The sequence below is a fragment of the Primulina eburnea genome, chromosome 3 (genome assembly GCF_022965805.1).
Source record: "Primulina eburnea isolate SZY01 chromosome 3, ASM2296580v1, whole genome shotgun sequence".
NCBI classification, from domain to species: Eukaryota; Viridiplantae; Streptophyta; class Magnoliopsida; order Lamiales; family Gesneriaceae; genus Primulina; species Primulina eburnea.
Genome location: NC_133103.1, coordinates 4,339,710 through 4,891,660, shown reverse-complemented (window position 1 = coordinate 4,891,660; position 551,951 = coordinate 4,339,710). Strand labels below are relative to the sequence as shown.

The 551,951-nt window shown below is 34.6% G+C and overlaps 73 protein-coding genes, 2 long non-coding RNA genes, 6 other non-coding genes and 14 pseudogenes across 144 annotated transcripts; 53 read left to right on the top strand and 42 right to left on the bottom strand.

Annotated features, from left to right (window-relative positions):
• Window positions 1-4,921: 4,921 nt before the first annotated feature.
• Window positions 4,922-7,633, bottom strand: LOC140825601 (protein OCTOPUS-like; annotated as a pseudogene).
• Window positions 7,634-9,353: 1,720 nt separating this feature from the next.
• On the bottom strand, window positions 9,354-18,367 carry LOC140825600 (uncharacterized). The gene is made up of 20 exons (XM_073187475.1): window positions 18,234-18,367; window positions 17,931-18,149; window positions 17,177-17,285; window positions 16,702-17,073; window positions 16,551-16,606; window positions 15,618-15,864; window positions 15,491-15,546; window positions 15,112-15,358; window positions 14,846-15,009; window positions 14,556-14,698; window positions 14,383-14,484; window positions 13,842-13,977; window positions 13,596-13,682; window positions 13,370-13,531; window positions 12,409-12,762; window positions 11,937-12,112; window positions 11,739-11,860; window positions 11,291-11,544; window positions 10,973-11,203; window positions 9,354-10,765 (listed from the first exon to the last, which is right to left on the bottom strand). Exons 1-20 carry the CDS (start codon window positions 18,291-18,293, stop codon window positions 10,367-10,369), a joined length of 3,696 nt encoding a protein of 1,231 aa, XP_073043576.1. The 5' UTR covers window positions 18,294-18,367; the 3' UTR covers window positions 9,354-10,366.
• Window positions 18,368-19,595: 1,228 nt separating this feature from the next.
• LOC140825599 (ataxin-3 homolog) lies at window positions 19,596-21,163 on the top strand. Its single transcript, XM_073187474.1, has 2 exons — window positions 19,596-20,026; window positions 20,422-21,163. Exons 1-2 carry the CDS (start codon window positions 19,772-19,774, stop codon window positions 20,995-20,997), a joined length of 831 nt encoding a protein of 276 aa, XP_073043575.1. The 5' UTR covers window positions 19,596-19,771; the 3' UTR covers window positions 20,998-21,163.
• Window positions 21,164-24,594: 3,431 nt separating this feature from the next.
• LOC140825598 (uncharacterized) lies at window positions 24,595-27,980 on the top strand. The gene is made up of 7 exons (XM_073187473.1): window positions 24,595-24,792; window positions 24,867-25,064; window positions 25,540-25,612; window positions 26,290-26,621; window positions 26,793-26,934; window positions 27,026-27,151; window positions 27,367-27,980. The coding sequence occupies exons 1-7, from the start codon at window positions 24,768-24,770 to the stop codon at window positions 27,749-27,751; spliced, it is 1,281 nt and encodes a 426-aa protein (XP_073043574.1). The 5' UTR covers window positions 24,595-24,767; the 3' UTR covers window positions 27,752-27,980.
• Window positions 27,981-28,878: 898 nt separating this feature from the next.
• Window positions 28,879-30,487, bottom strand: LOC140828066 (large ribosomal subunit protein eL33y-like). 2 transcript variants are annotated; one of them, XM_073191044.1, is made up of 5 exons: window positions 30,345-30,487; window positions 30,192-30,227; window positions 29,854-30,082; window positions 29,726-29,768; window positions 28,879-29,057 (listed from the first exon to the last, which is right to left on the bottom strand). In XM_073191044.1, the coding sequence occupies exons 1-4, from the start codon at window positions 30,374-30,376 to the stop codon at window positions 29,727-29,729; spliced, it is 339 nt and encodes a 112-aa protein (XP_073047145.1). In that variant the 5' UTR covers window positions 30,377-30,487; the 3' UTR covers window positions 28,879-29,057; window position 29,726. The 2 variants fall into 2 exon arrangements, with proteins under 2 accessions (XP_073047145.1, XP_073047144.1); XM_073191043.1 differs by having other exon boundaries at window positions 28,879-29,053.
• A 2,053-nt stretch (window positions 30,488-32,540) lies between these two features.
• Window positions 32,541-34,950, bottom strand: LOC140825597 (fructokinase-like 1, chloroplastic). The gene is made up of 2 exons (XM_073187472.1): window positions 34,055-34,950; window positions 32,541-33,470 (listed from the first exon to the last, which is right to left on the bottom strand). Exons 1-2 carry the CDS (start codon window positions 34,865-34,867, stop codon window positions 32,778-32,780), a joined length of 1,506 nt encoding a protein of 501 aa, XP_073043573.1. The 5' UTR covers window positions 34,868-34,950; the 3' UTR covers window positions 32,541-32,777.
• A 246-nt stretch (window positions 34,951-35,196) lies between these two features.
• LOC140828778 (small nucleolar RNA snoR27) lies at window positions 35,197-35,290 on the top strand. Its single transcript, XR_012117343.1, has one exon. It is a non-coding gene; the product is annotated as a small nucleolar RNA snoR27 (small nucleolar RNA).
• An 88-nt stretch (window positions 35,291-35,378) lies between these two features.
• On the top strand, window positions 35,379-35,475 carry LOC140828777 (small nucleolar RNA snoR26). Its single transcript, XR_012117342.1, has one exon. It is a non-coding gene; the product is annotated as a small nucleolar RNA snoR26 (small nucleolar RNA).
• A 58-nt stretch (window positions 35,476-35,533) lies between these two features.
• LOC140828779 (small nucleolar RNA snoR27) lies at window positions 35,534-35,626 on the top strand. The gene has a single exon (XR_012117344.1). It is a non-coding gene; the product is annotated as a small nucleolar RNA snoR27 (small nucleolar RNA).
• A 2,075-nt stretch (window positions 35,627-37,701) lies between these two features.
• Window positions 37,702-39,327, bottom strand: LOC140825596 (L-type lectin-domain containing receptor kinase VIII.2-like). Of its 2 annotated transcripts, none has more exons than XM_073187469.1 (2): window positions 39,152-39,327; window positions 37,702-39,061 (listed from the first exon to the last, which is right to left on the bottom strand). In XM_073187469.1, exon 2 carries the CDS (start codon window positions 38,995-38,997, stop codon window positions 37,930-37,932), a length of 1,068 nt encoding a protein of 355 aa, XP_073043570.1. In that variant the 5' UTR covers window positions 38,998-39,061; window positions 39,152-39,327; the 3' UTR covers window positions 37,702-37,929. The 2 variants fall into 2 exon arrangements, with proteins under 2 accessions (XP_073043570.1, XP_073043571.1); XM_073187470.1 differs by having other exon boundaries at window positions 37,702-38,882; window positions 38,975-39,326.
• A 7,570-nt stretch (window positions 39,328-46,897) lies between these two features.
• Window positions 46,898-48,356, top strand: LOC140828065 (uncharacterized). Of its 8 annotated transcripts, none has more exons than XM_073191042.1 (3): window positions 46,898-47,024; window positions 47,231-47,850; window positions 48,033-48,356. In XM_073191042.1, exons 2-3 carry the CDS (start codon window positions 47,378-47,380, stop codon window positions 48,277-48,279), a joined length of 720 nt encoding a protein of 239 aa, XP_073047143.1. In that variant the 5' UTR covers window positions 46,898-47,024; window positions 47,231-47,377; the 3' UTR covers window positions 48,280-48,356. The 8 variants fall into 8 exon arrangements, with proteins under 8 accessions (XP_073047143.1, XP_073047139.1, XP_073047136.1 ...); XM_073191038.1 differs by having other exon boundaries at window positions 47,187-47,850; XM_073191035.1 differs by having other exon boundaries at window positions 47,184-47,850.
• A 506-nt stretch (window positions 48,357-48,862) lies between these two features.
• Window positions 48,863-53,500, bottom strand: LOC140825595 (uncharacterized). 2 transcript variants are annotated; one of them, XR_012116713.1, is made up of 3 exons: window positions 50,105-53,500; window positions 49,514-50,025; window positions 48,863-49,388 (listed from the first exon to the last, which is right to left on the bottom strand). XR_012116713.1 is itself a non-coding variant. In XM_073187468.1 (2 exons), exons 1-2 carry the CDS (start codon window positions 52,316-52,318, stop codon window positions 49,786-49,788), a joined length of 2,454 nt encoding a protein of 817 aa, XP_073043569.1. In that variant the 3' UTR covers window positions 48,863-49,785. The 2 variants fall into 2 exon arrangements, 1 of the variants encoding a protein (XP_073043569.1); XM_073187468.1 differs by having other exon boundaries at window positions 48,863-50,025; window positions 50,105-52,318.
• A 5,653-nt stretch (window positions 53,501-59,153) lies between these two features.
• LOC140825593 (uncharacterized) lies at window positions 59,154-62,042 on the bottom strand. The gene is made up of 6 exons (XM_073187467.1): window positions 61,421-62,042; window positions 60,651-60,741; window positions 60,124-60,302; window positions 59,641-59,701; window positions 59,504-59,562; window positions 59,154-59,379 (listed from the first exon to the last, which is right to left on the bottom strand). Exons 1-5 carry the CDS (start codon window positions 61,538-61,540, stop codon window positions 59,546-59,548), a joined length of 468 nt encoding a protein of 155 aa, XP_073043568.1. The 5' UTR covers window positions 61,541-62,042; the 3' UTR covers window positions 59,154-59,379; window positions 59,504-59,545.
• Window positions 62,043-72,149: 10,107 nt separating this feature from the next.
• On the bottom strand, window positions 72,150-74,032 carry LOC140828064 (probable proteasome inhibitor). Its single transcript, XM_073191034.1, has 7 exons — window positions 73,855-74,032; window positions 73,405-73,579; window positions 73,164-73,322; window positions 72,964-73,035; window positions 72,725-72,789; window positions 72,570-72,627; window positions 72,150-72,353 (listed from the first exon to the last, which is right to left on the bottom strand). Exons 1-7 carry the CDS (start codon window positions 74,030-74,032, stop codon window positions 72,272-72,274), a joined length of 789 nt encoding a protein of 262 aa, XP_073047135.1. The 3' UTR covers window positions 72,150-72,271.
• Window positions 74,033-75,907: 1,875 nt separating this feature from the next.
• Window positions 75,908-77,714, bottom strand: LOC140825592 (uncharacterized). 2 transcript variants are annotated; one of them, XR_012116712.1, is made up of 6 exons: window positions 77,572-77,714; window positions 77,322-77,442; window positions 76,994-77,097; window positions 76,400-76,531; window positions 76,137-76,224; window positions 75,908-76,094 (listed from the first exon to the last, which is right to left on the bottom strand). XR_012116712.1 is itself a non-coding variant. In XM_073187466.1 (5 exons), exons 1-5 carry the CDS (start codon window positions 77,572-77,574, stop codon window positions 76,198-76,200), a joined length of 387 nt encoding a protein of 128 aa, XP_073043567.1. In that variant the 5' UTR covers window positions 77,575-77,714; the 3' UTR covers window positions 75,908-76,197. The 2 variants fall into 2 exon arrangements, 1 of the variants encoding a protein (XP_073043567.1); XM_073187466.1 differs by having other exon boundaries at window positions 75,908-76,224.
• LOC140828669 (protein NRT1/ PTR FAMILY 5.6-like) lies at window positions 77,573-79,937 on the top strand (annotated as a pseudogene).
• Window positions 79,938-80,569: 632 nt separating this feature from the next.
• Window positions 80,570-82,683, bottom strand: LOC140828063 (ABC transporter G family member 23-like). The gene has a single exon (XM_073191033.1). It carries the CDS (start codon window positions 82,548-82,550, stop codon window positions 80,598-80,600), a length of 1,953 nt encoding a protein of 650 aa, XP_073047134.1. The 5' UTR covers window positions 82,551-82,683; the 3' UTR covers window positions 80,570-80,597.
• Window positions 82,684-82,894: 211 nt separating this feature from the next.
• LOC140825591 (serine/threonine-protein kinase ATG1c-like) lies at window positions 82,895-90,536 on the bottom strand. The gene is made up of 13 exons (XM_073187465.1): window positions 90,065-90,536; window positions 88,999-89,119; window positions 88,866-88,924; window positions 87,496-87,560; window positions 86,641-86,734; window positions 86,485-86,565; window positions 86,263-86,371; window positions 86,091-86,163; window positions 85,658-86,013; window positions 85,209-85,567; window positions 83,904-84,195; window positions 83,461-83,531; window positions 82,895-83,332 (listed from the first exon to the last, which is right to left on the bottom strand). Exons 1-13 carry the CDS (start codon window positions 90,317-90,319, stop codon window positions 83,075-83,077), a joined length of 2,193 nt encoding a protein of 730 aa, XP_073043566.1. The 5' UTR covers window positions 90,320-90,536; the 3' UTR covers window positions 82,895-83,074.
• Window positions 90,537-95,606: 5,070 nt separating this feature from the next.
• LOC140825590 (uncharacterized) lies at window positions 95,607-99,048 on the top strand. 3 transcript variants are annotated; one of them, XR_012116711.1, is made up of 7 exons: window positions 95,607-95,883; window positions 96,406-96,897; window positions 97,015-97,189; window positions 97,458-97,747; window positions 97,829-97,901; window positions 97,972-98,218; window positions 98,466-98,574. XR_012116711.1 is itself a non-coding variant. In XM_073187464.1 (6 exons), exons 2-6 carry the CDS (start codon window positions 97,641-97,643, stop codon window positions 98,706-98,708), a joined length of 594 nt encoding a protein of 197 aa, XP_073043565.1. In that variant the 5' UTR covers window positions 97,015-97,189; window positions 97,458-97,640; the 3' UTR covers window positions 98,709-99,048. The 3 variants fall into 3 exon arrangements, 2 of the variants coding, with proteins under 2 accessions (XP_073043564.1, XP_073043565.1); XM_073187464.1 differs by lacking the exons at window positions 95,607-95,883; window positions 96,406-96,897 and having other exon boundaries at window positions 97,972-98,062; window positions 98,139-98,218; window positions 98,466-99,048; XM_073187463.1 differs by lacking the exons at window positions 97,972-98,218; window positions 98,466-98,574 and having other exon boundaries at window positions 97,829-97,905.
• Window positions 99,049-101,848: 2,800 nt separating this feature from the next.
• Window positions 101,849-104,183, bottom strand: LOC140825589 (zinc finger protein JACKDAW-like). Of its 2 annotated transcripts, none has more exons than XM_073187462.1 (3): window positions 103,594-104,183; window positions 103,081-103,474; window positions 101,849-102,860 (listed from the first exon to the last, which is right to left on the bottom strand). In XM_073187462.1, the coding sequence occupies exons 1-3, from the start codon at window positions 103,736-103,738 to the stop codon at window positions 101,891-101,893; spliced, it is 1,509 nt and encodes a 502-aa protein (XP_073043563.1). In that variant the 5' UTR covers window positions 103,739-104,183; the 3' UTR covers window positions 101,849-101,890. The 2 variants fall into 2 exon arrangements, with proteins under 2 accessions (XP_073043563.1, XP_073043562.1); XM_073187461.1 differs by having other exon boundaries at window positions 103,081-103,480; window positions 103,594-104,177.
• Window positions 104,184-108,972: 4,789 nt separating this feature from the next.
• LOC140828062 (uncharacterized) lies at window positions 108,973-110,197 on the top strand. Its single transcript, XM_073191032.1, has 2 exons — window positions 108,973-109,383; window positions 109,483-110,197. The coding sequence occupies exons 1-2, from the start codon at window positions 109,138-109,140 to the stop codon at window positions 109,993-109,995; spliced, it is 759 nt and encodes a 252-aa protein (XP_073047133.1). The 5' UTR covers window positions 108,973-109,137; the 3' UTR covers window positions 109,996-110,197.
• A 1,439-nt stretch (window positions 110,198-111,636) lies between these two features.
• On the top strand, window positions 111,637-116,002 carry LOC140828668 (peroxidase 21-like; annotated as a pseudogene).
• LOC140825588 (L-type lectin-domain containing receptor kinase VIII.1-like) lies at window positions 115,749-118,404 on the top strand. Its single transcript, XM_073187459.1, has one exon. It carries the CDS (start codon window positions 116,087-116,089, stop codon window positions 118,256-118,258), a length of 2,172 nt encoding a protein of 723 aa, XP_073043560.1. The 5' UTR covers window positions 115,749-116,086; the 3' UTR covers window positions 118,259-118,404.
• Window positions 118,405-121,132: 2,728 nt separating this feature from the next.
• LOC140825587 (importin subunit alpha-9-like) lies at window positions 121,133-125,412 on the top strand. Of its 3 annotated transcripts, XM_073187456.1 has the most exons (11): window positions 121,133-121,379; window positions 121,717-121,939; window positions 122,078-122,231; window positions 122,371-122,473; window positions 122,899-123,083; window positions 123,333-123,412; window positions 123,829-123,979; window positions 124,315-124,396; window positions 124,508-124,566; window positions 124,655-124,960; window positions 125,139-125,410. In XM_073187456.1, the coding sequence occupies exons 1-11, from the start codon at window positions 121,328-121,330 to the stop codon at window positions 125,313-125,315; spliced, it is 1,572 nt and encodes a 523-aa protein (XP_073043557.1). In that variant the 5' UTR covers window positions 121,133-121,327; the 3' UTR covers window positions 125,316-125,410. The 3 variants fall into 3 exon arrangements, with proteins under 3 accessions (XP_073043557.1, XP_073043558.1, XP_073043559.1); XM_073187457.1 differs by lacking the exon at window positions 121,133-121,379 and having other exon boundaries at window positions 122,086-122,231; window positions 125,139-125,412; XM_073187458.1 differs by lacking the exon at window positions 121,133-121,379 and having other exon boundaries at window positions 121,801-121,939; window positions 122,006-122,231; window positions 125,139-125,411.
• A 442-nt stretch (window positions 125,413-125,854) lies between these two features.
• On the top strand, window positions 125,855-125,957 carry LOC140828787 (U6 spliceosomal RNA). Its single transcript, XR_012117352.1, has one exon. It is a non-coding gene; the product is annotated as a U6 spliceosomal RNA (small nuclear RNA).
• A 2,686-nt stretch (window positions 125,958-128,643) lies between these two features.
• Window positions 128,644-132,093, top strand: LOC140825586 (interactor of constitutive active ROPs 2, chloroplastic-like; annotated as a pseudogene).
• Window positions 132,094-132,925: 832 nt separating this feature from the next.
• On the top strand, window positions 132,926-134,693 carry LOC140825585 (small ribosomal subunit protein uS12). Its single transcript, XM_073187455.1, has 4 exons — window positions 132,926-133,034; window positions 133,938-134,093; window positions 134,178-134,304; window positions 134,388-134,693. Exons 1-4 carry the CDS (start codon window positions 133,030-133,032, stop codon window positions 134,526-134,528), a joined length of 429 nt encoding a protein of 142 aa, XP_073043556.1. The 5' UTR covers window positions 132,926-133,029; the 3' UTR covers window positions 134,529-134,693.
• A 277-nt stretch (window positions 134,694-134,970) lies between these two features.
• Window positions 134,971-140,987, bottom strand: LOC140825584 (probable LRR receptor-like serine/threonine-protein kinase At1g67720). The gene is given in 16 exon segments (XM_073187454.1): window positions 134,971-135,462; window positions 135,559-135,691; window positions 135,874-136,060; window positions 136,162-136,230; window positions 136,297-136,423; window positions 136,947-137,011; window positions 137,014-137,187; window positions 137,336-137,493; window positions 137,646-137,714; window positions 137,840-137,911; window positions 137,996-138,064; window positions 138,173-138,244; window positions 138,414-138,546; window positions 138,801-139,306; window positions 139,400-139,931; window positions 140,590-140,987. Coding segments are annotated over 16 exon segments (2,772 nt in total). The 5' UTR covers window positions 140,672-140,987; the 3' UTR covers window positions 134,971-135,138.
• A 4,700-nt stretch (window positions 140,988-145,687) lies between these two features.
• Window positions 145,688-150,162, bottom strand: LOC140825583 (APETALA2-like protein 3). Of its 2 annotated transcripts, none has more exons than XM_073187450.1 (10): window positions 149,414-150,162; window positions 149,019-149,044; window positions 148,880-148,910; window positions 148,698-148,782; window positions 148,465-148,610; window positions 148,297-148,341; window positions 148,095-148,198; window positions 147,851-147,990; window positions 147,587-147,703; window positions 145,688-146,169 (listed from the first exon to the last, which is right to left on the bottom strand). In XM_073187450.1, the coding sequence occupies exons 1-10, from the start codon at window positions 149,866-149,868 to the stop codon at window positions 145,915-145,917; spliced, it is 1,404 nt and encodes a 467-aa protein (XP_073043551.1). In that variant the 5' UTR covers window positions 149,869-150,162; the 3' UTR covers window positions 145,688-145,914. The 2 variants fall into 2 exon arrangements, with proteins under 2 accessions (XP_073043551.1, XP_073043554.1); XM_073187453.1 differs by having other exon boundaries at window positions 147,587-147,700.
• A 3,201-nt stretch (window positions 150,163-153,363) lies between these two features.
• Window positions 153,364-157,270, bottom strand: LOC140825582 (protein REVEILLE 8-like). Of its 9 annotated transcripts, none has more exons than XR_012116704.1 (9): window positions 156,904-157,259; window positions 156,494-156,617; window positions 156,240-156,398; window positions 156,023-156,148; window positions 155,067-155,176; window positions 154,785-154,844; window positions 154,005-154,211; window positions 153,625-153,721; window positions 153,364-153,528 (listed from the first exon to the last, which is right to left on the bottom strand). XR_012116704.1 is itself a non-coding variant. In XM_073187448.1 (7 exons), exons 1-7 carry the CDS (start codon window positions 157,015-157,017, stop codon window positions 154,149-154,151), a joined length of 756 nt encoding a protein of 251 aa, XP_073043549.1. In that variant the 5' UTR covers window positions 157,018-157,259; the 3' UTR covers window positions 153,624-154,148. The 9 variants fall into 9 exon arrangements, 2 of the variants coding, with proteins under 2 accessions (XP_073043549.1, XP_073043550.1); XR_012116706.1 differs by having other exon boundaries at window positions 153,625-153,712; XR_012116707.1 differs by having other exon boundaries at window positions 153,625-153,707.
• Window positions 157,271-167,562: 10,292 nt separating this feature from the next.
• On the bottom strand, window positions 167,563-169,536 carry LOC140825581 (DNA topoisomerase 6 subunit A-like). 2 transcript variants are annotated; one of them, XR_012116703.1, is made up of 2 exons: window positions 168,058-169,536; window positions 167,563-167,971 (listed from the first exon to the last, which is right to left on the bottom strand). XR_012116703.1 is itself a non-coding variant. In XM_073187447.1 (1 exon), the coding sequence occupies exon 1, from the start codon at window positions 169,479-169,481 to the stop codon at window positions 168,213-168,215; it is 1,269 nt and encodes a 422-aa protein (XP_073043548.1). In that variant the 5' UTR covers window positions 169,482-169,536; the 3' UTR covers window positions 168,007-168,212. The 2 variants fall into 2 exon arrangements, 1 of the variants encoding a protein (XP_073043548.1); XM_073187447.1 differs by lacking the exon at window positions 167,563-167,971 and having other exon boundaries at window positions 168,007-169,536.
• A 1,579-nt stretch (window positions 169,537-171,115) lies between these two features.
• Window positions 171,116-174,058, top strand: LOC140825580 (adenylate kinase-like). Its single transcript, XM_073187445.1, has 4 exons — window positions 171,116-171,539; window positions 172,228-172,368; window positions 173,321-173,593; window positions 173,764-174,058. The coding sequence occupies exons 1-4, from the start codon at window positions 171,249-171,251 to the stop codon at window positions 173,905-173,907; spliced, it is 849 nt and encodes a 282-aa protein (XP_073043546.1). The 5' UTR covers window positions 171,116-171,248; the 3' UTR covers window positions 173,908-174,058.
• Window positions 174,059-176,031: 1,973 nt separating this feature from the next.
• Window positions 176,032-181,995, top strand: LOC140825579 (two-component response regulator-like APRR7). Of its 8 annotated transcripts, none has more exons than XM_073187438.1 (10): window positions 176,032-176,110; window positions 176,443-176,495; window positions 176,860-177,185; window positions 178,255-178,416; window positions 178,507-178,640; window positions 179,087-179,245; window positions 179,901-180,081; window positions 180,152-180,578; window positions 180,706-181,465; window positions 181,599-181,995. In XM_073187438.1, the coding sequence occupies exons 3-10, from the start codon at window positions 176,936-176,938 to the stop codon at window positions 181,704-181,706; spliced, it is 2,181 nt and encodes a 726-aa protein (XP_073043539.1). In that variant the 5' UTR covers window positions 176,032-176,110; window positions 176,443-176,495; window positions 176,860-176,935; the 3' UTR covers window positions 181,707-181,995. The 8 variants fall into 8 exon arrangements, with proteins under 8 accessions (XP_073043539.1, XP_073043543.1, XP_073043544.1 ...); XM_073187442.1 differs by having other exon boundaries at window positions 176,040-176,110; window positions 176,890-177,185; XM_073187443.1 differs by lacking the exon at window positions 176,032-176,110 and adding an exon at window positions 176,145-176,162 and having other exon boundaries at window positions 176,890-177,185.
• A 1,706-nt stretch (window positions 181,996-183,701) lies between these two features.
• LOC140828061 (uncharacterized) lies at window positions 183,702-186,822 on the top strand. Of its 3 annotated transcripts, none has more exons than XM_073191030.1 (3): window positions 183,702-183,868; window positions 184,048-184,089; window positions 185,135-186,822. In XM_073191030.1, the coding sequence occupies exon 3, from the start codon at window positions 185,153-185,155 to the stop codon at window positions 186,524-186,526; it is 1,374 nt and encodes a 457-aa protein (XP_073047131.1). In that variant the 5' UTR covers window positions 183,702-183,868; window positions 184,048-184,089; window positions 185,135-185,152; the 3' UTR covers window positions 186,527-186,822. The 3 variants fall into 3 exon arrangements, with proteins under 3 accessions (XP_073047131.1, XP_073047132.1, XP_073047130.1); XM_073191031.1 differs by having other exon boundaries at window positions 183,708-183,868; window positions 184,048-184,102; XM_073191029.1 differs by lacking the exons at window positions 183,702-183,868; window positions 184,048-184,089 and adding an exon at window positions 184,115-184,879.
• Window positions 186,823-189,754: 2,932 nt separating this feature from the next.
• On the bottom strand, window positions 189,755-192,060 carry LOC140825578 (uncharacterized). 3 transcript variants are annotated; one of them, XM_073187433.1, is made up of 5 exons: window positions 191,743-192,060; window positions 191,467-191,545; window positions 191,166-191,253; window positions 190,931-191,032; window positions 189,755-190,590 (listed from the first exon to the last, which is right to left on the bottom strand). In XM_073187433.1, exons 1-4 carry the CDS (start codon window positions 191,992-191,994, stop codon window positions 190,939-190,941), a joined length of 513 nt encoding a protein of 170 aa, XP_073043534.1. In that variant the 5' UTR covers window positions 191,995-192,060; the 3' UTR covers window positions 189,755-190,590; window positions 190,931-190,938. The 3 variants fall into 3 exon arrangements, with proteins under 3 accessions (XP_073043534.1, XP_073043535.1, XP_073043536.1); XM_073187434.1 differs by having other exon boundaries at window positions 189,755-190,211; XM_073187435.1 differs by having other exon boundaries at window positions 189,755-190,180.
• Window positions 192,061-192,697: 637 nt separating this feature from the next.
• Window positions 192,698-194,622, bottom strand: LOC140828060 (seipin-1). Its single transcript, XM_073191028.1, has 2 exons — window positions 194,149-194,622; window positions 192,698-193,506 (listed from the first exon to the last, which is right to left on the bottom strand). Exons 1-2 carry the CDS (start codon window positions 194,593-194,595, stop codon window positions 192,829-192,831), a joined length of 1,125 nt encoding a protein of 374 aa, XP_073047129.1. The 5' UTR covers window positions 194,596-194,622; the 3' UTR covers window positions 192,698-192,828.
• A 10,015-nt stretch (window positions 194,623-204,637) lies between these two features.
• Window positions 204,638-206,175, bottom strand: LOC140828667 (ankyrin repeat-containing protein NPR4-like; annotated as a pseudogene).
• A 571-nt stretch (window positions 206,176-206,746) lies between these two features.
• LOC140825577 (probable pectate lyase 4) lies at window positions 206,747-209,946 on the top strand. The gene is made up of 5 exons (XM_073187432.1): window positions 206,747-207,057; window positions 208,153-208,504; window positions 208,584-208,794; window positions 208,906-208,974; window positions 209,391-209,946. Exons 1-5 carry the CDS (start codon window positions 206,784-206,786, stop codon window positions 209,622-209,624), a joined length of 1,140 nt encoding a protein of 379 aa, XP_073043533.1. The 5' UTR covers window positions 206,747-206,783; the 3' UTR covers window positions 209,625-209,946.
• Window positions 209,947-211,378: 1,432 nt separating this feature from the next.
• On the bottom strand, window positions 211,379-213,390 carry LOC140828059 (exocyst complex component EXO70H1-like). The gene has a single exon (XM_073191027.1). The coding sequence runs from the start codon at window positions 213,247-213,249 to the stop codon at window positions 211,396-211,398; it is 1,854 nt and encodes a 617-aa protein (XP_073047128.1). The 5' UTR covers window positions 213,250-213,390; the 3' UTR covers window positions 211,379-211,395.
• Window positions 213,391-216,991: 3,601 nt separating this feature from the next.
• On the top strand, window positions 216,992-217,065 carry TRNAR-UCG (transfer RNA arginine (anticodon UCG)). The gene has a single exon. It is a non-coding gene; the product is annotated as a tRNA-Arg (tRNA).
• Window positions 217,066-217,326: 261 nt separating this feature from the next.
• On the top strand, window positions 217,327-220,474 carry LOC140825574 (UDP-glucuronic acid decarboxylase 1-like; annotated as a pseudogene).
• A 2,046-nt stretch (window positions 220,475-222,520) lies between these two features.
• On the top strand, window positions 222,521-225,021 carry LOC140825576 (protein SODIUM POTASSIUM ROOT DEFECTIVE 3-like). Of its 3 annotated transcripts, none has more exons than XR_012116702.1 (4): window positions 222,521-223,293; window positions 223,440-223,515; window positions 224,103-224,725; window positions 224,829-225,021. XR_012116702.1 is itself a non-coding variant. In XM_073187431.1 (3 exons), exons 1-3 carry the CDS (start codon window positions 222,736-222,738, stop codon window positions 224,297-224,299), a joined length of 831 nt encoding a protein of 276 aa, XP_073043532.1. In that variant the 5' UTR covers window positions 222,521-222,735; the 3' UTR covers window positions 224,300-225,021. The 3 variants fall into 3 exon arrangements, 1 of the variants encoding a protein (XP_073043532.1); XR_012116701.1 differs by having other exon boundaries at window positions 224,815-225,021; XM_073187431.1 differs by having other exon boundaries at window positions 224,103-225,021.
• A 188-nt stretch (window positions 225,022-225,209) lies between these two features.
• Window positions 225,210-226,566, bottom strand: LOC140825575 (protein SLOW GREEN 1, chloroplastic-like). Its single transcript, XM_073187430.1, has one exon. The coding sequence runs from the start codon at window positions 226,475-226,477 to the stop codon at window positions 225,380-225,382; it is 1,098 nt and encodes a 365-aa protein (XP_073043531.1). The 5' UTR covers window positions 226,478-226,566; the 3' UTR covers window positions 225,210-225,379.
• Window positions 226,567-229,471: 2,905 nt separating this feature from the next.
• On the top strand, window positions 229,472-232,009 carry LOC140825573 (uncharacterized). The gene is made up of 2 exons (XM_073187428.1): window positions 229,472-230,188; window positions 231,662-232,009. Exons 1-2 carry the CDS (start codon window positions 229,548-229,550, stop codon window positions 231,666-231,668), a joined length of 648 nt encoding a protein of 215 aa, XP_073043529.1. The 5' UTR covers window positions 229,472-229,547; the 3' UTR covers window positions 231,669-232,009.
• A 1,823-nt stretch (window positions 232,010-233,832) lies between these two features.
• Window positions 233,833-236,423, top strand: LOC140825572 (uncharacterized). Its single transcript, XM_073187427.1, has 3 exons — window positions 233,833-234,455; window positions 234,826-235,275; window positions 235,920-236,423. The coding sequence occupies exons 2-3, from the start codon at window positions 234,853-234,855 to the stop codon at window positions 236,202-236,204; spliced, it is 708 nt and encodes a 235-aa protein (XP_073043528.1). The 5' UTR covers window positions 233,833-234,455; window positions 234,826-234,852; the 3' UTR covers window positions 236,205-236,423.
• Window positions 236,424-237,700: 1,277 nt separating this feature from the next.
• LOC140828058 (histone H4) lies at window positions 237,701-238,251 on the bottom strand. Its single transcript, XM_073191026.1, has one exon. It carries the CDS (start codon window positions 238,171-238,173, stop codon window positions 237,862-237,864), a length of 312 nt encoding a protein of 103 aa, XP_073047127.1. The 5' UTR covers window positions 238,174-238,251; the 3' UTR covers window positions 237,701-237,861.
• Window positions 238,252-239,195: 944 nt separating this feature from the next.
• On the bottom strand, window positions 239,196-242,868 carry LOC140828057 (uncharacterized). 2 transcript variants are annotated; one of them, XM_073191024.1, is made up of 9 exons: window positions 242,680-242,868; window positions 242,522-242,607; window positions 241,736-241,880; window positions 241,250-241,313; window positions 240,347-241,116; window positions 239,926-240,001; window positions 239,740-239,798; window positions 239,514-239,568; window positions 239,198-239,411 (listed from the first exon to the last, which is right to left on the bottom strand). In XM_073191024.1, exons 1-9 carry the CDS (start codon window positions 242,818-242,820, stop codon window positions 239,368-239,370), a joined length of 1,440 nt encoding a protein of 479 aa, XP_073047125.1. In that variant the 5' UTR covers window positions 242,821-242,868; the 3' UTR covers window positions 239,198-239,367. The 2 variants fall into 2 exon arrangements, with proteins under 2 accessions (XP_073047126.1, XP_073047125.1); XM_073191025.1 differs by lacking the exons at window positions 242,522-242,607; window positions 242,680-242,868 and adding an exon at window positions 242,041-242,511 and having other exon boundaries at window positions 239,196-239,411.
• Window positions 242,869-243,652: 784 nt separating this feature from the next.
• On the top strand, window positions 243,653-246,684 carry LOC140825571 (heat shock cognate 70 kDa protein 2-like). The gene is made up of 2 exons (XM_073187426.1): window positions 243,653-243,968; window positions 244,728-246,684. The coding sequence occupies exons 1-2, from the start codon at window positions 243,755-243,757 to the stop codon at window positions 246,458-246,460; spliced, it is 1,947 nt and encodes a 648-aa protein (XP_073043527.1). The 5' UTR covers window positions 243,653-243,754; the 3' UTR covers window positions 246,461-246,684.
• On the top strand, window positions 246,611-249,634 carry LOC140828666 (beta-glucuronosyltransferase GlcAT14C-like; annotated as a pseudogene).
• Window positions 249,635-253,007: 3,373 nt separating this feature from the next.
• LOC140828056 (dof zinc finger protein DOF3.6-like) lies at window positions 253,008-254,546 on the top strand (annotated as a pseudogene).
• A 3,036-nt stretch (window positions 254,547-257,582) lies between these two features.
• On the top strand, window positions 257,583-260,462 carry LOC140825570 (putative E3 ubiquitin-protein ligase XBAT31). 2 transcript variants are annotated; one of them, XM_073187424.1, is made up of 8 exons: window positions 257,585-257,887; window positions 258,009-258,068; window positions 258,204-258,275; window positions 258,365-258,486; window positions 258,580-258,720; window positions 258,797-258,904; window positions 259,226-259,475; window positions 259,805-260,462. In XM_073187424.1, the coding sequence occupies exons 1-8, from the start codon at window positions 257,708-257,710 to the stop codon at window positions 260,189-260,191; spliced, it is 1,320 nt and encodes a 439-aa protein (XP_073043525.1). In that variant the 5' UTR covers window positions 257,585-257,707; the 3' UTR covers window positions 260,192-260,462. The 2 variants fall into 2 exon arrangements, with proteins under 2 accessions (XP_073043526.1, XP_073043525.1); XM_073187425.1 differs by lacking the exon at window positions 258,204-258,275 and having other exon boundaries at window positions 257,583-257,887.
• Window positions 260,463-264,992: 4,530 nt separating this feature from the next.
• On the bottom strand, window positions 264,993-265,889 carry LOC140828055 (uncharacterized). The gene has a single exon (XM_073191023.1). The coding sequence runs from the start codon at window positions 265,610-265,612 to the stop codon at window positions 265,088-265,090; it is 525 nt and encodes a 174-aa protein (XP_073047124.1). The 5' UTR covers window positions 265,613-265,889; the 3' UTR covers window positions 264,993-265,087.
• A 10,225-nt stretch (window positions 265,890-276,114) lies between these two features.
• LOC140825569 (uncharacterized) lies at window positions 276,115-279,757 on the top strand. Its single transcript, XM_073187423.1, has 5 exons — window positions 276,115-276,285; window positions 276,488-276,715; window positions 276,920-276,999; window positions 277,289-278,762; window positions 278,937-279,757. The coding sequence occupies exons 2-5, from the start codon at window positions 276,544-276,546 to the stop codon at window positions 279,557-279,559; spliced, it is 2,349 nt and encodes a 782-aa protein (XP_073043524.1). The 5' UTR covers window positions 276,115-276,285; window positions 276,488-276,543; the 3' UTR covers window positions 279,560-279,757.
• Window positions 279,626-280,263, bottom strand: LOC140828665 (kinesin-like protein KIN-10B). The gene is made up of 3 exons (XM_073191594.1): window positions 280,099-280,263; window positions 279,905-280,009; window positions 279,626-279,772 (listed from the first exon to the last, which is right to left on the bottom strand). Exons 1-3 carry the CDS (start codon window positions 280,261-280,263, stop codon window positions 279,626-279,628), a joined length of 417 nt encoding a protein of 138 aa, XP_073047695.1.
• A 1,758-nt stretch (window positions 280,264-282,021) lies between these two features.
• Window positions 282,022-294,540, bottom strand: LOC140825568 (E3 ubiquitin-protein ligase PRT6-like). Of its 5 annotated transcripts, none has more exons than XM_073187419.1 (19): window positions 294,244-294,540; window positions 292,957-294,015; window positions 290,541-291,697; window positions 290,255-290,395; window positions 289,346-289,589; window positions 288,548-289,261; window positions 287,801-288,001; window positions 286,990-287,675; window positions 286,298-286,349; window positions 285,584-286,217; window positions 284,454-284,662; window positions 283,845-284,368; window positions 283,658-283,762; window positions 283,454-283,520; window positions 283,249-283,326; window positions 283,049-283,117; window positions 282,510-282,616; window positions 282,279-282,431; window positions 282,022-282,185 (listed from the first exon to the last, which is right to left on the bottom strand). In XM_073187419.1, the coding sequence occupies exons 1-17, from the start codon at window positions 294,310-294,312 to the stop codon at window positions 282,542-282,544; spliced, it is 6,084 nt and encodes a 2,027-aa protein (XP_073043520.1). In that variant the 5' UTR covers window positions 294,313-294,540; the 3' UTR covers window positions 282,022-282,185; window positions 282,279-282,431; window positions 282,510-282,541. The 5 variants fall into 5 exon arrangements, with proteins under 5 accessions (XP_073043520.1, XP_073043521.1, XP_073043518.1 ...); XM_073187420.1 differs by having other exon boundaries at window positions 282,275-282,410; XM_073187417.1 differs by having other exon boundaries at window positions 282,279-282,410.
• Window positions 294,541-299,463: 4,923 nt separating this feature from the next.
• On the top strand, window positions 299,464-303,232 carry LOC140825567 (receptor-like cytoplasmic kinase 176). Its single transcript, XM_073187416.1, has 6 exons — window positions 299,464-300,014; window positions 300,605-300,960; window positions 301,372-301,507; window positions 301,643-301,785; window positions 301,918-302,041; window positions 302,512-303,232. The coding sequence occupies exons 1-6, from the start codon at window positions 299,957-299,959 to the stop codon at window positions 302,967-302,969; spliced, it is 1,275 nt and encodes a 424-aa protein (XP_073043517.1). The 5' UTR covers window positions 299,464-299,956; the 3' UTR covers window positions 302,970-303,232.
• Window positions 303,233-303,749: 517 nt separating this feature from the next.
• On the bottom strand, window positions 303,750-311,771 carry LOC140825566 (ribonuclease II, chloroplastic/mitochondrial). Its single transcript, XM_073187415.1, has 14 exons — window positions 311,385-311,771; window positions 310,494-310,653; window positions 310,280-310,393; window positions 310,130-310,207; window positions 309,931-310,062; window positions 309,570-309,791; window positions 309,150-309,332; window positions 308,701-308,763; window positions 308,451-308,557; window positions 308,224-308,373; window positions 307,392-307,551; window positions 306,226-306,621; window positions 305,167-305,391; window positions 303,750-304,481 (listed from the first exon to the last, which is right to left on the bottom strand). The coding sequence occupies exons 1-14, from the start codon at window positions 311,699-311,701 to the stop codon at window positions 304,359-304,361; spliced, it is 2,430 nt and encodes an 809-aa protein (XP_073043516.1). The 5' UTR covers window positions 311,702-311,771; the 3' UTR covers window positions 303,750-304,358.
• An 838-nt stretch (window positions 311,772-312,609) lies between these two features.
• On the bottom strand, window positions 312,610-315,754 carry LOC140828054 (RHOMBOID-like protein 1; annotated as a pseudogene).
• A 3,320-nt stretch (window positions 315,755-319,074) lies between these two features.
• Window positions 319,075-322,064, top strand: LOC140825565 (scarecrow-like protein 9). 3 transcript variants are annotated; one of them, XM_073187414.1, is made up of 2 exons: window positions 319,075-319,174; window positions 319,558-322,064. In XM_073187414.1, the coding sequence occupies exon 2, from the start codon at window positions 319,594-319,596 to the stop codon at window positions 321,838-321,840; it is 2,247 nt and encodes a 748-aa protein (XP_073043515.1). In that variant the 5' UTR covers window positions 319,075-319,174; window positions 319,558-319,593; the 3' UTR covers window positions 321,841-322,064. The 3 variants fall into 3 exon arrangements, 2 of the variants coding, with proteins under 2 accessions (XP_073043515.1, XP_073043514.1); XR_012116700.1 differs by having other exon boundaries at window positions 319,082-321,895; window positions 321,990-322,064; XM_073187413.1 differs by having other exon boundaries at window positions 319,084-319,174; window positions 319,445-322,064.
• Window positions 322,065-324,826: 2,762 nt separating this feature from the next.
• Window positions 324,827-328,008, bottom strand: LOC140825564 (UPF0161 protein At3g09310-like). 2 transcript variants are annotated; one of them, XM_073187410.1, is made up of 6 exons: window positions 327,715-328,008; window positions 327,519-327,588; window positions 327,360-327,419; window positions 326,940-327,080; window positions 326,578-326,660; window positions 324,827-325,091 (listed from the first exon to the last, which is right to left on the bottom strand). In XM_073187410.1, the coding sequence occupies exons 1-5, from the start codon at window positions 327,835-327,837 to the stop codon at window positions 326,602-326,604; spliced, it is 453 nt and encodes a 150-aa protein (XP_073043511.1). In that variant the 5' UTR covers window positions 327,838-328,008; the 3' UTR covers window positions 324,827-325,091; window positions 326,578-326,601. The 2 variants fall into 2 exon arrangements, with proteins under 2 accessions (XP_073043511.1, XP_073043512.1); XM_073187411.1 differs by lacking the exon at window positions 324,827-325,091 and adding an exon at window positions 325,106-326,331.
• A 2,041-nt stretch (window positions 328,009-330,049) lies between these two features.
• On the top strand, window positions 330,050-330,729 carry LOC140828053 (cyclin-dependent protein kinase inhibitor SMR4). Its single transcript, XM_073191022.1, has one exon. The coding sequence runs from the start codon at window positions 330,379-330,381 to the stop codon at window positions 330,580-330,582; it is 204 nt and encodes a 67-aa protein (XP_073047123.1). The 5' UTR covers window positions 330,050-330,378; the 3' UTR covers window positions 330,583-330,729.
• Window positions 330,730-339,172: 8,443 nt separating this feature from the next.
• Window positions 339,173-340,361, top strand: LOC140828052 (transcription factor TCP11-like). The gene is given in 2 exon segments (XM_073191020.1): window positions 339,173-339,393; window positions 339,396-340,361. Coding segments are annotated over 2 exon segments (639 nt in total). The 5' UTR covers window positions 339,173-339,326; the 3' UTR covers window positions 339,968-340,361.
• A 5,210-nt stretch (window positions 340,362-345,571) lies between these two features.
• LOC140828304 (auxin-induced protein 15A-like) lies at window positions 345,572-345,953 on the top strand. Its single transcript, XM_073191293.1, has one exon. The coding sequence runs from the start codon at window positions 345,576-345,578 to the stop codon at window positions 345,951-345,953; it is 378 nt and encodes a 125-aa protein (XP_073047394.1). The 5' UTR covers window positions 345,572-345,575.
• An 838-nt stretch (window positions 345,954-346,791) lies between these two features.
• Window positions 346,792-350,644, top strand: LOC140825558 (large ribosomal subunit protein mL102 (rPPR5)-like). The gene is given in 4 exon segments (XM_073187401.1): window positions 346,792-347,536; window positions 347,538-348,960; window positions 348,963-349,436; window positions 350,392-350,644. Coding segments are annotated over 3 exon segments (2,295 nt in total). The 5' UTR covers window positions 346,792-346,937; the 3' UTR covers window positions 349,236-349,436; window positions 350,392-350,644.
• Window positions 350,450-354,566, bottom strand: LOC140825559 (BTB/POZ domain-containing protein At5g03250-like). Of its 2 annotated transcripts, XM_073187403.1 has the most exons (5): window positions 354,436-354,566; window positions 353,281-353,365; window positions 352,358-352,427; window positions 351,043-352,257; window positions 350,450-350,938 (listed from the first exon to the last, which is right to left on the bottom strand). In XM_073187403.1, exons 2-5 carry the CDS (start codon window positions 353,337-353,339, stop codon window positions 350,450-350,452), a joined length of 1,833 nt encoding a protein of 610 aa, XP_073043504.1. In that variant the 5' UTR covers window positions 353,340-353,365; window positions 354,436-354,566. The 2 variants fall into 2 exon arrangements, with proteins under 2 accessions (XP_073043504.1, XP_073043505.1); XM_073187404.1 differs by lacking the exons at window positions 353,281-353,365; window positions 354,436-354,566 and adding an exon at window positions 353,204-353,224.
• LOC140825560 (UDP-glycosyltransferase 86A1-like) lies at window positions 354,348-356,003 on the bottom strand. Its single transcript, XM_073187405.1, has one exon. The coding sequence runs from the start codon at window positions 355,942-355,944 to the stop codon at window positions 354,490-354,492; it is 1,455 nt and encodes a 484-aa protein (XP_073043506.1). The 5' UTR covers window positions 355,945-356,003; the 3' UTR covers window positions 354,348-354,489.
• Window positions 356,004-359,015: 3,012 nt separating this feature from the next.
• LOC140825556 (glucomannan 4-beta-mannosyltransferase 1-like) lies at window positions 359,016-366,107 on the bottom strand. The gene is made up of 9 exons (XM_073187400.1): window positions 362,948-366,107; window positions 361,598-361,696; window positions 361,256-361,508; window positions 360,896-361,006; window positions 360,658-360,794; window positions 360,455-360,568; window positions 360,148-360,347; window positions 359,858-360,049; window positions 359,016-359,556 (listed from the first exon to the last, which is right to left on the bottom strand). The coding sequence occupies exons 1-9, from the start codon at window positions 363,260-363,262 to the stop codon at window positions 359,397-359,399; spliced, it is 1,581 nt and encodes a 526-aa protein (XP_073043501.1). The 5' UTR covers window positions 363,263-366,107; the 3' UTR covers window positions 359,016-359,396.
• Window positions 360,174-366,983, top strand: LOC140825557 (uncharacterized). 2 transcript variants are annotated; one of them, XR_012116699.1, is made up of 5 exons: window positions 360,174-360,353; window positions 360,433-360,578; window positions 360,664-360,805; window positions 366,112-366,238; window positions 366,732-366,983. It is a non-coding gene; the product is annotated as an uncharacterized lncRNA (long non-coding RNA). The 2 variants fall into 2 exon arrangements; XR_012116698.1 differs by having other exon boundaries at window positions 366,102-366,238.
• A 954-nt stretch (window positions 366,984-367,937) lies between these two features.
• Window positions 367,938-374,321, bottom strand: LOC140825554 (ABC transporter B family member 1). The gene is made up of 10 exons (XM_073187399.1): window positions 373,441-374,321; window positions 373,298-373,352; window positions 373,031-373,206; window positions 372,744-372,944; window positions 372,405-372,664; window positions 372,002-372,318; window positions 371,691-371,914; window positions 370,268-370,641; window positions 369,462-370,176; window positions 367,938-369,373 (listed from the first exon to the last, which is right to left on the bottom strand). The coding sequence occupies exons 1-10, from the start codon at window positions 373,915-373,917 to the stop codon at window positions 368,105-368,107; spliced, it is 4,068 nt and encodes a 1,355-aa protein (XP_073043500.1). The 5' UTR covers window positions 373,918-374,321; the 3' UTR covers window positions 367,938-368,104.
• Window positions 374,322-388,618: 14,297 nt separating this feature from the next.
• On the top strand, window positions 388,619-393,347 carry LOC140825553 (protein PTST homolog 3, chloroplastic-like). 2 transcript variants are annotated; one of them, XM_073187397.1, is made up of 12 exons: window positions 388,619-389,113; window positions 389,307-389,426; window positions 389,685-389,827; window positions 389,925-390,128; window positions 391,077-391,218; window positions 391,312-391,375; window positions 391,512-391,562; window positions 391,659-391,712; window positions 391,866-391,985; window positions 392,579-392,703; window positions 392,824-392,875; window positions 393,166-393,347. In XM_073187397.1, the coding sequence occupies exons 1-12, from the start codon at window positions 388,956-388,958 to the stop codon at window positions 393,262-393,264; spliced, it is 1,332 nt and encodes a 443-aa protein (XP_073043498.1). In that variant the 5' UTR covers window positions 388,619-388,955; the 3' UTR covers window positions 393,265-393,347. The 2 variants fall into 2 exon arrangements, with proteins under 2 accessions (XP_073043498.1, XP_073043499.1); XM_073187398.1 differs by lacking the exon at window positions 393,166-393,347 and having other exon boundaries at window positions 392,789-392,875.
• Window positions 393,348-394,075: 728 nt separating this feature from the next.
• LOC140825552 (S-adenosylmethionine synthase 3-like) lies at window positions 394,076-396,743 on the top strand. Its single transcript, XM_073187396.1, has 2 exons — window positions 394,076-394,279; window positions 395,314-396,743. The coding sequence occupies exon 2, from the start codon at window positions 395,321-395,323 to the stop codon at window positions 396,491-396,493; it is 1,173 nt and encodes a 390-aa protein (XP_073043497.1). The 5' UTR covers window positions 394,076-394,279; window positions 395,314-395,320; the 3' UTR covers window positions 396,494-396,743.
• A 726-nt stretch (window positions 396,744-397,469) lies between these two features.
• On the top strand, window positions 397,470-399,663 carry LOC140825551 (dual specificity phosphatase Cdc25-like). Its single transcript, XM_073187395.1, has 3 exons — window positions 397,470-397,664; window positions 397,732-397,870; window positions 399,320-399,663. The coding sequence occupies exons 1-3, from the start codon at window positions 397,582-397,584 to the stop codon at window positions 399,488-399,490; spliced, it is 393 nt and encodes a 130-aa protein (XP_073043496.1). The 5' UTR covers window positions 397,470-397,581; the 3' UTR covers window positions 399,491-399,663.
• A 2,647-nt stretch (window positions 399,664-402,310) lies between these two features.
• Window positions 402,311-405,489, top strand: LOC140825550 (ACT domain-containing protein ACR10-like). The gene is made up of 6 exons (XM_073187394.1): window positions 402,311-402,828; window positions 403,379-403,588; window positions 403,777-403,882; window positions 404,087-404,423; window positions 404,554-404,838; window positions 404,943-405,489. Exons 1-6 carry the CDS (start codon window positions 402,675-402,677, stop codon window positions 405,081-405,083), a joined length of 1,233 nt encoding a protein of 410 aa, XP_073043495.1. The 5' UTR covers window positions 402,311-402,674; the 3' UTR covers window positions 405,084-405,489.
• Window positions 405,490-406,942: 1,453 nt separating this feature from the next.
• On the top strand, window positions 406,943-408,972 carry LOC140825549 (protein NUCLEAR FUSION DEFECTIVE 4-like). Its single transcript, XM_073187393.1, has one exon. The coding sequence runs from the start codon at window positions 407,136-407,138 to the stop codon at window positions 408,870-408,872; it is 1,737 nt and encodes a 578-aa protein (XP_073043494.1). The 5' UTR covers window positions 406,943-407,135; the 3' UTR covers window positions 408,873-408,972.
• Window positions 408,973-411,910: 2,938 nt separating this feature from the next.
• On the top strand, window positions 411,911-415,053 carry LOC140825561 (serine/threonine protein phosphatase 2A 57 kDa regulatory subunit B' beta isoform-like). Its single transcript, XM_073187406.1, has 2 exons — window positions 411,911-413,444; window positions 414,482-415,053. The coding sequence occupies exons 1-2, from the start codon at window positions 412,281-412,283 to the stop codon at window positions 414,779-414,781; spliced, it is 1,464 nt and encodes a 487-aa protein (XP_073043507.1). The 5' UTR covers window positions 411,911-412,280; the 3' UTR covers window positions 414,782-415,053.
• A 5,596-nt stretch (window positions 415,054-420,649) lies between these two features.
• Window positions 420,650-423,849, bottom strand: LOC140825562 (E3 ubiquitin-protein ligase RZFP34-like). Of its 3 annotated transcripts, XM_073187409.1 has the most exons (14): window positions 423,707-423,786; window positions 423,362-423,397; window positions 423,111-423,227; window positions 422,874-422,961; window positions 422,718-422,777; window positions 422,196-422,228; window positions 422,007-422,084; window positions 421,877-421,920; window positions 421,747-421,787; window positions 421,578-421,660; window positions 421,398-421,489; window positions 421,255-421,324; window positions 421,120-421,161; window positions 420,650-421,024 (listed from the first exon to the last, which is right to left on the bottom strand). In XM_073187409.1, the coding sequence occupies exons 3-14, from the start codon at window positions 423,194-423,196 to the stop codon at window positions 420,872-420,874; spliced, it is 870 nt and encodes a 289-aa protein (XP_073043510.1). In that variant the 5' UTR covers window positions 423,197-423,227; window positions 423,362-423,397; window positions 423,707-423,786; the 3' UTR covers window positions 420,650-420,871. The 3 variants fall into 3 exon arrangements, with proteins under 3 accessions (XP_073043510.1, XP_073043509.1, XP_073043508.1); XM_073187408.1 differs by lacking the exon at window positions 423,362-423,397 and having other exon boundaries at window positions 423,707-423,849; XM_073187407.1 differs by lacking the exon at window positions 423,707-423,786 and having other exon boundaries at window positions 423,362-423,686.
• Window positions 423,850-429,398: 5,549 nt separating this feature from the next.
• LOC140828051 (zinc finger protein ZAT5-like) lies at window positions 429,399-431,128 on the top strand. The gene is made up of 2 exons (XM_073191019.1): window positions 429,399-429,523; window positions 430,118-431,128. The coding sequence occupies exon 2, from the start codon at window positions 430,166-430,168 to the stop codon at window positions 430,994-430,996; it is 831 nt and encodes a 276-aa protein (XP_073047120.1). The 5' UTR covers window positions 429,399-429,523; window positions 430,118-430,165; the 3' UTR covers window positions 430,997-431,128.
• A 2,096-nt stretch (window positions 431,129-433,224) lies between these two features.
• On the bottom strand, window positions 433,225-435,463 carry LOC140825548 (uncharacterized). The gene is made up of 3 exons (XM_073187391.1): window positions 435,175-435,463; window positions 433,737-434,067; window positions 433,225-433,571 (listed from the first exon to the last, which is right to left on the bottom strand). Exons 1-3 carry the CDS (start codon window positions 435,423-435,425, stop codon window positions 433,467-433,469), a joined length of 687 nt encoding a protein of 228 aa, XP_073043492.1. The 5' UTR covers window positions 435,426-435,463; the 3' UTR covers window positions 433,225-433,466.
• Window positions 435,464-439,402: 3,939 nt separating this feature from the next.
• LOC140828664 (pentatricopeptide repeat-containing protein At5g03800-like) lies at window positions 439,403-441,791 on the top strand (annotated as a pseudogene).
• Window positions 441,792-444,355: 2,564 nt separating this feature from the next.
• On the top strand, window positions 444,356-447,201 carry LOC140825546 (probable glycosyltransferase At5g03795). Its single transcript, XM_073187389.1, has 4 exons — window positions 444,356-444,993; window positions 445,437-445,684; window positions 445,992-446,340; window positions 446,426-447,201. The coding sequence occupies exons 1-4, from the start codon at window positions 444,664-444,666 to the stop codon at window positions 447,095-447,097; spliced, it is 1,599 nt and encodes a 532-aa protein (XP_073043490.1). The 5' UTR covers window positions 444,356-444,663; the 3' UTR covers window positions 447,098-447,201.
• A 1,368-nt stretch (window positions 447,202-448,569) lies between these two features.
• Window positions 448,570-450,751, top strand: LOC140825547 (uncharacterized). Its single transcript, XM_073187390.1, has one exon. It carries the CDS (start codon window positions 449,077-449,079, stop codon window positions 450,517-450,519), a length of 1,443 nt encoding a protein of 480 aa, XP_073043491.1. The 5' UTR covers window positions 448,570-449,076; the 3' UTR covers window positions 450,520-450,751.
• A 316-nt stretch (window positions 450,752-451,067) lies between these two features.
• On the top strand, window positions 451,068-454,735 carry LOC140828663 (uncharacterized; annotated as a pseudogene).
• Window positions 454,736-456,817: 2,082 nt separating this feature from the next.
• LOC140825544 (leucine-rich repeat receptor-like protein kinase PXC1) lies at window positions 456,818-459,492 on the bottom strand. Its single transcript, XM_073187388.1, has 2 exons — window positions 457,755-459,492; window positions 456,818-457,676 (listed from the first exon to the last, which is right to left on the bottom strand). Exons 1-2 carry the CDS (start codon window positions 459,079-459,081, stop codon window positions 457,003-457,005), a joined length of 2,001 nt encoding a protein of 666 aa, XP_073043489.1. The 5' UTR covers window positions 459,082-459,492; the 3' UTR covers window positions 456,818-457,002.
• A 4,239-nt stretch (window positions 459,493-463,731) lies between these two features.
• On the top strand, window positions 463,732-466,489 carry LOC140825543 (cytochrome P450 76A1-like; annotated as a pseudogene).
• Window positions 466,490-468,053: 1,564 nt separating this feature from the next.
• On the top strand, window positions 468,054-470,590 carry LOC140825542 (cytochrome P450 76A1-like; annotated as a pseudogene).
• A 2,152-nt stretch (window positions 470,591-472,742) lies between these two features.
• TRNAA-AGC (transfer RNA alanine (anticodon AGC)) lies at window positions 472,743-472,815 on the top strand. Its single transcript has one exon. It is a non-coding gene; the product is annotated as a tRNA-Ala (tRNA).
• Window positions 472,816-474,002: 1,187 nt separating this feature from the next.
• LOC140825541 (splicing factor U2af small subunit B-like) lies at window positions 474,003-477,260 on the top strand. Of its 10 annotated transcripts, none has more exons than XR_012116697.1 (7): window positions 474,003-474,328; window positions 474,902-475,070; window positions 475,394-475,520; window positions 475,607-476,037; window positions 476,168-476,191; window positions 476,703-476,773; window positions 476,921-477,260. XR_012116697.1 is itself a non-coding variant. In XM_073187386.1 (6 exons), exons 1-4 carry the CDS (start codon window positions 474,092-474,094, stop codon window positions 476,016-476,018), a joined length of 945 nt encoding a protein of 314 aa, XP_073043487.1. In that variant the 5' UTR covers window positions 474,003-474,091; the 3' UTR covers window positions 476,019-476,037; window positions 476,168-476,191; window positions 476,703-477,260. The 10 variants fall into 10 exon arrangements, 4 of the variants coding, with proteins under 4 accessions (XP_073043487.1, XP_073043486.1, XP_073043488.1 ...); XR_012116695.1 differs by having other exon boundaries at window positions 476,858-477,260; XR_012116696.1 differs by having other exon boundaries at window positions 476,699-476,773.
• Window positions 477,261-482,672: 5,412 nt separating this feature from the next.
• LOC140825540 (protein ROS1A-like) lies at window positions 482,673-493,870 on the top strand. 2 transcript variants are annotated; one of them, XM_073187381.1, is made up of 20 exons: window positions 482,673-482,827; window positions 483,250-484,079; window positions 484,227-485,879; window positions 485,966-486,382; window positions 487,237-487,327; window positions 487,424-488,804; window positions 489,466-489,545; window positions 489,620-489,704; window positions 489,786-489,877; window positions 489,962-490,030; window positions 490,127-490,163; window positions 490,247-490,329; window positions 490,730-491,194; window positions 491,420-491,456; window positions 491,529-491,586; window positions 491,763-491,902; window positions 491,976-492,041; window positions 492,180-492,294; window positions 492,375-492,413; window positions 493,523-493,870. In XM_073187381.1, the coding sequence occupies exons 2-20, from the start codon at window positions 483,449-483,451 to the stop codon at window positions 493,639-493,641; spliced, it is 5,658 nt and encodes a 1,885-aa protein (XP_073043482.1). In that variant the 5' UTR covers window positions 482,673-482,827; window positions 483,250-483,448; the 3' UTR covers window positions 493,642-493,870. The 2 variants fall into 2 exon arrangements, with proteins under 2 accessions (XP_073043482.1, XP_073043483.1); XM_073187382.1 differs by having other exon boundaries at window positions 482,694-482,899.
• Window positions 493,871-497,443: 3,573 nt separating this feature from the next.
• Window positions 497,444-500,379, bottom strand: LOC140825539 (uncharacterized). Its single transcript, XM_073187380.1, has 2 exons — window positions 499,339-500,379; window positions 497,444-498,666 (listed from the first exon to the last, which is right to left on the bottom strand). The coding sequence occupies exons 1-2, from the start codon at window positions 499,795-499,797 to the stop codon at window positions 497,608-497,610; spliced, it is 1,518 nt and encodes a 505-aa protein (XP_073043481.1). The 5' UTR covers window positions 499,798-500,379; the 3' UTR covers window positions 497,444-497,607.
• Window positions 500,380-504,184: 3,805 nt separating this feature from the next.
• Window positions 504,185-507,239, bottom strand: LOC140828050 (trihelix transcription factor PTL-like; annotated as a pseudogene).
• A 9,039-nt stretch (window positions 507,240-516,278) lies between these two features.
• On the top strand, window positions 516,279-517,478 carry LOC140828049 (ethylene-responsive transcription factor ERF024-like). The gene has a single exon (XM_073191018.1). The coding sequence runs from the start codon at window positions 516,717-516,719 to the stop codon at window positions 517,266-517,268; it is 552 nt and encodes a 183-aa protein (XP_073047119.1). The 5' UTR covers window positions 516,279-516,716; the 3' UTR covers window positions 517,269-517,478.
• Window positions 517,479-520,984: 3,506 nt separating this feature from the next.
• LOC140825537 (tyrosine-protein phosphatase RLPH2-like) lies at window positions 520,985-522,959 on the bottom strand. Its single transcript, XM_073187378.1, has 4 exons — window positions 522,360-522,959; window positions 521,709-521,776; window positions 521,395-521,574; window positions 520,985-521,308 (listed from the first exon to the last, which is right to left on the bottom strand). Exons 1-4 carry the CDS (start codon window positions 522,880-522,882, stop codon window positions 521,138-521,140), a joined length of 942 nt encoding a protein of 313 aa, XP_073043479.1. The 5' UTR covers window positions 522,883-522,959; the 3' UTR covers window positions 520,985-521,137.
• Window positions 522,960-523,601: 642 nt separating this feature from the next.
• On the bottom strand, window positions 523,602-529,898 carry LOC140828048 (uncharacterized). Its single transcript, XR_012117103.1, has 3 exons — window positions 529,538-529,898; window positions 529,251-529,438; window positions 523,602-523,987 (listed from the first exon to the last, which is right to left on the bottom strand). It is a non-coding gene; the product is annotated as an uncharacterized lncRNA (long non-coding RNA).
• Window positions 529,899-530,731: 833 nt separating this feature from the next.
• LOC140825536 (serine/threonine-protein kinase KIPK1-like) lies at window positions 530,732-534,772 on the bottom strand. The gene is made up of 3 exons (XM_073187377.1): window positions 534,516-534,772; window positions 531,930-534,042; window positions 530,732-531,848 (listed from the first exon to the last, which is right to left on the bottom strand). Exons 2-3 carry the CDS (start codon window positions 533,810-533,812, stop codon window positions 531,002-531,004), a joined length of 2,730 nt encoding a protein of 909 aa, XP_073043478.1. The 5' UTR covers window positions 533,813-534,042; window positions 534,516-534,772; the 3' UTR covers window positions 530,732-531,001.
• An 8,411-nt stretch (window positions 534,773-543,183) lies between these two features.
• LOC140828047 (cytochrome P450 94C1-like) lies at window positions 543,184-544,933 on the bottom strand. Its single transcript, XM_073191017.1, has one exon. The coding sequence runs from the start codon at window positions 544,906-544,908 to the stop codon at window positions 543,376-543,378; it is 1,533 nt and encodes a 510-aa protein (XP_073047118.1). The 5' UTR covers window positions 544,909-544,933; the 3' UTR covers window positions 543,184-543,375.
• Window positions 544,934-551,951: the final 7,018 nt, after the last annotated feature.

Here is a 551,951-nt window from a genome sequence, read left to right as displayed (position 1 = left end):
TGGAGATAGTTCTTGTTTTTAATAAATTATTCTGAATTAAATAAATAAATAATATATTACATAAGGAATCGAAAGAAGCACACAGAAAAGGTGTTTGCGTTGGGTTGAAGAATAAAATATTAGGAAGCAATTATTATATGGGCGATAGATGACCAGTCTGATAAAGTAATGAATTCGGATAAAGCGACGGTAAATTTGGACCCGCCAATGAAATGGACCTTCCAAGAGGATCCGAATATTATTTTTTCATTACCGTCAATTCCAGGACCCTACCCCGATTAATTGTTGTGTTACAAGTTGGTCGCACTAGCTTTTTTACTTTGATGGGGGAAGTTGATCATCTTCCTCCCCAAACTAATTTGATCTTGATCTCTAATACGAGGATCCCAGTTTTACTCTAGCTCGATTTCGGTGGAGCTCGTACACTTGATTAACCCGTTAGGGTTAAAACACGATCTAAAATATTTGATTAGATTAATACACGATATAAAAATTTTAGAGGTTTTATTTTGTTAATCTCGAAATTGTTAAATATATATCATATCATCGATTTATTGGATAAATAATAAATTTTTTCACCGAATACGTAAAATTTTAGTATATATTATGTTAAATTTATCTTAAACTTAATCACTCATTGAGGATGTGAATTGTTTGACATGACAAAAGATAGTAGAATATGATTCAATACGAGGATCTCAAGTTGGTCTTCAATAGGAAGATAGAATGTTCCTAAAAAAGCACGAGTGCGTCGCCTATTTGATTTAATTCATTCCCACTTTAAAAAATTCCATAAAATTTAATTTAAGAATTCATCACGATAGCATCAGCATGATCGTAGCCTTGAAAACAATATCGTAAAGGAATTTATTTGGTTTTTTAAGGTAAAACGCTTTATTTTAATTTTTTTTTTGTGTTCAATGGGTAATTATTAATTTATTTATTGGATCTAATCAATTGTTTCGTAAAATTTTAAATTAGTTTATATTCCTTTCCCCAAGTTTGTTACTGAATGCTTCTTGGGAATAACTACGTACGTATTTTTTTTTTTTTTTTTTGTGCATTATGGAAAAAATTGTTCAAAATAGGAGTCAGTTATTGGCGCAATTGGCATATTTTTTGGCGATGAAACTAACATGCAATTCTTTTACCTGCTTTTAATTAATTAAACTGGAATATAAATGGTGTAGTGAAACTGACCGGAGTTCATGCTCAATTATTTTGCCCACAAATTTTAATATTTGAACATAAAGCACAATCAAATAGATATTTTCTAGTTCAAATTTGACTCAGAACTGGAACTCGACTCGAGCTACGTCCGATGGAAAACAGATCGGCCAGTCGACTCCCCCTTAGTACTATTTCCTATATATTGTACCAATTACAATATTAAAGAGAGACCGACTTTGGACAAATGCAAGCCATCTATCTATACACTTTAATTTAAACTCGAAAATATATTAAATATGAATTCATGCAGTTGTACTGTACCGTCGTCAATAAGTCCCGTTGGAATTAACCATCGTTGTTTGATTTTTTTTTTTTAAAAAAAATACAACGACCAAATGGCTGGCTACAAACAAGTTCATATATCAGAACAATTCAATTCTATCCAAATATTTCAATCTATTAATTTCAAGATTTGCCTGCATATATGTTTGTCGGAGCAGGTAACCATTCATTCAATTAATTAAATACGAGTGTGTGGCTGTATTCGAATCACGCGTAATAAATTCATAATCATCCAAAAACAAAGATTAATTTTTTTTTTAGAGAATCCCCCAATAATAATAATAATAATAATGGGTGATATATGTGTATTAAATGTGATTACTAGGGGAAGAGATGTCCTACAATAAACTTTATTTCTCATTGTTTTGATTAATGAATATTAATGGCTTAAATATTGGGTTATGCACGCACCTTTTCTAATAAAATTTTGAAACATAAACGCTTCATGGATCCTAAATTTTTCGTTTATTCAAGAAATTTACTACTACAGTAGTACCACATTGAAATATTCTTTTACTGGTTGCAAGAAAATAATTCTGAATTATTATCTAAACTGATCGTGGTTACCATGTGCGGCCTTATTGCTCATTCAATGTAGATAATTATTTTAAAAATAATATTGTAGAATTAAATCCGATCCTTAATTAAACATTTAATATTTATTTTTGGCTAATAATATGTATGTATGCTTAGCATGTGAGATATTCATCTGTCACATTATTTGTCTTGATCAAACGACTATTGCTTAACGGGCAACCATATTTATCATATATGTGTGTGTTGAGTTGGCTATAATTGAATCTCAAACATGAGATCATCTTTATACAAAAACTCTTGTGAAACGGTCTCATTTATCAATTTTGTGATGTAGATCTTTTATTCGAGTCACTCATTAAAAAATGATTGGGATCCGTAAGTATGGGTAGGATTGACCCGTCTCACAGATTAGGATCCGTGAGACGGTCTCATATGAGACCTACTCTAATATATAATAATATTGTAACGACTAATGATGAGATCATAGGCATCTTAGCAACTAAAAATTTGAATTTACCTACGCTCTCAAGCATCGGTAGTTAATTATTGCATCATAATTGAAATTTGGCAGAGTTAATGACGGGGTCCACATGGAATCCGTACCATAATTCATGATTTAGTATTATCAATTATGATCCACATTTGAATTTTGAACTGGAACGATCGAGTTGGCATCTACCGTGGAAATTATTTTGAATTTTTGTTATTTAATATTCGTAATAAAAAAATAATACTCTTTGATATAAAAAAGGAATATTTTTTATTGAGTCGAATGAAATAGAAGATCCGTATAATAAATTGACTCGTAAAATGATGACATAGGATTTTTTATGTTGTTCTTAAACAAGTGTAAATTAAATATTATTGAACAAATATATCTCAATTTCATATTTTACGATTAATAAAGAAATTTATTTGACAAGCTTTGAATAATATTGTATAATATTTTATTTCTAGAGAGGCCCCAATATAACTAGAAAATATTCTATTAAATATAACAAAATTTAAAAAATTGAAACGCATTCATGAATGAGGGGCTTCAACAACACACTTCTGGTAGGCATTAGATAGGGCCCAAAAGATCTGTGGTTTAAAAGTTTTCATGGGCCCCAACAAGATATGGCTCCGAATTGGATTCGATATTCCCAACCCGACAAATGAAACTTCTCTGTCAGCCCAAACGCATGTTTATTTAATGTCAAAGCTGTAATGGGCCAGCCCATCTCATTTTATGGGCGATTTTCATTTCTTACTCCAACCCTCCTCAGTTGCCACATAAAATCGCAGGAAATAAAATATGGTTCGAAAAACCGAAATTCATGGATAGAAGTAGAACAAGCCTTTATAAATATTAATTTCCTCATAAAATTAAAATCGAATACAATTTTTTTTTTACAAAGACATAAATTAAATTTCTTAAAACTTCTAAATTGGTCCTAAAATAAGAAATAAAATCCTAGAAAAATTTCATAATCGGAATATGATTAGAGAGACAAGTGATTAAACGCGAATTAATGATGAGTAGTAATGAAAGGGACCAGGGTTGGTTTGTTATCGGGACGACAGCAATACAACAGACATATGTCCATGGGGAGCCCTCGTGCGTGTCACGTGCAGACCTCCGTAAGAATCTTCACCCAATCTTCTAACATATATTTCATATTTTAAATCATTTAGACTCACTCGTCGGAAAAAAATATAATGATAATAATCATCATAAAATGCGTAATAATGTATGCATAATGAAACACATTTCTTTTCTTTTTTTTTTTGAGTTTGGAGAGTTGATTCTCACAACGAGGTCTCGAACTCGATAACTCGTCGTCTCAAGTTATTAGATAATATATTTTTAGGAATTTTCTTGGATTGGTTGGGAGTGAGACATGCTAATTGGTCAAGTTGAGGATTATTTATGGCTTTTGAGCCATTTTAAAGCTCGGCCACAAGCTACAGTTGGAAAGTTTTTATTTTTTCCGCTGTAATGTCACTCAAAATGTTTGCAAGCAGGTCCCACTAAATATTAGCATTAAATACAATAATAATATTCGTAATTTTCAATTAATGCCGAAGTAGATTAAATGATCATATTATTGTATTATACATATAATAAAACACGCACGTACGTACGCATATGCATGCTTGGCTTCTAAACATCCGCACCCACCATGTCTGATATCTTATTTGTGTACAGGTAATATTTATGAAATAATTATATGTTTAAACCATAATTTTGTTGATTTAAATAATTCGTGGAATAAAACTTTAATCAATTTAATTTTCTTTATTTTTGTCTTTACTCTTTTTTTAAAGACAATGGGTTTTTTTATAAAAAAAAATTGGGGAGATCTTTTTGTGTTTTAATTTATTTTATTATTTATAATATTTATTTAAAAATGATATTCTTTCTTTCTTTTTTATAATAATATTTTCTTACAGTTCATGCCGATTGATTTTTTATTTGACTTATATTTAGTCTTGAATTTGAGTTTTGTATGATATGAGCTAGGATATGGAGACATGTTTCCACTTGACTAGTGATGTTTCATGTTCATATTTTTTTTTCTTTAACATATTTTCTTTACTTACTTTAGGAGTATATTAATGTTTCTCTTAACTCGTAAATCATGCGCGATTAAGGTTAGATTAGCCTGTTGTTAAATCGGATTAAGAATGGGGAGGCTGAAGGAAAATCTATAAAAGTTGGGTATTAAGGTTTTTTTTTTAAATAAGAGAAAATGGATAACAGTAATCTAAAGAAATGTTGGATTATTTAAAACAAATTAATGTATATTATACAATTGCTCATGTTACTTGTGGAAATTTTATTAACAATGTCAGTTACCGTTGCATGAAAAATCTATTTTATGACAATTTAGTTTTATATTAGAAGAACAAATGATACATAATGCAAAGACCGTGCATAAAACAGAGTTACCTACAAAGAGATTAGTTTGCAAAGATCCAAATCTAAATCCATTCTCCCAGTTACATTGAGAATGACACTTGAGAACAAAAATTCTGCAACTTAGGATTTAACCAGAACAATGTCGACATAATCTGAGCAGTGGGTTAATTTCTTCTTTTTTTGAAAAAATGTTTAGGACAATTTTTTTATATAATGAAAAAATATTAAGAAGATCTAAGTAACCAATCCCGTAATCTAGATGACTGAATGATAACATTCTCAAACGGTCACAGCCAAAGAAACACGAGACTTTCCCATTATTCCTGATCATTAATGCACTGAATCCACTTTGGAAACATGGTAGAATTGCGGCAAATACAACATTGGATCAAAAGAACCAAACCAGTGGAGACCTCCGATCAGTACAAACGCAGGACACTTCTCGCAACTGAGTGAGAATTATTCGGATTGAGGTCCATTCCCTCTCTTCGCCCAATCCCCATTGGCGGCAAGTAAATCCTAACGGCTCATTACCAGTACGGTTCAGAGAAAACCTCCCACTCCTACTCTTTTCCAACACATTTCCATATCCATTTTGAATACTGGATTTCCTAAAACTTTCCAATGGTGCATGATGAAAGAGATTAGAATTCCTCCAACTAACAGTGCTATTGCTCCTAAACACTATTCTCTCGACTCCATCTCTCCCATCTGCATTCCCTTCCCTGTTCAACTCCCTCCAAGACTCATAAAATGATCGCTCCAACCCATTAGTTCCACAATATCTCTCCTCATCCCCAAACTTGTTCGTGCCACAATGCTGGTTTATCAAGCCCCGTATTCTGATAAACTTTCCAAAAAACGACGTTCCTCCGTTCCGATCGCTACCGTTCCGTTCTACCAATAAAACGCCGCTATAACGCCAAAGAACAACGCTACAAAGCAATCACTGATTTGCCGAACTTTGCAACGTCAGTGACCGTTCCCGTTCCGAAACGGACGTTCTGGCCGCGACGGTGAACCATGGTTACAACCTCATCCTCAGTAGTGCAGTTCACTGTTATCGATGGCGGTTCTTCCACCGGAATTTTCATATCAGAGCGCTGTACATGTGCGGCTGGGGAATCTTCCATCAAAGAAACCATAGGCGGCACCATCCTTGGAAAAATCCTACCGAGCAAATGCCCATCCCATGAGGCTGGAGGTTCATCAAATGAATACCTCAAATCATCAAAGCTGATTCTGCCTGCATCAAGTGAAAACCTAGGATCCGTGTCACAGGACCTCCTCCCGAACCCATAGTTCGCAACCTCGGACTGAGTTTCTCTTAACTGCTTCGATATTGGTTTCTCCACAGGTAATGTAGGTAAGTTTTTGCCATTATTCTGCCGTTTGATCTTCTGCTTCCGCCTCAAGTTGTGCCATTTCTTCCTAAAAACGGAGGCAGCAGCCCAAAATCCTCTTCCAGAACTCTTCTTTTCCCGGGTGCCAATATTTAGATTATCCTTATTAAAATTCAAACTATTACTCATATTCAAAAATTCTGCTCCGATAATCTCGGAATTGATCACATTCTTTCACTATTATTTCTTAGATTCTCCATATGGGAATCTGGAACTGGAGTAATTTCATCTGTATCACCCTCCTCATCCACAAAACCAGCTTCTACATTTTCACGATCTTTGACACACTGCTCGTATTCAGGTTCCTCCAAAACATGCTTGTTCGCTATGCATGACTCATATAGGATGGTATTCTGGCTACGCTATGCGTGGTTTCTAGAGGTGGAAGCAGAGGGTATCGTTTTATCATCGTCATCAAGTGTGAAGAGTGATGAAAGAGTGTATCTCCCCCTAACGTCGCAAGATTTTCTCTGGGGTTCGAAAGAGAGGCCTAAAGATTCTTTCTTGGAGGCTGAGAATGACTTACTACGACGTAGTTGGGGCAAAACAGACGTGGGCTTGGAAAGTTTCGAAGAAGGTGGAGGACAGAAAAAGTTGACGTTTGTGGGCTTTGACGAAGAGGAGGTGAAGAGAGATTTGATGGCGGCTGCAGCGGAGGCGGAGGAGGGGCGGCGAGAAGACGAGGGAGTGTTGGGAGATGATTTATCTAGTATCGTGAGGCGCTCGCAGAGACAAGATGGACAAAATCCCGAGAATTGCTCATCGGGGTGGCGGTCACAGCTAAAGGAGGAAAGAGGGGGTTGTGGCGGTAGAGGCGGCGGCGCCATGGGGTCGGCGAAGGTGAGAATGGAGTTCATATCCATTTAAAACGGTAGTGAGCACCGCGGCAGGCGCTCATGCAAACACAATTCAATGCAGTAAAATAGTGCGGAAGAAGACTCGACAACGAAATTACATTCTCCATTTGTCTGTCTGGATTGGGAGCTTTGGATTTTTAAAGATTCTTTGACGAAAGGAAAAAAGAAAAAGCAAGATATCATGCCATCACCTGTGTCTGTGTGCGCCATTCTTAGATCGCTTTCTCTGCTCCAATTTATTTGCTTTTTCTTTTTCTTTTTCTCGGTTAGGGGTTTCTTTTTGTTTTGTGCTCTCTTTCTTCGATCTCTTTTGCATTTCCAGTTTCATCATTCATCCTGCCCTTTCCTTTTCACTTTACTCTTTAACTTATCATTGGTTTTTTTTAAATTTTATGCTTCCACACAGCCCAAAATATTGCGCTATTAGGTAACGTTTGGTTGGGGTGATTGGGTAGGATAGATAATTTTATCCTACTCTATCCGGAGTTTGGTTGGGGTGATTATTTAACCAAGTCAATCCCTCCTATGAATGCTTAGGTTATATTAGGTAGGTTAAAATAATACTTCCTCGCCCCCTAGGATTATTTATCCCACTCTTAATACCTCTTATTTTTCCAATTTTATCCTTCTCCTAAATTCAAACTCACCACCACTTCCCGCCTAAAATCAAACTTACCACCACTTCCCGCCACCGACTGTCGCCTCCACAACCGCCGCCGGCCGACCACCGGTCGACCGCCGACGGACCGCCAACCGTGGTCGAGCACCGGCCGACAGGCGATGGACCGCCGGCCGACAGCTGTTTAGCGACGGTTTGTAAAAAACCGTCGCAAATAGCGACGGTTTTTTTTCAAACGGTCGCTAAATGTCAAATTTTTTAGTAACTAAAATAATTCAAAACCAGATCGGCGGTTTTTAAAATCCGTCGCTAAGTTTCCGGAAACTGCCACCATTTCCGACCGGCAGCCGCCGTCGCGAAGTGGAAAGACAATTTCGTTTTTTCATCTAAAAATTCAAAATTATCCTACACTTAAAAATCTTACCAAACATAATATTATTTTACACCATATATTACAATCCTACCAAAATCATTTTCTTTATCATTTACGTATTAATCATTAATTTATCCTATCCTTCCAACCAAACGCAGCCTTAGTATTATACATCTCAACTCTCCCTTTTTTTATCTCGCTTTATCAATTTATTATTAAATTTGAATATATCATAGTAACTCACATCTGTATATTTGACACCAATTTTTTACAGCTTTACCGTTATTAACACCCAAAAAAAAATTACATTTACTGTTTCAACAGTAAATTTTTTTTATAACAATCGAAATATTATTTGAACTTGCTTTTACTAGTTCTCATAATTTAGAAATCACAGTTATTCACTTCTAAAATACCATAAATTGATAATTACAGGAAGGAATTATCCATGAAATGAGAATGACAAACAAAATAAAACAAAAATCAAAATTTTCCTTTCTGTTCATGGACGTGTTTCATGCCTGTTTTTGTTTGTTTAAAAAATTACGTGATTAAAGATTTTAGACAAATCTCTCCAATACTGTGTGGGCCAAATGTTGCCTCACTTGAGAGGGATTAAGAGCGAAACATTATTTTGTGTTTTTAACATCTTCAAGTAGCAGCACAGACACACATTATAATTTAGTGACTACTCATACTCTACGAGAAACAACTTGAATCGTGCTTGCTATAATATAGCTTTTAGCAAATGAATTAAGTAATCATGAAATCAATAGCACCCGTGCACTATAAATTTTCGTGGGAGTTAGTACATAATAAAATAATGTTGTCGAATATAATTATTGTTAATAATCACATAAAAAGGGATATCTAAATCTTATCCTCTGTATGTGCATGTTTCTAATTGGAGGCTTTCTGTTTCTTCGATTGTCAGACGAATTAGGCAGTACCATTAAATATTTCAATACGAGATGACTAGTGTTTAGAAGATAATTTAGTATAAATAATGAAAGTTGTAATAGAGAAATGAAGGGCAGAAATAAAGAAGAAATCCAAAGACAAATTGAACCTTAGAATTGATTTTTTATCCCATAAAAAAAGTTAGTTTAAAACAGAGCACTGTGTTGAGTAATAATATCCCACTATAATAGAAGCCTTCATTTTGGACCCAAAATGTCATCCAAGCCTAGAAAGGGAAAAGCACATGAAATAATATTCATAGTATTTTTCTGGAAATTTTTTTTGATGATAATACTTTTACACAGCTAACACTGAAGTCTCTTTTTATACACAATTAATTAAAGAATATAAATACTGAAAAGCCAAAGCGGGACATGGACAGACCCAATAATTTTTATGATCTCCAAAAAATGATTCGAAGGTTGAGTGAAGGAATGAATCCCAAAAAATAATCTATAGTTTGGCATGTTACTAAAGCTACCAATGCATACAAATGGTATGATTACGTGATTTTTAGGCAAAAAAATTTTGAGGATTTACAAATATCCCAAACAGATCTTTAGCTTATCATTATGCATGCACCTAGAGTTATTACATTATCATACGACATGATTCGAAGCAAGCAAGCAAAAAGCTTTTCCCGAAGTTTTTTACATAGAATTGCATGAAAATCATCACAAATAGTTAATTTCTTAGTGAAAGATCTGAGGAAAAGTAAAGAAGAGCCATGGCCATTTATTTCTCTTTCCATTTTTTCCATTTTTTTTTACATACATATACTTGAATTGGTGAAGGAGGGGGTAAAAGAATGTGTCCACCAATTTGTAAAGATTAAAAATTTGTTATCTTTTTGTTATAATTTGATGCTAGATTGAAATTTTTTTCTAAGCATGTTGAATGATGAATAGTCCCAATAAGACCTTCATAGGCTGGTTGGTTAATAGTTAGACACTGGAAAGATTAAAAAAAGTGCAAACTTTAGGCCCATAAAAGATACAAGAAGCCAAGTTGGTCCAATGATACTGATTGCACTAGTTTGAAACTCAGTGTTTTTTTGGGCAACAAACAAATAGCATGATTTTTGAGCTCTGCATTTCTCGCATGAAAATAGTCACATAAGCACCAAGACTCAACATTTGCCTAATATCACTAGAATAATTCCTAAGATTCGGATAAAGCTGAAGAACTGACCTGAGATTTTTAATTGGATAAGTTGCTGGCAGGCCGAAGTAATTTGGCTATTGCCTCAACTTTTCTTGCTATTGATGGAATCCTAACAGCCGCTTGATCAGTACATGACAGAAACTTCATGCCCTTTAATTTTTCCTTCCCAATATTGAAGTTTGCTAATTTGGAAAATGACTGAAGTGCATTCTCAGCTGCAGATTCCAAATCTTGCAAGGCATTTTCACATAAACTAACGGTTACAACTTCGTCGAGTTCGAGTTCACCAGCATCACATTTTTCCTCTTTGATACCCATGGCATTTGTTTTCAGTGGGATTTCAGAACCTGTAATCCTAGCAGGGATTTCGACAGGATAAGTTTGAGGAATATCACTTATTAACCTCAACATGGTAGGCGATCGATTTCCTGAATCCTGTAGACATGTTATAAATTTCAGAATGGTGTTATCAGTGATCCGCCATGAGAGCATATATGTTGCATTGATGGAGTGATATAAAAGCTCATACACAATTAAACGGAGTGCATTTCATGGCACTACACTAAGCTGGAAAGATTAATATTAGGTCCCAACAAGATACAAAGTTCTCGACAATAGAACAGAGAATAATTCCTTCGTTACCAATATATTCGCCTGTTTCCCAGAATCTGGCATGTGAAATCCATGAAGCAATGACGTTGAAGGTTTCGATGCCATAAAATTTGTAGTAGGCTCTTTGGTATCTAACAGGTATCCACGAGCTGAATCCCGGGCCTGCTTGTCAGCGGATATCTTTCTGCCTTCAAGAAGATCCCTTCGCACAAGAAATCGGGAAAAGTAGCTACTTCTAGCCGAGGACTTCCTTCTGTCTGTCTGAAAGAGAATTCTGATGCTTATGGCTACTCATTATAACTCAGGGGGTAGAAAAGGAAAGTATCTTTCGTTATAAATTTTACAAACCTTCATTTGTGCAGACAAGCTCCCAAAATTCACTTCAAAGAAGTCATTTTCTCGAGAATATGCCACGGAGGTAACAGCATCTGTATCAGCTTTCATCACTTGAAGGTTTTCTGAAGTTTTGGGGATGTCATCTGCGTGGCAAAAATATGGCTCGATAGTATCCAAATCTTTATTCTCCTCAAAAGGGGCATCCTTTGTATGTGAGAGCTTCATGCGCTTGCTAGCTTGAGTTGTAGCCATAACTTGATCTTGGGCTGCATTACATAATACTTGGTCATAAATTTTGAAGGCGGCTGTCAGATCAAATTATAAACTTCATCTATCTACTCGCTTAATTGCTTGAACGGACTTCTTTCATACCAAGTAATTAGTGATAGTTTACCAGAATATCTGGTTTTAACAAAGCAAATTTATGAATAACTGTAACACACTAATAGCAGAGTCTTACATGGGATGTTTGTTGAAGTTCCAGACACAATCACACCCTTAATTGCATCATTATTTTCAGGTGAATCTAATAACCCCATGCACACTGTATGAATGGTTAACCAGCGAGCATCCATTCCATGTCTGCTCAAGTCACACATACAAATGTAAGAGACATAAGAATAGCATAAACGTAAACCTAATAAAAAGTGCGGCTCACCTTAAAGTCTGTTGAGGACTTGGAGATCCTGGGATGCTATCTGTCTCTGATGAACTTGTTGACAAGGTTCCAGAAAAATTCTTGCCACCTTTTTTGGATGGACTTATTGATTCAAGACATGTAGAATCTTGTAATAAATTGCTCTCAACCAAGGAAGCAAGCTTTTGTGGTCCAATCTAAAAGCACACACAAGGGGATTATGATTGACTAACTATTAAATGGCTATAACATTCAAAACCATAGTTAACCTGCACTTTATGGGAAGCAAAATTTTATGTACGGTACTTATATGACACTGTTTCATAAAGCTTCGATAGTGGGCTATCTGTTGGAGCGTAGCTGAAGTTGTACCATTAAGACAAAGACATGAGCCAATGTTGTCTTAAAAAACCAGCCAAAGACTATCTTTAAGCAAACAAAATTTCGGGAAAACTTGGAACTCTGGTGTGCCATCAGCCATTCCATGATTTACCTTGGACGAATTGGAATCTATGTCTGCAGATATAGAATTTTTAATTATAACTTTAGATCGTGCCCATTTCGGAAGTCGAGATATGCTGAATCTAAAAGCTGCACTTTCAGGGCTAATACTTGGTTCAAAAAACAGTTCCTCGCAATTTTGGTTCTGATTTTCATTTGCACGGATTTCTTCTCTGTAGCTTTCCAACTTGTCATCCACTCGATATGATTTGATATGATTCATGGCCATTGGCTGATTGATGTTTTCTAGCGAATACTGAAAAAGTAACTCATTCGTTCGTTGCAGCATCCTTGATGTTAGAAGCGCTGGGAGTCTCCAAACAAATATACAACCATCAGCAGCAACCTGAAGTCACCGGCAAGTCAACAACAAACTCAAAACATCTGGATGTGGACACAAAATAAATATAGTTGGCGAACCAGAAAAGGCTGTACAACCTCTGTTCTTTATCAGAGATGAAAGTTTCCTCATGTTTCTGCATGAGTATTTTAAAGCAATAATAATCTTCTTGCATCAACACTTCTCATTCCAGGACCAAAGTAATTAAGCAAGTTGGCCACTGGATGAAAACTAGTCACAGACTGAAAGCACGAAACAGTCGACCATATTCCCATGAGCCATTACAGTTTTATCACCCGATGATGCCCAAAGGCAAATAAATTTAATTGACCATATATAGAATAAATACGAACACGTTACTCCTTTAATAAAAGAAATATATCTTACTAAAGTAACAATTTAACAGGAAAATTTAACTGAAGAAATAGAACTTGAAAAGCTATTTGATTTATGCTTTTGAAAACATTTAACCTTTTTCAGAAAGATTCAGCTACGTTAAATCATGCATCTTTGTTAATCTCTAAGCATGAGCGAGTTCTTTTATAAAAAGTTGATCTGCTAACCATTAGATAATCAATATAATAGAACAAAAATCAAAGATAAAAAAACTTACAGAAACAAGATGCTTGCAGTCAGATAAAAAGACAACGCCTGTTACGAGATCACCATGTCCTGTTGCACGTGCTACCATCTCCCCAGTTATATAGTCGTATATGCAGATACAACCATACGAATAAGAGCAAGCCAAATAACTGCAGCTTCCATCAGTAGTTACCTGCAAAAATAGTACAAGGTCTCTTGATGAAAATATCCCACTCTTCTGGTTAATATTGGTGTACCTTTATTGGATCCCCAATGTCTTCATTTTGTTTAAACGACTTAACAAGCCCTCCAGATTGGATATTAAAAGCTCTTATCTTCTTATCCTGTGAGAGTGTCATGGTGATCATCACAGAAAGCAAAATATAAGACATTTTGAATGGTAAGAATTCATTAATGTGGATTATATCCACATAATCAATGCTGATTACAAAGCTGATCATGAAATCTTTCAACATTAAAACTGACAGTGTGTGCCACATTACCTGTCCCACAGTAAGAGCGACCTTCATCTGAGAATCTACATCCATATCATAAATAGTTGAACTAGTTGAAATTCTGTGGCAGAGAGAAATATCATAATCCATATTACTCACGGATACATTATGAAGAACAAGGGACCTACAAGAGAAAACGAAATGTCATTTGATTAGGTGTACGCAGAAGATTCACCACTTATCAATTATATCATGTGCCACAGGCCACAGCTCAGGGTAGACAGGACATACTTTAAAATAATACATAAATATGTCTTCTATGTTCCCTAAGGTTGCGCTTCATGAATTTGATTTGGAGAAACGGATTTTATATGGGAATGATTTGAGTAAAAGACGTTCATTTTGGGTATATTTGAAATATATCCCAATTATTATTAGAATGTTTAACTCCACACATAGATGAATTAAAATTCACTTGAATTTTGTCCATCCGAATAAGTCGAGGAATATAAAATCATTGATAGATTTCAAATTTATCAATCCAACCACAACCAAAATTTTAATAACAACGTGATCTGAAAGAACTCACCTATCAGCACCACAACTCAGAATTTGGGAACCATCAGATGCTACCTTTACTGCAGTAACGGCAGATGAATGGCATTCAATACTCCCAATAAGATTAAAATTCCTGATTTAAGAGAAGGAGAATGAGATCATAATAAAAATGAGTGCAACATTCCAATTTTTTACAAAATAAACCTGTCGACATCGAATAGATGGACTGTTCCATCTCGTGCCCCAGAGGCAAGGAATACTCGACTTTCTGAATCTTCTATTGGAACGATGCTTTTCCAGCTTTCCAAATTAAAGCTCAAAGAAATGATTTCCGTGTCATGAGCATCCTACAGAAAAAACAAAAGATGATCGAAGCAATAAGATATTTGAAGGAAAAAAGGTAATGCAGGGTAAAGAGACTGTAGTGCTTTTATAACCCGTCTTTGTTTTTAATTTTTAAATGAATAAATTGACACTTAAGGCTACTTTAATACCTGAATGAAGGTATAATCATAAGTGTACAAATTAAAGACATGTAAATTTCCTCGGGAATCACCAGCTGCCAGGTGCTTTCCGTCTGAACTAACTGCCATTGAATGGAACCCTGGAGAGGGGGCACCGAATGCTACAGCATCACGTTCAAAAATTCCAGCACTCACTGCAATAAAGTTGTGAGAAAAGAGCATATCCCTGTAAATTTTATGATCTAGTAGAACTCAGAACAATTCCATCTAAAATTATCTAAAAAATTGCTGCTTACCCAAGCACGTGGTTTCCGTGGAGACATTTTCTGTGTCAATAGGCAAACTGTTTTTTGACGAGGCAGGTTGCAGTGCAAGATCCCACAACCTAATAGTGCCGTCGGTCGAGCATGTTGCAAAAGATAATCCACCAGAGCATCCTTTAACAGCACATGAGAGAGAAGGAACATGCATATTTTCGCATGGAACATTTTGTACTCCCCATATGCATCCGCTGTGTGAGACCAGAACACAACACCTAGTAGCCTGAGCAAGATACTTTGGTGTTACTGTGATCGAAATCACTCGCATAGGTACAAAACATTGGCTTCATGACTTATGTATTGGCAAATTATCGGCGACAAATGCAAGCAGAGCTATACTAATCTTGCAAAGTACCTTGTGTACGTCGCGGATATCCCATATGTAAAGGCTATGGTCATCATAAATTACCACTGCAAGATAAAACATCAATTGGAAGGCGGTTAAAAAATTTATCCCTCATTCAAGAAAAGTTAGCACTTGCCAAGCTTATCCAAAGTTGAAAATTGACAAGCAATGGCATCTGGAAGTTTGAGCTGATTTTGGAGTTCAACTTCTTCAATATCTGTTTTGCAGTCCGCAACATTTGACCCTCTGCATCTTCTGGCTTCAGTGTAACAAAGGCTGCCAGCATATTTAAGAGGATTGTTGCTAAATAATTTCACAACTCCGTTGTTGCATCCACAGGCAATGAAACTGTAGGATGTCGACAGTGTAAAACATTTCTCAACCTGATATTGGGGAGAAAATGAATACATGGCATGGAAAGTAAACAGAATTGAACATTAGTAATTCAAACAAAACTCGTTATTATAGATTTCCAGTTAGTATTTGATATATAAAATGAACCAATGATAAAATATCACATAATGAAATGTTCCATAGCATGACACATGGACAAATGCCGTTTTTACGAAAAACGATAGACATCAATAGTATAAGTCATGAGTTGTCCCCTGAAAACAAGATAGCAGAAATGTTGTGCTTTGACAGCCAACTCCTACCAATTTTTATTCAGTGAGTGCATGCACATCGGCTAAATTAATTACAGGAAAAAAGTGCTTTGCAAGAAGAGCGCTACAAATTAAACAATGAAACTTGACCACTATGGCCACAGCAGAGTATGTTGAATTGATTCTTTCAGGTCATTCTGTAGCCCAGGACTAGTTATAATAAGACGTCGTGTAATTAGTTATTATCTTATCCTTGGATGAAACTACTTGTACTACTACACTTTGGATTATGAAAACGGAGTTTCATTAAATGGCATCAGAGAGCTTCTAATAGACAAGGTTTTTTTCCGTTAAATGATTTTTTATATCGACAGCTTTTGACTTCTAAAAAAATGATAGGTGGATAAAACTACTTTAATTGATATCAAATTTAAGTACACTAACTAGTTACAAGACCTTACTACCTGTAATTCCACAGATTTGATGATTGATGAACCAGGATAAATGCTGCATAAAATTCCTATGAACAAAAGAGGAAGGAATAATTACAGCTGGAAAGAATGCTAATCTATTGGACATGCTATCTGCATATGGACTGTAAGCGCACTTATTTACCTTTATTTGTTAAAACATAGAAAGGTAGTTCACCAGCCTGAATATGATTTACAGAGCTATGACTGGTCTTGCAGGGAGATGCAACAGCAACAAATGACCCATCCTTGCAATGGCCAAGATCAAGTTTCTTATGCATGGTCAATGTCGCAGATCTAATACTTGCACGAGATCGTGCAGACCAGGCAATTTTCCAGTACTTCAAGTTATTCTCTCCAGCAGTGAGGAAGAATTTTGCATCTGATGAAAAGGCAATGGATGTAACAGTAGAAGAAAGTGAAGATTCTTTTACTTTTGCGACTAGAGTTTTTCTCTGCAAATCCCAGAGACAGATACATCCTTCACGAGAAAATCCAGCAGAGATTAGGTGTTTACCTGTAGAAATAAAGTACGGGATAAGAAAAGATAAGAACGATGAGTTTGTGGAGGATATCTAGAAAAACCCATTCAATTTGCAACGGCTTGACTGATGACTAACCAGCAGATGAAAGAGCCATGCATGCCACGCCATACTGATGGCCTTTTAGTTCACATAAAAGAGATAAGGTCGTGAGATCCCATATTAGCACTGTAGGTTGATGACCTGACTGCAACAACAAGCAAGTGAAAGTATGGAACATTACCAGTGAACTTCTTGGCTTGTTGCAATTTGCAAAGGGGCCCTTAGGAAATCTTAATGCATCGATCATATTCCATCCTAACCAATTAGCCATCGATTATCCACCAATGAAATCTTAATGTACTTGACAATGAAACTTTGTTCTGAAACAGTTTGAACTCATCATGGCGGTTTTCAAGCTTAAACTAATTTTCTCTGTCTTTGACATATAATTTGTGAGGTTCTGGATGGTAGTCCATCAAACAAATTGTTGGATAGATTTAAGAATTTTTCTCAAATAGTATCACTTGTTAAGTAAGCACATCGTAGCATCTTACATTCACCAAGTGTTTACATGATTCACTTGTTTTCACAAACTTGCCTCTTACACATACATTAGAAAACCGTTCTCAACAAAGATGCACTTGATAGAATCCTAAAAGGTAACAATACCATTATTGTTGACTGACTATGTAAATTCGTCCCATATACATTTTTTTATGTTAACTCGAAATTCTACAGCATAATAATATATTCAGGCCCAATTTCATCACCAAGCAATGTAGCTCAGTAAACTTCTAAATTCAGAACTGTCAATTGCACAGCCGTGGAGCCAAAGGTCGAGTAAGCATACCTCTCCAGCTGCAGCAACACTTGCATCATTGGATAAAGCGACACAGCTCAACGGTTTTGGCTTTCGATTAGACACCATGAGGTGAGATTGAGCTCCAGAATCGAGGTCATACAGGACCACAACACAACCTGCGACGTAGGCGAATTTTGAACTCGAAACGCTCGATGCCAGACCGTTCCCATTTTTGACAGTTAATCCAATTACTTCCTCCAGAAACAACTGCACACATCGGTGAAATAAAACAAAAAACCTTCAGAGAACATCCAAATTGAGAAAAAAATAAGAGATTTGGGGCATTCGAACAGAACAAACATTCGGAGGCGTGTGCGGCTTCTTATACTTTCGATTTCGTTTCGCGTTCATGTCACTGATTCAACTCAAAAAGCCTAGCTGCACGTTTTAATATGCATATGCGGGGAGAGAGATGACGCGGGAAATCAGTGCGAATTAAATATTGACTCGTGTACGTTACGAATTCTCGAAGCTAAATATTATGATTTTAGAAAAGTGATTATATTAATAACGAGTAGGTTTTTTGTGAACGAATCTTTATTGTGAGACTGTTTACTCTATCGATATTCACAATAAAAATAATACGATTCGTGAGACAGTCTTACACAAATTTTTCTCATTAGTAATTGTGGAAGATTGAGAAAATTAAAATATAATGCACAAGTTTTTCTCATTAATAATTGTGGAAGATTGAGAAAATTAAAATATAATGGAGCAAGTCTCTTGTGAGGCTATCTCACATATCTTTATCTATGAGACGGAACAATCTTATCGATATTCATAATAAAAAGTAATATTTTTTTGCATAAAAATAAATATATTTTTTTGGATGACCAATAAGAGATTTGTCTTACAAAATACGACCCGTGAGACCGTCTCACGTAAGTTTTTGTATATATAATGATTTCTTAGTGCTCTCTTTTTTAGAGACTGTGAGCACTTTGAAGTATTTGAAATTATGAGATTTCAAAACAAAATTGATAGTTGATAAGATTTGATCTGAAATCTTTGCTAAATTAAAGATATTTAATGAGATTTAATCTAGTGATAACTATTTTAAATTCTGTATTTCTCAAAAAATTTACATCAATTTTTTTCAAACTTCAGAATGTCATGATTTATTTTGTTTGTATTTTTCTTTTCATTTTTTTATTGTAATTCAAATTAAAATTGAAGTCCAGTCGTTGTTTTTTAGTTCATAATTTCAAATTTGTAGTTTTGTTCTTATTAAATTTTTGTAATTATGTTGTGATCGTAATTTAAATATAATCAATTCAAATCACAAAGAGAATCAGTACTTATAAATGTATATTGATATATTTTAAAATAAAATAAGAATCAGTATTTATAAATGCTTATCGATCGATATATTTTAAAATAAAAATAAGCTCGCGATTTCGAGTCAAACTTCACAAACAATGGCCCATGCTCAATTACAAAACCTATGCAAAATGGTTTAATCCGAGAACCACGAGGGGGTGATGTATAGCTTTGTCAGTTTGTCTCGAGCTTGAAGGAAAAAAGAACGAGATTTAACTTCATATAGTTAACTGAAAAATCTCACAAAAAACTGTGAACGATGGTCCATTCAATAGTACCTTTTCCACACAGTCGCTATCCTCTCCGGTATTCAAACCTTTATAGGTTATCATTTGTTGCAGTACGCTCCTAAAAAACAAAAATGTAACAGTGCCACACGCCTTCATATTAAGAAGGCACGTGCTTTTTTCCTTAATCCACTCCTTTCTCATCCAACTGGAATGGTGCTCTAAACCCTAAAAAAGTACATAAACATTTGTGTTAGGGTTTTACACGCAGAACTGGAGAAAATGGACAGCTACTCGGTAGGTGGAGGGGCCAGCAATGGGGGGATGTTGTACCACGAGGTACAAGAGTCGAAGCTATGCGCAGTGCACTGCGTTAACACGGTTTTGCAGGGACCTTTCTTCTCAGAGTTCGATTTGGCGGCGGTCGCTTCCGATCTCGATCGAACCGAGCGGCAGATGATGCTCGGTTCTGTCACCGGAGATTTTTTCCCAGACCTATCGCACAACGTTTCTCTCGATGGAGACTTCAGTATCCAGGTTTTCTTCCTTTTAACTTTTTTTTTTTTGAAGAATCGAATTATTTGACGGGGAGAATGACTTGTTTGTTTTGGGTATTGAGAAGTGAGAAGTCATATTTGCTGTTTTTCCTCGCCATCTGATGCCATGTTTGGTTTGATTATAGTTTTCATGGATTATGTAATGTTTTCTCCTTAGCGACTTGTCGAGACTGTCAGATTTTGTTATTGCTTTTGGTATAACTTTATTACTATGAAATACTCATTTGAAATCAACATTTTTGGTTGCCTTGTGGTTCATAGATGCTTATTTTGGAGTTATTTATTGTAGGCTGTCATTGTTAGTCAGATTCTTTGAAACTACTTGGCTTAACCATTGTACCAAATTTTTAAGCAATTAAATTATTTCGGTTGCAGGTAGTGGAAAAAGCTTTGGAGGTGTGGGGTTTGGAAGTCATTCCCCTGGACAATCCTGTGGCTGAGCCAGCCCAGATAGACCCAGAAATGGAAAATGCATTTATATGCCACTTGCAAGACCATTGGTTTTGCATCAGAAAAGTGAATGAAGAGTGGTACAATTTTGACAGTCTCTACCCAGCACCCGAGCATCTCTCAAAGTTTTACCTTTCAGCCTACCTAGACTCTTTGAAGGGCTTTGGCTGGAGTATTTTCCTTGTGAGGGGGAATTTTCCGAAGGAGTGTCCCGTCTCATCCTCTGAAGCTTCTAATGGTTATGGGCAGTGGCTGTTGCCCGAAGATGCGGAGAGGATCACCAAGTCATGCAACTCGACCACGAAAACCCATCAAAGTGCTGCTCAACAGCATTCTGATCACTACATCAAGCATGATGAAGCAGAAATGCTACAAGATGATGAAGATGAGGATTTGAAAGCTGCAATAGCTGCGAGTTTGGTGGATTCTCCAATAGCGATTGAAACAATACCTGCTCCCGCAGAAAGTGAAAATAAAAACAGCGGTGCAGAACAGGCATGAGAGGAAGTGTTTGTGGTGAAACAATTGCTTCTTGGTTGCTTTGTACATTTTTCTTCGTACAATAAACTACAAAGAAAAACTATTACCAGGATAATGATTATAACCGGGTGATTTTTACCATGCATATATTTTTTTCCCAAATAAGATGCAGCCAATATAATATTTATTTTATGTGACTGATTTTGGAGATGAAATGATACGCAGATTGTTAAAAAAAAAATTACATGATGTAATGTTCGACTTGAAGTCCTTTTCTTTTCCCCTTTTCTGCCACTTTTGGAAGGTCCTTTACTGTGCTTTTAGTGCATCCATCTCATTTTCTCCAAAATGAAAGCACATGTCATGGAGCACCCACTTTCTATCGTTTCAGTTTTAGGCGAAAAGAGACCTTGCTCTCTAGATTATAAATAAAAAGTCTCCTGTATTACATCCCATGTCCAAGCTGAATTCCCGTCCACTGGAGTATGTTCTGCCTCATTTTGGCTCTGAGAGAGACCAGAAGGTAGTAATAGAGGCGGTGATGGAAGAGGTGAGGTTTGTGCTGCCAGTTGTTCAGGAAACAGTTGTAATGTCATGGCAGACCTTGAAGGTGGTTGATCTCTAAATTGGGTATGCTGGCTTTCATCGTCACGATCATGAAGAAACAGCGTAGCTGAAAAAGGAGAAGATATGTGCCCTGGGGTTGCACGAAAAGTAGGATAATTTCCTTCTTGTTTCTTGTTGGAATGATGGGAAGCATGAATCTTGTTAATATGCGACTCAAATTCAGTTATTCCTAAAAGGACTTGAGACAGCAAGGGGTTGCACATATGAAGACTCCAGTCCTTTTGACTGTTTGAATGTTCAGAATACGTTCATCACAACTGCGTACCAGGAAGAAACAAACATCGTAATAACATGCACCAACTAGCCTTAGATTGCAAACAACGTTAGTGATGAAGACTATGAAGCAGGCACTTTCGAGCCATGCTCGAAAAATTACTGCTTATTTCAAATGTCTTTGCCCATACAAGTGAACAGTTTTCACTTTAGATATATTTGTCGAGCATGAAATTAGACAATCTCTCATAACGCCTGAGTCATTGAAACGGATTAGTACAGCGTTGTTGCACATTTCCCTCCGAGACCAAAAAGTTATGCAGATAAACTATATCATGCCAAGAGAGTTGGCAGACAATGAGACAGAACTGAAAACAGGGCTTACATGAACCAAAGAGAATCCCTCCTAGCACAGTCCAAACAGAGGGCATGCTCACAGGGGCTCTGCAATAACATAGGAGATCATAAACATGAGGCGTAATGATTTTATAAGAGATTATTATCCTTGTACTCACAAAACAAAACAAAACAAAGATGTCATGAAATTAAATAAAATAACTAGCGTTGAAATTAAACCCTTTAGAAAAGAGCCACCACTAGCGACTGTCATTGCCCTCCTAAATGATGCCAAAAGCTGGAAGTAAACAAGTATATGACATAAAGTGTCACATGAGAAATTGGCGAGAGTGGTGAAACAAGAGTAAAGCACAGATGTTTAGAAGCCCAATCGATACTGGAAATTCTTCCGAATACATGTGCATTCTATATTTGTCATGCAAAAGTCGCAGCCAGACGAAAAGTGCCAATGCATGAAGGCAAACAGGTGGGACACGGTATGATTTTGTTCCAGGTATCATTTATTTCCCACACCAGCTACTATTTGATTAAAGATGATTAATAACATGTATGCAACGACAATTGCTGCACTTTCTGAAGTACTAAAAAGCAAACATCAGAATATGTTTTGTAATTGTGCAAAACTTAATCTCTAACAAAAAGAGCCTGCCAAGGAATTCTGAAGCTTAGAATACTTGAGAACAGAGAACTCAAAAACACATGGGAGGGAAGGATATTAACTGTAATACATACCAGGCGCCAATAGATGGCAATGGGGAAGTAACAACTGAGGCAAAAACGAACCTGATCGCCAAGCTGGCGACGTGATCTGCGGTCAACTATCTTGGTTACGGCATTCACACTTGCTGAGCCAAAGCCCTTGGCAACAGGAAGATCAGCCAAGACTAGATGATCAGGGCAGGCGACTGTTACAGCGTCAGCAAGCACAGGCTTTGTACTAGCATCACTCCCCTGCCTGGCATGCTAAACCGAATCTTAAGCATCCTTTCCAGCGAAACATCATCTGATCTTAGAAATAAATGAAAACCATACACTACAATATCGAATCACAAGAAATAATATTGGAAAGTTGTGAAAACCAACAATGAAGATGACCGGGTGAATCGGGTGCAAGCTTAGTAGGCGATTACACCGAGTCGAGTTGATGAACTGGAGATGATTGCTCGGGTACCTGAACCTGCACTCTCAAGAGAGAAAGATTGTTAATGGGCATCGGAAGATTCTCCGGCGTGACCACTCAGACGCTTAAGTTAGTGAATTGTTTTAAAGAATCTTAACAGTAAATGTTGTAGGTAATCTCCAAGTGAATGAATGTTTTAAGTTTGGGCAAACCTGATATTTATAGCAAGAAAGTCAATGATGAATATGTTTTCAGTGTCCACTTATTAATTATGACAAGATGATTGCCTATGCCTTAGTTCTGACAACTTGTCGGACACGCCAAATTCATGTGATTGTGACAGTAACGATTATTATGATAAGGTATCTCATACTTTGTAAACTTGAGTGTGGTGTTATTGTTGAGGTAGCCCAGATAGAAAGCCATTGACCGGGGACTTGTCTGGAAACCCGGGTTCCTCAATAGCCCGGAGAGATGTTGTCGCGGGAATATATTTGCCCTGCTGATGGTAGCCCGAGGTATATGATGTCTCAGGCATATATATTGCTCGGTTATCTGTCGGATTGATCCAAAATTTCTCATAACCTGATCCATGACACGAACTCATCTGATACCCATGACCCAGGTCTGCACGGGGTCTCACCAAGCAATGGAATAACTATCGGCATTTTGCCATATGTCAATCTAATCGGCGAGCTTTATGATGAGTTCCCACGGGCACGCATGAAGTAAAAACTGCATGAACCCATTTACAGTTTCTTGACCTTTTTTTTCCCTTTTTGGGAGAACTCTAAGTTGCGTGAATTCATTTTTCTCTGCGGCCAACTATCTCGGTATGATTCATTTTTAAATGGTAATATACTTGTGTATACCTTAAACAAGTTGATTTTCAAATTACCATACTACTCTTATTCAACAAAATTAAATACATTTATATTTAATATATTTGTTAAATTATCATTGCAAAAAAAAGCACACGTTTTCTATACAAATTAATTTAATACAAGTGCGCCATTGTTTTAAAGAAAATCTATATTAACTAAATCATTATTACAAATTAAGACAATAATTACATAAATTTCAATATAATTGTTCATAATTTTATATAAAAATATAACTTAAAACTTCTAATAGAAGCGTGAGCGGTGAGTTAATTCACAAAAATTCAAATGAGTAAAGCTAATTCACAAAAATTCAAATGAGTAAAGCAAAGGTTGCTTCATCTAATTTTCTTGAACAATTTTTAATATTGTTGGGTCCCAAAACAAGAGTTTAGTTCCTTCTCCTGATAAGCCAAGCGAGCCAGCCATGTTCAGAAAATGGGTACAGCGTGTAGACCCCATGTCCGTTGAAGATGAACAATCCTCGTATTTTCTTCCTCGTTAAGGCAAATTCGCATATAAAAAACAGCGTTATTAATTTAAAATCCACATTCTTTTCTTGATTATTTAAAGTCAAATCGCAAAATCAAGGAATGGAGCAGCCATTGTTATCCGCGGGTAAAGTTTCCATTCCCTGTTTCGTCTTTGAAGTAAAGCTCAATTTTCGCAATCTTTATTTATTGTTGATGCAGGAAAAAATGGGAGTGCGGGACGGGTTTCGTATGAGCACGTGGGAAGAGCTGGCGCCGTTATTCCTACGGCTTCGATGCCCGGAACTGAACTAAGCGTTGATGAAATTCGATCCGCCACCGCTTTTTCTGATGTGTATCCGCCGTCTCTTCATGATTCCTTGGTGGGATCCCCCGCGCCTCCCCAGCTCTACCCTAACGGTAAATATTCGTCACACAATTTAGGGACGGTTCATCATTTAGCTGAGTATTATTACTGTAGATTTGGGAAATTGGGTTTCAACAAAAAATTTCGATTAAAAATTTGTATCCTTGAAAATTCAAGTGTTGAAAACTGCTGCTGGAGTTTGATCATGGACTTGCGTTTCCATATCTTCTAAGTTAAGAGTAGACCATTTCATGTACTGTTAATCCAGCACAACTGTACCATGAATTTCACATTCCTGAAATTACAGTTATTTAAACATCAATCTCTCCTAGAAACAAGCTTCCACAATTTGTTTGCATTGCTATAAATTATTGTTCCACACAATAAATTGGTGGATTTTCCGTCTTGGATGAGGCATGAAGCATCGTTAAGCTGAGCAATCTAAAATTTCATGTTGATTTTCTTTTGTACTATATATATGATTATCATCTCTTTTTGACATATCATATGGGTCTGCCAAATTGACAGTAGAACAAATCATTGGTTACCCTCAAGATGCATATTACGGGCATTTAAGAGATAATGCTGCCAATATACAAAGGTCAGTTTGAATGAGCAACCTGCGGAAGGAGTTCATTTTTATTTTTTGTGAGTCGTATAATTTAACTGTTCTACTGTTGGAATTTCATTTCCAAAGTCTGTGTTTCACATTTAAAGTATAAAGCAAAGCATGTTCTATACTTTTCCCTTCACCGCAAGTTAAAAGAGAAAGGAGGTAAGTGATTCACCGATTTCAATCCTCAGGTGCCGCCCTAAAAATTTGGTTCCTTGTTGAATGGAATTTGTGCTTACATCTGATTTATATGGAAGGTGATGAAGAGGAAAGATCTCGTAAAATACTGTACAAATCACGGGTGGTTATTTTTGTAGACAGGTTTTCTGTAATTAACTTTATTTAGCAGTCAAGGAAGAAAATTTGGTGGGACCTGAATGTTTCTCAATGAACGGAACTGTTAGTATTTTTACTCTTCAACATCGATAGATTAAATTTGATGATTGGCAATCAAAAAGCACTGGTATTTTGAGGCAAATTCATCTTTGCTACTCTTGACTTTTACTTGGGAGATTACATATGATTCAATTCATGCTCTGAATTGCTTTGCCAATGGCTGCCCTTTGCTTATAGGACTTTATTATTTTCTGAAGTATTTAAATTTTTCCACGGCTTGTTATTGTCATATATCTCCACTTTATGATTGAGGTTCACTGAAAACACAGGCCTGTGTTGGATGAGGTGGAAATTCGAGAGCTACTGATCGATCATGTTGGTCATCGTTGCTGCTGGGGAAGCCGTCCCGCTCGAACATGGAAGATTCACGCAATAGAAAATTGTAATGTTTATGTGGGAACTATTGAAAGTTTTATTGAGGAGAGGGATGTGAAAACTGAAAAAGAACCATACCTTGGTGGCGAAATTGATGGAAAAGATAAGGGACATGAGCTTGGAGTGTGGGAAGTGGATTTAAGGTCTGAGTTCCCGGTACTTTTTACACCTCATAAAGAAACACGGACCATCATTCCTCATTCGGAATCAATTGAAAAATGCTCAGGTACGGGAGAGGAACAAGAACCGGCCAATATAGTTTGCAAGATGTATTTGAATGTTTCTAGTTAATACCAACCCCAATTTTTGCTGCCTATCTGATTTTTGAATTTTTCGTTGATATTTTAAACTAAAAAATGTGCAAGTTTGTTCTTGATTTATGTGTTCATCTGTGTAGACTGCACTGGAAGAGGGGATATCGTGTGCCCCACTTGCAATGCAGATCAAGATCCCGGTTTCTACAAGGAGAATCAGATGTCGCAGTGTCCTACTTGTTATGGCAGAGGTTTGATAGCTCATAAAGATGGATCGGATACAACGTGAGACTTTTCTCAGGATCTTAATTTTTTCCTTTCTGGATTGGAACAAGTAATCTAAGATAACATTTGAGAATTTCCCACCCACCTGCAGATGTCTGAAATGTAATGGGAAGGGGATGATTCCATGTGTGACTTGTGGATCTCGTGGATTGATCAAATGTGAGACGTGCAGAGGTGGTGGTTCTGTTCTGAACCGCCAATTGGCTATCATTAAATGGTACATATGCCGACTATACCAATATGTTCTCCATCCTTTAACCTTGTCTTGATCAAATCGCCAAATGCAGTGTTTTCTTTTGTTTCTCTTCTCCTATCGTGTATCAAAACAGATTCTCCTATCAACTAACCATCATTCTCAATTATTTCATGCGTGATTATTCTTCAAAATGATCACACATCAAGTGTTGATGTAAAATATATTTGGGTTTGTAGGAAAACGTTTGAAGCGAAAAAAGTAAGTGCAGCAAGTGGAGCAGCATCAGTTCCAGATGACGTCTTCCACAGAGCAAAAGGTGTCCAGTTGTGCAACACCCAAGCTTATCAGTGCACCCCTGCCTTTTTTGCCGACTCGTATTTCCTCAACAAGTTTTCTTCCGAGGTTATCAGTGAAAGGGTTCCTGTACCTCCAACCGCAAGGGTGATTTGTGAAAGGCACATAATTTCGGTTGTGCCAGTAACTCGAGTGACCATGACTAATCGCGGTTCTTTTTTCAGTTTCTACATTATTGGAACTAGCAGGGAAGTGTACCTGAAGGACTCCTATCCTTCAAGATTCTGCTGGGGGATTTGCCCTTGCTTGGAATGGTTGAAGTTGTAGTTCTATGGGTGGTGAAATTGAGATATTTATTTGTGATACGTGATAACGAGATTTTGGTTGTCCTCATACTCACGTTATATTTGGAGGATATAGTTCTATAAATATAAATTGGTCATGGTGAACTTCAATCTGTATTATGTAAGGGCTTGTCTGGCACGATGGTTTGTACTGGTAGTGATACGGCTTCATCACAGATGATCAATAATGATGCACGTAGGTATGTTGATCACGTTTGGCTTTTGGTTCTACTGAAAGATTTTTATTATGAAAGGTGAAATCGAAATTAAACTAACTCTTCGGATTTCGATTCTAAGTTTCGGTTTCTGAACGGTTCCGGTTTGAATCGTTTTGTGATAATAAAAAAAGTTATTTAAAATTTGAAGGCAAAAGAAAAATAATGATAAAAAATGTGGAAGAAATTAATTATTCAGCGATTATATTATAAAATATTTTGATGACATGAAACTGTTACCGTTGTTCTTTTATATACATTGGATAAATTTTCGGATTAACGCGCTAATTTGCCAATCATGTGCTTGAGGTGTTGGCTAAAAAACATCAAATTAACTCTTCATCATTAATCAAACATTCAATGACTACATCCACTCAAGCACCCACTTAAAATTTTAGATTATTTTTCGATTGTTGCATCAGTTTCACGCGGTTCTGGTTTTTTATTTTTTAAAAACATGAACGAAACCCGTAAACCGAAAAGTCTTTAAGTCGATTATTCCAATTTTGGAAGTCGGTCTTGTAGAATTGGTTCCCATCTCGAGTCCACACCATCAAAATAATAAATATCCATCATACGGTTTATGGCCGTGGAATCAATTAAATGGATCCTCACGTGACACTTCATTTTTTTTAACATGGCAACAATAGTGAACTTAAATCTAATATATTTTCTAATCTAATATATTTATTTTCGTACCATTATTTTATTTTCAGAGGGCTGTGCGTTTTTGCCGTTGCGTCTAAATCTTCTCAGATATTTAGCCATATTTAAAATGTTATATTTAAGTTCACTAATTTTTCCATTTTTAAAAAATTAAGTGTCACATGAGTGCTTGGCATCCTCTAAACTGTTCAACGAAAATAAACCCCCACGACATTTCGAACCTCTCAAATAAAAGGAAAGCTGTTGAGATTCAGTGAAGACAAATAACTCGTTCAATTAAATCGTCAGGAAAGGAAAAACAGGTAATAACAAAAATTTTCAAACTTGAAACAGCAAGTAAAAGCTCTGTCATCTTGACGACTATGCCTTGGTGTGCTCTATCCCCAAGATAAAATCAGCCAGAGCTAGCTAGATCATTGCAAAAGTAGATAAAATATAACTTCAGCAAGAACTCGGCCTTAATTGGGGGAAAAAAGCACTTCTAAAAGCCAAATTATACACGAAGCAAAAACCAGCTGAAAATTGCACAAGAGCACACGGAAACTGAGAAATGTCAAATATACTCCACCACTATAATCCTGCATCACTTAGAGCTCTCTATATTTTAGGAGAACTTCAATAACGCAAGGAAGAATTTCGGAAAAAAAATGTGTTGCTTCGAACAATCCATTGTCACGGGAATCATTTATTCATCAACTAAATATCATTAAATTTACCTAGCATAACTTTTCACCACCCAATAAAGAAATAAATCTTACCATGGAACCGCTAGGTTGACATTTCTTATGCTTTGAACTTTTCATTTGTCAAAAACTTCACTAGGATCATATCATACACAATCCCAAATCAAACAATTATCCAAGACTACCATACCACCAGCGTTAGATTAGTGAGATCAGTTCACTGCACTAAATATGACGAAATCACCTCAAAGATAATACTTATATTTTGCCTCTCTCAATGTAAGGATCAGCGCAACAACACAATCAGATGAATGAGAACAAGATTCACTAAAACAGCATATCAGACTATTGTGCATCCAAAACAAGCACTTAACAATAAGTTTGAGTGATCACCTCATATATTGCTTGGATACATGAATACCCTCACCCTAGAACCCTGTTGTAGAAGCAAACAACAGCCAAATCATGATTCCATTCAAGATAAAATTTTCCATTACAACTCAAATAAACAGAAATAATACCATGGATTTTGGTGGAAGATTAGACTTGAATTTAGCACGAACCACCCCGCTGTTGCCGTGAGGACGTGCGACCTTGCCCCAAATGCAACGGTAGTGAGAACCATTCTTCTTGACCTTGGCTTTGTAAATGTACGCCATCCGCTTCCCGAGGTACCATGCCACCTCCTCTTGCGTGTTCACTCCTTCTATCTGTATCAACGACGTGTTTGGGTACTGGTTCGACTTCGACCTATCATCAATTTCGCCATTTTACACGCAATCAAATCGATTTTCAAGAAATCAAACAAACACAGTATGCTTTAAGATAACACAAAAATAAAAAATTCAGGTTTTCTTACCTTTTGTACCCAAGAATAGTACCGCGAACATAAAGCCTGTCAAAAAATCAACAAATGAATAGAAAATGCTAAATTGAAACAAAAACACACCGAATTGGGAGAATATGCAAAGAAATAGAATGGACGTGAAAGTAATTGATGGGGAAATTGCACCTCACGCGCTCGCCTTGCCGACCCTTCACCATTGCAGAGGAAATAATGCTCGTGTTGGCGCTGGCTGTAAGTAATAGAAGTGGCAGAAACCCTAGTAGCGGAGATAGGAGGGTGAATGTAAGAACCTCTGAAAATGGGTTGGGCTGGTCCAGTTACGTTATTATAAAGGCCCAACCTAGACCCCCGCTTATCTTTCCAATTGAATATCAAAATTGAAAATACATGGAACATGTCAAATAAATATTTCAAACCGATTAACTTGAAATGAATTCGTAGCTTTCACATTAGTAACGATTATTCATGAACAATAAAGAGGAAATATTCAATCAAAATAATAATAATAATAATAATAATAATATTATTATTATTATATTATTATAAGAAAGAGAAATGGGGTCTTTTACCAGATTATAACAATTTTTATTCTCCATTAACAATCTACGGTAGTTTTCAAAAACTTATTAAAATATTGTAATAAAAAATTAAAAAAAAGTAAAACTTTTACTCCCCGCCCTTCCAAATTGGGGGGAGTAATTGTTTCACCTCCCCTGTAGGGGAGGCGAGGGAGAGTAGAAATTAATTTTAAATTCTCTCCCGCATGTACGACAGGCGGGGGAGAGTTAATTATTTTTAAAATATTGTCCGTCTCTGCAGGAGGCGGGGCAGAAAAATTAATTATAAATTTTACTCGCCTTTTGCATAGGCGGGAGAATATATTTTTAAATTATAAAATTTCAAATGATTGTCCGCCTATTGTAGTGGCCCGTGAATTTAAATATTTTTTTACTTGTTCGTTTATTTTTTAGATATAATAATTTTGTTTTTTGTGTAATTATTGGTGGGTAATGGAAACCGACGAAACTAATATAATTTATTTTATCTAAAAAGATGATTTAACATTACTATACAAAAAGATGGATTTGACCTCACGTGCAGATATCATTATTATTGTCCTTCTATATGAATTGATATTGTTAAACACTTACTTATTGATGTATATTTGATTGATAATTTTGGCTGTATCTTATCATATCTTTCAATGTCGGCATGAATATCGTGAATTTGTGTTGAATAATTAATGTTTTTGTATTTATTTGAATCACGAGTTGTCTTTAATTTTTTTTAAATATAGGCAATAAAGATTTCATGTATTGTTTCTCTATATATGTTTAAAGTTATTTATAAATCATCGTTTTTTTTCTGGTTTATATCTCATAAAATTTATGAATTTCAATGTTACGAACTTTTTAATCTTTTTCGTACAAATCGTTCATTATTATTTTGTGGTAGATTGTACGATAAATATTGAATCACATAATCCACAACTTTCTACTTATTGTGGTCTATATCATAACTTTCCAATTTAAATATGTATAAAAAACACTACCAATTTAAAAATATTTAAATTCGCCCGCCACTGCAATAAGCGAGCAAGCATTTGAAATTTTATAATTTAAAAATATATCTCCCGTCTATGCAAAAGGCGGGTAAAATTTAAAAATATTTTTTCTGCCCCACTTCCTGCAGAAGCGGACAATATTTTAAAAATAATTAACTCTCCCCCGCCAAATTAATTTCTACCCTCCCCCGCCTCCCCTACATGCGGGGGAGGTGAAACAATTACTCCCCCTATTTGGAAGTACTTTTTAAAAAAAAAAATTTATAATATTTTAATAAGATTTTGAAAACTACCGTAAATTATTAATGGAGAATAAAAATTGTTATAATGTGATAAAAAGACCCAAGAGGAACGAGAAGGTTAATACATAGCGGCCACGGGCCACCTAACTTTATCATGAAAAGTAGGTTATGTTCACGATTTTGAACACGTATTCTCTATTAAAAAAAAAAAACTAATTGGCATAGATATATATTAAGATGGTATTGACAAAACTCGATCAAGGCATGAAAGCCGAATCAAATATTTTATTTCATGTTGCCTTAAAATTGTGTTTAGATAAATTAATTTTAAATCAATGAATTTTATAATTTTATTATTTACAATAAAAGAATATATCAAATATTAAATCTATAACTTACTTTCAAAAGACATCGTAATTAGATGAACTTGAAATCCATCACAATTAACGTATGGTATTATTTTTATAACCAATAAAAAAACATTTGAAATCCATGAATTCAAAAAAAAAAAATCAATCCAAACGATAGCTTAAGTAAATGTGTAACAGTAACTACTTCAGAACTCCCCATTCCACAATAATACAATTATAGTTTTACTTTTACAAGATGCGTAGCATCGATTTACAGCCACCAGTAAATCATTGATGAAGTATAAACCTTGACAATCAGCTAAAAGCGGTCCACGGCCTTCTCGGACACACATAGATATTCATCGACTTGCCATTTTAGAACACACAAGAATCATAAGTAGCCTAATGCTAAGACAGATTTGAGGTTTGGTTTCTAGACAGGCTACCACATTGACGGCACATAGACCTGTTCCTTAAGATTCTGGGTCGCACTTTCTGTGGGAAAACCTCGAACAGCACCGATTGTCCACTGTGATATGATGCCTGCTGAAATAGCAAATCGAAGCTGCCTATCCAATACATCTTGATTTTCATACATATCGGGTTGTGTCGTTAGCTTCCTCATGATTCCTGCCACAACAGCATCACCAGAACCCGTCCTGTCACAAGTAAACGGTGTAATAAGTACATCTTCTGTTCCCACCACCACACCATCAAAAGATGGGGTGTAATAATGTAAACGAAGTGTCCCATCTGTCACAAACAAAAATTTCAGTTTATCATGCCACAATGGCTTGATTTCTTCTGGAGTATAGTGGTAATAGTCTCTACGGTTCTTGGTTTGCTCATAATTCTCGGCATAGTACTGAGGCCTATAGTTTCTCCTTTTCTCATGATATTCTTCATCTAAAAGGAACTCCAATTCTTGCTTTGACACCTCAATAATATCCGCTCTTTCCCAGGCTCCCTTGATCATTTCCCTCGTCTCATCACGTGACTTCCATAATGGTAACGGCAAATTCAAGTCAAAAAATATAAGGCCACCAAATTTTTTTGACCATGCCATTGCTTTGAAAAGGGTAGAACGCATTGAAGGTGATAACAGAACCTCTGAGTTAAAATGAAAAATTCTAGCCTGAAAAATCAAGTGAACCATATTAATTTCGCTAAAAAAGGCAAGCTAGAACAAAATGATCCAAATCAATCCAAAACTAGTCATATTCCAAGTCCAACATTTTGAATGCCTATTCATGATTCATATGAAAAACAATAACACAAATTACTATTTGAAATGATGTAATTGCAACTTCAGAAAGCGAAAACTCTGGCCCCTTAAAACACAAGAGTGCTCATTCACGGTACAGAGCACCATAACAAATTTTCAACAATTTAGTCATTATTCACAATATTTACTTTATCCAACCCATAAACAAGCCATCACAGATAAAATAGCAATAAAAAGCATCCCATTTAACAACAAATTGGCAGCCTGTCCCTGTCTTTTCAAGAATAACCTACAGACCTGAAGTTAAACACTATATCAATACATTTGATCACCGAGACTGATGATAAACAAAAGCATATCAACTTTTTTAACACATCATATCCACAAAAAGTATGGTTCAATCAAGACATAAATCGTTTCCAATAAATAAATAAGGACATAAATCAAACTCCGACCTTACAAAAAGGTAAAACGTATATATTCATATTATCTACCTCCTTAAGCACAGAAAGATTCAGCTCTGAGCTAAGCATCAAATCCTCTGCACACTCCTTCACCTTCTCTACCTTCATTTTCCCATCATGGAATTTAATCTTCATATATGTACAAGCAGTTTTTGCATTAGCATCAAACTTCACTCCCCTGGTTTGCACCTTCTCCTTATTCATCATCAGCACTAATTCCTCACCAAGCTCGTCATTTCCAACCTTCCCAATAAAGGCAGCCCTCCCACCAAGCCTCACGTGTGAAACGGCCACGTTAGAAGGAGGACCACCTGGGGTCCGAGCAAACTCTGGTGGATCCCACTGCAGCATTTTCCATTGGGAGTAAATGTCCGGATGCATTTGCTGAGGCGCCACTCTCACAGTTGGCACAAACTCCCACTTTGCTGCCCCAAAGCAGCATATTAATGGCGGGTCTTCGTATGGAAAATCAATACCATCATCGTAATCATACAGCTCATCGTCATTTACGTCGCCTTCAGTTATCACTTCAGCTTCCTTTTCAACATCAGATTTTGATAATTCAGCAGTTTTCCGAGGCCGTTTTGATCTTTTCGTTGATGAAGGTGGCGTAACATCAGTAGAGTTGGATTTCTTGCGGCCTCTACGAGTGGGTTTCGGCTGATCCCCGGCGGAGGAAGTATCCTTTGCAGAAGATGCAGGTGGTAAAAATTTGCGGCAATTGCCAGGATTGAGAGTGAAAATGGGGTATATGGTGGAAAATTCGACATGAGTCGGCAATCTTGGAGCTAAAGAATGAGAATGATGAAGAAATGGTGGTGGAAGCAATTGAAGTGTTGCCATTTGGGGTTTAATTTCAGTTAGGGTTTATCCATTCCCCAGCCTTTTCGATTTCCAACCGGAATGGGTGTAAGTGGATATTAGTTTTGTCGACGAGCCGTAATAAAGACCCAGAGTTATTGGGCTGAACAGGTAATTGGGCTTTTCAGTCTTATTAAACAAAGAGGCCCAATTTGGAACAATTAATCTAGGGTTTTTTTTCATCATCCGTTCTTAAACCTCCACACATTCAAAATTCAAGTCGACACCAGTCAACATTGCTTCGCTCCGACTTCCATCTCTGTTTCGAATGCAAATTTTTTCTTTGATAAATATTTCTTTTTCGTATTCGGGTTGGATCGATGATGCTATGAAGTTCAAATCTGCGTTATCTATCTGATATTTTCCCATCGGAATTGAAGATAAAAGTACCGTCTGAGATCCTGTCATGTACATTTTTTTTTTAAAAAAAGTTGATTTTTAAACGCTGTTAATTTAATGTGTCTACTGGGTTTTCCTTTTTGGGAATAGAGGATGAGCATCAAGGATGAGCTTGAATTAAATTGTTATCCTTGCACTATGATTTTCTGTGAAGAAAATTCACGGGCAAATATATTCTGTCTGAGATGCTTTCCTCCGTTTCTTTGTTTTGAAATCTTCCTTCATAGGTTTGTTTATTTATTGCTAATCATTGGATCTGTGATGTTAACAAAATACACGCTGTCTGTCTGCTATTTCTTTCGAGGAATTGATGATAAATCACATGCTTTTCTGAGATCCTGAATGTTTTTCCTTTTTTATTTTTCTCATTTTTGTTTTATGCATTGTCCGATAAAATCTATTTTAGATTATAAGCCTTGATAATGCTGGTTGTTCTCTGCGATTTTGAATGAATATATTTAATGTTTACATTCGAACTGCTAAGAGTATAAGATTATTAATTATAGTGACTCCCGTCCCATTAACTATAAATGGCTTCAACCATCTGGTGCTTTGGAATTAGTCTGCACTTGGAATTTACGTCCTGACATTTAAATGATATTGTTCTTTGACATGTTTTTCCTTTCTTGTATATTTCATAGTAGTAATTTATTATGATGTCAATATTTGGCCAAGATTAATTTTGAGATTCGATTTTGTTGGATTTTTTTCTCAAAAATTCTTTGAACTTTGAAGACTGCAACTTTATCGAATAGCTCTTGGTTGTGTTGAGCTTGGTGATGTTTTTATTCATGGTTCATCATGTATGCTTAGCCCTTACCTAGATCCAAGGATCTGTACGAAAATCTGTGTTAGAGCATGCCAGCATGGTGTAACCCCTCCGAACCCCCATCCTCATTTGCTGCAGCTATTAGAATCTCTGGCTTCCTCATTTGCCGAAGCTATTAGAATCTCTGGCTTTTCTCATGGATTAAAGGGATGTGGTAGCGACAAAATGGAACTACTATACTCTTTATCTTCCAATGGTGCCGTCTGCATATGAATTGTGGTAGTTTGTGTGTACAGCTTGTACTTGAGATATCATTCTTTGTACTACTTGGTGTTTGTACTTGAATGATTGTACCTAGATTGACTACTCCTACCCCCAGGTTATCGGATACACTATGTCGGAGGCTCTGAGGGCTAAATGCTTGCATCTGTTTTGGCCTAGTGATGTGAAACAAGCACAAGAGATTGAGGAGAGACGCGGCTTCCTCTCCCAGTTCTTGGACTACTCTTCTGATCAGGATTCTCATGCGTATATTCTTATGGTTTGTATATTAGAAGATCCCGTGTACTTTTGTATTATTTTATTGAATATCATCATCTTCTGTACTAAATTTGGAAGTGAAATAAAATCTCTGTTATTATATTTTTCATTACTTGCATCTGCTCAAGCCAGTGTTGATGTTTTCTCCGGTTGATTAAATAACAAATCCAAGGTTCATCAAATCAATCTTTTAAAGTTCTCATGGTAATGGAATCACTCATGAAAGCATGTGACAAAAGCCAAAACATTTTTGTAACCTGGAATGTTAACTTCGACACTAATCTACTATCTGTCAAACTGGCATTTCGATCTTAAGTAAGTAGAGGCAAGTTGAGTAACATAAAAAAAATCTATCCACACCAACATTCAAATACTAAAGCAAGAAGAAACAATTGCAAGAGGACACCATCCATCCTAATTTTGATGCTTCCATCTAGCACGTCCAACGAAGTACAGTAAATTCAAATCGTGCATCATTTTCTTCCCATCTAAGCACGATATTGTGCATATTTTTAATTTTTTTGGTGAATTTTAATTTTTTATTTTTAAAATTTTGAAAGTGTGTAAACGTTAAATTGTTAATATCAATTGATTTCCTCTTGGTGAGAATGAGAAAGATTTATATCAACTCACTTACAAGGTAATGGCATATTCAATATGAATTTAACAACCATCTAGATATGTTAAAATATTTGCATCTTCCCCAAACTAAAATGTAAAATAATTATTAGATATAGAGAAACACATTCCTTACATTGCGTGTTATAAATAATTAGGTAAATTTTAACATTATCAAAATTATATTTCCCTTTTAATTCAAGACCTCTCTACTTTCTAAGAATAAGTCACGAACTTACAAATGTTTAAGATTAAAAAAAAAATTGTTAATGCATCCCAATGACCAACCACCCAAACTTCAATTGACCTTATCCTAATTTGTTTATTACATAGTTTATCAAAAGACTAGATTTATTAAACAAGAGAGAGTGGATTTATGATTGATAGAATTTGTTTATCTTTATGTCTACCATTCAAGTAATCCTGCCACAAAAAAATGGCAAACCTCAAAGAAAGAAAATAAACGATCATGAGGGCTAATTATAGCGTCTCAAATTCTTCTCAAAATAAACTCTGTCGAAAATAAAAACACATCAACTCTGAGAAATTAAATGACCTATATAATTCCAACAGCCAAACCTTGAGGCTGTGTTTTAGTGATCAGAACACAGGCAAACTACAATGGAATGATTGATCACTAAACTACAGAACCGCAGACATAAAGCAGAGAATTTACAAACAAAAAGAGCTCAAAACTATTCTGCCAGTCAAGCATCTACTACTTCTCACCATCTTGGATGGATTTGTCTACAACACGGCCGAGCTTTTTCTGCTCAAGTTTCTGGGGTTGAACAGCTAAGTCCTCCGGTGTCACAGGCCGCCTACTGCTTAAGATAGCAAACACAAATAACACAAAAAAGGCACCAACTGCTCCACATCCACCGCCGAAGATTAGTGCAGCGAGTATTTTCATAGCACAATCCCTTGTTGTTTTATGAGCTTTCGTCTCTTCTCCCTTTTCCATGAATGTCTCGGGATTCATCGGCTCTGAATGCATCCAATGGGGCATAGTTCTCGAAACAAAGCTCCATGAATATATATTACACTTTTGAGACGAATTCCTGCTCGATGAGCTTAATCCCAGAAGAATATCCTCATTTTTCCACATTCTTGACAAGTCGATATGATGAGAAAGCAGAGGATCAACCGGCTTATTGCCTCCCGATCTTCCCAATCTCACCTCTAATATTTTAGAACTTGCTTCATAATCAATCCAAGATTGTAACTTTTCTCCACTATTTAACTCCAATTTGATGGATGAAACATTGCTAACTTTCACAGACACAAGACTACCAACATCAATCCCAACGTGGTTATTGTTCAAATCACCACACTTCTCATCCTTAAACGTATCAAATTCAATTCCAAGAAACTTCATTTTTTTCTCCTCGAACATTCCCATTGAGCCACCATTAAAGACATTCAAAGGAAACCCAGTTGGAACCATGATAAAAGCCAATCCATCCCCATTTCCTCCAGACATGGAAAACTCAAAACAAACTGAAAAGGACACCATTTTTGCAGGGGTATATCCCTCAACAAGATTAATGGGTTTTCTATAAATCATTCTCCCTGCACTAAAAGCACCTGAACCGGAAATTTGAACCGACCTACTACCATTAACAGTCTCAGCGTCACCATACAGAGCAATCAGTCGAGAAAATTTGGCATCTGGACCAAAACTTTTTACATCAAATGATTTATTTTGCTCTGTCGGAAAGGCTTTCAAGCAAAAATCCAAGAAGAAGAAAGCCAACCAGAACCTTGACAAAGAAAATGAGATCATTTCCTATTAGATTCTTCAGATAGAGTCTTTATCACCCTTTTTCCCTCAGATTTTACCTGTTGTACTATGAAAAATCCATGAAAAAAGAAGTAAAATATCACTGAAATTGTTTATGAAATTTTCAGGCCGGATTTAAGAGCATAGAAAAAAGTACGGGGAAATGGGCAGTCGAAGAAGGCGTGGTGCGGGTGGTGCCAGGAATGGCGAAAAATTCGTTAAAATTAATACGTGCATATTGTTTCTGCTGTACTTCGATTTTCTTTCTTGTGTATGGTTGCTGACCGAGGGAATATAAAATGGGTTTTGGATATGTCCTTTGTTTTCTGAATTTTAACTATTTATGTATTTATTTTTTTTAAATATAAATAAAAGTATAAAACCACTGTCAATATCTTCCTAATATTTCATATTATCGACTTTTTTTTTTTGTGGCCAAGTAGAATTTATGATAAAACAAGAAGAAACAGTGAGCTTTATAGATTAAAAAAATTCAAAAGTTGAAATGGGCAGGAAAAGCACAAGATTCCTTGTTGGAAGATTGCCCATGTCTTTGAACAGCTAGTGTTTGGTGTTTACCCAACAATAGACATAAGCGGGAAACTTTGCGAAGAGAAAGCAGCTGGACATGTGGACCTTTTGCTCCCAACGAAGACAAATGGCGTAAAATTTTCATTTTCTTTCTACGTATTCTACATTATTCAATTCGAAAATACTTATTAAGGTTAGTCTATACTGTATCAGGAGTCACATTCTTCTTATTTTTAATACAACATGTTTGTTTGATAATTTTAGTTCAAAATAAAAATATTTGGGATACATAATGTACGATCAATTGAACATTTTGTATTATATTAGTTTTATTTAAATATTAGAGCGTTAGTTTAGCATGTAAGCTTAATTAGTTAATTAGTTAGTCGGTTATTTCTCGTAAATTGCTGAGTGTATAAATACTCGTTGTACAAACTTGAGCGGTTAACTCATATAGCAATACATAAAAATTCTCCACTTGCTCTGTTTCTCTCGCATCTAAAATGGTATCAGAGCGCTTGCTGCTCGTGTCGATTCTCCGTTGAAGAATTCCGGAGTGCGCATCGTCTCACCGATCGAGGATCATAGGCTGATCAATTTCATCGATCAATTTTCTTTGTGAGTTGCATTTTTTTTCTACGCACTTCTGCATTTCGGAGATGTCGACAATGAATGATTCAAATGATTGTGCGAGTCCGTACTACCTGCATCACTCAGATAGTCCAGGTCTCGTTCTTGTCTCTCAATCGCTGACTGGAGATAATTTTGCTTCCTGGTATCGAGCTATGGTCATAGCTCTCTCTGTGAAGAACAAGTTGGGGTTTGTGGATGGATCGATTGAAAAGCCAAACGATTCAGATCTGAGTTTATTGGCTTCCTGGAAAAGAAACAACAACATTGTGATATCTTGGATACTTAATTCCGTTTCAAAGGAGATAGCTGCTAGTATCATTTTTGCGGACACAGCTTGTGGAATTTGGCAAGATCTTAAAGATCGATTCCAGCAGAGTAATGGTCCGAGGATTTTTCAACTGAGGCGTGAATTGATCAACCATCGTCAAATGGAAAATTCGGTCAGTGTATATTTTACGAAACTCAAAACTATCTGGGAAGAACTAAACAATTTCAGACCTCAGTGCATTTGTGGAAGCTGTTGTGAAGGAGTTAAGAAACTTGAGTCGCATCATCAAATGGATTATGTCCTCTCATTTTTGATGGGGCTCAATGACTCTTATTCTCAAGTTAGAAGTCAGATTCTTCTGATTGATCCTCTGCCTCCTATCAACAAAGTTTTTTCTATGATTGTTCAAGAAGAAAGGCAACGACAGATTGGATCACAGAATGTTCCTGCTTATGCAACTGATGGATTGGCATTTGCAGTCAAGAATCAATCGAATCAAACTAACAGGTATTCCCAGGACACCTCTAATAGATTCTATGGCCCCAACTCTCGATTCAATTCCAAGAATTACCAGAAAGAGCGTCCTTTTTGCTCCAACTGTAATGTTCATGGGCATACTACAGACACTTGTTACAAAATACATGGCTATCCCCCTGGCTTCAAGTTCAAGCCACGATTGCCAAGTCGTCCTGTTCAGATTAATCAAGCTTCTGTTAACCAACAATCATCTGAGAATCCTATTCGAGCAGCCACGTCTGTCAATGTCGACACATCTGACAACATCAATCCTGACAATTTCTTTCAGAGTCTGGATAAAATTCAATACGATCAATTAATGAATATGTTTGCTAATCATATGTCCAACGTGAACAAATCTCCAGCAGCTTATGTTCCCACGCATGCTACAGGTACATGTTTTTCCATTTCTGTACCTCATTCATTTATCTCCTCATCGGGCTGGATCATGGACTCGGGAGCTTCGAGACATATATGTTCTAACGCTAAGGATTTTATCTCCATGCGACCCATCAAAAATTCGATAGTGGTGCTGCCAAATCGTGCACATATTAATGTCAGCCTCTGTGGGGAAGTTAGAATAAATGACAGTATTATTCTCCAAGATGTTCTGTTCGTACCAGAATTTGAATTCAACTTATTTTCTGTCAGTTCATTCATTGCACATACTGGAATGGTCATCAGCTTTTTCAATGATCAGTTTATGATTCAGGATCCAATTCTCAAGAGGATGATTGGCAAGGGTAAACGGATGGAGGGCCTATACATTCTTGAAGCACATTCATCCTGCAAAGTTTATGCATCGAATCAGGTATCTGTTCAAGTTTGGCATGATCGCCTCGGACACCCTTCCACGAAAATACTTGCTTCATTACAAGGTCAATTACATTTACAGAAACTTGACTTAGAAATATTAGATTCTTGTTTTGTTTGCCCATTAGCAAAACAGAAAAGATTACCTTTCATTTGCAACCATCATATGTCTCAATTTCCTTTTGATTTGATACATTGTGATGTATGGGGACCTTTTAGTACTGCTACTATGAATAATCAACGATATTTTCTTACTCTTGTGGATGATTGTACTCGTTTCACTTGGGTATTTTTACTTCAACATAAAGCTGATGCCCCACAGTATGTATCTCGTTTCTACACTTTGGTTGAGACCCAATTTGGTCACAAAATCAAGGCCATTCGAACCGATAATGCTAAAGAGCTGGCCTTGACAGATTTGGTTCATAAAAAGGGCATGGTACATCAATTCTCATGTGTACAAAGACCGGAACAAAATTCTGTAGTCGAGAGGAAACATCAACATTTGTTAAATGTTGCAAGGTCATTATTTTTTCAATCCAAAGTCCCAATCAAGTTTTGGGGAGAATGTGTTCTCACTGCCACCTTTTTGATCAATAGAACACCATCTCTTTGGCTTCAACATAAGAGTCCCTATGACCTATTGTATAAGAAACCTTTTGATTATTCCAATCTCAAGGTTTTTGGTTGCTTGGCTTTTGCTTCCACTCTTCCTGCATGTCGGCAGAAATTTCAGCCTCGGGCTCGAATGTGTGTATTCCTGGGTTATCCACCAAATATGAAGGGATACAAGTTGTATGATGTTCACAATTCAGAGATATTTGTTTCAAGGGATGTGGTGTTTCATGAACGATCTTTTCCCTTTCATAATCTGGATGAGTCGAATCATTGTGTTGATTTATTTCCAGATCTTGTACTCCCTAATTCAGTAGATGACTTGTTGCCTGCTGTGAATGAGAACTCCTTTCATTCCCAAAATAATTCTGACGGTGTTTCTCAAGTTACTATTTCCTCACAGTCAGTTCCGCAGGCTCGTGTGTCATCCAGGGTGTCTCGGCCCCCATCCTATCTCAGGGACTATCATTGTAATCTGCTTTTGGTGAATTCGCAGGACGTTTCTCCTGTCTTATATCCTTTAAGTGACTATCTTTCATATGATGCTTTGTCATCTCAACATAAAGCTTTTGCTTTACAAGTTTCATCGCAAGTTGAGCCCAAATTTTACCATGAAGCTGTACAGCATTCGCATTGGAGGGACGCTATGCATGAGGAGTTATCTGCTTTAGAGGATAATGGCACATGGTCCGTTGTCCCTTTACCACCAGATAAACACTCTATTGGTTGCCGCTGGATCTTCAAAAACAAATATGATTCCAATGGAATGATTGATCGCCACAAAGCTCGATTAGTCGCTAAGGGCTACACTCAACAAGAAGGTATTGATTTCTTTGAAACCTTTTCACCTGTTGCAAAGCTTGCTACTGTCAAAGTTTTATTAGCACTTGCTGCCATCCATGCTTGGCCTTTGGTTCAGTTAGACATTAATAATGCGTTTCTTAATGGCGACTTATTTGAGGAAGTATATATGGATTTGCCATTGGGGTATTTGCATAACCAACCTAAGTCTGACTCAAACCGATTAGTTTGCAAGCTTCATAAGTCTTTGTATGGCCTCAAACAAGCTTCTCGGCAATGGTATTCCAAGTTCTCTCAATCACTTCTCAGTTTTGGATTTGTTCAATCCAAGTCAGATTATACTCTTTTCACCCGTGGAGACAAGTCTTCCTTTGTTGCTCTTTTGGTGTATGTTGATGACATTATCATTGCTGGACCTTCTATATCTGTCATCAATGATATCAAATCCTTATTAAAGGGGCAGTTCAAACTAAAGGACTTGGGTGTCTTGAAATACTTTTTGGGTTTGGAAATTGCTCGATCACAGGCTGGTATCTCTTTGTGTCAACGCCAATATGCCTTGCAACTCTTGGAAGATACAGGTTTTCTTGCTATATCTTACCATTTCAAGACCCGACATTACATATGCGGTTCACAAGTTGAGTCAATTTGTTGCTCAACCACGAACCGCACACTTAGCTGCTGTTCATCATTTGCTTAAATATCTCAAGGCTTCCCCTGGACAGGGTATATTCTTCTCTGCTTCTTCCACCATTCAACTGAAGGCGTTCTCAGATGCTGATTGGGCTTCTTGCCCAGATACAAGACGTTCTGTTACTGGCTTCTGTGTGTTTCTTGGTGAATCTCTCATATCTTGGAAGGCCAAGAAGCAGACTACCACCTCTCGATCATCAGCTGAGGCAGAGTACCGGGCATTGGCAGCCACAACTAGTGAACTCACTTGGCTTGTCCAGTTGCTACATGATTTCCAGGTTGTTCTTTGCTCTCCAATTCCACTTTTCTGTGATAATCAAGCGGCTATTCACATCGCCAACAATCCAATCTTTCATGAACGCACGAAACACATCGAAATTGATTGCCACTTCGTTCGTGAGAAGATTATTGCTGGCTTCATCAAGCTTCTTCCCATTCGATCACATCTTCAGCTTGCAGACATGTTTACGAAGCCGCTTCCTTACTCGGTCTTATCGAATCTTATGTCCAAGATGGCGATTCAAGACATATATCATCCATCTTGAGGGGGCGTATTAGTTTTATTTAAATATTAGAGCGTTAGTTTAGCATGTAAGCTTAATTAGTTAATTAGTTAGTCGGTTATTTCTCGTAAATTGCTGAGTGTATAAATACTCGTTGTACAAACTTGAGCGGTTAACTCATATAGCAATACATAAAAATTCTCCACTTGCTCTGTTTCTCTCGCATCTAAAATATTAAAACAAAAAGAAACGTTATATCAGATGTAACATAGACTCGATCTACTTATTAAATTTGGCTTCAAAATAGTTGGAACTCAGCGATGTAATAAAACGGTGGATCCAATATTTAGTTTTACTTCATTTTGACTTTGCCATTCTTGTGTTTTAAGGGACAAAAGCTTTAATTGGTGTTGCTCATGTGCAGGACGTGATTGGGTGGTGGGACTGTACTCTTCGTTATTGGGTCAAAATCAAAATGGGATTTTTCGGTATATGTCTGTATTAGTGATATTAAAAAAAGTATTTGATATTTTGATGTATTCACTTCAAATACGGCTCCGGGTATAGGTTTTAATGCACTAATTTTTGTGTTGCTGAATAGTTGATTGGGAAGTGGACCAGCTGTGGCAATTCTCGTGATACCTCAGGAAAATCAGTGGAATTTTTTTTGGTCCCCCACGTATTATAATAACAATAATAATTGTTTCAACAGATAGGATTAAATAATTTTTTAGATAAAATTCTTCAGCACGATATCTCTCATCGAATTTTAGAATTATGATATTACCTTATGTTAATATAAATCAAATTAAATATAAAAAAATGAATAAACTCAAAAAAAGATTTTTTTTTAAAAAAATTATACAAATAAACTAAGCAAAAACTTGTGTGAGACGATATCAATGAGTCGTATTTTGTAAGACGGATCTTTTATTTGGGTCATCTATGAAAAAGTATTACTTTTTATCTTAAAAATATTATTTTTTATTGTGAATATCGGTAGAGTTGACCCGTCCGTAACAATAGAACATTGTCATATTCCATTTGCAAGTGTAGATTAAAAGCGTCGAAAAAAAGGTTGGGGATTTAGAAAGAGAGATATTGATGCATTCGGAGTAACTAGGCTGTGGAAGTTGGGCCTTTTGGGCTCAAGAGAGGCCCTAATCCCATCGAAGCCTATCCATTTCAGTTTCTTCAATTCTTCTCGTGGAATACCTTGTACATTTTTTTTTATATCTTAACCCTGAAAATGTTTATATCATTTATTTTACACAATTTCCATACAAAGACCTCATTAACGACTCTTTTTCATTCTAAAAAATCATTCATTACACTTTATTTTTATATATTTGAATTGGTTTTTTAGTTTATAAAATAACACTCTTTCTAATATTAGTAAATGTGAAGGTGTAAATTTTATATTATATAATCTTTTTTTGTTATTAAATATTCCATTGTAATTGATTTATATATAGGGCGAGCATTAAAAATATATGATGTTGTAATTGACTTATATGCATGATGATGGATGAGAGGAAAAAACAAAGCATATCATGTTGTAGCCACTGTGGATTGGGTAAATAATGGGTCTGCTTTTGAATAAAATACTGACAGCCCATGTGAACGCAAAAAAAGCCAGGTTTGGTTGAAGCACTATTGCTCCAAAAGGTGAAATCGTTCCTCTTAGACGTCTCTCACCTTTCGGTTCGACATGAATGTGAGAAGAGGTAAATCATAGTGACTCAGCCAACCAGCAACAGCTAGACATTATGGTACGCCGCACACAAGGAGATCCCCCTCATTGGAGGGAATTTAATTCTCACACTGCCGCTTGCGAGACTCGATCTCTGGTCATTGCTATCAGATTTACTGCTGCTGACCAACTGAGCTAAGCCCATGCGGGCTTGGTTGAATCACTTTGATAAAATATCCCAAAAAATGACTTTTTATGTTTTTAACTATTTTATTTTTCAGTCATTTCGAAAAATAAAATTCAGATAATTGATACAAAAAACCAAAAATAAATAATAGTACTGTGATATGGTAAATAAATATATCTAACTGACGAGTTAACAGAGAACCATACAGATTAAGTAATATTAATATGTTTGTACAACAGGAAATCAGTTAATAATAACAACAAATAATAATAAATATTTTTTAATTTTATAATAATAATATATTTTTTAGATTACACTATAATATTATTAAAGACTACAAAGATATAATATAAATATCTATATTATTGATGAATACGTCTTTTGTGAGATGGTCTCACGAATCTTTATCTGTGTGAGAAGGGTTAATCTTACCGATATTCACGATAAAAAGTAATATTCTTAGCATAAAAATTAATATTTTTTTATGGATGATCCATATAAGAGATACGTTTAACAAAATATGATCCCTGAAATCGTCTCATACAAATTTTTTGTGATTGAAGTTGATCCTAACTTATTCATCTTTATTAAAAAAACAAAAAAAAAAGTACAAAAAAACCTAAATAAATTATAAAAGTTACACATCGAAATTTGACGGTCAAGAAAATGATAATTGCAGTGTAATAGAAGATATGAGCTCTCGAGACCAGTGAAGGAAGATGAATCAAAAGAAAGGAAACAGCCATTGAAAGTTGAACACTTCTCTGGTTTGTACATGTAATCACACTCACACATCTCTCTCGCAAACACACACTGACACACAGATCGCTTTATACATACACTTAACGAACATGTCATGAACTGGTAACTAGTGTGTTCTTTCCTTGTTCAATAATTATTGTTCTTTCTCCTTCTTAAGTACTTCTCATTTCTCAGCAGTTCCGCACATCACATGACTGCTGAAACACTCTGCATTTCCTCAGATTCATTGGGTTCTTGGAAGGGAGTTCACGAATTCCCAAGGAGAGAGATCGAATCTCGTTGAAACGGTTGTTTAAAGATTCAATCTTGGAGGCGTTGATGCGGTACTTAAGTCTCTTAAGATACTCTTTTGCTACTGGGTCTGCAAAATGACTACTTTCGAAATGTCCCACTTGGATTTGGAATGCGGCCGCCGGAGCGGCGTTGGAGCCAGTGCAAGAGGCGGAGGGGCGGAGGAAGAAGAGGGTGGTAGCGTGTGTTTCTCCGACGCTGATGAAGATTCTTGCAACTCCCAATTCTATTCGACTGCAGACGGTGAAGGGTCGTACGATGATTTTAGCATTGCGTGTGGATCAGAACCTGGTGAGATTCCGAATGAAGATGATGGTCTGGAGAATGGGAGAAGTTCTGATTGTTTGATAATTGTAGAAAATGGTGGAGTAGAGGAAATTAAGGTGCATTTGGGAATGGTTGAGAGAGATTGTAGAATTTGCCATTTGAGCTTAGTGAGCAGCAGCCCTGGCTCTGGTGTTGCCATTGAGTTGGGGTGTTCTTGTAAGGATGATTTGGCTGCCGCTCATAAAAATTGCGCTGAAACTTGGTTCAAAATCAAGGGAAACAAGTGAGTAATCAAATCCCATTGACGGGATTTGTTTTTTCTTTGCTTTTTTATTTTGTAGATGTTTCTCCACGTTTCTTAGATTCTTGAAAAGAACCTCTGAGATACTTTCTTGTATTTCCTTGTAGAAATTTGCATCTCGAATTCGAATCGTATATATTCTTTATCGTCCTACTCATTTTCAGGACCTGCGAAATATGTAACTCAGTAGCTTGCAACGTCGTTGGGTTGAATGAGATTGATGCAGCTGCAAATGAGAACAGTGGTTCAGTCTCGGCCAGCATGGCCTCGGCAGCTCCAGCACCACCATCTGCCGGTGCTATAGAAACTCGGAGTTGCTTAAACGGTCACCGGTTCTTGAATTTTCTTCTCGCTTGTATGGTATTCGCATTTGTCATTTCTTGGCTCTTCCACTTTAACATTCCATCGTAGCATTAGATACTGTTCAAGATATGTAAGCGTGATATGATTTTAGAATAATGTTTGATAAATACGTGCCATTATGTTTATACATATTTCTTCTTCCCCTCCTGTAAGCCGTGACAAAAAATTTGATTAAAAAAATTATGATTTATAGTAAATGGGTTAAAACCACTTTTCAGTGCTCCCAGAAAGATAGTAAAAATGGTCTACAGCTATCTACACACTCGTGCTTGGTTTACAAATCAATCTTCTTTTTGTCACAACTTTCCTCGAAAAGATGATTGTTTTGTAACCGTGGCCCACGTTTGGTTTGAAAAGTTTGAGCTACGCGAAATTAAAATATATTATCCATATAAATCGCGTATGTTCGATAACAATCGAGGCATTACATCTTTGTGCAACTGAAATCAACTAAATAGATCATGTCTTCACATTAGATAGTAAATTTTGCATTTGATGTTTTAAGCCCATACCGTATAGCACATATCTGCATAACAAAAAACTGTACGAAAAACGATATTAAATGGTATTTAAATGTTATTAAGGGTGAGTGAAATACGAGTAAAATGCACTTAATTCAACCTAAAACAATGCAAAAATGTCGGCCGAGTCGCCAGGTTTCGTGTTGTTTAGAAATTTAGATGTTTCCAGCTTAAAAGGGTCTCTTTCATCTGCTATACAGAACTAGGATGACACGGGAGCCTACTCCAGGAAAAATCTTAAATTCAATGGATATAGCCACAGTTAAGAATGAATAAAAATGATACGGAATGCATTTCATAGAAAAATTAATCTCTTCCTGAATTTGTGATTCACATTCCATGAAAGATATGTTCCACACTGTCTATCATCTGGCAAGGTGAAGGTAGGACATTGGTGCATGTAACTCTGTAATTGCAATCTATAATTGCAATGAAAGAGGATAATACATGTAAGAGACGAGAAAACCAAATGAATACAAAGGTGTCTCCATGATTCATTAGCATTTCACAAGCTTGGAATTGAGAGCACGATTTAAACCACATAAAAACACAGGATGGAGATGAAGAGATGTGATTCTCACGAATAAAACAATCCCTAAACCGTCATTAGACGAGGCAGAGAGGCGAGCTTTGAACCTGTACCATTGAAAACACAGTGTCTGCCACATCAAGAAATCGAGAAGATATAACAATTATGCCAAAGATGCGCAAACATAAGAAAATGTCAGTTACTTTCCACAATGAATGAATCGAATCAAAACCTTGGTTCAAGATTCAGGGGGGGGAGGCTATGACTGATTTTTGCATGACCAGATATCTGTACAAGGATACTAAGGATAATGACATAAGCAAGTCCCAACGGTTTTCCTTGATATTAACTCTGAGAAAAAGGTCTAGTTCCAAAAAAATATAATAGTGGCTTTGATCACTTGAATATATATCTAAATTATGTGATCCCTTGTTTCCTTCTTTATATTCTTCCAACCGGTGAAGGGAGAGGGAGCCGGCATGTGGCGTATTTCGCAGGGACTTGTCATGATAATGGGGTTGTGGTTGTGGTTGTGGTTTTTGGTTTACAGGTTCCAATAATGGCTTCTAGAATGTGTCCCGGGATATTTGGGTCCAAAATTTCAGAAAATTTTTGACATGTTAAAAATGCTACACATGTGGCAAATGCCTCTAACAAAGAAATTGAGCAATCCAACTCAAGTGAGTAAAATCCATTGCTGAAAGCTTCCAAGTTGAAAGCAGGTTTGCTGTTTTGCTCTCTGCCCTGAAATACAATAATACCGATAATCATCAATTAGTATTTGAAATATTGGGATTAGTAACCTGAAGCATCAAAACGGCACCTGAACAAAAAGGCTAACATGATCCACGGTGGAACAAGACATTGATGATTCAAGAATCTTGCAGCCTTTTTTGTTATGGTTGGTTAGGACTCTTAGCTTGCAACCAACATCCCACCCTCCACAATCACAAGATCCACCAGATCTCCACCGACTAATTAAAGAAGATGGCGCACCTTTATTCGGCATTCCATGGACACCATCAGGAAGGATGACTACTGCACTGTTAGTGTTCTCATCTTGGTACGATTTTTTGTTGTCATTTAACTCTTTGTCATTAAGCTTTTGACGTGAGTTTTGCAAAACAAACGCTGCCATCTCCTTTCCGGGTAAAAATTCAGGTTCTTTATTATCAACCTGCTCTTTGTCAACACCATATAGCACACATTCTCTCACAGCACATCCATCCGAATTCTTAGCACATGATTTAGGAATATGAATGCTTGAAACATTCATCTGGCCAAGAATATTACATCCTAGTTCGCAACTTTTACTCTTCGATCCTTGAATCCAAGTCTTGTTCTTTTTTCTTACCTCATGAACAGAATAGAATGTATATGCCATGCTGTGATCACTTTTTCCAAACGCTGGCAACTTCTTAACAACGGCAGCAAGCATGCATTTGCTGCTATTCTCGACTACAAGTTTAAAGAAAGGGAGCCCATTCTTCAACGAGAGCTGCAGAAAACTCTTCGAAGTAGTTCCATTTAGTGGCTGAACAATACTGGTAGGTTGAGATTCTTTTTTCTTTAGCAATGGGTCTAGCAACCTCCTCAAAGGGCTTGACCTACCCTTACCACTTGAATTCGTTTTTTCTTTATCAATGCTATCTGCGCCAGTGGTAACTTCCATCACTGGACCAGATCTGACGGCAGTATGTGTAGAACATAGTTGTGGAACTGCAAAACTCTCCTTAAAACTAGAACTCCTCATTTTTCCAAGTCCAAAGCTGAACCGAGTAGGGGACGGATGTCTTCCTTTAACAGTAGGCTGCTTAGCATCTGGTCTTTTTGGAGCCTCAGCTAAAAGTGATTGTTTCGCAGTTTTTTCATGTGTGATTAACAAACCTTTAGCTTCAGATGGAATTGGGATTACGTGTTCAGAAAATTCTCCAGATTCCCGAGGAGAGAAGCAATTAGAAAATCTGTTTCCCATTGCTTCAGCCAATTGTCCATCAAGAGACATCCTTGGTTCTGAAAACTGAGAACTTTCTGAGCAACTCCTCTTCGGAAAATGTTTGGATACTAAGAGAAAATTTTGCAGCTCCTCCGGGAAACCCATATGACTATAGTTCACTCCATAATCCAAATTCTTTTCACTCGTTTTACTCTGAACATTGATTGTATCATTTGAAGCGAGTGACATATTATGTTTTCCCTGCTCTGAGGACCCAGGTTTCCTTTCGGGGACGTTTTCTTTCTTCATATCCTTTATCTTGACTTGGTTCAAATTAGGTTCCGAACAACAACTGTCACAACTCTCTACTTTCTGATGAAATTTTCGGGGACTATCAACAGTGCTCTGTTGGACACCTTGAAATTCTTGGCTAGGCGTTTCCAGGTTTCCCAGCTGTCTGATGCCTTCAAAAGAATTCTGTTCCTTGCAATAAGTGTCTTTTCTTTCCATGTTTGATGAATTGAGATGTGATCTTTGTGATGGAAGTGGCTTTCTCTGTGGTGAACCAAAGCACGAACTGGTATTCAAACCCAGTGATGAGGGTTGCTTTCTAAGATTGGGACTCATTTTAGGTGGTCCAATTGCCATACAAATAGAACCTGTGCTAGATGATGAATTTTTCTTGTAAACTCTTACAGGCATGCGCTCGTTGTACTTCCATTTCTCCAACCTTTTCCAGTCAAGAACACCAAAATTTAGTGCCTTCTCTTGAATATTTTTCTCTTTCCCCACTTGCTGCAGAAAGCAAGGCACGTTTGACATGTGCTTGACAAGCTCATCATCATTACACACCTTATTTCCAAGCATTGATTTTCGGTTATTCTCAAAAGATTTAAATTGGATCACATGCTCAGTGCTTTTGGTTTGAGCAAATTTACTATTTGGATCCAGAAATGGCCGACTAAATTTATGCTTGACGTCCGGTGTGTCTTGAAAATGTGAATCTTTTTCCTTCAAGCATGATGAAATCTTTCTGTTAACGGCATTTATAGATTGTTCACGCGTCAAACTTCTCTGCTCTAAGATTTGTGCCATTCGCATAAATATTTCTACTCTTCAAGGACTTCGTTTCCTGACATGTTACACAATATCACATCTCCACCGAGTTCCTGACAGTCCTTTCTGAAACTTGCAATCTTACCAGTGCTGTAAGAATGATTGCTGACAAAGTGATAAGCTTAGTGTAGAGCAGTATAAAGCATAAGCTATGCTAAACAAAAGTGATAAGATTTCCCTATGGTCAAAGCCTTCAAGTTTCATGTAGACTCACCCATTTTCAAAATTAACATAATGAAACATGCAAATACAACAAAGACCAAAATCTGTAATTTGTTTCTCGGATATGCTCTACATTATGTAGAAAATTTCTTATTATTTTGATGGAAAATCACAGGGAATACGTTTTTTGACATTACTAACAGAGGAACATTGTTATTTAGAAAAAGACACCCACAAAAAGATATACATTTGAGATGCCCGTACGCACAAGACGAGAATTCAAATGATTATAGCTATAAAACAATCTTCGCTTTCTGTATAAAAGTATACCTTCCAACCACAGTAAGCAAGCTCAAAACCTAACTGGCAGGAATCTTTTGTAAGTTACCATTTCTTTAACTTAGACTTGGAAACGGAAGAAAAGGGGAGCCGAAAATTCACGTTTCATCAACAAACGTCAGCATCTAGGTAACATATAACTCAAGCTCAGCAGAGAATGGAATCAACTATATAATTGCACACCCACTTGATTTTATGAGTATTTGAAGTGCGGCGTTTAATAAAACATCCACCGACATTACCCACTTGATTTCACGAGCGCTTCAGAAAGCAAGAATCTTTAAAGATTTGTATAACCTTGAGAAGGAATTTACGAGTTTCACATTATATATTGGGGTAGAAATTTAAGGAGTATCCCAAAATCTAACTCAACAACCAAGTAGCCAAGCATTTCGTGTCCAGAAAAAGAAAATCAAAGATCCAAACAGGCAGAACCTCAAGAACAGCAAAAAAGCACCAGACTGACCATGCATCGAAGCTACAATCGAGAACAAGAACTGACAATAACTTCAACAAAATCAAGAAGTATCAGTAAAACTAGTCTCAGAATCCTACCACCATGAACATCAATTTCCGTAACCAAGATTTCCACATTAAGTGTTTCCGCACCCATACTCAAGTTGAAAACACAAAACCCATCAATCTTTCGTTATACATATAAATCACGTCGGAATAAATAAATGGGACTTGTACCGTAAGAAAAGATAGGAATAGCAGCGTCGGAAAAGCAAGAACTCTTCTTGCAACTACACGAAGCTCTAGAAAGAAAAAAGCGTGCTGTGCAGATCAGATCACAATGTACAAATTATACGTACAAAGAGAAATAATAATCCCCGGGAAATGATGACTCGCTGCAGCCAACATGAGAGAATGAGAAATGGTAATTGTATAAATTTATAATTATATAATCACAAAACTTGTTCATAAATCCACAAATACATTCAAAGTATGCACTAAAAAACCATCGGCCATTTGTAGATTTTTAAATCCATATAAATATACACAACAAGATCATCTGACGGTTATAAATGAGGTGGCAGTAGACGGGTGGTCATAATCAACTGGTTAGGTGGGGCTGATCCTAGAATTTTATGTGGGCCGTGGGGCCCAACAATTATATGCTCGTAGGCCCATTTCCAGTAGCCATATTCTCTCCGCGTTATTATCGATTTCAAAAATAAAACTATCGAAAATTACAATTTACGTCAAATAATATCCAACATCTTACTCTATGTAATAAAATAATACATTTCTAATTTTTAAAACTAAAAACCTCTTGAATTTATGGATTATACATCAAATAGAAAACGTGTCTCCCATACCATTTAGTTAAATTAATCATAATACCCTCCCTATATATTTCGTAAATTTTTGTCTGCGGACGTGGGGGTCAAAAATCATGTGTACTCAATTATTGCAGCAAAAATTTAATAACTGTTGCTATTATAATTATATATTTAATGGTAGCCATATATTGCATTAACTATGCTTATATCAATATACCCCATTAAAGATAGTTGATATTGTCGTGCCACGTGTTCAGTTCCGCAACCGCACAATATGTTGTTATAAAAATTATTTCGTATTTGTTTGCGCTTTACAAAAATGATTGACTTAAACTGCTATAGAAGTTTACTGTTATTTTCAATTAATATGAGATAAGGGTATCATATATATGACATGTATTGTGGTTTGTTTATGCCATTTTCGTATACATATTAAAAACAAGTAATTGTTTCTTTTCAAATTCCATTTTATTTGATATTGATCTATTTATCTAAGTTTGGTCCTTTGATTAGGGCAATTAGCCTTCTCTCATTGCCATAGTTCTAGTTTGAATCCCTTTACTTAGCGAAGCATCTCTTTTCGATTCTGCTTCCAAAGAAAACGTCCTTTATGTCTCGTGCTTAAACACATCTTAGCTCATACGATCAACTACTAATCTTGAATTTTGATAATAAAGTTGGATCAAGTTGAATTTTTCATAAATGAAAATTTCAATTTATTTGGAAGGAAAACACGAAGTTTTCTCGTCTTTGAGCATCATGTAACCCCACTCGGGGTGGCCTTTTTTGGACTTTTTAATATCCCCAGTGTTGACAAATAAACCTCACACGTTCTTGCATGTGCAAACACAGTTGGAGTTTGATTCTTGATTGCTTCCATTTTTTGAATTATTTATCATTCGTGTTCATATAATTGGATTTCAAGTTAAAAACGATACAAAGGGGTTATTAAATTCAGGCAATGAGGATTAATTGTTTACTAAAAGTGGATATCAGTAATCCAATTATTACAAGTTATTTTTATAGGTAATGAAAACGAAATTTAAATAGTTCAAAGTCAAGGATACTTAATGATACACCAACTTTCATTAATTACATTATCTTTTGTCATCATTTCCATGAATAGTAGTATATATCAAAACTCTTTAATATGACAAAAGATGAAAAGTGGTGATATAAAATAAGATAAAAATTTGTGTGAGATCTGATCTTTTATTTTGGTAATCTATAAAAAAAATATTATTTTTCATGCTAAGAGTAATACTTTTTAGAGTGAGTCTCATGTGAGACCGTCTCACGGATCTTAATCGTGAGACGGGTCAACCCTACCCATATTCACAATAAAAAGTAATACTCTTAGCATAAAAAATAATACTTTTTCATGGATAATCCAAATAAAAGATCCGTCTCACAAATACGACCCGTGAGACCGTCTCACACAAGTTTTTGCCTAGTTTTTATTGTGAATATAGATAGGGTTGACCCGTCTCACAGGTTATGATCCGTGAAACGGTCTCATGTGATACATATATATATATATATATATATATATATATATATATATATATATATATATATATATATATATATATATGTTCACTTTATTGCATGCTCTCTCAGTCTTGCTATATATAATAAATTATTTTAGGAAACTACATTTTATCGTTCCAAATACAATCAATGGGATTTTTCATAAAGAAAGACCACAACGCACAAAGTAAAGACGGGCGTGTCTCTACCTTAAAAAAGCAAAATTGGTCCAAAGGTCATCAATTGTGAGGGGGCAAAATTTGTAGCACGCCTTGTTGCATGAAATGTGGCAATTATCACTTTGCTTTTTAGGTTTGTTGTTATTATTTGTACATACATATTCCAAACTTCCTATGATGCATTCGTGTCTCATCACAACTTTTACTTTACTAGCAAAGTTCGTGGGCGATCTCTCGTTTGTTTGCGATAGAATTTTGGGAAAAAAGTTGAGGTACTCGATGTGTAGGCTACTTTGCTTTATAATGAAGGATGGGTATATTTATTATATGGTTCATTCTCGTTTGCTTCAAGTGGAATATATATTTCTCAAAATTTCTAAATGAAATTTTTCTTTACAAAATCAGATAGTGATTCGGGGTTTGTAAAATAGCGTATTACATGGTGGTGATTTTGAAAATGCACATAATAAGCTGTTACTAGCTATATTTATCACGTATTTTCTTCTTGTATTTTTTTTTTTGACGTGATTTTCTTCTTGTATTTATGACGTAAGATTTTCATAAACATAAAAATATGAAATATTTACGTCATTTAAGTTTCGGCCTATATTTTTGGTCCAAACATCTATTGTCAATTCGTCACACATGAAGTTGATCATATTTTTTCTTATAAAACTAATCTTATATCCATTTGATAACTGTTTTTTGTGATGAGACGAGTCAACCAAATTTTTGCTTAAAGTGAAAAGTAATTTTTTTAACATAAAAAATAATATTTTTTCATAAATTAGATCCGGTTGGAGAATTTTATCACAAAATTGGTCTGTGAGATAATTTAACAAGAGTTGTTGTTTTCATAAATTGATTGTGAAAAAACAAAAATGTGACTAATACGCTATTGAAGCACAAGAAATGTGAACATATTTGACATGATTATAAAGGAACTAACTAGCTATGAATTTTATTTGCCGGAAAAATGCTCCGGACTCACTGTCGAGTCCGTGCCCTGTAATCTTCGAGATTGATGCAGCCTGATCAGTCACCCACTGACCTCCAAAACTAAAATCCGTGCTGTACGTGCAACAGCTTTAGCAATGTAGTTGTGGAGTTTCCTTGCCATCCGGTGTGGAATGGGTTTGGTCATGGCCCGTGGCCAGTGATAACGGTGGGGCATTTCTTTGGGCCATAAATTTGGTAATGGGCTTTGGTCGCATGATGTTCTTGATGGGCTTGATATGACCATGAATGAATTTTAGGCCCAATCTGTATACGATTAGAGAAAAGAGAGAGACCGGCATGGAGATATACTTTTGACAGATCATCGTTGTAGATACAATTTGGATTGAAATGCATAGTTTTGATAACTTTATGGATTTATTGTTAACATTTGTGTGTTTATGTGTTATATAATCTATTAATTGATTTGATATGTTTAAAATTATAATAAAAACTAAAAATATTTTTGTACTTATAATCTCATACTAAACATGCTTACATTTTATTGCATGCTTTGTAAGGCTTTGAAGAACTTTGCTAAGAGTCTAAGACGAGCAGTCCAAATTTCACAAACACAAAAATACATTTAAAAACAAATATAATATACATCAAATTCTTGTGTGTGTACAATTTATATTATATTAAAAGAAATACTTTATATATACGAACTTTTGCCCAGTGGCAAGACGGGCCAGAAAATAAAGATTATTATTTCCCGACAAAATACTTGCAATAACTCCCTGCAAAGACCAACTAGAGGTGAATAAAGTGGCGCATCGATTTCACTTTTGCCCAGTGGCAAGACGGGCCAGAAAATAAAAACCTAAGTGACAAAAAAATTTAAAAAGTTCTAGCAGGATAAGAACAAATATTAGGAAATAACGTGAAAAATATAATTAATTTTATATTGTTAAACAATGAAATTAAATGGGACGGTCGCACCCACCTGCCCCCTTTTCCCCTAAGTTCTTTCTTTTTCGTTAATAAAATATATTTTGAATTCACCATGTCCACGCTCATACGCCTGCAGCCAAGTTAAACATTTTTTCAATGCAAATTGGATCATTGATTTGCATATCTTTCACAGTACATGAAAGAGTATTTTTTATCAATCATTTTTAAACATTCATAAATTATAACACAATATAAATTAACACATGCAAACGTCAATTTGTACACGTGGAACAAACTCATGTCCCCTTATCCAATTTTCATTCACTCACACTGGAATACTTATTATCACACACAACCCAATAAATACAACCCAATAATATATATATGATTATCCAACATCGTGTACATATATGGTAAATATTGGTCCACCAATATTTTCGTTTCCGGTCTTGGATGAAGGGCAATGGATAATCATAACACATTATAAAAGAGAAATCGAGTATGCATTAGATATATGGTAAATCTTCTTTTATTTTATCCATAAAAATTTATTTATATAAAATATTATTACTGAAATGCACTTAACCAGTGACATTCCACCAAGCACTGCCCATCTTTATTCGCATTCTAGTGCCATCCATCAGCAGGCAGGCAGGCAGGCAGGCAGGCAGGCAGGCAGGCAGGCATATCCTTAAAACTCGTACCTGTGTTCCTATAATATCACCTGATTCCCAGACAAGATTCACCCTTTATTTGAATGGTACTCGATTCATAAAAAATGAATCTTTTGAACTAACGTAAAACTGACATTGTCTAACGAAATGCTAAGCTCCGAGCGTCATGAGATATGGAGCGTTCAGTGTCATGAGATATGAAGTGTTCTCATGAGCGTTCTAATCTACGGGTTATCGCTTATGTAAATGCATCCTTCGGCCCTACCCTATCCAGTATAACTACAAAACCAAACCACGTTCCCCAAATGATTCAGGCAACATTCTTATTCTTACGACTCACTGTTTTTGTGGTTGGGATTTTCTCAAGAGGAAGATATTTAGTTGGAAGTTGAATTTGGACAACGCATTCCAAGTTACGTGCATAAAAAACAAAACTTTGTCACCGTTGCTTTCAAATCCACTTATCAAACGTTCCGATACCACATAGGACCCAACCAACGAAACAATGCGCAAAAGTTACCGTACTCGAAATATTAATACTGGAATATTTACCAGTCTCCGACAGAGCGTTAAAAGATCGGGACACCCTTTAGAAGCATAGCCTTACATACTAGGTAAAGGATACGGAACACCGGAAGACATAGTTATAGCCATCGGATTGGTGTAAGGCACACAAAATGTTATAGGCCGGATTGCCCACGGGGTGTAGCAAATCAGGTGGAGCATATCGCACACAATACCTTGAATGGAGAAGCAAAAGTTCATAGCAAGATACAGCAGTTAAATTGGCTCGAAAAGCATCAAGTTACATATCTTTTACATTATATAGCACAAATAAAAAAGATGCTAGATACAATTACATAGGATAATAATAGTGATGCCTAAGCAACACAAATGGAGGCAACAAATGCCAGTCCTTTGCTAAGGTTACTTTTTGTCTAAATTAAACTGCTATGCTGCTGTCGATGCCCTGCGTTTGTATCTTCCTACGAAGAAATGGGAAAAAAAAAGATTTATAAACAGATAATAAGCTAAAAAAACTGTTGATGATTTTCGAACAAACTAAATTGATTCACAATCTACATCAAAATCCCAAGAGTCAGCCTGTACCTAAGTATATGAAAATTCACTTGTATTAATGGAGACGAGCTCCTAGTAATAAAGAGAACCTGCCGAGAGAAAATAAAATCTCAGAACAAAATCGTTGCTTGGTACCATACATAATTTAACAACGATGGATAACTTACCCTGCCACCAGTTTCCTCTTGAAGCACCATCTGAGTCATCTTCTCCTCCATCTTTATTGAACTGAAAAATATGCTAACGCCTCATTAGTTCCAGTCCATTTGACAAATCCAGATTTACAGTACATGAAAGCTGGATATAAAATGTTAGTAGATGTTGTTCAATGTCATGAAGCGTGGAATAAAAGTTTTATGAACCAGCGATGAAATATATATATATATATATATATATATATATATATATATATATATATATATATATATATTGTATTAAATATGTTTCTTAAATCACTATGATCTTTTCCCGTTTTCTGGGGTAGCATATCAACTTCACCTAAAGTATTAGCATTTATCATGCTTCTCTTAAATAGAGGTTTTATTAAAATGATGATGGAAAAGTCTCCAAAAAGAGGCCACATAATTGTACAACTTGCTACAAAAACTATTAATTTCATGTTCCTTCGAATGGACTTCAAGCCTACTCACGGTGGTGAACACAGTGCTCTGGGCAGTCTGAGGTCGAGAATAAATGTCTTGGCCACCATAGTAAATCGACGAGCTATAATGACAAGGATGCACATTTTCCACCGGATAAAACGAACTTGTATCCTTGCCTTCCGGCCTCTGGAAGTTGCCTTCACCATTTACAGCATTACCAAGCGTCACTGAAGAATTACATCCAAGATTAAAAATTCAACCGTTTCAACAGCATCCATGCAATATGTCAAATACTCGTCAGTTGAATTTAGCAGGGCCTAAAAGAATCTAATTACAACTACTAGACATATGCTGACTACAACTAAATATTCGACAATATTTTGTATGGATGGACAAAATGCATTTGGTATTCTAACGGTTAACTCATAATTCATTAAAAAAAATCATCTTATGCCTAACGCAAATACATTAAATCGGCCGTAGAAAGATGGGAGCATAAAAATAAAACAATCATACGTTTTCTGTTGAAGAGTTTTAATCTGCCAGCAGAAATGAGGATCTTGATTGGAACATACCTGAAACAGCAGTCTTGCTAGTCCAACTCTGACTTCCAGGATCATGCTTCTTCTCTTTCTCTGGCGTGCACAGAGAATCATTGCCTGTTGTCTGAAGCCATTATAAAAAAATTAAGAACAGATCTCAGTCACAAGCACCAATTTGGAAAATTCTACCATATTAGGTGAGATACGCGCTTTTCTCATTGAAAAAAGCATCGGACAAGTATAATTAACGACTTTATTATAGAATGCATACACGGTAGCACATGAATGAATGTCACCTGCCATAAAAAGATCAGTCCTCTACGAAGAACCCGTTAAATTCTTAGCAATTAAACACGGGATTACTTCAAGGCTTTAACAATCATCATCACACATCGAGATTTATTGCAAAAAAAGGCAAGCTAGATTAATGCAGTAAAAACTTTCGATTCTGCTCCCTCAGAGTAAGGAAAAGATGATATATATATATATATACACACACACATATGTAATTTCATCACATCCCTTCATGTTATCTACCATGAAAACTGAACTTAGTTGCCAACAAAGTTTCTTAGACATCCTGATAACCAGCACAAGTGTTGAAACAACGTACCTATTTATCTTTCACCAACCTAGAAAAGCTTCGAACAGCCGACACCTCAATTCCAAATGTTATTATACTAACAGTCCTACCGGACCAAACAAGCATTTTTACCGAATCAGGAAATCCAATTACCTAAAACGCAAGAACCCAAATATTTTTGCAAATTATTATCATTTTTTTAAAGAAAAGTCTGTATTACCTTAGCGGGTTGCGCAAAAATGGACCCGAAAATCCCAGAAGATGAAGCGGCAACATCAGAATCCTTGGACCCGAAAAGGTCAGAGGTGAATGAAGAACCCGATTTCTTCCGTCCGTCCATTTTCACTCTCTAAAATCTCTCTGTCTCTTTCGCAATCAAATACGCAGAACGAGTCTTGGGCTGAAACAGAGCCCTTTGTGTGTGTATATAAAGAAAACCAACCGTCAAAAAGACCCGTGATCGAACGTAACCGCAGAATATTTCCCACAAACAAACAGAATCCTCGGAAGTAAAAAAGCGAAATCAAATGGGAAAAACGGAAAAAAGAAACAGAGTAATTTACAGAACAAGACCACGTGAATGAATTATCTATGACGTCCGTATGTATTATCTCTGACGTAGATACACATGCATATTTATATCCCGGAGAGGAAACACAAATCGAAGTCCTAATCCCATAATATTATCATCATAATCAAATATAGATCCTACATATATATACATACAAGAGTATCGTGTGTATCTTCTTGGACGACGATTTCTCATTCTTTCACACACTTACCATGGCTTTTCTTTTTCCCCTTAATTTTTACCTCAAAATTAAATTTTTTCTTTAAAAAAATATCTTTTCTCTCTCATCTTATATATGTGACCCATATAATTAGCAACCAATATCTACTTAATTTTCGAAAAAAAATAAAAATAATTTGGTATCGGTGGTTGTTTCTGTTATACGGCGTGATTTGGTGAGCGAGGCAACGTAACAGAGAAATGCCACGTGGTAGAAAGGGGATTATGTGTAGGCCCAAGATTTCAATCTCCATCCTTTCACTGCCACGAATACCTTAGTGGATAATAACAACCTCTTTTCTAGTACTGTCACTTTCTTTGAGTACCAAAACCCTAATTTTGACTTTTTGCCCTTTTCTCCCATTTATTGAATTCAAACCAAACCCAATTTGGTAACTTGTTTGGATAAATAGCTTTGGGTGACCACAACCTAGGTCCGGTGGCCCATGAAAACAGAACCCACGTTATCTTAACGTAATAAATAATAATAATAATAATAAATAAATAAATATATGTGTGTGGAAATGAATCAAATGTTATATTAATATTAATCATATTGTGTTCATTTATAGTGTTTATTTCTTTTAATTTTTAATAATTCGTATAGATAGAGTTTGGTTGAGCAAAATATAATACGATTTGATCAAATATAGCAAATGATTTCGACCCTGCATATATGATCCTGATTCTTATCCATATCTAATGTTGTCTTCCAAACAAAGCTAACTAACAGTCACGTAGTATGTGCAGAATCTGAGACCATTTATTTGTTTGATAGTTTATGTTTCGGGGAGAAAGTCGTCTTATCTTTCTATCCTGTCGGCCGGCCCAAACTCGAGTCGGTCTTCTTCATCCTACCTATATTCTCAATTAACCAATCAATGTTAATACATGAACGTCTTTTCCATTTTAATTGAGGATGTCACTTGTTAGCTGTTCACACGAATCTTTATCTGTGAGACGCGTCAATCCTACTGATATTTATAATAAAAAGAAATATTCTCCGCATAAAAAGTAATACTTTTCGTAGATGACCCAAATAAAATATTTTTCTCACAAAATACGACTCGTGAGACCGTCTCACACAAGTTTTTGTCATTTTATTTTGATAATTAATTAATGATTATCATTCAATAAAAAAATTCAAGTTTTTGTATTATTGATAAAATACATTAGTTATTGGATAAGTATCTCAATATCGGTTAAGTCGATGCTACATATGGGGGCACTGCTCCCACATGGTTTGGATGAATAAGATTCACACAAATATGTGATTTTAAAAAAATTAGTAGAGTTCATGTATGTGTGGCTAAATTTGAACTCTTGATTCTATCATGGGGTAGTGCATTTACATATAGGATGAAATCAACCATCAATATCCAGTCAAAATTTGATGTAGATAGGTTGATTAATGGTATGAATAACTATTTTTTGGAAAAAGAAAAACTGCATTTAAATCATTCCCGTGCATCAAATATGGAATAAATATTCTTCAATATAAATCTTTATCCCCTCGTGTTTTTTAAAACCGGATCTACAAGTTCGACCAAAACCGATCACGAGTCTAGTCCAAGACAATCCAATGAATCGTTTTTACGGTCGAGACCCGGTCAGACCGATTCACCGATTTTTATTTTTTGATTTTTTAAATTTTTTTAAAAGATTATTTCTCGTAGTTAAATTTAAATTTTTTGTTATATATATTTATAATTATTTTTGGATTCTTCTTTAGTAAAAATATTATTTTAGTAATATTAGACAGTATTTGATTTTTTTAGAATATAAATATAATTATATTTGATTGTATATATATGTTGTTTAGATTTTAAACTTGGATAAATATATATTTTTTTTTTACTATTTCTATACATATCTAAGATCTTTATAATTTAAAATATATTATTTGTTATATTATCTTATTATTATTTTATATGATATAAAAAAATTTCGATCGGACCATCGATTGAACCATTGCTCCAAAGTGGAAATAATTTAATTTTTTTGGTGCTGGTATGGGTAGAAATTAGTTATGATTTTACGTAAAAATATATGAATCGACCTTCGTAAATAAGGTCGATCTAGGGATAGTAAACCCCTCTTCAGGCGAATAGGGTGATGGATTTTTAAGTATATACTAATGCACTGATAGACGCGTTGCATGCTTGTATAATATTTTTTATAATTCGTTTGATTTATATTTAAATTATGATCAAATTATAATTATAAGAAATAGTGGAGGATTACACTGTAATTTTGATATATAAATTTAAAAATAAATTGAAAAAAAACATCAGTGAGAATTGAACCTATAACATAAACCTCAAGAAACAATAACTCTATTAATTGAACTACATATAACTTACATTAAAATTTTAATATTTTATTAATATATATAATTATTAAAACAGACCATGAAATCAAAGTTAGTTACTTTAAGTGTCTCAAACTTAATAAAAAGTATAGATACGTATTTTGAGTTTTTATGAATATATTTGATTGAAATAGCTTGATAAAAAAAAAAACAAGCCATTTTTATTCATCTGAAATTTCGAACAATAATATCACTAAATAATCATTAGATGTAGAATTAGAATGTGTTTAAATTTTTTTTTTCTTTCACTTGTTTCATGCTCTCGATCAAATGGCCATAAGCTTATAGGAACAATATAAAATAATATATCCGATGCTTTAATTTGAGGCTGCCAAGTGTACCTAACGCAGTCCAAAACAGAATGTTCCTTGCAACTCAGAGAGGATAAGAACCTTATCCTTTAAGAAAAGATTGCTTTTAGTTTGATCTCTCATGCAACCAGACAATGTGTTAGGTTTCAAAAGTATAAAAATTCCGATTTCACAACCAAAGACTATAATTTGAATAAATTTCAGAATTAAATTCCCATACTCTAATTTAATCATATATATACTATTTTATAAAATTAAATATATTACGAAGAGATATTTCCTGATAAAATAATATAAACTATTTTATAAAAGTTAAGCTAGAGATTAGAGGGAAAAAATTGAAGATTTATATACATACACAGATGCAGTACACCATAATAATTCATAAAGTGAAATAGAATGTAATTAGTGGTTTGGAAGAGGTTCCACCATCCAATGGATAGGATTCAATTAAAGGATTGACAATACAAGGGATTGGTCATGTTCCTACAAATTACAGGGCGAGGCTATAGTTTGTTTCCTTTGATTAGATTTATAGATTCGATCGGAAACATTAGCTAGGCAAGTCTCGACAATGCAATGTCTTTTGTCATTAAAAAAGTATCTTCGAATATTATTTATTCATAAGAAAAATTTTCATATAAAAATCATATTTCTGAATCCAAAACATCATCGTTTCACAAAATTCTTGTGAAATTGTCTCGCATATCAAATCAAATTCGTGGGTCGAATCTATTATTTGGGTCATCATGAAATGGTATTACTTTTTTATGTTAAGAGTATTACTTTTTATTGTGAATATCGGTAGAATCGACCCGTCTCACAGATAAAAAATCGTGACCGTCTTACATTCTCATCCCACTAATTAGGGACAGCAACGGATCAAAGAAATCAAGGATAGAAGTATTCCATCCATGAATCTATTCTTCAGACATTTCTGTAATTACTTGCTGATCATTTCCTGTTGGACTTATTAATCGAGTCGCGGTAAAGATTGTAATGACGATTATTATAAAAATCTTTGATGTGTTATTTTTCGATGGTTTAATATATAGTTTTCAGTTATTCAATGTTTAATTTTTGGATATATATGTCGCACAAAAGATCCAATGAGTCGTGTTCAATGTATGGCAACGAAAGAGACCTCAAGATTGGAAGGTATTTTCACTTTTCAACTTGGTTCCAAAAAGGTTCAGAAGTGGGAAAATGCAAATCATATAAGTTGCATTAACGAGTGAAAAGCGTCTCCGGGAAAGACAATAGTTATCATATCAAACTAATCCACGCAACTCTATTTTATACAAAAGTAATTATTATCATCATCATCAACAATGATTAAAAGATTATATATATATATATATATATATATATATATATATATTATACAAAAGTTGTTTTCATCATCATCATCATCATCATCAATGATGATTGACAGACACCAAAAAATCTTTTTTTCCTTATATGGCCCACTTAAAAAAACTGTATTATATTTAGGTAAGCATTCCCCAATCAAATTTTTTTACAAAAAAATTTATTGTAGGGCTCAGTCTGTTCCTTAAATTACCACGTATATATTAATATATTATTTTGTCTAATTTTTTTATTTACTTGACACGTAACTTTACAAATACTTTCGTATTTATTTTATTTCATTAAAGTTGAAAATATAATAATAATCACAACACCAACTATTTTTTTTCAATTTTAACATTATATGATACTAATATTACACTTTTGTTTTTTGTTGTTTTTTTTAACTTTCAATACATTTTTTTTTTATTTTTTATTTCAACAAGTCAAATAACAATTTAATATCTCCATAATTTATCAAATTTCACTTTGGTCCATCGATAATGATAAAAAAGACTGTACACACACATATCAAAGTAACTGGTATTTATTTATTCACTAGAAGATGTATTACTTTAATTATGACATATATGTTAAATCTGGAGACTCGAAATTAATACCAATACTTTATTATACGATGACGAGGACCATGATCGATTTATGCATTCCTCCAGTATTTGTGTTGTGTATTTATATGTCTAATATAATATAAGTAGGCATCTGTGTATGCACTATATATGAATGACACCAATAATTGGTTTTATGGTATGGCCAACAATTTTAAAAAGTGCAGTAATATTTTTGGTCAATTTTCATAATTATGATATAATTTTATTTTAATATAAGTCAAATTAATTATAAAAAAATATTTGAATGTAAAAAAAAAAATTATATAAACACATGTATATCCATACTAATTAAAAAGAAGGGATTACGTAATTTACATATTTTTTTACAGAACTCCGGATAGTATTGTTTTTATATGTATGCACAAAAATAGTTCTACAATTTTAAGTAAAAAATTAAATAAAATTCCCTCAAAAAAATTTATAACAATGTAACACTTGTTTCAAATGGCCAATAATACGGGAAATTTGGGTTCAGTCTCCAGCCGTCATTTTTTTTTTGTGTTCAGTCCCTAGGTCCTTTTTTAGTACCACATTTCCACATGCAGTGTATCACATTTCCACATGAAATGTATCATATTTTGTATGACATAGTACCACAATTTTGTGGGTAGGGAGTGAAGACAAAAAAATTTTTTGATTGGGGATTTTTCAATAACTTCCCCCCAATAATACGTACTTCATGTGTTTATTTTGAACTTATTATATTATTAATAATTAAATATAATTTTTATAAGATAAAAAAATTTAAAAGTATCACAATAATAAACATGCAATGGAACGTGACACGTCTACGCCAATCTAAGTGGGAACACCATTATATTTTAGGATATTAAATACGTTATAACTTAATTGCCCGCTATAATAAACCAACAAGTAAAACAAAAACGATAGATTGGATAATTATTTTACTGCCATCATTTCAATATTCAAAAATCTGGATTTTTTTTAATATTTATTTATTTATTTATTTATTTATTTATTTATTTATTTATCTATCATGTAAAACTCATTTATAATTAACATGGATAATTCATATTCCTAAAAATACCATTTTACAAAAACAATAACTTTACCAAAATATACATTTTCACCTACAAAATTTCGTAGAATGAGTCTCATGTGAGACTGTCTCACGGATCTTAATCCGTGAGACGGATCAACCATACTCATATTCACAATAAAAAGTAATACTCTTAGCATAAAAAATAATACTTTTTCATTGATGACCTAAATAAGAGATCCGTCTCACAACTACAACCCGTGAAACCGTCTCACACAAGTTTTTGCCAATTTTGTATGTATTTTTATTTTTATTCTTAGAATAATTTGGTTAGTAGTTATAATTTGTATTTTGTATGATATTTTAGACTACACTATTTTTCTTTTTGAGATATATGGACCTCACCTAATTAGATATATATATATATAGAAAAGGTGACTCGTCTCATTCACATAATTAATAAAATAAAAATCTACATAATATGTTAAATTTGACGAAAAGTATTCTTATGTTCTTATCACATGTCCAATTTGCCGCGTGTCTCGATGATATTTTCTTTTCTGTTGTTTATTTATTATTTGTTTTTTTTTTCATGAAGTGAATGCATACAAATTTGGAACGACCCAAACAAATTCTTCATATACTATTTAGTGCTCCAGATGCATTATATATTTTTCAATTTTAACATAGTTTTTTTAAAATATTTTATGTTATTATTATTTTTATGTTATTAAGATGAGTTAAAAGCAATAACAACCTACTTCCCTACTTTAACTAAAACATGAGTTGCCTGACCGCTTCGCAATAGACAAACTTTTGCAATTATCTGCTACCAATCCAAATATAAGCCATGAGTCGTCAATTACATTTTTTTTTTTAAAATTGGGCCTTGAAAATGGCCTGGGTCGAGAAATCTAACACAGCTTGGGCGCATTCGTATGAGATGAAATCATGCATCTATTGGTGAGTAAGTGAGATAAATATATTATACCAAATTTGGATCTCTATAAATATTTATGTTATCTACTTACTGCATTTTTCCCCCTGCTGTTGTTCTATTTTATTTTTTGCTATTGACATTCTTTCTACTCATTAGGTCGAAAAATTTGTAAATATGTTTCAAATTATTATAATTTTAGATATACTGGGTCATGGGCTTGCAAGTTACCCCAAATTTCAACTCTAAAATCCAACACCCAAAAGGTTAGCACTCATCATCAGTCGATAGCCAGCTAGCCCATGCTCTCGTTACTCATCGCTCATCAGTCATCTCCTCGAAAAATTCGATTTTTATTAAGGTCTGATTAACTATATCCATTGGTCCCTTAATATGAATAATGGTGGTGTTGGTTGAAATTCACGATTAATATGTTCAAAATTGGAGTTTTATTAATTTTTTCTTAGGTTTTTTTAAAACCGTGAAAAGTTGGGTGAGCATAATGGGCTTTAGACTTCGGTTTGATTTTTGTTAACATTTTTCGGCTGGTTCGTTTATATATATAAAAAAAATGTTCGGTTTGGTCGGGTTATTTACGGAATAGACAGAATGTTCACAATATTTACTCTTTTTTTTTTATATAAAAATAATCAAACACTCGCTGAATAAGAATATAATATTAAATTTGTCTGTACAATCGGATTTTCCAGTGATAATTAATTCGTATGAAAAAAATAAATTTATATATTTGAGATGAATTTAGTATTTTCAGTAGACACGTGCATTTTACTCATACCATCCCTCCACCATATTTTGAACACGTCTCTCTATAAATCCTTTCCGCGAGAAATGATTCCGGATTCTAAACTACGTCTTAAAAATTAAAGATTTAAAATGAGTTTTAATAGGCTACAATTGACTTCTATAACAACTTGTATTATTCATTTTCATAAAGTGATGACGAATACGAAGTAGTTGCTAAAAGAACCCATTGTGCAGTCATGCAGACGCGAACCCGGGCTCGGAGCGTGACAATTACTATTTTCAACATTATTTTATTTAATTATTTTTAGCGGAGCATTTTAATTTAAATGAGATAGTTAATCCGCATATTGATAATAAGGAAGCAAAACAAAAGAATATTAATGAACTTAGATATTATAAAGAAGACAAATCAATCTCATATTTCCATTGATATTCCATTGAGCTACAACTTTTTCGTTAGCTATTTTAGTTTTAAATATAGAAACGAAAAATAGATTTATTCTATTTTACACAGAGAAAACATATTCTGATCAATCCGACATTCTCCTAAATCCACAACCCAAGCTTATGTACGTACGAAAAAGGGTACTTAATTAATGCAACTTCCATGGCAGACACCTGAGATTGGAGCAAATCCCACTCCATGAATCTCTACATTTACCATCAATATCTCCATCGCAACACTCGCAAACCATTCCAAGATTTGCAAAAACTTTAGAGTAACCTATATCAGTATACATATAATCATCTCACAAAGTTAATAAATATGAGCAAATTGCACCGACCACCCTTTTTTGAAAAGTTTAAAAATACATAAACCCCCTAAAAAAATATTATACTTACTTTGTTGAGGTTGGAATATTGGTGGTGGCCTAGCTTCAACCATATTAGTATTTCCTTGAAATTTAAAGCCGAACAGTGATGTTATTAAAAACATGATCAGCAAGTAAAAAAATGGCCTGAACAAACCCATTGATGGTAATTAATATCGGAGTTACTTTGAAAACAAAAAGAGAGATTTTGTGACGAAATATATGTAATTTCCTATATGGGATTCATGCTTTTGGACTTGGACGTGAAGATATGGTCTTTTCAATTTGCTTTGAAGGAATACTGAACTTCTAGAAATTGATCCTATGTCTATAGTCAAAATATTCCTATTCTTCTAGATGGAAAATAATTAATTCGATCATAAATTACAAGTTATGGTAGGGAATTGAAAATTTATGTCGATATCAGTGGTTACCCACAAAAAATTAAATATCAATATCGAAATCTCTGCTTATATAGCAAAACAAGATTATATATAGCTAGATTCAGCATATTTTTTTTTTGAGTTGACTTTATTTTATCAAATTTCCAAGCAATGTTATTGATAAATCTGTTCAAAATCAATGGTTTTTTTTTTTTTTCTAAAAAAATTCGCCGGCAGTCATTTTAAAATCAATGACATTGTTGTAAGAGTGGGTCTCATGTGAGACCGTCTCACGGATCTTAATATGTGAGACGAGTCAACCCTACCCATATTCACAATAAAAAATAATACTCTTAGCATAAAAAATAATATTTTTTCATGAATAACCCAAATAAGAGATCCGTCTCACAAATACGACCCGTGAGACCGTCTCACACAAGTTTTTGCCTTGTTGTAGTTACTTGTTTTTCTATTCGATCGAGTTAGAATTTTTTTATGGAGCTGTGTATTTCTTCAATTCCTGTGTTTGACATGTACAATTAGAGTCTTAGTTACAGAAAAACAAGTATGAAAATGTAGAGATTGAAATATTTTTATATTTTAAAATAAATAAATAACTTATTTCAAAGTAATAATTTACTTCCTTAAAAAAATATCCAAAATTGGAGTATTATATTTGATTGTGTGGTCTAAGATTGTATTTGGATGAATGGATTTGAAATATATGGATTTCGATTATATTTTTATTTGTAACTAGGGGTGCAAACGAACCGAATCGAGCCGAATAATAGTAAAAAAGTCAGGCTCGAATTCGGCTCGAAATAGGTATATTCGAGTTCGAGCTCGATTCGAAGTTCGATAATTTCAAATATTTGGGCTCGAGCTCGGCTCGAAATGAAGTTCGAGTTCGGCTCGAAATATTCGAATATATTCGTGAACTATTCGAATTATTGCTCGGATATTAAGGTTTGAAAGCTCGAAATGCTCGAAATATTCGAAATGAATATATATATATATAATTATATTATATTAATAAAATATTAAGGCTCGCGAAACAAAATAATTTGGGCTCGAGTTCGGCTCGAAAAAAAGTTCGAACGTGTTCGAGTTCGGCTCAAATTCGATAAGTTCGAATACGAATCGAATATTTATCGAGCCGGCTCGAAAAACTCGCGAACATGTTCGGTTCGTTTGCAGCCCTATTTGTAACAATGAAACACATAATAAAACATTAAATTCATACTTTACTTATTAACATATTAGTTACACAAACATGAAAAGATTTCAAATGCTTACATATAAAAATGGAATGAATGAATTTAGAGATTATGATCTTGTTTTTCTAAAACTAAAAAAAATACATTTAAATATATTTGAAATCCGTGTATTTGAAATCTATAGATCCAAACGGGATCTAAGTTCTTTTTCTTTTTTCCAAAATGCCGTATGAGAAGTACTATTACTGAAAACGATATTAGTTGATTGCGTGGTCTAAGTTCCTTTTCCTATGCGATTTTAGAAATGCACAGAATACTTTGGATTCCATCTTTTTAGCCGATTTCATACTAGTTTAAAACTCAAGACCTATGTTAATCTAAGCTGGTTTCATGAATAGATGGTCAAACACAGACTTTGAAGTCAATTGTACGTAGTAGCATGCATGTATGTCAAACTATCACGAAGAAATTACAGAAGAAATTCCAAGATTCAAGGCCAAATGAATTTATCTCATATTAGGCCTGAGGCGTGGCCAAACTTCTGGGTTTATGCTTCTTCCTCCGCGTCCCCTCGCCCTTCCCATATGGCTGTTTAGGACAAAAAGACAACAATTAGATGTTAATTGTCCTAACATCACACAAGAGTACGTCCTAACATATTTGATCGAACATATAAACGAGTGATGTATTCAAGTGCAAACTGCATGCAGAAGCGATAAGAACTCAAGAATTCAGTCCAATAAGCATTTATTATCTATTTAGGAACAAGATTTAATTAGCTAGCTAACAGATGAGCAGACTAACGTTAGAGTTCGAAGAGGAGGAGGGAGCCAAATTTCTCCCATATATCTTGGATAAGGTTCTGCATATATGCAAAGAAATTCAACACACAGTTTATTTTTTATTTTTTAACAAAACTAGACATGATATCATCATTAAGTTAAAGACAATATATGCACCATCTAGCATGGTTCCAGCTGCAGGACGACCAACGAAACACCATGGATTTGGTAGCCAGGTGAATCTAAATTGCACGCAGTGAGAAAAATTATTAGCAGTATGTAACTTCAATCAAAGAGCATGAAAACAAAAAAGGTATAATGGTATATCAAGATTCACAGACTTATCTAAAATAGATACGGTTGGATTTGAGAGCAAAAATTATCCTACAATCGCGACTATTATAGCTACGACTTACGCTGGAAGTAGTCCGAGACAATGAGGGCATGGATATGGAATCTGGTATCCAAGGCTTGTATTAGTTGTAGTACTGCAAACAAAGTTACCCAAGAAACTCAAAAACCCTCTCCACCGAGGAAAAAAATAAATGCGAATGTCCCCTTAGATTCAAGAAATTAGAACTGTTAAACTGACACAGATTCATGAAAAGATCAATACCTAAAGACCGTGGGTTGACTCGGGGAGTTAGCGGTAGATACTGAAGAACCATTCAATTTACTCAAGAGTTCCTTATTTACATCGGCCACTAACTTGGCCAAATTCTTGAATTGTGAGCCATAACTTGTGCCCCCGTCATTCTCAACATACTCCATAGTACTGGAAACCATGGCCATTCTTTGATTATTACGTATATATACACATACACGCTAAGACGAAAAGAGAAAATTGCACGGCTTACTCGACTTCAAGATGATGGAGTTCTTCGGAATCCCCTTCTTTCAGCGCGTCAACAAACAACTTTTTATTAAGCACAAGACCCTTCATCACCACTCTTTTACAACCTTGTTGAGGATGAGAGTAGACGAAGGCGTAATAGTCTTCGATTTCGTTCCAATTCTCCATCCCAACTTCATCTAGAAACATTTAAATAACATACAAACAATCAAAATCTATAGGTCGATCGGTGAAAATATCCCCACAGTAAATAGTTTTTATTTAGTAAAATTCGTTCATCCTACCCCATCAGGCCCTTGTGCGCGTTTGGATGAGTAGCCTCAATACATTGGAACAAGAAAATAAACGAATTCTCGGGAACAAGTGCAAAAAACAACGCAGACTCGGCGATGTAACATGCAATTTGAAGTCAGTTTCTTGAAATGTAGCGATTGGTAGCTAGTAAAAGTATTACCAGCGACTGGGCAGGAAGAAAGGACGCCGTCCTCGAATGCGGGGAGACCTGTTAAGTGAAGACTATAGCCTGCAGCCATAAAGGCCGCGTGTACCGCAAACGCCGCCTTGTCCTGGCAGTTTCGGAAACTGGGGCGAGCTGCCCGTATAACTAACATAACCGACTGCTTAGTAGCCATGCTTGTGGAATTTGGTCAACTTTTCCAAACATTACGCCTGTGGTGGTTTAATATCGAAGCGACTATCCGAGACTTTGATGGGCCATAAATCGGGGCGAACCTTCAAACGCAATATTTGACCCACTTTTGGGCCATAACAAAATAGTTAGATAATAAAATTTTTTTGTTTGTTTGCAAAGAGTTCATAACAAAATAGTTAGATAGTGTTACATATTATTTTTTTTAGCTAACCTCACATCCATCATTAATTTTAGGCTGTATAAGCTGAGAAGCATGTGTTTTGTTTGTTTGAATAAGGTCCTGTTTGGAACCCTCGTGTTTTTGGACACATAATAATAAAAACAGCATAGAAACAGAAAATAAGTCCGCATTGTTTCTATTTGTTGTTTTTACTTTTACTATTTTTTTTACCATTCATATTAATTTTATAAAAAAAGTATTATCTTCAAACATATTTTAGTTGCTTCATATCCAATGATGTTTCATTTTTTTTACTTTTATTTATTTAGTGATCCATATCAGTATTCTAAAAAGTCTTGCTTAAGCTCTGCTTAAATCTGAAGCTCGACAAGAACGTCCCGCTTCGGAGAAAAGTGGTTAAACTGTAGTTTGATCGAATTAAACGTAATAAGACGTTTAATTAAATGTACTTAAGCACAATTAATCGCATATATTTATTTTTTATTTTGAAGGTATGTCTTTTATTTTAAAATAATAAATTAGGTTTTATAATTTAGATGTTTATTTTTTAATTTTAATTATGATTAAGCATGTTTGATAATGATTGGACAAATATTTAACATTTTTTAATCTGGTATACTTGCAAAAATAAATAAAGATTGCAATTTTTAGATTTTTATGCTTTTATAAATATGGAATTCATGCATCAGACTTAAATTTATCATATTTATGTAGGCAAAAACTTGTGTGAGACGGATCTCTTATTTGGGTCATCCATGAAAAAATATTATTTTTTATGCTAACAGTATTACTTTTTATTGTGAATATCTGTAGTGTTGACTCGTCTAACAGATTATGATCCGTTATACGGTCTCACATGTGACCCACTGTTTTATGTATTATTTTATCTATTTATTGTTCTGAGATAATTACAAGTACACTAAAATAAATCACGCTTAAGCCTGTGTTAATCTCGCTTAAGCTTGAAAAACTTGGAGTTCGATATCCATGTTTCGGGGTGCTTCACGTTTTTTAGAACCTTGATCCATATTCACATAAATTACTTTTGAATATTTTATTTATTCGTATTATCTATTTGAAACTGCGATATGAAAATCTTTATTTATTAATATTTTTAAAGGATATCTTTATTTCTTTGTAATTAGTTGTATATTTTTCAAAATAATTTAGTATGTGGTTATTAAACCAAAGAAGGAAAATTAGAAGCCCATTTATCCAGGACTTAATTTATGTTCCACTTGATGTTCTAAACCGTTTACATTCTGATTTAATAAACCTCGTTTACACTAATTATTAAAAATTAAATACATCAAACATTATTTATAAATAAAATACAATCCGAGCGCATTTATCTACCCTAGATGGGCCAAAAAGCACAATGAAATCATGTTTTTCTTTCTAAAAAATTTCAAAATAATATTTTATGTAGATGTGATGCATCATACATACGAATCCATGAAGACATAGCAGAGATGTCAATCTTCCGTACCACATCGTTGCTCGACCAAGGTTTGTTAGGAGAGTTGAGACTTTTTACGACAAGACCACCACTACCCAAATTTGAACCACACTCTTCTATGTGCTTATGTACGTCTTCTTCGTTTAGAATAAATCACGGGCATAACAATCAATATACAGAACCAGGAATGGGATACTTGGAGTAAGATAATCTGATGATATAGAAACGTCACTTCTCAATTAAATTGCGAACCACATTAATCCAACACAATATAATTTAACTGCATTTCTCGTGCCACAACAATACATAAGAAATACTGTTTATAACCAAAAAGCCAAAAAGAGAGAAGGAAACCAAAAATAAGAGAACATGGTGAGATATTCCCATGTAACAGGAAAAATCTAAGAGAACATGGTGAGATATTCCCATGTAACAGGAAAAATCACTCAGTCAAAGCCTCAGGGTTGAACGAGAGGCCCATCACGCTGGAATTAGCATTACATAATCATATCAGAAGCTTCTCGATGGCATCCTGCGTAAGGCAACATCAATTAACAAAAGCATCAAATTGATGATCTATGATCAAACCAAAAAAAAGTATTGGAGTGACTCACAAACTGCCATCAACTAAAGCAAGTTTTGAAAATATCACATCAATAATCTATGAATAAACAAGAAACAAAATGCTGGAGCCACCCACAAATCACCTTCAATTGCTGTATTTGAGATTTCAACTGGCTTCCTTCGTTGCTCGTCACTGAACAAGCAATAACTGGTCTGGTAACTCCACATGCCCGACCAAGAGCTTGCTTTGATGGAACAAAGACATAAGGCACATTCTGCACTCAAAGGCAAAAGATCAGACAACTTGTTTAGCCTCTGAAATAACCATTCAACATAACCCAAAAATCGAACTTGGAGCAACACTTAAAAGTGTATTTTTTGTACTCAAACAACCCCAAGTAACTCATACCTCATGCTAATTAAGTTTCGAAAGTTTCATGTAGTTAGTTATTTCATTTAAACGATTAAGCAAGACACCTATGTGATGCCTGCAGAATGAAATATTTTTAACTTTGTCCATCAGTATTGACTTCAACTCATTAAAACAGAGCTGCGACCACTTTAAAAGCAAAGCACTGCACTATGATCCTTCAGTTTTAAGGGCGATTGCATGGTTTTGGAAATGATTACTAAGTTTGAGAGATTCTCCACACAAAAGACTAGTCTTTTTGTTCTGCCTCCATACGAGAATGGTAGTTGTCAAATAAACTAGGAAGAGGCCCAATCAGAAAAGTAACCTTATCTTCAGCAAGAAGCGGAAGGTGAAGCAGAATTTCGAGAGGTTCAGTGTCAGCTGCCATAACAACGAACTCGGAAATTCCTCTGTTGAGAGTCTTAGTTGCTGCAAAAATCCATCATCGACATTATATCAATAAACAGAACAATAAAAAACAACGGACAACCGCTTGGGGCATACAGAGTTTCGCGAAAGGTCTTTATGAGACTTAGAAGTTTTTAGATGGATTTAGTGTAAATTTTGGTTCTTTTCCTCCCAATGGCGAAGGCAGTTCGTACTTCAGAAAAGAATTTTTTTGCAGAAAACACAGAAAGTGTGAAAATTTTCACCTTCGTTAGCGCCCTTCTTAAGTTGTTTGTAATTCGCAGCTTGTTGAACGAGGTCCATGATTGTGATGGTCAGCTGGGCATCTGCTAATGGATATGCTTTTGGATTCACAGCTTCTCCAGTCTATACACAAACATGTAACAAATCAATATTTAAGATTTTAAAAAAGTTAACAACGAATATTAAGTAAAGAAGTTAGGACAAAATCAAAATCAAAACTCTGGAAATGTGAGAGAAATCGCAAAGAATTACCATGATTGCTGAGTCTTCCAAAGGGGAGGTTACTGGTAGAAACTGCAGCACCTAAGAAATTAGGGTTTGTGAGGGGCGTAACAAGTGGTTGAAATTATTAGTATTTAAACAGAGAGGAAACTAAATTGAAATAGCGGACTCAAAATTTCAAGAGCCCATTTTAGAAATAGCAATTAGAGCCCAAAATATGAAAATCCAGCATAGCTTAAAGGCCCATATTAAAAATCCAAGCCCAACTCATCTCCAGGTTTCTTTCAGAAGTTTTGTAGTAGTTTACCGGCAAATGTCGATTCGTCATGTCTCTGGCTCGATTTCAACACCGCTGCAATATCTCTCATCGTGTTTTTATGGAATAATGTTGTCCATGTTCGAAAATTATGGAGCTCCTATAATAATAGAGGGTGGAGTGTAACCAACTGAAATTGTTTATGAAGTGGAAAATTAGATTTAAGTTAAAATCATGGCTCCAATTTACCAAAAATATGGATAGCATTTTTCTGCATTATGCTTCAAGAAGAAGTCCTTTTGTAACGTGATTCATGATGCTCCACTGTCTCCATAATAGTCAAGAACCAAAAATAACTTATTCTACGGAGTTCCAAAAAACTTAGAAAATAAAATTTGCGGAATTAGAATTCAAGACATTATGGATCTTTTAAGCAAGAACCAGGCCAATAAATTAAAAATATATATATGATGAAAACCTGCTTATTTTCTTGCTGCAAGATGTCATTTTTACCCATAAAATTGTCGACAATCATCATTTCAATGAAATTTCTGAAAACATTTAGAGTATAAAAGAAGGGGCTACCAGTGTTTCATGTGCATCTGCAGTTACTTACAAGAAGCCGTTTGGAATTTCCTTTGCAGCCATCGAGTTCAGCGAAGTTGAGTTATCTTGGAACAGCGACGAGTTTAATCATATACCTCACAAAAGTGATTCATCAAAACCTGAAAACAGCGGTAAAATGTGTTAAGTATTGGTCTGGTGTAACAACTATGATGCCTTTACTCGGAGGATTTTTAGCCAATGCTTACCTTTGTCGATTTTACACAGTTCTAGCCTCGTCCATTGTCCATCTTCTGGTAACATGTTCTTCTTTTCCTTCTAAAACTGTCGGAGCAAAGTCTTGAAACACCTGATTTTCATTCAAAGAAACCAAACCATATACACTATTGCCACTTTTGATGTAAAAGCAGGGGTTGCTTCTGTTGACGATGTTTCGAATAGTCCCGGATTTGTAGCTATGTGGAACGGGATATTGCCGGAATTCTTTAAGAATCCATAATCTGTTCTTCTTCCTAGCAATATATTTGATCTCGATAGGCACTGGAAGGCATAAGCCAGCATTGGATAGCTTTGGAGCTGACCAGTTCGATGATGATCATCCTGAAGAAAGAAGGAAGAAAATGTCTTTCTTTAATTGGTGGAACATTGTCATTTGTTGTGGTCTCCTATTAGGTGTAACATTGATAGTTTACATCCAAGATCACATGAGATATGCTGCAGCTGATATAATTCTTACAGCTGTTTTGGCTTCCTCTACTGCTATTTTTTGTACACGAAGGCCATTTTATCGTTTTGGAAAGCCGTCTGGAAGTCCCTCTACACCAATGCTGCAAGTACTTGTAGCAGCTCTCGGCAAGAGAAATCTTGCGTATCCATCAGAACCTGATCAACAGTACGAAGTTCCTAAATCAGAAAAGACGCAGACTTCTTTTTCACACCAAAAAGCTCAAGTAAGATATCTTGTTCCAAAATCAATGAATTTAATAAAGGGGGTACGTTACTGAGTATGCATGATCATAATCTTAACCAGGTTTCTCGATAGAGCTGCAATAATTGAAAACGTGTAAAATCCAGCAGAGAGCGAGATAAAACCATGGAGACTCGCAACTGTAACCAAAGTAGAGGAAATGTAGCTCATAGTCAACATGATCCAGATTTGGTTCACTGCTCGTATCTGTGTAGCGCAAGCTGCTACATTCTTCGTCAAACAAGGTACAACATTGAATCGCAAAGTCATACACAATTTTAAGATCCCACCACCCTCGATATATTCGATCAACATGTTAATAAAAAAGTGTCGCTCTCTCATGGATGTGAACCACGTAAAGAATTTTGTTCGTGTCTGGTTTATGATTCTCGCTTTCTTGATTGATCTGATATTGTGTGCAAGTCTTATTGTTTCTTGCTACTGTCCAAAGTGCATTATAGCTACCAGCATCCGGCGGATTTCTTATCGATAACCGTGGTAATCTGTAAGAGGGATCTCCAAGAATTTCCCCATTCGAAAATTCAACAGGGCTTCATCAAACATATCCTTGCATCCGTAATTTCAGTCGCTGGGATCTACCACTTCGAACCCAGGAGGATGGCACACATGTTGGTTCCGGTGCATAAACACATGGCGTTCATCCCACACAGGCCTCTTACGTTACAAGGTTGTATAAGAGCTTGCCATGTCACATCCCACAAGCCAGTAGAATGAGTCAAGCTATAAACTCTTAAATTCCGATCATAATACATTGTCAGCCTCCTTTTTACTCCATTACCCACGTCAGAAGCATTGAACTGTGGATCACTTGACAAAAACGTGTTCATATCATCTAAAACAGCGTCTTCTGCTTCCGTTGTAGTTAGTTTTACCATTTGCGTAAATAGTATTGTCAGGATTTTGGCCAATATTACAATTACACTTGAATTTACTAAGAGTAGCATCTTGGCATAATGGTAAGAATGACTCTTTAAGATTTTCATGGTCTTGACTTTAAATCTCCGTCGTGTGTATATTTAATATGGATATGACTCATTTCTTATTTTATATAAAAAAGAATAAATTTATAGACCGTTTGGATTGAAAAATTATAGAAGAAAACTTTTTTTTTTCCTAAAATATATATTTATAATTTTATATATGATTTTACATATGATCCCATCAATAATATAATAGCGAGACCTACCCTACAAACAAACACGCCAAATTAAATTTCTCGCACCATAAAATTTAGAGTTCTCTTACAAGTTAAAATGTTGTTTTCAACACTTTTCGTGAGAGTATAATCCAAGAAAGCACTCGATAAAATACGAAAAATATCAGCATAATCCCGACATTAATCCACCTCATATCCGTGTCCAGTTCTCTACTCTTCAACACATCTCTGCCTGTGAGCAAACAATCCAACTGATCTCGATTCCCTGTCCCGATGTTTGTCAAGAAACACATGTTTCTTTTACTCCAATACTCATTAACAATCAGAGAATCCAAAGGGTAACGATAAAGGGAAACATAGTACATAAACAGCCAATACTTTGGAATGAACTCTTTGGGAATAAAATATCCAGAAAACAGAAAAAATGCACCAAGAACGGTGCCGATTAAAGAATTACCAGATATAAAATCCGGCGAAACAACACTTAGAAACAGCACAAGAGAGCTTGCCATCAGAACAATAAGCCAAACGGTGAACGTGAAAAAGGCGAAAGCAGAAGCAGAAGGATTCAATCCCACAATCCAGTACAAGGGAACAGAAAACAGAATTGCAACTAAGAACAAAAAAGGGGAGAAAACTATTGTGTTGGCTATCAAGTATGATGAGATTTTGTAAGCACCCCGGGATGCTTCTTTCATTAAAACATGCTTCTCTTGAAGGTAAATGGGTAAAGCTTCTATTGTGGAAGAAAGGAGAAAGCTGAGACTAAATGCGAAAAGGCCCAATATTTCTGCGACCCCTCCCCCTTCATTTTTCCTCACTTTTATATACACACTGCCCAAGCCAAATCCCCCTACAAGCGCTTGCATTGTGCGTGCCAACAGCAGTTGCTTTGTTCGGTAAATGATCTTCCAAAACCTAAGACAGAGGGTCGATATTTCTAACCACCACGAAAAAAGAGACTCAGAGACAGTTTGTTCATTGGATAGTTTTAGTTGCAGCGCTGAAAAAATGGGACGTTGTACAACCCTCTCTACTTGAGATGGAAGATGTTTTGAGCATGATTCCTCGAGATTGGAGATGATTTCCATGGAGAATTCGAGAGGGTTTATCTGTGGTGGGATTTTGTATCCTAATCGTGTAATGGCTTGTTCAAGTGACTTAAGGGAGCCGTTATGCACGACAGAACCATGAGAAAGAATCAAGAAATTAGGAATGAATTGCAAAATCCTGTAGCTTGGTTGATGAATGGCCAAGATTATGGTTCTTTGTTTGAACCTAGCCATCGAAGAAAGCAGCTCAATTACTTGAAGTGCAGCGCTGCTGTCGAGCCCTGAAGTCGGCTCATCCAGCAGTAATACAGGTGGATCATGGATCATGTCCACTCCAATGGACACTCTTTTCCTCTCCCCACCTGAAATCCCTCTATTTTCTTCATCTCCAACAAAACTATCTGCAACGTGCATCAGCCCCAGTTCTTCCATTAGGCCAACGACCCTCTCATTTCTCATTTGGACACTCATTTCTTTGAGCCTAAACTTGGCGCTGAAAACAAGTGTTTCTTTGACCGTGAGAAGAGGAAGCAGAGTATCCTCTTGTGCTACAAATCCAAATATTTTTCTCAGCTGAACTTGGCTCGTTATCGCATGATCGTTGAGTGTAATGCTCTTGGGATCAAAATCAATGTTGTTCACTCTGCCTGAAACTATTCTTAATAGTGTAGACTTACCAGTGCCACTGGGGCCGACAATGGCTAGGATTTCAGAGCTTCTAGCTGTGAAAGAGACAGATTTAAGGATATGGAGAGTCTTCTCCTTCCTCACACTGTGAAACAGAATACTAGAAATTGATGCATCTCTTGTTATAGCGTAGGATAGATTGGTTACATTGAGTGTGTAGGCCATCGTGGGCTGGAGGTGGTGTAGTGGGGAGTGGTTACAGGAGGAAGATTGACTTGCGGACTCTCCTGGAGATTCAGATGTTGAGAAGAGTACCACAGAGTCATCTTCAAGGCTCGAGGTTGTTGCTTGAAAGCATGCCGCCATTTTCAGTGCTGTCAAGGTTTTGGATACTGTCGGTCTACTTGATGGGAGTCTGGATATATAAGAAAGAAGCGGTTGAACTAACCTGCTAATCGATCAAAAAGCTTCCTTTTATGGGTGAACAAGAAAAAGTAGGCTTTTTAGCAAACTTAGGTGAGACAAAAGGAATTTTATTTATTTAAATTTGAATTGTGAGACAAAAGGAATTTGATTTATTCAAATTTAAATTTAAATAAAACTAACTCATTAAATATATTCTAGGTTAGAAGATTTAGCGAATATCGGCCAAAGCTTTGCCATCTCACGAGTCCGAAATATTTCAGCGAATGTTGCTACCATCTTTAACCCAATATCACGAATTTTCATTCTGCACCATATATTTCTAAGAGGCACCATATTTAAAAGCCTACATCTTGCATACTGTGAATTACACGTGAATATTAACAACATTTACTTCACATGTAAAATAATTCATCTAACGGACCAAAGAATAACTGTACAAGATATAATTACAAAATAAACAAAAATCATGTATCATCACCAGTTTCCGATAGGGATGGCTGATTCTCGGACCTGAAAAGTGCCAGTTTTTGAGACATTGAAATGCTATATCTGTAATTGAGGACATCAATGTAACTTCGTATACGATATCGATCTGTGTTTGTGAGAGAAAATGGAGGATTCAGGATGAGGCAAGGTGCTTCTACCAGAAGACATACAAGTAAATCCACTGCTTTTGAATAGATAACCACAGCATTCTCTATATTGCCCATATACTCCTCCACCTACAAAACACGCATAGTGAAAATGATTTTGATTCTTGTCATGAATGGTTTCGAAATACCTTGAAGGAAAAGTTTCAAATCTCCGGAGAACTATTTTTCTTATACAAGGAAGACAAAATAGAACTTACTGCTCCACGTTTGCCCAATGCAAGGGCAGACTGATAAATGAGCTCCATTGCATCTGGCATCTCCATAATACCTGAAATAAGAAATGTTCATAGATGCCACTGCACAATATACAACCATAGAAGCAATTGCATTTAACATATGCATGTAGAAATATGAAACTTTCTTATTCGTGATCAAAAGTGGGATACTTTCACAAAAATGTTGATAAAATAACTCAAGTGATGCATTTGAATGACATCTAGTAAGTATTAATCTCAACTGTCAGCGTGAAATGTCCAGCTGCATGTCCATAAAAAATAGTGCAATGTTACTCTTGCACTTCCTTTTCGCATTACTTTTCTTTCTAATATTTATATTTTTTTATTTTTGGTACATGGGAGGCATTCCGTTTTTCAATAGTCCTTGTAGTACTTGTATATGTGTGTTGGCATCATTGCCGTACCAGGATTTACAACTTCTGCAAGTTCCTCGGCAATCCGAAGTTCCCCAAGAAATGCTTGCTCTATCTGAAAACGGATATCATCAGGCATGTCACTGTTATTCATATCGAGACACTCTTGCCTATCTGGACATTGCCGCATCTTAGAGATGTCTTTGATTTTTGTAGTCTCTTTGCTTGGAATTCCTTCAATAGCAGAAGCTGCATGAGCAAGACAAACGTCCAATGCTTGCTTCCATATGGCAAGAATGACAAGCTGAATTGAAAATGCTTCCAATTTCTTCCCTTCCCCAATCTGAAAAAGACCATGGCAGTATCAAGTAGGACATAAATAATATTAGGAACCCAAGAACCTGTTAATTCAGTAGAGCTTTCGAAAAGATAACGACAGCAAGCCAAAAAAATTGGAATCTCAAAAGTTTGATTGTGCATGCTGGACATCAACATGGGATTCACACGGTTTGGAAAAAGAATCTCAAACTTCGACCGTTCACGCAGTGCACATAATTTCATACCAACTTTTGAATACTGGCTACAAGAGTGCCATAGGATTAAATCCTAGCTTTATCACCCAACGGCATGGACAAGAACGAAATTCCACCAAACAAATATATATAATAAGAAATATAAACCATACTAACATTGGCAGGTGCCCAAGACACATGGGCCAATAGGTTTGTTAATTCGAACATTATATTGAGAATTACAAACTTTCTTACCAAACTACCCCTATAAATAGATTATCTAGCTGAATACAGTTACTAATTCCATCAGCTAAACAAGTCAGCGCATCATTATTAGTACTAACATACGATGGGTGTAAGTACGACCTTCAGCTAACTAATCAATTGTGCTAATGGCAAAAGACATACAGTATTCCACCATATTTGGGGTTCAAAGTGATATATCCAGCTAGTGAAGCAATTCGCATCATGTAATGTTGTACCCATTTATTTGCGATAAAAAATAATAAGTGAGGCATAGTCAAGGGGCCAAGAAAATTCCACTAAGTTTTAGCAATGGTTTGATTTTGAAAGACCAGGAATCATTTTAAAGAAGATTAGAGAATGTAGTACAACAAAGTTAACCAGGATGAAGGTATATATATTCTGATAAAATGTTAACATACAATAAAAAAAGAGCTGAGGCGAACCTCAAAGTAATGTTGCTAATGTGGAAAGCCCATAAAACCAGAAATGACCAAAATTATCTTTACAATCATACTACAAAATATAAGCCTAAAAGAGAAATTAGAAAAAACAAAATGATGGAGCATCAAAGAAGGAATCAACGTATCCTAAATGTTACCTTCTTATTTACTAACTCAGAGATGGCAGATGCACAACGTTTCAATGACTTGATCCTAGTTGTGCAATGAGTTGATGGCTGCTCTGAAGTGTCTGCTACATCCATTGATCCTTGTGAAGTCCCAGCAGTAGACATCCGATTGTCTAGATTTCTAATGTACCCAGCTCTACCAATTTCTGTAGCATTTATTGACACTGGATCACTTGTTGAGGAAGTCACGTTTCCAGATTCAGGAGATGGACACTCAGTTTTAAATGGTAGCTGAGTTGGCTTGGAAGCACGTCCTGAAAACGATAGGTCCATCGGAGGGTCCGGCACAAATACATAATCCCAGTCAATTGACTCCAGCGAATCCATGACTGTTCAGTCCATTCAAATTAGATCACAACAATAAACATGTGCTAGCAAGACAAACGCCCATCTAAATACAAAAATGAAAGAAGAGGCACCTTTTGGATGGTTATCTAGTAATCCAAGATCTAGAGATTCTTTCAAGTTTCCTTCTGAAAGTCGCTGGCTGCCAGGACTGGGACCCGAAATTTCTGTTTGTTGTGGGACGCTACTATACTTAGAAAGTGAATCTGTTCTATTTCGGAGATTAGAAATTTCCCTTTGATCAGCTTTTAAATTGAGAGAAAATCCATGCATGGGTTTCACGGAAGATCTCCTCGTAAAAGATGGACTTTGATCAGGGCCACTGGAATCGCCATCTAAACTGAATGGCAAGCAATCTTCCAGTGTGTTTTCTTCTGTATTCCACTCAGGAAGAGGGAATCCCGCAGTTACTCTTAGTGGCTGACTATTCCTGCACACAACAAAGAAGAGCATTGTTTTTAAAAAACAAAACAGTTTCTATTTCAGTAAAATGAAATTGCTGTTCACCTGATCGATTGATCAGTCTCCCTTTGAGAAAGATAGGGATGGTTGAAAAATTCTTCAAACGTCAATCGCTCCACTGTGTCGAAAGTAGCAAACATTATTTTATGTAGAGAATGTATGGCTTAAATTAATGCAATTCAGAAGCTACTTATTTGATGTGACACAAGAATAGCACCTGGATTACGCCTCAGCAGTTTCCTGCACAAATCAATGCAGTGAGGATTCAAATTCCTTGCCTCAGGGGGAAATCGCAATTCGGTTGATTTTATGATGTTCTGGAGCAGCTGAAAATGCATAATATTTTTAACAATGAGGAATAACTTTTCACCAGAAAAACTCTGCTACAAAACACTTAGATAAATTTTGACATTGTATAATAACGTCAAGACAAACTCACTTGTATCTGATTGCTTCCTGTAAAAGGGGTTTTCCCAGTGGCAAGTTGAAATAGAATTGCACCAACACTCCAGAGATCTGCCTGCATTATTAGGCCATACTTTGCTAAGAATTCAGATGATGAGTAAATGATTAATCAGCAAAGAATGGATCTCACCTTGGCATCATACTTCTGAAGCTGCATTATCTCTGGAGCCATGTACAAAGGTGAACCGCACAAGGTTTCCGCAAGACCTCTAGGTTGAAGAGATCTGGTAGAAGAAAAAAAAATTGACAATTGAAAACTTAAAGTTCTCGCAAACAATTATTGCATTATAACCCATGCCAATAAAGCAAGCAAAAGAACTTTAAGCAAATCAAACTTTAAACAAGAGAGCAATAACATGTGTTGTAGAGACGGATCTGAAAAAAATCAGAAGAAAAATTGAAGGCTGAAATCACCCTAAACATAATACATTTAAAACTGAGCCAAAAAGTACCGTCTAATCCATATGGTATTATATAAGACAATGGTACCACATTTATTTAAATCTATCATCAATCAACTGCATAAATGGGGATTGTGCAGCTTATGGTCCATATTCATAATGGATAAACCAAGATTTGGAAAATAGTTAAGGCCTGAGGAGCATTCTTCATTGGTGTAGAATGATTTTGGTTATGAGATACACAACATTAAAAATAAAATCATAGAGTTGTGTTATCAGAAACCTAGACTGGATTATGGTCTCAATAAATATGCTTGACCAAAAAACATACATGTCCAAGGACCTACATCGCAGAACCAGAACATGATTGAAGTTGTGCAAGTATTTTTGAAAAGCTAAAATGCATGTGGTGCAAATCATTGGCACATACACAAGCAAGAATATTTGAGCATAACCCTTACATACAAGAAGAGAACAAATTTTTAAGTTTTTAACCATGCATATGTAACACTGATTTTCAGAAAATGTCAGAATCAGGTTCATGCTGTGAACAAAATTAATTATGTTGCAGCCAGTGAATATACCTTGCAAAGCCAAAATCAGCAATCTTCAAGACACTGTTGTCTTCATTTGTGGACAGGAGGAGATTCTGTCCCAGGAATGTAATGCAAATGGAATGTGTCAATTCAATATGAGCATTTGGCTCTACAGTAATTATAAATATCGAACTCAGTGTGAAGATGGTGCAAATACTACCAGAATTATGCTAGCAATAACTAAAGCTTTTACTTGAAACAATGGAAAATGATGACAGAACAGAAGATTTTCTAATGAACAACACAGGCCACAAAAAGGGGCCAGAAAAATGTATGACTTCAATCAAGTGACTTAAACATCCAGGAGGCGCCACATGTTGATCAAAACATAAATAAATCTCTGTAATGAGGAAACCTAATAAAACTTATGCACGGAGAAATTGAAGTGCTCCACGGAAAACTATAGGATAACAACAAATGTAATCACTTTCCAGAAGCTGATATTTGAATTCTGAAAATATAAAGGTTAATGATTACCATAATTAATAAATGCGCAAGGACGCTAAGACACGTAGATATCATAGATCCTGGGAGCAAATAGCTAGGTTGAGGGTGCAATTAATTAAAGTGAAGTTAATGATATGCTACAACTAAATATCTCAAGAGAGTTTAATCACGTATAATTCAACATCAACTTTACAAGATATGAAGTGAAAATAAAAAATTAGTCGTTATTCTATAATCGTAAATGTATTACCATCGCCGTGTATTTTAGTTTTATTTTATAATCCCTACATTTGAACTGCGCTGATAAAAAGTCTTGGGCCTCAAAACCTCAAGTGCAAAGGTTAAGCCTCGCTGAACCTTGTGCTTAGACACAGACCTCGTGGGGTTTGTATAAGCATGTTAATTACTATCTCATGAAAAGAATATTTCTCTGGGACCTCTTTGAATCCATATACACCATCAAAAGCTTAATCTATTTGCAGAAAAAGCTTTCCGGTAGTGAGATCTAACAAGCACCCTTCACATGATGAAAACTAGTATTAAAACAATTCTTCCCATATTAAACAACTGCTCATTGAAAATGTTGATAATAACATAACTATGAAGCGCAAAGTCTTCTCAATAACGACATTTTATCACAAATCTCACTGCAGGGAGAATGAGAGTGCAAGCAGCAGGGGTGAGTGCAAGTGGAAAACTAGGGACAAAAAACTGTAACTTCGATAACTTTAATGAAACGTGGGTAAAGAAAATGAAAATACGAAAATGAGGCCATGATCCATAACAAGGGAACAATTAGTTATTAACACAATGAATTAGATGTTTGGTACAAGAGCTCACTACATTTTAGGGACAAAAAGGGCATCAACATATAAAGGAAGTGAAAGAGTGGTATTCGAAGAAAACCTTGCCTGGGGTTTTAGATCCCGATGTATGAGGTTGGATTCACGAAGAACTTTCAAACCCTCCGCTGTCGCATGTTGTACACAATTTAGTATATGAATTATCCAACAACTGGAACAGACAAAAATGAAGAAAAGATACCTAGTTGCTGCATAAAGTGCTTTGCAGTTGCTTCAGGGATCCTTCCATGGCGTCTTTGAATAAACATCGAAAGGTCTCCTCCTTTGCAGTACTCCAAAATAATATACATCTTTCCGGATTCCTAAAACCATACATGATAACACCTCTGATCCGAAACAAGTACATACCATGCTATAAACTATAACAGGAAAAAAAGAAGTAGAAAAGAATATGGTAACTTCATGGTTCGTGGAAGCTTTATTAGACCAAATCACCAGATGCATGATCCATAAGAGTTACTTTATATCTATGCCATGCACAAAATGAGGTACTCGCTTTTGATCCCGAAATGAAGTTATGCTTGACACACTTCACAAAATACCAAAAGCCATTATTTTACAATCTTAAGGTACTCGAGAAAGCTAGATTTCTCATAACAAAAAATGACCCACAAAGTAGTGGCTAAAAAATGCAGAAAATTAAGGCATTGGAATTTTTCTTGTAGTTCCGGAGCCTCAAACTGCCTATCTACAATCACGCAATAACGACAAAATAAACAATCACATGAAAGCATAAATATGCAATGTGGCCCATGGGAAACAATATTTGCCCATTTCAATTTGCCGTTGATGGCATAATGCCAACATCAATTGTTATTTACCTTCCAACAGAAAATTTGAACATCTTAAAATCTATAAATAACATCGTTTCTTTCCTTGTTTAATCTTAAATCAAGATAACTATTGTATTCGCACAACAAAGCAAACATAAGAAGAAACGTAAGCAACCTAATGACATGATTAAAGCTAAAAATTATCCTATAATTAACTGCTTTGTTTCGGTAACTTGAATTTTTTTGTCCCCGTAGCGATTACGGCACTACTCTGCGCAGTTCATTATCCTAACATGCCCAAAACCGACCGCATTACTTGTACAAAAACAAGAAACACATCAATCTCGAAGTTAATCGCCCAACATCCGGAAAACTGGAAAGAAAATTAAAAAGGAAATAACTAACTCTCCAAATTTAATCCAGCTCCTTGCGAAAAAATTGTTTCAAGGAATGGAAACGACGATTGGCACGTACCTCGATCATGTCGTGTAAGTGAATGATATTAGGGTGATTAATCCTCTTAAGGATTAAAATCTCGGACTTGAGGCTCTCTTGAAGTTTGGAATTCAATCTAGCGGTGACGATTTCTTTAATCGCGACTTCAGTTCCGTGCACCCGGTGGTGAGCGTGCCAAACCGTCGAGAACGAACCCGCGCCTATCTGATTCCCCAGCTGGTAATCCCCCACCGAGTAAAACCTCACAGCGCCACCCTTCGCCGATTGAGCCATTGGAATTAGCGATTGCCCAAACACGCGCCCCCCGGTCAGATGAGCTTAGAACAAGAAGAAAAATAGCATCTACAAGTTGGAGAATGATTCGATTCAGGAGTGGAATCTTCACTGTTTTGGGAATTTGTAGGGCTTTTTCTATCTTCGATTCGAATAACTGCGATTGTGAAGAAGAAGGTGATGGCAATTTGACTTATAATTTATAAAGGGTGACACTTGAATAATGAATGATTCCAATTAAACTGGATATAGTCATATATAGAAAGTTCTCTTTAAAAAATTAGGCATCTCAGAAAAAAAAATTTCAAAAACTTGTGTGAGATGGTTTCATGGATCGTATTCGTGAGACGAATCTCTTATTTGGGTTATCCATGAAAAAGTATTATTTTTTATTATGAATATGGTTAGGGTTGACCCGTCTCACAGATTAAGATCTGTGAGACGGTCTCACATGACACCCACTAAAAAAATTACTATAAAAATTTGGCAAAAACTTATGTGAGACGATCTCACGGGTCGTATTTGTGAGACGGGTCTTTTATTTGGGTCACCCATGAAAAAATATTACTTTTTATGTCTTTTATTTGGGTCACCCATGAAAAAATATTACTTTTTATGCTCAGAATATTACTTTTTATTGTGAATATGGATAGATTTGATCCGTCCCACAGATTATGATCCATGAGACGGTCTCACATGAGACATACTCTAAAAATTTTATTAGTGAGTTAGGTAGATTGTCTGGTTTTCACGACATAAATTGATTCATAAAAATTATATTTTTGATAAAAAAAAATATAGTATTTTTTATATTAATTAGATAGTATTTAATATATATCTCACAAATTTGTATTTGAAGCATGATATATTTGTGACACCATAAATTTAAGTATTTATTGTATTATTTCATTTAATTTTGGTTATGATTTTGAGTTTTACATTATTTTTTATATATTTAGTTCTGAATACTCTCTATACAAAATTAATAAAAAATTATATAATATTATAATTTTCAACATTTAAAAAAAGTATCTTTGTGAATTTTGATATATTTATTGTTAATACATTGTTATTTTGTGCCGAACATGAAATTATGTAAATACCATATATTTCGAAATAAAATTACACCGAAGATGACGACGGTTGGAGTGGATTCGGTGGGGCGCCGTTTTTTGAAGATGGTCCGAAGACATTGAGTGTGTCTTTGTTGTGAAAGTGATGCAAGTTGTTGTTCTTCAAATGAACTGTGTCTAGGTAAAAATTTGTGTGAGACGATTTCACAGATCGTAGACAAATATTGTCATGAAAACCCTAAGAAGATTTTGCCAACTTTCGAAAGCCAACTCACATTTGATACCAATTTCTCTTTTTATTATTATCTTACCTATTTAGCAAACGCGAATTCATAAATAAAACTTACAATTTCTTAAAATACAGTTTCATTTATCCAGAAATAATAATAAGAAAGTTTGTTTTTATATGTACTAGTATTTAACCCATATTATTAAAAATTAATGAAAAATAAATAGATATTTAAATTGAAAAAATAAAATAATTATAAAAAACTATTTTTTCGCTAATTTTAAAAACTTTTTTAAATACAACGCATCTCGATTATTTTTTTGGCTAATAATCACTATCATATATCAAAATTTTAGATTATGTTATCTTATGGCAATGACATGATGCTTAATATAGTTTATGTTTTCAATTGATATTAGTTTCAATTTAAATAAAAAAAATCATTTAATACATAAATTATATTTGAATTAATATAAAAATAAATTAAATTCAAATTTGAACTAAATGAATTGATATAATCAATGCAACCAATAATTGAAGTTATCATTTATTGCAGTACACATATTTCAATATTCATGATATATCTTTCTTTTTTCAGAATTGAAATTTTGGCGGGAAAATTATTATTTGTGGCAAAAACTCTGTTTTTATATATACTAATATTTAACACGTGCGATGCACGGGATGATATTATTAAATATTAATAAACATTGAATAGCTATTTAAATTAAAAATTAATATAATTATAAAAAATAAAATAAAAACTATTTTTTCGCTAATTTTAAAAAGCTTTTTTAAATACAACTTATGTCGATTATTTTTTGGGCTAATAATCACTATCATATATCAAAATTTTAGGCTGTGTTAGCTTAAGCAATGAAATGATGTTTATCGTGTTTAGTGTATCGATGTTGGCTGCCAACCTTAATATATATTTAAATCTTTAATTTTCGAGAAGCTATATATTATTATTATTTTTAACATGTGATAAAAAATATTTTAAAATCACATTCAATAAAATTAAAATAGCAAAATGTATGTGATACTGAATATTACAATCATTTGTATTTTAAATTTAATTATACAATTTTTAATTAAATTGATTGATATAATCATTCCAAAAATTTTAAAATAATTTACGTTTTAAACAGAGTTTATTTTCAATTTGAGTGAAAAAATTTAAAAAACATATAATACATAAATTACATTTGAATTAATATAAAATTTAATTAAATTCAAAATTGAGTTAAATGAATTGATATAATCAATACAAACAATAATTGAAGTGATCATTTATTGCAATAGACATATGTTAATATTCATTAAATGTTTTATTTCCTTTTTTTGTAAGTAATTTTGGCAGGAACTTTCCTATTTTGGCAAAAATAGGAAAGGTGATTTCATTTTAGCCGTCTAAGGTTCCAATCGTGCAAAAACTAATACGTCCAACTGTTTTGAATTTAAGCCGGTTATATCTGTCTCGGTATGAACTAGGGTGGGTGGGTTCAATTTTTTTAAGCAAAAACAACTAGATAATTTTCATTTAATATCATAAAATAAAATTAAGACATTGTTAACTACATTAACACATGTCTTGATGATTTTGTACATCAGCTTAATCAATCCAAATGTTTTAATTTTACAATTCACAATTTTTATGCAATACACTTCACACACGTACTTTGTTCAAATATACATATATTAATTAGTTACAGAAAACTTCTTGTGAAATAATTTTATTAGTCAATTTTGTGAGATCGAACTTCTATTTGAGTCATGTATGTAAATATTTGTGAGATCATATCATAAAAGACCTAACATACTCTATCCTCTAATACCATAAAAAGTCAAATTAAATATCATATATTTAAATAATATTCATATTTAAAGGAATACGATGGAAAAATCAAAGAAGTTTGATTCGTAAAAGGGTACATAACTTGATTGACCCCATCGTATTAGGATACATTCTGATTTTATTTAAAATGAACCTGATATATAATTTGGGGTTGATGCCAAACCATGAGCTTGAAAATGACATTAAATTGAATAGCATTATCTTCGATGCATTTGAGCCCTTATCTGAGAAGTGCATATTTAGGAGTCAGCGCTTTTGAATTAGTAAAATACCTTGCTCGCATTTACGATCAAGTACTACGAGACTTCGGTATTCTTATTCATAAATTTAATGATTTTTGTTTGGAAATTAGATTCGTTGACAATAGAATTATTAGCTTGCACGCATAGTTGACAATTTTAACTTTTTTTTTTAATGTAACCAAAAAATTGACATTATCCGATTTGAGAAGATTTGAGTGATCCGTGGAGATCTGAGTTATTAAATAATATTTGTTAGTCTAAATAACAAACTTTATATAATGTTACTTATGTCACAAAGTAAAATGAGTGAGGTCGTGAGATATTCGATGAAGACACTCTGATGCTCAATTGATCGATAAAAGTTTCAGATGTCTATAACATCATTGAGAATGCGAAAGTGTAATCTATTATAGCTTTTCGAATAGTTTTACTAGTTGTGGTATTTGTTAGCTTAGTTGGGTTTATAAATCTTGATAAAAGACCTCGATAAATAAATAACTAAAAAGAGGCTAGGTCCAATTTAGAGGGTTGAATAATGTGTTTAATCTAATAAGTTAGAGTGGATCTCATGCGAGATCCACTCACGGATCATAATCTGTGATACGGGTTAACCTTACTCATATTCACAATAAAAAATAGTACTCTTAGGATAAAAAGTAATATTTTTTCATGGGTGACCCAAATAGAAGATCCGTCTCATAAATACGACCGTGAAACCGTCTCATACAAATTTTTGCCAATAAACTAGACGAGAAATGAGTCATAGCCAGTTAATTTTTATGATTCTTTCTTTTTTCTAAAAAGGTTAGAATGATGAAAAAAACGATGAAAATAGAAATTATTATTACAAGTAGACAAAAAAATTGCGAGACTGTATCACATTTCTTAATTTCTTAATCTATGAGAAAGATCTGTGAGACATATCTCTTATTCGAGTCAAACATGAAAAAATATTATTTTTTATACCAAAAATATTACTTATTATTGTAAATATGAGCATAATTGACTTGTTTCACGGATAAAAATTTATGAGACCATCTCCAGGAGATCTAATAACAAATATACGTGGCGAAACTTTTTCAAATTGATCAACAACAGACAATCCAGTGACACCGATTAAATTGTTAAGAAAAAAATGTCCTTGTGTAATTGATAGGCCAAGTTATTCATGAAGAAAAGAAGATGACAAACAAACTTAAGGTTCATCTGAGTGTTATTAGGAGGAACATTTGCAAAATTTATTTAAAAGTTATACATCTAGGGTGTGTTTGGTTGGGTGGATTAAATAAGGATATATTAATTGTCAAATATTTATCGTTACAATTTTAAGATGTTTTAATAATCATTTTGATCCTGTTTAAGATCTAATTTTATTAATCAAATAGTTATCCATAAAATTGGATCTTAAACCGGGTCAAAATGATCATTAAAACAACTTAAAATTTTAACGATAAATATTTGACTATTAATCTATCCTTATTTAATCCAATAAATCAAACACACCCTAAAGTATGAATATATATATTTCAACTATTCATATATAAAATTTATTTGTCTCTTCGTAAGGCACAATTCAAATTTCTGGCAAGTGTTCCGACGGTTGACTTCAATATGATGGTGACTAATTATTATTTTTTTGGTCAAATTTGTGATGATAAGAATAATAATGTATTTATTAATTGTCATAATAATTCCAGAGTTTTAGTATGAGACTTGTCCCTTGCAATCCCAAAATGCAAATTTGCTTCGGTTAATATAAATTTTACAAATTTTCAGAAGCGAAAAGAAAAACAAAATACTCTACGTAGACACTTATAAATTATTATTATACCAAAAATATATATATAAAAAAAGAATTATTTAAGGTAACAAATATGCATTTTAGACACGCTAAAAAAGAGTATCATTTGGTTTGCTACCTGCCGATGTAATAATTGTAGTTGCTGTGCAAAGATTTTACCAGAAAAAGCGGGCACTCTCTTCTCATTTGTGCTACAGGATCAAGACCACTATTTCTGTCGACTCCGAATTCAACTCATATCATTACAAAATCATTGAATATTCAAAATTTCTGGTTCTGGGTATCGTATTTTATGCAAAACATGGAAATAGCTGAAGAAAATTCATTAGCTAAAGAAAATGATCAGGGGTTTTCACGGGAGGTATTTTTTTCTTTTTTTTTTTACATTTGTTGATTTAGGCCATTTATCTTTTTCTCTGCTGTATTTTTCTGCTATAATTTTATCGCGAGTGGATCTCTGAAGGTTTTTGGTGGGTTTTTCCGTGTCCGGATTTTGAGTTCATAACGTTAATTTGAAATTCTTGGGAGATTTTGCTTTAGATTTTTGCTGAAATTTGTACGATCCTGTTTTTTTTCTTCCTAACTTTCGATTTGATATCATTTTTTGTTTGTGATTATAGTTAGTTGACAAAAAATTGTTCCTACTCTCTTTTCTCTTTCTTTTTTCTGTATTTGGAATTTGGTTTCTACTCTCTTTTTTTCCTGTATTTGGTATTAGGCGTTTTATTAACACTAATAATTTGCAGTAATTTATACTATTAGTTAACAATCATTAAAAGTCGTATTTTTGGCATCAATATTGGTTTCTTTTGTTAAATCACTGAGTGGGACTGTGCGTGATTGTGATTTTTGTGGTTCTTTTTTAAAGTTTTGTTCTTTTTAGGTTGAAGAATCAAGTGAAATTGTAGTGGAGGAACCGGTAGTTGGACAGAAAAGGCAAAATCTTTTTGTGCAGATACCCAAGACAACAGTGGAGGGATTGGCCGGGGATTGTGTGGCCATAAACATACCCGTTTCGCCTATGCAAACACCCAAGAAAGTCAATTTTTCGCCACTACCAAGCCCCAGTCAAGCAAAAGTTTTTGGATCTCCTGGTCCTTCATCGTCCATGGGAAAATCAGCTGTAAAGAATCTGCTTCCGAAGCTGAGCTTCAAATTTCGTAATTCGAGTTTAGAGATGGAAAAGGCCGCCATGCTAATACTCGGAGCTTCGCCTGACACACGTGGGAAGCCATCCATTAACAGGGCTTTTTCTCTGACAAAGATTTTTACTCCAAAAACGACGAGAACATCGTCTTTGCCAACTTCACCTGTTTTGCACTCGAATCCTGAGTCTACCCGTGGAGGAATTAGAAATGTTGTAGTTGATGAGGCTGTAAGTCCCGTAACATCATAGCTTAAGAGATGAGATTTTTCTATGTCTTATTATTGAAAAAAATAGATGTTGATACTTTGACCATCTCGTTCTACTAGTCCTCTCGTCATCTTGCAGAAAGGTGGATCCATGCTATCGATACATCGTTCTAAATCAGTACCAGTGTTAAATAAAGATGGAAGCACCAAGCAATTGGAATATTTAGACAGTGTCTTTCGGGTGATTCCAACCACTCCACGTGTCTCAGAACAAACCACTGCAACTGCAACGACTAGTTCAACATTTGATTCAGGTAAAAAACTATTAGCGTACAGGTACTTGGTCTAAATTGGGTAGATCGATGACAGTGAAGCTATTGAGACTTCAAGCTCACAGTTTCAAATCTGAAGTTGATGTTTTCTTGGGGAAATAAAAAACAGTTGAATAGAAGGTTGTTCCCAAATACTTAATGTCTGGTGACAAAAATAATAATGGACTGGTTTTATTAAGAATTTTTCCATTTTTACAATGTTTCCTTAACCGTTGATGAACCTAAGCCTTATCTTTGTCATTTGGTTCAGATGTAAATAAAAACTATGCAGAAGACATCCCTCAAGAAGAAGCCGTGTGCCGAATCTGCTTAGTGGAACTCGGTGAGGGAACAGACTCCATGAAAATGGAATGCAGCTGTAGAGGCGAACTCGCCCTAGCTCACCAGGAATGCGCGATTAAATGGTTTAGCATAAAGGGTAACAAAACTTGTGATGTCTGTAAGCAAGAGGTTCAGAACTTACCTGTCACTCTTTTACGAATCCAAAGCATTCACTACCAGAGGCTCTGCAACTCGTCCACGTGAAGTAAGACGATACAGGCAAGTAAATATCCTTTTTTCATGCTGAAACAGTGGGGGAAAAGTAGACATAAACGAGTTGAAAACGGCAAAAAATTGCAGGGTTTGGCAGGATGTTCCTGTTCTTGTGATTGTCAGCATGCTTGCATATTTTTGTTTTCTCGAGCAACTTCTGGTTAGTCAAATTGAGAAACTTTACACTCTATATCTTTTCTTGAGATGAACTCAACACTCTTAAAGTGTAGGTTAACAAAATGGGATCTAGTGCAATTGCCATATCGTTGCCGTTTTCCTGCATATTGGGTCTCCTAGCATCCATGACATCAACCACCATGGGTATGCCGCTTGGATTTCTTGTCGGCGTTAATTTGCCAATTTTGTTGCCTCTGTATTTTTTTTCTTTTTCCTGTAGTAAGGAGAAGATATGCCTGGATATATGCCACTGCTCAGTTTGCATTGGTGGTTATTTTCTCACATGTGTTTTACTCTCTGGTAAGACATTCATAACTCTCTGGTTATTTTCAGTTATATCAAAGCAGTTTTTTTTAATTAAATAACATGTGGGATTAATCCAAAACTCGAAAGTTACCCGCAGTTCTTGGTTTTTTATATTAAATTTTCTTGGGCAGCATCATGTTGAACTTTCTGGAACATTTCGTAATACCTAAACCTTTAGTTGAGGCCAAGTAATGTGAATGGATTCTTTCTCACAAAACTATTTGATGTGGTGATTATACAGCTTAACGTGCAAGCAGTTCTCTCTGTTCTTCTTGCCACATTTGCTGGTTTTGGAGGGGCAATGTGTGGAACTTCCATTCTTTTTGAGATTCTAAAGTGGAGGAGAAATTTGAATTCATTGTCGAATTCCCAACGTGACTCGGCACCACAAAATCAATCTTCGCAGGCTGGGGATATGGCTCAAATGGAAACACAGCAACAACAAAACGGAGTTATGAATCAAGGGAACAACCTTGGAAGTTAACCTCGAGCCTAAGGAGCCAAGACAGAAACCTCAAAGTCTGAGTGAAAAATCGAGTTGAAAGATATGGATGCATATTTGTTGAAGTTTTTCCCTTGTGGATGTGAGTTTTTACTTTGTCATCTAATTTTTTTTGGGGAAAGGTGCTGATTTTGTGTGTGTTTTCTTTTATGCTGCAAGAGCATGGGATCGAGGGGTAATTCTAGCTTTCCAGTTCGCATACGTATGTACATACATAGACATACACGGATTCCGTTTCTTGATTTGCAATTGAAGTATAACTAATAAAACAGGAATTGTATAGAAGAGAACTTGCTTGTTCTTGATCAAAGCTTCCTACCAACGACCTTTTACATAATTTTTAGTTTTTTTGCTGTTATCATTTATAAAAAAAATAAATGAAATGTAATCGTATAAAAAATTAAATATGTGCTTTTACATATGTTTTACTAAAATCATTAAAAAATTCATTGTCAGATAAACTACAAATTAAAAGATAATGTTAGTCAATGGGAAGTATTATTCAAACTCCAAAAATATAAATAACAAACAGTTATTGTAAGCTTGTAAATTATGGAATCTTACTTGAAAGCCAATATTAAAAGTCAACAAATTTAACCCAATTTTAGCTTTGTAGAGAATATTATATATTTGCATTTTTGGGGATAAAATCTATAAAGAGATATCAGTAGCTCTCTATTATGCATTCTTTATATCAAATTTTCTCTGAGCTAATTAGGTTTTATATTTCATGGAGTTCAAGCCATAAAAATGTCTCTAAAATATTATTTTCAAGTCAGCTTCCAGTTCTACGATAAAAGTAAAGATTATGTTATTTTGAAATTTTACTTTGATGATAAACTCTGACTTCCTATTGTTATTTTAAATAGGAAAATTTGCATTTTTTTAAATCATGTATGCATGTCTTTTTGAGATTTTGGTTCGTTGTTGAATTTCAATTTTACACCGATAACTTTTTTTGATAATTTTAATCATTTTTTAACATGTCTTTGTTGTGGCTTCCAATGCGATACTGAAGTATGTAAGCTAAAAAATTACAAAATTTGTATAAATACATAAATATGTATAATAAATCCTAGAAATGCAAATTATATAAAAATGAAAAATATTATTTTAAAAAATAAACGTAATATGATAAATATTTCAAGGATATAAATGTTAACTTGTAATTTTAATCCTAAACAAAAAAAAAAAAAAGAAGCAGGAAAAATATCACATTTTTGCTTCTAGCCTTCTAGCTTTTCGATAAAAGTTATAGAAGTTGAAGTTGACATTTACAAACAGTCGTTAGCACTTTCATGCAGCTAGAATTTAGTTAGTGCTTCCTGTAATATCTCTCAAACACTACTTTAGAATCAATTATATTGTTTCAATCGATTATATTGTTTCTAAGATAATTAAATTTTATTTTTATTTTTTTCGTCGCACTGCGTGTGTTCCATGACTAGTTATTGTTAATAAAACCCAAAATTTTCATCCAGTTTTCCCGTGTATATCATTTAGTTCCGTGGTAGTTGCTTATTAGTGATTTCCGCGCATCTTTTCACTTCTCCTATAAATTTTTAACAAATTTATTTCCCTTAATAAATAAATTGTATCAGGAGTGGAAATCGTAACGGATCCAAGAATTATGGTTGAGGGGGTTTGAACTTAATCAATAAATTTTATTTATATAAAAAAGAGCAATTACATTATCATAAAACTCCTATGAAACGGTCTAACAGATCAATTTTGTGAAAGAAACCGATTCGACTCATGAAAAAATATTATCTTTTATATTAAAATTAGTCATTTTTATTGCAGATATCCATTAAACACTCGCTCAGTAGTGGCTGTAAAAACAAGTAACGACAAAACGAGATGAATCAATGTAGTCAACATATCCAATAAAATATAAATCATGTAGAAACTATATATGTACATATACATAGGGATGTACGTAATCGAGTCGAGTCAAACTCTTGAGTGTTTGAGTTTGACTCGCTCAAGAGTTTGACTCGTTTATAATCGATCTGAGTTCGAGCTTTATTTAATAAATATAGTCATGGCTCACGAGTTTATTCAAGCTTTTAACGAACCTAAAGAAGATTAATAAATATTAATTATACATTTAAATCTTAATTAAAAAAGTAAATTATATATTTAGAGAAAAATATAACATTCTTATAAAAATTTATAAATTTAATAATAAATAAATGTAATAGATTTTTCTATATATTTCATAAATAATGTGTTAAATCAATAAATCAAATATCAAAACTACTATTTTTCATCTAAGAGACAACTCATGAACTTACCAACGAATATGTTCATGAGCTAACGAGCCGAATATTGTAAAGCTTGAGCTTAGTTAGTTTATCTTAACGAGCACCAGTTAATAAGCTCAAACGAGTTTTTATCGAATCGAGCTTCGAATAGCTCAAAAACAACTAGGTTGTGAAAGTACTAGAAATAAAATGAATTTTATCAAATTATATTCACCTTCGATGGTAAAGCGTGAAAGACAATTCTCACACCATTTAATAATATTATTATCGAATAATAAATTAATACTTAAAATTAGTGTGAATTTCAGACAGTTTGGGATTGCTTTGATGCAACGTTCACATACCCCCAAATTAAAGGGCTCATTAGTACGGTGATATTGGAAAATTTGGAAATAACCAAAGTAAAAAAATCGTCGACGGTGCCGAGATAGTAGATGAGGAACGAAATTATTGAAAAAAATTATTCAAAAGGAGTGGTTAATTAGGTCATCATGAGTTATATACATACAATATTATATATATAATATTTTATTATTTATATATATATATATATATATATGTATGTGTGTGTGTGTGTGTTAATTATGTATAATATAATATCCAAATGTTTGTGTGGAATTATGATTTATGCTGATGACCAATCATGCGAGTGGAATCCACGATATTGCGCCCACGTAGCATAAAACAAGAAAGATCGAGTGATGGGATGAGCGTCGGCTGGGCTGAAAGGGATGTGCTATTTACAAATTCGCAGTAGAAGTAAAAAAAAAAAAATTTGGGCTGGGTTTAGAGTCCCGTAGAGACCTTATCAACATCGTCTCCGAGCTGGTATATATCTACATACACGGCAGAGAATAACTTCACAGTAATTTTGTTAAAATAAAAAGGAAATACACATCACGGATTATTATTATTAGTGGGGTGGCTCATCCCCATATCTGATTTCATGGAAGCAAATTTGGCCAGTTCTTGAGGCAAGAACGTCACGACATCGCCGTCATATCCGCCCATTCCAAGAAAATCCCTCGTCAAGCTATGCCCCAGGCCATGCAAATGGCCCGAATGCAATAACATTGAATTCGTTCCTTGTGTCTGAACCATCGATGGCTCTGAGTTATTGATCGTGTTACTCGCCGTGGAGGCGTTGAAATTCGTGATTGAACCAGCAATTGTATTCTTCGGTTGTTTCCTGAAAATCCGATGTACTTCGCTTCTGTTTTGAAACGGAGAAGAAGAAGAAGAATCGAGCATCGCTCCAGATGTGTTCCCGAAGAAATGTGGATTGCTTCTAGTTGAGCCCATTTGAGCTGCTTTTTGTAGAAGCGCAGTTGCAGACATTGATCCTATTGAGGATGAATAATTCCAATGATTGATCTGCTTTTGATCAGAATATAGTGAATGCCCTGAATTGGCCACCATCGTATTTGAGTTCCATTTGCTTATAAGCGGAGGCTCCTCCTTCAAGCTTGGTTGGAGCGGCAACGGCGATAGAGAAAGATTAGCATAATTTCCCATTGGTGAATTTAAACCGAAAATGTCACCGGAAGTTATCGACGTAATTTCTGAAAAATTTGTTGAAGCAGAAGGCATGAAGAGATTGGGATTATGATCCAACCAAAGCGGTAATCTTGGCTTCTGCTGATCTTGATCCATGAAGAGTGCTGCCGCACTGGTAAATTCTGGCCTAAATCCGCTTGCAGAGTTGGTGAAACCAGTCGGCAGATTAGGTTGAATATTATTAATCAGATTTGGATTTTTTAGATCGTTTCTGAAGTTCTGATCATTAATTCCACAACCAACTGTATTTCTTGAATTTTCCTCAGCTAAGGCATCACAGAAAGCCCGGTGCGTGATGAAACTATCTTTCCTGTATTAAATATTATTTGAGAATCGAACTTAAAAAATCCAATCAAAGAATGTACCGATCGATTTAAATACACGTACTACATGTGCAGAGGCAATATTTATTACCCAATCATTTCCTGATAATAAAAAAAAACAACTCAAAAGGGCATCAGACATTTAATTCTTGCGACATATATATTCATGTACCCAAATTAACCAAAACTTGTGTGTAAATTTGGTACCTGGAAAAGAGTGTGCCACAGTCACATTTATACTCTCTAGTACCACAAGTTTTCGAATGAGCTTTCCAGTCAGATTGAACCGCATATTTCTTGGAACATTTCTCACATTTCCACTTCTTTTCGCCATGTTTTCGGCTGTAATGCTTCTTAATTCCGGTAAGATCACCAAGGGCTCTGGCCGGATCGTAGTGGACGCAGGTCTTTTCTGGGCATATGTAAACCTTTTTCTTGATTTGATCTTTGTCGGCTCTTTGCTTGAGCTTCCATGGAAGATTATGGCCTCTTCTATGAAGCTGCAGGTTTTGGTCTCTTCGAAAACCCTTGTTGCAGATTTCACAGAAGAATCTGTTAGTAGCCATAAGTGTCTTTGGCGAAAGAGCGACAACTTCTGCATCTGGATCTTTCAAAACACGCGAAAAAAATGAATATTAAGCTTAATTAGAACAAAGTTTAAGCCAAAAACATCATTAACATAACCTAGAAACAAATAATATATAGAGACATACTACTTACCAGGAGTTCCAGGTAGATTTCTTCTCTTCTTGGCTACTATAGGTTGGGAATTGGAGCTAGGGTTAGGGTTTAGTACTTCAGATTCTTGATGAAAGAATTTTGCAGAAGCTGAATTAAGAGCAGAAAACACGTCACCAGACATCATTTCCAAAAGGGTTGAAGCTCAAGAAATGAAAGATTTTGAATTATCTTTCAATCTGGAAACTTTGAAACGGTGCAACAGAACTAGCTGAGTTCCAAAACTTCTTCAAATGCGAACGGATTAATTCTTTGGCATTGTGAAATTATCCAAATCCTTCATATATGTAAGGATATATATCCGTATCAGACAGAGCCAAAAGAACAAGAAAGAACCCAAAAATCAGACACAAAGTGTGAGAAGTTTGCATCCAAAAAGAAAGCAGTATCCGTGAGTGTTCTTATCGAGGAGAGATTTATTTGATTGAAGAGAAAACACCGAAAATAATTGAAAGCCAAAGAGAATATCTCCTCTCTTTTTTAACCACCAAACACTGTTCCCTCTCTATCTATTGCAGGCTTTCTTATCTATCTTTTTATCTCTTATTTTCAAAGTCGGTCAGCCATAGATTTAGCTAGCTATACCTAATTGAGTGTGCCCCTCTCTATCCCTCTCGCCTAAATAATTCTTTTTCGAATATAAACTCTAGCTTTTTATTGGATTCTTTTGTTAAAAAATATAATAATTTATAATTGTTAAAACAGAGGGTTCGATATTTTAATTGAATTTGATTGATTTTAATTATAAATACCTTGATCCGGAATCAGAATCAGTTGGGTCCGGTAACATGATCTTATATGCTCCATATTGGCTCCAATCTAGTCTGGAACTGTGTATCTACTTAATAAAGGCAAAAACTTGTGTGATACGGTCTCACGGGTCGTATCTGTGAGACGGATCTCTTATTTGGGTCACCCATGCAAAAGTATTACTTTTTATGCTGAAAGTATTATTTTTTATTGTGTATATAGGGTAGGGTTGATCTGTATCACATATTATGATCTGTGAGACGGTCTCATATGAAACCTACTCCTTAATAAATTATATGTTTAGTTACAAACTGATTGAAAGTTAAAAAAAATTGATTTCAATCCGATCTCAACCCGGTAATACTTCTTTCTAATTAGGTCAACAGTTCAGTAAAATCTGGTGCAATCCGTTTCATTTTGACTCAGTTTTGGATTGGGTTATACACTCAGTCTTCCAAACTGGAACCGATTTAATCATGTATACTATTGTATTAGTTTAATTCCATTACTTTATAATTCGGAAAGGATTAAATTTGGTCCGGTCCGGTCCGGTCCGGTCCGGTCCGGTCCGGTCTCGTAACAATGCACAGTGCACGGGACTACCTATTTTATTTATTTAAAGTAAACAAATACGAATTAAATTTTATTTATCAAATGATAGTTTTTATTCAGATTCGTTTATAGAGATGCGTACGTTATCGGTTTGTATTTTCAGTTAAAAAGGAGCATCTAAATTTTATTTATTTATTTTTGAATAAAAGGAGCACCTGAAATTGAGTATATTATAATTTCCTCAGAAATATTTTTTTATAAAGCAAAAGAGTTAAAAGTAAATTGCCTTTTATAAGTAAATTGCCTTTTATAAGCCATGCAATCAGAGAATAAAATGATTACACCATAATTAAAAGTTGGACCCTTTTCGTTTATTATTATATATATGCATGGGAATCTACAAAAGTAAAGACTACCTGTCAGCAAACGTAACATGATGTGTGTTTTGAAATGTTCATTTTGGCAATTATAAAGTAATAAAGAAAATAAATTCAACGAGGAATATATATATATATATATAATATATACTTCTGAAAGAAGATATATATGAACTAGAGTATACAATATAACCTTTAATATATATACTTTTTCATTTATAATAATTAATTATTAAAAAGGTGAAATTGTAATTTACCGATTTTTCTCTAATTTAATTGATCGACCTAAAAATATTATTATTTTTAAGTTATTATTTTACATTCTGATTCAAATATTTTAATATAACGTTTTCTTTCTTTTATCTCATTCATGATTCATTCGAACTTTGGTATTTGTAGGCAACAAGAAAACATTTCCTAGTGTATCGTATATAAATATTTCTGAGTATAATTGAGTGTGCGTGTGGAATTAATACAATCTTCGAAATTCCCAAGGAGGGTTCTGCAGCCATGCACCCGTGAATCTCTTCTCCTCTATCACTCTGTCGACTTTGGGTCCCATATATTGTCTGTATGTATTCGATTTTATTATAATTTCTCCTGACATTTTCAGTAAAATTTTGAACGAATATATGCCTCACAGAAGCAAAATAAAATGGAACGAATATCAATAGCTTTCATTTCTTTCAAAATTTAAAAAATTAGACACCAGTTTACAAAATTTTACGCGGTCCTAAGGGGGAAAAACATATGTTTAAATGGAATCTTTAAAAAAATTGTATATCTTATGTAAGTTTGAGTTTCTTTCATGTCATCGAGATATTAAAATGCCTGCCAGTCGTAAGAATTTAATTCCTACGCTACAACAAAAATAGCGTGCTTTTAATGCACGCCGTTGATGAAGTGTTGCGAAAAATCATATTTCTTGTAGTGCTACCTTGCGATTCTAAACTTTATTATCACATTCTAAAACAACTCCTTCTATAAAATATATGTTGGTTATGAAAAATTCAGTATTTATATATATATATATATATATATATATATATATATATATATATATATATATATATATAAAAGTTTCGATATTTACCAAATAATTATCATGTGACGTTGAAAGTGATCCATTTCTAGTATGTGAAATTGGAATTACAAATTTCGGGCAAAGAATATTTTACATTTATTCTCATCATGTAACTGCTTCTGGCTTCATGCACTTGGATTTTAATTTCCACAAATCCATAATAATCTCTCTCTATATATATTTACATAAATTCCATAAAAAACATCAAGAAGAAAAATCAAAATTTAGAAAAAAGAAAGAAAATGAAGTGGCTAATCATTTGCATTTATGTATAAATCAAAATTATTAATGTACATATGTAAAAAAAAAAAAAAATAGCTTCCACAATATTCGTCTGTTTTAATCATGCGTCAAATACTCATGTAACTATAAATTCCATTAGTTAAAATCTTGGATATATCATTTCTGATTTATTATTTAATTAATCACGATATATTCTTATATAAAACTTAAATTTAACAACTTATAATCAGGTCTCATTAAGTGAGAACAATGAAATTTAACATTCTTTTATCATCCCATGTTTAACTTAAGTTATATTAATAATCATAGAAAATAATTATTTAATTCAAAGTTCTATATTCGAATATCATGAGTAGGTCTTTTGTGAGATAGTATCACGAATCTTTATCTGTGATACGGGTCAATCATGCCGCTATTCACAATAAAAAGTAATACTCTTAACATAAAAAATAATATTTTTTCATGGATGACCCAAATAAAATATCCGTCTCACAAAATACGACTGTGAGACCGTTTCACACAATTTTTTGCCAAATATCATTTCTAATATATATTTATATTCTTATGGAAAATAAGAATTATTAAAAAATATTCTTTAACTACCAATCAACGAATTTGCGTTCCAATGTCGCATTTTCAACGTATATCTAAATTGTATGACTAAACAAATCCCTATCACCCTATGAACCACGAACTTCTAATTAAAAAATTTGAGATTTTTCTTCGGAAAAATTAAAACTTGAACACGGAAAATTGCTAATTAAAAAAATCATAATTTTGGTGTAATTTTCAGGTCAAAACACTATATTGAGGAATGAGGGCCAAGCTGTAGCATGCACAAGTGGACTTGTAAAATAGATAGATTCACATAAAAAAAAATACATTCGTAGAATTAATGATGTGGTCGTGATTTAATTGGTTTTATATATTCTTTTTGTGGAGAGAATGAAATTGTAATAGAGACAGCAAGTTGAATTAATATGCAGGTTTAATTTACTTATGGTCGTCGCAAACGATTCCATTTTGTTGGGACTAAGCTAACCACACATTCTCATGTCTATTTATATAAACAAATAAAATAATAATCACAGGAGTATCCAATGCAAGTATTCTATCTCAATAATTGAGGCGAATTATATAAAATCGCATTTTTTCAATTTTTTTTTAAAAATTGAAGATTGTTTTTTTTTAAAAAAAAAAGAAAAGAAAAAGAAAAGTAACTTGTTATGAGATTGACCTTGCTTGTAGATTTAAAAAATCTCTTATTTGGGTGAAACCATGTTCTACGCATGATGGGCATTTAAAGAACTTAAGTCAAAAAGAGCATCTGCGTCTATTTAAATTTTGTCGAATAAGAATGGAGGAGGAGGAGGAGGAACACAAAATTAAACGGTACCCTGTCAGAATTTTCGAACAATTTTTACAGAAGAACAGGGAAATTCTATCATAAAATGAATGGTGAAATGATATACGGGCTGTTATACATGATGTAGCATCGATATTTCAGGGGGAAAAAAAACATGCCAATGAATGAATATTGAGCAATTATTGAGATTTGTTAAAATTGGAATGTTGACATATTTCAACCTTAAAGTAGGGGCTCAAGAATGAACAAATTGAGCGTAGAGACATTAACGAGTGGCTCAATTATGAGTCATTCAACATATACAGTGAATCTGAATTCCGATATCATGTTAAGATTGAGATTTGAACATAACTCAATCTCAAAACTAGCTGAAGGGAGATGATTGTCCAAGTCTATATATTCTCTATTCAATTATGTGAGACAAAATATATGTACATACAACAGTACTCAAGTCTGTGATGCAACTAAGTAACATGGCTACGATCGTATCTCGGCCAGAGTTGTCCGCTGAGACATTTCTTGAGCCAAAGTAGAACTGCAAACAAGCCCATGTTTTTCTGGACCATGTAAAATTAAGTGACCCACTGAAAATTAATTAAAAAAGACAAAGTTGAATGGGAACCCACCCTAAGCGAGAATCATACCACTGGACCAAATGCCCATCTCCAGTTCTGTTGCATCCCTTATATTATACATACATAAATAAACCTAAACAACATAAACTTGATCACGATTTAAATTTCATGTTACGCCACGAAGTGGGTTCCATCGCCATATTTTATTAAAATTATAGATCCAACCATATCATATTTCCTTTCATTTTGATTGATCATGAGCTATATATAGTCTTAATAAAGTTGATACATAGCCTTCCTGCTAAATCACATCACAGGTAATTACTTGGAATAGTTGTCTGGCAATTTCACTGTCAGTCGAAAAGGCAGACAAATTAAAAACATATTTCGCGCACACTTGATGAATCTTTTTGTCTTTATGGATAAGCCTGTGGATTCAGCATGTGAAATACGTTAATAACACAGGCTTGTTTTCTCCACCACACCTTCCCTTTTCCAAGGACCACCTTCACATCTTACAGTATATTATCAACATATTTCGTACGCACCAATTCATTGTATGCTCGAGAATCCCTTTACATGGCTTCTGAAAACTGTGTAATTTGCCTGGTAAGAGCCATGGACAAGCTCTGGTTTCACCAAATGATCCTATTTCCCAAACCCTATTCATTCCTTTTCCCTGAAATCCCCAAAACATACACGCAGCCCCACACGAGATCACCTGATTATTTGTCCAAAAACACCTCCCAGAGTACTTGTGTTATCACATGCCAAGAAACTTCACCTGTACCATCTGTAATAATATTGAATAATTCTGCTCAGCAGGTAAGTAATACAATATTTCTAGATAAGAAACAAACTAAACACGCAGTACAAGCATATTTTTGTGTACCATTTTTTATTCTTTTGTTCGATCATCTGAAGGAAAAAGCCAGCATACAAAAAAGGGTTGGCAATGAAGAAATTACACAGCAAACAAGAATGGCTCGAAAAGAATCAAGAAACACCAGGTACCTTGATTTATCGACGAAAATATTGCAGAAGACGATGAGTTGGAAGAGCTCAGGGGAGCTTGAGCTTGAAGAAGTGAAGGGTTTCATGGATTTGGGCTTCACTTTCAAGAAAGAAAACATGAACAGACGCATAATGAGCTTAATCCCTGGATTACAGAGAATCCAAGCGTACAAAAACGACTCTGGTAATTTGAAATTATTGATCGATGATTATTATTATGGCACCGAACAAGATGAAGAAGAAGTTGGCGAGACAAATGGGGTGATGAGGCCATATTTATCAGAGGCGTGGCTGATAAAAAGACCCGAATCTCCATTGTTGAATCTGAGGATTCCTAGGGTTTCAACTGCTGCGAATATGAAGAAACACTTGAAGTTTTGGGCTAGAATGGTGGCATCCGCGATTCACCCAGAATCTCGATAAGCTGGAGAATCTCCACTCGATTTTCTTCCTCCAAAAACTCAAGTCGAGACCGGCTTGGTCTCATCCTGATACTAAAAAGAAAAACTCGAGTCAATTTCTTAATCGTCGTTTTACTTGTGCAAACGAGTATATCTATATTTTTTTATCGATTGAAAAGGATGAGTGAGAAATTAAATTGTTTTGTGTAATATTATTGAAAAATATATATTTTTTTTTGCTCTGTTCGTATTTCATCTAACATCACAATCTCAAATTTAAGATAAATTATTGAGTTCGACGGTAAATTACAACAATTTACCTTCTCATCTAAAAAAATACATTAATATTTTAGATAATTCAGTGTGTCTACAAGGATAATAATAACTCAAAATAAGCAACATTACTTAAATATTTTAATATTAATTCAAAAATAATGTGAAAAATATTATATGTCCAAACTAGGGTGGGCAACGGCCGGTTCGGTCCAGTTTACTCTACAATGATTCGGTTTTTCGGTTTTCGGTTTTGAATATCTATAGTACAAAACCGAACCATTTTATTACGGTTCGGTTCGATTTTTTTGTAGTTCGGTTCGGTTTATACGATCGGTTATATACGGTTAGCTAAAATTTGTTACGAAATAAAATTATACGTCACTTTATGTCTTTAAAATCTAAATCATAGTATTTTTCAAACATTTAATTTGTGGGACTTAATTTTTTATATAAAAAATTAAAGAAATATATACAGAAAAGAAAAGAAAACATCGACTGGTGAATGGTAAGAAAGAAGAAAAAACAATCGGATTGAAAATTGAGAGTTAATGATACTAAGTTCTTAAATCTTAATAGGCCCATTATACATAAAAAGTCTTATACTAAACAATAATATGACACATTATACATAAAAACCTTATACTTAACAATAATATGGCCGGTTCGGTTTTTCGGTTTTTTCGGGGATGAAAACCGAAAACCGAACCGAAAAACCGAATTTCATAAATTTTAAAACCATAACCGACCGAAAAACCGATAAAACCGAACCATTTAAACCGAATTATTCGATTCGATCGGTTTTTCGGGTTTTATGCCCACCCCTAGTCCAAACAGCGTCCAAACATTTCCTTTCTTTGAAGTTTTACGGATATGCCACTAAACGGGTCCAATTTATATACATGCAGTAAGCCCACTGAGAAGGTGTCCGATTTTAAAAAAGGCCTAGACTTGAAATAAATATATTGAGGCCAATAGAGTGGGCTGGACTTCAAGTACGTCACACGGGCAATTACTTAAGATGCTCGTCTTCGTTCTTTATAATAGAGGCCCACTAAAGAAACCACCCTTTTTGCTTGGCACATTTAGCGACCGTAGAAGTCGCGGATAAGCAATTGCATCACTTCAAATCGAAAATTCAATTTTTTAACTAAATATTTATTTTTAGAATATGTTTCGAGCGAGAAAATATAATAATCTATCTAATAAAATATTCTATTATTTATTATGTAAAATATTAATGATCCTAATTGAAATGAAGGAATTTATCTCTAAATTCAATACCTCCTTTAATAATCATGTATTGGCGCAAAAGTTATTTATATCTTTCAATTATTCAACTATATAAAATAAGATATTAAAAAATATGTTTGAAAATAGGAAAAAGAAAATGTCAATGAAAGAGAAGGTGAATGGTAAATGGGTGGATAAAGCTTATGCTTCACTTCACATATACGATATGTTCACATTATTGTTTGTCAAATTGTACAATATAGCTCCACTTAAGGAAAATTTTCATGTACCACTCACATTTTTGTGCGCATGACTTTGCGATAATTTTTGCTGACTTATTTGTGCTCTTAATGTTTACTCTTCTTAGGCAGGATAATTATGTTTTGCGTTGTGACAAGAATTTCTCGTGCGAGGATTAGTGTTTTTTCAATAGCATTGTTCTATGTCATGAAGCGACGATAAATTTAAGATAATGTATAATGCATACTCTGTTCTTTTTTTTTTGGACAAAAAATAATGCATACCTTTTGTGTTAATAGATAAATATATATATTTTTATTTTCAACATGAAACTTTGGGATGAGGAATTTTAAGTACATAAAAACAATCAAAGATGCGCTTGAAATCCAATGCCCACTCACTGTTACACACTAGGAATGTATACGTGCGATGCACGTAGATAACTAATAATGAAATATATAATAATGAGATTTAGATAATGTTTAAAATCGAATAACATCTTGTTTATGAGTATTTATCAATCTAAATATACATAAAACACAAAAAATGAAAATATATTATGACAATAAATATATATTCACTTATTCATATGACACTTTCAATCCGCGTGATTATAACATAATGACAGCTCTCTTAAATTAAAACTATATTTTTCATCCAAATATAATTAACAATAGAAAAATAATAAAAATAACATAATAGTGAATTTTATCAAAACCAAAATCATGATGTACTTAAATGGAGTAAACATAGACAAAATATTGTCAAATAAATTCTTTTAATTAACTAAATTATCATAATAATGTTAAAATAAAATCATTAAACATTTATTAAATTAAATATCAATTGTGAGTTTGTAAATAAAATAGATATATAAATAAGATAACAAACAAAATTTTGTGAGACTCACGTATCTTTTTGTAAGACCAATCTTCTATTTGATTCACTAATGAAAAAATATTATTTTTTATGACAAAAATATTAATTATTATTGTAAATACGGGTAGAGTTGACCCATTTCACGGAAAACACACTATGAACATTGATCCTAAATTTGCAAACTCGTGTAGACACATTATCATTTAAATTTCTATGCATATAATATTTTCAATAATGTTAAATAAAAATAATAAGCACAAAAACACCCGCAAATATTAAAAAATATATATAAGAAAAAAATATTGTCACAAAAACAAAATGACATATTTAAAAAAAAATATGATGTTTCTTAGTTCATATTTAAAAATCAACTTGTTATAAAAGTGATGCATTTATATGTAAAATAAAAGAAAAGATAAGATAAAAATATTAAATATTCATTAGCAACCATGAAAAAATCAACTCATTTTAGCAACCAATTTTAGTAGTAACAAAGAAAAACAATTGGTAAATTGATGAATTTAATATGCTTTAATGTCCAAAGTCATTTAAGATGTACAATGAATTATCAAAAGAACCTATTAAAAAAACTATCGATTTAATTTGCTAACTTAAATGAATAAGGGTATATTAGAAAATTCACAATTAGAACTCATATATTTATGTATGTTAGATTAGATTAGATTAGATTAGATATATATATATATATAGAGAGTTTAGAATGATTTTTTTTTTCTATTTAAGTCTGTTTTTGATTGTATGATCAAGGCCATGACTTCTTTTTTGTTTTGGAATTATTATATATTATAGTTGGGAGGGCCACATGTTGAGATGAAGACTGCAGGGAGAAAGGATAGCAAGATATGTTATGTGGAAGAAATTGAAAACTTTATTCCTAGCCCCAATGATACCATGTCTTTGGTTCTTCCAAGATTCCAATCAACTGGTGTTGAGACCGAAGGATTAACCGTTGGTCTTTTTGGTTAATTAATTAAAGATATGTCGTTGAATATTATTTCTAGGTGCACAGTACTCGATAGGACGAGTTCACTGCACGAACATCGTCCACCGACTCTATCCAACCACTGACCCAAAGGGCGATGCTCGTCTCCCAGTCCGGATCCCAGGGCTGTAGAAATATGCAAGAAGTGATCCTATAACCCCGATGATCCTCGATAACATGTATTACAAAAATATTCTGAATCATAGAGTATTATTAGTCATTGATCAACAGTTGGTTTCGCATCCTAATACGTATATTTCGGCTCCTAATACGTATCCCTGCGTGGAGAAGATGGCTTCGGATAATGGCTATTTCCGCGAGCAATTTTCAAGGGGTAAATGATTAGTAATTAGAGTGATTAAAAAATGAGATATATGGATTAATAGTATGGTGAGATAAATAACATGGTGTTTGGTATGATTTTAAAATGATGGATTAATTTTGTAAATTTTATTACAATGATAAAAATGTCTCAAATATTAATTAAATATATATTCTTAAAATAATTGGATAGAGTATTAAATATTTATACTTATAATTTACATTTATTAAAATTAATTTAAATATATTTATTAGAAAAATTTGTAAATATGCATTTACTTTAATAATTAAAATAACAATAATATTTTGAATATTAATGTTAAATAAAATTTAATAATAATTAAAATATTATTGTTTTTTAAAATAATTATAAACAATCTTAAAATAATTTGATAGATAATTAAATATTTATAATTATAATTTATATTTATTAAAATTAATTTAAATATATTTATTAAAAATATATTTGAAAATATTACGTAATCATTAAATAAAATAAATTAAAATTTAATAAATATTTATTTTCGAATTATTTAACATGATTAGAAATTTATAAAATTTAATTTAAGATAGATTTGTATTATAATTTATTTTTAAAAAATAATTGAAAATAATATAATATATGAAATTGATTTATAAAAAAATATAATAAAATTTTAAATATTATATTAATTATTAAATTTTCATTAATTTTAATTTTCATATTATATTAAAGAAGACAACAAGGATATTATTATTAATATACAATTCTATCATTATTACTATTCAAGAATTATACATTATCACACATTTGAGGAAGAGTATTTAATGACGCAAATAACATAAATAGTAAGTGCTTTCAATCATAATCAGGGGCCTCCATGCTAAATTAAAAATGAACCAAACATGACATAACGGATGATTATTTAATAATCATTCTCTTATCATGACTACCAAACATAGCCTAATTGTTTTATCGGAAAATAATCCTATCATAGGGAGAGTTGATTTTCGGTATGTTAATCATAGATGAAAACTTTGGTTTAATTTTGGTCTTTTTCATTTAATGGCAAAAGGTCTATTAATGAATGTCACGGCCTTATATAAAATCAACTCAAATTTATTATTATAGACTTCGTTGCTTGATTATACTTTAATTGACAGTGAGTCACATACTCAGTAGTTTAGGTTTCAGCTAGACATGTTGAAAATTTAGCACGTTTAGAAGCTTAAAAATATCGATCTTCGCACTGATTATATAAAATTTTACGAGACCCGGAAAAATAACTTCAATATAGAATATTCTTAACCAAATTTTGGTGGGTTCCATTGATACAATATACAAGGAGAGCTCACGAAATAATTTGATGTATGCTATATAACTAACAGAAGACTAGCAAAATATAATAGAAGACGATAATGCACAACTCAAGAAAATGCACGAAATGACGATCCACATTCGAAATGATGATATATTAAATATTCAACTTCTAATCACTCTGTGTGTAGCGAAATTTAATATGTGTTTGAAACCATGATCCCTATCTTTCTTTATACCAATAAATTGTGATATTAAAAGAATTGTTGCAATTTGATTTTCTTGCAAGTGACATGATAGCTGTTCGTTGTTGACTGTCACCCACATGCTATCGCTTTGTTGCATACTTTTCTGTTTGAAAATAATTGAAAGGTAACTGCGGATGATGATCTCCATTTTGTTCCATCCAAATAACGGAATATGTTATTTCCCTTCCCAAAACATGATGAATTATGCTGTGCACTCCTTCCTCTGTTTGGATTTTTTTTCTCAGTTGGTATCGGGATTATGAAGCTCGCTCATTTCCTTGGACATTAGTGTTCTAAAAGATTTTTCATTTTTTCCGCGACAAGGCAAAATGTAGGTAGGGGGAATGGGCTGAAAATATTACCGTTGGCATCAAACACGTGGCATCCACGTGGCTTCTTCTATGATTCTTTGGATTCCCTTTCTCAAACCATTGTCCACACTCACTCGCTATTCCTTAGTTCATTTCCTTTTGACATTGTCGTTTTCTACTTTTCTCAAGTTTCCAAAAGATCTCCATCTTTATTACTTCCTTGATTCGAGACTCTTCTTCTTATTATCCTCTAATAATTCTGTCTGGATCAAGCCAATTTTTTTTTATGGGGTTCTGAAAATCTAGCCATGTCGCGTCTTTCATGTGGCATTTGTTCCATTGTTGCAAAGATTTTGCTTTTGTCTGTTTTTTTCGCCGGAAATTCCATCTCGGGTACTGGATTTGACTTCGGGACGCTGACTCTGACCAGCTTGAAGCTCCTCGGAGACGCGCATTTGAGCAATGGGAGCGTGAGGCTCACTCGAGATCTCACCGTCCCCAACTCCGGCGCAGGGAAAGTATTATACTCCAAGCCCGTCAAGTTCCGTGATCCGGGGACTCAGAACCCCGCGAGTTTTTCCTCTTTCTTTTCTTTCTCCATTACCAATCTGAACCCCTCCTCCATCGGCGGTGGCTTGGCTTTCGTAATTTCGCCCGACGATCAGTTCATAGGGGACGCCGGCGGGTTTCTCGGTGTCATGGACCGGAAGAACACCCAGAACGGCGTCGTGGCTGTGGAATTCGACACTCTAATGGACATTCAATTCAAGGACATCAACGGGAATCATGTGGGACTGAATTTGAACTCTATGATTTCAACCCAAGTTTGTGATTTGGATATAATCGACGTCGATCTCAAGAGCGGAGATCTGGTCAACTCGTGGGTCGATTATTCCGGGTCAACCCGGATCATCAATGTGTACGTATCGTATTCCAACATGAAGCCGAAAGAACCAATCATATCCACCACTTTTGATCTAAACGAGTACATACTGAACGATTTCATGTTTGTCGGGTTTTCCGGGTCGACCCAGGGGAGCACGGAGATCCACAGCATTGAGTGGTGGAGTTTCAGTTCTTTTTTCGACGAGGATACAGGTTACAACTCGGTGTTTCCGAATGTGAGATCGCCCCCACCTCCGGCCAATTTAATGAACCCAACGGCTGACACAGTCAAATCGCCGCCGCCTTCTTCGACGCCTGTGGAATCAGATCATAATGACACGGCAGCGATACAAGAAACTCAAAAAAATAGTGGTAAATGCCACAACCAGCTATGTAAGGATGGGCCGGGGGCGGTTGTCGGAGTTGTCACCGCCGGGGCATTCGTCCTGGTATGTTGTGCCGTAGCATTGATGTGGGCTTATTCCAAGAAAATCAAGGGAGTAAAAACACACGAGACATTGGCTGCTGATGTGATCAAAATGCCGAGGGAATTTAGCTACAAGGAGCTAAAAGTTGCTACAAAAGAATTCGATTCTCATAGAGTCATCGGACATGGTGCATTTGGAACGGTTTACAGAGGTGTATTGCCTGCCACGGGTGAAATTGTGGCGGTCAAGAGATGTAGCCACAGCGGACAGGGGAAGGCCGAGTTTTTATCAGAGTTGTCCATCATTGGTACACTCAGGCATAGAAATCTTGTTAGGCTTCAAGGTTGGTGCCACGAGAAGGGTGAAATTTTGTTGGTTTATGATTTGATGGCAAATGGGAGTCTGGACAAGGCATTGTTCGAGTCGAGAATGGTTTTACCTTGGCCTTATAGGAATAAGATTTTACTCGGTGTCGCTTCGGCTTTGGCATATTTACACCAAGAATGTGAAAACCAAGTGATTCATAGGGATATCAAGGCCAGCAACATTATGTTAGATGAAGGGTTCAATGCAAGATTAGGAGACTTTGGGTTAGCTAGACAGATTGAGCATGACAAGTCTCCGGATGCCACCGTGGCTGCAGGCACAATGGGATACTTGGCTCCTGAGTACTTGTTAACTGGCAGAGCAACAGAGAAAACCGACGTTTTTAGCTATGGAGCGGTTGTCCTAGAGGTGGCAAGTGGGCGGAGGCCTATTGAGAAAGAGGTTATAGGGGTAGGAAAAGTTGGGGTGAGTAGTAATTTGGTGGAATGGGTGTGGAGTTTGCATAGAGAAGGAAGGTTGATGGTGGCATCAGATCCGAGGCTCGGGAACGAGTACAATGAGGAGGAGATGAGACGAGTGCTAATGGTAGGGCTTGCATGTTCGCACCCCGACCCAATGGCTCGGCCTACGATGAGGGTCGTGGTTCAAATGCTGGTGGGTGAAGCTGAGGTCCCAATTGTACCACGAACTAAGCCAACTTTGAGTTTCAGCACATCCCACCTTTTGATGACGTTGCAAGATAGCGTGACTGATTTGAATGAGATGATTACCCTTTCCACATCCTCGTCTGAAAATAGTTTCACCTGTGGTGGTAGTAGTCACGGCCTAGACTTGGTGTGAACGGTGATAACTCCGGTTGGCTAATTTCGCTTGTCTATTCGTTAACTTATATACATTGATTAACTTAAACTTTGTATCTAACATTATTGACTTCATTTTTAGCCTAATGTACGTACTATGTTATAAGATTTGAAGATTCAAATGTCCATCTTTTCCAAGTATTAGGACACGAAAGGAGGGGGGAGGCACTAAATAAAATAAATGGTGGTCAATTTCTTGCATAGGATCCTTTGACTTTTTGTTTGTAGGTTGGCTGGTGGTTGCTTTCGCTAATGAAAACACCATTTTTGACAAAAGCGAAAATAAAAGCTTTTGAGTTATGTAAAGAGCCAGTGATATGATTGGAAGAAGAAAGGCCTACTAACATCTTTTTGAAGTATTTCGTGTGTAAATAATTTGATTAAAGCAGTGTTGTTTGTCATTGCCAAAAAATGTGATTGCTGAGTATGATATTGATTTGAGTAAGTCTCTTACTATACGGTTTCACGAATCTTTATCTGTTAAACGAGTTAATTCTACCGATATTCACAATAAAAAGTAATATTCTTAGTATAAAAAGTAATATTTTTTCAAGGATGATCTAAATAAGATATATGTCTCACAACATACTACCCGTAAAATTGTCTCACACAAATTTTTGCCTATTAATTTTGTTTTTACAAAAGTTAATTTAGTAACAAATTGATATTAGAATCAATTATTTATCACACATTATTCAGTTCTGATTTTCGATTTTTCGCTTTTGTTTTCAAACATCATTCACCTCTAAATTTTTTTTTTTTTTCATTTCTCCATGATTTATAAGTTAATCACTTATTTATAAACAAAATTGTTGCATATAATATCAAAATATTATAAAAAGGTCTACTGATTTTTTTTATCATATCATATGGACATTTGAACTGTTTTTGTGCCTTAGCACATGTGACTCCTAATATTTTTTTCGTTTCTCCATGATCTATAAATTTACTTATTTCAAAACAAAATTGTTGCAAATACTATCTAAATATTATAAAAAGGTCTACTGATTTTTTTTTAATTATATCTTATGGTCATTTGAACTATTTTTTGTGCCTTAGCACATGTATCATGTATGTATGCTGTCTTGACTACTAATTTATTTATTGGATTGTCGATCTGTAGTGTTTCAAAAAAATTTGTCGGAATATATAGATATAGTTTGAAAATAACTATTCAATATGATTTATTTATTTATTGCAGTATAAATATAAATAGTAGAAGGAGAAAATAAAGGATAAAATAATTTTTTTGGTGAATAAAAAGTTTTGCGCGAGTTCTGAAAATTCTCTCGTCTTTATTCATTCATAGGCCTTCAATTCAAGTTCTTCATAATTTTCCAAAATCTTATTTCTATCACATCGTTGCAGGACACTTAGGGCCCGTTTGGTATCATGGATTAGCCCATGATAAGTTAACAATCATGGGCTAATCCAATGTTTGGTTGGTTTTTTATCAAATATATGGGCCTGTGACAATAGGAAAAAGCCCGTACTGTAGCTACAATTTGTTGGACAAATAATACTGATAATTTAGGTGTGATAACTTATCCCACTCTTAATACCTCCTACTTTTCCAATTTTACCCTTCTCCTAAATTCAAACTCACCACCACTTACCGTCACGACCGCCGCCGGCCGACCACCGAAGGACCGCCGACCGCGGCCGAGCACCGGCCAAACGTTTACCGACGGTTTGTAAAAATCCGTCGCAAATCGCGACGGTTGTCTCAAAAACCGTCGCTAAGAGCGACGGTTGTTGATCAACCGTCGCCGATTTTCCGGCAATCGTTTCAAGCCCTCCCACCCGCCGACCTTTTCCGGCAGACCATTTCCCACTGTCGCCGTCGCGAATAGGAAGGGCAAATTCGTCTTTTCATCAAAAAATTCAAAATTATCCTACACTTAAAAATCTTACCAAACATAATATTATTTTACACCATATATTACAATCCTATCACAATCATTTTCTTTATCATTTACGTACTAATCATTAGTTTACTCTATCCTTCCAACCAAACGAGCCCTTAACGTATATCTGAATATATGTGATCCAAATATAATGTACACATATAATAGAAGGTACCTAACATGATATTTAATAACCTGTTAGGCCCCTGGTTTTCAAATACAGTAAATTATATTGCACGAAAAATGGGCTGACAGGTTCAAGTTGTTCATGTTGTTTGAGTAATTTTTTTATCCATTCAATATATAATATAACAAACATGTTAAGTGAATAAATCAAGTAACTTGTTCAACCATAATATATAGATAAATGTTCAAGATTCATCAATCATCGCACATGTTATATATAAAAAAAAATATTTATGATGAAAGAATTCCAAAAAGAACTACAAATTTAATTAATTTGATATTTTATATTTAAAATTTGATCGTGTTAAAGCAAGATTATGTTTTAGAATCAATATTTTATATAAAAAATAAAAAGTCGATGTCTATGTCTTCGGTTTCAGGTCAAGAATTTCAATGAGAATATAAAATCTAAATTTAGTATATGAAAAAAATAAAATAAGGAAAACGGGTCCAGTCCTACAAGAAACCATTTCTACTAAAATTTCCTAAAAGGAACTAGAAAAAACCGAATTAATTTGTTGTATCCAAATTAACAGATTTTTTAAATAATATATATTAATTAAAAAGGTAATATATTAAATTGAATTTTATCAAGAAATCGGTTTGCTCAGGTTTTTTTTTAAAATATTTGATAAATATAATTTTTATTTATTATTTAAACAAAAACTTAATAATACTGATACAAATAATAAGTAAATCATATGAATTAATTATTATTATTTTATTAAATAAATATAAAACGTCTGAAGCGAGCGCCACCAGCCACCCACCGTAAACCGGATATGTACAGAAAATTTGTTTATACTGTACGCAGACAAGGATCCAACGAATCACCCAATTTTTTATACAAAACCATCAAATCAAATCAATTGAAGCCCCCGCGAAATTTATTTCGACCAACCCTGTGTTCTCTCCTTGGCTACTAGGCTGACAGTCGTGATTTGTGAATAGAAAAAATGGCAGAGGAAGCCTCCACGCCTCATAGAAGGGATCCTATCAAGGCATCAGGTGAAACCTCTTCTTCTTCTCTCCGGCAGCATGTGTGTGCTTTGTGTTACTGCTTAAGAAACCACTTCAAAAATATGAGAAACAGGCTGGAAATGCTATAGTATATGTGATATTATGCTGTGAAGATGTATTCGCTTGTGCTTTCAAATTTCAATCATATGCAGTGGATTGGAGAGAGTTCTTATGTGTTTTCTGTTTCTTACGTTTTTCTTATGGAATTAACCCCAAACTTCGCAAGATTACGACGCACGGCGCGCCTTGGTTTGGTCAAGTTTATTTTTCTCATCGCGTACTGCTTTGTTTAATTATATGTTTTTGTATCTGTTGGTTGTTATAGTGGGGAGTGTTGCGGCACAGAAGAGACGGGAGCAAGCGATTATGGTGGGAAAGGAGAGAAGAGAAGCATTGATGCGTGCAAAGCGTTTATGCAGAATCGGAGTTAGTATTGGTGACAATGATGTTCCTATTGATGACAACATGATGATGGATGGAGAACCATCACTTCTGGAGGCTCAGACCCTAAAAGCTGTAGAAGATTTGAAGCATGCTGTTACATATCAGTAAGTCAAGTTAATTGTACTTGGCTATAGAATGTGTCTAAATTCATTCTTACTGCTCTGGAATAGTGTCAAAAGTGACAGATAGAATTGTCACAAAAAACAAAGAATCGTGCTTTATATAGTGTCACTCCCTGTTAGCGGAAAAGGAGTCATGCAGAAAAGAGTTCATGCACTTCGTGAGTTGCGAAGACTGTTGTCAAGATCTGAATTTCCTCCGGTCCAAGCTTCTCTTGAAGCTGGAGCTATGCCTATCCTTGTTCAGTGTCTTTCATTTGGCTCACCTGATGAACAGGTTCAATGAGTGTATTCATATTGGCCAATTCTTTTTGCTATGAAGGATACTGCTCGTTTCTTCTTCTTCTTGCCTGATGTTTAACGGAATCCAACCCAATTTCTTTCCAATTTTGTGTCATGGGACGACAATATCTTAGTTGCTCGAAGCAGCTTGGTGTCTGACAAATATAACGGCTGGAAAGCCAGAAGAAACAAAAGCTCTGGTTCCTGCATTACCATTACTTGTTGCCCACTTGGGAGGTTAGTGGTTCGTGGATGTTTATATTATTAGTCAGCATATTTTCTTTTTAGTTCTTTTTTTGAGTGGTGCTCTATAAATTGTTTTATAGAACTTTACAGGACCACTATTAACGATTTACTGCCTGAAACAGTCTCAGTTTTTGTGGATAGTCATTTTCTCTGGATCATTATGATCCGTGATATTACCGATCCAAGAAAAGGAGAGAAGAAACTGGAATAACATTACTTGACCTCATCTTTCATCACCATCGCATACATCTTGTGGTCTTTAGAAATATAATTTTTTTTGCTTTATCAGCCCATAAAAGGAAATTGTGGTATCTGATATACTTTCTTAAACTAAAATTTTCGAAAATAACTCGATTACTGTGGGAAATTGTGGTAAGTCACATAAAACTGAAGTATTTGAAATTTTATTTTCGCAGAAAAGAGTGCACTGGCTGTTGCAGAGCAATGTGCTTGGACATTGGGAAATGTTGCGGGGGAAGGAGAGGAGCTGAGAAACGTATTGCTTTCACAAGGAGCTTTACCGCCTCTCGCGAGAATGATGCTGTCAAACAAGGGATCAACTGTGAGAACGGCTGCATGGGCGTTATCTAATTTAATCAAGGTGGTGAATGTGTGTAATGGTCAAAGGGGATATTAAAGCATTTGCTTCTTATATTCATGATTTGTTAGTATTCAGTTGATTCCTTCTTCCTAGAATTTGTGCCACATATTTGTGTTTGTTTTTCTCCGGATGCACTGATTTGTTTGAGCATCTTATAGGCCGCTAATAATTCTTGAAGCATATAAATTGTGCAATAGTAAATTTTGTCGATCAATTATTCTTTCTGGGATGTGGTATCTATGGATGCAGGGACCTGATTCTAAAGCTGCCACGGAGACGATAAGAATTGATGGGGTGCTTGACTCAATTCTTCGGCACTTGAAGAAGGCGTAAGTAATTTCTCAGTGTTTAAAATACTCTTAGTCAGTGTATAGAGCTATATATGAAAATGTCCTGGAGCCTTAATTTGAGTAAAGGTAAGTAGGTTTGTAAAATTGATGTTGCATAATCTCTGAGTAGCTTACTTCGAGCGGAAAGGTAAATGATTAAAATGTTGGATGAGAATTATAGTTGATATTTTAATGCACTATGGAGACGCAAATATCATACACATTTCTGATTTTATCATTTTATAAATCTTGATAGGATGTGATCTTCTGCTGGTTAAATCTTTATATGTGGACGATACTTAAATAACACAATTTCTTTCTGTTGGTGTCCATATGTTGAGTAGTGAGTCACGTGCATTCTCCTCTCACTCATGTAATTGTCTCCATTTTGTGACTCCAACTTGATTTTTTATCAGCGACGAAGAACTGGTGACTGAAGTGGCATGGGTTGTCGTGTATCTCCCTGCCCTTTCTGATGTTGCGACCAATATTTTAGCAAAGAGCGATCTTCTACAAATTCTTGTGGATAGACTGGCATCATCAAATAGTTTGCAACTTCTTATCCCGGTAACAAGCATTATGAACTGATAATTATAGTTTTATAAGACTTATTAAAGAATATCCTTGATAACCAAGTCAAAGGAGTTTTTATCTGCTAAATATTGCGCGATTGGCGCTAAATCAACTCCTGTTAGTCGTTTGGTTTTCATTTCTCAGAAGTTTCTAGCGGATATTAGACTCGAATGTAGTATAACTTTTATGCGTTAACGAAATGCTATCATATTTTCCACCATTCAATATATCCTAAAAAGTGGTAGTATGTTGTACATTAAGGCTTGTCTAATGCGATGAATTGCGTTGTTTTTGTCACTGTCATCTTGTCATGATTTCTGTCTGTGTAGGTTCTGCGGAGTTTAGGAAATCTAGTGGCTGCTGATTCCTGTTTAACCAATAATGTCCTTTTTGCTGACCATCAGACCACAGGTTAAAGTTAATTCTTGTCTGCATGTATTTTTACAATGCCATTTGTTGTGATCCATATGACCTAACAACATTCCGCATCAGTTTGTTAATTTTTCGATGTTTTGCATGCAGTAAATGCGATCCAAGCATTGGTTAAATGTTTGAGAAGCGAACACCGAGTCCTGAAAAAGGCATGATATTTGAAGTATTTTACTTGTTAGATTTCTCTTATTCCATCACATTGTTTTAACTTTTCGTTATATTCTCCATAAATTGTAGGAATCTGCTTGGGCGCTTTCTAATATAGCTGCTGGCTCTGTCGAGCATAAAAAATTAATTCATTCGAGCGATGCCGTTCCTTCGTTGATTCATCTTCTGTCAACCGCACCATTTGACATGAGAAAGGAAGCGGCATATGTTCTAGGCAACCTTTGCGTTGTCCCTGCGGAAGGATCAGAAAGGCCTGCACTGATTCTTGAGCATTTAGTTTCTCTTGTCAGAAGAGGAATCCTCCCTGGTTTCGTCAACTTAGTAAGATCTGCAGATATCGAAGCTGCAAGAATCGGCCTTCAATTCATGGAACTGGTAAACAAATCTTTCATTAAACAAGAAAAAGGTTTGCTAGTAACCTGATCGTCACATCCCAGAACAGGAAAATGTTACAAATTTACCTTGGAATTATATGTTTTCCCTGATCGATGTTAATGGTCACCTCTCCCCGCTGGACTCTTCGTCAATAATGTTAGTGGCTTCATTCTCACAGGTCCTAAGAGGAATGCCGAATGGTGAAGGACCGAAGCTTGTTGAAGCAGAAGATGGTATTGATGCCATGGAAAGGTACCAGTTTCACGAGAACGAACACGTAAGAAACATGGCCAACGAGTTAGTTGACAAGTACTTCGGTGAGGACTACGGGCTCGATGAACAATTAATTTCATAGCTTTTTGCATTATTTTTTTAGATTGTTGTAGTGTTATTATATACGTGAGTTGGATATATTGGGCTACTGACAATGATTTGTAATGTTTTAAATCTAAATGGTTTTTATATTTTGAAACTTAAAATTTTCATTATTTATAATTTTAATGTATTGGTCATACTTGTATACACGTGTATTTTGAACATTTTTGTCGTCAAAGGTAAGCATAACTAAAAATAATATTATATATTTAATCAAAGGTTCTACTTACAAAACACCCCAAAAAAATCTATTTATCGAGAAAGGTAAAGAATTTTGAAAAAATAAATTAAATTAATGTACAAAAGGTGGAAAATATATGGAGTTTTTTTGTAGGCGAGTCATTTAATAGTAAATAAACGGACCATTTGACTGAAGTAATGGATCCAAATTGATGGGCTTCAAACGTGATCCGGATTCCGTGGGCCTGAATGGAAGAAGAAGTCGCAGCCTATTTCCCACATTTACATAACAATAAACTTACCACGTCTTTATATACTGTTTACTCCACATCATAGTTCGTCCCTTCGGGGACATCCGATAAAATTGGAACGATACAGAGAAGATTAGCATGGCCCCTGCGCAAGGATGACACGCATAAATCGAGAAATGGTCCAAATTTTTTTTCTCCCTATTTTCCCCGAAAAATATGCCCTAATTTCTTTATCGATTGTTTCTTTCTTCAGCTGTTGTCTGTAAACTTTAATATTTTCTCTGTTTTTTTCACTTCAGTGTGTGGTACTACCATGAAAACTCCTGAGATGAAAAGATTTGTTTCATGGTGTTATTGCAATTAACGATTATTATTCTGAACAATTGCATTTGTGGGCATTTTTTTAGCTCTTGTTGCTTTTATCCTCTGCTGCTGTTTATCTATCTCGTGGATCCACGAAATCTTCCGCACTTGAGCGTTTCCTGAAAATTAGTACATTGTGTCTTAACTATCAACTTTTTTTTTAACATTAGATGTAGTTTGAGAAACTATACAGAAGATAAATAAAGAAGTTTGATAATCGATTCTTAATAATATTACAAAAATATCTGACTCAATCAGTAGTTTTGGGCATGAAGGTAAATTGAGTGACATTGGTCCTTCATGATTTCTTCTTTCTGATAATTATATTCCCCTCTATTCTTGCTTGTGTTTCTGTGGAAAGCATGTTTCTTTTTTCTTCTAGCTGTGTATTATCTGTATCTTTATAGTTGGTGTAACATAAATAGAATTGTTTTGGTATGCCAATCAGTCTAAATATTGCTGTTACGGTCCTCAGTCACCTACTACTGCAGCTTACTTATCTGAAAGAGTTTCCTTCATTTGCATTTTATTGGCAACTGGTTTGTGAAAAACAGAGGCCAGTTCTACATCTTTGCTTCCCAAAAACCTTTCAGTTTTCCAACCTCCTCGCACACAACTCACATAGCTTTCTGAATGATTGAAACTTTTACGAGGGTTGGATCTAAAACTGTTGACCAGGACTAAATGGAGACTTTTAGATTTTTAAATAAATTTTCTTTCATTATTTTTGTCTTGGTTACATTGATGTATACTGAAAAAAATGTGGACAGTTTGAATCTTGGTTTACCCAACTGTGTGGTCTGTCTGGCGGCAAAATGGTTCGAACCAAGTCCAGTTTAAAGAGATGAAATGGTGTTTTAAACATAAGTTAAATTGAATATATCAGGAAAAAAAAGATTATATTTTTAAAAATTCGATTTAGAAATGTGGGAGTGAGGTTGCGGGCCAGTTGTGTATGTTGTTTTCCATCGCATTATCAACAATATTGGGTTGTCATTAGGCTGTTGTCTACAGTGTTCACCGTTGATAATTAGAGCTACAATAATTGTCATCAGCTTAATGTGTTTGCGTTTATTACAAGTTAAACAAAGATTTAATGTTTTTATGCTAATGTCTGTACCGATTCAAACTTTGAAAAACTGTTTAATTTCATAGTAAAGATATTGTTTGTTTTATCCTCAAATTACCGTATATTTATACTATATTATTAAGTTCGTGCTCATTAGAATAACTAAATTTTGGTGTCGTGGTCGGTTCAAATAATTATATATATTAATTAAGTGTTAAAACTTTAATAAAGTACATTTAACTTAGCGGATAAGGTATTTGTTTTAATCATCAAGTTATAAATTCAATTTCCATTTTGTTTTTTTTTCTTTTTAAATTAATATGTCAAAATTACAATATAATCTTTCACTATTTTAAAATTATATTTTGATTATCATTTAAATATAAATTACACAACGCGTGCGTTCGGTGCTCTGACAACAATAATGTTATAATATACGTTTCTATTACCAAACATGTTTTGTATTTATTTATTTGGTTCTTTGAATGTGTCCGCTTCGGCCCATTAGACTTTGGAGTTATTTGGTTGCATTGGCCCACCATATCTCTATATTTTAGACAAAATCCTAACAACCTAACTTCGAACCGGACTGGGATTTGATTCTTAAAAATAAAAAATCGCCTCTAGTAAGTGGTTAAATAATTTTTAAATATTTTATAGTTTATATTCTTTAACTTGAAACAAATTCAGAATTATTTCGAACTAAATTCAACTTAAAACTAATTTATTAACAGATAACAAATTTTATAGTGGGTCTTATGTGAGACCGTCTCACAGATCATAATCTGTAAGACGAGTCAACTCTACTCATATTCACAATAAAAAATAATACTATTGGCATAAAAGATAATTCTTTTTCATTGATAACCTAAATAAGATATTTGTTTCACAAATACGACCCGTGAGATCATCTCACACAAATTTTTGCCCAAATTTTAATGCGCGCAGTTTGTCGGAAGACTAGCTTTTATATATTTAAATGATCGGTAAGATAAATCTGAAACTGCAAAAATAACTATTAACTTGTTAAATTTGTATTTATATCAATAGAAACAAGTATACGAAGTTTAGATAGATCGTATAAATATACACTAAATATTCATGCGGAACTCGTATTTTTACTTTTTAAAAATTCCACTTTTGGAGTATATCTCTATTCTATATTAAATGTGAGCCCACTAGACGGACCAAATTCCCTTGGTCGGTATGACCTTATTTATTTTGTTATCATTATAATCCGAAATTTCTGTCTTTTTAATTTCCATTTAATCCGAAATTCGCATGGTCGGTATGAACAATATTTAAATTGAAAATAATTTTATATTAATAATTTTATATTATTAATTAAATTAAAAATAATATAGCACATAACTGTATATCTATAATAGTACTGAGAATTAACTTACATTACTAATAAATGAAGACTTCTTTTTCCAATTGGCCAGCTTCCGTCCGTGCCCCTCTGCGGCATTTGGTATTCGTATCGTACCAGACGCACACAGTGTCCTGCTTTTTTCTTCACAGTGAATGCAAAACAGATGCTGTAGGAAAAGCATTGCAAGAACACAACCTTTTTCGCGGCAATCTTGGGCACTGGTTTCTTCGTCTTTTCTTCATCTCCACGCACACCGGACTCGCAATTCTCCACCATCCTGCTTGGTAAGTTTGCAGCAACCCCCAAAGAGTTGGTTTCATTTCTTTTTCCTTTTTAAAAGGAATTAATTATTAGTTTTTCTGATCAAAATCCGTGTCAGTTCCTAAAGGACTTAATTGTCCGAGGCTCCAACATGGGAATGTTGTGTTTGTGTGTGATTTCTACGAGCCTCATGTTGTCTACTGGGTGTTTACGGGAGTGTTTTGTAATTATTATGGCTTGTGTAGATCTAATTGTTCAGAAGGAAAATGGGTTGGATTTTTTTATATATTTTCTAATATGTCATTGTGATATGATGGGGATCAGTATTTTCGGTTGGTATAATGATACTGTCTGGATATCAGTATTGTAATTTAAGTAATTTTTAATACAGTGTAATCCCAGGAGTAAAAATGAAGGAAGACATGAAAGGAAAGAGTATATTGCACAATAATATCCATTTCTCCTTCGAAAGCTACTAGCGTTGCTCCTTTTTCAAATGTTTCTCGAAAATCACCTTCCTTGTATTGTGGGTTTGGTTGGTGGAAGTCGAAGTTGTTTCCGTGGTGTTGCTTTGAAGGAATTTTTTTTGTATGATTTAAAGATTATACTCTGGGTTTCCTCCGTTGAAGCTTCCTTTGTGTGTTTCAATGTTTAGAAAAGAACTTGTCTGAAAATTGCAGGGGTTGTGGGTCAGAGGTGGGCCGTTGAAGATATTTAGTTTGCTTCATCTTCATCGCTACTATTGAAAGATATAATATGCAGACCCCTACATCAAGGTAGTTTCGATCCATAATGCAGTCTCTTTTCTAGTTTGACAAATATTTTTTGCTCTGTTAAGTCGTTTTTCATACAAGTTTATTTTTTTGGATTATTGGGTTTTCTCATGATTTAAGCACAGACCGGCGGCAAGTCTCAATGTGCCTAAAAATCCGTCTCATGCCACATCTCGAGCAGCCCGAAAACTTAAAACTTCCGGACCAGATTTTCCAAATACAGCGGGCAAAACAAATAAAGATAAAAGTTCTAAACTTGCGGATCCACGTCCCGGCCCTGAGGTATTTACGTCTGAGAGCCTTTTAGACATGTGTAATTTCAAAATTGATATTCGACTGAAATCAGATGTCTCTGAATTATTGGCTCAAGTAAATTGTAGTGCTGTATAGCTCCTTTTCATACATGATGGCTAAAGTGCATGTGTTTATTCATTATTAAATTATGTGTTGTTTCTTAAGTTTCCTAAAACAATTTTTCATGGTAATACCTGCTTGGTGTCAATTCATGCTTTCCGCACACAAATGCTGTGACTTGGTTAACCGGAGCTTCTTTGCCAGAACTCGGCTAATTGGTTTGCCACTGCTGCCAGCTCAAATTTCATTCAATGAACCTAGTCTGGATCAATTTAACACATTTTTCACCCAATATTACAGAAGAAAAGATCCAGCAGAGAGTCTGAATTAGAATCTCAACTTTCCCAGCTTCAAGATAATCTGAAGAAGGCTAAGGACCAGTTGAGCTCATCCGAGTCATGGAAGATAAAGGCTCAACATGAAGCAGAAGAAGCGAAGAGACAACTCACTGTCTTGTCTTCTGAACTCGAGGAGACCCAAATGCAACTGAACGAGCTTTCTGATTCTGAGGAAGCTCGAGTCCAAGAGCTACGCAAGATCTCTCAGGATCGGGATAGAGCGTGGCAATCTGAACTAGAGGCTGTACAGAAGCAGCACTTGATGGACTCCGCTGCTTTGGCTTCTGCTATGAATGAGATACATAGGCTCAAAATTCAGCTGGACAGGGTTTCAGAGTCAGAAGCTTCTCAAGCAAGGCATGCAGAATCAGCTCATGCCGAGATTCAAAGCTTGAGATTTGAACTCACAGAAACCCTTGATTTGGTTGAGAAGTTGAAAAACCAGTTAAATGACAGCAGAGAATCAGAAGCTCTAGCACTGGAAGACGTTAGGCAGGTACAAATGCAATTGGATGTTATGAAATCTGCTGAGGAAACACTGCAATCAGAGCATGTTAATACCATGGAATCGTATAAAGCCTTGCTATTGGAGTTGGAGCAGTCGAAGGATAGAGAGAATTTTTTGGAGGGACCTGTGAGCAACCTCCAGGCTGATCTAAGCAACGGATGCAAAATCTCCACAGACTCATTAGATGACATCAAAATCACTTTGTGTAGCAGGGAAGATGATGAAACAGAATTGCTAAAGGCCGAGCTCATCCATATGAAACATGAAGCCAGCAAATTAAGTGCTGCCCTAGGGGCCGCTGACAACAGGTACCGAGATGAATATGTTCAAAGCACACTGCAGATAAGGAACTCTTATGAACTCGCGGAGCGTTCTAAATCAGACTTGTGTAAAAGAGAAGCTGAATTGGAGGAAAAACTAAAAGCATCCGTGGCTGAAGTTGAAGAATTGAGGGGAAAGCTTATTCAAAATGAAAATGAATTGCACGGTGCTTCGTGTGAGAACAAGGGACTAAGTATAAAGACGGAAGAAACCGAACTTGAAATCGAGCTCAAGAACTCAGAATCGATTATACAAAATCTGACATCAAGCTTAATGGATAAAGAAACATGGATGAAGAACCTCACAGAAGAAAATGAAATGCTGAAATCTGAAATCCTGAAGAGTGAAAAGGAGAAAAACAAAGCAAACAACGAAGCTCTTGCTTCAGCCGAATCTGCCAGAGCTGCGGAAGAAGAGGTCCTGACGAGACTTGGCTATTTGACGGAAGAAGCGGAAAAAAGTCGTAGAAAAGCAGCACGTGTCACCGAGCAGCTTGATGCAGCGCAAGCCACTAACTCAGAGATGGAAGCTGACTTAAGAAGATTGAAAGGTGCAGTCAGACCAATGGAGAAAGGCTGCTGAAGTAGCTGTTGCAATGCTCTCAAATGGAGACAAGGATAAATATATCGAACGAACAGGGCCTCTAGATTACAAAATGATGGGTGGGAAGTGGGGTTCTCTATGCTCCGAAGATACGGATGAAGAATCGCCAAAGAAGAAAAATGGAAACATGCTGAAGAAGATTGGTGTACTGTTGAAGAAAGGCCAGAAATAGATATGGCAACTTTGGGGTTTCGTTTCGTTTCCTTTGCATGAAGTTCTAGTATTCAGTTTTTGTAATTGGCTGCTAAATTACCTTGTCATTGTTATATTTGTTGAGAAAGTTCAGTTCAGATACAATATCAGAACTTTTATTTATGCATGTATCAAACATGTCCATGGTATGAAGATGTTGGTGTTCATTACATGTTGATGTCGCGATATAACTTAATCCGTGTAAACTCGAAATACGTTAGATCAAGTCCTTTTGAAGAAAAAAAACTTTTGTATGCCATGAGATGAAATTATTGTGTTAGTACATGTGTTTAACTATTGTGCATCAAAAACTAAAGATTGTGGGCTCTCTCACATCATGAAAAAAATTATAAACAGTCGGGATATGTCGAGCGGACAAATTTTTATTTTTAAAACTACATATAAATGACACTGAAATAAACTATACAAACATAAAATTTTAAAATTTAATTTTGAAAGGTAAAATTTTAATTTTAATTTTTTTTTTTTATGTAAGAAGGTGCGATCCTCTCCCTTTCTCCTTATATTATTAATAAAGATAGACGGGTGATTACTTACGACGAGTCTTTTCTTTTAATATTCCCATATTATCCATACACCAAAATATCAATATCTCATTTTATTTGGTTTTTTCCTTTTTATAATTTGTTATTTTAAAATTTCAGTTTAATCCCCTCAATATTTATCGTAATTATGATATGATTCTAATTTAAATATAAAATAAATTAATTATAAAAAAACTTTACAAACACGAAATACATATCAAATAACTGACACCTTTACAAATACGATATTTATAGTGAGATATGAAAACTTTTCGGACTTCATTTAGAAACCCAATATAGAAAAGATCGATTTAATAATTAACCTTATTTGGGCCGGTTACATGGGCCTAATGACCAAAAGTGCAACTAGTCACCCACATAATGGGCCCCATTCTAAAATATTGTTCATGAAGGCCCAAAATGCTAGCCATATAAATAAGAAGCTAACTATTTTCGTCATATTCGATCGTTAGGGTTTTAAGAGCTCAAATCCGCCGCACCGTTTACACAGTTCAAGCAGCAAAACGCAAGCCTGCTCGTTGTTCTTTCTACTCTGCAATCATGGGGTATGTTACTGATTTCACCATATCTGTATCTAAGCGTGTTTTGTTGTGTGGTCGCGAAAACGTTTTACGATATGTTTTTTTTATTTGTTTTACTGATTGCATGTTCTTGTTTCAAATGTCTTTGATTGGTTTTGTATCATGAGTTATGTGCGGTACTCGATGTGGTTGGTACTTTTGATATGATGGAAGACCGGGATTGTGTTTTGATTGGCTGCTAGTACATTTCCAATTAACGAAAATGAATTTTAGGTCTTTATTTGGCTGACTGTTGTTGAGTTGGTAATTGTGAATGTGGGTGCTCCTGTAGAAGGGTGGCCGGTATTTCGATAGAAACCGGATATGTTATTATGTGAATAAAATATTTATGAAGTCTCTAATTTTAAGAATTTGGTATGACCTCAAGGTTGGTTAACTACTCAGGTGGATGTGGCGATACCTTAAATTTTTGTTATACATTTCATAAGCTTCTATGTAAATGTTGAGAAGTCCAATCAAGAAAAATTTGTAGCAGAGAACGAAACACCTACTTGTAGAATTGTTAGATACTTGATTAATGATAGTTCCTTTCGCAGTGGTTAGTATTCTTGAAGTAGGCTGAGACTGTTGAATGGGAACTATATTTGAGGAAACAACATTGTAGAAATAATACCTGACATTATATTGCGTTTTTACCCAGATATTTATGCAATTGCATGATGCTGGTAATGCTGGAGGCCGCTGTGTTTTCAATTAAATGATATGTTATTATCTTGTTAATCCCATCAATAAAGGTCATTTGTGTGATATCAAATATTTGGCATGACTAGCATATACATTTTACTCTTCATGAAGCTGGCCTTGAGCATTAATTCTAATGTTCTACATCTATTCAGTGGATTCAGATTCTTATTTATAATTTCACAGGAAGACACGTGGTATGGGAGCTGGTCGCAAACTCAAGTCCCACCGTCGAAGGCAAAGATGGGCTGACAAGGCCTACAAGAAATCTCACCTCGGTAATGAATGGAAGAAACCTTTTGCCGGGTCTTCTCATGCCAAAGGCATAGTTCTAGAGAAGATGTGAGAGTCTGCCTCTTCTGCTGTGTTTTCATTCTCTCGATCATGGTAATTTGGCAAATTAAATTATTTTATTTCCGCATGCAGAGGTATTGAAGCCAAACAGCCAAACTCTGCCATCCGTAAGTGTGCTAGAGTTCAACTCATTAAGAATGGCAAGAAGATTGCAGCTTTTGTTCCCAATGATGGTTGCTTAAACTATATCGAGGAAAATGTGAGTTCCCAATTCCCGTTATTACTTGTTGCTGTTACGATACATTCTTTAATGATGAAGAAATCACAAATTTGATTGCACAGGATGAAGTATTGATCGCTGGATTTGGGCGGAAAGGCCATGCCGTGGGAGATATTCCTGGTGTTAGATTTAAGGTGGTAAAGGTGTCTGGTGTCTCTCTCTTGGCCCTCTTCAAGGAGAAGAAAGAAAAGCCAAGGTCTTAGCCATTCGGCCTGGCTACTGAGTGAACTCTAGTTTTTGATGATTCATCCGAGTGTTAAGTGAATTCTTGTTATGTTTTATTATTTTCCCATCGATTTCTGTACGACAGTTTCACCCACTAAAAACTTCACAAAACTCGTTAGTTAAATTTAATTGATGTTCACACCTCTCCCGGATACTTTTTTTTTCTTTTTTTTAAATGTATTTTTCAATTTTATTCCAGGCTTTTTATTCTTTCTTCAAAGTTTTTCTATAATAGTGAATTCTCTTCCTTCCTTGTTTTATCCTGTTATCTGGCATATTATTATCTAAAGTTGTTAAGAAATAGTTTTGAAACTAATTTGTTACAAAATAGATTGTAGATAAGATCCCCGCAGGAGCGCAAGCCAGATTTCCACTAGAGGTATGAAACGACGATATTGATAGAGGTAATCCAAACTCGATTAAAAAAAATCAACAATATACAGTCATCCAAGAAAAGAATTTACAGTTGCTATACATAAAAAAATTTCCTTCGGTTAGCGAGACAACAATCCAAAAATCTGTCTGACTAAATGTTTTCATCAATCAAGAAATGGGAAGTAGACTATAACTACTTTGGCCCCACTTGTTCTATCGGGGAGTTGGCTGTGTGACAGAGTCGTCAATAGACAGGTGGTGTTCACCGATTCCAAAATCAGCCGAACCTGCCCTGTTAGCCGAAGAATGAACTGAAAGCCTCGATACTTCACCCGAACTACCTTCTCTTGAAGCTTCTATAGATATTGCATCTTGAATCTCTTTAACAACTTCTGAGATTGATGGCCTCATGCTCCCATGAGGTTGAACACACATCAGCGCCTTTTCAGCTATCTTCCACATTGACTGGATGTCATATTCGTGCAATGAAGGGTCGATTATCCCTTGTATGTCACCACTCTCTATATGCAGCTTCGCCTACAAGTGTACAACCAAGATGTACCAATGCCATGTGATGTTATTTTCTTTATACATCGAGATTCTAAAATTATCTTTCTGTACTGGAAATATTACCCATTGTACGATATTTCTGCAGTTAGGTCCAAAGTTATTTGAAATCGCTTCTTGACCTGATATCAACTCCAAGAGTATTACTCCAAAACTATAGACGTCGCTTTTGTCTGTTAGCTGCTGGGAGATATAATATCTGCATTACATGATATTAACTGTTTATTTCTTGCCGTAACTTTTGAGTCACGAGAATGTCTACTATTCGAGTCGCAAGAATGTCTTGCGATTATTGGTAGCTAGTCAATATTCAATAGATAGCATCTGCTACACACATTTGTGTGCTAGAAACTTGGAACGAATGAGGGGGAGAACGCTTACTCGGGATCAAGATAACCAACAGTTCCTCGAACCATGCTCGAGACATGGGAAGCTCCATCTACTGCTAGTTTTGAAAGACCAAAATCTGACACCTTTGCCTTCATGCTCTTATCAAGAAGAATATTGCTTGTTTTCAAATCCCGATGGATGATTGTCGGAACACAACCAGTATGCAGGTACTCAATTCCTGAAACGAAAATTAGAAAGTGCCTTGCATTTATATTACTTATTCTCGACTATTTTTCCTTTTTATTTCGTTGCAAAACTAAACCAGTCTAGTAAACCAACCTTTTCCGGTGTCTTCAGCAATCTCAAGGCGCTTAATCCAACTAAAACCATTTTCGTGCATTAAAGGCCCTAGGAAAATAATAATAAAGTTATCACATCGTCTGCAATTTTTTCATTTAAAAAATTAATACGTACCATATAAATGTTCCTTAAGAGTCCCATTGTGCATGAACTCGTACACGAGTATGTTTTTCCCATCTTCTTGGCAGTATCCGAGAAACTGTAATAGATTCCTATGGTGTATCCTTGAAAGAAGAGCCACCTGGTTTAATTGAACAATTTGGCGTCAACAAGAAGCCATGGTAACTAAATGTTGAGTGACACAGATCAGTAGTTAACTGTCTTGACTGGTTCAAACCACAATAGGATTGTTCAAAAAATTCATGATTGTTAAGTTGCAACGTTCAAAGAAAATCAACTATTAACTAGTGCTCTGAAATACAGGTCCATAGAGAAGCTCTGAGTTTTACATTGTCCTAATTTACTGGTCAAAATAACTTTTCAGGCACAAATTTCACTTCCTCGTGATGGAGAGAGATTTCTTTTGTGCTCAACTGTTGAAAACATCCACATTGAAGTGGAAGTGATAATGCCAGTTCAGGTTTAAAATATAAAATCTATACCACTTACAAGACTAAATTATAGTTGATCCTGACTATAATCGATGACAAGAAGGATTTTCCTCGAATAGATATGCTAATAAAAACAGGGTAATATTTGAAATAAACTATCCAAAACAAACTATTGCACAGAAGATCAAAAAAAGTTTGAATTGTAAAATAAACCTCATTTGAGAATTCTCGTTTTCCCTGGAAAGAATCGTTTGTCAAGACTTTAACTGCAATTTCTTTCCATCCTTCAGTTTCCCATAATAGACCACTCCAAAGCCTCCAAATCCAACTTGTCTCTCAAAGTTCTTTGTGGCATCTGCAATCTCAGATAAAGTGAAGTAATGCGCAGCTTCTGCTGCACCGTCTCCCCCCGAAGAGGAAAACTTCTGAGTGGCCAAATCATGTCGAACTTGATCTATGATGAAAAGTATAAACTTTTAATTATTGATTAAATTGAATCGCTTTTTAATGATATCAAATATAGTTCTGGAACATACTAATCAATTTCTAATTGTTTCTAAACCATAATGGCAGGGAGAAAAAATATTCGCATCTGATCTGACCTTGCTTCAGAGACTTCTTGTTTCTTTTGGTAATCAGGACACAGCAAGTAATAGTGGTGACGAGCAAAACAGTAGCAACTCCTACAGATGAGCCTATGATGATATTTGTTTTATGGCTCCCTTTACTTCCCTCGTGAAGATGTACATTTCCCGTGTAACTGAAATATGTGTAGTACAAATTAGGCAAAGATTAATTTTTTAATGGCTCCATCAAATCCCCTCATCTTGAGGCCTGCAACTATCAGCACCACACTTTCTTAACAAGTAAACTTCGATTTTCGCATCATTAAAGAAAAGTAAATAAACGCACTTAAAAACGAGATCTTTGTTAAGAAGACCGGATGGCACTCTTCCTGACAACATATTGTTCTGAACATACCTGCATCATTAACAATTAAAAGAGACATCACTAGACAGTCCTGTGAAAAATGAAGTTCAACAGAACTTAGTGGAGATATTTAAAAAATTCATTACAAAGACAAATATTTTGCTTTTCAAACTTACAGTTCTCTTAAATTTGGTAGACTCGCAAGCAAAGAAGGCAGTTCACCAGTCAGCAGATTATCTTCAAGATGTCTGGTGATTCGAAATTGCAACTTATCTAAATATTTAAATTAATTTAGAAATATACAAAAACAACAAGACATGCGTGAACTTTACATTGTTTTCAAGTTCCGGCATCGGGAAAAATCAGGAATAGAACCACTCAGTGAGTTATTATCAAGCCATCTGCAACAAAATAAATGTTTATGTTAACAAAAAACACATACGAATATTTTTCCAAGGAAAAAGAAAATAAAGAAAGAAAGGAAATGAGAGGTTGACCCCGCGACTTACAACTCAACAAGGCCATCCAAGTTTGTGAACTCTGATGGAATTTCTCCTGTCAAGTTCTTTCCCGACAATTTACTGCCCATTACAAACAATGCCATATAAAAATCAAGAACTAAATCAAATGTAAGCAGGATTGTAACTCAAAGATAGAGTTTTATTGCATATGTGTATGTTGAACCCGAGTTCTAATGTAGTATCCTTATATATTTTATGATTTAAAAGGACGAAACAAGAATAGTTTTACATTGATATTATTTTTGGTTGGGGATCTGAACTACACTGGACCCAAGACCAGGCAACCGGGAGGCAAGGATCGCCACCCTCTTTGGCCCATTCAGCTGATGCATAAGCTGTGATTACACCAGCCACAATTGCCCCTGCAACTCACGTAACAATGCATCAGAAAAAATTGGAACCTTCAAGGGGAAATAGAGAATGATGTAAAACTCTTTCTAAACATTCAATTTCTACAAGTTTTTTATGTAAATAAGAGAAATGATGGGTTATAGATATTAATTCTGATTCAATCACAATGCAAGTAATTTAACACCAGCAACTGTAACTTATACTTGAGGTTTTGCAACAGTAAGAATGCATTCTTCTCATGTCAAAGATATTTACTTAAGCTTACCATCTGCAGAACCGTCACTCTTTTTCAAATACTTGTTTATTTCCATTGCATTTATGAGAGGGCCCATAGTAGAATCAGAAGTTTTCACAAATCCGAAAGATAACACAAATGGGAGAGAGATGTTGAAGTATCCAGGCTCATACAGACGATATTTTCCCTGTGCATTCTCTTGGATATTTACAACGGCCTTGCTAAGTTCAGAGTCGCCAGGGAGCACAAACTTAAATTTTCTGCTATCAATTGAAGTAAAATTTTCAATCTCAGCAAAGTACGAGAACGCCCAACCAAAACCAGGAAAACCATTAAGATTTAAACGGTATGTTAATGATCCATTCCTGCCAACTACAGCTGTCTGCATCACTTTCTGAGGCGGTCTTTCATCATTGCTAACATCAATGGGCATTCGAGTAGATATTTTTTCGGTCCCGGGAGCGACATCAACGAGGTAGTTGGCTTTCTTCACCGAATCAGACTCCCAAAATCTATCAAATGGATCGTCTGGATACCTGTGGAGAAAGAATATAGCTCAAAATCAATAGCACTCAGATCACAAGATTATAATTAGGACATCCTACGAGTTCAATATTTCAGGAATATACCTCACTGGATCGGCACTATCTGCACCGAAGTTTATTCTTGCTGACACGCTGAGAAAGAACTGATTCTCATATTGGTTGAGATAGATGGAACCATTAAACTTTCTGAGCTCAAGGGTGGATATAAACGGCTGTCCTGTTGTAGCATTGGACAAGCAAATTCCGACAGTGGGATCTGTAGCTAGAAATATCAACTCTTCTACCTCTATCGTGCTTGCATCAGAAATCACTATGGTAGCCCAACGAGTTGGCCCAAAAGAAATATCAAACTTGGGATACACGTTGTTGTTATCAAAGTTACCATATAAGAATGTTGCCCTGATAAGGTACCTGTTCCTGGGAACCACATCAAGTGTGTAACAATATTTGTTATCATCTGCTGGAAAGTATTTCAGTGTAGTATACTGTTTTCTATTCTCATTTGATACAGATATCTTAGTGGTTTCCCCTCTGGGCATCTGGTTATCAGGAGTCCATATAAGGCCTAGATCGTCTGTGAAACTAGCATCACCACCACAGTCCAAACTTACGAACCCTGCATCACACGGTTATCCATGTTATAAGTGCAAGAAGATTGTTGCCAATTCCGCAAAAATTAATTCTTCTTCATAACAAATTTGCCTACTCTAAGATCTGCCAAATCTTCTTATCAGAAGAGCTGCGAATGGTTTCTCAATTCCCTCGTAATTTCATATGCCTTGCAGTCATGTTTACAACATGAACTAAAGTTGAAAGGACAGCCAAATTTCAATTACATAGTTTTATGCTAAAGTTCCCCCTCTACAATTTCAATGCTCTCAAATAAACTCTAGTTTTTTACGTCCGTATTTATCCCAACTCCGTTTTTCCCAACAAATATCAACGCAAATAATTTTCTTGTTCCACACATCATGGAATGTGAAAGTAATTTTATATATTTGTTATTTCCTTTTATACCCATTCCTCGTACGCCCAACTAAAAACCTTAAAGAACATATCTTTAGCCAGTAATTTTTCCTTCACCAACAATCATGATACATACTTAAAGTGATATCTTATTCCAAGGTCGAGGAATCAGGAACCTAATCCATCATATAAGCAGTAGTAGTTCCGAACATAAATTAATCATTGAAGAGCCAAACTTAGGAAATAGCCAACAAACTGAATCTTAGAACAAGACACAAAAATATACAAATACAAAGGGAGATAGATACCCGGCATCTGGGCTGTGGCAGCATCCATGAGAAAAAGGACACAAGAAGTGAGAAAAACCAAGAAAATTTCAACACCCCCCATCCCTTGTTTCTGCACTATTATGATGAAAAAGGTGCTACCTTGCTAAGAAGAAGAAGCCATATAAATAAATAAAAAGGAGAAAAAAAGGGGCCTGCTAAAAAAGTAGTGCATATGCAGGGAAAAAGATTATGGGAAATTTGAATTGCGTAATGGGAAAATGAATTGGCGAGCTTTTAGTGATTCGGTATAGAAGATTAGGATCGAAAAGTCGTTTAAAAATTTATCTTTGAATAAGAAATAATCATTTTAAAATTATCTCCAGTTCAGTAATACTGATTTAAGTACCAAGTTGTGGTGAGTCGAGCTCTTCTCGAGTTTAATCTTGGGATGGAGTTTCCATGACAATCACAACAGAAATTCAACCATGCCAGAAATAATTTAATATTTTTTTTAACTCCATAATTTTTTCAAAAAATAAAATCAGAAAACTTTTTTTCTTCCCTGAGATATGAATGACTTTTTGTAATAAAAAGGGGTATCTGATCTTCATGAGCAATATTAATTATCAGCCATCATTCTGTATGTTTGACTATTTAGCCAAATCTTTGTTTAATTATAATTCAATTGGGTCCGTAAGATCCATGGATTCGCTTGTTATCATTTATATAACGAAATAAATACTTAATATATATATCTCAAGAAATATTTTTCTAATAAGTGTCACATTTTTAAGCGTGTAATGATGTATATTCATATGATTTTTATTAGATCAACTCTGATAATATAACATAAAAATTGACATGTAAAACAGTATCACATGTAAATTTTGTTTGATGAATTTTTTGATCGACCCTATTTGTAAAAACTATTAACTTTTATTTCTAAAATATTATTTTTTCGGTGCAAAAATATCATCTTTTGTTATTTATATTTCAAAAAATATTGTTTAATATATATTGATTTGAAAGAAAAATAATACTATTTATCTCAAAAATATATTGGGTAATATATGTTGATTATGGTAAGGTCGATGCTACATGTGGGGGCAATGCCCCACATGGTTTGGATGGACAAGATTCACACACGTATGTGATTTTAAAAAAATTAGTGAACCACATGTATATGTGGTTAAATTTGGACCCTTAATTCTATCATGGGGTAGTGCTCGTACATGTAAGATGGAATAAACCGTTTATTTAGAGTGCGGTATTCTTTCACAACAGACATGCACATATTCAACTCGTCTTACATATAAGACCGTTGCATGTGAAATTTATAAGTTTTTTTCATGCTACTCACATGAATAACGTTCTTATCCACTTAATAAATGACATATATGCTGAATTAATGAATCATGATCACTCATTCAACAATAATATATGAATAAATAATCATAATTCATCGTTCAACTTACATATTATATCTACCAAGCCAAATTTATGCCGGTTGACGTTGTCACCATAAATAATATAATAATAAGGATCAACTGTTGATATGGTCAAGGTAGCACGTGTCAGTGGCTGATTGGATTTCTTGCTACGACAGAATGTGACCGAGAGAATCTACAGTACGGGAATGTTGTCCCACCTAGCTGGACTTGTCTGATATGCAATGGGCTATTTATTGAGGGCTAGGTAACGGATCCATGAGCCCAGATCGCACAAAAACTGTAATTGGGCCTCCAATAGTAGCAGATGGGAAATTTAGGTGCTTCGTGTTCTGTTTCACTTTCACCTCATTTGAAAAATATGAAATACTTCAGTATTATTTTTTCAGATACTCTCCTTTTCAATTTTAAAACATTAAATTATTTCATTGATTCACATTTATCTTTCTCGGACACTTTCTTACATAATAATATGGAAAAAAAATTCAAACTCTTGTACGTGGATGGATTCAAATCCATGATTTCAAACTGGCTTGCTTGTATAGAGAAAAATTCAAGTTAATTTTAAATTAATTCCATCTTAAGTTTAGATATTTTCAATATATGTTTGTGATGGATTTTAAATTCAATGTAATTACAAATTCATTCACAAATCAAATTCATCAATCCAAACACAACATAAATTTGTATTTAGAAAAAAATGATTCAATTCAGATAATGTACTTTATATTATACTCGTCATGGGTATATTCGAAGTATTTCATAATTACTGTAAATCAACTTAAATTTAGTATATCTAAAGAAATTAAAGAATTAGAAATATCGTCCTCTAGAAAATGTATTGATCCAAATACAACTTTAAGTCTTTTTATATTTAATAAACACAAACTCTTCATAATGCAACCGTGACCTTGTTTGTTACCATAGTTTCTTGAGTAATGGTATAAAAACATTGGTGACTGTTGGGCAATGGAGGATGCCGACGTAGGCTCTTTTAGGAACGATCATGACACCCTAGTTTGGTCGACCCTATCCACATGAGTTGTACTCCAAACCCATTGAAAAGCTGATACTTGTCAAATTTTGACACGTGTCAACTCTTCATTGTATGAACATGTCAAAATTTGACAAGTGCCAACTCTTCAATGGATTTAGGACACTTTGTAGGGTCGACTAAAACCATTTTACCAAAAGCAATAAAAGGCATACAAGGAATTGTCCAATCAACTATTTGGATAAGTAATAAGTAAGGGGTTATATACTATAGACAATATTTTTTTATGTCAATCAGACACGATGCCACCGTAGACAACATCCTCCAGTCAAAAAGAAACACTTGCACGCATTAATATTGTTTTCGAAGTAGCATCACCATGAGTTGTCTGTCATGTGAGCTGTGACCCTTGCATTTACATTTTACAACCATATATACATACATACCGACAAGGGTGTCAATAAAGTAAATTGGCTTTAATATTTCTCGTGCAATTACTCAATCTATCGATCGATTAGAAATTATTGTTCTATCTTAATTTTTTAGATAGACAAGGAAGCTGAACCATGACTCGACGGTTCAGTCTTGGACACTTTCTCCATGATGTTTGAATTATATCATAAGAATGGTAGTTGAGGGGGAAACTGATACTAAAAAGAATTAAAAAGATAATGTTAGTATTATATCATAAATATAAAAATTAAAAACATAGATGAAATTTTAAGAATAAGAGAGCAATCCACACCAATCAGCTCTCATCTGGCTCAAATGTATACTATTCATCGAACCAAACCATACTTTCCTACACTTTAGATTGCAAATGATGAAAGAGGGAGTGATAAAGAAGCTTTTTTTAGTTAGGATAGGTTTGTTATAATCGAGTTTGAAATCGAGATCTTGTCTAAATGTGAGCTTTTTATGTCAGGTGGACTTTAAACCAACTACACGAAATTAAATATAAAACAACTATATTTTATTGCTGATACTAATCATATTTGAGTACTTTTCTTTGACATGGCAAAAAGAAAGGGTATTCTCTCAAACCTCAGAATCACGCAAAGCTAAGGTCCAAGGATGTCACATATATGATATCATCAACACATGCAATGCAGTTGTCATATGAAAGCATCTATTGCACACTTTTAGATTGAGCGTAGTATTCTTAAACTTCATATTATGGAAGATATGATTTAAGAAAATTAATTAGTATAAAAAAAAACATTTATTTTAAAAAATATACTTGATAGGCATTGTTGGATACATGTCCTTGAAATGAATAACTTGAACTGAAACTCGAGCCAATTTCAGATTACGATCGGTGAAAACCTCACGGGCCATCGGAGTTTCTTATGAGATCTAAGCATGGTATCTACCGTTCACATTCCTTCGTCATTCATTTGCTATGGCCTAAATTACTTAATAGATAGAAGTGGCCATTCGAAGTATTGTCTTGATCCGTACAACTTACAAACGGGATATAATTGTTGTATTATGGAAAATATTTGGCCGCTAATCTACAAAATCAGGGAATTACCTTCAAATAAACAAAACTTTTTCAGTCGAGTGCTTGGCATACGGATATCAAAATATATTATCCTCCCATTTTTGTTATGATCATACATTATGGAACAGACAAATCTTACATATAGAAAACATTTGGAAGTGCTTGGTTAGGAGGGATATTTTTTTAAAAAAAAAACAAAAACAAATTGGATTATTAATATGATTAATTTTCTTGGTATGACTGAAATCTTAATGATATATGTGAAGATAGGAAATAAATGGATTTTCTGTTTTATAAGTCAACACCATGGTCAAATTGAAGCAGTAAAAATATTGAATATGATAACATGACTAGATATCACGTTCGAGTTTTAGAGTAGAGGCCAGGCTGTGTACCATAAGGATCAAGGACAAAACATAGGAGGCAGTACTATCTAGGATGCTCTTAGCCTTTGCAGATAAAACTACAGTACTACTTCAGGTTAAAAAATATTGTCCTATGCTGTCCCCACGCTTAGCGCAACATATAGTGACCATTTACTCAATATGTGAATCAAAGTTTCGTCTACATCGTACAAGTCTTTAACCTCAAATATATATATAGCTAGAATCTACTGCATAAAGCCAAGAATTTTTGGCTTATAGTTCAAATCTCACTTGTATGAATAGTAGTTATATTAAATTAATGCAACCCGATTGTGAATACACACACACACACACACACACACATATATATATATATATATATATATATATATATATATATATATATATATATATATATATATATATATAAGAATCGACTGCATAAAACATGTTCACGATTCATATATACTAGTGCACCGACACACGCGTTGCGTGTTTGTAAAATATTTTTTATAATTCATTTGATTTATATTTAAATGAAGATCAATATATAATTATAAGAAATAATGATGGACTACACTGTAATTTTGATATATAAATTATAAAAATAAATTGAAAAATAAAAGAATAAAAAAAATGACCTCAATAAGAATTGAACCTATAACCTAAACCCAAAAAACAATGACTCTATCTGCTGAACTGCATATAACTTGCATTAAAATTTTAACATTTTATTAATATATATAATTATTAAAACAGACCATTACACCAAAGTTATTATATTAAGTGCCTCAGACTTAATAAAATATTATAGATAGAACAAGAGCATAGGTAAATAAGTTACATAGCAAAGAAGCAACCGTGTATATTACCCAAAGTATCCATTAATCAGACAAATATGGTAAATTTTAAACTGCTTTGCACCACCAACGCAAATATTATGCTCATTGCTTGTGCAATCATAGTAAAACTCTTGGAAATACAAATCTTAGATTGTTTAGCTATCTTCCAGTAATATGAAAGAATTCATTTCGAAATCAACTGCTGCTATTTTCAAGTGGTGAAGTAATGGTGAGATGAGTCATTGATGCATGTAACAGATGGGAGGCGAGAGTTTAGAGATTTAGCGGCAAATGCAGATTGATGGACAGCAGCAAAGGAATTAGGTAAAGTTGAGTTAGCGAATCCTGATGATGCTGCAGTAGAGAAGAGCGCTATTGGAGGAACCTCATTTGGATGGCCTTGACTGATTCTCCAGGTCAAATTTGTTGATGAATCAGCTTCCATACTCTTCTCTAGCGCTAATCCCTGCAGAGAGAAAAATGCGATCTCAAACTACATGAATACTACAAGGTTATTATTATGTTCATGTGCCACGACTGACTACTTTCAGCTATTGAATATATGGTGTTAGGTGTGAAGGGAAATATAATTTCCATATTAAATTTATTTCTTTAATATTATCTTTTCTTTGTTGATTTAATTGAGTATAATATTTAATTGTGGTTTTGCCTTTCTAGATAATTATGTAAAGATTTTATTGTGATATAATATCATGTTGTTTTACTTTTCTAGATATTATCTTTGTGATAAATATCTTCTAGATATTATATTTATGATAATGATTTAATGAGATATGATATCAATATTTGAAAAGAGTTTATTTCTAATTAGACTCTCACTTTCCTTGTGAAATAGGTTTCCTTGAAGAATAAAAGTCTACATCTATAAATAAGAGAGAAAAGACGTTGTTGAAGCTCTCTCTCACTCTCTCTTCTCTCTTTCTTGTGCATAAGCCTTCTCGATTATTCATACACGCACTTTGGAGAGAGCTCTTGGATTGAGGATTCACGCATACTTTTAAGAGAGAGCTTTTTCGATTTATATGGTTTTCACTCTTCGCTTGGAGGTTTTCATGAATGCATAACTTATGCACTTTTGCACGTTCAGAATTTCAGAGAAAACTTTATTCAAGAGACGTTGCTGTTTTGAAGAGTGCTGGTTTACGTGTTGCCCTGAATGCTGCCAACATCTACAGACAACATCCGTAACGATGTTGGCTGAAGATCGTGTTTAGCTGCTCGTGTTTTTAGGGATCTCGTTTTTGCTTTCTTATTCATGTTTTAATATTGTTGGTTGTTTTTAGAAAGCTTTATTTTCTCAAAGTGTTGAGAAAATTGATTTTTGTAAAAATCACTAGTGATAGGTTTTTGTGAACGGTTAAGTTTTCTAGTGATTAATTTTTGTCATAAGGCACCGCACAAGTATTTATACTTGTGCATATTTAATCTTGTCCATTTAATTATTTAAAGTGAATTTGTGTTATTAATTTTCCGCTGCATATAGATGTTGTCCGAGATGTCGTAACATCAGGCACAACACCTGATTCTGATAAAACATAAATTTACTGTTTTACATCCTATTCTGATATTTTAATTATTTTCGATATCTGTCGGACAAAATAAACCTAACAAGGTGAACTTTGGGATTTGCTTAAATCTAAAGCGCTGGCAGTATGCTTTTACATTTAGATTTCAAACTATATAATTGACGTGGCCAACCATGGGGTAAAAATTGGTTTCCAAAGACATAATTTTAGGACTTGACACACACCATGACCAGGTGCTTGTTCAAGATATCACCACAATGAGTGTTGATAGAAGAAGTGAAGCAACTGATGAAAAACAAAAAAAAGCTAAACAATATTCACCTGAAAATTGATTACCTGATAAATGGGATCATAACTGGAACTCATTCCACTCCGGAAAAGAGGTTCACATGCACTTACATATCCACGTGGTAGATGAGATCCCCTAGGGGCTATAGACAAGTTCTGAATCTGCTATGAAATGGGAGTGATAGCTAAGCAAAATTTCAAACAATTTGAAGTGTTTGAGAAGACAAAAATTATTCCAAACAACTATATAAAAATCTCTGTAGATTATAGAGCACAAAGTAGTCAAATTTCATATCTGAAAGTTCATAGTACCCTTTGTCCATTTTCAGGAGTGTTGTCTGAGTCACAGTGAAGCTGAGAGTTCCCCACGCCAATAATACTCTGGGTTAGGCAATTGGCGCCATGTGGAGGAGCTATCCCCAAGTTTAAATCTAGACTATGACTTTGGCCAGCTAGAAATGTCAAAGAAAATTTAAAATGTGAATCGAGTAAAAGACAAATCAACTTAGGAGAGAGATTAAACGTGGATTATCCTCGATCGCATTATCATGTTTACCTCCAACATCAGCCTCAAAGCTAATTTCATCTTCATATGTGCTGGGGTCGAAATTGGTAACTGCTTCCCTTCCATTGCATTTTAGTGCAGCTTTGTCATATGCTCTAATAAACATCAACAAAGTCAATCAAGACAAGGGGCTCCAATTAACTTTGCCATACAACCATTGTAAGAAAAGAGATGGAATGAAAAACATTTAGACCTTGCAGCTTCTATCTCACTGTCAAACAATCCAAGATAAATGTACCTGCAGGGAAACATAGAATGTTTAATGCCAATAAATTCTGAATTGATAATAAGTTAATGTACTTGCATCTAATTATCAATCACTTCCCAAATGTTGAGAAAATACCGATAGTTGGCATCTTACTTCTTGCCAAGTAACTGACCCATCCGTGCTTCCCATCTTCCACATTTGTGCAGTGTAACACCCCGGTACTTTGAACTCCCTCTTGAAAACCCGGTACTCTGGCGACGAAGAATATGCACGAATTCTTCCTTGGTCAGATCCTTCATCTGTGTAGCATACCAGTTAAGAAAAATCAGAAGCACTCCAGGAACAAGAAAATTCAAGAATAGCATAAATAAGTCAGTAACAAGAACCTCCTTAAGATCTTCATAGTCGCTGATGTTAAAATTTATGTCAGCATCCAGTCCACGAAATTTCAATGCGGCACGATCGTATGCCCTAGAGTTAGCATCAACATATATTTCCATGTTTTTACATCACAAGAACTTCGACCTCTAAAATTAATGTCGAATCACAACAATTAAAATATTCTTACCTAGCCGCAGCATGTGCAGTGTCGAATCCCCCTGAGAAGTTCAAGTTTCATTGACAAAAAGAATTCCAGAAAAGTTAAAATCCTTTGAACCAAGTCAAAGCATATCCAAAATGAAGTCCATACTGTATAAGTTACTTACCCAAGTAAACTTGCTTACCACAGTCCCTGCAGAAGCAATTTATGAAAATTCCATCTTAATAATTGATAAAATTGTACGAAAAAGTCAGGAGAATTAAACTTCAAATTCAACGAATAATGGCAATAAAAACCATAGATTCTACAAATTATTAAAAAGCGGAACTCCGTAAACAGTTGATGACTCGAACGAAGATTTACACAATCTATACAAATTGACAGATGAAAAATACGGTACATAAACAATTTTAATTAATCACTAGTTACTATGGTTTTTATTTTTAGATGCATAACAATGATCGGGATCGAATATCCCACCATAACAGCACGGCAGGTTTCACACGCGTCCTTGAAAATAAATAACTAAATAAAACAGGAACCCAAACAATTGCCACTTACCAAATGTGAGATTCCCAACGGCCTGTGCGACGATAAAACGTGACTCCACAGTACTGAGAGCTGCGAGGCCTTGGCCCCCTTCGACTTTTCTTCACCTGCCCTCTCTGCTGCTGAGTAATTACCCTCTGCCCCGCCAGCTCCTGGTAATTCTCGGAGAGATCCAACAACCGACACTGCGGCGCCGCTTTCTCCGGGAAAAAATCCTTCATCACATAACCGCCGGTCCGATTCTCGGTCTCCTCATCCTCACCGTTAGTCCTCCATATATCAAAACCGCAGAAGTTGTTTGAGGTGAAGTCGTCATCACCGGCGGCGCTGGAGGTCTCCACATTGACTACAGATGAATTCGAGCTACCGGAGTATTCCAGATGATCTCCGGACAGAATCAATAGTTTGTCCGACAACGTTTCAGCTCGATCAACGACCGGATCAATTGTCAAATTGAGGTTTAGCATCTGGGAAAACTACTCGAAACCCAATTCCAGAACAAAAATCCGCCCCAAACACTTGTTAAGAACTCACGATAGACGAAAATGCATGTGTCGGCTAAAATTGCAGTCTACGAAGCTGAATAAGAGAGAGAAATGAGAGCGGAGTGGTGGTGAAGAAAGGAATTTATATAGATGAGGAATGCTGTATGTATACATAGGTGTATGTATATGTAACAGAAAATTAGGCATTGCTTTTTTCTCAGCTGAGGATTCTACACAGTTTCTACATTGTAATCCGCAGAGAAAAATCAAAGAGGAGTTTTCGAGAAAATAAAGCCATTATTTATTTATTTATTTATTTATTTAGAAAGGATGCGTTGTCGAGCGCGTGTACTATGTCTCTGTGTGCTTTTTTGTCATATATTTTAAATCGTGTATTTTTTTTCCCAATATATCCTCTCTAAATATATTCGTGATATTCTTCGTAATATCATTTTTATAAAATAATGAGTAACTATAATTCGAGAACATAATACCTCTTTTAAATCATTATAATTAATTTTTTTTTTTAAATCAAGAATATTTTTTCGGAAACCGTCATCACAAAGTTGTTCTATAACTTTCACCGTGGTTAGAGTAAAATGATAGGAAGTCTTAATATTTATACAAAATGTACATATTTGTATAGCTTTGATATGTTGTATATTAATCGTGTCTATTTAATTAATAAATAATTTTGATATACAAACTTATATATATATATATTATAAACGATGCAACAATTATTTGGCAAAACTTTGTGTGAGACAATCTCACATGTCGTATTTTGTGAGACAGATATCTTATTTGGGTCATCCATGAAAAAGTATAATTTTTTATGCTAAAAGTATTACTTTTTATTGTGAATATCGATATGGTTGACCCGTCTCACAGATAAAGATTCGTGAGACCATCTCACAAGATACCTACTTCAATTATTTTTCCATAAAATCTAGACTAACAGTGTGTTTGGCAACCAAGATTTGAGAGGATTTGGTGGGATTTGGAATTGGATTTGGAATTGGATTTGGAAATTCAAGTATTTGAAATTCCATTTGGTGTTTGGTTTAAAATTTAAAAACAGGTATTTACAAATCCATTTCTTGTTTGGAGAAAAAAATATTCGAATTTGGAATTTTAAAATTTTACTAAACTACCCTTATAAACTTTTGGTGGAGAATGATGTGTTGGATAAAAAAATAATTTTATGTTTTTAAAATCCAAATCCCACCAAATCTCATCAAATTTGATGGGATTTGGATATACTTGTGGAAATCTCATGAAATCCCATGAAATCCTAAGCAAATCCAAATCCTTTTTTTTTAATATATTGTCAAACAGTAAAAATAGGATTTTGAAATCCAAATCCCATGAAATACTCCCAAATCCGGGTTGCCAAACACACTGTAAGTATTAGGTTGGAAATGCGGGATTGGAATTAATTAGGAATAAATGTAAAAATTGGGTTGTGATATCTACTTATATTAGATGGACATTTAGAAAATAACATTAAAAGCAAAATATTACACTTATTCATTAATAAGGTTTTGTTTGAAAGTCAAGAGGTATTTTTAAACCAAACCAAATCAGATCAAAGTTTTCACTAAATGGAAGGAGCGTGGTAACATTCATAACACAAAGCACAAGAAATAAAAAACATAGATGTCATAAGAAGTAGAACAAGTAACATAAAAATTGATCGTTCTAGCAAAAATATGGACAAGATATTCATCATGTTTAACAAGCAAACAATATCTGTTTTAACAATAAATAAATAAACGTGTGTTATTTTTTTAAAAAAATATTAAATTGGATTTTTAGAAACGACAAGTGTGTATGTATATACACATACTCCGAATTAAAGTCGTATAAAATCAATTACTCGTTAGATTAATTAAAAATTGGTTATTTATAATTATAAACAAAAACTAAAAATGGGTGAAGCCTTTTTGAATGGCTTGTAATTTTCAACCTTTGTATTAAATTTCTCACAAAGTACAATACAATACGGCATCTGTTTAAATATTGCAAATTAGTGAATTCTTTGTATATATATGTCTCATCTGTTGGCAGCACTATCCTACGTTAATGTCGTCGTCCCATCACATCAAATAAATGGTTAATTTCTACTATAAAATTCATTGAAAATATAATTTACCGGCGAATCCAAGCCATATACGACTGAATCTTAGCAACAACGTTGGAAAATTTCGAGGAAAATTTGGACTCGCATATGATTCTGTGACATCTGTCCACAATAACTATATATATATATATATTATATAGTTTTGATATCCTGCACACTTACCGTGCACACTTTGGTGAGCACCGATGAGGTGTCACTCACCTATATATATATATATATATATATATATATATATATATATTTGGAGTTTTACATAGAGATATAGGTCAAGCAGGGGTGGTTAACGGCGGATTTGATTCGGTTTTATGTAATTACGGCTTGATTTTTCGTTTTACAATTTTTGAAATGTTTAACATGATAATCAATATATTTTATTACTGTTATTTAATCAGGGATTATTTCTGCTTAGATGACAAACACGTGGATGGTTGATTTTCTTCGAAAATTAATTTGTAAATTTGAGTCATGCAACTTGACTTATTTTAATAGTTCAAAAGCGATGGTACCAAAGTAGTACTATAAATAAATGTGTGTGTGTGTGTTTTTATTAGGCCGATACGAAAAGCACATCACAACCCTCTATTAATCTAATAAAAAAAAAATTTATAATTTGATTTTTAATTTTATAATTTGCACCCTTTGTTTTATCTACGAATTGAAGTCATGTTCAAATTATAAATTGTTTTATAAACTTGTTTTTGCGTCTTCAAAAATAATTTGCACGCAAAATATAAAATCTATAATTTTTTTTTTTTACAAATGTTCAACTTATAATAAAAATAATTTACATATTAATCATATTCATTAAGTTATACATTATTTACATATTTTAAATAAAAAAAAATATTAGTAATCCATTGATATTGCTACTTTACCAATAATAATTTTGAAACGATGGCATCTCATGATATTGTATGATATTGTATAGAAATATACATTAATTTCATGCCATTCAAAATCACTTCGAACTCTCTTCTTGTTGTGCAAGCAGTCATAAGATCACAAGATAATTTTAGTTATGTGGGTTCTATTGGTGCAAATATTAGCATACTTATGGAGGCACTCGAGAGCCCTCATCTTTTCATGTTAAGAGATCGACTAACCGGGTGGCTCACTCGGTTGTTGCTTTTGCTTTTTCATCCTCCTCTCATTTTGTTCGGGAGCATGAATCTTTTTCTTTGTGGTTGATTAAACTTGTAATTGCGGGCATATCTTCTTCTTAATAAATTACAAGATTTCAGCTGTTAAAAAAATTAATAGAACTGCATTCAATAATTATTTCATCAAGAAATTTTTATGAGAAAAATAAAATTGGAAAACAAAATTTGAAGTATACAAAATATGTAACTGCCGAAGTACGATTACATTGTAATCATGCATAGGTTTTATCCAAACGTAACAAAACAAACCAACTTAGAAAAGAAAAAAGAAATGTTCTGATAAAAAATTCAAACAGTGATCTCCTCAAATAGTTGCAAATTTGAGTCATCTCCTTTTTCCTGAAACAACAAAAACTATATATTACTTGTTGGTAAAATTATTACAAATTTAAAATTTTTATAATAAATAACTGTGAAGATGCATTCTTTAAAGACCTTGATCTCTGTTTTTTGCCTTGATTTTCTAGTCTTTGAGGGCAACCAGCTTTGTTGTGTCTAGGTTCATGGCACAGAGTCACCTAAACTGCAAACACTTTGGTGTGCATGATGAAAGAAAATACAAGAACATGTCAACAGATTTGTCACACCACCGACTAGCAACCTACCACACTGTCAAACAAAATTGAAACCGAGGGAACAAAGACATAACATGCATCATTTTCAAGTTGGAGCCTCATATCATTTTCAAGTTGGAGCCTCATATTATTACAGAGATCGACATCTTGTCCAACACTTGTGTTGCTGACATGATGGATATGTCAACAATTGGCTCGGGTTATTAGATGAGCATTCTTTGAATTTATCACAGACTTCACCTTATACAGACTACTGGCTCCACCTCGAGTACAATTCTATCAGGTCCCATGGCTGTCAGATCACCAGTAACTTCCCTTCTTGGATTCCATCCACCCTTTCAGTTTCTAGTGAAAGGGCTTTACATTTACAGGGTTTATAGCGATTCAGTCAGAGCCTATGACGCCTACTGCTTTGGAACTGATATCATAAGATGATATAGCCCTTTTCTGCAGAAATATGTGGAAACAGCTTATACATGAGAACATCAGTGTGAAATAGGTGCGAAATGTAGAAAAAACTGTGAAGTTCTATTTCAAATGGTTCTATGTCAAATAAATTGATTATGAACCTCTTCTTCTATACCCCTGACATTCCCCAACCAACATGACAACCCGGCTGCTAAACCATCAGATACATGGTGACCAAAGGAAAAAAGTAGAAATCATGGAAGCATTCTAAGCGTACAAGGCTCATATATTTTTTTACGGCATCATTTGAAAAAGGTTCTGAAAATGCAACACAATGTAAGTCATGTCAGCCATGACTCTCACTATAAACCATTTTACCTACCTTCAGACTCTATCTGTTTAAGCACATAACATACAAAAAATGATATGCCAACATCAAAGTGTTGTTCTAACATTGACAATCCCCGCATAACCTTTATGATGAGGCATTTATGAGATCCGAGAAACATTTTAACCCATATCCCTGTCTGAACACTTTTCATGCTTTAAGATTGACTGCAAGAAATCACTTCACATAAATGCTGAAACAATTAATTTAAGAAAAACACTTACAATTGGCTCAAAACCAGGACTGGACAAGTTAATGGTAAGGTTTCTAGTCAACAACAAGACCTGCATTTGGAAGAATGATAGCATATTAGTTTGATAAGAATTATCATAAGCTTCCTCATGATGCAAATTTCACACTATACAGTAGTGTCAGCTAGTTTAGAGTGTTTTAAATGTCTTCTTTATCTCGTGCTTAGTTTATTCCCTGTAGTAAACACATCCATTGGCAAAGAACATTATTTGATTGGCAAGTAGAAAAACCAAATAAGCCTTGGATGAACTCGCTGTTTCAAAATTAATAGGATCCATCTCCTTGAGTTTCTGCACATGATCTTTACCAGCTGGATCAAAGATACTGCCAATGAAGCTATATACTTCAAAAAAATCTAGTATACCTAAAAAGGGAAACACAAGCCATTACCCATTAAATAACAATTTTATTTTTGTATCCACATTAATTTTAGTAACAATCTAGCCTGCAACTCGAAGCCAGTGAAAAGAAAAGTGTGCCTACGAGACATGTTCAATCCCTTAGAAATTCTTAAAGCCAGTCAATATGTAGTCTAGTACCTGAAGATCAAGCTTCGGACCTTTATCTATGAATTTCCATCTAATGTTCCCTGGAGCTTATCACGTGGACAATAATTCAACTAACTAATTATTCATGTAGCATAATGATGAGAATGAATTAACATTATCGAATTTTATTCTTTCAAGTACTGGCCTATTTGGAGTAGAACCTGAGCAATATATATTGGTGAGTGACCCAACGCAAAACTTCCTCGATTACAGCAGAAAGAGCACCTGAAGCAACGGCATAGCCCATTCACGACCTCTTTAAGTATGTATTAAAATTGCTTCAATACTACTAAATGTCATTAATCCTAAACTTATAGAAGCAATACTGATATAGACGTATATACAAGCAGATTCAGAAATGTATGAAAAATGCAGCAAAAGAGTACGAGTCTAACAACCATAAACATGGCCGAAAGATTTCACCTAAATCATTTATTTCAGTTCTTAGTCATTCATTCTCAAATCTAAATACTTGGGGAAGGGATCCAGGAAAATTTGAGCTACACAGAGGGAAATATAGAGACTGAACAAGACAAATGATAATAAGAACATTGTTTCTGGTCTATCATTCGTAAGTGAAACTACAGATTGTATCTAATCCACATCCTCCTTGTGTAGACTGAATCATTGGAATGGAAAAGGTACATGTTCAAGAAGGTTACCGTGAAGCATGGAACCTTGCATGCTCTGTGTTGGCAGGTCAGAACTTGACACAACTCTCGGTGAACTTTCAATGCTGCTCATATTGCAGTTGCTAACCCTTTCAGGCACATTTGATCCAATATCAGCTGTTTGTATATATAAATTTTATTATAAAACACTAGTTTATTTAGTTTACACACAATATTAAAAAGAAAAAAGAAAAACGAAGAAGAGTGCCTTCAACTCCAAGTAGATTATAATCATTCTCAGTTGGTGTGGCTCCACTTGATGGATTGTTTCCACGCATGGAAGAATCATCCCATACATGACAACCAGATGAAAGAGAATTCACTGATGACGAACCATATGCTGCAGATGCTTGAACTGGCACTGGAACTGCCGTAAAGAAAGAAAGTAGCAAACTCAAGATACCAGAAAGGTATTATTTATATGTTTAAAATCATGTTCGAATTCATGCAAAGGAGGCAGACCATTTTTGGGTGCTTTCTGTGGGTATGGATGAGCGGCTTTACGCTTGGGTCGTGGGGGAGGTACTTGTGCCTCTGTTCCATTTTTTTGAACCTTCAAAACGTACTTTTGTGCATGACTGCGAATCTGCCAACAACATCATCGATAATTAGCAACATATACTCCAGCAAAATCTAAGAAGAAAGCCAATGCTACTTATTGTTCAAACTACAGACAGCAAATTGCAAAAACGATGGCGGATTAATTTAAGTAGATACAAGATCAAGGATGTCAAGGACCCATCTTTGGAAGTATAAACTAAACCTTGATCTCAGACTTATTTTGATTCTGTAGAATTCTTCAAATAAAATGCAACATTATGCTGAAAATTATAATTCCTTCAAGATTTTGGTCCAAGGACTTGAAAAGACACCTGAATCACCGTCTTTGAACCAACGAAATCTTCAATCTTCTTCCAATCTCGGTCGAACCTGATATACACAGCATGAATGCAATGCATACTTTCGGAAAACTGAACCAGACACATTACTTAATAGTAAGCTCTGTTAAATCCGCGACTAGAAGTCAACGACAAAACAATACAGAAGAAAAAGATCGGATTTAAGGTGGATAGAACAAAGCATTTCAGAAAAGGCCAGTGGACTTGACACGTGCCTCAACCACATCCACACACGCTTCCTCCATATTCTGTCACTGTGGTGGACAAAAGGCCAACCTATCTTCAATCAACATAACTGTTCTTCATGTTTTCTTACATCAAATTTCTGATACTCGTGGGAAAAATCGAATCTAAAGACTGAATTTTATTATATATTTTTTGAAATTGAAATTAGAACTACAAGTTCGGCCTATTTAGTTATTCTATTTCATTTAAATATCTTGTATGAATTTGATGCGGTGAGTTACAGCTTACAACTGCCGGTTGCGGTGTAAGCAAGAGCAGTGTTGATGGTAGATGGTAGGGCAGGGGATTAAAAAATTCGTGTATTTTTTTATTTTGAAACAAAGTTGTTATTAGGATTTTTAAAAATTTTAGAGAGCGTCGTTAAATTATTCGTTTTGTGAGGGCAAAATTATATTTTTGTCCAGTAATTTACATATTTTTTTTTGTTTTGTCATTGTTTTGGCCATATGACTTGCATTTTTTTTTTAACTTTACTCTTTTTTAAACTAAATGTTGACGTGACGCTGAAAAATGCTCATGTTGCATCGAAAGATATTGACATGAAACTGGATATTGCTGACGTGTCAGGTCAATATTCTGGCGTAAAATTGAAAAAAATGAAATTTACATGACTGAAATCGTGAATTGATCGATAACATGGTAAAAATGAAAAATGTACAAGTTAAATGACAAAAATAATATAATTTTACCTTTTGATGTTTTTTATACATCGATATTTTGGTGAAATTAAATTAAAATTGAAAAAAAGGTATGTTATATGATTTAAATTACGAGTAGCTAGATAACATGATATAAATGAAAATATAAGTACGAGATGAAAAAAATATATTTTGCCCTTTTTTGACCAAACATAATTAAATATTCTAACCATAAATGTTAAATCACTCAAAAGGAAATGTTGGCTTTGTAATGGTTAAAGTGTAGACAAGTAATTCGATGTTTGCATGAACCAAGAAAAAAGAAGAAGAGTGTTTACATTTTTTTTAGGAAAAAATAGTAATAACTGGTTTTAGTTTAGAAAGTTAAATTTATATTAGTCTGTCCTTTTGGTATGTTACTCTCACAATTTTAGGGTTTAGCCATGTAATTTGTTAATTTAAGTTCAACACCATATATTTGTGCATATGTTGCTATTTTAGTATGATTTGTGTCGATTTAATAATTTGGCCTGAAAATGAAGATAAGGTGACAGATATTAATGACCTGAACAATGGTTGCTTCGATGCTATATGTGAGGGCACTGCCCCACATGATTTGGATGTACATGATTCACACACATATGTGATTTTAAAAAAATTAGTGTACCTCATGTATGTATGACTAAATTTGGGCCCTTGATTCTATTATGGGGCAGTGCCCCTACATATAAGATGAAATCAACCCTGAAGAATAAATATTGGTAATTTGTCTATGCAGCGTTCCTTCGGCACCTTCGTAGCCAACTCAACATTAGATAAATGAAAGTTGAAACTGAAACAAAAGCAAAAGCTCAATTTGTTATATATCATAAACTAGGAGATGAGATGGAAGCTCTTTTACCCAAAAATGAAATTCACATAGAAGATTCATTTGACCGAATAAATCGAGGTTAACTACAAGTGTTTCTGGGTTTCTGGTTACAAGGAGGAGATAAATGTGGGAGTAGAAAGAAAAGGTTAAAAGATTTGAATCAGAAAGTGCGAATTCAATCAAAAACATATATCTTATTTCTCTAGTTTAACACTTTTATCGTAATTATGGCAAACACAATTAATGCATTTTAGCATATATTCAAATATGACAATAAACGACGTCTAAAAAATTGATATATGAGAGAGAAAAATATGCGCATATTTTGTCTTATTAAAAGAATTATTGGACAACTTGAGATGCCAGATAATGTACATTGATTGGTCAAGTAATATTTTGATAATGTAGTTTGATTAGAGTCTTAGAAACAGTTTAATATACATGCTGCCATGAGTCCGTCAAGATTTTGAAGATTAGAGTGTCCGACTTAAATTTGTGGTGTCCAGCTAAAAACCCGTAAAATCTTGAAAATGACGGCTGAACCACAAAACTTGAAACGGTTTGTTATCACTAAAACGATGATATTTTCAATCTTATCACTTGAGTAGAAGGTTTGATAGATTCCAAGATCAGAAGTTGTTTTATTTATATATGAATTTGGAAATTATGGGAAAATTATGGAAACTCGATTTATTTGTTATTGTGATATATGGCATATTGGTTTTTCTTTTTATAGCTAATGTTGAGCTGGCCAATGATTAAATCCGGCACAAATCGGACTGAAATAGCAAAATATGCAAAGATAGATGATATTGATCATAATTTGATAAATTACATGGTTAAATCTCAAAATAATCAAATTAAGTTAACGGGCCAAATACTATTTTCCCTTCGTCGAAATGTATCCAATTTGTAAATGCAATTTTTAAAAAAAAATTTAGATTTAGAATTCAGTTTCAAAAAATGAAAATGAAAAGGAAAATAATGGAGGCGTATAATGGTGATTACAAGACATTCACAAAATAAATCAGCCATATTAAAATAATTCGTAACACAATATATTTTATCATTTCATATAATTCAGCTCTATCTTTTAATTTTTTTATTATTTAATAATTACATAATCCTTCAATAATCCAGTTACTCAAATCAAGTAACGTCTAATTAAATATACTATTTCAAATATTTGAGATAGTTGGATAGAGCAAAAACTTGAGTGAGATCGTCTCACACGTCGTATTTTGTGAGACAGACCTCTTAATTGGATCATCCATTAATTTTTTTTTTACTTTTTATGCTAAGAGTGTATTACTTTATGTTATGATATGCCTAACAAGTTTGATATTTCAATGAAACCAAGTCAAGATCACACACGCAACAAAGATCCACACAAGCAGTAACCAAGCACAAGAAAGTTTAAGCGAAGAACAAAGCAATTACGTGGTTCGATCACAAGTGATCTACGTCCACGGGAAGAAGGAAACCATTTGCATTATGAATCGGAGAATATTCAACAGGTTACAACTCAACTCAACACTTGTTTCCTTTCTCTCTATCTCAATCCCAATACCCGAGAATCCCCAAGAAATTAGAGCCCTGAGTTTCCCAGTAACTATTCTCTCTTCTTGCTTGTGTAGGTGGATCAGAAAATGGAGTATATCAGCTCTACTTGACTCAATCTCAGCTGGAGGTTTTTTTCTTTAAACTGATTTTCTCCCCTTCTTCTCTGCTTGACAGAAGCCGTGAATCAAGAAGAATAATCACCGAAAAAAAAACTCCTTAACCGTATTAACGTCTTCTCTGAAATACCCGATGGCCATGACTTCTTTATTTGGGCCCCCATCCAAACCATATAGATTAATTAGGCCCAAACATTTCAAGTCACTTTAACAATTCTCCACCTTGACTTGCAAATGGCTCCATAACCACAGATGTTCCTCCTTCCAAATCAGCCCCTGTGGGCTTCATGCTTTTTGCATATTGACTAGGTTCAGGCAATGCCTAAACTTAGCTGTAGTTAGAGATTTTGTAAGTGCATCTGCTGGATTTTCTTCTGTAGGTATCTTTATTACCTCCACACATCCTCTGCTAATGACATCTCTTACAAAGTGTAGTTTTACATCAATATGCTTGGATCTTTCGTGAAAAACTTGGTGTTTGGTTAAGTGTATAGTGCTCTGATTATCACAATATACCTCAACACCACTTTGTTCAATTCCCAATTCTGCAACCATCCCTTGTAGTCACATTGCTTCCTTTATGGCTTCTGAAACCGCAATGTATTCCGCTTCTGTAGTAGAAAGAGCCACAACCGATTGTAGATTTGATTTCCAACTCACTGCTGTACCAAACATAGTGAATATATATCCTGTCAGAGATTTCCTTGTATCAATACTTCCAGCAAAATCTGCATCCACATATCCTATCAAAGCATTTTTCTTTGTTTCCTGGTGCTTGAACATTAACCCCAGATTAGCTGAGCCCCTGATGTATCTTAGTGACCATTTCAATGCCTCCCACGCTTCTACCTGGATCTGACATGAACCTGCTGATAAGACTCACAGCATGTGCCAAATCTGGCCTACTACACACCATGCCGTACATGATACTCCCAACACCACTTGCATAAGGCACAGTTGCCATATCTGCTCTTTCTTGTTCACTTTGTGGTGATTGGTCTGCTGAGAGTCTAAACTGGTTTCCAAGTGGAGTAGCTACAGGTTTTGACTCATGCATATTAAACCTATGCAAAACCTTTTCAAGATACTGCCCTTGTGTAAGAAATAAAATCCTATCCTTTCTGTTTCTTATTATTTCCATGCCTAGAATTGTCTTGGCACTTCCCAAGTCCTTCATTTCGAATTCTTTGCTCAGTACAGCTTTGATTCCTTGAACTTCTGATTTGCTATGACTTGCCACTAACATGTCATCTACGTACAAGAGTAAATAGGCCATGATCCTATCATTTCCTCTCTTTATGTAAACACAACTATCGTGGTTGCATCTAGTGAAATCATTCTTTAAAATAAAATCATCAAAGCGTTTGTACCACTGCCTTGGACTTTGTTTAAGTCCATACAAGGACTTTTGCAGTAGGCAGACTTTGTTCTCATTTCCAGCCATAGTATATCCATCCGGTTGGCTCATATAAATTGTTTCTTCTAACTCACCGTGAAGGAAGGCTGTTTTAACGTCCAATTGTTCCAGCTCAAGGTCAAAATGAGCAGCCAAAGCAAGAACTAGTCTTATGGAGGTGTGTTTAACCACTGGTGAAAAAATTTCATTGAAATCGACTCCTTTCACTTGTGAGAACCCTTTGGCTACTAATCTAGCCTTATACCTTTCCCTTTCAATTCCAGTGATTCCCTGTTTTATCTTGTAGATCCATTTGCAACCCACAATCCTTTGATTTTTGGGTCGATTCACAAGTATCCAGGTTCCGTTTTTGGTTAGAGATTTCATTTCCTCATCCATGGCAGCTTTCCAGAGGTTCCTTTCCTTGCTGTTTAAGACATCCTTGTAAGTTTTAGGTTCCTCATACACAATGTCCTCTGCCACATTGAATGCGTAGGAAATAAGATCAGCATGACCATATCTCAATGGTGGATTAATAGCTCTTCTATTCCTGTCTCTTGCAAGAGTATAAGTCTTGATTTCATCAGTTAGCGCATCAGCCTCATGTTCTTGTAATTCCTTGTCTTGAGCTTCAGTTTCTGTTCCACTCTTTTGATTATTTTCTAGTGGAGTTAAATCTTGAAGCTCCACCTCAATTTGAGATTCCTTTGAATCTGTCTCATTTGTGAGGTTTTGTTTCTGATTTTGTGTTGGATATCCCATCTTAGTTTCATCAAAGACCACATCTCTACTAATGAAACATTTTTGTTCACTTGGTTCTAAACACCACAGCTTATAACCTTTGACACCTTGGGGATAACCAATAAAAATACACCTCTTGGCCCTAGCATCAAGTTTTCCCTGTCTTGTATGAGAGTATGCCCTGCACCCAAACACTTTTAAGTGGCTGTAGTCTACTGGTTTACCACACCACATCTCCATTGGTGTCTTGAAATTTATAGCTACAGAGGGGCATCGATTCAGCAGGTAAGCTGCTGTTACAGCAGCTTCACCCCAAAAGGATTTTGGTAATCCAGCATTCAATAGCATGCATCTTACCCTTTCCAACAGAGTCCTATTCATTCTCTCGGCTAGGCCATTTTGTTGTGGTGTGTAGGGGACTGTTTTGTGCCTGGTTATACCCAAATTTCTACAGAACTCATTGAATTCATCCGAGACAAACTCTAAGCCATTATCCGTCCTTAGGTGTTTTAGCTTAGATCCAAGTTTGTTTTCATTCATCTTGTGCCACTCCTTAAATTTTTCAAAGGTTTCTGTTTTGTTTTTCAAGACAATGACCCACACTCTTCTTGAGAAATCATCTACAATGCTCATAAAGTATTTCCCTCCACCATGAGTTTGAGTTTGAGCAGGCCCCCACAGATCGGCATGGACATATTCAAATGGTTTAGATGTGTTGTGAGTTCCTGTTGTGAACTTGACTCTTTTGGCTTTTCCCAAAACACAGAATTCACAAAATTCTAGACCATTCACTTTGTCACCACACAAGAGGTTTTGTTTTGACAATTCAACTAATCCTCTTTCACTAACATGGCCAAGCCTCATGTGCCAAAGTCTTGCCATTCCATTATCTATATTTTGTATGGTGGCTGCATTTCCAACCACTGTGCTTCCCAGTAATGAGTACAACCCATTTTTCCTTATTCCTTTCATGATGGTCAGGGATCCTTTCATGACCTTTAACAGTCCATTTTCAGCTTTAAAAGTATGACCATTCATTTCTAGCATGCCAAGAGAGATGAGATTTCTCTTTAGTTCAGGGATGTACCTGACTTGTTGAAGCAATTTTTCAGTGCCATCATGCAGCTTCAATCGGATGTTACCTGTTCCAGTGACTTTGCAACCTTTGTTATTACCCAGCAGAACTAATCCACCATTCCCTGGTTCCAACACTTCGAACCAGTCCTTGTTAGGGCACATGTGAAAGCTACAACCTGAATCAAGAATCCATTCCTTGTTTGTTGCAGTTTGATGGACCACTAGTGCGTCTGCTGATTCATAACCATCTGAGATTACAGCATCACTTTCACCATCCTCCCTTCTATCATGATCTTTCTTTCTATCAGGGCAGTCCTTCTTAAAGTGCCCCTGCTTGTGACAATGATAGCATTTAAAAGGTGTCTTGTAATTCTTATTACTGCTTGATCTCGATGAGTTTGATCTTGATCTGGACTTAGCTTTCTTGTGCCATTTTTGTTCACGCTTTTCTGGCCTACCTCGCACAAATAGACCATCAGCTCCGCTTGATTCTTTTCCTTCAATTTTCTTCTGCAGTTCTTTAGCCTTCACTGCAGATTGAATTTCATCAAGGGATATGGTTTGTTCCCTTCCATAGAGCATGGCATCCTTAAAATGATCATAGCTCTTAGGAATCGAATTCAGCAAGAGCAGTGCTTTATCTTCATCTTCCAGTTTTACATCAATATTCACAAGATCATCAATGATCTTGTTAAACTCATCAATCTGCTCTGAGATGGTCTTCTCTTCTGTCATCTTGAAAGAATAAAGTCTCTGTTTTAAGTAGAGTCTGTTGGCTAAAGATTTTGTCATGTATAGAGTCTCAAGCTTTGTCCATATTGCACTAGCAGATTCCTCCCTTGCCACTTCCCTAAGGACTTTATCCCCTAGGCTCAAGATTATGGAGCTGTGTGCTTTATCAAGGATTTCTGCTTTCTCCTTTTCATTTAAAGATTTTGAAAGAGCTGCTTCTCCCTTTAATGCCTCGACAACTCCTTGTTGAACCAACATGGCCCTCATCTTTACCCTCCATAATCCAAAATCATTTAGCCCTGTGAATCGTTCAATATCAAATCTTGTAGACCCCATCGATATGGTTTCTTGATTCCCACAGACGGCGCCACTTGTTATGATATGCCTAACAAGTTTGATATTTCAATGAAACCAAGTCAAGATCACACACGCAACAAAGATCCACACAAGCAGTAACCAAGCACAAGAAAGTTTAAGCGAAGAACAAAGCAATTACGTGGTTCGATCACAAGTGATCTACGTCCACGGGAAGAAGGAAACCATTTGCATTATGAATCGGAGAATATTCAACAGGTTACAACTCAACTCAACACTTGTTTCCTTTCTCTCTATCTCAATCCCAATACCCGAGAATCCCCAAGAAATTAGAGCCCTGAGTTTCCCAGTAACTATTCTCTCTTCTTGCTTGTGTAGGTGGATCAGAAAATGGAGTATATCAGCTCTACTTGACTCAATCTCAGCTGGAGGTTTTTTTCTTTAAACTGATTTTCTCCCCTTCTTCTCTGCTTGACAGAAGCCGTGAATCAAGAAGAATAATCACCGAAAAAAAAACTCCTTAACCGTATTAACGTCTTCTCTGAAATACCCGATGGCCATGACTTCTTTATTTGGGCCCCCATCCAAACCATATAGATTAATTAGGCCCAAACATTTCAAGTCACTTTAACACTTTATATTGTGAATATCGGTATGTTTGACCCGTCTAACAGATAAAGACTTGTGAGACCGTCTTACAAAAAACCTACCCGTTTCATAATGCGCGAGGTTAAGATTTTGAGTTATATTATCTTCCCTATGGGTTTTGGTAAAACAATTTTGAGTTAAAAGAGTACACCATCCAAATTATCCTGGGAGAGTTGAACAAAGAATTCTTGTGGTGTCAATCTTGTAAAGCAGATGATTTGACTTGATGTAAGTCTTTTTACATCTATACACTCCAAAACATCATTATTTAATGTCTCCCATTTGTTCATCTTTATGCAAGCATGATGTTCCCTGCCAACATTTGCTCCTTATAAATTCAATTTCCACCTTACAAGTTAGAACATACAATGGGTTTTTGAGAGTCATATACCACCTTGTAACCATATAGTACATGCACGTAGATCTTCTTGATCGTACATATATATAACCAGGTACATTATATGATTTATGTAGTTCATCTTGTGCAAAATCCATTTGATTTGCGGGATTAATGGTTTTAGTGATACGTTTGATGTAGCCACTGTGAAGACAACAAATTCAAAGAATGGCCAAGAACAACGAATATGGCAAAGCTCCGAAGAAGAAGAAGATATCACTCCCTCCTAGACGAGGCCAAATTCAAATCAAGATTATCCAACACATTGTGAAGGCCTTGCGAGAAGCAACTTCAAAGTTAAGGCATGCGCTGAGCCTAAAATCTCGCATGGATCAATAACCTTTGCTTCTCCATCTTTTGTATCTTTAGACTTGGAATAAGTTCAGGATTAACAAATGTTTGTTTTCTCAAGAATGTGATTTCACACCACCAGCCCCGCCTTGCAGTGTACGGAATTTTTTAGAGGTTGAATGCATTCTTGCAAATAGTTTGGAATCATGACTATTAATTATTTGTTGATGAGCAATACATTTTATCTTCTTTTTTCCGATGATTTCAGCTTGTAAGCATAAAACATGATCACAACTTGATGTATTTGCAAGATTATTGTTTGTTTCGTTATCGAAAAAACAAGAAATCGCAATTATCCGCCCCACACCAATCAAGTGGGGTCCTTTTTTAATGACCTTTCGAACACACGTGACTAGGGAGACAATTTAATTTTTTTTAGTCTAGTGTGTCGGGAGACCCTTGTCTGTTTTCAAAAAAAAAAGAAAAAAAGTTCCAGTGACTAGACTCGATTTCCACTTGTTATCCTTAAGAAATGAGAATCATTCAATTATATGAATCAGATTAAACAATGACTAAAATCCTAATTACCTTTTGTAATCAACAAACAACTAAAATAAAGAATCTTTTTAAAAATGTCAATTATTAACTTCAAAAGACATACGGGTTCCTAGCAAAACTTCTATATGATTAGTACTAAAGTAGCATATGGGCATTTCTATATAGTAAGTAGTCCGATTTTGTAAATTCACGAAAATAAAGTAAAAGCGCTAAACTAGATGGTTTTGGAAAATAAGTACTGTAATAATGGGGCATAGTTTATCGTTCACATTTGACAGAGTTCAGGGGACAAAATCATTCCAAGAAACTAAAGGGTATATTGGGAAGTTAGAAATTCATGGATTCCAGTTAGTTTTATTGTTTACGATGAAACAACGTATGAAATCTTAAATTTAAATTTTATTTATTTACACATTTGTAATATAAATTAAAATGAATTTCAAACACCACCATTATAAGTGAATCTACTATATAAACATGTAGAGGTAAATTTGAAATTCATCCATGTTGGCTACACAACCGAAATGAATTACACCAATTCTGTTAGTCATCCTCATAATTTGGAGCATTCCACACGTCGTGATGTAACTCAAAGACCCAATCTTCCAACACATCCTCTCTAGTGGCAGGCCAAGAAAATATTCGTTTAGCCCTTTTTTGGTATCCAGACGGAGACATTGTTTTTAATGGGGGGCAAAGACCAGGGTCCACAGTTACCGTGTGTCTCGCACTCAAAATATAATAAAACTAGTCTATGAAGACTAAAATTTTAAATGAGCACCACCAAAATTCCAAATCATAATATGTTTCATCCCAGATAATGTGGCTAAATCAGAGTTTTTGGTCTTTGATAAATGGGATGGGTCTCCCACATAATATGATGGCCCCATCTGATCCAATCGTTAAAATGACGGGGAGAAAATTTTTGGTATAGCATAAAAACCCATTATGAACAAATCATCAAGTTTCGATACCAAAAGAAAAATAATCCTGCAAAAATCACGAATTCCTAAACCAAAAGAACATTTGGATGGAAGGTTAACCCACAATACTCCTTGTTTTTTCTCAGGGAAAAAGCACTTCTACATATCATCAGCTGAAAATCAATAATGATGTTGTCTTGGTTTCTACCATAAAAATGCATTTTTATCGATACACAGTTGAGGTCAATTAAACTATAATTGTGAATCTAAACAATAGGTTTTTTTTCAATCCAAGTGTTTCAGTACCAAAACTAATCCTAAATTAAAAAATAATGCCAGGTTTGCATTGGTGATGCAATGACAATGGTGCATCTCATACTCAGCTCTCAGGTTTTATCCTTGACCAAAATCTCCTGCAAATAACGCCACATCCTCACTGCATTTTTTTTTTCTTGTATCATTGAAATGCTTCACAACCTATTTGCCTTGTAGCCTCCAACAATTTGTATGATCAAACTGGATCCTCACTCTAATGCAGTTGAAAAAAACACATGAAAACCAAAATTAACAGGCAAATCATAGAGGATAGAAAATACACAATGACCAATCTTGGACCTGTAAAGATGCATTGAAGAATTACACAGCAGTTCACTGAAATCAACCCATGGCCTTTCTTGATGTATGTCCACTTCTTAATACTAATACAACCACATATCTTCATATTCTCAGTAATTGAGCATTAAAAGGGGATGAAATTTGCCAGCATTGGTTTAGAGCCAATCCTTCTGTTGCAACTTTAGTGGCAAGTAAACCTCGGAGAGATACTGAAACCCAAAAGTGCTCAGTGCCTGAATCTCCGCCTTCTGCTTCGACTTCACCATCAAATTCAACTCTTCCACCCACCCAGGATTCTTCTTCACGAAATCCTCCTCCAATAAATCTTTCCCAGTTTTTATATCCTGCTCTGTCATAGGCAACCTACATTGCTCCGGAATCTTGTATTTATCAAGATCACTCGGGCGTATCCCCAACCATTTTATATCCGGGGTCGTCAAGTTTGCACTGTCATACGACATATTCTTGGACCCACACATGTAGACGGACAGAATCTTTAGTCCGTAGGGATCGCTATCCACCAGTGCCAACACAGGCAACTTCAATTCCACCTTCATTTTCCTCAAGAACAATCTTGTTGCCACATCTGGCTGGCCTTTAGCGGTAACAATTATACAAGGAAACCTATTGTAAAACCTATCCTCGGCCAACCTCATGTACGCAGCATCTTTCTCCACTAGGAGGACAAACAATGCATCACTCTGCATATCCCCGACTCTATCAATATTGGGAGGTATCGCCTTTCCTCCGATTCCCATTTTGGTGCAATCAATCATGTCTCCATTATCACTAAATATCAGCCTCCCTACAACCACCCCTTTTTCCGCAGCAACCACATTGAGGCTTGACCTAGTGCATCCAAGAATGCAGGAGACATCATCGAGTATGGCGTCGGATTGGGTCTGATCCTGGAAGAGCTTGACGTCGGTGTAGAAGAGATCACGCTTAGTGACATGGATGTTCTTCAGACACAGCTGATGGACGAGCTGGAGTATACGGGTGGTGATGGTGGCTTTCCGGACGCTGGAGACGGCGGCGAATGGCCGAGCGGAAGATTTGTCTTTGAGCACGATACGATCGAGCTCGGGAACGTAGAGCTGGTTGGCGGCGGAGCGAGATGGCACCGAGAAGGAGAATCCGTTGCCGGAGAGAATGGAGTGTGCTAGTGAGAGGACGAGGGATTCAATGGTAGAACGAACGGATGAAAGAGGAAGGTCCGAGACTTCACGGCAGGTGGTAGAGAGGTTGAGGTCGGAGAGTCCAAGGGGTTTCGTTGCGGCTGCGGAGGTGGACGCAGCTGATTTGAGAGTTTGAAGTGTTTGGAGGATGGTGGAGTCGGGTTTCAGCTTGGATTTGAATTGAACCGGATCAGATTCAGATTCGGAGTCGGTAGTTGCTCGACGGCGCTTCTTCTTATCCGCCATTGTTGCGATGGGAGAAATGGAAGTGGTCGTTTCCTAGGGCTTTTATCTTATGCCGTCGTTTTTAGTCTCACACGAATACGGGTTTTAAATAAATAAATAGATTTTATCAAAAATAAATAAATAAATAGAAAAAATTAGCAAAATATCAAAATAATAATATGATTGTTTAGGCTAATTACTTCAACAATTCTTGTGAAAATCGACATAATTTTTTAAAAAAATAATAATGATATTTTTTAAAAAAAATCAAACACATCATATTCTTATGTTTAAAAATGTGTTTTGTACAAGAAGACGGGGAAAGTCTTCTTCAGATTTTTTTTATCTGAACACATATCATAGATAGTAAATAAAGAGAATATAAAATACATTGGAAATATCCAGGGATCACAAAATTAGTGTTCAAACCATAATCGAAGAAAATAATTATATCAAAAAATAGATATATCTTAAGAATAAAATTCAAATGTTGAGTGACAAAATATGAATCATCCAACAGCCAACGTTCGATGAATATGAATAAAAATATTTCGAAAGATAGCTTCACATCCGGACTCTCATCGTCACGTAAAAAAGTGGTCGTAAGCAAAGAACGAGCGAGTGGTTCTTTGGTCCTAGCAGCAAATTAATTTTTATATGGTATCGACTCTCGAGTAGAGCTGGCTTATGGGTCCAGGGTATCATTAATGAAACAATAATTCTCATAAATAATATTTATTATTATGATTAATAAAATATAATCAGAAATACACTGTTAATAATTATGTAGTTATAATAATAATAATAATAAGAGTAGGTTTCATGTGAGACCGTCTCACGGATCTCAATTTGTGAGACGGGTCAACCCTACCCATATTCACAATAAAAAGTAATACTTTTAGCATACAAAATAATACTTTCTCATGGAATATCTAAATAAAGATCCGTCTCACAAAATACGATCCGTAAGACCGAATACGACCCGTAAGACCGTCTCACACAAGTTTTTGCCTAATAATAAATTGACGATAACAACAATACCATCAACAATTTTTTAATTACTAAAAATCAAACCCGCTGAACCTAATTATAATTGACTATTCTATTTAGTATTCCAAATAATAGAATTGTTTAAAAATTTAAATTATACATAGAATTTTTTAAAAAATGTAATCTAATACTGAATTTAGTAAAAAAAATGATTTGTATTGAATAAATCAATACATTTGATTTGACTGATTACTTTAGAAAGATAGTAGAAATAAATTTTAATAAATGAAACAATTTTTCTAAATAATAAAATCGAAGGGAGAATATTCGAATCCAATCGATTCGATGGATTATTTCGATTTAATAGAAATTTACTCAATATCAATTTTAAATTTATTTTTTTCATCATTTTCATTATTTTAAAATCATTTTTTTAATCTAATAATATTTTTATTAATTACTCACATTATTTATTGTCATTAATATTTTACCATTATTATTCTTTATTACTCATAACTTAATACATAGCATTTGCAAAGGAACAAGGATGCGCATGCTTGTTTAGTTAGTTCTTACACATAATTAATTAGTAAATATATATGTTATTAAATTTAAATATATAATATGATACAAATTAATTACGCATCAATTTGGAATCTTGTAGAAGATCCGCCGAATTAGCCGTTGATTAACGTAAAGCCTAGGAAATCATAGTTGTCCCTTTGATCCCCGAATCCCCACCCATTCTCACGGCAATCCAAGCCGCCGCCGTAAAATCCTTTTTCACCACCATCACCAATGGCGGCTGTCGCCCGCCTTTTCAGATCATCCTCCTCGGCCCCATCCTTTTCTCTCTTCCGGAGGTCTCTATCCATGGTGGCCGCCGCACCGTCACCCACGTCACACCAATCAAACACTTCCCGCACAATCCCCGCCGGCAGGAATGTCCAATGGGTATTTTTGGGATGCCCTGGTGTCGGAAAAGGCACCTATGCTAGTCGACTTTCCGATCTTCTCGGGGTGCCGCATATCGCTACCGGCGATCTGGTTCGGGAAGAGCTCTCATCTTCTGGTCCGCTATCCAATGAAGTACACCTTTTTTCTTCTGACAATTTCATACACGTATTTATATTTGTATTTATATTTATAAATCGCTGGTTCAAGCACGCGGATATGCTTTTATGATTTTTATTTTGTTGGATTAGAGTATTGGGAATTTTGATCTGATATTGTGATCCTGAAGAAATCTTGAGTTGAAGATGTGACGTTTGAAGTCTCCTACCGTTATAAAATAAACTTCATAAATCTCCATTTAACTTTTATATAGTTGCTTATGTAATTTGATCTATCGATGTAAATATTAGCTGGGTTAATTGCGTTACTTTCCAAGACGGTGGGAAGCTCTGAAAAGCCATGAACGGGAATTTCTGAGGCACACTCAAGTTCCATCTACTTTAGCAAGAATAAATATATTATTCTTAGAAAAGTTAAGAACTTGACTGACTGTACAAGAGGTTCAGATTGAGGAAGCGTATAGCCCATAACGAGTGTCGATGTTCATGAGTTTTGAATTCTTTTATGTCTCGAAATGACATAACAACATGCAAATTATCGAACAGATTGAAACTTTAATTTTTTTTGCTGATTGGGGCGTGTGGAGGGTTTTTTATATGCATCATAGCATCTGAAGCTTTAAGCAACAGATAACAATTGTGTTTTTCTCACATCTGTGCTGTTTTACTTTTGATTGAATGTTTTTCTCTGTTCTCATTCGCAGCTTGTAGAGATCGTAAACCAGGGTAAATTGGTGCCTGATGAGATCATTATAAACTTATTGTCAAAGAGGCTTGAGATGGGAGAAGCCAAAGGAGAATCAGGGTTCATACTTGATGGTTTTCCTCGCACAGTCCGACAAGCAGTGAGTGGTTAATTTTTATTGTTGTTACCGAGCTTAATTAGATTTCAGCTCTAATAGGGTCCTGATAAACATCTTATAACTGTGATCAATTTGCTTTCTTGCACCCGTCTTAGTGTCCTGCTTTGTAATATGAAGTTTATGATTTGGAAGGGCCTGAAAAATGGGATAGTGGTTGTCATAGGGCCATTACTTTGTAATTACTCTGGATACTATTATGCTGGTGTAAATGGTTTATATTAGGTGATTTGTTAATAGTTTCCTGTACTAGTGACGAAAGTGTTCTGAACTCAGATAATTGATTGTTGGAGCTAACGATATAAAGGCACACTTTGTAATGGAAGGCACTACTGGTAATTTATGTTCTAATTCTAGTAGTGAAAACCTTTAATTTCCATCTGGTATTTTATCTATTTGGAATTTATTATTATTTTTAATTTTTATGTTTATGTAAATATTTCTTTCCACATTATAGCAAGCCAGGGGCGAGACATCATACTGTTTGTTTTGAATTTAAATATTGGAGATTCTAGTTTGGAACATTCTGCATACTGCGCAATTCTGGGTTCAGCTTGTAGCAAGGAATTGATGTTACTCTACAAGGTCCTCTGAGCTGTCAGTTAGAGGTCTAAATGCCAAATTCTTTCCTCAGAAGGAAAGGTTGGAGCAATCAGATGGAATTGATTTTTATGTGGAAACAGGATCTTTATCTAAACCTCCGTACCAACTACCTAATAAGAAAAACTTGAATGAGAGAGGTGGTTCATCTTTTCTGTGAATGACAAAACAGGAAATCCAGGGATTTTACTGTCTTCTAGCGTTCACCTTCCTCCTTGCGCATTATTTCTTTATTCTTACTAGACATGCCAATTGTGTTGGGGAAGAATTTACTCATTTATCTGGAAGATGTCTAAAATGCGTATCTGAATAGTTGCATTTTTTCGGCCTCTTGCAGGAAATATTGGATGAAGTGACAGACATCGATCTGGTGGTGAATTTGAAGCTCCCAGAGAGTGTACTCATAGAAAAATGCCTTGGAAGAAGGATTTGCGGCCAATGTGGGAAGAATTTTAATGTTGCTACTATAAATGTCAAGGGTGAAAATGGTAATCCTGACATGAATATGTCCCCACTTCCTCCTCCTCCCCAGTGTGCTTCAAAGCTGATAACTCGTTCTGATGATACTGAAGCTATCGTAAAAGAAAGGCTTCGTGTGTACAATGAAAAGGTACTGCTTCTTCCGGGCTCCCCCTCCCTCTTTTTGCCTCGTAAGGAGATGGAACTTAGGGGAAGATTATTTTTATAATTTCTTGAATAACAGAGTATCTTTGTAGAGTTTGGTAACAAAGAAGTCGACAGATTAAGCTCATTTAGTTCTCTTTCTTTTAAACGATGCAGAGTCAGCCAGTCGAGGGTTTCTATAAGGACCAAGGAAAGCTTCTGGAATTCAATTTACCCGGAGGCATCCCAGAGTCATGGCCAAAGTTGCTGGAAGCACTAAACCTTGACGATAACGAGGTTAAACGGTATGCCACAGCATGATCAGTCGCCATGCACGTTTTCAAGTCTTGCTTAATCTTTTTTTGCAGAAAACATAATATTTTTTCGAATTCCCTTTCACCCGTTCTCAATATTCGGGAAAATAACAAAACAATTGAATTCTTGGCCGTTAATTACATTGGCTGTTGTCTTTTGTGCTTCTTATTTTTGGGTTGCAGAATTTTGTTGTAATATTAAAGCAGTGAATGGCTGCAGTGTTGCAGCCTGAAATTGATTTTTTGTAATAAGAATTCACTGACAGGTGCCAAATATGATTGTCTAAAATTTTCATCGTAAATCACTTTTTATCTGTTTTAAAAGATGTCGCTGCATAAATCTGGCCGCCTGGGCGGATATTTACAAAAACCAGATTTTTTTATTAAAAAATAAAATTAAAATTCCATTTAACCGAATCTAATTTAGAATATTGCTTTTTATATTCCTTAAATTATTGGATAAGTGGTAAAAAAAAAAAAAATTCAGATAAAGGCAAATTAAATATCGTTTTATATTCTGTCAATTGATAAATAATGCATGAGTGGGTCTGATGTGAGATCATCTCACGAGTCTTAATTTGTGAGACGGGTCAACCCTACTCATATTCACAATAAAAAGTAATATTCTTAGCATAAAAAGTAATATTTTTTCATGGATGACCCAAATAAAAGATCCGTCTCACAAATACTACTCGTGAGATCGTCTCACACAAATTTTTGTCATAATACATAACTAATAATTCCCGTTCGTATTAAAAAATAAATATGAAAGATGATAGTTAGGTAAACAATAAATTTATTGAAATGTTAAAAGAAATGATAGTTGGATACATAAGATATGATGAGTGTAGGATATATTGAACACATTTTTTTTTAGGTTTTATGTTTTTATATAATTATAATTAAAGAAATATTAATCAACAAAAATACAAGGAAACAAAAAAGAAAAACTCAAAAATATCACCTTAAATTGTATTTCAAAAGGGATGTGACAATTTTTATTGAAAATATTTTTCGACTTTTAGAAAAAACGGCCGACCCAAAAATCCGAACCCGACCACACCCTATTCCACGTCAGTGCGCACGGGAATATTTCAAAACTTAAATTTTTGGGAACAAAAAATTAAAACATTTTTTTTACACACTTATGCAATATATAAATGATATTTTTCCTCATATCATAGAGTTATCATTCCATTTTGGACTGAAGTTTTCTCCATATGACCAACATTTATCAAGATTCTATGATAAATATGTGAGTAATAAGGGTCTGTCGTGGTATATTATATATAATAGATGTTGCAAAAATTTGTACTTTTTCAATCAAACCTATTTTATTTCTCGATTTAATAAAAACTCAACAAGGTGAATAGGGTCCCCAAAATAACAAGAGATATGGAAAAAGCAGGTCCGATTACTCCTATTCCTAATCCTAAATGGAATGGAACGACGTTCCCCAGATACCGTCATTGCTTCTTCTCCGGGAAAAGAAGTTCACACAGAATTAAAATAAAAACCAAACCGATTGTGCCGAAGATAAAAAACGATATGCGTATCAATACCATTAATGTTTTATCCTACATCTGTCTTCGAAAGAACATAGAGAATTAATATTTATATTCAATTTCAAATTTATTCATAAATGATGTGCAAATAATAAGAAATTGAGTATACATATCAACTTTCAAGAATGTATATCTATTATAAATATTTTTATAGTCGATTTATTTTAAGTAATTTTGTTAAAAAAATTGAGAATAAAAAATAGAAAAATAAAATAAAAATAAAAATCAAACTTAAAATTTTCTTATTTTTAATAGTTTCAATTTATATATATATATATATAAAAATTAATTTTCATATGAACACGACGCCGTCAACAGTTTGTGCCCACAACCCGACTTCCGTCACAATGGCGTCTTTTCAGCCGTAGATTTCAGACTTTTTTAGAGCAGCCACGTGTACACCGATTAGCCGGCTTCAAATCCAAATTGATTCGGTTCAATGACCTTGGGCTCTCGTCTTTAGATTTGGTCCACGCCATATTGCCACATCACCCGAATCAATCACACGTGGCATTTCTGTATCCGATGTGTCGTTCATGGAAACGGCCCATCGTCCACGTCTGCATCGGGATTCAACAAATTGCTCCAAGCTGAAGTCCCCGTATTTACCAAAACCAGTCGAGAACCACTCTCCAACCCAAAAAAGTATGCCTTATCTTAAATATTTATTTGAACCCTGATTTCGCTATATTTGGAGGTGATCTAGCTTCTCTGTCGTTGTCGTTGTTACTTCTTTTACACTCGTGCTCTGTTTTTTTTTTAAATGCATTTTCTTCAATTTTTTTCAAAATTTGAAGGCGAAATTGCAATCGTTGATGGTCAATTTGCGTCGTAAGGGTGAGCTAGGAAGGTTTTGCTTCGTAGTTTTGAAAACCCATTTCTCCGTTTGGTTTTTGAATTGTTCGTTTAAATGTCCAGTGTTAGTGTTTTTAAAATGTTAGGGTTTGTCCGATGATGCTCTGTTCTGTTGTGTGCAGGGTATGAGCAATCTTCAGGGCATTGAGGATTCTTTGTGAACAGCCGGGAGAAGGTTCAATTCGGAATTTTGGGCTTCAATTAAGAAGCTGCTTATCTGATTTTGCTTCCTCGTTCTTTCTTTACCTAGCAAGAATTTAGTTGAGGGTCATTTTGACTGTCAATTTATGGATGAATTTCGATTTACCTGGGGATTTTTTCAGGGATAGGATTTGAAAAGAAATGCTTTAATGGAATTTGTAATCTTTAAAATGAAGTAAAAATGTATTGGATTAGAATGATCGATTTCAAATTCTTAACTTTGTTGGTTTGGGTATATTTTTAACAATCTACGCATAATGTTTGAATCTTTCAGATGCTCGATTACCATTGCAAGCCTCATGTGGGTCTGTTACTGATTTGTGTTTTTATTTATGAAGGATTTAATTTCGTTTAGAATGTTTTATCAGAGATTTTCATGTAAGTGATTCGGGATCTAGTCAGTGGTGTGTATCAATGAATATTGAAGCTAACGAAGAAAAGGACTTACCGGATAAGGATGGGGGTGTTAAAGATGAGGACGCTGGAGGTGCGGCTGAGTTAGATCTTCCTGGGGAGGTGCAAATGCGACACCAACCATCTCAAGGGACAGTGGTTTGTTGGGAGAGTTTTCTTCACGTGAGATCCATTCGGGTGTTGCTTGTGGAGAACGATCATTCTACACGCCATATTGTTTCTGCTTTACTCAAGAACTGTAATTATGAAGGTTGGTGCATTGAATTATGCTGAAGAAGCCTTCTCTCAAATGCTTAGTACTGTTCTCGTTATCAATGATTATTGGTTGGATTAACCTCTGTTGTGGTGATGTTGTGGATTGAAGTTCAAGATTTTTACTATTTTCAAGTTTCAACATATCTATTTACTTTATTGCAAAATAATTTTCTGAATGAACAATATATGACGTTAAATTTTTACAAGTATTCCATATCTTTGCTTCCGGTTTGGAGATGAGAAGTATAAAAGTTTTAAATCCGACACGGCCACACAGCCATTTCAGCTAACATCTTTATTCTGCTCTTTTTTCGTTTCTCCTTTTCTGTCTAACATGTCTCTTTCATCTTCATATGGAATTAACATTGTGTTTTCTGATATTTCTTAATCAACTGTACGTAGAAAAGTTAGTTTTTGCCTGTTTACTTCTCCTTCCTACTCATTTTTGTCTGAAAGGATAATGAATGGGAGAGATTTGAAATTCAAGAAAAAGAATATTCATAGTTGGTATTACTAATATGATATTGAACGGATATTTTTGGGTCTGAACATCACACGAGGCTTGATTTGGATAGCATTTTGCAGTTCGTGGCCTGCAAGGTAAATAATGGATGGATGTCAGGAGTTTAAGAGTTGCGATGTAGATATCAGAATCTTCAAAATATTTTTGTTTTGAAGTACTAGAAATATTTTCTTTTACATGTCAAGTGTTGACTGTAAAATTCTTCTCTCGGATGAGTAACATACACAGATTAAATTAAAGACAACACATGTTTTACTGGCCCCTCAAGTAGGTTATAATTCATGACGTTCATTACGCTTTTAGAAGGATCAGAAAGAAAAATCCTTCTGATCCTTCAGAATTAAATCAAAGGAAAATTTATTTCGTGTGGTTCGATTCTGAAGCAATCATAAGAATCTCTGTTCATATATATTTAGGGAATTTTCTCTTCATATTTGCGTTGATTAGATTCAGGCTGATAAATGTGATTCTTTGGCTTTAGTCTGCTTATTTTATCACACTTTTATTCATTGACATCTTGTCATTGAAACGCTATATGCAGTATTAGATGCTGCTAATGGACTGCAGGCGTGGAAAATCTTACAAGATCTCAACAACCATGTTGACCTCGTTTTGACAGAGGTGGCAATGCCTAATTTATCTGGAATAGCTCTTCTATGCAAGATTATGGGCCACAAAACTCGCAAGAATATTCCTGTCATTAGTGAGTAACTATTCCCATTAATCAGTATAATATTTTTTGTGCCATGTAATAGATGCTGTTAACTCGACCCTTGATGAGATTTTCTTGCAGTGATGTCTTCTAATGATTCAATGGGGTTAGTCGTTATGTGTCTGTCTAAAGGCGCGGTTGACTTCTTGGTGAAACCTATTCGGAAAAATGAGCTTAAGAACCTTTGGCAGCATGTCTGGAGGAGATGCCACAGTGTGAGTCATCTCTACTTGTTTAACCCTATTTGTGATCCATTAACTTGTGTACCATAAAACACATAAATAAAGACGATACATAGGGTATTACATTGCATGTGTACCGTGCTTACATACGGTTATACTTCTGATTGATTGTAGTTGCCTCTGAGTTCATAAAGTTGTCACTCACCGGATTTTTTTAGCTTTATTCTTGATATTTCCTATACAATTATTGCTGCAACAGAAGACACTTATTAAAAGTACGAATACAACTGTGCTAACTGAAAAACAGGACATTTGAGATTGTCCTCTATTCCTCTTGAAGGTGGTCTTTGATGGATCTTATGGCATGTTTGTCCCTTTTTCTAATTTATAAATTATAAATTGTTGTTCTTATTAAACTAGTTCCGTTAAATTTTATCACTCGATTTATTCAACCTTCTCGATTATTTGTGCTGCCTCAGTCTAGTGGAAGCGGGAGTGAAAGCGGGACACAAACTCAAAAATATGTAAGATCGAAAGGTAGTGAGAAATCAGAGAACAACGAAAGCAATGATTGGGAAAATGATGGGAGCAATGGCTTAACTGTGGGTGATGGGAGTGATGATGGGAGTGGAGCACAAGTAAGGAAGTGCTTTCTTTTTTCCCTCTTGATAGATTGCAAGACTTTGTTTTGTCTGCGTTGATGTTATTAGTTCTTTTATAGAAGAACCTGCAGATTGCAAAAATGTTATCTTTTGTATTAGTATGACCTAATGTTGCTAGATTTTACATAACTCAGTTTATTTCTTTTTAACCCAATGTTAGTTTGATATCTGAAATTTTGAATAATTTTTGCAAAGCTAATCTCTCTTTTTCTAAAATATAAAAGGTGCGAAAAAGCCATGCAGAGAAACCCCATAATGTGGTAAATATTATGCAACGGTTTGTCACACAGAGTTCAATAATCATACAAAAGAGTTCATCAGATTAAGTAGCCCGCAATCTTTTTGTCTTGTATGCTGCATGTCTGAACATGAAATTTTGGCACCAGGCGATTCCAATTTGAACTGGCTTTCTTTCGATTAGTGATTCTTGGTGATAAATCAATTAACATCACACCGAAGTTTAAGTTGAATTACATAGTATTAAATGACATTGTCTTCTCATCAATGAATGGTTCACTTTCTCCAAATTCAAGGAATGGTGGTGCTTCTCCGTTTTAGTCATGTCATCACATGTGGAAAGTTATCGATTCTTTACATGTGATGCCAGTATAACTCGGTCCTTATTATACAGAGCTCTTGGACAAAACAAGCTGTAGAAGTTGAAAGTTCACAAGCTATGTCACCAATGGATCAAGCAACTGAGTGTCAAGATAGTACGCGTGCCCAAGTTATTCGTTCAAATGCTGAAACCTCTGGCGTTAAAAGGATGAATATTTGTCTATCCAGGGGAGACCATGGGCAAAAACAACCTGGTAATATGTATTATGTGGTTTCTTCTAAATTATTTTTCTTTACATGATCTGCCAAATTTTATCCCCGTAGATACTATTGGAGAGGATGAGGATTTGAAGGCAAGCATTCCTAAACACTGGAAATCACAATCTGAAAATCCAGTTAAAGTTCCCCTTTCTCTCACAGGCCCAAATCCCAAGTCCTTGTCTGAGGTAAATTGCAATACAAGCATGAAGCAGGTCGAGGAGGGACAACCCACTCCAATAAGTGAATACTTTTTTGAAAAGTGTGAGGGTGACGGTGAAAAAACTTCTATGCCTTATATTGATGTTAGAGAATCCGAGTCTACTATAGAGGCGACTAACATTATGAACCTAGGAAATAATGCCACTGATGATTCGAAAGATCCAAAATTTGAGCTTAGCTTGAAAAGGCTTAGAGGAGGTGAGGACATTGGGAGATCAGTTCAAGATGATCGTTATATCTTGAGGCGTTCTGAGCAATCTGCTTTCTCGAGGTTTGAAAGAAAAAGAATGATAAACGATAATTTTCTAAATCGTTGTAGTTTGTATATTCGGTTTGGGAGTAGATTTTAGTGGTAGAACTGATTGTGATCAGAAAATTGTTACATTCTATTGTGGCAGGTATGATACATCCTCAAATTTTCTCAAGGCTGCTGATGGGATCACAGGGTGTAGTTCCATATTTGGCAACAGTGTTGAAGTTTCCAAAAGGGAATATGTTGCCGATATGCACATTTTTTTGACTGACAATCTCGTATATCAAGGCTCAAATGGAGTTAGCGACAATATTGATATGGGTTCCACCACTAATAAACTCACTACCCAGCCATCAATTCGGAAAGATAAGTCTGAAGCAACTTCCGCAAATAATCGCTTACATCAATCTGCTTTTAAACCTGTGAAGAATGATCCTAGATTCTCCCAACAGCGAGATTATCCACTTCTACAAAGATGCTCGAGCAAGGAGCCCGAAATTCAGCACCCTCATCGTGAAAAAAATTTCCCCCACCATAACCATCATTTTCACAACTTAGAAGAAAAGCCTCCGTCAAATCTTGATGATTCGGCGCTAAAGAAGTTGGCTTCACTCGATCCTGACTTTGGATCATCTAGTGTTTTAGGTGGACCCATTAACTATAGTCTGAATGGAAGTGCCTCAGGAAGTAATCGTGTAAGTAATGGACAAAATCTAAGCAACACTGCCATTAATACCCCTGATAATAATGCAGAAAGTGATGTTGGCCAAGCTGGGAATGGAAGTGGGGATGCTAATAACACTGCTGGTGTTGTAAATAGAATGGATGAAAACAAGCCTACACAGAGGGAGGCCGCCTTGAACAAGTTCCGTCAGAAGAGGAAGGAAAGATGCTTTACTAAAAAGGTTTTTAATATGATTCTATTAGAATTTTGTTGCCATCACATCATTATTGAGACACGACAAGTTAATTAAAACCAAAGTTCATTTCTTGTTGTTACTGTATAGTTGTTGTCTCTTATCTTTCATTTCACCTCAGGTACGATACCAGAACAGAAAGAAACTAGCAGAACAGCGGCCTCGGGTTCGAGGGCAATTTGTAAAGAAAACGGGTCATGATAGTTCAAACAATCGTTCGGAAGAATAGTTCCCCGCCCCCCTTTAGCTAGTTCCTTTCTTATCTTTGTAAGATACAACTGTTTTACAGACTAAGTATTTATGATCTAACTGTGGATTGTTAAATTATTTTATCTTTACTTCGTAGCCTTGAACGATTCGTAGCATTGAAAGAAAGATCTTTCTTTACTTTTATTAAAGATTGGAATATTTTTATCCCTCCTAAATATGTTATATATGTGCATTTTAGAATTGTTTCCAGTGAATTAATTGTTTTTTCCTCGGATTCAATAAAATGTTCCTTTGAAAGGATTTATTGACACCATCGGGAATCCTTAAATTCCAGAAACTGATTGTTTTCAGAAGTCCTATCATTAACCAGAAAAAATAACGAAAAATGTCCCAACACACGCTGTTATGTTACCTCAAAAATCGAATGTTCATGTTGAGCTGATTGGGAAGGACACCTCAAGATTACCTGCAAAAGGAAACAGAGATTTGAACTGCTAGTGATCTCCATTACTTGCATACACTGCTTCCTACCTGGCTGTGGTTGTGTGGCGAATGAGAGCTGGTTTTTGCCGCTTGCATGGCAAATGCTGAATGTTTCATATTTTCCCAACGCAATCTCGGATGAGAGATTTGACGTCACGTGCGGAATTATATTTGAACACATGTTTAATATGATGATATTATTGTGTTGGAGATAATTTTAAACTAATCTTTGTAATAATAGTATTTGAGAGTTGTTCGTGGAGGGATTGTCGCTCTTTTATTTAATTAAAATATATTGTCGCTCTACCATAAATAGACCTTTTCCCTTTGGTTAATTAAATACGCACATTAACTATAATTAGCCCAAAATCACTCGATAACATTCGCTCACAATTACCATACACTACCGTTCTAGCTCAAATGTCCCAACCAAATATCGGGTTCGTATAATAAATAATTGCTTTGCTTCCACTAAAATAATAATCTACAATAAGCATTTAGATTGATGTATTTCAAATGTATTTAAATAAGTATTTTGTTTTTTAGAGAAGTAAGACTGTAAACTTTCTAATACATCTCTTTTATATTTATATATTTATATTGCATTTCATATTAATTACGATTGATTTCGAGTTTACACAACAATATTGTCATTTAAATTTATTCTACTTTATATAACTAAAATTAAATAAGTAATTTATGGATTTAAGATTTGATATATTGTTTCATTGTTAACAATAAAAGTATAATCGAAATCGACGAATTTAAAATTTCATATCCTGAAATGCAACCTAAATGAATTTGATTTTGTACATAATCATTTAGTGGAATTCGATTTATACTTTTACTGATTTTGATTATGCTTTTCCTTACAATATTACACTTATAAGTTTTGTTTCATTACATATTTAAATAATAATGCCTTACTATTTAGTATTTAATTATAGTGGTTATTTATTAATGGCAAAAATTTGTGTGAGACGGTCTCACGGATCGTATTTGTGAGACGGATCTCTTATTTGGGTCATCCATGAAAAAATATTATTTTTTATGCTAAAAGTATTACTTTTAATTATGAATATGGATAGGGTTGACCCGTCTCACATGAGACCCACCCATTTATTAGTTAATCTCTCTTCACTTTATGGCTTATGCACAAAATAATAATAGTTTTGTTTATTTTTAGTTAGAATTGTTATAAATCAAAATCGAGAACCCTTTATATACCCAAATGGAAATTTAAAATTTTGTTTTGTTCTGATTTTTACACAAAAATCAAATAAAATATGAAAAAAAATAATGAAAGATGAAATCGTAAAACAATTTGATCGTCCTGTCTCAGGGCTGCATCATCCTTGGAGATCTCATTCCGTGCTATAAAGCTACACTATAATCTCACAATCCTATGTCTATTAACTACATAGAATCCTACTTAGTTACTAATCTTTTTTGGGTTAATATTTTTTCCAATCCTTTCAATTCAACTCAACGCTAAATCACTTTATTGCTTATTTTTTCAATTTCCCACCAAGGAAACTTCTTCACTTTTTGTCTATTTAGCGTCTGCCCGTCTTCCTGCATAAAGGTTTCGTCTCTCTTTTTTTTCTCACTCATTTTTCAGTTTTTCGTCTTCTTGTTTTTGGGTTTTGTCTTTTGGAACGAGAGGATTCATTGAGGCGGAGATTTATAAATTTTCGGGTACGTGTCATTTCGTTTTTTTTTTTTGTATATTTTACTTTGCTGCTTAAATGGCATTTACGGGAAGTTTTTTCACGTTGAATCGATTTTTTCTTTCGTGTCGAAGATACATAAGATTCAAGAGTATTTATATATATATATGATTGTTTGTTGAATGTGATGTTTTTGTGTTAAAACAGAAGGCAGTTTCTGAGTCAATCTGTGACAGCGACTGATTTCAGGTGACAAATCAATGTTAGTTTTTTTTTTTTTTTTTTTTTAATTCCCGTTTCAGCTTTTTCCAAGCATAGCCTCACATGATGACCAAGTTATGGTTTTTCCCCCCTACAATATTCATTATTTCTGGATTGTCCGCTGAAATGTGCAATGCATTTCTTTACACTTTCCTTTTTGCTTTATGGTTGATTATATTTAGTGACTCTAAGCTTAGTACCATGCTGTGTAGTCTCTTAGACACTTGCAGAAGGCATGTGTTATAACATTTATCTTTTCACATGAGGTATATCCTGTTTGCACCAGATGTTGCAAGAAATGAGCACTTTCATTTCAACACTTAGCATTGTGTTTATGTGGGTGGTTTGAGTCACAAAGAATAATCGGATGAAATGGACACTTTAGATATTGTGCTGTCACTCTTGAGGTATATCCATACCTGAAGAGGTGATGGGTCACTGATTAGTACGACTGTATATTGGATTTGTCAACAGTTACTTGAGCCATTATTTAGTCTAACAGAGTGCACTGATATTTTCTGTTGGAGGAAATTGCAAACAATTCCATTGTATGTTTTGAGCCGTATATGAATCTTTACATTGATTTCATTTATCTTGAAATTATTACATAAGCACCATTAATGATGGTACCCTGTCTTGTTATTGGTATACATGTTGTGTATTATGATGTTATAAATATGCCTCGATCTGATGTTTGTCTCCTTCAAATGTGCAAAATCCGTGACCTCACACCATGAACCAACAAAGATTGCGAAGTTTAAACGCTCTTTCAGTTCGGGTAGTTGACACATTACAAATGCATTCCTTGTATATCTTGCTATGTATATATTAACAATGTCAATGACAATAAGCTGTGTATAAGTACAGAGATGATTTTCCTCTAAATATCTTGTAGAGGTTTCCATGAATAGAGAAAACTGTGGATCTTAACACATTTAAGACATCCTTTCTTGAAAACAATCAAAGATTGTCTCATACCTGGATTTGAGTTGAAAAAGGTTTTATGGTATTATGTTTCAATTTATGGCATCAGGAAACTTTAGAAGTGCAAATGGAAAACTTCAAAGTTTCTAAAAGAATATCAGAGGCAATTCTCAACCAGGAAGAGTTGATTGCTGCAAAGGTTTTGTACGAGTTGGCCAACGACAAGAAAGGAGAGAGAATCTTGGTAAAGAGGAAATATGAGGAAGATGGTTTGACCAGTAGAGGATCTCCCGAAAGGATTGAGCAGTTTCCCATTAAAGAGACTAACAATCACGATGATTTTCATGCGCAAGATTTGTGCCACAAAGCCATTACTAGAACATTCTCTGAATTTCCATTTTCTATATTACATCTTCTCTCTGCTATTCGAGCTGCATTAGTCACTCCTCTTTCATTAGACAGTGCCCTGGCGTTTGAATATCATCCTACTTATGGTAACCAACCAATCAGTGATAGAGATTCTTCTGGGATCATTTGCTACAGAGAATATTTCCAAAGAAATTTACCATCTCTAACCGCTGATCAAATTTCCAATCGCGTGAGATCCAAGCCCGGTGATTCCAGTATCTTGAAATGCAAGTATCCTCTTGTAGAACTGGTAAAGGGGGGCCTCAAGATATTTGCATCAGAACTAGCACCATTAGGAGCGACATGGTGGAAACCTCTCACTATTTACGACAGATTAAGTAGAACTTGGCTCTGGAAGGGCCCAATCCCAAGTATTTTGACACAAGAGAACTTTACCAAAGTGGACACATCTTCCACAGCTTGGGGTATTTCTCAAGAAAATCTTGTCAAAATAGTCAACCAGTATACCATCTGGCTGAGAGGAGAGGAACAGATTCTCCAACATATTGCCAGGCTTCCTCCATTCCCTCTGGCGCTGAAGCAGGTGAAAGATTTCCATACAAGATTCAATGACCGAACAAGAACGAACCCAAATACAATTTCTCAAAGCTGTGACAACATAAGAGCTTATTTTCAGAGGGAAGAAACTCTGAGGTATTTGATTCCAAACCGGACTTTTCACTACACCGCCTTAGATGGTAAGAAATCTGCAGTTGCCCCGTTACGATTGAATAGCAATAAAGCATTGGCAAAAGCTCGAGGTCACTATGTATTTAAACTGAATCGTCCACCTCAATTTTCTCTACTAAGTCTTGTCAGGGATGCAGCCGCCAGGTTGCCTAACAGCATGGGAACCAGAGCCGATATCTGTGTTTTAATACGAGACTCTCAGTACGTTGTTGAAAATATCCCCGAAAGTACAGTCAAACAAGTTGTAAGTGGAGCTTTGGATCGGTTGCACTCTGAGCATGATCCTTGTGTCAAATACAATGGAAAATGGGGCTTGTGGGTATACTTGCATGGTGATAGAGACGAAGAAGATTTTGTAGATAAAGGTACATCTTATGCAAAGGCAAAAAAGAAAGCCAAATGAATTACTGGCTCAAATTTCCTGCCTCTGCAATTATGTAGTGAAATGTTACTTGAATATTGATATGGTAGTAAAAAACAAAAAGATTGAGAATGGGTTATGTTATTTGATATTGAAGTTTTGGCTATTTGTGAATTGAGGAGATCTTATCCGCCATGTTCTTTTACATCTAACTGAATTAAGATTTTGTATTAATGCATTACTTTGAAACCCTGGTATACTGCTCTACAAGATTATCACTTGGGACTTTAATCACATTTTTGGTTGATTTTTGAATTTTTAAAAATCTTTGACATAAAGCAGAGAGTGCTTGAGAGTTGAGATTAACATAACCAAGAATGGGAATCTATAATACCAGGATAATAAAATAAAAGCTAAATATAATATAATCATTTTTAATTTCGGTTATTGTAGAATTCAAGCCAAACGCTTGAAAAGAGGGCACGGACCAATAAAAAGAATTTTAATTTTTGAACTTTTTTATGAAATAGACAATGTTACAACTTGTAACATTGTAAAAAAAAAAAAACATATTCCAAAGATTGACTTATTTTGATATCATAACTTAAAACAATACATTTTACAAGTGTTTTAAATATTTTTATTAAGCTAACATTACTCATTATTAGGTTATTAAATATTCCATGATAAACGTAGCATACTTATAGTAATTGGCACATATGATTCTAATTATATTAAAAGATTAAATATTTAAGTAAGTGTTTTGAAGCATTTAAATTTAATAAATTATAATATTTCTTATATAAATTTTTAAATCTTTAATAAAAATATAATTTATAAAAGATAAAACGATAAAAGCATGTGCAAAGCCCCCTTCATCATCGCCTCCAACTTCAAATCTAACCCTTTGTTCATAAATAATAGTTTTACATACAATTTCATTTTCACATCTCCAATATTTTTTAATACACATTCTTCAATATAATTTATTAATATTCTTCAATAATTTTCATTAGTTACACTAGCTCTTCATCGTAGGATGATGCAAATTTCATCACCCATCCTGTAATCGACCAATTACTCCTCACGTTATGAGTTATGACGAACACCAACCAATGGATTCATGGAGCATACCGCCGGTGAGCTTCAATTGGGGGGAGTCAACCCGACTAACTGTCTCCGTTGAAGAGGATAAAAATCTGAAGACAAACATTCTTAAAGAATGGCCGGGAATCACAATCTGACAATCCAGTTAAAGTTCCCCTTACTCTCACGTGTCCAAATCTCAAGTCCTTGTCACAAGTAAAATGAAATACAAGCATTATACAAGCAGGTTGCTGAGGGACGACCCGCTCCAATGAGTGAATTAATGCTTGTTTGAAAAGCATATAAATTAGGTGACTCCGAAAAACCTTATACACCTCTCACTGATGTTAGAGAATCTGAACCTAGGAAACAATGCAACTGACGATTCCAAGGAACCAAAATTAGAGCTTAGCTTGGAAAGGAGTTCAGGACACTAGAAGATCAGTTCAAGATGATCTGAGCAAACTGCTTTCTCGAGGTTTGAAAGAAATTAATTAAAATCAGGTCCATTTCTTGTTCTCTCTTTTGTACTTCAGAATTGTTTTCAGTGAATTAATTTTTTTTCATCCTCAGATCTCCATTAAATGTTCCCTAGAAACTCATGTTTCAGAATTCCTATCATTGACCAGAAACAAAAAAATTAACAAAAACACGCACACGGGCACAACACACGTTCATTTTACCTCGAAATCGAATTATATTCTTCATGTTGTGCTGGTTGTTGATTGAGAACGACTATTACCTGCAATAGAAAATAGATTGCAGATGAACGAGTAATATGCGAAAGCAAAGAATTGAACAACCAGAGCTGTAATCTCACTTCGTTTTGGCGGACAATGATTGAAGTGGTTTGCCATGCATATGAACCTGCAAATGCTTCAGATTTATCTCGGTAGTGAGATTCAATGTCACGTGTGGAATTGGAGAATATTTACCAGTTAATTTTAACACATGTTAAATATGATGCTATTGAGAGGAGATAACTTGAATATTTACCAGATAATATTGACACTTGTCGCTCATATATTAAATTATAATTTTATTTTTTCCTAAATTTAATTTCACTGCTTAATTATTTGCTGTTTTTCAGGCCGAAAGTGCGCTTTGACAAATTGTAACAAAGAAGCAATCTGATATGTGTTTTTAGATGTAATTGCTTCGCTCTCAGTAATGTAGTTTTCTAGCATTTTAGAACTATAACATTTCACTTTATGCACAAATGATAATACTTTTGTCCATATTTAGTCAGATATTGGTTTAACCAAAATATTTAAATCGAAAATCCGATAGTTTGGTTTTTTTTAATATCGTTTATTTCGGTTTAATAGTTTCGGTTAAGAATTTCAAAAATCGGTTAAACCGATTAATGTTATATATATCAAAAACAAAATAAATATATTATGGAAACAGGGACGAATTCAATTAATCGTATTAACCAACTTCATCCTCAGATTCCTTTGAATGTGTGCAGCAGCAGCGGAAGAGTGTGATGAATCACTGCCTCAGCAGTAGCCACTAATATTTTCATTTTGTGTTTCTATTATTGTACACTGTGTGATAAATCAGTGCCGAAATAAAAATTCTGAGATATGTTTTTGTATAATATAATTTATTATTTGAAAACCCTCACTCAAATAAATATCGCTCAACCACTAGAACAGAGAGGCCTTGATGCAAAAACATGGTGTTGCACTTTATTTACACATCTATATTATTCCAATTGCAATTACCAAACTTATTTTTGTGAATTTATATCTGTATTGGCAAGTGGCCAGTCGTAATTTTACAGCTTTCACAGAGAGCGATCATAATAGGTGATTTGAGAATATGATTTTGGTTGAAATATTGTCCAAGAATGCAGATATTAAATATTAGGGAGTAATATTCTATCGAGCATACATTTTCTACATTTAGATATTTCAGACTTTCAAATTTCGAATATTTTGTTTTGTTATTTAGTTTTTATTTGCTACTTCTGCACATCGTAAACTCGTATTCTTTTCTTTTCCTTGTCCAAAATGGCAAAATCTAATATTTGTTTTGGAATCGAAAGTTTCAATTTTTATAGATTATAATATCAAAATCGAACCATTATTTTCGATATAATTTGGTTCTGGTTCGTGACACGTTCAGTTTTGATGTGGTTATAGTTTGATCGATTAAATTTTAAACATCAATAAAAGATAATGGCACAATTTATGAGGTTTTCATATATTGATTTTGAAAAAGTAAATATTATATGGAAGATACAAAAAATGAATATATAGAAAATAAAAATAATAATGAGACAATACTTTTTTGTCTTTAAAAATTAGAAAACTTGCAGATTTTTGGTTACCCTTGTCCAGGTAGAGACATCACTGACTCTCGGGCGACTCCTCCACAGGTGACATTCCAGCAGGTGAAAAGGGCACGGGTTATTGCATTCTCTCCAGTCTCCAGTAGCAGAAATATCACTACCCGGTGCAACGACTGACCTTATAATGGGAGGTGCCTCGCCTATAGCAATCCAGCTGCAGATTATGGTGATGAATGTGCTAATCAAGGGATTCAAGCGTCAGCAGCATCACGACTTAGTTCCTCACCAAAGCACACCAGTTGGTATTCTCTCTGGATTAAAGTAGTGAGCAGTTATCGATTTCTTGCAGCACATCCACAGTCATTAGAGATTAAGAATCAGGAACTAAAAGAACATGTTGTCCAAAATTTCCATCGCGTGGAAAAAGATGTGCATACTAAAAGATAAGGCAAATATAATTTGACTTGACTTGTATCAATTCAATTTCTTTGGATGCATAGCATAATGAATGGGGTATGTAAACTCTTTTCAGCCAAAATATAACTGCAGTGATCTTTCCATTCTTAAAAAAACTCGTCCAGGAGCCTGTTCATTATAAAAATCCTGAACTCCCTGAAAGTGTCAAGCTTTATATTTTATGATCAGAAGCATGCGACCATCTGATAATTGTTTAGTAGCTTTTCATATGCCAACTATTAAATTCCACAGAGAGGATTCTGACCAGGAAAAAAGGGTAACAAAATGAATTCTCAAAATGAAATTCTAAGTGAGAGATGATGTTACTTGCTTCCTAGAAATCAGAAGTTAAGAAATAAAAATGGGACAAATTATCAAAGCATCAAGAAAACTAAAATATGATGTATTCCGAAGCAGATGATGCTCGACTTGAATTTGATGATTTCTTCGCTTCCAACAAAAAGACTTACTCATATCATGTACTCAAAGTCTCAAACCAACATTCGGAACTGTATCTAGGTAATTCAATGACACTAAGGAAGAGTAGTATATCTAACTCAAAAAGTATGTTCTACGATGAACATATGAATTTGACGTGCACTTACAAGATTCATCATTCGGATATATTGGTCCATACAGCATGATTGAAAGTCTGCAGCTCCTCTGAATCTTTTCCATACACAGATTTAATGGTATCCGTACAGCAACTGAATTCAAGACATTTAATGGGAACTGAAAACATGGCATTTACTATGATCGAAAAGATTTTAAACACCATAATCAGAAACCACACTTCAATTGAGCCAACACAAGAAGGAAAATTGGTTAGGTTTGTATGACCTGCAAGCCTCCTTGTTGAACTTTGCCTTGCTGATTCCATATAATAAATCAAAAACCTCTGGCTCAACTCGGCAAAAATATGGACGTTCTAAAGTTCAGAAAGAAAAGAACAGAATCTTCATTAAACAAAATCAAGATTTAAAATCTCAAGAATGAATCAAATAGCTTCAAACAGAATCTTACAACGGCAACCAACTGCTCCTACCCAAAAATATGAATCGATTTTAGCACACATACTCGATAATGTACTGCCAAACGTTGCACAACAGAACTAAGAATCTTGAAAACAAGAATACATCACCAGCATATATGGAGCATTTTCTTGTGCTCTTTTCATAGTTGATGCACCACCCATCAGGACCGATTAAGCTTTCATACAGCTGTCACATATAAGATATATGCATATTAACATCACGGCTAACATTGTAGAAAGTTTGACATACATTCATCCGCAGACCAGGAATTTAAGCTAGGAGGGAGGAGAGAATTCACCGAAACTTACATAATCAAGAAATTTCAATTCAAACAAAATTCACTTCACACACTAGATGACCAGGAAAAAGACAAGGCGAGGGACCTGAATATCAGAAGGGTCGTCGAAAATATCTTGGGGGGAGGGAAAGCTGGGGCCTTTATCGAGCTTGCAGCAGGCACCGCAGTTCTGAACACATTGCCACACGGGATCCTTTTTCTTGCCGCCAAATCCATTAGAGGTTATTGTGGGAGGCTTCTGGGGTTGGTTTTTCTTTGACGGCTGCTTGTTCCGCGCCGCTGCGCGTACGGCGATGAAACACGGCGGTATATGAGCCACCACCGCTGCGAATGACATTGACGAGGTAGAGTTTTTACTTGGACGTTTCGGCTGGACCGCAACCCAAACTATAGCAGGATTTATCCATATCTTTAAATTTAGAATATTACCCGATTTTGACGGTCCAAATATGTCGGCAGGAATCGGAGGGTCAAGAATATGAAATAAGTGGGCCGAGATTTTCATTACTGCAGCCCAATTATACTAATCCAGCCAACATACGGATCCAGTCACGAGAGATGGTTTGAACTTGAATTTATTAAAAGTAGATTTAACAAAAATATCCATTATATTATTTTGTCTAACGGAGCTGAGCCCCACAAAATTTTGAAATATAAAATTCGTCGATATCGACGTCTAAATGTTTAGTTAAAATATCGTTTGATACAATCGACAAAGACAAAACCTTTTTCACCCATTTTAATTATTTGCATGCTCGTAAATGCAAAGATAAAATTGAATCAATCGATCTTTTTCCCAAAATATGTACACTCAAACCCCGACTTCGGGGACGATATCTTTTTTTCTTGGGCCAAGTTCTATGGTCCTATTTATCCCTCTTAAAAATGATGCCCCCTCCCCTCACAAGGAATTCTTTGTGGCCCTTGAGCTCTCCAAAATGCATTGTGATTCAGATGTTAAACCCTTATATATATATATATATATATATATATCATCGCAGTGACGCACATATAACGGACGACAATAGTATGACAAAAAAATATAAACCCGGAAAGGTTACATATTTCCCACTTTTCCTATACAAACATGCATCTACTCCCTATCTAGCTCACTCATATATTACAATTCACAAGTCTTAACTAATAACAAATTAAAGATTTCATTCCATTGTCAATTCATAGGTGAGAACACAGATTCTGAATCACCAATGCCTTCTCCATAGCCAACACCACTATATGTAACGCTGGAAGCCGAAGAACCATTTTCGCCCCTGAGAACCCCGGATGCCTTTCTTTTGTTTTGACTTCGTTCCCCCGGTCTTCGCGCAGAACCAACTTCCCCCTCGACCCTACCACGACATGAATCTGGCTTTCCAAAACCATATCCGAACTCCATCTTCGCGTGATTGTTTGAACCACTAACCATTAATATGATAGAGTTGATCACCGGTTTCAGGTAAAAAGCGAGAACCATTGCAAGCATAATACTATATATGTAAAGAGTTGTCCAGACATAAAATGTCCATTTCCACATATAGACCACCTGTTTTGCCCAAGGCATTCTAGATTTCAAGAGGATTTTCGCCTCGTAAAAGTGAGGGAGGGAATAAGTACCCGCACGAGGGATTAAAGTGATTCGGATTTCTCGTGTTCGTAAACTTGGATGTTCTTTATTCTTCAGTATCCGGAAACTTATCATTTGAGTCTCGTCGGTTATCCCAAGTAGCAAGGGTATGCTCATGACAAATGCCTTCATAACCCGAATTGGCCAGCTTTGGAATTGTAGCATGCATGGATGGCTTGATTTCGCCATCAAATCTCCTCCGGTTGACAGTATCTCCGCAGTTACCTGATACAATTAGGTAAAATTCGACATATTAATTAAATTACTAATATAATGCATGAAACTCGCACGGACCTAAAAATAAAAAAAATTAAATATATTATTTAAATAATCATTTTATTTTTAATTAGAGAATATATATACAATGATAAAAAACGTTTCATACTAAAATCTAAAACCATGCAGCAGAATAGCATTTTTTTATACTTGATTTATAATATTACCTATTCATAAGTTTAAAAACTATTTTCTTCATATTCCATCATTAAATAATTGTTGAAAACCTTATACTTGAGTCCATTTATTTTATTTTGAAGTTAATACTTACAAAATTCCTCGTGGAATTATGCATCTCATCTTTTTTTAAGGTTGAGATTAAGTTTGGTACGTGAGACCAAATAATAAAATCCAAGAACAATTATAGGAAAATGACGAATTCACCCAATAATAAAATCCACGAATAATTAATAGAAAAAAAGACGAATTCAATAGAAATCAAGAACCTCCAAACGATATACAATTTAGTGTATTTAAGATTAAATTTCGCCAAACTTCAATTTCCACGCATCATATATTCCATACTTTTTATGATTAATTAATTCATTATTGTTAAATAACACGACAGTGATTAATTATGAATTAAAATACCTGAAATATCCCAATGTCTCTGTTGTAATCAGAATCTGGCATCAGAAGAATCAAGGAAACATAGAGGGTTTGCCCAACAGGCACACCACCGGCAAAAGAAAATACAGCCGTTGGATGAGCATCTGCGTATTCAAAGTACAAGTTCTCCGTCACATTAATAGGCTCCTCCACCCAAAATCTCACTAGCCCCACGCCTAATATCGCTGCCACAACCATCAGAAACACTAGAGCCATGCAGACATACGCCGCCCCGAGGAAGCCCATGGCTATCCTCCCAAGAACAAGGCCGGCGCCTCGAACCACCGCCGCCGCGGCGGATTCCAACTTCTGTTTGGGAGCCTTCGATATGAAAGGTATGTTGAAGTGTCCCGCAAGTGAGAGGATAGATTTAGACATGATAGTCGCTGGTAGAACCTTCGTCGGCAAATTGTACGGGTTGCTGCCCATTTCCGTGTTATTTATCTGTATTATTATTATTTTATCATATTGGTGTTTTTATTTATAATATAAAGAAAAATAAAATAAATTGTTGGTATTTAATGGAGGCGCTGATCATGCAACACTTGTGAGGAAGACGAGTCACACATGCAGTTTCTGGGGTTGACGCCTGGACAGTAAGCAAGCAACACTCAACCCAAGAATCAGAATGAAGGAAATAGGTAATTTTGAAAGAAATTTTTTTTTTTTATTTATTTATAAATTAACTTTAAAAAAAATGATATGCACAATTTATGGGTTATTTTAAATAAAATTCTTTTTTTTTGTTGATTTTATAAATTAACTTTAAAAAATGATATGCACAATTTATGGGCTGACGTTTTGGTTTAATCACAAGTATGATGATTCCAATGCTGAATTTGTCTTAAACAATACAAATATTAGTAATTGTTTATACACGAAATTACAAAAATAATTAAGTTTTTCTCTATATAAATTTTATTCTACCACTTTTCCCTTATAAAAACATACTTGTTGATATATTTGTACAATAATAACATAATATATATATTTTAGAAAAAAAAACAATTTTTATGTAAACTAAGATGTCTCTTATAGTAAAATAACATAAATGAATTTAAGTATATATAAAAATCTTTATTGCAATTTAAAAAGATTACTTCAAAAGATATTTGTTTTTATTGAATTTTGTTATCATTATTTTAATATAAATAAAATTAATCATAAAAAATATCAATTACGCTCCAATTTTTTGTAAAATAAATCGACCATATATGAACGCAACATGTGCGGAGTTAAATATCAAACCAGCAAGTTAAAACCAAATTATATTGCGGTCCTACAAAATTGACATGTGAGCCAACATACTCGGCAAACTAAAAATTATTGTAGTTAAATTTTTATGTGCATTATAATAATTAAAATTCTAAATATTTGAAGTAAACAGCAAAACTGAAGTATTTTTAAAACGTTTTTTTAAATTCTTTTGGGCTTGCTAGTATGCATTTCTCTATATATGTAGATGGTGTAGTTTTTTTTCCCCTATTATTTTCGGCATCGGTCATTAACCCAACTCGGCTCCTACTTGGGCTTATTGTGAAATGAAAATATAAAAATGTCTACGTTTTTATCTAGGGGTGTTCAAATAATCGAACCAAAACCAATGCCCCAAATCGAACAACACACATTTTGTCGCTTTTCGATTAATAATGTTTTAGTTTGATCTTAAAACTTAGAAAATCGATGATATTAGTTTGGTTTGAATTTTGGAGGAAAAACCATGTCTAAACCGAATGGATACATTTACTTAATTTCTTTAATAAATTTTAATGACTATTCGACATGGAAAATGAAAAGTCAAATAAGCAACTCTTTTACTTATTATTAATGCAAGAAAGCAAGGCTTTTATATATACAATGAATTGAATATTACTACCTAAAATTTAACATGGACAATTCCCCAACTCAAATGGTGAGAGTAATCTCCCGATTTTATTTATTTTTTTGTTTAAGACGATCAGCTATCAATTAAATCTCTTAATTTAAAACAAAAAACTGTGGGATCCATCAATATTTAATATATTTTTTTTATCTTGCAATGAAATGATCGACCGATCATCTAATACAAACACACCGAGAATAAAACTCCCCGTGTAGCGTAAACTCACTCAACTCAAACATACATCCTCAAAATATATATGAGTAATCCTAGAGGTGCATAAAATCAACACCACCAATATTTAACCATATCCTCTATTCATCTATGAAAATAAAGCCCGAGCCATACGACTACAGATATGATAAATTAACAAAAATAAGTTTGGAATAAAAGATAAATATTTTAATTTAATAATAAATACCATATATATGGACGAGAGTTGTGAACATCAACCATCAAAATAATTAAGTCAGAAATTTTGTCATCCTCATTCGTACCAAGTCATGGTGTTTACATGAGCGGCGGAGTAACATTTTCCAGCTCTTTTTTCCAACTGAAACGATTGAATTTCTCTTGTCCGAACATTATAAGCTGCGCAAAATTTCTCAGAACCAGAAATACCGAAAAGAAACACCTCCCCACCAGCTAACACACCAAAGAGGTTGACTGAATTCAAGCCTTTGAATCTGTCACTCAGGGGTTTCAAATCGGAGCTAAGCAACTTGGTCCACTCTCCAGTTTCGGGATTCATTTCCATAACTTCCATCAAATATTCACGTGACCCTGGCACTTTGGACAAACTACAACAGGATAGATTTCGACCCATGGCTAGATTCAGAAATTCAAATCGATGAAATCCAGGCCGATCAAACTCATAAAAGATTTCAGTCTCTACATTCATTGTCACAATAGAGTGTATGCCGATCCAGTGCACATAGCCACGAGTAGCAAATGGATGACTCCATAACGCTTCTCGAGCTAGAATTGACATGTGTTGCACGTCAAGGTGCCTCCAAACATTATCAGCTCCGACTGTTAGCACTGATATACACACTGGTGATTTGGGAAGAAAGGAGCGCACCACTTTATGCTTCATGGAAGCCTCAGCAAACGCTAAACTTGTCCCTTCTACGAGAGGTACGTCATAGGGAATAGGTTGCCGTTGTTTTGTCAAGGGATTGATAATATGAAGAATGCCATGGTTTCGTTTATTGGCGGGGGAGGCCATCACTAAACCATTAACACTGCTCCGCCAGAAACAAAAATCACTGCAGTCAAACTTGCATATCTCCAGACAACCTCGTCGAATTTCAACATAAATCCCCTTCGCTGGTTTTCCTTGTTCCATTATTATGATTCCAGGAGTTGAATTTTGAAGATGATAGTAATTGAATTCTTTTGTATTGATAATCATGTTCCATTCTTCACAAACATGAATCATCACATCATATATAAAATGGGCTGGAAGATATGAAAGAATTTTGAAAAGCATCTCCGGAGGAAGATATCTCCTTTGTCTCTTCCTTGCACACCTTTTGTAGTTTTACAAAAAAATCATACTATATTGACATTTAAATATCCACTGCAAATTCAACAAACAAAATCACTCGGTAGATAAACATAAAGTTGATAACAAATTATGCCAGTGAATTCACGATTCAAAAAAAAAACTTGAACAAGAATATTCAGTAATCCACCATGATTCCACCATGATATAATTTTTCCCATGAAATAAAATCATAGAAAATTAGCACACAACTTAGCCAAATCTATCAACGAATAATCTAAAAAGTCTATAATGTTTTCATCAACAGAAAGATTGAAAGGCAATCAAACTAAGAAATATTATAATTACGATAGGAACACTTTCGATAGTTGACGGCACTTAAAAAAGAAAAAGAAGAACAAGCACATAAAATAAATGGGCCGAGCAATTAGATGAAAAGCCCAAACATTAAGCCCATAAAAATTTCTTGAAGTTGTCTGTAGTAACACAAGGAATATATCTTGGGAATGAAATCTAATCCTTATTTTTCTCGTTTCTTTCTAAGTAACAAATATAATATTATGACACCAAAATCATAAAAAAAAAAAAAATTATGTCTAAAATAAAATATTAACCAAATTAATCAAGTTCAGTCATCTCCTACACTTCATTTGTCCTACATATGTAAATTTAGTAACTAAATATTTTATATAAACTATTATTCAAACTAACCACTAACATCCAGTGTTGTAAAAATCGATCTGACGTTATGTTTAACAAGACCGTCGCTATTTACCATTGGATCTTGAAATTTCTAAAAAGATAGAATTCTTTATAGCAATTCGTTGACTACTTAATGCAAGATGTCCTTTCGTTGATGCAGAAGTGGGAGGAGTTGTCACTACAAAAAAAAAAAAAGAGGGGGGACAAGCGACGGTTGTAGTGACGGTTTGGTGGTCTGTAACCGGAGGTCGCGCCGCCTTCATATAGCGATGTTTCTCAATAACCGTTACAAATTGACGACGGTTATGTTGAACAAGACCGTCTCTATTCCGTCGCTGAATGAAGCAACGGTTACATACAGTCGCTAATTTAAGCGACGGTTTTATACACACCGTTGCTAATTTAAGAGACGGTTTTTAAAAATCCGTCGCTATTTACGACGACAATTTTTGACAAGACCGTCGCTATCTATAACGACGGTTTTTAAAAAACCATCGCTATATTAAGCGAAGATTTTTCATAAAACCGTAACTTAATGAAGCTACGGTTTTTAATCTATCTAATAAAAAAAACTCATTCATGATTTACAAAATTAATAATCTACTACGCTAAAATTCATAAATAAAATACTACGTTAAAATTCATAAATAAATTACTACGCAAAAATTAAATATTAAATTTTCTGTACATAAATCGCTTTAAAAACCTAACGTGCGCGAAGATATGCAGATCCACGTAATGCTGGAATATCACACCGACGAGCAAATCTACGAAATTAATACGAAAAAATGTTAGTACAAAGCAAAAAAACCAAAATTGCGAAAAAATTGATAGAGGAAATTTCGGTACTACCGGAGAAGAAAGGCGAAAATCGCGTGAAGAAAATGTTCGCGAACCACGGTATATATAGAATCATAGCGACGGGTTTTGCCTAAACTGTCGCCATTAGCGAGAGTTTTGAGTTAAACCGTCGCCAATAGCGACTGTTTTTGACAAACTGTCGCTGATCCAAATCGGCGACGAATTGTGCAAACCCGTCGCTATTGGCGACGGTCTTTAAAACAGTCGCTAATGGCAACGGTTTTTATTGAAACCATTGCCAATAGCGACGGATGTTACAAACCGTTGCTATTATAGCGACATAAACCGTCGCTACTTTAGCGACGGTTTATCAAAAATCGTCGCTATAAAAGCGACAGTTTATCGTATAACCGTCGCTAATCAAACTGTTTTTATGTAGTGATGTGAACAATAATTTGTTATTAAAAATGTTTATATATCTTAATTTTTATTATTATTTTAGGACCGGGTTTTTACCTTTTTTTCAAAACTATATTTAATGGATCACTATTCAACTCAAGTATTTTAAAAAATACGATAGACCAAACACTATGTATCGATCTCTTTCATATATATAGCCAACAGTAACAAACAAACAATTAAAAGGATTATTGTAATAAATATGTAAAATCTCAAAACATCAAATATTCTCTTACCCATAAATTTTCTCATAGAAAACTTCTCCAAATATTATTTATAAAAATTATCTCAATCGAAAGCTCTTCTCACTAAACTTGATTATTGACGTACTCTCCACCAATTTGCTTAATCAATACATTATGTGTATCATGAAAAAGATTATAAAATGTTTGCTCATCTAGGAGCAAGAAACTATGGTTTACACTCTTTAATATTTTTTTAATGAAAAATAAATGTAAATAAATGCTCTCTATTACACTAGCTTGGTGTCTTTCGGTAGTTTACTAATAATATATTTTTATATTCACAATTTGTGACATTTTGTCTTGAAATTAGACCTCGAGGAATGCCACATTCCATAATAATACATCATAAGAGAATTCTGTCTCTTTAAAAGTATCACAGGCAGTAATAAGAACTATTAAAGAACTTTATTAGTGGAAGCGAAACGTACAAGTACTAGTAGATTACAATAAAGTTTTACATGTCCAAACTAACATAGACGGTAAGAGTGACAATGACGTAAACATTTCAGACAAACTGACTCATACACTAAATGACTTATTATGCCTTCTATTAATTTATTCCAGACAACAACTGGCGGATCATACATCGACATTTCAGGGCTCTGTTTTGGTCAATCACCTTATCATTCAGTCATTCATTCATTTATTCGACGATTAACCAAAACTTCATTCAGTGGAAGCTTGATAAGAATTACATCTAGTATGATGATATTACAATGAGAATGTTACATTGAAGCATTCACTCATTTCGGAAAGGTAGTACCTGCATGAATAAGGAGTCAGTAAGATAGAAAAGGACATTCAGGATGGGCATATTTCATATGCATCAACGCAATTCAAAGATACAAAATTTATGCAAAGACGTAAGAAATCAATAATCCGTAGTGAATATCGTTAAAGAATATAATATATCATATCATAATTTCTAGGCCAAATGCCAAAGGCTATATAGGAAGAACGATAAAAAAAAATTTCTCACCTTGAGACTTACTATAGATGACAGTGAGAGTTCCAAGTTCAAGTCAATCCTATTTACTAATGTGATTATCATTAGTATAGTAAACACTTTTTGATATATATTATCCCTAAATTTTTACTAAAATAAAGAATATAACTTTATAAACTTTATTTATTGACTAAAAGTTCATAAAAAATTTATTTTATTTATTTATTTAATATCTTTGTAAAAATTACTTTTTAATAGTCAAAACTATCTTTAAAATTTACAATAATTGATATTTGACTCCAAAAATTACAATATTTCCTATAACAATTCTTATTATAATATTAACTGAAAAAAATTCAAAATAGGTAATATTTAAAATTATTTTATCATTAATCGATATATATAACATTTAATATATAACTCACAAAAATCATAATAAATAACTCGTGAGTCGAAAAATTATAAAACTTCATAGCTACTTCCAATGATATATTTTTCAAGTATTGAAGGCAATGAACATTTATACAAAGGTCTATATGATCATATAGATAGTATATCATATCCGAAAATAATAGTATTTTCCTTTAAAAATTCACAGTAAATGCAATACTCATCCAAAATTTACGAAACTTGTACAGTAGCCTGGAATCATACAAAGCATACTTCGAAAAATAAATTTTTCATTTTCGCCGGCGTGTATGTTACACGTGCCGGTTCCGGTGGCGCGTGGCCGGCGTCCGGCCACCACGCGTGGCCACTCTTTTTCCAGCAAACATATAAAATACGATTTCCTACAACTCTAATGTTATAAGTTTTCTGAAATTCCCAGCCGAAACCTGCCAGAAAAGGAAAAGCTAGTAAAACTCACACCCCGACCTCGGCTGCTGAAAAACACTATTTCTGAGGTCGATTCCGGGAAACCAAAGACATGAATGAGAAGTATGACATACAATGAACAACTTTCGTGTTTAAACTAAGGTGAAATACAATCATAAAAGGTACGGAAATTGGGAGATAATCAGAGAAAATGAATACAATTTTCCAATCCGATTCTTGATTTCTCACCAGGTGCCATCCCCGCCTCCCTGCTGGCTGTTTTTGTAAACCCCCACTATACAATAGTGGGGGTTTCCATCAACAAAATCATAAGTGCATTGTCGAACAGATACAACTTGCAAGAAGTTGTTAATGGTATTGAGTTACGGGGCTTAATCGATCCAACGTTCAGAAAGTGGAGGATCCGGAAATTTGCCAGAATTATGCTAGAAATGCCATATGACATTCCCATAAAAGTGCAGAAAAGTCGTTGGAGCAAAAAGAAGTTGGGAAATAGGCAAGTACAATTTGCTACTTTTGATGCTGTTGCCACATCTTTACTGGCGAGGTATCTGATGCAATATGCATGAGCTTGATGCAAGGACGCCAAACAATGGTATCGTTTCTTCTTTTTTTTTAATCAAAACAAATAGAGATTACATTACTATTCAGGAGATCAAATTTACAACTTTTTTCAAAAACATATGAATTGCATTCAAAAAAGATCTATTGCATGTGCATAATGTGCCTACCAAAAGTAGAATGACTACCAAAAGTGTCTCGACAATTAACATTCAAAACCCGTGTTTCTTGCCAAAAACAAAACCCCCGTTTTTCTATATTTTATATATTTTTAAATCAAACCTAAAATGAAGATAGGTGAAAATTCTTGAGATTTTGATGTATCATGGTCACAAAACGGTGTAATTCTAGTACCAAAATGGATTGTTTTGGTCATGGAAACAAATGTTTCAATTTTTATGAAATGCGATATCAAAATTGAACCATTTGGATATAATTTGATTATGTAATTTTGATGTGGTTAGTTTGATCCGATTTAAAGTAGCATAGATTCTTTAAGCTTTTTTTAAAAAAAAATCTGAAAGATTTATTCTTCTAAATTTTAGACATCACTAAAAGATAATGGAACGATTTGTGAGGTAATCAAGCTAAGAAAATGCAATTATTCAACATCACAAAGTTACTATGCGGTTCAATGTTTTGCTACATGCATGAAAGTGAACTATTACGCACTAACCATGCTCGATTTCTTCTTCAAGTATTGGTAATTTTAGAAATGGAGGATTGGATTCCATTACCTGTTCATAATTTTAAAACATATTTCTTCATATTCCAACACTATAATTGTTGAAAACCTTACACTTTGAGTCCAAATTTCATTTTCAAGAAATTGCTCTTCCAATTATTTTATTTTGAATTTACTACGGAGATTAGCTTTGAAGAATATCCAAATTACAAAGTTCATCACGGAATTATCCATCTCATCTTTTTCTAAGGTTGACATTAATTTTGGTGATACCAAATAATAAAATATCATAAATACATGCATTCCTTGTATAAATTGTAGGAAAAAGTCGAGAAGATCTTGAACTCTCAAATACATTTTTGCTCTCTAAATATTCCAATGTATTGCCGCCGCGTTCACTTTCAATCTTTCTGACATGTGTTCTATTGTATCACAGTTGGTTTTGTTATTCTAATATCAGTAATGCCGATCATCTACCAAAGTAGCGTCAATGAAGTTCACTCGTATCGAGTAACCTTCCACGACAGACAAATCGTTGCATCGGTTACCTCACATCCTCATGGCGTCAAAAATTGGGTGATGTCGCAAGATTTCAGTGCTTTACCTATCGCATTGACCATAAAACCATTCCGAAATGAATTTGGTCCTGCCATTGTACAAATATGTTGCAATAATATATGCTTTGTTTATCAGATCTACAATTCAGGTGAGATAAAGAATAGAATATAGTGTATTTCAGGTGCACACACAGGGAATACAGAAGATAAAATCAAAGTCTGTTAGCGTTAATCTTGTCTTAATTCCTTTTGTTGTATTTTATAACTTGTATATAATATCATTGTATCGATGGAGATAATAAGATAAATGAATATAACTTTTCGATCTGATTCTTTATTTCTCACTAGGTGCCGTCCATGCTGGCTGTTTTTGGAAACCCCAACTATTGCTGGTACAAATAAGGGCCTTAGGCGAAATCCCACGGCGCTAAACCACGGGAGAGATGTTGGGCATTTAAATGAGCGTGTAGCAACCCTTTTTGATGTGTTTTAAAGTCGTGAGGTCTCGGGCTAAAGCGGACAATATCACAAGTGAGCTGGGCCGTGAAATTTGGTATCAGAGCGACTCCGCGTGGGTTTGGGATGGTGGGGAAAATCTCAGCGAGGACGTTGAGTCCCGAAATGGGGGGGGGGGGGGGGGGTGAAGGCCCTTAGGCGAAATCCCACATCGCTAAACCACGGGAGAGATTCTGAGCATTTAAATGAGCGTGTAGCAACTCTTTGTGACGTGTTTTAAAGTCGTGAGACCTCGGGCCAAAGCGGTCAATATCACAAGTGGGCTGGACCGCGACATATTTAAATTTAGTAATTAAATATCTCATTTTAACTGTTACTCAATTAACGACTAACATGCAATATTCTAAAAATTGTTCTAGGCGCCACATGGCAGCGGACCGCCTAGAAAAAAAGTCTAGTCAGCCAGCTTAGGCTGCCCTAGGCTGTCAGGGTTTTTTTTCATTTATTTTTTTTATTTTAAAAAAAATCAGTCTTTTAATTTAAGTTAAAAATCTAATTAAAAAGTGAAAGGTTTTTTTTTATAGGCCCTAAACTAAAGTATAGCAGGAAATGAGATTTATCAGCTTGTGCTACCACATCAAACTTGTCTTGGTATGCGATCTAGAATGAGAAAATTTTACGATGATTATTTTGCATCCGAAGAAGATGAGTATCGCAACAATGTGTGTGCATGTTAAACATGCTGCGCAAGTATCAAGTTTGAGGTTGGTTGAGGTTTTCCTATTGGCCTACTCGATTTAACGGGTATGATGAGGTATTGACGGGTGAAATCAAGATCAGATATTCTCCAAGAATTCGTTCAATGCTTCGAATAATTCTATTTCTTCCTCAGCCTCCGTATCCTTATTGACCTCCTGTACAACATAATATGTTATAGCACTTAACACTCGCCATTGTAACACTATCGATGACGGTAACAGGAATAACATCACATTTATAATGCCTCCCTATTACTATATAAAGGAGGCGATAAAAGCCATCGTCGTGCAAATGGAGACCAACCATACTAACTTATTTATCACTTCCACAACCTGTCTCTCATATTTCAACTCACGCCAGATAACCGTAATTTGTATGACGACGACAACTAACGAAGTAAAAAGTGTCACTGCATTTGTCATGAAATAGAATTTGAAGGATGGGCTGCTCACTTTTATAACGGCCTCATTATCATCATCATCTCCATGGTCGGTGAAAATGACAACGAAAGCTACCTTGGCAAAGAGAACATCGACCACGATAACCGAGTTAGTGGCATTATTGATTCCTTCTCTGTGGAGTTTCCTAAGCTCCTTTGCGATACCATTTACGTTTTTTTTTTCATTTTACGAGCTTTTTCGAGCTAAGTATGCATGTCTCTCTTGATCTGTGAAACAGTTTTGCGAAGCTCATCACGAGGCTGGTTGAGTTTGTTGGCTCTGACAACACCACATCGAATCAAGCATTCTTTAATTTCAAATGTGTCTCTAATAGAGGGAACCTTATGTTACGTGTAGAGCCGTTTTGCGGTCTCTTCTTAAAGCGTTTAAGTTTGTGTCTAGAAACAGCAAGAGCTCGTTAGCAATGTGGGAATATTGAAATTGGATTATTTTTCTAGCTCAAACAAAACCAAGAAGTAGAGAGTAAAATACCAGAATTGATAACCAAGAATTATGTGCAAACTTCGAACATGACGAACCTCAGCACGCTTTTTCCTGGTGGCTATATGTAACGTAGTGTTCCCAAATTTATCCAATAGGATCATAAATGCTGAGTCTGCATGTAGAAGTACCCACACCACGACACAAATATCGCCTTTTACAACAATGTGTAATGCAGTCTGCTATTTCTTATCAGTTCTTCTAGCCAGTTGTGGGTCCTTCTCGAGTAATTTTTGGACAACATCTACATCGCCTTGACGGCTACTAGGACATAGGCTAGAGTTCGGGGAAACCAAATCGAGTTTACGAAATAACAGATGTTGATCGAGATTCGAAGCACAAATAACTCAAGGCTAAGGTAACCCTGAGATCAAAACGTAATGACCGAAGTGTTGCATTTGTATATGTATTTTGTGTTATGGGAAAATATTGATTGAGTTATGTGTTCATGAGTAGAAATTTTTTTGTTAGTGTTTTTGAAACCACATCTTCAAATTCAATATTATATTTATATCTGAAATTTGTTCTATTAATATTTTTAAAAAATATTTTCTTCTAAGCAAATAATATTAAAATAAAATTAAACTCAAGGGGGATGACTTTTAATTAAGAACTAACAACAAAAAGGCACTGTTGCTATTTGTCGTTGACTTCTGTTTATTGTAGTTGACCATGTAAATTGAGTGAGATAAAAAATATAATATAGTGTATTTCAGGTTCACACAGGAAATACAAAAGATAAAATCCAAGTCTCTTAGCGTTAATTTTGTCTTGATTCATTTTATTGGATTTTATAACGTGTACATCATATCATTGTATCTACGGGCATAAAAAGAGAAATAAATACAACTTTCCAATCCGATTCTTTATTTCTCACTAGGTATCATCTATGCCGGCTGCTTTTGGTAACCACCCGACTATACACAATAGTTGGGGTTTCATCAACAAAATCATAAGTGCATCAACTAACAAGAAGTTGCTAATTATGTTGAGTTGTTGGGCTTAATTGGTCCAACGATCAGAACGTGGAAGATTCGAAAATTTACCAGATTATGCTAGAAATGTCATATGACATCCCCACAAAAGTGAAGAACTAACTCAAATTACTAAATAATCATATTTGAAATCTATGGAAGTAATATTAATATACAATTTCCTGGGTGAGGTGGCCATTTGCAGAAGAAACAGAGTGTCCTCCACCATTAATTAATTTATTTAATAAAACACTTTATTTTTTGTTTTTAAAGGCACCATCATAAATTAATCACAATTAATCGTTCAAATGGGAAATCGCCATGGCCGTTTCTCGAATCACAGGCACCGACAAAACCCAAACCCTACGATTCCCCCTTATCAATTTGGCCCCACGTCGCAATTTGGAAATTTAGCTCCAAAACACTCGACTCCGATCACTGCGAATTCAAACATGGGTTTTTGTTTACCGTACGGCCACGTGGACTCCAGCTTGCGGGCTCTTGCTGGCCAAGCTGAGGGCTTTGGCCGATTCGCCGTCGGTGGTCTGAACGGCGCTGTTTATCGTGTCATCACTCTCGCAGGTGAGAAGATATCAAAGGTTGGAATTTTGTTGGGGAGGGATTTATTGAACATATTTTTTGGCACTTCTGAAATCGAATGGTTGGTTAGGAAAAATTTGTTTTTAAAAATTAACAAAAAAATTGTAAATTGAATTGTTGATTTAAAATGTTTGATGAATTGCAAAGATCTTTAAACTTCTCCTAAAGTAGCATCCTTCGAGCTAACTACTAAAGGATTTGAGGCATAAAGGTTTTGACAAAAAAATCAATTTACTATATGGCATATTCTCGAGAACAACTTAACCACTGAAACTTGCAAGTTGAGATATTTGAATTACTCTGTCAGCATCTGTCATTTTTTTTGTTGTATGAAGGCTGGATCATGTGGTGCTTTCTCTCGTTCTTTTTGTTATTTTGCTTTCAGTTTTCAGTTGCATTTTCACTAGTCCTTGTTGGACAAATTGTATTCCAATTTATGATAACGGCTAATTGATAGTATGATATTGATTTGCTGAAGGTAGTATGATGACATGATATTATCAGAATACTGAAAGTAAGGAGAGGTTGTCTGACACCAAGCGACGTGAAAATTTAAGGATTCGTCTAAAAATGATTGGTAATAGTAAGTGTCATTGTGTTTCTAAAAGAATTTTGGTTTGGGGAAATGTAGTGTTTCAACATATGTGTTTACACAATTGCTGGTACCGTACTCAAATGTTTATATAGCCTTAATGGGGAAATTATATCAATTATCAGCAACCTCTGTAAAAATTCGAAAATACAAAAAAAAAAAAACCCTGTATAAAATTAATTACATTTAAAACCCCATGTTTTTTAAAATATGCATAAAACTGCTTACAAAGAAGGGTAAATGTGCTCGAGTTTTTTAACACATGAGTTAAATGTGCTTGATTTTTAAACATTATAGGATATATTACATATCAATATTTTTTAGAGGGTTTTAGGGCCTGGTGCAATTAACCCAGCCTTAATGCATAAATATGAATTGTCATTTTTATCTCCTAAAATAAATGCTAATTTGTTGAGCTGGTTTCTTGACTTCACATCTTTTTTTAATGATTTTGTTGTTTCTTAACCTATTCTATGTATTTTTAGATGATGGGCCGGGTTCCCTTCGCGATGGATGTCGTAAAAAAGAGCCTTTGTGGATCATATTTGAAGTTTCAGGCACCATCAAGCTCTCATCTTATTTAAATGTGTCATCTTATAAGACCGTCGATGGGCGTGGTCAAAGCGTTAAACTGACTGGGAAAGGTTTGCGGTTAAAGGAGTGTGAACATGTGATTATTTGCAACCTTTTATTCGAAGGAGGAAGGGGACATGATGTAGATGGAATTCAAATTAAACCCAATTCAAAGCATATTTGGATAGATCGTTGCAGCCTCAAGGATTACGATGATGGGCTGATAGATATTACCCGAGAGAGCACCGATATTACCATTTCTCGGTATCTATGATTTTTTAATGAAATTTGATCGTGGTTTTTTATTGTGACATGTTCTTGACTTTTTTATTGTCTCGCTTAGATGCCATTTTGCGAATCATGATAAGACCATGCTCATTGGTGCGGATCCTTCTCATGTTAACGATAGATGTATTCGGGTCACAATTCACCATTGTTTCTTTGATGGGACTCGACAGCGGCATCCTCGTGTTAGATTTGGGAAAGTACATCTGTACAATAACTATACTAGAAATTGGGGAATATATGCTGTTTGCTCCAGTGTTGAATCACAGGTGTTTTGATTTTTTTCATGGATTTCTTAGTTTGCTTGAATATCTTTCTAAATATTTACATTGTTGTGCGTTATTTATTTGCTGATCGTTTTTTTGGGGAGCAACGTAAAGATATACTCTCAGTGCAACATATATGAAGCTGGACAAAAGAAGGTGGCCTTTAAATATTACACTGAAAAGGTAAATGTACTATTTATCTTAGTTCATATAACTTTGCATTAACCCACACATTACCAAGAGTCCCAAGGCCTTGGAATCTAGATGTGGGGAAGAGGTGAATTAAACGTGAAGAAAGAGAGGTTTTTTCATTCATTATGTTATTTCTTTAAGAACTTTGTTTCTGGCATTGCTAGGGGGGGAGCAAGAGCTCGTGTACAAGCTAATACTCTGGGATTTACATTTTTTATTTAATGTATAAACTTACATTTCGGTATTCACAATTATATTTGATCTTGATCTCTTTTGTCGTTAAATTAGGGTTGTAACAATTTGGAATCGGTTATGTTTCATTTATGATAAGTTATTTGTCTAGTCTGTGGTTTAAGCTACTCTTCATGTTCTGTATATTAATGGAAGTTTTCTGATTTGCTCCATAGGCAGCTGACAAGGTACAGGAATGTACAGGCTGCATAAAATCGGAAGGTGATTTTTTTGTTCCCGGTACTCAACCAGGCTTGGTGCCTCTCCCAAGTGAGAGGAGCGTATTCCATCCTAGCGAATTTTACGAGACATGGACCGTAGAAGCTCCTACTGCTGATCTGAAACATTTTCTCCAACACTCTTCAGGATGGCGAAATGTCCCCCGACCTGCCGACTTGGCGTCTTCATAAGATTATAACTCTTATATACTTGTGGCTCACCGTATGTTGCAGGCCCTAGTTTTGAATCGTTGGGCTGGTTGTTGATAACGGCAGAATTTTATATTTCCCGCCTTGGAGCAACTCTCACTATACTGTTGTGTTGTCATAAACACGTAGTTCACACTTTACATACATCAATAAATGGAATTCGGAACATGACGATTTGAAATGGTATATGGATTTAGACATTTATTCGTGTGAACGAATAGCGAAGTGGTGTTATGTAGCTTTTATGATAATCGGTTGAAAATTTGGAGGAAAAATGTGAGTCGGTGGATGCTATAATTTTAAATAGTTGGCCTCTTGTCACGGATCTATATATGTGAGACGAGTCAATTTGATTTATAACTACATTACAAAGTAATATCTTTTATTTAAAAATTAATATTTTTAATTCAAATTAACATATATTAATAAAAATATTTTTGGATAAAAATTAATATTTTTCAATTAAATCACTTATAATTCACAAATTTTTCATAATATAATTAGAAAAAAATAATGTTTTGGATATAAAAAATATTTTTTAATATATATGATATGATTGAATGTATCAGAAAATTGATCAGTGATACGATTTCATATGAATTTATATGAATTTTAAATTGACAAAAACTTGTGTGAGACGATCTCGCGAGACGTATTTGTGAGACGGATTTCTTATTTGGGTCACCCATGAAAAAGTATTACTTTTTATTGTGAATATGAGTAGGGTTGACCCATCTCACATGAGATCCACTCTTTTAAATTTGTAACAATATGCTGCATGGCCGAATTTTAACTAGTTGGTCTTTTATGCAACGTTATCACAGATCTATATATGTGAGATGAGTTAATTTAGTTTATAATTTTTTTAACTCAAGTTAAAGCATATATTAAACAATATATTTTTAGATGAAAAGTAATATTTTTCACTTATAATACGTGTTTATATGAGTTTTTGTGAATTTAAAATTTGCAACAATATGCTGCATGGCCGAATTGTTTGAATTAAGGGTTGCTGACATGAGTTTTTGTGAATTTAAAATTTGTGACAATATGCTGCATGGCCGAATTGTTTGAATTAAGGTTTGCTCTAATTTTATTCCTGGCCATCCATCTCGTAAAGTCAAATTTAAGTGGGGTTTTTGAAAATAAGTTGCTAAACCAGGTCGTGGGAGTTCATCTAGCTACTGGATTGATCGATTAGTCCGTATAGTCAAGAGTGCATTGACTTGCCTTTATATGAAACGTACAAGTAGGTAGAGTTGGAGTGTTTTGGTAGGTAGGGTCAAGTATCGTGGCATAATTATCTTGGTACCAATCATTCAAACATGGATGATAAGAGATTAAGGAAGGTTAAGCAGCAACTTCAAAAATTATTTTACAAACGTTTTTGTAGGTGAAGAGAAAGTGACGATAGTGGCGGAAGAAAAAGCAAGCACGGAGAGAAATAAAATGCATGCATGTATCATGGAAAGAAATGAAAGTCAGTCTCCAGAATAAATCCAAGTCTTTGAGATGTGACTTTCTCACTTCTCAGCAGTGTTCCGTCTTTTTTTAGATTTCCTAAATTATGGGGAGCCGTTAGGCCAAACGCCGGTCTCACTTTATCAATTTGTTCGTATACGCTAACTATGAGATTTTGTGACAGATGATTTTTTTATAAAGAAAAATGTTGTTATTGAAAAATCTTCACCATGGATTGGCATACAAAATTAAAAAATTGTAGAGATGAGTTTTCAACGAATCGCAGACTGCCTCACAGCGGATGAGTTAAATGACAAAGAAGTTCCTCGTTGAACAAGAACAGATCGGACAACCTATGCCGCACATCATCAGGGGTAAATCTGACTACGACCGCCGAATTCCTATCTCCATGCATGGCACGCCCGTGAGTATCGTAAAGCTCGCGATATAAGAAAAATATCTTTCTCGCGAGTGATTCCTTGATATCGTCTCGAAGCCTGGAATCCGTCACTATGCAGAGAGAGTGCTGGCTGCACACCTCGTCAAACGTCGAGTTGAATTTCTTGAATGTTTCCTTGATTTGTTCGCAGCTAGTTAGAGAGGAAGGATCCGACGGCAGGCATTCGATGACGTGGCTCCATCCCAGACGCTCGTAGCTTGACGCGTACTGCTTGACTTTGTTTTCATGCAGCGGAAGCCATTCATCCCCGAGCATGTGTCTCAGATTTGATGTGCGCACCTTCACGACGACGTATTGGAGGTTGTTCGCCAAGAATAGATAGGATAGGGATACGTCTTTGAACAACTTCGACTTGCTGTCGAGTCTGCAGAGGACGGCCAAGATGAGCCATGCGATTTTGATGGATATCGGAGGCGGCGGGTCGTCGGGATCAATGAGACCCATGTATGAATCCGGTAGTAAGTTCTGTTCCGGTGGAGGTGATTCTGGGAATATTTCGTTCAGGATGCTACGGTAATCAGCGAGTAGTGATAGATAGTTCATGGCCTCGATTGTTAGGTCGTGAATGCCGGCGCCGGCGGCCGGCGTTTTGGATGATTCCTTGTGGATCGCGTACTCGAAGTCATTTAACGCTGTTTTTACGTATTCTCTGAGGGCGGTGAGCGATGCCAGTGCCTTTGATTTGATGTTTTCCGTTGAGTCGAATGAGAAGATGGACTCAATCTCCGGCAAGTGGTTGGATATCGCGACGAACATGTCGAGTATTCGGAAAACTTTCTCCGGCAATTTCCTGTTGTTTTTCGTCACGTTTTCAGGAAATCCGAACAAAATCATGGCTCCTCCCCTCGTGACTTCGGTGAAGCACGACTCTCTGATGGAATCTGAGCTCGCAAACACGTGATCGCAGAGCGTCCTCTCCCCATCGAAGAGAGTGTTAACTGCAATTTCCAGAGCATTGAGCCAACTCTTGATCCGTATTTCCAACGCTTCCCAATTCATCTTATGAATTTGAAAAGGGTTCAACTTTTCCACTCCGAGCCTGTAAATGCCTTCATCAACGATCGATTTCCGAATAATTTTGTATACTTTCAAACACTCCTTTCCATAACCGCAAGAAATCATGCACTCTGCAATCAATCTCAAATCCGCCATGGCAACTCTAGAGGCGTCTTCAACTTCAGAAATCGACTGGTTCACGACTGTGATATCGTCGTCTTCGTAACCAGACGTGCAGGAACTCGTCGAAGCCCGTGAGGACCGGGTGGAAACCGATTCAGGATCCAGATGAGCCCGATTCATGGACAAAATCTGATAAAACTCCTTCTGCAGCCTTTTCATGGCGATCTGCATCAGATTCTGGGCGCGTACAAGTTTTTCTGGGTTGGTATTCTCCATAACGACAAGTCGCATTGCCTTCTGCAAATTGCTCACCCACTGGATCAACTCCTTCGCCTCCCGGCGATTCTCATAGAACAGCGACGTAACCGCTACTACGGTGGTAGTCTCAGGATTCCATTTCATGATAATCGGCTCGGCCATTCCTAAAGTCCGGTTCATGACTGAATCTGCGAAAGTCAAGCGAGACGGGGAGGACCCAATTGGCCGCGAGAGAGTGGGAAACTGAGAAATCGAAGCAGACGATGACGAAGAAAGGGATTCTTCCAAGGAACTGCACAGTTTTCTCATTTTCCTTCTCCGTAGAAGAATTGAGGTTAGATTTTGTGGAAATGAATGCAATTTTGTGTTTGCGTATTCTGGATTTCATCCTAGAGCAGACTAGACTATATCTGAACTGCAGTAGACAAATAGATCGTATCTCAAGGGATCGCGCTGAGGCTATAAATAGAGCGAATTGGACACACACAAAATATTTAAGTTCACATTTATATTGATTTAATATATCTTGTTTTTTACAAAAATAATAATAATAAAGAAACGTGTTTATTGTAGACTTGAAATAACCGGCACTCGTTTGGATAGACGTGAAATTTGATACATTGGAAGAAGAAACTAATAAATAACTTAAGAAAAATTCAAACATTATGTAAACCTCTCCTTTCCTTCGAAATTGAATCGAGAATTTAAATCACTTTGAAAGAAATCAAATAAAATCCTCACCGAAAAAATCATAGAAATCTTGAACCTTTTAAATTAGTAAATATTATATTTTATAACCTTGATCATGCATTTTGTTAAGTTAAGATAGTTATGATTCTAATGAGTGAATTTTTTTATATTAGAAAATTCTAACATAATAATTTTCCGTATGTCTTTGTTTTCTGGAAAAGTCCTATGATGTCCTCATTTTCGTTACTTGAAAGGAAGGGACAGTAAAACGTTCTTGGTTTGCCACGTGGATGTATACATATACAAATAATTAGTTTATCTATGCTAGTCTTGAGTAGGTCTCATATGAGACCGTCTCACGGATCTTAATCTGTGAGACGGGTCAACCCTACCCATATTCAAAATAAAAAGTAATACTCTTAGCATAAAAAGTAATACATTTTCATTGATGACCCAAATAAGAGATCCGTCTCACAAATATGACATGTGAGACCGTCTCACACAAGTTTTTGCCACTAGTCTTTGGATCAATGTCCATACAAATATAAAACATTCACACGATATAATAATAATATTGAAATAAAAAAAAACACTCCCAATTTAACATAGACTTATCCAAAATAATTACCGCGTGGAGTCACCAAAACATTTATATTACAGCCTAAGCATTGGTCCTAATTAAAATCTGGAAAATTCGGTGCTAACAGAATTGATATGAGGAAAACGCGTAAATAATTTGCAGATACGTTTTTAAATAGGCAATTGAAATGGAAAAATGCGACGCTAGAGAAAGGCATGGACCATCTAGTTTTAATTCTTCAAAATCTTTTTGAATGATTATTTGTTTAAAAAACTTATCTAAAACTATACATGCATATATTAATTCGCACGTTCTTCCATGTATTTTCTCAATTGTTTTTAGCTCAGGTTTCCTTTAACCTCCCTTTCTCATTTTTCTTTCGACTTCACATACTCCATCGCCATAATTCAACCTTCCCAAGTATTTTTAATTGTTGAAATCTCGATGGTTGCATCCTTATTGAATTTGGGTGTCCAAAATAACCACGGATTGAAATTTTTTTACGGTATTAGCGAGTTAATCTTTTGTCTTGGAATGGTAATGCGTGTTAAAATTAATGTTGCTTTCAAATTATATTCATATATTTCTATTCTTGTACCTCTGTATTTTCTTATTAATGATAATTTGTGGTTTCCAGGTTTCCGGATATACATACATATATACATATATACATACATATATATACACATATATATATACATATATACATACATATACATACATACATACATACATACATACATATATATGTGTGTGTGTGTACACAACGTATAAGTCAATATCGCTGGTTATTTTATCAAAGATCCACACCATGAATGAACTATTTTGGAAAAAAAATCATTTTATCTTGTCATAAATTCTACTATTATAAATCTGCGACTTTAATTCTAACAATAAACAATTTTATGGAGCTATTATATCGAACAATGAATGTATATACGAGAGTGCTTATAAATTTTATGAAACTATATATTATATCGAACAATGATATTATATCGAGTAATGAATGTAACTATGAGAGTGCTTATAAATTTTATATAGAAACAATTTATTTTTGTCTTCTAAAATTTTTCAAATTCCTTGCTTCAATTTCAAGCAGGCTTCAGTATCCCTACTTTCACACAAACCTACCTAATACATCGCTGTTGCATATTCGATGGAGACAAAAACTTATGTGAGATGGTCTCAAAGATCGTATTTGTGAGACGGATCTCTTAATTGGATCATCCATGAAAAAAGATCATTTTTTATGTTAAAAGTATTACTTTTTATTTTGAATATCGTTAGGGTTGACCTGTCTCACAGATTAAGATCCGTGAGACGGTGTCACTTGAGACCCACCCTTTGATGGATGAACAATAATGATATCCGAAAAACATAATATAAGCCCTCTCTTTTTTCACGGTGAAATATATTTTAATTGTAGATTCTATGTTATGTAAGAATATTAAAGTAGCAATACCTTATCGAAATATATAATTTTAATGTTGTGTCACATATTTTTTTAAATAAATAAATAAATTTTCTTGACAAAATCATACTAGAATATTTTAAGAAATTCTCGAATTAAAATGATAAAAATATATACCATGTCGATATGTAATACGTAAATTAAAATACACTTTAATTTAAAAAATCCATAAAAAAACCGAACCAGCCGTACATTGCATTTGAATACATTTAAATTTAGAGATGTTGTTTAGTGTAATTAATTGAACATTAATGACTAATTAATTAGACTTGAATACGTACGTATACGTGTGTGACACAAACGTTGCCGTACACACATATGAACACTTGATGGTACAATGAGGTCAAAATCGTCATTACAATGTTTGAATTCGCATTTACAATATAATCCAAATGTCATATTTTTCATTTGACGTTACGACATATCAAAATAAGCTAAATAACTTGTATATCATGTTCATTATTGAGAAAAGATGATAAGTGTGAATGATATTTTTTTACAATTTTTTTTCAAAAGAGATTTTTTCAACATTCTTTGATTGCGAATTGATATTTATACTCTATTTTTTTTGTTATTTGAATTTCGTTTGTGAATAAATTTGATACATATTTTACACATAAAATAAAATGTAGATGCTGTAAGATGAAATATAAATATCAACTATCTATTTAATTAACTGTTATTAATTTTTTTTATTTATACGTAAAAAAATATATTTCTCGTTGTATGATCAATTAAAACGATAAAAAAACAAGTAAATTTGTGTTATAATTTTATTTTTGTAATACGATTATTGATTCTTATTCTATTATAAGAATAAATCATATAGGATTTGTTGTAAGTTCAATTTAAACAATGATAAGTGCATTTTAATAAGATTGAGTATTGAACTCGGAATCGCTAACGTGATGGAACGATAAATTATCATCATATTCACAATTAGTATTAATTTGTTTTAAGACCAATTGTAGTTTGTACCTTTCTCCTTCAATCGCTATCTCTTCCTTCAACTTTTTTTTTTCTGTAATTGCAAATTTATTGCGATTTATTAATTTGACTATTGGTTTTCTTTGAATCTATAGTTCAATGTTACCATTTCAATCAATCTTTTTAATATTTTATCCACACAGATTCATGTTGTTTTAAGTTGTATTTTCTCTTATTTCTAGTTCGCTTCTTATGTGCGTATGTGTAATCGTATTTGTATCCCCACCATGTTCCAAAATTAACTTGAGCCATCGACTTGCAATGACACTGTCCACTAATTTTATATTTAAGTAAATTACATTAACACCATTACTTCAACAGAAGACCGCATAGCGCAGTGGATTAGCGCGTCTGACTTCGGATCAGAAGGTCGTGGGTTCGACTCCCACTGTGGTCGAATGTTTTGTGCTAATAAATGGGCTTTAAATCTTCATCTACTTTGGCCCAAAACTAAAGCTGTAATTTTGTTGTGTGAAAAGCCTATGTTTGAGTTTTCAATTTTGTTAGTTAATGATGCTTAGTTATTTGATTAATTTTACTAGTGTTATAAAAAATATTTAATCCAAATAAAATTTAATTTTATTGTTTCCTAAAAAGTAAATGTAGTTTTAAAAATTTTGGTGCTTAAACAAACAATCAATTAAATTGGAAAATATATGTGGCATCTTAAAAAGAGAGGCTTGCTATGTGCGAGTGAAAATCAAAATCAGCAATCTCAGCATAGCAAATCCTTTGGGCAATGAAGCAATTGTACAAGCAATCGAATGCTCGAAGAGATGAAGATATACCCGTTTCCGATATTCCACCATACTCTCCCAAAGCCTCGAAGCACCCTCGATCTCTCCCAAGATCCATCAATTACCTACTCAAAGAACAGCGCCTTCTGTTCATCCTAGTTGGTATCTTGATCGGATCCTGTTTCTTCATCATCCAGCCCTCTTTGTCCCGTGTCTCTACCTCCTTCTCCGCTGATCCCCGCAACCACATTTCCGACCGAAGCAGCGAATCCACGCTTGCTTCATACGATCCGAGGGAATTAGGACAGAACTATTGGCGCCCGAATGGGGTGGGGAGAGTGCCGGTGGGTATACGGGGAAGAGGAAGAGGATCGTGGTCACTGGTGGGGCGGGATTCGTGGGTAGTCATCTGGTGGATAAGTTGATTGCTAGAGGGGATGATGTGATTGTGATCGATAACTTTTTTACTGGGAGGAAGGATAATATTGTCCATTTGTTCGGGAATCCGAGGTTTGAGTTGATTAGGCATGATGTGGTTGAGCCCATTTTGCTGGAGGTAGATCAGATCTATCATTTGGCGTGCCCCGCGTCCCCGGTTCATTACAAGTATAATCCTGTCAAGACTATCATATCCTTGTTCTTTGATGTTATGGCCATTTTTCGTTATAATTGAGTGTGACAATGTGTTGATGTTTGCGGTTAAGTGCGTGTGCTGGTGAATTTGTCGTACTTTGTGTTTCTTATTGTGATTTGGCTCACTCAGTTAGGATAATTGCTCAAATGGTTGTAGATCATAATCAGAGCAAGATGGATTAGATGTGTATGTATTTCTGACTCTGTAGATATATTCTTGCATAAATTTATAAATAAATATGAGTTCTCGTACTTGCAACTATAATTATGTTTTGAAGTGTGTAAAATGTTATGAAATTTCATCTAATTGAACTGAAGCAAACAATTTTGAATTTCCTCTAATTGAATTACTTAATTGAGTGCGCGAGTGCAAGTATATTTACACTATGTGCAGAAGGTGATATAGCCTCAAGTGTCCCAGTTAAGGTAAGCTTACTCAGAAAGTTTGCTGTGTTTGTAAAATATGTATCTCTCTTTAAATTCAAGTGTGTTTTCCCCTATGGCATTTTGAGTGTTTTGATAGAATTTTGAATTGTCGTGATCCTTGACGCACGCTTACAAGACAAATGTGATGGGTACCCTGAATATGTTGGGTCTTGCAAAAAGAATTGGTGCTAGGTTTCTTCTTACGAGTACAAGTGAGGTTTACGGTGATCCTCTTGAGCATCCGCAGAAGGAGACATATTGGGGACATGTGAATCCCATAGGCTAGTGCCATCTTTCTGAATTGAATGCCGATGTGTTTGTTTATAATCATTTTACTGTTTCTTGTAAAGATTTATGACAGAATAATCTTAAAAAATCAGGTGTAAGGAGTTGTTATGATGAAGGGAAACGAACGGCTGAAACCTTAACTATGGATTATCACCGTGGTGATGGTGTTGAGGTATTTAACGTGGACTGTGCTCTGACTCGTTCATTTCTGTGGTTTGCATTCCAACCATTTGGTTGTCAGAATTGAGTATGTTTTGGATATTTACTGTGTAAGGTAGTAGTGTCAATGAAATAACTTTTGTGTGTCAACTTATACTATATCATGAACGATGATCGAGTAGTTGATTTGACTATAAACATTGTGAATTGTGTTTCCCAGTTTTGAACTAACTTAGTAGGCGAAGAACTAATTTACACTGTTTGCTTTCACCTGGCCAGCTGAGCAGAGCAATTTTCCGGTGTTTTTGAAATTCCTCCTTATGAAACTAACTGACCTCTATTGCATTTGAGTAGATAATTGATTACTATGAATTTGTCTATAATTGTGATGAGAGCATTTTAGCCACCATGAGCATCATTGGAAGAAAACTTGATAAAAACATGCTGTGGCATTGAGTCCCTAGTCGTAGTTCTTATAGTATACCGACAGCAGTGATATCATTGTTTTTCCGTGACCGTGTAAGGGTATTCAAGATTTCATTGTCTAATTACCATTTTCACTCATACAGGTGCGCATTGCCCGCATTTTTAATACATACGGGCCTCGTATGTGTCTAGATGATGGGCGTGTTGTCAGCAATTTTGTTTCACAGGTTTGCCTTCCATGCTATTTTTTATAATTCAACAACGGTGCATCAATTTACTTTTTGAGCATTCATGTTCTTATGACTGTAGCTGAACCATGCAGGCCATACGGAAGCAACCAATGACAGTGTATGGTAATGGGAAACAAACCCGAAGCTTCCAGTATGTATCCGACTTGGTATGTCATCTTTTCATGTTTACGTGTGTAATTAACACTAAGCACTGTGACTAAGTTTGGTTTGATGAAGTGGAAAGCTGGAATTCTTGGGAGTGTTTTTTTACCTTAATTGCATCATCAATGCTCTGTCCTACATCCTAGGAGAGTCTGTCTTAAGAGCAGTGTCCCCATAAAATGAGTTCCATCTGACTGAAATTGAACTGAATTTTTAATGCGAAGCCCATGAAATAGAAATTTATTTGTGAATGAAATACCACGTTTGTTCAAACTTGGCTCGTTTTAAGAATATACAATAAAAAATAATGTTTATGAGGGCACTATATGCACTTTCGGGATGTCAGGTTGATGGATTGGTGGCTTTGATGGAAAGCGAGCATTTGGGGCCATTCAACCTTGGTAATCCAGGAGAATTCACAATGTTAGAGCTTGCTGAGGTTTGGTCCTCATAATTAGTTTTATCTACGTATCTTAAGTTTATGTCATATAACATGCCTTATGTATGTTGGTTCCTTTTGGACATATGACAGGTTGTGAAAGAAACCATTGATCCTAGTGCGACCATTGAATTTAGACCAAACACTGCTGACGACCCTCATAAGAGAAAACCAGACATCACTAAAGCAAAGGAACTTCTGAACTGGGAGCCGAAGATTTCCTTGCGAGAAGGGTTGCCTCGAATGGTCATGGATTTTCGAAATCGCATCCTGAATGAAGATGAAGGAAAAGGAAACTAATGAGAACACGACTGTATTAGTATACTTCAATCGAGACCATGTTGTGTATATTGTTTGTTTTATCATACATATCATTATTTTTCATTTTTTCGGTACGCGGAAGTGCCAGCAATAGGTTTCCTTGTATCTGGATACTAGTGGTTTTCAGCATTGAGAATCTTCGTAATTGGACTAGTCCTCGACAAGAATACGGGCAAGTGCATCTGTATGTTGTGATGTAAATGACTTTTGGTATCAACTGAATACTTAGAACTGAAAAAAGAAGGATCCAATTTCGAGTAAATATTTACATGGAGTTACCTGCTTGAGATTTTACAAGATATCAAGTCTAGTATTGTTATTTAATCCCCCCTTGTGTTTTACAGTTTGAAGATCCTAGTAAGTTTCAGTTTCATAGTAAATTTTGCTATAATGAAAAGACCAATGTATACTGGCGCTTCACCCAATCTGGTTTGTCTGGAAGCAGACAAAGAAATCATACAAGGATGTGCGAAAGTGAACTGTGAAATGGTGTGTTTCTTGGATTTATATAGTGAATTTATGGAGGGTCACATGATTTTGTTCAGATTCAATGCGTTTCCCCTACACTTGGGGGGGACCCAATTAATAAATTTTGTTACAGAATTTGGTGACTGCTTAGATAAAAATGGGTACTTCCAGTTTTACTGGAATAAACTTGAAATTTCACTAACAGCATGAAACACAGTTAATTTCATTGATTACTCGTTCCAATAAATAAGTTTGTTTGTCATTTCACACAGATTTAAAAAACCATTGAAACTGTAAAGTTTACGAACAAATTTTTATTTTATCATTATTTAATTCATAATCTAATTTTAACGAGCACAAAAGGCATCAGATTCCATTGATTTTCGAACCAAAACCAAACTATTGAGAGGTATACAAAGTTGCTACGTCTCTCATTTATCCATTCAGCATAAAAAGAAATAATCCCACGTTTTTCTACTCAATAAACATATATTTATTTCTATGATTCTTATTCTACATAGTTGTCCCATTTTCCCTAAGTAGGAAATGGGATCTAATTTTTGGATTGATTTCAATTTACCTCATTCCGGTTTATTTCATCCAATCCATATGACCATTGTCCTCATGACAGGATGGATAACCAAGATTTGCTCATACATATATAGAACCCACTTTTTTTTTGAAATTGTCGAGTCGCATATTTATAATCCGATAGATATTCTTCGTACAACATATTTAAGACTGTCCAAAACTTCTTGGTTTGATGACATGACTTTTTCACATTTTGAGTAAATGTTCTTGGCATATTATACTTGCTGCTTAAGAAGAAAAGTTGAATCTCAGTCATCAAATTTTAGAGCAACGAACAATGTGAGCAGATACAAAAAACAAAAAAAAAAAACCAAAAAACTCCTCAGGTGTGAGACAACCAACGTGAAAATAGGCAAGAATCAAAACAATGGCAAAGTGGAGCTAAACTAAAATTTCAAACACACCCCTGAATTTAAATATATTTGAAGAAACACCCCTCTGGAAGGCTTTACAAATTATGTGGAGTGAACGAGGCAGAAAATAGATAATTTACCTCTGAAAATTCCATTTAAAACTCGTCAGACATGTCGTCCTTGCCAACTGTTCAAATTATAGATATAAAAAAATTTATTAAAGAAGATGCCGCCAAGTATTTCAGGGAATCCAATCCACGAGTGTCACCCATATTAATTTTTACCACCTTAAAATTTACGCACTCCCATGCTAATCTACCCTCTTGTTTTTCGACAAAAAAAAAGGTTCACTTTTTTCTCACTATACATACATACATACATACACGAGTAATTGCGTGGCATATCAAGTCATTTACATCATGTACAGATTTGTTAATAATGTTACAAATTCGACAGGTCGAAAGATTTGTTCAACATGCTGAGTCATTTTACAACATGTGATCGAACTTGGGTTTCTTTTCATTACACCGCAAAGAGAGTATGACCCCTGCCGAGGTCTTTATTTAGATAAACCTTGCCAAAAAAATATATATATATGTTCAAAATTGAACAAAAAACAAGTTGTTGGATAACAAAACTTGTAGTATTTCTTGAGGTACAAAATTTGACGGATAGGAAATAACAAAGTTGTGCTAGTTTTCATCTCTCTTCTTCCTAAACCTTGGAACCTAAACAACTCAACACTCTCACACCAATAATCTCATCTTCGAAGAATCCCAAACTTTCTTTCTCTCAGCCCCACAGAACTGATTTCTTAAACCAATATATCCCAAGATGAAGAAAATGGATATATTCTGCACATCACAAGTTTCGACGGCCATTTGCCTCAGCATGGAACAACAACAACCATGGATATCGCCTTCTCCGTCTTCGTCTCTTCTACTTGGTCGAGCCCTCGACCGACACAATCCCATTATTGGTGACTCAAGAAGAATCCCGAAATCACTCCCTCCTTGCAACATTTCTCAGCCGCCTGTCGCCCCCAGGCCAATCAAGAATCAAGTTAAGAAAAATAATACAAAAAAACCTCCAAAGGAAAACGACGATCGAGCCGAGATCTCAAATGGTCTCACTACAAAAGGAATTGATGAAAAAGTTTCAAATGATCATGATAGTGGGAATGATAACACTAAAGCTGCTGTTCTTGCGAGGAAGAGCTGGAACTGTACCAGGCCAGGTGGTTTTATCAGCCCTCCCGGTTCTACTAGGTATTTGTTGAGTGATAAGGCTGTTCCTAGTGCTGATCCCGAACCAGGATCTAAGCAGTTTCCAGCTGAAATTCCCAAGTCTGAAGCGCTGAAAACAGAGGACCCATCTTCATCTCCAGAGCAGGTTTCTTTTATGTATACACTTCATGTTTTTGCTATAAGTGCTTATCTTGATTCTTGTTCATCTTATGTCATGGCTGGCAGACTCTTGAGCAGTTTGTTGGGCTGCCATTGATTTTTCTTAAATATGCTATTTTTATGGAGTTGCAGGTGGTTGTTCTGAGAGTGTCACTGCATTGCAAAGGATGCGAGAAAAAAATGAGAAAACATATATCTAGAATGGAAGGTATGGGATTCATATGGTTGATGCAAGTTCTCTTTTTACCCCCTTTGATCCATTTCTTTATGAGCAAATGTGTTACGGTTCAACTGTGACATTATTTAGTTGTCTGTATAGGCCCAATTAGTAAGTGTCGTGACTAGCCCATTATAAATTGTAGTCTTTGAAGAAACTCAAGTTATGATTAACGGAAGCAAAGTGGATGGAGTGATGTTCTCCATTTTCTCTTATTCTTCTTCTGATCTTCCTTCCAGATTATGCTGTCATTGGTGTTGATCTCTCAAGAGTTCACAGTTTTTTCTACTTAGAAAGCTAGTATTTCAGATACAAGCTCTCTTTACGAACCCTAAACCCAAACAATTTTTTCTGCACCGAACCATTGTTGTAGCAATAATTCTGGAACTGAAATCTTCTCTCTCAACTCAAACACCATGTCAGTTTAGTTGCTCGTCCACACGCATAGGTGAAGGGATGGGAGGTTGTTTTTTGATTGAAAGTTTATAAATTTGCAACAACCATTTGATACGTGCGATTTCCCTCAGAACTTACTTGAAGAATTCGATTATATCTTTGTAACTAGCTAAATCTTGCAGGAGTCACATCTTTCGACATAGATTTTCTAGCAAAGAAGGTGACTGTAGTAGGGAACGTTACACCATTAAGCGTCCTATCCAGCATATCTAAGGTGAAGAATGCCCAACTCTGGTCTCCTGCCATACCATCTTCAATCCCGCAAGTCAGTTTGAGTTACTCAGAATTCAAGAGAGGGTATGGAGTAGCTGGTGAATAAATCAGAAGCTTGGCGAATGACTTTGAGAGTTTAGGGATGTTACCTTGAAATTTAGATTGATGTATATTCGATATCATGTTATTGTTTGTTGATGAATTAAGAAGTGAGGAAACTGGATTCTTCACTGTAGTCTGACACGTTCGTATCGATCCAATATTTAAACTTCTTCGTTTGCAATGATATTTTGTGCTCGATCAAAACTTAATTCACCGTATTGAATAGCTAGAGTGTTTCTTCCAAAAAACAAAGGATCATGTTCCCAAAATATGTTGGAATCCAACAGATAACATTAACAGCCACTCGTTAGTTATTATGGATTAGCACGACTAATGGTGCTCCTACTTCTCCGGCACCAAAACAAAACACGCAAGGATGGCTAACTGTTTTCTACATTTCCTACATCCTCTATCGACAACTTGAAATGAGGTCGCTTCTGGAAACTTAATTTTTAAAGATAATTACTTCTATAATTATATCAACATATATATCGACTTCTATCTTTTTTGACCGTGCAGCAACTACCTTTCAGATGTACTACCAACTGGGTAAACGTGCAGAAGAACACAGAACACAGACAAGCTCAAGCAGAAAAGTCTTTTGTGAGAAGTGAACATGAGACCCAAGCTTCTCAAGTTCAACCAATTCAGTAACCCCTCTTAAGAGCATCGTCTAATATTTCCCCTTGTTCATAGTAGTTACATTTTGATGATAAATTCAAAGATTGCCGCGAATTAGCCATGACTAAACTCCCAAATTATTCATCTCATTCTACTTTAAATCTCATATCAACACGCTGAAGAAAGGGTTCTTCAAATTCATAAGTATAATTTGTAATGGCTAGCGAGCAACATGTAATCGATGACTTTATTTTCAGAACTATTCATAGGAATACTACTGCTCATAATAACTATTAAACCACCCTCGGTCAATTATAGCATATTTCCCGACATCATTTCATAAAATCTTTAGCATTACCACTGATCATTGCCTTAATATATAGAGATAACTAACATGAAACCGAATAAAAAGAAACACAAACACAACCCAAACCAGTGTAAATAAATATAAAACCTATGTCACTCAACTCTTAGCCGTAGCTCTTTCATTCTCCAACTTCTGGGCAAAAACTTTGGTGGCAATCATATTATCATCGAAATAACTTGCATACGGGTGACCTTTTGGAACCAATCTCCGATACTTCTCGAAGCTCTTCTCTGCTTCACTGTTCTTCCTCAGAAGAGTATAGATTATGCCCTGACACAAATAAGGCCTAAAATCCCTAGGCTCCTCCTTTACCAATTCTTGATAAGTTTTCAATGCGATTTCATATCGCCCCTCAAGAACTCGAATTTGTGCAAGCAAAAGCTTAAAGTCTCTCATGTCAGTCTTTTTATTCTCCTTTTTACACAGATTCATTGCGTCCTCGACCTTTTTTTCAATGGTTTCCAACCCTTCACTCGAATCGTCCTGCGAGGCCACAGTTACTAGACCATGATACGCTTCCACGCTAAAAGGATCCTTCTTCAGAAGCTCAGTGAACCCATTTTTCGCCGATTCTGTGTCCCCATTATATGCATACAAATGGGCTTTCAACATTGGCCATTCTTTCTCGTCGGGATCAAGATCGATTAACTTATCAAGAATTTCAACAGCCTCGGGGATCTTTTTGCTCTTTATCTTGATTTCCATCAATTCTTTGAGACCATCAATATCATACGGGTTTGAGATCAAATGTTCTTCAATTGATCTCTCTCTTTCTTCATCAGCAACTGCATCTTTCGTCGAGGATTCGACGGTGGAAGGGGGGAAAACCGGAGCAGAAATTGCGGGTTTCAATACGAAATGGAATTGGGAAATGAAGAGAGCTGCGGCAGTGACTGTAGCGATGAGAGTGGCTTTGAGTGGGGCCAAAATTGAATTTAACGGAATCCCGGGGGTTTTCCGAGGGGTAGTTTGAAAGTTCAAGAAGGGCTCAGGGTTATCGGGTTTTGTACATTTCGAGTGTTGGAAAGCGGCTTTGATAGGGGCGTGAAATAAGCGAGGAAGAGGAGGAGGGGGGGTTCCGAAGGAGAGGGAGTAGCAAGGCACGGTGAAAGATGAAGGGCGTAGATAAGTGGAGGTGATGTGCGGTTGGTTACGGCGGGTGGCTTTAGCGGCAGTGAGATTCAGAGTGGCCATTGTTAGGGTATGGAGCTCTAAACCCTGTTGATGGAGCAGGGTGACGACTCTAGTTATCTCCAATTTTAACTCAATTTGCTTTTCAGTAAAGAGAAAAGCGCTGTTTACAGTTCGAAAAAACCGGAGAAGCGCTGTTACTAATTTCTAGTGGGGTCATTCCAAAATTTGATACTAACGTTTTCTTTTAAAACAAAACCTCCTATAGAAACGCTTTCATCGAGCAATCCTGTCTTAGGAAAATGAAATTTCAAGCTACTCTCATGCAAATGTCTCAACTATGCACTCAGGGATGAACATTTAATAATATATACGTCAAGTCCGATGAAAGATCAATAAGAGTGAATTTTAATAATATAAATCAAGTCAATGTACCTCACATATATTGATAAATGTTCACTTTTATATGCGCACTAAGAACAGTGTTCTAAAAATAGCATCTCAATTTTCCTTATAAAGATAGATAAACGAGTCAGAATCGGATTCAGCCAGAGCTTAGCTTTGCGAACTCACAGAACGTACAATTGGCACACAAACTCAAGTTGAATCGACTTCAAATCACCCTTGATGTTATCATACTAATTTGGTTAGAATGTGAGCCACTGATGTTTTAGGCTCCCACTTTGCATGCTCAAGAAAAAACCCAAACACATGTAAATCTCATCCACACAGTGATGTCTCTTGTCTCTTGTCTCCTGTAGGCTGTAACAAAAACATGAATATTGCTTCTAATATCCACCCAAATGCTTCCAAACTCCAAAAAAAAAAAGGATACTTGATAAATTCAAGTGTTGGCCGTTTCCTACCAAACTTCCAAAAAAGGCCAAAAAGTGATCGTGTGACTGTGTTATCAGAAAAAAACGTAAAAGAAGGCAATTCTTACAAAAAGCACAAGAAATCAGTGATGTCCCAGACAGCAAAGTGGAGGTAATTAAAAGATTGCATAGTAAAAACAAGGCTTCCATACAACGATTATTGTGAAGCACCTTCAAAATTTGGAAATGATAACTTGGAGTGCAAATGATGGTAAAGATGGAATATTAAATAAGTTTTTTTTTTAAAGAATAAAAATTTAGATTTTCCTGAGGTTTGCACCGTTTTGATTATAAATTGCAACACCCCGAACAGAGCGGGACGCCTACCGTATCACCACCACTGTCCGATGAGAGCTTTCCCCAACCCAATTTCGATTCCCATGTCTTTACTTTCCTTCATCCCGTGGATTTTTGTCTCTCTTCGAAACTCCCTTCGACCGTGGTTCGCTGGTATGCTGCATCTTTATCTTCGTCAAGTTGCAGTTTTTTTGTTGGTTCTTGCTATGGAATTTAGCTGCTATTCTTCATCTTTAATGTACTTTTATGCATTCTTTTCTTTTCTTAATCATTAGCCAGACAAGAAAATTGAGAATAAGGAAGTTGTAGTAGATGAGTTTATTCGGGCCATGAAGACTTTTGACGCTATCAGAGGTTCCATGCAAGTGAGATTATTTTTATTTAATAGTGATGATGAAAATCGATGTCTTTTATCTAACTCTTATCACGTCTTCGCGTGCTTTGATAGATAGTTGCTTTTAGTTTTTCAAAATGTTCTCGGTCGTGACTCAATGTCAGGCCGATTATATCGACTAATGGAGAGAATCTCTGGAAAATCGAACAATTTCACAATATTGACTTGATGTTGAACCATGCAAATAAAACTGAGAGTTCAAATTTTTTGTCTTAAGAACAAAAAATTGTGGATAACATACTCTTTTAAAAGGACATCCTTTCAAAATGGATTGAGATGAATATGTGAACAATGCATTATTTTATTTTTATCTTCCGAAAATCTTTAGATTGTGATTAGATTGATGAATATGAAGTAGTTCATCTGTTGAAAGGAAGGAAGATGGACTGAGTGTATATCAACATTTTATCGTGTATCTTTGCCCGAGTTCATACTAATAACACAAAAATATATAGATGATGTCTCACACTACATCAAAAATACCAATTCTGATTTGTGTATATGCTATCATCTGAATTCAAATAGACAAAGCCCGAAATCAACGATAACATTTAGGCCCATCGAAACCTTTAGGCCCACCAACTACTATTGGTCAAATGTTCAAGATCTAACAAGTCTTCCCAAAGTTCTCACTCTTTTAGGTTTTGACATTGAAACGAAATTACATTTTTATTGGGAAAAAAAATAAATCATATCCGAATGTTCTACCAATTTATTATTAATTTTTGAAACTTCTCTGTCATTTCTAATTAAAAAAAAATTAAAATAGTAAGATATATTAACACACTTAATTTATTTGAATTTTACTTTCGACCTACTGATTTATAGTAAAAACTTGTGTGAGACGGTCTCACGAGTCGTATTTTGTGAGATAGATCTCTTATTTGAGTCATCTATGAAAAAATATTATTTTTTATGCTAATAGTATTACTTTTTATTGTGAATATCGGTAGGGTTGACCCATCTCACAGATAAAAATTCATGAGATCGTCTCATAAAAGACATACTCCTGATTTATTCTAAATTTTAATAAATAAATGAGTTTATTAAATATAATTTTAAGCAAATCGAGGAGAAGATTTAACAATCGTGAGCATGGTTTTCTTTTGCTTGAGAAAAAAATATCATATATTTATTTATAAAAATATTAAACTTATGTATAAAATTTATCAATTGATATATATCTGTATTAATTAATAATTTCGTAATTTTCAAACAACAAATATGATAATTATTTATTACTATAATTTTAAATAAATATTTTTTTTTTTTACATTTTCAACAAATAAAATAAAATTTTTAAATAAAAATATGCATCTAATTAAATTTAATAAGAGCAGTTTGACTTTTTTTTAATTGAATCATCATTTGTTAATTACAATAGTCCATGTACCAATTTATACATATAAATAATAAGTGTGTCTGAAGTTGATGGATGAATAAAAAAGTTTGGGTTTGATTTATAATCAACCAATGTGGGAGTGATATTTGATAATCCAGCATTTGATATATATATCTGTTTTCTGCAACCCCCAAACCCTCTCAAAACCCCAATTTCAATTCAACCATGAATGGCAGCAATCCCTCTGCAACCCCCAATTTCGACAACCTCCTCATCCAATCCCTAATGGGTCGCCTCAATACTCGTGCTCCTCCCCTCCACGCGCCGCCTTTCTCGGCCGATAAATCTCTCGAAGACCTCTTCTCCGACATGCTACTCAACCTTTCGGACTCTGAATCGGACTCCGATAACACCGATAATCCATCATCGTCCTCGAAAACCCAGCTCGCTAGAGAGGAAGCTAAGCTCGAGAAGGAAATCATTCGCACCGTTCTTAGTGGTGAGATCGAAAAGTTGAACCCCAATTCTGGTCAGGCTGTGACAATGGGTGGGCATCATATTTGCGTGGGTTTCCATGAGGAATCTGGGTCGGATTACAGAGTTTGGGAGTGGCACGGGCATATTATGTTGTTTGACGAGGATAATGGGTACACGCCTGAGTATATTTATGGTAATTATTTTGAAAAGGTTGTTGCAGGGAAGATGAAAGTGAAGAAGAATAAAGCAAGTGACGGCGTTGATAAGCGTGAAAAGGAGGTGGAGGAGAAGGCGGTGAATATGGGATTGAAGGAGCTGATTGACTCGGTAGAATTGGGCTCCAGTCGGATTCTGCATCGAAATTTGAATGCCAGCTCCGGATCACCAAGGTATGTATGCACTTGCTAGTTTAAGATGTATCTTGTTTTTTGTATTTGAGAGTTGATTTTCAGATTGTTTCTAATTCAATGGATGCTGAAAAGTTCGATGTCAAATGTTTTTGTGGAATTATGATTATTATTTAAAAGCGGCACGACACACTCTATTTAGAACAAGTTGCGATTCAAGCACCACCACTCTGGGCCTTGCTATATTCCAAGAAACTGTGATTATCGGCTTGTGCTTAATCCGCTACACTCCTTTCGAGCTGCAATAATTCATGACAGCCTATACATATCTTTGTTTTTGACACCAAGAAAGTATTATGACTTTAGTAGTTTTCCCATCAAATCTGAGATAGTTTTTGCTCTTTCGCCTATTGAATCTGAAGAACAACCCTTAAGCCTTCACTATTATTTTTACAAATCTGTATAGCAAAAAACACTCTTGTAAGTTCTGCTTGCTAAGTGGGTAATTAAACAACTATGGTGAGTTGGTAAAGTCTTTAAATTTAATGTCCATTTTTTTGTTCAATTTGCTTTCTCCGGCAGTGGCTTTGAAATTTTCAGGGCCTTACTCTTGTTACTCTTTTTGGATCAAGTTATGTTGTGTATTTGATGTGTAGTCATTTGTTTTATGCTTGTAAAATGGAACTTGTGAAAATTTTAAAGTTATCTCTTGGCATGAGTTAATGTTTATGGCCTTAGATGCTATGAGAAAGGCATGCATACCTTTCACAGACAATCGTGAATAGAAAACAACGAGTTCCAAGTTCTATATGAGTTATGATTTGAAAGACATGGTTTCTTTTCAAAGTTGTAAACTGTGACTTAGAATTAGGTATGGGGATCAACAAGATGCCGTGACTTAGAATTAGGTATTAAGATCAACTATCTAGTTTGCCTTTGGCCACAGAACACTCACAAGAGGAGATAATGAAAGGAGTAGAACAGTACTAGAATAGACATTCTTGCTCCATTATCTTAGGACCTTCAAAATATCGAGGGGCAAGAATACTGGTAAACTGTTTCAAAACATTTACTAACTTGAGTTGCATGCTATGCATGTGTTGATGTTAGTTTCATTGCAAGTCCCTTTGAATGTTTCTTGTATTGGTATGCTTATTCTTCTTGATATAATTTGTTCGCCATTGGTTATGGTAACAAATCTATATCCATATCCATGTGCATATGCGCACATCGTACTTTAATACTGCCTGTGTTTGCTATACTTCTTCAAAACATTTACTTCTCGTTTTCATTTGTGAGGAGAAAAAATCTCAAAACAAACCCGAAAAAGAAAGAAAATGGAATTCGATACTTTTTCAATATCGTACTACTATGCTAAATTTCATATATATAATGTGATGTAATCTCAAATTTCAAGTGACATAGGTAGGCATCGGATAACTACTTTTTCAGTATTTGAAGTTTCACTTAAAAAAATCTGGACCATTGAAGGCTGTATTTTTCATTTTTTGACAGGTTCTAGCTGGAAGGTCTCACATAAGCTCAAGGATCAGTTTTGGGATAACAATGAAGGCACAATGCATTTTCTTTGGTACCAATTTGGTCACGGTGATGACAATTAAGTGCTTTATCTTCATTGAATTATTCTGCTCGATATTCAAAGACCTTGGTCAGTAACCCTTCTCGTTTTTTTCCCTTAATTGCGGTATAAAAAGAAGATCTTACTTCTCAGTTTTCTGGATTTATATCAAATGTTGTGCGTTACTCTGCATTGCTTCAGCAGCTAGGTCATGCTTGAAATGTTTGTTTGACATGAAATGCTTGCTTTGGTGTATTCAATATAGGAGATTTAATTTCTTTTAATTACTTTAGTAGATTTTAAAGACCTGGATTTATTCAATTAATATTTTCTATTAATATTCAAAATAGACTTTAATGGGTTTTAAAAAGTCAAGTGATTTCAACCTTGACTTTATAAACTCTACAAAAAATAAAGGTTTCAAATTTTCAATAGATTTTTAATAACTCCATCAATTCATTAACATACAAACATTAAAGTCTAAAATATAATTATAAAATGTCAAAAATTGTATTTGATTTTGAACAAGCTCTCCTATCTCTTTTCTCTCTATATACTATTTCTTTTCCTTTACGTGTTTCTCGCTTTTTTGGCCGATTGCCTATGTTTTTTACCATATTTTGTAATCAAAACCAAAATTACTTTTGTCGCAGTAATTTTTGAATTTTGAAATTGATTTTGTGATTTTTAATTTATGATATATATCAATGATTGTAATATATAAAAAATAAAAGATGATTTCAAAAAAATATAATGTTACTTACTTCTTAAATAGTTGAATGGTCGCCTAACAAACATGAACAAAAAAGTAAAATAAAAATTAAGATTGTTAGACTATAACTCATAAATAAATTTTATGATATAGTTCATAAAAAATATAACACAACATATATGAAAATCATAAATTTGTACCGATACATAGAATTGAAAGTAATAAATAATTTTTTAATAAATTATATCTACACAATTGGTAAATAATATTATAAAATATTTTTTCTAATATATATATATATATATATAAAATCAATTCAAACACGATATTAAAAATTTAATACAGTGACTATTTTTAAAATTTTACTAATATATAAATTTATTTATATTAATAAATGAAAAAAATTATTTCAAAATTCAAACTGAAAATGTTATTTATATAAAATAATTATTAGTTCAACGGAATCAATAAAAAAATAATAAGTTATGACTAAAAGTACAAAATCTTCGTAATTTTATGAAAAACCTAAAAAATCTTGCAAAAATATATGTAAACCAAATTATCCCTTATAAACTTTTCTGATTGTATATAAAAAAGATCCTTCAAAAAGATTAGTTACACGATCCCCATTCCAGCCTCACGCATATATTCCTAAATTAGGAAGTTGGACCAGAAAACAACCGAGATAAATTTGGGAAATAATTTTAGTCAAACTTTAATTTTGAAAAATAATCTCTCCGAGGGTTGTTTTTCAAAATATTTAACTAAAGTTATTTTGTTCACTGTCCGATTTTTTTTTTAATTTTATCAATCAAACTTAATAAAAAAACGTTAACTTGATTCAAACAAGTGTGGAAATTAAATTAATTTGAAAATGTGCCGTTAGCATACTGTATATATAAAATATATGAAAATTGAGAAAACGATTTTGAGTAGTCCACGTACAATTTTTTCAGTATATGTATAATCTAATCGCATTGCCGTATGTAAATCCATTCAAAATAAAAATTGCCATTTAAAATATCTATAATTTTAAAAATGTACCATATTATTAATTTTCACTTACATAAGAAATTTAAATGCTTCAAAAATGAAAAGGACCCTTAATGTGTTAAAAAAAATAAAAATTGAGGAACGAATTGATTTGGTCAAATTTTGTTTTTTGAAAAATAATATTTCTTTATTATATGCGTAAGTCAATTTTTTTTTTGCTAATTATCTCGTTAACAAATCCAATATATTTCATAAATGATTAAATAAAATGTTGCACGACGATAGTTATATTAATTGTATAAAAGAAATAGTTATAAACTTATAATAATAATAAAAAAATAGAAAAAGCTATGAAGCTAGACCTTGCGGGAGGATATAAATGTAATTTCATTTAGATTAGATATTTACGGGCATAACTTTATAGATTCAGCGTTGAACCCTTCTTCCATCCTAAGCAATGAACCCGGCTATTCCTAGGGTTACGACGCCGATTTTCTCGTGATTCCCGATTTAAATCCAGATCCTGTTACAGTTTTTGCCGCGAGATATCCCAAAGCATTTGGTTGCTCGTTTGATTGTTTTGTGGAATATTAAATCCAATAAAGAAATTGGGGGATTGGGAAATCGAAGAGCATCGAACGATGCATTCGGTGCCTTCTAGAGATCTGATTCTTCCCACGCGCTCTCACCTGACGTCCTTCTATGGAGGCTCGTTTTCTCATCGTCTGAAACATCTTGAAAAAAGCGATCGGCGTGGTAATATTAGTAGTTAACCTTCTGAGAACATTTTATTTGTTTAGAGATCGGTTTCTTCTTTTACTTCGAGGGTTTTTTGCTGCCTTCTTGTTATCTGTTTACCCAATTTCCATCTCGGATATTGTACTGATAGATCTTTGTTGTGAGATAACTTTGATTGGATTTGAATTATCGGATCTTCCCCTTCTCTGTTGATTGGATCTCGTTTAAATATCGTGGTTCAGCTGAAAAGCGGAGGAATTATTCAAGAATATTCAGATAGAAATAAGGTACTTCATTGACATATTTGCAGAGATGTATTATTTGTTTTGTTTATTGCTTCGAGATCATGCTTGTGGTGGTGAAAAGGGTGTTCTTAAAGAAGGAATTAAGATGGGTAGCGGGTAATACCTAAATAACCAAGTTGCTGCTTACCTTAGGTTATCAAATGAACGTGTGGGTTTTCTTAATGGAAATATATGTATTTATGGTACTGTCAAATGATTTATCATGTTTCGATTCCACCTTTTGTGTAATCTTTGTCTTTAAGGGAGAATCAATTTTTTTTTCCCAGCTGAAGGTCAATAGGAATTATTGTGCTTGGTTTTGAATGTGATATTGTGTTTCAATCTCCTCAATTCGAGTCTTAATTTTTTACAGGTCATCCCTTTAGTCAGAACATCTTAAATGGAAGTGTGGGTTCCTTGTAATACTTCCACCCATCAGAATATAAGCAGCAATAGTGGATATTCACTGGATCCTCACAATCTAACTCGTTGCAATGCGAGGGACATTTCTATGAATGAACTGAAGACGTGTTTTACTGAATTTCTGAACATTCAAGAGAGCCAAAAATCAATGAGTGGCTTCTGCCTGTCTTCCGATAGAAATGCTATAGGTCATGTTGTGAAGAAGGAAGATGGACATGAAGACTCTAACAACAGTATATCAAGCAGTTCAGCTTCTGAAAAATTATTTAACGAGTATGCCACATTTACACCTCCTGGAGAGCTTGAAGTAGAGGAATTGTTTGGTGGGAAAGATATTCAGGAAACGGATGTTACAGCTGAGCTCCCTGAAGTAAATAGTTCTGTTAAGCAGTCCTTGTCTGTAAGTTTTCATTTGATCTCTTAAGAGTGATATTGTAAGAATCATTTTGGTTGGACAATGTATAGTTTTCGATGTTCAACTGCCATTAGGTTTTGGTACCGTTTGTGGGTCTCTTTAATTCATCCAAGGTAGATTTCTATCCCATGTATGCAGCTTCCATGTGGCATGTCTTTAACCGTATACTCAAATGTGTATCCATGGTTCAGATTTTACTGCTCTTTTGGGTCAAGGTGGAACAAATATGCCTCTTAAGATTCTTGCAGATAACACAATTGCATGACATTAAGCTTTACATGCCTTACCAATAATTGATGCCATTTATAATTTTTATATTTCTCCGGATTTCCAAATTTAATATTTTGTTTTTGGTGATTTGTTCTCATCAGAACAATCTTTGTGTATTTTTCCGGTTTTGCCAAGCTTCTTTACTTTGTTGAACTTTTATTTTCTTTTACACTTGATTACTATTGTTTTATCGTTTACTTCTTTTCATGGTTGGCCCCTTTTAGATATGGAAATAGCTGTGGTTTTTGAATTGATTCTGTTTCACACATGGATATGTAAGGCTTCATCTCTTGGGAAGTTACTGTTAACAGCTGTGATATTTTATTTCCTAAATCGTAACTGAGGCTCTTCTCTTTCAGACTCCTGTGAAGCTTGTATCTGTAATGAAAGGGAACCGTGAAAAGCAGGGAATACCAACTAAGAAGCTTTCTGTGACATGGGCTCCTGACGTCTATGATCCAGTTCCAACATCAGTTTCACACTTACCTTCTTACTATAATCAACAGTTCCGCGGTAATGGCAAGGGGCATGGAAAGAACAAGCACAAGGGTGGCTCCAAATCTTTGCGAGGAAGCAAGGGAAAAGACAAGAAGCAAGCTCGAAAAAACAGTGGAAACGCCAACAAGTTCAAGCCTTTGTGGTGAGAGTGAACAAACCCATTCTGTTGAGTCGTTGCGCTGGAGAAATCTGTCCTGATTGGCATCAAGCACATGACTGCCTCTGCTAGTTCACTTTGTTTTCGTCTCGCTCATTGTGTATAAATAATGGGAGGTGGGATCTTGTTATTTTGTGAAAACAATACTCAAAAGTAGCATCGTTAACATCTTTAAAAAGTTTAGCACCAAATGCTTATACTGAATGCCCCTAGAAAACAAAATGTTTGTCATAAGCATGACACAAAGAACTTCCGACAGCGATCCCCGTGCAAGTGCATCGTGCGCACGCGCGCACACACACACAACTTTGATTGGAATAATGCAAGATAATTTCTCTAACAAAGGAAACCAACCAGCGGATATGGCATCTGTATCAAAAGTGATCAATCCAAGATCGGGCTTTTCTCTAACTGCTCGTAATCCACCATACGTTCCAGCAGTTTTGAAACCTTTTGCAGCTGCAAGTCCTGATGCCAAGGTCCTTCTAGCGACAAAATCGGAGCACCCGGTATGTAGCTTGACACATCCTGTGCACTAGATGAAGCAGCAAATACTGTAAAACTCATTCTCAAATGATTTGACATGCAAAATGCCTGCACCACACAATTTCTTTAATTGCAAAAACAAAATGCGTTTGATAATGAATCCCAACATCCCCTAAGAGCTCAGGCTCGGACCCAGGTACTATTTCCGATTTTCTCTATAATAACTCCATTGAACTAAGCTAATACTTCTTTCACACACCATTGGAACTTATACCGCCATAAAATCCTACAAATTCGAAACTTCACGACTTATACTCCGAAACTAAATTACAAAAAAAATAGTTTCAGCATCAAGTTGGTAACTGTTAGAAATGGGTTCACGCGTAAGAAAGTTTCCTTTTAACAATCCGTAGCGTCAATTCTCTGGCAGCAAACCAACTAAAAATACTCAATTCCAAAATTTAATTTTTTTTAAAAAAATAAAAAATATATTAGTAATAAATAAAAACCGAAATAATTGTTTAACAAATTGCTGAAATGTTGTGCATGCGATCGATCTGAGGTGAAAGATACATCTCACTACTATATCTGAGTCTACTCCAACATTTGTTTCTATATCATTTAAAACTACTTAATAAAGGATAAATAACAAATTTGCTTTAATTATTTATTTTTCCAATGATTTCATTTGGGACATATGTAATGTATACATGTTATATTTAGATAACAATACAATTAGAAAAATGATTATCACCAAACCTCTTAACAATTTTCCTCTGTACATAGATAAGATTTCACCACGAACAGAAGTTGTGACACAAATATGAACATCTCAGGGATTATGGTATCGATTAATCAATTGATTTATGGAAGGTTGTCGCAAGTTAATATTTAGTTCTTGGTGGCTCTTGATATTATAAAGCTTGTATAATTTTGAATAAAACCAAGATCCACCACATTTTTATCTGGGCTATTTTAAGGTTGAACAAAGCATGAATATTCCCCCAAGAATGAAAATCACTGCCAACCCAATAGAGATTTCAGTACATTAACTCAAAAACAAAACAAAAAAGGACGAAAACTACAACATCCCTAACCCAGATTAGAGACCACACACACCCTTTACATATACTGTTTTAATCCCTGACCGTTTTACAATACTAACCGCCGAATCCATAGAGTGTGCGGCCTTGTCTCTTGAGCGCGTACACCACATCCATGGCGGTGACAGTTTTACGGCGAGCATGCTCCGTGTAAGTAACAGCATCACGGATGACGTTTTCCAGGAAAATCTTCAACACACCACGAGTCTCTTCGTAGATAAGACCACTGATGCGCTTGACACCGCCCCTACGTGCCAAGCGGCGTATGGCGGGCTTTGTGATGCCCTGGATGTTGTCGCGTAGCACCTTCCGATGACGCTTTGCTCCGCCCTTTCCCAAACCCTTGCCACCCTTGCCACGTCCAGACATTTTCCTCTACTTCCAATGTCGCAGCGATTTGGCTTCCGACTATTTAGAACTGAGTAAGTCGAGCTATTTCATGCGATTGGTGGGGATTGGATTATATAAGAGGTGAGAGTCAGTGAGGACCGTTAGATATCGAGGTGTAATCGACGGTAAATATTAGCGATCCGCGTGTTTTCCATGGGTTGTTATTTCCCGTTGATAAGAAAGAAGAACATCAACGGCTCACAACTCTTGTACAGAGTAGTTTGTGTTTTTTTGTCATTGTTTTTCGGAGGGGAAATCCACAAATTTAAAATTTTCGTTTGAAATTAAACTTAGACTCCGTGGTGGGAAGAGAAACATCACCTCAAGTTCTCAACTCATTAAATTAGAAGGTTTCGAGAATTTTTTGAAATTTTTATTTGGATACTAATTTTATGAGGAAAATTTATTTAAAATCACTTAATTATATTCTCTTTTTTATTTTTAGGAATCGGTCTATTCCACCTTTTGTCATCGTGTGCTGACCCAAGATGTGTGATGTACAAAATTATTTGCTTTTGCTATTGGTCCTTTCGGTGATAGATGTTGAGATCTATCTTTTTTGGATATTATCTATGGATTATCCCACATCATAATACATTGTCACGACCTTTTTTGCTCAAAGAACACAGACTCAAAGCACCTTCTCTCACACATCCTGGAACTTTGTCCCGAAAAAACCTCGTTTAGGTTCCGGAATGGCCGTTTCGATACTGATTATGCGGACCATGATCGTTCATATTCGGCTCCGGGCTCTGACTCGTTGTATGCAATCTACGCCGTGATTCTTTGGTCCAGAAAATTTATTAATGAAATTTCCCTCCACGCCTAGACTACATTCCAAAATGAATTTCTTAAAATTTTAATCACAACAAAAAAAAATCTAAAATCCATTGAATGATATTTGTAGTGTCATGACTATACTGTCACAATACCAAAAGAATACTGTATGATTTGAAATTTGAGATCCATGAAAATGTCATAATTAAAGTATCATATGTAAAATTTAAAGATCGTTCGATTACATCGACTTCTAGACACATTTCGCCCATATACTAACAATAGAAGATATTACTCTGCTGCCAAATCATGTTTACAGAAACTGCAGCTCAACTACAAACCCATTCCACTATACATAACTGCCAAATCATGTTGGAAACTGCAGTATCGTACTAGCTAGGTGAGGTGCCTCTTCCTTCTCTGGCGTTTACCATCTTTTCCTATCAAAGATAACAGCATAAACAAATATTATAATATGGATAACATGCACATGCAATACCTATAATTCACAAGTTCAAATAAACGTGTTCGCCCTGGCATACCCTTTATAGGATGTTTTGGAACTACTTCGTCCTCGATTCCAGTAATGTTGCCTTCCTGAAAATTTTCCCCATTGTGTCACATTCACAGCTTTTAAACAATAAGAAACATTTCTCAACACCGAGTTATTTTTACCGACCACAACATGGAACAATAAAACAAGAGGGTTTCCAACACGATATCCACTATAGAGAAATGTAAGAAACAGATCCTAAAGTTACAACATACCGCATCGTAAAGTGCCCTCTCGTTGCACCAAAATTTCAAGGTAGGCATCAGCAATCTCCCTGAAATGTTTGATTAATATTACAGTCAATGTTTATATATGAATCCAATAAGCTAGCTAATTAATTTGAAAGGTTCGATTTCATCACCAAATGGGTAATAAACTGTAAAATTTGGCAGCATACACACCTGATCTTGATCGACTCAAATTCAAAGATTTTGATGAGCCACTGAGAACTCCCTCCATTTTGCTTCCAGGAGTTTCCTAAACCGTGTAAGAGACAAAAATAATCAGCGGAGCTAAAAACATTAAAATGATATTTGTGAAAACACAATGACAAGCATTATATCACACATTAATTACGCAAGCACACAGACTCAGAGATTCACCGATGAATTACTGTTTCAACAAGGCACTTTGTTTGAATGACACTTTAAAAGAAGAGCTCAACAATCATTCATGAATCTTTGCCAAAACCAGCAGTCTATTAGCATATTAAGGCGTCTAGGATTGTATGTGAATCAAATAAATAAGCACTAGCAAAGAGTCACAACACCAGATTGCGAGATAAAACAGCCCCAATATATGCACAATAAAATGATAACTAACATATGCCAACTTTCTTTTAGTCTTCATCTTCGACATGCCATCTTTCTCAGATATGCTACTCTCGTTTGCAACAGCATGCTCCTCATTATCTCCAGCACCATGCCGATCCTGGGACGTTGTTCCTTTATGTATTGCTTGATCCATGCTGCCTTTAGTTTGAGCTATTCTCCCGTCCTTGGCCTGGTTTGGAGTTTCTGATATTTCTATAGGCTCTTTAAATCCAATGCCCCCACAATACAAGTTTTTTCTTCCCCTGGGCTCAAAATTAACTGATTCTAATTTTTCCTTTTCACAGGCTGACATTAAAACAGATTTTGATCTAGTTCTATACCCCCCTGATATCGGATTTAATATCTGAGTGGTTTTGTGTTTCATTTGCACTTTGCAACATGACCCAGGAGATGTCCTACCCTTAGTTCGTCTATTTTCATTAGTTAAATGGCAAGCGGAGAGTATTCCAATATCCGGAGAAATGTTGGCATGCCCCCCAAACCGTGAGGGTGTTGATGCATTCTTAATGGAACAATTTACAGACCTATCTGCTGTCATGTGATCTCCATTAACACAGTTTCCAGAAGAAAATGTCCTTTCCAAATTCACTAGTGCGATGGAGAAGACAGATGTATTGTCCTCAGATGATCCAAATTCACCGTCACACTTTTTGGGCAATGTAATGGTTGAAGATTTAGTTTTACTGCTATTTCGCTCGGCATCCATTTCGTGTTGTGATTCAATACCCCTTTCATTGCTGTCTACGCATGATTGTTCACCTGGCACATAGAGAAAAATTATTGAAAAGATCTCAAGAAGCTAGGAAGTTACAAGATAAAACAGTTTACATGCATTCTGGAGCACCAGCGTTCAGCAAATTAAACCCCAAAATATGTGTGGAGAGAGTTGTACCCATACACTTTTCAGCATGCTCCTTCCAGTAAGGAGGAAAGCCAAAAACAAAATGGTTAAATACCTGTTCAAGCAATAACTGATAAAAATATTAGCATTAATAACAATAGTGAATGGAATTAAAAATGCCCATCCAGGATTTATTGAAACTTGTAAAATATGCTCAACCATGTGCACAAAAACAGACATGAAACAAGCCGTAGATGTAATTTCACTTTGAGTTCTTGAGTCTGGCAAACAAGAAGTACTGAATCAACTATAACTGAAGTCTGAACATGTCATTCACTGAGTTCATAGATAACTTAAATGTCTTTAACACTAAATTACTCTGAATCATATTTACTTTGCTGCTGCAATAATTTTCACGCCAAGGTGAATGCTGACCACTATGGATTTCTCCAAATTAATCCAATCACAAATTTTTTAAGTGTTCGGTTGAATGCTAAGTGCTAACTTCATGGAAAATATAAAAGTTAATAAACTTACATCAGAAGGGAAACCATTTTCCAATGTGCGGGCTTTGTTTATGAAGCCTTTGATTAGGACACATATCCCATCAGTGGTCTCCAAAGTAAACATATCATGGCTCTTAAGAATAGGGGCGGAGGAAAAAACTCTCATAGCTCGTTGCCTGCAGCAAACCAGACAAAGCCCTTCCATGAGAAATATGCTTTTCTCCACATCTTCTAAAATTTTTAGGATGTAGAAGCAAGAAATGGGTATTGCCCCGTAAAAGATAAAGGGATGCGATAAATTCAAAAAAATGCAAAATTGTTTCTAAGTATCAGTACCTATTAAAGTACCAGACGGTTGATTATTTCGCATTTCATGAGCTTGACCTCATGAGACAAACAATATCAATATGATGTGAAAGCCAAAACATAAAAGCAAAGAACTCTGAGAGCACAAAACCGAGTATATTTCATTAAGTTGGTTTGGTTGTTATATGGTGGCTAATATCTAACCTACTGGTATGTGTACGCCTTTAACGTTAATTTTGAGCCTGTAGTACTTGATCTCCGGCATAGGTAACACGGTGTATCAGATATTATCTATTGACTTTGCTGCATTTCATGAGCTAGAGCTTATAAAACAAGCGGTTTCAACAATACAATCATTGGCATAACTTCAGGCACTTTACATGACACTTACAAGAAGTAACCAGCTTCCAGAGTGCCAAAAAAAAAAACCCTTGAGTGTAAATGCTACGATTCGACGAGTAAAACGGTTGAACACAGTAAACCACCATACTCATTTACACAATCAACTTACTCTCGAGAAGTAAACCCGGAAACAGAGAGACCTCCACCTTGAGAGTCGCTTTCCGCCTTCACCAACCACCAATCCGACAAGCATACCTGGGAAAATTTCCGAAACATTTAACAACGGCGATTGCGCTACACAAATGACTCGATGCTATAAAAACCTACCGTTTTCAGAAAGTGAGATTTAGGACTGCTGTTGCAGTTTTTGTTTGCGTCGCTGACAGGACTATCGGGAGTTGAAGAAGCCATGTTTGGTCTCCGATTTAGGTTTTTCTGAAGGAGGTTGAGACCAAAGCGCGGGAACATTGAAGGTTTTTTTAAAAAAAATATGGGGAGAAACCAAAAGATCGCATACCGGACTATGTGAAATTAACAATATTGAATCGGTACCTCAATTATTTATAAATTGATAGTTACAAATTATTTTAATTGGTATAATTTACATTTAATTTAAAATATTTTTAAATGTAATTATTATTAATACATTCAATTGGTTAAACATTTTCTTTTTTAAGATTGTTTATTTTATTTTATTGAGTAAATGTTTTTAAATAAATATTTATTTAAAAATAATAGTATAATAAATAGTTATATTGGTAAAAATATATATTAAAATAATATATGTTATCAGATATCAGATAAATGACCTATGGACGACTCAAGCAAAATAAATTATGAATTTAGTTTTTCAAAATGTGATACAATCAGTTGGAATTCGAAAAATGTTCAATATAAAAAATCATATTTATTTCAAACGTATTATAATACAAAAAAAATTCAACTAATTTTAAAATAAGCATAAGGATTCAAATATTAATAATTAATAATATAAGATTGTTATCGGAACAGCTTAACCGGCTCTAACCCGTCACGAATTGGCCATCCCTGGCACAAGGTCTCAGTTTTTTTTTTTTTTTGAAGTCCATAACATTCTAGAAGAATCTAGTATTAAATAGAAACGAGTTTGAATCCGGGTCGGCTGCTCGAAACTTGGAGAATCTAATCACAGTCCAAAAAAGCCATTCTTGATCCAACGGCTATGAAATTATACTGGGGTTTTCGAACATTCTCGAACCGCGGAAACCACGAAGCTGGCGTCTGCTCCCTTGAGTATATATATCCTTGTCACTTCTCGCTCGCCTTGTTCATCAAATTAGCTATAGACGAGATTCTGATATCCTTCTGTTACGATTATATTCATTTTTTATATCGGATTTAAGAGCAGAATACGCTTGCATCAATGGCAGGGAAAGGAGATGGTCCTGCGATCGGGATAGATTTAGGAACGACGTACTCTTGCGTCGGTGTGTGGCAACACGACCGCGTGGAAATCATAGCCAATGACCAGGGTAACAGAACAACGCCGTCTTACGTTGGATTTACTGACTCCGAACGGCTAATCGGTGACGCTGCCAAGAATCAGGTCGCCATGAATCCGACAAACACTGTATTTGGTGAGATTTATGTTCCTGTTTAGAAGTATATGACCAAAGCATTTTTATTTATCAATTTTGGTTTTTTCGTTGCTAGATCTGTGTTTTTCTATTTCTTGTGGTCGACCTGTTTTGTGTTGTTATTATCTTCATGCAATCGAGAGAACAAATTAACAGCAAAACAATTATCTTTTTCCGGTTGCCCTAGTTGGTCATCAGATTACTTCTGCCGGCACAAATATATATATAAAACGTCGCGTTAGATGGATTGTTCGTGCTTGCGAGCGAGAAATTTATATTCAATTGATTTCCTCGCAATTATAGTGAATAATTCTGCTGTTTATTGCTTTTCTTGTGGTGTCATTCCCATTGAATAAATTATTATTATTATTATTATTTTGCTCACTCCAAATTTCACTAGTAACTCAGAGTCAGGTGCATCTGTGTTTCCTTTGATACTTAGTTCACCGTTTTATATGTCAATTGACCATGTCAATCACGTGCCTGGATTATTTTTCATTCAGTGTATTATGAACATCGGCGCAGTTTGAACTTTGAAGAGGAGCTTCTTTTAACTATTTATTTCTTGATTATATTTAAATGCCAATACATATGAGTCAGAGTGAGGTCTCGACATTTTGGTGCTTTCTTATTTTTCCTGCTTGGGGAATTTTATGAATATGGATGGTTTCTTTATATTGCCGTTTTCATCTCAAATATTGTACCTATATCTCGAGAGTTTATGACTAGACAGTGAATTTTGTTTTTACTTTCTTACAGATGCTAAAAGGTTGATTGGTCGGAGATTTTCTGATGCATCTGTGCAGAGTGACATCAAGTTATGGCCCTTCAAGGTTGTTGCTGGACCTGGCGATAAGCCTCTGATTGAAGTCAACTACAGGGGGGAAAACAAGCAGTTTGCTGCAGAAGAGATCTCTTCTATGGTCTTGATTAAGATGAAAGAAATTGCTGAGGCGTACCTAGGTTCATCTGTGAAGAATGCAGTTGTCACTGTGCCAGCGTATTTCAATGATTCCCAGCGCCAGGCCACCAAGGATGCTGGTGTAATTTCTGGTCTCAATGTGATGCGGATCATAAACGAGCCCACAGCTGCTGCCATTGCTTATGGTCTAGACAAGAAGGCAACTAGTGTTGGCGAGAAGAATGTTTTGATTTTTGATCTCGGTGGCGGTACTTTTGATGTATCTCTGCTGACTATTGAAGAGGGTATTTTTGAGGTGAAGGCAACTGCTGGTGACACTCATCTTGGAGGGGAAGATTTTGACAACAGAATGGTTAATCACTTTGTTCAAGAATTTAAGAGAAAGAATAAGAAGGACATCTCTGGCAACCCGAGGGCTCTTCGAAGATTGAGAACTGCTTGCGAGAGAGCAAAGAGAACTCTTTCATCCACCGCCCAGACCACCATTGAGATCGACTCTCTGTACGAGGGAATTGACTTCTACACCACCATTACCCGTGCCAGGTTCGAGGAGCTCAACATGGACTTGTTCAGAAAGTGCATGGAACCTGTTGAAAAGTGTCTGAGGGATGCTAAGATGGACAAGAGCTCAGTTCATGATGTGGTACTTGTTGGTGGTTCAACTAGAATTCCCAAAGTCCAGCAGTTGTTGCAGGACTTCTTCAACGGGAAAGAGCTCTGCAAGAGCATTAACCCTGATGAGGCTGTTGCTTATGGTGCTGCTGTACAAGCTGCTATTTTGAGTGGTGAGGGTAACGAGAAGGTCCAGGATCTCTTGCTTCTGGACGTCACTCCTCTCTCACTTGGCCTCGAGACTGCTGGTGGCGTAATGACAGTGTTGATTCCAAGAAACACCACCATCCCCACCAAGAAAGAGCAGGTCTTCTCCACCTACTCAGACAACCAGCCTGGTGTGCTGATTCAGGTCTACGAAGGAGAAAGAACGAGGACCAAGGACAACAACTTGCTGGGAAAATTTGAGCTCTCTGGCATTCCTCCGGCTCCCAGGGGAGTTCCTCAAATCACCGTGTGCTTCGACATAGATGCCAATGGCATTCTCAACGTGTCTGCAGAAGACAAAACCACCGGCCAGAAGAACAAAATTACGATCACCAATGACAAGGGCCGACTCTCCAAGGAAGAAATAGAGAAAATGGTTCAGGAAGCAGAGAAGTATAAATCCGAGGACGAGGAGCACAAGAAAAAAGTCGAGGCTAAGAATTCGTTAGAAAACTATGCATACAACATGAGGAACACTGTGAAGGACGAGAAGATTGCCTCCAGCATACCCGCGGCTGACAAGAAAAAGATCGAGGATGCTGTCGAGTCGTCCATCCAGTGGCTCGATCGTAACCAGCTTGCGGAATCTGATGAATTCGAGGACAAGATGAAGGAACTGGAGAGCATATGCAACCCCATTATAGCGAAAATGTACCAGGGTGCTGGTGGTGCAGGTGTTCCAATGGATGACGAGGATGTTCCTACTCCTGGGGGCAGTGGTGCTGGTCCGAAGATTGAAGAAGTGGACTAAATAAAATACAAGGATTTTGTCGCTTTCTGAGATTCTGCGTTTAGTTTTCGTAAGACGAAAATTCGTTTTGAAAGTGTTTGGACTTTGGAGAACTGTCGAATATTATTTACTCTTGAGGCATAGAAACTCGATATGCATTTGATATGCGATATGTTGATTTTGTTCCGTCGCATTGGGTAAAATAAGTCATTTACACAAGTCTGAACGAATACATAAACTTTATTTGACAGTGTTTATGATAAAAAGTCAAAGGTTGTCAATTGCTCAATCGAGAAGCTGATGTTGATTTACCCGGGTTGCCCCGACTCGCTTACTTCATTTCGGCAAGTGTCGACGGCGTCAGGATGAAGAGGCTGCTTCAGGCGTTGTACCATCCATGGAATCACTACTTGCTCCATCTCGATTTTGAGGCATCTGAAATGGAAAGGCTCGAGCTTGTCAAGTACGCTAAGTCCGAACCGTTGATGAGGGGTTTCAAGAATGTGATGGTGGTAGGGAAGGGTAATCTGGTCATTTCCAAAGGGCCGACGATGATGGCTTCCACGCTTCATGGGATCGCCATTCTGTTGAAGCAGGCGGAGCATTGGGATTGGTTTATTAATCTTGGGGCTTCGGATTATCCCCTCATGCCTCAAGATGGTTGGTTTTCTCGTCTGTTCAGTGCTTAACTCATTTTCTGTTACCGTTTCATTATCTTTCTAATTGCCTGATGTGTATATATCGGCTGCTTGCTGATGATTACAGATTTGATCCTGTCGTGGGGACGTGGTAGTTAACGATCTTTTGCAATGTGTGTAATTGCGAGGATTGGGAATCGAATTTTATTACTATTTTTTAGTAAAGAACTGTCACTCGATGTAATTGGAAGTGGCAATGGAAGACCCTATGAACTCAGGGACATGAACAAGCCGCGAGGTCGATTCCCTCAAGTAAAAAAAAAATTGGTTTTCTGTATGTAATTTCAATGTAAATGTGTTTGTGTACCCCCTTTTTATAAGAATCACCCCCTAGCTATGTTGATGAATTTTTTGGAACCGCCTCTTAATGGAACTGGTACATTTTAAGTTGCAGTATGTCTTATGAGTTGAAAGCTTGGCCAAAAAAAGGTTCAGTTCTTGGTGGTAAAGGTGGGTTAGTTGTTTCAAATTTTGAATAACTAAATTCCCAAGTTATATGTGGGATACCTTGATCAACAACATGAACTGTTGTTGATATAAAGTGTAGATGTTGCGAAAGGGAGCTTTTTACTACGAGATGCGTATTTTCTTTTCAGTCAGCATTAAGTCATTGGTATTTTCTTTTCAGTTAGCATTAAGTCATTGGGATGAAGTCGTATCCCTTTGGCAACATAGTGAAATGAAATTTTCTTGTAGGTTTGATTGAGACAAAGTAAAATTAGAAATTCGATTGGATTTAAATATTGTCCCCTGTTTAATGATGATGGTTCTATACTTATAGGGAGTGACATGCCTTACTTGTAAGACTGAGAATAACGAAACAATGACATACAAAAAAGAATCAAATCTTGTATAGTATCGAGTTGTAATGTGACATAAAATGTCAGGATTGTTGAGGTAGACTGGGATGGTTTGAATTTTTCAGATTCATAACTAATGTGTTTGGCTGAAAGAGAACATAGATCATGGTTTTTAATATTATGATTCATTTAGGTGAACAAATACTTGGACGGCGGAATAAAACTGGTGTTTGAGAACCTCACTTGTTCATGGTGTCAAGACTGATCAAGCAATCAAAAGAGTTTGATCTCGGCTTTAGTTTCTTCGCCACTTGGCATATGAATTTTTTTAAAGTTCCAATATCTTATTTGTGTTAGAAAAGAAACATAGGTTTTCTGAAACTGATATTGTTGAATTATACTGAAGCGATCTATCTTAATATTCTTTAATGGCAAACTTGCGTAGTTTTAAATTTGGTTATCTGCATTGGGAAAGTAAGTAGCTTGCTATATTTGCTCGCTGCTCCGGTCTCCCCTCCCTTCCCCCCCACCCCCGGCCCGAAATACCAATTATTTCTGCTTCTTACAAGCTTATTTTCTTTGTTCCAGACGTCCTACATATCTTCTCCTACTTGCCAAGAGATCTTAACTTCCTCAAGCATACCAGTGACTTAGGTTGGAAAGAGTGAGCTTCCATCTAATCTCTCAACTTGTTTTTACAAAGTATTGTATTGTTCCTATGAACAATTATTTTTTCATACGAATAGATGGAGTTGATTCTTGAAAACCTATTTTTCCAACCATCTTTAGACAACAAAGAGCTAGGCCTATTATAATAGATCCTGGCTTTAATCATCACTCCAAGAGATCTGGTGTTTTCTGGGCTAAAGAGAGAAGATCAATCCCTGCTTCTTTCAAGTTATTCACAGGTGTCGTCTCATATTCATTTATATTTATGATATGTATGTTTCCTCTACGTATACAGAGACTATATTTTATTGTGCATAATTTATGGTTATATTAAAGTATATACTTGCAAACTTACTCGCAAGACTAATGTCGTCACCATCACAAACTTGAGCATTGTTCAATTCTGTCTCGTTTCCTCAGGGTCGTCAAATGTGATTCTCACGAGGGCATTTCTCGAATTCTGCATTTGGGCCTTCCACGTACTCTTCTCATGTCCTACACGAACTTCCTCTCGTCCCCCGAGGGTTACTTCCACACGGTCATGTGTAACCATAAAGACTATCAGAATACAACAGTAAACAATGATTTGCACTACATGAAATGGGACGATTCTTTGAAAGAACAGCCTTTGAATTTAACGGTCAAACACTTCGATGATATGGTCCAGAGTGGAGCCCCGTTTGCTCATCAAATTTCTGAGAACGACCCTTTACTCGACAGAATAGATAAGGAACTGCTGAAAAGATCTACTGGGAGGATAACCCCGGGCTGTTGGTGTTCGGGGACATTTGGGCTAAACACAGACCCTTGTATGGTCTATGGGAGATCTGATGTTGTTACGCCTTCCTCGAGTTCGAAAAGATTGGAGAAACTTGTGCTTAAGCTTCTTGATTCTGAAAATTATCGATCGAAACAATGTAAATAATGCTTGTATTTGTTTAAGGGCTGGTTTTCTAAATCCAGGTGGTTTCCTGTTAAATCTGTACCTCTATTATTTTTTTTTATATTTTCTTTTTAAATATACATCCATGAGAAATTTTATCTGAACAAATTTGAACAATTTTTACATTAGATTAATTCTGTATTTTGATTAAAAATGAATTCTCCGAATTAATTGTCAAAAAATTAGTGATGAACGCAGACTAACCACTAATTTGAACACTATATCACACCTCTGATTCAACTTCGAGCAAACGTCGTCCTTTTTTAATGAAATATCACTAGCGTAACAAATTGCGGCTGAAAGGAGTTTATGATCTAATTTATTGTTCACTTATAAATTAATATTTTCTTGTATATTACCAATTTGTGCATGAATACAAACATTTTCAGCGTCACATATTAAAATTGCTGTGTATATATATATAAAAAAAGATAACAAAATAAGTATAATATTTCAAAATTGAAATTTGATAATATAAATGACTAAATAATCGAAGACACAAACATAAAAGAACAAATTTATAATTTTCACAGATGGAAAACTAATTTATATGCATAAGTTCAACATATTACGTATTAGTATATTTATATAGTAGAAGAGAGCCTACACAATTTTGTTTTTTTTAAAAAAAGAATAAAATATATTCAAAAATTAGAACAACGGAGAAAAGTTAATAAAAGTTTTTCAGAGACACCACTTTTGTCTACTCAAATATAAATCACCATCTTTTTTTGTAAAAATCGAACATTGTAATTATTTTACGATCAACCTATTTATTTCTTTTCGATTGAAAAGCTAGAGAAGATTTGCTTATTAATCGATCCGTTTCGGTTTGCTTTAACGCCTGTGTTAAAAAATATTAATTTAATAGTTTTTAAATGTGGATATGTTCCCACATGCATTCTCAATAATAAATTCTCTTCCCCTATAAAATATTACGTAACAAATCATCACTTTTTCATGCAATCTCAAACCAAATGCGCTGTGCCACCACACCGCACCAAGACAAGCTTAGAGGTTAAGTAATTTAGGACAGAAGTGATATTTACCTTCTAAAAATTTATAATCGATCGCATGACTTAATTATGAATATATTTAATGAAAAATTTGTCCCAACTTAATATATATGTATATGAGAGTTATAGAGAATCTTAAATTTCCTTGTCAAAATTATTTCTTGAGTTGTAAGATCGAACACCTATAAAATAGAGTATTTGCATGACTAGAAGAAGAAAACATATTAAATATCATAAGTGGAGTGTGATTATAAATTTTTGGAGTGTATATATAATTCTTCATTTAATTTGGATATATATATGTTTGTCTGTATATGCTCGAAATCGTATATATTTTACTATATGTGTTTATACATTATATATACACACATATATATGAAATTCCATACATTCATAAACAATATATCTGGCTATTTTCAATTGCAATATATTCCGCTCAAAAAAAGTATTAATAGGTAATATATCATTAATTTTTTTAAAAAATCAATCCACTACAACAAAAACGCCAAACGACAACGGAACTGAGGGTGTTGTTAAAAGTATCTTCAACGACAACGGTTTTAAACCGTTGTCTTTTCTACCAACGACAACGGTTTTGCAACGGTGTTAAACCGTTGTATTTTCTATCAACGACAACGATTTTGCTATTAAATTTGCGACGGCAATGAAAACCGTCGCAAATAAAACCGTTGTCGTAGCAGCATTTTGCGACGGTTTTAAAAAACCGTCGCTAATATTTGTTGCGACGGTTTTAAAACCCGTCGCTAAATGTAGCGACAATATTTATTTGGAAATACTGTCGCTATTTTGCGACGATTTTTAAGTCCGTCGCTAATATTTTACGTAAAATAAAAAAAAATTAAGAATTTTATAAATTTGTATTGTGAATTGGTACAATCTTGTAAGAGATAAAAACTTTAAGTGTCGTGAAGTAATAAAATCGTGTAAAAGATAAAATTTTAATTGTTTTGAAATGATAAAAAAATCGTGTAAGAGATAAAAATTTTAAGTGTTGTGAAGTGATAAAATTGTGTAAGTGATAAAAATTTTAAGTGTTATGAAGTTGTAAAATCGTGTAAATGAGAAAAAATTTAAGTTTGGTGAAGTGAAGTGGAAGAAAATGGAGTGAATTTGTATGTATTTATAGAGAGTGGTGGAAGAAAATGGGGGGAGAAATAGGCGGGATTGAATTTTTTAAATCTGCGACGGGTTTTGTCTTAATCGTCGCTAAATTTAGCGACAGACGTTTTGCATACCGTCGCTATAATCAATATAGCGACGGTTTTACATGAAGCTGTCGCAAAACATAGCAACGGTTTTTGTTTAAACTGTCGCAAATATGAATGTAGCGATGGTATGTATATAACCGTCGCTACAAATGGAGGGAAAACAAGGCGGGATCGAATTTTTGAAATTCGCGACGGGATTTGGCTAAACCGTCGCTAAAATGAGTTTAGCGACGGTATATATGAAACCGTCGCTAATTTACGTTGTGTTTTGTCCTAAAACCGTCGCTAATTAACGTTGTGTTTTCTTAAACCGTTGTCGATTGTCTAAAAATACAAGCTACAAATTATTTTAAAAAATTCTACGACAACGGTTTTTTAAAAACCGTTGTCGTAGCTCGAAAAAAACCGCTAATAGACAACGGTTTGAAAAAACCGTTGTCATTGTCCAAAAAAACACAATAATAGACAACGGTTTTAAAAACCGTTGTCGTAGGCCAAAGAAGAAACGCTAATAGACAACGGTTTTTAAAAACCGTTGTCGTAGCAAAAAAAAAAACCGCTAATAGACAACGGTTTTTAAAAACCGTTGTCGTAGGCCTAAAAAGACACGCTAATAGACAACGGTTTTTAAAAACCGTTGTCGTAGCCCAAAAAAAACACGCTAATAGACAACGGTTCTATGAACCGTTGTTAGTGACCCTAAAACCGTTGTCTTTGACCTCCCAAAGACAACAGTTGTTTAAAACCGTTGTCTTTGATCCCAAAAAGACAACGGTTTTGGCTAAAATCGTTGTTAAAAACTCTACGACAACGGTTTTGCACAAAAACCGTTGTCGTATGTGTGTTGTTGTATGTGGTTTTTCTTGTAGTGATCGTACATTTAAACTGTGTGTTATGAAAAATCGAAACACTTAACCAATTTATAAGGAGTTTTATGTCTGATTTTTAATAACAGGATATTTAAAATGCAATTAACTTACACTATATAGGTGCTAATATTTGCAATTTGCCTACAATATATCTATTAACACGATATAACATAAATACATGGAGTATTTCATTTCTGGTTCATTAAAGCGATAAAAATACAGTCAAAAGAGTGAGAAGAAACCAGTGTTTGGGTTGTGTGTGTCTATATATATATAGAGAGAGAGAGAGTGTATAAAAAGCCCCATTGATTCTTTATTTTAGCTCCACATTCGATCTCATTCTCTCTTTGTTTCGTGTTCTTCTCTTGCTTTTTCCACCAGTCGATTTTGTTTTTCCTTTTCGAGCTTCCCTCCACACAACCAAATACCCTTTAACAAAAAATAAAAAGTTTATAGAACAACAATGGTTTTTTCCTCCATTCCAGCTTATCATCTTGATCCATCCAACTGGCAGCAGGTGATGATTAGGGTTTATTTTTGAAATTTTCTTCGATAAAAAAGCAAAGCATAACTAGAAGATAAATAATATTCTCACCCTTTCATGTTGAACCTTATTTCTTGTTTCCCTTGTGGATATATATATACTCATATGCCTATATTTTCGGTTTCATGTTTAATTTTTATCTGGTTTTTTTTCAGCCACAAAACCACCAAATTGTGATTGGAAGCACAAGCACAAGTCCTTTCCTCCCACAACTACCTCCACCACAGCCTGGGCCGCCGCCTGTGTCATCCCATAGAGGCGGAGGTCCTGGATCGATCCGCTCAGGCTCCATGGCAGAAAGAGCCCGGATGTCCAACATCCCGGTGCCAGAATCAGCTTTGAAATGCCCCCGTTGCGAGTCAATAAACACAAAGTTTTGCTATTTCAACAACTACAATCTCTCCCAGCCTCGCCACTTTTGCAAGACGTGTAGAAGGTACTGGACCAGAGGCGGCGCGTTGAGAAGCGTTCCCGTGGGTGGAGGCTGCCGTCGGAACAAAAGAAGTAAACCCGCAAGCTCAAAATCTACAGCGGGCAGCGATAGGACGCAAACCACTTCAAACTCCACCAGTAGCCCCGCTGGGTTCATGCGTCTTCTTCCCCCTCTGCGCTTCACCTCTCCAATGAATCAACCCACCGGAAACTTTAGTGCACACGACACGGGCTTGAATTATACCACAATTCCTGCCTCTACATATGATGATAATGCCACGAATTTTCAGTTGGGAAGTATATTTGGTGGTGACGCGGCAGCTTCACTTTCATCCAGTGGCGGCGGAATTGAGCCACGGCGGCTGCAGCAAGTCCCTTTCTTGGGTGGTTTGGACCCGTATCCACCGGAAATGTACCAATTCCAAGGCAGTGAAATGGGCCACCTGGTGAGGCCTAGACTTTCTAGTTCAATTCTAACCCAGATGGGATCAGTTAAAACTGAAGAAAGTTTTAAGCTCAAGGGACAGTTAACAGAAGGGATAGGAGCATGCCAAGAAGTAAAGATAATCAACGGAATGAAACTTCATCTAGTTGGACCGAGCTTTCCAACTTCAGAATTTCCACAAGCAAATGACCTTTATAAATGAATCTTGAAAGCATGCAGTACTAGATACGTACTAATGTTTAAATTGATGAAAGAATGCAGAACTGCTAGTTTTTTGCAGTGATATGTCCGGCGAAACCCTAGAAACTTTAGGTTAATTATCTGTTATTGGATTTTCCATTTGTAATGTAATTTTAGTATCACTGTGTGCTATATGTACCTGATCTGATTCAGAGACAGTTAAATTAATTTATAGTCTAGCTAGAAAATGTGGAAATCGGCATTGTATTATAAATGTTTGATTACGAGATTCCGGGGACAAACGAGTTGTCTTGAAAAATAAATAAGTATAATTAATTTTTTTACGACGAAATCGTTATAATATTAAATTCCTGGCAATCTCGGAACCCTAAAAAGTGCTCAAAATTCCAGAAACCGACGTTGCTGAATCATCGGTTTTTGTCCCACAATATACTCACTTAAAAGACGGCAAGTGTATTAATGGGGACCGGAGAAGTGTGGAGTATATTCAGTCAAAGATGAACACAAGAGGTTGAAGAATTCCTTTTTCATCAATTTTCAGGAACATAATTTGCATGCGATTGATTCATTTGTATTTTTTTTGTTCTTAGAAATTGATGATTTTACATGATAGTATACGGATGAAATCTGCATCTTTCTCGTATATTTTTTGTCATGCTTCTGACACAAAAACATTTTGGTTTCGTAATTTGTTGTGAGCAATGGAAGTAAGCTCAAAACAGAGAACGCGGATCTTTGCATGATAAGACAATAATGATCACACTCGCTGTGTACCGACGATAAATTTTACTTTCTCACAAGTACTCTTTACTTTACTCTCAAAAACAATTTTTATTTTTACATAACTGGCATATTTTCTTTTTTTTTTTTATCTTGTAATAAATCAATTCAATATTTTAGTTTATAACTCACTTGTATTTTTTAAAATTTAAATTTTTTTTATTAGAATATTAATGTGGCATCATACACGCAGTAATATCTGACGTCATGTCATGATTCAGATGAAAAATGACTAAATTTAAAAAATACAAATTCACTATACTCATTGATGATGTGTCATTAATCATATCTAATAGATGAGTAACACTTCATTAATGGACATGAAAATAAATCAACACGACGAGTGATAAAGTGAATCTTTTAAGCTATAGGTGCTATTTTAAAGTCACGGACCAATAATAGACCAAAATGAAGCTAAATGATTAGAATGAAAAATTAGTATTACTAGATTAGACCACTTACGGATAAAAATGTATTTTTAGATAAATGGAGCAAGGCCGAATCATTTGAACTCGAATACTATTCGTTAATATTAGAGTCCTAGACATATATATGAAATTAAACATTAATAATTAATTAAAAACCCATTTAAATTCACACATACTGTATCATTGTGCAACATATATCAGTCGATAGAATAGATTCTCCTCTTGTTATAATAATGTCTATCAACTTGTCTATGGATAGCGATCAGCACTAAGCTAATATATATATCCCCCCGATGACCGTGTTGATTCATAATTTATTGACGATAAAAAAAATGTAACATATATATGTCTTTTATAAATAAAAATAAATATAAAATATTATTTAATAATTATATATAAAGTCGAATATCTTTTGTTTGAGGAACTCGTGATCTATTTATAATGTTAATTAAAATGGGAAAAATTAAATAAAATAGAAAAGAAAGCAAGAATGGAAAATGATGGTAGTGCTATATTTACTTAGTCACAAAGGAGAACATGACGCCCCACACTTTATGAAAATTCCATCTAATTAGACATTGTCCCACCAAAAAAAAGGTATTGTGGATTAAAAAATAAAAATATAGTGTAAGAAAAATGATCACGATTCAAAGTTGGTGTTCTCTAAAGTTCTTAATATTTGCAAGAACCAATCCAATATCTATGTTCTTACACGACTATAGAAGGACACTTGTGTTTAAATTTAAAATATAGCAAGAAAAATTATAGGATTATATTATTTGATAAAAATAATATAATAATAGAAAGGATGTAAAGGAATAGTGAGTGACAGATAAATAATATGATATTGAGTGAGTCTCATGTGAGACCGTCTCACGGATCTTAATCTGTGAGATGGGTCAACCCTACCCATATTCACAATAAAAAGTGATACTCTTAGCATAAAAAGTTATACTTTTTCATGGATGACCCAAATAAGAGATATGTCTCACAAATTCGACCCGTGAGACCGTCTCACACAAGTTTTTTTCTATGATATTTGGTAATTGTAATTTAATGACCATTTTAACCTCCTACCAATATGTTTCTGAGGAAAAAATGATCTCTAGTCTCTACCTTCCAACATATTGTTTAGGTAATGTTAGGGAAATGGACTGGATAATTGGGCCCTTAACTAATTAATGGAACTACGATATCCAGTACCTGAATAACTAGACCCGGCCTATTTAAATTTTCTACAATTAATTCAATTGTGTATCCAATTCTTTCAAAAAAATTTAAATTCAACAATATAAGAGTCTGTTTCAAAAAAAAAAAAAAACAATATAAGAGTCAGGTATGGAATTTATTAAAATACTCGGAAAATTAACAACAATACCCCATTTATTCAAAATTCATTATAGAACTCAACATAGGTTAGGTATAGGTTAGTAGAGCATTAATTCTTTATTTTTATTTTTATTTTTTGAAAAAAAAAGCCCCTATATTTAAGGTTAGCAGCCAGTCATGGATTTTTTCACGCCTTCTGTTATTGACAAAAACTTGTGTGAGACGGTCCCACGGGTCGTATTTGTGAAACGGATCTCTTATTTGTATCATCCATGAAAAAATATTAATTTTTATGCTAAGAGTATTACTTTTTATTGTGAATATCAGCTGGGTTGACCCGTCTCACAGATTAAGATTTGTGAGACGGTCTCACATAAGACTCACTCTTTGTTATTTCGTTATTTCCTTGACTACATTTCTCAATTTAATTTATTATTGAAATTTTTTGTATTACCTATTGTTAAATTTTAGTCTTTGTTGGCGTCCATTACTCATCCAAGATCTTCGAACAACATGATATCTTAATCCGAGTAAATTTTTAATTCTTCTCCTCTCTATGATGATTTCAAATCTAGAAGTTAATCGAACTTTTGAGCAAAAAAATGAGATCCAATATTTTTTATTTCGGTTATGTGACATCTATGTCATCGATCTCACTTAGAAAAGTTGTATTTCCTATCATTGGACTCGTTATTTTGGGCAAATATTTCAGCATTTTAAAAATTATTATTTCGAAAAATGAAATGAATAATAATCAATGGGAACAGTGATTCTGATCTTCTATCAGAAATCATAAAATGCAGTCACACACACTCCATTGCCACTTCCGGTGCTACGAGCACCACAACGTAGTCAACTCAGAACTGTCCTAAATCCGAAGAGGAAATGGGACAGGGGATGAGCTGCACCGAATCCCGCGGAAACTTGCTGTTCAGTGCTGTCCAAAATGGAGAGCTTCGAACAGTTGAAGCAATAGCGGATGCAAACCCAACGTTGCTGACGTTGAAAACTGATAATCGGAAGCTATCCGCGATGCACGTGGCGGCGGCGAATGGCCAGATCGAGGTGGGTATTAACCGATCTTGCTTTTTTACTCCTATTGACTCGGTTTCTTGATTAGCTGGCAAAATAGTTTGATCACTTGGGAATGTTTCTTATATTTCTTTGTGGGTTTGTGTTTTCCTAGGTTCTCTCTATGCTTCTGCATCGGACTGAAAATCCAGACATTTTCGATCGCCACAAACAGGTGAGCTGTGGTTGTGTGTGTTGCTTGAATGATGTTCAAGATATATTCGTTTTGTCATTTTTGTGTCTGAATCTTTGTGGGCACTTCTCTTTTACTGAAATTTTTGTCTTGTTTTGTGCATAAAAATGGGGTTAGACCCCATTAATGTTAGCTGCTATGTTTGGCAAGATTTCCTGCGTGGAGAGGCTGATTCAAGCTGGGGCTAATGTAATTTTTTGAGTTGATTTATTTAAAGGCAACAGTTTTATGTGTATTCATAATCTGATGATGGATTTTTGTATTTTTTTTTTCTTCAGATTTTGCTGTTTGATACATTAAAAGGGAGAACATGTTTACACTATGCAGCTTACTATGGTCATTCAGATTGCCTGGAATCGATTCTTTCTGCTGCAAATTCCACCGCAGTTGCACATTCTTGGTGACTACTAACTTTTGTTTTGTTCGATCTCCTTTGCGAATTTGTCTATTACCGTCAAAAATTGTTCTTACGCATTGTTGTATGGGAGGTCAGGGGATTTTCAAGATTTGTGAATATAAGAGATAAAAGTGGCGCAACCCCACTTCATTTGGCTGCCTGTCAGAACCGATCCGATTGTGTTCGCATTCTATTAAGTAGAGGGGCTCTCGTGTGTGCTTCTACTGGTGGATACACGTAATGTTTCATTTGCATTTTTTGTAAGGATTTGAGTTTCATTTGTTGGTTACACACTGACAGAAGCTACTTGCAGCTATTCAGGTAATACACCTATTCATCTTGCTGCACGGGGAGGCTCGTTGGATTGTGTCCGAGAATTGCTTTCTTGGGGTGCAGACCGCCTGCAAAGAGATACATCCGGGTACACCCATGTAACCTTTTATTACAGAAGAATGAATTTCTTTTGAAATTCTGCCCTTACGCCCTTGAAGCCGAGTTTACATGCATGAATCCATTACTTGCAATTCATGATGGTGAAAAGATTGTAGAAACTACAGCAGTTCTCGCTGTAATCATTGACCCTTCGGAAGATTAGATAAAAAGATTGCTTGCATGTTGTAGCCTTCAAGAAACATTTTTTCGATGTCTAGATTCGCTTCTTGCTACTTTGGGTGAAATGTACGGTCATATTTCGTATAATTTGCAAAGTAGCCTTATAGTTTTGTTGCCAATGTATGTGCAGGAGAATACCGTACATGATTGCTTTGAAACACAAACATGATGCATGTGCTGCTTTGTTAAATCCTCTGGCTCCAGAGCTGTTAACTTGGCCATTCCCGTTGAAGTTTATCAGCGAGCTCAATCCTGAGGCCAAATCTTTACTGGAAAATGCCTTAGTTGAAGCTAATAAAAACAGAGAAAAGGCGATCCTTGGTGCTGCATCCTATTCGGTTTCTCCTCTCGCAGTTTCTGATGACATTGACGAATCAGAGGTTCAAAATACTGCAAATATCTTTAAAGTTGAAACCATTTCCTTTTGGCATGAGTTACCTTTCTAATATCCATGAATCCTGATTCTTTTTATGAAACCTGTGTCCCAAATGGAAACAATACAAACTTCCTTTGATCATGATTAAGTCTACCATCGTTTGTTTAGATGAGAAGGGTGGCAGCAATACCAGTTTTGAGATGAATCTTTTGATCCTGTTCGATATTACCCTATTTGGAATTGCTAATGATAGTGAAAAGTGCCTTTTCGAAAAAAAAAATATTTTTTTAAAGAAAAGCTGAAGCTGAAGAGATGTGAATTTCTGTCTTACAGGCCATCTCCACTGAGCTATGTTGCATCTGCTTCGAGCTAGCATGCACGGTTGAGGTTGAAAACTGCGGTCATAAGATGTGTGCTCATTGTATTTTAGCCCTATGCTGTCACAATAAACCCAATGCGTCAACAAATTCTGCCAAGATTCCTGTCTGCCCCTTTTGTCGAAGCAGCATTACCCGATTAGTCATTGCCAAGAACAAGTCTGACAGTGAAACTGAGTGGCATTTCAGCCCTAGAAAACTAGGAAGAACAAGAGAGACATTTAATCCCGGTGAAGGCAGTAGGAGCTTCAATAATTTGTCACCCTTCAGTTCATTTGGCAGATTGGGTCGCAGTTTAGGAAAAGTTTCTACTGAACTAGACGAAGAGCTTGACAAACCGTAAGATTCACCACGTTACTAATTTTCTTCTATTAAAATCCGTCTTGGATTTAATTGGAAGGGGCTTCTGAACTGAAATCGATAGAATCCACCTTCAGAAAGAAGAAATTATCGGTGACTTGAACTTAGCAGCGAGCGATATGCGTCAAGATATGCAAATGCACATGTGATATATATGAAGGATCGTTTTTCTTATGTCATTTGTTCGGTGATTGTAATTTTCTCCGAGTTGCAGTACGCCATATTTCCGCAAATGAATCAATTTGATTCTTAAATTGTCTTTCCCTCCATGTCTTTTGTTGTTTCCTGACTTAACAAGGCGAGCATGAGGGGAGTATCTTCAGCGTTACCGTGACAAATGATGCTTTCACCGGTATTTTCCAGCCAAAAATTTGTTATAGTTGGGGCAACTTAGCATTCATCAATTACCAAATTTCTCTCCAAAACATTAGGTACTGCTGCTAGCCCTCCTTTTTGCTTCAAGAAAGTGTGCAGTGACAAGAGATTGTCCAGTCTCAGCATCGGTCTCCAGCCTCAATCATAGACACATAAAACAAGCCTTGAATTTGTAATTATCCTCGTTTCTTTTCTGAGTTGGCAATTCTTATCTGGTTGATCTTCTGGAGAGCTTGAGAATATTGGATAATGGAGTTCAATTAACCAGTGAACTGAGGCAAAGAAAGAATCAACTATGAACTATCTAAATTTTGACTTGAAGATTTTGTAGCAAAGGTTATATCCGTGCTACACCAGGTCTCTATAGACATTGGTTGTGGCTATTAGCCAATTACTATCGAATTGAGACTAGTACAAGCTCTAGGGGGAAGGTTTTTAGTATCGAAAGTTCATAGTTGTTCAACTTGTAAAATAAACTAATTTGAACTCGAGTCGAGGCTTAATTTTGAACTCTATTAGGTAAATTGCTCGAAGTTGGTCTAACGCATCTTATTTAGAATATATTTAACAAAAAAATAAATAAGTTGTATCGATGCATATTTACTTTCAGTGTGTTTGGATGACTAAAGAATTGGATTTGGACTTGGCATTTGAATTGTATTTTAAATCAATGGATTTGGAATTCTATTTGGATGTGTAGAAATATTTTTAATGTAATTTGAAATTTGATTTAACCATTTAAAATAATATTTAAAATAATATATTTTAAATTTAAAAGTACTTGTATGGCTTATTTTTTAAATTATTTGTTTATTGAAAATATTTACATACTCATATATTTTTCATCACGGGAAAAAGTTATTTTTGAACATATGAAAAATATTTTTTATTAATTTTTTTTTAAGAAATACAAAATTATAAAGTTTATCTAGAGAAATTTAAAAATAAAATCACAAAAAAAATTACCAATTAGTTTTTAGTATTAAAAAAACTTTTTTAATAGAAATATAGGATTTATAGATTTTTTAATATAAAAATATTTTAAATTGATTTTGAAATAATTTTCTCAAAATTATATATATTATAAATGTGTGTGAATTGATAATATATATTTTGTGATAAGTGATATTTTATGAAATTTCAGAATAACAATTGAAATTTATGAGCAAGTCATACAAATTAATTAGTAAAACATTTTTATTTCATTTACAACTCAGATATCATGATTCATGAAATCTTACCTATTTTGCAATAATTTCATATAGTTAAATAAAATCCCATAAAATTTCAACAAATATCAATTATATTTTGATATTTCATATATCCAAAAAATATTTTTAATCTCAAATCTCCTTAAATTCTATGTTTTCAAACACTAGTATTTTGGTTGACTAAAAATTTGTGGGACATGACTACCTTGAAGAACAAACTTGTTTGGCATTGGCTAAATCTTGCTTTTTTTCCCTTAGCATTGGCAAAATCATACTTTTTTTTTCTTTCTTTTTACTTTTGGGCTATGAGCCTATGACTACCTTGAAGAATAAACTTAATGATGTAAGAAGGTTTTCATGGGTACCTTCTAGAAGAAGTAGCAAGATTCGTATATATATTAAAAAAAATTCACAGTTAAAAATTATTTGAACAATATATCTATTTTTCTCCGAGTTTTGTCATTATGATAAAAAAAAACTCAACTACAATTAAATAAAAGAAAAATTTGTTTGAGACGATCTCGCGGGTCGTATTTTGTGAGATGAGTCTCTTATTTGGGTCATCCATGAAAAAATATTACTTTTTATGCTAAGATTATTATTTTTTATTGTGAATATCGATATGATTGACCCGTCTCACATATAAATATTCGTGAGACAGTCTCATAAGAGATCTACTTTTAAATATATCATGCACCTCTTACGAGGTTTCTGAAAAATAACAAACAAACTTGATTGCTTTTAATATCATTATCAGTTACACCTATCAGGTTTGTATAAATTTTTTACATTTAATCTTTTAAAATGTAAGATAAATAAAATCTCGAGGGAGTAAAATGTGAGATAAATACAAACTTGACGATGATGTTCGTAATTTCAGAAATTATTTGATATGTTTGTTCATTTTTACAAACCGTAAACGTGAAAACCGTAACATTTAGATATGAGACAAACTCAAAAACGAATATGATTATATTTTTTTTCTAAATCTCAGAAGTTGGTCCCGTAGTTCATTGGACATTATTATCGGAGTATGCCCAAATATGATTTTAAGAATTCTTCGGAAATATTATGCTCAAATTTGCTTTTAAGAATTCTTCACAAATATCATTCTGTCCCCTGATAGAAACTGATTTCCAATCAATAATAAATTTTTATGAAAAGTAGTATCATTGAAGGGAAAGTTTTCTTAAAATATATATATTATCAACGATGTTCCTTACTTGAACTATTACTTCTTTTTTTTAACAAGTACTTGAACTATTACTTGAGAAAGCATTTTAGTGTGCTTGATATGTGCATAAAATGGAAGTATTTAAATAATTTATTAGGTTTTATTTTGACAAGTATTTTAAAAACTTTTTTATTGTTTTATGAGTGAAAAACTTAAAGTATATATTTGGACAAGATTTTTTAAAAAGTTCATGATTAAAAAAAAAACTCTTCTCCAAATATAATTTTAAAGAATAAGTGATTTTTTTTTTGTTTTTTTAGAATAATAAAGAAAATTGTTCGAATATTTTTTAACTGTGAATTTTTTACTAGAATAGTTATAAAAAACATATTAACTCTTAAAATAAATTTTAATTTGTTTTAAAAAAAATGTTGTAAAAAATATTTCTATAAAAACATTTTAGAAGTACACATTTAAACAAACTATAAATCATGATGATTTATAGTTTCCCTCATAAATGGGGTGGTTAAAGGAAGTCACCATGCTAGCCGGTACATATGTAACAAAGACGCTTAAGAAACAAATATTATATTCACTAAGCTACATGTGACTTATATTAAAGTTTTAACAATTTATTAATATATATAATTATTAAAACAAACCATGACATCAAAAGTTAGTTACTCCAAATGTCTCAAACTTAATAATATAGTATAAATGTATATCTATGTTGATCTACAAGTTCGAATTTTTCCTATTTGTGTTCATTTAAACAAATTTCCTCTAAAATTTAATGCGCAATTGCATATCCTCAAAATTATTCGGTTAATTTGATTTTAAAAACGACTCGTGAGATTGCGAAATAACCGATCACACACTAAATCAAGTCATTTAAAATCACGGATTTAAGGAATAACTGAGCACACACCAGATTGAGTTATCTAATCAACGGATTTCAAGTACATTTTAGTTATCTTGAATTTTTGTATCAAATGGCAATTATTTGACGTATCTCTCCAAATATAAACATGAGGTAGAAGTAGAAGTGAACCGTAGAACCTCCTTCTTATGTGTCTTAATATATATATATATATATATATATATATATATATATATATATATATATATATATATATATATATATATATATATATATATATATATATATATATATATATATAATTAAATGCAAAATTAGTATTACCACAACTATTAGAAAAAGACGCAATGTGGATTTCAAAAGTCAAATATATTTAACATACTTATTAATATCTATCAAGGGAAAGAATTTCTTAAAAAAAATAATTATCAGACTCCAAAATTCAGACTTTTAAATAAATTATCTTCAAATTAAAAGTAAAATAATACAATAAACATAAATTTGAAAATCATTACTATGCAAACTTTATCAAAATATTGGGAAATTCTAGTTTTTTCTCCTTTTAAAAACAAACCCAAAAAAATGAAATTATTAAAATAAATATGACAATAAATCTGTTCACATGATATTCATACGCAAATGCAGTTGCGACCGTTAGACCTTATCGACCCTTTAACTGAAACCAAATCTCAAATTTTACATTTAATTAAAAAAAAAACATTCAACCTTTGTAGCCCCGAATTTTAAAATAAACATCATACATAAACACAATATAAGTTGCCTGAAATTTTTTGTCCTAAATGGAGATGAACTCCACTCCACTCGATTTTTTTTTTACTTTTTTTTTTCCCGGAATTATAGTCACCGTAGCTGAATTTGGATTTTAATTAGGCACCCCGCACCTGCCCTCTTTCTAACTGTTTTTTCATCAGTTAAAAAGACCGTTTCCCACAATTTAGCCTCGTGCACAGCTTAAATAAAAAACATTGAAAATCAAGTCTATATAATTAATTCTAAAAACAGTATATGATTAAAATTTGAATACTTGTTGGTGTTAATTATTAAACTAAGTGTATTTTCGTTTGTTTTTATTTTCAGACGACAATCCTCGATCAGAATGCTCCATATAATATAACCTCGGACATCTAAATTTCCAATTATCCCTTGATTATGGTAATTAATTAATAAATAATAGGTGAACTAACTTGAATTTCAGTACCATACTTGGAGAAACGTGGATCAATCTTCATCATCTCTTCTAGCTTTCTTGGTTTTCTGTTCTTCTACACTATCTTCAACCACCGGCCGGAATATAGATTCAACCTCGTCCGCCGCCGCATCGAGCTGCAGGGTCCGGCGAGCTCTCGACGGCGACGCTTTTCTCTTGACTCCCGATTGCTGCGGCCTGGTTTTCCTGGGCGCTGGAGGGCACTGAGTCACCGCCGGGATTCTGTGATCCGATGATGTCGGGGTCCTGAAACCATCCTCCTCCTCATCAACATTCTCCAAAACATTCTTCACGGCTCCATCTTCTTCCTTAACCTCGATCGCTCCAAGATTTTCCTGCGTCTTTTCTTGAGCTCCGGTGTCGGATTCCGGACCGATTTCCTCGCCAGAATCTGGGTCTTCCGAAACGGGTCGACTCGGATTATCGGGTTCGGTTATACGCTCTAACTGGTTCTCCTCTTCTTTTTGTGTAAATTTCGGGCTATCGCTTTCGGACATCCTCAGAAATGGAGAAAAACCAAGAATTTCTGAGCACATTAAGGTGAAATATTCGAGAAAATGTGAGAGGAAATTGGTCGGGAAGGCGATGGAGAAAACGAGAGGGTGTTAAATATATTCTACGAGCGATTAAAATCAAGAAATTGGAGGGTTTCGCAACTTTCTTGTATTTCCTCCACAGTTAAGATAGAATTTAAAAGGGAGATTTTGACAGAAAAAGAGAGGAAAATGTGTTAATGAAGATGGAGTCTTTCCCGAACAGTACTTTTGGCGAAGGATCCAATGCGAACACTCACTCTCGTATAATCTCTTACTTTTTTTTAATTTAATTTCAGAATCAACTTTGTCCTCCTTTTAATCAAGATAAATTACAATTTCTTTATTTTAAATAAATGTTTTATACCTATTGTTGTTTACGTGAAACTTTGTTTATATATTGCATAAATTTTATATCTTTTAATATATTATATTACGTATGTCGTGGAAGTACTTATCCAAATTATATAATTCAAATTACATATTTCAGTATTATAAATGCTATTTTCAACAATACATAATTAGCAGTGATTGATTTGAGATTATCTTGATTTTGGTCAAACACCGTAAATAATTTTAATAATGTGGGAATTTTTTAGAAAAGTCGTTAAAATGTTAAAAATCATATTTACGATAATAGAATTTTGGCATGTATCTTTAAGATTTCTCGTTTCTTTGTATATTAGTCTCAATGTTTAAGTAGTAAAGGTAAAAATTTGTGTGAGACAGATATTTTATTTGGGTCATCTATAAAAAATTATTACTTTTTTGTTAAGAGTAGTACTTTTTATTGTGAATATCGATAAAATTGATTCGTCTCATAAATAAAGATTCGTGAGACCGTTTCACGAGAGATATTAATGAATAAATAAAGTTACTCGTATTGTGATTTTTTCATTTGCACGCAAATCAAAAACAAGAACACGTGTGGCCCCTTGGTATGTTTTTACTTTTGAAAACTTTTTCAGATAATATAAAAAGATTTTCGAATTCAACTATTGATATGATGTGATTAAAAGTACACTGTAAAAATACATATTTTTTATATATTATAACCTTAAAATATTTAATGTAAATTAATATTTTTTTAAAATAAAACATATTTTTTCTTTAAAAAAAATGTGTGGACGGAGATAGCTAACATGAACCCGTTCGGTTAGCCCTACCCATAATGTTGTGTCTGTGGGCGTTAGTACATGGTATAATCCTTGGTATCTTGGAATTACTATTAGGATTATTCTTAAATTTCAGACAATATGATTCAAAAATCTTCTTATGAATGTGTATTTGTGTGGGTGAAATCTAGATATATTATCGGACTAAATCTTCCCAAGAATAATTCAATTTGCCCCATTTTGTTTTGCAGATTTCTTAAAATCATACACACTTATCTTATATTTATATATTAAAAAACCAATTAATAGATACATTGATTTTACCATACTAAGCAACTCCCCCTACTAACAGTTGGTATTAATAGGCACTACTTGGTGTAAAAAATAATATAATAATTTATTGGCATCATTTTTTTTATTCAACATTTGGATCTGTTATTAGCGTCAAAAATCATCATGTTAACCATATATTGACTTATCATCTCCGTGTATCATATATTCTATATTGTCATATTGCACTCATAGCTTTGTGAAAAATCAAATATCGTTTAAAAATTAAAATATGATATCAAAACTATACATACTTGACGAATCATTAGATGAATCATTTAGTTGATTATCAAATTGTAAATTTGAATTACTCGTTATATAGTGAATATGCACCAAAGATTTTCTGTTATATATGTCAGTTTTATGTTAATTGCACACGAGTACTAGCTATACAAAACCTTTCATGAGACAATCTTATTGGTTAATTTCGTGAAACAAATCTCCAAACCGACTCAATTCTTGAAAAAAACATTACTTTTTATGTTTGGTATGATCGAGTCGAGTCATCTCACAAATATATGTTCTTGAGATAACCTGCTCTAATATTTATTAGTGTAAATAATAAAAAAAATAATTTATTGAAATAATCGCCGTCTAACTATATTAATTAATAATTAACACATGGAATCTTGATTAAGACATCCTCATCCAATTGTATGCTATGTTTGGCGTTATCTCAACATTGTTTGCAGCATTGTAAAGAAAATATATTTATTTGTCTAAAACGCTAATAAATTGGAAACGTTAGTTCAAATATTGAAAACAATTTATTTCTAAATTTATGAAATACTTAAGTGCAGATTACTTTGGTTTTATCGTAAATTGTGATGTTAATAGTGTATCTAATTAAGAAAACAAAACTTTGTTTTATTTTTATTTTTAAAAAAAAATGAAGAACTTTAATCGGTCAAATCGGCAGGGTTTCCATGGCTAGATTTGATAGTAGGGGCCAATGCTACTTATTTATTATGTTATGCAAATAGGTCAAGGTGGGTGAAAAAGGTCAGATTTTTTTTAAAAAAATAATTTCTAATCAATAATTGTTATTAGTATAATTATTTAAACCTACGCATGACCGAAACTTTCCCAGCAGGATTTAATATGTTAATTAATATGTTTCTGTTTGACTTCATTAAAAATAAAATATGAATGTCATTTTGGTTTAGATGATCTTAAATCAGACCTGGAAATATTATATATATTTATCGTTTTGTTTTTTTACCTTACAAACTCCGACGTTACACTTATTTAAATAAAAAGTAATATATTGAAAATCCTAAATTTTATTTACATCATCGTGATAAGGACATGGCTTTTTTTTTTCTTTTGGGACGGACTAAATATTATTTAGTGTTTTGGATTTGTGTTAATTGGGGATGGATCATGAAAAGCAAATGAGACCATTGGACTTCTAAATTAAGTTTTTTTTTAACAATTTGTTTGTAAGACACGTAGTTGAGAGATTGTTATAATTTGATTTCGAACTTGAAATTTTAAACTAAACTTGATATTTTGATAGTCTGATGTACTACAACTCACAGGCCGTGTGACGAATATATGAAATCACACTCATCAAAATTTATAGGATTGTCCTTATATTGTACCTCAAGCGTTGTTATTGGACAATGCGAATGGTGCATAAAATTATTCCTATGAAAGAGCGTATATTAGGCTAGCAAAAGTTTCGGTTCTGCTACAATTTGGTCTGAACCAGAAATTCTTGCGGTTGTCACCTTCAATGCTAATTAAAACAAATAAATTATCTCTTCAATTAACAATTAAAAGGCATTAATATATCTACGGTCCTCAATTTCGATCCAACCGCCACATTCATTAATTAATCAAAAAAAAATTATTAAATGGGATTATCATTTATTTTTTGTCCTCTCTATTTTAGAGTTCTTTTTTTTTTTTGGAAAATTAAACCCCAAAAAAAAGAAGAAGAAGAGAGCAGCAGTTGGGTCAAAATCAATAGTATCCTCCAGAAATCTCCCCTCATTAATAAGTCTGAAAATTTATATTTTTGGATGAAATTGTCTGAAATTGATTTAAAGTATTTTTAATTAGTCATGATAATAATTTTTTAAGAATAATTTCTGATATATAATAAACTCAAGCATAAACTAAAAAATGTTTAATTCAATTAAATCAACCAATTATGAACGTAACGTATGTTCTCAACTATATCGATCAAGTCAAGTTTAGATGTTTAACATGATCTAAATGTAAATACTTTCAAGTTCGAATAAACTTTATCTTTTAGAAGCAAAAAACATAACATTGTTCGGATGATATATAAACATTTTTAGAATCTCTTCGGTGCTTTTCCTCGAGACAATAAAGTATAAACCCCAGGGCCAATTAAGCTTCTTGCTAACACCACTTTCCAATTTCTGCCTCTTCTCACTTACCTCCATCACCTTATTCGACTTACAGGTAAAAGAACATAGGCTGAGAATTGTGCTTTACCTCTACCCGGTCATCTTTCCTCTCACCCACACCCCGCCGCGGCTTCCCACATCCTCTTTATATCACTTGCCCCCTACCTTCTCCTTGCTTCTGCTCGATTCTCTTGTGCCGTCGTGCGTCTTTCAAAATCACATATTTTTCCGCTCAAGCCAACAAATCATCTTAGCTTGGCAGAAGTTTCTTAACGGGTGACTTAAATAAATTCTTATATTATCTATTATCGTGTTGCTGAAACGTTGGATAAGATCTCTTAAAGTCTCATTCTCTTATTGCTTCTTCACGAACAAACTTACATAGTTTTTATGATACCTCTTACTACTGTCAAATCGGTAATAGAAAATCATAGTAAAATCTTTAGAAGAACTTGAGAGTTGGGTTTTAGTATATGAAACTATTGATGGGCCAACTTCACCGTCGTGTCCAAAAACATCCAAGAACACTCTGCATGGAAGTCCATCCGAATAATGATGTAATAAAGCCGGATTCTCAAATCTCCATAATTGTTTTTCAAGGTCAGTACTTCCATCAATCGTATTCTCCTATGCGACTGCCTAAAACTTAACGAGAGCTCTTCTTCTGAGATAACAAGGGAGAATGTACTCTCTCTTTGGTGCTGGAGCTCTGCTCCCCCTAACAGAAATGTTTTATATAATGAAAAATATATATATATAACATGGACAAGTAAAATTTGTCATAGTACATTAACTCAAGAGATGGAAATAAAAAGTAATAAATAATAATAAAACACATTTGAATTCTACTTATTCGAAGCGTAAAAATTTTCAAACTAATTGTACCAGTCAATTGAATAAATGGGTGAGGAGTTCCTTTTGCCAAAAACCTAAACATCAAAATTGGATTTGGCAAAGTTGCCGTAATTAATATTGGCAGTTCATTGTTTTTTTCCTGTGTCTAAAAAAATAATTTAAAATAAAGTTTAGTAAAGTTAAACAAACTTTTGTAATTTTATTTGGCATTTGGGTTGGGGTTTTAAAATTTTTAATTGGGCTGATAAAACTAATCATATTGGAGATTTGGATTGAGTTTTTGAAAATTTTATTGACTATTACCTTAAAACTGATAAATTATTACCCATGCCATCGATTAAAAAAATTAATTACCTACTAAGTGGGAAATCTGCTTTGCAACTGTCCGAATTTGTCCACACGATCATACGTCCCTACACTCCAATCGTTTCCTTAACATTCCCAATCGTTCTAGCTACATCTTCTGTGTCTCAGAATTCCCTCCACTCAGTGAAGGCTGCGCGCGTACCTTCAGTCCACCTTTGACAAAAAGAAATAAAATTTGATAATGACATCAATGTCGGACAGTCGACCTTCAATCTATACTTCTATACTAATATAAATATATGAATTGAATTGTGAATTTACATAAATATCTCTACTTTCATTTAATATTAATCATTAATATACATTTTCATATTAATCATTAATACATATTTTTTTTTTCATTTTCTATTTCATAAAATTAAAATTAATTAATTAAAATCTATCTATATCTATACTATACTAATATAAATATGTGAATTGAATACATGTTTTCTTTTTCATTTTTTTTTCATAAAATTAAAATTAATTAATTAAAATTTAAAATTAATTAAAGTTAAATTAATCTATATCTATACTAATCTATACTAATATCTATATATGAATGTGAATTGTGATTACATTGACATCAAATTCACACAAAATCACTTCTTTTTTTTTTTCAAATTCACATAAAATCACTTTATTTTTTTATATTACAATTTGTCATATTAATGGTGTTATTTAAGTCATTTTTTATTTTAATTTGAATTTACATAAATATCCCTACTTTCATTTAATATTAATCATTAATATACATTTCCATATTAATCATTAATACATATTTTCTTTTTCATTTTCTATTTCATAAAATTAAAATTAATTAATTAAAATCTATCTATATCTACTATACTAATATAAATATGTGAATTGAATACATGTTTTCTTTTTCATTTTCTATTTCATAAAATTAAAATTAATTAATTAAAATTTAAAATTAATTAAAATTAAATTAATCTATCTATCTATACTAATATCTATATATGAATGTGAATTGTGATTACATTGACATCAAATTCACACGAAATCACTTTATTTTTTTTTTCAAATTCACAGAAAATCATTTTATTTTTTTATATTACAATTTGTCATATTAATGGTGTTATTTAAGTCATTTTTTATTTTAGTTTAATAAGATCATTAATAGTGTATTTAACTCAATCAAACTAACTATTATTTTAATTTACTTTAAATTTATTTTTAAATACTTAAATTTATACATTGCCGTCAAATAATAATAGGAAGACAAAAGAGATGATTCGGATTGAATAAAAATAAAGTATTAATAAATATTAAGGTCATACAAAATTTGTTTCTCTCATTTAGAATAAAAATATTTTCAGACTCCTCATGTGTCAATAGAAATATGCGATTGAGAGAAGTATTTTTCTGTAATAGATTTCAGACACTGTTTTTAAGTTATTTAGTCAATTTTTTTATAAATGCTGCTAAATAAATATTACTAAATAATATGCTCTATTTGATCATTTTTTGTTCTTGCAATGAGAGGAGTTTTTTTACTCTAGCGTTAACATGTTTGATTGTTATATGTCATTTGTATTGATCATGTAATTGTGTTTGGATTGTTTTTGTTATTTGTTTGTTTGCACAAAGAAAAGAGCAAACAAAATCAAATATCCAACAAAAATGGTTATTTTTATAATTTTTTATTATTAAGATATTTTGTTATTTTTTAAACACATAATGCATGTTTTCTGTTTGCTTAGATTACTTAGTTTAAAGTGACTTAGAAAATATTAAAAAATTGAAATATTTCTTCGTTTTTACCTTATATCTCGGAATATCAATTAATAATATTTTTTATTTATTGGGACAAATATATTTCTAAACTTCTGTATATAAATCAATATTTAAATTTTTTACGACATTATTATATTACATAATCAATTTTTTTTACTTAGATTGATAGAAGGCATTTTAATTTGAGTTTTTATGTTCTTGTTTATATTATTTTTGTAATATTATTTATTATGAAAATAATAGGTGAACTACAAAAATTGGTAGGTATAAGAGTCTTCTGGTAAACGACAAATATGGATAAATTATTAAAATATATAATATCCAATAGATTTTTGGCATGAGATTTTGTTCTAATTCAATGATTATGCATGATTCTAAATTTTAATTATATCATAAGTTAACGCATGTTTTGTTGTTGCTACATATATTTTGTCAATAGTCTAATATTTTTCTATGGTTTAAGAAAAATTGTGTGACTTTGTATCATATTTTTACAGCTGCTTTTCTAAATGGTTTTATTATGATTTCAAGACATCATTTTTCATTTGTGTTTTTTAAAGAAGTGGAATGAATATCTATAAAACGATGACATTAATAAGACGTCTTCTCTTTATTTAAAAAAAATAATGGAAAATTTATACAAATTGTAAATAATATGGGTTAATATTTAATTTGAGAGTGATTTATGCTTTTTATTGCTCGTATATACTTCAATTTCTTTGTTATTGTACTAAATAAATTATTTTTGAACTTTGAGTTATCATTTTTTTTCTTATCGAGATTGTTTGTGTTATGATTTTTTTATTCGTTTTGGTTAATATTGTTGGCGGTAATTGATTTTTCTGATATTATATGATGTGTCTTGTTGTTTATATAAAAATAAGTATGAGAGTACACCAATCAAACCACGTATTTTGGGTCTTCTGTTCTATGAAGAGAATAATAAATGGTTTCTGTGAATTATATAATTTATTGGTTTTTCATATATATAGTCTACGAAATGCGTCAAATTTTGAACAAAAAAGTTTCGACAAACATAGTGGATGAAAAAAAAGACATGTTAAATAAAAAAAATATGTTGTGTATTACTATGTTGGGTGCGATAACTGTCCCTGTTTGATAGAGCGGTCGAATCGTGATGCTTGAGCTGCTGTGCAGTTTAACAGATTTGAGTTGCACAATTACTACTAGCTATAGTTTTTGGTAAAGCGACAAATGCTCAGTCTTACAATTTGTATCAGAGCCAAGGTCACGGGTTCGATTCTCATTGATTGCAAGGAGTGCAATTATAGGAGGAAGATTGTTGGATGTAATAATTGTCCCTACTTGGTTGAGCGGTCGAATCGTGGTGCTTGAGCTGTTGCACGGTTTAAAAGATTTGAGTTGCACAATTACTACTAGCTATAACTTTTGATAAAACGGCAAGTGCTCAGTCCTACATGCTATGTTCTAATTTCTGTATGATATAATTTAAGCACATTTTTTTTATAGATATTTGAAATTAGGTCCAACTAAGTAACATGAAACATATACATATATATTAAATCATATTTAAAGCAAAATTTTAAGATCAAGAATGATTCAGATTTAAATTTCAACGAAGCACAATGAAGAAGAAATTGAAGAATTGTATGTGTACATTAAGTGTTATATAATGATTATGTTGCTACTCATGGTTGTGCGACATATAAATGTCAATATTTCTCAATAAAATAGTTTTTCAAAAAGAAAAAATTCTTCATTCAGAAAAAAAAATACATGAAAAACAAATTGTACATAATTTTCATTCTATTTATAATGGTATGAGAACAATTCTAAAGCTTTGTTGACACAATATAATAGATGAATTATGTGCATTTTATTGAGACATCGAGCCAGTTTCACTTTATTTCCTCCAATATTATTTCAATATATTTCGAGGTGATACGAGATTGTTTTTGTCTCTTTTTTTAGTCAAAGTGTCTAACCAGCTAATTCATAACATATATGATGTAGCATAGAAAACTCCTTGTCAAGTAAATTCACTTAGCCAAATATTGAAAGTCAAATAAAATTCTACAATATTTCATCAAATTAATTTTGACTATCGTAAAATGCTCATGAAATCTAAATGGTTATATTATTAGATGAGATATTGAATAAAACAAATACTTTGACATATATTAGAATGATATCTCATATGCATATCTTAATTACATTATTCGTATCTATTCTCAAGATTTTTAAAATACAATAAATAATTTTGTATGTCATTCTACAAGATAAAATATTATAAAACAAAATATAAACTCGCTATAAGAATATTTGTTTTGTTTCAATGAATAATATAATATTATGTTCTAAACGCAACAAATGAGATTGAAACTATATCATCATCATGACATGATGCACGCAATCATTATTGCAAAGCTTCCAAAAAATGACGATCAAAGATGATTTTTTTGAATTGTGTCAAATTAAATGAGGAAACAATTCTAAGATATAGTCATTTGAAGAGATTTCAAGTAATTTTTCTCACAGTGATGGAGAAATAGTTGTTGAAAATTTATTAATCTTATAGCTATAGACGATCAGATATTTGCTGAGCATACCAAAATAGTTATATGCATATTATAACAAACTACGACAAAGACAGGGGCAGATCCACTGTAGGGCCGGAGGGGACCACAGCACCCTTGAATTTTTTTAATTTTTTTTTACTATGTAAGATATATTTTATTATTTAGTATATATATTATTTGACCCATCAAAATTTTAAATATCTATGATTAGTCTAATGGTTAAAAACTTTCGAGGTTTACACATAAGGTCCATGTTTAATTCTTTTCATACGCTGTTTTTTGACATTGTTCTGCAAATTTTTTTTGAAAACCTAAATAACGGGCTTTTACAAAGTCCCAACTTAAAACCTTTATAGTTGGTTAATACAAACACAATCAAGAAAGCCATTTGAAATAATAACCTTTTGCAAAACCTCTGCTATATTGTCGACTGACGAGTGACATATTGTGGGACGCGAGTTCGGAGACACATCAGAAGGAAAGACAAGGATTCTTGGAATTTTTTCTTCGTTCAGGAATTGAGGTAGACCGGCCCCCCAAACATATCATTCTGGATCCGCCCCTGGACAAAGAGTTGTTGAGTTGTCAAAATCAACCAAGAAGCATATTGGAAAGTGTGTCAAGTGGATAAGATAATTTCTCTGATTCATATACCGTCTATGGTCATGATTTTTTATTTTTTATGGCTTAGTTTGTTTCATTTGATAAATGTTATTAACCATGTTTTAATTCATTTAAATATTATCAAAATTTCGTACATATATTTTCAGCAGTTTAGATTTTTACGTGCAACGCACGTGCATTTTTCTAGTGCAAGTAAAATTACGAATAAAATTTAAATATTTTTGTATTTTTTTAAAAAGGGTTATCTCTAATTATTTGGTTGAATTCAATCTACTTTAGGACATTAGGGAAGCGTGTATATAATTATTTACATTTATTTTTGAACATTTTGACACATCTGGCACCGAGACCAATTGTGTTCTTCGTAAATAATTCATTTATTATGGCAAATTTCCTATTCCAAAAGCCTGAAAAAACAAAACAAAGTCAAATGGCAATAATCTCATGGAAATATGAGAAGGGTGAGAGGGAAACGGTTGGCCGTTAAATTGCGAGTCTGGCGCCAAATCTAGAAAACTACGACTACCACCAATTATTTACCGTGCAAAACATATAAAATAAATTAATAAAAATAAATAGTTGCTTCTCAATTGCTCTTGGATCAAAATATGGATACGTAGTAATCACCTCTTGCATTATATGAGAGAAGGGTTGCTCCTTAAAAGTTCTTGGACCATGCATGCGCTTTCATAAACTCTCGATTTCGGGTTGGTGAATTTTCGTCCCTTTTCCACTTTGATTTTCTTGCAACATTTCGTCATCTCTGTCAGATGAAAGAAAGCATAAGTTGCAATATTTTTGCTGTGTTTATTACGACAAAGATCTGAACATCGTACTGTTCTAAGGTTCGATTGTGATTTTGACATAAAATTCGAAAAAAATTCGTTTATTGACATTTCAATTATCCAGGCTTTGGATTTTCAAGAACTCTGTACTGTTGAGTTTGGTTCTTTGTATTGATAACAATGTCCCAACAACCTGGAAAGAATTTACAAAACCAGGACTCCATAATATCACTGGAGGATCATAAGCCAGGATGTATGAAGGGAATATTCCATCATTTTAATAATCACAAATGGCATCATGTAAAGAAAAGGCTCCCTCACAAGAGGCACGGGACCGGAAAAAATGCTGCTGGTAGGTCGATTTTGCACCTCCCACGTCTTTCTTTTGGTATCCATGACGTTCCAAGAGTACGTGTTTTGTGAAATGTTGCGCAAAGCTTGGATATATATCTAGTTTGATGATCCTTTTTTGTGATTTGGTTTTGCAAAATGAATGAATTATCGATATTTGAGGTTTGTTTGTTTCTTGGTTATGATTTTTTGTGTCTATTTGAAGTGATTGGAGATCCAGAGAGTAGCAGATCTGCAGCTGATGGTGATGAAATACAAGAAAAGATCGAAGCTGCAAATTCTGCTGTATGTATAAGTTCTTTCTTAGTCTTTCGATCTTTGTGACTAGCAGCAAAACTAAGATTTAGATGCCGTGAGATGAAACTTATTTTGGGACAAAAAAATTACATTTTTAGGAAAATTATTGGTGGGTATTATTTTTCCTTTAATTTGAGGTTTGGAAGGAAGGGGAGAGTGCTACGGGTCACCTCTTGGTTGGGGGTCTGTCCTGTGATACTTTTGGAGTAAAGATATGTGGTCTTTGATGAACTCGTTTATTAACATTATGAAACAAACTTTTTTTCGATATGATTAGGCTGAAACAAAAGCCATAGACCGTGGCCCAGGTCACAAAAGCTCCATGAAATCTAGAATAAAAGCCTTGATTGCTGAAGAGATGTCGAAAAGGAAGGGCAGACATCGACGAAGTTCCTCTTACCCCGTAAGGACTCAGCTCGAAAGAACAACCTCCATCCATCGTCTTCAGCTATCGAATCTAAGGCCTTTGCCATCTGACAACTCTAAGCAAATGGAGGCCAACAAACGTACTAATTTTACTTCACGTCAAGAATCAAAACTATTTCTTGATGCTCTAGATTTACTCGACTTGAGAAAAGAGGTGTTCTTGAAAATCTTGCAAGATCCAAGTTGTTCATTAGCTCAGCAGTTGCACAATAAACGTGCCTCCAATTCCAAGTTCGGTTTAACCAAGTCCTTGTCGTTCCCCGCGAATGGTTCATCAGATAGAAGAGCTCTTAAAAGGGACCGTTCTTTCACTAAACAAGAAAATGCATCTTGTCTGAAAGAGGAAGACGAACTTCTTGACTGTATACAAGTGACAGAAGACTTGTGTAAGAATTTGGTTACATCAAAAGGTATGATCACAGAAAATGGTGTTCCACATCAGTTCTCAATGGAGCTCGATCTTTCTGATAATGCTTCTCCAACTTCATCTGGCCTAACGAAAAAACGGCATGATAGTAGCAAAGTTTCGCTCAAACGTTTCAAAAATCTAAGGGAGAAAATAAAGCATGTAATCCTGGACAGGAAAAAGGAGAAACATCGGATCATTATGGATGCCACCCTTCATAAAATCCCTTATGGTCTTCGAGTTTCTAAGGACCAGAACGATAGCTCTAACATGCATCAAAGTGTAAAGGCCAAAAAGTCCGGCAAAGGCCGCTCCAGGAGTGGTTGTCAGAGTGATCAATTGGGTCTCATTTCTGGTATGATCCCTTCCGAACATTTCAAAAGAACATCATCGTTCAACGAGTCATTAGTTAGATATAATCGCTTACTGGAGATCAGTTGCAACAGAGAAGCAAAAGAACATGTTTCTGAAAGCTTAAGGCTCAGACCAACGAATTCAGTCTCACCAGTTCCAAGCAGGCCTGCTACTTTAGGAAGGATTCTTTCACTCCCTGATCTCAGATTTTACTCTTCCTTTCAAATTGAAGATTCTCCCAGCACCAGTCCTTTGAATACTTCAAGTATGGAAAGTAACAAGATTCGCGAACGGAGACCATCAAGTATAGGTTCGGATGATAAATTTCAGATATTTACTGTTTCGGAAAGTGGGAGTCAAGAAAACTTCTCAAGTGTCTCAGAGACTTTTGAGGATGCATTTGATTCCAAGACAGGGGAAAGCTCGTCTTACAATGATTTCAATCTTGAACCTGTTCTGAATTCTGCTGCACAGCCAGTAAGGCAAAGTTTGGTTGCTGATTATGACTTCAATTATCAGGAAGACAAGATTGACCCCATAGCCAATGTGATATCTATATCAGAAGGTAACATCTGTCTTTTGGTCTCCCTCAGAATTGATAAATATATCAAATAACGCTGAGAAGTTTTCACATCCCAATATCGAGCATGAATTTTGTGTTTTTTCATGTAGAACTTCATGCATTTTCATTACACTTGTCACATTTAACATGAGACTGAACTGATCTTGAACACGACAGATTCGGAATTGACACAAAATTGCCTCTTTCAAATTGAAGAAGACACGGTCGAAACCAACATTACTCTTGGAAATCAAGCCAAACTACCACACAAAGAGTCTTTACTTGATGCCAAGATTGTGACGGAATTCAACTACGTTAAACAAGTGTTAGAACTATCTGGCTTCAGTGGAAACCAAATTCTAGGAAAATTGCATTCTGAGGAGAATCCTATGGATCCATTGGTATTCGATGAAGTTGAGGGGAAAACAACAAATGAAGGTGTAACCTTTGATCACCTTCTTTTGTTTGATTTAATCAATGAGGTTCTGTTACATATCTACGAGAAATCATTTTGCTACTGGTCGAATCCCTTGACCTTCCAGTCTCGTATGCATACAACGCCATTCGGTCACCATGTTCTCGATGAGGTTTGGACAGAGATAAGTTGTTTCTTGAACTGGAAACTTGAATTTGAGCAAACTATTGATGATGTCGTGAGCATGGATTTCGCTAAAGACGACGGTTGGATGAATCTTCAATTCGACGCGGAGTGTGTTGGGATTGAAGTTGAGGATTTGATATTCGATGATCTTCTTGAAGAGATAATGGACTTTAGTCAAGGTCAGGTTTTCCCCCCATAATTTGCAGGTATATCTTGTCCTGTGTACGTAGAAGAGTTCCACCAAGAGAATCCTGTAATATGCGTGTCAATTTGCTTTCCCTATAGGTATCCTTGGCTTCTTGTTGTTTTGTGCATATATCACATTCGAAAGTGCGAACAAAGATTGGTTTATTTTTGCACTTTCTTGAAGCCGAATCCCTTCATTGGAAGTCTTTCTGTTATCATTCATTTCCTACAGATACAAATATAAAATGTAGAAGATTTATACCTAAGGTCCACGTGCTGCTAATACACAAGAACTCAGATTTAATGAAGAATCGAAAAAACAACCTGCTAAATCAATAAGATTAAGCTTCCCAGTTACAGGGTTTGCCACATTTTCGTTTGAAGGAGTGGAGATGGTGAGCACAAGGACTGCATGGCTTCTGCTAGATACGTCGTTGAGACCTGTATGTGCGACCTTCCTTCTCTGAAGAGCAGCAGAGAAAATCTCATTGAATTGGGACATAACACTTACTATCCTTTGAGATGAAGCTTTGCATCCTTATCAATCAATACCATTATCTTCTTTTCCTTAGGTTTTAACAGATCATAACAATTGTCTAGATAAATCTCATAGAAAGATACAACAACTGTACTTCCAGTAGACTTGCACATGGACAGTATTAAAGACATGGCATGGAACATTAGACCAGGACGCTCATCACTCCCCTGTGTAGTCATTTGTCAAGATTTCAACATAAGATGAAGAAACAACAATTGCAATTAAATTAAACTTAATTATGGATTGGTGCCAATTGCTTTAAATATAGCTCAACTTCATTGAGAATGGAAGATTCAGACTTGCCATATAGGGCAATTAAGCACATTACATGCAAAGCAGTGATGAAAGTATGAATCTATGAAAATCCAAAAATAAACGTAAGGAACTTTTCAAAATAATAGTTATTATATTTGTTTAAGTTGTCAAATTTCTTTAATATTGTCACTTTTTCGATTTTGGTCATTTAAGTTGTCAAATTTCAATTTTTAATCCGCTGTATTTGTTTTTTGATAATTTTAATTTTTTTTCCGACGTGATGCTGATGTGACTCTAACGTTTACAATTTCTTGTAAAAAAAAGACTAAAATTCAAAAACCTAGAAGATACAACAAAACTAAAATTTAAATTTGAAAGCATAAAAAATAAAAATCGCAAAGCGACAATATTATATGATTTTTTGTTCTCTTTTTATAATCACAAAAATACTCATTATATTTAACGGAATACATTTTAAATATATAAATACATTATCGAATCATGAAATCACATGACAAAACATTATCCTGGTTTATACTTATATAAATAAGATTACCATTAAGAATTAGTTTATAATTTACTTATTCATTTCAGCATGAATCAATCGTAGATTTTTTGTTATAAATGTCAGATCTTGACAAATGACACGTTAATTATCTGAAATAAGTTTTTTAAATATAAATTTTTTACTAGGATTCTAGAATTGTTTTTCCAAAAATATATTTAAGAAAGTGAATGAATTAGAATTAATGATTGCGAGAGATACAAAAATACGGTGGATAATATATATATATATATATATATATATATATATATATATAATATATATATATATATATATATATATATATATATATATATATATATAATATATTCTAATTTTATTTTTTTAAATATTTTCTGGAAATGAAACTTAAAAAAAAAATCTATTCTAATATTTATTTTCTAAAAATATTTTCTGGAAATGAAACCAACCTTACACTACTACAAAACTCATAATTGAATGTTAAATCTTGTGCTCGTTGGCAAATGAAAATATGAAATACAACTCGTTGGATAAGCGAGTAACTGACCCATCACCCATGGGTGTCCGAATGTGGGACACTTCCCAAACGGACTTTCAAGTTTTTTTTTATAGAGAATTTCTTTTTTAATCTATATCTAATTTAATTAAAATATCTACCTGTGAGACTGGAGCTCAAAATCAAATGGATTTTGAGTCTCCCTCTTACTGCTAAACCAAAAGATCTTTAACGACTTTCAAGTACTTGAATACTATTTCTCGGATGAAAATGAGAAAATCTACAACCCCGATGACCTGATCCATGTAGTACTATTATTTTCCCTGAAATGTTATTTTCTTAATCCCGAACTTGAGCACCTTGCTCAAAACTACCACGCTCAAACAGAACACATGCTTATGTACACCAACTAGCACACGAACTTGAGCACGTGTATGTCCCGGGTTGGGTTGCCCGTGTATCACGAGGTGGAGTACAAATCAATGGCTAACGAGCATTCATCAGATTTTTTTTAAACGGGATTACACGTGTGTTCAGCCGATAGAGACATGCAAACACAAAAACTAGACGATCCACTTGGTCATACAATCTACTACTGGGAAACACCAACAAAATTAGACCGAATTTTAAATTTACTATACACCTCCATTATACGGAAAAAAGGATAAAATTAATTAATATATAATAATTACAAAAATGTTGGGGATTTTACACCACATTGAGTTTCCCGAACTGTACAAAAGGCAGAAGACAGATTACAGCAATAGAACCACCGCCCCCCTTTTAGAAGTTTTCAACTCAACGAATGCAAAACCTAAATTTACCTGGAAAAAAAAGACAATTCACTTCACATGAGGACGCGGGTATGAACAAACAAAGTAAAGATATTCTATCCAACAATCTAAAACCACACCTACCTCAAGCTGATATGTACAAAACCCAAACACTGCTATACGGCCCCTCAGATCCTCTGTTTGATTATGAATCTGGAGGAGGTATGGAGGATTGCATTTCTTTGGAATTAACGAAATAATATAAATCTATACAGCCTTCAAAAAATCATTCAGAAACTAATAAAAATTATTGTGAAGAACAAGTTAAACACCAGAACATGATGACCATGATTCATGCGTAAACCCAAAACTCACCAAAAGAATTAATTCAATTGCACATCCATGAGCTAAAACACAAAAAAAGAACCAGTTGTCGTTTGCTGAAGCACCTTTGAACTCCGATCAAGCCCATGAGAAGCCACCTAGAGAGCAGAATCAAAAGATAAGGCAGATAAAAACAGAAGCATTGACACAAAGAATATTATAATTATTATTTTCTCAACACAAAAAAGTGCTTCAAAGTTAAGGCTGTTGTTTCTCAAAGTCAGTAGATATTTGTTCATGATATTGTCAGAGGAAAGCTGAAAATCACTGGCACAACACCATGTAATCCTATACAAAACCACCATATAGCATATCATTCCAAATGGGATTATAATAGCGAAAGAAATTTCCTTCAATCATGGCTACTGATATTTGTTCATGACATTGTCAGAGGAAAGCGAATCTGCTTAAACAAACCAGTAAAGGCATAAAAAACTGCTTCTAAAAACAAGAGCTAAAGTTAAGGTGCTACACTGTCAAAACATGAATCAAACTATAAAAATGAGGGTAAAGAAAGCATTGCCATTTACCATATGAGTCAAAGCAGCATATCGTTCTTCATTCAAAAACAATGGCTTCCCTCTATGCATTTCAACATCCTGGAAAAATAAAAAGAAAAGGCTGTTGAACTTAGCAATATGGCAAAGTCAGCTTTCATCTTGGGAAGCTAAAGAATCAGGTGAAAAATTAATTATTCAAGCACCATAAGTGTTTAGAAAAACCAATTTACCTCTTCACCAAATGCATCTAAGTAGGGAGATGGCCAAGGTGCCTGCCGAGCAGATCTCTGAAGCAAGATTGTAGTTCTCTGTGACGATATAAGTTTATTAGTATCCGGACGACATAAAATTCCATGCCAGATATGAAGATAACATGTTGAGGTTTTCATATGCTGACAAGGAAGTATCATAAATCTAGTCAAATATTCAACGTACTCTAATCAAGAGGAATACACCAATACCAGCACCACAGGTCATGGCATGAGTCTGACAACCAGTTTCCCTTGAGAATAAAGGAACAGAGTCAAAAATTTACTAAGAGCTCAATGCAAGATACTAGCATGGCGCGCACACTCATAATATATGTTTTATGAGCACGAATGAGCATTAATCACATCTAAAATAAGATAGTGTTATAACCTGCAGCATGTTTTCCAGCTAGGTGAGCACAATTTACCACACAGCAAGCACAAAGCAGGCTCTTCCTTTAAAGCTCCACAGTCGGGACAACGCTTTTTGATATACCTGATGTTTGACAGTCTCCCACATCATTAATAAATTCATGCAAAAATAAGTAAAACTATGGTGCATTAACAAACAAACCCACCTCTGCAACAAATCCTGGTAAAGATGAGGCAAAAGCATTAGCCTAAATGGGACTGGAGGAGTACATCTCACTAAACATTGGGATTTATGAGATCTTAACGCTTCAGAAAAATGGCACAGCCATCTCGAAGCTGTGAGTCGCAATTTTTTATCAGCAATAATGACACCAAGTGCGGGAATGCAGAACAGCTTCTCAAGCTTTTCAACCTCAGGAAGCTCTTCCGCAGGGTTATTAGCACATTCTGCAAATTCAGATGCATCCCACGTTTGAATCCCATCGTTGAATGGGATTGAATTCGAACAATTTATTAGTTTCCAAAGTAATGCACATCTCCGCAAATAAGGAAAGGTTAGGCTACGGATTGAATCATAAATGCCATAGGTAGCATCAACATAATAGGAATCAAAACACTGCACAATTTCTCCGTATTCCCCCACAGCTTTGTCGATGTCAGTGATCAAACAATCATGGCATCCCAACCCACTTATAATGCCTTGTTTTTTTCGGTAGTACGTAAGTATAGCCTGTTTCACAAGATTAAACAAACGGTCAGGAAAATGTAGCAAGTTTATGTCTTTTACAGGTCAATCAAGAGACATTCTTTTTCACCTGAGTCACGGAAACAACATAAAAAGCATGAACAAGAGACATATAGGATTCCTTGCAAGATAAAATTGGCCACGGAAGACAGAAGAGCGTCCACATTAATGATGAAAAGGCATCACAGGCAAGGACGGGCTCAGAAAGGCGTCTCCATAACTGGGTGTCTGGATACCGAACTTCTGCTTCAGCATTGTCTAATATATAAAGCATACTACCTGAAAACCATAATATAATACACAACTTCAAATTTAGTAACAAAAAATACAATGTCTAGAAAGAGAGAAACAAAATTGTGTTGGTCAACATAACTTCTACTATTCTTTATGCTCAACAAACTACTCATTGTTCATTCATTTGAATTCACAAGCAGGTCATCATATTGAAGTGGGTGAGGTGAAAGATGTGTCATGCTAATGGCCAGAAAATGCAACACATTTGTGGGAAACTGATTATGTGTTTAGAAGAGATAAAAAGTTCAGAAAGCTGTAAGTTAGCGATAATGGCAATTTATTGGGGCCTTGGAAAGAAGAGAACAGACAGATCTTTTGAAGGAGTAGAAGAAGATGCATCTCAACTGGGGAAGAATATCACATAATGGATTCCACTTTAGGAATGACTGGATAATAAATACCTCAAAACAAACCCGTTTAGTTCATATAATTGAATCGCAACCTTTATTAGCCTTAATAAAAAAAAATGTGTAACTTGTTTGTATCAGGACATATTCTGTGATGGAGATTTCAACCCACTGATGGACTGAAATGATGTGTCATCCTCTGATTGCATAAATTTTTTTTCCAATAAAGGACAAAAAAAACTGTATTCTTCATTCAAATTTTTGAAGCAGTGACACTTTCACACTAAATCACGAGAACAAATAAACAGTTGAATTTTGAAAAGAATTAAATGGCAATGAAACATTCACATAAAGTAACCAAAATTTGAAAAGAAGTAAATGGCAACAAAATACATATAAATCACATTTCCATTTGATGTCCCACAATAATAAAACATTAATAAAATCAACTGATTTCCTTAAAAACATCTTGAGATGTCATTTCATAAGATTTCCGATTTCAGATACCAGTCCCGAGAAACATCATTTGGGGAAAGTAAACCAGCACTACGAACCATACCTCCTTGTTGGCAAAGGTGACTGGAATACTCGTTTGGAGAATCGCCATAACATAAAGACTTGGCACAAAGCTGAATGCCTCTTAATCTTAAAAGGACAGTCAGAGAATTTGATGTTCGAATGCTTTGAGTAGCATCCATGAGCAAGGATAATATAAAACCGCTAGAAGAGTTAAGTTCCCGATACAATGTGCCAAGGCTGTAATTTGAACTCAATGAACTCTTTCTTGACCGAGCAGCAATTTCAGTTGATATGAGGGAGTACCTTAGTGTATCCCACAGAATCAATGAGTTGCTTACCCTGCCAGTTTCTAAAATCTTGTCCTGGCCTGGATAATACACTCCACACAACAGACGAAGGATAGGTTCAAGATTCGATATTACACTCACACCTCGATATGGAAAAGCTGCTAGATTCTCGTTACTTCCAGCAACATTTGCGGCAGATTGTACTAATGACAATGCATCTTGAAGACGTAGGGAACCAACCATCTCTGACGAGGTTGAAGGGTAACCAACATCCATAAAATATCTAGTCGAAACAACTGAAGGCTGAGGAATCTTTCTCAGATCTCCAGGCAATGCTGGGAGGACAGCGTTTGCAAGTACTCTACACACTGGACAGAGAAACTCGCCCTAACAAATGATGTGACCACTGTCAAAACAATTTTACAATTCTTACACCCAAAGGTTCAAGATAGATAAAGAGGTTTTACCTGATCTGGATCCACAATGTGCCCTCCTTCAAAGTCAACCCTTCTGATATATCTGCATTCATAACAAAGCAAGCAAACCAATCCTTTTAATTCATTTCCATGTTTAAAAACAACAATAAAGTTTTATGGTGATAATATTAACATTGAGCCTTCTAATCTGGAGGCCAATGTAAACACAAGCACTGTTGCTGTACATGACAAGTCGGCAGCAAAACTCGTGTCTTCAGGTATGAATAAGATATTCAAATCTGTGGAAGAGAAAGCATAGAAAAATGCAAATCCTAGAGGCTCAACCGTCAAACTCAACACTATGGACCTACTTAAAACGAATCAAATGTCGACCTAGCTCTGACAAGTGGAGAAGAGTCTATACCCTTCTCCACAAAAATATAGGATACATTAAGAACATCCAACTACATAGAATTAATCAAGAAACCATGATCTAATTGCGGGAAAAATGACGAAGAAGCAATTTCAAACAAGATAAACCAAAGAAGTCCCCATGCTTATGCTCTTTCAGACGGTTTTGTGTTTCAGCCAGGTCTTTCACAGTTCACTAGGCATGAAGCTCAGATATTTCAAATGGTAGGTGGTCTAGAATGCTCCAGCAAGTCCAGATGATGATGATGTGTGTGTATGTGATTTTTCTCTTGGAGGGTGCGGTAGTGGTGGTGGAAATGAGAAAGATATACCTTTCCCTGAGTGATGATAAATAGCGCTCAAGACATCCTTGATGCACTGCATGCCCGCAGGAAGAAACATAAATCCCATCACTGCCAGCAGGACCAAATTTATCGTGTTCTAAATGCCATGTATTGGCTTCTGACTGCAACCGATCACTCCGAGAGTGAGTAATCTTTGAAGCTGAGGAGCCATCTGTTGGTTCTTTAGATAGCGCAGCAATGTATTTACCCAACAAAAGAGATTCAGCACAGCCCCTTCTTTCCATGTCACTTTCAGAGGCTAAAAAAATTCCATCTTTATTTGGGGAATCTGAATTTTTTGAACCGGATGGAGATCCCTTGATCAACAGATACATGTGTTCTTCAAATGTCTCAAGAGAGGATGGTGTCCCCTCCACCTTGTCTGTTGACATGCAAGGGAGCTGGACATTCTTAAGGGAAGGGAATCTAGCCTTAACAAATTGCAAAAAACAATCAACTTCTGCTGGTTGTCCCAAGGAAGCAAGATCGTTTAAAGCACTCTGAACTACATCAATCAACTGCGATGATGAAACCACATTGGAGCCATCTGAGATATTGACCGGCAATATACGATTATAAGTAGTGGGGATGCTAGAACCATGCTCTTTGCCAGACTGGGTAACTTGTTCCCAAGAAGGAGGCCCTTTGTCGACAAAACTCAGAAGCCGGGATTTCTATACATAAAAAGTAGGAGGAATCATGATGATGTACAATATATGTTAAATGAAGAGCTATAGTATTTAAATTGATTGGAACACAATCTCACGTCAATGAAAAATGAGAAGAGGTAAATTCTTACCTGAAGAAGAACTAAGAATGATACAGGACTTCTTGATTTGGGATCATGGCAGAGAGAGCAACTGACTTGAACAGAATCTTGTATTTGATTATTAGTTTCAGAATCACACACTTCTCCCTCAGATTTGACATCATCCATCTCATCATCTGCACTGGTATTAAAGCTCTCCAAAAACTTGGACTGTTGATCTCTCATCCTTTCCTGTGTATCAGAATTCGAATATGATAATTAAACGTGAACGACTAGATAATATCACAACACAAACTAGCCAAAAATCAAAGTAACAGAGCTCAAAATACATCAAATTTTATCTAATGCTGCCTGACAAAGAAATAAGGCCATGTCACCCTACCAAGGAACTTGAGTCTTAACTGCCTGCCAGTCATCAACTAAACAAAATCATCAATACACAAAAGAAGATATTATGGGCAACTATAACTATTTAAGAAGGGATTTGAAACTAATTTGCCTTGTCAAAATTCGTAGAAGCAAGCAAAATCTGTTATCACAATAAATGTTCAACGCATCTGCATAGTGACTTAAATAAAATGGAAAAATGGACAAACATAAACCTTCTACTTTATAAAAGCTTAGTTTTGTAAAATATAGATAGTGAAACTCCCCAACATATTTCAATCACAGGTTCTTTCGTCCCTTGCAAAAGATATTGATATGAAAAGAAATGGCAGGCAAGCAGGGATTCAGATGTAGTTCAGAATTTTCTAGGTACACAAAAAATGATCTTACCAAAATAGCAGCTTGTCTTTCTCGAGATTTTGCTTTGAGCTTTTCACTTTCAGAAGTGGACTCTGCCTCTTTGAAACTATTATTTACCACAGAATTAAGAAAATGATTGGCACTTTCAGGCGCAAGTTTTTGCAATTTGGTCATGCATCCAGGTTCAAGCTCTGCAAACTTATTGAGTAGACTTGATACCAAAGATGAGATACTAAATTTTACAGCTTCCATAAAGTTCTCTGCATTTTCTTTCTCATGCATTCTCCTCAACGAGACAAGGAGTGACAAAATACTCTGATCACCATTGTTGCTTGTGGATACTTCTTCAGTGGCAAATGCCAAAAATGGGATAACATCATCTTCAGAACATAAAGGATCGCCAGATACCTTATGAACCCTACATACATCCAGGACCAATGCCAACAAATGTAATCCCGTTAAAAGAACAGCATCTGAAGCACGTGATGCCACAAGTTTCTCAGAGTGAACAGCATAAAACAGAACTGCTCGAACAATTTCAGCAAGTGTTCTGCAGGTGGCGATTTTAGCTAAACCCCTGAGAGGATAGTAAATCTTTGTCCATTTAGGAAGTTGATTTGCCAATGCGGAAACATTACAGAACCGTGAGTATCTTTCCTCAGCAGCCTGTAGATCCCTATAATTCCAACGAGGATGGTATAAATCCAGCTCCTTCCAGTATGGCGAAAGAAGTCTATACATGCCCTAATTACAGAAAATAAGAGTGACCATCAATGACTGATCGACTCAAAATTAACATTGACTTGGCAGTTGGCATGTAGCTCAAACCTGAGTCATGCCAGATGGATGTGAATATTCAGCAACAGTATCTAATATTTCTTGAATTTTATCAATTTTGGCAAGATCTCGAGGAAGAGATTTAACAAGCTGACTCCGAGTGGCGTCTCCAATAGAAAGCTTATATACCAACTCTTTTTGCAAACATTCAGCAGTTGTTAGCCCACAAAATCTCCTTTCTTTCACTATTTGTATTAGCAGAGTAAGCATTTCTGTTACTAGAGTTGGTTCGTACCTGAAAAACAAAATCATGCAAAAAAAGAATCAATTGATTGGATGTAAAAATTACTTTTTTAAAAGAAAAAAAATTACTCTTCTTCGGCCTAAAGAAAGGATGCAGAATTGTCAACACGACCATCCATGAACAGGTCACAGATCTGATTCTAGGTTATGTTTTAGGAAAGTATCTCATTAATATTTAAATAGATAACATAAAGAACTGCAGCAACAATGGTTATCCTATTCAGGCAGCAGATAAAAACCTTGGAACACATTTATATTTTAATCAATGTGGTGCCAAAGTCACCATTTCTTCGTTTCGCAATCATGTGCCTCGTAAAATAATATTGTCATGGCTGTGCTCATTCTCACATCAATTAGAGCTTCTTTAAAAACTGCTTAAGAATTTAAATAATACTGAAATAACCTAAAAATTAATCCATTTTGCAAAATGGAACAGCTATGGAAATATAGGAAAAAGCATTTAATAACCACAAAAATGCCATGTTAATTAATACTTCAAAGATAAGGTCTAGTCATCGAAAATATGGTTCACGTGTCCTCAATCGACAGCATGCAGAAGGCGGAGATTGGTAGCGTAGCACAGGGAAAATTATAAACGACCACTCCATTTAGTGCAAAAGTTGCCCAGAAGGGAAAGTCTAATAAGAAATTATATACTCGCTTGGCTGCTCAAGGTTCAGAGATAGGTAGTCTGTCAACCCAAAACGTTCAAGAATTCTCTTGACAAAAAGATCAGCTGGAGCTAATGCAGCACAGCACTGGAGCAAGAAGAGATCAAGTTCCTGACCCTGTTCAGACCTGAACAAAGCCAAAAGTGAAGAAATTATCAAGGACAAAATCAAAATTAATAGTAATAAAGAAAAAATGTCTAGGGGATACGCCAAAAGGAATCTGCATAAATCTTAGACGGACAAATTCTTAATTGAATTCAGAAGGCACATACCATCGAACTAAGCGATACCACTCGCTATATAATATAGGAGTATCACCATTCCTGTGCCACATCCCAGCATGTACCTCAGCACAGAAAACCCTTATTCGCAAAGGATGCTCCATCACAAAAGCAGAAAACCCACAAGGGTGGCAGCCTTCTAAAATCTGGCCAAGAAAGTCACTTGATCTGGCAAGAGATTGGTCAGCAGAGCCAGCATTGAGAAAAGATGATGAGATAGATTCACCGTAACATATTTTGAGTGCAGTTCGTAAGACCATTGAAAGCAGCCGATGTATTGGAATATTTATTGAGATTTCTTGTGAACTAACATCAAATGTGATATCAGGCCAGTCTGACAAACTTAGGACTCGTAGCCTCTCCAGTTCACTGATGCTTTCTCCTTCTAGCTTATTATCATCAAAACCAGCTTCTTGACCTGTGGAAGCACCGCATTCCGACCCTATACCAATGTTACTTTGTCTATCATGAGCTTCACTTGAAGTAGAAAGCTGGCTATGGGATATACTGGATGATTTAAACATATATCTGCCTCTTCTAAACTTAAAGAGCGTTCTTTTCAGAGTAAAAAATTTTTTACCAGAGCAATTATTCATTTTCAGGGAAGAGGCACCAAGGGTTCCAACTGTATCATCCAATCCCAACCAATTTTCCATGGATCTCAAACACTCGTGCAATAACCACAAAGCAGACGATGGTACAGGGAAACGAACCACGGTCTTAGAATCATCTGACGAGCTCTTCCCTGTAATACTACTGATGTAACTTTCCTGCGACAGCCTTCCCACCTTTGCAAGTCTTGGGCTGTCTTGGTCTTCACACACTAGTTCACATGCTTTCTCCTCCCTAGTATCCAAATTGCTACTCACTAAAAAAGCCCCAACCACTAAAAGAGAGAGAATGTTGGATATGGAGTGACATAATACAAAAGGCAAATGAACATTCTCATTTTCTTCTTCTATGTGATTGCCCATTTCTCGCTTTTGAGCATCCATACCTTGCACGGAAGCCAATAATCTCATCCACGTCTTAACTAAATCTCGCCGGCTGTTGCATAAATATTTGGGTACAACAGCATGGCTCATCACAAACCTGATATCTTCAACCACATGAAGAGAAGTTTCATACAAGGGCGCCCATTTAGAAACCTGAAATGCAGCTGAAATGAACATTTTCCCGTAGGGTTCAAATAATAGAGAGAATGCCATTAAAAATACTGGATAAGAACCACAACCAAACAAATTACTACAACTTCAAAACCAAATCCTAAACAACAGCATAATATTCAAGTGATTAGAACATCAACATTCTCAAACTCTAGGAGAGACAATAGCATCGGAGAACCCCATAGACCGTAATACACATCTGAAGGTAGGAATACTAGAATTAGAGTTGTTAGTAGTTTGCAAAAAGAGCAGCCAACAAATATAGCCAAACAAAAAGCGGAAAGTAAATTTTGATTCAGAAATCATTTAAAACACACCTAAGCAATGTGTCTGTAAATATCCAATGGCAGTCACCATAGATTAGGGCTGGTTAACATCAATGAGACCAAAATCATCGAAGAAAAAAAACATGAATATATCTATTACTATATTATCAAGGAAGAGCACCATATAGTAGCCACCTTAGTCTCCTGGTGTGCATTTAATTTTTATGTGTTCTTACTAAAGTAACCCCTATGTAGATAACCACCATCAATATTTGAACCTTTTTCCACTATTTCTTTCTACGAATTATTAATATACCAAATTAGTTTTCAATATTTAAAATTTCCAAAAAAATTAGTTGTTAAATTTATTTATATTGTATTGTTATGAGAAAAAACTTAACAAAAATGAAGATACAAGAAATTGGTTGGGCACGTGCATTGCGCGTTTTAAAAAATATTTAATTGATCAAAAATATTTTGTCCACCAATTTAATTAGGTAGACGGTATTCTCAATCGAAGCAATTTTTTCTTTTATGTGGATTAATATATTCATGAAATAAAATGTAAATTAATTCAAAATAAAGTTTTTTTTTGTAATAAAGAAGTGGACATATCGACCAATCAAAGATAGTTACTATAATATACTAGCCACTAATGCACACGCGTTGCATGTGCATGAAATTTATTTATATAAAATAATATACAAATCAAAAAATTTATCCATATACAATTAATTTAATTTTAAAAAATGAAGATATCGTGGGAATTAAAATAGCAAAAAAATTAGTGTTGTATTATGCCCAACAGGACTAGAAAACTTAACTTTTCAACTTCCGAAAAAAATTTCACAGCTAGCAGTTGACAAATCACCACCCCATGAAGAAAAGGCAGTTAATGTAAACATTACAGGAGAATGAGATTAAATGTGCAGTAAGCACAAGCATAAATGAATGTTAAAAAAATAATTACACTACCTGAAGCCTTCCATCATCTCTGGCACAAGCAACGAATATATTTTCTAAGCATTGCAACAGCATGTCCATCAGATTCATTTCCTCTACTAGCCGCGGTGTCAGAGTCGGCACAGTTAGAATTTGGACAGAAAATGTAGACAGCAACGGATATTTTTTGAATACAGTATCACTTGACTCTTTTATGGCTTCATCTATAATCATAGGATAATATCTTACAAATACTTTTGCAAATTCATATTTAAATACAGGTTCACCCAGCAATTTCAAAAGTAACTCATGGAGCTTTCCAACAACAGTATCATGCATGAAACTCTCAGCCCTCAATAGAGCGTCCAAAAGACCAACCGAAGAGTACACTCTCCCTGAAATAAAACTTAGCAAACTTTCACTGTGTTTGCAAAAATTCAATAGCATCTCCACCACTACAGAGGTAAACTCATCTGCAATCTTTTGAAGCTCAGCAGCATGGTCAGAGGCTCTAGGACTCTCCTCAGAGATCCTTTTCCCACATTGTAGCTTGTTTTTCCAATAACCAAGCAATAAGTCCATAACAGGTCCCATAGACTTCGCAAAGTTCTCAGGAAGGGGTTGTATCTGTTCTGCACCTCTGTGCTTGGAGCAAAATCCTTCCCGTTTCCATGCAGTAACATCTCCACAATCACAGCACCCTCCACCTGTATATATGACAGAGTAATCGTGATCCTTATGGTTTCCATTCTCAAAACAAGGAACGCAAATTGCACATGTTGGATCATGCTCGCACGTCCGACAGCGGTATGCGATATCATTGTTTCCCCAGACAGCCCCACAAACGCCGCGTTCATTTTCACTCAATTTAGTCAGGTGTTCTAAGGCCACATTAGGTTCACCTTCAAACATCAGCCACTGCAACCAACTCAAGCTCTCACGGAACACATTTTCACCCTCCTCCAACTCATCAGTTGGCAAAATTGCAGATACCAACTGTGGTACCTGAAATCCATTATTCTTCGCATAAGCCACCAAACCATGCTGTCCATGATTCAAGTTTTCATCCGGGACTCCCAGCCGTGAGAGCCTCTGGAACACATAAAAAAACAAAATTTATATCTTCTATACAACACGGTTAACAATTCTAAAATCCAGTCGTATTTCAGAACGTAACTTACTCTCGATAGTAAAAAAAAAAATACAACACCGTAATCCATCCATAATTCTCCTGACATTGAACACCTTTCTACTACTTTATAAATTTAATTACAATTCACACTATTTAGCTTAAATTTTAGCAGTTTGATTCGAGCGTACCTGAAGGATGAGACCGTAATTAGATGGAGGAATTGATTCCGCCGTAGATTCAACCTCCATCCGAAACATATCACGAATCCAATCGATGCAAGAACACTTATCAATTTCACAGCTTTCGCTCCCCAGGGCTGAAGCTCACTGTCAACCAAACTCACCGACGAATATATATCATCTATACATTCATATACATGGTGATCGTAACATTCATTAAATGGAGTAAATTGGGAGAAAATTATCAAAAACCCTAGCAAGACTAGAATAACTCTAGATTATCGAATTATACGTTCAGAAATGTCTCTTGATATACTAAATAATAATAATAATAATTATTATTATTATTAAAAAGTCGTCGCTGTATTTCTGAACTTTAGGCCCAATTTGGTAGATAATACTAAAGTTAGATTAACTGTTAATAATTTGTTTGCTTCGGTTTCGGAACTTGTTACTGACTGTTAGTTGGACAGCATTTACTATTTCCGAGGGAGTGTAAATCCAGTCTTTTAATGTGGATAAAAACTATCCGACAAGCCCAGAAAGTGAAAATGACCGAAATACCTCTGACTTAAAAATAAAATTTCCAAATGTGTCTTCTTTACGTCATTCTCCTCATTTCTTCTCTGTCGAATCTTCCCACTGATCACTGCTGAAGAAATACAAATACGACAGGGGAGTAAGAAATCCACATTTCTATTACAGATCTGAAGAACTTGGAAGATTAATCGAACATGGTACTCTGATAGTCTGATTATTCGAACATGAATCGCTCGGTTTAGGCATTTTGGTTTCTGGACTGACACTTCGATATCTTGACACCGTGGGCTCTATCGTTTACTGGAGAATTCACCAAAGCTGAAGATCTTCTCAAGGGCCTGAATTCGAGGTGCGGAGATCTTATTGTTCTCTCCCATGGTTTTTGTTGCACAGAAATCTAGTATATGTTTTGATATGCACTTCTCTGTGTAGGATTTCTGTGATGAGCGAGAAGAAACGACAACTAATGCTGAGGGGACTCTCGGTTCGTTTCTTTTTTTTTTTTTTTGTCGTCCAATTCTGCACTGCCCTGAAAATTGCAATCAATAGTTGTTTCTTGCTAACTATCTTTTTCAATATAACATTGACTTGATGAACGATTGTTTAGGTATCAATCTTCAGGGATGAAGAAAGGTGAGAGGGTTCGCAATTGCTCTGTGAGTTATCGGTAAGACACGATGTTGGTTTGGGGATGAAACCACTTCTGGTTTAGAAATGCAATATTAAAATGAATGGCATTTTGGTCATTAATGGATTTATCATGATTTTATCCATCTCACCCATTTCACACCACACATGATATTATATATCTCTCAAATTATTAATCTTATCATATCAAGCATTTATCAATCAAATTATTAAACATTCAATTATCACATCCTACATACCAAGCGAACCCTTACTATAACCTCGAGGATAATTTGGTCAAAGATAAATTCTGCTTTACATTACATTTACTTCAAGGTTGCGTTTGGTACCATTGATCAGGTGGATTTTTTTTTTACTCACCTAATATCATATTTGGTACGTTTTTTATTTAATCACGTCAATCTTTTTTATGAATAATTAAGTTATATTAGATGGATTAAAATAATTCATCTTCACCTTAAGATTATTTATCTTACTCTTAATCCATCTTATTTTTCTAATTTTATCATTCTCCTAAATCCAAACTCACCACTACTTTCTTCCACCGACCGCCGGACGACAACCCCCGCCGCCTGTCATCGCCGACCGCCGCTGCCGACCACCACATCCTCCTGTTGGCCAACCGCCGCCGCCGACCGACCATCGCAAAAATGGAAGAACAATTTTGTCAATTCATTAAAAGATTATTAATTATCACATTCTTAACCATCATACCAAACATAATATTATTTTATCATTATATATTATATTTTTATTTTAATTATTTCTCTATTAATTATTTCATTATTTTATCTTTTAACCAAACTTAGTCTAATAATAATAATAACAATAACTAACACAATTGTTGCTGATTTCATTCCTTAGTAAATATTGTATTATCCATAACTAATTGAAAATACGTTAAACGCGGATTTCAATTATTATATTCTCAAATTGATTCTTTTTTATCGGAAATTAAATTAAATTTTTTATAGTTGGGAAAAGAGAAATTTGACTCATTAAAATAAAATACGATAAAATTAATATTAACATTTAATTAAGTCTGAAAAATTATTTTGAAGATGTCCCGAAGGTGTAATAGAAGGAAGAATTGATCGATAACAAGCAATAAGACATAGAATAAGTAAAACAAATAATAGTTTGGTAAATAATAGTAGTGATACCAGGATGTCAATGCAACGGACAACTGGGAGGAGCATGTTTAATGGGCCTCAAGTCCAGTTAAACAAAAGATGGCCCAACTATATGTACTTGACTAGCCGATTACTAGCTTTGGGTTCCATATTCAGGACCTTGCTACAAAAGCCCCACAAATTTTTGCCCCAATAAGCAATTCAAGTTTAGAAATAAAGGAAAATGAGCTTTGCATTTTTTTTAGAAACAAACAACTCTGTGGCATCCAAATTTCAAATGTTTAATACAAGAATTCCAGTTCACATGATTGAGTCTGTCTGAACCTCACAAACCTAAAAACAATAATAATAATTTTCCCGATTCTGATGGCTATAAACGTTTTTCGGCGAAAACCAAGCTTAGATTTTTATCATGATGAACTTGACGATTTTAGGAGAAAATTTAATGTTCTTTATAAAAAAAAAATTGTACTTGAATAAATATACGCATACAATCAATTGTTTTATTTTCTTAAACTTATCTTAATCTTAATTATAAAATATACCACTATTTTAGCAGCTTATCTGACCTATGATTTTCCATCTCAAGTCCCAATTGTGGTGGTCCTCCACAGACTTTGATAAATTTTAGCAAACAAGAAATTCCCAGCAACCAACTAACAAAAGTAGACTAGAGATTTGGCATTTTGCCATAAATCATTGCTCTGAACAAGTCAAGTACTATTAATAAATTTATATAATGACGCCAGTTTCAACTCGTATTTGGTTTTAATTTAAAATATTGCTATTTGCTCAAAGTTTTTCTTCCAGGAAAAGCCAGAATTGGTAAAAAGCAAGTCTCGAGATTTTAAAACCAAATGATTTTGTAGGAGCTGATTCTAAATGTCGGCAACAAAAAAGATGATGTCTTAACTAAAAAGCTTTCGACCAAGTGAGGTTCTTGATTGAAGATGTATTTTCTGGTGTAATTCCGATTAAGATGAGAAAAAATATCGAATTTTTGATATACCGAAGATTTCGGTACGACATAGTACTGATATCGGATTTTTCGGTATTATAATGGTATAAAACGGTATATACCGAAATACCAAAAATATATATAATATTTTAGAACAATTATTTATAAAATTTTAAAAAAGTGAGGTTTTTTGGGTATAAAACGATATATACCGACACCGGACCGAAATTTCGATAATCCGTACAATTTTGGTATAATCAGTGTGCTAGTTATATGTATCGAAATTTTTGGTACAATATCGGTATGATTTGCTTATACCGTAATTTTCGATACAGTATATAATATATAATTTTCTATACAATACGATATTGTACGGTATATTACTCTTAATTTCGATCCCTGATTAAGAATGACGTACAACACAGAATAACAGTCCTTTAATTTATGACATTTTCTTTCGAATAAATCACATATATACATGTTTTCTCGTAGATTAATGTGGATGACAGGTAGTAAGAAATTTTTCTTGATTAAATAAAAGTAGAATATTAAAATAATACACGCTGTGTGACGCTAGATTTGGGTAAACCAATTATGAGGAGAAGATTGGTCTCGCAAAGCAGTTTTGCTCATTAATGCACGCATACGACTTTAGACCGACAAATACAAATATTAAAATGCGACATCTAATGCAAATGGTGGCCTCACATGCTATTCAAATTATTGAATTACCCGAATTAATTAGAGTCGCAACCATTCGCTGGCGCTTTTGTCTCGAAAATTAATTACTCTCTGTTGGGCTCAACCATATAAATAAATTATTACTATCCTTTTAAAATCTGATTCGATCCTAGTCTATGTATTTTAATGTAGATTTACAATAAATTTCGCTTAATTTATGCTTCCAATGTTGGAAGAATTAAGTTTACATATATAATATACATATGTTTGAATAATAATATTTATTTTTTTATATATAAAAAAATATGACAAGGAAGTAGTAGACCCAGAGTTGGAACTTTGTCATAGAGACTCTTTCAAATTCCAAGCATTTTATTAAAAAGTCAACATGTGCTAATATTAAAGTCATTCCAGCGATCATGGGATTAATTATTTGGTGAAAACTTTTGTGAGATGGTCTCACGGGTCGTATTTTATAAGACATATATCTTATTTGAGTCTTCCATAAGAAAATATCAATTTTTATGCTAACAGTATTACTTTTTATTGTAAATATCGGTAGGGTTGATCCGTCTCACATGTAAAGATTCGGGAGATCGTCTCACAAGAGACCTACTTTAATTATTTTTACCATGTACAAATCACAAACAGTATGTTTGACTTCAAATAATAATTTATTATATGGTTATACACCATTTTAGTTCTTCAACGCACTTATGTAATTTATAATGGCTTTAATTTTTTTAATAAAAAAAAAAGAACTAATATTCTTAATTTATTCAAGTTGATAAGAAATTATCGTTTTTAAATTAAAAATGCTAGTTCAAATGTTGGTAACTAAATAAAAGTTTTCTGTCAAATGGTTGTCACAGCAGTCAATGGCCCAGACAGAGACATTTCAAGCTTCATAGTTGATTGTAGAGTATTGCAAGAGCATAGCTATGAAAAGAACAAGTTGTAGTTCTCTTTTGAAATATATCAGCGAATTCAGACTCAAAGCTGGAATCATAAATTTTGTACTACTCAAATTACTCATGCTCTAGCTTCTTGGGTGGATGACTTACTGTTTCTTTACCCTTATTTGGAATGTAATTGCAGATGAGTTGATTTCATAAATATTTTATCCATTCTAAAAAAAAAATTGAAGTGGTACATGTAACTTATATTGTTGAGTAATCGATCAAATTTACAGCCGTGTGAAACGAAATTGCTTGCAAAGTTCAACGTAGGTGTGTGTTTTTTTGAGTAAAGATAATGAACCCTCGCCTCACATTTGTCTCCTTATAAGTACAACAAAGTCAACACAAATCTTGTGAACTTTGCACAAAGGTCTGCTTTTGCAATTTCCATAGGATACAGGCAAAAGAACAAAAACGAGAATTTGCACATCTTTTCTGAATAAAATATACAAGGCAAAACCTTAAAGCCCATGACCTCGTAATCTTCTTCAAGATCAAACCTTTCAAGTGTCTTTACTCATTCTCTCAACCAGAACTGGCATGAAGTGCAGAGAAACACACACCAGGTGCAGAAACCCTTCCAGGATTTAGAAAACTAAACAGAAGTTTTACTCTAAATCTGGGTTCAGAAGATTGCTGGGGATGATAATGGATGTTTTTTTTGTTCATTCATTCCTCTGAGCTCAGATAGTTTGTTATTTTTGCATCTAACGACTAGAGAAAATCTTGAGGTGGGCTGTGGAATTGGGCCCGGTTTTTTTAGCTGTTTACCGTTGAGAAAGATTTAGTCTTTGGGAGTTGCAATGGGGATTTGCCTGAGTAGCCAAGTTAAATCTGAGAGCCTTTTTCATTCTGACACAGGTAATTTGTTTTGACTCTTCGTTGCTTCAAATCTTGGTTATGAGTGAAGACATTATGATTCTCTTTAGCTTGCTGAGGAAAATGGAGAAAGATCGCAAGTTTTTGCAATTTTTCTTCATTTCTGTTTAAAGCCGATTAATCATTGCTTGGAACCACTCGAAATTGTATCCCGTAAAATATGTTGTTTGCAAAAGAAATATCTACCTTAAAGCTTAGTTTTTAGACATGATTCCTGTGTAACGAAGTGTTCCAACTATCTCTTGGATCTATGGGAGAAACCATTGGCGACTATAAGAATCAGCCGAAAGTATAATATTCTAGTGTAGCTGAATGATAATGGATGCACTTATGTTTCTCATTATCATTTATGTCGACATTTCTTTGTGATCATCATTCAAAGCAAAACTACCAAAGTGTTTATCGTTAAATTTTTTTTCTTCACCTAAATTCAAGATTCGGGTGTAAATAATGTTCGACACTTTCTAATTGTTTTCAAATTGATTTGGAAAATTTGAAGTTCTCTTAGATTCATGGTTTCCCTAGATATTTATTACTGTTGGCTTGTATACCTTACCGGATAATATACGTAGGCGTGAACTCTTTCAAAATGGTCAGCAAAGATGGGACTGAGTTAAGTATCAGCAAAGATGGGACCGAGTTAAGTAATTCAAGCAGTAAAGGTTCTTCTACTTCTGTACCCCCAACTCCTCGAAGTGAGGGTGAGATATTGCAGTCTTCCAATTTGAAAAGCTTTACATACAATGACCTCAAGGCATCCACAAGAAATTTTCGTCCCGACAGCGTATTGGGGGAAGGGGGTTTTGGTTCCGTATTCAAGGGATGGATAGAGGAGCATTCACTTTCAGCTGCAAAAGCTGGATCCGGTATGGTGATAGCTGTGAAGAAGCTGAACCACGACGGATGGCAGGGTCACAAGGAATGGTTGGTATGTACAATTTTCATGTGCTTATCTTCTATGCATTTCTCAGGGTTTGTCAGTTTTTATCTGATGTCTACTGGTGCTCCCACACATTTTTTTCCCATTGTGTTGGGAGAGATTTCGTGTTCTGTTAGATTTGATTTCCTGTAATTCTTGCATGCAATTGACTTGTGTAAAAGCGAGAGAAATAACAACCATGATATCTTCTAGTCGTTACAGCATGCAACTTTGATGAAAATGCGGTTTTCTGATTTGTTATACATCATATCTTTGTGTTCGGAGATTACTCTGCTGCCGATTTAAGCAGACTGCCCCCAGTCGGAGCATATATATCACTCCACTTGAATGGTTATAATAATTTAAATTATGGACATTGACAAATATACTTGATGCTATTTGTTTCATTCAAATCAACAGGCAGAAATCAACTATCTTGGGCAGCTACGTCATCCTAATCTTGTAAAATTAATTGGTTACTGCGTGGAGGATGACCACCGACTTTTGGTCTACGAGTTCATGCCCAAAGGCAGCATGGAAAATCACATATTTAGAAGTGAGTGCAGCATAAACTAGGATGTATTGGCTATGATCTCGATCACATTATCTCTGTTTAAAGTTAATGCAATTATTATCAAAATGTTTACCTGGTCGAAAACATAGTTGTTAGTTTGAGTTTATGATGATTCAGGAGGTTCTTACTTCCAGCCGCTTTCATGGGGAGTAAGAATGAAAATTGCTCTTGGTGCTGCTAGGGGGCTAGCCTTTCTTCACAATGCAGAGACAAAAGTAATATATCGGGATTTCAAGACTTCTAACATTCTTCTTGATTCGGTTTGTAACTTCTTGTTTCTCTAGCGTTATTGGAATTTACTGATTTTTTGAAGAATGGTTTCTCATAATCAAGTTAAAATTTATATTATTTAATACGTAATTTTACTCGTTTTTGTGCTTGTGGATTCACAGAACTACAATGCCAAGCTTTCTGACTTTGGGTTGGCCAGGGATGGGCCTACTGGTGATAAGAGCCATGTCTCGACCAGAGTCGTGGGAACTTACGGATATGCTGCTCCTGAGTACCTATCAACCGGTACGTACAGATTACACGTAATTCTTTCTAATTAACAATAATCAACGTGACCAAAATTCCACACCGTGTTTTGTCGAATTTACACAAGTTTATGAATTTTCATGCCTAGCTTACATTATACATATTTTCTATGCTCTTCCTTGGCTTTCTTGCTATTACCGCAAGTTGAAATTTTGAATTACAAAGATCTATTAGGCTTGAAAACTATACACGCAGAATTCAAGTAAAATTTGGAACGACCAGTTGAAATTGTTGAATTTTTTCTGAAATAATTTTACTTGAGAAGGGAAAGACTGTGCCTTAAGAACTTAAATTTCACCATGGGATCCCATTCAATTATACTGTTTTCAATGGACTTGAATACATGACAGTGTTATCTCCGATATCTATGTGGCCACTTATATTGGTTTCTAAGAAATCATTCGAGTGGCAATTTCGTCCCAAGAAAATAATGTATTCTCCTTGCACAGGCCATTTAACCTCCAAGAGTGATGTATACAGCTTTGGTGTGGTTCTTCTAGAAATTTTATCAGGTAAGAAAGCAGTAGACAAGAATCGTCCCCCGGGAGAACATAATCTCGTTGAATGGGCTAAACCTTATCTCACAAACAAACGCAGAAATTTCCGTATTATGGACCCTCGGCTTGAAGGCCAATATTCAATGGCTCGAGCTATAAAGGCAGCTAACCTTGCTCTTCAATGCATATGCATGGATCCCAAGTTAAGACCGAACATGAATGAGGTTGTTACAGCTCTAGAACAGATCCAAGATTCAAAGGACTCTTCAAAAAACGACGAGAAAGATTGCCCACCAAGTCGACGTGGCCAACCTAGTAATGGACTTAGGTATTGCAGGAGCAGTGCTGCTGGTGAAACACGAGCAAAAGTGGCTTATCCAAGACCTTCGGCTTCTGTACATTACGCATGAACTTGTTTTGATTCAAGGTTAAGTTACTTATCAAGTAAGGGACGAACAAAATCTGTGTGCGCTATTTGCTTATTTTTGAGATGGTTGTATAGTTTTTTTTTCTTTCTTTCAATTCCTATCTCTGGTTTTAGATATCTTAGGAGAGGATCTATTTGTTAATTTGGAGTTGCGACCAGCTTTTTAATCTGTTAATTCAATGGTATTGGAAAAATGTTGCAAGATCTTTGAAGCATTGTTTTGGAAATGAAAGCATTTGTTCTACTTCTCTTGGTTGATTTCCCCAACTTCGCTTAATTGATTGATCTTCATCCACCCTTTTCTCTGCTATTATTATGCAGATCGAAATCCTATGTTCATATCTTTTGTTCTCTGTCATCTCGTACGGTATAAATTAGTAAAATGGGAAAAATCCAAAATTGTAATTTTTTTATGGCAACGAAACAGCTAACGGAAAAAGATATATATTCATATTAATATGTGGTGCGGTTGTGTTTTTCAATTAATGGAATGAGCGTCAACATGGGGTCTATCTGTCAAATTTCTGCTTACGTATTTTGAAGATTCAAATTGTCGCCGCCGAATAGAAAGGTCAGCTAAAACAAAAGAAAAGACCATTAACTAAATCTGTAGCATAGGTGGTTACATTAGTCAATATGTAGTATGCTTTTCATAGCACTTATAAAAAACATACCAAATGACATTAGTAGTTATAAATCAAACACATTAATCTATCAACTCGAGTATGGCAAGAAATTATTCGTACTTAGCGACAACGGTAGAAGAGAAAGGACAAACGATGACGAAAGAACAAATGCACACAACTATCTTCTCCTTTTTCTTAGTTTTTTTAATGAAAATAAATTCATTACAAAAACTAAGTATGGTTGGAGGATAAAGTAATACTATACAAACTATCAAAAAAGTAACACGACAGCCGCATGGCATATCGAAGGAATTCGGAGTTGTTTGTATCGGAAGTGATTTCAAGTGAAGAGATGAACTCTGGTATTATAAAAAAGAACCTTGCTATATTTGCAGACCCCCTCGACAAATAGGAAAAAAGATCTTTGCAGCTGGGGACATCAGGCTTTTAATTCCCCACCAGAGAATATAATGTACAAAAACCACCCGAAAAATTCAGGTCTATTTCTGCAGAAACCATCTTACAATCCTTATTCCACGGATTGGTGGGGAATAAAAGTACCCGAGTTTCCAAGGCCTGTGCATGCCATTTGCCTCTGATAACTTAAACCTTGAACAGAATATCTTCAAAAGCATATATTGCGTCACTTGATCTGTATTCCGTACCTTCAAAGGATTGCTTGATCATTGATTGCAAACCAAACCGCAATGGCAGGCGTCCCGGCAGTTCGTTTGCATAGATTCTTATCATGTTAGAACCTCCTTGAGAGTAAGAATATCATCGCGAGGACATGCTTCTTCCACCTGAACTTTCACTTCATCACCAACATGTACACCAAGGGATACCCAGGCAGAAGATTGAAGTCCAACCTAGACAAGGCATAATTGGTTAGATTAGTCATTACCAAGCGCATCAGATTGTTTTCTGCTGAACAAATTTGAAGAACTGAAGTTCCCATTTTATGATTCTTGAGATGGAGCTTTCAACAATTCGTCTATGAATCATAGCCATGGAACTGGTAAAGGATCAAGGTGTTACCAGATTTTCCAAAAACAAGGCCAGCATGGAAACAAACGCAAGAAAATGTATAGTATCATAGCCAAGATATAACTTAAACAAATTTTCAAATAAAACTGTTAGTTATGTTTAGCACTAAAAGTGTTAGAAATTCTATTTAACACTCAATTTCCATAACTCAAAGAAAAGACACAATTATTTAGATATATGAATGGCATTCATGTAATGAAATTAATCCCCGGGATGGGTGAATTATTCCACTAATGTATAACTTTTCAGGTTTAGAAAATGTTAAACGCTCATGATATTAATATAATAATATACTGATAAAAGCACAGTTAGATATGAGAATTTTAGCCTGAACTTTAGTTTTCATTATGTTTGTTCCATCCATATAAATTATGGTTTAAACATTAGTAAGATCCATAATTCTGTTGATATTCTTGGTTACTCTCTATTATGTATCATGTTAATGGATAAATATTTTTTAAAATTTATAAAATATTTAATTGGTGTATAAGAAAATATAACACTTACGTCCATTATAAGTATTGCTGCTACTCTATCTTTGATGAATCTCAGAACCAAAGCCGAGAACTTTCTGCCTTTTGGTGCTCTTCTCAAATATTCTATTATCCAATATCGCAGGCTGCTACTGGTGAGTTTCTTTACGACCCTAGTAGTCATGTTTACCATAGAAGCCATCCCTTCCAATTGTCCTGCTGAGAAGGGAGGAGAATCTCCCCTGAGAAAAGCTTTTACCTAAAATTATAAACGTACTAGCTTGATTAATACTCATGCAACCTGGTAAGATATCAAGCTCTTGGTAGAAATATTTAAGAAACAATCTAATATAGAAGGCACTCGTACTCACGAAGATGTATGCCAACTTGTTGAAAGAAATGACAGAAATGCAAATTTCATCCACCAGTAGAATGCTCGGAAATATATTCTAAGGTGTCTAATGTGACACCTGATAGCTCTAAGTCACTAGGCAACATGATTTTTACGACCCATATACGGTTCCTTAATCCTTTGGGTACAGTTTATAGGGTAAAGAAGACCGAGCATATAAGCCTTTGTGTTGGTTGTAAAGAAAAAAAAATATCAAGACAATTTCAGATGGTCCAGGCGAGTCAAGGCAGCAAGACGAACATACAATGTGATACAAACTCAAAACACGATTATAAAAGAAACTGTAATTTAATTAACTAAACTAGAAAAATTACTTAACGATAATGATCAATCCTCACAAAGCGTATGGCCCCATAGAGCAGAAAACATTCCTCACAGAATAATCTTCCCTCTCCCTAGCAACTGTCAGCAACGTTACATCCAAACAAAAACTGCCTTTCCCCCAAAATAACTAATACCCCTCTTTTTTCTATGCTATTTCTATAACTACTGTATTTGGACCCATCCCACTACCCATTAACCCAAACCCGTAACAAAATGCTTGCAACTTAAAAACTCCATGTATGCACAATGGCCACCCCTACATCTATGGCAAGTGTATCTTTTCTTTCACAAATGCTCACTACAAAATATACATAAATTATAAAAAGAAAGAAATAGAATTTCAACCAAAAAATACACCTGGTAGTGCGCCAGGAGATCCAAATATCTGCGTATCGGAGACGTAAATTGAACATAGCCCGGAAGTCCTAAAATTCCATGCCGTATAGGCTTCCTAAAATCCAGTTCAGCAGCTCGCATAAGTTTGATTATAGCAGAACTCCTGACAGGGCCTTCAGGAAGATGAGCAAAAGCAGATGTATCCATACTTGATTGAGGTTGCCCTCGATATGGTAAAGGAATTTTTTTCAAAGAACCAAGAGTGGCTATAACTTCGCCACAAAGTATCATCATCTCAGACACAAGCTGCATTGCAGGATCTGCCTGATTTTCCACATACAGCTTGATCAAGGGATCTGGATCATCTAGATTAGAAACTTTTATTCTGGTCTCTATTGTAGATGTGTCTACTGAACCCTACACAAGGCAGTTTGTAAGTTGATTCCATGATGTAATAAAATGTAATATAATCATGAAATACGTAAACGACAACGACAGCGCTTGATGATAACATAATGTAATATAATCGTGAAATAAGTAAAAGACAATGACAAGTGCTATGGTTGATGATAATATAACTATATACAAGAAACTATGTTCTATATAGAGCAGAACAGGTAAAAGCGTGAGGCAGAGTAGGAGCCATACAGCTTCCCATGTACAATGAAAGACAATAGTTTAGTTATCAATTGAAGCAGCAAGAATAAAATACACAAATCATACAAAGAGCTGCATAAAATAGCTATCGTCAGATTTTTTTTAGATGGGGCATATTAATGCAAGCTGAAAACGGGATAACATATATGAGCGTACTATCAAAAACTGGGAAAAAAACGTAACTTAGGTGATGAAGAAAACAAATAGGAGAGAGGTAGACACTACATGTTTAGATTAGTCAATCAAGAAAAGTGACTCCCCTAACAAGCCAATTTATTAAATTAAAATACAGAGCCGGGTACTTTTTTCAGGTCCATCCATATGGTCAAACTGTATCATTCTATAATATAAGTCTAATGAACCTACACTGTTCTTTTTGACAATTGCCAGAAAATATGAAGTTATGTTGACTTGTGGCATTCATGTTTCAACAATATAACCTATTTCCTTAAATTTAGTTGCCAAGTACAAAAAAGAAATAAAAGCTTAACTGCAGTAAAAACTGGTCTCATTGCTACAGTAACACATACCTGTTGTCTACGCCATTGTAACCGGAGTGCAGCAGCCTCAGAAAGAAGTCGAAGTTCAACCTCCTCTTCCAGGTTCAGATGTAGAAGTTCTGACGCACTCTCATATGTTAGCATATATGTTGGTTTGATAATTGAGTTTTCCACTGAATATTCTGCTATACTATAAACAAACTGTAGCAGTAAGGTGATTATCAAGAAGAATTTCTTATCTCATTCAGTGGAAAAATAAGACTGCCAAACTGCCAATCAAAAAATATAAAGGTGAACTTTGCCTCATGTGTATATATACTGAATATCATGAAATAGAAAGGTTAAAAGTCTCCACTATAAATGACACATCCAGTGACACTAAATAATTTTCTTTTGGACGTATATGACAAGGAATGACTAATTCACATTACTACCAAATATTCTGCTAAATAAACAAAGAGTGGCGGTCTCGAGAAGATTTTTTATCTCACGCCAGGAAAAATATATATTATACGATATATCATTATATAGTAAGGTAAACTTCTCCATAAATGTATATGATACTGCCTACAAAATTAAAAAGTCCAGTAACGCTTCATAATTTCCTTCTGGAGATAGATGACAAGGAACGGGCGATTTCAGATGTGGTGTCGGCAATGTAACAGACCACACTGTCTGAAAGTATGACTGGTACTCCTCTACAACAGAAGGTTGTGTGATGTTACGGTTGAAGAGAGAGCCTTGTAACGTGCAGAAATTTCCAAAATGAGTGGGTAAAAGCAAAGAAACTGAAAACAGAATCCCAAGTGAAAAAACAACAACCAACCTAAAATATCACCACATAAAGGTGTTGACCACTTACCTGCCATCAGAATGCAGAATAACAGAAACTGACACTGCTTTGCATTGCTTTCCTTGCTTCAGGCTCATTCCTTCCATGGCCAATTTCTCAGGAAACATGGGATATGTAGCAGTGGGTAAAAACACAGAAGTTCCCCTCTTCAATGCCTCTCTACATACCAAAAACTATATCACATAATGCCTGGAGTATCAATTTTGAAAAATTATTTTACATGAAGATAAATATACTTGTCTATCACAGTCCCAGCTTCAACTAAGCTAGTAGGGTCCGCAACATGGATCCATATCTTAATACGGCCGTCTTGCAGCCTTGTTGCACTTAATGCATCATCGAGCTGCGCATGCTTAATTATCAGACATTGGTATATTCCAAGTACTTGTGCACACATGTAAGCTTAATATATTTGGTCTTCAACGAAAGCAAAAATCTCACACCATATCAATCATAGACCTTCCAAAGAAGGACAAAAAGGTGTACCTCATCAGCTTCATCAACATCTATTGCATACACTTTCAGATGCGTAAGGTCTTTTCTGTCAACCTGACAACAAAAGGAAGCACGAGATCTAGTTGAATAAGAATAAGAAAATAACCATCCGAGTTCCTGTTCTTGTATCATAAGAAATTCTAGAACAACTGTTCCTACTTCCACATGTCTCTCTATACATCATCACATTCTCTTAGTACATTCTCAAAGTACCTGAACACATGAACGGCATTCATTCCTGACAAGAAATACTGTGAAGAGTAATGCTAGATAAAAGCTTACTACTTTGCGAAGAGTGATGCTAGATAAAAACTTACTACTTGGCCAAAGTGATTGCTTTATGAGGGTATTGACTCACTAGAAGCCTGGTAGATACGACACCCCCAAATAGGAAATCATCTTTGATAAAAACTAAAAACAACTTACGTAACATAAGATACCTTATCCAGGTCCGGTAACTCTGACAGAATACTTTCCGCAGCTGTCAGAATCTCATCTGGATGGTCCGTGCGAATGTTTAGCTTTAACAAATCAAGATTTACATGCACTGGAAAATACCCAATATCGATAAGTAGATTGACTGCCGCAGTCGATGTTTTAGCCAATCCCATGGCTCTCAATATCTGCCAGCAGAGAAGGTGTTATAATTTTTTCTAGACTTTTATCTTTACATAGTTAAATAATATAATTGTTGACACATTATTGATGATGCTATTATGTTCCTCTAACTTGAATATTAGATAAGCTGAATTAAAGTCATCTTTTCCACGAAAATCTTATATTGTTTTTGTTCAACATTTTATCCCAACATTATGCAAATTACTAACAAAAAATGAAGGTCAAGAACGTCAACAAATTACCATCCCAGCAGTTCTTTTTTCATCTTCATTCCTACAATCATCTAGTGCATATGCTTTAAGAGACATAATTCTCTTTAAATAATCATCTTCAGACGTCCATGTAGATTTTGGGGGCTTCCCATTTGAAGGCATGCCCTTGGCAGACTTTAATAACTTAACAAACTCTTCAAGTTCCTTCTCAGCAGCCTCTTTGGCATGCTTCCTTCGCACAAGTTCTTCAACCTGACAATTCAAAGTCATTTAGTCTTGGTTAGCAAAGTTAGTGAAGTAGATAAGAAGAGTTCCATGACATTCCAATAATAAAGTATTGTGAGTGATAACTATATAAAAATGTCAAGTGGAACAAAAGAATTTATTAAACCTGAACACCAGGCCGAGGCCCGTACACATAAGAAGAACCTTTAGCCTCCAGAGCTGTGAAGTATATGTCGTCCTTTGAAAGCAACAAATGAGCACAGTAGCTCTCAAGAGGTTCCGCACTACCAAAAATCATCTGCTAGAATGAATTGATGTCATTAGAGGAACGTCAACATTTAAAAGCGATTCTCCAAAAGTTATACCTCAGCCAAAGCCTCCACTGTTATTGATTCATTCTTTTCAATAAGCTCAATCCAAGCGAACTCGAGCAATGCTGGATCCTGAAAAAGAAACCTTTTAAAGGAATTATACCCAGAATCTAATGAATCATCACTTCAACTCCATCAAACTACCAAATTGTCTTGTGCTCTCTGAATGAAATCAGCAATCTCTGTGTGGTCAAAGTTATTGGCACCAGGAACAATGAAAGTAACTTGTTGCGGCTTAATTGATGTCATGACACCATTCTGCATAAACAAAATCCAAAAGCTCAGCACTCTTAAAAAGGGAAAATTCCAAAGCCTAGAAACCAATAACAAATGCCATACTAGGCATTTCAAATAAAACCTGGTCGGAAACCATCCAATTCTTCTTGCCATCTGGTTTCTGCGCAACTGCCAGTAATACCCTCTCCGGGTCTTTCTTGAATTCAAGCAGCAATCCTTTCTGCAGCACCGCCTTCCCAGACTTATTTCCAATAATCTCTTCACTACTTTTCAGTTCCAATCTGCAAAAAATGAATCTCGCATAAAACTATGGCAGGCAAAAATTACTATATCAGTTCATCCAAGAATCACCATGCTTTGACAGATTTAAGTTAGCAGATTAATTTCAGCACCACTTAATTCAAACTTTATATCTTCAATATATTAAGTTCATTGGAAACTAAACTGAAAAATTCAACCAAATATACGCAAACAGCTGAAACATTTTCTGAAAATGATTTAAGCCAAACATCAACTTCCACTCTATCTACATTGAGATAGAAAGTTTTAGATGATTATTAGAGATTCTAGTATTACGGCAACACGTTTCATACCTTATTCCTAAGGAAGTGATCATGCCGTTTCTGTCTCTTAGTTCTGATTCAGAGGCCAACTCTAAACAGTATTTTTCTGATTATTGATTCAATTATCAGTTCCCTCAAAATAATAGTAGAAAAAATACAAAACCATAAAACTTAATAGTTTGACTATATTATACACTACCCCCAAAAATTCCCTGTTAACAGGACGCTTCAGCTTAGCGATTATAAAAAAAACTTTGACAAGTTCTCAACTTCAGAGAAAGCACCAAAATTTGAGAAAAACATCTTATGCATGCCATCGGCACACTTCATGTCAACGGCGAAGTTCATGCCACCATACTACTTCCAACTATAGAATTATGCAAACAACTTCGTCACATCCTTTTTGAAAATCGTTTTAGAACAGAAATATTCGAATATAGACACCATACTTGTTTGACGCGCGAATTCCACCTCGCTGGCGTAGTAATTCGAGCTCTTCCACCACCATATCCACCAAACTCTGTGCTGACCACCTCCGAATCGCAAGACCTCCATAGCCAAATCGAAGCTGATAATGACACCGTCCTAAAATCGAAAGCCGATGGGAGGAATGGAATTGAACAGCCCTGTGCTGGTTTAAACAACATATCGAAGCGGCAAATGGCGGAGACGCCGCACAGAAGCGGATTATTGCACCGCCGTTAATCACCCGAACCGCCATATGTTCTAGCTTGGGAGAGGGAAAATTGAAGAGTTCATTTAACATAGAAAATTAAATTAAAAAAAAAGGCGAATGTTTTGCTCCCACAGATGGTCGGAAATGTGCAAGAAGATATACAAACATTTATTTTATCAGTATTATATCATCATCATTGAATTCTACCCGGATTATCAGTAATTTAGGCCCAAATATGGATGGTCTTTCGGAAATGTGACCCGATAACATATCTGACTCGTTTACTCAGGCCCATTAACCTTGCACTGGGCTTCTTTTATCCTCATCCTCCGACCCTGTGAACGTATTGAACAAATGTGTGAACCATCGTTATATCTATTCTAAAATTTATTTTCCATGAATAGTTCACCAACATTCACATGTCTGGATTTGAATTAGAACTTTGAGCAAAATATTTAATTTTTAAATTTCAAATCGAGATCGAACTTAAATATATGTAAATTCAACATTAAAATTTTATTAATATTCTATGTTAAAACCTTAGATGTATAAAAGTATTTTACATAAAGAAAATACTTTTTCAGAAAATTAATATTTGTTTAGACTTTAGTTCTGAAAGCCCTTTTTTATTTTTATTTTTATTTGTATAAAAGAAGGTAAAGCCAGAAAACAAAGAATATGGTTTTATGTTTGTTCTCCAGAAAGAATTTTTTAACAAATATATTTCCATTTAAACAGGGCTAATTTGACATGCATCCATCCACATAAATTACAAATGGGATATATACATACGCAAATGGTAGATGATCCAATGATGAAATCACATCACCCAACAGAAGATACATTCGTTCTATAGTTGGCGTATAGATTTGTGTATTTTTGTACAATAATTTACAATAAATAACGATGTAATTCAACTGATTCCAGATCCTCTACTCCGCGGTCCCAATCTTTCATACAGAGACACAAGTTTAATATCTTCTTTTTAAATTTATCTAAATAACATCATGTGACGAGGTGAGGAGGAAACATTCATCATCTACAGAGCTGCGCACATAACCCCTGGATCTGGGTTGCTGTCGGATTCAACAGGGAATATGTTCTGCTTTTGCTGCTGTTCGAACACGTCAATGTGTATCGGCTTCCGGTTTGCTCAGCCTATAAAAGAAAAAACTATAAGTCATTCTTGGTGCAAACGATGATACATTAGTTAATTCATACGAAGATATTAGTTAATTACAAATCATTGTTTTATCTAAAGTTATGTGTTATTATGTTATCGTATGTTGTTCGTCGTCTCATCTAACGAAACGGGTAAGAGAATAGTAATAATACTGCGCTTGGGGGTGAAAATTGAAATATATGTTCTTAGAGAATAAAATTTCCGTATATAAGAACGTATAGAGAGACAGAGTATGTCCTGGCCTAATCAAGAAAATGAAAGGGGTGTTGAACGACTTTCTAACCTGGCACGAAACAGGCTGCGTGTTGCAGCTCCATCTCTTAGTAGGAACACAACTTAGATAATGGCACCACGAACAACGATCATTCAAATCAACTCCACGAAGCAGTGTGACCATGCCAACCGTGATCCTATATCAAAATGAGTTTCCACAATCGTCTCGTAAACTCGCTCACGAAAGTGGAAAGTGCAAAATGGAGAGGCTCACGAACTCACCCTACGATCAGAAGGATCAAAGAGACCAACCAAAGTATGCATTGATAAGCCTTAAATTTAGGACTACTTGGTGTTGAGGAATATTCAGGAGAAGCATATATCTGAGTTATCCACCCAAACTGGGGGCGGATCAAGAACACAAAACCAAGAAGGAATCCTGATAAAAACCCTCCAATATGAGCGAAATTGTCGACATGTGGAAGAATCCCTACGGCCAGATTGATTGCGATAATTAGCACTAGGGTCAAGAAAGCCGCTACCTAAATAAAAGGTTTTGTGAGTGGAAATTAAAACCTGAAATTCATGTCACAGAAGATAGATGCAGTATTTCGTCGAAGGGGGGATACCCATTTGTACTCTTAAGAAGTTTTAGGAAAATAAATAAATACCACATCAACACATATTCAACTTAATTATTACAAAAACTTATGTGAGACGGTCTCACGGATCGTATTTTATGAGACGGATATCTTATTTGGGTCATCTATGAAAAAACATTATTTTTATGTTAAAAATATTACATTTTATTGTGAATATCGGTAAGATTGACCCGTCTCATAGATAAAAATTCGTGAAACTGTATAAGCCTACTTATTTGTCTGTCATGTATGAGTGCTCCCAATCTTAAGATATTATTAAAAAAATGCACATACCTTGTTTACATATATAGACCAGTTAGTGATGAGCTCGGAAAGCATTCCTCCCAATAATCCAAAAAGTGCACCAGAAGCCCCGACAGATATGTTTGTCTGAATAAAGAGAGCAGATAGCAAGCTACCACCAAGTCCAGATATAAGATAAATGAAGCCAATACGCACTGCAATAGCAAAAAACAATGAATCCTTTCACCGGAACAAAGCTACAAGAGTTACAAACAATTGGTAAAATATTAAATTACCATAATTCATATAGCTAGAGTCATCAATCATAAACTCTTCATGGTGTAGTGCCTAGAAAATCAAGTGAACAATTTATATAAAAATAATTCCTTTACAGCTGCTGAAAGATATGCCTTGTTATCGTCAAGCAGTTTGAATTTCATTTCGAGGCAAGACTAGAATGATTGTACCAGTTGGTTTTCTTAAAAAAAAAAAAACACATGGATGTTGTAATTATTAAGCAAATAAGTGAAAAATTTATGGATGGTAAATTCATAGCCAGTTGTCACATACCAAATCCAAATTCCTGTTCGAGCCCAACACCAATAACTAAAAGACCAAGCATGTTGGCAAGTAAGTGAAAAATTCCACCATGTAACCAGATACAAGTCATAAGCCGCCAACCTTCATGTTTGTGGACGACTTTACCAACGTCTAAGGCTCCCATCTTCTCTAACCTGAAAAAGGGCCGGATTTGGATGGCATTTTTTTAGATGACATGACCAAAAGTATGCTTTCCTCTTTGCTAAGAGAAAAAGGCAAGAAAGGTAAAATCCATTCAGATTAGTACTATATAACAGTAGGATGAGATGTTGCAATATTATTAATTGTTACACGTACGAAAATATTAGAGTGGCAAAATTTGTGTCCAAAACAAATAGGATGATGTAAATGTAATAATCTATCATATTCAAGAAAAATCTTATGTCATCATTTTTAAAAATGAAGAGTAAATTTCATCTTCTCGAATATCAGAAACTACGGGTAATTGGTTGTCCTCGTAATTCATGTTTGAATATTAAATCAGAACCATATTAAGTAACTTATAGTTTATTCATTCCCGGATTTTGATTAGAGATTGATATCAATGGATGATGAATATACTGGAAACAAGGTAACCAAATGTTTTATGTGGCATTAGAGAAGACTCAAGAACATGAAAAACAAATAACAAAAACTCAAAAAAAAGGATGAATACAGAAGGAGCGTACGCTGAAGAAGATGGCCCAAGAAGAGGATTTTCACTAAATGGCTGAAAAGAAAACCTTCCCAGAAACCTGGCAGCGCAAGAAATCGAATTCTTGGGGCAATTATTCACATACATGGTGATGACAAACATCACGGTGTTTGCTATCACAAAGGAAGGAATCAACCAGGGAAACCATTTCTTAAAATGCTTTACTTCTCGGTAAATAACAACGTTCGGGTTCGGGTTCGGGTTCGGGTTCGGGTTGCGGCGGGCTGTGGTGACTCCAGCGAGACAGGGTGGATCATGTTGCTTCCCCGCCGTGAGTGGACTCGTATTTGGATATCTTGCGGAGTCATCGTTCCGATCCAAGAATGGGAGGTTTAAGGTTGTCGGAAAGGTGAGAGGGAGGGCCAAGGGTGGTCGTATATTTAAACAGGCCGGCGGCGGAAGGCGCTGCGGACGTTAGAGGGAGAAGATCATGTCAACCGTTCAACTGCAATATACATACATCTATGTATATATATACACCAGGGATTACACTTTTCCTCTGCCGACGCTTCAAGAAATACCAGTTCTTTGCTTGGAACCGTATTCTTGTCATTCTTCGTTGTTATATATACAGTTGCTTATTCGTTGTCATTCTATTATTCCCATTCCATGTGTAATGTCAATAAATTTTAGAATTATTTTATTACTCCCCTTTTCCATGTGTAATGTTAAACATTTTATAATTATTTATACAAAAATATATATTATAGATATTAAAATAATTGCAAAATAAAATTATAGATGAATCCACATAATTACAAGATAGGTGTCTAGTAAGTAAATTATATATAAATAGGTTTTGATTCTCGTGAAATCTAAAAGATGACAAATATTTTCTTTTGATTAGTTTTTTTTCTATTAATCACATGGGATTTGTAGATTTTTATTTTTCACAATTTAACTCTAGTTAGTATATGAGACTAATTTTACATAAATAAATTTCAACATTCAAATATGCGCTTTTTAAAAGGAGTGAGTCTCATGTGAGACCGTCTCACGGATCTTAATCTATGAGACGGGTCAATCCTACCCATATTCACAATAAAAAGTAATACTCTTAGCATAAAAAGTAATAATTTTTCATGGGTGACTCAAATAAGAGATCCGTCTCACAAATAAGACCCGTGAGACCGTCTCACACAAGTTTTTGTCTTTTAAAAGTGATAAGGTGGTGGTGGTAAGCTATTTAATTACTTTACGAGCAGGTCTTGTATGAGACCGTCTCACGGATCCTAATATGTGAGATGGGTCAACCCTATCCATATTCACAATAAAAAAGTAATATTCTTAGCATAAAAAATAATACTTTTTCGTAGATAACCAAAATAAGATATCCGTCTCACAAATACGACCCGTGACACCGTCTCACACTAGTTTTTACCTTCCTTTACTAGGTAGCATTAGAAGCAGCCAGATATGCTTGAGGCATAGACAAATATTTAGTATGTTATATTTTCAAACTGGTGGATAATAACCACCATATGTTATCTCTTACAATTTATTTCCCCTGAAATCCCTTTAATATTATAACTAAATTATATTTTTTTTCTCAATCAACTGATACAACGTTCCAGTTGTAAGAGTGAGTACGTGTATGCATATAATTTATGTTGAAACACGTGTGAACTAAGCGCATTGAAAGATTCAAACCAAATAATTAACTTAATTAATCATTAATAACTTCTTGTCAACTTGTATTGTTGTTCCTTACGCACACCAATAATAATTTTTGATATTATCACAAAACTCATGTGATATTGTCAATTGAAAAAACTTATTAAAAAAAATCATTTTTATGTTAAAAATTGAGTCGATTTATCTCAAAATTATAAACCGTGAAATCGTTTCACGAAAGACAAACTCTATTGTTAATATGATGGATATGATCGAGATAATTTTATTTTGATATTTAAATATATATTTCCAAAAATAATATTATTTTGGTCCAGCAAAAATAATCAGCAGACAGAAAGTACTTCTAGCAGCAAATATACAAATTTCATTGTTCAAGTTTTCATGTTTTTTTCTAGTTCTTAATTTTCCAGTTGAGTAGGTCTCATGTGAGACCGTCTCACGAATCTCAATCTGTGAGACGGGTCAACTCTACCCATATTCACCATAAAAAGTAATACCCTTAGCATAAAAAGTAATAGTTTTTCATGGATTACCTAAATAAAGATCCGTCTCACAAAATATGACCCGTGAGACCGTCTCACACAAGTTTTTGTCTTTCCAGTTTGCAATTCTAAGTTTCCAACAAACTCCTTGTTTAGTTTTGTATGTTTATTCTATAATTCCTCTTGGTTTTGTACTAATTTTGTTTGAGAAAAACTGCCCCAAACTTTTTATGTTTATCATGGAATATTGTCTTATAAAACTTAATTCGAAAGTCCGAATAAAAAATTCCAAACAACATAAAGAAGCAATTTCCAAAATCGTCGTTACAATAATGGTACAGAAAAAGAGTATAATAAAAAAAATTAGCAGTAGATATTTCTCCATCATATTTATAAAAAAAAAAACTATAGTATTTCTAAAAATACTTTAAGCAAAAATTTTTAATTTAATTATTTCATCCATTTTTATTCGATCTATTTCAGGATATAATAAAACAAGCACAACAACTTAAAGTTCAAATTATTGGGTTCCTAATATCAAGATCCAATTCAAATGGGCCGTTTGATACCCCTAATATCTAGACCCAAATATTGTCGAATTGTTTCTGTAAGGATTTTTCATTTTTGTGAAAAAAATAGAAATTAAATTTGGAAATTTTAAAAATAAAATAAAATCAAACTTTCCGATTATTAACAAGTTTATATTTTTTTTACATAAATTTAATAATTCATGCTAAAAATAAATAAATTGTAAGTCAATTTACTCATATTTACAATAATAAGTAATGTTTTTTTTTATATAAAAGTACTATTTTTCCATATATTACTCAAATCGGAGGTTCATATCACAAAATTGACTCGTGAAACAGTTTCACACAAGTTTATCAGAAAAAGAAATAGGGTGGTATTTTGGGATTGTAAAAAACATATCAAGACACTACCAAACCTTAATATATAGTATAAGATAAATAAATCAATCCAATTGATTACTTTTATACATTTTTTCAATAATTATTGCTCCGTAAAAAGTTCTAAAAGATGGTTTGTATGAATACGTAATACATCGGTGGTATAGGTCAAGCCTATCTCAGTAAATAGCATTAAAAATGGTATATCTATTGATACAGGTTGATCATGTTTAATAAACTATAAATTTTGTATAAAATATAATTATATCGCAATACCTTATGTGAATGTTGCATCGAAGTTTTATTTTAACATAAAATAAAAAAAAATGACGTAGTTTTAGATATCAAAATAGTTACTCTGAAGACTTAGTAAATAAATTCATGTTCTTGATGGTTGTATAAAAAAAATATATCGAGTCCTCGAGTCATTCGATAATCACAAGATATGTTCGTATAGTTCAATCAAATGTTTGTTTGTAATTATAATTTATGTGTATATTATTTTTTCTATTTTGCATCAATCAAATATGTACGAATAAAATTATATTATTATTCTTAATAAATAATGATTATTTATGTTTTCAACGATTAAAAAGTAAAATTTTAATATATCAGTTTATCATAAATTTAATAAAAAAACTAAACATATTATTATTTATCTATTTTTATTCTACTTCCAACTCAAATTTTAATAATCTCACGTCTTTTTATTACATCAAATCTCAAATAAACAGCATTAGATATAAAAAAACCGGCAAACCAGGTCAAAATATGTCAACGGTTCAGATTTCTCCCACGTCACTTCATGAATTTCTTCAGGTTGCTTATATCTTAAAAAAGTGGCGCTCTCTTTATAATATGCACACTTCGGAGCACTGTTTTCTATTCTAGTCCTAAATCTCTCCTCCTCTGAAGATTAAAGAATCTTTCTACGCTTTTCCGCTAGAGTTTACCTTTTCCTGAGGTACGCTAATTGACATGCGTTTGTTTTTATTAGTTTGTTCCATGCTGAGTCAGTTTCTTGGGCTTTCATGAGGCTGCCCAGAAAGAAATTATGTCCTTTCTGAGCAATAAATTGTATAAAAAATGATCGATTATGTGGAAAATGTACCGATGACTGTTTTGTAGCGTGTATTTTTGCATCTAGAGCATGTTCAAAGATTCAATCTTGATGATTTTTCGGGGTTGAAACTGCTGTTAAATATGTGAGTACGTAGTTCATTTTTTATGTAAGGTTGAGTGCTACAAGTTGCAGAGGAAATCTTGGAAGTTTGAGTATTTATGTCACAGAACATACATTTTCTTGATAAAGTAGATTGAAATGGATCTACGTTTTCATGACTCTAGAATCCCGAGAATGGATTTCAATTGAGGAATCAATCCATGGGCGAGTTATCCAGTTGGAAACTAGTAAATGGAAGTAGGTCAGATATTAGTAATTCAGATCAGAAGCTATTTGATGGACAGGGGTTTCAAAGTTGCTTTCAAGAACATAATATTGGAGAGGTAGGTTTGGTGTCGAGCCAGCCCATTTCAAATGGTACCATCTCTAGTTCTTGTGTGGAAACCGAGGATGAATATCAAGACGATTGTGACTTTTCCAATGTGGTTTTGAGGTATATAGATCAGATGCTCATGGAAGAAGACATGGAGGACAAGACACATATGCTTCAAGAGTCGTTGGATCTTCAAGCACAAGAAAAGTCATTCTATGAGGTACTTGGTAAGAAATATCCACCTTCTCCTCAGCCGGAACCAGCTTTGTTTAATCAATTTAGTAAGATCCCAGATGGTTATTGTTACGTAAATCCCCATAATTTATCGCATAGAGAGAGTAATGACAATGGTTACCTAATTGATGTAGTCGATCCGAGGTGGATCAAGGGTCCTTTATATAGAGAAACTTCAGTCGCAGGATGTCATACCACCAATCATACTCCCAACTCGTCTGTTACTGTGTCAAATAGCTTATACAATGTCGTGGATGTTTTCTCGGACTCGGGTATAAGTCCACTGCAGATGCGCGAAACACATGGTGAAAGTCAATCTGTATGGAATTTCAAGAAGGGGGTGGAAGAAGCAAACAAGTTCCTTCCTGGTGAAAATAAATTGTTGACGAGTGTAGATGTGAATGGTTTTTTAGCTCAAAATTCTATAGAAGAATCTGTCAAAGGGGTAATTGAGGTGGAGAAGAAAGATGAGGTGGGAGAATGCTCACCTTCTCGATCAAAGGGTAAGAAAAATGGTCATAATTTCGATACTGATTTTGAAGAAGAGAGAAATAGCAAGCTTCCTGCTATTTATAGAGAGTCTGATGTGCCTATGGAGGAATTTGATAATGTCTTGCTTATTTCCTTGGGGGAGCATGGAAAGAATTTTGCAGCTTACCGGGCTGATCTGCAACGCGCAGCAAGTAAAGGTATGCAATGCAATGGGAAACAAAAGGGATCGAGTGGTGGGAAGAGCCGTGGCAAGAAACAGAGCTTGAAAAAACAAATTATTGATTTGAGAACCCTTCTGATAAATTGTGCCCAAGCTGTTGCTGCTGATGATCATCGGAATGCCAACGAACTTCTTAAACAGATCAGGCAGCATTCGTCTCCTTTCGGTGACGGGAATCAGAGATTGGCTCACTATTTTGCCGATGGCCTAGAAGCACGTTTGGCTGGCACTGGTAGCCAGATACATAAAGCCCTTGTTAATAGAAGAACAACTGCTGCCGATTACTGGAAAGCTTACTATACTTATCTTGCATCATCTCCATTCAGGAAGATAACTAATTTTGCCTCGAATAAGACAATCATCACAAAATCAGAAAATGCGATGAGAGTTCATGTTATAGATTTTGGCATCCTTTACGGCTTCCAGTGGCCTACTTTTATTCAGCGTATTGCTGCGCGAAAAGGTGGTCCACCTAAGGTTCGGATTACTGGAATAGACTTTCCACAACCTGGCTTCAGACCTGCGGAAAGAATTCAGGAGACAGGGCGCCGATTGGCCCACTATGCCGAGAAATTTAACCTTCCTTTTGAGTACAATGCTATAGCCCAAAAGTGGGAAACAATCAGAACGGAGGATCTCAAGATCGACAAGGACGAATTTGTGGTTGTCACCTGCTTGTATCGAGGCAGGAACTTACTTGATGAGTCGGTAGTTGCAGAAAATTCAAGAACAGCGGTTCTTAACCTGATTAGGAAAATAAACCCCTCTTTATTCATCCATGGTGTACTCAATGGAGCATATAGCACGCCATTCTTTGTCACCAGGTTTCGGGAAGTTTTGTTCCACTTCTCTGCACTATTCGACATGCTGGAATCAAACATACCTCGGGAGAAACAAGAGAGACTGCTGATTGAGAAAGATATATTTGGGAGAGAAGCATTGAATGTCATAGCTTGCGAAGGCTGGGAGAGAGTTGAAAGGCCAGAAACTTATAAACAGTGGCAAGTACGTGATCTTAGGGCAGGTTTCATCCACATCCCTTTCGAAAGGGAGATCATGAAAGGGGCGATATATAAGGTGAAAACATGTTACCACAAAGATTTTGTAATAGATGAAGACGGCCATTGGATGTTAATGGGCTGGAAAGGGCGGATAATCTACGCCATTTCATGCTGGAAACCTATTTGAGAAATAAGCTATCCATGATATACAAGATTTTGCGACCCCAACCCAATGTTTCGAGGTAAAATATGCATCTCTTCTCACTTGTTCAAATACAAACTCTAATGTAGCATCTCCTCTTTATGCTGATGATGCTTTTTCATTCTGATGCAAAGGAATTAACGAGTTGTCCGGCAGTCTGGTTTACCTAAAAGATTTTCGCAGTTTTGAATGAAAATGTTTGTGTATCATCTCATGCATAGATGTATGCCCCTCTTCGCCCCATTGTATACTTTTTGTGATCTGCATTCTTGCTGCAATGAAGTTTTTCTAACAAAAAATAAGAACAGTCTAGTTCTCTTGTTCGGATCTTCTGTTTCAATTTTGTAGCATTTTTTGTTACGTTACTTCCTTACTTGCATGACGAGGCAAAACTTTACACGTTTATGCAATGGTACGATAGAGTTGTATCTGGAAGAGTAAATCCTCCATGTTTTATGAATATGACTTTTCTCGAGCTGTTTTAAATATGAAGGAAATTTTGACACAAAGTTTTGCTCTATGTAAGAGTTTATTGCCCACAAATTGTAATTTTGTGAAAAGATAATTTATTACGTAAGTCGAAATAGGACCGTGGAAAATCCATATGTTTAATTGAAAAGTACATAAATAAATTAAATGAGATCTCAACTTGTGGGGGCCTTGAAAGAAGATATAATTTCAGTGTTCATGTCATCTACTTGAGGGACACCACGAAAGATTACTTGGAAGACTTCTAGTTGAGTACAATAATAAGGAAAAAACTTGTGTGAGACGGTCTCACGGGTAATATTTGTGAGATGGATTTTTTATTTGGGTCACCCATGAAAAAGTATCATTTTTTATGTTAAGAGTATTACTTTTTATTGTGAATATGTGTAGGGTTGACCGTCTCAGTGTCTCACAGATTATGATCCGTGAGACGGTCTCACATGAAACTCACTCCAATAATAATGACACAAAAACCAATGCCCCTACTTGACAACGTTAATGCACCAAACATGTTCTTTACCTCGAATCTAACTGTGAAAAATACTAATATTTGCAAGATCAAGAAAGCATTTAAACTCACCTGCACTCGGCTTTTATATATATATATATATATATATATATATATATATATATATATATATATATATATATATATATATATATATATATATATATATATATATATATAGTTTTGATATCCTGCACACCTACCGTGCACACCTTGGTGAGCACCAATGAGGTGTCACTCACCTATTGGATGTGATGAAATATAGAAAAATTGTGCATCCAATGGGTGATTGACACCTCATTGGTGCTCACCAAGGTGTGCAGGATATCAAAACTGTATATATATAAATATATATATTTATATATATATTTTGTGGTTAAAAAATTCCAAGGGTTTTAAATGATGATACACTACTTGCAATTAATAAATGATTATTAAAGTACATGGAATCGTTTCTTCACTTTTGGACTTAGTCCTGGTGAAACTTTTAATAAACCTTATAATATATCGAATATCATTAAAATATTGAATATCTTGTTCCGATTGTTGCGTGGCTAGACCTGCCACGTAGATGTGTGTAAACACAATAAATTGGGTAGAGTAGATGCTACCTGTGGGGGTAGTGCCCTCACAGGATCTCAGCCATTGATTTTACATGGTGATTAAATCTCGGTCTTTGATCACTTCATGGGGTGTATGTGTGTTTAAATCTGGACCTTTGATCACCTCATGGGGGCAGTGCCTCACAAGATAGGGTGAAATAAACCATAAATTGTTCCCACAATCCCAACACTAACATCCAGACACGATTGTGTAGAGATAACTTACATGATAATTATTAAAATAACTGCAAAAATATATGAAACGACCGATAAATAATAATGTGTTTAATTTAATCGATTAAGGTTGTGATTAGAATTGTGATCAAAGAAAAATGACAATTTTGCATTTTAACTACAGTAGATTAGAAAGGAATGATATATTAGGCTTTTTTTTTTTTTTTTTTTGGCTTTCTTCCATTTATACCGACCATAAATTATCTATTCTTACTCGTTAATGCCTAAAAATAATGCCAAAATCCAATTATTAATGAGTATTTGGATTTAAGAAAATTTAATTCGTAAACACTAAATGAATTGGGAATAATTGTCCTATCCCATGTTCGTAATCTCAAGTAGACATGACCATGGTCCCGATTCAACTCGGACATGAATCGGGCTCGGCCCATGGTCTACGAGCAGGTTAAGCGGGTCAACGGATTTGACCTGAAATTGTGATCATAATTGTCCATGTGTGAGCTATTTATGGTTTTCCGATCTAAAACACATCGATTGACGGGTTGATAATATTTTAGTTTTTTTAAAAAATTGATAAATGTCTAATTCCACATTAGTAGATGATATTTAGGAATTTAAATTGATGAAGCATGTGCAAGAAAATTTAGAAATGCAAGCATTATCAATATTGTTTTGCAATAATAAGGAAGATAACAAGAAAGAATCGAGACATTAAATCTGATATTGGAAATTTTTATAATTTTTATTTAATGTATATATACAAATATTTATGATATTTTGACATAATAATTAAGATTCTTTTCACTTGTTTTTTTTTTTTTTAAATTAAAAAACATGCTGAATTGGACCTTTTTTTTAAATTAAAAACATGCTTAATTGGACCTAGACCGCTGGGTCCGCAACCTGGCCTGTAACTGCTATAGACGGTTAAGGTCGGACGGTCATGGTCAATGATCGGGATTTTTCCGACCCTAACCCACCGGGTCCAACTCGAACCGAATCTCGAGCCATAACAAATGAATTGAAATGTTATCGAGCTAGCTAAATGAAAAATGAAAACTCACTTTTGCTTGGAGGTTGCAAACACTCCTTGTTTCTTGATGTATCAATTCACTGCGTCTTGACCAAATGTTAAGAATAAACGTTATTTTATTTAGGTTGCTTCGACCAAATGGTTTTACTGAATGGTTACAACTTACAACCCACAAAATACGCACAAGGAAACACAAGAAAAATAATGGCTTGCAACTTAACCACTATCATATTCTACTAAATACTTGCACTAATATATACTTGGAGTGGATCATAATCATACGTATATGTAAAGATCAAACAAAAGATTGTTCGACCACTCTCTTTCAGCCAATGCAAAGTCAAGGCCTCCATTAATGGTGACTGGATGAGGTTGCGGCTCCATTCTACTGAAGCATCATATTCTGCAGCTGCATAAAAAGGCCTGTATGAACAAAGAGCATTTGGAACCACTTAACAAAGCTTATCGTATCAGATGAGGTAATATGACCCTGAATGATGTAAGCGACAGGCCAACTAGGAAACTCCATTCCAATTCATACTGCATCATAATATCTAAACTTTAGGAATATTCTGAACTATCGTCCTTGCGCTGTTTGGTTCATAAAACCACAACTTAATACTGAACAGAGAGCTTCATTACAACATCAAAGATACAAATTCAAACAATATATAGAGGAGCCACAAGGCAGACATATAGAATAGCAGAAAGACTGGATTCCAAAAAGATTAATCGACACTGGTGTAAACAGCTCTTACTGTCAATAAACAACTGTCTACTTTATCTGAATAATGTTCGAAGGAACCTTTCCAAGAATTGAAAGACACAATATCAGCCCCCATACAATAACTTTAGTTTACAGAACCAAAAGTTCTCATATCTGCTTCATAACTCATTTGTGTGTGGAGTATTATTTTGAGTTTGAGTACTTGAATAATCATGGAGAAAGCAAGTAATTTCTAGTTCATTGTCGAGTTTTGCAAGTTCTAGTTAATTTTTTTTGGAAACATGAATCGGGTAACAACTCCTAGTTCATTTCATCAGTGCTAAAGCAAAAAAAAAAAAGTTTGGCTGCTCGAGGATTGTAAATTGTTTGAAAAGAAATTTTTCAGATGTTGAGAGGACCCACAAACTACTGAATATTTTGATATACCCGTAGCTGTAATAAGTAAAACGGCATCCACTTACACGACATCAGATCAAAAGAAAAAGGAAAATTCTAGGACAAGACTTTTAAAATTCATAAAGAGATGGCACCTGATAAATAACCTAAAAATGCTTCAACCATTGATGGATAGACAACCCAGTAATCACCAAATGGAACAAAACTAGGCAGCCAAAGAATTTTCATGCACATCCACGCGTTATTTCAGGGATAATCATTACAATTCCTGAATTCCATGCATTTTTCACTCGACCAGATCTAGCTTTCTGTACTTTGGCAGATATTATTTTAGAGTTACCCATGATAAACTTCTAAGAGATCCTATTATTCGTTAATTTTACCAAGACTCGGTCCAAAACAATATTTAGGGCCATAAAATTGTGAAGTTCCTTGGACCAGATTCCAAGTTCCCTTGCATGACTTGATGCTTTGGTGGCAGTATTAGTTCTGCATACTTTCCACAGCAGTAGCAGCAAATAAACCACTGCTCAATCATAACTCAAGAAATTGCTCAACTTTTGTTCTCAAGGACATTAAAATCTTCAAATACGAAACTTCCAAACAATAATACAATCCGAGAAACTTTTATAACATTTAAAAAATTAGGAACATAAGACAGAAGAATGATGATGTTTATACTAAAAGATGCTGGCCTTATGCCCGATAAATTATTGTTTACTCATATTCCGGCAATTACATATTTCCAAATGCAAAATAAGCACTTATTTACCGTATCGTTCCCAATCAAAGTAATTCACTGCTCGGGTGGAGTTGTCTCATCAAACCATCTAGGGGGATCAAAGCCGGATCCACCTATCAAGTTCAAAAACTAACATATTTTAGTCTTATTTTACGATAATTGAGCGCATAATTTTCAAAATAGCGAGAATGAATGGTTTTCAATTGTAAAAGCTTGTCACAGAACCAATCACTTGTGTGTCCACAAGGATTCAAAACAACCAATTATTTGCACTGCTCGGTTTTTGAAACAGTTGGCTTACAGCAGAAGTCAGGGAGCATCTTCAAAATAATATATGAACGATTTGTACTTCTGTATATGAGACAACAAATTGGAAAAACGGTAATAAATACCAAGAGGATTGCAACGACAAAGGCGCCAGGCAGTCAATAGGGTCCCCTTTGCAACTCCATACTTCTTGTAAGCAATCATCGAATACTCACTACATGTCGGAACATACCGACAACTATTTGGCAACAACGGCGAGATTTCCCCTGTTGCATTCACCATTAAAACACGCCCAACAAGATTAACTAATGAAAAGTGTTGACTGCGATACAGTCAGTTGTTTTTCAGTTTTTCACGTAGTTGAATACAGGGAAAATAAACTGTAACACTTGATTCTACCAACTTCTCTACTCCATCACTCAAGCTCAGGTTCCCGATTATATTTCATTGCATGTTATTGCCGTCAGATAATGGAAGTTTATTAAGTTATTGATAAATTTATCTACATTGTTAAATCATTAGACGTTGAATTAGGAAGAACTCACGTTTGTAGAACCGTAGCATAGACAATGCTGCTTTAACGCCTACACTAACCTTTTCATCATCTGAAACATGACACAAAAACCAAATGAATTTCACTAAAAAAAACCTGCAATAATTTCAAGATATGTATACAACTCAATGAAATTATCGCTCGAGCTTACCTTGTGCACCGGTCTGACCCGAATCCTCGCCTGAACAACTAACGACCCCAAAACGACGTCGCTCTTTCCACTACCAAAAAATGGAGAAGAAAAACCCGTAGAAAGTAATAAAATGACTGGCAAAATAGTAGTGAAATCGACAAATGAGTATGTAAAATAAATGAAATACGAAGCAATTAGGAGTTAAAAAAAGTACAGTAACTGAACAATGGTGCTTCTGAAACCGTCCCGATAATTGGGAAGGAGTAAGTTTGGAATCAGGGTTGTTGAAGTGGAAGAGTTCGTGATGTTTGCAGTTGATAGTCGAGATTATCGCCATTTTTGTGCAGCCGGCTGCCGGGATTTTCGGTGGCCTCGGTGACGGCTCAAGATTACCGCTTGTATTTTTGTATTTCTTGATCAGCTGTGTGCCAGTGTTCAGTAAAGATTTCCAATAATTCGACGCCGGTGGTTGTAATAATTGACGGTGGATGTAGATTTTCGTTGTCGTGCTGACGTGCTGTTATTTGTCCTTTAATATTTTAACTTTTATACTTTAAAAAATAGGATATATTTAATTTGTACCATTAGTTTGAACAATAAAATTAACAGCTAGGGAGACATCATATTTTAAAAAAATTAGAGAGTACTAAAGCTAAAAAATTATTAGTGAGAATAATACGATAAATAAACTTACATTTATGAAGTGAATTTATTTAATATGTGTATTTTTTAAAATATACATACAAATTTTGAAATAATTTTTAGACAAAATTTTAACATGGTAAAATAATTACAAAATTGTAGAGTGATTTGAATTTATCATTACCACTTTTTGTAACATATTTTTTAAAATTAAATATAATCAAAATTTAACATCACTTTTGTAGTAAAAATAATCACAAAAACTCATGTCAAACTTTTGCCTATAATTTGTGGTTAAAGATAGCGGGAAGGACTGTGTCATTTATTTTGAAGTTTAGGGACCAAAATTGTTAAGATTAAATATAGAGAAATCAGAAGCGTTTTATGCAAAAAATTAATATGTGAAATAAAATCATGATTCCCCATAACATACATATATTTTATAGCATAATAATAATAATTTTATTATATATAACACACACATATATACACCTACATACATATATATATATATATATATATATATATATATACACGAATTTGTTACCCTGCACACCAGGTGTGTAGGGTATTATGAGCACCGCCTACGTGGCGGTGCATGATTGGTCAGCTTTTTTTTAAAAAAACAAAACAAAAAATTTTGTGTGGTTGTGGGCGTGTCACGTAGGCAGGCGCCCACAGGTGTGCTGGGAAGAGGTGTGCAGGGTATCATTGCTCTCTATATATATATATATATATATATATATATATATATATATATATATATATATATATATATATATAGCATAACCTATATGGCCCTGGCTTAGTATAAAACTAATGCACATAGTTTAGATCACATGCACTGTATGCACATAATATAAACGTTATTTGAAAAATTATTTTTAAAATTCGAATTTAATTACAACTTTTACTTCCATTAGGATAATGAGATAATGAGGAGAGAATGTGAAAAGTTTTTAATAAACAATTTCTTATTATTTTACGCCTTAATTACTAAGGCAAAAACTTGTGTGAGACGGTTTCACGGGTCGTATTTGTGAGACGGATATCTTATTTGGGTCACCCATGAAAAAGTATTACTTTTTATGCTAAGAGTATTACTTTTTATTGTGAATATGAGTAGGGTTGACCCGTCTCACATATTATGATCCGTGAGACGGTCTCACATGAAACTCACTCAATTACTAAATATTTTAGAAGAATATTAGAAGTATCAAGAGTTTACACATTACAATATATTAAAAATATAAAGACGAATGATAAAATAAAAAATAATATATCGCATGATGAAGATACAAATATTTACTCCCAAGTAGGTGGTAGCCACAGCTATGTCCATTTACTGTAATATTCACAATTAGCTCGCAGCTATGACATAGCCCGTCCAAAAACAAGGTTTTGATTTTTTTTTTTAATATAATGAAAACTTAAAAAATAAAATACATGCCAAACTCGAGTAATTTACTCTAAAAAATTAAGTTTTCTAAAATATTTGGGAAAAAGGTCTTACACAACATATCTCGAACTCTCCCATTTATTTGAAATAAAAATGATATATTTTTAGAAATTAATTAAAGTTAATCACTGTCAAGATGTGTGATTTGATATATAAGATAATATGGCAGAGAATGGTAAATTTAACAGGTTTGACAGCTTACCGAATCTGGTACAGAATTTTATGTATATTTTTAAAAACACGAGATCCAAAGAAGACTAATTTATTTCAAAACTCTTTAATTTACCAGTAGTAGCAGTAGTAGTACATATACACGTACCTTCACAGCTTTCTCATTCCCGCATTAAACTCTTTTCTGTTCTTCGTACGCACACTTTCCAAATTCCCATGGCCTCGCAGAAACCGAAGCAAACCCCAAAAAGAATCCGAGAATTCGTATTAAAAGCCACCCTAAACACTTCCACGCGCCGCCCTAATTCAGATAAACGACGCTGGCCCATGCTCCACGTCAGCGGAAACAGCAGGCGCAAATTAATTCTCAACTGCCGCCACCTTCACCCGTATTATACTCTATAATATATGCTCTATATTCCTTAGTCCTTACCCGAAGCTAGCTATTTAACAGAAAACTTTAATAGATTGCACAAGATTCTTCGTGAACCCATCAATTAAAAGGTTCATTACGAGTCTGCTGAATGGTTTCTAGGTTAAAAAAGTGGGAGCTGTATATGTATAAAGGATCATATCAGCAGGGTTCTTTAATTTGGGGCTGTGAAAATGGAGCTGGAGGAACCAGAGTGCTGCAAGACTCCGAGGAACCAGGAGTGCCAAATACAGGCGGCGAAGGTGTGTCCACCGCCGCCAAGGAAGAAGAATATGGAGGCACGAAAGAGACGGGCTCCGCCAGAGAATGGTTATTTCAACCCTCCAGAGCTTGATTCCTTTTTCGACAGCGTGACGAGGCAAGAAGCTTGGACTTAGGTTTAGCTGGTAATATAGCTGGGAATGTATTTGGTTCTTCTTCTTCTTTGTCTATCTCATCTTCCAGCCTCCTCAATAATTTCTCCATAAAGACACAATGAAAAAGAGCCGTTTCAAAATTCTCAAGTTATACATGTATCAAATCTAGCAAGAAAATAAATTTTATTTTTGTTCGTGTTTATATATATATATATATATATATATATATATATATATATGACATTTGTATTATGTTTTTTTTAACCTACGTACTAAGTTCATGCTATCACATGAGAGATTTTAATGAAATATATTGTGTTTATGTGTTCCCATATGAGATCATGGTTTGCGATCGCGGTCGCGGAAACCCTCTCAGAGGTCACCATTCGAGCTCTCATGATATTTTGCGGAACGATCACGGCACGGATATTTTTAAAAAATTAATATAAATGGAAAATTTTAGAAAAAATTTTAAAAATATATAAATCAAAATAAATATTATTTAAATTAGATTGTTTTTTTTAAAACAATATAGTAAATATACCTTTTTTTTATCGTTACGTCTCGTTTTGTCGATATGTTCCTGTGCCACTGATGACACGCTGTTTTCTATCTATGTAACAACGCACCAAAGTATCCACGTTCACATCCCGGAACTTCGTCAAGGTGGACCTTGTTCTCATTCTGGAACAGACGATACGTCAACCATGGATGAGATCAAGCCATTCATTTGCTGTCGTTGTAGTTTCTCAAACCACATGCAATTTTTTGTATCTGTGTACAATTTATTCTTTTTTAATCACCAACTTTTATTAACTCAAATATGGTTATGTTCTTCATTAGGCTATTGGATTAAAAGTTTATTTGTACCAACTATACATGCATGATGTCTTTTTTTTTTTGCTTAAATATGCTCATTTGATTAACGAAGAAGAATGAATAATTAGTTTTGATATGATAACGTGATGAGGTTTCTTTTTATCATTGATCAAAATGTGTAAAAGAATTTTAAAAAAAAGAGGTATAAATAGAGGTAAAATATAATCAATTAGGATGAAATTTGTACACTTTCTTTTTTTAGAATCACACGAGATTAATTTATATCAATTGTTTTCTCAGTGTAAATTTTTAGCTGCTTTCAACCATAGAAGACTAGGGGAAAAAAGAAATTAAAGTAAAAGTTAGAAGAGAGGAGGATAGCTAGACCCTCTGATTCCTCATCTCACAGTTTTATTGGTTTTGGTTTCCGGAATTGCTCACTTTTATGAGGTATATATTTTCATTTTTGAGTATTTTTAGTTCAATTTCTGACGTGACATAAAAAATTGTTGTGTTATAAAGAGGATCGGACAATGTATGAATTTATTTATTTATTTTTTTCACGTGATAATGAGGGGCGATGAGTCCTTTTTGTATATATGGTTTGAGCAAGCGAGGAAACCGCCACTTCATCGACCGATCGTTGAGTTTTACTTAATATTCACTGTCTCTCGATCCATATCCCATTGGCTGTCTCTCGATCCATGTGTTATGCGAAAATTCGAGTCCATATATATTAACTAATGAAATATTTTACATTGTATTATATAACGTAAATTTAGATTGTTCGGATGTAGCTAGGACTTGTACAAACGAATATTGTTAAAAAAGACCAAGTCTAGTTAGACAGTACTGGATCTTAACATTTTGTAAGTAACTTGGGCCGTTGGAACTTTTTTTTACAACATCTTGTGCGGGAAGAACCGTGACAAATTTACATGAGATTTAGTCTATAAGATTGCATTCGAAGAGATCAATTTGAAAACTATGAATGTCCATTATAGTTTCCATCTATTCCATGACCGGAACATGGAAGGAAGGATACACTCACACCGCGATTTTGAATCAGAGAGACGATCTCGTACTGCTGGAATTTCTATTCTATTGGCTGAATCACAAGAAATTATACCCTACTACATATTTGTAATGAAGTGTATGAATTATGTATGAATGGAAGAAAAAAGAGAATACTCAATCAAAGAGAGATTTAACAACTAAAAGAAAAATCAATTCTTTAAGATCCTTCCTTTCTTCAAACGGAAGGAACATAGATAGAATCAGACTGATTCCCGAAATTAAATATATCTTAGTTAACTTGAAATCATATATACACATATAAGAGATGAATATGAACTTTATGGTATTACTTTAATAAATAATAAAAATATATTTGAATACATTTGAAATCAATGAATTAGACTGAAATGAAATACATCCTAGTTAACTTGAAATCATATATACACATATAAAAGATGAATCTTAAGTTTATGATCTTTTTTTCACTAAACAACAAAATTATATTTGAATATATTTGAAATCAATAAATTAGACCGATTCTTGAAATGAATATATCTTAGTTAACTTGAAATCATATATACACATATAATAGATGAATCTGAATTTTATGTTTTTAATTCGTTGAACAACAAAAATACAATTGAATACATTTGAAATCAATGAATTGAAATAATCCATCAATCTAAATACAATATAAATTTATTCTAAAGTTACTTAAGCACTCCCAGAATTGTATTCACTTAATTATATTTAGTACGAGTTACAAGAAGCTACACATGCATATAATTGGTACACACGCGGTCTGATGAAAGATCAAACTTGGATCGTCCCCACACTTGACATATCCTCGTGGGAGGGTTAGAAAAGCTGGCAAATACTTTGATATTTTGGAGGAGACGAGACAGCACCTATATCTATTTGTTTACAGGATTTGTCAGAGTTGCACGTGTTACTCCCTTCAATATTCAAAATTTCTCCGGACCCATTATTTTATTTTTCGCCACTACCATTTTTCAATAATCCTATTTCCAATTTGAGCTAACTTCTCGTGGGGATTAAAAGTCTATACATACATAAGGAAACTGATGATTAAAGGGAGCGCATAACAAACTCTTTAGGCACCGTCTGTTTTGGTTCGTGTGTATAATATACATATAAATAACATGCATAATGATTTATAACTCTATTAATTTTGTAGAACTTAAATCGAAACGATAATCGATGAAACAAGTACATGAAATTCGTTCATTTATCATTCGCACCAAACGATGTATCAGTTGAATTTCAATCACTATAATTTTCAATGAAATGTCGTTTCTATCAAAGTTCTTTGTAAAAAAAAAAAAGACGCGTTCATCATGAAACCCTATTACCTAAAATCCAGTTGTGTGAGGGGAGGAAGTCAAAACTAAACACGAAGGACCTGCAAAAGTTAAGGAGAAGGGGCCGCACGAGTGTGGGTTGCGGGGTCGGGGGAGCTGCATACAATAGCGATTTCGTGAACGTTGAAGAAGTCGTGTTACCAACTGGCGCGCTTTTTTCTAAGGATTCTTGCTGTCGGCCTGCGCCCATGCAATTCATGTATTTTCTCTAAGTGCGTACTACGATCCCCCAGTTTGTCATTTGGAGTGAAAAAGATGTCACTTTAACGTTGTCCCAATTTTTACGTCTTTCTTATCCAATTTTTTTACTTATTACTTGTTAAAATAATTTCATCCCGAGTCTAGCTAATTATCGACGTTTTAGTATCGACACTACTGTTTTTTCACTAATATTCTCTGACCAATTTTTAACATGTGATCGATGTGTACTTAATATTTTGTTAATTCACGCTTGTAAATAAGAATATACTTGGTTAAACTTATTATAAGCTATTTAAAACAGATAAATAATATTCTTTTAAAAAAAAAGATAAATAATATGATTAACATATCAAAAGCTGTCTGAAAGTATTTGGCAAAAGTTAATTAAAATAATAAAAGGGTTATTCAAGATAACCTCATCATATATTCTTACGCCCTAAATTATTCAACCCTTTTTTCACTATTCAAAATAAATAAATAAATAACAATACAAAAATTATCACAAAATGTACTTTATTTTTAAATTTTTCAAATTTTGTTCGCATTTTATGCCCAAAATATGTCACTTACAAATTAAGAATATTAAAACAAACCATAAAAATAACTTTCGACAAATGAAAAAGATTTAAATCGCCACAATCGAGAATTCAAATTTAATTAAAAGTGTACTGATATTTTTGACCAAGTCAAAATCTAAACTTTTCAAGAACAAGACGTTTGTAATATCAACATTTCAATTTTTCGCTATTGAGGCGAATTAACTTTTTTTCAAAGTAGGAAGATGAGAACGATATAATTGGGTCTCGAGCCTCAGACCTCGTTTCGAAATTTGAAACTTTGATACCAGATATTCTACAAGAACTTAAAAAATCAACAAGTTACCACCCGCATTAGGTGGTGCATGCACAAGGAAAAAAGATACTTCTCGACTACAATGGACATTGCCTTCATAGGGAACTTTTCTTTATATTAAAACATTAATGAAACTAGGGAGTTGGTGACTTCGTCAAATTTAATCCAGATCAACCAAACAACAGAAACCTCAATCCATGGCCTTGTAAAAAAATTGAGATGTAGTGATAGTGTACCATTACAAAAATCCAATATTTACTAGTTTTAAAAGGGATAGAAATCTTTAGACCATGCATACATAAAAATTTATAACCTTAAGAATGCATTTGAACAAGGCAATTTAAATTTAAAATATTCAGAAATTTTATTATTTGAGTCAAAATATTTGAAAATTTATCGATTTTTTTAGAGAGAATACTTATTGATTTGAAACGACACGTGGTTGATTATAATTCAAATATTTTAAAATAATGACAACAAAATTATATAAATGAAGAATTTGAAATATACTCGTAACATTTTATCTCAATCATTTACTGTGGATTTAAGAACTTGAATTTCAAATCCTCTCTTCCAAAGGCGAATATGATTTAGATGGAAGGAGATTTAACTCGTTAATGGTTTTAGACTTGGATTTTTCAAATGACAACTATATTGGATAATTTGAAATCTATCCATAATTACTAATAGATTTTGAAGTGTAACGAGTACACCTAATTGAATTTCTTCCAATTTTTTAAATTATTTAAAAATCATGGATTTGAAATTTATGTTCGATTAATTAACATACAATCCCACACAATTCTAATTTTTTTTCCTAACCTCGTATGTTTTTCTCAAAAAAACATAAAATTCCCAGAATTAATAATCGTCGCATATGATTATGGAAACTCAATTAACTCAACCAACGGATAATTTATAATAAAAATTATAACATTTGTATGGATCAAAATACGTGCGTACTTATCTATGTTGAGCACACCAATCTTCAATAAAAAAATGAACGTACAAATGCTGCCTAGCTAGCTCCTCCTCGATCTTCAATGCTCGTTCCTCTCACGCCAACAGACGAGCATCGCTATGCATCGTCGGAAAATGTAGAATTTCGCCCTCTGCTTCTTCGCAAATCGGCCGCATTTCTCCGTCAAAGATGATCTGCAAGTCGCGCAACTCCCTGAACATTCCGTACCCTTTTCGCTCTCTTCCATGATTCTAATATGATAATCTCGTATTATTTTCAAGTGCGTGCTGGACCTAGAGGACGTTGGAGTAAGATAATTGTATGTTTATATAGGAATAATTAAAAGGGTTTTGGTTTCCAGCCACGCAGACTCAAAATAAATAGATTTGGGATTTCAAATTTGAAGATTTTTACGATCTGCCCCAGTTTCATGAAGGGTTTCTTTGCATAATGGTTTCTTGAATTGAATTAGGAAATCTTACACAGGTACGAATTAACCATCGCAATAGATGAGCTATATATAATTGAAAGTGATGATGCTGTGAACTAATCATGATAGGGGAAAATGTGGCCTACCTTTTACCAGTAAAAATAAAAATTAGTAACAGCTAGCGCATGATATATATATATATATATATATATATATATATATATATATATATATATATATATATATATATATATATATATAACGTGTGTGTGTGTGTGTGTGTGTGTGTATATAATGTATTTAATATCAGTTGTTGCATTGAATACAAATCTTGCAAACAGCAGTTGGGAGACTGGACTAAGTTTTTCCCCAGAAGAAGAAGTGTGTACTACGTACTATCACCAAATATGTAGGGAGTAAATGAATTCATACATATATTTTAGTTTTTACTAAACAAAAGTTTTGGAAACTTTCAATCTCGTGTAAGTTACATGACCTAGCTAGGTGAGTTGTGGTCTCTAAACCGTCCAGCGTATTCGTCCATTCGTGTTCGATATAAATGTAATATGAATGTAGAATGTGAAATTTATATATCTTGGTTGATGAAAGAATTCAGTAATTTAGCAAAGTGATCTTGAATATCATAAGGAAACAGTTCCTTCTACTTGTCTCACGCATAGCTCCTACTAAGTTGTACCCTAAAACTGATCTTAACTAAGTTCCATTGGCGTATTGTGAGAAAGGTACTGTTGGCCTAACCTTTCAAAATAAAAAAATATAGTCAAAATTCACTTATTGCTTTTGCAATTATTATTTTACAGACTCGAACTATTCATGGGCTCCTTTGGTTTCGATAAGTCCAATTCTTTTATATCAGAGTACACTTATGGATCAAATTAAAAGAAATGGGTGGGTCTATTAATATATAAATAAGGTGATTCTACATACATTATTCATGGATCATGAATCTAATATAATGAAACTAGTTGAATACATGAACCCAAGAGGAATTCACATATGAATCAATGTAATTAACCGATGATTTATTTTTTAAAAAATGATGATCATGAAACTTGTAGTCGCTGTCTATCCCTACGCGTAGTAATCTACAAACCATATTAGTATGGTAAACTTGAAAAATCTTGAACAGATATAGTTATAATTCCCCACTAAATAGGAGGTCAAATGTATCAATTCTAGTGGATTGTGGAATTGAATCCTATGAATTGACATATTTTGTTTTGTGTTTTTTTTATGGTTTTAAATGCTCAGCTGAACCAAAATTTGTTTTATCTTTATTTTAAAACTAAAAAAATATTACTGCATTTATAAGATAATTATTATTCAATAATTATACTATAAGATATTATGAATATGACAAAAACTTTTGTGCTAGTTACTATAATATTTTATTGAATGATAGTTATTTTATCAAATAATAATAATAATATAGTTAATGATAACGTTAATTTTAAAATAATTAATAGAGCATTAATAGTAATTATTTTTTTAACAATAATAATATGTTTTTAGCAAGTTATTATTTTGAATTTTTAATTAAAATATTTACGTATAAAAATAGTTTAATTATATTATTTTTTATTTCTTTCGATACCAGTAATTAAAATAAAATATAATTATAATTTCATTGCCGCATTTCTTTCATTTCAAGATTAATTCTATTTATATCTTATTTTATTTATTCATACTAATAATGCCCTATGTTATCCGTTATGGAATGGAGCAAAAATGAATTTGGTTACAATGTTTCGTAGAAGTTTCATTCCGATTAACTGTTCAATGAATTTGGTTCGTTTTTTTTTTGCATTCTTATAGAACCCATTATTTATTGGGAAAAAACAAAAAGTCCAATAGTGTTGGGCCAAGTAATGGGATTAAGGTAAAACATTAGCTTAAAACTTCCGGGGAAAAGGAAAGAACCACAAAGGTAGGGATGACAATAGATAGGGATATGTGTCGGATTTGATATATCCATCCTACATACTCATTTATTAAATTCATCACCATACTCATTTATTAAACTCATCCCCATACCCATCCCCATACCCATCGGGTATTGAATTTCATCACCATCCTCATACCCATCGGATTATCGGATACCCATATCCTACCCAAATACCCTATTATCATATACAATTGAATTTTTTCAATTTAAATTGTTTCAATGAAGTTATGAATATTTAAAAATTATTTAAATGAACAATAAGAAAAATTATTATTGATAAAAATTTGCAAAGTAAACTTTATAAAAAATAACAAATATTAAAAATAGTTTATATTAGTTGAACAAAAGTACGTAATTTAACAAAATAAATTATTTTTCAATTTTTAAAGTCAAACATGGAATAAACTTACCAATGAAGAAAATGAGAAATTGAATGAAAAATAAAAGAGCGGTAAAACCTTGAAACGTAAAAGTGAAAGTGAAAGGGAAGATAAAAGAAAAAGTATTGATTTACTTGGATTTGAAAAAATGAATCTTTAATATAAATAAATATAATTACTATATATATACATATATACATACATATATATATATATATATATATATATACATATATATATTTATATAGGGCGTGGGTCGGATTATATCAAATCCACCTCTATATCCAAACCCGAAAATCCCCATACTCGATTACCCAATTATTTAATCGGGTCTAAAAATCCTTCCTATACCCTCTTTTATTTGGGTCGGGTATCGGATCCTCCAACGGGTTCGGAGAAAATTGTCATCCCTACACAAAGGAGCCCAATTTCGGACTATCCAGATATTAATCAGTTTCGTCTTGGGTTCCATCTATTATTTAACTATATTTTACAAACAATAGCTCAGTATCAAATTCTAGAAATATGAGTTGAGTCCAGGAAATGTGGAGATTTTAGCATTTTGTTTTTTAAACTATACTTTATAACTTTCTAAATAATTAGAAAGTACATGTTTTGGGGGCCCATAACATAGCACGCTCTCCATGGGCCCAATCACAAGAAGGAAGGGCTAAAACCTCCTTCATATTCGCTATGTGGGCCCATTAATTACAACACACGTAGTATCGAATAAACCCTACACACACACAAAGAGTCAATGGCTTCGTCACATATGGTCCTCCGCCAGATCTCCCCCTCCGTCCATTGCCAACCACCGCCGTGCACCTCCTACCTGCTCCGACTACCGCTTCCTCCATGGATTCAAAGTCAAATATTGGTGCTCTCACTAAAAGGGTTTCTACCGGTTCTTCTTCGAGCAAAGATCGACACACCAAGGTTAACGGCCGTGGTAGGCGCGTGAGAATGCCAGCTCTCTGCGCCGCCAGAGTTTTCCAACTCACGCGGGAGCTCGGTCACCGCTCCGACGGCGAGACGATCGAGTGGCTGCTACGTAAGGCTGAGCCTTCAATAATCGCCGCCACTGGTACGGGGACCGTCCCGGCGGAGGCTGTTTCCACCACCTCCGGCACACTCCCTCCTTCACGATCCACAGCCTTCGCTCTTGCGCCGATGACCACGATGGCGCATCCCGTAGTCGCCTCAGCCGGAAATAGCATCTTCTCCGTGTCTCCGCCGCAGCCGAGCTGCAGGCTGGACCTCTGCCAGCCAGCTCCGCCGATGACACTGGAGTTTTCCCCTAATGGATATCGACATATGCCCTTCACGGCGCTGCTGCTGCAGCCGACGGCGGTTGAAGAGGAGGTGCAGGGTCAAGAAACTAGTGGCAGCAATCAATAATCTACTGAGTATCGTTAATAATTTACTCTAGAGATTTAGAGGTTTTGGTGGGGGCCTTGAGTGAACTGGGTGGGAATTTATTCTCCCCCTTCCTGCTGACTATGATATACACACACCATAATGGATTATAAAAAAGGCTCCTTGTTTCAGAAAAAAGACTTCTTTTGCTACCATTTATTTTATCTTGCCATCATTTGTTGGGTTAGAGGCCTTTTTAGGGAAAATTTTATATTTGGTCTTACGTCTTTACACTGTACTAATAGGTTTGCGTGATCAACACCTCGAAATTCTTTGGGTATACAAGTCTAAGATGATAGAATGTAAAATGATGATTGGAATTCTGGGAGGTGGGCGAATCATGAGGATTCGTGGTATTAGGGATAGTTTATTTAACATTAATGTTTTGATTTCGGTCCTTGGGTCCACCAGTTTGGACTAATTGAATCGAAAAACGAGGAAAAAGAAAGAAGATAAGCCCCCACCGTGAATGTTGAAAGTTGGAGTTTCTTGGATTGAGTGAAGAAAAATATGGGGTGAGGTAGGGGGTACGAGGCCAGATGTTGTATCCATCTCTTATTGTGTAGTTTTGAGTGAGCATCGCTATAAAATAGTTGATGATTTACTTCGAGTTTTATTGAATTTGAGCAAATTAATTTTTTTTCTCAAGTCAAATTTGAATTCAAATTATTTTGTTTGATAGTCTGTATCGCTAGTTTTATTATTTTATTAATATAATATAATTATATATTAAATAAATAAGTTTTGAACATTTTGAGTGTTTATTATCAAATAATAATTTAAATAGTTTGTGAAAATGTTCGAATTTTTCGAGTCGATCTTGAACTCGAGCTTTAATTTGAATTGAATTTAAGCAATTATTTTTTAAAATTTTCGAAATTCAAATCGAGCTTAAACTCGAATAAATTAATTCGAATCTTCAAATTTTCGTCATGTTCAATTCGATGTCATTGTTTTTTAATCCATGTTGAATGGACCTCAATAATACTAGGTTGGACGAAATTAGGATATGGGACCATTTTCCATCGACTCAATGGTGACGCGGGCCTTTGAAATCCTACAGGTTTAGTGTGTGCGTGGGTGTATTTTTTTTCCTCTTGTAACATATATATAGCTGAATGACGATTCCACAGTTACACTATTGAGCTAACTTGTTGATAATCGAAACTTGTTCAACACGGTTCTTGTAGCATTTGGTTATTACTTAAAAGAAGGGAAGTGATTTGAAAATATGTTGCAACACAGGTGGAACCGTGCAGCTGAAACAAGGGTGATTTGAAACTAATGTTAAGGCTATAGAATACACAAGAAAATACCGAAACTTGCACAAAAAGAGGATTCATTTCCGGAGTTAGGAAGGTGAATGAATGCTTTGGCGTAGAAAAGTTGATGGCAGAAGGGTCCAAAATCCTAGGATTTTCTGGGCTCGACTAAATCATGAAAATCGATCCCTATGATGAATTTTACAAGCTACTGAAGAAGAAGAAGAGTTCCTTCAAATATAATTAATGGTCTTTATGGATCCTAAACTTTCAGCCTGTGACAGTTGTCTCCACAACAGGAACTTCGTTCATCCTTGGTCATGTTCTTCGAGGACTATACTGTAGTACTTCAGCTTGTTTTGAAGAAAACAGAGCCATGCGATTGAGCCTGCACGGTTTATACAGGAGATAGTCCTAATGTAGGAGAGCATTCGACATGATCTTTAATCGCGGAAGACGATCTCTACATAGATAACTATAAGCATCAGTCTTAATGTATGAAACAGTACTAGTTGGTAAAAGCTTCATAAATTCAACCTTCTTCAGCATTTCCCCCACCTTGGCAAAATAGAACACTGAAAGGTGAATGAACTAAACATGTTAACCATGACACCAGGTACAGAACATTCGAGCAAGGAAACGACATCTGAAAATCCATTTTATCATTCTGACACATTACCGGTGAGACACGATAACGATTAACGAGTGTTGGATATTATACCAGAATACAGAGAACCAAGAAAAGACTAGAGCGAATCGGAGTAGAAGAACAAGCAACCTTGAAATGAAATAAAATTTCAATTTTACATTAATTTCCTAAATATACCATTTTTGGCTTCAAGATTATGTGGAATCTTATCCTCAACTAAAAATCTTGCTTGCATCCTTCTCTCAGAAAAAAAATGTACAAAATTTCAAAATGTTTTAGGGACTAAATGAGCAACTCGGTATGGTTAAATAAACATTATATTATTAATAGAAAAAAAGTACAATTTTTATTATGTAACTCGCATGTTTTCAATTTCTGGTCATGATATCAATCAATTTACGAATAATGATTTTATTTTTTTTTGGCATACTCAATTTGAAATTAAAAAAAAAAACATCAATTTATTTGTCTACTCGACGAGTAGACGATATATGAGGTTATTCTTTCCTTTAGTGGTACATTAATATGAAGTGGCAAAAATGGTGTTGCCCCTTGATGAAATTTGAAATTCGTAAGTCAAAATTTTGTTCAAAACATATGAAACTCTGCCACCCCAAAGGAAGCAGAATGCCGAAATTACATGATCATTCCGTTTTGTATAAACTTTAATGTGGTACTCATTAATTAATCTGACGAACGAGCGGATACATATAGGAGACAAATGTTTATTAATTAGTTGGGTGAAATTAATTTTTCCAGCCAATATATAAAAAATAGGACTGGCCTGAGTCGTACACGTGAAATTTAATTTCACCCGTCCAATCAAATCAAAGAGAATTGCCCCAATCATGAATAGATATTACAAAAAGAAATTATGAAAGCATTGATATATTGCATGAACTAGTTTGAGGTGTCACCAACGTGCATGTCTCCTATTCCTACCCCTCGCGACCAGTCCTCATGTGCTCAACATTTCCTCCTTTGCAGTGAACAGAAAGAGTAAATTCATACATTATAATATATGTATGAATTCCGTTCACAGAACGACTTAAAATATATAACAGAGTTACGCGTTACTAATAACTATAACTTTCAAACCGTTCTTACAAACAATATCACCGTCCTTCACGCATCTTGAAATTAATTATAAAAATATTTTTGTTTTCCATACCCTAAAAAATTTTATAGAAGAGATGATAAGAAAGAAACTCGAGTACAACAAAAGGGTGCGTGGGTTTCCTTTATTAAGACAACCCATTTGAGTTATGTCGGAGTACTCTACAGACATTATACATCCATTAGTGTCTGTGGCTGACAAAGCTAATTTAACGTTGCTTTCGTTACAGACGAAAACGATCAAGAAAATTCAATTCCCATAAATTACATACTTCCGAAAATTCTCACATGCATTATTATTTTGGTGCTTTAATTCTCTGTGGTCTTCATGCCATTTTAAGATTTATACTCGCCATATTCAACATTTTCGACATCCAAAATTGCGTTAAAAATGAAAAACGAAATATTAATTTGGTCCTTATTTTTTTTTATTAAATGTAATTTGATATATGTAAAAAGAAATATACCGAAAAATTCAAATTAAATGTATTAAATGAGTACAGTGTAGTTAGAGACTAGGAAATGTGTGTCAGATTGGAGGGTTTGTATGCCTATGTTATTGGGGGATGAATCAATTGGCTGGCTTTTCAATTATTATTCTGCTCACTTATATGTTATATCACATCGATACATGATTTAATGTTATAAGCATAATTTTTGACCGAGAAAAAAGAGAACTATAAATAATAATTCAAAATATTTATAATGTAAATTGAGATAATAAAGATACAACTTTGAGATATTTTTAGTATTAAATATGTAATTTAAATTATATAAAACTATTTAATTTATTGTCGAAAAATAATTTGGATCAAACAATTATGAAAATAGATATTACAAAAAATTATTATTTTGACGATAAATTGTGATCCAATTTTAATAACAAAATACGTTACTTTAACAAGTAAAGTTTATTTTGGTACATACGAGTTGATTTTATATGAAATATTAAATAACTTATAATTAAAAGAGAGTGTTTTTAAAAACACATACTGTTTTTCAAAGCTGTTTAACACAGTCAAAAATAAAATTAAAACAAAAAAGTTACGAGACTAAAATTGTTATTTTCTTTTTTAAATTATTTGTTGCGATTGTTCTGCTACGGAGATTCGGCAGAATTTTTGTTATTTATAAATTGCTTCATCGTTTTTAGTAAAAACACATATAGCCAGATGGAAAAGTGACAAAATCATTTATATTCTTAAACCATAAAACAAGTCAAACATGGAAATTGGTTTGTGCATGTAATGTAAAATATTTGAGTTTCGGGCATTCTTTGATCCATTCTATGATGTAAGAAATGCTTTTTTCCTTCTTGTTTTCAGGCTCATGCATAAATTCTTTCCTGCGAAAATGGCGACCAAGTCAAAAAAAATAAAAATAGAAGAAGATAAAATATTCCCAATTTGTCACAATTCTTGAATGAGTCATCGTTAAAGGTATCTGCCCATGCCCATATAAAGAATTATATCAACGTACGGCCAGTACAAATGCACGGTATATAGCAATTAAGATAATCTTGCTCTTGCCCATCAATCAAGAAAAAAAAATCAAATAATCACACATTTCTATAATTATGCAGTGCACAAAGCCATGAAGAAAGATCAATTTCCGTCGCAAGGTACCTTTTTTTTAATACAACATTTTACTTATCAATAAGACATAATTTGATAAGACATGCATGTCCATTGAATATATAAATATATAATTTACTTGTACAATACAAACTACGTACCAACACAAGTAATGTAAATTGTAGTCCGAATTTTGGAACATTCGACAACCGTTTCCGGTTGTCTAGGTCAAATTTGATTCAGAACAATAGCAATGTCCTTCCATATGCAAACACAAAACAAATACTAATATACTTTCTAGCTAGTCTCCCTTTGTTTTGAACTACCATATCTCATCAACTATACATTTTAAAAAAAAAAAGATATTTAACACAAAACTTTTATACATATTATGCATGAATCGCGTGAAAGTAGACGCAAGTCAAAATATTTAATTTGTAAAGATAAAATTAAAAAATAAAAAGATAATTAGAACTTGAGATAAAGGTGGAGGGAGAAATATTATTGAAAATAATAATAATAATAATAATAATAATAATAATAATAATAATAATACATTTATAGTTTTAAGATTGCTACACACTATCTAAACATATGAACTTTTTCTCTGGAAAAAAAAAAAGAAAAGAAATAAAAAAGAACTTTAAAGACCATGTTCGCCAGCTAACTTACCCTTTAGCCCCCCACAAAAAAAAAGATATTTATCTTGTGTGCATATATATATATCCAACATTACTCACAATCATGCAATGCATGTTCGTACGATTCTGTATCAAGATACACAAACTAAATAGGGAAGAGAAAGGTACGTACAGCAGAGCAATTTGCAGTGATCTTCGCTGCGCTTTTAAAATCGGAGTCAAGTTAGAAATTAGTTTGCTTCCTGACAGTGCACTTATGTCTGCCATTTAATATTTTTCCCAACTCCACTCAATCTATATAAGCTTATATCTTCACTTCCATATACAGCAAGCAGACACACAAAGGAGATGGATTGCAAGAAGGAAAGATTTCTGAAAACATGCATGAGAAAGTGTCAAAAAGTGAGTCGAAAAGTGGTGCCTTGTGTTGCCCGTGACACCTGCTGCCAATGCTCGCTGTGGTCTGCACCGGACAACGAAATGGTCGTGCCGAACGACGTCCCAAAGGGACACCTTGTTGTGTATGTAGGTGAATACAACAAGAGACACGTGATCAAGATCAAGTTACTAAGGCACCCGCTCTTCAAGGCGTTGCTAGATCAAGCTCAAGAAATATACGATTTCAGTCCCAACGATTCGAGACTGCATATTCCCTGCGATGAGAACATGTTCCTTAGCGTTGTCCAGTGCGCGAAATCTCCACCAGAAGGATGCCTACACGTCTGAGAGAGAGAGAGGCCCCGCTTGTCATGTGTTCATTTCCTCATTTAATTTGTTAATGTGGAATAATGCTAGTATGTGCAGCAAGAACCTATTGTACAATATGGCTCGTTAATCATTAATTCTGATGTATTCATTTGCAGCCGGCAGTCTTTCAACTTAGCTTGAGATTTCTAAATGAAGCTGTGTAACTGTAAGATTTTGTTTTATGGTACAATCTAGGCGTCAACCCTTGATTTATATATGATTCATCCCAATTCTTGGGTCACCTACACCATATATCTGCCTCTACTTCTGGTTTTCATATCTATACATTTTTTTTTATCGTTGATATTTTGGAAAAATGAATGTTGATCAAAACCAAAGTCGAATTTGTGCTAAAATAATAACATATTGTATTTGTAATGGTGAAGTTGAAGAATTAAATAAATGGAAAAATAGCGGGGAACTGAAATAAATTTATAATTTTTTTCCAACTGATGAACGATTTTTATGAAATTAGAATAAAACTTTACTATTTATTGATAATTAATCCAATTATAATTAATATGACGAAACTTTCCTCAGTCGAAATTTTGTATGGCCTTCAGACTGTTGTCAAATTATAAAAAAACCTGAAATATATATTTATTTGACAAAAATATATATTTAATATTATATATATAGTATAAGTGGCAGTTCCATTTTCAATGATTTCCTTTATTATATCACTGATTTTATTTAAGTTTGCTTTAAAAAATTATATAATATAAGCTCATAATTAAATTAATTAATGGACTAATATATGATTTTATTAATTAAGATAATTTATTTTTCTGATTTTGAACTATGTATGTACCTTCGCCTGCGTTAAACCCTAACTATGCTTCCTTCGTACCAGTTTAGCTGAGACAGCTTGCTTTCAAAACCCTAATCTACATCTCAATTTATGCGATACCCCAATTTTATCAGCTAAAATCCAGCTCATTTTCGATTCGGCTGATTGAAGAAATGGCGTATATAGCTGCATCGAAAGAATCTCATTTTCAACCAAACCTCTTCAAGCTCTCATCCCCATCTTCGTTCGGAACCTATTCCTTCTTCTGCTCCTCCGCCACCTCTGAAGTTGAAACCCCGGAGCCTGACGTAAATGCACGCGCCGGTGAGCCCTCCTCATCAGATCAAACTGTGGATTCTTCTTCAAGAAACACTACGGCGGCGGCGGCAATTCCATCGAAGCAATCAGAAGGTAAGCGGCAGAAATCCCCCGAAAAAATATAAGATATAGTGTGTAGAATGATGGCTAGTCGGGCGTGGACGACTCGTTTACAGAACTCGATCCAAAACTTAGTTCCGAGTTTAGACCACGAACTAGTTTACAATGTGTTGCACGGCGCCAGGAGTCCGGAACATGCGCTCCAATTCTTTCGCTGGCTTGAAGGACCGGGCCTTTTTCAACATAACAAGGAGACCCATGTAAAAACAATCGAGATTTCAGGCCGAGCGTCGAAGCTCAATCATGCCAGGTGCATTCTATTAGATATGCCGAAAAAAGGTTTGGGATGGGATGAGGATTTATGGGTTTTTCTGATCGATAGTTATGGAAAAGCGGTATAGTTCTGAGAGCGTGAAGTTGTTTCAGAAAATGAATGAGCATGGAGTTGAGCGGACATTGAAGTCTTATGATGCTTTATTTAAGGTAATCATGCGTAGGGGTAGGTATATGATGGCCAAAAGTTTTTATAACAAGATGTTGAATGATGGCATCGAACCCACTAGACACACATTTAATGTTTTGATTTGGGGATTTTTTCTTTCGGAAAAGGTTGAGACCGTGAATAGATTTTTTGAGGGTATGAAGAGCAGGGGTATAATGCCGGACGTGGTCACGTATAATACTTTAATGAATGGGTACTGTCGAATTAAGAACATGGAGGAAGCTGAACGTTATTGTGTGGAGATGAAAGGGAGGAATGTTGAGCCAACAATAGTATCTTATACGACTCTGATTAAGGGGTATGTCTCTGCTGAGCGAGTTGATGACTCATTGAGGTTGCTGGAGGAGATGAAGGGGTTTAAAATTAAGCCGAATACCATCACATACTCAACGTTGCTACCCGGTTTGTGTGACGCAAATAAGATGTCTGAAGCTCGTAGAATTTTGAAAGAGATGATGGATAAGTATGTTGCACCTAAGGATTACTCAATTTTCATGAGACTTATTTCTGATCACTGCAAGGCGGGTGATCTGGATGCTGCTACAGATGTTCTCAAGACTATGATCAGATTGAGTGTTCCTACTGAAGCTGGGCATTATAGTGTTCTGATTGAAAATTGCTGCAGTGCTGGTCAATATGATCAAGCGGTGAAGTTGTTGGATAAGCTGAAGCTCCTTGAAAAAGATATCATCTTGAGACCTCAAAGTACTTTGCATATGGAGCCTAGTGCATATAACCCTCTGATAGAGTATCTTTGCAGCAAGGGTCAGACTGCAAAAGCTGAAACACTTTTGCGGCAGTTGATGAAGTTGGGTGTGCAAGATCCGATTGCCTTGAACAATCTGATTCGAGGGCATGCAAAAGAGGGAACTCCGGAGCCCGCATTTGAACTTTTGAACATCATGGTTAGGAGAAGCATCCTTTCTGAAAAAAGTGCAGATGAATCTCTTATCCAATGCTACTTGGAAAAGAATGAGCCTGCCGATGCAAAAGAGGCTTTGCATAGTATGATTGAGAATGGTCATCTTCCAGATTCATTGTTGTTTAGAACTGTAATTGATAGCTTATTCAAGGATGGACGTGTTCAGACGGCAAGCCGAGTGATGAAAACTATGTTGGAGAAGGGGGTCAAGGATCATGAAGATTTGATCGCTAAGATCTTGGAAGGTCTGCTCTTGAGGGATCATGTTGAGGAGGCCCTTGGAAGAATCGAACTGATTATGCACAGTGGCATCTCACTGGATTATGATAGCCTCTTGTCCATTCTATGTGAGAAAGGAAAGACAATCGCTGCCTTGAAACTGTTAGATTTTGGCTCTCGGAGAGAGACTTCACCATTGATATTTCGAGCTATGAGAAGGTGTTGGATGCTCTTTTATCTGCGGGGAAAACTCTCAATGCATACTCAATCTTGTGTAAGTTTATGGAGAAAGGAGGAGTGAAGGATTGGAATTGCTGCAAAGATTTGGTCAATAGTCTCAATCGAGAAGGGAACACGAAACAGGCAGATATTCTCTCTCGAATGATCATGGGAAAGTCTGAGCAGGCTGATGGCAGGAAAGGTGACAAAAAATCAGCAGTGGCTTACTAATCGAAATAGTTTATGATTTTGCAGCCTATTGGAGATTGGCTCTGACCATAAACTACACACATTTGTTAGCACTGTGCAAGAAACAGTTGAATGAATAGCAAAAGTAGATGGTCTATTACTCTGTTCGAGTGTTGGCTGGTTTTGATTTACTTGTTTCAAATAAGATGACTCTGGGCTGAGCTTCTTTCAATTGATTACCAGGTTCTATATGTTCTCTTTGACTGCTTATCTTACCATAAATTCAGTAATATACCTTCCATTTTATCTTTTGTGCTGCCTTCTTATTTCCGACTTTAAGTTTAATGGGGTACCTAACTGTGCGTAGGCCTGAGGTTGGATCGGAAATTTCGTATGGTTTCAAATTTAAACTGTAATTTTTTTTTTATTGTTTAAATCATATTTTGTGTGTATAAAATGTATAAAAATATGTTTGTATATGGAAAATTTTAGAAGTGAGAAAGGGTGTTAGCCTGGCACGACCATTTGGTGTCTGCACCGTTGTTGGAGGCATTATCAAATTTCACCAGCAAATTATAAATGGGGCTCTTCTAATTGAGTCTAAAAGTGATTGTAAGTTTCCGATTAATGTCATTTTTTAATTAATTTTTGAGTTTGAATTCGAGCTAACAAAATTTAGGTGAACTGTCTCATGCGTGACTACTTCAAATAACGTTAGATCATTTTTTTAATACTGAGGCAGTTGTACACTAAAATTCATTTTTTACTTTTAATTATATTAATATTTGACCAATATATGTGTATGGGTATATTATAATTTGTATTATGTTGTAATATTGAATTTTTTTTATAAAAAAAAATATTACGATCGATTATTGACTTTCTGAAAGATAAGATAAAATTTAACATTTGGTTCGAGTTCGGGCATAATGTGGTACCAGATTCTCTGGTCGTAAGTGGAATGAAATGGAAAGATGTAAGATTTGTTTCACTCCGAGTTTTTCGTTTTACATATGAAAATTCAATGATCGTGTTAATTAAAACGTAGTGTCACAATATGCATTTGTGACAATTTTAAATTTCGGTTCCAACTGAATCACTAGATCTAGTCTAAGCATGACTTGGCACATCAGTTCCATGTTCAATTCTCACTTCTGCGGCCAAAGGTTATGCTAACTTATTGCAAACATGGGACCAGAAAATGACCGGAGAAGCTTCATTCGCCACGCCCACAAGAGCTTACCAGTACCATCCATCTAATGTTGCCCATGTCCGGTAGCAAATGGCGGCTGTGGCTTCGTGTCGCTATGCTTGGATGTCATGTTATTGCATTGATGAGATTTCCTCCTGCAGAATATATTCCAACTCCTCTTCGTTTTGACTAGTTTCTGAAACCTCTCCCTCATGCTCTCACACTCCTTTTCGAGCTCAGAAACACGTTCCCTCACATCGTTTAAGCTCGATCCTCTACCGCGTGAAACGCCCCTCTGGCGACCACCATTGTGGTTCGAATGATCAAGAGCTGAATCTGGGTTGCGGGAGCTGTCGAGATTGTCTGAAACAAAAAACCAACTTGAGATTGAAGTGCGTAGACGCAGTTGTTCAAAGAACAAGACCTGCACGACCACTCTTAGTGGCAGCCTTTCGTTTTGAGCAGCGTGTGTACTCGCCTCCAACGAGAGCTTCTGGCAGTTCATCAATCTACAGGTTTGCTCTCTCTCCGAGTCTGTGAGCCAGGGATGTGCCTAATATTATTGCATTTCGATACGTGTTATTACATCTGAAAAATCAAAATTTCTACAGCTAAATACTATTGTTATTTTGTAAGAGAGAATTCACACAAGTTTACCTTCAGATATATATCGATGGCGCGATAAATCCCATCAGAAACTGGTCTAGCATAATCAGGAATGGCAGCGGCAAGGGACTGGAATTTCTGGAACTTCAGATTCACATCTGATGCAACATCAGCTAGATATGCGTCCACAAGATTAGCCACCATCGTTATAGCTGTCAAAGAATTTACCCCTTCCATCAGTTGGCTTTCTTCCACGATGCTAGGAGATGCAGCAGCTGATGCCTGGTCCATTGACATGAAATGCTCAAGAATCCTCTGGAAACAGTCAATATCGTATAAAGATTCAACAGACGACCCCATGTTCGGAACTAAGAGATCTTCCAGTGCAGCTTGATCTAATTGGACCCCAACCCGTCTCTCCAAATTTTCTCTGCATGACGGACTGCCCTGCAAAGCGATAGCAGTGTGAAGCAACCTGAGAAGAAACCTTGTGTGCACGACTCCTTTCTGGTTTGGAAGTGATTCCACAATTTCTTCAAGAAGTGCCTTTTGATCTGCCTCTGAAGGAATGGAAATCGTTGAACCCGAATTCAAGTTCTTAAAACTTGATTGTCTGTTCATTTGTGGGATGTATCTCTTGGCATAAAACACAAGGGCTCCAACAATATTTTCGGGTTTCATACCTCCTGCTTCAACAGCCTGGATGAAGCGTTTAAACATAGAAAAAGCTAGAAAGGAAACATCCTCGTACCACCAGTCATCACTTGTTGGCTTCGTATCTGTAAAAGTACATATGCCATTCCACAAAACAGCACCAGCAGCTGCTCTTCCAGTCTCGGCCAAGCCAGATACAGGCCAATTGAATAACTTAGGATTTGCACAAGCTGTCGTTGCCAATGAGTTTATGCACCTCGACACAATGTGAAGCTCCTCTGCAAACTGTAGAACTTCTTCACAGGTTTCAAGAGCCCTTATTGTATCAGTCCAATTGCCGAGAACTTCAGCGAGAAAAGCTTCTGTTTGTGCAATGAGATTTCCCTCTCCATACTCTTCAGTCATTTCAAGAAACTCAGCTGCACATCTAAGACATACTACATTCATCGAGGAGAGCTCTAGTTTGACACCATAACAGAATTTGGCAACTAGCTCGAAAGATTTTGCTCCTCCTGGTAACTCACTAAGTTGCAGGACACAAGCGGGTGCATCAGAACTAATTGATTCATCTATACGTCTCTCAAGTAATCCACTCCTTGACAGCAATGGAAACTGTATATTTTGAACTCTTGTAAACTATTGTCGTGTAAACACTGAAGTTTGCAGAATCATCAAGTAAATTGAAGGCCAAAGAAATTCAAATTTTTCGTACCTTATGAAGATGAAAGGACATTTCTCCAATTTCAATGGTGACATCACTTGGGAGGCCGGATGTGCAATTCCTAAAGAGATTGCATGTAAGCTTTATGAAATGGACTAAATTGTTTACCATGACTAAGTTTATAAGGATTTGATAATGGCAGATATAGAACAAAGAATATGTCCAAGAATATATGTAATTGGGCAGTTTCGCATAGATGAACATAACTTGATCAATGTCTACGGATAAATAAATTAGAGAAACAATGGACTCTATAATCTAAGCTGTTGAATACACTAAACTTCAGTTCACTCGATGTGCTTCACTCCCATTGTGAACTGTAATAAAACTGAACGACCTCACGAAACTTGAACAAAACCAAGTACAAGCTTGATAAATTCGGATATTGGCTTGAATTAATTATTTGAAATTGAATTTTTATTCAAGAATGTTCAAGCTAAGAAGAACTTCTTTTCCAATTTCGTCTCAAATATTTAGAATTTATGGTATCGCGTAAAAGCAAAATGAGATTAATGAAATGCTAGCATTAGAGTATTACTCCAACGTTAGATCAAATGGTCTTGGATATGTTCGAGTTATCGTATGGATATTGTCCTATGTGTCAATCCAAGGTACAATCATTAGATTAAGGGTTCACAAAACCCCCCCCCCCCCCCCCAATGGTTAGCATAAATACACACCGGGTAATAGCCCAAGTGGTAGGTTGAAACACAACTCCAAAATTGATTTGGAGCATTGATTACTATGAAGAATAATAATATGACAAATACTCAGCATTCAGCGAGTGCATAATCAAGTAAACCTGTAAAACAATGGAATCCAACAAAATTTCGCTACCTTCTATCAATAAAATTCTGAAAAAACACGCTCTACCGAGCGTCATATTTTCCCCCATTTCCTCTTTCGGTGCTTACCAAGACTGCCCATCGCGGCGAAACGATTCAGCTTTCGAGCCCAGCCTTAGGCACGCCATGAATGAACGTCACTCCTTATTTTTTCCTGAATTTTCAAGAAACACGAGATGGAAACGGAAGACAAAGAAAAGATGACAGATAGTGATGCAAAATATAACAGAAGTGAACTGAAAAAGTGTTGTTTTCTTTCTTTCTTTATTTTGGGAATGGACGTGGCCATGGGAGAGTGAGCCCGAGTCTACAGGAGAATGGAAATGGCGAAAAAATCGGTTGCAGTGCGTGGAGATTATCCAAATATCTTCACTCTCCATCACTTGATATACAGTTTAGATTCGTTGCTTCTGCTCTGTAGACTGTAATTCGAGGCTACATCGAACGTTGCATGAGTGTTAGAAAAGTTTAAATAATATTAATATAATTTAAATTGTTTTTATAACATTTTAGAAAACATCGTACTTGTTCTCAATCAACATGGGATATTGGGAAATAATCAAAATATTTAATTAATAAACCCCAAAGCTTAGATTTGATCATCCAAAACGAACTAAACTGAACGAAACCAATTTTTTTTTTTTTGGTCAACAATTTACGTGTTATTCAACGGAACCGATTAATCTCGTTTGATTTCAAACTCAACAAAATCACATCCTGAACACCTTTAATCCATGCTATAAAAGTTGAGCTTAAACATTGAATATAGTAGTTATTGTATCGACTTCCTTCGAAAGTTTGAATCAGACTAGTGTGCTTGTAGAAGAGATACATTTATTAAGCATGTCTAAATTTTTTTTTCCATGTTAGTATTTATAACTTTTTTATAATTGATGATAGACTGATAGACACACATATTCTCGAAATAAATTGTTGAGTAAAGAAATTAAGTAAAATATATAGCTCTGAAAAATATATATACATATATCATTTCCTATTTAGTCTCTATTTTATCGTATTTTCCCGATTCAATCTCTCGTTTTTTAATTGTCCCAACCTAGTTTTTTATTTTATGTAATTTTTTTTCTCGATTTAGTATTGCCATTAACTGTATAATTAAAATGACGGAAAGTAAGTATACGAAACAAATGATAATTCCCAATGTCCATAGTCGACACTTTGTTTAGTCCAATAAACGAAGGTTTTGAGTGCTTGAGATTTGACCTTTGTGGTGGCATAACCGTGACTGGCATTGTTTCCGTTTCTTGGCTTGCTGAACTAGCTCCTCAAACTTTCAGATTTTGTGAGAACTTTATACCTCAAATCCTTCACAAAACGAGCGAAATTCCTCTCTGATGATCCATCCTCACTCGAGGCATTTTGCAGGGTATTTCTCAATTTCTTGATTTCTTGCCTCAGTTTAAAAGATTTTTCCTCATCCATCAAAGTTCCAATCTTCTCCACAACTTCCTCCCTTGTTATGTTTTTCCCATTACAGAGATTCAATCCAACTTTCCAATCATCCACCACCAACTTCCTGTTAGTGATCTGATCAGTAAACAGCGGGTAACAAATCATCGGAACCCCAAACCATATGCTTTCTAGCACAGAATTCCATCCACAATGCGTCAAGAATCCTCCAATCCCCGGATTCGACAGCACCTGCCACTGCTTGCACCATGGCACGATCACACCTTGATCTTTAACACGATCTTGGAATCCATCAGGCAGCATTCCATCCTCGTCCGAACCCACGATTCCTGGCCGAAGAACCCAAATAAAATTCACCCCGCTAAGCAAAATCCCCCCAGCTATTTCAAGAATCACATTTTTCTCAGTCGTTGCAAGGCTGCCAAATGAAACATACAAAACTGATCCAGGAGCCTTCGTATTCAGCCATTCCGTACAGTCAAGTTCTGGCAACAAGCTTCGGGGAACCAAAACTTTCAGTAAGTCCAGGGGAAAAAGAGGCCCGATGGCGTAAAACGGCTGTTTCTTCTGTAAAACTGAAACGGCTTCTGCTTCAAGTTCTTCAACAGTGTTGCACAAAATGAAATCTAATCTTTTCACGTCATCGAACGCCCCAAAGATTGCTCTATGTAACAAAGTCAACTCCGACTCTTGCAAATACGACATGAAATCTTTCGTATTGATCGCTCGAATTCCAGGTACGTAATCAACTTCTTCCTGCCGGCCGTTTACGGGGACATGGCCGTTTTCCTTCAGAAGCTGCAAGTGATAATACAAAGAGAACACAATTGCCGGTTCGGTCCAGAATGAAACACTAACCATTTCATACTTCTCCGCGATCTCCGGTGCCCAGAAAGAGAAAGTATCAGCAACCAAGAAGTATTCATAATCCCAAGACAAATGCGTCCGCATAATTTCTCCAAGAAATTCATCCACTCTACTTGGAAAATCATTAATATACGATTCCAGAAACTGGTCCAAATTATTAGAACGGTCGAAGTCAACGGGAAAACCATCGCTGATCGTTGCGTAATTGATATCCAGGCCGGATCTCCGAGCTTCCGAAAAGATGTCGATCCCCTTGGTTTGGTCTTGATCACAAGTGGTGATGTGGTGATGAATGAATTCAAGATGAGCAAAAGTGACAGCGAAACCATTGGAAGCAAGCTTCAAAGCTAGGTTTATATAAGGGATTATGTGACCTTGCAGGTGCATTGAAATCATTATGGCATGTGGCTGCTTTTCCTTTCTGGAACTTGCCATTTTTCCTTCTGTAAAATTTGTCTTTGCCGATAAGGCTACACTTCTTGGAGAGACACGACCAGCCCATTGGTGCTCTTTTTAATATATTTGTTATTTCGAACTTTAATTAAATATTTTATGATAAATTGACTTACTGTTGAAATCATGCATTAAATTAATATTATTTTTTATGTTACAAAAAATCACTTTATTTTAAATCAGTACTTTGTTCTGATTAGTGGTTTCAGTTTAATAAAAGTGAGATCAATACAAAGCTACGGACACTTGCTTTTATTTATTTGTATTTTTTTAGGAGGAGCGTTTGGCTATGGATGAAAACATTATTATATTTTAATGAAGATGATTTTATATTTTTATCCAAAAATTAAACGTAGGTTTATAATTTATTAACAGTCTTCACCTCTACTTCTTTTTTATCTTTTTTTTCGCATATTTTCATCATTAATTGATAAATCTATTACAGGTATTTTAAGATAAAGAGAAGAAAAAATTAAGATGTTATTTAAATGTTGTCTAAAATATCAAATACAAATTTTAATATTAAACATTTTCAGTAGAAGGAAAAAACTCAAACTAGAGATCTCATATCTATACTTCTATACTATTCTATACTATATACTATATTATTAAGTATGAGTGGGTTAGAAAAACTGCTTGAAGAGGACACCAAAATTTCTTCCCTTTTTACCCTCCTCTTCAACACCATATATAAATTATAATAATTTACACGTCAATCCTACGTATGAAATCTTCTCCAAAAATGGAAGTCCTAACCGTACCAACACATTTGAAAACTTATCAATTTAAAAAGACCTTATGATTAGTATTTTAACGCAAAAAAAAAAAAAAAAAAAAAAATCTTACTTTTTTCTACCATAATATTGTTATAATTTTTTTTATTGAAATTAAGTTTAATATAGAAATAGATTTTTTATCATTCACAACAATGTGTACAAACGCACTAATTATAATATTCATATGAAATTACAAATGTCAAATATACGTTTTATAAATTGATTAAACAATATTTTAAATATCTAATATTATGTTACACGCAATGTATGTGCCTCAACCGCTAATATATATTATAAACGGTAAACTTTCACAGGACCGGGCTACTGTCTGGACGCAGCCACAAGTTCGATAATGGCTCAATCTTGGGCTTTCGTGTGCTTTCTTCGCCTCTTTGTTATAGGTAAACAAATACTTTGGGCTCCAAATGGGACAATTGGTTGCAGTCTTCTGGAGGCCCGACAGTTGTATTGGATCCTCAGGCCTTCTTCAACAAAGCCCATACCCCGGCCTTCTGTATTGTAATTTAGGGACAATTAGATGATAATAAAGAATATTAACTATAAAATAAATCTATCTTACTTCAAAATTACATATAAATCCATCGAAATTGTATCATTCTGAACATTCATTCCCACTAATTTTAAAATTACATAAACATCCTCTTCACTTAACATTAGAAATATAATTCAGATGAGATATTCGTAATTTTAAAAATTAATGTGTAAATATGAGATTTATACGAATCTTATGAAATCTACCATGTATTTTCAAAATTAACCCAGACTTTAGTAATTATTAAAAACCTTAGTATTATATATATATATATATATATATATATATATATATATATATATATAGTTAACTCTATAATTTATTCGATACGACAATAAATTGATACATATAATGTGATATTTTTTAAGATGTTACAAAATTAGGAATTTGTAGGGGTGTCAAAATCCGACACGACCCACCAACGCGACACAATAAACCCAAAAAAATAAGGTTTGGGTTTGGGGTTTTTGGGTTCGGTTCAGATCGGGTTGGACCCGATAGCTGACCCGAAAAAAATGATTGGATTGAGTTGAGTTGTTGACTCGGAAATTTTATTTTTTAAAAATATATATATAATTAATAAATATTGCCTACATTTTTATATATTTTATGTCTGAAAAAATATTTATTATATATTTATATCATAAATTTTCATAATTTAATATTTATTTTGAATATTTTTTATTTTTTAAATATTCGATTTAGTAAATATATTTTATTTTTCTACGATTAGACTTTCAAATTTAACTCACATATATGAGGAAGTTTTTGTTATTATGTGTTTAAATTAAAATATTATCATTATTATTATTGTTATTATTATTATTATTCGAATTTTATTTAATTTTCTTTTAAAAAATTCAAAATCGGGTTGATGTGTTGATCTGGTTGATTCGAATTCAGGTTGGGTTGAGAGTTTTCGGGTTAGCTCAGGTTCGGGTTGGGTTCGAGTTGAACAATTTTTGAATTATACTATTATTCAACCCGACTCAATCCACAAGAATTGACACCCTACAAATTTGCGACTGAAATTATTATTATAATTTATTGGATTATAAAATATATATTTGTATAAATAATTGGATCCAACAACAGTTCCCACCCACTCCCAACAACTTTTGTCATCAGCTCGATGCTTACGATGTTACTTGCATGTGCTCAAAACTCATTTGTTTAATTGCCACGTACCACTCCCAAATTACTCACGCCACGCCACGCCACGCCACCCCACCCCACCGTCGATAAATAAAATTGCATGAGAGCAACCGTGTTCCCACGAAGCAACAGTTGTGCGAGGCGTGATCGCGACAGCGATCTTGATTCCTGTGGTCCGTGAAACGATGTCGTTCCTTTTTTTCTCCGGTTGCCTTTCTTGCTGGGTGTCTGCGTGGTCGGCCGGAGTTTGTATAGATATCTGGATTGTTAATGATCGGTGATTTACAGTTGCTAATTGAAAATCGTGTTATTTTTTTGGTTGTTTTGTTTGTTTGTTTACGAGGTGAATTTTATTTTGTGCTAGAATTATTATCTAGGTTATGAAATTAGGAAAGTGGATTTTTCCCCTAATCTTTTTGCCGAGGTGAATAATGAATATGTTGGATTTGGCTGATCGAGATTCATTGTTGCGGATTGAACTTGGATTATGATATGTTTGGTTCATTATTGAAAAAATATAATTTATGGGTAGATCTCAAATTAAAATTCAGATAGAAATCCAGAGTATGATTTTTCGTTGGATTGTTGTGGGTATTTTGGCTTGAGATATTACAGTCATCCGATTACAATGTAAATATTGCCCTTTTGTTAATGAGTCGTCTTTTAAGCTTCAAAAAATTGGGTAAATTTTCTGTTAATACATTGGTCTCGACTTTATGGAATTTCTGCATGATAAAATACTATTTTTATTATGCTTCGTGATTACATGATGATATGAAATAAATACACAAAATACAGGGAAAAACAAATAGATCAAACCTTTTAATACAATTATTTAATTTAAAAATAAGATAATTACACCACCTTTATTCGTATACTCTGTCAGTAGACTGACATTTAACACTAGAGCATGTAGGTTGCATCACACCTTTGTTCTTTCTTTTTCATGTTTAGTTCGGTACAATAGTCCCTACGTACCCAACTCCAACAACAAAAAAAGCAGTTGCCTGGAGTAGTAGGTAAATATAGAAATGGTCATTCCCATATAGCATGTTGTAAATGGCACAATGTAGCAGAAACATTCCTAGAGTAAGCTCTGTGAAGTGGATCCTGTGCACAAAATGAATTTAAATTAATATGACTGGCTAAAATTTGATTTGTCTTTCATCCGGGGTGCATAGGATGTCTGATCAATTAAAGGTTCCATCTCTTACTACCCCAAGCAAGTAAATGGAGATTTGTAGATGTTGATTTGGGTCTTGCATGAGCTTGGTTGTCTTCAACGTTTGTAAAATGTCTTTATTTTCTTTAAGAATGGTTAGCTTTCATAATTCAGTCACCCATCTTTATAATCTGGCAGATTGACATGAATTTTGTATTGTTGGAATAGAAATTGCTAAAGTTAATTTACCTTTCACCAATACGTGATCGAGTCCTCGTGACTGCTCTTGGATTGTTCTTCCTTGCCGTGTTCCCCAGCTTTTCAGTAACAACCCATTCATTTACTCGGTTAGCTTCAAGAAGTCCAATTATTGCTGCCTTTGTTCTATGAAGAGACATGACATTTTCGAACAGTATCCATAGTACTAGAAGATGTATAGACCTGTGACAAAGTAAAGTAGAAGCTTTGAAAAATTAATTCCATGACAGATGATTAAAGTGTGTAGATTTTGCCATTTTTGGTTGTTTGAATTTACGTGCCTGAGAGTGGACACTGCATTGAGAATGGTAATGGCAGCCGGAAGATAAATCGCTAGAGGCTTTGGCAGATGGACCTCAGGAATTAAGATTGTTGTTGGGATCACGATGCAGTAAAAGAAAAACGTAACCCAATGTGCAACAATCTTCCTTACAAAGAAAAAAGCATATATCACGTGCCACTTCTTCCAGATTGACACACGCTGCAGGTAAGGAAAGTATGTATTCGTTTACTGGAAAGATTCAAAATTTTCAATCGTACAACTAGTTTGTCACTGATACTAACAGGGAACAGCTATATTTGTATTACCTCACAAAGAACTATTTCCATGAACATTTTCCTGAAAAGATTAGCTGGCCCGCATGACCAGCGATGCTGTTGGTATCTGTATGCCTTAAATGTACTTGGTAGCTCGTTTTTTACCTGAAGAAAGGTGATCATGTGCAACTTAATAAAAATGTGTGTTATCTTTGCAAATATTAAGTATTTAAGTAATAGAATTGAACACTCACGGCCAGGTCACCCACGAAGAGGAATTTCCAGCCCTTAAGGCTAGCCCTCACGGCAAGGTCCATGTCCTCTACCGTGGTTCTGTCCTTCCATCCACCAGCATCAATTAGGGCACTCATCCGCCAAACACCAGCAGTCCCTACAGTACAGGTCAAATGTCTTAACACTGTTACTCGTAGAGCTTGTTTACTTTTGAAGTAGAAAATAATTTTTAAAACTGAATTATCAGTGCTGGACAACCATTGAATCCAAAGAACGAGCATGTTGAGGATCCAACTTCTTGCTCAACGCTGAAATGATATTGTAGTGACATCTCTTGGAGGCGAGTCATTATGCATTCATCTGCGTTCACTGGAAATTTAAATTGCCTTTAGCGTCAAGAAAACAAGCAAATAATTAGCGTGTTGTGACAAAAGCCCATTGCCATCGTGATTGACTTTAACTAAAGATTGAAATATTATGATCATGGGTAAAAACTTAAGCACACCAATCTCAATTGTGTCATTTCAATAATATGTTAAATGAGATAATATTTTCAAAATTTGAGTGCTTTGATTTGTGTTGTGGAGATCTTTCAAGTATGATGTCTTTTGGCCTTACCAAATTTCCACCTTGCCTGAACCAAGCCCAATTCTGGGTTTTCAAGTAGGTAGGGGATGGTCCTCCAGAGAAAATCTTCTTCTGGCTGGAAATCTGCATCGAATATGACTACAAATTCACAAGCTTCAACATAACTCTTTTTTAAACCTTCTCGAAGGGCACCTGCTTTGTAACCATTTCTGTTGTTCCTTGTTTCATACTTTATATTCACACCGCTGCGGATCCATTTTTGGCACTCTATTTCCACAAGTGCCTGCCATGATTTAGTCGTTGAAATCAATACGCAGACAAGATTACTACAGAAATCATATGTGAACTACTTTTGGGGTTGAGACTGAATACCCGTAAGGCCGCATTGGTAGAGTCATCTAGAACCTGCACAATGAGTCGCTCTGATGGCCATGAAAGATTAGATACAGCTCCAATTGATAGCTTATAAACCTAAATAAAAAATAACCTTTTTCGTTAGTTCTCCCTGTGTGGTACATTTCTCAAATTTGATCCTTTGCTGCATAGCATGAAGGCTTTAAAATCAAATATTTTCAGACTTGATCAATAGTTCACCCTATGTGGTACTGGTGTAAGCTTTTCTTCATTTGTGGTGTTCACTTTTTATTATGTCTTTGATGCATGTTGGTAGCTTATGTACACTTTCGGTGGTAATTTACAATAACCTAGATTCATTGACACACATGGGATGTTTCAGTTTTATATATGATAAGAATTTTAATCAACTACTACATCTATATGGAAATTGTAAGCTGGAATTCTTTCGTGTTAAATCTGAAATGATCTATGCCTTGTATACATATTTTGGGGTATTGGTGAATTATTTTAATAAAGGAGTACTATTATTCATTAACCTACTATAATTCTTGTACGAGATTAATAAATTGTTATATATGAATGTGTTCTACCTTTACGTGAGTTAAGACCTGTATTTAAAAATGTGGATTAGAAACAATTATATTCAAGAATCACAGTACATTTGCGGCAACAAAAAGAGCAAACAAGTAGATGAGCTAAATTTTTTTTATGATAAAATAGAAAATGTATGCCGACCATTAAGGCAATATTGGGAATAAAACTCCAACATTTTTTTTTATCAATCAAACAACTTCGACAATGAGAGAGAACAAACGGTCAACTTTTTCATTTACTGCGCAGCTTTTAAATAGTGTGTTTTCCTAATGATAAAATATTAGAGCTTTAGAATAAGTGAATAACCAAGATAGAACGTTGAAAGCTCTAAACCATAAATTAACTTTGCATCATTCTTCATTTCTTATTCAAGAAACTTTCACCATATTGCGAGAAAATTATCTACAATTGCATCGTTCTTCCTTCCTTATTCAAGAAACTTTCACTTTATTGTGAGAAAAATAATCTGCGTTTGCCTGACCCTTCATTTCTTATTCAAGAAACATCAATTTTCTTCAAGATCATATGTGCATGTAGCGATATATATGCATATAATGCTTCAACATGATAAAATTAGGAAAGATGAATGCTTCTGATATATAAAAATCTATTTGGTCATTCATTAGATTATTAACTGATGAACGGTATCATCAATTTTAAATAATGTATCATTATATTTGTAAAAGCCTGCTATGCAATTGATGCACTTTATATGGCCAGAAGAAAGCAGGATGGACACAAGCAATGAGACTAGAAATTCTAGAATTTTACCTCCTTTTCATTATACATTGGGATTTGAACCAACACCATAGGATAGTTCTTGTTTTTCTCCAGGTCTCCTTTTATGGCATCTAGCTGGTACACTGTGTATCTTTTCTTTCCCAGACATTTGACACATACGATAACAATAGCCATGTAAACCCGTTCAAAGAAAAGCATGATTGACATCCCTATGCATATATATAGTGCAATTTGTAAAAGAGGCACAATTATTTGAGCCCTTATACGCTCCCAAGCATAATTGAGGCCTCTTGTGGGATTGTAGGTTTCATTGATCTCTAGGCCCGTAAAACCAATGTTTCTCATGGTGAATGAGTGGCTTTGTGATGTGGAAGGATGAAATATTGAATCTAGACTCTAGAGTCAAAGAAAAGGAGAATCAAGAGATTAAATCAGAATGCAATGAAAGGTTGTAGGTACAATGCTTCAGGCATCTTAGGTTCTTGCTTTAAATAGGTGCAGGGGAACTCAGAGGTAACTAGGCAACGACACGTTAAATGGCTTAGGTGGAAGATGCAGAAAAAGATTGATTTTATGGAAATTGAGATTCCTCGTTCAGAGAGACACACGGTGTGCATGCAAATGAAGTTGCTGCAACGTAGTACTTGCTAGCTGGAATTCTGGCTTTTCTCACCGATGTTTGCAGTTGAAGAATTAAATACGGATAATTTTCCTTTTAAGGAATTTATCTTAAGTTGATTACAGAGCAAGAGAGGAAACTCCAGTTAGTACCCACCATAGGATATTGCTCATTTTACCTGCATAGATTTTTTGATGATTTTTTTTGGCAAATAAATATTTATTGGGTTCACTTGATTTTTGCAGCTTAGATTATTTTTCGAGATCACTTGTAGTTGGTATTATCATGTACAAGACAATAAATCACCTTTAAGATAATGTGATAAAAAAAATTAATATTATTGTGATGGTCAAAATTGAGCAGCTACCAAAACTATGGTTTACCTCAATATTTGATAAACTTCAAGCATGTCAAAAACTCAGAATAATTTTGCTTTTCTGTAATTCTATGGCATGGAAAATAACGTTTAGTGTCCATTCAAGCTGAATGTCGTCATTGTTTATATATTGCCTCATCTATTGTGTCGACTTCTTCGTGGAATAATTGGTATGAAAATTTATTTTCGACACGTAATATGATCGTTGTCGCGACTTGCATGTGTACAGCTCATTGTTTGGTCTTATTCATTTCGAAGTTGATAAAATAATAGGTATAGACGTCATCGTATTAATAATATGGTGAGAAAGTTGTGAGTATGGCAAGTACCAGTTTATAGTTAGGAATATTAAAGCCTGTTATTTTGATTCATTCATAAATATGGAACAGTAGCATTTTTTACCAGTGGCGGTAAAAGTGATAGACGCAAACTGATTTACTTCCCAATATGTGAAACAACAGTATAATGTATATCTGTGATTAGTTTCTGTTCTTAGTAGTAGTTGCAGGGTGAGTTAATCATGAATGAGCATTGGACTGTTAAACTAGGTGGAAAAGAGTATAAGGATATGCTGCGGTCTTCATAATCCCCTTTACAATATAAAAAAGTAAAAAAATTCAATGACCGGTCACTCTTTAATATTATTTACTAGGAAATTTCCTAAACTGAATTTCATTCAAAGGCAAAGTGAATCAAATTTTCACAAAATATTAAGATGGTTTGTTTTAATAAATGAGAAAAGGATGACATAAAATCGCATTGGTGCAGATAGTGAGAAATGCTAGTAAATGGAAACACAGATGGAATAGGGAGAAATAGGAAGAATTAGATAATGACATCTGAAAGACCAAAAAAAATTGAGAACTATACTTGAAGTGCATGAACTGCCCTGTGCTTGTTAAGTTTTCTTAAATTATGATATATGATTCTTTTGTTAATATGCTAACTAATCACCGAATTGGTAGATCGGCTTGATAATATGGAAACACCTTTCATTTCCTTCATGGTATAGGATCCAGAAAACAACCTAATCAGTTGAAACTCATTTGCTGTGTTTGGTTCTATACTTGAAGTGCATGAACTGCCCTGTGCTTATTAAGTTTTCTTAAATTATGATATATGATTCTTTTGTTAATATGCTAACTAATCACGGAATTGGTAAATCGGCTTGATAATATGGAAACACCTTTCATTTCCTTCATGGTATAGGATCCAGAAAACAACCTAATCAGTTGAAACTCATTTGCTGTGTTTGGTTTCATTTTATATGTTTTGAGTTGAAGTTTTTGGGGGAATTTTTTTGAGAAATGATTTTGGAGAATAAATAGGTATGTTTGGTATTAGTTTCTAAAAGGACATTTTTTACTGTGTGTATCAACTAATGTAAGATTTTGTTTGATAAATATTTTTAATTATATTTCAATTGATATTTATATGGATAATTATTATGATTGAAGTATTATAAAGATATTGCACTACAGACTGTTTTCTTGATTTTTAGTGAACAATCACCATCATACCACATCCGACTTTTGTGACCTTGTTTTATCGTACTCAAGCTTTTGATTCTACAAATAAGGATTTTATTTTCGTATTGAAGCTTACAATGGAGATGTACTTGGATGTATTGTGTTTGTGTATCGGAAACTTTTCATTTTTGTTCTATCGAGTATGGGTTTTTTTGACCTCTCATTCCAGAACCCAGTGAGTTATAATACTTGTATCCAACTAAACAATAGCTCCCAAAGTCAAGCTTTTGAAAAGGCGATGATCGTATTGTAGAGAGAGGAGATGTTGACTTATGGTTTTGTAGGAGTAGAAATTTTGGTAGAACCGGGTTTACTTTTCATTTCAATTTATCGTGCAGTTTACAACTGGTATGTGCCAGCCTAAAATAAATTTTATGAACATGTGATCCTAGGAGAATATGACATTCTTGATTTCATAAAAAAACTCTTAACTAAATATGACTCATGACGAGCCTCAACTGAAGTTTTGTTTCCATGGATCTTTTGCATCATCGGACCATTCCCACATTCTCACAAGCAATGGCTAAATGAGTATTTTCTTTACTTGAAAGTTCTCCATTCATCTATACTAGTCTTGTGGAGTTTTTTATTTGTCATTAGCAAATGGTGAGTTTATTCCTTTTTTACAATGGAAAACTGGCTGAAGTTTTCACATTTTAGGTTTCTGCAGGGTGCAATTCTACCCACGTGAGCTAATTAGTAGCACATCCTAAGGTTGGCAGCTCAACTCGCTGTCCTGATTTTGCTAACTTGGACGTGAGGGAAGAACATTTCAATACCAAACAACATAAGAAGTGGTATATTTTTACGTAGCCTGCCGTCTTAATTGAGTTCAATTATTTTAGCCTTTGATTACGTAGGAGTAAGACTTGATCATGTGGCGGTATACATCCAATATGCGGAAGACAAAGGAGCTTTTAATGTTCTATCCGTCACTCGTCTTATATTTAAGGTGCTAATAACTGGGCATATAAGATGGACAGTACTGGAATGGTTTTGCACTGAAGTCACTTGTCTTACAAATTTGTCTCGGGCATCAGATTTTAGTCTCCTTTACCTTTATGATGAATTCTTTATGGAAAACTACTGAAAGATGTAATCTTGTTAGTTTCTGTTCACCCGTTAAGTCGAGACACCATTGTTTCCTGATTGGGTATAAAAAGCTGATTGCATTAATATTAACCTCAGGAAGAAGTATATGCATGTCATTTTGTGTAGACTTTGACTGGTCAGTTAACTTTGCATGTCTTTAAGTGATTCGATCGGATTGGTGATGTTTCTTTTACACAGATTATACCAAATGACAGTTCCTGCTCCGATGGTCTCTGCTCGAACTCGATGGCAAACTTACTTCTGGAATGGGCTTTGCCAATCAATCTAAACTAGAGTGTGTTTGTTTCGGATGATGCCGAGGTTGCATTTTGATGGATATCTGTTCAAGAAAAGAATCTGATTTTAAATTTTTCATTGATACAAAATCATTATAATCCTGAATTTGAAATTAATTGGTTTGAACTTTGAAAGGCCCAAAATAATATATTCGAATTTGATTTAAATATCTCGAGTCCAAATATATCCAAATCGAAAGTGTTTACATGGTTGTGTGGTTAGTTTATTTTTTTTTCTTTCTTTTAATTCGATTTTCTTTATTTTTTTCAATTTATATAATTTTCATCTTCCATTTTTAAATTTTTTAAAATATAATTTGATTTCGTAAAAATATATGAGGCTATCTTAATTTTGTAATATGCCCCACGGGCAGGTAATGTAGAGTTTCTTAAAAAACAAATGATAAAATGTGAAAAGCAGTAGCTATGTTAACATAGGCCAATAGATAATAATGTTGTTTCATTAGAGGCGGCTGGAACTTTATCCGATGTTTCCACACCGTAAATCGTAACGTTGTAGATTATTTATTTTTTAATTTTTTTTATAAAATTAGAAGTTATGAATTTTAAGTGCTTGAAAAATATGTTTTAAAGCAGTTTTATGCTTTATTAATTATGATTACGAATGATCGTTTTTATTAGTTTTTTATAAAGATAATATATAGCACAAGCATGTATACATAGCAAACATAAATAATAATAATAATAATAATAATAATAATAATAATAATAATAATAATAATAATAATAATAATTAAAAATTAAAAACTGACGGGCTCTTTATTTAAAAAAAAAAAGTAAAAGAGTTTAAAAATGACTACTTCATCCAAACATATCAAAATCTGACCAAGTAAAAACAATCGATCTCCTATGAAGACTGAAGAGAGATGCGTTCCATATGAAATTTTTAATTTTAAAAGACATTAATTGTTATAATAATTCCAAGCAGTTCTGTGATTTAAGCATGGGTAAATAATATTTTTGGTTTGATTTATAAAATTACATTTTTAGTTTTTAATAATTAATATAAATAAATAAATATATGAAATATCTAGTTATTTTAATTTTCAGCGCCAAGAACCATTAATTAATTTTTGAAACCTCACATCTCTTTGCTTGAAACAAAGTAATGTAGTGGGAAATATTATAATTAATACGCAATTTATGTACTATAGTTCATAAATATATCCAAATGCAGCTAAAACAAAAGGAGCCACAAAAATCACTTGCATGTATTTAACTCGTTCCAAGTGCTATGTTCCTTTATCCTCGATCTTAATCTTCGCGAGGACGAGAAGAAGTCGACCCCGATACCATACTCACAGCTTGGCCATGCGTAAATCTCTGTAACTGAATCATGCGTGAATATATACCCTCAGGATAATTTTTCAACAGATGAGAATGTGAACCCTGTTCCGCAACTTTCCCGTCATCAAGAACAGCGATAACTTGTGCGCTCCTGATAGTCGATAATCGATGTGCAACGATTATCGTTGTTCTTCCTGCACAAATCCGTTCCATGGATTCTTGTATGCACCTTTCGGATTCTGTGTCGAGTGCACTGGTGGCCTCGTCGAGGAGAACTATATCCGCTTTTCGCAAGAAAGCTCGGGCAATTGCAACTCTCTGCTTCTGACCTCCAGAGAGCTGGACCCCTCTTTCACCGACAGATGTTTTGTACCCGTCCGGCAGTGAGGATATGAATTTGTGTGCGTTCGCTAGTGTTGCTGCCTCGATTACCTCGGTCTCGGTGGCAGATTCGTGCCCATAGGCGATGTTTTCATAGATGGTGGTGGCGAATAGGCACGGTTCTTGTGGGACAACGGCTATGTGCCGTCTCAGGGACTTGAGGTTGTATTTTCTGATGTCCTTCCCATCGATCGTGACACGCCCTGACGAGGGCTCGTAAAATCTTTGTATAAGTGCAATGACTGAGCTCTTACCACAGCCACTCGGCCCAACGAGAGCGAGCGTCTTCCCAGCCCTGGCACGGAGATTGAAGTCTCGGAAAACGGAGACATCAGGCCTGGTGGGATAGGAGAAGTCGACATGCTTGAATTCCACCTCGCCTCGCAGCCTGTCTGGGATGGGGGTTGAATCAGGCTCGTCTGGCTCAATTTCAGTTTTTCTGTCCAGAAGGTTGAACACCGAGCGCATCGCTCGGCCACCCTTTATGAAATCTGGAGCAAGAGTCAGTGTTTCAGCAGCACCATTGGCAGAGACCATGAGGACCATAAAAACACGGATCGTTTTTGAGAAGTCGGAGATTCCATGCTTCACGAGCCACGAGGCATACCACAGACCTAAGGCGTAGGATGCATACAGCAAGAATTGCGCAATTCCATACCCGATTCCAGCAATCTGTCCCTTCCAGAAACAGCGACGCATTGGCGACTGGAGGCTGGAAATGAAAAGGCCAACAATCTTGGATTCCGAATTAAAGGCTGCAACAGTTCTTACATTAGCAACAGCTTCCCCAGCTAGCTGCGTAGCATTAGCGTGTGCAGCTTCAAGATCCCCGGAGAATCCATTCATGAACATTTTCTGTCCAAAGCACCAAAATTAATCACATCTTATTGTCAAAGAACAAAACTAAAGTTTCAATTACCAGATTTCCAAAACGTGTACTAACCTGTAAAACAGTGGCTGCAACAACGACAGGAAAAACAGCAACTAGTACAAGGGCAAGGCGCCATTGCAACACAAAACCAGCTGTGCAAGCAACCAGCATAAGGGCGGAGTTCTGCACAATAACCGATATTCTGTCTCCAATTGCCGACCTGACATTATTTGCATCGAGAGCAAGCCTCGAAGCAACTCTCGAGCTTTCATTCTCTTCTTGATCAAACCAGGCCATTTCATTTTTTAACACCGCTTCTAACATCTTTTCTCTAACACGTTTCGTCAAGTTCTCTCCCACAACATCCCAGAAAAAATGTTGTAATGTGTTGAAAATCAGTGCAGCCGATGATACACCAATTAAAAGATAGCAATATTTTGCAATTTCCCTGATCATATAAGCGTTATTAGGATTGTAGTAGACACTAAGAACAGCGCTCAGAACGTATGCAAAGAATGCACTAAGCGAGCCACACACGACAGATCCTATAGAACCGAAGAAAGCGTAAAGAAATTCCGGAGAATTCATCTTCGCTAGCCGCCAGAATGAACTAGCCTGTTCTTTGAACGCCAGCTTTTCAAGACGATAGTTAGGATATGAAGCCTCCAAAGAGAGACTAAAGTCAGAAGTTGAGAAGTCAGACAATCTCCTCGAGTAAGGTGATCGACCATAAGAAGAGTTTCTGTTGATTATCGGTGAGCTCACTGAGTTTCTCGCACTCGAAGGCCTGCAAAGAAAGAACTAAAACATCATGAATACGAAATTCTAGAAGAGAATTTGAAATTTTATCTCAAATGCAAAGGGGACGACCAACAAACCTTGCACTACTCTTTCTTGCACTGTTGACAGAAGCTTCATGAGCCGCTTCTTGCAATCTGATAAGCTTGGAGTACACTCCATTTTCTCCTTTGGCAAGTAGCTCTTCGTGGGATCCAACTTCAGAAATGCTGCCTTGCTGCAGTACAGCCACGAGATCAGCCTTCTGTATCGTTGAGAGGCGGTGGGCGATTACTAGAGTAGTCCTACCAATCATGAAACGGTCCAATGCTTCTTGCACCAGCTTTTCGGATTCAGAATCTAATGCACTAGTGGCTTCATCCAACAACAAGATTGCTGGATTCTTGAGCATTGCTCTTGCTATGGCAATTCTCTGCTTTTGTCCACCGGAAAGTTGCAATCCCCTCTCCCCAACCTGTTACATTATTGAGTAACTATATCAACACATCTCAATAGGCAAATAAAGCTGTGTTTAAAGAAAAACCATGCATCCAGGAAGTTCATGCTATGGTTCATTAAATTAAATTTCAATATTCTAAATTAAACCTAACAATCAAGCATTCTTGTTAGTTACGCCAAAATTCATGCGATTCATTCTGCATTATTATCATGTTTATGGTCTAATCACCTGATCCAAATGATTTCTGCACGAGTAAATAAAACCAAGTCATGCGCAAGAACTTCTGACTTGAAACCATGTAACTTTGTATAATGCATGTTCAAACACTTGCTAAATTTTGACTTCATACTTAATGTTAGGCTGAATTTTATTTTTACCAAACATGCCATTTAATCAGTAGTACAATAAATATCATGATACTATCAGACATCTCAATTTCGAAAACCCAAAAGTATGGGTTCGGAATCTATGTACATCATTGGATATTCAATCTGCAGCCATGATTGAAATAGCTGAATTTCGAACCCAATGTTCGATGGGCCCGCAAGCTCGAGACATGACAAAATTCATCACCGAGTCCATCCATATCTTGACAAAAAACATAAAACATCACTATGCCCACTACTTCAAATCATCCAATACAGAAACATAGTAAATGCACGATAAATGCCAGAGCCATGGCCTAGCTATGGCACTGTCTTTCCCTTTCAACTATTAGAAAGTACATGCATCATTGCCACTCTTATTTTGACGCATTAATACGAGTTTGAGTTGAACTTAGCAACAAACGTTTTGTTTTTGCTTCCACAAGGATTTTGTCAAAAAATACAGGTATATGTGGTTCAAGATTTTATTATATTCCAGTAGTGATTGGCTCATGTCTAAATCAAAGGTGGTCCTTGAAGCAAAGTTTTAAATTTGCGACTAAGAGAGATTTCTTATCCAATCAATCTAGATAGGACTCGTGGGACCTAATAATACTGGTTGGATGATGTTTAGTGTTGAGTCCTGATTGCAAGAAATTGAATTCATCGTGATACAAGTAATAAAAACTAGCATGTAACCTGAGTATCGTAGCCGTCCGGTAGCTTGACAACAAATGAATGAGCGTTTGCAACTCGTGCAGCCTCTTCAACTTCAATCAAACTCGCATCGGGCCGACCCAAAAGTATGTTTTCCGTGATAGTTGTGGCAAATAGAGCCGGCTCTTGGCTCACCAGACCAATCTGCTGTCTCAGCCATGTTAGCTTCAGTTTCTTTATTTCATGCCCGTCTAATAGGACTTGTCCTGTAATCAATTTGTCCAAATAAGATTAAAATGCTATATGACATAACTCAGAAAAATTACGATGAATCTGTGGTGTAGATTCTTCACCTGAGGTGGGATCATAAAATCTTTCAATGAGAGATACGACAGTGCTTTTCCCAGACCCGCTGCTTCCAACTAGAGCTATTGTTTTGCCAGCAGGAACGGTCAGAGAAAAGTTGTCAAGTATTTTAGTTTCTGGCCTTGAAGGATAGGAGAAATCCACATTCATAAGCTCTAATTGTCCTGTTACTGACTCTAATTCCAAACCCGATTCATCGTTTCTGTCGACGCTTGGTTTGTGATCGATTATTCGGAAGATTTTTGCAGCTGCAACTCTTGCCTTGACAAATGCGGCCATGCTTGGAGCAGACTGGCCTAAAGCACTATGAAGCAAGAAAAAGATTATGACAAAAACTCTTAGACCAATTTTTTGCAAACAAACAAATCACCAAAATGGAAAAGAACTTACAGCCCACCAATCATTACTGCAAACATTGTAGCTATTGCAAGACCTCCGTTAGTGAAATGGTGCCGAACCAAGTATCCTCCATACCAGAGTAGAAGCGCGTAACAGCAAAAAACAGTGAAATATGTAGCGCCAAGTCCAATTCCCTTGGCAAATCCAGTCCTGTAACCAGTTCTTTGAGCCATCTTGAGTGCTGCAGAATAGGCCTTCAATGCTCTTGACTCGCCTACAAATGCCAACACAGTCCGAATTTGGACTATTGTCTGCAATTATTTTTCAATTCAGCGGATCTTTTTTCAATAAACAATATCCGAATTCAAGGACTATTCATACTTTTCTCACCTGTTCCGCAATATTCCCTGCTTGTGACAGAGCTTCCTGGCTCTTGCCAGAGAGCTTGGATAAAGTTACTGTATGGATTCCTCCGATTACAGCTATGAGAGGAACCACGGCTAGAGTTACAAGTGCCAGTTGCCATACTGCAGTAAATCCCACCACAAATCCAGATACAAAGGTTGCCATATAATGCAAGAAATTTCCTAACTGAAAATAAAAGGTCAAATAAAAAAACAGGAACTTTTTACAATCATACACAAATCGGTTTGTTTTTTTTTCTTTTTTTACTTCACCTTTTCACTGATGGCATCTTGAACCATTACTGCATTAGTGTTGATCGCGAAAACTACATCCGATGTTCGAACTTCAGTATCGAAGTACTGAATATCTTGGCTTAAAACTGCTTCTAAATACTTGATCCTCATCTTTGTTGATTGTCTCTCCCCAGTCCACATCCAACACGATATCTCTGAAACAAGAACCAATCGAATTACCTTAACTGCAATCAAGAAACCAATGTTCGAGGAAAAGAAAACGAGTCACTTTTCCCCCAAATTTACCTGCCCATGAAGATGCCCATATTGCAGCTCCCACTACAAGAAAATAAAATGCGTACTGCAAATAACCATCAATACAAAGAAATAATGAATCAAACCTCTTCATTTTTCCCCTTCTTTCCAAGAAAAAACATTTAAAAACTAACCTTCAAAACTTCTTGTGTCATCTTATCGACATTGTCCGCATTGGAGCCAAAAGAATTAACAAGATCAGCAAAGAATCTAAGGAACAAAGGCAACGAGCTTCCATGAACAATGGCGCCAACTGTTCCAATACTCATCAGAACATAATCCAGCCCGTCTGCAAACCTGAAAAGCTCCCCAAACCCAACAGAAACCTGCCTGGTCCCAGGCTTCTCCGCCTCTCCGTCACCGTCTTTCTTCCCGTCAGAAGTCGAAACCTCCATTGCTGCCACCGTTTCTCCTCTCTCCACAAAATCTTGTGAGAACCCTTCTCCTCTAATCTCTTGTTTCAGTGTATCCTTGCTGTGAAATTTATCGTGGGATATAATAGAAGAAAGGCTGTTCTCCGAGTTAGCTGAAGCAACAAGCTCGAGGCCTTGCATTTCAGACCATTTCCATTGCTCTATCGCCTTTATCTCCTCGAAATCTTTTTGTGTCATTCTTTTATTCGCTTCACAGATTACAATAAATCCACCTTTGAATATCTTTCCATCTTTTTCAATATTTTAAAGATCGTGTTTTTTTCCCCTTTGTACATATAACTTCAGTTTGTCGTCTTCAGCGGCTCCAATGTCCACACCAGTTAATATTTACCCCGCATTCCCACTACCCCTTTATGTTTGGCAAGAAATTGGTCGTGTATTTGTCTAACGTTTCCTTTTTACAGTTGGGGTGACAGTTGCTTTACCAGGCTATGTAACTCAAAGCTTGGAAAAAAAGAAAAGACACAAAAATGACAGATGAAGGGAGGATGAGGCAGGCGAGACAGAAAAAGCAAGAAAGTTTTGGCACCCGACAAAGAATACTGTGTGTGAGCTCGAGAGGTTGGGTTTTAGACCAAACATAGATACTACGGAATGTGAAATAAATGACTATGAATTATTTCTTTATGCACCGTCACTTGTCAATGGTAAAAAAGGAAAATCCTCTTTTCTTTTTATTTACTTATTTTATCTTAAACTAAAATAAGATTATATAAAACATATTATTTATTATTTACTATCATATCTCACGACTAGTTGGATCAAATTCAGTTTCGTATCTCGATCTTTGGTTATTAATTTATCTTTAATTTTAGTATATTAAACAAAGTTTATAACTACATATAAATAAAATCATAAACTTCAAATTCATTCATTCGATATATTTATATAAAGTGAGTCTCATGTGAGACCGTCTCACGGATCTTAATCTATGAGATGGGTTAATCCTACTCATATTCACAATAAAAAGTAATACTCTTAGCATAAAAAGTAATATTTTTTAATGGATGATCCAAATAAGAGATTTGTCTCACAAATACGACTCATGAGACTATCTCAAACAAATTTTTGTCATTTATAAAACATTTCATCCAAATATAATCTTACAAATCTCATAATGTCAAAGATTTCTAAAAGCATATCTATGTTTGACCAAAGGTTAATTATTTTGTTTATAAATATTGGCTTATGGTACAAGATACATCTTGGGTTAAAAAGTCCATGTTCAAACCTTTTTGACTGTATTTCTCCTACAAATCCGGCGGTCTTTCTTGTACTTCGTGAACCTCTACACTTTCATTTTTCTTTTTCTTTTGCCCTTAAAATAGGATATTTACTTACATCCAGTAATTAATACTTGGCCTTTCAAAAATGGGAAATTAGAAAGAGTTAAATTTCACTACTTTAAGTAGTTTCCAATTTGTTTCTTAGTCTCTGTTTTCTCTATCGTTTTGTTTTGTTTTGTTGGCTTCTTACATTTATTTTTCGATTATTGATTTAACGTACAATAGATCGGAACCATTAGTTTTTTTTAGGGATAAGTTTCTCTTTTTTATGGTTTATATTTATATAAATTAATTTATAAATAACCGCATATGCCAGCAAGATATGCATAATATTTTTAAAAAGGAAAAATAATAATAATATAGTCACAAATGCCAACTATGTTCCAATAAAATGCCCCACTAAATTTTGTCCACAAACAACCTTTATCTTTAAGCTCCAATTTGTCGAATAACACAACACATGATTCCACCTAAATCAGTTCAATTACCTAATAAAGGCTTAAGAGCAAGTATAACATAACACACCCATTACTTTTAATCGGTTATTTTGATTCTCCCCACCCCAAAATCACTTAATTAAACTTTGAAAATATAATTTTTTATTTTTCAAAATATATTATTTATTATTTTTTTATATTAATTCTAGGTCTCAATTCGAATTTTAATATATATTTTTTAGCTGGATTTAGTAATAAAAATATTCGAACTTGACTTGAAAATTTTACCGACTCATTAAACAATATAATATAATGAGGTATAATATTTTAGTGAAGAATATATAAAGCAAGCGAGGATCTGACTTGGCCTGCAAGCTTTTTAGAATTGAAGCGTTGTTTGTACACAATTTCGCATCTTTATATATTTCACTATGATTAGAGAGAATAATAAGGACCTTTCTAGGTGAATGAAAGGGGAATTATTAATTATTTTTCCTATAATTTATTATCGATTTGAAACGAAACATATAGTTTAAAATCTTATATATATATATATATATATATATATAACAAAATAGGGCAGTGATTTAATTCTGATTGAATTATTTGAATGTTTTTTCAAAATCGAATTGAGATTATTGAAATTAGCACAAAACATCTGCATGCAGTAAACGTAAGAAATTAAGTAAAAAAAAGTTACGAGGACCATGCAAACACCGTTTTTCACCGAAATCATGAGAAGAGCTTTTGAAATTGCACCTCTCTTAGGTTTCTATATATTTCTAAAAATAAATAAAAATTACAAAGTAAAATACCACTTTGAATAATATATTTGTTTAGGACTAGAATTTGGACACACACACACACATATATATATATTGACACACACACACACACACACACACACATATATATATATATATATATATATATATCTGTGTGTGTGTGTATTAAGTATTTTGTATTCACATCCAAACGTCGGTTTTGTGTAAACATCAAAGACAACTTTTGAGTACTTGAATTGAATTAAATTGCGCATGAATCATATATATAGACACACACACACTCTTCCATAATTAAATAATAATAATTAATGCATTAATATATAAGGTAGCATTATATATTATATGTTATATAAGTCCGTCATGAGAGAAGGTGTTTAATGAGGCTAGTGAAAATTTTTGAATAATGGATAAAAATTACATCAATTTATAAACAAAATTAATTTGATATTATGTATCATTTTTGAATAATCTCACATTAATATATGAAATTAATAAAAAAAATAGCTGACAAACTCGAAAAGAATATACCACCTAATAAGCAAACATTATAGAATAATACTCCTCGCAGATTTATAAACTAACATTGGTGTTCACATGGAAATTCGACATTATAACGATGGACGACATAGAAAAAGGCCACCATTGGAAATGTGAGTGAAAGCCGCTAAAAATGAGCTGCCGCGAACGTCGGCTTTTTAGATGGTCGACAATGTTACAATTGTCTCACTTTGATATATTAAACTAAAAAATAGTGGTTATAATTAAACGAAAGATTATTATATGCATTCTTTTTTAGATAGTACCCTTAGGCTGCGTTTGGTTGGAAGGATAGGATAAACTAATGATTAGTATGTAAATGATAAAGAAAATGATTGTGATAGAATTTTAATATATGATGTAAAATAATATTATGTTTGGTAAGATTTTTAAGTGTAGGATAATTTTGAATTTTTTGATGAAAAGACGAAATTGCCCTTCCCCTTCGCGACGGCGACAGTGGCGGCCGGCGGCCGGCGGAAATGGTCGACCGGAAAAGGTCAGCAGGTGAGACGGCCGGAAACGGCTGCCGGAAACTTACCGACAGATTCTCAAAAACCGTCGCTCATAGCGACGGTTGTTGAGAAAACAATCTGTCGCTAATAGCGACGGTTTTAGAGAAACCGTCGCCGATCTTGTTTTGAATTATTTTAATTACTAAAAATTAGACATTTAGCGACGTTTTTTAAACACACCGTCGCTAATTGCGACGTTTTATAAACAAACAATCGCTAATAGCGACGGTGTTTTGACAAACCTTTCTACACAAACCGTCGCTAATAGCGACGGTTTTTTGACAAACCGTCGCTAACCGCTGTCGGCCGGTGTTCGGCCGGTGGTCGGCAGTTCGTCGCTGGTCGGCCGGTGCTCGCCGCGGTCGGCGGTCCGTCTGTGGTTGGCCGGCGGCGGTCGGTGGCGGGAAATGGTGGTGAGTTTGAATTTAGGAGAAGGGTAAAATCGAAAAAATAGGAGGTATTAAGAGTGGGATAAATAATCCTAAGGGGTGAGGAAGTATTATTTTAACCTACCTAATATAACCTAATCATACCTAGGAGGGATAAGATAGGTTTATTTAAAATTGAACCAAACACTTGATTAGGCCGGATAAATTAGTCTATCACTCTTAATCCCTCGAACCAAACGGGGTGCTATTGGATTTATAACTTAAGAGATATACCAACTGAAAAACCAAAAGATGCTAGGACATTGTCCGCTGACTGTTTTCTTCTAATAACTTTAAAATGAAAGGGTTTAATTCTTCCTATAAGAAATGAGAGAGATTATTGGTCCGAATTTAATTAACTATTGGAAATATCTACTTTTTTCCAGCAGCTCATAGCGTGTAGCAAATAGAATAAGTTGTAATTTTGATTGATGTTACAAATATATTCTTCCAATTTACTTGTATTTCTCTTCAACTAAAAGTCGTTTTTGGCTAATCATATCTCCAAAATTTGATTAAATTATCAATCATTTTATTATTGTTTTATCTGACGTAACATCATATTTGATGCATGCACATCACCTAAGTATGTCACTAAAAACAATTTATCAACGTTTAAAAATAATTACTTTTTAATTATTCATATTTTAATTATAATTTAAAGCAAATGACAACAAACACACGTGCTGCAAAATTCCATCCTAAAAAACTTGAAAACTAATATACCTAAATTATAAGTATTAAAAAAATAAATTTTTTTTAAAAAAAATCGAAATCATGCAAAAGGATAAAATTAATCATCATAGGAGTCTATACATTGTTTAATAATATTATTATTGTAAACAAAAAGTAGATGTGAACAATCACACAAATTTTTTTAATTATTTAATTCAAAACTTGATTTATTTTAGTTTAATTAGTTTGCAAAAATATTTAATAAATCATTCTGGTATTAGGTCAACTGTCTCCACAAATCCCACCAACTCTTCGAGAAAAGTAGTAATGATTCATCGGCCACGCTTTCTTTCCATTTGAAATTCAATGCATGTTCTATTATTTCTCACCATATGATAAAGGAAAAAAATTAATATATATTTAAGCTATTATGGACATACCCTAAGATGTGAGATCAAAAACCCTAATATTAAATTAAAAACCAAATAAAAATATGAGATGGAAATCATGAACGTGGTTATTTGTAATAATTCATGATGGATAATTAAACAAATTGCATGAAAATAATTTGGTCCAGTTGGTCTCAGATCGGCTTCGTGGTGGGATCCTCGTGAAGAATAATGAAATCAAATATTTTTATAATATTTTTTTTAAGTTTTAGGTATCATCAGATGTGGCAGACTACAACCATATTAAACTCATCTTATTAAACATATATAAGTCGCAAACTTTTGCACGCAATTGTGTGCATACAATTAAATTTAAATATAATAATTTTTTGTGAAATATTATAAAATTAAAATAATTTTTGGAGTTAATATTTGAGGTTTTATTTCATTGTAGTGTAGTTTGTTTCATCAAAAAAATAATATAATGGGAAAGTGATATTGTAGGAAAAAAAATTGATGTATTGAGAGATCATAACTCATAAGAACATCCGTTGTATATACTAGTTACTCTGTAAATGCGAAGCGTGTGTGTACAATCATTTTTATCATTATCTATGGATAAAGTGAAATTTGACAAATTATGGAAGGATTAAATTGATATTTGAATGGTTGAAATAAAAAAAAATGTGTGTTGAATTTTTTTTAAAAAAAATGTGTAATATTAGTATCATATAAAGGTAAAATTGAAAAAAAAAAAATTGGTATTCTCTGTAGGTAGTTATTATCATGTCCTAACACTTAATAATAATAATAATAATAATAATATATATGTGGTAATTTTTATTATTCAAATGATTGGTCTTGTATGGTAATAACTAAAATTGATGCAAACTGCATTTGAAAAGGTCGGGTTGGTCCTATAATTTAAAATATAGTGTGTGATGCCTTGACAAGTGTATTAAAGTTGACCTTTTGCGCAAATGACAAAAAGAGTGAGTCATTTTTATCTGTGGAATCATGATCAATGGATCCAATAATAAATACTTCAGGTCGTGTGGAACGGTGGATTTGAGATCATAAATTTCAAATCTGTTCATATTTGAACAAAATACAAGTTAATTTCAAATACATTATATATCAAGTTGCAGGACCGAGCGCTTGTCACTTTACCAAAAGCTTTAAAGCTTGTTGTAATGGTGCAACTCAAATCTTTTAAAACGCACAACAGCTCAATTACTACGGTTTGATCGCTCTACCAAGCAGAGACAATTATTTCACCCAACACAAGTTATGCAATTTCAATAGCTTTGTGTTAAATTTCAAATATATCTTAAACGAGTAATTTTTATATATAGATGTGATCAATATATGTGAAAAACATTAAAAAATACAAGCATTTAAATAATTTAACTGCTACAAATAATATGTTATATTTGTAATTATTATTAATATTATTATTATTATTCCATAGTGGGAGGTGTAAAGTTGTATCCAAGCGTGAAAATGTGAGTATGATTATGCATGTCCATTGATTGTATATGTGACCACTTTTTAGCATCTTCCACGAGAGGTAGGCCCTCCATAAACTTTTTTCTGTCTTTTTCGAATTTTAAATTTGAAACTGGGATTTTTTCTTTCCAGTAATTTTTGTAATTAATTATATTTTTTCCCAAAAAATATTTATTAAATTGGCCCCCTTTTCTTTTTGTGAAAGAATGGCTCACCATCCCGACTTTGATTGTACGGACAAAGTTAGTAATACTTTGTCTCACCTTAGGCCTGGGGCAGGTAACATAAAAAAAATAAAATAAAAAGTAAATTAATTTTTATTTTAATATATACAATATTTAATTGTGGATCTAGAGATTCAGTCTAGAGAAATTTTCGAATTTTTTTAATTTGAATTATCTCACAGAGAATGTAGAAATTTGATGATACGTACGATGATTTAGTTATCTGTTCTTTTTTATTTCCATAATTATTTTGATAGTTCAAGCTCACGAGCTAGATAAAAAAAAAAAAGAGAATTTTAAGAAAAAAATTCAGCTGTATTGTAAAAGTAAAAGTGGCATCCACTAGTAAAATGTGGCATCGAAAAATTCTTTTTAAAAGGTTATGAATTCGGAAAATTACCGCAATTACAACTTATAACACCGCTCATTTTTTCACAATAATTATATATTTAAAATTAAAATGATCAATGTAGTATATATCAAGTGATTTTATTCAAAAAAAATTAATTTCAAATTTTTCATATTATTAAAATTGGACCTAATCTAATTTGTTGAGCATGCATATATATATATATATATATATATATATATATATATATATATATATATATATATATATATATATATATATATATATATATATATATATATATTGTGAGATAATCTCACGGATTTTTATTCATGAGGTGCGTCAACTCTGCTCATATTTACAAAAAAAATAATAATTTTGACATAAAAAATAATAATGTTTTTTATGAGTGATTTAAATAAAATATTAGTGTTAAAAAATTGTGAAGTAAGACATCTCACGTTAGTTTTTTGTGTAATTTGTTTTAACCAAAAATAAAAATCTCCAAGTCACTGTCAATTCGGCTATGATGAACCTAAGTCACCCGTTCATGAATCAAATGTCTTCATACAAGTCAAGCTTACTTAGCCCAATGGGCCATGCCTCGAGAATAGATATTATCCAACATTTTTTTTTTGTTTCTTTGTTTTTTTTCTGAATCCTTTTTTCTTTTTATTTCTCAGTATTTTAGAATGCATCGATTTTGGGATGTTATTGCTGTTATAACCGTGTTTCCAATATTGCTTTCCTTTTATTTTAAAAAATTATCTATTTCATTGTCTCATTATTTTATTTTATTTTTATTTGGTCTTTAATTAGTAATGAGCTTTGTAACAATAGTATTACACAGAGAATTTATTTATTATAATTTTTTGCACAAATAAGCATAATTATAACATTAAAAAAATTTATAAGTTGCAAAATTCTGTAACACGACTTAAATATTTAATCTATGATTTTTTATTTATAATCGTTACAGTTCACGATCGAATACAATGCTTATTAAACTTCTACAAATTACAATATCACATGCACTAATTCAGTATGAAACTTAAAAGTCAAAATTAGTCATCAAATTCATACGTTTGGTTGGTATGGTTTGAAATTTTGTAAAACCGATAATATAGAGTTGATCACTCAAGATTTCTGATCGTAAGCTCACGTGCTCATCGTTTCAAGTTATCGATCCCTCAAGATATTTGATTGTGTGTGTGTGTGTGTGTCTATATATATATATATATATATATATATATATATATATATATATATATATATATATATATATATATATATATATATATAAATTCTATATGGGTGCTAAAAAGATAACACTAAAATGTTTTTTTTACGTAAATAATAAGTTATATGAAAGTTTAAAATCGTAGAGAAAGATCTGAGTTTAAATTTTCCAAATTGTAATGAATTTTAATTTCCAGATCCTAAACTATATGCCAAAAATTCATGCGAGAAAGTTTAATTAATAAATTTTGTGAAATATATATAATTTTATCTGATCTATAAAAAAATATTATTTTTTATAAAAAAAATATAAACTAAGTTAACTTGTCTCACATAAATAATTGGTGAAACTTATACAAAATAGATGATGATTGATTTATTTCCCATGGTACCATAAGTTATAACTTATAACAACAAGCACGCAACCTCACGTGCCCGAGAGCCCGACAATGTCTAGTGATGAAAAACGACTTCATTTTCAAACTTGTATTAAATTCTTGTGCTTCATGTCAATTATCGAAGATTTCAACTCACAAAAGTCATCGTTGATGTATGATAGATCATGGGGTTCATTTTCCCCAACTATTAAATCGAAATCGAGAAAAATCACTTCGTGATAATTATTGGCTGATGGTTTTTTTTTTTCTGACCAACTAAAAATGTTCAATTTAAATTATAGTATCAACTTGAAATGATTCTAATATTTTTATATTAAACAACACGGAATGCCATAATTAAATTCTTTCAAAAAATAATCTATTATGATTTTTTCAATTATTTTTTTTTACTTCCATTCAGATAAAATATCTATTAGAATCGTGAAAATGAGAATTTATTTACGTTAATAACATTTGTTACTCTTACATATTTCAAGTTGTAGACGTATTTCAGGGTTGTGACACGACACCATATCAAATCCCAAACTCCCGTGCCCCTTTTCTTGCTTTTAAGTCTCAAGTCCTCGTTCTGTTGGGTCCAAATAATAGAATAAGTCCAAGGGCTCATAAAATATTTTGGGCCTAACAGACCCAACATCAGAGGACTTGAGATACTTCTTCGTGCCTTGTATGGTGTCCGAGGTCGTTTTGTTTCATGTTTGCCGCGAAAAGTACAAGAGCAAGTCATTTATGAGGCGATCTCACGAATTTTTATTTATGAGATGGATCAACTCTAACGATATTCACAATAAAAAGTAATACTCTTAGCATGAAAATTAATATTTTTTCATGGATAACCCAAATAAGAGATCTGTCTCACTAAATACGACTCGTGAGACCGTCTCACACGAGTTTTGCTAAAGTATAATACTTTTAACTCAAATCGATATACATTAAACAATATATTTTTGAAATAAAAAATAATTTTTAACTCATATATGTATATATTATACGATATTTCTTCGTAATATGGCAAACAAAAATGATTTTTTTTTACAGTAAAAATCAAAATTTTAGACGGGACAATTAATATATTTTATGGGTCAGGTCGGATCGTAAATCTGTCTCACAATTTTTTTGTTTGATTTAAACTGAATAATGATCGAGCTTGAGTTTTTTGTGTTTGTTTAAAAAATTTGTGACGACTCTTAATTGTTTTTTTGGTAAACTAATTACCCGATCCACATTGCGTTGCATGCTTGTATATATATTTTTATTTATGATATAAAATAACGTTATATCATAATTATCAACATTTATAAGGGCATCCGCATCCGTTCGAATTAATACATGTTAATAACTCTCCATCTCATCAAAAATTATGGGGTCCACGAACCACATATTCATTACATTAACACTTTCTCATTATTAACACACAACCACTTTCATTTAATATCAACTTTCAATTTTTATGGGTCCCACTGTCCACTTACTCATTTTTTTTTCTTTTATAACAAATATTACTAAAAATAAATAGTATTATTATTTTAAAATTAACTTAATTCCAATATTCATTAAAATATTATTAAGAAATGAAAAAAATGTTGGACTCTTTTATTTAAAATAATATATAACATAATTTTTCTTAAAAAACACAAAATACATTGAAAACGAATTACGATAATTGAAAAGAGAATTACATTAATCGAAAATTACATATTCCATTTCTCTCTAATTTGGTCACACATATGTTCATGAACTATAAGCTGCTCCGGCGTCATTTGTGAAGTGTCTTTCGAAAGGATTTCGTATTTCTTAAGCAAATATTTGCTCTTTTTAGCTTCAGATTTGTTCAAAGCCGCTTTTGCTTTCATCTCCTCTATTGCAAGTTCTTTTTGTTTCCATACAGATTCGTTCTTCTTTATATCTGTATACTGAGTAAAACTTTCGAACATACTGTCGTATCTTGTTGTCAAATCCTCCATCGATGATTTTGCTTTGTTTTTACCTTTTCTTTTTGCGGCTTTTTGACCAATTGGACGAATCTCTTCTTCATTTATATGTAAATCAATACTCGCATCTTTGTTCGATGAGGTGTTGCTAGCCCCCGACTCTGTGATTCTTGCTTTCTTTGTACCAACCAAGTGATCATTGGACTGTGGAGCGAACATTGGACGTGTTTTCATGATTCTCCACACATGCTCCAGATTAAATGCAACTCCATTATTTTCATCACGATATTTTTCATATGCAAACCGCAATATGTCTTCATCACTATGGCCGCTTCGATAAGTATTGTAAACACTATTATAATTTGCGTTGAAGCGATTTACCTTTTTTTGGACGGTATTGTGCCAATGAGATCGAATCACGTTTAAAGCTCTCCGAGATGAACCAGCGGGACGATTGTCATTGTAGTAGTCCGCAACACGTCTCCAGAAATCATTCCCCTTCTGATCATTGTCGATGACTGGGTCATCACTCATTGTGACATACGATCTCGCTAGTAGCCCGTCTTCCTCCTTTTTCCATATTATTCGCTTCTTCGTACCCTCAACATCTACATCAGCATTTTCGAGATCAACTCGCGTTTCACGGTCGGACAACTGAGTCTCTGGGACAAACGTAGGAGTTGGCGGTTCGTTTTCGATTGGCATATTGGTGGATTGTGGATTATATAATCCATAAAAATAAGGCGGCATGAAATCTGGGTTGCCTATACTTTGTCAATATTCAGGTGTAGGCGGTGGATACGGAGCTCGGGAGGTGTAATTTGGATGATTCGAAAGATTTTCATAACCTTGGAAATTTGAAACAAACGGCTAATTTGGAAATTGTGGTGGATATTGTGTAGAAGAAACAAATCAAGGTCGATTTTGTGAGTTCTGACTATTGTCACACATTTGGCTTAAAGATATATAGTGAATAAATTTTAGTAAATAGCATATGTAATATTTAATTTTGAAAATAGCCGTTGGTGATAATTAGCGACGATTTTCGAAAAGCCGTCGCTTTTCAGTTTGCGACGGTTTACGTAAAACCGTCGCCAATTTCGAAATAATGATGAATTTCTTGGCTGTCATGTCAGCCTAGATTATTAACACATGCACCCACATTGGTGCATGAACATTAATGGATGTTATTAACACCCATTAACCCACCAATGTGGGTGTCCTAAGAGGTGAATTTGGTAAAGTGTGAAAATGCATAGGGGTAAATTTGGTACTGCCTAAATAGATTTACACATCAAGTAGTTTATTTTTTTATTTTTTTTTTTTTTTTTTTGAATTCCTAAACTAAGGGGCGGGGGATCGAACCCATGCCATTTGGCTGAGGATTACAAATGAGAACCATTGGGCCACTGCCCTGGTCTCCATCAAGTAGTTTATCTATACTATAATAAAACCTGTAATTTGGTGAAACCTTTTTCCTAATCCGAAAAATGCCCTTCACACTCCAATTCTGATTTTCGTGTTTTTACTTCGTTCCACGTTTCTCCTGAGATATATTTAATTTTAAAAATAAAAAGTAATGATTTCTATTAAATAAAAACCCTCACATCTGTGCATTTTCAATTTCAAAATTGGCCTTTAACTTTCATCCACTTCGGCATATTATTAATTGAATTCATTTCCCGAATTAGTTTTCTCCCATTATTTTATTTATATCAATATAATTTTAAAACAAAACAATTATCTTATTTATCTTTTAAAATTATTATACACAAGCACGCGAATTTAATATATAATATAAGATAAGATATTGATTAAATTTTAGAATTAATTTTTAGATGTAAATATTATTTTATTGAAAAAATATTTCTAAATTTATACCATTGTTTTGCAACAAATGATAGATATATGCATGTATCTATATTTTATTGTGAATTATATGTATAATTAGATTTGAGAATTACAAGTAATATTACTTGACATAAAAAAAATTATATATCATTTATTTTTTAAACATCTTTTTTATTAATGACATTTATGTAAGTATTCATATATTGTTTATCATGATACTGATGAAAATTTTATTTTTAAAAAATAAAAAGAAAAAAACCAAAACCCATATTGTTATTAAATAATTTTTATAAGAATCAAAATTTAATAAATAAAGTTCAACTTGAGGTTTTGACCAAATGTTGAAAAATTAGATTTTTAATATTAAAAATAAGGTTTTCAATAACGTATAGAACATTTTAGATTTAAAACAGTTAATTTTATTTTTACATAACTTTCTCAATTTGTATGTATAAATGCGATATTTTTGTATCAAACTGTTTGTTGTCTTTAATTTAATGCTTTCTTGTAATATTTTTTTATAATATGAATGATCTAATCATTTAAAAATTCAAAATTTCGAATAAATATTTTAAAAAAAATTAGTAGTTTAACATTTTTAGAATGTGAATATGATAGTGGTGAGTGAATACAAAAATTCACTATAATATATTTTTATAAATTTTATAATTATTGTTGAAAGAAAATAAAGAACTTTTATAATTTCAATGGGGTGTTGGCGGTGTTTTAAATTTTTTAGCATGATACTAGAATTAGTTATTTTAAGTGGTTCAAACTTAATAATATGACATTATATATATAAGGGTGTGTTTGGTTGAGTGGATTAAATAAAGATAGATTAATAGTAAAATATCTATCGTTAAAATTTTAAGATGTTTTAATAATCATTTTGACCCGTTTTAAGATCCAATTTTATTAATCAAATAGTTATCCATAAAGTTGGATCTTAAACCGGGTCAAAATGATTATTAAAACAACTTAAAATTTTAACGATAAATATTTAACTATTAATCTATCTTTGTTTAATCCACTCAACCAAACATATCTGTAGAGTATGCGAATTTATTATACATGATTTCAGGAACATCATATTTATGAAGTTTTAAAAAACAATATAGAATTTATAAAGATGTATTTTCCACATAGTTCAAATCGTACGAAATATGTTCAATTTTATAAGGATATAATTTAGTTAAACCAAATCTCATAAAATCGATCTGTTTTGAAATCTCAACATTCCAAACACTTAAAATGATATTTGTAATTTCAGATATTGCCAAATCGCATTTTTATAAGATGGGATTTGATGGAATTTGGTAAATTTTGGAATCCAAAATGCCATTTTGATTTTTGGTGAGATGAGGTTTCAAAATGAAACCGGTATTAAATAAACAATCAATTAAAATTTCTGTTATCTATACTATATTGTTATATTATTAAGTTTGAGACTCTTAGAATAATTATTTCAGAGGACATCAAAATATTTAATTTTATAGTTAATCTTTTTACCCTACTAAAAATCTCCTCAAGTCAATTCATGTTTTACATAGTAAAAAATCTAAATAAAACTTACATTTTAAATCGAACAACTCTCCTAAATAGAAAATAATATCGTTTTAATTATTTAGTATTATTTGGTCAAATTAAAAATAATAACAACACGTACAACTCGTGTATCTTTTATTGTTATATATTAAAATCTTCCGAGAATCTCTTCTAGAAGTTGACTTTAATCTTTTTACTTATCTTAATCTTCTGCGTGTACATCTTTTATTGTTATATATTAAAATCTTCCGAGAATCTCTTCTAGAAGTTGACTTTAATCTTTTTACTTATCTTAATCTTTTGGAATCTCTGCTCGAATCTTTTATTTATCCTAATCTTACGAGAGTCTCTTCCGTAAGTTTCCTTTAATACACTAACAACACATAATCTCATGTTAATTGTTTAGTATTATTTGATCAAATTAAAAATAATAATAACACATGTAATACGTGTGCATCTTTTAGTAGTATTTGAAAATTTCTATGGATTATTTATTTTTCTTGAAAAACATTATTCATTTTAACATTGAAAATCTAATTGATCAAAATTCGATAATTGTTTTTTAATTATCTCTTGATAAAATTTATTTTTTCTTCATTCGTTAAAAAATAAATTTAATAAAAATACTTTTCATGTTTGAAAATAAATTATTTCTTGATAAATGCTATACGAATATATAGATAGATATTATTATAATATTTAAAATAGGAAATACAAATTTTTTAATACCGAATAATGTTTTTTTAATGGTGAAATATTACATTTTACTGTTTTGCCGAATACCAAAATAATCTCCGACTCCAATTCGGAGTCCCCTCAGAAATTTTAAATTTCCGATTGATTTGGATCCCCATAATAAATGGATGATGGACTCATGATCTTCCGTAGTTCCACACTTCCGTCCCAATCAAACAGTGTTCACTGGCCAAGATTAAGCTTTTTTTTTTTCGGATGTGAGAAATTTCACAGTACTATCAATTATGTATATCCAAATTGATTGCCTCGTATTCAGACAGCTGATAAATTGTAATTCTCGAACTTAAATCCTCAGGAATTCGGAGCGAAATCCCTTCAATGCTGCGAAACCCAACTGCACAGCACACCCCACCGTCTTCTCATGGCCTCCTGTTATTACTTTCCCACTTTTCATCGTTTGTCTTCTGATAAAATCTTCTTTTCAAACCAAATCTCTTCACAAAACTTGTGCATTTACCACCAACACCACCACAAGCAATTCTATTCCCGATTTTGGGCTTCTTCATGTAAGAAATCCAGGTATTCTTCGATTAATCATTATGGGTTTTTTCTTTGATGTAGTGTACAAGTACTTAAATTTTTGGATATTTTTTATGCTAGTGTACTTAATATGCCATAGAACGTTGCGGGGTGTTTGTATTTGCAAAATTTCTGTTTCTTGTAGTTATTTGTCAATGGTCGTGATTTATTGGGTTGCTTTTGTTTGATTTAGAGCTAGCAAGAAGGTCAAAAGCAATGAAGATCTTTGCAATGAGATTAGAGAATTTTTATCCACCGTTGGATATCCTGAACATTATTTGCCATCCATGAAAGAGCTTGCGCAGCATGGAAGGTTCGTTTTCATGGATTTTATTTTTCTAATTTGTAGTGTTATGATCGATGTTACATTGCACTACTGCGATGAAATGCATATATATATTTGAACAATGGTGGAGCAGGAGACAGGCTCCATCATTTGCAGTTTTAATGTATGTATTTATTGAACTCGTGGACGAGTGGGATGGTGGGGATACATACATTTGGAGAAATATTTTTCCTAGTTTATGTATTTTATTCATATATCCTATATTTCAATGATGGTCCTCCTTAGGAAGGACCTTGCACACATGGTCCGGCGAAGAGGATACGCACTTATTAGACAGATTCTTGAATCCTCGACTACAACAAACTTAATCAAGTCCGATATAGAGATGGACAAAACAGGAAAACTGAAGAGGCTCGGGGGATCTGAAGGTGAATACGTGAAACTTTAACATTATTCTTATTTGCAATTTTATATGAATATGCGATTTAAAATCGGTATTGATAGAATATTTTGTGGTTTGAAAAGGTCAGAATGAGAAACTGAAAGTCTTGGTCAGTGATGTATTATCAAGGGACGTTATGGAAGAGGGAGACTTGCATAGATATCAAGAAAAAGATGGAGACCTTTTCTCGAGTGACCAAAGGTCTTTGGCATCAGATTCAAATATACAGTTCATGAAGGAGAAGGTGGCTAATTTTATTAAGCACGGAATGTTGGTTGGAATTGATGGTTAGTTCTCGAGGGCTAATTTCTATACATTCTTTGTTATTTCTCAATTCATAGTTTTCCTTTGGTGGCCTAATGTGTTTCTCTCCTAAAGTTGATCTCTGATGTCATTCTTGCACCTTTCAAATTCCGATTAGTTGCAATAATTGGTTTGTTTATTAAATTAAGATTATTAGGAAGTAACAATAGTTCATATTATTCTATGTCGTACAATGATTAAAAGGTTGTGCTTAGGCTCCCATTTGGTTTAAAATATTTTATTCGCATTTTTACAATCAACTATAATATTTCTTAGAACAATTGTTTCTATGGTTGGAATTCTTGTAATTAATCTATGAATGTTGGGTAATGTGTGTAGAAAACCACGAATCATGTCCTCGTGAGAGCTAACTAATGCTAATTTCAGGGGAAACCTGTTTCCATTTCCTAATACAAGCAAGTGGCAACAGAGATAATATCAAAGTTTTGACGGCTGGACATGATTAGTGCTAATATGAGTACCGAGATTGTCCTGTTGAGCAATTATTGCAGCGGGTTTGTAATGTTTCCAGCATTTCTAACCCAGGATGCTAATTTTAAATTTTAGTTCTTTGCAATTTGGGCAAATAAGTTACCAATGTGCAATGACTAATTATGGCAGTACATTGCCAGAAAAGAAGAAAATTCCAAGTGGATTCGATAGTTGATTCCTTATGCTCTGGTTTTTGACTTATAGTTTATACCTATATATAAGAAGCTACCCTTGATGAAAGTTCAGAAACGATGCCTACTAAAATATGTTGGAATATGTCGTCAAATCAGGTTATTTGATTATTCCTTGTCAAGAAAACAAGTCCATCTACCATAATGTTTTCTGTTATCATGCCATGATATTTTGTAGGGAGATGTTTATTGTATTTTCATCCTATTTATTTTTGTAATGCTCAGATTGTGTTGACTTTCTAATTACAGATGAAATTTATGCCCGTAAAGGAGAGAGAAGTACTGAATCAGAAAACGGACACAAAGTACAAAATAGCTCAAGTGATCAAAGAAACAACAATCTTTTGATCCATTGCTCTAGTAGTGGTGAAATATTAAATGGAAAATCCATGTACTTCATCTGCTTCAAAGAAAGCATCTGTCGCTTTGTTTTTCTACATTTATTTTCCTTATTCAATTGCATCATTGCATCTGACTTATATAGGAACAATTATGTCTCAAAAGAAGATCAAATACACGTGAATCACAAAAATGATCTAGAGGATGAGGTCTGTGTGCATCGTTATTTCAATCTAGGCCACTATTTCTCTGGATTATGACATTATATGGCTTTTCCGGTTTCTTCAAAATTCATCTTGGTTTATCTGGATAGAATGATTGCTTGCTAGTTATGTTGTGCTGTAGAAACTAAACGCAGAGAATCTAGCTGAGTTTAACCGACTCAAGTTTATGCTGGTATGTATCTGAGTAATTAACTATACTATAATATGGTGATTATTCTTCAAGTTTTCTTATGTGATCGCTTTATGCATTGTTGTTGTCTGTTCTTAGTATGGGAAGGAATTAGAACTAGATCAACTGAAGCAGCAGATTGAGAAAGAAAAGGTATAAATTTATATGCGTGAATTACTATTTCATTATTTACAAGCATAAGTTATATTTCAATTGAAAAACATAACCTTTAATATAAAAAGGGCTAGAAATTCCATATCCATGAGAAAATGGGCAATTAAAATACCTTTTGATTGAATATCTCAGACTGCTTTGTCCGCTTTGCAAAATAATGTGGAAATAGAGATCAACAGAGCACATAAACTTATTTCTGAAAAAGAGTCTGAATTATATGCTGCCGCAGGAAGCTTAACCGGACTAAAAGAGGTATTGCATTTTCTATTCGTTACGTTGATGATAAAATATTGGGCCAGTAAGTCATACAGATTACAGAGACATTTAGCATAAAATATTTTTTATCAAGAGAGCCTTTTAAAATAAACAAAAGCAATTTTGTGTTTTAATACAATAGTAAAAGGCACATTTTCTAGCTTTGGCCTTTTTGCCTTTTAAGCACTGTTTTGAAACCTCTCTTTCCAAAAAAACAGTTTTTAAAATTTGACTTCATTCTCTAGATGCGTTCAAAGTCTGTGGATGGTAATTTGTTGATAATTAATATTTAATCCTCGAAAATTGAGCTTCGTCACATCCACGCTTGATGCGCACGCGAAGCTGTTCACAGGCAATTTTGGCTATTGGCAGAAGGCCAGAACAAATTTCCATCAAGTCCACAATGGGTCTTGATTGAACTTGAACTTTTACTCCACTTTCAATAATACATTTTGTAGATATTGGAAAGTTTGCTGTCTTTATTTTTACCAAGGATTTTGAATTTTGTTCTCAAGAAAAAAGATATCATCTCTTTGTTTCAGAGAGCATTTTATTAATTATTACTGAGGTGAAGTTACCTTTTCGTTTAGGTTGAGGTTAAATATACGGGACATGGGGAGATTGTAGAACTGGCTGGTAGCTTCAACGGTTGGCATCACAAGATAAAAATGGATCCGCAGTCATCATCCACTGGTGTTGGCCATACTGAAACGAGGTTTTACATTCAATTTCGTTTATATCAGCGCTCAAGTGCTGTTTATAGTTTTGGTTTTATACCTACGATACATTTTACTGAATAGGATCACAATTTAAATATACTACCAAAATTTTCCAGGAAATCACAACTTTGGAGAACAGTTTTGTGGCTCTATCCCGGAGTTTATGAGGTTAGTTCAACTGATTACCGTGTGTTCTCAACCATCATCTAGAAAAAAAAATCGAACCTCAAGGACCAAGGACACTGATCGTGCATACATTCCTCCCTTGATCCAATATGATTTATGACTTTCGGTTTACGAACAGGAGGATGAAAGAATATTGTAATAATATGGAGAGTGTGGTGGCATCGACCTGCTACTGCTTCTTTTAAACACACTCATTTCTCGAATTCATTAACAATTTACAATACAAGGGATATGGTTTTGTTCGTTTGCTTATAGTAGCTCTTGGTTCACAGATAAAATTCGTTGTCGATGGTGATTGGAGGATCGACCCTTCGATGGAATCAGTTACAAGGGACACCTTGGACAACAACATACTTAAAGTAGATAGATGACCATCCTTTGCTTGGACAAAATCCTTAGCTTGTAAATAACAAGAATAGATTTTCTAATGCTTATTCATCTTGTGTTTGGTTCACTTGTTGATTATTCTATTCCATTTCTTATCATGCTATCAACTGAAGATTAGTTGGGTGTTACGGACACTAGAAGAAACTTGGTGAAATGTGAATGCCGATATCTACAAGATACGTTGGATGGGTTAACTACCGTTGGATAAATTTCAAACGAGGTGTATGTAGATCAGTACATGCAAATGAGTTCATTTATGAATGCCAAATGTTAATTAATGTTACTAAATGTTTTTTGTCTTCGCTTTAATGTTAGACAAACACTTGTGTGAGACGGTCTCACGGATCGTATTTGTGAGACAGATCTTTTATTTGGGTCATCTATGAAAAATATTACTATTTATGTTAAGAGTATTATTTTTTATTGTGAATATTGATAGAGTTAATCCGTCTCACAGATTAAGATCCATGAGACGAACTCTTATGAGATCCACTCTGAATGTTAATAGCAATTTATTTAAGCTCAAAAAACGACGATCAGAGTATAGACTCGTTAATTTCTAAACTTACACAAACTACTCTACCAACTCAAGTGTGCATTCCCGAATGCCGATTTCACCAAACCACGTACACTTTCTCGTCCACAGAGTACAAGTGCTGCAAACTTTGACGCTTCTTTTATTTCTTACTACCTAACCCATGATAATTAAATAAAAATATATGACCGAATCTGCACCGTTGAACGCTCTCATTTTGCCAGCTGGAACCATCCTAAAGCCCTCTATCTCGATTGGGGCCCACTGCCTAACGACAGGGTAGTTTTTTGGTTTACCGACGGAAGAGAGGGAGAGGGTGAGATTCTGAGGATCCACGTTCCTATATATATCACCCCCTTTCTTCAAGTTTGAATACCATCTCCTATTTTCTCAGATCTCCCTCCTTTCTTATCTTCATTGGGATAATAATATATTCAGATCTGAAGCTTCTGTGTCGATCAAAGGTACTCATTTACGTTTTAAAGCATTTTTCTGTTTTAGATCTGGTTAAATTGCTCTCTCTCTCTCTCTCTCTCTTGTTTAGATCCGTGGCATCTTGGTGTGTTCTTGCTTTGTGATTCATATTTCAAGTTTTGAGATTGAATGTTGATAGATTTGATGTTTTTGTTTTTTGCTTGAGGTGGAAATGTTCCGAGAATGACGACGAATCGAATAAATTTAAAGATGCTGCATTTCTTTTTGTAGATCCGTTGCATATTTGTGTTGCAATATGGGAACTATCTTTGTAATGAATCTCGTTTTATGTTCCCGGTTCTAGAATAAATTTTAACGGATTCAACCAACGTAGTTGTTGATTTGTCGCGGATGTAATTGGTTTTGCATTTGCTTTCATCAGGAGATTCAGATATCGTTGAACGTATTACATCATAGCGAGAATGTTGTGGTTTATGATTGAGAATCTATTTTCATTGAAAATTTGTGTTTATAAATATATATACTTGTTCCGCACCTCCATTTTGATGCAGGATTGCTTCGGCATAAATGATGTTTGTCAGAATTTTTGGGTATAAACTATTCCTAGGTATTATTGACAGAATTTGGACTTGGATTCTGAGATGCTTTTTCATTTGTTATTTGGCGACGATCCGGATTTTTACTGAAAGTAATATTGGTTTATATTTTTTCTATGGAACTGATAAAAACACTGTTTTATGACGGTGGACAGGTACTTGTGTTCTATGTGCGATTTTTGTGTTTGGAGACTCCACGTTGCTGCAAATTACACTACTCTGGCAAATTACTTTTTAGATTTAAATGAACTCCGAGTTTCATTTTGCTTTTTTTTTTGCATTGAGTCCAAATTATAAGTTTCCCGTTTATATTCTCCTAGAGTTTGAATATAGATCTGTCAAAGATTCCACGGTGTTGCATCCTTTAATGCACATGGTTTATATGCTTTGGATTTGGTGTTCAGCATCTGACTACTTTCAACTTAAGATTGCATATGAATTAACACATTCTTTGGAATACTTTTCAGGTATAATATGGACACCTTCCTGTTCACCTCAGAATCTGTAAATGAAGGTCATCCCGACAAACTCTGCGACCAAGTCTCTGATGCCATTCTCGATGCTTGCTTGGAGCAGGATCCGGAGAGCAAAGTTGCATGCGAAACATGCACAAAAACTAATATGGTAATGGTCTTTGGCGAGATAACAACAAAGGCAGATGTAAACTATGAGAAGATTGTTCGTGATACATGCAGAGGCATTGGGTTCATATCACCTGATGTTGGACTCGATGCTGACAATTGCAAAGTTCTAGTCAACATCGAACAACAGAGCCCTGACATTGCCCAGGGAGTTCACGGTCATCTCACCAAGAAACCTGAGGATATTGGAGCTGGTGACCAAGGTCACATGTTTGGATATGCCACCGATGAAACACCCGAACTTATGCCACTTACTCATGTCCTTGCCACCAAGCTTGGGGCCAAGCTCACAGAAGTGAGGAAAAACAACACTTGCCCATGGCTAAGACCTGATGGTAAAACTCAAGTTACCGTTGAGTACAAGAATGACAATGGGGCCATGATCCCTATTCGAGTCCATACCGTTCTCATCTCAACCCAGCATGACGAAACAGTAACGAATGATCAGATTGCAGAAGACTTGAAGGAGCATGTGATCAAGCCTGTGGTCCCGGCCCAGTACCTTGATGACAACACAATTTTCCACCTTAACCCATCTGGCCGATTCGTCATTGGTGGCCCACATGGAGATGCAGGACTCACTGGTCGGAAAATCATCATTGACACTTATGGTGGCTGGGGTGCTCATGGCGGTGGCGCTTTCTCCGGAAAGGATCCCACGAAGGTGGACAGAAGTGGGGCGTATATCGTTAGGCAGGCAGCCAAGAGCGTGGTGGCTTCAGGACTTGCTCGTCGATGCATCGTGCAAGTTTCTTATGCTATCGGTGTAGCAGAACCACTTTCAGTGTTTGTTGATACCTACAAGACTGGTAAGATCCCAGACAAGGATATACTCGCGCTCATCAAGGAGAAGTTCGACTTTAGGCCTGGAATGATCGCCATCAACCTCGATTTGAAGAGAGGGGGCAACTTCAGGTACCAGAAAACTGCTGCTTATGGTCATTTTGGGCGCGACGATCCCGATTTTACTTGGGAAACGGTTAAAATCCTGAAGCCTAAAGCTTGAATCTGTAGCCAGATAACGTAATGTCATTGTTCCTTAGCAGGCCTAAAAATTGATGCTGGATTGTTTTGTGCTTTAAATTTTAGAAATGCTTCTTGGAAGGAAGTGTATTTGTGTCTTTTTTACTATTTTTAAGTTGGTACTTGTATTAGTATGTCGTCATTGAATTTGCCTAATCCATAAAAGTCGGTTGTATCTGGTGAATATAATCAGTCTCAACTCTCAAAATTTAATGATACTTGAATTTGTATTACTATTATTAATTTTCGTTTCATCGTTCGTGTAAAATAATTCATCAAGTTATGCCTTATGTTTCAAAAAGGTTTATGTAGCCCCCAAATGTTTCCCTATTATACCGAACTTATATTAAAATATTCTATAAGAACTCATATACTTATAAATGGTCGGTAAAGTTACCCGTCGTCGTTTAGAAGGTGATGTTGGGCTTAAGCAACCGGCCCAAAAATTGCACATCCATTAGCATAAAGTGAATTTATATTTTATATTTATTTAATGTATATATTCTATTAAATTAATAAATTTTGAACATAAAGCATGGTATTCAACAAAAAAATAACATATTTATCGGTCGGCATTCTAAAATTGCTCAAATTTTTTATTGCTTTTTATCGGTCGGCATTCTAAAATTGCTCAAATTTTTTATTGCTTTTTATGCATCTTATTTTTGTATTTTTGTTGCTTTTTATGTATCTTACTTGTCAATGCAAAACTTAGAATGTACTGAAAATTCGTTATGTTTTTCTGCGTTTCATTCTGTACTCTGTAGTATGATTTCATATATTTTTACAAACGGATGGATAGTAATAAAAAGAAAATAAATGCAAATATTCATAAAATGATGCTATTATTTTTGAAATTTTAGTTTTAAAATAATATCATGCTCATATGCTACAAGGCATTTATCGACCAAAGTTCTGACTCCAGATTCAAAAATAATTTTTTTATATAAATTTGACATTTTTAAGATATTAAATTAAATTTACCAGGTCAAACTCTGGACAGATGGAGGACACAGAATTTATTTACTTGGTCTAAAAGGTATAAAAATCAGCGTGTAGAAGAAGAAAGCCATGGCTCGGAGCATCGCATACATCACCGGCTCTCAGCTTTCCTCTCTCAAGAACCGCCCCAATATCGCCATTGTCGACGTCAGGTACACAACAAGTGTTTTTGACTTCGCGAATATGATCTTTTTTATTGATAATTTTTTCGAATTTTAGGGACGATGAAAGGAGCACCGATGGGCACATAGCTGGCTCGCTTCACTTTTCCAGCGACTCATTTGTTGACAAAATACCCAATCTAATTCAAGCTGCTAAAGGCAGAGATACCCTTGTTTTCCATTGTGCTCTCAGCCAGGTGTGGTTTACTGAATTACGTTTCTTTTGCCATGATTTTTCCGTTTCTCCCTGGATGCGCATATTGATGATTGGCGTTTGATTTTTATTACGTGTTTTATAGGATATGACAAGTTTTCTATGCTGTAATTGTATTTGATCGTGTTTGAGTTATGGAAGAATATACAAATTCACAATCATCTCGAGCTTTGTTTACAGCTGACTTCACATTCTATTATGAAGTGAGGGTTAGGTTTGAGAGATTTCTCATTTATTGTACTAGGTCTAGTTGTGGGTTCTTTTCTTTCTAACGTTGGTGCTCTCGTTCTTCCACGGCTTAGGAATGACTAAAACTGGCTAAGTGTGTGTACTTTGATTAATTAAGGCGACTCATAGACCGAGTTGTATGATAGGTGAGGATAAATCATTTAAAGAAGGTCGCAATTGGCCCTCGAGGGAAGCTGGCTGATTTAGTGAGTCCACTATTGACTTATCATGTCTAGAGTTATCGTGGCCGGCTTGGTTTGTTGTTAACAAGCTCACTTTCCCAACGGCATTCCGGGAATTCTGTCTTCATAGACAATTGTTTTTTTGGTGGAGGGATTTGGTGTTTTCAAATCAAACATGGCATGTACTAATAGTGGTTCTTTTAGGGATTTCACTCAATCTTCATCTAAATCTTTTATTTGGCCTTGTCTTGTATTCATTAATCATTTGATCAGTCAGACTTTATTACTTTCATTTTCTACAAGCCTGAGATAGAGATCTAAACATAAGAATGAGGTTGCAAGAGAGACATCGGTTTCTAAGTGGATTTGACATGCTAGCCTCTGTTCTGTGTTCGCATTTTGCTTTAATTCTCTCTGTTCCATGTGCCGTGAAATTTAGATTCTTGGGATGTTAAGAATGTTCATTCACTCTGGGAAGGAACCGAAGCATTAGCTACTCATTATTATCTTCAAGGTGGACAAAAATATTATGTATCTCTATGGTAATCTTATGCTATGATATTGTATCGTTGAACTTTTTCTTAAATGACACGTGGAAGGCAAACTAGCCGCACTCTCCCTTAGTCTTTTATTCTTTCTAGTTTTATGTCCCATTAAACTTTCTAAAAGTAGGGGTTTTGTTATTCTATTTGGGGTGGGCCAGGGTGCAATTGTAGTCTAAACTCTAAACTGGTTTGAGTTCCAAGTTAGAAGTTGGAAATAGTTGTGTTGGCTGTACCACGGATTTGAACATTATTAAACTTTTAATTTACAATCATCGCTAGATCGTTATAAGGTTAGCAAAACATGAACGTACATATCTAGTTGGTGCCTTTGATCACAATTAGAATGCTTATAATGAAAGTAGGCATTGCCTATAGTTAGCCCATAAGTCTGATTTACTTAAGTTGTTGAGAGTTCACATTTATAAGATGCATGCTTGTGAAAAAGTCAGCAGAATGAATGCCTGAACTATTTTTCAGGTACGTGGACCCAAATGTGCGCGAAGGCTTACAGATTATCTCGCTACCATGAAAGAAGACGTGGGAATAAAAAATGTCATGATTCTGGAACGTGGCTATAATGGTTGGGAAGCTTCCGGAAAGCCCATTTGTCGCTGCACTGAAGTACCATGCAAGGGGGAGAAAGCTTAAATCCCTGTTTTGGTGAACCAAGAGTGCTCATATTGCTATATGCCTATTATCTTGTGGAGCATTAATATGAAATTTTGTATAACAATGGTGTGCTTACATAGTATCATTTAACAAAAATGAATGTTTTCTTCTGACTTGTGAAGGAATCTAAGGTCTAAAGTCATTTGATTCAATGTGATTATATGCTTTTACTTCCGTGTATACGGTCTCAATGGTTGTTAGGAAACCCGTAAATGACTGGCTCTGCAACTGTAAAGCCTTCCATTTTTGCTTGTGAATGTGGTTGATCCCATTAAGTCTCTTGTTCCTTCGTCTTTGGATTGATCTATTAACTAGCAAAGTGTTGCAAAATGTTGCTGTTGAACTAGCATCAGAGTTAAGAATTTAATCGAAAGTGCTAATATAAATAATGTTAATACATTAAACATATAAAGAATTTCAGATCGTAACAATTTTTCCCACAAATTGGTCTTTTGTTTTTGAGTTCCAGAATCAATTGGCTATTTGGGTGTTGACTTCTGAACCATGTTTTAGAAAAGTAAAATGAATACTTGAAAATTATCAAATACCCGAGGTTCAGGTACCAATACATCTGGGCTAATCGGGAGAAAAATATCCCCTGAAATCGAGTAGTACCCAACACGAACCCAGAAAAAAGTCCATAGCTGATAACCACTTCTATATTTTCTATAATTTTTATGAATGGAAATAATGTAGTTCTTTTATGAAATCTCAGTTTTATTCGTTCATTTCAAACTTTTGTGAATGTATCAACAAGGCAGCTTGCCACATCAATCTAGAAAAATTTAGAAACTAACACGTTTCTTGGATTATATTTTTATGAAACTGGATTGACTTGTACATCTTCTGTTATTAAATTAAGTTTTCCACTGCGAATTATGACTCTTTTTCCAGGAAATTCATTCGGGCCCGCTCGTTCCTTTCCAAAATAAACTAAAAAGAAAAATATTACAATATTTTTGGAAATATTATATTTCGATATCAAAAGTTATGTTCTCTTATGACTATCTAATGATAGTTGTTTTAAAAAATTTAGAGTTAAAATTATCCGATGGTTTAAATTTAGATTAGATTGAGTTTCACGTGAGACCGTCTCACGGATCCTAATTTGTGAGACCGTCAACCCTCTCACGAATCCTAATTTGTGAGACGGTCAATCCTACCGATATTCTAATAAAAAGTAAAACTATTAGCATAAAAGTAATACTTTTTCATGGATGACTCAAATAAGATATCCGTCTCACATATACGATCCGTGAGACCATCTCACACAAGTTTTTGTCTTTAGATTAATAAATAAAAAATGGGTGATTTTTTTTTTTTAAAGTTGGATTTTGAATGGAGCATAGTCTACTTAAAAATCATCAAAGCAAGTTAAAAAAAATTCCTATATTTTGGCCCAAAAAAAAAATTTGCTATAAGTTGTCGTTTTCAATTTAATTTTCTTTGAATACACAACTTTCGGAGCAGGTACGAAGACATCTCTCAATAATCTCGTGCATTGACTTTAATCTTATTTAAATTTCTGATTCACAACTATTACTGGAAAGGTTTTCCCATTAACATTTCTAATCACAATTAATTATACTAATGTCGAATAATTTAAAATTTTATCCGAAAAAGACAACATGAAGTGGGTGGTTATCATTTTTTAATTGCTTGATCCACCCACGAAATTTCCTCGTATATACATACGCATATATATATATATATATATATATATATATATATATATATATATATATATATATATTTGCCTACGTAATCATTACCAACACATCGCGTCATGGGTTGGCGTCACCAGAACCTTAAAATGTCCTAAAAGACCAGAATCCAACGGTTGCAAGGATAATGAAAACAGGGAAAGCTAATCCAATAGATCTGACGGTGGGCTTTTGTCCATACTTTTAATGGTTGGTCTTGTCAACACTTTCATTTTCTTTGAATCAATGTAGTCCCATCCTTACATAATAATACAATTAATTGTATCCACTTGTTCATATAATATTTAACTTCGACGTGAATAATGTAATTAATGGTACCAATAATTTTGTTGTCCCTGCCACCCTTTTTTACGACATGATTTTGATAAACATTGATTATTCCCAATCAAAATTGGAATTTTCATACTATACACACAATTAAAATCCAAGCGAATCCATGCTTCTTTGGGATTCCAAATCCAATATCACAAGAATTCACTCTACATCAGAATTTATAGATTTTTTTATAGAAAATTTCAAACTCAAATTTAAATTAAATTATTTAGCTTAGGAGCAATGGGCAATGACAAATGCAGGATTTCAATTGGAAAATGATGTCAGGTTTCACACTAATTTAATTTCACATTGGCCTAGTTCAAAAAATAAAAAATGAAGATAGCCCAATGGAAAGCTGAATATTCCCATCATATTTTTGTATCCTAGACTTTATCCCAACATTGAGTTCCCATTTTCTTGAATAAAGAATCAAATTAATGGCATTTGGCAGTACCATTTTTGTGGTGGTACACCAGACAACCTTACCCGGTTCTTATCTATGATTCCACCGAGCAGCATCAATAGAAGTTGTAATTTGAAAAGTATTTTAATGTTTATTTTTTTTTCTTTTATAATGTAGCCAAATTACTATTAACATGTAAAAAATTATAGTATTTAGGCTTCTATTTCGATTTTTTTTAAAAAAAAATTTGAGTTATTTCTATTTAAAAACGTTTTGTGAAAATCATATATTTAATAAAATAGTAAAGCACTTTTTCAGATCAGAAAACAATAGCCAATGATAAATTTATAATTCTGAAAACTTCGAGAGAAGCCTGCATTCATTGCACCAATTTTTTTTTTTTTTTTTTTTAAGTTTGTAGGAAACTTTTCACCTGACCAAGAAAAAAGCACGAGTGATTCACAAGAAATAGTGTGACTCACCGGCTTTAGTTTTTTTAATCACTAGGTCCTCTTTCAGTATGTTTGGTGCCTATGGCCAGTGAAAACTACTTGTTACCCATCTTCGATGTAAAAGAGGCCATAGTGGAGGAAAGTTTCCAATTCCTAATAAAATCAGTGCCCACTTTGTTTTTTTTGTTAAAAAAACAAAATTTTGGTTCTGTTAATAGGGAAAGATTCAATCTTTTTGGTTGAAAATTGAAGGGACAGAGGCGGGAGAGATGGGGATTTTGTATGATGATGCGGTGTTAATTAGAGTGTCCGAGAAAGAGGAGGAGCCCAGTGTGATTACTGTGAATTGTCGGGACAAAACTGGTTTAGGGTGTGATCTCTGCCGCATAATTCTCTTCTTTGGGCTCACAGTTGTAAGAACTGGTAAATATATTCTCACCATGGCTTAATTTGTCTCCTTGTTTAGAAGTAAATGAATTGTAGTTTTCTGTTGCATTGGAGAACAAGAACGTAGAGACACGTTATAATTCAAAAGTACCTTGTTTTAACAAATGTGTGTTTTTTATTTTCTTGGATTTAATTCTGTTGGATTGGTGTAAAAGTTCTTTGAAAGATTGTGTTGCTCCTAGATTTTTATCTCTAAATTTACTGGATTAAGTTTCTTTGTAAAAGTACGAGTATTCGGCTGCTGTCGGCGCAAACTTAATCTCAGCCAAGTGAAATTTTTTAAAAATAACCCTGCCAGAATTTCAGTTTGAACTTGTTTTCTGTTTGTATTTATTTTTCCAAGTTTTGTAATGTAAAATATTGGTTGACACTTAAAAATCGAATGTGATTTTACAGTTTAAAAAAGATGGTTTCCTAGAAATGCAGCTGTTACACTTGAAATTCTTCATTTGTGATAGATGGTAGCTTTTCCTAATTATTTTGTAAATTTTCCTTCATGTCTGTCCTTTTGATCACGTGTTTAAAGACATGTCTACGGATGGAAAATGGTGTTACATAGTGTTCTGGGTGGTGGGCAAACCGAGTACAAGATGGAGTTTATTGAAGAAAAGATTGATGGAGGCGTGCCCATCCTGTTCCTTGGCATCTGTGATATTATCCGAAGAGGCCGAAACAAAACCCTCCGATGTTTTCCTCTTGAAGTTCTGTTGTCATGACCGAAAAGGTCTTTTGCACGGTAAATGCTGTAATTTTGCAGCGGTAAGGTTCTGTAAATTCAAGTTGGATAATTATAATGGTCTGTATTTTGTATTTTGCATTTGGTATTCCCCTGGTTCTGGCATCTCGTTGGTGCTAAAGTACCTCGATCGAGAAGGATATCTCGATTAGATCCACTAGTTGAAAATATAGAGAATTTTTTGACAGATGTGACGGAGGTTCTTTGTGAGCTCGAGCTTATAATAAAGAGAGTGAAAGTTTCAATGACTCCAGATGGGAAAGCAATGGATCTCTTCTTCATAACCGACACAAGGTTCTGCATTTTTTAACATTTGTCTTGAAACTAGCATGAGGTTGCTTCATTTAACTAGGCTGATTTTGCAGCTCGCTAAACACTAATTTTTTGCGGGATGGTCATGATCATGGGAGGAATTTATATGCTTTAGCTCCTTTTTTAGATTTCCTGAATTTTGTTGGAGTATGATTATGTCACGCCTTACTGTCGGTGATTTACTAGGGAACTTTTGCATACGAAGAAGAGAAAAGATGACACCTGCGGCCATTTAAGAGCTGTTCTTGGGGATTCAATGATAAGTTGCGAGATCGAAATGGTTGGTCCTGAAATTACGAGTTCGTCACAAGGGCCCTCGTTTCTTTCAGATGCAATTACCGCAGAGATGTTCTATGTAGAGACACCAGACGAGCACCAAAATAGCACTGTGGCATTCAAGAGTCCGTCCATCACGATAGATAACTTGTTGAGTCCGGCTCACACTCTTGTCCAAATTGTTTGCCAAGATCACAAAGGTTTATTGTTTGACGTGATGCGAACTTTTAAAGATTATAACATCCAGGTATGTGATTTAATAATTTAATTGTAACATCATACACAGAAGTATCACCATTTTAAGTCATTTTTTCACGACATCTTCAGACATCTGTTTTTTCCCATGTGGTTGTAAGCTTAATGCTTTTGCACCCCAGATTTCTTATGGTCGATTCACAAAGAAAGAGAGATCAGAATGTGAACTGGACTTGTTTATCGTGCAAGCAGATGGTAAGAAGATAATCGACCTCAGTAAACAAAAGTCATTATGCTCTCGCCTTCGAGTGGAGCTAAGCAGACCTCTCAGAGTAGCATTGATCAATCGTGGCCCAGACACAGAACTGTTAGTCGCAAATCCTGTAGAGTTATCAGGCAAGGGACGCCCCCTCGTTTTCTATGACATAACCCTTGCTCTCAAGTTACTCGACAAAGGGATCTTTTTGGTACTCATCAATGAACCTTCTTGAGTAGCTCTCATTCTTTTTTTTACTATTTTTTGAATATTGATTTCCTCTCCACCTTTTCACGCCGTATATTATCTTTAAAGGCTGACATAGGAAGGTACATGATCGGGGATCGTGAATGGGAAATCTACAGAGTTTTACTAGATGAAGGAGACAATGTCTCCGTATCAAAAACCACGATAGAAGAGACCGTTTGGAGCATGCTGATGAGTTGGGAACCATAATTTTCCTATGATACAACGAGCTCCTCAACCATGGTACACCTCACACTTAATAGGCTAGACATCGAAATGTAAATATGTCTACTCCATGTATGTATACATATATAAATATACACACTATAAAGAATTTAGCTTGCAATTCTTGATTAGCGTTTGCACAGACTACCTGCTAGTTTGAGACGAAGCATCAATGAGAAGAAGATGTAAATATCTGTTAAAGACGTGTTTTCCCATTTTCTGAAGTGGCGACGAATGCCTAGTACACGAATCTGCGCCCGTTGTATGACATTTATCCGAAATGCAGCTTATTTGTGCTTGTATGTGTGTATTTTTTTGTAAACATATAATTGCAAAGTATAAATCCTACATTCTACCGGGAAATTGATATTTCTGTACTCTTTTTTTGTTTCTTTCGTTGTTTTATCTCTTTTTAGTACCATTGATTTGCTATAGAGTTTTCTTGAAAATGTTCAAACTTTGACTACCCATCTCCAATGCCGGTAATTTTTGCATACGAGGCTGTCTTATGCTGGTATTTAAAGAGAGATATAAGTTTCGAAATTACTTATTCTTGCTCTTGAACAAGTGTTATTTATTTTTTTAACGAACTTGTTTTATTTCTTAAGATATAAAAAACAAAAAGTTTCTATATTTGGAACAATAAGTATGTAAAACTCACCCAGACACCCATTTCTCAAAATTATTTACGCTGTATGCCTTCTGTTTATTTATTTATTTTTACTTTTTTTCAATGTTCCAAGTTCACATAATATTTTAATAAACTTATATTATCATCATGGATATGAGAATACGTTGCAGTGTGACATAGCTTCGTATACATCATAGCAGAAAAATATATTTGGTTTTTTATTTTTATTATATATATAATGATTGTCGAAATACTTGTACTAAAATTATTACTGTCCATTAAAATGCCATTTGTTGTACCAATAGATTTTACAATAAATTACCGAATCTTTTAAAATGAATTTTTTTTCCGAAAAGATATAATTTTTTTATGACGTGAGAATCCGCGGTCGTTATCCTTTAGTGCACACTGAATAAACTTATGGATTAACATAATAGTATGTAAGCTACGTTGGTCAGATAAATCACATTGGACAAAATGTGTGACAAATTTTTTACCCGAAAATTGTCGATGAAAAAGTTTCGTATTTAATGCTATGTAGTCTAGTAGATTTAAAATAGTTGTTGGTATGAAAGTAGGTACATGATAGTTAATTGTAACTTCAATAAATAATGGAAATACAATAATCTATTTTGGTCCAGATCCGAAGTATTCGTGACCACTTGTTATTTTCGCAGTTTCATTAAATACCAGATGATGCCAATTTTCGTTTGATGATATGGACCATGGTTCTTCTTTCAAGTAAACAAGTTTTCTTTATTATTCTTTTTTTTTTGGGGGGTTAAAATTAAGGTTTGCATTTATTTAATTTTTATATATTGGTTTGAGATATGATATTACGATGAAAATGTACATAAAATAAAGATCCTTGAATATATGAATGATTGATCTCTGATTGATTCACGGATACATTAATAGGTCAGCGAGGTCAACAATGGTGGATTGAGTGTATTGATCAAAGAGCCAATTAGTAGGAGGTGGTGGTGGACACTCACTTCACTTTCAACATTATCGCTATTTTGGCCTTTTATTTCCCAAATTTATTGAACTAAAAACACAAGCTTTTCATTTCATATGGCCCAAATTCCACATTTAATGGCAACCACAAGATGCGTGTTTACTTACACTTGACTTCTCAAGTCTTGGGGAGTAAATGGCCGATAGTTTTATTATTAGTATATAATCGTGTGATGTATGTGTACATACGTATGTAATATTTTTATTTACCAAACTTATACTTTAGTAATTCAGAATGAGTGCAAATTCTCGTCCAACCACATGTAACTAATTGTTAAGATAAGGTTGGCATGCTTATATATAATCTTTAACATTTTCTTGGATGTTGCAAGATATTTTAAACTCGTGTTTCTAAACAAGGAGTGGACGAGTTTACGGAAGAAATCAGCATGGCAGCAGCGACGCTAACCGGGGGTACGCCGGCGGCGAGACGATTCGTCCTCCAAGCAATAACCGGGCGGTGGTTCATGGTCTTCGCATCCCTGCTAATCTTGTCGATGTCCGGTGCCACGTACATGTTTGGTGCCTACTCCGACGCCATCAAAACCTCACTGGGCTACGACCAAACAACCTTGAACCTCCTTGGCTTCTTCAAAGATCTGGGAGGAAACATCGGAGTCATGTCCGGCGTAATCAATGAGTTCGCGCCTCCGTGGTTTGTGCTCGCCATTGGCGTGGCCATGAACTTCTCCGGTTACTTCATGATATGGCTCGCCGTCACCAGAAGAACTCCGAAGCCCCCGGTGTGGCAGATGTGCTTGTTCATCTGCATCGGCGCAAATTCGCAGACATTTGCGAACACGGGCGCATTAGTTACCTGCGTCAAGAATTTCCCGGAGAGTAGGGGGATTGTCATTGGTTTACTCAAGGGGTTTACCGGGCTTAGCGGCGCTATTATCACGCAGCTTTACCACGCCTTCTACGGGAACAACTCCAAGGATCTGATCTTCCTCATCGGCTGGCTTCCGGCGGCGGTGAATTGCTTTTTTCTACGAACCGTGCGGCTCATGAAACTATCTCGACAGGAAAATGAGCAGAAAATCTTCTACCATCTTCTCTATATATCACTGGGTTTAGCTGGTTTCCTCATGATTCTGATTATTTTACAGAATTCTCTTGCTTTCAGCGGGCCTGCATATACAGGTGGCGCTAGTGTTGTTACACTTTTCCTATTTGCTCCAATTGCTGTAGTAATTAGAGAAGAATTCAAATTTTGGAAAGCCCAGAAATTAAAACCCAAAAACGACCAATCCCAGTTAAAAATAATCTCTGAAAATCCACCATCATCTGCCGAAACATCACAACCTTGTCCTAAACCACCGCCAAACATGGCCGCTCAGCCTGATAAAAAAGAGCCACTCCCCTGGTGGCGAGACGTGTTCAACCCACCGGAAAGGGGCGAAGACTACAACATACTGCAAGCGCTCTTCAGCATCGACATGATCATACTATTCATCACAGTGACATTCGGCGTCGGAGGGACCCTAACCGCCATCGACAACTTAGGGCAAATGGGAAAGGCGTTGGGGTATCCAAGCAAAAGCGTCACCACATTTGTTTCACTCGTCAGCATATGGAACTACCTCGGACGAGTAGCATCGGGCTTCAGTTCCGAGATTTTCTTGGCCAAATACAAATTCCCTAGGCCACTCATGCTCACATTCGTTCTCCTTTTATCCTGCGTCGGCCATCTCTTGATCGCCTTTGGGGTACCGAATTCGCTCTATTTCTCCTCCGTGATCATCGGATTCTGCTTCGGAGCACAATGGCCGCTGATATTTGCGATCATATCCGAACTATTTGGACTCAAATATTACTCCACATTGCATACTTTAGGCGGGGGAGCGAGCCCGCTTGGGGCCTACATTCTGAACGTAAGAATAACCGGTCATTTTTATGATAAAGAGGCTCTTAGGCAAATAGCTGCTAAAGGGGTGGGCAGGAAACAAGACGAAGACTTGTCGTGCACTGGCGTCGAATGCTATAAGCTTTCGTTCCTGATAATCACGGCTGCGACATTGGTTGGATGTTTAGTTTCCTTCATTTTGGTACTTAGAACTAGGAAATTTTATAAAGGGGACATATATAAGAAGTTTAGAGAGCAGGCTAACGAGGCCATGCAATAGAAGATGATTATTCAATATATTCAAGCTGATTCGATGCACGGGATGCTTCAAATCATGTCTTATACAAGATTTTATAGAATGAAATGTTTGAACTAATTTTCGTCTTTATTTTTGGTCGAGTTACGGATGTGTTGGTAACAAGTTCTGCAAAATTATAGGCATGATTTGGTTCAAAAGTTCACTTTGGAACACGATTGAAATTTAGATTTTCCAACTGATTGATAATTGAACAATATACGTTCTAACCAGAACATTTGATGCCCGGTGGGATGGCAGTTGATTGGTACAGAGGACACCACCAATTGGCAACTTGTTAAATAAATCCAACGCTGCCAACATCAATCAAGAAATATGTATGAAAAGAATGTTTGACGGAACATCCTTTGACTTTTGATATATATATATATATATATACAAAAAAAAAAAAAGGCAGCAGAGACTAGGTGACTTGATTTTGTAACCAAGTTTTGGAATTTGGTTGCTCTCATTTTTTTGTACTTGATTGGAATTTTTGTTTTGAATTTGTCGCTCTAAATTTGATACAAACTTAATAGTTTGGTGGATAAAAGAATCAACGAGGAGGATTTTATATTTAACTGATGTGTTAAAACTTTAAATAGCGGTGAGCAAACCTCGAAATAATAATTCTCTCTTGAAAAGCAAGTTAATTAAATCAATTTAAAATTAGTCGCAATAACCGGTCTTTACTTTTTTATATAAAAAAATTCCATTTTTATCAATTTTAGAAATAACAATATAAATATGAGTTTAATAATGCTACTGATCGTGAAAACAAAACAAATGTATTTATTAACATCATCTTAATCGTTAGACGTTAAAATGGACGAACAGAAAGAAGAAACAGAACTTGTAAAATCTTGATTATTAAAAGTCCGATCAGATTGGTTGTCTGTCTGAATCAATCGTTGCTCTCAAAATGAACTGATGTTTAATCAAACTGAACCAAATATATATCAACACCAATTGGTTCAGCCGACACCAAATCATAAGTGTGGCTCAGACAAAGGAAAAAATTGCTCAATAAGCATTTATTTTGTATTATCAGTATCGATATATCTAGCTGATTTTTTTTTTTTTAAAAAAAATGGGTATATGTAGCTATTTGTGTGAACACGTGTGTATATATTACGGAGTTGGTCCTCGTATGAAATCGTCTCACGGATCTTAATCTGTGAGACGGGTCAACGCTACCCATATTCACAATAAAAAGTAATACTCTTAGCATAAAAAGTAATATTTTTTTATTGATGACCCAAATAAGAGATCCGTCTCACAAATACGATTCGTGAGACCGTCTCACACAAGTTTTTACATATATTACGCATATTTGCGTATATTATTAGCATTATCTAATCCTGAAAACTAATCTAGTTTTTTATATGAATTGATAAATATTTAATTCATATTTGAATTTATCGGATTCAAGTTGAACTTGAAAATATTTGAATTTTGTCAAACTCAAACCAGAATTATTTTGTTCGATAATTTAGCTGCTCACAAGTCTTCATATTTTATTCATATAATATAATTATATGGTAAAAATACATATATTTTGAGTCTTCGAGCATTCATTCTCGAACCTTAATATTTGAACAATAGTTCGAATAGCTCGTAAATAGGTTCGAATATTTCGAATCGAACTCGAACTCAAATTTATTTTGAGCAGCACTCAAGCCAAAAATTAAACTGTTCGAGTTTCAAATAAAACTCGAACTTGAATATACTCAATTCGAACCTTAAATTTTTACTAATATTCACATCAATTTGGATCGTTTATACAACTAGTATCATGTAACTCATACATGAAATACTATATAAAAAGTAATTACAGTACAAAACTTTTTATATTTATCATTTTTTTATTTCATATATTTGGTCATGTGTTACGGAGCATTCATTCTCGAACGGATTGCTCCCGATTTGATGTCAAAATTTTCAATCATTCATTACGAATAAATTATCAGTCATCGGACCTTGTTTTTACTTGGCTATATATATAATCACTATTAAGGCTCTTGTTCAAGAAATTTGTCGCCACGGCAAGATAACTAGCTACTGAGAAGGATATATGCATTTACTTAATTATTAGATTGTACTCTTCCGATTCAATTACGAGTCAAGTTTGTGGTCTAATGGGACAAATTTTTTTTTTTTTTATTTTGCGATCTTGGAAGAACTTGGTATCGTAAAAAAAACATTAACAACCAATAATTTGTTATTGCTTATGAATTATTTCGATGTATTAAAAACTAAAGTTGAATTTTGTTATGAACAAACAAATTCATGAATTTAGGAGTTAACAAACGGGCAGCGTGTCTAATAATTATAAATTTTAAGGTAAATCAATGTAATCATGTTGAATCTATTTAATAGAAAAGTGTATATATATATATATATATATATATATATATATATATATATATATATATATATATATATATATATATTGATTGATATCTGTAATTCCATTTTTAATTTTGAAATATATAAATTTAATCGGTCTAGTGTCAAATTTTTTGAAAATTAGTTGTAAAACCAACTAAAGTTTTGGAAATTGATATCTGAATATTTTTACAATTTTTCTAAATTGTTGGCCTCTTCGAACATGTCAAACGATTACAGTGTGTTTGGCAATCAGGATTACAGTGTGTTTGGCAATCAGCACATTTATTTTATTTTTATTGTACACATTCGATGCTATTTTTTTTAAAAAAATAAAAAAATAAATATATACAATAAAAATAAAATAAAATATAGAATAAGTCTATTGTGAGATGGTCTAACAAATTTTTATCTGCGAGACGGGTCAACCCTATCGATATTCACAATAAAAAATAATATTTAACATAAAAAGTAATATTTTTCATAAATGATTCAAATAAAAGATCCGTCTAACAAAATAGTATGAGAAAAATCTCACATGAAATATGAGGGGACCATTAATATCAATTTAATAAATAATATATATGTAAAACGGAGGACGTTATTGTAATAAATTTTAGTTTATGCGCCTTCTCTCTAACAAATATAGGTAGTGTGTATATATACCCTGCACCGCTCGATTGTGTTCCTCTTCCATCATTTTGTCGCCGGAATATTCGGTTGCCGGCGATTCTTGATTGGCTCCCCGTCCCATCCTCGGTTCCCGTATTCGTCATCTTCCAGCTTCTGCTCCCCGTAGATTAATTTGTTGGCTCGTTTGTCTCCGCAGTTATCATTTTTTTAATTAATATATCTCTTTTGAATTTTGATCGTTACCCTTTTTCTCTCCCATTAATTGTTTGTCAAATATTCTGCGCGGAATTATCTGTTCATTTGAATTTAAGATGAGAGGGTGCGAATGCTTTGTTTAGGGTTAGGGTTTTGAATGTAATTCGGAGGGCGAGGATGTTTAATAAGATAAAGATAATGAAGAGAGGCCACCGAAAGGTGGCCAAATCCGACGCCGATTATGCCTTTGTGTCCCCGAACCGGAGCTCCGGCTCGGTGTCTACATCTGACGTCGTAGTCAACCATGCCTCTCGGGGCGGTGCGGTTCCGAATTCACATCAACCGCATCATATGATTTCTGATGCAGTGCCTTCTCCGGGTTCCATTGAGAATCAACCTATGTTTAGGGATGTCGCTGTCACCGAGCGTCAGAGTTTATTTATGCGGAAGCTGCAAGTCTGCTGCTTCCTCTTTGATTTCTCGGATACACTGAAGATTGTGAGGGAAAAAGAGATTAAAAGGCAAACCCTTGCGGAGCTTGTGGATTTTATTCAGGCTGGGTCAGGTAAAATAACTGAATCTAATCAAGAGGAGATGATTAGAATGATATCTATTAATATATTCCGTTGCTTGCCCCCGGCCTCCCATGAAAATACGGGTTCTGAAAATGCTGACCCTGAAGAGGAGGACCAGTACCTTGATCCATCATGGCCACATTTACAGCTGGTCTATGAACTGCTCTTGCGATATGTAGTCTCATCCGACATTGATACAAAGATTGCCAAACGGTATATTGATCATTCTTTTGTTTTGAAGTTGCTTGATCTGTTTGATTCTGAAGATCCGAGGGAGAGGGAGTATTTGAAGACTATTCTGCATAGAATATACGGGAAATTCATGGTGCATAGGCCATTTATTAGGAAAGCAATAAACAATATCCTTTATAGGTTCGTATATGAGACAGAGAGGTTCAGCGGGATTGGAGAGCTTTTGGAGATACTGGGGAGCATAATTAATGGTTTTGCCTTGCCAATGAAGGAAGAGCACAAATTGTTTCTAGTTAGAGCTTTGATACCACTCCACAAACCCAAATCGGTAGCCACATACCACCACCAGCTGTCATATTGCATTACGCAGTTTGTGGAAAAGGACTACAAGTTGGCTGATGCCGTCATTCGGGGTTTGCTGAAATATTGGCCCGTCACCAATTGCCAAAAGGAGGTTCTCTTTCTGGGGGAACTTGAGGAAGTGTTGGAGGCGACACAGGCGGCGGCATTTCAACGTTGCATGGTCCCTCTTTTTCGACAGATTGCTCGCTGCCTCAACAGCTCTCATTTTCAGGTGTAAGAATTCACCCTGAGTATTTTGTGTTACAGCTGATTTCTGCTCACTTCAATTCCAATCTTGTGTTTATTTAATTTGTTGTTTTGTAGCTACATTTTTCTTTAGTTTATTGTCTCACGTAGCTTGATCAACGCTGCTCTTTTTCCAATTTTATATGAGTCATTTTCTTAGAAATGTGAACTTAGTTTCCAGTGTTGTTTATGTACTTCTTACTTTTTCCTTTTAGATGTTTCCAAAAACATATGTTTATTTTTAAGAAGAATTAAGGTGTGGTTAATGCTTTAGGTAGCTTTCTTAACTAACTTGCATTTTTCTTCCCAAAAAGAAAATTGGATATTCATATCTTGGAAATCAATCACACATACATGCCTCCATTGTTTTCACTTTTCATCCACCTTGTTGCAATGATTTTGGATTTGCTTTAATGACCATATAGGAGATAGTCCGGTGAGAGCTTAATAGCATGCCCCTCCAATTGTTAATCTGATGGCTATAGGATCGTTTGTGGTGCTTTTGGAATCACTTACATGATGAAAATGAGTATAACTTGATTGGAAGCTGCTTGCACGAATGTGAGAGATGGTTTATGGAAACAAAAGAATGCCAATTAACTCATGTGGCTTTTGTAGAAATTTGGATCAAGCTTGTTATGGCGACTGAAAGGTTATGTTTGTCAAACTATAAGTTAAATTTTTAATTGGTTTACTGTAGTCATCTTCACCGAATTTTCTTGGATAATCGTTGCGCCATTCAGTTTTACAGTTGGACGAATTCGAGTGAAAACTGCAATTTATATATGGTACAGAGGATGTAATTTGATTATTGGTTTTGCTTGTCGTGCTATCATTATTCTGTCTGTTAAAAGTTATCCACTGAAAAGCCATTCTGAACTCTTCTTCGAGAACTTAATGGATATGGCTAATATGCCTGATCATAGCTAATTGATTAATAAAGAGGTTGCATTACCATTATTTTTATCTAGCATTGTGTCACCGTGATGGTATTTATGTGCTTATGACTTATGAACGTTGCAGGTTGCAGAACGAGCTCTCTTTTTGTGGAATAATGAGCATATTGTGTCCTTGATTGCTCAGAATCGTGGTATCATTTTACCTATCATATTTGAGGCTTTGGAAAAGAATATCCAATCCCACTGGAACCAGGCAGTGCATGGCCTAACTATTAATGTCCGGAAAATGTTTTTGGCGATGGATGCTGAGTTGTTTGATGAGTGTGTGAGGCATTATGCACAGAGGGAGGCGAAAACTAAAGAACTGGAGGAACAACGAGAATTCACGTGGCAGAGATTGGCAGCAGCTGCTCGAGGAGGCTGAAGTCAAATGATCAATGTCCGTGATGGATGTGTGTAAACTATGGTTACTCTTCTTGGCTTTCTGTGGTATCCATTTATAAATCTTTCAAAAGATGAGTTTTCCTAAGTCTAATGTGACAGGCAAAGCAGCAGGCCAAGTGAGGGAGTACATACTTTATATGTAAAATGTGCTGCATTAAGATTGGCTTGTGAAGTGCCTTCATATATGTCTAGCGATTTTACTCTCGTATGTTTAAGTTCGATTACGATTATTTTGAGGTGGATAATTCGGTACCTCCTTGCGCTATTTCCTGCCAATGCCATGTGCATGTGGGTCGATCTTTGCTTCAAGTTGCGCGCTTTGCTCCAATTCTAGCAACTTTTCCTCTAAATATTCGTGGGTTTTAAGTTGTGAATAATTTATTAATAATCGAACTTTTTAACTTATCATCTAAATAAGTGGTGCATTTTGTTACTTATTATTATTATTATTATTAATATGTTAAAGAAAGTGTCGATGTTTTATATATATATATATATATATATATATATATATATATATATATATATATATTTGAAAACGACCAAGAGCATTTATTCAACTTCAACTTGGGCATTACAGTCGTTCATAATTATAGTGCTAACAAAAAAGAGACGTTACATCAGAAATACCAAAATACGCTAGTTAGAGAGCCGTTTTAACCAAAGTATGAGCGACTCTATTTGCTTGTCTCTTAACTAGGGATGACAATGGGTAGGGTATGGATCGGATTTCATACATCCATCTCCATATCCATTTATTAAATTCATCCTCATACCCATCGGGTATTGAATTTCATCCACATCCTCATACCCATCGGACTATCGGATACCCATACCCTACCCAAATACCCTATTATCATATACAATTGAATTTTTTCAAATTTAAATTGTTTCAATGTAGTTATGAATATTTAAAAATTTATTTAAATGAACAATATGAAAAATTATTAATGATAAAAACTTACAAAATAAACTTTATAGAAAAAATAACAAAATATTAAAAATAGTTTATATTAGTGGAATAGAAGTACGCAATTCAACAAAAATAAAATATTTTTCAATTTTTGAAGTCAAACATGAAATAAACTTACCAATGGAGAAGATGAAAAATTAAATGAAAAATAAAAGAGCGGTAAAATCTTGAAACGTAAAAGTGAAAGCGAAAGGGAAGAGAAAAGAAAAATATCGATTTATTTGAATTTGAGAAGATGAATATTTAATATAAATAAATATAATTACTATATATACATATATATATATATATATACATACATATATATATATATATATTTATATATTAATTTAAACGGGTATTCGGGTCGGGTGTGGGTTGGATTATATCAAACCCGCCTCCATATCCAAACCCGAAAATCCCCATACCCGATTACCCAATTATTTAATCGGGTCTAAAAATCTCTCCATACCCTCTTCTATTCGGGTCGGGTATCGAATCCTCCAACGGGTTCGAAGGAAATTGCCATCCCTACTCTTAACGTGTTCGACTTTAAGCGAACTCTGATTCCTAGCGATAGCTAGGCAGGCTGTGATAGTGAGGCCAAATTCAGTGAGATCTGATGAGTTAGAGTGAATTACATCTGTTGATATCTTTGAGTATGTTTCCATTATTACCTTGGCGTAGCCCATATATTTGATACAGCTTAGAGCTTCATGGATTGCAAATGCTTCTGATTCCTTTACCAGAGCTATTTCGTGGTGGAGATTGGTTCAACAAATTATGAAGGACTCATTTGAGTCCCTTATTACTATGCCAACCGCAAATGATTTTTTATCGGCATTAAAACCCGCATCCACGTTAAACTTCCAGAAATATTCCATGGGTTTCCTTCGGACCACTTCGGTGCTGCTATTCGGCTCTTGGTTTAGCCGTGTTTCTACCGTTCTTACAGTGTCCATGGCATATGTAATCGTCCGATTTGCGGAGGGTGAGTTGTTGTTTCATACTCTTTCATTACTTGAGTGCCAGATGCCCCAAAGAATCATTACAAAAAACCGCCTCGTCTCGACATCCAAACTTTCCAAGATATTAAAGAACCAATCATCAAAGTTCTCGATCTCGGGGGCAGTTGAATTGACTTCGATCTTCACAGAGGATATCTCCCAGCAATCTTGTGCAAATGAATAATTGAATTACGAATTTACGATTCCCTTCGTTTCTGGCAGAGTTCCTTCTTTAATAAATACTTTGTCTGGTTGGTTAAATAAAAAAATGGATTTGGAATTTCATATGTTTGGTAAAAGGTAAAAGTTTAAAATTTTATTTCACATTAGGGTTCCACGTTTAAAAAATATTATCAGATATTAAAAAATTAATTAAAACTATTCTAAATTCCTGCTTTAATTAATTATAAAATTTATATAAATACTCGTATTTTTCATTCCAAATATAGACCAAATAGATCCGAAATAAATATGTGAAACATACTTAAAACTATGAAATTTTGAGGGGAAGAATTAACTTAAATAATTGTTTAAAAAAATAAAAATATTTGTAATTTGTTTTAAATTAAATATATCAAAATACATGATAAAGTGCGTTTGAATTAATAGTATAATATTTTTTGGGAAAATTGATACTTCAGAAAATTTGTAAAGAATAAATATTTAATGTTAAAAAGAGTTTTGAAATCCAAATCCCGTAAAATCAAATTCAATTTTGAAGTATTTCACATAAATCCCAATCAAATTCCAATCCTGTTTAAGAATCTCATGTTCCCAAACAACTAAAACGATATTTCAATTCCAAAACCGTTATTCCCCCAAATCCTTATTTTATAGTCCAACCGGACAGACCGAAGCTAAACATATTTCAGTTTATTTTTTCAAAAAAGAAATTTTTTAAAAAACGGAAGCTCTCCCCGTTCATAGATTAGATACCACTCGCTCGCTCCAAGTAAAAATTTGCTTGAGTAAGTTGGAATAAATTGCTGTTTTTAGATTCATACACATATACAGATTACAGTATTTATTGGTTCAAAATCTATAAACAATATCAAAGAAAGGAGCAGCCACCCTGCAAAGCCTGTTCCGAAAATTAATCACTCGCCTGTTCTCTGTGTACCTCAGACTTCCTATTCAAACTGTGGTCTATCTGTTTTGAAGGTGATCGTAGTTGTATTACATTTTTATTTGTATTCGATCTTTTTTTGTAAAGTCGCGGTCTTGCTTTGTGTTTTTTGTATTTTTTTCACATGGGTTTTTTAGTTTTTGAATCGTAAAGGCGATTAAAAAGTGTCTAAAGATTGAGGTTGATCGGTATTCATAAAAGATGAAGACTTTTGATTCTTTGAAGCTCTATTTTCTTTTCCGGGGAGTTGGGAAGTAATTTGAGTGTAATCACTTCTCGTTTCTGAGATTTTATTTGGCATTGAAGATAATTACCATGTATTGAGTTGTGGATGATACGTTATTATGTTTTTGAAATTGCAGTGTAATACTTTCTGACTGTTCGGTTCCCTTCATACATTTCTTGTGAAGATTCTTATTTATTTGATAATACGGTTGCGTAAATATACATTCTTTGATAATAGATCTAAATGTTACGAGTTTGAGAAGATCATTTTTCAGCATCCAGATCCCATTGGAAATGGGCTAGGGATGGAGGCTGTAGTGGAAGCTGCAGGGCAGGATTACATTGTGCGTGGACAAGTGCGCCTATCAAGCTTCTTGGTCTCAAGGTGTGTTTTTCCCTCCGTCTGGTTTCATTCTCATTTTGACACTATCCCTTATGTTTCTGAACTGTAATATGTTTAAGAGGAAGAACTTTTTTCAGTTTGGTTATAGAACTTCTGATGCAATATAAACGTAAAGTGAGTGACACCATTTTGTATAACACGCGATGTTATATGTCTACGGCTCCGCTTATGGTGCATTAGTTGTCTCTTGCGTATATCTGCTATCTGGTTGCCATCAAGATATGTCCTGTGTTCATAAGGATTTTGTTGTTTTGTGTAAATTATGATTTTTTTGTTTGTCTTCTTTTGCTGAGTGAATTTAGGGAATTTGTAATCCATGGGATTGCTCATAATATCGCCCTCATTCAGTGACACCTTTCAGTCTTGTTTTAGTAGAAATGAGCAACTGCATCATGTAAATCTTGAGGTGATTCAATCAGTCATGGTTCTTCCCCTATTTTTTTCTGCCTAACTTGGTAATTTTGGGCTCGAATCCAATTTCCCGTGTATACTACTGTTTCGTGTTTGTGATCTTCCTTTTAGATTTTCAAGTTTTCATGTATTGCAAGTCCGTTATGTCCAAATGAATTTTATCCATACTTAGATACTCCACTATTGACCTTATTCCAGGTTTGAAGAACTCACTAAAATTTCACCAACCGCATCTGAACATGAATTGGTAAGAATTTTCATTCCTCCTATTTCCATCTCTTTTGCTGGTGTGGCGGCCCACTGAAATTTACTTGAAATTTATCCAACCAGTTTCGCGGGAACTCAAATCAATCGAAAGGGCAGAACTTTTACTATTTTATTATTTTTTGTGAGCAAGCTGTTAAACTGTTCAATGCAGGCTATATATCAGCAAAACAAGGTTGTTGGGATTTTTTAAAATGACATTAGTGAGAAAGAAGGTTGCGAAAAGCTTTATTCCACTTGTCATGTCATAAAACACGTAGCTAACAAGGAGCAAGAGTTCATATTCCTTCAGTGCTTAGGTACAAGTAAACATAAAAAAATATCGACCACAAAAAATCATAAAAGACAAGTTTAATGTACTTATTGAGGGATGACACAGATTAAGTTCTATATAACGAATATGAAGATCATACGACTGTAAAAAAAATTATAGGGGAAAGCTTGCCTCTAATGGCCATTATTCTCTCCACCATCTGGACAAAGCAGCATTTAAAAAATTCTGACCCTATGGTATCCTATGATCGGAAATCTATATCATGCAGGGAAAGAAGTCTATATCATGTAGTTAAGGTGTTGCCGAAATTGGATAATGGCTCACCCTTTAGCTATATGATGAGGAACAGAAGTGGATAGTGCAACTTGATGGTTTTTTGAGTAACTTTGGAATGCAACAAATTCTAATCATGTCCACGAGTGGGATAGTTTATGAAGATAATTTAAGTATCATGAAAATTCATGTCCCGATCCCTTCTAGTATCCTTTTTCAAACGTGTCATAAATTGATGGATATCGCTCCACATGCCACCATTCCACTCTTATATGTTATGTCTATACTTTTGCTTGTGGTTGCAGTTCATGGATTCAGCTGTCAATCTTATGAACAAATCGTTTATACGAGAGCTTGGATAACTGTGAAATGTGCTATGCTTGTGGTGCGAGAATAATTAGTAATATGGCGTGTTTGGATCCTGGAAGCAGACATTCAAGGAAGTCCCTTCAACTCTCCTCCTTGTACGGTTCCATTTTTCCTAGACATTATGTACTGTAACTGTCCGGACTTTGTACATGGGAGATTTCTATAAAATTTTATGAGATTATGAAAATCTTTGCTCTACTTTTATATGTCTTCTGGTTTTTGCTCTCAACCTTTCGAGTGAGACTTCTTGGTAGGGATATGATTGTGGTTCCAGTCGCTCCTCAAATAATTTCTTTTATCTAAAAAAATGGGTTTTAATTAAAAAATCTAAGAGTGAATACTGTTTTGGCGCTCTGTTGCCTGGTGATGAAAATTTTAAATAAATTATATCATAATCGATCACGATTTTTTGGTGCGAATAAACTCACATTTAGTGCTATATTTTCTTTACGACACTCACTGATACACACACGCGTATCACATACAGAAATGTATCTGCGTACGTGTATGTATACACCAGCACATGCGCATGTAACACACCTCAAATCTTGAAATGACTAAGATAGATCTTCATTCATATATATACAAGTAAAAAGGAAGTACTGCAAACTTGTGTTCTCCATGGGAAAGTTAAGCATACTGAGATAAACTTGGAAATTAATAACCAACAAAGTAACAAAGTAACAAAGAAACAATTCGATAATTCACATCAACCGGTCTTGTCTCCATCTTCCTTGGAATATATCAATGCCACCAAATTTGTTTGTCATCTAACAATCTCTGTTATTCTCGATGAGCAAGAAATATGGCTTCCTCTGGTCTGCCTTGTATTATACGAGTTGCAATTCATACATTTGTTCGCCAGAATGTGATAGTTCACCTCAGACGTTTCTCCACAGTCGTTGCAAAGGATCCAGACCTGAATCATCAAGAATTATTCATAGGTGAGTAATCACGTCTCCCACACAAAACAAGTCATAGGTGAGATAGGCAACGGCTAAAGATGTTTCTCACCATTTTGTTTTGATAAATTTCAGGCATAGGAGTAGCAGCAACCTGAAAATTGAGGCATGCCACGAGAGATGATCAGAGTACAGTGATTAAATTACGAGTGTTAAACATAAATAGCTGTATCATTCGTGTATATACCTCTTGATCAAGTTTTTCCCAAACACGGGTCATATCACAATAAGACTTCGAGCAGACCGGGCAAGAATACCTGCATATGTATACTGTTAGCATAATAGCGCTGAAAAATGGGAGGCGGCCAAAAAGTACGATTAAAATCTTACTGAAAATGGCGTTCCATTTCCTTGATGCAGTCAAGATGTATAGTGTGACCACACGGCAACACAGTGACGTCTCTTGTCGTGTCAAAAAGATACTGCAGTTGTGGATATTGGAAGTTAATGAAAAAGCGGTTCTGTTAGAAATATAAATTTCTTAGTACATATGAATCTGCATGTATTTACCTCGAAGCACACGGGGCAATTGTGATGCATTGCTCTCTCCACACAAACATGTGAATCTCTCAATGAGTTTGAATAGCAACATTCTGAAAACGAGAGAACATGCTTTCAACTCGTCTATATTACATCCAATGATTTAGTGAGCTAAATCCGAAAATTTAAGTAAACTTACCACATTTGTCGCAATGGAAGAAGTTTTCTTCACCGCCAGTTCTGTTTTAACCAAAAAAAGAAATATTACATAATGAAACAAAGTTGCAAGAAGGAAACGATAAAAGGCACAAGGAGGATAATATTTTCACCTGCAAATTCCACATTTATCACAGTGAAATTGTTTCTTGGAAACCTACAAAAATAGGTAGTGTGGTTAAAATGAATAACCAACAATAAATATTTCATTGTTCAAAAAATCATGACCAAAGAAGCGCTTACATCATCGTCAAAGAATTTGCATTTTCGGCAATAGTAGTTCCCCATAACGACACCACAATTAATACACGTTTTTTGAACCTAAAAGGTAACAAAAAAAATAATCAATAATTGAGCAAACTGATCCAAGTATGTATGCTTAAGCAATATGACAAGAATTACACCCCTACGAGTTTAGGGTCTGAGACTTACTTGTTGTTCTGTGTGGCACAGAGAGCAGACAACCTGAATACACATATTTATCGAGTCAAGTTAATCAAATCACAAATATACATACCATTCGAGAAAATTCATCTGTGTACGTACACATCAAAACACTACAAAGTTGAGAGCGATCCCAATCAAACAAGAATCAGACCAAGAAAATAACCGTGTCGCTCTGCTACAACATAAGCAAAAAGGGAAAAACAAGCTAAAATGAGTATCCATGGCTCATGCGCAAGAAGCTGCGGCATTCTTGTGAATCGGTGACGATTGCCATATGCTTATTCGCGCATCGAATCATTTTTGGACATGTAATCCAGCTGAAAAATTGACAGAAATGAATAAAATTTCTTTTCTTCAATTCCTCTTTCTACTCTAGATGACCAAAACGCAAAAACATTTCAATTCCTCAAATATTCAACATAGATGCTCTTAATGCCTCATAGTATTCAAAACACATCCAAGAAAACATTAATTATACGAACAAGAAAAAGGAAAACAAAAACTAACCCTCTCTATATCATGCCGCGGGATATCATGTCGTTCGAGTGGATCAACGTCTATCGAATTCTGTTTACCGAGAATACAAAATTTTAAGCTGTATTGAAAACAATAATAGCACTTAAATTTATTATGAATAAAAAGATTTGTAAACAGAAAATGGACCTTTGCATCATTGTGGCAGTGCCTGCAAGCAAATATCTCATTACAACAGGGTGCTACAATCTTACACTTCCTCTGGTAATGAGAGCACCTGAAATTCAGTCAAATATTTTCCCAAATGAATATTTATCTTCTATACAGAAATTCATCTTACGAAAATGTGTATAACCGAAACATTATTTGAAAAAAACTAAGATAAGAGGCTAGAATATTTAAAAGTAAGGAGACCGAGATACAAACCCATATTCAACAAAACCCATCTTCATCATGTACTCATCATTTGCAGGAGAATGAGAAACCATCTGATTCTTCAAACCACAGTCCATTCCGAATCCTTGTATGCTCACAGAATTTGTCCTGAAAATCGCAGATAAACTAATAAAAATCACCAGTCTTCGCACAAAGCAGCCAAAACAAGAAAATAACACATCCACAATAATAAAGTAGAAAAAAAAAGGAGATTTGAAAAAAAAAAAGTTCACAAATCAGACCCTTAGTGGAGTTGCGATCATAGATTTGCTAAAATCCTGATGGGGAACACAAGAACCCTTCAATGATACAGCAACAAAGAAAAGATTTTTATAACACTAATTGCAAGATTATAAAAATATTATCACGAGGGCCCCTTAAATTTCTCCATCTTTTCCGTTGAGCGTTACATTTATAATCCCACTTAGCCATTAATAAATACAAATTTAATTAAAAACCGCAATGACAAGGACTCACTAGGCAACACGCCAGCAATTGCCAGGCGCCATCTTCAATTATATACTTACCAACGCAACAGCAAAATTAAATAAAGCAGAAATATTGGAGGCGGTGAAGGAAATGCATACCAAAACAGAGGGACGACGTCGTATTTACGGGAATCGCGAGACGTTATTACAGTTGGGAAATTGGATGTTTCACGGATGATGATAAACTCCACTGTTAGCGTAGTCGTATTTATATGCGGAAGAAGAAGCGCGTACGCTTTTTCTGTGGGCCCTGTACATTTAAAAATCTTGAATTTAAAAATATGTATTTATTACCTTTTTTTGATTTCCGAAGAAAAAACATTTACGTTGCTCCATCTTTTCCCACCATCCACGCGTACTTTAGTAGACACGTAAATTTTTCCTATCGAAACTTCGTAGTCTAATGTCATTTTTTATGACTATTTTTTATAATTAATTTAATTTATATTAAATAAAAATACGTAAAAATTTGTGTGAGACGGTCTCATGGATCGTATTTTGTGAGACGGATATCTTATTTGGGTCATCTATGAAAAAATATTATTTTTTAATGTAAGAGTACTACTTCTTATTGTGAATATCGGTAAGATTGAACCGTCTCACAGATAAAGATTCGCGAGATCGTCTCACAAAAGATCTACTCAATAATATGAACAGATTAATATGAAATTATTATATATTTTAATTTGAATTAATTATATTTAAATAAGAGTCATATTACCTGCAATTCTGAAATAATGAATTTAAGAAAAAAAATAGACCATGATACCAAGTATTTTAGCTTTATTATGTCCGTAATTAATAAAAAGAAGATATTTTATCTCCCATTGTCGGATATTTTAGAATTTAGAGCTTGTTATAAAATATCACACGTCAATTTTTTTTCCATTTAAGACAGAGTTGTTGTATTTGTCATTTAAATAAAAAAAATCATTATATTTATACAGAAGCGTCTTCATCATTTTAATATTATTAATTATAATTATAGCTATCGTTGTAATTATGATTTAATTATGATTTTTTTTTACAGCTAAAATAATAATTGTTAGTTTGAGAGAAATATGAAAAATTGATGAGATATACTTAGAATTACTATATTTCAAATTCGAATCTCACATAGTTTCTGAATTTAAATAATGTATAGTATTTATATATAATCGAAAAATTGTCGCGATATATGTAAAAGAAAAAGATGCTGGTATTGTTAGCAGCAAGGTGGCGCTCTTGGCATATAGGGAAGATTTGGTGATAAGGAATTGGGTACTGTCCGTTTGACATCTTATGTGACGCATCCTAGGCCCAACCCTGTCTCATTAATGCTACTACAACGCAACCTTACTTGTTTTGAAAGGGACACCCACTATTTTTATATATTCCTTTGAATCATTGATCGCTCACTTTAGGTGTCTCTCATCTCCGACACGACAGGAATGTGAGAGGAAGTAAATCATGGTTAGGGGATGGAGTTTGGGTTCGGGTTTTGGGTACCCGAAACTAAATTATATCCGAAACCGATACTTTTTTCGATATAATTTTTTTTCTATATGATATATACGAGTGCATCAACGCGGTGAATTTTTAAAAAACTAAGGATATTTTATGATTATAATTTACGTAGATATGTGTAAGCCGTCGGGTTTGCTCGAAGAATCTAAGAATGAGTGTGGAGGTAGGAGATAAGGACCAAAAGTATAGGTATCAGCTTCATCTAACAGCTGGGTTGGAGGACAGCTCCCTCGTGTTTATCGCAATCTGCGTATTTGTCCATTTGAGACGATTATTTTGACCCAAAAAGAAAAAAGAAAAAGAAACTTTTTAAAATGGCACATAAGATAACAAGACCTGTTCCCCTATTTTCCAGCTTTGATTTCAGATCACTACACTGTTGCTTTCGTTCGTTCGCTGGTTTTCTTTATCCATCCGCTCTCCTTCTTTATTTCACTTTTTTTTTTTTTATCAAGGTATCAAAATGTGAGGACATACATAATCCTAAACATTCGTGATCATTTTACGATTATTTTTTATGATTAATATGATTTCTGTCATATTTTAATGGTTTTCTGAATTTTTATTAATCAAAGAAATTTAAAAATATTTTGAATGAAAAAGACGAGTGTAGTCTATCGTTTGAGTTGGACCAATGTAAAATCGGTTGCTTTTGCGAAGATCCCTTTATTTAGAAGCACGTAACCTAATGAAAGCTTAAGCAGGATTCAATTCCTACGGTCAAATACGTGTAAAGTGTTAAATCCATGATATCCAGATACTGTCTTTGAATCTGTTAAGTTTTCAAGATTTGGACTTTTTGTTTAATTGTAATTAAATTAATTGTGGTGATCATTATAAACTTTTAAACAAATTGCATCTTAAATCATCCAATAATTGATATTATCAAACATTCGATCTTGCTATGAGTTTTCTTTTTAGCTAGGGGAAGTTTGCTACACGTGCGTCTTTAACCAAATAAATCGTCTCAAACTTAAAACTTCTGTATATAAAGTCCCACTATCCGTAATATTTTTCTGTCCAATTCAAATGGCCCATCGAACTAAATTCATTTCTCGTTTTTCAAAATATGATCAATTTTGGCTTAAATGTATTTGAATTAATCCATCTAAATCTTCATCTTTATTCTTTTATCTTCCGATAATATTTGTTTTTAAATAAAAATCGATATCAATAAGTTTGCTTTTAGAACATCTTCGAGAAGAAAATTACGCAAAAAAAATAATGTAATTTTTTATTCCAAAAAATCTAAACAAATTTTGATTCATATAAATTCTTTTAATCAAATTTTCAAATCAATTAAAATTTTACGTCGTTATCTATTTTGCTAAAGTTATATCGGACTCATATGTTTTGAAAAACTAGACAAATATAATATCACCTTGAAAGATTTTTTTTTTAATACAAATTTTAGAAGTATTTATTTTATTTTGACTTACCTAAAAATGGTACCAAACAAACAAATTTGATTGACTGTATGCACTTATAAATATTTTATCACGCTATATAATTTCTTTTTTTAACCTTTTATTTCTTTTCCGTCCGATAAATTTGTTTCCTTTTTTAAAAAAAAATAAAAAAAATTCCTATGTTATCTATGTATAAGAAAAGATAAGGATAAAACTAAATACAGTGATTTTGATACATTTGGACCAAGATGATTACTGATGAATTTATATACCAAAATTTTATTAGGTAAAATATTCGGAGGATCAAAGAGATGTACACACTCTTGTGGAGGAAGAGTACTACTTAATATCAAAACAAGAGGAACAGGAGAGTCGGGTGAACGTGCAAAGGTAGGATTAAAGATTCCAAGTTTGAATTTTACAAAAGTTTTTTTTTTTTTTTTTGCTTGAGCTTGTATGCAGTCTCTTTCATTTTTTACCTGGTTTGTGTAGTTTGCAGATACTCCACATATTCGATATTTACTCAGTACACATTTAATTTTCAGTGTAACATATTTCTATTTGTTTGAGATTTGATCATTTATATTATCAAAGTTTTAGTTTTTTTAACCTATGTTTTTTTGCACTTATGGTCTTTTTTCCGACGTGGTGCTGATAAAGCGCAAACATGATACTAATCATCCACGGACATGGAACTCATGTGTAGAGTGTCACATTACATTTTCGATGAAAAATGACTAAAATCCAAAAATTGAAAGATTTATGACTGAAACTTGATTTTAAAAATGTAAAGAATAGACAAATATAAAGGATGAAAAAACGATTTTTTTTTATTGAAGTTGTGCTAGGATGAAGAATTTGGATTTGTGAGAGGATTTCTAGGATTTCAAATTACTAAGTTGGAGATTGGATTTGAAATTGAAACTAAAAAATATATTTGGCAAGATAAGAGATTCATTTTTGAGCTAAATTCATACAATGAATTTGAAACGTAGATTTGAAAACAAATCATTTAAGAGTGGGTCTCATGTGAGACCGTCTCATGGATCTTAATATGTGAGACGGGTCAACCCTACCCATATTCACAATAAAAAGTAATACTCTTAGCATAAAAAATAATATTTTTTCATGGATGACCCAAATAAGAGATCCGTCTCACGAATACGACCTATGAAACCGTTTCACACAAGTTTTTACCATCATTAAAATGCAACTTTAATATATATTTTTATGGACTAAACTGGACATACTAGATTTGTTTTTATGCGTCACTATGCTTATAAATATTGCAAGATAACTGATGAGAAAGTCATCTTATTTGCAAAATAATCAAGTCCAGGCGAGAAAACCAAAAGAACAAAAAGGCCAGAGAAAAAGTCGACTGGTTAACATGCACAGATAATATACATGCTGGCAATGGATACATGACAGCTACATATAATTCAAGTGTAAATTCTCACATAATACATTCCAAGAATCTCTCTTACTCAATTGATTATTACAAATATGTGTTTTGTGATGAGCAAAAATTCGAAAATTCTTTTTTCCTGAAAGGGTAAAAACTTCAAATTTTGAAGCAAAAAAAATAAAAAAATTCATTTCATGAAATCGATATGCTTTTACTTGTTTCATGTGGATCTATCTGGGAAGTTTCAAGCTATCCGTAGAAAACTACAATCTCAACCGTGCATCTGAGAGTAATATTTAATAATACATGACAGATTCACGTAAAATCAATGAACCTCACATGTATTGATAAATATTTACTATTATATTGGACTAATATCCTAAAAGTAACATCTCATTTCCCGATCCATCGTAGGCTATAGTGTCGTCTGCATTTTCTTAATTATTGTACTTAATTAATCATGACCCGTCTTTATATGGAATGTCAAATGAAATTTTCTAGTTCACAAGAAACACAATGTAACTTGTCAGTTGAGCAGCTAACTTTTGGTATCATAGTCATATATATAATTATTAAAACAGATTATGATATCAAAAGTTAGTTGTTTTTAGTGCCTCAAGCTTAATAATATAGTATAAATTTAATGAACGATTCTGAACAAGAAAAATAAAAAAAGAAACATGGATGGATCAATTATCTAACATTTTTCGCTTAAGAATCAAAGCGAAATTAAAGAGAGACATCACAGGTTGGACTTTTTTTAAACTCTGCCCCTAGAAAACAAAAACAAATCGATAATACTTGGTGACAGATATCATCGGTATGATTCAGCAATTTAGGACAACGTCGTATCGATGTGTACTTTTACCAACTCTTAATAATTGGCTGAAATATAATTAAGTTGCTAATTATTCCAAAAATTTACCTATTTAATTAATATTTGACCGGCGAGATTTTTGGGTCTTGAAGTCATTCATTTTACAAATTTGGGGCCAATGCAGAGTACCCGAGCAGACAGTTTGTGCATCAACTCCACAGGGAAATTCTTTATTAGTTAACTATTGGAGAGTTCAAAATAAAGTCAAATCGGCCCAAATGTAGTGATACCTCGTCAATAAAACTTTAAAACAGTTCAAGAAATTTAAAATTGCTAGAGTAGTAAAAATAGTGTGTTTGAGATGTTGTACGATTTAAAAAATCTGAGTCGTATTATTACAATCAGTTATAACTTTTTCTTAAACGATAAGCGACGGTTGTACCAATATTATAAAAAAATTGACTATATATTTTTTTTAAGGGCACATGCTTTATGTATCTGTATCACTTAGTTACTTACAAGTTATAACAACCAACGTGAGTATTAATAATAAAGCGAACTTCAAAGCACCGATTAATTGAGATAGGTACGAATTCGATATATATTGTATTATTTACAAGGACAAGATATGAATAAAGTAATTAAAATAATATAAGAAAATTATATTATATTTATTAGAATAAAGAGGGAGTGAGGTGGTGAAGCGGGATTTCTGTATTGTTGCCAGGCTTGCTTGCACCCTAATCCTCCACAAAGAATCGTTGCCAAAACAAAAGGTAATAAGTTTGCTTCAAAGCCAACCGATTCCCACTTCTTTCCTTGGTTGTCAGTCATAAAAATTCTCTATTTCTTTTATTTATTATAATTTCTATTCGCTGAAAAGTTTTAGGATCACAAAGTTCGAGTCTAACTTTACCCACCTCCTATATTTTCAAAATTTACAGATATGAAGTAATTTGATTCTTATTTCAAAAACGATGTTATGATATAATGTTATATATCCCGAGACATTACTTAATTTTTTTTGTGTTAAATTAAGACTATGTTTTGGAATAAAAAATTTGATTTAACTCACATGTAATCTTTGGATAAATTGAATTATTTAATCTTAGTCTCATGTTAAGTTGCATAAATAGTACTTGATGCTGCATATTTCTATATATAATAACATTGTCACGTAAATTTTCCGTAAAAGTGCTTATATTTTATCCAGTAACATATGAAAATTAATTATCTCAACATAAGTTATTCAATCCAACCCTTGATCAAGTCATTCCCTTGTCTTCTATAAATACAATCTCTATCACACTTTTGAATAGTCCCATGCATGACAAAGTTCCCTTCATCTTATTTTTTTTAATTAAAAATAGGAAAAAAGGGAAGCTAAAAAAAGTAAACAAGGGAACGACACGAAAAGGATGATGCAAATTCAAGAACAAACGGCAATGGCGGCCAAGGATTACAATGATACCATGAAAGGAAAACGTGGCAAGAAACCAAGATCGGATTCGCCTCTTGCCTTAACCATGACCACAAGCTCATCTAGTAACGCCAACATCGGAGGCGGCGGCGGAGGTTTTAGCACCGGCAGCAGCGATATAAGTGACCTTACTGGCAGTGCTGATCATCACTACATGACGTTAACTTCCGGTGAGTTCAAGCAAGGGATGGAAGAAGAAGAAGAAGAAGAAGAAGAAGAAGAAGAAGAAGACATGGTGAATTGTTTGATTCTCTTGGCCAAAGGCCGCCGCCAGGTGTCATCGCCGCGGTTTCCCGCCGCCGGGAACGAGGCGGGGGCTGCAGAGTTTTACCGCCGCAAGACTTGTAACAAGAGTTTTTCTTCATTCCAAGCATTAGGTGGCCACCGAGCCAGCCACAAGAAGCCCATTATCAAGACATTACCAAAAACTGCAGAGGACAAGAACCCATTAGCGGAAAACAAGGAAAAACGTGTTGATCGCACAATTCTTTCGCTCAAAATTAGGAGCAGAAGCCTAGCCTTAGGCGGCGGCCCGTTAAACAGGTGTAGGGTTCATGAGTGTTCAATATGTGGAGCTGAATTCGCCTCCGGCCAGGCCTTGGGTGGCCACATGCGGCGGCACAGGCCACTTCCGCCATTGGAAAACAGCAGCCGCAGCGAGCCCCAAGAAGAAAAGAAGCCCGGAAAAATGTTGGCATTAGACCTCAATCTTCCGGCCCCGGAAGAACTAGTCTTCTCCGCCACCCCCCTAATTAATTGCCATTACTAGCTAGTTATCATCCATCAATTCGTTTCTGTATTATTGTTTTTTAATTAATCTTGCAAATGAAATTGTGAATCAATTATTTGTAAAAAAAATTATCATTGTTCTATACATCATAAAGATTATCGATCATCAATTGAAATAGATTCTTTTGCATATAAAAAATTAATTAATTCCTGATCAACAATTGATTATAAGTATGGCTTTCCATTGAATTGTCGCATGACAGCATGCGATGACTGGATTGAATATCTATTTAGGATCGGTTTAACACAAATTATTGCTATTTTTCTCTAACAACACAAACTTTTATTAGATTAAATAATTATGTTTTCACATGTGTAATAAATTTGGACATCTGTTTTAGTCTGTCAACTATTGGATTAGGAGCGATTTCGGCGCAAATGATTATAATAGAAACCGAATATAATCCATCTATTATTTTACTTTTAAGCATGATATCGAACTTAGCTCAAAACATAAAAAACAAACTATCCAAAATTAATTTTCAGATCGTGATATTACTTTGCTCAAACGTTTTGAAAAAGTACTGATTTCAATATATATATTGTAAATTAAGTTGGGTTGACAAAATTCGGGTATGGCTGTGTAATAATTGTTTTTTCTTATATGCCACAAAAATGTGTTTTTAAAGGTTTCGGCCACGATTATTAGTTACATGTGTACGTCAGTTGGCTCAAATTCAATGGGACAAAATTAAACACACTCCATGTTTCATGGCTTCTACGAAATATGATTAGATACAATGTCACGCATATACATTTAATGTCACATTTTGTGTCACTCGATCAAGGTTTTGGTATTAATTGATGGAGGGGTGCACATGCTTCTTGCTGTTTGTGCATGAATTTCAGTTACATCGTATATTAATGCTGTCACGCTCTTTCATGATTGCCGCACAAACAATTCTTGGTTATCCTCCCATCCAAGAGTTGTGGCTCAAATTCGATTTTAACTAACATAGCAACAATTTCTTTTGCTTAATTTTAGTGTATATATGTTACTAAAAGAACGAGATAAAACATGAATACTGGGTATAACTAGAACATCGATTGTTTTGAATATGTGTTACAAGTGTTAAGAAATAATATATTGAAACCGTCACACATATTACATTGTAAAATATACGACTTTAAGAGTGTGACTGTGAGGGAAACAAGTTTGTTGGAATTTATGAGTTTAAGAGTTTGACAAATAATCCGTAAGAGAAATAAAAAACCATACTGAACTAACACAACTGAGAGGTCGTAAGTGAAAGAAAACTTATCGGATTTTAGTATAAATAAATTAATGTTCTTATTATAAGTATAAATTAGTCGTAGAACTGATGATTCGAAGTTCGCTAAACATATTGAAGATCAAAATTGAAAACTTCGCAAAACTGAACTGAAATGACCTAACTCAACTGAAATGTTCAAACTAAGAAGACATCAGTTAAAACTGATATAGTCCAGTTGAATTGATCAGTCGATCAGTTTGACTCTTGATCAGTTAGCCACGTCATCAGCTACAATTTGAATATCATCAGACAAACTGACAATATGTACCAAAGCAGAACAGATGAAGCAGAGCAAGTCTGATTCATCGTAACACTGTTAGAAAATTGATCTACATAGACTAGAAGACGATTCAACGGATGTATTCAATACGACCGTTTGAATAGAAGACTATTTTATAACTGATGAGTTCAGTTAAAGAAAGGTTACGAAACGAAATAATAACCGAACAACATCCACAAACAACTATTAGCTATCTGCGATTTATTTTGTTCTTTGACGAATTTATATATATTTTCTTTTGATAAACTTTTAGTATAGCTGATAGAACCTAACTTGTTGCCTAGGTTGCAGCAATTATGTTCTTGTTTTGGTTGTTGGTAACTGTAAGAGTTCTGTTTACTCGTGTAATTGTGGTTTGGTCCTGGTATATCCCACAAAAGTCTCTTGAAAAATACTGTAGCAATTGTTGATAATTGAGAACGGTCAACTACAGAGTGCTCTTCTGATATCAACGACCAGATTCATTGTTGGAAACATTTAGTTTGTTGTAGCTATATTCATTGAGTAAATTGCTGAAATGCTTCTACTAATAAGATTCATAAGATCATAAATACCAATTTTCGAAGAAAAAATATTCATAGATTCTTCTACTAATATAGCTTGTTGTAGCTATATTCATTGAGTAAATTGCTGAAATGCTGAGGCGCAGATCAATAATTGGATGGATGAAGATTTTATTAAACGGAGTCACGGCCTTTTGTAATGTCAAGATATTGAAACTTTACATTAATACGACTTAAGTTCCAACGAAAGATTTAAAAATACACTTGTTTACTACATATTCGAATTAATGAAGTTTTCTGAATCCCAAATACCGCACTCCTAAGTCCTATGTTTTGTAAGTCAACAGAACAAGACATGTGAAGTATTTCTCGGTTGTATCATAGAAATATAAACTATTTTGCCACCTGAGTTTCCTCTTGCAGCCGATCTAATTCCTTCTCCCACTTGAATCCAAACATTTGGCGGCCAAACGGAACAATGAGGTTGTATCGAAACACCTACAAGATACCAAACATACGGTCTAAGCAATAAAGCACGGACAAGGATGGAGTAATAATTGATGTTGGTTCCAGGTCCGAGAAACAAGTTGCCACAATTTTTTTATTGGATTAATCGTCACATGATCCTGCAGTACGTTACTAAGCTAAAAATGAATAGCATACCATGTTGTTCAAGTCGCGCAGTTGAAGTTTCAAAGACTCTGACAACTCAACCCATTTGGAATCATCATGTCCACCTTTAAACATCCAAGATTTCTTGAGGGCCAATCGCCAAGCAGCAATTTTACTCCGTATATCTTTGTTAAGTTCAACCCATTCTGGTGCACATCCGTTCTTATTGAGTATCCTGTACAAGGTGTCTTCAGCAGGATCCACATGAGGATTACTGGTGAGGTCCAAGGGCTTTCCTTTACCAGGCAAGTTTTCAAATTGACCTTCTTCCATTGCATGCCACACTCGTCGCTCGACGACATTGATAATCTCAGTTTCTGATCTGCTAAATGACAAAGATGATCATTACCAGCATTTATGGTCAATTTTCAATTGAACAAATTGCAAGACGGGAAATTAGTTATAGTCAAATTTAGATCGAGCTTCAGTAGTCACAGCTGCTGCAAGTACTCAGGCCCCCGCTACTTCGCAAATAATCAGAATTTCGTAGACGAAATGATTACTAGATAAATATTAAAACCTGAGTCTGGACAGCAAAAAGCCGTTGCAGAATGGGTACCTCATCAAACAAAACCAATTATTGTAACAAGGAGCTACAAGTATCAGCATTGAGACATCAGACCAAATTTAGCTCATTGATGAGAAAAAGCAAAGTCTTTATGAGCTTTTGACATTACAAATACATTATTTTAAACTATTATACACTACATTTTGATAGGGATCTAGCTTACAATCGAGACTCTATGACAAGTGAAATCGATGTCATAACCAAGCCAAAAAAGTTTATCATGAATATGGTCCATTCTCTGTATAGGCATTACATTTTGATAGGGATCTAGCTTACAATCAAAACTCTATGAAAAGTGCAATAAATGTGATAACCAAGCCAACTAAGTTTATCCTGAATATGGTCCATTACATGCCAACATCAAAGATCGCCTTTCTACATGAAAGTAGCGAAGAGTGCATACGGCATATCAAAACTAAATAGAAATATTACTCTTGTTCACATGATAAACGCAGCCGTTAACTTAATATTAATTATAAGGAGAACATTTTTCTATCTACATGTCCTAAACATGAGTCCAGATCAAATCTAATCCCAGAAAGTTATCGGAATATCCAAGTCATTGGCTAGAGATATATGGAATTGAATATATTTCGAGACATGCAGTTGAGGCACTTAAATCAGAAATATCAACTCAAAAATAAACGCGATAAGGTAGCTTTAGAGCCAAATTCAATGTTAGGCTCCATAGTGTATGCATCAGTATCATTGGTCACAATATAACCAAACTCTGGTCAGTATACAAATTTAATTCACATAATTTCTTGGAATATCCCCAGCAATCAGCAAACCCTCGACGCAAAATTTAAAAAGTGAACTCAAAATCGAGAAAATAGTTAAAGATAATTTATTGATATTGACCTGACACCGTTGCGTTGTCCACGAAGCTCAGGTGGCAGCTTTCGGTCATTGACGGAGTCAATAACGGCGGAGAGACGATCGCCGTTAATTTTCTTGCTCCGATTAGCCAAAGACGTTGAAGGTGAGGATGAAGAGGCGGCACATCCATGTCCCTGTGAGCTATGGCTGATGGAGGCCGTTGATCTGCGAACAACGGCGATGATCGAGAGATGACTGAGAATCGTTCTCCTTCCCACGAGACTAACCGCCATGGCCGCGGGAAGGAAAATCGGAGAGGTGGGAATAATTGGACATGCTCCTTTTACAGATTAACAGGCCCAATACAAATGCTGATTCAGCCCAGCCAAGCTTCGATATGGACCATATCTTTGATCTGCCGATTTTATTTTTTTTTTTAGCAAAAGATATTAGATTAAAAGTACGAAATTTAAATCGAGGTATATTTACATTTGAAATTAGTTAGATACGTAGACATGTAAATTTCTGGGTGGGCCAGGCTGAGCCATGACCCGACATACCTAGCTTATTTTGACAACTTTATAATTAATATATATTTGTATGATCACATACTTCTTATAAGCTATTTTTTTTTTAAAATACATACTTCTTATAAGCTTATTATTAATTAAAGAGGTGAGTTTGATTTATATTTCATATGTTTTTAAAATAAAATAATTTCGACTTCTATTTTACGAGCAAATGATCAATAAATCATCATCTAAATAGTTAAATGTATGTTTAGTCTCTGTCAAACTGAATTTTTTTATTAACAAATTTTGGTATTAATGATACATTTTTTTCAGATAAATATTCGGTACAAAATATTAAAAATTTAGTATTGATATATGATATTTGAGTATTAAATGTTTCAGATCTGACACTAATATCGGATTTTATAATGTTTCAGATATAACACTAATATCGGATTTTAGAGTACACAAACATGAATAACAAATTTTGGTATTAATGAGACATGTTTTTTTGGGATGAGAGGAATAAACAAATTGAGTTGGTTTACAAGCTTTTCAGTTGATTCGAAAAATATTTAATTCGTATTTAAAATTATTAAATTTGAGTCAAACTCGAATATGTTCGAATTTTTTTAAACTAAAATCGAGCCAAAACTATTTTCAGCTTTAATATCTTTTTTAATATACTATAATTATATATTAAATAAATATATTGTGGGGACCCGGACGCTAATCAAGTTCTTAATCATCATTGGGACTAATTAATCAATTATAAAACAGGATCTAATTTTTTTTTAAAATGCGGAACGTAGTGAAATCAAACTAATATACATATCAGTATAAAATACAATACAAGTCCTGTACTGCATGCATCCAAAATAAACTAAGGTTCAACATCTAAATATCAAGTGTCAAAACCCTATATACATCCAAGTCCGAAGTCTCCACTCTATCACGATCTCTCCTCATCTCCTGGACCCTGATCATGTCCCACCTGTTGTCATGTACACATACAGACAAGACAACAGCCGGATAACTCCGGTGAGAATAAATCCCAGTATAAATCAACGAAACATGCAATCATATAAACAAATATAAAGCATGTAATCAGGTAACAGTAATATGTATCAAAATCTGAAACATAATTACAATTCTACAATTCAGACTAGACTCAATCCTAGTCTAGGGATCTCGGTTTCCAAATGTGGTGTTCATATATCGAATTCCGTAATAGAAGGAACTTTGTTCCTATTACTCGATATAACCAAATATGGTGTTCCTATATCGAATTCCGTAATAGAAGAATTCCAATCCTATTACTCGATATAACCAACATCCGGTGTCCTGACCTATCCGTCATGGACTGTAGCTCTATTGCTAATATCATTATCTTGAGACATCGTGCAATGTTCCCGTGGCGATTCCACCACTATCAGGAACTTCTGACACAAGATTACTCATCTGATACCTGCTATCTATAATTCAAGAAAACAAGTACATCACTCAAATCAATGCAAATATCAATGCAATAAAGTAAAGTATGTGATTTAGGGAAACTCAAGTCTAATCCGACTCAAGTCGATCTCCCAATACCACATTGACTTATACCTTTCTTTCGTCGGTTTCTGGCTCAGTCGAAGTCCTGAATCCACAGTCTGTCTGACAATGACAATATCAATAATCTCATGTCAATATACCTTTCAAATCAATAACAATCTGATCAATCTTGATTTAATTCAAAATCAACGGCATAACGGTACAATTTTAATATCCCCGTCAATACAATATCCTCAGATCACAGTTACAATCCATAACCCATATCCAATACAATCCGTAATCCAATCACAATTCAAATCTGTCTGGTATAAATCAATATACCCTAAAAATTCATAACAATTCCATAATCAGTCTGTTTCTTAATCTGACTTCGATTCTATGATGTCTAATATGTCAAGAACAACATATATGAGTTCCATTCAATTCTGACAATATCATAATTCCAAAACATGTCAAAACGTAGTAAAACTTACGTCCAGTTGTAGCCTACGTAGATAGGAACTCAATACCGAAGTCGGATTCAAAATCAGACGGACGGATTTCTCGCAGAAGGCGTAAGGATTTTCAGCAAATTCCCTCAGACCTTTTCTCGATTTCTGCTGAATTTTCGAAGGAATCCTACTATATATATATATCATTGCATGCATGTCATGAGGTGTCACAATTTTCGCAAAACACGTCGCACCGCGGGTGCGGTAGCTGCAAGACCGCGGGTGCGCTCATGCTTCGGCAGCACTTCCATTTTCTGAAATTCGACGACCGCGGGTGCGGTCTTGTTCTCACCGCGGGTGCGGTCTCAGTTTTTCAAAAATTGCTACCCTACTGGACAGGCACCGCGGGTGCGGTGTCTTCCTGAGCGCGGGTGCGGTGTTGCTTCGGCAACACATTCTGAAATTCAAAATAAATGGCCCCAGATTATCTTAAATCATGTCTCAGTTGGCCCTTTCGTAATCACGTTAAATTATAAGTCAATAATCTTTGATTAACAGTGATTAATCCTCGGGCATTACATATATTTAACATTTATTTTTTAATAACTTACGAATATATACAAAGATTTTGAACCAAAGTCAAATCGAGCCTTGATTCGTCCAAATTCGAACTAAAATATTAAATTTTCGAATTTCACATCGAACTCGAATACGTCAAAATTGAATCATAAAATTTTTCTTCAAATTCTGCCTCAAATCAATAAACATGTTTTTATTCAAAGTCCTTAGCTCTTGTGCATAAATTGATTACAAAGAATCGTCGGGTTTCAAACTGTTCTCCAGCCAGAGGTGTAATATGAGTGGCCTTATAAATCGTGAAGACCTTGAAAATCTAAATGGTTTATTGGCATGAAATGTGATTTAGTGTATGAATAATCATGAGATCATGGTTTAAGGGACATGAGTTCATTGACCAGTGGCTTACTGAATGAACAATTATGAGATCATATCATGTAGTGAGGTGTCTTACCAATCATATAAATAGTATCCACATGCTTCAGAAAATTTTGCTCATCATTTTAAAAGTTTGAATCCGATCTCACCATTCAGAATACACCTATACGTGTTTTGAGCAACATATCCCAATTTCAGATCGATACAACGGTTCAATTAGTTGCAAAATTTTTTTCAAGATGACTTATTTTTTATATCAAACTCTAAATTGTTCATTTCAAGATTTTCAAAACAATTTATTAGGTAAGTTTTTGGAATACTTTTATTGCACTTGCATTTCATAACTATATTATTTGTTATATGTAAAATGATATGTTTGTTCTTCATAAGTATGTCAATGCTTGTACAAAAAAGTATGTATGTTTTGAAATTCGATTGATATATATTATTCCATCAATTTGTTAAATGATAAACATGTTTGAGGAAATTTTTTTTGAAGACAATGTTATGATTCATATTTGATATGGTCAAGAAATTTCGATGTGTATCTTGATAATCTTATTTTACATAACTAACTTAGATAACAAGAATATTTATGGAGCTGGTGAAACATCGATTCAAACAAGATGATGTGATTTATGAAATAGACATGTTTGAATATTTGATTACTACGAAATTTATTATTTTGTGTGATTATGAAACTAACTGCCGTGTCGACTACTATGTTTTCGTGGCGTGACATACACCACCGCGGCCATGCAGCCGCCGCCCTCTCCTCTCACAACCGTCAGCATAGACACTTGATTCATCCGTTGAATCTCAATTTATCTATTCCCTCGCACACTCAAATGCCCCTCTTTCCCTCTCATATGGAATCCGAGCTCTTCTCGGACCCTTCACCTTCAGTCCCCAAGAAACCATCATATCCAAAATCCTCGTGAAATCCCTCAACCGCTTTCAGAATATGACCGTTCATCCGTCCAGTACTCTGATGTTCAGCTCAGTAAAGCGGTCCACACTTCAATTCTCAAAATTGTAGAAAACACCCGCACGTTTAATACTCTTATTACATCTTATCTCGAATTGGGTCACGTAGATTATGCCCAAAAAGTTTTCAATTCTCTTTCAACCCCAGACATTGTGTTGTAGTCGTGAGAGCGAAGCGTGGACCTCTTCTTTGAGATGAGAAGCTCGGGTATTGAACCTAATGAATACACCTTTGTTGCCTTGTTGACTGCTTGCGTGCGTTTATTCGATTTAGAGTTCGGTTCTCAAGTTCACTTCTTTTTTATAAAATTGGGTTACACGGATTCCAACTATGTAGTGAATTCACTATTGGCATTGTATTGTTAATGTGGTTTTTTAGAGTTTATGATCAATTTGTTTGATGAAATGTTTCATAAAGATATCGCTTCTTGGAATACTCTCATGTCCTGTTTGGATAAGGAAGGTTTGTACGATAAAGCATTTGAATTGTTTCGTAATATGTTGAGACTTAGTAGAGTGCTAGGTGTTTTGCGATTGGGGAAGGCAGAGAAACTGATGCAAACGCATATGATTGTGTATGAAACCAATTTGAGTGTTAATAATGCACTTCTTGAGTTCTATTCCAACTGTGGATGTGCGAAAGATGTGGAGACTTTGTATGAGAGAATGCAGGTGAAAAATATTTTTACTTATAGTGAAATAATGCTTACATGGGATTTGGGCTTGTTGACTTAGCCGTGGAGGTGTTTCGTGGGATGCCTGAAACATATTGTGTTTCCTCAATCCTCTTTTAGCCTGATTACGTCAAAACGGTTTGGGTTTCCAGGATTTAGCATTGTTCTGCAGAATGGCGAAGGGGGGCTTGAAGTTCACTGACTTTACCTTGACGAGCGTTTTAAATGCCTGTGGGTTGATGATGGATACGAGAAACAGCGAACAGATTCACGGGTTTATTTTAAAGTTTGGTCTCGGGTCAAATCACTGTATTGGAATGGCATTATTTGATATGTGCACTAGGTGTGGTAGAATGCCTGATGCTGAAAAGATATTCCGTTCATTTATGCTGACATAAATGATATGTGCATATTCTCGCAATGCGGGGCCAGATAAAGCAGTTTCTGTATTCTGCCGGTGGCATAATGAAGGACATGGTGTATTGGATGAAGTTGCCTTAGCCTCAATTCTTGGCATAAGTGGAGAGTTAGCGTTCCTGAAACTCGGCGAACAATATCATTTCTTAGGGTTTAAAATATGGTTTTTCGATTGATATAGGTATGGGGAACGCCTTAATTAGCATGTACTCTAAATGTGGTTACATGGAACTAGCTATGGATGTCTTCTATCGTGTGTCTGAACATGACATAGATTCATGAAACAGTTTGCTGTATTGTCATATCCTTAATCCGCAGGGAGAAAAAAGCCTTGAACGTGTGGGAGAAGATGAAGAAATCCAGAATATTACCTGATACCATCACCTTTAGTTTAGTTATTTCAGCTTATTGACACGCCGGCTCAAATTTGGTTGAGAGTTGCTGCGACCTTTTCCTTTCAATGAAATCCACTTATCAAGTCGAACCTGATTCAGCTTGTTTCATTAGTGTTTTAGGTTACTGGGTTTTCTTAAAGAAGCAGAGAAGTAATCAACAACATGGCGATAGCTGTAGAACACACGCAATCACCTGGGAAACGAGCTACCAAGAAAATATTCAACATAGAGCCCCAAGATCCCATAACTTACATTCTAAAATCAAATCTTTACTCCGCATCAGGGAGATGGCCGCAGTTGCTGATCAACTCATCAGGGAAGAGATGAGAGATCGAGGATTGCGAAATTCCCTGGCCGAAGCTGGATAATACATCAGAACAAGATCCACTCGTTCTTCGCGAGGGACCGATCTCATTCTCAGTCGAAAGAATTTACAGTGGGCTCGAAATATTGTACTCGGAATGTTCGAAAGCCGGTTATACAGCTGATACGAGCTTTGTTATGATCATGAAGTAGAGGAGCATCAAAAGATGAATATTTTGTTATACCACAGTGCAAAACTGCATCTGGTTTTCACCGTTTTTCAATGGTTGAATGTTCCTGCAAAGATTACTTGTGAAGAACGATCCAATATCAAGTCCACAACATTTTTATTTTACACGTATATTGTTATTTAGCAGAAGCTAATTTTGTGAATATCGTAGTGACTTCTTTTCACAGAAACTTGGAAGTTAAAATTGTCTTATTCGATATATCCATCCATTTTCAGTGGGATCGCTAAGCCAGAAATCTGAATCTGTCATAACAAATTTTATGTGTGAAAAGAAAAATAAACTATATCCAATCACGATGTCAAAATCAACTTCTAGCAACTCGATGCTTAAAAAAATTATGAACGAACCAAGACGATCAACTGGGGAAGCATCTAAACGAATATGTTTTTAGATAGAAATTGTAGTGTAGTTATTAAAAATGGTCAAAATCAATTCCTAAAATTAAAATGGAACATTATTGCTGAAAACAAGAAAAATGAAATCATAATGCAAAGTAGAAAAACATCACACGTTGTTGTTTAAGATTAATAAGAAACCTTAAAAAGAGTGGCGCAAGCCATGCATTATGTCTCAACTCTCCATCCCTCCATCTTTCTAACTGATCAATCTCGCCATGTATCATGTCTCCGCAGTATGGTCAGACTCACCAGAATGGTTACTTCACATGCATGCAGGAAGAAATTCATAATGCTTTTTGTACGTAAATAAATAAAGAATATTTAAATTTCAAATTATTTCATTTTCTCTCCTTCGACTATGCCAAACGTTTACTCGTCTATATATTATTAACTTTTCTTCGTTTTGTCTTCCCAGTTATACCAAATCACTCACTGAACTCTTATACATATATATACACACACACACACACATATATATATATATAGCTCAAAGGGATAAAAATGGAATAAACAAGTTTTGTAGAATTTTAAGTTTGATCTCTTAAAATATTAAAGTACACACTCATCAGTATCGTGAATAAATCTTTTTAGGCAAAAATTTATGTGAGACGGTCTCACGGATCGAATTTGTGAGACGTATCTCTTATTTGGGTCATCCATGAAAAAGTATAATTTTTTATACTTAGAGTATTATTTTTTATTGTGAATATGGATAGGGTTGACCGGTCTCATATATTAGTATTCGTGAGACGGTCTCACACGAGACTCACTCATTTTTTTATTGTCGCAATCTTACGATTTGGGCCACGTAATAGTATACATGTACCTTTTCTTTTTCTGTTATTTTCATTTTTTGAGGCTTTGACGAGATTAAAATTCAGTGGAAGAGTACGAAAAATAAAAGCATGAATTTCGTGAAGAAACAAAAACAAAACAATTCTTTTAATTTCATTCAACGATATATATATATATATATATATATATATATATATATATATATATATATATATATATGAGCAATGATACCCTGCACACATCTTCCCTGCACACCTGTGGGCGTCTGCCTACGTGGCACGCCCACAACCACACAAAATTTTTTGTTTTGTTTTTTTAAAAAAAGGCTGATCAATCATGCACCGCCACGTAGGCGGTGCTCATGATACCCTGCACACCTGGTGTGCAGGGTAACAAATTCCATATATATATATATATATATATATATATATATATATATATATATTGAGACGTGTGGGAAAAATTAATCAGAATTTAATGGTTCAAAATAGACTAAAGGTATCATTAATAGTGTTTAAGCAAGCCGCCAAACTTTTGTCAAACAAAACTTGTCAACTTAATGCCATAATAAATTAGCTACACACCTCACACACATATCTTTAACTGCACTATTCAGTAGTGATTAGTCACCACAAAATTCACCGGTTTTCGAACATCGAAGCCCCATCCGCCGCCGTCCACGACGGACCATTTGGAGCGTCATCGCTACGTAGTAGGCAACAACTTTACACGAGAAATTTGCTGAGTGAAGTACTCAAGTAGATAAGAAATCACGAAGTAGAGATACAGATAAGTTTTTTTAAACTAACTAATATAATATTATATAAATATATTTATATATCATAATATACTTAATTTCACAATCATATAACAATTAAAACAACTATATATAGAATTTAATACGCCGGCGTTGGATGGATGTCGCAAGATGTTCTTGACGTGACATTACACAATATGTTCATGTGAATATCTTGGAAGCATTTAATACAGTTTCTCGAGATTTATTGATATGACATTCACAAAATGTCAACACCCAAAAAATAACGATTAGTCCCAAGTTCCCAACACACACACACACACACTCATATATCAAGTCCTAAATGTAGAATTTTAAGCTTGTCGTGCTTATTAAAATATACAAAATGAATATTAATTGTTCCTCACATAGTCACATGCTATTTAATATTAATTTGTAAAATATTCCTACAGAATAATATATTAATAAATGTAAATTTGGAACATATCTAACTTCTGTTTAATATATAGCACTTTAATTTTCATATCTTATAAGACCATTTAAGTTGTGGAACATGTAATTTCTAAATGGGTATCGTAAAAATGCATAAATTATATAATAAATTAACTTTGAATCAGATTAATAAAAACATATAAAGGATAAAATTTGGATGAGACAATAATACAATCATTACAATTATGACCGGTCTAAATTAATTAATATTAGAAAAGGACTAATATAATTTTGCATGAAAGGGAAAAAAAAAACAAAAAAAAAAACAATTATACGGGCTGAGGTAGGAGACGCTTGGCTAGTTGGCGGAATCAGCTCTCACCAATCGTAGCTTCCGCTTCCACTTCATGCCTACTCACCTTCTTAATTTTAGTCACTGACCTATACATATACATACATCTATATATATAAATTTGCACTCTGTGTGCGTGCGTGTGCGTATACATATATAACATAGCTTCATAAAGTGAGAAAGTTTGGAGAGAATCAGAGACAAAGATGTATAGAAGTTTAAAGAGATTGAGATAATTTAGGTAAGTGCTTGAAAATAAAGATTTTGAAAATCAAGAGAAGGATATGGCTCATATCATGAGATTAATCAGAATTGTATGAGAAATAAAGATTTGTGCTTCGTTATGATGGAAAGGAGTAAGAACAGGCTGTGTTTGTGCTGGAAAACATCGTCGTCTTCTATTAGACTATCGGTGATCTTGCTTCCATTGGTGTTGGTTTCTGGGCTGGTGGCTTTATTTTGTACGAAGTCGTCGAGTTGGATGTTTGTCCGGGATTACTATGATTCGAGCGGTACTGTATTATTGAAGGGTTTTGTTCCGGGCGGCGAAGGAAGGGAAACGGGAGACAGAGAAAGGGCGGAGTTGCTATCGAGGGATCACAACAGTCTCGGTATCTCCGGCGTGCCACCGGAGACGGTACAGCCGGTACTTCTCTTAACTCAATTCGTTGTTCTTTAATCATGTCGGAAATGATTTATTTGCTGTTTTTTCTCTTTCTAAATTAAAATGAATACTTTCTATCCTTAAAAAATAAAATAACAATTGTAAAGCGAAAATTAACTTTGCTAAGAAGCTAAATTGAACGTGTAACTTTTCTTATGCATTAAAATGAAAATAACTTTGTATTCATGGTTTATTTTGTATTTTTTTTTATAGGAAAATAAATGTCTATATTTCAATAAGAAAAATTAACGAAACGAGAATTTTATATCATCGAAAATAAGATATCATATTCCAATCAAAAAAATTAACGTATTCACATCACAATATGATTTTACCCCTTCTAACCAATTCATCAATCGTCACAATTCTAATAACGATTTCCTACACAATTTTTATATCACTGTTCTGATAAATTTGTGAAACAGGTACATGACAAGGAAGAAAAACCCTTGAGCACAGAAACTAGATCCCAAGCTGTCACATTATTCGATAACACTCTTGCTCCTCCATCAAGTGCAAGAATCAGCAGAAACATCAGCAATTTACTAAGAGTCGAGGCCACGCTGCAGCAAGCTCGAGCCGCAATTAGAAATGCAGGGAACAACAATCATACAGAGGATACGGACTACATCCCGGATGGTCCAATTTACCGGAATGCTCTTTTGTTCCACCGGTATATTTCCTTCTGGGCACCACTACGTTGCATTAGTTAAAAAACTAGACAAACAGTGGATGAAGTATAATATTGAATAAGACGAGGATTTCGGAACGAGATGTATTCTCATACTTGCTATTATTGATCCTAGAGAATTTTTTCCTCTGTATATATGAGCAGATATAAGTAGGACCTTGTGAACTACAACTAATTTATTCCACCATATTGCATAATTTGTATAATACCTGAAAAATGAACCAAACTCATTCGAAAAGCTTGGAATTGATTCATTTAACATGTGGAAATGTTGTTGTTGGCGTTTTAGGAGTTACTTGGAGATGGAAAAGAAGCTCAAAGTATTCGTATACGAAGAAGGGGAGCAGCCCATTTTTCACAACGGTCCTTGTGGAAGCATCTATTCTATAGAGGGAAATTTCATGTCCAAGATTGAATGTAGCAGATTTCGAACAAGGAATCCTGAGGATGCACATGTTTTCTTCCTTCCATTTAGTGTGGCATCCATAGTCCACTTCATTTACCAGAAGAATATTCCGGATCAATGGCAGCCGATGAAGCAGACGGTGAGGGACTACGTGGATCTGCTCGCTGTAAAGTATCCTTATTGGAATCGAAGCAGCGGATCCGATCATTTCATGCTTGCTTGCCATGATTGGGTAATGTAATTATACTTATTTCTATTTTTTTTATTCATTGTACCAAACAGAGCAAATTTGAGTACCTCATCCCATGATTATGCAGGGGCCTGAGCTTTCGAAGTCTGTTCCGGAGCTATTCAAGAACTCGATTCGAGCTTTGTGCAATGCGAACACATCCGAAGGGTTTCAGCCCTCGAAAGATGTATCCATACCTGAAATCAACCTCGTAGGTGGCGTAATGCCCGGCTTGCTTGGCAGCCCAGCCCCATGGAAACGCCCGATTCTCGTATTCTTTGCGGGAGGCCTCCACGGCCCCATCAGGCCTATCCTTCTAGACCATTGGGAGAACAAAGATCCAGACGTTCAAGTTCACAAGTACCTACCAGAAAACATGTCGTATTTCTCAATGATGAGACAAAGCAAGTACTGCATTTGTCCCAGTGGGTACGAGGTCGCGAGCCCGAGGATGGTCGAAGCCCTGTACATGGGGTGCGTCCCCGTGCTAATGAAAGATCACTACGCGCCCCCGTTCGGCGATGTCCTAAACTGGAAGTCGTTTTCGGTGGAGATCTCGACGGACGAGATTCCTAACATGAAGAAAATTCTACAAACAATCCCTATGAGACGGTACGTGAGGATGCACAAGAGGGGTGTGCAAGTTAGGCGACATTTTGAGGTCAATTTGGTTCCTCAAAGGTACGATGTGTTTCATATGACTCTTCATTCCATTTGGTTGAGGAGACTTAACATTCTACTTCACGAAGAATTGGGATGAATTTTTTGTATTTGTTCTTGTTTTGGTGAGTGAAATTATAAATTTTGGATATATACTAATATATGTAGCATGGGAGACATTTTTTTGGAACATAAATTTAATGTAAGATAGGTTATTCATTCACTAATAACCAATATTTTTTATATGATTGCTCTTTTGTATGTTATAAAATTCTCAATTATAAGTGTCAAATACACTAAATACACGAGAGATGGTGTCTCGATGCATTTTAGAATAATGTCTTTTTTAAAATTTAACTGAATAAATCGAAATAACTGTTTTTTTCCCAGAGGATACAGAAACCAAATTTTCGAATTAACTTACCAATTTCTAAATTAATTTAAGTTAGCCGGTTATTTGTTTTAACCAAAATCTTATGTCCATAATACACACAATAAGCATAAATTGAACATATAGCTTATTGTTTTACAAATTAAAACAATTTTTGTACAATAAAAAGTTGCAGACCGGGAAATATCCGAAAAATGTCTTGTAGTTTCGTACCAAATATGAAACAAATATACATTCACCAAATAATAACGTTCATGTGCGATATGATGTACTTGGTACAGTTTTTTTCCCAATTCCCGCCGATCAACCATTAGATGAAACATGTGAATGTTTGATCAATAGTCGAAAATTCAATTTTCGCCGTCTGCAACTTTCTCGAGTGAGCATATTACATATGTCTTACTCATTGTGATTTACATGCTTGACATGATTTCGAAGTCAATATGTTAGTTCGGAGATTCACTGAACACATGCACCAAAATTTAACATTTGCGAAAATCTACGTAATAAATTTTTTTTTTAACTCAATTACTAATTAGTACCAAATGGCAAATGCCATGAGTTAAAGTAATTACTAAACTATTTCAATACAACAAAATTCGAAATTCATGTAAAATAATCAATAATAATTATTATTAGGGACAAACAAATTTATTTTGATAAATGGAAGAAATTGAATGTAGGTTACGCAGTCAAATAAATAAGTTCCTAAAAATATCAATTTGACGTCTCTCTTTCGGAAGGGAAGCAAACGCATTGAACAAAAATTTTAAAATTGAATTTATTTCGAAATAATTGACTTAAATCGAATTGTTAGTAAAAATATTATATAAAAATGATAATAACCTAACCAATTTTATGTAAAAACCAAAATGCCGAATTTTTTAAAATAATATTAATTAAAACAATAACAAATCAAAAAATATTACAAAAACTGCTTTCTTCTCGTATAATTTTTTTACGGGTTCGTTAAGTTGTTGAAATAAAATCAAACTAAATTTATATATTTTAAAATTTAAAATCTTTTTAAAATAATGTTGATATAAAAAAAAAATATATCAAATCGGGCCAGTCGCCCGGGAACATTTGCACAACCGGTGCATTTTTGGCTACCTACCACGAATCTAAAAATCAACGGCCCAGATTAATCCAGTGGCAGGAATATAGGATGAAGATTGAAAGCAGAAATTATATCTTATTGCACAATTCCGTGGATTCTCTCTACTTTCTCTCTCTTCTCCTAAAGAGTGCACTGCAGCAGTGGAAAGAAAACCAAAACCATGGGCATGGAGCGGTAGAGTTTTTGAAAACTCCTCGCCGCTGAAACCTGCTACCATCTGTCGATTCAAGACCACATTTTGTTTCCGCTCTTTTCTTTTTGTATCGAGCGTAAATTCTTAATTTATGATCGCTGCTTCAAACTTTTGGTTTTCTCTGCTTTGACATATAGGGTTTCTGATCAATCAAGAAAGATTCTCCAGCCCTGGTTGGCATCAAAGCTACGAATTCGTGCATTGCTTATGTAGGGAATGCTTATTTTTTGGTAAGAAATTTTCATTTCAAGAAGTGGGTGACTTTCTTGAATGTTTCTTGTTTTATCCTGGCCCCTTCTTGTTAGCTCCGCATAAAGTACGAATCTTTAGTAGTTTCCATCAATTTCCCACCTGTGGCAATTCAAGATTTGTTGTATGGAATTGAATGTTATGTCTGGTGGAACGCACCCAAATAGAAATCCTGATATTTTAGGCCTGGAAATGTCACTCCACCACCACATATCACCACCACCACAAAACTCTCCCCTTTTGCCGCAGCAACAGCAGCTCCCCATGATTTCATATGGGCATAATGAAGGCGATTACCACCCACAAACTCAGAAATCTTTGAAACAAGGGTACCCATTTTCAGTAATATCCAAGAATCAAACTTTAACATTGAGTGATGATGATGAGCCTGGACTCGCGGTCGAGAACAGTGCTGATGATGGGAAGAAGAAAACTTCGCCTTGGCACAGAATGAAGTGGACTGATGATATGGTGAGGTTATTGATTGTGGTTGTGTTTTATATTGGTGATGAGGTTGGCTCCGAGGGTAATGATCCTGTTAATAAGAAGAAAAATGGGGTGATTTTGCAGAAGAAGGGGAAATGGAAATCAGTGTCGCGGGCTTTGATGGAGAGGGGACATTTCGTGTCTCCACAGCAATGTGAAGACAAGTTCAATGATTTGAATAAGAGGTACAAGAGGGTTAATGAGATTCTTGGAAAGGGAACGGCTTGCCAAGTTGTGGAGAATCAGACTTTGCTAGATACAATGGGCCACTTATCTTCTAAAATGAAGGACGAAGTCAAGAAATTGCTGAATTCCAAGCACTTGTTTTTCAGGGAGATGTGTGCTTATCATAATAGTTGTGGCCACGCAGGTGCTGCTGCCCCTGTAAGTGGTGGTGTTCAGCATTCGCCTCAAGAGGTGGCCGCAGAGCCAACTCAAGGTCTAGTACAGTGTCAGCAGCAGAGGTGCTTCCACTCGTCAGAAAGCATACCGGTCATGCCTAACATAAATCGAGAGGAGAGTCACGAGGGATCTAAATCGGTAAAAGGGATATGTGTTGAAGATGATTACGGTGATGAAGATGAGGAGGATGAAGATGAGGAGGATGAATCTGATGAGGTGATAGGTGGAGGATCACGATGTCATGACCGGGCACATGATGATGACATCAATGAAATGGATGAACGATCATCAAGAAAGAGAGAGAGGGAATGGCCTTGTCATTCTGCGCCTCTGATTCGACAACTGGAATCTGAGTTAATTAACACATTGCAAGATGGTACGAGGGGTCCCTTCGAGAAGAGGCAGTGGTTGAGAACAAAACTGATGCAATTGGAGGAGCAAAGTGTCGGTATCCAGTACCAGACGTTGGAGCTGGAAAAACAGCGTTTAAAATGGCTGAAATTCAGTGCCAAGAAAGAGAGGGAAATGGAGAGGGAAAAGCTCTTGAATGAAAGAATGAAGTTGGAGAATGAGAGAATGGTTCTCTTAATTCGGCAAAAGGAGCATGATTTCCTTGATCATCCACAGATTCCGCAGCAATCCTCTAACAAGAAGAGCGACCCGTCTTCGATTAGTCGATGAACCAGTAGTTAGGAGGTGTAACAGAGGAATTAGATATCTGACAAAACAAGGTGTGCTTTCCAATTGTGCGTGAAATAGTTAACTGTTTCTAAAATTTGGAAGAAAGTCGTTATATTAATTAATTAAAGATTATAAATATCTCTTGGGTGAAAATGCTCAATGTTATATCAATTGATAAATAATGAAAAAATTGGATGTCCTAGCACACTCAAACTAATTTAATCTATGTTTTGATAAATTTATGGACTACCAAAAATTATAAGCGACATTTAACTAGTCTATTTGAAAATTTGAAGACGTAGGGGGGTAATTGTAATAAAAGCAAAAATAAGGGTTAACGGTATTTCATGCACGTGACCCTCCTACACGTGCCTACGTAACGGACTCGTCACGAAGGTACACTTCCCCCAACCCCGCGAAACCATCCAAACCCTAACTCCTTTTAACGGCGGGAACTCCGACCGTCTTCTTTTTCACGTCCGTCTTGACGCCGTCCATGGCCTCTTGTGACGACGATTATTCCCTCCTCGACGACCACCAAACCCTAATTCCGCCATCCCTCCGCCTCCGTTGCCGCTCAAACGCCGCCTTTTTACACCATCCCGTACGAACATGATTCCGATCAGTTCGATTTAGAACCTGACCCCAACTCTATCTCCGGAAAACGCATCGCTGATCGGGAAGATATACACGGTGTTACCTCTAAAAGAACAAGATTGCATTCAACCTCTTCCACCCCCGGAGACTGCAGGAAGGACCGGGAGGAATGGAGTGACACCGCGATCACGTGTTTGCTGGAGGCGTACTCGGAGAAGTTTGTGCAGTTGAATAGAGGGAACTTGAGATGTAGGGATTGGGAGGAGGTGGCTGCGAGCGAGAGGTGCGAAAAGCAAACAAAGACTGTTGAACAGTGTGAGAACAAGGTTGACAATTTGAAGAAGCAGTACAAATTGGAGAGGCATCGATTGAGCAATGGTGGCGTATCGGTGAGTCACTGGCCTTGGTTGAAGCAGATGGAGCAGATCGTGGGCAACTCTCTCGCAACCAAAGCAGCTGCCGAAGAAGAGAAGTCCCCCGGTGGATCCCCTTACTCCATCAGACGGTCCAAAAGGTATTGAGCTCTAAAAAACACGAATTCTTGTTTATTTGCTACGAAAAATGAATTATTGGTGTCATTTTTATCTTATGTAAAGGTTCCAACGGGACGGGAAAAGAGTAAGTTGTAAGTCGCGACTAAGCTTTTTATTGGTTAAACTGAATAACTTGTGAAAGTGGAATTTTTTTCTGAGCTGACCACAATTATGTGAAAGCTTAATCGATTCTCACAGGGACAATTATTTGCTTTGAAAGTAACATCTTTTGATAATTTATGGATGCGCAGGTGATGCTAGAACATTGTTTTCGTGTATATTTAATCATAATTTCTTCTTGTGTGATCTATGTCGTCTAGTTTGCATTTATGGTACCAGCTCCTGTAAACATTGTGAAAAATATCTCTAAGTCTCGTGTCTAATTAGGACAGAAAGACTAATTAGATGTAGGACTTCTAATGTTGATAGGAAACTAGAGTTTGATTACGATTGGGAATAAGTGATACAATTTGATTTGATTAAGGAGTCGATAAGTCACTACAAACACTGTGTTGTTTGACTTGTTATTAAGTTGTTGCATGATATAGTCATATTTATATTTCTGGAATGATGACAAATAACTTGTTTATGGGCAGACCAGGAATATTATCTACCAGTCCTGGTGGTCATGTTATGAGCGTGAAGCCAAAATCATCGAGTCTTAGCGAAGAGTTGTGTTCAAAGTTAGCGGTGCTGCTCTGGCTGGTACTGCTCCTAATAATATGGATCCAAAGGTTTATTACCGACCCGGTTTTTGACTTGTTGGGCAATCAAGTCCATTTATATTGTCCCCAATTAATTGTGTCATCATGAGTTTTGTCCTCGTTTCAAGTAGTCCTATTTATCCCCTATGTTGAAGCCACTTGTTGCCATTTGATGTGTAGGAATCTTTTTGAAACTGAATGATTTATATACTGATATCATAACATGTTTGAGAAATCGAGTTGCGCCAGCACTTCAATGGAAACTTTTTGAAACTGAACTGATTTGATTTCTTTTACAGCCAAATGAAAGAAATATATAAACTGGAAAGAGTGGTTTTAGTTTCCAGTCTTTTGCTTATTTTTTATATATCTCACCGGCAGTTTGGTCAGTGGTTGACCCGCAGATCGAAAAATTTCTGAAATTTCAAATGTAATTTTTCTAGAATTAACTTCAACTCCCTCTCAGGGAGATGTGAAGTTTCAAATCTGTTTTTATTTTTGCTACATTGTTTTCATGTAGAATGCTGTTCTGAACAGGTTTCTCTCCTCGAAATCAACTTCGCTGACAAAATGGAAGGTGAACGTACATGTAAAAGACCTTTTGGTGACGTGTTTATTTTCATTGTCTTATTGGACATAAGGAGAAGAAGGCATATATGATGAACAAAATGACAGTTGGAAGAAATTATATAATGTTACCTGTTTAATTTATGCAAATCACTCTGATATAATAAATATCTGCATTTTCTCGTACCACTATTTACTTTCTACATGATCAACGATTATGTGAAATCATCAAAATCACCCAATTCTGGGCTGAAAAAAATTGTAAAGTAGACAGGTTCTTCTTTCATCACTGAGGACTTATTATCCTGATTTTGATTAATTTTTCAAATAATATCCTTAGGTGGCCATGCTGATTGCTAGAGAAGTCTCGGTAGCTTGCCGTGTTGGTGTCGAGGTATCATTAACAGAACGGAATAACTATCGGCGGCGACGACTTCATCATTTTAATTTATATGAGTCATGAAATTTTTCGTTTTTTCATCTGTTTTAACATGCATGTTTAGGCGGCCAATGTTGTTGGTGGCCGCAATTTCTTTTGCGGTGACACATGGGTAACATCGACTGGGTTGGATAGGTGTACTGCTTATCAGATAGGGTAGGTTTCTTGGCATGAAATTAACATTTATTTTAGTATATATTAATTCTCAGTCTTGTTAGATGATGATGCTAAGTGATGTTGCTGAAATTCAGGATGGTAGCTGGGAGGCCGGAACTTCACTTGGGAGGCTCAGATCGGAGCTTCGAAATGTAGAAGCACAAAACGTTAGAAGAGGGTCGGAAGGTTGTTCCGATGTAACCCTCGACGCTCAAGTGAGAGAATAGAAAACAGAGAGAATATTGTGTGCGTAGAATTAGTGAATATATAAATAATTAAACAATAAATGAAACCTGATATTTATAGGAGAAGTATGAAGTCCTGATTGACGAGATTACGGATATGGGAGGTCGGCCGAGATGATCTCCCGGATGACCTCCCACCAGCTTCATGTGAATGAGTTGACTTCCTCACGAGCTCTGTCATGAAGATGACCTTCCGGGATTTTATGAATACTGGGCCCAAATCTACCTGGGCTACCGAGAGTGGGTCGAACCTATCTCCGTGGTATCACTAAGTGTACTGACTGACAATCTAATTTGACGCGAGATTTAACCAAGTGGTCCGATTGGAACTCCTTTTTTTATCGTTTTGCTTAGCAGTAATCACATGTTGAAAAAATCGGAGGGGGTCTTAATTCTTAGTTTTCTTTTCTTGTTTTTAAGTTCCACATAGTTGTCAATGGTTTATGTCTTCATGTTTTTACTGCCAAAAGAATGGTGGCGACTGTGATGAATTCCGTACTCCTCCAGTCAGCATTGGAGAAGTTGGGGGGTGCAGACACGTGTGCAGAGTGCATTTTCTATGCCTGAGGTTGCTGAGCCATAGGTAGGCAACGAGCCATCCAGCATCTTGAAAAAGGAAGAGTAGTAATTTTGGCGGCATTGAAGCTGGCACTGGAAATCAACTCTTTTCCACCGATACGGCTGCAGCTCTCCGGGCTTCAGAGAGTATGTATGCATGATCTTGGTTCATGGTTATGGTCTATTCTATGGTTTTGCGCATGTCTTAATAGAGATAATTCTGCCTCGATTTTCTCCAGTGCATGCTGATGCGGTCTTGAAAGGTACAAACGTTGATGGCATCTACATTTGTGACTCTAGAAACGAAAATACTGCAGCCGAACACATTTCTTTCACAGACTTGCTTCTAGAGGTGCATCTCCTATGGACATGATGGCCATGACATTCTGTGAGGAGAATATAATTCCAGTTATTTGACTTCTCGTGTTGTTTAAATTTTCCCTGTTTCTCGCATTTTAATTTAGTTTCATTTTATTCAAAAAATGGCTATTTGTTCGTTCTTGATCAAAATGAATTACTTTTTGCAGTTGTCATTTTCAATCTTCCCGAGCCTGGAAATATATCAAGGGCATTATGTGGAGAACAGGTCGGTATTCTAATTAGTCAAACTGGACCATAAGTTAATGTTCATTTTCAGCTGATGCATTTGGCATCTAGTTGCATGTGGTAATTGAACTTCTTGTTCTGTGAAAAAGCTTTCTCCAACTAACATTCCTAAAACAAAGTTTGGGTCGAAGTGACCCAATATAAACGAAATAATTTGTGTAATATGTAGAATTTGGGAGAATTTCCAAAAGGTTATTTTGGATACCTTAGGCAACTGATAATGGTTAAATTTCATAATTCAAACACATTTGAGGTACCTCTTCACGATTTTGAGTGTTTCTTGAGTGTATACCTTGTTGTTGTTCTATCATTTGTTTTCCTTAAATTGGGCTAATCTGGATTGTAATGGTGTTCTTGACATTTTAATTAGCACTTTGTATCTCTAGGAAAGATATCTAGTTAAGATTTGTATTTCTGATACCAGCTTGGACATACCTCATGTATGTGTTTGCGTTCTTAATTTTTTTATAATTTAATGAAAAGTTTCACGTCCTATAAACAGGATGTATATTGTTTTGTTTGTACGAGACTATTACAATTTGTTCTTATTGCATGCAATGTGGTTTTACTCATTGAGTATAAAAAACAGGTTGTTGTCATTGTTAAGCATGCCAGTACCCAACACTAATAGCAGAATATGGCTAAAATTATCCTGTCATTTGTGAATTTTTGTTAGTAATAGTAAATATTAGAGGTGAGAATGAGTCGAACTGTGTTGGATATCATTCTTATTTCCTGTCTGGACTTCCAATTTCATCGAGCCAGATTGAGCTTGACTTGCGTCCATTATTTTTAAAAAGCAACGCTCATATGACATATATACATACATATACTTGTGCATATATAGCTTCAGCTCCTGTTTACATGTGTCTGTGTGTGTGTGTGTATATATATATATGTCATTTGGTGTCTTGTTTTGGTGACTGAAATCCGTAGCACTGAGAATGGATCAGTAGGATAACCTTACCTAAAACCTAGCTGTGTATATGGGTCGTTTGTATGTTTCTTAACCTCATACATGTTTGCTTTTTGCCTGAAATGGTTAAGGCCCGAAATCACGTAAATGCCTCTGACATATATTTCAAATCTTTTGAGGGGCGGACATCAGCATATGGATAGGCCTACTGTATTCAATGAATCCATAAAGTAATTACAATGTTGAGTAATTATGAAAAGGAAATGATTAACAATCATGGTTTAGTCGGACAAAGTTGTTAAAACATTGTCTTTGCCTTCCTTTTTTTGAGGGGGTATTCTCAGGGTACGACGGAAAAGTTCTTTTACAAAAGTTGAGTTGATTAGAGACATCGGAGTGTTTATTGTTTCTTGGACAATTGTCTAAGGATTCAACAGTGAGGAGATGAGGCTTCATAATCACTCAAGGTAGGGGTAGATCAAGAATAGGATCGATTGGCTGCCTATTAAGGAAAAGAATTTTAGAATGTAGGTTAATTTTCTTAGAAAATTAGGTTTCATCTCCCAGTTTCCATCTAGCTCGTCAAACGAAATCTTGGGGTCTCGACCTTTAGAACTATTTTGTTAATTTTGTTTATTCTTTGACAAGGTCGACATCTATTTGAGTAAACATCTAACTAGATTCTTTATGCCAATGATACCTTTTAAGTGTCTTTAATATAATTTATTTCGGCTTAAGATTTAGGCGTAAGGTGGACATGATAGTTTGCTTAGAACACACAGCGGGCAGTGTGATATTCGAAGTCAAGTTTTTCTTTGACATTACTCATCTGCTTTCTACATAAAGTGTCATTTGAATTGAAATGAAATATTCAAAAAGAAAATAAGGATCTCGATTCTGTTATTTCTGCTTAAATTAAATAAACGATTGATCACTCACAAGTCTCCTATCTTTATATTTAGTGAAGAGACTTGGTAACTTGTAGGCAGGACACCAATGGATAATAATCACTGATAAATAACTACGCTGACATGGAAATCACAAACTATAAAGCTACATGGAATCCAGAACCCTTGTCCTCAAAGCAAAGAACTTGCAAAAAAGACAATTTGCAATAAAACATTGCACATTTTAAGAAACTGGTAGAACCAATCAGGCAAATTCAAGCCAACGCATCTTCCGTAGTCGGAAGTGAGGGGGAAAGTGAAGTACGTGATTCATCATACTCTTCCCCTAAAGGAGATTGCTCCACCCTCATCTCCTCTATCATTTTAACAGCTTCAGCCATTGTAGGCCTTTTTTCAGGCTGTGGCACCACACAAGCCATGGCCACATGAAGCATCGATACCAATTCTTCCTCAATATTCTTGTACCTGAACAATTCTGGATCAAACACTTCAGCTGTCCACTCATCCCGCACAACAGACTGAACCCATTTTGGTAAATCAACTGATGTTTCCTCCTCTCTAACTCTAGCCCGATTTAGGGAAGAATGCTGTGATGGAACCTTCCCTGTGAGTACTTCTAGTAACAGCACTCCAAAGCTGTAAACATCAGACTTTTGTGAAAGTCTCTTGATTTCTGCTTGCTCTGGTGCTATATACCCTCCCAATTTAGCTATGGCATGCACGGGACTCAAAAGTAACGACAATCCGAAATCCGAAATGCAAGAAACTCCATTTTTATCTAGTAATATGTTTGATGATTTCACATTGCCATGAGGGATTTTGGAAGCTGCATACTCTTCATGAATTCTTGCGAGCCCTCGAGCTGCCCCAAGAACTAAGCTGATTCTTGTTGTCCAATCCAGTGGTATTCTCCCAGGTCCTCTGTTTCCTGTCATCATCGAGAAATCAGCACGGGAAAATTTTTATATACATTAATATTAATTATTAAAGTTCTCAAATTTCATACCATGGAGAAGTGAATGTAAGCTCCCATTAGGCAGATAATCATACACAAGCAACTTCTCTTCCCTTGCATAATAATAACCTCTAAGTCTCACTACATTAGGATGTCTAATCTTCCCAATCACATCCATGTACTGCTCAAACTCTTTCCTAGCACAAGGATTTGCATCCTTGAGCCTTTTTACAGCCACGATGCATCCATCATCAAGCATGGCTTTATACACCGTCCCCAGACTCCCTTTACCAAGCATTTCAGCCGATGCCCGGAGCAAATCCTCGAGTTCAAATTGCTTTTTTCTGTCAAAAAACACTAGTCTACTCTTATCAGTGGCATTTGTACCATCACTATCTCCCCCTCCTTTATTAGCATACGCTCTCTTTTCTCCCGAGTGGCCATTTCTTCTCTTTGCACCCTCACTTCCCGTCATTGAATTTGAGTCTCTCGGGCACTTCCCACAGTAGTATGCTACCACAAAAGACCCTATCACCAGTAAAAGGGCTGAATTAGCCACTACTATTGCTACTATTGCTCCGTTGCCGAGTCTTTTGTGATGCTTGCTTGATGATTCTTCAATTGTTGTACTTGATGAGGAGGGAAGTGAACTGGGATTGAACAGTACAGTTTGTGGCGATGCTGGTCGTTCACCTGTGTATGAACACGGCGGAAAGGGGTTGTTCCCACAGAGCCCTTCATTGCCAGAAAAACTGGTTTCGCCGAATTTTGATAATAATGACTTTGGAACCATTCCATTTAGTTCATTGTTTGACAGATTCAATTCTTTAAGCTGTGGAAGTGACTCAAGCAAGTCTGGAATTGTCCCTGAAATCTCATTGTTTTGGAGGTGAAGAGTGTGCAAGCGGGATAATTTTGAGAGGTTGGAGGGGATTGGACCTTGGAGATTGTTGTTGGAGAGATCAAGGCGAAGGAGCCGGTGGAGGGATGAGAACTCTAGAGGGATTTCACCGGAAAAGTCGTTTCCGGAGAGGTAGATGAGCTTGAGGTTAAGGCAGTGGGAAATCGGAGTGAGGGTGCCATTAAGGCGGTTGCCACGCAAATCAATGAAGCGTAGCTGATCCAAAGATGAGAGCGCGTCCATGGGGCCGCGGAGGTTGAGGTAGGGGAGGGAGAGGGTGGTCACACGGTTGTTGGTGCACTTCACTCCTGCCCAATTGGCCGTGCATGCTGTGGTGGTGGTGGTCCAGTTGGAGAGGAGTGTTCCGTGGAGGTCGGCTTGGGACCGGAGGAGGGAGAGGGCAGCGGTATCGCTGGTGGCACCTGTACCGCTGAGGAATGGGAGGAGGAAGAGGAGAAAAATCAAGTAGAGGTCCATATGCTGCACTGAGCAACGATTGCATGGGCGAATAATGTTATTAGCTTTCTACTGTCGGAAGATATTATGAGTTTCAAAATTTGGGGAGAAAAGTAATTTATAGATATGAATCAGAAATACTTGAATGCAAAATTTAGATTATTTTAAAGAAAATATACACAAATTATATATATTTACTATTCGATTTTAGTAAGGGAAATGATCAAGGAGACAAGAAGCATTTGGAGGGAATTGATTGCTCAAATGATTGCTGTTTTCCACTCCTTTTAATGGGATTGTAATGGAGTAAAAAAAAAAAAAGGGTGTGTGAATAAAGGGAAAAAGAAGATAAAGGTTATTTATAATAATTGGGTATTCGGTCTGTTATCTTCTATTATACTTGGATCGATAGTGAAGTTCATGTATAAGTAGAAGCACGCCCTTCGAGATAATTTTCAGAATTTTCTTTTCAGTTTTCACGATATCCTCCCCTCATATATATTAAATTGTTTTTTCTTTCTTTGCTAAAGCAAAGGTTGATTTCAGTGGGCGAGCAAGACATAAAGAATTTTTTTGCAACATTCTTTGTATTATTATTCGTAATATTTCTAATTAATGAATTATAATTTTTTTAAATTTTTCCTTCTGGTCGCTGAATATAATTTTGACATTTCATTTTCATTGTTCCATCTAGAAATTGTTATTCTTTTCTTTTCGCTTTTCACTTGTTTGCTAAAGAAAAGCAATTACTTTAAGTGAGAAACAAACAAATTTGTGTCGCCAAACCCGATGAAAAAAGAAAAAGTAAACAAAGTTGTCTGATGAAATCCCAATTTTCAGAGAATTTATGTAAGAGCTTTACCGAGAAAAATCAGCATGGACCATATTATTTTCGTTTGATCATTTCGATTTATTTTGGTTAGATTTGTGTAATATATTTATTTCAATAAATATCATATTTATGTGAGAGCTTTACCTAGAAAAATTAGTCATGTGACAAGTCCAATATTGACAATTGGAAGTTCAAATTATTATTGAAGCTTATATTGTTAAATGTATTGATATTTGAGATGCAAAATCAATGTGTATTTTGGACTTTGAGAATTGGAATTTAATATGACTGTGTATTTTTTTATTGAAGAGCTATTGTTTGAAATTGTATTTCAAATTTTTATTGAAGTTTAGATTATTAAGTCATAAATGTATTGTAATAATATATGTTCTGTTCATCTACTATCATTGTTTATTTTATATGTGTTGTATCCATCAAGCATCAAGTGATGTATAATTTTATTTCTTAACAAAATATTATATAACCTTATATAACCGACTATATAATCGAACCGTATTACAAAAACCCGGACTGGACCGTAATAAAATGGTTTGGTTTTGGATCAGATATATTCAAAATCGAAAATCGAAAAACCGAATCATTATAGAGAAAAATCGGACTAAATCGATCGACGTACACACTTATTAGAGACTACACAGGCGAACTTGAAGGCGTGATTGGCGTAGAAGAAAAACTAATCATTTCTTCTATATTAACGCTTCGTTTCATACTCGCTTGTAATCCAATAGATATTTGATAGTACAAAGTCGTCTATATTTATAAATTTTGACGAACTTGAAAACTAAGACGTGATATTTTATAATTTAATTTATTGTTTGATAGCACGTGCCTGTCCCCCCCTAACTACCTAACGCGTGACGATTGATGATGCATGACAACAAACATAAATTTTAAGAATTGATTTCGGATAAGATCTGACTGATCATTCTAAATCATCAATTGAGATGTCAGATTTTGCGAAGATCGGTGTAAATATAGTACAAGGATTCTGAATTAATGTATTATTGCGACGAAGATTTTATGTTCTACTCTATTATTATTATTATTGTAAGATAGCAGCTCACTGATAATATATATTTTTGGCCCAACAAAATTAAAGTGAACCCGGAAAGGAACTACAAATATCTAAACAGATAAAATGCTTCGTAATTTACATTACATGGTAAATTAAATTACACTCGCAGGTCGGTCAACAGTTTTCCAAAGCGAATCACGATGGTCATCACCTTCGTACCGTACTTGTTTCAGTTTGGGCTCAAGTTTCACGAATGATTGGAGTTCATAATTATTATGTTATCCGTATGTATGTATGTATGTATGTATTATCATCGATATATAATATATGAATCGTTTACCATCTCATCCATCGAATATCACATCCAAAAAAAAAAAGAAAAGAAAAACCCTTGCAACTAGTCGACTAGTTCTTTCAGAATGAGATTGTAAATAGGGTTGGCAACAAAATAAGAAAAAATAAATAGTAGGCTCAATCAAAATTCACACTAGATAATGCCAAGGTTTGGATATAAACATTCAAGAACATCCAGGAAATTAAATTAAAATCTGGGGCTTATATAACCAGCCGAACCCGAGGGCGGATGGGCGATAAAATTTATGGATTATATTTTATACAAAGTTTAAAATTTTCGGAGCCTCCCAGAAAAAAGTTGTATATATGATTTGGTAGGTATCGAAGATTCAAGTTTTGATCAGTCCATGATGATATCTACAGAATGGTATTAACTTACTCATAATTATTTTGCATGCATGCAGTCGCATTCACTCTCTACGAAAGAGATTTATAAGTTAAATAAACGATCTCGTCATATATAATATCATAAAATCGTTTCTAATAATTTGAGGCGGGATTGATCAACTGTTAAAATAGTAAACTATAATAATGGATCGCTTTCTATATATCAAGCTTCATATATATAGTATATAGGGTAATATTTCCTCATGAAAACAATAAAATATGTTTGGAGGTCGTTTATTTCGAAAATCAAAAGATACACAATTAAGCCCGAAATTTGATAAAAGAAATAACCAAAAAATCGCAAAGAATCAAATATACATGAAGATCTAAATTGTAATTTTCCCTTTTTAATAACTTTTTCTATAATTTTATTCATAAAAAAAACCTAAGTTGTTTTTTTGGCAATTTAAGGATTTTTTTTTCGATTTGACGCTTACGCGTATAGTGCACCATCAAGTTCCATGACATATGTTTTACAACATATTTTTGATGTTATAGAACCAATGTTTATTTTTCAACTTCATTTTCTAATAAAATAAGTCAGGAAAAGGAGGAAAATATATAATTACGGATAGATAAAAATGCTAGAGCCCATTTCCATTGATTTACAATATCTATTCATCATTAATTTATTGTTTTAGGAACCCGCGTTTACTCTATTAGTCTATTTGTTCAAGATATACATCTTCTCTTGTCGGAAAATCGAATAATAAAATAATGATTTCTGAAAACATATTTTTAATAGTTGTCAATTCATGTTGCTATTTATTATTCAAATAATATATACAAACTTTATTGTAAATTACGTAAAATAAATTAAATATATTACACCGACCTCGAATGTGACTCAGCACCCTTGCTCACCGCATTTCAACAAGTCCACTGTAGTTCGCAGTTATTTATGTAATTATAAATAATTTTATTCCAAAAAATGTAATGATAATTGAAATACCGTGCATGGATAAAAATTGATAATCAATATTTATCAATATTGATAATTAAATATTTAATATTATATATATTTTTATACTATATATATTATATCATATTATTAAAGTTGAAAGGTTAACAATAATTAACTTTACTTTGATGTCATGATATGTATTTTTGGTAAACCAAAAAGCCTTCTTCTCTAATTATAAAAAATTATATTTTATTTAATCGTTTAGTGATTTTGGTTTCTATGTTCAAGATCTTTAATTTCAACTTGTTAATTTCAGTATTTTTTTCACATGAGTGATGAAGTGGAAACTACACACACGTCGACGCTCTTACGTACGTCGGTCATGTCACATAGGCGCCGCATATAAAAAAAAAAACTAAAACCAAAAAATATATAGCCCAATAAATAAACAAAATCATAAAAAGACAAATATACACGACTAAAAATACAAATTTATCTTAATTAGCATATGCATGTAGATATATTTGTGTGGAGGGCAAATGTAAAAGATTGTGAAATTTGTAATAACGAAATTAAATACATACGGCCTCTCTAATCTATTTTTTTCGAAAAAAAAACATATTACTTTAATTAACATAATTTTAATTAAGTATATTTAGTAAACAAATTAATATGTTTAAAATGAGCCAAATAACGTCGTAATTTATCTTAAAATGGAACTAGAGTAAAAGTTACGTAAACTTTCATAGATTTGAAGAAGATAGGACAACTAAACACATGGTACATGTTAATATTAAAAATAATCGTCTGATTTAATATTTATATTTTTTTATTGATCGAAACAGCTTGTCAGGTATTATCAATTTGGGCTAAACGTCTGGGTGTGCTTTCCCTGTTTATATATATAATAATAAATATATATAATAATAAATATATGTGCTGTAGTAATTGATTAATAATAAATTTGATTTTCAATAATTAGAAAAAAACAAGATTTCAAAAGAATAATGGATATTTTTCCTAAGATATGTAATCGAAGATGCCATATTTGTCACCATCGTCAAATTGAACTTATTTTATTCGACTTTATTTGGATTTACTCTCTACTTTTCATTATATATGTATACGTAGCTATTCACTACATGTTTGTATCATTTTTACAATTTAGTTGGCAAAGAGTGCGAAAATAAGTAAGTAAAGTATAGCTTTATCTTTTGTTTATTTTCATCATTATTACTTCGGAAATAATTAGAAAAGTATAGAGTCGTCGACAAACGTTCATGGTTTCTGGTAAGTGTAATTTATTTTGTTTTCGAGTATTTGCTCATTGAAATTGTTTCGGGTTCATTTTTTCTTTTTATTATGCATTCTTATTTGGTTTTCTTGGAAAAATTCTCTAAATATATATATAACTTTCTCTTCTTCTTCTTCTTGTATTTTTTTGTTTGAGTATATTAATAATTAAAAAATTTTCTTTACGAAATTACAAATAGGAAACATGCCAGAAAAATTAATTTATCGTCCTTGTTTGGAATGTAATTACCTCCTAAGTTTATATTGGTGTGTTTGGTTGAGTGGATTAAATAAAGATAGATCAATAGTCAAATATTTATCGTTAAAATTTTAAGTTGTTTTAATAATAATTTTGACCCGGTTTAAGATCCAATTTTATGGACTATTTGATTAATAAAATTGGATCTTAAACCGGGTCAAAATGATCATTAAAATATTTTAAAATTTTAACGATAAATATTTGCCTATTAATCTATCCTTATTTAATCCATTCAACCAAACACAACCTAAGATGATATCTATAAATCGATGAATTCCACATGGTCAAATAAATTATTTTAGGAGTAGGTATCTTGTGAGATGGTCTCACGAATCTTTCTCTGTGAGACGGGTCAACTCTACCGATATTCACAATAAAAATTAACACTCTTAGCATAAAAAATAATAATTTTTCATGGATGACCTAAATAAAATATATGTCTCACAAAATACGATCGATAAGACCGTCTCACGCAAGTTTTTGTCTCGTTCTAAATATGAATGTAAAAATATTTAATATGTAGTATTACATAAATCTACCATCAATTGAAATATATTTATTTGGCTAGATTAAAATGGACTACGAAATCGCGGGCCTCGTTCTAGCATTGCTATTATGGGTTGCATGGGCGGTTGTAACAGAACGGAGACACCGACGATTGGAGGAGCTCGGCCGGATGCCGCCCGGGCCACAGCCATTGCCGGTGGTTGGCAACATCTTCCAACTAGCACGCGACGCCCGCGCACCCCATAAACACTTTGCTGAACTAGCTGATAGATACGGCGCCGTGATGACGCTCTATCTCGGCTCCATGAGAACGGTGGTGATCTCTTCCAGTGAGGCGGCACGTGTAATGTTCAAAAACCACGACGCAGCTTTGGCCGGAAGAAAGATATACGAAGCCATGAAAGGCGATATAAGCAACGAAGGGTCCCTCATCACAGCCCAATACGGGCCACACTGGCGGATGCTACGGCGGCTCTGCACATCAGAATTCTTCACCACCGCGCGGCTCGACTCCATGCAAGAAGTCAGAGCTAAGTGCGTCGATCAAATGCTCGAATTTATAACAGAAGCATCCTCCTCTGGTTCTGAAAACAGCGTTGGTGTTGATGTGGGGAATTTCTTTTTCTTGATGGCTTTCAATTTGATCGGGAATCTCATGTTCTCGAAGGATTTGTTGGACCCAAACTCAGAAAGGGGAGCCAAATTCTTACATCATGCAGGAAAAGTTATGGAGTTTGCAGGGAACCTAATGTTTCAGATTTCTTGCCGATGTTAGGTGGCTTGACCCTCAACGGGTTAGAAGAAAAACACAGTTTCATGTTAAAAGAGCGTTTGATGTTGCTGGAGAATTCTTGAAAGAAAGAATGACAGAAATGGAGACCACTAAATACGGCGGTGTTGGAAAGAAGAAGGATTATTTGAATGTGCTTTTGGAATACAAGGGAGATGGAGTGGAGGAGCCTTCCAGCTTTTCTTCAACAGTAATCAACGTTATTGTTTTTGTAAGCAAGTATCCCCAGGGCCCTTTCCAATTCTTAATTGCTTTCATTTTCTACTTATTTGGGTTCCAATTAATCCCTTACTTTGAATTAAAGCCCTTTAATTCAAACCCTATATACTTCACTTGGATTCATACTTCATTTTAATATGCGTGATGTCCGGCAGCTATTTTTTCAAAATTAAAAATTGCTACCACTTGCCCTAGCTTCTTCCATAACTGGATTTATTATAATTTACTCAGCTATTTTAGCAACTAAAAATATGAGCAACTTTGGGAACTAGTACAAATGTAACCCCCAAACTCTTCAAAAACTCCAATCTGAGCTCCGAACCCTAGTCCCACCCGGCAAAAAGCTCGAAGAACAACACCTAGATCACCTCCCATACCTGAAAGCGGTCATCAAAGAAACTCTAAGACTTCACCCACCCCTCCCGTTTTTAGTCCCCCACATGGCCATGGATCTATGCAAGATGTTAGGCTACTATATTCCGAAAGAAACCCAAATTCTTGTTAACGTTTGGGCCATTGGAAGAGACCCTAAAATGTGGAAAGACCCATTGGAGTTTAAACCAGAGAGGTTTCTAGACCCTAGCATGGCTGATTACAAAGGGCAGAACTTCGAGTATATACCGTTCGGGTCGGGGCGTCGGATGTGCCCGGCCATGCCTCTTGCCTCTCGCGTGCTGCCGATGGTTGTGGGGTCGATGGTGCACTCGTTTGATTGGGTGTTGGCGGGTGGGATGAAGCCTGATGAAATGGACATGAGCGAGAAGATTGGGTTTACTTTGAGGAAAGGGGTTTCACTGAAGGCCATACCATTACCAGTTCCATATCGAGATTATAACAAGTGCTAGTTTGAATATATATATATATATATATATATATATATATATATATATATATATATATATATATATATATATATATATATACCCGGTGTTTGATTATAATTTTAGAAGCAAATCAAAGATATATTCCATATAATGAGATTGAATAATTCATGAATAAGTCTATTGTGAAATGTTCTCACAAATCTTTATCTGTTAGACAGGTCAACCCTACCAATTTCATAATAAAAAGTGATACTCTTAGCATAAAAAGAAATATTTTTTCATGAATGACCTAAATAAGAGATCCGTCTCACAAAATACGATCCGTGAGACAGTCTCACACAAATTTTTGCCATAATTCATTACATGACAATACAATAAATTATTTATTTATTAAATTTCACATACACGCATATATATATATATCTTTTTTTCCATTTTTTTTGTTTCGTTTTGAATTGTATTATAATAATGACTTCTTCTGCTTTAAGTTAGCCTTATTTTTAAGTCTACTTTATATATTGAGTTGAGTAAGTTTATGCATATTTTATCGGATTTAATTCATTCCTTGTAACATAAATCGGGATATCATACGGGTTCTCATATTATATATATTTACAATAATAATTAATATATTTCAAATTTTAAGACTAGTTTAATATATCGTATATGATAATTTTTGTTCAATGCTAATGCTAGTATATATATGATTTACATTTAATACCAGTAAAAAAAAATAATTAAGTCGATATACTTTTAAAATTGATGGATGGATTGCTGACAACTAAAATTCATTTAGAAATAAATGTTGAGAACGAAGGGATTTTTATCAGAGGGTTTTTTTGTATTTCTTCATTAAAGGTTTTTTTTGTTAGTTTGGGTATGCTAGAGTCACTCGCTCGATTCCAATTTATGTTTAGTTATTTATATGTTTATCAATCATAGATTAATTATATTGATCACGACAATAAAAATTGTTTTTTTTTCCTGGGCCTCCTCCTTATAAATTGTCATATTAATTACGACATTGCAAGGTTGATCACTTGGAAAGGTTGAAAGTAGTATTGAAATGAGTGACATCTTGAAATTTTTTTATGTATTCACGTTGTATCGTTTGATTTGGTTGGTTAGATGAGTTGTAAAAGAGTGACGTCAGATCTTAATGGGTAATATTTTATATTTTGGGGACAGAGCCGATGGTAAGTCTAATATCTAAAAGATATGAGGCAACACAATCAGATAGAAATTCATATCTCCGGACTAAAGCCTAAAGTGCAATTATAGATTTTAGTCTAATAATAAAGGCTCCATTCTAACGATATATATCATCACTAGTTTTTCGATATCGGTCTTTTGTAAATTAAGTTCTAAACCAAAAGTATAATTATAAACATAGATCCAAAAATAAATATGTTACATTTACTATTATATCATACAAATTCACACAAAAATATTATATAACATAGATCCAAAAATAAATAAATTGAAGCATAGAGGTTTGTGAAGTCAGAAATATTAAATACGACAAGTTCCATCAAAAGTCGACCAGAAAATCTTCTCACGACCCGCAACGTCTGTATATTAAATATGGGAGACATTTACGAGTGAGAAGTAAACAAATTAAACATGCACTGGGAGTTGACCATCCTCTGTTGTTGCGTTCTCCTTGTGGCATCTATACTCTTCCTCCTCCGTCGTCAGCGGCGCTTTCCCACCCGGAGGCTGCCGCCAGGGCCACCGGGATGGCCAGTGTTCGGCAACATGTTCGACCTCGGTTCCATGCCGCACAAAACTCTAGCTGGGCTACAGAAAGATTATGGCCCAGTTGTCTGGCTAAGGATCGGCTCTATCAACACAATGGTGCTGCTCACCGCCGAGCCCGCGACGGAATTGTTCAAGAATCACGACGCGAACTTCGCTGAGCGCACGATCATAGAGGTGATGAAAGCTCATGACTTCAACAAGGCGGCTGTCTCCCTCGCCCCCTACGGGGCGGCTACGGCCAATATTGGCGGGTGATGAAGCGTGTGATGACCCATGTTGAAATGCTGGTTCACAAAAAGATCAACGAAACCGCCGCTATCCGGCGAAGATGCATTGCAGACATGGTGGAATGGATTGGAAAGGAATCCACCGACACCACAGCCTCCGCCGCAGGGATACACGTGGCGCGGTTTGTGTTCTTGGCTTCGTCCAACATGCTGGGTAATTTAATGCTATCCCGTGATTTGGTGAGCCCTGAATCGACTGAGGGATCGGATTTTTTTGCGGCCATGGTTGAGTTGATGGAGTGCTCGGGGCATCCGAATATCGCCGATCTGTTTCCATGGCTGAAATGGCTGGATCCGCAGGGTCTGAAGCGGAAAGCTGAGGAAGGAATGGGGAAAACAATAAAGATTGTGGGGCAGTTCGTGGCGGAGAGGTTGAAGTAGCAAAACGTTTTGTGTAGGGATGTAATCGAGTCGAGTCGAGCCGAACTCTTGAATGTTTGAGCTTGGTTCGTTTATAATCGAGCCGAGCTCGAGCTTTATTTAACGAATATACGAATGGCTCACGAGCTTATTCAAGTCTTTATCGAGTCTAAACAAACTTAATAAATATGAATTATACATTTAAATTTTTATTAAATTAATTAAAAAATAAATTATATATTTAAAGAATAATATAATATTCTTATTAAAATTTATAAATTTATTATAATAAATGAATTTCATAGATTTTTCAATATATTTCATAAATAATATGCAAAATTAATAAATCAAATATCAAAACTATTATTTTTTTCATCTAAAAGATTATTCATGAACTTACCAACGAACATGTTCACGAGCTAACAAGTCGAATACTGTAAAGCTTGAGTTTGGTTTTTTTATCTTAACGAACCTCATTTCGAATAGCTCACAAACGGTTTGGTTCGTGTACATCCCTACGTTGTAGATGGTAAGAAGGATTTTCTGGAAGTGTTGCTGCAAAGTGAAGGCAATGGAAGAAAGAACGGGGTGAAAAGATTTCAGACCACGACCTAAATATAATGATCATGGTAAACAAAATCATCTTTCATGGCTATGTATCGAGATATTTCATCAGTTTTTATGATCGGGAGTTTACATACAAGTTCCATATTTATTAATCCAGAATATTCAAAATTAAAATCACTCGATTTAATTCTAAACTAGTTAATTTGAACTGAGAGTGATGATAACATAATTTTCTTTTTTTCCTCATATTTTTGTCATGAATAATTAAATGGACTAGAAATTAGGATTCAAATCCTATTTTTAAATTTAAATATGCAAATTTATTTCTTTCCAAACCATCATACAAAATTAAACGTTCACAAAAAAATTATGAATTCTCAGAAGGTGTTTCTGGCCGGTTCAGAAACTACAAGCAGCAGCACCGAGTGGGCCATGGTCGAGCTGCTCAGCCACCCGGAGGTAATGACGAAGGTCAAAAACGAACTCGCCCAGGTAGTCGGAAAGAGCAACACTTTTGACGAGAATCACGTCGAAAATCTACCATACTTGCAGGCTGTGATAAAGGAAACTCTCAGACTACATCCTCCGGTTCCATTCCTGGTCCCTCGCAAAGCAATTCAAGATGCCAACTTCTTTGGTTACCAAATTCCCAAAAACACGCAGGTTTCCGTGAACGCTTGGGCGATTGGAAGGGACCTAGATTTCTGGGATGACCCTTTATCTTTCAAACTGGAAAGATTCTTAGGCTCAAAGATTGATTACAAAGGGCAGCATTACGAGCTGATTCCTTTCGGCGCTGGCAGGAGGATGTGTGCCGGGATTCCTCTGGCTCACCGAATGCTTCACCTTTTGTTGGGTTCTTTGCTGCATGAGTTCGACTGGGAAGTCGATGAGATTGGTCGGAAAGGATTGGTGGACTCGAGAGAGAGGATGGGGATAGTCGTTCGGAAATTGGTGCCGCTGAAAGCACTGCCTACGAAGTGTTCGATACAATGCCAAAGCTGAATAATATACTCTAGTGATGAATCTTGGTCTTGTTTGGTGTCCATTACCATTTACCGCCTATGCCTTTTCAAAACAAAAATAAAAATGTTGTTTTCAAAGTCAGACACATCGGTTTTTGCATGAATTGTGACTTTATAAAAATCAATTCTTTATTTTACATGAAAAAATCATATTAAATTTGCATTTTAATCTCAAGAACATAAAATTATATTTAAAATTAAATTGTTTTAACATATTCAATTCTTCCTTGAATAATTCCAAATATAACCCGCCCCAGAGACTCGGTTATGGACCCGCTTCTCCGAGTCTAAACCGTCGCGACAGTGTATGTTTAATACGGGGTTGAGTTTAAATCTGGCACATTGTTATCCGTAGCTTAAAACATATGTAAGCCAGCTGAATGCTTCCCGAATACCTGTTGCTTTTGAGGTTGCTGGAGAATTATGAGCCGGTAGACTACCCTGTATAGTAGCTAAGAACAAACCTTGGTAATCTCAAAGAATGCAATCATAAGAAGGATTGGAGAATACAGTTGCATCAACATTGCATTTCAAATATCCTCCCATGGAAGGCTTATTCCATATTGCTCGATCTGTCTGTGGTGATACGTTACGTTGGCTAACAGTAGCATATAAATTTGCTGATTTCCATTGGGAGTCACTTAAATATCACGTGAGCAGGCTTGCACTACGTACGATTCCAAACTACATAGTTTCTATTTGGCCAAATTTGTCACAAAATCATTGTCGCGATTCCAGTTCCCTGTTGATTATTCTTTGAAACAACAAAACTCCACCAGTCCACAATAGAATATATAGAACCAAAGTTAGTACCCATAGGAGAAAGACACCGCACATAACTTGCACATGGACGAGAGACCAACGCATGAAATACCTCTTCAGGTTCGTAATATGGATAAGAGAGCACCACGTACGTACTCTGTAACTTATGCGATCCTGGTGAAATGGATGAGCTGGGTCGGGTGCTCCACAAGATCCGCTATCAATCATTTATTTTAGGAAGATGAGCAAAGTAGATGGCTTCGGCTGTCACCTGCACACAAGGAGATAAACCACGTGAATGGGCGCTGGAGGGGTGTCCGGCGTGACCATTCCGATGCTTAAGTCAGCATGTGACAAAAGATAGAAAACCAATGTATCTCTCTGAGAAGAGAGGTGAATGCTATTAGTGTGTATATGTGTGAACATATATTCCTCTAAATGTAAAGAGAGAACCTGGTATTTATAGTAGAGGATGCATTGATGACCTCGATCTGCGTGCTACCTACTAATTATAGTAGGGCGGCTGAGCATACCCTATATTCTGACATGTCAAATCACACATTAGTCAAAACCTCCCTGTAAGATTCTGTCAACCACTTGGATCGGTGCCAGAGATGGGACAGTCGCCCACATCCTATTCTGTTAGTATACTCGAGTGCAGTGCTCATATCGATATGACTCGGGTAGAAAACTCCCGGGAGCTGGCATAAGAGCTCGGGCACCCAATAGCCCGGTGAGAAGACGTCCCGGGTGTTCAATGGCCCGGCCTCAGAAGAATCCATCCTACAGATTTACTCTGATCTGAGCTATCCATTCAATATCCCGGGTCGTCCGTGACCCGGGTTCTTATGCGGGCGTCATCAATGGTCTCAGGTTACCCATGACCCGGGCACACCCCGAGGTATCCGGGGGTATCAGTAACATTTACTCTTCGAACTTGTAGTGCTCTCATGGTGGGAAGACATGATGATAAAGCTCTCCAAATAAAATTTCGGAAAATTTCCAGTTTTGAACGGAACTATTAGTGGAGAGATTGTGTTGCTGCATGAGAACTTCGTGTCCACTTTTAACTGTGTAAACACCTTTTTTTTTAATCATTGAACCACATCCGACTGTGGTATGTTCATTAATCATGCTCAGTGGAATAGACAATATTAATCCATGGTCTCTTTAATTTCATTGAACATGTCGTCTAGAAACATATCCAAATCCCATGAATCGTATGTAAGACATTTCAAGGAATCCATCATAACATGATCTAAACCAGGATAACGTACGGGCTGTCCCAACAAATCTTACCGTCTTAATCTTAAATGTCTTCATGCTTTTACTTACCAAATGTATAAATATTTAGTTGACTGTGTTATTCAAAGGCTATAACAGTATTCTTTTTTTCTCAAAAAAAAAAAAATTTGCATTTTACGATATCTGCATTCTGCAGCATTTGTTTGAAGGCAGTGGGCGTGAAAAGTAAGAAATTGATAATAATTTAAAACAATCCTTCCACTTACAGTTGGGGATGTAGCTCAGATGGTAGAGCGCTCGCTTAGCATGCGAGAGGTACGGGGATCGATACCCCGCATCTCCACGTTTTATGTTTTAAAAAATTAACTTTGAAAACATAAAATAAAGTGATAGTTTTGACTCTTCAAATTATTAATGTGAACTTTTATCAATTAAAAAATTAGTATTTTTCACAATGATTCAAATTTTAGAGGTAAATAATTTTTCTCCATAAAAGTATAATAAAATCTTCACTTTTAAAAAAGTATTAAATTTAAATTTTAGTATGTTTTGTTATATATTTCTATGCTCGTGTTTTATTTTTTTTTCCGATTATTTCTTAATATATTTGCATATTAATCTAAACGAGCTCCAACTTATCCAATTCAAAATAAAGGACTCGAGCTCGCAAACTCTTTATATTCACAAAATTTGAAGCTAATATCATAAATTTGGCTCGCATGCTTAAACGAATGTAAGGTTGGACGACATCTCCTAAAATATCGATCTATCTCGGATCTCATCTTATTCTCAATCCGTATTTTTTCTCGATCCGATTTTTCGAGAATTTTCTAGTCCAGATCTATGTCAAGAGATAAATCGAACAAACAACCTCAACCCGATGAGATTCTCCACCCCGACCTAAAATAATATTATCAATAACTTAATATGTTATTGGGTTGAAGCTTATACAAAAAAATAAAATTAGATAACTCTTTTATAAGATGTTAGCTTTTATATGATATATTAATTAATTTATCTGAATAAATAAACAAAATTTTATTATTTTAGCTCATGTTAAAGATATATTTTAAAAATAGTCTTATATTGTTAAATATTAATAATAATAATTTATGGACAATAAATATATCAAAATTCATGATAACGTTCTTTTAAAAAATTTGAAAAACATAATATTATATAAAAATATATATTTTATTTGATATGATAGAGAGTAATGATAATTAAATTAAATATATAAAAGTAAACAAAATTCAAAACTTTAACCAAAATTTAAAGAAATGATATAATATAGATATTTAATATAGTTTATATTTTCAATTAATATCAAATGCAAATTTGAATTTTAAAGAAATTTAAAAAACTTCTCATTTAATTTTGTATTTATTTTTAAATATTTAATACGATAAATTGATACAATAATACTAATAAAAAATTTATATAGTAATTGTTTTAATAAGAATTTTTTAAATATTGTAAAAAGTTTGCGTGTGTGTGTGTATATATATATATCAACTATATAATAGACCGGCTTTTTTTCGATTTGAAAACCCTAGGAAGAAACCCCTCCTCGCCTAACCAGTCCCCAAATCCCAAAAGCTAGCTGAATTTGAAAAATAATGGCGGAGCACTTGGCGTCCATCTTCGGTACGGAGAAGGATAGAGTGAATTGTCCCTTCTACTTCAAGATCGGCGCGTGCCGCCACGGAGACCGCTGCTCTCGCCTGCACACGAAGCCCAGCATCAGCCCCACGCTTCTGCTCTCTAACATGTACCAACGCCCTGATATGATCACACCTGGTGTCGATCCTCAGTGCCAGAACATCGACCCTAAGAAGATCCAGTCCCACTTCGAGGTTCCGTTGATTTACGAGCTTTGACATGTTTTTAGAAAGTTGGTAAATTCGTATCAAATTGTTTTTTATATTGAAAAATAGATGCAATCTTACTTTGTAATGCAATGTAGGATGTTCTTATTTTACTATATTTGAATATGATAACCTAAAAACTAGCTCGATAAGCTGTTGCAGTGGGAATCGAATGCAAGGTTAAATCAAGCTCGATTCCGTGACAGCCCTGACCCGGGTTGTCCTATAGAAATATCCCTAGATGCTGTTTTTTTTCGCCTTTGCTTTTAATTTGTGCATACGCTGTTCCAACACATTTGGTAATAATTGAATTGGTTGTGCCTGTTTGTGAAAGTATGATTTGATGACACTTAGATTTTAATTTTGATTAAATTAGCGTCTGTCTTGAGACACACACACTTGCATACTCAGTCTCTTACTGGCATGCATCCCATGTTGTCTAAAATTTGGAATTCAAGTATAGTTTGGGTTAATTAATTAATCGGTCTCAGTTTTCTTTTCACAAACAAACAAAGTGTGGAACTTGCATATATGTTTGTTTAACTAATTTCGATCAAACAGGATTTCTACGAAGATTTGTTTCAGGAGCTGAGCAAGTACGGGGACATCCAGAGTCTCAACATATGTGATAATTTGGCTGACCACATGGTAGGCAATGTGTACATTCAGTTTAGGGAGGAAGACCAGGCACAAGCTGCTCTTCAGAATCTCATGGGAAGATCTTATGAAGGCTAGTTTTTCTCATTAGTGTATACATTTTCACTGTTAAAAGATAGGTTACTGGCCACACACACTAAGATATTTGAGGTCAGGTCTCTGAACTATCTGGAGGAGTGTGAGCTTGTTTCCGCATGACCTATCATAAATCACCTAAATAATGGTGCTAAATTTTTTTATGTAGGATTTTTTATTTGTCTTTTCAAATTGATTTTTTTTATGCAGAGCCTGTGCGTTTTTTACCTACATGTGTGTCTAGCATTAACAGGAGTCTTTTAAATTCAGTAAATAACTTCATTATTTCCATCATAAGAGTGCTGGTATTGGAATTTTTAGGGCGCCCAATCATTGCTGACTTCTCCCCTGTGACGGACTTCCGTGAAGCGACTTGTAGGCAGTACGAAGAGAATGTGTGCAATCGAGGTGGATACTGCAATTTTATGCATCTGAAAAAGATAAGCAGGTCAGCTTTTAACAGAATTTGTTCTCCATATCTTTCTTGGAACTTCACTCCGATTGGTTGCTGATTGGTCCATTTGTTTTCTGAAGAGAGCTGCGACAGCAATTATTTCGGAGTAGACGAAGGCATGGTCGCAGTAGAAGTAGAAGCCATAGCCCTCGTCATCGTCACCAAGATGAGCGGCATGGCTCTGAAAGAAGAGGCGATCACCGTCACTATGATAGAGGTAGAAGGCCTCGAAGCAGAGGTCCTGGTCGAAGGAGTGGAAGAAGCAGGAGCCCTGGAGAAAGGAGAAACAGGAGCCCAGTACGGGAAAGCAGTGTTGAAAGAAGGGCTAAAATTGAGCAATGGAACAAGGAAAGAGAGCAAGCAGAATCTGCCAGAGATGGCAATAATAACTTTGATGGTAGTGCTGATGGAGATGAGCATAATAATGAGAAGGGCAACGATAATAACCTTCACCCACCCCGACGAAGAAGTGAAAGTTATGACGACCTGTAATGCCATTGCAGCTATCATGGTCTGTCTCCTTTTCTTTGTTCATTTCTCCCTTCTTGTGCTACTTTTTGCTATTTGTTTAGAGATATTCTTTTGTTAAATATGGGCGGCTTTGAGGAAAAAAGGCTCACTGCCCATTTTCCACTGTGCAGGTGAGGAAGATTCATTCTCCTGTGGTATCCTAAATAACCAAAATCTCTGTTCTCTCTGTTTCCTCCTTCCAAAGAAACTCCCCAGGCCTTTAAAAAAAGAAACTGGTTTAACAGCTATCTGCACATACTTCCATTGCCTCCCGATTCTACAATTTGAGTATTCAATTATATCTTTGAGTTGTCCTTAAAAAATTCTCAGCTTTCTTTTGAAAGTAACTACTCTGTGGCCCTCAGCAATTCATTAATGCTAATTTTGAAGGAAAAACTAAGATATCCTAATTCATACATTCTTACCATTTCAACTCTTAAAAACGTCCTTCAAATTCAAATAGTCATATGGTCATATTTAACATGGGAAGTAAGCAGTATTTCTTTACCATCTGCCTATCTTGTCGCAAACATATCACTATATACTTATTTTGTTGCATTTCTTCCGCTTTGTGCATGTTTCCACCCGAACAAAGCATTATATTTTTCTTGTAAAAGGTAATTTCTAGAGGGTTTATGATTCCATTGCGTTTTTAACTTGAGTCAGATTCTTCTCGTTACAATCCATTTTCTCTTGCATATGACATGTGATTATGAGAATATAAATTTATTAACAAGGTAAGTTTCCTCACCTGTATGCGTTGTATGCGTTCTATATATTAATAATATAAGAACATTTAATACCCCTCTTAAGTTTTGCAGGTCAGGCATTCCTGCTGGTGCACACAGTTTTCTATAGCAGCTTATATTGATGTTTGACTACAGGTTTGGAGGTTTTTTCTGCAGAGAAAGATTACTTTGTATTTGGCTGCTGGAGAACATAGTTCAATGCCCCATCTGAAGTTACCCTTTTCTATGCATTAACGATTTTAGTTGGTGACGGACAATTCGGTTTGCTTAAGAATCTCACCAAGCTATTTTTGTGGTGTTCAAATTCCACCAGATTATGGTCTCTCTTATTAATCCAAGATATGATCCAAGGAAACAAAACTTTGCGCACTGTATTATTCTTGTATTCGACTGTATTTGATGTGTTATCAGTAATTCGGGCAAACGCAAGGTTTGATTCTGTTTGATGGTGAAATGGTGAAACTGTGTTACTTTATGTGAATGCCCGCATATGGTGGTATCATAACCCGTAGACTGTGGTTTACGTTTTCTTGTTTGAGATACTAATTATATATATCCTTGATTTTTCTTTGTTGGGGTATCACCACATGTTAATTGGTTATATGATTAAAGTTTTTGTTTGAACTAAATGATATAATTATTATTTTTCAATAAAGAACTCAAATAGATTGTCGTCAACTGTTATCTTATCGTACCCTTTTTTTTATACACCGAATAGACAAACTATTTAAATTAGTTATTTGATTATCGATAAATAATTATGGAATTAGTTTTAATACTAAAATGGATGAGAACTAAAAACCATACCTTAGATATGCATAACAAAAAACTAACTTTTTTTTATACTCATCATCTTATGATGTTTGAGCATGTTTTGATGAGTCAAATGTCAATGTAACCGCGAAATTTTATTCAGGTATAACTTAGATAATGGAGTCATCTCTATTTTTCTCCAGCTCTTCATTTTTTCTCCATGTTTAGACTTTTTTTAAAAAAAAAAAATAAATAAAAACTATTTCTCCCTGGTGATTAAATTATGTAAAGTGATATAGGCTATATTATATGTGACCTTGTATGGATAGTGAAGGAGGATGAGATGAGATTCCCTTGAACGTGTCGTCAATCACGAGGAGGTGGGAGTGGTGACCGACCGCTTCATCCGGTTGGGTGAGAATATCAAGGCCGAGGAGGCAAGGACCAGCTTTTCTCACGTGACGAACTTAATTTCCATGCAACCTTCTGTTACGTGAATAATATGTTGAATATAATTTTAGAGTCATAAATTTTTGTATATAATTTTTTAAGCGAAAACGTTGACCATGTGTTTGTTCATCGGCTTTGTTATGGTTTTTTGTTCCTTAATTTTATAGTTTTCATTGCAACTGCATTTTTCTTTGAAACCGGCACCTTTTTATAACCACCATCAAATATTCAAATATATTATTAAGAAAAATATCGCAAATTTTTGGTTCTTTCTCTTTGTTACTTTTCACAAAAATATATTTTTAATAATATCCGTGAGATGACACTAAATATGTATTCAAATAAATTTTAATGATAATCTTTAAATAATACATAACATGCTTCGTTAACCATTCAAATGTTTTCTTTTTGAAAATTAATGCGACAGTTGTGTAAAACCGTCACTAATTAGCGATGTGTGAATTAACGACGATTTTTCTCAAACCGTCGCTAATTAGCAACCATTTTTTAAAAACTCGTCGCGAAAACTACGGTTTTATGAACCGTCGCAGATAATAGAAACCATCGTTAGTAGAGACGATTTTTCTAAAAAACCGTCGCAAATTGTATAAATTTGGTTGGTTCGCTCCATTCTATCACACCTCTTCATCGATTTAATATATTTTTCTATCTTAAATTAAACAATTTTGTTTACTTATTATCAGAATATTTAATTGTTTCCTACATTATTTATAAATTTGAAAATCATTAATTTATATGAGTTGAGTAAATTATTTAAATATTTGTATAAATAATTGTTAAAATAAATGTTATTTAAAGAAATTATATAACAAATTTTTTTTTATAAAAACGAAACAATTAGCAACGGAATATGAAAACAACCGTTACTAATTAACGACAGTTTATTTAGTAGCGACGGTTTTTATCTAACTCGTCGCTAAATTAGCGGCGGTTTTTTCTAAATCGTCGCTAAAGTAGCGACAGTTTTTTAAAACCGTCGCTAATTTAGCGACATATGTTATCTAGACCGTCGCTAATTTAGTGACGGTTTTATCGCTAATTCAACTGTCTCTAATTACGATACAAACCGTCGCAAAATTTAGCGATTATGACTTTAACGACGTTGCAGGAAATCGTCGTTAAATGTCATTAGCAACGGTTTATCCATCGCAAAAACGTCGCAATTTTTTTTATATATAAAATTTGAGTCAAACATCGGATGAAACAAAGTGAAGTAGTCAACTAATATTTTATCTTTCACACCAAACGTTGCAAGGATTAAGTTTTGTGCACTTGAGACACTAATTTAGAATTTAATTCATATTAATTCGAATTTTTTGTTTATAGTGTTTTAATAATTAGATAATTAAGATGCAGTTTCAATTCAACAGAAGTCTATTCAAGAAATTTGTTTATCGGAATAGTCGCGTATGTTTTTATTAAAAGATGCATCTTTTGTCATTAAGAGAGAGAACTATATATTTTTAAGAGGTGTTTAATCACTATATATATAATTGCATAATTATTTTTCACTTTCCTTCATTCTTTTCTACTGCTCGTATTGAATATAATCCTGGAGCCATTTTTCATACGATTCAGTAGCAACTTAGTGGGAGTGATTTTTTTTTTTAAGGATAATACAATCACGTTCAACACAATGTTACATTCTAAATCATTTTCAAACAAGTGATTGTTGGTCATCTTTGTTCGGTCGTACTATTATTTTATGTTGAATTTATTTGTTTATAGATGATTGACCGACGATTTCGGTGGGGAATAAATCTAGCAAGCGGACTAGGTCAAATTATAATAAATGGATGATGAGTCCAAGTATCGATATCACAGAGACTAATATTTAATTATTAGAATTTATATCATTTAACTTAAGCTAGACAAAATAAATAAAAAGATGATATGTGAATTATTAATCTAAACTTTAAATAAAATAATTGCAATTAAAAACGACGGATTCAGATATCAAAGGAGGGATTCAAATTCAAATAAATAACTAAGACACACAACGTTACCAAACTCCACTATGTTGAACCGTGTTTAAATTCAATTAATTATTTAATTCTTGACAATCACGGTGAAATCCCCAAATTTATTTATTAAACGATTCCTCGAGTTAATAAACCTATTTAAGTCTAACCGTCCAATTATTTCTAATTGAATTTAATTAGATTTAAATGCCTTAAAATCTTCGTGGAATTTCAGTTTTCACCTAAAACCACACACTGAAACCGAATACAATTTCTAGTTAGTTTAACCATGTGTTGATGACGTCTTTGTTGCTATATTTCATCAATCATCTTCCGATTCATGATTAATCAACACACATGTAAATAGTTGATCAGGGTATTAACAAGAAATATTAAACTAACATCAATCAATAATTAAAATCTTGAAAAATAATATAATGAAAATAAAAAAAATATCAAATAAAGTATTGTTTGGTCATATTGTGGTCTTAGCCTAAAGAAAATTATTCCATGAATTCAAAATAAAAGTGAAAAGTCATATTTAAGTTCATAGAAGAAAACAAAAGAAAGAAATAAATAAGAGGAATTCTCTGTGATTTAGGCGTGTGTGAGGAATTCCTCCAGCTTTTGTCTTCTGTCTTCCTCCCTCTTTTCCTTCTTCCGCGCTGGTGCTACTTCACAGTAACTTTTGTTCCTTTCTTCCGCGGTCTTCTGCGCTTCTTTCTTCCTGTACGTTATGTTCTTTTCCTTCCCTCTCCTTCTGCGATGCCTTCTTCTGTCTCTTCCCTCTATACGCTTCTCTCCTCTCTTCTCTCCCTTCCGCGCTGGTTTTTTTCTTTTGTTTTGCGCCTCCCCTCTTCTGCTCATGTACGCTGCTTTTTATAATTCTTCATGGGCCTAATCCTCCAATTTCTTTTTAAGCACATCTCAAACTTAACCCTTGTAAATAAGATTGTACATTTTATTTTCAAATATGAGACTAGTCTTTATCAAAACTTCAATAATATCAAGATAATAAAATATAAGAATATTTTATTTCTTTTCTTTTAGTATTTTCTTTCTTTAAAGTCTTGTAGATTTATTTTATTTCCAAATTTAATCATTTTTCCTCTTTTATTTAAATCTAAAATTATTAATTCAATTAAGCATATAACTAGGGATAAAAAAATCTAGATAAAGACAAATATTGTCAAATCAAATCTCTAAAATCTTTGTAAGATTTGGCTTTATCAATGGTATTCACGGGAAATTTAAGGTCCGATTCCAGTAAGTGTCACTAGTCCAGACGCAAGTTTTAAAATTGTCCCGGGCCTAAAATCACGAAGAAGATCGTTAGAAGGAGGGCCAGGAGGATGTCCTGGCGTAGCCCCTCCGATATTCAAGTCAGAAACTGAGTATATAAGTAGAGAGCATCTAAGGGTGCTGCTGAAAAATAATATAGTGAATGAATTAACCGAACACTCAAACATTGTATTTATAAGAGAATATAAGGACGGACTTATGCTTGGCCCGTCCTAAGCTGTATCCCAGCTCAATTTTTTTTACAAGGAGTTATAGAGATTCGAGTCAATTCTAATTTTTTTTTTGGTAAAATATATATAGAGATTTAAACACAATCTAATTTTTTAAAAGATATCACGGTGCAAATAACTCATAAAAGTTAATATCTAGAATACATATTTAACTTCCACTGTGAATCAATGTAGATTTTCGATATTCAAAAGAAGTTTGGTGCAAATAACTCATAAAAGTGATAGATTTATTTTATCAATTCTTTTATTTAATAGAATTTAATTTTGAAAGTACATTTAAAATATATTAAAAATAGTTTTAAAATGTAAGTTTTGAATCTAAGTGAAACTTGTCTTATATTACATAGGTACATATTAATTTAAATAATATATAAATTTTGAATTGATTAAAATTCGTTTTTGAAAATTAACTCTCATATTTCCAATACGTTAAGAAGAATAAGTATTTTTAAAAAAATATACCAAAATCATTTTATTAACTATTTTCATATTTTATTTATGAATTTATTTACCAGTAAGAAAGAAATAAACAATAGCTAATTTGCCTGACTATTTGGTGAGAACCCACGTGTGAGGGTCTTCCCAACGTATCTCAATGCTATGCCGCTTCAAACGCCTGTCTTTTTGTTGACTAACTAATGCAACCACACGTGTGCCATGCATCCTTGTCCCACTATAGGATTAGTTTCTTTAATCCTCTTAATTTAATGGATTAAATCCATGTTACATCTATTTGAAAACACGTTAATCTTATTTTAATGTATTATGATTATGATTTAAAAAAATACAAGGCAAAATCTACATAATACGTTTCTTATTGATCAGCAAATCGTTTCGTAGATTCATTTACTTACATATTTTCATAATCACAAAATAAATATATCTACTTCCAACATAATTTTTTTGCGAGTTCAAATATATTTTTATACTTTTCTTAAAATTTCTTTCCTCGTCTCTCCAGATCCACAAACTGCAAGATCCAGCTTGCTCTTATATCTAATAACTTTGGCGATTCATCCAAATCATCACTTGAATTATTATATTATATTATATTATATATCATGTGTCTTTGAAATTTTCCCGCTTCGAATAAAAAAATAATATTTTAAACACAAAATCTGTTGCACTCAACCAACGGCTAACGCAAAAATTCCAACATGCCCGATAGGTTCTCTCTCAATGAATTAAAGTCATACTCTTCTGTTAGAGAGCTCTTCCTCCTACTTTATCTCTCTCTCCTTCTCGAAGAGAAAACACTCTACTCACAGTTTCTATCCACCCCTCCACCGCTTAAATAGATCTTGACCAGAGATCCAACGATTCAGGTCAGTTCAATCACAATACTTAATAAATTGTAGATTCATACCGTTTGATCGAGGTTTCCATGAAGATACATGGTATGTAAAATTGGCATCAATTAAAATTTGTAATACCAGATTAAAGATTTGTTCTTATTTTATTGCAATCGTGCAACTGATAAGGCATAAATCAATATTAATGAATGAGAAATTGAACCTCAAGCTCTCTTTCTCCGACAGTATGTACACTCGTCGATTATTGGTCCACCTACCAAATTCCGGCATTTTCCTGTGTTTTTTTTAGATCTGTCGATTAAAAGTGTTTGGCATAATTTTATGAGCAAAGAAACAGTAATTAATATGACATGCTTCCTTTATCTGGTACGGATGCATATCTCAGATTCTGACTTTTTTCGTTTATGCTGAAATTTTCCTGTGGTTCAATGCAGTTCTGAAGAAAAACTACCGGCATGTGAAATAATGGAGTTTTAGACAGGGAAAAGTTACTTGCGATGTTGCAATTGAAAGGAGGTAAGATGAGATTTTTACTGGATTTTGCCGCAGAGGGATGCTCGTAAAAGTAGAGGAGATACGAGAATTGTACTGAACGAGTAAAGATAAGAATTTTCCTGGGTTTATTACTGGGAAATGGATCTGAGAAGAGAAAATATGGCTCCAGAATTAAAAGATGTCCAGAATACTTCTTGGATTCCTACAACCCCAGCAAAGCCCGATTCGACAACACAGCAGCCTATCTGCTCAGATGGGAATGAAAAAGACATTGTTTATTCTAGTCAGTTGGATCCAGAACGGTACTCCCAGTTCAAACTGGATAATCACGCAAATTGGTTTGAAACAGGGAGATTATTGAATAATCTTCCACAAGAAACTCAATGCTTGGCGATACCTACATGTTACGATTTAACGAATTCAGTTAATGTACACTGGGTTTCCAACACTTTGCAAGCAAGTCAACACACAAATTCACAAGTTCATGGAGAGAATTCATGTATAAATGACAAATTTTCTATAGATAATGACATATGGAACAATCTGTCGTTTGGAAATCTTTTAGCTGTAGCAAATGCAGTAGGAACCCCAACATCAGTTGAGAATGTGGTTACAAGGACAGATTCTGCTGCTACAAGTGGTTCTTTAGCTACCTCTTTTCCCCCCCAAATTAATTTGAGCTCTGGAAATTTGTCTCCAGAAAACCTTCGTAGTATACCTGGAGCAAAATCCATAGTAGAACTCAACAGCCTGCCACAAATGTTAACAGGTAAATATCCTCGGACTTCAGTCTAAATGTTAATTTTCGTGAAGCTACGTGTTCAGTGGGTAATTGTTGTGCAATGCGCATTACATATATTTGCAACTCAATCATTTTCTTGTACTTTCGCTGATATAAACATTACTTATACAACAGGGGAATGTTCCACCATGACAATGTGTAATCTTCACTCACCAACCAGGACAAATACAGATTCAGCTACCGTCAAGAGCGTATTTTCCCCATTTGAACCCTCGACGCCAGAGAAGCCCGGTAAAGCAGGGTGGTGGCAGGAATCTAAAATGCCATATTTGAGCAAAGGTGAAATGCACATAGAAGAAGATGCACAAGTCAACAGGATCTTGAGTGACGAAGTGATGGAACTTCAAGCAGAGAACAAACAATCTCAGTTATGTGCAACTAATTCTACACAACTACCAGAGAATCACAAGCCTGACAAGGAAGGGGCAGAAGAAACTGACTTGAGGAAAACACCTCTTCTGAAACCAAGAAAGAAAAGGATCAGGCCCAAAGTATTAGTAGAAGGCCAGCCCAAAAAAACTCCCAAACCAAACACCAAAAACCCAGCTTTTTCTTCAGGCACCACGAAGGTCAAGAGAGAGTATGTTCGAAGAAAAGGAGCCAACAACCTGAATAATACTCCCCTGGAAGGAAGGAAAAGTGAAACTGACTCAAACAAAAGTCCTCCCAAACCAAGTACCGAGAGCCCAGTTTTCTCCTTGGGCACCACGAAGGTGAAGAGAAAATATGTTCGAAAAAAAGGAGTCGATCATCTTAATAATACTTCTCCAGAAGGGGTGAAAAGTGACACTGATTCAAACAAAAGTCGTCCTAATTCTAAGGATACCCCAGTAGAAAAGAGGAACTATGTGAGAAAAAAGGGAATCAACAAGCCTGAAGCTACCACATTAGATGAGAGAAGTATCGATGCAGCCAACAGAAAATTTGTCCGGCTTACCAGAAGTTCCTGCAAAAGATCTTTAAATTTTGATTTGGAAAGCCAAGAGAAAGACGAAGGTTCCTCATATGTCCCATCTTCAAATCGAGACATTGAATCACAAGAAGAGAACCTCAATGCAGATCATTTTAAAGCAACTATGCAATGTAGACAGGGGATGGAGGTAGTGATGGGGAAAACTGATATGGGTGCTACCTACGAGTCTTCATGCTTCGCGAATCAAGTTTTGAAAGATTTCCGGTCAAAACCAGAAAGACATTTACCAAACCCTTTGCCTCATACAAAGATGGATCCACTGCAGGATGATTACACTCTCACTGATGAACGTGTAGCTACAAGAGGAAAATGCCAGATAGTATTCTCTGACGTAACACATGACAAAGAAGAAACTGCTGTTCAAGTGACAGTAAATCCTTATTGCCAGTTGACACCTAACATTTCTAATGATTCCAACTGCAGCAACAGAAAATGCTTGAATACAGAAAGAAGTACAAGAACCATTAAGAGACAGCGAGTAGATACTGCTGTAAGAGCTGAAATCTGCAGCACAAATGCAACTGAGATATTTTACAATTCCTTGCAGACATGCAGTTATTCGTTGACACAAAACTCCGAAAAGAATGATGGCTCACCTAGCATGCATTTTCCAGTATTTTACAATAATCCGAGGACCGATACGGAACACAATACATCAACATGCAGTTTGCAGTCCACTATGACGGCCTCAAGCAATCATGAGAATCTTGAAAAATGCCCTTTAAGAGTTACCACCGCGGCAGTGAAGGAACAGTCAAGTAGGTGTAACTACAATGGATTCAACAATTTGACGGGTAACTATAACACCGACAAGGTGTTGCATATAATAAGAAATCATCCATCCGGATATCGTTCTGACTTGTTTTGACATTTAATGCAGGTTCGCCACTGCCTACGAAATTTAGTTATGTGTCTACAATTGATGCAATAACTGAGCAACTTAATAAACTTGATCTGAAAACAGAGAGCAACCAAGTATCAGCTCGAGATCAAAGTGCGATTATGACATCCCATATGTATTATCAAGAGCAACATGCCCATGCCCTTGTTCCATATCAAAGAGGTGGAGCTGTAATCCCTTTTGCTAATTCATTTGATCAAGTTAAAAAAAGACGACCACGCCCGAAAGTTGAACTTGATGATGAGACAATTCGAGTGTGGCAACTTCTATTAGAAAATATAAATAGTGAAGGCGTTGATGGAAACGATGAAGAGAAAAAAAAATGGTGGGAAGAAGAACGAAGAGTGTTCAGTGGAAGAGCAGACTCCTTTATTGCACGCATGCATCTTGTCCAAGGTAATGTGCAAAGTTATCAAATTTGACAAAAAGATTTCCATATTGATTTGGCATCAACTATTCTCTGCCACATAGCACATATAGATTCTTGTGTACAATGACTGAATACAAATGGATAGAATCATTAGAGAAAAAGAATTGAGTTCTTGATTTCATTGAACTAGTCCGAAGGAAGTAAATCAGTACCCTACTTAACATGGTTTCTTTCATTAACAACTCCAACAACTACATCCATATGCATACCTCTTTGTTTAAAGTAAACTAAAAGCACAATCTTCTGCCTTCGGATTCCACCGTACACCTTTCAGCAGCTATACTCGAAAGATAACATATCATGATAAATAGTTTAATGTGTTAAGTATGATCCATTGAAATCTAACGCTGTAATCAAATACCACTCTAATATTGTCAGTTGCTAAATTAAGTAAAGCAAAATAAAGATGCCTGGAAGTAGAGTACATAAAAAAATGAAAGAAATAGAGTCTATCTTGCTTAAGTATTTCAACTATCTGTACCTCCATTTGTAGGGCAGCAAGCCCCAACAAAAGCAGTTCAATAAATAATGGAAGAACGTTGATGCTGATGAACCTGAATCAGATAAAGAAACAGAAACATGATGTATGTCCAAGCATCTCTTAAAGAACACTAATTCTTCTCTTTCCCTTCATATCCTCCCTCCTTCTGGCTTCCCAAAAGAAGGATGTGCTGTAGTTATTATCTATGTGCAAGCTGAAAAATGCTTCATGTAGAATCAGAACTCTAGATTTCTTCTGTATCATGGACTAATCTGGGACAAATTCTCATTTTTCATTTCACCGATATCACAAATTTGACAGTTTTGCCTTGTGTCGCAGGAGACAGGCGCTTTTCGCCATGGAAAGGATCAGTACTAGACTCCGTGATTGGCGTATTCCTCACTCAGAATGTTTCAGATCACCTTTCCAGGTTGGTTGAATTTTTAGTTCTAACAGATGTAGGTTTATAAACAAACTCTTCAGAGTTGATGACAGAAATCATTAAATCCATTCATTTACTCTTCAGCTCTGCCTTTATGTCTCTTGTTGCGAAATTTCCCCTCAAGTCAGAGACCAACTCTAATGAATTAAACGAAGAGAGAGTGGATACAAACGCTATGGAGCCTGAAAAATATGTGTTGAGCCCCAATGAAACTTCTGAAGTGAACGGAGAGGTGTTAAACGAGGAAGCCTATGGTGAGGATTCTGTGATACTTCACGAATTTGAAGGCAATAAAATCAAAGCAGTGATTAGAGCCGGGTCCTCAGGTAACAATTTTGATGGAATTATACCTGAAGATAGCTTTGGAGGCCAACAAGCAGATATGTCCAAACATGGCCCGTTTGTTCCCCACACATCCTTGAACAATAAGATGAGTTCAATTGAGAGTAAGAGGGACATAGTTGGCGCACTTACTTCTCAGAGTTCTGTGACTTCTTCTCACAGCTCTACAGATTCCCCAATAGCTCAAACCACAGAAAGAACTTCCTTACTGAACGCCATAGAGGAAGTGACAACAGCTGCGGTTGTGCCAAATAAGCTCAATAATCCTACTTTCATACAACTTCTGCAGATGGCTGAATCAAACTTAGTTTTTAAAGAAGCCAGAAATTTGTTTGATATCAGTGGGCACGTGCAACAAGATAGCTTGTCTTTTGCCTCACAAAAAGAATTCCAAAGTGACGATTGGACGTCCCCCACAAAATCTGTTAATTCATGTGGTGGTTCTACTTTGCATCTAGTACCCACTCCAGGAGCACAACAATCAGAATGCTATGGTGTATCGAAGCTGTACAGTGCTGAAAGCGGACAAAGACTTTCCCCTGCAGGAAGCCGAGTGTCAACATCATCAAAATCTGAATTCCAGAACTTGATTAAAAAATTCACAGGTGATAGCTCCAAAAAGGGACCAAAGTTATGCAGTCCAAATGCTCAGTCAAGCAGCAATGATCACAATGGGATCTATAAAAAAATAAGTGAAAACCAAAAGGGCCCAGATGCAACAGAGATACCATTTCAAGAAAATAACTGTAATACAGAGGCATCAAACAATCAAATATATCCTCAATATTTGATGAATGCCACAGGTAGTAGCAGCCACACAGAAAATTCAAATACTTCTAAGAGCATGGAGGGTCACCTAACTATGAATTACCCTGATAATCGTCCTAGCAATAAGGATCATGTACCCAAGAAGAAGGGAGGACGAATTGGAAAAGAGAAAGAAGACCCAATTGATTGGGATAGATTGAGAAAACAGGCCCAGGCATGTGGGAGAAAGAGAGAGAAAACACCCAACACCATGGACTCGGCGGACTGGGAAGCTGTAAGATGTGCAGATGTTAACGAGATTGCACATGCTATTCGAGAAAGGGGTATGAACAATAGACTAGCAGAGAGAATCCAGGTATGATTCAGATAGCAGTAACAAAGAATCTAAAGTTTCAATATTTAACAATGTTGTAAATGTGACCGCCCACTGCCTCAGTCACCTAGATGGTTGAATTGTTTTAGCTATTTTTTATAGATAATTATATATAACCATTCAATGTACGGGATTACAAATAATCATCTTTTTTTTTTATAATATATATAATTAAATAATATTATGCATAAAAAAACTTCATACAATATAATAAAATCTAGACGAAGTGCAAATAAATATATAATTACAAATTAACAAGATAATTACGGTAGTGGTTGATGGAAGCGACTGCTGGAGGCGGTTTGAGACAGATGGTGGAGGACACTTGAAACCAAAAGTGAATACAAAATAGAGTGAGATGTGTTTTTATTATATAAGGTTTTTTAAATGGATCGTTATTGACTTGTTTTAAAAATCATTTGACTTTGACATTTCATTGTGATTTTAAAATCACTGACCGTCTCCATTGCATACGCCGTCTGCTCGCCCTTCAGATATCCTCGGAACGCCTATAGAGACCACCTTAGACAAAGACGGAGGCGACCGCCATTTAGAACACTGATATTTAATATCACAATATCCATATTTTGTTTTTCAGACATGCCCTTGTCACCAACTAATAATCAGGTAAAACCTTGTGCAGGACTTCCTCAACCGACTTGTTAGAGAACATGGAAGCCTTGATCTGGAATGGCTGAGAGATGTTCCACCAGATAAAGCAAAGTAAGTTGCAGATCCGTTTGCTTTTTATGCATTCAACAAATGAAAAGCATCAATACATTTGTCACATTTTATAGAGAATATCTATTGAGCGTGAAGGGTTTGGGTTTGAAGAGCGTGGAGTGTGTGCGGCTGTTGACACTTCATCACCTTGCCTTTCCGGTAAGTTTTTAGCCCGATAACAGTTCAGTTAATTGAATACCAAAGAACTTCACCAAATTAAGTATTTCTTATGTTTAAAAGGTTGACACAAATGTTGGGCGTATAGCAGTGCGATTAGGATGGGTACCTCTTCAGCCGTTGCCTGAATCACTTCAGCTACATCTACTGGAACTGTTAGTAATTTCAACCACAACTAGATTTTCTCATACAGGCTGTAGAATGAGAGGTAGAATTATACGCACTGCTTCCTTGTGTAGGTACCCAATAATGGAGTCAATTCAGAAATATCTGTGGCCTAGGCTTTGCAAGCTTGATCAAAGAATATTGTAATCACAAAATTTCTACTAACACAATCACCAACTTACTGATTCACACTATTAATTGATTCCCCTTCAATGATTAATGGTGCTCTTTGATTATAGATATGAGCTGCATTATCAAATGATTACTTTTGGAAAGGTATGGTACGATTTTTGAAAAAAAATCTTCAACAGCAAGATTGACCAGCAGAATTTGTGGAATAAACAATATATTTGTGTCAGGTATTTTGCACGAAAAGCAAACCAAATTGCAACGCGTGTCCAATGAGAGGAGAGTGCAGACATTTTGCAAGCGCATTTGCAAGGTATGAGCATCATTCTATGCTTAAATATAAAGTTAAGCTTAGGAGTGATTCATTTTTTCATGATTTTGATGCGGTATTTTCTCCTTGAATAAGATATAGGGCCAACAAATCATATTGGAATATCTCTCTGCTAATATCTTTCATAGAATCTCATATTTATATGAAACCCAGAAAAAAGAGAATGGGTTATATTTCCAGAAAATAATTATAGAATTAAATCCACCTTGAACTATTAAAACATGGATGAGAAAAAAATCAGACAATGATATGAGACTATGAGCTACTCAAACGCTAGCTACGTGAAGGTTAAATATATATCATATATTATCTGCAACTGTTGATATTTTTGGAAGGTTCAAACTGTTTCTTAAATAGTGGAATCTGGTGAATTTATGTGCAGTGCAAGACTCGCTCTTCCAGCACCGGAGGAGAAAAGCATCACACTTGCAACAGAAAACAAAGAAGCTAATCAAAATCCAGCCAAAGATATGAATTTATTGCAGCTGCCTTCACCACAACCCAATAAAATAGTTGCTGAATATGAAGTAAGAAACTCTCAACCGATTATTGAAGAGCCAACTACGCCAGAGCCCACTGTTGAAGCCCCTGCCACACCAGAACCAAGCAATAACCAAGTTCCAGAATGCGACATAGAGAGCAGTTTCTGTGAAGATCCTGATGAAATCCCTACCATCCAACTCAATATGGAAGAATTTACTCATAACTTACTGAAGATCATGAGTCAGAATGCAGAAATTCTGGAAGGAGAAACATCAAAGGCCATAGTAGCTTTGACTCCAGAAGCTGCTTTGATCCCTTTTCCTAAACTAAAAAACGTGAGCCAGCTCAGGACAGAGCATCAAGTGTAAGTAAATTCTCTTACATTTGAAATAATTGACAAAATCACCAAACTAGAACCACAAGATTTGTCCTTTTCTTGTTGTGCTGTAAGTTCATTTTGTGTCCTTGATCAGAAGTCCAGCTTTCTGTTTACAGCTAAAGATATTCCAATCATAGCTTAATTGTTCTAAGCATGACTACCATGTGATAATGCTTCAAAAAGATCACTAAAAAATTTCCATTTGTGCAGATATGAGCTACCAGATTCACATCCTCTGCTAGAAGGGGTTAGTAATATTCTAAAGAATTCTTTAATGCATAATCTACTTCAAACCTAATTGTGATAACATATTTCACAGATGGACAGACGAGAAGCAGATGATCCCTGCCCATACCTACTTGCCATATGGACGCCAGGTATAGAGACTCAGAAACCTATGATTACTACGAACCTGAAATAGCCTTCTTACAGGCTTTGGTGCTACAGGATACAAATGTTGTAACTCTCCTGTTTCTGAAGGAAAAAAAATTGAACAATGGCATTTATTTCCAAGCAACTCTACAACTAACTAGTTTTACCAAATGCAACTCAGGCGAAACTGTGAACTCTATTGAGCCACCTGAAAGACGGTGTAGCTCCCAAGAGCCCCAGAAATTATGCAATGATGAAACTTGTTTATCATGCAACAGTGTCCGTGAAGCAAATTCCTCAACTGTGAGGGGAACTCTTTTGGTAAGGCATTATTGTGGTGGCTCTGATAATTCCTGATCCAGTAAATATAATTTAACACGAGCCATCGTAACAGATACCTTGTAGAACAGCTATGAGAGGAAGCTTTCCTCTTAACGGCACATATTTCCAAGTTAATGAGGTAACAGTATGTCCCTTCTTAAATTAAGAATTTCCAAGTAAATAAGGTAATAATATGCCCCATTCTTATATCTAAACGACTCTCATCAAGTGGTCTTCCTTGAAATAGAATTCAATAAAAACATTAGTTTTCCTGTAGGTGTTCTCTGACCATGAGAGTAGTCTTCATCCCATGAATATTCCACGAAAGTGGCTATGGAACTTACCGCGGAGAACAGTGTATTTTGGAACGTCTATACCAACAATATTTAAAGGTAAAAGGGGAATATACAATTGAGTAAATAAAGTATGAGTTATTTATAAAGACCGACATTATACCCAATCTTGTTATCAGGGCTATCGACTGAAGATATCCAGTATTGCTTTTGGAGAGGTATGTGGATATTAGATTTTTTGCATTTCAACTTATTTCACTGGTACCTAATTTGCCAAATCACAAATTCGAGATGCTTTAAGTATGAGTAAACTATTTTCTTTTCATATCAGATTGATGTAATCTCCATATTTAACTATTCGGGCTTCCCAGTGAGGAAAATATAAAAATAGCAAGAATCAGAGGACAAAAATTGATCCCAAATGAAAATGCTTTTAACTCAATCTTACTTGTAAGAGAACAGTAGAGATGAATTGCACGTTGCTACCCCTTGCTATAGTCGGTGATGCACTGAGAGAATATTATTCCTTTGCCGATCATTATAATAGCCATGATCGACTGATGATAACTATTATTCCCATACTGATAGTTGACAATAAAAAATGTTAATATAGGCAGAGGGTAAGAATGATTCAGCATTTCAGAGATTTTAATATCTTCATCTATTCTTTTCATTCCATCCTCATGTCGGATAATGTGAAGTTATTCGTGTATAATGAACATATGAAAAGTTTGATAAACGACCATTCATGGCAGCAGTATCTCTGTTTTTCTTTAATTTTCAGTTTCTTGCATATCTGTTTCCAGAATTACTTGCATTTATTTTTCGAATTGGACACAAAAAAAAACATGTTTCCTTCTCCCATCGTTCTTTTACATATACATGTTGTGCCCACCTTACTATACTTAGCTGTACCCAAATATATCAATTGAAAATAAGTTAAGAAACAAGCCTGTGCGTCGTAGACACTAGAGAACTTGTTCAGTTAAATCTTAGCGCCAGTTAAGTTTCAGCGGACATATTAGCCAGGTACATATTTTACACATGCTAGCTTACCCTTGCAGAAGATTAGAGGCCCAATATTGCGCAACAGTTTCACTTTAATCCTTCTCGAGCAATAAAAGAAAAATATTAAAGTTCATACCCAAAATCATAGTAGACAAGTTAATAGAGCCGATTATAAAACTCCTCCCTTCCCTGCACAAGGTTTTTCATGGTATAACAGTGTGAGTTTGTAACAAATTATTATTCTGAGGCGAGTTCCACAAGCTAAAAAGCTTAATCCTCACTTTAAGCTTGTTTGTTAATGATAGCTGTGTTTCTCCAGGGTTTGTTTGTGTCAGGGGATTTGATAGGAAAACACGAGCACCGCGCCCTCTCATTGCCAGATTGCACTTTCCTGTTAGCAAGTTAGCCAAACGGAGAGGAGAAACAGGACAAAATTAGAAGAATCTGTATCATAAGTAATGGTAGGATTGTGAGCAAAGGAGCAATGGCATGGTATTAACGCCCCTCGACAGTCTAACTTTCTCAAAGCAATGGAAAATCATCATATATTTAAATGTATCACCTTGACCTGGAACCGAGATTGTCTAAAACTGTTCTCTGTCAACGATATTGTCCCTCGATCAAAATTGAATCCTAAATTTTTACAGGGATAAGAGATGGGATTTTTTCTATTTTGACCATTTTTGTCTTATTTCTTATTTATATTGTCGATGCCTGAGTTATCATAAAATCGACTCAAGGTAATGTCAAGCACCGGATCATCGACGAGTAAGGTATCCTATGCTTGAAACAAGAATAAGAAGGTAATACACGCCTGACCCTAACGTCCCAGACTCCAGAGGAACAAACGCGGCATTAAGAATTAAAATGTGCACTTGTTTTTCCGATTCACATAAACTGATTTCAGTTTCCGGGAAAACCAACCCCCACATGCCACTCCTTTAGCGAAAACTACATGGTTGGTGGCTAGTCCTCTAAATTTCCAGAGGGTGGACTGACTGCTTATGCAGCATCTGCACCAAAACATGGCGCACTTCTAAGACCTTAACCAATTAGCAGCAAAAACATTCGTATTGCATCTTCTACTTAATCATCGACAAAATCGATAGCACAAACACAAAAATATACACGCATGCCAGCGCCTCACCAGAACAGATACCATAGAATGCCGTAATGTAATGAAATTCGTTGGATCTATCAAGTTATTATTAAAACTAATCGAGATCAATAAAATCTCTAGTCTCTAGGCGTATAATCAATGAACAGATAGGTCAATAAATCGCATAGATAAACACAGAAATAAAGAACTCGTACCTTTGAAGGAGAAGAACTCTCGGGAAATTTAGCCAAATTCTTGTATGGAGGAAAATTTTTGCCGCTGCTTAGTTTATGGATTTCCCTCCATTTTGGGTTCCATATTTATCGACCTGATCAAGTCGGACCCATCGGGCTCGGGTCGAGAAAATCCAGGCCCTAAACCGTTACCCGCTGAGTCTGGGCTCGGGTCGTCGGGCCAGCCCCGACGGATTTATTCCTTTTGTTTTATATTTTAAAAAATTATTATTTAAATAACATTATTTTAAAAAAATACTTTAACTTATATAATTATAAATATATAAGTTGTCTGTATATTCTTTTTTATGTTAAAAAATCAAAGTTTATGTAGTTCGTGTAGTTTTACTTATTCACATTTAGAAGTGTCGTGCTCAATTACTCGTATTTTCTCTTGTAGTTGTTCTGGATGTTCTCACAGTTTTGTCTTAATCTTCTTCATCACTTTTAATCTATTATGTTTGGCTAGCGGCTTCTAACCAATAATTGAACAACCTTCGGGCTTCCAATTTTTCCGACCTTGAGTTAGAACGTCTCTTATCCGATGTATTTCCGTTGATGTTAAAAGCTTGTTCAACTACAACCGTTGAAATGGGTAAGCTATAATTTATTTTGACGGTATAGAGAAAGTTGGATATATTTGTGTTTTTTACGACCACATCGCAATATATCAAAGGTTTCCTCATCTGTGTCCTTAAAATCAAAAATAGTTATAAAATAATTATCAAGTTCCTGACTGCAATTTGAGGATCCTTGTTGACGTTTTGTTCATTCCCTTGATAAAAATTATGTTTTAGTCAGTTCAGAAGTGATATTACTAGTTATAATTGATTGCGTAGAATAATTTGATCATCATATTTGGTGTTATATTTATAATAAAGATCATATAAATGAGTTATAATATCAAACAAAATTGATGTGATGAATGAAGTTGTTTCCATAGTAGGGTCTAAAGAATCATAATATAATGTTAATATTTATTGTAAATAATCTAATTTAACTATAGGATCTAAAACAAAATGCACTTAAAATATTTCAAATTTTTTTAAAAATATTTTTTCTCTTTTGTTTTCATGACATAAATGCGTTGAACTAAATCATAATCACTGGATTTAATATATTTACTAAAAATACATGCAATGTTGCAACAATGTGCTAAAACTAAACGAGAACAAAGATAATAAACGCCGGATAATTGATCATCAATATCATTAAACACTTTAAAATTAAAACAAATACTAGTGCATATTTTTCATTGATATGAAAACAAATAAATATCATAAGTTTAAGATTATTGATTAAATAATATACACAATAAATTTTTATATTCAAAAGACGAATTATATGTTGAATTCTAACTGAGTTTGAATGTCTCATGCAAATCCTTTAAGCCTCGTATCATTGATTTTTCAAAATTTGTCACATTGTTTCATAAATTGAAGATTTGTCCATAGTTAATGAATTATGAATTGCGGTCCTAATTAGCTTAATATACGAGTCTAAATTTTTTAGCTCATCTCGAACATACAAATATGAAGTATGACATATGTAACTACTATTAAAAAATTTACCACATGGTGATGATTTACATATCTTAATAAGCTAAATAATATTATAAGTATTTGCATTAGCATTATCACAAGAAATTGAACAAACTCGAGAATTTAAATCATATTCTTCTAAATTAACCTGTATAAGTTGAAAAATATTTTGTGTTGTATGTGGATCATTAAAACATTTATATACAAACAATATTTTGTGAACGTTCAAAAAAATATCAATCCAATGACATGAAATACCAATTTATGAACAACTTTATCGACAACCACTCCAAATATCCGAACATAAATAAATTTTAATATTTAAACCAGTAAATTCTTTAACAATTTTTTTTATTCAACAATTAATGTTTTAAGTGTGTGCTTGAGTATATTTTGTGAGATAAGTCTAATATAATAATTTGCATTTGTTGAAAACCAACTTTCAAAAAAACAATTTAACACTAAAACTACAAGAAAAGTTGTTCGATAACACAATATTTAACATCTTATTCTCTAAATTTGGATTCGAAAAAGCTAAAAATTAATAATCGTTACCCGTTTGATACGGGAATGTCGAAATTTGAATTTGAGAATGACAAATACCAATTTTCACCTAATGATTTTTATCGAAACGTCGCGTTAAAGTTTTATAATCACTTCATTGTTGAAATATGTTACTTTTTTAACAATGTTTGCATTTGGCTTGCAAATCAGTTGAGGGAGATGTCATCTTTTCAAATGTTTTGTGAAAATATTAGAAGTGCGGCGAGACACCCCATGAATTTTAAGTGTCGCCAAATTGCTCATTCTTTTATTGACTTTGATGATGACGTGTTTATTAAGTCTTATGTTCTCGTTCTTGACATAGTTCATCATCGGAAAAATTAAGAACATATCCGTCGATGTGATTAAGGAAATCACGACCCTCAAATTCGAGCGTGATGCTTTCACTCTCTCTCTCTCTTCCCTTACAAGCTAATCCAGCTATTTGTATAAATATAAAACTGAAAAAATTAGAAAAATAAATGAACAATCGATAATAAATAAACAATTGAGACTTAATATTTTGAGAATAAGAGATCGAGAATTGTGTTGAAAAAAATCAAGGAGATGAATGTATTTATAGAATAAACATTTGGCCAAAAAATTCAATGATCGACTCGTGGGTCCGGGTCAAACATTGCACACTGGCCACATCATTGCACAATGGTAACCCCCTCGGTTCCAACCCGCTAGGTCAATAAACGACAACTTGATCTTGATAGTTGATCTCCAACGACGCGATTCGTTGATCGTGGACTTACATTTTTGACCAAAATATCACTTGTCGTAATTTCCTTTTAATTCCCATAGCATGTCAAAACTTTCTTAAATCTGTACAAGTTCAAAATTAATACAATAATGGAGCTAGTAACGAGAATCACAAAGAACTAATAAAAAAGTTTATAATGAAATAGTGATACAATCCTATATATGCAGCAATCAATATATCCCGACTACAGTAGAAACTAAAGGGAAGTAACTCAATGTATCATGGATCCATTTTCTCATCATTTGGCGAACTCTCGACTCCTTGCTCCAGTGACTCTATGTCCCAAGTATCTAATAAGTCATCACTAAAACCAAACGCCCGAGCATCAAAATTGGTAGGGTTGCTCCAGGACTGTGCGGTGGAACTAGACATACCGGCAGTGGCTTCGAAGCCCGTGGTCCACACATTTTCTTGTTTGAAGCTACTTTCGGCTCCTGGCATTGAGAATTCGGATAATATACTCTTCCCTTTCATAAAATCTTTGGGGTAAGTGACAAAATTCTGATCAGGATTGGATTGTGGCCAAGTTGTGAATGTGCCCTTTCCTTTAAGGAGTGGATCGATACTTGCAAGAACTGGAACTTCTGCAGGCTGAGCTGGTGGGAGGAACAGCTCATTTATCATTGCCGACTCATCTTGAGCAATGGTTTCCATCTCTAAAGGCACATGTCTGGCACCAAAAAATTCGGTGTCGCCCTCTGCCTGGAAAGGAATATGTGAGAGATGTTCTATCGAAACTGGGTCGAAGAAGTCTGATGTTACAGCGGTAGGCAAATCAAGGAGTTCAGATTTGTACTTAACCATCTGTCCCTTTGGGGATGAGTCAGAAGTACTCGTGTCACATTGCTGATGTTTCACAAATTTTCTCATTGCTCTTGGGGAAGTGACACTGCTTAGCTCCTTTGCTTGCTTAAGACGAGCCAAAACAGTCGAGTTCTGGAACATTTTAGCCAAGAAGGCCACCATCTGCTTCTGCCGATTCTCTGCTCCTTTCAGCTTCTCATTAATGTCTTCCAAATTTTGAATCATACCTTTCTGCTGTTGCTGCAATTCAACAACCTCCATCATCATGGAACTTCTCTCTCTCCTTAGAAGTCCTATTTCGCCTTCTAAAACACCTTGGCTGGTGTTGTTTTGTGCTACAAAGGAGCTGCTGCCTATTTGCTGAGATGGCTGAGGCGATTTACGCCTGTGGATATTTTTCAATAGATGCCTCTTCCCCCTCACGAATCCTTCATTTGTGAACTCCCACTTTTCTGTATCGATTTTACGAAAGCCCTGCATTGGCATACCCAAAGAAATTGATCTAAAATAAAGGCATGGAACGAAACAGATAACAAGCATCAAAACAACTTCCATGTCATGATCTATATATCCACTTCAGTAAATTTATTCGTAAGAGGAAACACGTCGTACAATGCACACAATGATCCGTAGATCTTTACATTTCACATCAAACGTAAGCAAGAAATTTTTTGATGCAAAAAGTTAGCTTAATTCCTACCTGTGAAGGCATAGCTTAAATCGTCTGCAGGGACCGATTCCTGGAGAAGGTTTAGAGTCTCAGCATTTTCCTAAATTGCTAAAAGAAGTCAAATGCATCGCCAGAGTTCAAAAAGAACAGCGACATCTCACAAACAATTAGGAGACAGTTTCACTTCACGATATCTCATTCAGAATTTAGTCAAGAAACGAAATATATCTGCAAGATAAAAATCACTTATTTCCGATTTATGTGAGCAAGATGGCTTCAATTTCTACAAATGTCGAAACAAAATACATCGCGAATACAGGAATTGTATCAAAAATAGAGATGGTCACAAATTAAAGCGAACATGAAACAGATACTTAACATGATATGAACATCCAAAATGTACATAAGAGCAATCAAGAGTTCGGTAACGAATTAATTCAATAGCATCCCAGAGTAAGATAAGAGCAAATACCCACATATGTATTGAGCTGGCGGACAAAGCTCGAGAAGTTGTTGTGCTTAAAATTTCTTGGCAAAATCAGTCTCGAAAATTCCACAGGATCCCATACGACGAAGCTATCACCCTTTGCTCCCCACGAAATGATGGCATCCAATGAAGGATCATCCACCAACTCGAATGTCTTGGATAAAAACGGAGGAATCGGAATCCCCTGTAAGGACTCCAAAGGCTGCGGCGACTCGAACAAATTAAACCCACCCGTTGTTCCGTCTTCCATTACACTTCCTTCTATCGAACGAACGCCCGTGAATTCATATTGTGAAGAATCAACGCCCAAGAAAGATGAAAGCGGTGGCGATTCGGAAAAACTAAACAGAGGGGGGAGTGGCATAGGATCAGAAGTTGGAAGAACACGATCAACTTCTCCCTCAGCACAAGAAGACGAAGAAGCTTTCACAATATCATCAGGGCCCATTCGTTTTCTTGTAAAATCGAAATAAAGTGAATAAGTTTTTCTCGAAAATATGAAGCCGGGTCAGCTGATAAATACAAAAGGGCTTTCTTGTGAGAGCATAAAGAACCCAAGAAAGCAAAAGGCTATGAAAAATGACCGATGAGATGGGGGATTCACACGCATATATATATATATAGCCTCCCCTGACAACCGTGCCAAAATAAAAATCAGAGACGAGCAGTAAGGCGGTGAAGGCTGGTTTCCTGTCATCTTCTTCAAGAAACACTGCTACTAGAATATTTTTCTGCATTATCTCTCAATTATAAGAAATAATTCACCAAGCACCAAGATTCGAGGGAAGAAAAACAGCATGCAGATTGTTTCCGCGGGAATATCAAAAGGTCGGTGGCAGAGCCGGGGCCAACACCAGTTCCAAGGGGCTGAGATATTTTTTGTGTACAGCTGTACTTTGTCCAGTTGTTTGGGGAGTTTAATTCCACAGGATTCACCTGACTCGTGGGATTGAAGGCTGGGAGACATTTGGAGGCGATCTCTGTCGAGCCAGGCAAGATTGTGTGGGGCCCACTGGGCAAACTTCTTCATTAAGCAGTTGAAACTTCTAGTTTCCTTTTTTAAAAAAATATTTTGCGTGCTGACGACTTCATCACGTAAGCAAACTTTTCCATTAAGAAACTTGATTCGGTCAAACCTGACGGCTGTGAAAGTCAACAGAGCGGGTCCCGGGCCGTAAGATGATCCCACCATGATTCTGGCCCAGCCCAGACATGTCCCGTTTGGAGTACCCAAGCCCAGGAAAAAGTAAAAAAAATACGCATCAAACTACAGAATCAGCCCAAGCCCTCAAAGAAATCATGGACGGTGTATTTCAAAGAGATTCAAACAAAAGCTCGGAGAATGAAACATTTCGGTATAGCTATGTTGACACGTAGCATCTCCATTCTGACATATTATTCCATCAGAATATCCAATATCGTGAGTATTTAAACTAATATTAAGAATTGAATTAAGTCTAAATCTTGATTTTAATACTAAACAACCGATATATTTACTCAAATTGTCGATTGTGCAAAGAAGTATACATGGTGGGAAAAACATATTCAGAAATCCAAAAATTCAGTCTGTTATTTTTCAATTCAATCGACAACATCTGCAAAATATTAAGGATGTAAGTACTAAAATCTATATTGTATTATTGATTAATTGTTTTTTTCCTGAGTTCCAGGTAGAAAAATGCCCTATTTTAATTTTCGGCCTTGATTCGCCATTGAGATTATAAAGTTCTACAATTATTTTGATTGTGTTTAATAAAAATTATATTTGAGAAAAATCACAACACTTTCCGCCATTGTCTCGAAATATTTTTGCTAGATTAAAATAGGTTTGTATGTTATGTTTGTATAATATCAAGTTAATATGTAATTTTCAATTTAGAACTTTTAAGTTTGATGATTCTTTTTTTTTTAAAAAAAAGGTTCACACATTATTTTAAATTATTTAGTTTATTGCTAATGACACCATTGTCTTTCTTCATCTGCTTGTAGGGACTGTGAGTTGGATTTTTAACGGCTGCTATCATCATTTTATATTGGAACAGAAAAATGGTAACGATCAAGTTAGGAGTGATTTCCAAGTAGTGAGTGAATTTTTCGGTAAAAAGCATTTATGAATAATTTTGTTTTAAATTATGTATGTATCTAGAATGTGACTAAAATATACACCGATCTCCTATTTTCTTTTTAATATAGCTAAACTTTTAATTTTCAAATATATTTTAAATTGAGTAGGTTTCTTGTAAAACGGTCTCACGAATCTTTATCTGTGATACGAGTTCCTCATACCGATATTCACAATAAAAGTAATATTATGAGCATAAAAAGTAATATTTTTCATGGATGACCCAAATAAGAGATATGTCTTACAAAATACGACATGTGAAACCGTTTCACACAAATTTTTGCATTTAAATTATAAATAATTATTTTATACAGATTTTACTTAGAGCCGGATATTCTATGAAGTTAAGGAGGCCATGCTTTAGGACCCGCCCTGGAGGGTCCCAAATCTTTTTTCTTTTATTACATATATATGGTGAGTTAGTGTACATAAATATATAAAAAAATTGGCTTAATGTTCAATTAAAATAAGACTAATTTGAATATTTTCTATATATAATTGATCAAATTCGATATTCTCTTTAAGTTTGGTTTGAACAATTTAAAGAATATCAAGAGATTTTTAAATATTTATTAAATTTGGAGAAGTTAAAGAGTTAGCATTTACCAACATGATGAAATATTGTATGAAACTTCAATAATTTTTGAATATGCTACATTGTTTGGCTAAACTGAATGATTTATCCTCAAATAATTATATTGCCAATAAGAATTTGTTAATCTCAGTAAAAGATGCATAAATAGAAATAACATTATCGAAGTTGAAGTTAATAAAGATTTATCTTTGATCAACAATTTCACAAGATAAATTACGAACAATTTGTCCGATAACTGGATTATCAGATTTTATGAATATTTTTGTCTCTAAAACAGCTAGACGGGTACTATCTATTAATTATTTCAAATATTTAATGATTTTTTGTTATATTTTTATTGTGTATTTATATATATTTTTATCATATATATTATTTGCTAACTCAATTATTTATCACGTGACTCATTTTTAAATTTTTGTCTTAGATCTCATCGAATATATATATGTACATAAATCTTTGATTTTCCTTTTGGTTATGTATGTGTTGAAATCTGATTTTAATTTTCTCCACATTTTAATTCAACACATATATGTCGAAATGTATCATATATGGGCATTCTATGATATTTGAAACAATTATTTCGACAATATATTTTATAATTATTTGTAATGTCAAAACTTTCTTACACTGATACAAATGTAATACTTACTTGGACATACTACTTCAATTAATGCTCTCTTCAAATTAAATATCGAGAAAGTAAAACTGAATCTTCAGCATATTATATAAATTTAACAATTTTTATAAACATGTGAGAAACTCGCTTCATTCAATTACATTTACATGCGAGGAGAATCATTCCGATAATTCTAATTGATCCAAAAACCACATAATATAAAATTTTAGGACAGAAAAAATGGCAAATAGAGACAAAAAAAAAAAAAAAAATTCTAAATGTAGGATTTCGAAATCATGATGAAAAGGCTGTGTACGTAGTCGGAAAAATCGACGACAAGTTCTCAGATATGTCAGTATGTAGTCAAAATCCAAATGGGTATCCATTCCTCGCTGATGAACGCAATTTCTGTATAGATTTCACGCAACAATCTCGAAGTCATTACACCGATGCTGTGACCGATCAGTTTAGTTCCCACATTTTTGATTGCTAATATCTATTTTGTCTCCGAGGGATTATTCCTCGGGAAAAACAATAGCTTTCATTATTTGAAAAGATCTATCAAAACAAATAATTTATGTGATTGAGTAATGATGATGAAATAATGATGTGATTTGAATTTTTTAATATTGTTTACCATTTTCTAAAACATGTATTCATATATATATATATATATATATATATATATATATATATATATATATTTAAAATGCTTTATGTACAGAAATACTATATGGTCCACTCAATTAAAATTTTATAAGATACAGTAATGGCCCACTGTTAATTTCTTTAATGGGATTACCAGATGTCTGCCATACATGCATGAGTATGGCAGAAGGCAACCTCTGCAAAGGTTTTCACTGTTCTAAGTTATGAATAGGTTTTTTAGTTACTTTTCATGCACTTAGTGCTTTTCTTATACATGCATAAAATATAAATACACACATATGATACAGTGAAAATGAAGTAGAAGTGAGATTTTAACAAATAAAAATAAAGTAGAGGTGGATCCAAAGTTTGCTACAACAAAAAAAGATTAGGTTGAAAAATTAATATGAAATTGAAATGAAACAATACACGTGAATAATATAAGAGATTTAAAATCATTGGTTCTGCTTTGAACCAAATCGATACAATGTGTTTGAGAAGTGAATCTGTACAAGACCGAGCGGTTTCAAATTTATTAAAATATATAATCGGTGGTAACGGTGCAAGTTCGATTTTTAGATCGTACCACATCTCAAGAGTCACGTTTCAATTACTTTCGATGTAAAACAATTATTGCCTCCAACAATCCTCTTCAATAATTACACCTCTTCAATCATTGTCTAAAATCTAAGACAAAATTTAAGATTTGAAATACCATTATAAGGGCCAAAAAAAGTTAAAGATGACGTGGTAGTTTAATTGAAGACCTTGCCGACGGACCAAATTGTATCGGTCTCATTTGCTCGAGTTTAATACAAGTATATAAGTATAGATAGAATAGATATATGTATACCACCGTTCAGTAACATTGCTCAAATGAACTCCTCGTTAAATTTTACCCCTAAACAACTTAGTGACACAAATACATAGAATTCAACAAGAAAATACATAAAATATATTCTAGTTATACAAGTTACCAATTCAGATCACACGCACGTTATCGCAAGATGAGCATCTCGGATCCACTGCAAGACGAGATTAATTAAGTTACCAACTCAGATTACAAGTTACCTGCGAGATGAGCATCTTTGATCCACATCCAATCAGTGAATCAACTTTTCATATTTCTACACAAGAACAATTTTCGGACCAATCCCAATTCACATTCTAACATATAAATGATCTTGGATTATTAATCCTTTGTTGAATCAGTCCATGATTCTTCCAAAACCATCCCCCATGAAGTACTTGAAGCACCCATCGCTTGCTGTATCACCCCCATTCCCATGACCATATGTACTAGAATCGTCGGGATTATTTATCTTAGGCACGTGATACTGATAATTAATCCCTCGTTCACTCGTATCGCTGAATTTCTCTCCTCCTTGATTACACGTAGATGCATTATTCTGATAGTTATAACTGCAGCCTTTAGAGTCCTCCTTTCTTTTCTTGTTACACTGGAGTACATAGTTATTCACACTATCCCACTTCTCTTTGCACATTAAACCACTCCTTTCATGTCCAAAACAAGCCATTTTGTGTGATATTTCATCCCACAGCACCTCTTCTGAAATCCCACTTTGCTGAAACTTAGCTTCAATCCCAGTCCTCAGTTGAATCAGTCTCCTTATCTCAGATTCCGGCCAAACATCGCCTTTGGAATAATTAGTCATGGTTTCGCTACCATCATCGTTATGGTTTTCGCTTAAGCTTCGAATCTCGGGCGCCATAAATTCTTCTTTAAGAGAAGCTGCCCCCAGTTCTTTTGCTGTCAATTTTTGCAAAGCATTCATTAAAGTGTTGTCTCGAGCTTCCATCCAAGCTCTTTCACTAGCCCAAAACTTGTGCTCTCTCTCAATCCTTGCCGCATCTTGTTTCCTCCATTCTTCTTCTCTAATCATCCTTTCTTGTTCCTTGTGCTCAATATTTCTCATCATCTTTTCCATCAAGGCTTCCTGTTTATCCATCAGCTTCTTCATTTGTGAATCAATGAAGTCTCTGATCTTAGCTTTCCAATTCCGCTTTCCGTTTCTTTTCTTCCTTTTTCGATTATCTAATTTATCATCATTACGATGGTTATTATCATCAAGAGCATTAATTTCTAAATTTGTATCAGTATCATCTGATAGAGAATTATCAGGATCAGATGAATTTGAGAGACTAAGGGTTATGTCGGAGAGCTTCAAACCCGGATACGATACTTGATTATCAGCTAAAAAAGTGTTCTTGTTCTGATAACCATATTGGAAATTTCCACCATTGAAATGGGTTTCTGAAGTTGAAGATATATTAATTGTTTCACCATAGAGAGCTTCAAGTTGCCTATAGAACCTGTAATGCTTGCCATCTTGCCTTCCAACTTTGCCTTCTTTGGTCTTTTTGTAATACTTGTACAAATTCTCAAACTTCTCTCTGCATTTCTTGCCACTCCTCTGATATCCATATTCCTCGTACATTATCCTGAAATCCCAACTTACGTAAAATATTTATAGCTAAAAAACCGACGTTTTGACACTCAAAATCCAAGAAAAGGAGATCTTGATATAAACGAACCCTAGTTCCAGTTCATGTACTGGGTTGTGTAAGAAAGCTTCAAATGATAATGATATTTGCTGATAATGGGCAAAGGCAAGTGGGTTTCTTTGATTAAGTAGAGAAGACAAACCTCGTTTGGAATAATATGGTTATTCAAACAAAGTCATACAGAAAGCTCTCTGTGAGAGGTGCTTCTGCTGATTGTTCACGTCTTTTTATGAAAGCAGAAACTTGAAAAATTGTTTCAAAGATTGGCTTTTTTTGCAGCAAAAAAGTGGCATTAGTTCTTGTTCAAAAAAAGACACTGGTGTTCTTATTTGCAGAAGTGATTGTGAGGTTACATCATCATATAGAAATCAGAACCAGAGTTATAATCAGTAACAGTGGAATCTTGAACTCGACTTCATTAATATAGCTATCATTTTCTTGAGAAAAAAAGTCGATAAAGATAATGAAGACACCAAATTCATTAATATAGCTATCATTTTCTGGATTCACCAACTTCAGAAAATGTTAACAGAAGCAAGCTTTTTCTGTAAAAATGAGCAATTAAAATCTAAGTTCATATATAGCCACATTTTTTTTCTCTTGTGATATTGTTTTCGCGCATGAATGTGCTCCTCTTAAATTATTCAGAAAATTTGTAAAAAAAAACTAACCAACGGAATTTGATTTCTAGAACCAAGAAAGTGAGGTTTTCTGAACATAGAATCTAGGTCAAGTTAAGAAAAACTCATGCTAACACAAGCATACGTACCTTGAAACCTCATCCCACAATGGACCTTTTTGGTTAGCCTCCTTAAACCTCGAATCAAGCCTCGATCTAATGTCGAGAAGAGTAAGAGTCTCTTGTCTTGGCCACCTCACCGTCCCACCGTCCCCTCCGCCGCTCTGCCCACCGGGTTCCATCTCAAACACGCTGAAGCCGCCTATATGAGATGTAGCAGCAACAGTATCATGAGCCAAACCAACGCTGTTTTGAGAATCAGAACAAAACTCTTGATGCAGTCCCCTTGGAACCACAAACATCTCCAAGGAGTGGGACGGAGAGAAAACCTCTGTGGGTTGCAAGAAATCCCGGCGGCGCGGGGATAGGAGGCGGAAACAAAGGCCTACCGTTGATGTACTGTCGGAGATCAGCTATCCCATACTGATCTTCCATAATGTGAGATATCACCTTTCTCCTCTGGTATTTAATGAAGAAAGTAAAGGGTTTCGAGTGAAGGAAGGGGGGCAAACGTGAAAGTAGCGGCGGACCCGATCGTGTAGTTACAGAGACAAAGGTTGTTGAATAATTGTAGAGGACAATGGACCCATTTCCTGTGCTGTTACTGCTGAATCAATGCAAATTATAAAGCCATAACTCCATGTTTAGTATTTCTTGTGTATTGTGTGAAGTATAGGGTTAGGGTACATACACATACAAAGTTCCGGGGGTGGTGGGGTTTGGGGTTGCAATTATAAAGGGAAGACAAATGCCACAAAGGTTGAAAGGTAAAAATCTTGAAATAATCCGATGTGCTTATTAAAAGGTGAAAACTATTGGATAATCGTCTATCTATATATATATAATTTTATATAACTCTAATTTTTTTAAGAATTTGAGTTAAATTCTTAATAAAACAAATATGTGTAATTCATTACCGTCTCATCATTGGCACCAAACATTGTTATGAAGTAATTTTAAAAATTACATTCTGTTGTAAAATTATCGCAATAATGACGTATTTATGATTTTAGATTAGAAAAGTGGCACACAAAGAGTCGAACTATAGAATATTTTACATAGTTTTTTTTTTGGAATTTGTTACATAAGTAACTCTATCTAAAGTTGAAGTTGAGGAACAATCGAACATATAAGTAAAATAACATGGAACAATTATCTTTATTTACATTATATAAACCATAATATTTTTTTTATGTACTACATGCATTTGTGTAAATGTAACTATACGAGGATCATTGACTTAATAATATAATATAATATCACGATCATATTTTTTTATTTACGTTAAATTCACACATAAGTAAATAGTAATTGATATCGTGAAATTATTCTTAAATTTTTTTAGAGATTCGTCTGAATAGAAATCATTATTATTATTGTTATTATTATTATTATTATTATTTCTACAGCACAATAAATGATTTTGAAAATGATTGCTCACTAATTTTCACCACCAATATCGTATCCCATCACTAAATTCACAATTACTATTGGTGTTAATAGTAAAGATAAAATACAGGAAGACCCGTACCGTTTATACATATAATATAATAATAATAATAAGCAAAATTTATTATATTTAATTTGGATATATATAATAATAAAATCATCATAAAAGTAAATACTGGCAAAATTTATTATATTTAATTTGTCTCCAATTTTTTTAAGTGCAAACTTCTTCGTCCGGCAAAGGATACAGTACAGGACTTGCCAATTATAAATTTCAATAATTGAATAATTTGGCAGGTTGTGCTGTGGAGGACCCATTGTCTCTATATATATATATATACACACGAATTAAAGATAAATACAGCACAACCACCGGTCCATGTGAGACAACAACTTACAGTTTTAATCCGTACACGCACATTTAATTCCCCATTTAACTTTACTTAATATACATATTTTCTGAGGATGTTGCCTTGGATTTTGGTCTAACCTCAATCAGAAAATTATATGTATTTTATTTTTATATTATTTTTTAAACGATGATAATTTAATACAAGTACCAAGGTTAGTTAAGATAATGAGAATTATGCGATCATATTAGCGAATAATCTAGTGGTTGATTTTTTTTTTTTTAAACAAAATAATATTTGCTTGAATTTTTAATCTATCAATAAACTCTCAAAAGTAACTCAAGATGCATATATAATAATACTTCATATATCATGGCTACTTTAGCCGATTTTTCTCAATTTTTGAAAGAGTATGTTTTTTATGAGATGGTCTCACGAATCTTTATCTGTTAGACGGGTTAACACTACCGATATTCACAATAAAAAATAATACTCTTAACATAAAAAGTAATATTTTTTCATGAATGACCCAAATAATAGATATGTCTCAAAAAATACAACTCGTGAGACCGTCTCACATAAATTTTTGTTTTTTTTAAAAGTCCTCTAAACAAAGGTACTTACATCCTTTAGATTTTTATTTAAATATATATTAACACTCTTCATTTATTGTTATATTTAAGAGACGGCAAATATTCAATAAGTACGGAAAATGTTGCCCAAATTAACGAGGTCGCATTGAACGCGTCACGCATTAAATTAATTTAAAATATGGTGAAAATGGTCCACCATTTAATTTGTTTCAGCTAGCTCATTAATAAAACATTGTATTTACTTTAACTTGGCTTTACGAATTTCACTTTTCATTTGCAGTGTTTCTTACTATAGCTTTCGCACAGCTTTTTACTGACTTGTTCGGATCAGAAGTGAACTTACAGTGCCTCCTATGTTTCTGTTTGCTTCGAGTTTATGTTGATCATATTTTGACCTCTAAATGACGACTGATGAAATTTGGCGGACTTTCTAAAAAAAAGAGTTAGTTTATCGTCTATAAAAAATAATTATTTTCATATTTCAACATCATTAGATCATTTAAATCTCTCATATTTTTATAGAAGTTACATGATATGTTGTGATCCAACCGCGAAAACTAAACATCTTGGTTGTGTCGCCGTCTAGCAAATATTTTGATAATTTATAAGAAAAAATTTCAAATTAGAAGACAAGAACAAATATCAATTCATTTAATTTTTTTTCTTTTTAGAGGACAATTTTTCGAGTATATTAACATAAAGATATTTTTTTGATGCACAAAGTATTTTTTGATTGGATGCGAATGAAAATTTCATTACATCAAAAGAGAAAAACAATCAATGCATAAAAAAAAATTCGTTCAACAAACATTTGTGATGACAACATTATACTAAAAGCATGTGAAATTTAATGATATTCGTTAATTACGGGCATTGAATATATAGTAGGCTAATCGGTAGTTAACACTTGATAATAGTACTTTAGGAGGGTGTGTTTGGTTGATTGGGATTAAACTTTGATTACATTAATAGTCCATATTTTATCGTTAAAATTTATTGTTTTACTCATTTTACCGGTTTATTCCAATTTTTTGGATATTATTGATTAATACATTGGATTCACCCGGTCAAACTAGTCATAAAAGACTTAAATTTTAACGTAATATATTGCCATTAATTACTTTATCTAATCCACTCACATTTACACAACTTCAACGCCAAATGAATCTGGAGCGTGGAATTTACAAATGACCCAATTATGGGCAGAACGGGTGTAATTAGAGGCAGTCCAACTCATCGGTGAAACCCGGCTCGATCCATGTTTAGATTGGAACTCGATAACTCAATCCCAAAAGCTCGAGCTCGACTCGTTAAAGCTCGTTTATTCTGTTATCAAGTCGGCACTTGAGCTTGATTCTTAATAGTCGTTTATCATGTTTAACAAGTCGTTCTTGAGCTCGGCTCTTAATACTCGTTTATCATTTTAAATTCCTCAAGTCGGGCTTGAGCTTGATTCATTAAATAGCTCGTTTATCATGTTTAACAAGACTATCTTGAGCTCAGCTCGTTTTCGAGCTCAGCCAAAGCTTATAGTTGAGCTCGGTTGAGCTTGTTAAAAATTAAATCTATCTATGAACTTATTTTAAATCAGACATAAAAATATAAATTCATTCATAAATAACAAAAACGAGACAAAAAAAATAAAAAAAATATAAACTCAATATATTATTGAACATCCCAAAATAATATATCCAGTATCCAGATAACAAATATTCGTCATACACTGATATCACCATATAAATAACATTGCAATAATTTCACTCCTTTAATACTTCATTCGCTGTGTTCCAAATAATTTTTTTTAATTAATATAAATTCATTATATTCTTTTTAATATAATATTTTAGGATAATAATTGGTAAAGTTACTCAACGTGTATATGACTTGGTGATGTAAATTTTTTGAGGAAAAAAGAATAAGTTAATATATTTCTGTTAATTTATTATGTTTTAAATAACATTTTATTATAATGATATGCAAATAAGATAAAAAATGTAATTGTAACTATGTGGTGTAAATTCATCTTTTTTCAACTATTTTCTGTGTTCAATTCCTTCCATTGACATTAATACTCATATTTTTATTTGTCAACTCAACAAATGAGCCAAATTTGAGCTTACGAGCCACCTAAACAAGTCAAGCTCGAGCTCGAGTTTACGAGCCACCTAAACAAGTCGAGCTCGAGCTCTAGCTCGCGAGCCTATTATCAAACATGTTCACGAGCCGAATATCCTTAGGCTTGAGCTTGGTTTGATTAAATTTTCGAGCTTGAGTTTGGCTTGATATGATTAACAAACGAACTCAAACGAGTTTTTTATCGAGCCGAGCTTCGAATAGCTCGCAAACGGTTTGGTTCATTTGCATCCCTACTTGTAATCAGTTCATGGTGCCGTTGACCGTTGAAGAGATATGGTATTGATCAGTCTCGGTGGGTTGGAGAATTATGGGATTTTAAATGGGTAAAAATTTGTGGTAGACGGTCTCACGAGCCGTATTTTGTGAGACATATATCTTGTTTGGGTCATCCATGAAAAAATATTACTTTTTATGCTAATAATATTAATTTTTATTGTGAATATCGGTAGGGGTAACACTTCTCACAGATAAAGATTCGTGAGACTGTCTCACAAGATACCTACTCTTAATTTAAAATCAATGGTGGTAATTAAAAAAATAGATTTTAAATAATTAAATTAAATTCTCATCCGATTGATGATGAGTTAATGATTTAACTAATTGATTTGTGATTTGAGATAAGGATTTCAAACAAGTCTATCCCAATTTTTATTGACAATGTTGAGTTAACATGTAATAAATTTGATCAAATCCACTATAATTCAGATGATTCAATTAGCAATTCAAGAAATCTCAAATCCGCTATAATTCAGGTGATCTTAAAGAATTTGTGATTAAAGAAGTGACATAATGGATAAAAAAATTCTCATCATTATAATAAATTAAAAACCTAAATTTGTTTAGTGACATACCGACCGACCTAGACCCCCTCGCCTTTAAAACCAGGTTCGTTGCGTGCATAATTTAAAAGGTAGCAGTGCGCACAACTTTGGTGGTCTTTGAATTTAAGAAGGAATAGTAAATGGCAATGAAAATACAAATTAAATCTCAATCAAAATAAAAAAAATAAACATTTGCAAGTTAAAATATTCAGTGGATTTTGATCTCATGTTAAAACAAAATTTTAGCCTCGCATTATCGTAACAATAAAAAAAAACACAATAAAATACTCGATCGTATTAACATCGTGAAAGGGCAATTATTATGGTCATATATTAGCGAGCAACTGCATGTTTCTCAATGCAACACATTCAAATCATGACATTTAATTTGTTGCATGTTTTAAAGATTTTGAGCGATGCACCATTAATAATAAATAAAAATATGGAGGGCGCCATTAGTAAATTGTGATCAAATACACACGTGGGGCTGAGACCAGCTAGACTGGCCTCTTCTAATTTATGACACGATCAGCCCACGCACAACTCTTTAATGCTACCGATGTCGCATGGCGCTACCCAAATTTAATTGGCAAAAACTTGTGTGAGACGGTCTCACGGATCGTATTTGTGAGACAGATCTCTTATTTGGGTCACCCATGAAAAAATATTATTTTTATGCTAAAAGTATTACTTTTTATTGTGAATATGAGTAGGATTGACCCGTCTCACAGATCATTCTCACATGATACTCACTCAACTTAATTAGGCTTCTCTTTTATGCTAGTTAGTTAATTGATTGAGAGAATGATTTTTTTGGTATCATAATTTTTTTAATTTATCTATTTTTTCATATTATCAGTCAACTCAATCTTAATACATTGAGAGAATGATATTTTTGGTATCATAATTTTTTTTATTTTTTACTTTTTCATATTATCAGTCAACTCAATCTTAATACATTAATTTTACCCTTTAAAAAAGCATTAATTTATATTTTTTTTTCAATTTCAGATATTTTTCATTTAAATTATAAAATAGAGCTAAAAAATATTAATATGACACAAAAAATGTACACATGATGCTGATGCTAGTGTATAACCTTCGATGCCACGTCAGCGTTTCGATAAAAAATTACTAATATTGAAAATGAAGGTGCAAAATAGTGAACTAAAATCGAAAAAAAAAACCTGCATGTTAGTGGAATAGAATAGTGAATTAACTTATAAAATCACTAAAAAAAAATTGCAACTCTATTGACCTAAAATGTAGTTCTCCCTAATTAATTTACATTAAAAATTGTTATGTATTATGTGGATTTTTTTTGGGTCAACTATAATCAAGGAGAAGCAACCTTATGGTCCACCCGGGTTATAGTCCAGGTGGACCTTTCTATTAATTTTTTGTATTAAGATTTTGGTCAAACTTGTCTTTAGTTTGAGTATTTCACATAGAAAAATAAAAATTTAAAGTTGAAAAGTTAAATTTTTTTTTTTTGTATTTTGCCCATATAGTTTAAATAGAAAAAAAGGACGGACATTTCTCACTAAAATTAATATTTTAATCCAAAAAATTTAATTAATATGAAGTTAATTAACATGAATAATGGTGTTATTGGAGCTTATAAGATATGATTGCTGGCCGGACAAATGAGTTACAAATTTGGGGCTACGCTGCTTTTTTTAATATCCTTTTTATTGCAACTGACGTTAAATTTAATTATATTTATTCATATTAAATGCGCCCCTCATTAAATAAGACTTTTTAATCACAGGGAAAAAAAAATTAACTCCTCTTTATATGCTTTTGTAAAGGATTTTCAATTAGAAATAATTTTTTCCACTTCTTTAGCAGATATTTCTGATATAAATATTGTTATTTTATTATATATATATATATATATATATATAATAATAATAATAATAATAATAATTATTATTATTATTATTATTCTTTCGCTATGGGGTAACCGAGATTCTAAACTTATAAATTTAACTTTATTACGTTATATATCATCGCCACATCAAAAACTAAAAACTTACGATTTTTATAAACATTTTCACACAACCATAAACCTAAAAACAACTTTTTGTTGGATTCCATAAATTTTCACATAATTCTACTATCTTTATTTATATATTATAATAAAACTTATATTTATAATAACCATTTTAAATATTTTATTAATAATATTTATTATTTTTACTTGATTGAAAATTTTAAAATAAAAAAATTGAAGCTGCCATGGGGAAAAAAATTGGCCGATATTTGTTTTACGAATAATTCATTTTCATTGTCGTCTTGATTGTGAAAAAAAAAAAAAAAAATTGAAAATGGGCCCATGTAATTTGCTTTGAAACCGTGTTCCCTTTGTGGGTATCAAAGCCGACGAATTTAGCAAATAAGAAATCATTGTCACGTACCAATTTGTAAATTGTTTTTAAAACGAATAATGATTCCTATTCCTATTCTTTTTCCTACCCAACTGCGGATATACACGCAACAGTCGAGATGCATTCGTAATAAAAAAAAAACTTTTGATCATAGATTTAACAGACTGTGGACATTGCCATTAATTTGCACTTGGACTTTAATTTACTGATAAATCGATCGAGTGGAGCCAAGTTAACAAAGGCATGCAAGGGTAATCAGATTCACATTTCCAATAAATAGACTTGTATATGTTTAGTTGGTAAGTGAGGGGCAAAGTTTTATACCATGTACCTATAAACTAATATAAATCTCCATCGGATTAAGATTCATAAATTTGTTTTTGTGTGATATAACAGTAAAAATCTAGGAGGCCTTCACTTGGCTGCTTCAATTTTAAGCTGTTAATATTTTTGTCCTTTAATTCTATTTTTCTTTCAGCTTTTGACAGACTAAAATATATCTGTGTGTGTGTGTGTGTGTGTGTGTGTGTAAATCCTGTCCCCCAGGTTCTTCTCTCGACTTCTATATTTCCTTACTTGGTTGGCCCATCTTTCGATTTCTTTCTGCTGGCCTATTTTCCTTAACCTAATCCATTTCAACATGCTGAACGTCTCGCAAATTGACTGTGAAACCGCAAGTTGAATTGCCAATTACATATATTATATTAATCATAACTTACAAGGAAAAAAATAAAGAAAAGTAAGGAAAACTTTAGAAATAACGTAATAATGTTTAATAAGGATAAAACGTTGTCGGCCTTCATATTTTCAAGTATTTATTAGTTTGTTGTACAATAATTAGACTTTAGAGTAACGGCGTGACACAATATTGTGTGTATAATATAAGATATAAACACTACGTGTTTCTTTATGTATAATATTTTTTTTAGTCTTTCCAATAATTGATCTGGTTATGATTTTTTATAACATGAAGATTTGCAAGTGCTTGGTTTAGTTATGACATTCTATACTTAAAATGATGAGTAAATTAATCAAAATCGATTAATCAAATATGTAGGATTTAGTTTAGAAGATATGGAAATAAATTGATAAAATATGCCGATCTTTTTTTTGTGTGTGCATGGATGCTTATTTGAATTTCTGGAAGAAAACTCGCATATGTTTCATAATTTTTTTAGAATATTACTTGGGAGTAAGCCCGATGGATTCTCGTTAAAAACAGACAAAAAATGAAGAAAAAAGACATGAAATTACGGGACTATAATTACAAGGTAAAAACTTGTGTGAGACGGTCTCACGGGTCATATTTTGTGAGACGGATCTATATTTGGGTAATCCATGAAAAAGTATTACTTTTTATGCTAAGGGTATTACTTTTTATAGTGAATATGGGTAGGGTTGACCCGTCTCACAGATTGAGATCCGTGAGACGGTCTCACATGAGACTTACTCTAATTACAAATTCACATTTAACATGACTAAAAATAGAAAATAGCATATAAGTTACATGACTGAAAACGAAAATCTATCATTAAATGACAAAAAATGAAAAAAAAACATTTAAATTACATGAGTAAAAATGAAAATTCATTACAAGATCAAAAGTGATAAAATGCACATTTCAGACAAAAAATATAATTTTCCCTAGTCTTTTTAATATATTTATTTTAAAAATACTTTTCTTCAATATCTTTTCCTTTTGCGAAAGAAGTGATGGAAAGGAAATTGGGGACAAACGGCCTCGCTATAATTTCATCCACCAAATTCGTTCTTCACTTCCAAAATTCATAACCCTAAATATAAATCGGTTTAATATTTAAACAGTCGGTATAAACGTTAAAAATTGATCAAATGTTATTTTGTAATTGTTGTTAATGTAATATTTTATATAACGATATCCACATTTAATGTACTTAAACTGATTAAACATCCAAATACTATAATCTCTTTTGTATATATGCATGAAGTCCTAGCTAGCCGTGTAATCCATCCACATCATTGTCCGATTCCAGCAAAACCCAATAAATAAAATAGAAAGTTCCCATCATGTCATTCAAATCTAATCATTAAACTTTGTTCTATCAATCTTCGATCACCACTTCTTTTACCCTAAAATAAATATATATATGGGTTAATTCGAGAATGAACACGCTATCCAACCCAGAAATCCAACACCACAACTGGCATGCACCAAAATTTTCAAATCTTACCATTCATGAACTGGTTGGCACTTCAAATCTGAGCTCTGAAACAAAGATTTCTGTGTATAAATGGATGCCCTAATCTTTAGACGTCCACTGCTTCATGCAAATGCAAAAATAATACTAATTATACACATAATTATTGGATTTATTCATACATATATATATATACACTGCTACAATGTACCCACGATCAAGTGAAGGAGGCGGTAGCAGCATATCGCCAACATCTGAAGGAGAAGCGAACATCTTTTCCGGTAGAAAAACATTCCGCGGGGTGAGACGTAGAAAGAGCAGCGGAAAATGGGTTTCCGAAATCCGGGAGCCAAGAACACCAAACAGAATATGGCTTGGGACATTCGCCACCGCCGAAATGGCGGCTGTGGCCTATGATGTGGCTTCGCTTGCCCTTAAAGGCAAAGAAGCTGAACTCAACTTCCCAAACTCAGCTCCCTTTTTACCCGTCCCAGCTTCCACCTCCCCACAGGACATCCAGGCCGCCGCCGCCAGTGCCGCGGCGGCTGTGGCTGCAGCAGTGGATGCTATTAGCAGCGGCAGGAACACATTCCAAACACCACCTCCCGTGGATGAGTTTGTTGACGAAGATTTGATCTTTGATATGCCCAATGTCCTGTTAAATATGGCTCAGGGAATGCTAATGAGTCCTCCACCACCCCTTTGTTTCGATGCAGATGAAAATACACAAGATGATAACCTCTGGAACTATCCCTAAAGAATTAAACCCGGACTTCCGTTCGCGTTTTTCAAATCGAGGTCGCATTTTACTTCAAGAATAAGAATTTTTGTCTGATGTAGAATAAATATATTAAGGATGAAATCATGCTAGTAGCAGTGTGTATGTTTGCTTGTAATTAAAGGATTTAGTGATCCCTCTTTAATTTGTTTTCAAGAAATGTACCAATATTAGTTACACCTAATGCTTGCCTTAACAAACCGAACCGGAATGGTTTTTACAGTACTCGTGTCTTAAAAAGTTAAACATTAAACGAGATATGGATTTAAAATGTCAACTTGCGCACATAGCACCGATTAAATGTCGAGGTTTTTATTTAAAAAAAATTCCAAAAAAAAAAATATAAAGTATATATGAAGAGCCCTTACTGTCAGGTTATATGCTTGAAGCATTAATTAATTTTATAATCAAAATAATGAACCATGCATCTATAATTAGCCTAACTGTTTTAGTTCATTAAGTTTTAAGATAGTACTACTACGGACTTTCATGAACTAAAGCGCGAGGAAACGGCGTAAGTACTTGTTAATATATGTACACAATGGGAATTAAGCCGATATTTTTAACTTGAAATATAGATTTTTGTAGGAGAGTTCGAGCTCAAATTATTCAAATTGAGCTAATTCGTGCTGATCAATGGCAAATTGAAAAGGTTTGAATTCAATTAGGCCGTGATTGGATGGAGGGATTTGAGTTTGATTGTTTGGATGAATTTATATTTGATAGATTTTAAATTTACCACACCTTTAACTTAATTATGCAAATGCAGTGATGATTATGATAGATTTGATATGCACCCAAAATAAGTGTAATGTCATATTCTCTATTCAAATCCCTACTCAAATCAATTCCATTCTAAATCGAATAATTCCTTCCAATCACAACCTTTGGTTTTTTACAAGTTCAATATTCGATTTCAAGCTCATTTTGCTATATTTTGTTCAAATAGCTTATCACCTTCTCATATTATTTTGAATATATTTATAGAAAAATAATAATAAATATATTACAAACTAGCAAGATACTAGAATATCAAATCAAATTTAACTTGACGTTGATGCATTGGAATTTTATTAAATACGAATAAAAATTGTTTGAATTCATTCAAAAGAATCAGAACGTAACTGATCAAATAAATTCCATAAGAAACATATTAATATTTTATAAAATTCGAATATAAGATCAAATTACGTTAATTAAATTGAGTTAACAACAAGGGGTTAGTTAAAATAAGCAATCAAGTTGGGTTTATTGTTAGATATTTAGGGTTTTCTGACGTGTAACGCTGAAGTTGTCCTTTTTATGTTTATAATAATAAATGTTTATAATAATAAAGAATGTTATCGTAAATGGGCCACACTGATCCCCAAGATTATCAATAAGAACTAAGATAAAAATTTGTGTGAAACGATCTTATGAGTCATATTTTGTGAGATTGATCTTTTATTTGAGTCTTCCATGAAAAAATATTACTTTTTATATGCTAAGAGTATTACTTTTTATTGTGAATATCGGTAGGGTTGATCCGTCTCACTGACAAAGATTCGTGAGACCGTCTCATAAGAGACCTACTCTAGGACCAAAGGACCATCGATATCAATCTGACGCATAATAAAAAAGTAAAAAAAATTAAAGTCTAGTGATTAAACTAAATTCAGATAAAATTATTACAAAAAACCCTTAAAATATAGACGTCTTATATTATAAATATCCAAATTATTTAGATAAACGCATCTAGAGTTGGAGGGCCATTTCCCAATCCGATTTATTAGTACATAAACAATCGATTTACCAAACTCCACCTTACGGACAGATTCATGAAATTTCCGGCCTGATTCAAATCGTGTACTATCAGACATTAAAAACACAAGTAATTGACAAAAGATTGAATGGATTAGATATATATATAAAAGTGGCCTTAATTATGGAGGATGTAAGGAACACACATATATACTTTGTACTTCTTGAAAAAAAAATCTTTGACCTAGCTACTTTATCTGCACTTTATTATAATTAATTTTTTTGAATCTTGACGACTAAAAAAAACCTTGGAATTACACTTCATATATAAACAATAATGTTGTGCTTCAGTGCACAAGAGCTTGAATTATTTTGTTGCAGTCAAGATAGTAGATAATTAGAGGTTTGAGCAACTTTATTAGGACCACTAAACCTTAATCATCCTTTCTCTAGAATGATAATTACCTTCTAAACCCGTGTCTAATTTTCATTGGCACGCTATCCGCACGTTTACATTCATTTTTAATTAATTAAATATCGCATTTTCATTGGCACGCTTACACCAATGACTGCTTATTCAATATTTTATCTGAAAAATATCAGACTGTAGATATTTATTAATTAAAAATGTATGTAAACGTGCGGATAACATGCATTTCCTGTTCATTTAGACCAGCTAGCTAGCTTCAGTAGCTTGTAGCAACTTAAAATTTCCAATTCTCTACACATTACTTTGTCTGTATGAACAATTATTACCCCAAGGGAAATTATACTACTTTCTTATTTTCTGGGTCACAGAGAAAATGGGAAGTTTACAAGATGTGACAGAGGTGCCATTTTTTTTCAAACTATTTGGGCAAGTAAAGATAGTTACTAAATAGGATTTATCGCAAATATGCCGAATAGACTTTGTTAAATGTTGATAAATTAATAATAACCCATATTTATGGTGAATATTCCGATTAATAGTAAATAAATACCGTCATATAATTCAATCCAAAACATAGTGAATATTATCGAGTGAAAAAAAAAGTACAAGCACTCGATATGAAAAAATGTGGGGACAAGCGAGTAACTGCACCTGACATCCCTTAATGGGCCTCAATTATTCATAAATTCAAGGGTGTCCTATGTCAAAGGCCCAGGGAAGGATTAGGTCTATTATCGAAAGCCCATATAACTTCTAATGGAGAGCCCAAGTAGTTGGTAAGCCCTGGAGTTCTGAAAACACTAACCCCTACCACGCACCGTTTACCGAACTTTCGCTTCCTCAGCAGGCCAACCACCGCACAGGTGAAGTTTCTGAAGCCAAACAAGGCGGTGATCCTCCTGCAGGGGCGGTTCTCTGGCCACAAAGCGACGATACTGAAGGATTACGATCGACGGTACCTTACGGCCACCTGTCCTTGCGTTTGATAGTGCCCCAACTTTCCCGTTGAGTCTGAAGAATACGATGGCTTCAGCTGGTTTGATATTGACTATTGAACTCACTCGTGATAAAGTTTGAAATCATAAAACGGTGTAAGATATAAAAAAATGAGAGTTAACCAATATATCCATTGCCTCAATCGACTTGGAGTAGGAGATAACCAAGATATCAAATAGAGTAAGAAAAAGTTAAAATCCCCGAACCAGAAACGTGTGCGATGGCAATGTTGTTGAAGGTATTTCTTGTCTTTCCTTTTGCATTTTTGCTGTTGGCATACATGATTTCAGCTAAATCAACTGAGTTTGGTTATTTCAAATACGAGTTCTTAGTGTTTATAAGTTCCTTAGGTTTGTTTCCCTTGGTTTAAAATTTAATTTTGCTTCGGCGGACTTTTCTCAGAACTGAATGAAACAATTAGTCCTATTCTATCTTTTTATGAACATGAGTGGCAAATTCTGGTTCGTCTTCTGTTTTACTGAATGTTAAGAAATTTAGGCCCAGTTAGCTTATGATTTATGGCCCTCGATACGCAGAAAGTTGCCGTTGCCGTTGCCGTCTAAAAATGTGGTACAAATGTGAAAAATTGCATATGGTGCAACATATTTGCAATTCTAAGATGCAATAAGTTCTGATGACCGCCTCTCAAAAAAGAAATTCTAATGACCCGACAAACTCGAAACTATTTTACCAATTTATCAGAGTCTCGAACCAAATTTTTCGAAGGAAGCACAATTGCCGCCACAGGATTAGTTTCAATGCCGCCACCTTCATCAATTATCAATCTGAAATCTTCAATATGAACCTTTGCATGGTGACCACTTATCACAATAGTAGGAATTCTAGTCAATTCCTACATAAAAATATGCAAAAATGTAGGTGTTTTTGTTTTAAAAATAAAAATATCTTGTTTTAGAGTAACGGAAAGATAGGAATTACCTCGGGGATATTCCAGACGTTCTTTCTTCCACTTAGAGCTTCAACTTTGGGGATTCTCGTGTCTTTGGACTTGAGATGATTTATCTGCTCTACAACTCTTTTACCTTTCTCTAGGCCAGCGTGTACAGCGATTAGTTTACAATTTTGCAACCCTTGTTCGGTTTGGATATAGACATTATCCTACAAAATCAAGAAAACACAGGATGTTCATCAGAATTCCAAGATGTCATCGCTCCACATAAAATCAATCTGCCCTGAATAAGGTTAGTTGGAAAAGTCAGACAAGATGGAAGGTAGAGTAGATGCTCCCTCACCTCTTCATGGACCCAAACCAAATCAGCAAGAAATTTCTTGTGTTCTTCCGAGACTGCCTTCATTAAATCTGTTAAATTCGAATTCTCGGGGATCAAACTATTGACTCAAACCTAAAAAAACACCCAGGATATGTGGCCAAAGACAAATTTCTAAATCGAATTCATGAAAAACCCTTCCATATACTCGTTATAAAATGTAAATTCAAATTCATTAAGCTGGGGAGTATTACGTGGAAATCATAGGAAAGTAACCAAAACTTCATTACAATTGCATTTCCAACTAAATCGGCATCCACAATCTCCTTTGGAACCAGGATAAAAAACAATTCCATCTATCCATTTTAGGATTGTGAGATGAACCTAATTGACTAACGGTTTTCAACATGTACTCGATTCACCAAACTCGAAGCTCAACATGACTGTTCGAAAGCTTGGAGCTTAAGTTGTAAATAGTTGTTCGTAATGAAAATTTGATAGGACTTCCCTGCATAATATAGTATATGTCTCATTTATACTCAATTTTGGATCATGTGACGGAAAATTTAAGAAGCTCAAGTCATTTACCAAGTTACAAAATTAGACCAAAAAAGACAACTTTTTCAACCAAAAATCCAAATCAAAGAAAGCTCAAATATTTGAAAACATCCATACCAGCAGAGCCATGGGGAACCCCATACGACTCAAAAGTGGGACCTGCATCGTAAATTGAACCCTTGTACTCGGTCTTCTTGACATGATTGAACCCAACCATCCTGCCAGCCCACCTCCGCCCTTGCAAATGCATATTTTCATAACCTTCCCCTTTATACCAACCTTCTTTTTCCTCATTCATCTCGTACTCTTTCCACGTCTCCGAAAATGGAGACCCATCAGGTGGGCTCGGCAGAACCCCCAAAAATGCAGCAAATGCGAGGTCATGATTGCCGCAGAGGAAGACATGGGTCTGATTGGGATATTTTGTGGGCAAAGAAATCAAGAAATCGATCACTTTCTGGGTATCGGGGCCTCTGTCGCAATAATCACCCAAGAATATGATGAGTGCTGTGTTGAAATCCGATGGGCCTACGGCGATTTCGAGATTTGACCACAGGTTCTGGAGCTTGTCCATGTATCCATGGATGTCACCGATGCCGCAGACCACTCTTTGTTTTGGTGCGGAAATGGGATCCGCCATATAGTAACAATTTTCTTTTGTCGAGCTTAACAGTAATTGATTGATTTATTTATAATAATTAATATATTCAAATCAAGGATGATGAATTTGAAGAATCTATTATTATTATTATTATTATTAATTTATTATGGGTGGTGTGTGAAAACACTGAAAAGTTCGAGGAATTTGGACAGACGAGTTTTAATTTGTCAGCCGTCGGATCCCATACGAACGGGCGGATCTAAGTTCAGTTCATGCGTTCTACATTCTACTCGATCTTGCGCCAGTTAAAAATGTGTCTGCGTCTCCCCTTCATTATTTATTTATATTTTATCATCAGTTCACTTTTTAACTGCACAAAAAATATTAGGAAAAAATATTCTCTTAGAAAAAGGAAACCAAACTACACAATGTCAGTGTGTGTATGATTTAAAAATCTCATTTATTTACAATTGATTAATAGTCTTGAAATATTAATATTTAACAGAAAATATCTTCATTTGATTTGAAAATGTTTTACTTAGTGCTGCATTACAAATTGTGAAAATATTTTAAAATAATAAATAAATGTAGCTGCAGAAATAAAATTTTAATCTAGAAGTTTATACAATCATATTTACAGTTTAAGTTTGATTTGTATAAAAATACTTTATATTTTTTAATATATTTAACTTTTTAAATGACTTAATCAACACGTTAATTTTAAAGACTCATAATATCGGATTGCCATTGAATTGCACGTAAGAAACAAATTAAAAAAAAATCGTGTCCACCGCGAGTTTTAAAACTCGCAGGGCATAGCATACTTTTAATCACAAAGCAAGCCAACTAGAGAGTCTTTGAAGTTTTAGCAAGAAATCGCATCCACAACAAAGAGAACGGAACACAATCCTAAAAACGAGATATGAACTCCCAATCATTTCACAGATACACAATCAGTAGGATTTTGGCAGTCGATGTGAACTCAGTTAATCTCCGCTAGCGTAACCCCCGCCGCCACAATGAACACATTCTATAGCATTTTCCTCCCGTGAATGCTTCGGGACTAGGCGCGCACACATGTAGTTTGAAAGTTATGATCCCGGGGTTGGATGCACTTTAAACAGCAAAGCCTTTCATAACCAGGCTGCGATTGAGACGCGTGTAATCGAAGAGAAATCAGACAATATGTGTGGGTTAAAGAATGCCAAGAATTCAAACTAAAAGCTCAACTGCATCAATCCAGTGCAGGTTCCATTTCCTATACTATTAGATATACAACTCACTTACTAGATATTCACACACACATTCAGTTAGTTAGTTGGTTGGTTAGTAACCATGTGAAAGAAGCTAACACATCAAAGATATATAAAGTAGATCTCTGTATGAACAATCAGTTTTTTGCTTCTTCATTATCTCAATATACAGAATGTTTCCGATTATTACGTAATATGGTATCAGAGCTTCCGCGTCGGAAACGTCAATCACGAAGTCAATCTTCGATTTATCTGCTTTAATCGTCACTGTTCTTGGTGAGTTCTTTCTTCATCTTCTTCCCAAATTGCCAATTTGTTTTTGTTTCGTCGTATTTCTTCGGTGAAACTTGAATTGTATCTCCAATGGCGCCTGGAAATCTATCCGAATTTCCTCGACTTGGCGGTCTTCCTGCCATAGATGATCCAATGAGCCCTTACTTCTTGCATCATTCAGATAATCCGGGACTCACATTAGTCTCGCAATCATTGACTGGAGACAATTACGCTTCTTGGAGCAGAGCCATGCGAATTGCGTTATCGGTCAAGAACAAGCTGGGTTTTGTGGATGGGACAATTGTGAAGCCATTAGAGGCTGATACTCATTTACTTGGCTTCTGGACTAGAAACAACAATATCGTGATTTCTTGGATTCTTAATTCTGTATCCAAAGATATTTCCGCAAGTATTCTATTTTCTGATTCCGCAGCCGCCATATGGGATGATCTCAAGGAGCGTTTTCAGCAAAGTGATGGACCAAGAATTTTCCAATTGAAACGCGATCTCGTGAACTTACGTCAAGAACAACTTTCTGTAAGTGTATATTTCACAAAACTCAAAGCCATATGGGAAGAATTGAACAACTTTCGTCCGATGTGTAGTTGTGGTAAATGCATGTGTGAAGGGGTAAAGAAGCTGGATGAACACTTTCAACTGGAATACATCATGACCTTTCTTATGGGACTCAATGAATCCTATGCCCAAATTAGAAGTCAGGTGTTATTGCTTAATCCTCTTCCCCCCATCAACCGTGTTTTCTCCTTCGTTGTTCAAGAAGAAAGGCACCGAACAATTGGTACACAATTCACTACTCCTCCTCATTCAACTGGAGACATGGCATTTGCATTCAAGAATGATCAGTCACAAAGACATGTTCAGGGTCGAGGGCAATCGAGGTTTCCTAAGGAAAGGCCATTTTGTACCAAGTGTAACGTTCACGGTCATACAGTGGATACGTGCTATAAAATACATGGATACCCTCCAGGTTCTAAGCTTCGGGGCACACCCACATCTCGTTATACAACAGCTAAGGCAAATCAAGTATCTGAAATTAGTGGTCCTTCAGGTCATGTTCCTCCCAGCAATGTTATATCTCAGAATTCCATCCAAGGATTCAACACTGAGCAGCTGCATCAGTTGAGACAGCTCTTTGATCAGCAGATTTCTTCCTTGGACAAACATGTTACCCCCATGGCTAACTCTGAAACTGCCCACACCACAGGTATTTGTTTATCCACATATGCTCATAATGGTTTATCTTATCCGTCATGTTGGGTTGTTGACTCCGGGGCATCCAGACATATTTGCTCATGTGCGTCATTATTTAGCTCATTGAAATCTGTCACTGGTTCCACCGTTACGCTCCCTAATCACACTACCATTGAAGTCAAGTTTTGCGGCAGTGTTAGAATTAGTGAATATTTGACTCTTGAAGATGTCATGTTTATACCACACTTCAAGTTTAATCTATTATCAGTCAGTTCCCTTCTTGCAAATGCTAAGTCAGTGATTAGCTTTTATCACAATTCGTTCAATATTCAGGAGGTGAACACGAAGAAGATGATTGGCAAGGGTAGGAAAGTTGAAGGTCTTTATGTTCTGGATACAAACTCAGATCATCAGGACATATTCATTAATCAGATTTCGGTGGAGACATGGCACAACCGTCTTGGACACCCATCTGCTCAAGTGATGCATACCTTAAAAGATCAATTACAATACAGTGAAGCCACATTAGATAATTGTAAATCTTGCATCATTTGTCCATTAGCTAAACAAAGGCGACTTGCTTTTCCATCTCATCATAACATGTCTGATTCTCCTTTCGACCTTATTCATTGTGATATCTGGGGACCGTACAATGCTACAACATTAAATAATCAACGATATTTCCTAACATTGGTAGACGATTGCACTAGATTCACGTGGGTATTTCTGTTGCGACACAAGTCTGATGCTTGTAGAGTTGTCTCTCGATTTTCCACTATGGTCCATACTCAATTCCATCTAAAGATCAAAGCATTTCGTACAGACAATGCAAAGGAACTTGCTTTCACCGACTTGTGCGTGGAGAAGGGTATCATTCATCAACGATCATGTGTCCAGACACCACAACAGAACTCTGTGGTTGAGAGAAAACATCAGCATCTTCTTAATGTTGCCAGAGCCTTATTCTTCCAATCCCAAGTACATACTGATCTTTGGGGCGAGTGTATCTTGACCGCAACTTATTTGATCAATCGGGTTCCATCCCGTACAACACACAATAAGTCCCCTTATGAACTGCTTTATCACAAGGCATTTGATTATTCTTCAATACGCACATTTGGATGTCTTGCCTTCGCATCTACTTTGGCTGCTCATCGTGACAAGTTCTCTCCTCGAGCTCGTGCTTGTGTTTTTCTGGGTTATCCTTCCAACATCAAAGGATACAAACTACTCGACATCCATAGCAAAGAAATCTTTGTTTCACGGGATGTGACATTTCGTGAAAATACATTTCCATTCAAAACACTCATATCCAAGATTTGTATTGATTCATTTCCTGAGGTAGTTCTCCCGCTTCCATTAAACACACCGGGCCCTGAATATGTCACTCCACCATTGATTGAGCCTCAGCCACCAAGCCCTGAATATGTCATTCCAGATTTGGTTGAGTCTCTGACATCCAATGACTCCAACACCACCACTTTGCCACTGGTGTCAACTTCAATTCCAACAACTTCCATGCCTTCTCGCACATCTTCTAGGCACTCTCAACCTCCATCATACCTTCGAGATTATCATTGCAACCTCTTGAAATCAAAGGCCCAGCTGAGTTCTAAATCTGCTTATCCTTTAACCTCATACATATCCTATGCCTCTTTATCACCTCCATTTCGAAACCTCACACTCAATGTATCCTCACATTTTGAGCCGCAATATTTTCATCAAGCTAAACATCTTCCTCAATGGCAAGCAGCCATGAAAGATGAACTCGATGCCATGGAAGCAAATCACACATGGTCCGTGGTTCCTTTACCCCCGGACAAACATGCCATCGGCAGTAGATGGGTTTACAAGATTAAGTATGCATCCAATGGATCGATTGATCGACATAAAGCTCGTCTTGTAGCCAAAGGATACACGCAACAAGAAGGTGTTGATTTCTTTGAAACGTTTTCCCCCGTAGCCAAGTTAGCTACTGTCAAAGTCCTACTAGCACTTGCAGCTAGTCAAAAATGGAGTCTTGCTCAGTTAGACGTCAACAATGCCTTTCTTAATGGTGACTTATTGGAGGAAGTCTATATGGATTTACCTCTTGGTTATACCATTCCAGCTCAAGCTACTGCTTCATCGCCCAAACTGGTGTGCAAGCTTCACAAGTCAATCTATGGGCTTCGTCAAGCGTCTCGACAATGGTACACAAAGTTTTCCCACGCTCTTCTTCAATCTGGATTCACTCAATCACAATCTGATCACACTTTATTCACTAAAGGCATGGGGTCTTCATTCATTGCGTTACTGGTTTATGTCGACGATATTATCATCGCTGGACCTTCCTCTAACCTTATTCAAGACTTAAAGATTCACCTTCAGGGTCTTTTTAAACTCAAGGACTTAGGTTCTCTTAAATACTTTCTTGGTCTTGAAATTGCCAGATCACAATTGGGAATTTGTTTATCTCAACGTCAATACACTCTTAAATTGTTAGAAGACACTGGTTTCTTGGCAAGCAAGCCCCTCTCCACACCAATGGAACCCCGTACTCATCTTAACATCACTGATGGAGAACCTTTGACAGATATTTCCCAATATCGACGCCTCATTGGCCGTCTCCTTTATCTTACATTGTCTCGCCCGGACATCACGTTTGCAGTACACAAGCTCAGTCAATTCGTGTCTCAGCCACGCACACCTCATCTACATGCAATACATCACCTTTTACGGTATCTCAAAGGAACACCGGGGCAGGGCATGTTTTTTTCCAACATCATCATCCACTATTTTGCGCGCATTTTCTGATGCGGATTGGGCATCATGTCAGGATACCAGAAAATCTGTTACTGGTTTTTGCATTTTCCTTGGTGATGCATTGATATCCTGGAAAGCCAAGAAACAAGCTACAATCTCACGTTCATCCACAGAGGCTGAATATCGAGCCTTGGCTAGCACTACTAGTGAAATAATTTGGCTCACTAATCTCCTTCGCGATTTTCAAGTTCATACCACTTCGCCATCTACTTTATTTTGTGACAGTCAATCGGCCATACACATTGCTCAAAACCCAGTATTCCATGAAAGAACCAAGCACATTGATATAGATTGCCATTTTATTCGAGGCCGGATCCTCGATGGTTCAATCAAGTTGCTTCCTGTTCGATCGTCTTCCCAACTAGCGGATATGTTCACCAAGCCACTGCCATCAACCACTCTATCAGCCTTACTCTCCAAGATGTCTATCAAAAACATTTATAGTACATCTTGAGGGGGGGATATTAGATATACAACTCACTTACTAGATATTCACACACACATTCAGTTAGTTAGTTGGTTGGTTAGTAACCATGTGAAAGAAGCTAACACATCAAAGATATATAAAGTAGATCTCTGTATGAACAATCAGTTTTTTGCTTCTTCATTATCTCAATATACAGAATGTTTCCGATTATTACGTAATATATACCATTGATTTCCAGAACAAACTGAAGTATTCAAATTGTTGAAGAAAATAAATATAACAGAATAACAGAAACGTCAAGCTGAGTAAATTTACAACTCCCTCCATCTCAAGCACAAAGGGCAGTCCAAGGCATGGAGAAGCATGGAAAAGTTATCCCTCTGCCATGAAGAAACTCCGAGACAAAGTAGGAAAAGAATTAAACTAGACGGACAAACCTTCTTCCACTTTGCAATTAAGTTTCGATCTGCATATCCCTGATCCAAGCAGAACTCATACAATTCCTTGGAGATTTCGTTCCTCCGGATGTAAAAGTAAAAAATGTATCGACTTCCCTGATGAGATATTTTGAAAATAGGCCACAAGGCCTCAAATTTTCTTTTACCATAATGCCGATCATTCTACGCTGGAAAATGAAATTGCAGCATTAATTTATTTAGAAAGTACTCATTTCCAGTTATATAATCCATGGATCCAAAATATTAAGCCATGAAAGGTAAAAAACCTTCTCTCATTTTTGCCTGCAGTTCACATGATTTCCTCTGCAACAACCATGAACACGCACAGAGATAAAAAATCTATACAAGCATACGCATCGTAATCATGCACTGTTAAACACAAAATTAATAGCCTATCAACGAGCTCAACCTTTCGTAATCGCGTCCTAATTTCCACTCAGTAGTGAGCTAATTCATTTGCCCTAAAATTACTCTACACACTAGTAAAGACTGAATCATGAAATCGAAATTGAATCAGCAGGAGAAAGATGCGCAATTTACGAGTGTAATCGGCTCTAGCCCTCCGGCGACGGCGGACGACGATTACGCACCTCAAGAGAAACGGAAGTGTACTTGTATGTTTGTTGCGTGGACTGTGCACAACGGTTCAATATGTGTCGTTTTGCCGAACCAAGTAGAAATATCCGACCCGTCTCTGTCTTTTACTTTTTATTATTTACATTTACATTTATTATTTATTACTGAGTAGTAGAAAAATGATATCAGTTTCATAATATAATTTAGTTTCTAAGAAGAGAAACATATAAATAAGAAATTTTACTAATTAATATTGCTCATAATTTGATGATGAATATGTGATAGATATTTATACTTTACCAAATATATTAATATTAATGTTTTAAAGTAGATCAATTAAATTGATTTTATATGTAATAATACGAAAGATGAAATGTATGATAAAAATAAATTGAATTAGAATTTGACAAAAAAGTAATGCATTATACTTAAAATTAATATTTATGTATTATTTACTATATTTGTTTGTGTGAGATAATAAAAATTATATTTTAAAAAAAATTATTTTTTTGAGTTTAAATTTATATTAATACCGCTTAAACTTAAAAAGCTTGAAGTTTTGTTTTAATCGTTCAACACGCTACGCTTTCTTTGGAACCTTTCTAATTACTAAAGAAATAATATTAATTTCTTAATATAATTTAATTGCCACTAATTATGTATGGGCATTCGATGTAGGTGGTAAAATTTGAAGAAAATTAAAAAAAAAAATATATATATATATATATATATATATATATATATATATATATATATTATCGTGGATTTGTCACATTCAAAACAAAGATGGATGAATCATGAAAGTATTCATTATTTTGGTTTAAACTATGTTCAACAAATCGGTTCATGTAAATTATTTGGCATCTTGCTTAGGTTTCAACCCAAGTAACATTAAATAAAATCATTAGCTCCAAATTTATCGACTAGGTTCAAGCAAAACCCTCCATCGACAAACCATATGTCCATTTGCCTCGTATCAAACCATCGAGATCACATAAAATATCCCGGAACATTTTTTACCCACACACATTTTACTGGATAAAAACTACATAGCTGGATCAAGATTTTACCATTTTTTCTCCCAGGAACCAACTAGAATCGATAAGTCTTAGAACCTACATGACATTGCCTTCTCCAAGATGAAAATGTTTTCACTAGAACAACTCGAACTCTAGATGTTCTCCAGTGGAACTATAATCCAGAAAATATTTCCCATTCTCCTGAGAAAGGGCGTGTGAATCTCCAACATCACAGAACTCAGGAATTTGAGGTGGAATGGCGCAGCGTATAAGAGCCCAGTTCAGGCCATCAAAGAAAGGATGCCGCTTGATCTCAGCAGCTCCTGTTTCCGTGCCCAAACGATTCTCGGGTTCTTTCACCAACAGACCCCGGATGAGATCCCTCGCATGAAAACTAACAATTGGGGTATCTGGAAATTTGAGATTCTGCAGTACCACATTAGCTAAAGTCTCTTCATTTCCAGCACCTTTATAGGGTGCTTTCCCGTATAGAAGTTCGTAGAGAAAAACACCAAATGTCCACCAATCAACCGCACTTCCATGACCTTCACCTTTGATGATCTCTGGAGCTAAGTATTCGTGTGTACCAACGAAAGAATTGGATCGTGCTTCGGTTGGTTCAGCAACAAGCTGGGGTAGAAGTCTAGCCTGTGCTGCAGCATGAGCTTTTAGTTTTCTTGATCTCGCTGTGGCAGGTAAAAGCCTAGGGCTAAAGCACGATACTTTACATGATGGCCCGGTACAAAAAGGGTCGATGCAGTTGGATCCCGCACACGGACCGGAGATCCTAGGTGGCTCTATTAGCAAGGATGATGATTTCACGAGAGTCGGGTTGACAGAACATCTAAGAGAAAGGTCGAAATCCGACAGCATTATGTGGCCATCTTCACGAACCAATATGTTTTCAGGTTTAAGATCCCGGTAAATTATACCGAGCATGTGCAGATATTCCAGAGCAAGAAGAACTTCAGCGACATAGAATCTGTAAGATCCAAATATTAGTATAAAATCAACACAACACATTTCAAATAACTAGCAAATCTTTCAGTACTTAATTACATACCTTGCTGCCTGTTCAGGAAAGTACCGGCCAGGCTGTTTCTGTCGTAGGACGTGTAGATCTCCACCAGGACAAAACTCCATCACCAAACATGATAAATTGTCCGATGTAAACTGGGCATAAAGTGTAGGAAGAAACGGGTGATCAAGCATCCTGAGTATCTCTCGCTCCGTTTGGGCCCGAGGCATCTTCTTTCTCCTAACCAAGAACTCATTATCCATCACCTTTATGGCGAAAAGACAGTTTGTCCCCACAAGTTCAGCAAGATAAACTGTACCAATGTCTCCCGAACCAAGTTTTTTCAACAAATTAAAGTGACTCAATCCTATGAAACCATATCGTTTCCTTATGAGATTGATTGCTTCCCACCTCACATCCTTCGACATGTGCGGTCTACTGCTGCAAGCTGATCCGCTTAGATTGCTCTCTTCACTAAGGCTAGTTGTGCTACTACTAAAATCACAAATACTGCTCTTTGAGCTCTGTGAGATATCTCCTTTCTCGATGGATTTCAAGGTCATGTTACACCCCTTAGTGATAGGTGCACATCTATTCTCCCAAGTTTTGTGAGTTACTTCGGGCTTCTTTGCATCAAAGTTCTGGGTAGTTGTAACCACATTAGCATCAGAAGTTTCTGAAGGATCCACTTCCGAATCCTTACATGGATCCCTTAAAGAACACCGACACCTTTCGCAGATTAATTGCCCAGAACCACTATCTACTTCAGAAGATGTTTTTGAAACAGCTTCATCTGATACTGCTACTTTCTTTGATTTCTTTATAACAAGATTCTTGTTTATGATAATGGGCTTGACAGCGCGAGTGGCACTTCGTGTTGACTTGACATCCTTATTACTTTTTACGGCACTAGGCGGAGTAGTATTGTGTCTCGGTTTTCGTCTTGGCTTGGGTGCTTCTTTGTCCTCCAACGAAGTGCAAGAATCCTCACGTGAAGTAATGACCACCTTATTTGAACCAGAAGTTTTCTTATCCGGTTTTTTCACATTTTCTCGACCATTGGTCCGTAAACTTTGTTTTTCTTCATTTGAACATAATTTTTCTGCTTCAGGTTTTGAAACTGGTGAAATATTATTATGATGCATGGGAGACGATTTAGTACTCTGAATGACTACAGCAATAGGCAAACGAGGAGAAGTATTTGTACTTGGATTCGGGGACTTGGTCTTAGGAGATAGCAGGTTCCTAGGCAGGACAGAATTGGTACTACGATTTGGGGACTTGGTCTTAGGATTTGGCAGATTCTTAGGCAAGAACCGGGACATCCTTGAACTATCTCCATTGGATTCAGTAGCAATACTCCCAACATTCTTTATGATTGGTTTGACACCAAAACTACTACATGGGCCGGAACTTTCAGCATTCAACTCCACCACAGATTCTTGAACGCAACAAGGCGACGTTTCAGAAGAACGCAAGGTTCCATCTTCTGGCACCCGAGAAATTGCAGTTCTGCATGATCCACCTCCAGCAGGCAGTGAAAAATTTGAGATTCTCCCAGATTCTGATATCCTAGGCGATGCGGGCATCGATAATCGTTTCAGGGAAGCCATCTCTGCTGCTTGAGAAATGCACATTCCCCTTAGAGCCTGTTTCAGAGAGACGGGCTCTGAAAATCCAATTCCGGGTGAATAAGAACCAGCAGGCCGCATTGGCTTCTTTGAGGCATTTCTCCACGAGTCTGAAAGATCCAGACTTTTACATGCTCTGAGATTCACTGCTTCAAAAAGCTTGTTTATATCATCTTCCAAACCTTTACTTGATCCTTTTTTCAAGATTGGCGGCTTAGGCTCTCTGTGGTGTCGCGGTACTAAATTTGGATCATCCTTTACTTCAACTATTTCACAAGATCTACCGAAAGAACCCATATCCTTAAACAGCCTAAGATGATGAATCCAACGAATTTAGGACAAATATTTGAAAAGTCTTAAACTCGGACAATCACAGCCGTTCATCTCTGAAGAAACCCACACTCAATTCAGGATCACAGGACCACATCAGTACATGGAATAAAGCTTCCCACAGCTACAAAAATTTCATCTTCTTTATAACCTTCACCACTTCTTCCCCAGAATTCAGTTATCTCAATCCTGGCAACCTGAATAAAAGATTACACAGAACAACCACAAATATTATCACATGTCTGTGTGCTTCCTAAACCCAGAATCATTTTTCAAAAATTTAGATAGCATCGTTAATAAATATTATAATATAATGTCCTCCTCAGAACAATTACCAAAACATAGAAAGTCCCAAGAGAGCACAAGCAGATTGGGAGAAAAAACCGTGAAACTGCACTTTTGAACTAACAATTACTGTAGACGATGTATCATATTACCGGTTAAATTATAAAATCGGGAAACATTATGTATCAAGTATCAGGAATCGGCAAATGATATTTTCGATTTTTTTTTAAAAAAAAAATAGTACACAAAGAAAGTGTTTGGTTTAGAAAAAACATTAGGAAACAGAAAACTTAAAAACAAAACACGGATAGTTCAAGAACTACAGCATTTCAGCAAGAGGAAAAAAGAACAGATCAGCAACAAGATAAGTGCTAGATAATGGTACCTAAAGAGAGATCCACTCCTCGCAGAGTAACAGGAAAAAATCTTTTCTCCTTTATTTTCCAAAAAATCCAACCCGTCACTTTACCCCGGGACTATTTTTGCTGCTTCTTTATCGTTCATCACATTACATATAAGAAACAGGAAAAATAAAAGAACCCTAAAGAAAAAAGTGGCGTTCTTCTGATTCTCGCGAAGGTTATTCGGTGGACAATGATGGGTTTCTCTCACTACAATCTCTGTATTAATTTTTGGGATTTACTGTTTTCATTTTTTTTTTTTTTGACATAAACTTTGTTCTACTGACGTTCTGATTGGCCCACTTTAATGACTTTGGATTCGGATTTTGGATCTAATCATTTACATTTATACGCTGGATCCCTTGTAATAAACATCGATTCTAAATTTATTAATTATTTATTTGATAATTTATCCAACCAAAATAAAACTGCTCATGAAAATAGATAATATATTTCTGATTAATTAAATAAATATTTTTTGATAATTATCTCGAATATTAAAAAAAAATCTGAGAGCCCTATAAGAAAAAAATAAAAATAAAAAAGAAAAAGACAATTTCTCCTACTAAAAATATTAATGTAATCACTAAGAAAAATTAATCATTCAAACACGCTAATATCATTTCTTTGATAGTTATATAAATACGTGCGATGAATGTGAAATATGTCAGAACTATATATATGTTTTTATCAACGATCAACTGCCTTGTCAGCTCGTTGTATTTACAAAATTAGTCACTAATTTTACAAGAAATAAAATAAAATTTATCAACAGTCAACGTATCAAAATTATATACATGTTTTATCAATAGTCAACTGGCTTGTCAACTAATTGGATTTACAAAATTAGTCACTAATCTTAAACAAAGGGAATAAAATTAATTAATAGTCAATTTAAATCGATGTGATATAGGTGTTTGTTTGGGTTGTGTTGTTAAGTCATTATCTTTCAACCTCTCAATTCGGGCTTTGGAAGCTTTTCTCCATATCTTGCCGATGTATAAGTTATGATGCCAAAAACTCGAGTGAGACGATCTCACGGGTCGTATTTGTGAGACGGATATCTTATTTAGGTTATCCATAAAAAATTATTATTTTTTATGCTAATAGTATTACTTTTTATTGTGAATATGGGTAGGGTTCGTCTCACAGATTAGGAATCCGTGAGACGGTCTCACACGATATTTTAAAAAATTTAAGATACTAATTATCCCAAATAATGCTTTGGTTTTGGTTTAATTATTTTATTATCCTGTAAAATTCCCATTTGTATCTTTTAGAAAAAAGTTCCAGTACGTACAATTTTTGACATTTCACCAATTTAAAATATTTTAATTATTAAAAATGTCCGTCAATTTGGATTGGTTTGAAACGTAAAACTTCTATTAGTTGGTCCTTTGTTTAAGGAATTAGACAAACCACTACTTATTTACTAAACCGGAAAAAAAAAATCGAAAGATCGTGGACAGTGTCTTCATTAACTCGGTATATGACACGTATGTTGAGTGATGAATCATGACAACTAATCCATACAACATAATTGAACGAGTGATTATAATTTATCCAATGAACACACATGTTATGTGATGAATAAAAAACAACAATACTCATGTAGCCTGTAGGCAGTATGAATAAAACACTTATTATTAGATATACATAAATAAGCACAATATATTCTATCCAAATCGTATGACCTTTTGTTATCATCAACAAACATATTTGTCAGTGAAATTTTAGTATCCCGACCAATAAGTCAACTAGGATATATAAATGTAGAAACTTATTTCGATTTCTCTCATTTGAAGACTATACATAGTTGATTTAGATTTTATTTTACCGTATTGTCTCATATTATATTACTTGTGATTATATTAAATTAATTTTACAAGTAAATATGATAAATTATATATATGCAATATGCACGAGTAAAAAACAGTTATATTTTTAACTAGTGAACAAGCGCAAAAGTTAATCCTTCTAATCGGCTTCCGGTATACAAATATTATTCCAATTATCAATTTAATGATCCCAAAAGTTTCTAAAATAATGTAGTCTTATATATTAGGTAGAAGACACAAACAAGAGCATAATGGGCAGCATGATTCTAATCCATGCTTACCAAGAATTTGATGGGCCACACGTTTTGGTTTAGGTATTAGAAAACAAATCTCACTACGCATTATATATATATTAAAAAAAATTCATATTCATATAAAATAAATCTATTCAAAGTCCTCGTAAATTATAAATGCCACTTTTTTAAATTTTTTTTTTTTGAGTTTTTGGATCCACTTCTTAACAAAAATCGACGATTCAAATTACGACTTAAAATCGTAAATGTAATGGATACATTTTAATTCGAATAGTCGAATCATGACGATGAATCGTCTAATCACACTCTCACTTCCAATCACATATTATGCAACGACTATGGAAATTATGTTGCATGCTCGTATTATCATGAATCGTATTAAGATACATACATTTATATGCATTCCCAAGTTATAAAATGTACCCATAACCCATCTGTCTCAATTAAATATGTTTCTTTTTCTTTTCTTTGACTTTTCTAAATATATAATACACATTTGAGATGTTATATTATATATCTCAATCATTTCAGTAGCTTTTGGATTATATTATTGATGATATATGTCTTAACTTTTATTGTTTTTGACATTCTTCTTATAGTGGAACCTCAAAATCAAGGAGATGTTTCTGATCAATACTAGATATTCCAATTCCAAAGTCCCTTTTAAAGTAAAATTGACGGGGGTTATAAATTAATTTATCAATATTTTTTCAAAAAACCATTGATTAAATTAGTTGAGTTTCCACAATAAATTGCCCCAGTATTTGTTGAAATCAAGAAGACAACGCAACACTGATTCATGATGGAGCTGCGTTGGGTACGATGACTTTTGGTTTGTTTTGATTTATTGGATCTAAATTCACGCCCATTTCACTTGTGTAGCAATCATTACTCACTTTTGCAGTGTATTTTGAGGGAGTTATTGTACTCGTAAATGCCCCAAGATCGGTTTGATCTTAGATTCAAATCCTATTATTTGAAAGGAAACATGTCTACACCTTAAATTCTTTTATTTTTTTAATAAGAGTTTACATTCGAGATTTGTCTTTCTCTAATTTTAGTTTCTTATTGATCTTTAATATTTTTAAAAAAATTGTTCCATTATGATATATTACTTTTCTTATTTTGTATGAATCTAGTCACTGAATCAGATCAAAATCGACACAAGTCTATATATATAATATATTGAAGAATAATTGTTACACCATAGAAAAACGAGACAAGTGAAATACGAGATAATAAAGAGATATTTTTCTGAAAAACTCGCAAAGACGAATTATCGCTGTTTTACTGTGTTGTCGTGAATGTTGTAGACATTTGAAGTCAACACGCATATAAATTGTTGATTGAAAAATTGTTTTGATGCTCGAATTTCGGCCACAAAGATTTGTATTATCGCGTTTTTTGTTATTTTTATTATTGATGTTTTAGAATGCAATTTACTTCATTAACTTGTTAAGGACTATAATTTTCCGTTTCTTCATTAGTATTGGTTTTATAAACTCGATTTCTTTTCTAGTGATTATTTTGTCTTGAGACATCGCACTTATATGTTCACTTGTGTATAATTATCTCTATGTTATTTTTTAATTAAGTGATTATTTTCACTACTTATGTGACCCCACCTTCATTGCATCAATAAAAATAAATCGCAATCTTAATCTCAATCCATTTCCGACATGTTTGCTTTCTACCTCGCTGTTTTTTTTTAAGTAAGTAAAGTGTGGATCATAGAATTTTAAACTTTTTATTTGTGTTTGTTTTTCGAAATATGGAGTTCACTCGTTTGTGGCTTCAATCTCTCTATCTAGAGGAGGAAAAAGGATTGTCAGAGTTTATACAATATCATGTGGTGTATGCCCAAATCTAGACAAAAATTTCACAACTTTTTCTGGGCTATGGTGGGGTTCTTTTCATTTGGTCTATTTTCCAGACGAGTTGAGGTACCATTTTCAGCGCAACTAATTTAAATTGCTCCACTGCCCTAAAATTCAAAACCAATAAATTTTTAAGTGGTCCTTGTACCCTAAGATTTACTGGAATATATTGCTGATTGGTCCCCTTACTTTATCCAAATTTACTAACAAAGTCGTATCATATCTCATTCGTATGAGCAAGGTACACACTTATTACTAATTGGTCCCTTTACATTTGTTTTTATTTTAATTAAATGATAATAAATTTAGATGATTAGAGTGCGACTACTGTACAAAAGAAGAGTTTGTTTAATAATTATCTATTAATAAAGAAATAATTTTGAATTTATTTTGCTTAATTAGTAGCATATATATTTCGCTTTATTTTCTTATGTATGATTATTGGTATTTTTTGTAATGGAGTCGTCAGTTGTCACAAGTGCAGAACTATCACTTTCCTGCAGAATTTCTACTCCGGAAAGGGATACTTTTGGTACAAGATCTCCAAGTTTTTATATTTCAAATAAAAAGAGAAAAAAAATCGTGTGGTCCAAAATTGGGAACGAAAAAGTTTGCTGGAATAAACATGTATGTATATATGTGTTTTAATCACATCTAGCTAAGGTACAAGAGTTATGTTAGAGTCGCTAGCGGACGTTAATAAAATAAGTGACTCTTTTGTGAAAAGATCAAATCGATCTCATTAATTTTTATCCGTGAGACATGTTGATTTGATTCATATTTATATTTAAAAGTAATATTTTTAGATAAAGAGTAATGAACATTAATAAAATAAGTGACTCTTTTGTGAAAAGATCTCATGAATATTTGTCCGTGAGACACGTTGATTTGGTTTATATTTATATTAAAAAGTAATATTTTTTAATCGGTCGAGTTATATAGAAAATACGTCAAACAAAATTTGACCTGTGAGACGATCTCACTTAAGTTCATGTGTATTAAAATTAATTTTTCTTCATTTTTTGGGAAATTATTGTTATGGAAATAAAGGAAGCATTGGTGAAATATAGGTGGCACGATATGTATGAAAAATAAGGTGGGCATTGGATTTTGACTGCTCATGAAAGTGTAGATACGATATGTTCGTTCGGCAGGATTTTAATGTGAACTTGGATAATTATTTCAATGTGTATTTTGGATCAAAATTTATATATTGGAATATATATATAAATTTAATTTTTAAAGAAATCCATATGTATTAAATAAACAAATAAGCATCGTTTTTAATGTATGTGTGCTAGCTTTGTGCTTCATTTGCCATAGCCCAGTAATTCTCAATTTAATATCTCAGCCCAATGGATTGAATTCATTCAACGGCCCAGATTTGGTTTCGATAAACTTGAATGATATTATTTTTATAATAAATTCCAAAATCGGCCTCTTTGACCTCCTCTTCCTTAATTTTGGGCTTTCAATCTGAGTATTTAATGGATTTATTTTTTCAATTCTTTTGTTGTTAAATAATAGAAAATATTCGTCAGTGTGAAGTGTGTTACTTGATCATTCCAAAGTTATCTGCACAAGTAGACAAGATTCAGTGACTCGAGATAAACTCAAGTTATGGGCCGGTATGCCTCAGAAAATATTCGTCAATATGAAGTATTTTTATTTTCGATTCTTAAGAATAAATAGGTGGGGAGTATGCCGATTTCCAAAAATGAGGTTCGGAAGATCGTGTCGGTTTTTGAAACTTGTTATGGATGAATTATAAGAGGCATTCTAGTTTCTCATAATTATTATTTATTAAGACAAAAACTTGTGTGAGACGGTCTCACATATCGTATTTTGTGAGACGAATATCTTATTTGGGTCATCCATGCAAAATATTACTTTTTATGTTAGGATAATTATTTTTTATTGTGAATATCGATATGATTGACCCGTCTCACAGATAAAGATTCGTGAGACGGTCTCACAAGAGACCTACTCATTTATTAAATAGTTTATTTTGAACCAACAATTCTATTTTTAAAAATTTTGTTTCTGCTAAAGTCAAAATTAATTGTTAGAATCATTTTTTATATATAAATATGTGCCAAATATAGTAATTATTATTTTGGGATTAAATGAAAAAATGTTGTATCTAATTTTAAAATTGGGACAACATTTTTTCGCTTATTGTCAAATTTTGAGTTTTGGTTAATTATTTTTTCAAAGTTTTGTTTTGGAACATTAAATTTTAATTTTTGGATATTTTGGTCAAATTGTCGACATGACATCAGATAATTCAACAATTTTCGATACCAATTTATCATGTTTTGATTGCACATTAGTATTTTTTTTCCTACGTCAGTATTCCGGCGAAATACAACAAACAGCTAAAAAAATCGAAGTATATTTGAAAAAAATCCAAATAGAAAAAGTTAATGGATCAATTTCCCCATAAAATTTTAATTATGAATTATTTTGAAAAAAAATGCCCTCCTTAGAAAAATATCAAGATCTTTCTTGTGATGAATAACAAATATATGACTATAATACCACACATAAATCAATAATAAATTCTTTTACTGAAAATATTTGATGAATTAATTTCAAATGATATCAGTCTTGGATATATTTGAAATCCATTATATTGTTATTGTAATTGATCCACTTTATAATATGTGCTTAAAATTTGAAATTCACTTTTTATTTTTTTTTATTTTTCATTTTTCATTCTTATAATTAATGAATTTGAAATAATCAATCCAACATTTCAAGCACAACCTCGAAGAAAGAAGCTAGTCATGTTATCTTTTGACAATTTAGTTTTTTTTTTCCTGACGTAATGTTGTCGTGCCAACATTGCAGCGTTGACATGTATAGTGTCTAATCAACACTCTCAATGAAAAAATATTAAAATTGGCAAAAATCGAAAGATATATTAATAAGATTAAAATTTGATAAAATATATTACTAAAATCGTAAAATGAGAAATATATAGATCTGAAAATACATTTTTCCTTTTGAAGTAAAACTGACATGATAAAAGTGAAAAACGAAATCTAACAGTGAGCGAATAAGTAAATTTAGTTAAGTTCAGGACAGTTATATGTCCAACCACCCCTTTCCATTCACGGGTTATTATTTCTGTACACGTGTGGGGTGGGTTCAATAATACAATAATATTAATTGATATTGACTTTTTTATTACCAACGAATGGATTAGGGGACCTAAAATTTAGGTTCGCCAACCAAATGGGACAACATTAATTAATAATATATAGATGAACCTAATTGAGCATTCAAGTGGGATACGATTAGTAGTATCACTCCACCTTCAATCCTTCCCATGTAAGAGTCGTAAAAGTTACTGTCGGGTCACAAAATATATTCCTATGTTAATCATCGGATTCATGCACTTTTCGTTTTTATGTACTATCAAGATATATTCGATGATGTGTCACTCACTCATTTGTCACTCACTCATTGGATGCACAATTTTTTTATATATCATCACGTCCAATAGGTGAGTGACATCTCATCAGTGCTCACATATGTATGCAAGATAGGAGTACATCATATCAAAACTATATATATATATATATATATATATATATATATATATATATATATATATATATATTTGTGCATGTGTAAAATATGATGAGATTCATTCATATAATAATATATAATAAAATAAACATATTAAAAAAGGGATAGGGCTAGAATTTTTATAAAAGCCGTGTGATTCAACAAAGTCTTATAAAATATGACAAAAGAAATGATGCAATAAATATATTACGTACACACATAGACGTAGCCAGAAATTTTTTTTATCCTGAGCTGAGATGCATATCATAATCATATCATTGTTGTCCTAAAAAATGAAAAGCAAGCCATTCATCAATGAAATATTTTGTCAAGGATGAATCTCAAACATTTTTCACTGCGCAGTATGAATCTTAACATTTTACAATACTAAAATTTCAATGCACCGGAGCTTGTACATTTGAATCTTAAATATCAAAAAATTTAAAACAGATGGATCCATGTGAAATCAGGAAAGAAAAATAAAAGAAAAAAAATATCTCAACCAATGATAAAAAGACATATCTTTTTCACGCATAATTAGTAAATAGAAGGCTAAAATTTAATACAAAAAAAACCCAATACATATTATTACTTTGGGCCAAAATTTTAGCCTGGACTGGAGCCCACCTTAGCTTTTGGGTGGCTCCGTCTCTGTGTACACACAATTTTATGAAAATTTTTGAAAAGAACCGTCGAACTAAAGTTTTTGCCCCCACATGTATAGAACTAAATGTAGTCATTAATATAGCATGTCAATACAATCTTAATCCGAGAGAATAAAATTCAGACACCTTAAAGTTACCTGCAGCCCAGACCATCAAGGTACAAAGTTGTTATCAAAATGAAAGAACTTGATAAAATCACAAGGACCCATCCGAGACGAGCCGACTTAGTCTATGTATGGAATAAAAAATAATACTTTTGGCATAAAATATAATATTTTTTCATCGGTCAAATCAGATAAGAGATATATTTCATAGAATTGATTCGCGAGACGATCTGATAGTAATTTTTGTAAATCCCCAAGTAGTTAAGATAGAATATATACACTTACGTACGTACAAGAATGTAGATGATACCATATGCATATGTATTGTGAAACATCACGCTTGGAACTATATCTTCACAGCTTAAACATTTGCTTAAAAATAACTAGCCGGTGTACCAGCTGATAGAATATTCGGGGAATCATAATCGCGATCAGTTCGGCCGAATACGTGAGAATTTAAGCAACATGCACAATACATACTTATCATCGCTTCATGATGAAGTGCCACATATGTATTTAGGATATTTTAACTAGGGTTGTGCACTACTCCGAGATCGAATCAAAACGTGCAAACCATCTCGAAAAGTTGTTGTTAGACCAGGAGAGAATCGAGGAATGGTGTGTCGAGAATCGGCTAACTTTACATGAAATTTTAGCAACAATGAAATCGCCACGCTTTTGATCTCCACGAGTGCCATTTCTTGACCTAAGCAAACCCTATATCCAGCTTGGAAAACTGGGTACCTAAAAGGGTCTTCTTGGAGAAATATCCCATCTTTCAGCCATCTTTCTGGCTTGAATTCCAAGCAATCCGATCCCCAAATCTCTTCCATTCTACCCATGGCGTAGGGATGATAAGTAACCCTAGTTCCATATTTCAAGGAACTTCCATCTGGTAGCAGATCATCTTTCAAACAGAACTTTGAATCGAATTGAACTGGTGGATACAATCTCAGGCTTTCATAAATTGCTGCATGCAAAAAATGGAGTGCTTTGATTTGTTCGTAGCTTGGAAGCTCCATGTTTTTGCCGATAATTTTATCAGCTTCTGCCAAAATTGCTGCTTCCACTTCCGGGTGATGGGCCACCAGCCTGAAAAAACTTGTCAGTGTGGAAGCCACCGTGTCACGGCCAGCTAAGAGGAAGCTTATTACAATATCGCGGAGGAATTTTTCGTCTATATCGGTGCTGGTGCTCAGGAATCTTGACAGAAGATCTTTCTGATTCAAGAACCCGATTTTTCTCCTTTTTCTGATGACTTCTTGAGCTAACATGTTTACGATCCTGATTGCTTGCCGGAGCTTCTTCTCGCTGCCAATATTTAGCAGTCTTTTGATCTTCCAAACAATAGGGGACAGATTCAAGGCTCGTTCCGCAGAAAGTTTCGACGCCAAATCGAATGAAACTGCGAATTTCGGCAAGGGTAGCGACAATTCAAAGCACTTGGGGTCTAACCCAAATAAAAATCTGCAAATTACATCAAATGAAAATTGACGAAAAACGCCCTGTAAATCGAGTTCATCTTCCCCACCAGAAACTGACTCCAACAGTGGTATCAATCTACTATCAATTTCTTTACTCAAAATTTCGAAGGCGAAAGCCCGAACAGAGACCCGGCCCAGTTCAAGACTTGCCATCCTCTTCTGAAACCTCCATAAATCTCCATCAACGTTGAAAATTCCCCTACCCAAGAAATCACCCAAGATCGCAGAAAACTGTTTTCCTTTGGGAAAATTTTCAAACCTGGTTTTAAGAATATATTCAACATTATCCGGATTTGCTGTGATCGTGTTATTAAGAACATGGATATGAATGGTTTTAGTGGGAGAATTTTGAAGTAAATATGTGTGCCAATCACAGAGATTGGTGAATTGGACAGTCCATTGTGATTTCATGTAAGCTTGACAAATCTCACAGTTGCAAGAAAACCTCAGTTTGAGCAAGTAAAAAATGAAAAAGGGAAGAAAAAATATGAACAAGAATATAGAAGAAAATAAGAAGAGACAGAACCAGGAATAATGAAAAGACCGGAACCAGGAAAAGTATGAAAACTCCATGGACATAAATTAAACAGGACGAGGAACAAGGCAGTAGTGGAAAGAAGAGTGACGGAGTAGGAGAAATGAAAGAAATGAAATGGGGAAAAAATAAGAGAAGATGTATTTCTCCTATAAGCCGAAGAAAATGTACTTCACCCAAAGATAAATACTATCACATAATAATAGAAAATAGGTAAATTATTTTTCTTAAAACAAAAATTCATACCAAATTCTGCATTTTCGAAAAATAACTAAATTCAAACTCACACCCCCTCCCCTGCAGTATGATTTGAACATGCTAAACACAAAACCCATGATTTGAATCGATTATTCAATTAAGACATGTCACAAACGCAAGTTTTTTGTATAGACCATGATGCATCAATTTGGACCACAAAATTAGAAGCAAAACCTGGTTATCAATCAAAAAGGAGAAAAACATGGCTGTCAGACCCAGGATGCGGCATCGACGAAATCCTCGAACTCATTAATTGTTAAATTTTCTAAGCTTCGAACGTACATTATTTCTAAAAAAAAAAACAGTCTATATTTTTATTACAAAATCCAAATTTGATCTTTACAATTCACAACTTGAAATAGCAACGGGACATACAAATTTTCAATCATAAAAAGCAAAAAATATCATCACTAAACATCTTGAAACTGTAACAACATCACAAATATTTCATCAACTTACGTCAGTCGCAAACTAACTTTGTTTGTTCATGGTTCTCGACTTCATTCTCGCTCTTATTCTCTAGAAGAGGTGGGTCGGTGAGTGATATGGACGTTACTCATGAGTAAGTGGATGAGAGAAAATAATATCTTCTCGTTTTAAAAATATTTTAAACATTATTGACAAAATATTTTTGAACAAGAAGAGTCATAAATAGACATCATGAATTATATCAAATATCAAATGCACTAAACTAAATTATGATCCTCATGGCTAAATTGATATCAAACTTCTCTATATTGGCATGATTAGAAATCAGAAATCAGAAATCTACGTATCCGACCATAGGTTAATAATTTCGTTCAATGCCAAAATCAGGGATCAAAATTAAAATTTTCAGAAATTTCACATGGTTTAAAACAATATGAAATTTCAGATTTTTTTTGTATCACAAAATTTCAGCTTTTTTCAAGAAATGTCTTCAAAAGTTGCAGAGAAAGTGTCATATCCCACCTATCAAATCTTCTTCCTCGTGGACTAGCTTAGCCTAAACTAGAAGGATAATGAGGTATGAATTGAATAGCAAAGTTTGTGTGGAAACTTTTTATGTGAGCTTGAGAAATATTTTGAGAGTATTTATAGAGAGGTTATACATGGGGTATTAAGTCTAGAAATTATGAAATTTTTATAATTGTCATATCTTCTAAATAAATTTTCAAATAATGGTTGTGTATTTCTATCATTATTCCTTTCGTTAGTGCATACAACGACCATTTGCATTATTGCAACCTCTAGTAAATTTGGGTGTCTCGCAATGGATGTCTATATATTTATATTGAAAAAATATTTTAAACTTTATTTTATTCATTTTTTAAAAATATAAATGTCTTGTATTCAACTAAAGTTAAAATGTACTGCTAAACGCAGTCCGGATCCTTTCAACAAATAACATGTATAAAACACAAAATCATGTATTTGGTGGTCCTATATTTTATAGGTTTTTCCCATTTCAGTCTTAGTACACTAATGAAGTAATATGCATTTTTTTTTACCAATTTTACTCATTTTTCAATGAAGTATTGATGTTACGACTCGCGCTGAGAAATGATGACTGTCATCGAGAATTACTAGCGTGACATTAGACATTGGTGGCTTGCCTGATGTTGCACCCCAGTGGAAAATAGTTAAAATTAAGAAAAAAAATTAAACTATTTTATTAAAACCGTAAATTGATCGACGATATGACAAAAAATATATACGTAATTGTAGGGACTACAAATATATTCCCCCAACGTTCCGCTCAAATTAACTAAAGAATCAAGAATAACGAACGCCTAGCTGAAAAGAATATATATATATATATATATATATATATATATATATATATATATATATATATATATATATATATATATATATATATATATATATATAAGCAAAAAACAAAGATTGCTAAAGTACGTACCCACCATAGAGAAGCGGAAAATATATTTAGACAACTGAGTGAATTATAGATCTATTTTGCACTTCGTTAACGTGTAGAAAATAGAGTAATTCAAACATATATATAAATCAAAGAAAAGGGAGGTAAATTCATAATTAGTGTAGTAACAGTACTAATGAATTTAGATTCACATTTATTTTCATGCTATTTATTTTTTCTTAAAAAAATAGTTTTAATGTGGTCCAATATGTGATTATCATTATCCAACCAAGTGTTCACGAGTGACGATAGATCTGAGAGAGATCGATGTATCCGACTGGGAGAAATCGAATGTTAACTTTGGAGGTATCATTCGTTAAGCGCTTGGCCTTGAATGTTTATTAATAGAGCTTAAGTAAAATTTTAGCTTTAATTTTGAGGAATCTGATAGCGGTGGGCTTTTGATCTTTTTTGATCCCACGCAATGATTTTTGTACCCTAGTTTTTTAGGACCACTATCACAAATTTTTCACCTCAATCGGCATCTACGAGTTTATAAAAATTTAAATCCAGAGAAAAAAAAATTACTTGTATAGAAATCTTTGCTGATTTGTAGCATATTCAGACCTGCGTACGTCTAATTGTTAGTCCAATTTCTACTTTTCTAATTAAGAATGTTTTCTTAGCAGGAACACGTACATTTTTACCATAAGGAAATAATTGATAAAAAAAAATAAGAAAATATATTTTTTGGTTTACTAATTTGTCCAATTTTATATATCGTACGTGATAATATATAAGATTTCCAAAAATAACTTGGGACATTTATATATACGTATCGTACGTGATAATACATAAGATTCCCAAAAATAACGTGGGACATTTTCTTCCTTAGCATTTATTTTCATCGTACGCTTTTTTCATTGCAGATCTAAATAAGAGTCGGAGAAATTAACTCTTACTATTACTCTTTGCGACGACACCTAAAATGTTGAATTCCTGCCCTGGAAAAAAAAAAAAAGATTAAATATTGGAGATTTTATTTTGTAACACAGAATAAAAATAATGGAGCTACATCATACATGTTGGAAACAGGCAAGGATTCAGGAGGTGTCGGTAGCTTATAATTAACATATGTGAAACACATGAACACATTGTCTTGAAACATGTGGCGTTAAAGTTTTTTGTTTTTGTTTTTTACATTTTTAAAAGGTATTAATGGGAAATAATATACTTTTCATGTCTTTCATATTTGTTTTATGATGATGTTAAAGTTAGTTACTCTGAATACCTCAAATTTGATAATATAATACGTATAAATTTTATATATAACTTAGATATTTATTATTTTGATATAGTAATTAAAAAAAACCCACGATAATGAAAGTTGTCGGCCACCCCCGTTGTAATTAACAGTGGCTCATAATTCATTTTGGAAATCAAAAGATACATATAAGTTTTTATTCCATAAGGTACGTTAGTTGATCCATCAACATTTTTGGGAGAGGTGGTTGTTATGTCCTGTCTTATGTAATTTATCGAGAAAATTTAAGTTTTAAGCTCCAAGTTAAATTAAAAAAATTCTTTAAATTCTTAAATAAATAATCTTTTATTTAATTTCCCCTTAAAACTTTAAAAGATATATTAAAAAAGAACTAAAAACGAAAAAATATACTCCCATTATATTTCAAACTTTATGTCCATTTTTCGGAATATCAACCCACACGTTTAGTTTAGAATATTGGAACCAGACATTCAACGCATAGATGCGAAGGTCCACATAATATTGTGGTGATCGTCAAGTACCTAGTTCCTTAATCCCTAATTATTGTCGTGTTCAACGACATAAATAATTACATTATAATTTTGAAATAATTTTATATTTTTATTCAATATTATATTATATTATATAGCATACCTAATATGATGTGGGTTACTTGATATATAAGCGTGAGCATTCGGTCGATTCGGTTAACAATCGAAGCGAATCAACAATAACTAAATCGAACCGAAATATTTAGCCGTAACCGAAATGACCGAATTAATTTTCAAAAAAAATTGTGATTTAACTTTAATTATATATGTAATTTTTCTTGAACACTACAATCTGCACAAATACATAAAACATAAAATCATACACAACACAAATGTATAAGTTTTGTTTGAACACAATTAATCAATGTTTTTTTTTATATATAAAATAACATAACATGGCCACAAAAAATACAGATAAATCTAGTTCCATTAAGGAGATTCAACAAAAAAATTGGTCAGGAAACAGGGCACTGAATGCATCAAAATATCAAGTTTCTTTCAACTTGCACAGATCTTGAAGATGGGTGGGCGGCGTCTCGACCGGTGACGAAAGATGGTGAGCGGCGAATGAAGTCAAGAGTGGACAATATAGAGAAGTGAGAACGAGAAGTCAAGAGTGGACAACAGAGAAGTGAGAACGAGAAAGCCAATGCGTTTAGAATTTGATTACAATTAGGGTTGATTTTAAAATAAAAAATTAAAAAATATATATAAATTGATAAATAATAAAAAATTATTAAATAATAGTATTTATTATCGGTTAATTCGGTTAACCAATTTCAAAATTTTGAAAACCGTAACCGAACCAAATTAACCGATATAACCGAATTTGTTTTAATTTGAAAACAGAATTTCCGAAATAATTTAATCGAATTTCCGAATTGGCTCGACATCTTACAGTTTCTTATTTATGATTATGAGTATTATTATTTTAATTAAGTCTCTCTTTTTAAAGAATTTTTAGTCTATTTCTTTAATAATAATTAGTAATATTAATCTTTGTGATTGATTTTCATCATGTTCGCATTTATCATTTTACAAATCTTGTGTATCTGGAAATGAAACTCCACCTGAATTTTGAATTAATGGTAGAAATCTTGTATTCTTAGTTAATCTTGCGATTGTTTATGAGATAAAAGAAAATGAAAAATCAAGGGGAAACCGTGGCTAATATTGAAGGGTTTATTTATTAATTGGATCAGATAAATTGGTTTCTTGAAAGCCAAAGAAGCTATGGATCGATCAGGGCTAACATGCAATCAAATCCTTAATTCTGTTGTTCTAACATGTAAAAACTTCATCAAAATATTAAACTCATGATATTCAAATTAATACAATCTGCGCCTCAGGTTGCTCCCGATTGATGATCAAGTTTTAATCCGAAAAGGCTTGTTTCTGCCTTTCCTGGAATCATTCTGACACATTTTGTAAGCTAATCCTATAATGTGGCGGATTCGGTATTTTTTTAGGTATTTCTTGGTATGATTTATTCCTTACACTGATGACATATTTGTCATTGTAAATGCTTGGAAAAGTGGCATTCAGGCAATGTTAGAGAATCGTTTCCGTTCGTTATTTGTTTGTTTCTTTGGAAATCTCGCATTGACGCTATACATAAAAAAAAATTAAGATGAATTTCGAACAAGATTCTAAAAAGCTTGAAGCTTCCCGAAGTGTGGATGTTGAACTCCAAGCTTTTCGAGTTTAAACGAGATTAGCACGGACTTAAGCGTGAAAACGCGTTTTTTATATTCAGTATAATTGTAATTATCTCAAACCAATAAATATATAAAATAATACATAAATATGATAAATTTAGGTCTGATACATTAATTTTTATATTTATAAAAAAAAAATCTCAAAATTAAAACCTTTATTTGTGAGAACCGTAATTTTTCAACTTTTATTTTATTTATTCATGTATAAGGAAATTAAGATATTAGACCCTTGAAATAATTGAGAAAATAAGGGAAATCCTTGTATTAGAAATCTTATTATTGAGAATCTCAATTACCATGTCAATAAGAGGTATACCAAGGCATGCAAATTTCGAAATTGGGGAAGAGGGATTTACAAGATTGAGGTATCCTACAATATCTAAAGAATTAAGGCATGCTATGGCAATCAAATTTTCGAGATCCTCCTAAGAATATATATGCCTAGATTGTGATGCATGGATGCATGGAAATTTCAAGGAAAAGTGGAGCCAAATCATCAAATTGTGCACAAAATCCTTGACTTAGCTAGCATATATTTTCGAAAATAATCTAGGGCTAGGGACAAAGGAATGAATCTCTCAAATTGGTAGTAAATAAACTCACCATGGAATGATGTCTTGGGAAAGAAAATCGGGAGAATATTGAGTGCAAAATGTGAGATCTTAATGCCATGTTTAGCCCCACCATTCCCCACCTATAAATACTCCACCATACCTAGCCTCCCTACCTCATATTTTCGAGAACCCATAGCTACAATTTTCGAAAATTCAGCAGACCCCCCTAGCCGAAATATTGCACAAAAACCGTCCAAGGAACTAAGCCGAAGCGCTGCCCGAGTGAGGAACACGAAGCGATCCACTTTTCAAAGCCAAGCACCTACTTTTTCGCACCAATATTTATTGTAAGTGGGCTTGTTTTTAACTTTAAAAATTCGGATTTGTCTATGCATATTTTCGATTTTTACAAGAAAATAAATAGTCGAGTACAATATTCTTTCTACTCCTTTCTTGTATTGTCATGCGATTTTAAAAGCACTGTGAGGATTCAACTGTATACGGGTGGGAATCCCAACCACGACGTACCCTTACGCGGTGGGGGACATAACCGCTATACGGCCTCGCCCCCTTAGAGGAGTAACAATTAGGGACTGACGTCAGTAAACCGTAGAAGGTAGATGAGTCGCAGTGCTGTGTCAATGTTATGCATGTTTATGAAATAGGTATGCGAGTCATGATTTATGATTTCGAAATTTATGCATGTTGTCTCTATTGTGCTCGATTTTCCCCCATTTACTGAGTATTCCCAAGTACTCACCCCCTTACAACCCTTCCAAGATAAGCCCGAAGAACAGGTCGAGGACGAGGAGTCCGAACAATTCTGGGGATGGTGATGATTCAAGAGTCTAGATAGAGTTTAAGTTTATTATTGTTATTAT

Bases quoted from the DNA above. Each gene is read 5' to 3' on its own strand.
- LOC140825600 (XM_073187475.1), bottom strand. From the start codon at position 18,293: ATGAACGCGAAACGAAATCGAAAGTATAAGAAGCCGCACACGCCTCCG. The intron at 17,074-17,176 runs GTTAGTCATCAG...TTATTTCTACAG, and splicing joins CATGGCTCTTTCATCTGCTG to GTAAACACCTAATCTCTGCT. The intron at 11,861-11,936 runs GTGAGCCGCACT...TGACTTGAGCAG, and splicing joins AGTCCTCAACAGACTTTAAG to ACATGGAATGGATGCTCGCT.
- LOC140825599 (XM_073187474.1), top strand. From the start codon at position 19,772: ATGGACAGCTACTCGGTAGGTGGAGGGGCCAGCAATGGGGGGATGTTG. The intron at 20,027-20,421 runs GTTTTCTTCCTT...TTTCGGTTGCAG, and splicing joins ATGGAGACTTCAGTATCCAG to GTAGTGGAAAAAGCTTTGGA.
- LOC140825598 (XM_073187473.1), top strand. From the start codon at position 24,768: ATGGAGCAGCCATTGTTATCCGCGG. The intron at 25,613-26,289 runs GTCAGTTTGAAT...CTGAAAACACAG, and splicing joins AATGCTGCCAATATACAAAG to GCCTGTGTTGGATGAGGTGG. The intron at 26,622-26,792 runs GTACGGGAGAGG...TCATCTGTGTAG, and splicing joins ATCAATTGAAAAATGCTCAG to ACTGCACTGGAAGAGGGGAT.
- LOC140828066 (XM_073191044.1), bottom strand. From the start codon at position 30,376: ATGGTGAAGGGTCGGCAAGGCGAGCGCGTGAG. The intron at 30,228-30,344 runs GTGCAATTTCCC...ATTTTTTGACAG, and splicing joins CGGCAAGGCGAGCGCGTGAG to GCTTTATGTTCGCGGTACTA. The intron at 30,083-30,191 runs GTAAGAAAACCT...AATTGATGATAG, and splicing joins ACTATTCTTGGGTACAAAAG to GTCGAAGTCGAACCAGTACC.
- LOC140825597 (XM_073187472.1), bottom strand. From the start codon at position 34,867: ATGGCAACACTTCAATTGCTTCCACCACCATTTCTTCATCATTCTCAT. The intron at 33,471-34,054 runs GTAGATAATATG...TTGATTTTTCAG, and splicing joins ATCTTTCTGTGCTTAAGGAG to GCTAGAATTTTTCATTTTAA.
- LOC140825596 (XM_073187469.1), bottom strand. From the start codon at position 38,997: ATGATCTCATTTTCTTTGTCAAGGTTCTGGTTGGCTTTCTTCTTCTTG.
- LOC140828065 (XM_073191042.1), top strand. From the start codon at position 47,378: ATGACTACTTTCGAAATGTCCCACTTGGATTTGGAATGCGGCCGCCGG. The intron at 47,851-48,032 runs GTGAGTAATCAA...ACTCATTTTCAG, and splicing joins TTCAAAATCAAGGGAAACAA to GACCTGCGAAATATGTAACT.
- LOC140825595 (XM_073187468.1), bottom strand. From the start codon at position 52,318: ATGCGAATGGCACAAATCTTAGAGCAGAGAAGTTTGACGCGTGAACAA. The intron at 50,026-50,104 runs GTGCCGTTTTGA...ATTGTATTTCAG, and splicing joins ATGTTAGCCTTTTTGTTCAG to GGCAGAGAGCAAAACAGCAA.
- LOC140825593 (XM_073187467.1), bottom strand. From the start codon at position 61,540: ATGGACGGACGGAAGAAATCGGGTTCTTCATTCACCTCTGACCTTTTC. The intron at 60,303-60,650 runs GTATGTTCCAAT...GTAATTCTTCAG, and splicing joins TAGCAAGACTGCTGTTTCAG to TGACGCTTGGTAATGCTGTA. The intron at 59,702-60,123 runs GTGAGTAGGCTT...CATATTTTTCAG, and splicing joins AGAGCACTGTGTTCACCACC to TTCAATAAAGATGGAGGAGA.
- LOC140828064 (XM_073191034.1), bottom strand. From the start codon at position 74,032: ATGGCTACTAAGCAGTCGGTTATGTTAGTTATACGGGCAGCTCGCCCC. The intron at 73,036-73,163 runs GTATTGATCTTT...CTTTGTTTGCAG, and splicing joins AGTCAACCCACGGTCTTTAG to TACTACAACTAATACAAGCC. The intron at 72,628-72,724 runs GTGCATATATTG...GCATATATGCAG, and splicing joins AGCTGGAACCATGCTAGATG to AACCTTATCCAAGATATATG.
- LOC140825592 (XM_073187466.1), bottom strand. The intron at 77,098-77,321 runs GTGAAAATTTTC...GGATTTTTGCAG, and splicing joins TAAGAAGGGCGCTAACGAAG to CAACTAAGACTCTCAACAGA. The intron at 76,532-76,993 runs GTTACTTTTCTG...CTTTGAGTGCAG, and splicing joins CGCTTCTTGCTGAAGATAAG to AATGTGCCTTATGTCTTTGT.
- LOC140828063 (XM_073191033.1), bottom strand. From the start codon at position 82,550: ATGGCGGCATGCTTTCAAGCAACAACCTCGAGCCTTGAAGATGACTCT.
- LOC140825591 (XM_073187465.1), bottom strand. From the start codon at position 90,319: ATGGCTCAATCGGCGAAGGGTGGCGCTGTGAGGTTTTACTCGGTGGGG. The intron at 86,014-86,090 runs GTGAACAGCAAT...TGTTGTGTGCAG, and splicing joins GAGACTGATCAATCGATCAG to GAATAGTCAGCCACTAAGAG. The intron at 83,333-83,460 runs GTAAGTTCTATT...CGTGTTTTGTAG, and splicing joins CATTGGGCAAACGTGGAGCA to GTGGAGGAGTATATGGGCAA.
- LOC140825590 (XM_073187463.1), top strand. From the start codon at position 95,815: ATGCAAAACATGGAAATAGCTGAAGAAAATTCATTAGCTAAAGAAAAT. The intron at 95,884-96,405 runs GTATTTTTTTCT...TGTTCTTTTTAG, and splicing joins ATCAGGGGTTTTCACGGGAG to GTTGAAGAATCAAGTGAAAT. The intron at 97,190-97,457 runs GTAAAAAACTAT...CATTTGGTTCAG, and splicing joins TAGTTCAACATTTGATTCAG to ATGTAAATAAAAACTATGCA.
- LOC140825589 (XM_073187461.1), bottom strand. From the start codon at position 103,738: ATGATGTCTGGTGACGTGTTTTCTGCTCTTAATTCAGCTTCTGCAAAA. The intron at 103,481-103,593 runs GTAAGTAGTATG...GTGTTTTGAAAG, and splicing joins AAATCTACCTGGAACTCCTG to ATCCAGATGCAGAAGTTGTC. The intron at 102,861-103,080 runs GTACCAAATTTA...TATTTAATACAG, and splicing joins TGTGGCACACTCTTTTCCAG to GAAAGATAGTTTCATCACGC.
- LOC140828062 (XM_073191032.1), top strand. From the start codon at position 109,138: ATGGCTTCTGAAAACTGTGTAATTTGCCTGGTAAGAGCCATGGACAAG. The intron at 109,384-109,482 runs GTAAGTAATACA...GATCATCTGAAG, and splicing joins TGAATAATTCTGCTCAGCAG to GAAAAAGCCAGCATACAAAA.
- LOC140825588 (XM_073187459.1), top strand. From the start codon at position 116,087: ATGTCGCGTCTTTCATGTGGCATTTGTTCCATTGTTGCAAAGATTTTG.
- LOC140825587 (XM_073187456.1), top strand. From the start codon at position 121,328: ATGGCAGAGGAAGCCTCCACGCCTCATAGAAGGGATCCTATCAAGGCA. The intron at 122,232-122,370 runs GTTCAATGAGTG...ACAATATCTTAG, and splicing joins TTGGCTCACCTGATGAACAG to TTGCTCGAAGCAGCTTGGTG. The intron at 123,980-124,314 runs GTAACAAGCATT...CTGTCTGTGTAG, and splicing joins GTTTGCAACTTCTTATCCCG to GTTCTGCGGAGTTTAGGAAA.
- LOC140825585 (XM_073187455.1), top strand. The intron at 134,094-134,177 runs GTGAGAGTCTGC...TTCCGCATGCAG, and splicing joins GGCATAGTTCTAGAGAAGAT to AGGTATTGAAGCCAAACAGC. The intron at 134,305-134,387 runs GTGAGTTCCCAA...TTGATTGCACAG, and splicing joins TAAACTATATCGAGGAAAAT to GATGAAGTATTGATCGCTGG.
- LOC140825583 (XM_073187450.1), bottom strand. From the start codon at position 149,868: ATGCTAAACCTCAATTTGACAATTGATCCGGTCGTTGATCGAGCTGAA. The intron at 148,911-149,018 runs GTAAGTAACTTA...TGAACTTCTCAG, and splicing joins TGGTAAGCAAGTTTACTTGG to GGGGATTCGACACTGCACAT. The intron at 147,704-147,850 runs GTACTATGAACT...CCCATTTCATAG, and splicing joins CTCCTGAAAATGGACAAAGG to CAGATTCAGAACTTGTCTAT.
- LOC140825582 (XM_073187448.1), bottom strand. From the start codon at position 157,017: ATGTGTCTGGTTCAGTTTTCCGAAAGTATGCATTGCATTCATGCTGTG. The intron at 156,618-156,903 runs GTGTCTTTTCAA...TGTTGTTGGCAG, and splicing joins GTTCAAAGACGGTGATTCAG to ATTCGCAGTCATGCACAAAA. The intron at 156,399-156,493 runs GTCTGCCTCCTT...TCTTTACGGCAG, and splicing joins ACAGAAAGCACCCAAAAATG to TTCCAGTGCCAGTTCAAGCA.
- LOC140825581 (XM_073187447.1), bottom strand. From the start codon at position 169,481: ATGGCGGATAAGAAGAAGCGCCGTCGAGCAACTACCGACTCCGAATCT.
- LOC140825580 (XM_073187445.1), top strand. From the start codon at position 171,249: ATGGCGGCTGTCGCCCGCCTTTTCAGATCATCCTCCTCGGCCCCATCC. The intron at 171,540-172,227 runs GTACACCTTTTT...TCTCATTCGCAG, and splicing joins CTGGTCCGCTATCCAATGAA to CTTGTAGAGATCGTAAACCA. The intron at 172,369-173,320 runs GTGAGTGGTTAA...GGCCTCTTGCAG, and splicing joins CTCGCACAGTCCGACAAGCA to GAAATATTGGATGAAGTGAC.
- LOC140825579 (XM_073187438.1), top strand. From the start codon at position 176,936: ATGAATATTGAAGCTAACGAAGAAAAGGACTTACCGGATAAGGATGGG. The intron at 178,641-179,086 runs GTGAGTCATCTC...GTGCTGCCTCAG, and splicing joins TCTGGAGGAGATGCCACAGT to TCTAGTGGAAGCGGGAGTGA. The intron at 179,246-179,900 runs GTAAGGAAGTGC...CTTATTATACAG, and splicing joins ATGATGGGAGTGGAGCACAA to AGCTCTTGGACAAAACAAGC.
- LOC140828061 (XM_073191029.1), top strand. From the start codon at position 184,835: ATGAACCAACAAAGATTGCGAAGTTTAAACGCTCTTTCAGTTCGG. The intron at 184,880-185,134 runs GTAGTTGACACA...TTATGGCATCAG, and splicing joins TAAACGCTCTTTCAGTTCGG to GAAACTTTAGAAGTGCAAAT.
- LOC140825578 (XM_073187433.1), bottom strand. From the start codon at position 191,994: ATGTCATTCGCAGCGGTGGTGGCTCATATACCGCCGTGTTTCATCGCC. The intron at 191,546-191,742 runs GTCCCTCGCCTT...TATATGTGACAG, and splicing joins ACGACCCTTCTGATATTCAG to CTGTATGAAAGCTTAATCGG. The intron at 191,254-191,466 runs GTGATGTATTCT...TCTGAACTTTAG, and splicing joins AAAATGCTCCATATATGCTG to AACGTCCATATTTTTGCCGA.
- LOC140828060 (XM_073191028.1), bottom strand. From the start codon at position 194,595: ATGGGCAGCAACCCGTACAATTTGCCGACGAAGGTTCTACCAGCGACT. The intron at 193,507-194,148 runs GTATTTTAATTC...TAATTGTATCAG, and splicing joins GAGACATTGGGATATTTCAG to GTAACTGCGGAGATACTGTC.
- LOC140825577 (XM_073187432.1), top strand. From the start codon at position 206,784: ATGGGAAATCGCCATGGCCGTTTCTCGAATCACAGGCACCGACAAAAC. The intron at 207,058-208,152 runs GTGAGAAGATAT...ATGTATTTTTAG, and splicing joins TCGTGTCATCACTCTCGCAG to ATGATGGGCCGGGTTCCCTT. The intron at 208,795-208,905 runs GTGTTTTGATTT...AGCAACGTAAAG, and splicing joins GCTCCAGTGTTGAATCACAG to ATATACTCTCAGTGCAACAT.
- LOC140828059 (XM_073191027.1), bottom strand. From the start codon at position 213,249: ATGAGAAAACTGTGCAGTTCCTTGGAAGAATCCCTTTCTTCGTCATCG.
- LOC140825576 (XM_073187431.1), top strand. From the start codon at position 222,736: ATGAAGAAAATGGATATATTCTGCACATCACAAGTTTCGACGGCCATT. The intron at 223,294-223,439 runs GTTTCTTTTATG...ATGGAGTTGCAG, and splicing joins CATCTTCATCTCCAGAGCAG to GTGGTTGTTCTGAGAGTGTC. The intron at 223,516-224,102 runs GTATGGGATTCA...TAAATCTTGCAG, and splicing joins ACATATATCTAGAATGGAAG to GAGTCACATCTTTCGACATA.
- LOC140825575 (XM_073187430.1), bottom strand. From the start codon at position 226,477: ATGGCCACTCTGAATCTCACTGCCGCTAAAGCCACCCGCCGTAACCAA.
- LOC140825573 (XM_073187428.1), top strand. From the start codon at position 229,548: ATGAATGGCAGCAATCCCTCTGCAACCCCCAATTTCGACAACCTCCTC.
- LOC140825572 (XM_073187427.1), top strand. From the start codon at position 234,853: ATGGAAGTGTGGGTTCCTTGTAATACTTCCACCCATCAGAATATAAGC. The intron at 235,276-235,919 runs GTAAGTTTTCAT...CTTCTCTTTCAG, and splicing joins CTGTTAAGCAGTCCTTGTCT to ACTCCTGTGAAGCTTGTATC.
- LOC140828058 (XM_073191026.1), bottom strand. From the start codon at position 238,173: ATGTCTGGACGTGGCAAGGGTGGCAAGGGTTTGGGAAAGGGCGGAGCA.
- LOC140828057 (XM_073191024.1), bottom strand. From the start codon at position 242,820: ATGTTCCCGCGCTTTGGTCTCAACCTCCTTCAGAAAAACCTAAATCGG. The intron at 242,608-242,679 runs GTAGGTTTTTAT...AAATTTTCCCAG, and splicing joins AATCTCACTTTCTGAAAACG to GTATGCTTGTCGGATTGGTG. The intron at 239,412-239,513 runs GTATGCCAGGGC...TATCTTTGATAG, and splicing joins TCCAAAACATCCTATAAAGG to GAAAAGATGGTAAACGCCAG.
- LOC140825571 (XM_073187426.1), top strand. From the start codon at position 243,755: ATGGCAGGGAAAGGAGATGGTCCTGCGATCGGGATAGATTTAGGAACG. The intron at 243,969-244,727 runs GTGAGATTTATG...ACTTTCTTACAG, and splicing joins TCCGACAAACACTGTATTTG to ATGCTAAAAGGTTGATTGGT.
- LOC140825570 (XM_073187424.1), top strand. From the start codon at position 257,708: ATGGGACAGGGGATGAGCTGCACCGAATCCCGCGGAAACTTGCTGTTC. The intron at 258,721-258,796 runs GTAATGTTTCAT...AGCTACTTGCAG, and splicing joins GCTTCTACTGGTGGATACAC to CTATTCAGGTAATACACCTA. The intron at 258,905-259,225 runs GTACACCCATGT...ATGTATGTGCAG, and splicing joins CTGCAAAGAGATACATCCGG to GAGAATACCGTACATGATTG.
- LOC140828055 (XM_073191023.1), bottom strand. From the start codon at position 265,612: ATGTGCTCAGAAATTCTTGGTTTTTCTCCATTTCTGAGGATGTCCGAA.
- LOC140825569 (XM_073187423.1), top strand. From the start codon at position 276,544: ATGTCCCAACAACCTGGAAAGAATTTACAAAACCAGGACTCCATAATA. The intron at 277,000-277,288 runs GTATGTATAAGT...CGATATGATTAG, and splicing joins TCGAAGCTGCAAATTCTGCT to GCTGAAACAAAAGCCATAGA. The intron at 278,763-278,936 runs GTAACATCTGTC...TGAACACGACAG, and splicing joins TGTGATATCTATATCAGAAG to ATTCGGAATTGACACAAAAT.
- LOC140828665 (XM_073191594.1), bottom strand. From the start codon at position 280,263: ATGACTACACAGGGGAGTGATGAGCGTCCTGGTCTAATGTTCCATGCC. The intron at 280,010-280,098 runs GTATTGATTGAT...GCTGCTCTTCAG, and splicing joins CTAAGGAAAAGAAGATAATG to AGAAGGAAGGTCGCACATAC. The intron at 279,773-279,904 runs GTAACTGGGAAG...TTGTATCTGTAG, and splicing joins ACGAAAATGTGGCAAACCCT to GAAATGAATGATAACAGAAA.
- LOC140825568 (XM_073187419.1), bottom strand. From the start codon at position 294,312: ATGTTTCGGATGGAGGTTGAATCTACGGCGGAATCAATTCCTCCATCT. The intron at 294,016-294,243 runs GTACGCTCGAAT...TATGTGTTCCAG, and splicing joins ATTACGGTCTCATCCTTCAG to AGGCTCTCACGGCTGGGAGT. The intron at 283,763-283,844 runs GTGGGTTTGTTT...GTCAAACATCAG, and splicing joins TACCAGGATTTGTTGCAGAG to GTATATCAAAAAGCGTTGTC.
- LOC140825567 (XM_073187416.1), top strand. From the start codon at position 299,957: ATGGGGATTTGCCTGAGTAGCCAAGTTAAATCTGAGAGCCTTTTTCAT. The intron at 301,508-301,642 runs GTGAGTGCAGCA...ATGATGATTCAG, and splicing joins GGAAAATCACATATTTAGAA to GAGGTTCTTACTTCCAGCCG. The intron at 301,786-301,917 runs GTTTGTAACTTC...GTGGATTCACAG, and splicing joins CTAACATTCTTCTTGATTCG to AACTACAATGCCAAGCTTTC.
- LOC140825566 (XM_073187415.1), bottom strand. From the start codon at position 311,701: ATGTTAAATGAACTCTTCAATTTTCCCTCTCCCAAGCTAGAACATATG. The intron at 308,374-308,450 runs GTATATTTATCT...TTTGGTATGTAG, and splicing joins GCTGGGACTGTGATAGACAA to AGAGGCATTGAAGAGGGGAA. The intron at 307,552-308,223 runs GTAAGTGGTCAA...GTTTGTTTATAG, and splicing joins ATTCTGCATTCTGATGGCAG to TATAGCAGAATATTCAGTGG.
- LOC140825565 (XM_073187414.1), top strand. From the start codon at position 319,594: ATGGGCGAGTTATCCAGTTGGAAACTAGTAAATGGAAGTAGGTCAGAT.
- LOC140825564 (XM_073187410.1), bottom strand. From the start codon at position 327,837: ATGGCGATAATCTCGACTATCAACTGCAAACATCACGAACTCTTCCAC. The intron at 327,589-327,714 runs GTACTTTTTTTA...ATTTTTTGGTAG, and splicing joins AGCACCATTGTTCAGTTACT to TGGAAAGAGCGACGTCGTTT. The intron at 327,420-327,518 runs GTAAGCTCGAGC...GTCATGTTTCAG, and splicing joins GGGTCAGACCGGTGCACAAG to ATGATGAAAAGGTTAGTGTA.
- LOC140828053 (XM_073191022.1), top strand. From the start codon at position 330,379: ATGGAGCTGGAGGAACCAGAGTGCTGCAAGACTCCGAGGAACCAGGAG.
- LOC140828304 (XM_073191293.1), top strand. From the start codon at position 345,576: ATGGATTGCAAGAAGGAAAGATTTCTGAAAACATGCATGAGAAAGTGT.
- LOC140825559 (XM_073187403.1), bottom strand. From the start codon at position 353,339: ATGGCGTGCCTAAGGCTGGGCTCGAAAGCTGAATCGTTTCGCCGCGAT. The intron at 352,258-352,357 runs GTACGAAAAATT...CAAAATATACAG, and splicing joins TGTCCTTTCATCTTCATAAG to TTTCCATTGCTGTCAAGGAG. The intron at 350,939-351,042 runs GTAAACTTGTGT...CAATAATATTAG, and splicing joins CCATCGATATATATCTGAAG to GCACATCCCTGGCTCACAGA.
- LOC140825560 (XM_073187405.1), bottom strand. From the start codon at position 355,944: ATGGCAAGTTCCAGAAAGGAAAAGCAGCCACATGCCATAATGATTTCA.
- LOC140825556 (XM_073187400.1), bottom strand. From the start codon at position 363,262: ATGAGAAACATTGGTTTTACGGGCCTAGAGATCAATGAAACCTACAAT. The intron at 360,348-360,454 runs GTAATACAAATA...CCTTACCTGCAG, and splicing joins TGGAAATAGTTCTTTGTGAG to CGTGTGTCAATCTGGAAGAA. The intron at 360,050-360,147 runs GCACGTAAATTC...ACTTTGTCACAG, and splicing joins AATGCAGTGTCCACTCTCAG to GTCTATACATCTTCTAGTAC.
- LOC140825554 (XM_073187399.1), bottom strand. From the start codon at position 373,917: ATGACACAAAAAGATTTCGAGGAGATAAAGGCGATAGAGCAATGGAAA. The intron at 370,177-370,267 runs GTTTGTTGGTCG...CTTTCTTTGCAG, and splicing joins GCAAGAAAGAGTAGTGCAAG to GCCTTCGAGTGCGAGAAACT. The intron at 369,374-369,461 runs GTTAGTACACGT...TGCTTTGGACAG, and splicing joins TTGCAGCCACTGTTTTACAG to AAAATGTTCATGAATGGATT.
- LOC140825553 (XM_073187397.1), top strand. From the start codon at position 388,956: ATGGCCTCCTGTTATTACTTTCCCACTTTTCATCGTTTGTCTTCTGAT. The intron at 390,129-391,076 runs GTTAGTTCTCGA...TTCTAATTACAG, and splicing joins AATGTTGGTTGGAATTGATG to ATGAAATTTATGCCCGTAAA. The intron at 391,376-391,511 runs GTCTGTGTGCAT...GTTGTGCTGTAG, and splicing joins AAAATGATCTAGAGGATGAG to AAACTAAACGCAGAGAATCT.
- LOC140825552 (XM_073187396.1), top strand. From the start codon at position 395,321: ATGGACACCTTCCTGTTCACCTCAGAATCTGTAAATGAAGGTCATCCC.
- LOC140825551 (XM_073187395.1), top strand. From the start codon at position 397,582: ATGGCTCGGAGCATCGCATACATCACCGGCTCTCAGCTTTCCTCTCTC. The intron at 397,665-397,731 runs GTACACAACAAG...TTCGAATTTTAG, and splicing joins ATCGCCATTGTCGACGTCAG to GGACGATGAAAGGAGCACCG. The intron at 397,871-399,319 runs GTGTGGTTTACT...ACTATTTTTCAG, and splicing joins TCCATTGTGCTCTCAGCCAG to GTACGTGGACCCAAATGTGC.
- LOC140825550 (XM_073187394.1), top strand. From the start codon at position 402,675: ATGGGGATTTTGTATGATGATGCGGTGTTAATTAGAGTGTCCGAGAAA. The intron at 403,883-404,086 runs GTTCTGCATTTT...GTGATTTACTAG, and splicing joins TTCTTCATAACCGACACAAG to GGAACTTTTGCATACGAAGA. The intron at 404,839-404,942 runs GTACTCATCAAT...TTATCTTTAAAG, and splicing joins TCGACAAAGGGATCTTTTTG to GCTGACATAGGAAGGTACAT.
- LOC140825549 (XM_073187393.1), top strand. From the start codon at position 407,136: ATGGCAGCAGCGACGCTAACCGGGGGTACGCCGGCGGCGAGACGATTC.
- LOC140825561 (XM_073187406.1), top strand. From the start codon at position 412,281: ATGTTTAATAAGATAAAGATAATGAAGAGAGGCCACCGAAAGGTGGCC. The intron at 413,445-414,481 runs GTGTAAGAATTC...TGAACGTTGCAG, and splicing joins TCAACAGCTCTCATTTTCAG to GTTGCAGAACGAGCTCTCTT.
- LOC140825562 (XM_073187408.1), bottom strand. From the start codon at position 423,196: ATGGACTGTGGTTTGAAGAATCAGATGGTTTCTCATTCTCCTGCAAAT. The intron at 421,661-421,746 runs GTAAGTTTACTT...TCTCGTTTTCAG, and splicing joins CTTCCATTGCGACAAATGTG to AATGTTGCTATTCAAACTCA. The intron at 421,025-421,119 runs GTGAGAAACATC...TTGATGATTCAG, and splicing joins AAATTTATCAAAACAAAATG to GTCTGGATCCTTTGCAACGA.
- LOC140828051 (XM_073191019.1), top strand. From the start codon at position 430,166: ATGATGCAAATTCAAGAACAAACGGCAATGGCGGCCAAGGATTACAAT.
- LOC140825548 (XM_073187391.1), bottom strand. From the start codon at position 435,425: ATGGCGGTTAGTCTCGTGGGAAGGAGAACGATTCTCAGTCATCTCTCG. The intron at 434,068-435,174 runs GTCAATATCAAT...GTCATTTAGCAG, and splicing joins GGACAACGCAACGGTGTCAG to ATCAGAAACTGAGATTATCA. The intron at 433,572-433,736 runs GTATGCTATTCA...GGTATCTTGTAG, and splicing joins TGCGCGACTTGAACAACATG to GTGTTTCGATACAACCTCAT.
- LOC140825546 (XM_073187389.1), top strand. From the start codon at position 444,664: ATGAGAAATAAAGATTTGTGCTTCGTTATGATGGAAAGGAGTAAGAAC. The intron at 444,994-445,436 runs GTACTTCTCTTA...TTTGTGAAACAG, and splicing joins CACCGGAGACGGTACAGCCG to GTACATGACAAGGAAGAAAA. The intron at 445,685-445,991 runs GTATATTTCCTT...TTGGCGTTTTAG, and splicing joins AATGCTCTTTTGTTCCACCG to GAGTTACTTGGAGATGGAAA.
- LOC140825547 (XM_073187390.1), top strand. From the start codon at position 449,077: ATGGAATTGAATGTTATGTCTGGTGGAACGCACCCAAATAGAAATCCT.
- LOC140825544 (XM_073187388.1), bottom strand. From the start codon at position 459,081: ATGGACCTCTACTTGATTTTTCTCCTCTTCCTCCTCCCATTCCTCAGC. The intron at 457,677-457,754 runs GTATGAAATTTG...CGATGATGACAG, and splicing joins CTTACATTCACTTCTCCATG to GAAACAGAGGACCTGGGAGA.
- LOC140825541 (XM_073187387.1), top strand. From the start codon at position 474,092: ATGGCGGAGCACTTGGCGTCCATCTTCGGTACGGAGAAGGATAGAGTG. The intron at 474,329-474,901 runs GTTCCGTTGATT...TCGATCAAACAG, and splicing joins AGATCCAGTCCCACTTCGAG to GATTTCTACGAAGATTTGTT. The intron at 475,521-475,606 runs GTCAGCTTTTAA...TGTTTTCTGAAG, and splicing joins CATCTGAAAAAGATAAGCAG to AGAGCTGCGACAGCAATTAT.
- LOC140825540 (XM_073187381.1), top strand. From the start codon at position 483,449: ATGGATCTGAGAAGAGAAAATATGGCTCCAGAATTAAAAGATGTCCAG. The intron at 487,328-487,423 runs GTTGGTTGAATT...TTTACTCTTCAG, and splicing joins GTTTCAGATCACCTTTCCAG to CTCTGCCTTTATGTCTCTTG. The intron at 490,164-490,246 runs GTATGGTACGAT...TATTTGTGTCAG, and splicing joins AAATGATTACTTTTGGAAAG to GTATTTTGCACGAAAAGCAA.
- LOC140825539 (XM_073187380.1), bottom strand. From the start codon at position 499,797: ATGGGCCCTGATGATATTGTGAAAGCTTCTTCGTCTTCTTGTGCTGAG. The intron at 498,667-499,338 runs GTGGGTATTTGC...ATGCCAATGCAG, and splicing joins TCCGCCAGCTCAATACATAT to GGCTTTCGTAAAATCGATAC.
- LOC140828049 (XM_073191018.1), top strand. From the start codon at position 516,717: ATGTACCCACGATCAAGTGAAGGAGGCGGTAGCAGCATATCGCCAACA.
- LOC140825537 (XM_073187378.1), bottom strand. From the start codon at position 522,882: ATGGCGGATCCCATTTCCGCACCAAAACAAAGAGTGGTCTGCGGCATC. The intron at 521,777-522,359 runs GTATGGATGTTT...CGAATTTAACAG, and splicing joins GGTTCCCCATGGCTCTGCTG to ATTTAATGAAGGCAGTCTCG. The intron at 521,309-521,394 runs GTAATTCCTATC...ATTTTTATGTAG, and splicing joins ACGTCTGGAATATCCCCGAG to GAATTGACTAGAATTCCTAC.
- LOC140825536 (XM_073187377.1), bottom strand. From the start codon at position 533,812: ATGGGTTCTTTCGGTAGATCTTGTGAAATAGTTGAAGTAAAGGATGAT. The intron at 531,849-531,929 runs GTATGTAATTAA...TGGATCTTACAG, and splicing joins TTTCCTGAACAGGCAGCAAG to ATTCTATGTCGCTGAAGTTC.
- LOC140828047 (XM_073191017.1), bottom strand. From the start codon at position 544,908: ATGTCCATGGAGTTTTCATACTTTTCCTGGTTCCGGTCTTTTCATTAT.